Source organism: Tamandua tetradactyla, chromosome 14 (genome assembly GCF_023851605.1).
Source record: "Tamandua tetradactyla isolate mTamTet1 chromosome 14, mTamTet1.pri, whole genome shotgun sequence".
Lineage (NCBI taxonomy): Eukaryota > Metazoa > Chordata > Mammalia > Pilosa > Myrmecophagidae > Tamandua > Tamandua tetradactyla.
In genome coordinates this window covers 1665455-2155245 of record NC_135340.1, presented here as the reverse complement: position 1 = coordinate 2155245, position 489791 = coordinate 1665455, and the positions used below count along the sequence as shown (strand labels likewise).

Genomic DNA, 489791 nt, shown 5'->3' with positions numbered 1-489791 from the left:
TAAAGGTAAATTACGAATTTATTGACAGAGTCAATTAAGCATAGTAATTAGTGGTTATTCAGGCATGCATTTCGTATTGCTTCCTGGGAGTCATGTGCATTTCTCATGATCTTGGTTTCCTGTGTTTTTTATCACATATATCCTTACTCGGAATGAATAATTTCTGGTTAATTTGTCTATTTTGTCATCTTAGACTATTGTTTTATTAAAACTGAACACAGTTACTTGGCTGAATTAAAATAGTTTTGCTGATTGCAATAGGACAGAGCAGACAGTTGTGAAGGTGAAAGCCAGTGAGCTATGCTGACTTTTCTAAGGTAGAAAAAATTGCTTTAAACAGAAAATTTTAACATGTAAATTAAAACTTAATTTTTCTTCTCACATTCTCTTGAATACCTCCTATGACTTCAAGGGACATAAAAGAGAACTATAAATGCAAAATTCAAATTAGATACAGAAAGCAGGAGTAAAACATATTATAAGTTGAGTCCTTCATACATGTTCTGGTTTGCTAGCTGCCGAACGCAATATACCAGAAACAGAATGACTTTTAAAAAGGGGAATTTAATAAGTTGCTAGTTTAAAGTTCTAAGGCCAAGAAAATGTCCCAATTAAAACAAGTCTATAGAAATGTCCAATCAAAGGCATCCAGGGAAAAATACCTTGGTTCACTGAAGGCCGATGAAGCTCAGGGTTTTTCCCTCAAGTGAGAGGGTCAGGGTTCCTCTTTCATCAGGGCACATGGTGAACATGGCGTCATCTGCTAGCTTTCTCTCCTGGCTTCCTGTTTCATGAAGCTCCCCAGGAGGCATTTTCCTTCTTCATCTCCAAAGGTCGCTGGCGGGTGGACTCTGCTTCTCATGGCTGTGGTATTCTCTGCTCTCTCAGAATCTCCCATTCCCCAAAATGTTTCCTCTTTTATAGGACTTCAGAAGCTAATCAAGACCCACCCAAATGGGTGGAGACACATCTCCCCTAGTCCAGTTTAACAACCACTCTGGATGGAGTCACATCTCCAGGGAGATGATCTAATTACAATTTCAAACATCCAAACTGAATAGGGATTAGAAGAAATGGCTGCCTTTACAAAATGGGATTAGGATTAAAACATGGCGTTTTCGAGGGTGCATACAGCATTTCAAACCAGCACAACATGGGAGACCCAGGTTCAATTCCCCAACCATGCACCACACCCCCCCCCAAAATTGTAAATTGATAAAATAGATCTTAATTTTTGGCTGCTTGAAATGGCCCTAAATTAGTCTATTATTGTTAGTTATATGCTATTTTATGTATGAATATATATATTTGATTTGAACATTAAGCTGTGACTATAACCTTGACTAGAAATACTTTTTAAGTAAACACTTTCTATGATTTCTTGTATTTAGAAAACACTTTGTGGAAAAAAACACTTTATGGAATACCATAAATGATATACTATTTACTAAAATAACTGCCTTTCATTAAAAAATCAGAAAATAGCACATTTAAAAAAAAACAGGGATATAGAACAGTCTCATGGGAAAAAGTGGTGATTGCATGCTGAAGAAATTCATTACAAATATGGTTGAATTAAACATAGGCATAAATTTAATAGAACTCATTAGAAAAACAGAGGAGCCCTTTCCCTTAAGTTTCTGTTTCATGTCCGTGTGATCAGGCAACTGGTTTGTCACAATTTAGTTTGGAGCTACTTTTCTATTCGGAAGGTTTTCTGTAAAGCAGTTAGAAATGAAGCAAGCCATTATAGGCATCTGCCTCTGTCAGGCACATTCTCTCGGGTCATGGAAGAAAGAAGAACATGAAATGCTCATTAGTCCCTGAAGCTGGATGTCCCTCCTTGTCATGTGAATCCAGGCTACATCACAAGAGTGGTTCTGAGACTGTGAGATAATCGCCATTAGCCTATGCAAGAAGCTGCTAACATCAGGAAGCCGCAGGATGACACTGACCAGCTGGGGTAGCCAAAATTACCGAGCGGATGCCAGAATTCAGTGGATCACTTAGCAGTAATTGGATGGGGTCAGATACTCCCATGAAGAAAATTACCATAGCAATAAACTGGGAGTGCAGAAGAAATGTTTTGATGATACAGTAAAATACAACGTTGAAAACTGACTGAGAAATGCTAGAAAATAGTGGCAGCACATCAACCAAAAATGGTGGTGTTGGGCTGTAAGAGAGACGTAGACTTCACGCTGCCTTCATGTCCAGAGAGTAAGAACGAAAACGCTTTCTGAATAGGAGAAGTAAGTCAAATAAAAGCTAATTATATATATATATGTCATTATTTTAAGTGTTACTGTACAAAGGTAGGAATCCTTAATAATATCATTTTGGACTATTATTAGTTATATATTAGTTGTTAGGATGATTTACATAGATGTATACACACACACATACACACATACTTTTAATGTAAACAATATTTTAGGAAACACATCAGATTGTAACCTATTGTCTTTCATGAGCCAAGTGAAAGCTCATAAGCGGTTTCTTCCAAAATCTAGTCACTGTATACAGTACAGCATGGAGATTTATCTCCAGGTCTAGTGCTGAGCTGGACAGAATGCAGTGCTAATCATTTTCAGGGTGATAAAGTAGTGATTGCATGAACTGGGATTTAGTTCCAGTGAAGCTCTCAGTCTTGTTCTATTCCTTGCCCACACTGCCAGCTGCCGAGCTGCAGGTAAATTGGTTGTTACAGGGGCGAACAGGTGCAGAGGGTGGACTATAAATCTATCTTACCTAGAAAAATGACTAACATGCATGCTTTGATGAAAGTAACGAGATGTCTAGAAACATTAACTATTTAAGCATATAAATTAAAAAGTTTTTAAATGATAACCTATATGATTTTGAATAGTCAAAAAATGTTTTAAAATATAAAAATCAGGAGATAGAGCAAGCAGGAAATGGAAATGTTTAGACATTTTGATTTTAAAAAAATACAGCTATTCTTACAATTGATCCTTAGACAGTTGTATCCTCAGATGTTGAGTCAATCTTACTGGCAGGAAATAGGACTCAAAGCAACAAAGATCCCAGAAAGCACACACGAGTGTTTTGTAATTTGGTTTTAACTTGTTGCATATGGTGCAATTAAAACAAATCGTTTGACATCATCTAATTTTGCCAGCGATATGGGCAGTAGATACAGTTTATGTTCTGTGCAGAATCATAAGCTCAGCTGCTTAGATAAAACAAAAATACAAGTGAAACTCCCAACTTTCTGTTCAAGACACTATCGACAAGCATGGAACACTGGACCTGAACTTTCCCTTCACTTCTGGCCATGTGCTTTCTCCCGGTGTACAATGTGGTACTTCTCAATCAAAAAGTTCCTTTTCAAATTATTTTTCAATACCCTCTTTATCATCAATCTCAAAACTCCTTAAATGTTTGGAAAACGGTAGTTAAGTTTCTTGTTATTACAGAAGTACTTCTTATTTTCCAAAGCTGGGAGAATGCTGCTGTTGGTTAGTTGAGGTAGGTAATGTAACTGAAAATACAAAAGACAGAATTAGGGTCAAAACGGTGACATGCACTTTTTTCCACATGTACCACCTAGATGCCATTCAGCCTGCTGGGCAGTGGAGGCCACTCCTGGTGTTAGTTCTGCAAAGGAAACGACTAAGGCAAGATGACTTAATAGTTTAAAAGATACCTACACAGACTGAGACGTGACCAGTGTGGCCAGCTTATCTTGGCTGTGGCTCCAACTATGGTCACTCTAAAGTATTACAGCTTTTGGCTTATGACAAGACATAATCTTAGGTCATTTTGACCCTTTACACCAATCGCAATTCTTCAGGGCTCCCAGGGTGCAGTTTTAAATGTTATTCTCTGGTTATATGTTTGCTGATATCACTGAAAGCACGCATCTCTGTACTGTCCCCTAGCCAGTTCTGAAGCTTACCTTCAAAGATCAGGGAAGGAAACAATTTGTTTTTGGATAAACCTGGAATGTCAATAATGAAGCCAAATGTGGTAGGTAATCACAAAAGAGAAGCTACTGGGGATAAATCTGATTTTATTTTCCAAAGCACAAGAAGCATTCTCAGCTAGACTCATTTCTGTGCCTGAGTGAGACCCACGTTCATGCCTCCACAGGGCAGAAGGAACCTGCAGGACAGGGCGCCTTTGGGTTCTGGGAGTGAGGGCCTCGGAGGCAGCGTCTCCGAGGTCCTGGTTGACCGGCCACGTGGCCAGTCTCCTGTCGCCAGGGTGAGGTGCTGTAGCTGCAGACTGACAACTGCCACCCTCAAGTCTGGATTCGGACTGTACCAGGCGGCACACAGGAGCGCACCTGAAACTGTATCCTAGGAACTAACTTAGAGCAATGCACCATTTTACCCCAGGCAAATGCTTTCGGTTCATTTTTGGGTCCTCCTCGTTGGTTTTTCATGTTCTTTTGCCAAATCCCTTATTTCCCTGATACTGTCAAAATAAGGGTGCCGCAACAGCTGCTCCCATGTCAGTCGCTCACTGGGGTCCATGTGGAGACAGCCCTAAAAGACAAGAAAATTCCCTCCACTTAAAATTTTTTAAAAATTGTATTATGTCAATTTTTTTTTGAAAGATTAAACTCCTCAGAGGGAACAAGATGGGAAAAAATGTAGGAAAAACACACCAATTATGATTTTCATTCCCTCCACTGCCATTCCTAAATGGGTATCTAAATAACAAATAAACAGTTTCTAGAAATAGATTCTGGTTGATCGGTTTTCTCTGCCTCATTCTGGTCTTGAGTTAGTTAGCACTCGGCCCTGTGGCGGCGGTAGACAAGTTTTAGCACCTCGGAGGCCACTGGGATACACTCAGCCACTTTGGTCCCTTGCATGTACTTTTAAAATACGGTGAAGCACAGACTGTAATTTGCAAATACTTTAGTTGCTATTTTATATGAGCTGTATTTCTAAAATATGTTTATAAATCAAGTTTGAAAATCAAAATGAACATACATTAAAATAAATGTATTGGGGTGACTAAAAGGATCCTACAGCTAAACATGTTTTGAAGGAAAGGATCCATTTGTAAAACAAACAACACTCCCCTGAAATTTCTGTTTTGTGTAAAATTAAATTTCAGATACCAGTGTTAGATTTATTTAAAGTGAGAAACACCTAAGATGTTTTCACTGGGCTACAGCGTGACTCATTTTAGAAATTGAAAATATTTATTTTTTAAAGGAGAAGTACAATTCTGAAGGCATTGTCTTCATTTCAATCCATGGGATGACGTAAGAACTGCAGTTCCCCACTGATGACAGCCGCTGTGTGCTTCCTATATTTGAAAGCCAGGTTTTTACCTTTAAGAGGCCCAGGGCAGGGTAACAGATATTTTGAAATTTTAATTCAAGTGGTTCCTATTAAAAGAGAGAGAGAGAAGTTAGTTTTTATTTACAGCATTTATTTAAATATATGATTACCCCAAATTAAACTTCTTTTGAGTGAAGAAAGCATATTCCTGGTACCGTCCTAGCCTCCTCCATCCTTCGTCCACCCTCCCCTCTCCGCACGCAACCTCCCCTGGCCTGTTTCACAAGCCCCTCTCTGCTCACCTCCGCGTGCTTTTCCACACCTACTTTCTAACCACTCCCTCCACTTCCTGAGGAGCCAGTGAGGTGACAGATCATGTGGGATCACTACTGAGAGGGGAGGAAACCACTTGCTGAGCAATTGCTGTGCCATTTCTCCTTACTCCCTTGGTGTAACTCGCCTTTCCTCGGCGGACTGTGGGCACCCATCAGCGCTTACATAGAAAGGGGGCTTCAGACGAGGTGTTTCCCCTCCCCAGGGAATGTGCAGAGGCCCCTGCCCTGATGCAGTGAGCACAGCTCTGTCCCCGCGCGCAGCGCTCCGGCCAGCCTGCAGTTCCAGGCCCACGTTCAGCACCTCCCTCTGGTCAGATGAGGCTGCCGGGCCTGGGTCACCACTGGGGACAGTCCGGAAGGACAGACGCTACAGAGAGGAGGAAGGCTGATGTCAGGCAGACACACAGGCTGGCCAGAGAAAAGACCTTTGATATGAGGCTAACGAAGGGAGGAAACTGAGGGCCCAGAGGCCCAGCCGAGAGGACAGGACAGCGCAGCTGGTGCCACGCAGGAAGGTGTGAGCCTGTGCACCAGGCTGCGGGCCTGTGACGGTCAGCGCCGGGACTGTCCTTCCCCGGCCCCTGCGACGGTCAGCGCAGGACTGTCCTCCCCTGGCTCCTGTGAGGGTCAGCTGTGGGGACCATCCTTCCCCGGCCCCTGCGACGGTCAGCACAGGACTGTCCTCCCCTGGCCCCTGCGACGGTCAGCGCGGGACTGTCCTCCCCCGGCCCCTGTGAGGGTCAGCTGTGGGGACTGTCCTTCCCCGGCCCCTGCGACGGTCAGCGCAGGACTGTCCTCCCCTGGCTCCTGTGAGGGTCAGCTGTGGGGACCATCCTTCCCCGGCCCCTGCGACGGTCAGCGCAGGACTGTCCTCCCCTGGCCCCTGCGACGGTCAGCATGGGACTGTCCTCCCCCAGCCCCTGTGAGGGTCAGCTGTGGGGACTGTCCTTCCCCGGCCCCTGCGACGGTCAGCACAGGACTGTCCTCCCCTGGCCCCTGCGACGGTCAGCGCGGGACTGTCCTCCCCCGGCCCCTGTGAGGGTCGGCCACAGGGACTGTCCTGCCCACCCCTGCGAGGGTCAGAGGCCAGCCGCGGGGACCGTCCTGCCCACCCCTGCGAGGGTCAGCCGCGGAACTGTCCTCTGCACAGGGCGCAGCAGGGCTTCAGAGGGAACTGGCCCCTCGCCCGCCCTGGGTTTGGCCCAAGCTTCACCAGGTGAGAGTAAAAGACGAGCGCCTGGATGAGGGGTGCTGGTGTGGGTCCCACCGCCCTTGGGAGGTGTCTTCCCCACAGCTTCCCCCTTCCCCCTGCACTCCGTGGGCTGGACCTGAGCGTGGCAGGGACCCACAGGCCGCGCGGACACTGGGCCTGCTACCTTGGCACCTGTACCCAGGGTGCGGCCAGCGGGGAGGCAGGCCACCTGCCTGCCCGGAGACCAGGCTCCCCCCTGGGGACTGGCTGGCACAGGCACTGGGCACAGCTGTCAACCCCAGAGTCCCCATCGCTCCTTCCTGTGTTTCTGCCGGCAGGAAATCAATCCCCTGCAGGACTGCCTCCCGGAGACCATGGGAAGCTGTTGGCATTTAGGAAATCTGCTGTTGCTGTCGGCATTTAGGAAATCTGCTGTTCGTAGGGGTTTGGGGCAGATGAGTGAGCAGAATATTCCTGAGGGATGTTTAGTGCGGAACTAGGGACATCCAGGTCACGAGGGGGCTGGATGGGTCACCTCCCAGATGCCGATGCCATGCCACTCTCCCCACCACCGCAGCCCCCGACCTGACTCTCCCCTCACCCAGCAGCCTGGCCTGGCCTCTCCCCCAACTCAGTTCCCGACCTGATCTCTCCCACCAGCAGTTCCTGCCTGACCTCTCCCCCCGCCGCAGCCCCCGACCTGGCCTCTCCCCCCAGCAGCCCCCCACCCGACCCACTTCTCCGGCTGCAGGGGGAAGAGGCCCAGGGAAGTGGAGGTTTCGCTGCAGGATGAACCAAAAGGGAGCGAGACCGGACAGGGCACAAGGGTAGGACACACGGACTTCCATCCGCAACGCTGAGCCGTCAGAGGCTCAGCTCCAGCTTGAAAGGCTTTCCTCAGACACTAGAAACTCGGATTTTCACAAACTTTAATTTGCTGTGAAATGTTTTGGGTTATAAAACATGCCTTCAGAAACTACAGAAAACCATAAAGAAAATAATTACCCCAAAATTCTACCACAAAGAGATATCCACTGGAAATATTTTGGTATATATCCTTGCAGCCATTTCTTCCACAAATATGAAAAGCTTTGCATGATTTCCCAAAAGTCTGTCATTATTTATTGTGTATATATATATATCAATATATGTATATATCGATATGTGCATTTTTTTAAAATCTACTTAAGTTTTGTCATAATATATGTACTATTTTGTCATCATGTTTTTCATTTAATAGAATGTTTTGGACACTTTTTCACATCAATACATATATGTCTCATTAATGTTTAATGGGTATGTGGTCTTTCTACTGCAAAGATGTACCATAACTTATACTAGTGAATCTTCTACTGATGAAACACTAAAGGAAGTTATATGCATTAAATAATGCTACATCCTTATGCCCTTCTCTGAAAATTTCATCAAGATATATTCTTAGAAGTGAGTAAAGGGCAGGGACAATCTAAACAGTTCAGTAATTTAAAGACTGTTTCCCCCTTACTGGCCTTGGGGCCGGGCCGGCCAAGCCAGCTCGTTGCGGTTTTCCCTGTGGTCCGGGGATTGAAAGCAGCTGAGAATGAAGGATTTGGGCGTTGCTGAGGACGGGTCGTTAACTTCCCCTTCAGGGGTCACCATGTAAGAGCCGATTTGTTCAGCTGCTGCAGATCACCTGGGGCGGCCACAGGCCCCTCTGCTTCCTCATCACCCCCGCGGCTGAACCTGCCGGCCGCATCCAGATCCACACTGAAGGCAGCGGGCTAGCTTTTGCATCCGCAGACTGACCCTTTAGCCCAGGGTGGGCCATGGGGCTTAGGCAGGTGAGCAACCACGGAACCCCAGGCGCTGGCCAGGCCCTGCGGCTCCTCCTGTGCGCAGAGCACGCCCCTTTAGTGCACATGACGTCCTTCGGTGGCCCTGGCCACTCGCCGGATCTGCCGGCTCTGGAATGGTCACACCTCCGAAGCACTGATTCCTGCTCAATACCCACTGGCGCCTGGGAGCGAGGCCCCCTTTGAACAGGAACAAAGGAGGAAGGAAATGAGGCTGGTCAGCAAGCACTGAGGTGGCCCGTCTGTGCACACCTGTGCAGGCTCGCCTCCCACCCCTGGGCAGGCTCGCCTCCCACCCCTGGGCAGGCACTGGCAGCCATCAACCGCGTGGACGAACACCCCAGAGAACAGAGCACCGCGCTGGGCACACAGGAGGCCACAGCAGAGACTGAAGGCTGCAGTGGAACCCTCGGGGGCTTATAAGGTATTTGAGGGATCCAAGTCAAAAAACTCAGAACCACACAAAATGATACCTTTTTTTTTCAGAGCAAAAGCTGGAACCGAGAAATCAGGATTTAAGGAATGATTTTGATCCCTGACTCATGATATGGACATTCCTTTTGCTCTCTGGGATTTTGGAGTAGACAGAGGGGAGGACCGGGATGCCCTAAACTAGAATGCAGCTGCCCTGGGGTCTGAAATGAGTGTGAAAGCCCTTGTCTTGTGCCAGTGTGACTGTAAGAGCTGTCAGCCCTCTGTCTGGTCATTTTCTCGTAGGGCAAGGCCTGATGCTAACGAAGGCAGTTGTTAACCAGCCTCAGACCCTCCATCTGTGAACCAGATCAGCCAGGCCCTGCTGGTGGAAGGGGGCTTGTCTCCCTTCCTTTCGGCCCACCCCTTTAGTGCTGATGTGATCGCTCTGCCTCCCTCCTTCCACTTAGGTTAACACTGTCTCCTCTGCTGCTTTGAACTTACTATCCCAAATGACCTCATCTCCCCTTGCCAGAATCCTTGAAAACCTCGAATCCCCCAAACTCGCAGAGACACACGTTGGGCCACTAGCTCATCTGCTCTCCTGCTACGCGCCTAGTAATAAACTCTCTCTCTCTGCACCGCCTGTGTCTCAGGAATTGGTTATTGAGCTGTCGAGCAAAAGAATCCCGCTTCTGTCTGGTAACAAAGTACAATAATTACAAATGAGGATCATGTTAACTGAACGCTGACGGGTCAAGGTAAGAAGAGATAGAATAGCGCCTGACACAGAGCAAGTACTAGGAAGGAAGGGAGCAAGGGGGGGTGGGAGGAAGGAAGGAACTAATAATGGAATATTTTCTAGCCTGAAGGAATACATTTCCAAATTGGGATCATCTTCTCTTGTTCATTCCTACTATTCAGAAGGCTTTATGAGGCGAGGGAACACAACAAAAGGGGCATTTCTGTATTCTGGGGGTTATGTGAGCCTCGTCCTGTGCACACTTCAACTGCATCAGCTAAAGCGCCCTCGGGTACAATCCTGGGGCCCGCCCACAAGGACAGGCATGTCGTATGGGGGGCACAGGTTGAGGCTGGGGGTTCCTGTAGGCCCCTGGGCCCGTCCCAGAGCACAGCGGGAAACCGAATCTCCCAGCCGGGCCCGGACCTCCTGCCACTGGGCTGAGCTGGGCTACTCAAGTTCTCTCATTTTAGCAATCGGTTCTGAAACTTTCTCTCTCAAATCCAGAAGCTGCTGCCACACCCCATTTGGTTGCATAACCAAAACACATTGTCTAATGCCTGCCCCGGTTCTCAGTGAGCTTCCTCCCGACAGAGTCCCCTGTACCTGGATGACCTGCAGACTCCACAGGGGTGGCTCTGGGGGCGGGGGCTGAAAGCTCCAGAGGAAACACACCTGAGGAAGGTGGGCGCTCCCAGGAAGGCCACCAGCTCTCTTATACTTCCTTGAACAAAACCAAACCATCAGCAAATCCCTACTGCCCACGGTGGAGGAAATGGACCTGGTGCTGCCCTCGGGCAGCTGGGGGCACTCTCCGGGAAGATGGGTGCGAGGCAAGCAGGGGACAGGGGCCCTGCCAGGCTCCGACGATGGGTCTACTTTAGGTGGGGAGCAGGGTCCAAACTCCCCAACCCTGACGGGGCGTGCACTCCTTGTGGACCTTCCCACCGGCCTCTCCCGAGGGAAGGTAGAGAAAAGGGCAGGGCATTGGCAGGGAAGCAAGACAAGAGGAATGCGACTTCAGGAGAAACCTCAAGTATGAGGTTGAGAAGCTTCCTCTCCAGCCTGCACAATCCAGACCAGCAGGGCAGGCTGGAGTCAACAAGCAGAGAACGAGTGACCACGTCATAGCAGAGGAGCCGGGACATGCGAGCATGCTGCCAGCTGGGAAGGCCTTAGAGAAACAGGAGTTTTTACAGTTGCTGTTATGGTTATTCAGAATATAGCTTGATCCAAACTATGCTGAAGAGAGAATCCTGTGTCTTTGGGGCACTTAATAAGTACTCAGCGATTGTCAGTTATTTTATTAAAGCAAATGTGGAGAGTTTTATTGGAGTTATTTTCAAAAAAAACATTTTTGCTGAGAAATCTTCACACACACACACACACACACACACACACACACACACACACACACAGTCCATCCACACTACACAATCGGTGGTTCGCATATCATCACAGAGTTTGTGTTCATCACCATGACCATATTTTGAACATTTGCGTCATTCTAGAAAAAGAAAAAAGTCATATATTCTAATATTTTAATCTACCCAACTTTCTATTTTACCCCTTATTCCCCCTACTGCTTTTTTATTTATTTATTTTTCCTTATTTTTTTACTCACCTGTCCATACCCTGGCTAAAAAGAACTATCAGACACAAGGTTTTCACAATCACACAGTCACATTGTAAAAGCTGTATCTTTATACAATCGTCTTCAAGGTTCAGGCTACTGGAACACAGTTCAACAGTTTCAGGTACTTCCCTCCAGCCTCTCCAATACACCATAAACTAAGTATCTACATAATGCATAAGAATAACCTCCAGGATAACCTCTCGACTCTGTGAAATCTCTCAGCCACTGAAGCTTTATTTTGCCTCATTTCTCTCTGCCCCCTTTTGGTCAAGAAGACTTTCTCATTCCTAAGATGCCGCTCATCACAGGATACTGGAGTCATTTGAACGAGACTTCAGAGTTTCCGGTTAAGAACATTTCCAATTGAAAAGCATGTTAGATGAGACAGGTAAACACATGCAGCTCTCCAAAGAGCAGGCAAGAGCATCACTTACCCAGGGCCTTCCCTGGGCCAGGACAGAGCTGGTCCATGCCTGGTTTTCCCGGCCACAGGGGCATTCCTGATAGCAGCTCTGCCAAGATGCAGCCCACTGCCCAAACGTCCACTGGGGGCCATACTGCGCCTCCCCACCAGCGGCTCAGGGGTGCAGTACCACCTGGTAGCCACACGGTCGGTGTAGCAGCCGCTCGGCCGGGCTGCCAGCTGGGGGACATGGAAGTCAGCGGAAGTCCAGGCTCAGGACAGGGAGGGAGGACCTGGGAAGTCAAGCGTGGGCACCGCCTTGTGGGTTTCCAGTTCAGCGGCTCTCACCACTGCTTGCATGTTACCACCGCCTGCAGTAGCGTACTTTTAAAGGTGCTGATGCGTGGGTGCAGCTCCCATCCAATTAAACCAGAATTCCCAGGGGAGCAAGCATAGTTTTAAAAGCTCTCCAGAGAAGTGTTAGATTTAAAAGTTTGGAAGGAGAATGGCAATGTTGAGACCAGTTAAGTTACTTTAATCTCTTCTTTTAAAACTTAGGATCAGTGATCAAATATTTCCCATGTCAGGAAAGGCTTGACAAGCACAAACTCCCAGTGAAATTTCGTGTATAATGAGTTCATAAGCCCAGGAGTATTACTAATTCCTAAAGCATAAATACTTACAGGAATTATTATAGTTAAACTATGAAGAAAGCATAGATATTCCACATATTAGTTACCTAGTGCAAAATAACAAATAACTATTACTTGAGAAAATACCTGCTTTTCTTAGTCTGTCACAATGATGTGTAATCAGGCTCTATGGAAAGTGCCATGAAGATGAAAATGTTTTGAAAAATATACACTCTCCCTTTTGGTTAAATAGAAAATATAAGTAATTGTATAGAAAATATGTTGATGTATCAACTCTGATCTGACAGTCTGAAAAGAATGCTTCTTACTTTCATAATTTCTAATGAAAATCAAATCAATAAGAAAGTTAAAGTAAAAAGATGAAACTCAGATGATTAAAAACATACTGATATTAAATATATTGACATTAAAAAAAGAAGCTCTCCAGAGAATCTGAATCTACAGCCGAGGTTGAGAGCCATTCAGAATATTCTAAATACTCTGAAAAGTATTATTTTTAACAACAAAAAAGGTAAAAACAAGAAGGGTAACACTTAACATCAAGTTTATTGTGATATAACTTACATTTAGCATACATTTAAAAATCCCCATTTGTGTCTGCACACATTTCTCAGTAATTATAGAATTATAATTTATAGCAAGATTATGCCCTAAATATGTAAGAATTAGCTTTCAATAGTATTATCATATAAAGAACTTTCCATCTCTTACACTTAACTAAAGACAATTTCAATACTCACTCAAAAGCCGAGCAAATCCAAATCACAAAGTTTAATCACTGAATGTTTTGTGATAAGGATATTTTCTGGCTTCACATCTCTATGTATGCACTAGTCATGAAAAATAAATCAAAACGAAAACTGGATTAGTAAGAAGCATCTACAATGTACGAGATAAATAAAACACAGGAGTATTCAGCAAGTATTTGAGAAACTCTGAATCTTTCCTTGGCCTTTTACATACCAGCAAAATAGCAGCCTGAAGTAAATCTACTGCCACACTCCTCATGGGCTGAATCACCCCAAATTTTGAAGGGTACAAAAGGACCAGGAAGCTTAAAGTAAAAGGTGACAGTAGGTGATCAGATTTTACTAGTAACAATATAGGATGCCCTGTTAAATGTGAATTTCAGCTAAACAACAGATTATTTTTAGTATAAGTATGTCCCATGTAGAATTTGGGGCATACGCACTAGGAACATTCTTTTTTTTTTTTTAATTTGTATTACTAAAACCAATCAACATACAACACGAACATTCTTAATGTATGAACATTCCATACTTGGTGTGCAATCAATGGCTCACCATCTCATCACATAGTTGTGTATTCAGCACCATGACCATTTCTCAGAACATTTACATCACTCCAGAAAAAGAAATGAAAAGAAGAAAGAAAAAACTCATACGTAACATGCCCCTCATCCCTCCCTCTCATTGACCACTAGTATTTCCCTCTACCCAATTTATTTTAACATTTGAAGACCATTCTTATATTTAAAAAATTACTCATCGCTTATCTGAAATTCCACTCTAACTGGGAATCCTGCATTTCATCGGGCAGCGCTGGGTCAGAGGGGAAATGTAAAAAGGTCTGGGTGAAGCCTGCACGACAGGCACGGGGGCTGCGAGCTGTTGCAAAAGCAGAATCCACAGGTTGGCTGTTTGGGGACAGAATCCAGCTGCCTGGTAAACAGGACGGGGCCTGGGCCTGCTAGATAAACGAGGGAGAAGGGTGGGACCCGCCGGCCTGCCAGGAGCGCTCCCTTCCAGCTCGGACATTTGTCCTGACAAGATAAACAAGAGCCCTGCCCCCACGCTGCAGGACTGCTGTCGCTAGAGGTCAGCTCTGCCCCATGACGCTCAGATCCCCCGTGGTTTCCAGACCACAGCCACATTCCTTAACAGGAATGGTTCAGGGAACCCTTAAGATTCCTCTCACGATTTCCTTATTAAACGGCAATTTCTTCAGCAGAGAACAAAGCAACAGTCTTAGCAATCGCATAAAATGAGTTTTCCTGGTAAAGGGTCCCCAGGGTTTTCCTCTCTGGAGGAGATGGGTCTGCCTGCATCTGAGCAGCCCTCTGGCCTGCAGCCTGAACCCCCCCATCCCCACCCCCCGCGTTTATTCTTGATTTTCTGGAGTTTGGGGAGGGGACGTGGCTTCTTCTGGGGAGGGGGGTTTGTAGAAGCCAAGAGTTTAAAGCAAGACCTACAGAATTTGTTGCAAGCTGCTGGCCTCGGGATGGCAGCGGTAAACTGTGGAGATTGTTATGTAGAGCAGTCTGGGAGGAAGAGAATGTTTACCCCAAACAGTTATGTTAAGTATGAAGGACACTGTGAGATAAGAATCTTGCTCCCTCAGGAAATGCCTGCATATCTATTGACATCCTGTGGTATATAACCAGGATCTGGTTGAGAATAAAGTTGTCTGAAGTCTGTCTGAAGTAAACTCAAGCTTCAGACCCCCTGAGCCCGTCTGTGTCTTTCTTTCTTTCTTTCTTCCTTTCTTTCTTTCTCATCATTCCTTAATATCCTTCGAGCTCTGTTTCAATAGGAAGCAACAGGGGTTCTACTGCAAACACCCTGCAGGGTAAGAGGCCAGCTCAGGGTTTCCCCACGCGCATTTATTACTCTGGCAACTCCTTCTGGGAGGCAGTTTCTTCACTTTATTATAATAATCCATCTCAGTAACGATGGTTCGGAGGGCTCTACCCCATTGCCACTGGGCTCACACACTGCTACAAAGACACTGTCACAAGTGCCTGTAAGTGTCCACATCCTGCTCTGGGGATTCTGTAGGAGTCTGCATGGCCCCCCACCCCCCACCCCCGCGCCAGCCCCTGAAGCCAAGCAGAGCTCCTGGGCTCTGGGGAACTGGGCGGTCCCTTCTCTGGGTCTTCAGTGGGTCTGACCTTCTCCACAGACCTGCATGCTGTCTCCTCGGCTCCCCCACCCTAAAACCTGCTCTCAGAAAGCGCTGGCCCTTACACACAGTGCTTAGCCACAAAAGGCGTCCACTTCCTCGGTACACACGCCGTTTTGACAAGTATTTTAAGCTTCAGCTAAGCAGAGGCTAAGCGGGAAGAAATGCTGGCTATCCACCTGTTTCCTCCTGCGGGGACAGGGGAAATCACGTGGCACAGCACAAGGAAGGGGCTTCAGCCGCCAGCTAAACAGACCCTGCATCCGGCGGGATGACATTGCAATCAAATTGCCCTCCCGGCCAAAATGAAGCACCCATGTTGGAACCTGCTTCCTGCGTGCGGGGAGTGGGCGGTGGTGGATTTGGGGCAGCAGCATGCTCCCCAGCATCGGTGACATCATACCCCCCGGGCAGCAGTCCACTGCGCCCCAGCCAGGCTGGCCGAGGCCGGGCCTTTAGGGGAATCGGGGACCCACTGGGTGCTTCCGTCTAGACTCAGCGCTCACGGCCATCGGCACAGGTGCAGCCGTGCACCGCACTCGGTCCCCTCTCCTGCACCTGAGCAGGCACAAGTCACCTGGGCCTTCTGGGGGGTCCCAGGCCAGTGCAGACTTCAAGTGAAGGGGGTCACACTTTAAATACATAGTTTCATAAAATCATAAACATGCATCTCTTACACAGCCTACGAAAGAGAGGCTAGCTGGGTGGGCCTTTTCAGCCTCCAGCTATCCCAACTTGGCTTATGAAGAGTTCAGTAAAAATTATACCACAAAAGTAGGATGTAAAGACACTGAGTAAATGCCACACCTTGGCTTCTGATTTTTCAAGGGACATCACGAGACTTACATTGTGTTTATGGCAAAAATTTACAGCTTGCAGTGTCTGCCAAGTTATGCTCTTCACAAGAAGTTCTGGAACCCTATTAAAAATAAAGCAGGAGCACAAACACATTCTCAGAGTTAGCATGGAATTCAGCCCAAGAAAAGAAAAGGAGTCAGCCAAGACAGGCTCATGTACAGAAAAATCCTGGGCAATGCACAGACCCTCTCACCCACCAGGCAGCCTTACCTGGGTCCGAAGTGCAAAGAGCATGAAAGAGCACACTGCTAAGCGCAGGGACGCGGGGCGCGGGGGCGCGGGGGCCCAGGGGTGCAGGGACGCAGGGGCCCAGGGGCCCAGGGGCGCAGGGGCTCAGGGACGCAGGGGTGCAGGGGCGCGGGGGCCCAGGGGCGCAGGGGCGCAGGGGCACAGGGGCGCAGGGACGCAGGGGCCCAGGGGCCCAGGGACGCAGGGATGTGCACTCACAAATGTTAGCACCTGCTCAATAGGGAGGGATTCCGAAATCCACAGGAATTGAGGTGAGGAAGTAACCACTTGCCTCGGACACCTGTCACGCCATGAAGAAATTGCCTGGTGTAAACTGAACTCCATTTCTGTAAGGAACTTTGGTGATGTAAAGCTAGTTTGTCTACAGTTTAAAAGATGCATGCTTTTCAAGTTACCCCAAACTGACCTCCTTGAGGCAGGACTCAGCCTCTACCAGGGCACAGCACCAGACACTGTTTCTCCAAGACGCTCTAGGAACTTTTTTTTTTAAGGTAACGAGATTTTATGAAGATAGTGAAGAAGTTTCCATTGCTCACGATGTAACAAAAATGTATCCCAATTAAAAACCTAGACAGGCATTTTGATTCTTTCCCGGTATGGCCCCTGGTCCCTGACACCAGCTGCGCCGGTCACTTCTGTCCTTGGGGCCATCGCAGCACCTCGGCTCCCTGCTTCTCTTCCCAGAGCTTCTCGCTGGCCCCGAGCTTAAATAACAAGGCAGCCAGTGGCCTTGCCAGATGCTTTGTGCAAATTAGATAAAGGTATCTCCTCAGGAAGGTTTGGGCAGCATTTTGGAAATATTATGCAATGAGCGGCAACCGACACGTAGCCGCTCCCATCAAGGCCACCTGGGCTTGCTGTCCGTGGCCTCGCTATGTCCCCAGGCAGAACGAGGAAGTAAACCCTGGAAGAGTTGTGTTCAGGTCACCGAGAAAACTTCCCTTCCTGCTTTTGGGAGAAGTCGTGAGGCCACTGCTGTCACCGACCAGACATTCAGGAAATCCTGTGAAGCTGGACCAGGGAGGTCAGACCACGTGGGGGAAATGTAGAGGTCACCCCAGAAGGACAGTGGGGACACTGCTACATCCCTGGGTTTAAAGTAGCTTCCCTCCAAACTCTTGTCGGCATGTAGGCACAAACGGTGAAAAACTCACCTTGCCAGAAGGACAGTCCAGAAAAATGCAACTAAAAGGGGGACATTTCAGGGAGAATACTTTCCCTGTCTCCACTTTTTACCCAGACAACAAAAAGGGAATATATTTTGATTAGTCAGTGAATAAAAATTAATACAGGCTTATGAGTGCTAGGTAACTTCCATCTCCAAAAACATTCTCTAAAAGAAATAATGCATTTTTTTTCACACAAAAAAAGTCGGTGTGATGATAAAAAAAAACAAACAACAAATTCCCTCTAGCCTCCTGTGTTCTGGAGCAGCTAGAAGGGAAAATCTGAGAGGATGGTACGGTAGCCCACGACAGACTCTGGGATCTGTCCTGCAACCACTTGTTGAGGAGTGCTTTGAAAACTATTGCTTTTTTCTTTCTTTGTTTTGTATGTATGTGTGTTATATTATACAATAAAAACATTAAAAAAAATATGCAATAGGAGAATTTGAAAGTAAATGATTACATGAATGAGAACAACTGTATGTCACTGTTACAAGGTGTTGAAAATAGGATGGCATACGGGAAAAACACAATTAATGCAAGCTAGGTCTACAGTTAACAGTAACACCGTAATATTCGTTCATGAACTGCGACAACGGTACTATACCAAAGCTAAATGCCAGTAACACGGTGATATCAGGGAGGGGCATGAGATTTTTTTTTCTTTTCCTTTTGGAAGAAATAGAAATGTTGTCATACAGGTTGTGGTGGTGAATTTATAACTATGTGATTATACCAGAAGCCACTGCTTGTACACTTAGGACGGATTGTATGGTATCTGAATAAAACTGTTTTTTTTAAAAAAGGGTAAATGATATACTCAAAAGCAGTTAAAATGGGAACTGTTATGTTGTATATATGTTAGCACAATAGAAATTCTTCAAGAGAGTAAACTCTCACGGCACATCATTAACGTTCCTCTCACCTCCTAATTCTCAAATGCAGACGTGCACTAACGGGCTAGTGCCCCCGGGCAGGCTGCGTGTGCCACGCCCCTGCCACTCGCTTCTCCCCTGCTCTGCGCGGGCCTCGGACTCCAGCACTCAGGTCCCCTCCGAGGTGACGAGAGAAGGGAGTTAGAACTACGGAAAGGGAGAAAACCGGGACACATCCTGCGGAGGTGGGCTGGAAAAGTCCCTAGTGCTGTCCACCACGAGGGCCTCGAGACAGGAGTGTCGCAGCAACGGGGGCGCCTGGAGCTGCGGCCTCGGGTTCCAAGAACCAGGGTTCTTCGGGAAAATGCCGGATTCCAAGGTTGAGGGAGGGAAAAACAAAATGAGCCTGAACATGTTGTTGTGCCAGAAAGTAAAAAAGTACTCAAAAAGTGTCACAATTCAGAATGCTTTGAGAACAAAGAGAAGATTCTATAGCCTTCCAGAAATAAAAAATTACACAGGACCTGTACCACAGGGCAAGAATTAGAATGGCTTCCGACTTCTTAACAGAACTAGAAGACCGAAGGCACTCGAACAATGCCGTCAATATTTGAAAGAAAATTATCTGCCACCAAACACACACACACACTCTCTACACCCAAACTAATCAAGTGTGAGGGTAGAATAAAGACGTTTTAAACACAAACGCTCGACATTTTTACCTCTCACACATTCTTTCTTAGGAAATCCCCGTAGGATGCTTCAGAAAGGAGCAAACTAAAGAAAAGATGACATGAGAGAAATCTGGAGACCCAGCACAAGAAGGAAGCTGTGGCAATCTCCAGGAAGACAGTGAAGGAGACGATAGGACGACAACTGCGTTAAAGGCGCAGGAAATAACACATCCAGATAGGAACAGTACGACTCGAGAGCTAGGCATGCCGAGGCTGTCTTCGCCACGCCCTCTGCCTCATACCATCTTTAAAATATGAAAATAGTTAATAAACAAACTTAAAACGTTAGGAAGAGTCTGGGTGACTGGCCAAACTCCTTGGTCTGGGGCAAGCAGTCTAAGGTCTACTAAAGCTAGAGCCCACGCTGGCTCAGTGGAGGAGCTCTCCCCACTTGAAAGTGTGTGTTTCCATACTGGTGGTCAACGACAGTCAAAGCTCAGCTCGGAAACAAAAGTGGAAGGACTAGAGCCGTGATGAAAGGAAGGCGCCCGTTCTCCCTCATTCCTCACTGCCTTTGAGAATTCCAGCTTGAAGACCAGCCCCCCTTCCGAGGAATCATAAAGACTCCCGGGATTAGCCCGTGAGGGAAGAAGGGCCCAAGCAGCTCCAGGACCTGGTATTCCTCTCCACCCTGAGATGTGTGGATTGAACTTTTGACAGGTCACGTCCTCCATTCCTCTTCCTAGTAAATGGTGTTCAAAAGGAGCTGGACAGTATCCAGCGCAGACCTCTTGGGCTCCCAGCCAGCTGGGAAAAGTCTATTGGGGTGGCCACTCCTACAGGCGTTGGCTGCCCAGGCCCTACAGACAGGGGTCCAGGCAAGGCATGAGAAGACCAAGTGAGGACATGCTTCTTACTTCGTATCTCAAACCAAGTGGAAGGGGCTCAGGAAGGCTCAGCTTCACTGCACGGCTAGTCAGCTAATCTTCCTTCAAGTCTTATTAAATTCAGTTGCCCCTTGGGGGGGGGGGGAGAGAGAGAGAGAGAGAGAGAGATACTGTCCTTCTGGAAAGTATTTTGAGATGCTATAAAAACAGTGGGAAAAATTAGCAACATGATTAAAGAACATAAAGCAAGTTTTACAAGCAAGACGTATTAATTTGAGGAAAAACAAAGTACAAATGGAAATGACCATAATATAGTACAATGCTTGGCTATAAATAATATCTACATAGGCCTAATAATAGGAACATGAATATTAAATTAATAAAAAATTAAATGTAACTATTTTGAGGGATGGGAAAGGGGAAGAAGAGGAGACAATGGTGTAAGAAAGCTAAATCCTCATCTATCAACACAGGAAGTCCGTCTATAGATAATTTCTTAAAAATCAATAAATTAAGAAATAGCAGTAGACAATCCTTTTATTATTATATTCCATTACCGGATTTGGTTTGCCAATATTTCGCTAAGGATTTTTGCACCTAAATTACTGCAGGATATTCCATTGTCACTTTCTTTTCTTGAAATATCCTTGTCTGGTTTGGGTCTCAGGGTTATGGTACCTCAGAAAATGATTTAGGAAATGTTCCCTCCTCTATTTTATGAAAGGGTTTGTGTAAGATTGATATTATTTATTCCTTGTATGTTTGATAGAATTCACTCATCAAATTATTTCATCAAAGAACCTAATATAGGGGGAAATAACATACATCCATTTCATTGGTGGAAAGGTAATTTGGGGCAAACATTAGGATGATATCATTCCATTTTGAGAATTGTTCCTAAAGAAATAGTCCAAAAGAAGAAAAATCTATTTTCTATTGCAGCATGTATAGAAATGCACACAACAGAATGCTAAGTGAAGATGTGGAATTGAAGGGAAAACAGTCATCTCAACCACAGGAACACAAAGAACGTGGTGTTTCATCTGGAAAAGCAGCCAGCAAGCCAGCTGCGTTACCCGCAGGCTTCAGCCTGCAGACATGGACACTTAGTGCTGTCAGCACACCACGAGAACACCCATTTCAAAGGGACAGATGAGCATTAAGTAAGTTTATTAGCCTGACATATTAAAACCATAAGGCCAATTTATTCGTCCATGATCAAATTCTGAGTTTCTACTCCTGCTCTCTTTATAAGCCATTCCATGAAAAATGCCAAGTTATAATCAGAATGTTGTTTGGTGAGGAGAGAATCAAAAGGAGGGAAAGTAGTCAATTTGACCAGTTATTGTCATTAAGCTGAGATGGCTTAACTATATCCATTCCCTCATTATGAGGTCTTGTTGGTACATAAAACACATGCATTCAGCCAAATCTCATCAGCCTAGCAGCCATCCTATCTCTTTAAGGTTGTTTTGCACATCTCTATCCTGATAAATTATGTATTGGTTTCACAAAATAACACTCAGAAATCTTCTGTCACTCATATCCAGGTGTTTGGGGGAAAGCTGTACTTTGAACCTAATGTCATAGTAACAAAATTGGAACGAGCAGAGAGAAACATAACTGATTTCTAAAAATCGTTTTAGAAATATGAGAGATGGAAGAGATGAAGAAAGTCCACGGCTCTCCTTTTGCTGCTATCAACACAGAAGCCATCCTACCTGCTCTTCTCACGTTTGTGGCATTAAGAGAGGTTAAACAGTATCAATCAAGGCCTCTTTTCCACACAAAGCTACAACAAAGATGGGGCAAGTGCCCATAAAAATAATATGTTCTTGGGAATTTATCCTATAGAAATATTTCTGCAAGTGGTTGTTCACTGTAGCATTGTCAGTAAAAGATAAAAATGGGAAAACATCTAAAAATCAGAGGGGATGAAAAAGTAAATCATATCCATACAATGGAATTCTATATAGCCATTTCAAAAATATAAAGTAAATTTGTACAGGTAGGGAAACAGTCCAGAACACATAAAAAAGTAAAGAACAGTATGTACAGTGTGATCTATTTAATTACATATGCACAGAAAAAATAAACTGGAAAACAATTCCTCAAACTGTTCATTTTCTTTAGTACTTTGTTTCTGTGTCTGAAATTTTGGGGGGATAAGAAGAACATATGACTTTTTTAAAATCTAAAACAAAGAAGAGATTTTTAGAGTTTTATGTTCTTCAGGAATTCCTTTGTCAGGAACTGAAAACTTGTGGGAAAACCATTTACTCACCAGATGTTGTTTGAACAAAACAAAATTAGAGTCAGCGTCGGAATTGGTACGGGAACACGCACAGTTCGGAATCAGAGAAGGGTTGGGTTTTGATGCACTTACAGGTGAGCATAAAAGCTAACCAGTTGTTCATGAAACTTTGACACGCAGAGAACAAAAGTTTGTAGAATAATAGGTATGAAGCATATTAAATCCTACAAAAAATGAGAGGTAGGTAAAAGGTTTGCTTTGTTTGAGGACAAATATAAACAAAGCGAGTGCAGTGTCGGGATGTGCTGGGATGTGCCGGGTGGCAATGCATATTCGCTGGTCACTGCAGGTGAGACTAGCTGGTACCATGTCTTCCTTCTTAGTACCAACATGAAGTTGGATCTTCTTCAAAAGCTTCCCAAAGGAGTCCAAAAGTTACAAACGTGTAAGTGATGCATCAGTGGATGAGCTGGTTTGAAGGGACTATGTACCCCAGAAAAGCCACGTTTTAACCCTGATCCATCTTGGGGAGTCAGCTGTTTCTTTTAATCCCTATTCAGCACTGTAGGTTGGACAGCTGGTTCAGTTATCTCCACGGAGATGCGACTCACCCAATATTATCCTTTGATTAGAGGGAGATGTGACCCCACCCATTCCAGGTGGGTCTTGATTAGTTTACTGGAGTCCTTTAATAGAGGAAGCATTTTGGAGAACGCTTGAGAGCCGCAAGAGCTTTAGAGCCCATGCAGCCAGAGACCTTTGGAGATGAAGAAGGAAAATGCCCCAGGGGAGCTTCATGAAACAAGAAGCCTGGAGAGGAAGCTAGCAGATGCCACCATGTTCACCATGTGCTTTTCCAGTTGAGAGAGAAACCCTGAATGTCATCGGCCTTCTTGAACCAAGGTACCTTTCCGTGGATGCCTTAGATTGGACGTTTCTATAGCCTTAATTTAATTGGGACATTTTCATGGCTTTAGAACTGTAAATTTGCAACTTTATAAATTCCCATTTTTAAAAGCTGTTCTGATTCTGGTTTATTGCATTCTGGCAGCTAGCAAACTAGAAGAGTGTATATTTCAGGTTCAAAGTCTAGAAGAGATGCGACTCTGAATCTGACTTGGAAACAATTATTTTTAATAATCCAAACAGTACCACAGTAATAAATGGGGCATGGAAAAAATAAAAAAACATAAATAAGACAAAAAATACCTATCAACAATAAGAGCTCAGAGATAATTACTGACACAATGTTTATTATGTATTACCTTTCTTTTTCCTATCTATATAGAAATTCTATGAAAATGAAATGATGTATATTTATATCATAGCATGTTTTTCGTTTGGCCATCTCTCATTGGCATTTTCCTAAGTCAATGTATGTTTTGTCTATAAGCATGATTCTTAATGGTCGACCGTATTTCGTTGTAAGGATATACCGTAATTTACTTAACCAATCTTCTATGTTGGACATTTCATTTGTTTCCAGGTTTTTCATTATAAATAATACTGCCACAAACACCATTTTAACTAATTTTTTGTACATATACTCAGTTATCTTCTTACAGTAAATCTTTGGAAGTAGAATTAATGCCTCTAAGCCTTCTAATATACATTAGCAGTTGCTCAGTGGTGTGCTCATAATTTTCTTCAACAATATAAGGCTTTAGAATTTTTAAATAAATGTAACTATTTCAAAATGAAAGTTAATCAAAACATTGCTATAGGCACTTATCTTTGAAATAATTTTATAAGTATCAGTTTATTGGTTTGGTAATTCAGTAAGTCCACAAGTACTGTGTATATGCCACATGCCAGGCACTTTGCTAGGGGGTCGTGATTCTAGAGGAAGGCACAGCCCTTGCCCTTGAGGATTCTCTATAGTTTACTGGAAAAATAGGTGTTCTAGTTTGCTAGCTGCTGGAACACGGTTCATCAGAAACAGAATGGCTTTTAAAAGGGGGGGTTTATCAAGATGCCAGTTCGCAGTTCTAAGGCCATGAAAATGTCCCAATTAAAGCAAGTCTATAAAAATGTCCAAATTAAGGCACCAACGAGGGGTTACCTTTATCAGGAAAGGCCGATGAAGTTCAGGGTTTCTCTCTCCACTGGAAAGGCACATGGCGAACATGGACGTCTGCTAGCTTTCTCTCCAGGCTTCTTGTCTCATGAAGCTCCCCCAGGGGCGTCTTCCTTCTTCCTCTCCAGAGGTCCGTGGCTGCGTGGGCTCTCGTGGTTCTGCTGGCTCTCGGGCTTCTTCCAAAACGTTTCCTCTTTTAAAGGATTCCAGTAAACTAATCAAAACCCACCTGGAATGGGTGGAGTCACATCTCCCTCTAATCAAAAGTTAATTTCCACAATCGGGCAAGCCACATCCCCATGGAGATAGCCTAATCAAATCTCCAACTACAGTGCTTAACAGGGATGAAAAGAAACGGCTGCCTCTACAAGACTGGATTAGGATGAAGACATGGCTTTTCTAGGGTGCATGAATCCTTTCAAACCAGCACAACGGGTATACAACACAAATAACTCCAGAAGTTGTTATGGAGCCCAGAAGAAGGAATATGCCTCGCTCTGTCCAGGAATGCCAACATAGGCCCCCCAAAGGGCATCGTACTTGAACTGTGTCTGACGGACAAGCAGCAGAATGCTAGGCATGGTAGGGAGCACGTGCCGCAGCCTGATGCAGATGACTCCGTGTGGCTGGGTCATGTTTTACGTGGCAATCGGTGGGAAATGGGACTGTCAAGTGAGTGACAGCTTGTCTTCTGGGCTAGGATTTTCACCACACCTGTAAGCTTTGGGAAGTCATTAAAGGATTTTATGTAGGGATGTGGCATGATCAGCTCTGTCTTTTAAAAGTTTGCATTTAGAAATATAGTAAGTGACCACAGGACATTATATTGTCTACTAGATCAAACGTGAAACTAAATGAGAATCAGTCCTCTGACCTAGGGTAGTAAGTAATCAATCCATAGCATTCTAGAGCTGGAATTCCCGTTAAGCCTTACCCAGTCCTAGATTCTCATCTTTACGGAGAGGATACCTCCAAACCCAAGGTTGCTGACTCAGCTTTACTAGGAATATACTTACTGAGTTTCATTTTATGAGATCTTTAAAATTCACAAGGTTTTTTCTATGATTTAAGAATCTCTGCTTGATGAAGTTTAAGGACAATTTCTCCTTAATGATGGCAAGTAAAAATTTGAAACAGCAAATTTTTAGAGTAGGTTGGAGAACTGCCAAATATTCAGTGTAATGGAAAGTAACTTTCATTCTAAAAACAATTAAAAAATTCTTACACATCAAAAGAGATGGATCTGATCAGGCTAAGAATAATCCTATTTTTCAAACTTGTTTATTTATTAGTGTTCCTTAAGTAAATCTTATATTTAAAAAATCATGGAATTTTATCATTTGGAAATGATAAAGTGTTTGTAATTAACCCACACACTTATCTCCTGGTGTCTCCCTGCTCCAACCCACCTTCATATTAAAGCATTTTCTGATTCCTATAGCCCATATTTTAGCAAGTGGAGTTAAAACAAAGCTGCTTTCAAACCTCTCATTACCCCTTCTCCTGTCCTGTTCTTCTGCCCAATACGTGTCCCCAAATAACTCACTCTCGATGGCCTTGGCTCCCCACTGATGGGCGTTCCTCAGACCACTCAACTGAAAATGACTAAACAAACTCCATTCAAATCTCCATAGCACCATGTCACCGGAGTAAATTATACTGATAAAGCTAACTGAAGTGTCACCTGCAAACTGTCAAAGGAACAGACATCAGCGGACTGAGTATTTTCTCCTGGGAATGTTGTACCGATGCCTTTCTGAAGAAGGTATCTGCCCTCTTTGCTCTCTCTGGCTTTGGACGCCTAACACTGCGGACCACGAAAAGTCTGTGTCACAGCCACAAACAAGCCACGAACCACTTTCACCGCATGTGCCCAGAGCTGATGGCAAGTCCTGCAGAACCTCCAGCCCCCGACAGGCCAGGCCGCCAGCAGCCGTGCGACAGCTCACCCCCAGCAGCCAGCACGGGCACCATCCCACAACTCGGATCTGAGCCCCCTCCCCAGGACCCACTCTTCATCTTGTCCCCGAAGCAGGGCGCCCCAGAACAGAGCAAAGGAGAGAATGGGGTACCCTTCTCCCCAGCTTGGTGTGTCTAAATCTTCTTCACTTTTGAACAAAGGCCTCTTCCTCTATGAAGACTTTTTAATCTTCTCACTCTGAATAACTCCCTTCTCTGAACTTCTTAGATTTTTGTGTGTGCAAAGTATGACCTGTTACCTTATTTTATTTACTCTATGAAGACGTAGTATTGTGTTTTCTCATCTCTAAATTACTTGACAAAGCCCTCTGCACATCAAAAAAAAATTACCTTTTGGATAATTCATGCAAGAAGTATCTAAGCATGAATTAAAAATGAAGGGCTAACAAAAAATGGAAGCAACCCAAGTGTCCATCAATGATGAATGGATAAACAATGTGGTATATGCATAAGATGGAACCCAAACAAATTGCGGTATATGCCTATGATGGAACATTACTCAGCACTGAAAAGGAATGAAGTTGTGAACCATGTGACTCTACATGGATGATCTTACAAGACATCATGTTGAGTAAAATAAACCAGACATACACAGAAAAAAAAAAAGAAGGGCTAAGTGTTTTTACACAGGGGATATTTTTAGTATGGAAAAATGACCAGAAACACTAGGAACAAAGGAGATAGGAGAAACATGTCATGTGGAAGAAATTCATCAGTCAGTGACACTGACATTCAAACAACGTTGTGATCACCGCCCACTAACGCAACACGTCCCCGCAGCGCTCCTTTCCTTGATAACTTCACCTATTCAGCTTTCTGAGAACTGCGCCAACCCCTACGAGCAGTATTTCCTGAGCTCCTCCCGGTAGTGTGACCCTAATACTATCTTTCTGGACAGTCACAGTGGCCACTCGGTGGAGGCAGACGCACCACCCAGCTTTCTAAGGAAGAGAAATGAGACCCGGGCAATTCAAACACCAAAGGGACTGTCCATCGTGGAGGCCAAGGGACCAGTGGAAGCTCTGAGGCTTTCAACCTCCCGGTTTGGAAAGCATTTTCTGTGTCCTGCTGGAGCGTGTCTACTGTGTCATCCCATGAAATCGTGCCTCCCAGGTCGCTGTTTTCCTCCAGGGAAGAGGAGCCCTGGCAGGGGATTTGGCCAGAGCAGCAGGAGAGCATCATGTGAGTCTTGATGCAATGACTTTCCTCTTTTTCAGGTCATCCTAAAGAGGCTCATCTCTCATCCTCCTTTCCTTCCATCTCTCTGTAGAGGAAATGACCGAGGGGCACGTGGTAGAGGTCCCCAGGCAGCTGGGGAATTGGGTTTTAATTACATATTTAAAGTTAAATGTGGCCTCTCATGGCTGATGTCTCCAAGTCCAAGCACTCCAAAACAGCAGCAAGCCATACTAGTTTGCTAATTCTGCCGGCATGCAATATACCAGAAATGGTCTGGTTTTTATAAAGGGAATTGATTAAGTTACAGGTTTACAGTTCTTAGGCCATAAAAACATCCAAATTATGGTGTCCAGACAGAGATTCCTTGACTGAAGAAAGGACCATCTGGGAAGGCATATGGCTGGCTGCTGTTGGTCCTTTGGCTTTTAGCTTCAAACAGCTTCCCGGGGGCATTTTCTTCCCGCATCTCCAAATGTCTAGGTCTAGTATTATCTCTGAAACTTTCTCCAAAAATGGGTCCCTCTCACAGGACTCCAGTAAGTGACCCACACGGAATGGGTGGATTCACATCTCCATGGAAACCACCTAATCAAAAGGTAAACCCCACAACTGGGAGGGTCACGTCTCCATGGAAACAACTTAATTAAAAAGATCCTGTCTGCACTGTGAGCTCAGCAATGCCATCCTGACCAGAAAGGGGAAAAGAAGGTAACAAATAAGGTGTCAGTGGCTGAGAGTTCAAATAGGGTCAATAGCTACTCTGGAGGTCACTCTTAGGCGAGCTCTGCTTAGACACTGCTACCTATCATAACCTGCCAAACCCCAACCAAAACCATTCCAGCCAATCCTAAAGAACACCTGGGGAGCGGACTTCCGGGTCAAGATGGCGGCTTAACAATGGGCGCATTATAGTTCGTCCTCCAGAACAACTACTAAATAACCAGAAACAGTACAGAACAGCTCCTGGGGCCACGTCAGTGACCGGACACACAGCGTACCCCAGTCTGGACCAGCTGGACCGGCTGTGAACCCCCCCAGAACCATGAGTTCCCCAAGGCATGGCAGCCAGCACCCCTCCCCCACAGGCCGCTTCCCAGAGGGGAAAGGAAAGGACTTTACCAGCAACAGGGGCTGAGCACAATCAAACACCAATTGTGGAATTAATTAACAAATTCTGACTACTAAAAATAGGCCCCCAGCTCAGGTGAACCTGGTCAAAGTGGAGGTTGCTCATTTTTGCCCTGGCACCAAGGGGGCAGGGCTGACGGAAAAAGGGGAAAAAAAAGAAGGAAACAAGAGGTTTTTGTGGCTGTGTTTCTACAAAGGTTTGACTGCCTTTGGATATAGCAGCAGGACTTCTCAGGCTGCAACTGCCCCAGGCATAGGTAGAAGTGAGCTCTTTGGGGGCCTGTCTGGAGCCTGTGCCTTCCCCAGGGGAGGGGTGAAGCCCAGCTCAGGTGGAATCCCTCCATCAAGGAATTCAGACACCAGGGCTTGGTAATTTGAAGCCATTAAAACCAGACTACAACCTCTCCTCTGTCTCCACCACACCGCCAGCAGGGAGAGTCTGCCAAAGTTAAAGGTACCACATCACCTTATGCTGGTGGGACCTGCAGTCAGACAAGCACCACATCCTGGGCAGGATAAGAAAAACAGAGCCCAGAGACTTCACAGGAAAGTCTTTCAACCTGCTGGGTCTCACCCTCAGGGAAAACCGACGCAGGTGACTCTTTCCTCCTGATAGGAGGCCAGTTTGGTCTGGGAAAATCCTGCTGGGGTCTATAATACCTAGGTAGACCCTCCTCAGGGTGGGGGGTAAAAGGCACCACACAAGCAGGGCAAGAAACAAGAAAACAAGAACTGAAAAATTCTCCTCTGTTAAACAAAACTTAAGCTACAGGTCCAGAAAAAGCTGAACTGAATGTCAAAGAACGGATAGACAACAAATTTATCCAACAAGAAAACCCTAGGTAAAAGAAGGGAAAGCAATCTCCAGAATAAAGTAGTTAAGGTAATTAAATGCCTAGATGCCAGCAAAAAATAACAAATCACACTAGGAAAATTGAAGATATGGCCCAGTCAAAGGAACAAATCAACAATTCAAATGACATACAGGAGCTGAAACAATTAATTCAGAATATATGAACAGACATGGAAAACCTCATCAAAAACCAAATCAATGAATTGAGGGAGGATATAAAGAAGGCAAGGAAAGAACAAAAAGAAGAAACTGAAAGTCCGAAAAAACAAATCACAGAACTTATGGGAATGAAAGACACAGTAGAAGAGATGAAAAAAACAATGGAAACCTACAATGGTAGATTTCGAGAGACAGAACATAGGATTTCTGAACTGGAGGATGGAACATCTGAATTCTGACAAGAAACAGAAACTATAGGAAAAAAAATGGAAAAATATGAGCAGGGACTCAGGGAACTGAAAGACAATATGAAGCGTATGAATATACATGGTGTGGGTGTCCCAGAAGGAGAAGAGAAGGGAAAAGGAGGAGAAAAACTAATGGAGGAAATTAGCACTGAGAATTTCCCAACTCTTATGAAAGACTTAAAATTACAGATCCAAGAAGTGCAGCGTACCCCAAAGAGAACAGATTCAAATAGACATACTCTAAGACATTTACTAATCAGAATGTCAGAGGTCAAAGAGAAAGAGAGGATCTTGAAAGCAACAAGAGAAAAGCAATCCATCACATACAAGGGAAACCCAATAAGACTATGCACAGATCTCTCAGCAGAAACCATGGAGGCGATAAGACAGTGGGATAATATATTTAAATTATTAAAAGAGAAAAACTGCCAACCAAGAATTCTATATCCAGCAAAATTGTCCTTCAAAAATGAGGGAGAAATTAAAACATTTTCAGACAAAAAATCACTGAGAGAATTTGTGACCAAGAGACCAGCTCTGCAAGAAATACTAAAGGGAGCACTAGAGTCAGATACGAAAAGACAGAAGAGAGAGGTGTGGAGAAGAGTGTAGAAAGGAAGACTATGAGTAAAGGTAAAAAGAAGGAAAATTACATATGACCTATAAAATCCAGAAGGCAAAATAGTAGAATAAAGTACCACCCATGCAGTAATAACACTGAATGTTAATGGATTAAACTCTCCAATCAAAAGACATAGTCTGGCAGAATGGATTAAAAAACAGGACCCATCTATATGCTGTCTCTACTCAAAGGACATGAGGGCAAGGACACAAATGGACATTTACACACCAATGTTTACAGCAGCATTATTTACAATTACCAAGAGATGGAAGCAGCCAAAATGTCCATCAACAGATGGTTGGCTAAACAAACTGTGGCATTTACATAAGACGGAATATTATGCAGCTGTAAGACAGAATAAAGTTATGAAGTATGTAACAACATGAATGGACCTTAAGGACATTATGCTGAATGTGATTAGCCAGAAACAAAAGGACAAATATTGTATGGTCTCACTGATATGAACTGACATTAGTGAATAAACTTGGAATATTTTGTGGGTAAGAGAGACCATCAGGAGATAGAAATAGGGTAAGATATTGGGTGACTTGAGCTGAAGGGATACAGACTGTGCAACAGGACTGAATATAAAAACTCAGAAATGGACAGCACAATAGTACCTAAATGTAATACGATTATGCTAAAACAATGAATGAAGCTGCATATGAGAATGATAGAGGGAAGAGGGATGGGGCATAAATGAAATCACAAAGAAAGATAGATGATTAATATAGAGATGGTATAATCTAGGAATGCCTAGAGTATATAATGATAGTGATTAAATGTACAAATTTTAAACATGTTTTTGCATGAGGAAGAACAAAAGAATGTCATTACTGCAGTGTGCTGAAAATAGATGGTAATTAATATTTAAAAATTTCAACTTATGTGTGAGACTAAAGCAAAAAATGTTTATTTGGTACAAATTTACACTTTGACCAGTGCATATCCTAATATAACTTATGTAGATAGTTGGCTGAACACCTTAAGTACATGGAACTTTGTATAGGACATGAGATTTTGTTGGTTTGTCCAGGTGATGCCCTGATAAATCCCAGAGTGATCTGATCAGAGTGGAAAAGTATTTGCAAAGTCCCCTTCAGGGAATGGTGAGAACGGGGGAAAACTCAACTTCCCCAAGTTGAATTATTGATATTCTCACAAGCAGTGTGGGCAACCAGAACTATAGGCTGAGCCCCCACTCTTGGGGTTTGTTCATATGAAACTTAACCCCACAGGGGATAGGTCAAGCCTACTTAAAATTAAACCTAAGAGTCACCCCCAAGAGAACTTCTTTTGTTGCTCAGATGTGGCCTCTCTCTCCAGCCAACACAGCAAGCAGACTCACCACCCTCCCCCTGTCTACGTGGGACATGACTCCCAGGGCTGTGGACCTTCCTGGGAACGTGGGACAGAAATCCTAGAATGAGCTGAGACCCAGCATCAAGGGATTGAGAAAACCTTCTCGACCAAAAGGGGGAAGAGCGAAATGAGACAAAGTGTCAATGGCTGAGAGATTCCAAACAGAGTTGAGAGGTTATCCTGGAGGTTATTCTTACGCATTAAGTAGATATCACCTTGTTAACCAAGATGTAATGGAGAGGCTGGAGGGAACTGCCTGAAAATGTAGAGCTGTGTTCCAGTAGCCATGTTTCTTGAAGATGATTGTATAATGATATAGCTTTTACAATGTGACTCTGTGATTGTGAAAGCCTTGTGTCTGATGCTTCTTTTATCTACCTTATCAACAGATGAGTAGAACATATGAATAAAAATAAATAATAGGGGGAACAAATGTTAAAATAAATTTAGTTTGAAATGCTAGTGATAAATGAGAGTGAGTGGTAAGGGGTATGGTATGCATAATCTTTTTTTTTTCTCTGTTATCGTTCTATTTCTTTTTCTATTGTCTTTTTATTTCTTTTTCTGAATTGATGCAAATGTTCTAAGAAAAGATGAATATGCAACTATGTGATGATATTGAGAATTACTGATTATATATGTAGAACGGAATGATATGTTAATGTTTTTGTTTGTTCTTACTTTTTTTTTTTTTTTTTTTTTTTTTTTTTTAAAGAGAGAGGGAGGAAGGGAAGGAAAGACAGAGAGAAGGAAGGAAGGATGGAAGGAAGGAAGGGAGGAAGAAAGGGAAACATCTTTAAACATTTTCTTGTTTTATTATATTTTGTTTGTTTGTTTGTTTGTTTTTTTACATGGGCTGGGGCCGGGAATCGAACCGAGGTCCTCCGGCATGGCAGGCAAGCACTCTTGCCCGCTGAGCCACCGCGGCCCGCCCCTGTTCTTACTTTTTAATAAATAAATTTAAAAATTAAAAAAAAGAATACCTAGGGAGATATATACGATTCTTCAAATGTTCCATGCACTAAGGTAACTTTCTAGAAACCTACAGCCTCCAGATGGGTCCCTGGACCAGGTAAGTTCTGAAACCTAGAGGGCCCAGCCTCTCCAGAACATCAGCTAGTTCCATCCCCTACCCCATATTATCAACAGCCCCTTCCAACATGAAAAAGTGAGAATGGGCATAGCCCAAATACCCCTAAAGAATGGGAGAAAGATCAAAGGTGACGGTGGAGTTATATAGAGAAGGTAGGGTTTAACAAATGAGTATGATTGCTGAATCATTATATCGATATTTCTTTTAGTCTCCAGTATCTTAGAGCAGCTAGAAATAAAAACCTAAAATTGTTGAATTGTAACCCATATCAAACTCTAAAATCTGTTCTATAACTAACTGTTGCAAGGTGCTTTGAAATTTATTTTGTATGTATGTTATTTTTCCACAAAAAAGAAAAAAATATTTCTTCTAGTCTCCAGTGTTTTGGAGCAGCTACAGGGAAAAATCTGAAATAGTGGAATGGTAAACCATAACAAACTCTGAAATCTGTTCTGTGTCAACTTGTTGAAGTGTACTTTGAAAATCACTGCTTTTTTTTTGGGCATGGGCAGGCACTGGGAATCGAACCCAGGTCTCCAGCAGGGCAGGCGAGAATTCCGCCACCGAGCCACTGTTACACCACCCGAAAATCATTGCTTTTTTTTTTTCTTTTCTTTGTACATATGTTATATTTAACAATAAAAAAAGGTGTAAAAAAATGATCCCACCCAAACAATACTGAATCAGGATTAAAGAACGTGTTTTTCTGGAACACACAACAGTTTCAAACTGGCGCACAAGCCAAAATCTTTCTTCTGAAGAGTCTTTATTTTAAAGAGAGTATTTCCAAACCAATCACAGGCTCATGGTGCTCTCTCCTCGTGACCCAGCAAAGCTCTTTTAGTCTACTTCTTTCTCCTGCTCCCACCAAACTCTAATGACAAGTGCATCCCGCTAGCCCAGTGCTTCCATTTTCCTCTCTCTCCTTTACGTGTCATCCCAAACCATCTCTGTCCCTGACCACCCGCCTCAAAGCCTTGTAATGGTCCCGTGTCCCCCTCTGCAGCAGGCAGATGCCCAGCGGCCCCCTCAGAGCCCTCTCGCCACCTCTCCTCACACTCCCTGCCTCCGTCACCTCCTTCTGGGCCGACCTCCACCCACCACCAGGCTCCTCGTTCCGAGCCCCCGGTCCAGGCCCTGTTTCTGGAGGGCCCTGTTTCACTCCATCAGAGATCTCCGGGCGTCTCAACAAGGCCTTCTCTTCTCTGGGCCAGGAGAGAGGCAGGCAGACATGCCTGCTACCACAGGCGAGGCAGGACATCCACGCTGCGGGCAGACAGAAGTATACAGACGCAGAGTGAGTTACCATTTAATTCCTTTTATTCACGTGCAATCCATGTCCCCAGGGCACATCCAGATCTTACTCTCCTCCAGTCCCCTTTCAAGTCACAGGAGCTGACAAGCCAGCCAGGCTCTCACGACTCAAAGTGGGACATGCACATGGGCGCCCTGGGAGCGTGGGGGAAATGCAGATTCTCGGGCCTCTCCCCAACACGCATCCTGAATCTGAATGTCAATTTTAGCAAGACCCCCCGGTGACGCCAGCCCACGGGAGGGACATGTGTGGGATCACGGGCTCCCTGCTGGGCGCTGCGTGGTGCCCCACTCCCCACAACGCAAGGCCGCTCCTGCCTCTGCCGGGCGCCCTGCTGGCCTGGGGGGAGGCAGGGAAGGCCCCCGCCCAATGCGCAGCTCCAGCTTACGCCCAGCTCCTCAGGCCACGAGCTCAGCCAGAACTTCCTGCAGGCATCATGTGGTGGTCTCAGAACAGGATTTCCTTAGAGGTGGAGAAGCAGGACCACGAACTAGTACAGGGTGAAACAGCAGAAAGATCTACCAAGATGGGTGCCGGGCTGACATCCTCTTCCTTCCTCTGGTTTTGATTTGCCATCTGTTCAATGCATATGTTCACCAGAGGGCAAAAGAAAAAACCCACAACGCACTTGATAAATATTTTCTGACTAAGACAAGCGCCTGGAGCCACCAACTCCATCATTCACTCAGGAGTGCCACAAACTCAGATTCTCTCACGCAAAGTTAGAGCTCAGGTTTAAATGGAATTTAATCCAAAAAAATTTTCCTGGAGACTTTATGAGTGAAACAGACCCTCAGTGCCTTTTAAATAAATACACATAGAACCCCAATCCAGTGAACCACAAAGCTTCTTCACATGCATTTTCCTCCGAGTGGAAAGGTGCAATGTGGTGGTAAGATACGCTCCTGCCTTTCCACAGAATCACACGTACACGCCTAACGCGCGTTACTTTACCTATCTACCACCCATCAATCTTTCATTCATTAATTCTCTGAATCCAAAAGTGTCCCTGACGGATCCTCAGATGACGCGTTACAACAGGGCATGGAGAAGGGACCTGGGAGTGTCCCTCACCCTCCTTGAGGGAGATGCCGCGTGGGCGCGGATCCTCAGACGAAGCGTTACAACACGGCATGGAGAGGGGACCTGGGAGTGTCCCTCACCCTCCTCGAGGGAGATGCCGCATGGGCGCGGAGGACGCGGAGAGGATTTGCAGACACGGACTTGGTGCACAGACGATGGTCCTTCACTCATGCACGCTGGGGGCTGTGCCCCGGCCTGCGGGCCAATGTGAGACCCTGCTGCTCCCTCCCAGGGCCTTCAGAGAAGGACAAAACACCAGACTGAAGAGAAGTGGGAGCCCTGGAACAAGGGCTGGAAGCTGCATTTCACTTGGTGTGAGTGAACTGAGTACAGGGCACCCGCTATGGTGCAGACAAAGTGGGTCCCTTTGTCCTTTCTTCTTGTAACAGCAGCCGCACCCCTTCCTTGGGGACCCCTCAAGAGGGGGGATGCGCATACCTGGCACCCGCTCACCTTTCTCCCCTCTCCTTCCGGTCACAAGGATGGGCCGCAGGACATCCCGTCACCTGAGCTGGGTCAGCGCCTTCCCCTCGACTTTACATGCAGGTGCCGTTTTCTTCTAGAATTTCCTCTCCTCTACAATCACTACACCGGTGGACAGAAGCCTGTGACCCTGCTTTCACTTTCAAATTTTCCCTCCCTAACTCCTTCCATCCCAGGCCACACACACACACACACAAACACACACACGCATGTGCACGCACACACGCGTGTGCACACACACAGGCACATGCACACGGCACGCACACACGCACACTTCACACCCCACCCTCTGGGAGAGGCTCATCTGTAAGACACGCAGCGATGAGGCGGAACCGAGATACCGCGGGCACAGCTCTGATGCCTTAGCCCAAAGCTGCCCTGCTGAGAAGTGGGGGGAGCCAGAAGACAGCCTGCATTCTGCCCACCTCCCAACCACAGGCACCCTTTCCTTTCTCTTCAGACAAAAGCTCTTTTTCTGCTCACTAAGTTATTTTCCAGTGCGCATAAAAACGTTCCATACGCTAGAAAGAGACACATAAGCTTGAGTGAGCCCCCAGGTCACCACCGACATTTCCAGTGACACCTGCGCCAGCTTCCTCTTTCATCTGTGCTTGCTTCGGTTGGGTTATTGTCACATTCAACCGAAGAAATCCTAATTAATACAACAAACTGGGCACCCAGGTTGCTTCAGATGAAATATCATGTTTGCTTTGGCCTTGAACTTCCTGTTAGCTGTTCCCTTCTTTCAACCTTCAAATCGTTATGGTTGCCTGGTCGGGCACAGAGTAACTGACAGCTTTCCTTTTCATTCTCAGAGACTGAGGGAGCTTCTGTGACAAGATAATGCACTCAAGAAATCAAGTTCAACCGAAACATGCTGCTGCAGTTTTCCTCACTACAATGATTATTTATTTCTCTCCCCATGTGTTTAGACACGTGTCTGCTGTGAACCCCAGGTGCGGTGCACGCTGTGCAAACACGGCCTGTTCTTGTCTAATCACACAGAAGGTCACTGCTAATTCTTCCTCACAGACCCTGGTGGGTTTTTGCTTTGTTTTGTTTACAGCTTTAAATTTCCTCCTGCGGACGTAATGGGACTGCTCACTTACCCACTCCGGTGTCTGCCCAGCTCGCGGACAGCCAAGCGGCCACAGCGCTCAGACCCTAAGTGAAGCTTCCACTTTGTCCTGAAGACCCTCAGCGAGGCTGGCCGAGATCGGGATGCTCTAGTAGCTGAAACACAGAAAGCAAAGTGCTCAGTTTGAGTTGTGAAAGACAGCCTTCTCTCTTTTTGGTCTCCAAATGAAAGTGTTCTATCACTCGGCTTTGCTTCTGACATCTCTGGTTCCTCTTCCCCGTTCTCCTAGTAGATGTGTTGGCTCAAACAATCTGCCGTAAACCTCAAATTATTCATTTTGTGTTTTGGGTTTGGGGTGATGATTCCGTTTCAGTCTTTCAGATCGAGGTTTCCAGTTGAGCACGTGCTCGAGCCTTACAGCACAGACGATGGGCTAACTCAGAGTAGGGACTGGGGCTTGGGGAGAGGGGACGCAAGAACTTTGTTACTTTTTTTTAATGAAATTTTTGTCTATTTTGTACTGAACCTTCTTGCCGCTGCACTGCAGAGCCATTGCTGGTCTGAAGCGCTACGAGGGATGAATCCTCCACCGAGCTGAGACACATCCTGGATCAAATCAGAATCCTACCCAAGACTGACGTGGGAAAGGGGAGAGCCGTGGCTTCCACCAGCCTCACCCTATCTTCCCTCCAACAATTTTCACTCTGGCGCTGGACACTGTGGGGGTCTGTCCGTGGGGCAGCGGGGCCGCCGAAGCGTTTCTCATGGTCTGGCTATTTCACTTTTCCATCCTCTGGTTTTTCTAATGGAGTGTCGGGACTTTTGTGCTTTTCTCGTTGCCCTCAAAGCTCCACCACTCTCTAACCTGTAAGAACTTTAATGTAAAGCATCAACTGAAGGTGCTGTTTGCAGACACCTAATGCCCACCACAGCCCAGCCACCCGAGCGCCCTTGGGTGCTCTCCTGGGCAAACGCTGCTGGTTACCATGGCCTCAGCCCCGCAGCCGGGTGCCCGGCCTTCCCCTCCTGCCCGCCCCACTGACCCAGGCAGGTGATCTGGGGAGAGAACCGGGGCTGCTCCCACCTCACCCTCCCGTCTCCTACACCACATGTGCATTTTGAGTTATTATAATACTAAAAGTGCTTTATGCTGACAAAAAAAAGAAAGAGAGGAAGGAAAGAAGGAAGCTATCTGTCCGGATTGAAGGAGGCTGAAAACAATAGCTCTTTACAAGCTGTTTGTTCCTAGCTTGTAAGTGAAAAATGATTATAACCCAGAGGTTGGCAAAGAGAGGTACGGGAAGTCTGGAAAAGGAAAGAAGATGGAAGAGGTGGGGGAGTTTGAGTTACTACAAGGTCATCCTTGGGGGCACAGGTCAGGGGTGGCCCGGCCCGGTCTCCCCTGCGAGCCCTCTAACAGCAAAGCTGTCAGCCATCGCAGGCAGCTGAGGCAGCCCCCTCAAGAGAACTGTCGTCATCCTTACTTAGTAATTACTGCCCAATTCATTGCTTAATGTCTTTCACTTCCGCTAGGATGTAGGGACCACGAGGTCAGGGTCGGATCCTCTCGTTCACTAAAATCACGCGGTTGTATCCGCAGCGTAGAGGCTTGCACACAACAGCTGTCAATAGTTATCTCCAAGTGAACGAGGAAATCATAGGCTGACGAAACACCTTCAGATGGGAAAACGAGGAAGGCTCTCCAATCTCATGTGCCTGAAGATGGGTGTCAAGAAAAAAAGGGTAGGAAGGCTGCGCGCTGGCTTTGGCAGGACGACCCTGGGCACGGCCTGTTGGCCCCTCATACGGCCCCGTCAGAAGCACTCCAAACAGCCACCGATCTCCTTTTCTGAAAAAGGAGCAAGACACTTGTGCTTTGGCAGAAAAACAATTCACAGGAAAATACTTCAGTTATGGGTTCCTCTTCTGTGGTGTCCATCCTTGTTGCATGGATCCGACTGATCACCAATATTTCTGTTTTATTCACTGTTGCGGAATTTTACCAGTGGGATATTGCTCCTTTTTTCCCAGATATTCTTTGATAGTACCACTGGATAATTTTCTGTAAGAATTTTACAATCACGTAGTGCTTTATCATTTTAGTTTGTAAGCTGCTGGAATGCAACATACTAAAAATGGAATGGCTCTTTTTTTTTTTTGCATGGGCAGGCACCGGGAATCAAACCTGGGTCTCTGGCATGGCAGGTGAGAACTCTGCCTGCTGAGCCACCGTGGTCTACCTGTTTTTGTTTTTTTATTTTATATGTATTTTTATTTTTGGAATGGCTTTTAAAAAGGGAATTTAGGCTCTCTGTGATTGGACAGCAGCCATAAAAGGGTCTGTCGTGGGTGCCTCACCTGACTGATTGCTGGAGCCTGCAGCCCCAGAAGGCACCTTCTGCAACTTGCCAAGCCTCCAAACTTGTCAAAACGAGTTTGACCATTCTGGCTCTTATATAAAAGTCTTTGATCCAGACTTCCTGGAAGATGGCGGCTTAGTAAGACGCGCGGATCTTAGTTTCTTCTCCAGGACACCTACTAGGGGAGTAGAAACGATACAGAAAGCGCCCAAAGCCACAACAGAGATAAAAAAGACAGCGTACCCCATCCTGGAACGGCTGGCTGGCTGAGAGAAGCAGCTCGGGTGAGATCGCCAAGGCGCGCGGGCCTTACCGGGCGGGGTGGCAAGCGGCCGGAGTTACTCCCTTCCCCCTTCCCGGGCCGGCTGGGAGAATTGGAGAGGTGGTCCCCTGAAACAAGGACGGCTGGCGCCCGCGCCACGCGCAGCCCCCGGACCAACTGAGAGAATTGGATCGGAAACCCCCAGGCCGCGGAGAACGGTGACCCCATGACTCCCGGGGAACGTGCACTCTCTCGGGTGGGCCGCTGCCGCTGGCGCCCTCCCGCCACGCTTGTTGCCCAGGGCCGACTAGGAAATTCGGACGGGCTCTTTCCCTGGCTGCGGCGACCAGCAACCCTCCCTGCGTTCGGACCCCGGGCCGGCTCAAGCCGCTTCGGCTAGCGAACCCCCAGGACGGCGAGAGTTTTCCAAAGTTTAAGGTCCCACAGCACCTTTTACTGGTGGGACCCGCAGACAAACGTGTGCCACGAGCGCCACCTACTGGGCAGGATAAGAAAAACAGAACCCAGAGATTTCACAGAAAAATATTACAACCTTGCTGGGTCCAACACCAAGAGAAATCTGAATAAATGCCCAGATGCCAGCAGCAGAAGATAACTGTCCACGCTCAAAAGATTGAGAATATGGCTCAGTCAAAGGAACAAACCAATAGCTCAAATGAGACACAAGAGCTGAGACAACTAATGCTGAATATACGAACAGAAATGGAAAACCTCTTCAAAAATGAAATCGATAAATTGAGGGAGGACATGAAGAAGACATGGGCTGAACATAAAGAAGAAATAGAAAAACTGAAAAAACAAATCGCAGAACTTATGGAAGTGAAGGATAAAGTAGCAAACATAGAAAAAATAATGGATAGCTACAATGATAGATTTAAAGAGACAGAAGATAGAATTAGTGATTTGGAGGATGGAACATCTGAATTCCAAAAAGAAACAGAAACGATAGGGAAAAGAATGGAAAAATTTGAACAGGGTATCAGGGAACTCAAGGACAATATGAACCGCACAAATATACGTGTTGTGGGTGTCCCAGAAGGAGAAGAGAAGGGAAAAGGAGGAGAAAAACTAATGGAAGAAATTATCACTGAAAATTTCCCAACTCTTATGAAAGACCTAAAATTACAGATCCAAGAAGTGCAGTGCACCCCAAAGAGATTAGACCCAAATAGGCGTTCTCCAAGACACTTACTAGTTAGAATGTCAGAGGTCAAAGAGAAAGAGAAGATCTTGAAAGCAGCAAGAGAAAAACAATCCATTACATACAAGGGAAACCCAATAAGACTTTGTGTAGATTTCTCAGCAGAAACCATGGAAGCTAGAAGACAGTGGGATGATATATTTAAAATACTAAAAGAGAAAAACTGCCAACCAAGACTCCTATATCCAGCAAAATTATCCTTCAAAAATGAGGGAGAAATTAAAACATTCTCAGACAAAAAGTCACTGAGAGAATTTGTGACCAAGAGACCAGCTCTGCAAGAAATACTAAAGGGAGCACTAGAGTCAGATACAAAAAGACAGAAGAGAGAGATATGGAAAAGAGTGTAGAAAGAAGGAAAATCAGATATGATATATATAATACAAAAGCCAAAATGGTAGAGGAAAATATTATCCAAACAGTAATAACACTAAATGTCAATGGACTGAATTCCCCAATCAAAAGACATAGAATGGCAGAATGGATTAAAAAACAGGATCCTTCTATATGCTGTCTACAGGAAACACATCTTAGACCCAAAGATAAACATAGGTTGAAAGTGAAAGGTTGGGAAAAGATATTTCATGCAAATAACAACCAGAAAAGAGCAGGAGTGGCTATACTAATATCCAACAAATTAGACTTCAAATGTAAAACAGTTAAAAGAGACAAAGAAGGACACTATATACTAATAAAAGGAACAATTAAACAAGAAGACATAACAATCATAAATATTTACGCACCGAATCAGAATGCCCCAAAATACGTGAGGAATATACTGCAAACACTGAAAAGGGAAATAGACTCATATACCATAATAGTTGGAGACTTCAACTCACCACTCTCATCAAGGGACAGAACATCTAGACAGAGGATCAACAAAGAAATAGAGAATCTGAATATTACTATAAATGAACTAGACTTAATAGACATTTATAGGACATTACATCCCACAACAGAAGGATACACCTTTTTCTCAAGTGCTCATGGATCATTCTCAAAGATAGACCATATGCTGGGTCACAAAGCAAGTCTTAACAAATTTAAAAAGATTGAAATCTTACACAACACTTTCTCGGACCATAAAGGAATGATGTTGGAAATCAATAATAGGCAGAGTGCCAGAAAATTCACAAATACGTGGAGGCTCAACAACACACTCCTAAACAATGACTGGGTCAAAGAAGAAATTGCAAGAGAAATTAGCAAATACCTCGAGGCGAATGAAAATGAAAACACAACATATCAAAACTTATGAGGCGCAGCAAAGGCAGTGCTAAGAGGGAAATTTATTGCTCTAAATGCCTATATCAGAAAAGAAGAAAAGGCAAAAATTCAGGAATTAACTATCCATTTGGAAGAACTGGAGAAAGAACAGCAAGCTAACCTCAAAGCAAGCAAAAGGAAAGAAATAACAAAGATTAGAGCACAAATAAATGAAATTGAAAACGTGAAAACAATAGAGAAAATCAATAAGGCCAGAAGTTGGTTCTATGAGAAAATCAATAAGATTGATGGGCCCTTAGCAAGATTGACAAAAAGAAGAAGAGAGAGGATGCAAATAAATAAGATCAGAAATGGAAGAGGAGACATAACTACTGACCTCACAGAAATAAAGGAGGTAATAACAGGATACTATGAACAACTTTACGCTAATAAATACAACAATTTAGAGGAAATGGACGGGTTCCTGGAAAGACATGAACAACCAACTTTGACTCAAGAAGACATAGATGACCTCAACAAACCAATCACAAGTAAAGAAATTGAATTAGTCATTCAAAAGCTTCCTAAAAAGAAAAGTCCAGGACCAGATGGCTTCACATGTGAATTCTACCAAACGTTCCAGAAAGAATTAGTACCAATTCTCTTCAAACTCTTCAAAAAAATCGAAGTGGAGGGAAAACTACCTAATTCATTCTATGAAGCCAACATCACCCTCATACCAAAACCAGGCAAAGATATTACAAAAAAAGAAAACTACAGACCAATCTCTCTAATGAATACAGATGCAAAAATCCTCAATAAAATTCTACCAAATCGTATCCAACAACACATTAAAAGAATTATACATCATGACCAAGTAGGATTCATCCCAGGTATGCAAGGATGGTTCAACATAAGAAAATCAATTAATGTAATACACCATATCAACAAATCAAAGCAGAAAAATCACATGATCATCTCAATTGATGCAGAGAAGGCATTCGACAAGATTCAACATCCTTTCCTGTTGAAAACACTTCAAAAGATAGGAATACAAGGGAACTTCCTTAAAATGATAGAGGGAATATATGAAAAACCCACAGCTAATATCATCCTCAATGGGGAAAAATTGAAAACTTTCCCCCTAAGATCAGGAACAAGACAAGGATGTCCACTATCACCACTATTATTCAACATTGTGTTGGAGGTTCTAGCCAGAGCAATTAGACAAGAAAAAGAAATACAAGGCATCAAAATTGGAAAGGAAGAAGTAAAACTATCACTGTTTGCAGACGATATGATACTATACGTCGAAAACCCGGAAAAATCCACAACAAAACTACTAGAGCTAATAAATGAGTACAGCAAAGTAGCAGGTTACAAGATCAACATTCAAAAATCTGTAGCATTTCTATACACTAGTAATGAACAAGCTGAGGGGGAAATCAAGAAACGAATCCCATTTACAATTGCAACTAAAAGAATAAAATACCTAGGAATAAATTTAACTAAAGAGACAAAAAACCTATATAAAGAAAACTACAAAAAACTGCTAAAAGAAATCACAGAAGACCTAAACAGATGGAAGGGCATACCGTGTTCATGGATTGGAAGACTAAATATAGTTAAGATGTCAATCCTACCTAAATTGATTTACAGATTCAATGCAATACCAATCAAAATCCCAACAACTTATTTTTCAGAAATAGAAAAACCAATAAGCAAATTTATCTGGAAGGGCAGGGTGCCCCGAATTGCTAAAAACATCTTGAGGAAAAAAAACGAAGCTGGAGGTCTCGCGCTGCCTGACTTGAAGGCATATTATGAAGCCACAGTGGTCAAAACAGCATGGTATTGGCATAAAGATAGATATATCGACCAATGGAATCGAATAGAGTGCTCAGATATAGACCCTCTCATCTATGGACATTTGATCTTTGATAAGGCAGTCAAGCCAACTCACCTGGGACAGAGCAGTCTCTTCAATAAATGGTGCCTAGAGAACTGGATATCCATATGCAAAAGAATGAAAGAAGACCCATCTCTCACACCCTATACAAAAGTTAACTCAAAATGGATCAAAGATCTAAACATTAGGTCTAAGACCATAAAACAGTTAGAGGAAAATGTTGGGAGATATCTTATGGATCTTACAACTGGAGGCGGTTTTATGGACCTTAAACCTAAAGCAAGAGCATTGAAGAAGGAAATAAATAAATGGGAGCTCCTCAAAATTAAACACTTTTGTGCATCAAAGAACTTCATCAAGAAAGTAGAAAGACAGCCTTCACAATGGGAGACAATATTTGGAAATGATATATCAGATAAAGGTCTAGTATCCAGAATTTATAAAGAGATTGCTCATCTCAACAACAAAAAGACAGCCAACCCAATTACAAAATGGGAAAAAGACTTGAACAGACACCTCTCAGAAGAGGAAATACGGATGGCCAAGAGGCACATGAAGAGATGCTCAATGTCCCTGGCCATTAGAGAAATGCAAATCAAAACCACAATGAGATATCATCTCACACCCACCAGAATGGCCATTATCAACAAAACAGAAAATGACAAGTGCTGGAGAGGATGCGGAGAAAGAGGCACACTTATCCACTGTTGGTGGGAATGTCAAAGGGTGCAACCACTGTGGAAGGCAGTTTGGCGGTTCCTCAAAAAGCTGAATATAGAATTGCCATACGACCCAGCAATACCATTGCTAGGTGTCTACTCAAAGGACTTAAGGGCAAAGACACAAACGGACATTTGCACACCAATGTTTATAGCAGCATTATTTACAATTGCAAAGAGATGGAAACAGCCAAAATCTCCATCAACAGAAGAGTGGCTAAACAAACTGTGGTATATACATACGATGGAATATTATGCAGCTTTAAGACAAGATAAACTTATGAACCATGTAATAACATGGATGGACCTAGAGAATATTATGCTGAGTGAATCCAGCCAAAAACTAAAGGACAAATACTGTATGGTCCCACTGATGTGAATGGACATTCGAGAATAAACTTGAAATATGTCATTGGTAACAGAGTCCAGCAGGAGGTAGAAACAGGGTAAGATAATGGCCAATTGAAGTTGAAGGGATACAGACTGTGCAACAGGACTAGATACAAAAACTCAAAAATGGACAGCACAATAATACCTAATTGTAAAGTAATCATGTTAAAACACTGAATGAAGCTGCATCTGAGCTATAGGTTTTTGTTTTGTTTTGTTTTGTTTTGTTTTGATTTTACTATTATTACTTTTATTTTTTTCTCTATATTAACATTCTATATCTTTTTCGGTTATGTTGCTAGTTCTTCTAAACCAATGCAAATGTACTAAGAAATGATGATCATGCATCTATGTGATGATGTTAAGAATTAATGATTGCATGTGTAGAATGGTATGATCTCTAAATGTTGGGTTAATTTCTTTTTTTCCGTTAATTAAAAAAAAAAAAAAAAGAGAAGGGATAATTGGAGATGAAGGGATACAGACTGTACAACGGGACTGGATATAAAAACTCAGAAAAGGACAGCACAATACTACCCAATTGTAATGCAATTATGTTAAAACACTGAATGAAGCTGCATGTGAGGTATAGGTTTTTTGCTTTTGTTTTTTTTGTTTTTTTTTCTTTCTATTATTGTTTTAATTCTTATTCTGTTGTCTTTTTATTTCTTTTTCTAAATCGATGCAAATGTACTAAGAAATGATGAATATGCAACTATGTGATGTTATTAAGAATTACTGATTGTACATGTAGATTGGAATGATTTCTAATTGTTTTGTTAATTCTTTTTTTAATTAATAAAAATAAAAAATAAAAAAAATAAAAAAAAAAAGTAAAAAGGGAATTTAGTAAGTTGCAAGTTTACAGTTCTAACACTCTGGAGGGTGGGTCACGGTGGCTCAGCAGGCAGAGTTCTCGCCTGCCATGCTGGAGACCCGGGTTCGATTCCTGGTGCCTGCCCATGCAAAATAAATAAATAAAGAAATAAATAAGAATTACAGCTGTGGAAACCTTCAAATTAAGGCACCAAAAGAGGCTACCTTCACCCAAGAAAGGCTGATACCATCTGGAACAGCTCTGCCAGCTGGAAGGCATGCGGTTGGCGCCTGCTAGGCTCTTTGGCTTCTGGACACATCTTTCAGCTGGGAAGCACACAGCGAGATCTACTAGCGCTCTCTCATTTTTTCACAAGGCTTCCCTGGGGACACCTTCCTGCTGCATCTCCCCAGGTCTCGGGCTGTGTGGGCTCTGTTGGTTCTGAGCTTTTTCCAAAATGGTTCCCTCTTAAAGGGCTCCAGTAAGTGACCTCCCCTTGAATGGGTGGAGACACATCTCCATGGAAACCACCTAATCAGAAGTTACCACCCACAGTTGGGTGGGTCATGTCTCCATGGAACAATCAAAAAGCTCCCACTCAGCAATACTGAATGTGGATAAAAGAGCCTGGCTTTTCTGGCATATACAACAGATTCAAACTGGCACATTTACACTATTGACTTTTCTCCAAGAGGAAAAAAATTAAAATTAGAATTTTAGTGAAAGAGGAGTATTTCTGATTCATGGTAACCAGTTCAGATGAAAACATCCCATGAAAACTGGAAATAATTTTTCCACATGGAAAAATAAAGACAGCCAGGTCTGAGCAGTACAGGGCACCCGGATTCTCCTCTCCCCAGCAGTCACCCCTGGGGCAGGAAGTGCTGTGGTGCCCCAGCAGCTCTCCCCTCTTAGCTGTGGAATCCTGCGGTTGGCTGTCACATGCCCTCCAGACGGAAGACCAGGTTTCGCACCTCCCCTTTCAGCTAGCCACAGCTCTACCACTAAGTGCCGGCCGGCCGGCGGTGGGAGTTTCAATGAAGGTGTTAGACACAGCTTACAGGAAGTGTCCTCGGAGAAAGCAGACAACCCTTTCTCTTCCTCCTCCTTCTGCTGGAGTGCAGATGTGAGCGGCCATTTGGGAACAAGAGGAAAAACCCACAGTCAGTGGACGCGGAAGCTCCAACAGGGAGGAGTTGGGCTCTTGGCGTTGGGAGCACCCAGACCAGCTTGGCCCCCTACCTCCAGTCTGTCTTCCAACCTGCTGTGCTGGTTTGAAAGCATGATAGGCCCCAGAGAAGCCATGTTTTAATCCTGATCCAATCTTGTGGGAGCAATTGTTTCTTTTAATCCTGATTCAACAATGCAGGTTGGAAACTCTTGATTAGATTATCTCCACAGAGAAGAGGCACATCTAACTGTGGGTGTGGCCTTTTGGTTACATGGAGATGTGACGCCTCCCTTTCTGGGTGGGTCTTGACTAGTTTACTGGAGTCCTTTAAAAGAGGAAACATTTTAGAGAGAGACAGAGCCGACATAGAGAGAACCAAGAGAAACTTCAAAGCAGAGCTAACATTGATCCTGACATGTGGAGAACAGAGACACTGATGTTTGGAGATGCTTGGAGCCCAGCAGACATCACCATGAGATGCTAAGCAAGCCAGAACCTGGAGAGAGCCAAGGGAAGCCAAGAGATGAAAGCCAGCCCTGAAGAAGCAAAGTGAGGAGCCCCCACAGGAACAGAAGCTGAAAGCAACAGAGCCCAGGAGCAAGGGACCAGCAGATGCCAGCCAGGTGCCTTCCCAGCTGACACGGGTGCTCCTGACCCATTGACCTTCCTCGAATTACAGTATCATTACCTAGATGCCTTAGTTTAGACATTCTTATAGGCTTAGAACTATAAACTTGTAGTTTATTAAATTCCCCCTTTTAAAAGTCATTTTAGTTCTGGTATACTGCATTCCGGCAGCTTGCAAAGTAAAGCACTTGCTTAAGCCATTATTATTTTCAACTATCTGTCATACAGAGCCAAAACAATAACCAATACACTCTGATACCACTGTGGAAAGGCAGAAAAGGTTAACTTGGGAGTATTCACAGACTTCCTCATCCTCCAGCTTGCCAAAGAGAATCCTGTCATTTGTCAATCCAACGTCCTCCTCTCCTCCCTTTTCTAAAAGAAAAGGTCCCTTCAACGTGGGACAGAGGCTGAGTTGCCCGACTAAGAATCCCGAAGGTGGGGGTGGCGGAGGGGAAGAGAGGCCAGAGGCTGCGATGAGGGAGGAGATGCCCTGGGGTCTGAGAACGACAGTGCTGAGTGCAGCCTGTGAGGGAAGTGCATTAGACACAGATCTGACCAGGCAAGGGTGTGGGATCTACAGCTAGTGTCCTTTAATGTCTCTTAAAAGGAATGTCTAGAGGATAGGATCCCTTCGTAATCAATTTTGGCCATCAAAGTGTGCTTCTCCCACAAGATGGCTCTGCCTAGAACAGCCTGCGAAGATGCAAGCAGCCATAGTGAACTCACACACACACATACCCAGCCTACTGCACACACAGTGTGAATGAGTCTGTGGAAGGCTGAAGGACGCAGGGCAGAGAAGTTAGAGGATTTCCCTGGATAAGGAGAGAGCTGTGTCACATCTGTTTATTGCAGAAGAAAGAGGGCCAAGGATTACTTCCAAGGTTCTAAGCATGTGCAATAAATAGAAGGACGATGGAACTGCTGAAAAGAATGAAGAATTTGAATGTGGGAGAGGAAGGAAACCTCATCTTCCCATCTTCCTTTCTAGGGTGCAGAGGGGTTGTAGCTGATGTCTCCAATGAGAACTGAAAGTAAGCTGACCACAGAGCCATGGCGCTCATGGAAGGCTGCTGACAAGACGGCTGTTACAACTCCTTCCCTCCCTTCTTTGCAATTTGACTTCATGGCTCCTTCCATCCGTGGTGGAGTCTACTTCCCCACACCCTGAAGCCGGGTTGATCTTGTGATTCGCTTTCATCAGTAGAATGAGACAGCAGTGATGCTGCTTAACTTCCAATATGAGGCCTGAAGAAGCCCTGCAACTTCCGTTTGATTTCTCAGATTACTGCTGAAGGCCTTTGTGTTCTGCAGAAGCTCGAAGACCAGGTGGAGAGACCCCAACCAACCCTCCAGCTGAACTCAGCTGCACAGGTGAGCCCAGGCAGCCCACAGAAGCATGGAAATAAGCAGCTGTCTTAAGCTATGTTCTAGTTTGCTAGCTGCCGGAATGCAATGTACCAGGAACGGAATGGCTTTTAAAAAGGAGATTATATCCTTTCAAACCAGCACATTCCATCCTCTGGATGCTAAAAAAAGACATGTTTTCCCATATACAAAATGCATTAATTTCATAACAATATCAGAAATCCTTAAACCATTTCAGTAGCAATACAGATGAAATACAAAGTTAGAAGCAGTACAAACTCCTATCAAAGTTAGTTACAGGCATAGTCTGTTCTAAGGCAAGGTTCTCCTCTGGCTCTGGTCCTATAAAAACTCAAAACAAATTATTTGCTGCCAACATACAAAGGAGGAACATTCACAGGGTACGTACACCCATTTCCATAGGGAGGAAGGAACACAGGGGTCACTGGACCCAAGCAGTTTCGAAAACCCGCAGGGCAAAGTCCATTAGATTTCAAAGTCTGAGAGTCATTCTCTTCGGGGCTCCTGAAAGCGGCAGCCCCACCCTTTCCAAGGGCCTACACAGAGGCCTGCCTCTCTCCGAATACAACCTTGGGGGACACTGGGGAGACCACCTTTGACTCGGCTCCACCCTCTCCAAGCACTGGGGCCGCACCCAGGCTCTCGGCCACCTCCGGGGCACATGTTCAACCCCACTGTGTGGTGGCAGCCAGACTCTCCCCAAACCCCAAGGAACATGCTCCACCTTCTCCAAGGCCTGAGGCGGCATGACTCTTCCACTGCAAAGAAGTGGAAGACCCATTCTCTGCCTTTGGGGCAAACTCGCCCTCTCCACGGGCTTGGGTGGGTCCGCTCTCCTGGTCTGAAGTCAAGAAGCTTCTTGACTTCAGACCTCAGCCTCCATGGTTTTGCCTCTGAAGTTATTTTTCCTCTAATGTGTCCCTTCTCTGAACCCCTCAGTCCAGACTGGCAGCGGCTCTGTTTATACAGATCCCACAGCACTCTCGTTGGCTTTCTATGCAGTAGCCTTGGATCATGCCCATCAGACATAAGGAGTTTCCACAAATCTTTCCTGGATAACTCCATGTCTGATCCTGACTTTCTCTGAAATGGCTGAGTGGTCTCACATTTGGCCAAGACCTCATGTGGGGAACTATTCTTTGGGGTCTCCCTTCCTGGAAGCCCAGAATTTTCCAGAATATCAATTTCTAGTTTCTTTGTATCCAAGAGTTCAGTTCTCAGATTATCTCTTTCCTGTCGCATTTCACTGTAAGCTGTGAGGAGAAATCAGGCTTCACTTTCAACATTTAATTTGGAGATCTCTTCTGCTAAATATCCAAGTTCATGGCTTTTAAAATCAGCCTTCCAGCCAAAGCCACTCGTCAATTTTGCCAGATGATCTGCTATTTTAAAACAAGGATCGCCTTCCTTCCAGTCTCCAATAACACGTGCCTCATTTCTGTCTAAGGCCTCATCAGAGGTATCTTTAGAGTCCACATTTCTACCAACAGTCTCTCCAAAGCATTCTAGACCTTCTCTATCAAGCTTCCCACAACTCTTCAGAATCTTCCCCTTATCCATTTAAAAAGCCGTTCCAACAGGTTTGGTATTTGCAAACCGCAGTGGCACCCCACTCTCTGGTACCAAAATCTGTCCTAGTTTGCTAGCTGCTGGAATGCAATACACCAGAAACGGAATGGCTTTTAACAAAGGGAATTTAATAAGTTGCTAGTTTACAGTTCTAAGGCCTAGAAAATGTCCCAATTAAAACAAGTCTATAGAAATGTCCAATCACAGGCATCCAGGGAAAGATACCTTGGTTCAAGAAGGCTGAAGAAATTCAGGGTTTCTCTCTCATCTGGAAGGGCACATGGCAAACACGGCATCATCTGCTAGCTTTCTCTCCTGGCTTTTGGTTTCATGAAGCTCCCCGGGAGGCGTTTTCCTTCTTCATCTCCAAAGGTTGCTGGCTGGCGGATTCTCTGCTCTCTCCAAATCTCCTTCATTCTCCAAAATGTTTCCTCTTTTATAGGACTTCAAAAACTAAACAAGACCCACCCGAATGGGTGGAGACATGTCGTCACCTAATCCAGTTTAACAACCACTCTTGATTTAATCGCATTCCAGGGAGATGACCTGATTACAGTTTCAAACATACAGTATCAAATAGGGATTATTCTGCCTTTATGTAATGGGATTTTGATTAAAACATGACTTTTCTAGGGTACATACATCCTTTCAAACCAGCACAGCTATTAAGTCTGGGGGAGTTTTATTATAAACAGTTGGTAACTGATATAGTTCTCAACTCTGTACTAGAACCACCAGGGTCGCTTCTGAGAAATGCAGGTGCCCAGGCCCCATTCCAGAGAGGCTGAATTGTTCTCAGGCAGGGGACAGACATTTGTTTTTTCTAAAGCTCCCTAGGTGATTCTAATATGTTGACAGAGTTATTAATCCCAGGCAAGCAGGCACTCCTTAAGTGAAAGAAGGTGGGAGCAGGAAAATCGAAGTTCTTGACCTGCACACTAGAACACAAATGTCATCAGGAGAGAGGCAGCCAGAGCAGGAGATGCTAGAGAGAGCTTTTCTCATTTTCTTCGAGATTTTAAATTCCTGCTTCAGACACACTCACTGAGACAAGACTAGACACTGAGGCCTTCAAAAGTCCACTGGTCATGTTTGGCCCTCCGATGAGAGGGCTCTCTGCGGGATAAAGCCCCACTGCTACCATGCCCGAACACTTTCAGCCCCAACTCGTATTTTCAAGACATACGGACAGGGCTATCTACTGTCTTCCACCAATGAATTTAATTGGTTAGGACGCCTCAGACCCAAGCAAACCACCAAATTAAAATAGCCAAACAGCTGGATGACAGAATCTGTGGGAAACCAGGGTTTTGTTTCAGGCTCTGCAAACTCACGGTCCCTGGGATTTACTTTCATTTTCATGGTATTTGCAAGGACGTGATATCGAGGCCAAGACCGTGAATCTTAGAACTTTTTAAGTTTCCATGTTCCATATCTGCTTCTCACTTACATCTTTAGGCAACTTTTTTTGGGAGGGGCAAAAGTACAAATGCAGCAGTTCTACTGGAACAAATCCCCCCACTTTCACTGGACGCCGAGACTGGTGCCTCTACCTTGCTGACCCAAATCTGCAGTGATCGCGCTGGGGCTCTGCTGCCCAGGACAAAGCGAGACCCTCTTGGTTTGGCCTCTCCCAATCTCTCCAGCCTCATCTCGCATAACTTCCTCCCAGACACGCTGATTTCTTTCACTTCCTTGAAAGCTCACACTCCCTCTCATTTCAGGTCATTTGAGGACTTGTTTACCACATGCCCTGCCTGAAACACTCGCATTCCTTCCAGATGTCACTTTCTCTGTCCAGCCTCCCCTGCCCCAGCCCGACATGGCTGGCATGAGCTAACGGAGCTGCAGCTTTGGATCCCGAGCAGGGGGTCTGCTGTGGCTGGTGAGTGGCATGTCACAGCAGAATTGGCTGGACTGGCTGGGGCCAGTAAATACTGTGTGCTATCCATCTCTCTACGATATAGTAGCTTTCAAAAACCTAGATTCTAATAACTGCATGACAATCTATTCAAATTACATTTGGGTTTTTCCAATTTTTAGCTATTATAAATAAGGTTTTGATGCATGACTTACAGTGGCTTCTCTAGGTCTCAGCTTTCCATTGGTAAGAGCAGGAAGCTAAGGGCTGCTGTGACAATTACACATAAAGCACATATGACAATATCAAGCATGTATGTAACACATTCTCCAATACCTGTTGATATTGACTTTGTATCATCTATTTATATTTAAGATTATTTTCTTTTTTCATTTTATTCAACAATTATTTATTTATCTTAATGTGTACAAGGCACTGGGCTAATTTAAGGATATAAAGACAAATGAAGCAAATACTGCCCCTACTCTCACAGGGCTTAGAATTTAGGAGGAGAGGCAGATGTTGAACAGCTATGATAACGGTTAAAAAAAGCAAGCGAAAAGACACGCAAGGAAGAGCAGAAGGAACTGATACAAAGAAGGTCCCCTGAGGAAGTGACCATTCGGTGAAACCTGAAGATGAACCAAAATTAGCTGGGCCCTTTCTAGAACCCCAGAAACAGGGCTTGATGGCTCTAAATCCATATGGCCAAATTCTTCCCAAAAGGATTCTACAGATTCGCCCTTCTGCAAGGAGGTACGAGTGCACTTGTCATCACACCATGGCCAGCTTTAAGGTAGATATAAGCATTAAAGTCTTCTGATGTGTATTGTCGAATTGCTTCCTGCAAGAAGGACTTACAGTACTTACAGCGACACAGGAAAGTGTCACAGACACAGAGAAACTTAAACCATCTCTCCTACCAGTCTCCATAGGGTAACTCTCATAAATTGCAATATATAACTTATTTGTCAATCTTTTTTTTCAAAATTACTTATATTTGGAAAAATAGATCACTATGACTGAATCCTAATTAGCAGTTAAAAACATTAAATTATAAATATTTTAAGATAAACTTTTAACTCTCTCTCATTTGCTTGGGTCCTGGGGGATATGAAAACACTCCAGAGCATCTGCACATGCATCTGGTCTGGTGTAACACCCTCATAAAGTCAGTTCTTGACTCGGCTTCATTCGTTTATTATTGGAGTCACACCCAACAGTGAAAACCTGAAAGTCCTCCACTTAATATCTGAAAAGGCAAGGATGCTGCTATCAAAATTGTTATTCAACATTGTACCAGTTCTAGCCAGAGCAATAAGACAAGAAAAAGAAATAAAAGGCATCCAAATTGAAAAGTTAAAACTATACCTATTTGCCAATGACATGATCCTAGAGAAAAATCCCAGAGAACCCACAGGAAAGTTACCACAGTCAATAAATGAATTCAGCAAAGTGCTAGGATATAAGAACAACACAAATATCAATGGTGTTTCTATACACCAGCAAGGAACAATCTAAGAAGGAAATCAAGAAAACTATTCCATTCACAATAGCAAGTAAACTATGTAACAATAAATTTAACCAAGGATATAAAGGACCTGTACACAGAAAACTTCGCATGATTATGAAAAAAAAGTAAAGAAAACCTATATAAATGGAAAGCTAGTCCACGCTCATGGACTGGAAAACTAAATATCATTAAGATGTCAATGCTGCCCAAAACAATTTACAGATTAAACACAATCCCAATTAAAATTCCATAGCCTTCTTCACAGAAATGGAAAAGCTAATGATCAAATTATATGGAAGGGCAAGGGACCCTGATAGCTAAAAAGCATCTTGAAAAAGAAGAACAAAGATGAAATACTCACACTACCCGATTTCAAAACTTAATAGAAAGACACAGTAATCAAAACAGTGTGTACTGGCAGAGGGCAGACATATACTAAATAGAATAGAAATGAGATCTCAGAAATAAACCCATACATCTACGGCCATTTGATTTCTGACAAGCATACCGAGACCACTCATGGGAAAAGGCTATTCTCTTCAGTGTTGCTGGGAACCTGGATATCCACAATTATTGGACCTCTACCTCATAACTTATATAAAAATTAACTCAGAATGGATCAACGACCTAAATTTAAGAGTTAAATATAAAACTCCTGCAAGAAAACATAGGGAAATATCTTCAAATCCTTGTATTAATTTTTTTATTTGAGTAAAGAAAAATAGGAAAGAAAAAATAGGTAAATGGACTTCATCAAAATGAAAACTATCTCTGCATCAAAAAACATTTTCAAGAAGATGAAAAGACAAATGAGAATGGGATAAAATATTTGCAAACCACATATCTGATAATGGCTTAATATTCAGGATATATAAATAAATCCTACAACACAACAATAAAAAGACAAACAACCCAATTAAAAAATGGGCAAAGGACTGGAATAATCATTTTTTCAAAGAAGATATACAAATGGCCAACAAGCACGTGAGAAGGTACTCAGCATCATCTTCACCAGGAAAGTGCCAGCCAAAACCACCATGAGATGCCATTTCACATTCACTAGGTAAAACAACCGACAATATAAGTGCTGGTGCGGATGTGAAGAAACAGGGACTCAGCACATTGCTCATGGAATGTACAATTACGCAGCTGCTAGGGAAAATAGTTTGGCAGTTCCTAAAAAAGTTAAACCTAGAACTACCTTACACCCCAGAAATCACACTTCCTGGTCTACATGCCCAAAGGAAATAAAAGCAGAGATTTGGCCACATGTTTGTACACAAATGTTCACTGCAGCATTATTCACATTAGCTAAAAGGTGGAAGCAACCTAAATGTCAATCAACATATAAATAGATTTTAAAATGTGTTAAATGCATACAGTGGAATATTATTCAGCCATAAAAAGGAATGAAGTTCTGGTACCTGCTATAACATGTATGAACCTTGAAGACATCATGTTGAAAGAAATAAGTCAGACACAAAGGGACAGCTATTGTATGATTCCACTCCTGTGAAATAACTAGAATATCAAATCCATAGAGACAGAAGGTAGATGCAGGTGGTCAGGGGTCGGGGTGGGGCAGGGATTTCATGTTTAGTGGGTGTGGGTTCTGTTTGGGGTGATGAGGAAGTTCTTGAAATGGATAGTGTGAGGGGAACCACACTGTGAATGGGGCTAATCCCACCAAATTGAATGTTTGAGTGTGGTGAGACAGGAAATTTTATATTGTATATATGTTTCCACACTTTAAAGAAAAAGAGAAACTTAAGAGATAATGATAATTAGTGATCCTGGACTAGATCTAATAATGGAAAATAAAAGGACAAAAAGGGCATAACTGGGATATTTGAAAAAAATTGGAATATAGACTATAAGCTTTATATCAATGTTAAATTTCTTGAACTTGATAACTATACTTAAAATGGCTATATAAGTGAATATCCTCGTTCTTAGGAAATATACATGGAAGTATTAAGTGTTCAAGGAATATGATGCATACAAACTACTATCAAATGCTATGAAGATGGATGGATGGACAGATGGATGGATGGATGGATGGATGGACGGACGGACGGATGGATGGATGGATGGTTGGGATTGCCGGTTTGAAGCTATTATGTACCCCAGAAAAACCATAGCCTTTAATCCTCATTCAGTATTGCTGGGTGGAATCTTTTTTATTGTTCCTACAGAGATGTGACCTACCCAATTGTGGTAACTTTGATTAGATGGTTTCCATGGAGATGTGTCTCCATCCATTCAAGGTGGGGTTGCTTCCTGGAGCCCTTTCAGAGGGAACCATTTCTGCACTCGTGGGTCTATAAGCAATATTGTCACATTGAAGGTGAACATGATTGAAAGAGGCTGCATAAACCCATGGGTCCCATTGACTTACACTACAAATATAAATAAGTTCTTGCAAGAACTACTTCAAAGGTACGATTCTTGTACAAAGAGTGTTTAAGTTCAGGGTATGGGGGAAAACTGCTATTGCATGCTCCGGGCTCTATTTAACAGGGAACATCAGCAGTGCCACAGCAACAGCAGGGGTAAATAACGGGGGAGGGACAAGAGTTAAGGGGAGGTTTCGTTTTCCTATTTGGTGAGGGTGCGTTTATTGGTTATCTTTCTCTTGGGAACAATGAAATTATCTAAAATTGAGAGTGTTGATGGACTGTGGACTTTGGGCCCTTGACATGATGCCTGTGAATGCAGGTGGCTGAAGGATGCACTGACTGAGAAGTAGATTGGTGAACGATGATATATACATATGAACAAATATTGTGCTGCTACAAAAAGGAACAAAGTTGTGAGGCATGCAATATTGTGAATGAGCATGTGGGACATTTGGTGAGGCAAAATAAGCCAGAAATAAAAGAGCAATTATTGTATGGTCTCCTTTAGAAAATGCTTATAAGAAAACAGGGGCCTAGACTGCAAGTTCTTATAGCAGTCACATTTAGTCTGGAGTGGTAATTGTAATTTCTGGATTTTGAGAGGCTGTTTAATATAAGTATAACCTGGTATTCAGAGATAAGAATGAAGCTTTTCATGTTGGGATTAAGGTAATTCAGAACACAGGGGTAAGGAAGACATCGTCTATATTTTAGAACCTCATCTACTCTTTGAGACCAAAGGAAGAAAGGTTTATTTTGTCCAGAACCTAAATTTTCTATAGCACATAATCTAACTCAACCTGTCTGGATAGATCATTTAAACAATCCAAACACAGAGAGCCCAGAATAAGAATGAGGGTCTTTAATCCTGTATAACTTAGTGTAATACCTGGATACATTCCAGAATATATTAAGCAGATAATCAAAAAGTATTGGCAAAGTCCCCTGAGGGATGGGAGAAAAATATGGAACTATTAAACTTTACCACCAGGGAAACCCCTGATACCATATCAAACTTTAGGGACACCAAAATCTATAGGCCAAGCACTTGATCTTGAGGCTTGCTCTTGTGAAGCTTATGTATGTGCCAGAGAAGTTTAACCTATCTATGGGTATGCCTAAGACTTACTCCTGGGGGACCTCTTTTGTTGCTCAGATGTAGCCTCAGTCTCTCTAAGCCCAACTCTGCAAGTGAAATCATTGCCCTCCACCCTATGTGGGACATGACATCCAGGGGTCAAAGTCTCCCTGGCGGCATGGGAGATGACTCCCAGGGATGAGTCCGGCCCTGACACTGTGGGATCAACAATGCCATCCTGACCAAAATGGGAAAAGAAGTGTAACAAATAAGGCTTCAGTGGCGGAGAGAATTCAAATAGAGTCGAGAGGCTACTCTTGAGGTCACTCTTATGCAAGCTTCAGTTAGACATTGCTACCTCTCATAACTTGCCAAACTAAAACCATTCCAGCCAATCCTAAGAAACATCTAGGGCAAGATGTAAGATTCTACAAAGGTTTCATGCACTAAGGGTAATTTTCCAGAAACCTACAACCTCCAGATGGGTCCCTGGATGAGATAAATTCTGAAATGCAGAGGGGCCCAGCCTCTGCAGAATATCAATTAGTTCTATCCCCCTAACCTCAGGTTATTGACAGCCCCTTCCAACATGAAAAATTTAGAATGGGCATAGCCCAGAATACCTCTAGAGAGTGGGAGAAAGATCAAAGGTGATGGTGGAGCTATATAGAGAAAGTAGGGTTTAACAAATGAGTATGACTGCTGAATCTTATGGTATTTGTTTTAGTCTCCAGTATCTTAGAGCAGCTAGAAGTAAAAAACTACAGTTGTGGAATTGTAACCCAGACCAAACTCTGAAATCTGTTCTACAAATAATTGTTGCACAGTGCTTTGATATTTATTGCTTTTTTTTGTATATATACTATTTTTCACAAAAGAGAAAAAAAAGTCAACTGTGATGATAAAAAAATATATGTTTCTTCTAGCCTCCAATGTTCTGGAGCAGCTAGAAGGAAAAATCTGAGATGATGGCATGGTAGCCCATGACAAACTCTGGGATCTGTCCTGTAACTACTTGTTGAAGAGTGCTTTGAAAACTACTGCTTTTTTCTTTCTTTGCTTTGCATATATGTTATATCATACAATAAAAAAGTTAGAAAAAAAGAAAAGAAAGAAGCATTTTGGAAAGAGCCACAAGAGCCAGCAGAGCTGACAATCCAGCTGGACAGAAGAGCCCTGGAGAAGCTGCTGAAGAGAAAGCTAGCAGATCTCACCCTGTGACTTTCCAGCTGAAAGAGAAACTCTGAACATCATCAGTCTTCTTGAACCAAGGTGTCTCTCCCTGGATGCCTTAGACTGGACATTTTCATAGCCTTGCCTTAATTTGGGTATTTTCACAGTCTTTGAACTGTAAACTTCAACTTAATATATTCCCCTTTTTAAAAGCCATTCTGTTTCTGGTATATCATATTCCTGCGGCTTTGAAACTAAAACAATGGATGGACGGATAGATAGACAGATAGGTAGGTATGTAGGTAGATAGAGAGACAGACAGATAATAGGCATGAATGGATGGGTGGATGGATGGATAGATGGAAAGAACGATATGGCAAAATGTTAATAGTGGTAGACAGAGGCTTTGTTGGCATTCTCTGTATGGGTTTTGTATTATTTTTTGCAACTATCCTCTAAGTTTGAAATTATTTTAAAATAAAAAGTTAAAAAATATATCTACAGAACAATTACTCTGCATAAGGCTCTGTTCTAGGCACTAGAGACACACTGGTGAATGAGATAGAAAACTTCAGGCATTAAACAAAGAAATGCCACAAAATCCTCCCTATACAGGAGAAACCTCCCTCAGAGACTGTTTCCAAAGAAGTAACCTTCAGATGAGTTCACAGCGAGTCAGGAGTCGACCACCCTGAGGGTGGTAGAGGGATGGCAGCTCTCCAGGTAGAGGGTCTGGCTAATGCCAAGGCCATGGGGCAGGAGGGCATTTAGCCCATGTCTGACTTTTCTGTGGCTGTTACAACTAATCACCACAAACCAGGTGGCTTAAGACAACAGAAATTTTTCTCAGTTCTGCAGACCAAGCTCCTTCAGAAGGTTCTAGGGAAGAACCCTTCCTCCTCTCTTCCTAGCTTCTGGTGGGTGCCAGCAAACCTTGACATTCCTTGGCTTATAGAAGCATTGGTCCAATCTCTGCCTCTGTTGTCGCACGGCCTTCCTTCTTGTGAGCCTCTGTCTATACGTCTCCAGACCTCCCTCCTGTAAGTTCACCAGTCACTGAATTTAGGTCCCTCTACCCTCTAGCATGACCTCATCTTCACTTGATTACACCTGCAAAGACCCTGTTTCCAAATGAGGTCACAGTCACAGGTTCTGATGGTTAAGCCTTCCACATATCGTTTGGGGGGTGGGGACACAACTCACCCTATCACAGGCCATTTAGAGACCCAACAGATAGTGTGGCCTGAGGGCCCAGCACTCGGAACTGAGGTGAGACAGTCAGAAGGCAAGGCCACGCTAAGACATTTAAACTGCATCTAGGAGCAACGGGAAGCCACGGGAGGATTTTTAGTAAGATGTGACATCATAAAATTTGGGGGCTCTTAAAGCTTGCTCAGGCTGCAGGGTCTGAATGGTCTGGGATAGGAAACGATGGATGAGATGGGAGCAACCTGTGGCCAGGTGAGAAATGATGGTGGTTTGGACCAGCAGTGGTAGGGAAGATGGAGCGAAAGTAGCCCTTCAGAGATATAGTTTGTCATTAGGACAGCCAGGACGTCAGGGCGGTCTGGAAGTGAGGGATGAGGGAAGGGGAGGTGCCAAGAATGACACAAAGATCTGTACAAGCGGTTGGATGGCGGTGCCATCACTGAGAGGAAGAGCGCGTTTTGTGAAAAAAACTATTGTTTGTGGAGCCATCAAGTCAACTGGAATTGGAGCTGGAGATAAAAGCTGGGAATCTGCATGTGTGGAGCTGAAGCCATGGATAGATGGGACTGCCCGGGAGGAGGGAGAGGGAGAAGGGAAGAGGGCCTAGGAACAGACCCAAGGAACTCTAACAACCACGTGTGCAGTGGATGAGGAGGAAGCAGCAAAAGAGAAAGGGAAGGCAGCTCCCAGAGACAGGAGAGAAGGCAGCAGGGCACGATGTGCTTAATGGACGGAGGAACCGGTCAGTGGCCACAGAAGCTGCTGCTGAAAGGTCAAGCGGGGAGAGGCCCGAGGGGCATGCATCGGCTTCCCCAGCCAGGGGTCCTGTGTCCTGGCCAAATGCGGTGTCTGTGCAGGGGTGAGGTCAAGAGTGAGACTGGGTGGATTCAGTACCTCTAACACCTCCGTCCTCCTTCCATCAGTTCCTTTCATCGGCGCTGCACAATGCACATGATTGTGGAGACACAATCGGCAGACAACCTGGGGTCCTAAACCCGGTTTGCAATCAGCAGCCTGGAGCTCTCAGTCATAGTTCCAACACTGAGAATGTTTGGCTTTTTCTACTTCAATATCACATGAACTTCTTGAGGACATACAAAGGAACTAAATGAGAAAACTTAAGCAATATGACGACATTTTACAGGCTTACTCGACATGCTGGTCACACATGTCAATAATTGTAATATACGCACCACATGAAATTACCACATACTACAGAGGCAAAGATCTCAGCTCAATCCATTCTAATTCCTTCCTATTTACGGGTATGTGAAGCCCAAACCTGAGCCCTGGCCCTTCCCTCAGCCTTGCCTTGTGCTGGCCCAGACTTGAGACCTCAGGGACCCTCACAGGCTCATCAGTGCCATCCTGGCTCAAACTCAAATTCAGTTTCTCATGGTTAAAGTTTCTGCCCTGCTACTGCTTTCGAATTCTGATCTCCCTTTTAGTTTCTCTCTGTGTTTTGAATATTGATTTTTCACATTAGGCTGTTAAGTGAAATATTATCTCTGACATTTCAAAAGAGAGGACTCCATTTTTACTGGTTGAACTTAACCAGTAAACTTAACTCTACTTGGTTTCCTTAGCAGAGCTGAGAATGCCTTGTATCCTTCCCAAGCAGCTTCCGCCATCTCTTTGTGGGCCGCCTGTCTTCACTGGCCATCCATCCATCTCACAAGCTCAGGCCCTCCATTGGTCTAAAGCCAACTGTTTGGCCTGTTCAGCCCACGGCATTTGGAAGCATTTTGAATTGCCAACATTTCAAGATCAGGAAATGTTCCTCAAAAAGCCTAGTTCCCAGGCTTCTGTTCAGAACCCTGATGGTCAAGCAACGCTGGACTTGCCATCTCCGTGGTGGTGAGGAGCTGGGAGTGAGGCAGCTGTCCACTTCACACGAGGGCTGCCCACTTCAGTGCACCGCAGTCCCCCCACTCTCCATCCCGTCCCACACCGAGACCCAGTGAGCGGTGTGTGTTATCACCCTCCTTATGTTACTGCTTGTCTTACAGTTAAACTTTACCCATGTGCTAGCAATTGAAAGATCCACATATTTCAAGACAAATAAGAAAAAGTATGTTTGTGGAAGAGAAGCTCTCAATTTCTTCTGACTACAAATCCAGCAGAGCATCAGCTGCTGTCTGTTTCATCTACAGGAACTCCACATGAGTTCCTTTCTGTGCATCAGCAAAGATTTCGGTGAACTTAGCCATCCTGGACGAGCTTCCATCATGGTAGCCATGTGTCCACCCCGCTGAGAAGTTGGCCCCTGTCTCTCTAGAACCTTGTCCCTCCCCCTGGAACCAGAAAGCCTCATTCCACGGTTGCAGCTCCGGCCAGCTGAGGCCTCTACCCTGCACTCCAGCCTAGAGGGCAGCCACCAGGGTGCTTCTCACAGATGCCCGCCATCTCTTCCTGTGTCTTCCCAACTGCCTTAGTGGAGGGAGGATCCTCTTGGCCACCCGAGAAAACATAATCAGGAGATGGGTTCCACAGCCCGGCGCCGTACGTCCATTCTAATAATTCCACCTCTGAGCTCCAGATCCTTCCTCAAAACTCTGCCGAGGCACTTCCCCCATCTCTACCGTATCTACTGGAAGCCGTCATTTCCTCCGACCTTCAATGAGCCAGGCCAGCAATGCAGCTGAGGCTGTCTCCAGGTGTCCTTTGTCAGGAATTAAGTTCCAAGTGCTCCCATATCAATGGATTTTCCCCAATCCTGCCTTCTATTTCACCACTGCCAGGGTCTAAAACCCTCAGGATTCTGCTGCCGTACGCGACCAAGGTTATTCCTTCCTACAGCAGGAACCACACTGCCCTGGCCAGGCGCCACGACAACCTCCTCCGCAGTAAAAGTCTACTGCCCCTGGGAGAGGGGGCAGGCCTTAAAATCCGTAGATCTGGTGACTTGGTGGGGGGTGAGGGTATGTTAGAGTTCTTTGTATGGGCTTTGATTTTTTTTTTTTGCAACTGTAAGTTTGAAATTTCAAAATAAAAAAGTTAAAAGAAAAAGGACGCTGAGCCCTGATATGCACTGTTCTTTAAGGGGACCAGCCCTTGTTCTGGAATTGATACTTAACCCAGATATGGGTAATGCCTTTCCTGCCTGCACCCCAATCCAAGGGCTTACAGAATACCTGCTGTTCTGGCCTGGGCGGCCACGAGACATCTGACCAAGGGGCCCATTTTACAGCAAAGGGAGCAGGACGACAGCACAGGGGTCTGGGACCCCTGGTTCTCTCTCTCTCATCACCCAGACCGGGACAGCCTCATAAAATGATGGACGCCCCCAGCCCTTCGGGGTTGGGTCTGTCCTTCGGGGGTGCTACATGCATTGGCCCAGCAGCCGGCCCTTGGTGCTGCGTCCCTGGTAACTAGCACCGTGTGCCTGGGAACCAAGACTGAAGGAGGATTGGCCTCTCATCGTCAGCCCCAACGACCCGCTCACAGAACCAGGCCTCGGATTCCCAGAACTCCCTCCATGTGCTAAGAGCCATGTGTACACGGTCAGTCACTGGGAAGACCTCAAGGCCCATTTACAGATAATTAGTTAAATAAATTACAGAACTTTACACTTGTTCTGGTTTGCTAGCTGCTGGAATGCAATATACCAGAAACGGAATGGCTTTAAAAAAGGGGAATTTAATGAGTTGCTAGTTTACAGTTCTAAGGCCGAGAAAATGTCCCAATTAAAACAAGTCTATAGAAATGTCCAATCAAAGGCATCCGGGGAAAGATACCTTGGTTCAAGAAGGCTGATGAAGTTCAGGGTTTCTCTCTCATCTGGAAAGGCACATGGCGAACACAGTCAGGGCTTCTCTCTCGGCTGGAAGGGCACATGGCAGACATGGTGTCATCTGCTAGCTTACTCTCCTGGCTTCTGGTTTCATGAAGCTCCCCGGGAGGCATTTCCCTTCTTCATCTCCAAAGGTCGCTGGCTGGTGGACGCTCTGCTTTGTAGTGTTGCAGCATTCTCTGCCCTCTCCGAGTCTCTCATTCTCCAAAATGTTTCCTCTTTTATAGGACTTCAGAAACTAATCAAGACCCACTCAGATGGGTGGAGACATATCATCCCCTAATCCAGTTTAACAACCGTTCTTAACTAAATCTCATCAACCAGGGAGATGATCCCATCACAGTCCCAAATACACAGCATTGAATAGAGACTATTCTACCTTTAAGAAATGGGATCCATATTAAACATTATCCATATTAAACAAAAGAAAAACATGGCTTTTCTTAGGGGGCATACTTCCCTTCAAACCAGCACAACACTACACTCAAATAATTAAATATTACAAAGTTGTTAAAAAGAATGGGGCATATCTGTATTGCTGACTTGGAAAGATCCCAAGTATAAGTATAAAAAGGAAATCACAAAACAGTTTCTATAACATCTGTATTTTTAAAAAATACACATGATCTTGTACAAGCACAGAAATCCACCGGAAGGACGCATAAGAAGCTGTGGTTGCTGGGGGCCAATGGGATGCCGTTTTCCCTTTACAGCCTTCTGTACCCTCAAGCTTTTTTTTTTTTTAAAACATGAGCATATGTTACTTTATCATACAAATAGCTTACAAACAACTGCATAAGTCCCTTCACTATACTGTAACACCAAGATAAGCATTTTTAAGTTAGCTCAAGAGCCCTAGTTAATAGAATAATCTCTGGGGAAGATGCTGTTCTACAACTAAAGAAGCTAATCAAGGGGGCACAGGTGGCTCAGCGGTAGAACCTCACCTGCACGCGGGAGGCCTGGGTTCTATTCCCACGTGCCCCACCACCACCAAAGAAAAAGCAGCAGATACTTGGATTCATACTATGAGCACCAGCTGTGGGGAAACAGCCCCCACCCCATCTGGGTGCTGCTGAAGGAAATGCCAAAGCCCCCAGGGAGTGACCCTGGTGATGTCTTGTTGCTGGGGTGGTTGAAAAGCAGAATCTATTACACATGGAGTAGAGCAGTATAGCAAGACCTGGGACCACCCAGCAAACAGCTTGGGGCTGGGGGGCCACTGAGTCTAGGCTTGCTGCAGACATCTGGAGGGGAGAGACTGGTCAGGCCCACCCTCCAGCCGGAGACCTGGACGGAGACCCTTCTGGACTTCCCCTGCGGCCCTGCACCGGCCTGTGTGGGCACTCAGGGCACAGCACTCAGGAATGAAGTGTGCGTAAAGCACCAGGAAAGGAGCAATAGTTCAATTACTATTCAGTGAAAATGAACACCGACAACCAATACTAGGATGCCCCTTCCTCCAGCTTTCCGTAAATATCCACCCATTTCACAGTAAAAAAAACAAACACTACAGGTACCTCCAGGAAGACGCCGACCAGGGCAGCGAGACTGGCCCTGCTCTGTGGAGAGGCTGGAGAGGGGGCAGGAGGCGGCGGCTCGGGGTGGGCAGCCCTGGCTGCGGAGGCCGAGGACCGGGAGGCAGAAAGCGGGTGCGGGGCACGGAGGCGCGGAGCCCACGGGGGTGCATGGACTGGAACAGTCCTAGCACCGCGCAGGCACACTCAGCCTCACGGCCGGCTCTGAGAAAGCGCAGAACTGCGCAGCTGCCTCACACCTGCCCCAATCGAGGAGGCTTAAGGCCGACCTGGGGCACAGCTCTGTGCGTGTGCACAAAGGGCCCTGTGCTTTAGACCAGTGCACACCAGGGTTACGCCCCCCCCCCCAGACCGATGCACCCACACAGCTACACCCTCCCTGGGCGCTGGGCACCCACGTTCACAGGCATCAGCGTAACATCCCCAACCTGCGCCCATACCTGCCCTGAAACAAATCACAGCACTGAGTGCCCACCCCATGCCCTGCTCCCTGCTGTACAACCATCCCGCAAACACAAGCCTTAGATTACTGAAAGAAAACAACTCCCAAAGAAAATCAATCAAGTCATTTACATGCCACAAAGACAGGAGAAGATCACTAAGCATATCATGATACAGACAGATACAGCCCTGCCTAATGACCAAATTAAAACACCAGAGGACACAGACGTTGGAACAACTAATCAAAGATGGTCACACAACTCTACTTAATAAGTGGGACAGCAAATGACATAAAGGAGATCAAGAAGACAACGGAAGGGCGCAAAGAGGAATTTGAAAGAATAAATAGAAAAATAGTGGAAATCACAGAGATTAAAGACTCTATTGACCAAACAAAAAACATACTAGAGGCACACAACACCAGATTTGAAGAGACAGAAGAAAGAATAAGTGATATAGAGCACAGGATAATTGACTTCAAAGATCCAAAACAGCAAATGGCAAAAAGATTGAAAAAATTGAAAGGGAACTCAGGAAAATGATAGACAAAATAAAGTCTGCAAATAAGAGAATCATTGGTGCCCCAGAAGAAAAGAGGAGTAAAGGGCTAAGAAGAGTAGTTAAGGATATAATGGGGGAAAACTTCCCAACCCTCATAAAGGACGTAAATATACAAGTCAAAGAAGCCCAAAGAACTCCAAACAGAATAAATCCAAATAGACCTTCTCCAAGGCACATACTAATCAGTCTTTCAAATGTTGAAGAGAAGCAGAAAATCCTGAAAATGACAAGAGAAAAACAATCTATTACATACAAGGAAAATCAAATAAGACTGACTTCAGACTCTCTTAGAACCCTGGAGGCTAGAAGGCAGTGGTATGATATATTTAAGATCCTGAAAAAGAAAGATTTCCAGCTAAGAATTCTGTACCCAGCCAAATTGCCCTTCAAAATTGAGGGAGAGATTAAAGTTTTACAGACAAAGAAGTCCTGAAAGAATTTGTCAACAAGAGATCTGCCCTATAAGAAATACTAAAATGAGTTATGCCAGCTGAAAAAAATTTTAAAAAGGCAGGAGAGGGAGGTCTGGAGGAAGGCACAGAATTGATGAGTAGAACTAAGGGCAATTTAAGCAATGCAAAGAGAAGGAAGGAAAAGAATATATAGCTCTGATAAATAAAACAAAAAAGATTAAATGGTAGAATCAAGAAACGCCTTTTCAGTAATAACTTTGAATGTTAATGAACTAAATTTACCGATTAAAAGATACAGACTGGCAGTGGATTGAGAAACATAATCCAGCTAGATGCTGCCTACAAGAGACTCATCTTAGACTCAAGGATACAAATAGATTGAAAGTGAAAGGATTGAAAAAGACTTTCCATGTAAGTTGTAAACAAAAGAAAGCAGGAGTAGCTATACTAATATCAGACAAAATAGACTTTAAATGTCAAGACATCACAAGAGACAAAGAAGGACACTATATACTAATTAAAGGGTCAATTCACCAAGAAATACAACAATCATAAACGTTTATGCTCCCAATCAAGGAGCTCCAAAGTACATGAGACAGACATTGGCAAAACTGAAGGGAGTGATAGATGTTTTAACAATAATAGTAGGAGACTTCAGTACACCACTCTCCTCTATAGATAGAACAACCAAACAGAAGATCAACAAGGAAATATATAAGTTAACTTGATAAATGAATTAGACCTAACAGACATATATAGGTCATTGTACCCCAAAGCACAAGGTTATACATTCTTCTCTAGTGCTCATGGAACATTCTCCAGGATAGCTCATATGTGGGGGTACAAAACAGGCCTTTATAAATTTAAAAATGTTGAAATTATTCAAAGCACTTTTTCTGATCACAATAGGATGAAGCTGAATCTCAATAACCACCAAAGAATGAGAACATTCACAAATATATGGAGATTAAATAACACACTCTTCAACAGCCAGTGGGTCAAAGAAGAAATTGCTAGAGAAATCAGTAGCTTTCTGGAAATGAATGAAAATGAGAATACAACTTATCAGAACTTATGGGATGTGGCAAAGGCTGTGCTGAGAGGAAAATTTATTGCCTTAGATGCCTATATTAAAAAATAAGAAACATAGTAAAAAACAATTAAACAAGTAAAAAGTGAGGACTTAACAGCAAACCTGGAGGAACTTGTGAAAGAACAGCAAACTAACTCCAAAGCAAATAGGAGAAGAGAAATAACAAAGATTAAAGTTGAGGTAAATGAATGGGAGAACAAAAGAACAACAGAAAGAATCAACAAAACCAAAATTTGGTTCTTTGAGAAAAATCAATAAAATTGATGGGCCACTAGCAGGACTGTCAAAGAAAAAAAGAGAGAGGATGCAAATAAACAAAATCAGAAATGAGAAGGGGTGAATGAACTACAGACCCCGAAGAAATAAAAGAAATAAGAGGATACTAGGAACAATTATATGCCAACAAATTAGACAACTTAGATGAAATGGACAAATTCCGGAGACACAAAAACAAGCTACATTGACTCAGGAAGAAATAGAAGATCTCAACAAACCAATCACAAGTAAAGAGATTCAATCAGTCGTCACAAATCTTCCTACAAAGTAAAGCCCAGGGCCAGATGGCTTCACAAGGCAACTTTATCAAACATTCCATGAAGAACTAACACCAATCCTGCTCAAACTTTTCCAAAAAATTGACGAAAAAGGAACTCTACCTAACTCATTTTATGAAGTTAATATCATTTTAATACCAAAACCGGGTAAAGATGCTGTAAGAAAGGAAACTACAGGCCAATTTCCCTAAGGAACATAGATGCACAAATTGTCAATAAAATATTAGCAAATCGAATTCAACAGCACATTAAAAGAATTATGCACCATGACCAAGTGGAGTTTATACCAGGAATGCAAGGGTGGTTCAACACAAGAAAATTAACTAATGTGATACAGCACATTAACAAATCAAAAGGGAAAAATCACATGATCATCTTGATTGATGCCAAAAAAGCATTCAACAAAATTCAGCATCCTTTTCTGATAAAAACACTCCAAAAGCTAGGAATCAAAGGTAACTACCTCAAGATGATAAAGGGAATACATGAAAAAACAGATAGCCAGCATCGTACTCAATGGAGAGAGACTGAAATCTTCCCCCCTAAGATCACGTACAAGACAAGGATGCCCACTGTCACCACTATTATTCAATCTCATGCTAGAAGTTCTAGCTAGAGCAATCAGGCAGGACAAAAAAATAAAAGGCATCCAGATTGGAAAGGAAGAAGTAAAACTCTCATTATTTGCAGATGATATGATCCTATACATGGAAGATCTTGAGAAATCTACAGCAAAGTTACTTGAGCTAATAAACAAATTGAGCAAGGTGGTGGGATATAAAATTAATGTGCAAAAATCAGTAACGTTTCTATACCCAAGCAATGAGCTAGCTGAGGAGCCAGTGAAGGAAAAAATTCCATTCAAGATAGCAACTAAAAGAATCAAATACTTAGGAATGAGCTTAACTAGGGATGTAAAGGACTTGTACAATATATAACAATGCTAAAAGAAATCCAAGAAGATCTAAACAGGTGGAAAGACATTCTCTGCTCATGGATAGGAAGGCTAAATATAGTTAAGATGTCAATTCTCCCCAAGTTGACAAACAGATTCAACACAGTTCCCATCAAAATTCCAACAGCCTACTTTGAAAATTTGGAAAAGGTAACTACCAAATCCATCTGGAAGGGAAAGAGACCCTGAATAGCTAAAAGCATCTTAAAAGAGAAGAACAAAGTGGGAGGATTAACACTCCTGACTTTAAAACCTATTACAAAGCCACGGTGGTCAAAACAGCATGGTACTGGCACAAAGACAGAAACGCTGACCAATGGAAACAAACTGCGAGTGCAGAAATAGGCCGCTAAATCTATGGTCAACTGATTTTTGACCCAAATCCTCTGAACTGGGACAAAATAGTGTTTTCAATAATTGGGCATGGAAAAACTGGTTATCAATAGCCAAGAGAATGAAAGAGGACCCCTATCTTACACCCTACACAAAATTTAACTCAAAGTGGATCAAACAACTAAATATAAGAACTAGCACCATAAAGCTTCTAGAAGAAAATGTGGGGAAACATCTTCAAGACCTAGTAATTTAGGAAGAGGTAGCTTCCTAAACTTTACACCCAAAGCACAAGCAACAAAAGAAAAAACAGATAAATGGGAACTCCTCAAAATCAAATGCTTCTGCACCTCAAAAAAACTGTCAAAAGGTGAAGAGGTAGCCCACTCAGTGGTAGAAAATATTTGGAAATCACATATCAGACAAAGGTTTGATTTCCTGTATATACAAAAAAATTATACAACTCAACAACAAAAGAAAAACAATCCAATTATAAAATGGGCTAAAGATACGAATAGACATTTTTCTGAAGAGCAAGTACAGATGGCTCAAAAGCACGTGAAGATATGCTCATTCTCATTAGTTATAAGGGAAATGCAGATCAAGACGACAATGAAATACCACCTCATACCTATAAGAATGGCTGCTATTAAACAAACAAAAAACTATAAGTGTTGGAGAGGATGTGAAGAAACTGGGACACTTATGCACTGCTGATGGGAATATACAATGGTGCAGCCACTATGGAAGATTGTTTGGCGGTTCCTTAGGAAACTAACTATTGAGTTGCCCTATGATCCAGCAATAGCACTATTTGGTATATACCCAGAAGAGCTGAAAGCAACGACACAAACAGACATTTGCACAGTGATGTTTATAGCAGTATTATTCACAATTGCCAAAAGATGGGAACAAACCAAATGCCCATCAACAGACAAGTGGATCAACAAAATGTGGTATATACATACAAGGGAATATTATGCAGCAGTAAGACAAAATGACATCCTGAAGCACATGACAAGATGGATGAGCCTTGAGGACGTAATGCTGAGTGAAGTTAGCCAGACACAAAAGGACAGATACCGTATGATTCTACTTTTATAATACAGAAGATAGGGGACTTAGAGATACATTGAAGCTAGAGATAGGTGAAAGGTTAGCTAATGAGGTTGAACTCCAAATGTAGGGGAATAGATAGAAGTGAAAGTGGTTCTCTAGTCTGTAAGTAATATTACCATATGGAAGATGAACAAGATTGAAAGGGGTTGTATAGACCTGCATGTCCCACTGACTCTCAGTAGAAATATGAATGAGTTCTCACAAGAATTACTTCAAAGATATGATTCTTGTATAAAGAGTGTTTAAGTCCAGGGTACGGGGGAAAACTGCTAATGCATGCCATGAGCTGTGTTCAAAAGGAAACCTTCAGCACCACCACAGCTACAGCAGAGGTAAGTAATGGGGAAAGGGACAAGCGTTTAGAGAAGGTTTATATTTCCTATTTGGTGTGTTTATTGGTTTTCTGTCTCTTGGGAACAATGAAATTATCTAAAATTGAGAATGTTGATGGACTGTGGACTTTAGGCCCTCTACATGATGCCTGATGAATGCAGGTGGCTGAAGGATGCACAGATGGAGAAGTAAGTTGGCGAAGGATGGTGTATACTTATGAACCAAGGTTGTGCTGCTACAAAAGGAATAATGTCGTGAGGCATGCAACTATGTATTCAGAAAATAGAGGTAAGGAAGACAGTGTCTATATTTTAGAACCACACATACTCTTAGAGACCAATGGAAGAAAGGTTTATTTGATCTGGAACTGAAATATTCTGTAGTGCATAATCTAATTCAACCTATCTGCACAGCTCATTTGAACAACTGAAACACAGGGAGCACAGAATAAGAAAGAGGTCCTTGAATCCTGTATAGATTATTGTAATGCCTGGAAATATCCTAGAGTATATTAAGCAGATAATCAAAATGTATTGGCAAAGTCCCCTGACCGGGGAGGGAGAAAGAATACGAAACTTTTAAACCTTTATCAGGGAATCTCCTGATACTGTGTCAAACTCTTGTGACGCTCATGTAGGTAGCAGAGAAGCTTAGACTACCTATAGCATACCTAAGAGTTACTTCTGGAGGATCTCTTTTGTTGCCCAGATGTGGCCTCACTCTCTGTAAGCCCAACTGTGCAAATGAAATCACTGTCCTCCCCGCTACGTGGGACATGACATCCAGGGGTGAAAGTCTCCCTGGCGACGTGGGAGATGATTCCCAGGGATGAAGCCAGACCTGGTACCATGATCAACATTTACATCCTGATTAAAAGGGGGGGTAAAGAAGCATAATTAATAAAGTATCAGTAACAGAGAGAGTTCAAATAGAGTTGAGAGTTTACTCTGGAGGTTGCTCTTACACAAGCTTCAGGTAGACCTTACTACCTAACATAAACTGTCAACCCTAAACCAGGACCATTCCAGCCAATTCTAAAGAACATCTAGGGAAATATATAAGATTCCACAAGGGTTCCATGCACTAGAGTAACTTTCCAGAAACCTACAACCTCCAGATGGGTCCCTGGTCCAGATAAGTCCTGAAACCTAGCTCAGCCTCTCCAGAACATCAGATAGTTCCATCTCCCTTCCCCATATCGGTGACATGCCCTTCCAATATCAAAAATTTAGAATTGCCATAGCCCAAACAACCCCAAAGAGAGGTATGGAAAGATCAAAGTTGACGGTGGAATTATACATAGAAATTAGGACTTAACATATGAATATGAATGCTCAATCATTAGATTGATATCTCTTTTAGTCTCCAGTATTTTAGAGCAGCTAGAAGTAAAACTCTAAAATTGTGAAATTGTAACCTATGTCAAAGTCTGAAATATGTTCTACAACTAATTGTGGTGCTGTGCTTTGAAATTTATAGCTTTTTTCTATATATATATTTGTTCACAAAAAAGAAGAAAAAAATTTGTTTGTGATGATAAAAAAGTATTTAAGTCCTCTAGTCTCCTATATTCTGGAGCAGCTAGAAGAAAAAATCCAAGAGGATTGTATGGTCGCCCATGACCAACTCTGGGTCTGTCCTGTAACCACTTGTTGAAGAGTGATTTGAAAACCATTGCTTTTTTATTTCTTTGCTTTGTATATATGTTATACTATACAATAAAAAAAGTTAAAAAAAATTAAAACTGCAATGTTCTGATAGTTATACTGTAAATTATTTGTTTTAATGTGTGGCTGATAGCATCAGCTGGCTTTAAAACGCTTACCTTTCATTATTCCCCCAAAAAGAGAGGTAGTATTCAAAGATTTTCAGCCAGGCAATTTTGCCCAACAGTATTTTACCAAAGGACTTTAAAGTTAATAAGCCATAAAGAAAGTTAATAATTAGCAAGAAAATAAGCACATTGAAAACAAATTTGCAGCCCTAAAACATTAATCTTGCTAAGTAAAAAGGTGAATTAAAACATGAAAAAAATTTTAAGTGAAAGGACAGAAAGCACACAAGTTTGGTCCTTTTAAAAAATACTCTATTCTCTACAAAACATACTACCTTCTAGTGTGGTTTTCTGTTTTGTTTTGTTTTTCACATGGGCAGGTACCGGGAATCGAACCTGGGTCTCTGGCATGGCAGGCGAGAACTCTGCCCCTGAGCCAGCATCGTACCACCCACTAGTGTGGTTTGTATGTTTTTATAATAACTGTATGTAATGCAAAATTGTCTACCTGGAAATTTTATTTTCTGGAAATAAAATAATTTACATGGCAAAAAGTCAATAGCATAATTATATTTTTGTCAATGTGAATTATAAAATCCCTTATCCCGCCTCCTCCTACTCCATCATATTTTATTTCCTAAAGTCCGCGTGGGGCAGGACTCAGGATACTGGCAGACAGGGACATGTGCTTCCTCGAGCCACAGACATGTGTCTTTAAGGAGGTCATGTGTCAGACTGTTGACTTCTGCTGTTCTTGAAGTTTTTGCTTGGCAGCCTTATTGCTAAGAAGTTCACTGCACACCAGGAACACAATCTTTCTAGGTAAACATATTGTGATCTAAGCCAAAAAAATTCTTCTAAAAAACAAACAAAACAGTCTGTTACTATTTTCTGTTAGTATGTTATCTTGTTAAAAAAAAAAGATTTTAAACAGGTCTCCACTTGTTGAACAAACCTGGAGAGATGGTAAGACAGATCTGTTTGTTCTCTATCATTGCAGGAAAGGGAATGCCCTGCTTTGTCTCACATGCTACTGACAACCACATTACAGAAACTCCCACCAGCTATATCCCTATTAGCAATGAGTATCAACAGCCAGGCCTCTGCTAGTCTCTAGTGAGAAATCCGCAGATAACGAAAGCTGTGTAATACAGAGCCTAAAACTGGCACCCGCAGGCCAAGCGACACTTGCAGATGTGTTCAGTTTGGCCTGAATGGTGTTTAAAATTTTTAAAACTTATTTGTCAACATTTAAAAGTTAGGAAGTTTCATTTTTACTGAAAAGTACCAGGACTCCTTGAAGAAATGGTAGATTCCAGGACAGTTGCAGGAATAAAAAAATAAGATGAGACTGAAACATTTTGTTTTGCCACAAAGTAAAGAAATGCTCAAAGAACGAGGGGCATGTGTCAGAATGCAGGCATTGGCTCACAGGAGTTCCAAATGGCCAAATGTGGGATGACCTGATAATCAGAAAGAATAATCACAGTGATGGCTTGTAACATGCTGAATTAAAAAAAAAAATCCAAAATCCATGAATCCTTAATGCAACTAAAAAGTGAGAGGAGGGGATGACAAAAAGCTCTTTTTTTACAGAAAAATGTTGACGAATGAATGTGAATTATGGAAAATCATCCTTTTACTATAACTCTTATTGAAATTGATTCACGCAGGATCATCGATGGATTAAAATCATTGGGTGAAAGTTGTCTGGGAACAAAGCACTCACACAAGTTCAGAGAATCACTCCACAGATTATTACTAATTGTAAAGGGGGAAAACGCGTCTATATAAACGAAAAACCCGGAAGACCCATCTTTATCAAGAGATTAAATCTGTGAGCACCAATTATGGGACAAACGGAGCTCAGGTGCCTCCTGACGGAAACTCCCCCGATGGACACAGCCCTCGGTGCTCTCGGTGACCACACGACAGCTCGTCTAGTCACATGGGGACAGACAGGAGTCTAGGCTGAGGGACGCTCTACAGGAACCGTCCTGGCCTCAGCAATGCCGGTGTCGTGGACGGCATGAAAGAGCACCAAGGACTAAAAAGGCAGGAGACGGCTCGGGGTGAAAGGGTCTAGAGAGGTGTGGCAACAACGTGCCGCGCACGGGCATTGATTAGATCCGGGATTTAAAGTATCACATAAATGTCTTGAGTGTAGAAACTGTGTCACAGCTATGCTGAAGAGTGAAGGCCCTTGTTCTGGGAGAGTCACTGAACACTTAGGAGAAGTGCCGGGACGTCTGCAACCTACTCTCAACTGGTTCCACCAGAAAGGTCTGTGTGTGTGTGTGTGTGTGTGTGTGTGTGTGTGTGTGTGTGTGTGTGTGTGTGTGTGAGAGAGAGAGAGAGAGAGAGAGAGAGAGAGAGGGAGGGAGGGAGAGAGAGAGGGAGGGAGAGAGAGAGAGAGAGAGAGAGAGAGAGAGAGAGAGAGAGGGAGGGAGGGAGGGAGAGAGAGAGGGAGAGAGAGAGAGAGAGAGAGAGAGAGAGAGAGAGAGAGAGAGAGAGAGGGAGGGAGGGAGGGAGGGAGGGAGGGAGAGGGAGGGAGGGAGGGAGGGAGGGAGGGAGGGAGGGAGAGAGAGAGAGAGAGAGAGAGAGAGAGAGAGAGAGAGGGAGGGAGGGAGGGAGAGAGAGAGAGGGAGGGAGGAAGGAAAGGCAGCACAATTCTAGCAATGGTGACTCGGTCTAGTTAAAGGTACGCGGGCATTTGTTGTACTGTTCTTCAAACTTTTATATATTTTGAAATGTTTTCAAATAAAAAGTCTGGGAAAAGACCCAGAAGAACTGACACAAAATTCTGGTTTCTGGCGTTTAAAGATCCTGGAACTCAGGCTGCGGGGCTGCAGGGTGGCCCCTGCCCCTTGGCGAGGCGCGGGGCCGAGTCTGTCCGGTGTCCCCCCTGCAGCTCCCACCGCCCGGGTGTCCGCCCTGACGCCTGCGCTGTGACCCCTCGGGCCGCACGGAGGACGCGGCGCTCGGCCGTGGAGCAGGCGGTCGGGCCCGGCTCCTCCAGGGCGCCACGGCGTCTCCCCGAGGCTTCCCCGAGGGCCCAGAAGTGTCCCCCAGGACGGCGGGGAAAGGTCCGCCCAGAGCGGCAGAGCGCGGTCCCCGGGCCTGGCGGAGGGGCGCCCGCAGGCCGCACGCGGTGGCCCCGCACCGGTCTCAGTGCGTCTCCGCGCATGGGGACCCGCAGCCGCCACGGCCCCGGGGCGCTGGTGTGGCCTGGAAGGGCAGAGAGCCTGTCCGCGGGGGCGGGCAACGCCCAGAGGCCGGGACCCCAGACACAGTGACCCCAGACGCCGTGACCCCAAGGCCGTGACCCCCGAGGCCGTGACCCCCCGAGACCCTCGCAGCGCTTTGCCCTGCCCCGCCCGCAGGCCTGCACAGGGGAATCCGGGGCTGGGGTCCCCTGAGGACGGGGTCCCAGAGAAGGAGCTTTGCTGCGCGCCCCGGGAGTGCCCAGCTGTGCGCAGGGCGGCCCCCCCAGACCACCCGACCCGTCACGGGCCCCGGGGGCGGCCGCAGGGACAGAGGCGCCGGCCGCGGGCCCGGGCTTCAGCGAGACGGCCAGGCCTCCGCGCCCCGACTCTGGGCGCCTCAAAAGTGCGGCCGGTAGATGCCCGCGGAGCAGGGCTGCGCGGTGGCCGCGTCCGCTGGGCCGCTGGCAGAGGGAAGGTGCCGTCGGGCCCGGCCGGCCGGGTCCCAGCCCCACGTGGCGGCCGACGGCGGGGCGGAGGCGGCACCCCACACGGTTACCGGCCACCGGGAACCACCGGCCGCAGCCGCCCAGCGCATTTGCTGGAACCGAGCGGACCGCACGGCCCCTGTGCAAGGCGACTCGCAAGCACGACTGCCGTGGTGGCTGCGGGCTGCGGACCTCTGCACGAGCCCTGATGAACGCAGGCGGCGGAAGGACGCACGGACTGAGCGGTAAATGGAGGACGATGGTGCAAACAGATGATGGAATGTTGTGCTGCTGCAGAAGGAACCACTGTCATGAGACATGCAACATGTGCATGAACACGTGGGACATCTGGGGAGGCAAAACAAGCCGGAAACCAAAAAGCAATTATGCATGGTCTCCTTTAGAAAATGCTTATAAGAAAACAGGGGCAGAGATTGTAAGGTCTTATAGCAGTCACATTTATTTAGTCTGGAGTGGTGATTATTATTTCTGGATTTTGAGAGGCTATTTTATATATCTATATCCTGGTATTTAGAGATAAGAACAACCCCGATCAGGTCAGGATTAAGGTAATTCAGAACACAGGGGTAAGGAAGACATTGTCTATATTTTAGAACCACACCCACCCTTTGAGACCAAAGGAAGAAAGGTTTATTTTGTCCAGAACCTAAATTTTCTGTAGCACATAATCTAACTCAACCTGTTTGGATAGCTCATTTAAACAACTGAAACACAGGGAGCCCAGAATAAAAAAAGGTCCTTTAATCATGTAACTTAATGTAATACTTGGATACATCATGGACTATACTAAGCAGATAATCAAAAACTATCGGCAAAGCCCCTTGAGGGATGGGTGAGAAAACACAGAACTATTATACTTACCACCAGGGAATCCTGATACCCTGTCAAAGTTTAGTGACATCCAAATCAATAGGACATGCCCTCGCATGTCATGAGGCTTACTCTTGTGAAGCTTATGTAGGTAGCAGAGAAGCTTAAACTACCTATAGGCATGCCTAACAGTTACTTCTGGAGGACCTCTGTTGTTGCTCAGATGTGGTCTCAGTCTAAGCCCAACGCTGTAAGTGAAATCATTGTCCTTCCTCACACATGGGACATGACATCCAGGGCTGAAAGTCTCCCTGGCAACGTGGGAGATGACTCCCAGGGATGAAGCCAGACCTGGCACCAAGGGATCAACAACTCCATCCTAACCAAATGGAGGAAAAGAAGTGTAATTAATATAAGTATCAGTGGCTGAGAGAGTTTAAATAGACTTAAGAGGCTATTCTGGAGGTCACTCTCATACAAGCTTCAGTTAGACATTGCTACCATAACTTGCCAACCCCCAACCAAAACCATTCCAGCCAACCCTAAAGAACACCTAGGGACAATATATAAGATTCTAAAAGGGTTCCATGCACTAGGGTAACTTTCCAGAAACCTAAACCTCCAGATGGGTCCGTGGTCCAGGTAAGTCCTGAAACCTAGCCCAGTCTCTCCAGAACATCAGATAGTTCCATCTCCCTACCCCATATTAGTGACATGTCCTTCCAATTTGAAAAATTTAGAACTGCCATAGCCCAAACATCCCTAAAGAGAGGTATGGAAAGATCAAAGGTGACGGTGGAATTATACATAGAAGATAGGACTTAACAAATGAATATGAATGCTGAATCATTCATTAAATATCTCCTTTAGTCTCCAGTATTTTAGAACAGCTAGAAGTAAAAACCTAAAATTGTAAAATTGTAACCCATGTTAAAATCTGAAATATTTTCTACAGCTAATTGTTGTGCTGTGCTTTGAAATTTATTCTTTTTGTATATATGTTATTTTTTGCAAAAAAGAAAAAAAACTCGATTGTGATGATTAGAAAAGCAACAAATTCCTTCCAGCCTCGTATGTTCTGAAGCAGCTAGAAGGAAAAATCTGAGAGGATGGTACGGTAGCCCATGACAAACTCTGGGATCTGTCCCGTAACTACCTGTTGAAGAGTGCTTTGAAAACTACTGCTTTTTTCTTTCTTTGCTTTGTATATATGTTATATTACACAATAAAAGAGATAAAAAAAATAAAATGAATTGTGCGTATGGCACACAGCGCACACGTAACATTCTTACCCTGGCCACACCCCACGCACCTTTTTCTCATCTTTTGCCCACCTAATAGCCCTTTTAGATATTTCCCCCAATCTCTTCCCTGTAAAATTTTAATAGCACAGGTAAACTGCATGTTTGCAGAAGCTGGCATAAGTACTGTATATATCTGTGCTTTATACATAAAATTGCCTCTAGAAGAACTGATTTTCAGCCCCTTGGGACAGATATTCCTATTTATGAAAACTTTCCTGTTTATTTCATCTTTCATCTTTGTTTTTGGCACAACTGACTTTTTATTTTCTAAAATAATCTGTGGGGTTATGGAATGGAATTTGGAAAGCAATGCCACTGAAGCGAGAATCAGCACCCAGGCTTCCACAAAAGGCCCCTCCCGGGAGTCAGGGTGGCACCCAGGTACAGCCTGGCCCTGGAAGGCTGCAGTGCACGGTGCCCGGGCAGCACGGCGGTCCTGGTGGCGTGTGCAGCCGCAGGCCGTGCACTGGGCTGGGTGGTGTGTCTGCATTCCAGCTCACTAACCCGAGGCCTGGGCAAATCGTTAACCCTCCCCAACCCACTTGTAAAACAGGGAGAACAGTCCTTACCTTCGGAGTTGACCTAAATGCAGTCTGTGTGTCCCAGGTACCGATGCGTGGCAGTTCGCCCTAGTCTATTACTGGTCACTAGCTCCCACTTGCCAAATGGCAATATTTGATTCCTTCTCCTTGCCTGTCTCTCTCGTTTGTCTCGTCTTCTGGAGGAAGGTGCTGCAGAGATGCCTCAGCTGCTGCCCTGGGCCCTTGACTGAGCTGTGCGGGGCTACTTCTGACGCCCAGGACCTGCTGCCACGGGCTGGGGTCTGCCCAGCCTCCCGCCTGGCAGTGACCTGCCCTTGACCTCCAACTCCCCTGGGCACATCTACAGTTGCTTCCACTGCTGCTTAGAATTTTTCCTTCCCTTTCTAATATCTCTACCATTTTCATCCCACAAAACGGTGGTTCCGCAGCAGAGAGGCTAGGGGCCTCAGTAACAACGTTATTCTGGGTTGTTTGTGTTTATTTTGTTTGAAGCACACAGCCCTTTCCTTCCTTGGCATGGAGGCAGTCCCCGGGGGGTTGAGTTGAGTTCAGGTGCAGCCACCTGCTTCACGCAGCTCAGTGTCCCGTCCCCACAGGCCTGCGATGACTCCAACTCACTATAACAGACTTCTTGATTTAAGATGATTTTCCCTTCACGAACCTTGTCTCTCTAATCTGGCTTCTGTCATGACTACCCCACCTTCCATCGATACACGTTTAGGAGTTGGTTCACGGTCACATGCAAATCAAAAGGTGTAGAATATCCTGCTGCAAGAAATTCCCGGCCAGTAGCTTGCACCCGGCTGAGGGCCCTGCTACATGCAGACTAAGGATAGCGGTGGACATAAAGAATCTAACAACACTCCAAACAAAGGGACGGCATGAGTTTCTAGGTGGTCCATGCGTTGGCCCTATATGTGCCAAACTGTGTGCTTTTGGGGACACAGAGATAGAGAGGCAAGACCCGCCCTGGAGGGACTCAGCCAATGCAGGGAGACACCTGCAAGCACAGAATCGGTGAAAGCAGAAGTGTGAGAGACGCACTCACAGCTGACCTCAAAACCCGAAAAGAGTGTCTCTCTGAGGGAAACAGACTTCCTTTTGGAAAAAAGGAACCTTTGCTGGCGAAGATTTGGGAAAGTGAAAAAGACTCATCCGCCCAAGAGGAACGGTGACAAATTCTCACAAAGACTGGCGGACGGGAGTGTGGCCCAGGGGGTGGGGTGGGCAAACCCTGCTGGACTCTCCCTCCCAGGTGGGGATTTCCATGGGGGGTTTTGGGGGTGTCTTCCCAGGACAGGCAACTCCCGGACTAGTAAAGAACATTCCAGACGCAAACAGAGAGGATTGTCCTGCTGGTCACTTATTTTAATTGATCCTATCTGCTTCCTATTCAGGGTCCTTATGCAGAGGTGACCCACACACTCACTACGGGAGGAGAAAGAAGCTTCTGGAGAGGACTGGAAAAGGGGGAAGAAAGGACCAGAGCCAGCGCCCTGGATGTTTCCCTCTTCATACAGTTCAATCCCACTTGCCAGGACACAGGGACCAGAACTGAAAAAAAAAAAGCGAGCCCTGGCTATATTCATTGGATATCACATTTTACACTGCAATTTGGAATTCACTTTTACAGAAATTCCGAAAAGCAGCCTTTTTCCATTGGGGGAAAAACATAACGTGTACAAACAGCGTTTTCCCTCTGGTATCATGGTCTCCTAGGGTTAACTGATACACATGTCTAAAGTGCTCGTTTAATTTCACTTCCTTAGGGGACTCCTCCTTTCAGGGACAGGAGGCCGCGGGGCTCGGCGGCGGGTAAGCGAGACGCGCAGGGGAAGGCGAGCGGCCCGCCCGGGACCGACACGCCACCGGCCCGGCCCGGCACGGCACCAGCGCGGCGGCAGTCCAGACCCAAAGCAGCCCCGGGAGAAAAACAAAGAACCCCCCCGCGCCCAGACAGGGGGCCCCACTCCTCCCCTCCTGTGCGCCTCCTCACGGCTCGGCCCCGGGCCCCGGACACTGGGCGACCCCTCCCGGACGTCCCGCGAGCGCCCCTGGGGACGGAGGACCCGGCGTGCCCGCCTCCCGAGGGTCCGCCCGGCGGAAAGCGACCCGCCTCGGTGAGTTTTCGCCCGGACGGTCCCCCGCGGAAGCCCGTCCCCGCGGCTGAAGACCGAACGCAGGGGCCTTCGCCGACCTCCCCGAGCGCCTCGTGCCTCTCCACCGCGAAGGTCCGTCCTCTCCCTGCGGACCCCGCGGGTGACGAGTCGCCCCCACAGGGCGCGTTGTGCCCCGGCGCGGGCGGGTCAGGCCCCGGGAGGGGCCGCCTCGGTGGTCACGAGTGGACCCGGCTCTGGGCGCCCCGCCCCCCGCTGGCCCCGCCCCCGCTGGCCCCGCCCCGCCCCCGCTGGCCCCGCCCCGCCTCGCCCCCCCGACCCCCGCGCTGACCCCGCCCCGCCCCCCGCTGACCCCGCCCGACTCCGCCCCCCCGGGCCCCCGCGCTGGCCCCGCCCCGCCCGCCGCTGGCCCCGCCCCGCCTCGGCCCCCCCGACCCCCGCCCCGGGCGCCCGCGGTAGCGCCTGGGTCTCCCAGGCCGCGCTTGACCGGGTCTGAGACGCGGGAGCCACACGCGGGGCGGGAAGGCCCAGGGCATCCCCGAGTCTCCTTTCCCTCCCGCGACCGGACACCGCCGGCTCCCGGGGCAGCGGCCAGGCCGGGGCGGGGACACGCCCAGCCCGCGCGGGACTCCCGGACCCCGGGACCCGGAGACCCCCAGATCCCCGGACCCCCAGCCCCCGAGACCCCGACACTCCGGGCCCCGCCCCGGCCCCCGCGCCTCCCCGCCCCTGCGGTCCTCTGGCGCCGGAACACCCAGGGCCGCCCAGGCCGGCGCGCAGCCTACAGCACCCGGGACTCACCGGGCCGCAGCTGCCCGCCCGCTCCCGCCTCGCGTCTCCCGGCGTCTGCGGGCTCTCCGGGACCCGCCTCCGCCCAGGCCGGCCTGGACCCGACCCCGCGCCCCGATTCCCGCCCGCGCGCGTGGACGTGTCGGCTGTGGGGAGGCGCCGCCCGGAGAGGAGGCCCCGGGGCCGCAACCCCCTGCTTCCCTCAGCCCTGCCCTGAGCCCCGCTGCCCTGCGCCCCGCTGCCCTGAGCCCCGCTGCCCTGCCCTGCGCCCCGCAGCCCTGAGCCCCGCTGCCCTGCGCCCCGCTGCCCTGCGCCCCGCTGCCCTGAGCCCCGCTGCCCTGCCCTGCGCCCCGCTGCCCTGCGCCCCGCTGCCCTGAGCCCCGCTGCCCTGAGCCCCGCTGCCCTGCCCTGCGCCCCGCTGCCCTGCGCCCCTCAGCCCTGCCCTGCGCCCCGCTGCCCTGCCCTGCGCCGCGCACGCACCGGGGCTGCTCCCTGCTCTCGCGGGACCGTCACCCCGAGGGCAGCCTGTGTGTCTGTCCTGACAGTGCGGCCGCGCCCGGGACTGCATGAATGCATGGGTGAACGAATGAATGAATGGATGCAGGAATGAATGAATGAATGGGGGGAGGGCGACGAAGGGAAGATGCAACAGCAGGATGTGAGAACGGGAGGTGAGGGCAGCGCTTCCTAACTTGGGGCGGGGGGTCGTGACTGGGCATCGGCACCTGCCAGAGCCGGAGTTCCTTCCCACTCCTCCACACTCCTTCCCGCCGCCTTCTCTCTCAGGTCTGGGCGCAGCGGTGGGCAGTAGGGAAGTTGGGGAAACCATGAAATAAGGCAGTTCGCTGCGCAGGCTGCCGCGACACGCCACCACCCACGCGGTCCGCGTGCCCACGCCTTGGTGTTCGCCGTGGAAGCAGCAGCCAAGAGAGAAAACCCACACGCTGTCTGTGAAACAGCAGTCCTGTGCTGGGCAGCATCCTATTGACCGTAAATCTGGGTAGGTTCAGGAAGGGCGGAGCTGGGGCGGGAGGGATCTGCGGCTGTCTTAAAACCTGGGTAGCATTTAGGGGGTGAGGGGGGCTGGGTGGCGGAGTTCCCGCCTGCCCTGCTGAGACCCGGTTCGAGTCCTGGCCCATGCACTTCCCAGACCAACACACAAAAGAAACCAACAAAAACAAAGAAATTCAACAAAATGGGGTGGCAATAACGGGATACTCACATGGAGAAAGAATGAAATGTGACCCCACCATATAGCATACAAAACAAACAAACAAAACAAAACAAAAACAAAAAAAAATTGAGTAGTATTTAGATGGGGTTCATTACTGGAGCTCACAAGAAATTACAATTTTTTGTTTGCAAATGGCAACCACTGATCAGTTTTCTGTCTCCTTAGTTTTGCCTTCTCAGAATGTCATATAAATGTTTACATTGTGTAGCCTTTTGACTCTGTTTTCTTCCACTTAGTATAAAGATTTGAGAGACATTCATGTTGTGTTTGTCAGTAGTTCATTCCTTTTTGTTGCTGAATAGTATTCCATTGTACAGATGTACCATGGCTTGTCTATCTGTTCCTAGCTGAAGAAAACGTTTGAGTTACTTCCAGTTTGGGGAAATTATAAATCAAGCTGTTATATACAATTGTACATGGCCTTTTATGCAAACATATATTTTCATTTTCTTGGAAAAATGCATAGGAAGAGGACTGCTGGATCATTTGATAAGTACATGCTATTGTAAGGAACTGCTGAGATGTTTTTCAAAGTGGCTGTACAATTTTGCATTCCCACCAACAGTGTAGAAGAGCTCCAGTTATTCTGCATTCCTGCCAGTACTTGGTATTTTCGGTTCTTTGGATTTTAGCTGCTCTAATAGATGTGTAAAGGTTCTTGTGATTTACATTTCCCTCGTGGCTAGTGATCAGCAATTTTTCATGGGCTTCTTTGCCACCTGTATGTCTCCTTCCTCACTTTTGAGTTTCACTTGTAAGTTGCAATTCCTTGAAATTTTCTATGTAAACAATTATGCTATCTGCAAACCGGGAAAGTTTTAGTTCTTCCTAACCAGATGCCTTTTATTTCTTTTTCTGCCCTATTACACTGGCTAGGATTTCAGTGTGGATAGGCGTGATGAGACATTCTTGTCTTATACCCAATCTTAAGAGAAAATCATCAGGCTTGCACCATTAAGTGCGACACTAACTGCAAACAGACAGCCTCTAAGATGCGACCTAAGGATTCCTGCCTCCTGGTAGTCATGTCCTTGTTTAATCATCTCTCCTTGAGTGTGGGCTTGACATAGTGACTTGTTTCTAATGAGTAGAATATGGCAAAAGTGGTTGGATGTCATTTCTCAGATTCTGTTACAAAAAGATTGTGACTTCTACGTTGGAGGTCTCTCTTGCCCTCTTGTGCAGATGCTACGTTGTGAGCTGCCATATGGCAAGGAGCTGAGGGAGGCGAACAGTCAGGGAAGAACTGAGGCTCTCAGGCCAAGAGTGCAAGCAACCGAGTCCTGCCAACACCCACGTGAGTGGGCTTGGATCCTCTCTCCCTGACCCTGTGAGTCTTCAGATGAGGCTGTAGCACCAGCAGCAATGGAAGGTCAATGCTGTGAGAAATCTTGAGGCACCAGACTAAGTCAGGCCGTATTCTTGACCTCCAGAAATTGTGAGATAATAACTGTTTGTTGTTAAGTTGTTAAGTTTGATAGTTAAGTTTGGAGTAATTTGTTAGGCAGCAATGTGTAAACAATACAGACACCCTCTTTCAAATTGCTGAGAAGAGTATTTGTTTTTGTTTTATCATGAATAGGTTTTGAATTTTGTCAAATATTTTTCGGTACCTATTGAGGTACCTATTGAGGGATCATATGTTTTCTTTAGTCTTTTGATACAGTGAATTACATTGATTGATTTTCAGATGTTGAACCAACATTGCATTCTGGGATAAACCCAACTTGTTTATGATGTTCTATCATTTTGATATATTGCTGGATTCAATTTACTAATTTTTTGAGGATTTTTGCACTCATGTTTCTGAGAGATATTGCTCTATAGTTTTCTTCTCTTGTAATGTTTTCATCTGGTTTTGGTATCAGGGTAATCCTGACCTCATAAAATGAGTTAGAAAGTGCTTCCTTCTCTTCTATTTTCTGAAAAGCTTACATTAGATTGGTCTTATTTATTCTTTAAATATTTGGTAGAGTTTTCCAGTGAAGCCACCTGGGCCTATCATTTTCTTTGCTGAAAAGTTTTTTATTATGAATTCGATTTCTTCATTAAATTATAGCACTATTCCAGATATCTGTTTCTTCTTAAGTGGGATTTGATAGTATGTGTCTTTCAAGTAATTTGTCTATTTCATCTAAGTTATTCAATTTAGGGACATTAAATTGTTCATACTATAATATTAGCCTTTTAATGTCTGTAGGGTCTGTACTGTTGTCCCTTATTTCACTCTTGATATGGGTAATTCTTCCCACACCCTCTTTTTTTCCAGTTTGTTGGAGGTTTATTAATTATCTTTTTAAAGAACCGACTTTTTATTTCACTGATTTCATCTATTGTTTTTCTATTATTTAATTTCATTGATTTAATCTCTTATCTTTATTATTCTACTTCTTCAGCTTTTTTTGAGTTTAAATTCCTCTTCTTTTTTGAAGATTCTTAAAGGTGGCAGTTCAGATAATAGATTTTAGGTCTTTCTTCATTTGTAATACAAGCCTTTAAAGCCATATATTTTCTTCAAAGCACTACTTTAAATGCATTCCACAAATCTTGTTATGTTGAATTTTTTTTTCATTCAGTTCAAAAGATTTTCTTATTTCTCTTGTGACTTCCTATTTGACCCATGGGTTATTTTCATTTTTTAACATTTTTTATTGTGAAATATAACATATTTACAAAAAAGTGATAAATTTCAAAGTACATTTTAACAAGTAGTTTTAGAACAGATTTCAAAGTATGGTATGGGTTACAGCTCCACCATTTCAGGTTTAGATGCTCTAAGACATTGGAGACTAAAAAGAAATATCAATATAATGATTTATTTGTCATTCTCATTTGTTAAGTCCTATCTTCTCTGATATAACTCCTTCTCCTTTGATCCTTCTCCCACTCCTTAGGAATATTTGGGCAATGGCCATTCTAACTTTATCATGTTGAAAAGAGACGTTGACATTATGGGGTAGGGGAATGTAACTGGTTGATGTTCTTGGAGATACTGGTAACTTTAGGTTTCAGGGCTTATCTGGCCTAGGAACCATCTGGAGGTTTTAGGTTTCTGAAAAATAAACTTATTGAATGAGACTTTCAAAGAGTCTCTGATAGAGCCCTGGACACTCTTTAAGGTTTGCAGGAATACTGTTGGTTGGGGCTTGGCTTACCATGGCAGTTAGCAGTATCTAGTTGAAGCTTGCATAAAGGTGACCTCCAGAATAGCCTCTCGACTCTATTTGAACTTCCTTAGTCACCTATACCTTATTTTGTTACATTTCTTTTCTCCCTTTGGTCAGGTAGGCATTGTCGACCCCACGGTGCCAGGGCTAGTCTCATCCCTGGGAGTCATGTCCCATGTTGCCAGGGAGACTCACACCTCTGGACATTATGTCCCATGTGGGGGGGGGCTAATGATTTTACTTGCAGAGTTGGGCTTAGAGAGAGGCCACATCTGAGCAACAAAAGAGGTTCTCTGGAAATAACTCTTAGGCATAACTATAGGTAGGTTTAGTGTCTCCATTCCAGAAATAAGTTTCTTAAGAGCAAGCCTCAACATCAAGGGCTTGGCCTGTTAACTTGATAGTCCCTAATGTCTGAGAGAGTGTCAGGGATTTCCCAAGTGGGAAAGATAAATAGTTCAGTTTTTTCTCTCCAGTCCATCAAGGGACTTTGCCAGTACTTTTTAATGAACTGCCCAACATACTCTGGAATATATCCAGAATTACATTAAGCTATACTGAATTGTAAGACCTTATTTCCAGTTCTAGACTCTTGTGTTTAGGTTGTTGAACTGAACTGGCTGGACAGGTTAAGTTAGGTTGTGTGCTACAAAAAATTTAGGTTTTGCACAAAATAAACCTCTCTTCCTTTGGTCTCAAACAGTAGGTGAAGTTCTAAAACACAGACAATATCATCTTTTAATCTGTACTCTGATTTACCTTAGTCCCGACCAGATTGGCTTCATTCTTATCACTAATGGAAGCCTGATCTCTTCTTCGTCTTCCTTAACCATTGCTGCATTTAGGAATGCTGACTTTCAAGGCTGCCGGACTCCACCTCTGAGTCTCAAGTGTCACACAGGTACCCAAAGTTCCAGGAAAACACCTGGCTATGCAGATATGGCATGTATCTCAGAATTTAGAAATAACACTTAAAGCTCAGGAATAAACGTGACTGCTGTAAGAGCGTACAACCTAGGCCCCAAATTTCTTATAAGTATTTTCTAAAGGAGACCATACAATATTTGTCCTTTTGTTTCTGGCTTATTTTGCTCAACATAACGTCCTCATGGTTCAGTCACCTCGTTAAATGCCTCATGACTTCGTTCCTTTCTGTAACCGCACAATATTCCGTCATACGGCCACACCACAGTTCACCCTTCTGCTTCTCAGTCGGTGCATCCTTCGGCCACCTCCATCCATTGGGTGCCATGAACGATGTCAACATGAACATCAGGTTGCAAATGTCTTTCCGAGACTGACCCATAGGTTATTTTGGAGTGTGTTGCTTAATTTCCAACTATTTAGAATTTTCCATATATCTTTCTGTTACTAATTTCTATTTCATTCCATTTTTGTCGGGGCATTCACTTTGTATGATTTCAATTCTTTGAAATGTTTTGAGATTTGTTTTCTGGCCCTAAATAAGGTCTATGCTGATGATTATTTCTTTTTGATAATTAGAAAAAAATTTTTTAGATGAGGAAGTGAGGAAATCAGTGAGAATTTCTCCAAAGCTGCCTTGTCTGAAGTTCATACCAGGCTGAAGTTAGTCTGGAAAGTTAACTTTTATTGACTCTGCGGGGTTCAGCACCAAGCCCCAGGGATGTTAACGCGAGGAGCAAGCGCACCAGCCCTTCCTGCCCGACCAGGCAGCGAAGCTGAGCCCGGCTGACTAGCAGCGGCAGTGCTTGTTCTGTTTGGAGAAAGTTGGAACAAACTTTTTGAGAACACCTTTGAAAGGGAGATAAACAGTTGACATCATCATTTAGCACAAAACAGAGACGACACTGTGGCCTCTGGGCTGTCCTTTCAGCTGGCAGGTCGGCCACTCGCTCCATCTCCGAGAACGTAACTCCTGGGAAGGACAGCTCTTGAAAGGCTGGGAGAAGTTCTGACATGTGGGGTCTTTTACTCAAGCAAGGACAAGCAGCAGCGAAACATCATCCTTATTTCCTACTTTTGGTGTGCTTTTATTTGTGACTCTGCATAATTAATAATAGAAAATGCGTCGGTGTCCCTGTGACAGCACACGTGCTGCTGTGGTATTTTAATCATCTCAGGAAACAATAAACTTCATTACGGCCAAACGTGGTAACAAGCACCTGAGATTTGATGTTAAAAGATCAGGGTTTCTACCTCTTACAGGTGTTTGGTCCTGTGCAGTTGGTTACTCTCAGCTGCACCGTAACAGCAGTGGCGGGCACTGATGAGTTCTCGCCTCCTGGCAGGCCCCACGCTAAGGGCACCAGGAACTCACTGCGCACAGCCCTGGCAGTGAGACACTGGTCTTCTCCCAGGTGCAGATGGGGACCCGAGTCCTGGCGAGGGCCAGTGATGTGCCTGGGGACACGAGCCTGAGAGTTGTGGGGCGGGAACAGGACGAGGGTCGCCTGATCCTGAACCTGCTCCCAGCCCTTTTGATGATGCTAAACACACAGGGGCCCCGGTCAGGCTTTTTGGGTTAATAAGCAGGACATTGAGAGTTGGCCCCCAATACTTTTTTGTGTGTGCTGTGTAGCGGGGGTCACATTTCATCCTTGTCCATGTATGTATCCCCTTATTGAGCACCACGTGTTGATTTTTTGTTTGGTTGGTTTTTTGGGTTTTGCTTGTTTGCTTGTTTGTCTGGGGAGTGCACGGCTGGGAATCCGGCCGGGAACCGAACTGGGTCTCCCGCATGGCAGGCGAGAATCCTACCACCGAACCACCCTCGCAGCTCCCCCCAGGTAATTTGATGTGTGATGTAGCACCCTCCTTCTATTTTAATTTCCATCAAGTTCAGTCCTGACATTATGCACCACTTCAAAGCTCCGGGGAGTAAATCTCCTGGGATGCAGCAGGACACTTACCCTGTGAGGGTTACATTTCCCATAAGGAAAAGGGAGTTGAGTCATTGTGATCTTAAAATGACACTGCACAGCACCATGATGAAATATCTGAATTTACTTTCCCTGCTTTAAGGAGATGTGGAAAGGGGGAAATTGCTTCCAGGACACATGCAGAAAATAGTGAATAACTACCATTCGGGGGTATTTTTCATGTCTCAGCCTCAATGTCTACACCATTTCTAAGCCTTACAACAATTGTACATGGTTGGAATTATCAGCTGCTTTACTTTTAAAAAAGAATAGGACTCTGAGAGGTTGGCTGGTGTACACTAAACTATCCTATCATCAAGGACTGAAGACGGGTTTCAAACCCACCTCCTCTGTTTCCAGAGCCTGTTCTCTGGCGGGGTGGATGGAGTCATAACAACCCAAACATCTTGAAAAGGTTCCTCCGTCCTTGAGCACCCAATGCTGGCGAGGCAGGTCGGCGTGCAACTGGGATGGATGACAATCTAAAGAGAAGCCAGCTGTCTGCAGCTTGTTCCTCAGCCATGGCTGCTAAAATGTTACCAAACCAGGAACATAAATAACTTTTCCCTTTATCAGAGATAGTAAAGCCTGGCGAATCAATGTAAATGTTGGACAATCCATTTAGAAAGAGCCTGTCACCCTGACTTCACATGCAGCCTCGCCAACGATAAGGTATCTTCACCCCTCGTTCATAATATCTTGGTTATTTTGGGGGGGCTTTTTGCCCCTTTTCAATACTTATTATGCTTTACATGTGGCAGGTTAGTCCTTTCGAAGCACCTCTCCATTTCTAAAAGCTTTCTTCATTTCTGCATCTCCCTTTAACAACCTGAACAGTTTTGTGTTTCCACGTGTTGTGCACAAACGCCCAGTATTCTCACAGGGAACTCGAACGCCGTCATCGCTCTTCCCAATTGAACTGCGTCCTCCAGTGAGATGCATTCAAGGTACAACTGTGTCCTAACACCCAGGCCGCCGAATGTGTCCTGCTTTGGAAACAAGGACTTTGACAAGGTGATGAGTTGAAACCAGGCCAAACTGGATGGGGTGGGCTGTAATCCAGTGAGGCCGGAGTCCTTGTAAGGGGAGAGCAGCCTGCAGAGACGCACTGCGAGACGGCCGCGCAAGGATGGAGTGGCAGGGGGTGTCGGCCAGCCACGGACACAGAGCAAGGCCGGCCACACGGAAGCCGGGAGAGGTGGTGAAGGACTTACCCTAGCGTTTCACGGGAACTTGATTCCCGGCTTCCAGCCTCTGGCTCTGTGAGATACATTTCTGTTGTTTGCAGCCTTCTAGCTCCTGGTCATTTGTTAATGGCAGCCCCAAGAAACTGAGACAGGAGCTCAGCAGGACCACCGCTGACCCCCGGGGTCAACCCTGTACACAGGCCAGGGTCGATGTGCGTGGTGACCCTCCCTCAGGAAAATGTCTCAGAACCTCAAGGCTGCCTGCACTGCCAGCTACGTAACCATAAGGCGCTCCTATGCCATTATGATTTTAGAATCAATATGTTCCAGGGAAAAGTCTTTTAAAACATAAATTTATGAGGCCGAATAAATAGGAAAGAACACTAAATTATTACTTTTTGAACTTCAGCTTAAAGCCCTGATGCAGAAGTAGCTGTTTGGAACGCAGACCTTGACTGAGACACCTGTCGGCCACTGGAGATGAAGTGGCTCTCCCAAGGTCAAAGGCCGTGTCAGCGGGCAGAGCAAGTTCTCCAGCCCTCACCCCGTGGTCTCCTCCGTGGAGCCAACTGGATCGGGGGCCGTGGAAGGCTGGTGTGTGCTTTGTACTTCAGGCTTTCAAAATACTACACAAGGGTCCGTGAAGGAGAGAGGGCATGTCGGCATTTTAGGAAATAGATACAGAACATTTTAATGACTTTTAGAGTGAAAAACAAAACAAACAAAAAATGAACCTGTAGCAACAAATAGGCCTAAAACATGGGTGTTGGTTCTGAGCCATATTCTCTATCATCTGCTGTACCATACTGTGGTTTCAAGCAAGCTAGCTCTAATTATGTGGTTAAAGAAATATAAATCTGCCTTAAGACAACTCAGTATTAGAACAAATATTCATGTGTGTGTGAGACAAGCTGTGGGGGTAGGGAGTAGGGTAGGAAGTATGAATTATTTGTATTTAAAAAACATTCCTCACTTTACATAATTTTCATAATTGTTTTAGAAATGCATTTATTTATTTATTTTTGCATGGGCAGGCACTGGGAATCGAACCCGGGTCTCCGGCATGGCAGGTGAGAACTCTGCCTACTGAGCCACCATGGCCCGCCCTGCATCCATTTTTTTTTTTTAAATGGAGTTAATACTGTAAGAATAAGTCACATCATCTTTCCCCTTCCTTGTGCAGACTTTGTGATGCTTATCCACTGCTGTCTAATTTGTTGTACAAACAGAAACCTCTGGCACCCTAGATCCATTTTCCATGTCAACCATTGGAGTTTTGAGGCATCTGTTGATCCAATCTGAATAGTTTCATAAGATCCTCACGAAAGATCTAAATAGTTTCATGCACACCAAGGTTTGAATGAAGATTATAATTACAACCACATGAGGAAATCCTATTGTAAATCGCTTTCACAGGAATGGCTCATTGTCAGACATCAACAATGAGATATTGTGAGGCAACTAACATGAGTCCACAAAAGACAGAAAAATAAATAAAATGAGTCCATGTGTAAGTCCTTGTGAAAATACACGTATGCAAACATTTCCCCCAATAATAAGAAATCCTTCATCTTAAACAGCAACAGATTTATTTTTCTACAATATCATCTGCTTCTGACTTTCTCGATAAGAGCAAGGACTCTGGGGGCAGAGTGTCTGGACCCCAATCCAGCGCTGCTAATAGCCATCCATGAGGACTCAGGCAAGTTACTTAGCCTCCTTATGCTTCATTTCTGCCATCTGCAATCCAGGCATTAGCTGCCGCTTAAAGTTGTGCAGTTAGATGAGGGCTATACTCACGTTAGCTATTATAGTTATTGTCGTCGAGATGATAATCTCGTCACACTCTTTTCTGTTCAGGTAGGAATTTCATTTACTATTAATATGTATTCCATAATTTACTGAAAACATGTATATTTGTGGAGTCACTTAAGGCCTACCAGTCAAGGTAAAACATCTTTTCAGTCGCTCAGAGTTATAACCTGCATTCCTGAGGGTTCGATCGGAGGGTGTCCTCATGGAGAGTGTGTGTCCTTTTCCCTTTGAAACTGTCCCCTCTCTGTGTCGGTAATTTCTGCATTATAACAAAATAAAGGCTCGGGGATTCAAAGAAAGGACAATGCTAAAGACGTATGGAAGGGAGTTTAGTGAATCTCCTCATTCTGCTTCTGAGAAAAATAAGTGGAACTGATTTGTCCAAGGTCACTCAGCCGGGAAAGAAAAGACCTGGAATTAGAACCCAATGCTTCCTACTGCCAGAGCAGTGCTCTTTCTCCCTTGCATGCTGCAGCTCATGGACAGTCTCTAAGAAAGGAGATGGCATGCAGTGGAGGAAGAGCAGAAGGCCGAGAGGCCAACAGAACTGGGTTTATAGCTGGGTGCTGTTCTTTTACAGCTGTATGAAATTGGAGGAATTTTGGGATCTTGCCAATCATAGAATCATGTCAGCTCGTTTGAGCAGAATTTATTAAAGAATATTAAATAGCTTATGGGATCTCCAAGAGGGTCAGAGAGCCAGATCTGGAGACGACATAGCCAGCAGCAGTACCGAAACCTCTCTGCAGGACAGCTCAGCCAGACCTCAGTGCTGCTCCACTGTCTTTACTGTACACAAGAATCTCCATCATTCTTGTTCTTGAGCCAGACGCCTCCACTCCATCCCAGCCAGACGTATGGATTAGGGACACGTGCTTCCCCATGATGGCCTTCTGTGAGCCAGCCTGGTGGGGAGAGTCCGCACCACAGCTGCCAAGGTGCTGGCAAAGGGAGTTTGGGTTTCCTTCTGGGAAAGTCCAGATTCTGAATATGGGAAATTTCCTAACATAGGAAGGGTTTCCAAAGATAGCCATGAAGGTTAAGAACCATCTATGGTACCTTTTGACCCTATTTAGAAATGGGGTTAATAATAGCTATTTCAGTGATGTGTTTTGAAAATGAAATGAGATCCCATACGTACAATGTCTAGGAATGCCTGACACATGGTAGAGGTCAGTGATGTTACTATCTTCCTCTCAATAAAATATAATCTGAGTTACCACTGATGTGCTAGAGCCCCACTGCTATGAGCAAAGGCTCTTGAGAGCAGGTTTGCTGTAGAGGGAAAGGAGGACGCAGAAGGGCCTGCGTCCCTGAAGGAGTGTGAGAGAGCTCTGAGATCTGGGTACACTTTCTGGTACCATGATGCCTGCTTTTACGGAAGTCAGTAAAAACATCAGCACAATAAGCAGCAGAAAAATTAAGGTTTTGTGGATTACGTAAGTACCTTGAAATTGTTTCGCAGGATAGACAGAATGGACTTTGACTCACCTACACTGCTCATTGACATGTAATTTCCTTTCTGCGTTCTCTTCTTCAGCTTTACAATCTATTTTGCCTGAGTGTGGGACAGAAGTAGTCTTTTTTTTTTTTTTATGGTTTTTACAAATATTTTGTTTATTTTAGTGAAGCTGGTACAGACAATGTCCATTTAAAACCCAAATCCCAGGCCAAAAAGTACAAATAAAATAAAAAAGAGCTGTGCTCTGTTGTATATTCTGCATGTATATTCTGCATGAATAACTTTATGAACTGTTAGTGAAAATTAGAACTTTTCTGGGATCTTCTGACAAGACTGTTTATAATCTTAAAATGCCTTGTCTCTTCAGTGAAACCATCTTTGGAGTTGGTCATTACTCCCACCATATTTGTCACCTTGACTCCAACTGGATAGTCCTCATCTTCTGGTCCAGACCTTCAGATTTTAAAAGTAGATTCAAATTAAGGAAAGGTCATTTTTCCACAGTTCAGTTCTCTGAAAACTTCCATCTCCCACTGAAAGTCAAAGCCCAGGAGTGAAGCAATCACATGCTAGAACCTCAGGGCCAACTGGAAAGTCATTATGAACACTTTCATTGGTCGATCTTATTTATCACCACAGCCTGAAAACGCGCAGTCCTGGAAAAGGTGACCTCTCTGTACACATATGTAATTTTTTTAAAAGGAGAGGGCAATATGAAGGGGGCTGAGTCTTGATCACCAAAATCAGCACAATGAAAACAAACAATAATGAATATTGAGCACTAGAATTCAAAATACCAGATGTTTTAAAGAGATGGGGTGCCAGTTTTCAATTCCGTTTTGAACACCACATTACAAAAGAACTATTTTTAAAAATAAAAAAGGAGTAAGGGAAAAGAAAAAAAAAAATTAAAGAATCTCTAAACCGTTGAATGACCGCCTGTTTGTTCCTGATATACTTCAATCACATCTTCTTCTTCCATTCCCAGTTCTTTTGGAGTGTGATTATCAGTAATTCTCTGACCTTCAAAGAGAAACCTGAGTGAATTCATTGGAACTCCCTTGGTTCAAGAAGGCCGATGAAGTTCAGGGTTTCTTTCTCAAGTGGAAGGGCACATGGCGAACACAATCAGAGTTTCCCTCTCATCTGGAAAGGCACACGGTGAACACGGTCAGGGTTCCTTTCTCATCTGGAAGGGCACACGGCAAACACGGCGTCATCTGCTAGCTTCTTCTCCTGGCTTCCTGTTTCATGAAGGCATTTTCCTTTATCTCCAAAGGTCACTGGCTCGTGGACTCTGATTCGTGGTGCTCAGAAGTAGTCTTAAAATATACTGTCTGGCACATAATCACCTAATTAAAATGTGTTGAATAAAAATGCAATTCTGGCAATGATGGATCTAAATCCTGCCACTAGGAGAGGGCATTAGTGCACTGTTCACACACTGCCATTCATTTCCCTGATTTATTCCCAAGAGGGATGTTCAGAAATCATAAGACTAGATGCTTTAAATGCTACCTTTTTGCACACTGGTCCCTCAAACTAAGGTCCTACAAGTAAAGTACAAATACATGGGTGTAGTAGTTAGGTTCAGGTGTCAACTTGGCCAGGTGATGGTGCCCAGTTGTTCTGTTGCTGTGGACTTAAATCATGAGCACATAAATTTCATCTACAGCTGATTATATCTGCAGCCGGCTAAGGGGAGTGCCTTCCACAATGAGTGAGGCTCAAAAGGAAGAGTCAGAAGCAAGAGAAAGTGCTCCAGACTGGATGCTTGGAGATGCAGAAAGGAATTTCTCCAGGGAAAGTAATTTGAATCTAGAAGCCTGGGGGGAAGCCAGCAGACATCACCGTGCGCCTTCCCATGCAACAGAGGAAGCCAGAGGAAAGGCAGCTTCCTTTCATTCAAATAACTGCAAATTTGTAACTAAATAAATCCCCTTTATAAAAGCCAGTCCACTTCTGGTATGTTGCATTCCAGCAGCCTTGGCAAACTAAAACAATGGGATAAACATTTTTTTATCCCTGTTTGTTCTCAATGATAATGATAGTAATGGGAAACTATTTCCTGCAACATACTGTAGATACAAAATTGAATTAAAACACAGTCCTTATACTTGGGCATTAATTGTAGAAGGACAGACAGATATATAAACAATTAGAATACAATAAAAGGAGGTACAAAGTGTGGTATTGGGTTATTTTATTTGCATTAAAAAGAAATTGGAGAGTTATTTATGGACAGGACAATAATTTAAAAATATTTTCTTAAGTTTTCTATAGCTCTGCCATTATGAGCTCAAGGGGAAACAGACTGATAAAGGACAGTGACATATGTATAAATCTAACACACTCACACACAGTTACAAGTTAAGAAGAGAAGATTTAGCTTTGAATATAATGTGAACTATAAGTTGCTCAGTAAGTATTAAGACTGTTCAGATGACATTGGTATGGCATCTTCAACTTGTTCCAAACAGAAAAGCAAAGGGAGTGAGTGGCAGCACAGTGAGGTTGGAATTATTTTGTCCTTCAGAGCAGCTGGTAAATAGCCAGGAACAGGAAAGAACAACTGCTGGGGGAACATCAGTGACCAGTTCTTAAAAGGCTTTTTGTTTTCTTTTCTTCTACTCCTTAATAGCTCACTAGATAGAACTGGAAGCATGCTCAGGCTCCAGCACTGCCCCAGGCAAGGGCAGAATTAAGCTGGTCTGAGAGACAAAGTAACTAGTCAGGTGAAAGGAGTAAATCCCCTAAAGGCTGTGTTTTCCTCAAGAGAAAGGGGGGCCCAGATCAAGTGGAACCCCTCCTTCAAGGAATTCAGGCCTCAGGACTGGAAAACTGAAGCAATTAAAGCCAGCCTATAACCTCCCTTCTGTCTCAACCATGCCCCGTCAGGGAGAACCTGCTGAAATTAAAGGCATCGCATCACTTTATGCTGGTGGGAAGCCGAGGGTGGACAAGTGCCACGTGCTGGGCAGGACAGGAAAAGCACAGGCTAGAGGCTTCATAGGAAAGTCTGACAACCTGCTGGGTCTCACCCTCAGGGAAACTGATGCTGGCTACTCTCTCCTCATGAGAGGAGCACTGTCTGGTATGGGAAAATCTGACTGATGCCAGCAAAAAATAACAAGTCATACTAGGAAAATGAAGATATAGCCCAAAGGAACAAATCAACACTTCAAATGAGATACAGGAATGAAACAACTAATTCAGGATGTTTGAACAGACATGCAAAATCTCATCAAAAATCAAACCAATGAGTTGAGGGAGGATATAAAGAAGACATTGGGCAAACAAAAATAACTGAAAAGTTTGAAAAAACAAATCAAACTTATGGTTATGAAAGGCACAATAAAACAGATGAAAAAACTATGGAAACCTACAACAATAGATTTGAAGAGGCCAAAGAAAGGACTAGTGAACTAGAGGAGTGGACATCTGAAATCCGACATACAAAAGAAAATACAGGGGAAAAAATGGGTAAAAAAATGAGCAGGGTCTCAGGGAATTGACTGACAACATGAAGGACATGAACACACGTGCTGTGGGTGTCCCAGAAGGAGAACGGAAGGGAAAAGGAGGAGAAAGATTAATGGAGGAAATAGTCACTGAAAATTTCTCATCTTGTATGAAAGAAAATTCAGATCCAAGAAGTGCAGCATACCACAAACAGCACACATCCTGTTACACATACTCCATGACACTTACTAATTAGATTGTCAAATGGCAAAGACAGAGAGAAGTCTGAAAGCAGCAAGGGAAAAGCAATCCATCACATACAAGAGAAACCCAATAAGACTATGTGTGGATTTCTCAGCAGAAACCACGGAGGCAAGAAGACAGTGGTATGATATATTTAAGGCTCTAAAAAAGAAGAACTGCCAGTGAGGAATTCTATAGCCAGCAGAATTGTTCTTCAAAAATGAGGGGGGAAATTAAGGGATTTTCCAACAAACAATTACTGAGAGAATTTGTGTCTAAGCAAGAGGCAGATAGGAAAAGACAGGAAAGAGAGGTCTGGAGAAGAGCACAGAGATGAAAACCATCAGTAAAGGTAAAAAGAAAAAAAAAGGTAGATATGGCATTTAAAATCCAAAAGACAAAAGGGTAGAAGAAAGTACTGCCTTTACAGTAATAACATTAAATTTTAATGGATTAAACTCCCCAATCAAAAGACATAGACTGGTATAATGGATTAAAAAACAGGACCCATCTAATATCCTGTCTAAAAGAGACTCATTTTAGATCCAAGGACAAACACAGGTTGTAAGTGAAAGGTTGGGAAAAGATATTACATACAAACAACAATCAGAAAAGAGCAGGGGTAGCTATACAAATATCCAACAAATTAGACTTCAAATGTAAAACAATTAAAAGAGACAAAGAAGGACATTATGTAGTAATAAAAGGCACAATTCAACAGGAAGACACATCATGAATATGCACTGAGCCAGATGCTCTAAAGTACACGAGGCAAACGCTGACAACATTGAAGGGAGAAATAGACACCTCTGCAATCATAGCTGGAGATTTTAATAGCCTGATCTCATCAATGGATAGAACATCTTGACAGAGGATCAATAAAGAAACAGAGAATTCGAACAATACAATAAATGAACTAGACTTAACTGACATTTACAGAACGTTACACCCCACAACAGCCAGATACACATTTTTCTCAAGTGCTCATGGATCATTCTCAAGGATAAACCATATGCTGGGCCACAAAGCAAGTCTCAATAAATTTAAAAAGACTGAAATAATACAAGACACTTTCTCAGATCATATTGAAATGAAGTTAGAAATCAATAGTAGGCAGAGGTCCAGAAAATTCAGTTATCTAGAGGCTAAATAACACACACTTAAACAACCTGTGGGTCAAGGGAGAAATTACAAGAGAAATCAGTAAATATCTCGAGGCAAATGAAAACACAACATATCAAAATTTATGAGATGCAGCAAAGACATTGCTGAGAAGGAAATTTATTGCCTTAAATGCCTATATTAAAAAAGAAGAAAGAGCAAATATCAAGGAATTAACTGTTCACTTGAAAGACCTAGAGAAAAAATGGCAACAAAACAAGTAAAAGGAAAGAAATAACAAAGATTAGAGCAGAAATAAATGAAATTGAGAACATGAAAACAATTGAGAAAATCAACAAAACCAGAAGTTGGTTCTCTGAGAAAGTCAATAAAATCAATGGACCCTTGGCCAGGTTAACAAAAAAAAAAAAAAAGAGAGAGAGAGAGGATGCAAATAAATAAAACCAGAAATGAAAGAAGAGATATAACGACTGACCCCTTAGAAATAAAGGAAGTGATGAGAGGATACTATGAGCCACCTTATGCTAACAAATATGACAATGTAGATGAAATGGACAACTTCCTAGAAAGGCATCAAGAACCAACATTGACTCAAAGAGAAATAGATGACCTCAGCAAACCAATCACAAGAGATTGAATCAGTCAACAAGAAGCTCCCCCAAAATAAAAGTCCAGGACCAGTTGCTTCACATGTGAATTCTACCACGCATTCATTGAGAGTGAAGCTGAAGATAACCTTGATGAGTTAGAAAAGAACCTTTGTGAAAAGGCCCTGAGATCAATGCACAGAAGCCTCAAGTGTCCCCACAGTCTTAGATGGAAATGTTTTCTATGATGTAAATTTTATTTGATTTGTATGCAATTCAATTTCAAAATTGTTAAAATGTGTTTGAGCTTTAGACTAAACATTTGTTGTAATAATTGCTAGGCTGAAGTTCTGCATGTAAAAAAGGTGCATGCATTTACATTGCAAATGGTGTCCATACTGTATTAGTGACATTCTTTCATTGACAGCCGATATAAATTCAGAACAGACACTTCCCAGAAGAGGAAATACAACTGGCTAAAAGGCACATTGAAAAGATGCTCAACTCCACTGGCTATTAGGGAAATGGAAATCAAAACCACAATGAGATATCATCTGACACCCACTAGACTGGCCATTATAAAACAAAACAAAACAACTGCTGGAGAGGATGTGGAGAAAGACACACACTTTTCCATTGTTGATTGGAATGTAAAATGGTACAACCGCTCTGAAAAGCACTTTCTGGCAGTTCCTCAGGAAGCTAAGAATAGAATTGCCATATGATTCAGCAATCCCATTGCTAGCTATATACTCAGAGGAACTGAAGGCAAGGGCACAAATGGACATTCTTACACCAAAGTTTTTAGCAGCATTATTTACAAATGCCAATAGATGGAAACAGCCCAAATTGTCCATCAACAGACGAGTGGCTAAACCAGCTGTGGTATATACATACGCTGGAATGTTATGCAGCTGTAAGACAGAATAAAGTCATGAAGCTGTAACAATGTGGATGAATCTTGAGGATATTATGCTGAGTGAATCTACCAGAAACAAAAGGATAAATACTGTATGGTCTCACTAATATGGACTGACACTAATGGGTGAACTTTGAGAGTTGAAGTTACGACACAGATGATCATGGTGATGAACATACTGTTACATGATACTGTGAGCCATATTGATGTTAGCGTCCAAAGACTCAATCTGTGAAAATGACTAACCTTTTTGGTTTTCTCATTTACAGAGTAGGAGCTCCACTACCTATATCACAGAGTTAATGTGAAAATCAGGGAGACAGTATTCCCCCACACCCCCTCCCCCAGTACAACTCTTAGTACAGCTTCTTTTAAATAAATGTTTTTACTGAAATATGAGTACATACAAAAATGTTTAAATCATGGATGGACATTTTGCTGACTTAACACAAAGTGATATGAAATGCAACATTTCCAGCACCTCCAAAGCATCTCTTCATGCCTCTTCTCGACCATTATTCCCTTATTCCTCCCCAAAGATATCCTGATTTCCAGCACCACTGACTGTCTGTGTTTGAACATTACGTAAATGGAATTATACAGCACATTTTTAATATATGGTGTTTTTAGAGATTCAATTCCATGTTAATGTGGGTAGAAATTCATTCGTTTTCATTGTTCCGCAGTATTATGAGTTGTGAATATATCACAATTTATTCCCTCTACAGTAGATGGACATTTGGGATGTTTCCAACTGTTAGCAGGCATGAATAACGCTATGAACATGCGTATATGTCTGGATATTTTTTGGTTCATGTCTTTTAGGCGTAGAACTAGGACTGGAATTGCTGGGACACAGGATATGTGTATATTCAGCTTCACTCTCCAAAGTGACTGTACTAATTTATACTTCTACCAGCAGTCTGTGTGGGTTCCAGTTGCTCCATGTCTTTTTTTTTTTTTTTTTTTTTTTAATTTTTTTATTAATCAAAAAAAAGAAAAGAAATTAACACAACATTTAGAAATCATTCCATTCTACAAATGCACTCAGTAATTCTTAGTATCATCACATAGATGCATGATCATCATTTCTTAGTACATTTGCATCGATTTAGGAAAAGAACTAGCAAAACAGCAGAAAAAAATATAGAATGTTAATATAGAGAAGAGAATTAAAATAATAATACTAATAATATATATATATATAAAAAGGAAAAAGAAAAAAACAAAAACAAAAGATACAAACACACAAACAAACAAAAAACCATATTTCAGGTGCAGCTTCATTCAGTGTTCCAACATAGTTACATTACACTTAGGTATTATTGTGCTGTCCATTTTTGAGTTTTTGTATCTAGTCCTGTTGCACAGTCTGTATCCCTTCAGCTCCAATTACCCATTATCTTACCCTGTTTCTAACTCCTGCTGGTCTCTGTTACCAATGATATATTCCAAGCTGATTCTCAAATGTCGGTTCACATCAGTGGGACCTTACAGTATTTGTTCTTTAGTTTTGGGCTAGACTCACTCAGCATAATGTTCTCTAGGTCCATCCATGTTATTACATGCTTCATAAGTTTAGTCTGTCTTAAAGCTGCATAATATTCCATCGTAGGTATACGCCACAGTTTGTTTAGCCACTCGTCTGTTGATGAACATTTTGGCTGTTTCCATCTCTTTGCAATTGTAGATAATGCTGCTATAAACACTGGTGTGCAAATGTCCGTCTGTGTCTTTGCCCTTAAGTCCCTTGAGTAGATACCTAGCAGTGGTATTGCTGGGTCGTAATCCATTCTGCCATTCTATGTCTTTTGATTGGGAAATTCAGTCCATTAACTTTTAGTATTATTACTGTTTGGATAATATTTTCCTCTACCATTTTGGCTTTTGTATTATATATATCATTTCTGATTTTCCTTCTTTCTACACTTTACTCCATACCTCTCTCTTCTGTCTTTTCGTATCTGACTCTAGTGCTCCCTTTAGTATTTCTTGCAGAGCTGGTCTCTTGGTCACAAATTCTCTCAGTGACTTTTTGTCTATAAATGTTTTAATTTCTCCTTCATTTTTGAAGGACAATTTTGCTGGATATAGGAGTCTTGGTTGACAGTTTTTCTCTTTTAGTAATTTAAATATATCATCCCACTGTCTTCTAGCTTCCATGGTTTCTGCTGAGAAATCTACACATAGTCTTATTGGGTTTCCCTTGTATGTGACAGATTGTTTTTCTCTTGCTGCTTTCAAGATCCTCTCTTTCTCTTTGACCTCTGACATTCTAACTAGTAAGTGTCTTGGAGAACGCCTATTTGGGTCTATTCTCTTTGGGGTGCGCTGCACTTCTTGGATCTGTAAATTTAGGTCTTTCATAAGAGTTGGGAAATTTTCAGTGATAATTTCTTCCATTAGTTTTTCTCCTCTTTTTCCCTTCTCTTCTCCTTCTGGGACACCCACAACACGTATATTTGTGCGCTTCATATTGTCATTCAGTTCCCTGATCCCCTGCTCAAGTTTTTCCATTCTTTTCCCTATAGTTTCTGTTTCTTTTTGGAATTCAGATGTTCCATCCTCCAGTTCACTAATTGTAGCTTCTGTCTCTTTAGATCTACCATTGTAGGTATCCATTGTTTTTTCCATTTTTTCTTCTTTGTCCTTCACTCCCATAAGTTCTGTGATTTGTTTTTTCAGATTTTCTATTTCTTCTTTTTGTTCAGCCCATGTCTTCTTCATGTCCTCCCTCAATTTATTGATTTGGTTTTTGAAGAATTTTTCCATTTCTGTTCGTATATTCAGCATTAGTTGTCTCAGCTCCTGTATCTCATTTGAACTATTGGTTTGTTCCTTTGACTGGGCCATATCTTCAATTTTCCGAGCGTCATCCATTATTTTCTGCTGGTGTCTGGGCATTTGATCAGATTTCTCTGGGTGTGGGACCCAGCTGGTTGAAAGCTTTTTCTGTGAAATCTCTGGGCTCTGTTTTTCTTTTCCTGCCCAGTAGGTGGCGCTCGTGGCGCTCGTCTGTCTGCACGGCAGTCGGCCCGGGAAACCGCACGTGGAGGTGGGGGTCGCTGGCCTCCGCAGCTTGGGAGAGTGCCGGTCCTAATTGCCCAGCTGGCCCGAAACGCCAAGCGTGACGGGAGGGCCCCGCTATCCAACGTTCCCAGTCAGACCGGGGAGTCACGTGCGTGGAGGGGACCCCAGTCGCCAGCCGACCCGGCCGGGAAAACGCGCGCCCCTCGGGTAGCTCACCGCAGCAGATTCTCCCTGCCCGTTCAGCTGTTCCAGAATGGGGTACGCTGTCTTTTTGGTCTCTGTCGTGACTCCGGGAGCTGTTTCGTATTGTTTCTGTTTCTTTAGTTGCTTTTCTGGAGGAGGAATTAAGACCCGCGCGTCTTACTAAGCCGCCATCTTCTCCGGAAGTCCCTCCATGTCTTCACTTATACTTCATATTGTCCTTTCTCATCTTAGCCATCGGGGTGAATATGTAATAGCATTGCATTGTGGGTTTCTTTTGTAGTGTTATTACATTATTGATTTAATTTATGTTTCCCTGGTAACTAATGAAGTTGAATATTTTTTCAAGTGTTTATTATTAAATCCTCTTTCTAGCAGTAGCTTTATTGAGGAATATTTACATACCATAAAATCCACTCATTTTAAGTGTACATTCCAGTGATTTTTAGTAAATTTACAGCTGTGCAAAAATACAATTTTAGAATATTTTCATCATCTCAAAGAAGAAACTTCTTGCCTATTTGTAGTCATTCCTCATTCTCACAGTTTGTCCCATACAATCACGAATCTATTGTCTTTATCGATTTGCCTTATTTCATATACATGGAATATACAGTATGTGGCCTTTTGTCTGTCTTCTTTCACTTAGCATGTTTTTGAGGCTCATCCACATTGCAGCCTGTATCAGTATCTTGTTTTTATTGCCAAATAGTACCCCACTGCATGGATATAGCACATTTTGTTTATTCACTGGCTGATCGATATTTGAGTTGCTTCCAGTTTTGGGCTAATATAAATAATCCTGCTATGGACATTTATGTACAACTTTTTTGTGTGGAAATATTTTCTCTAGGGTAGATACTTAGGAGTGGAATTCCTAGGGTCATATAGGAGATGCTTAACATTTTAAGAAATTGTCAAACTGTTTTCCAAAATGGTGGTACCATTTTATATTTCCCCTAGGAAAGAATGAAGGCCCAGTTTCTTCACAAACTCACCAGTACTTTTTCTTGTCCATTTTTTTCATTTTACCCATTTTGGAGGTGTGCAATAGTATTGAATTGTTAATTTGATAACTAATGAAATTGAACACCTGCTTTTTTTTTTACTTATAAGCTACTTGGATGTAACCTTTTGTGGGATGCCTGTTCAAAATCTTTCCCCCATTTTCCTATTGGGTTGTCTGCCTTTTTCTTGATTTGTAGAAATGCTTTATAAATTGTGGATGGGCCTTTTGTGGATTCAATTCTCTTCTCCCACTATGAGGCTTGTCTTTTCATTTTTGTAAAGGTGTCTTCAGATAAACAGAATATCTTAATTTTAAGGAAGTTCATTTTATCAACCTTTTTATAGTCAGGCCTAAAGTTTTAAGAAGTCTTTGCTTACCTCAAGTTCATGTAGATATCTTTTAGTTTTATATTTTAGATAATTTACAACCCACCTGGTATGGAATTTTGTGTATTTTGTGAGGTAGCAGTCAAAATTCATTTGATTTTCCATCAATGTTTGCAATAAATTTCCAGTGTAAGTGAAAAGCTTTCCTTTCCTTCCATTCCTGCAGCCTGACCTCCCCAGTGACACATGAGTGGACTAAGAGAGGGTCTGTTTCTGGACTCTTGATTTCATTTAATTGATTGATCTTTGTGCCAATGTCACAGGTATTAACTGCTATAGCTTTGTAATAATTCTTGCTATCTAGTAGCCTAATTCTCCTAGGTTTGTTTTTTTTTTTACAACTTTTCTTTTTATTTACCAGTATGTGTTACCACCATCTTAAGCAGAACAGGATTTGGGCACTGTATGTCCACTCAGAAGCCTGGCTGAGTGTTTCCCTTGCTTTGCAACAGCATAGGCAGTCTTAGAATTGTGCTACTCTAAACAATACTTTTCTTTGGAAAACAAGACCTATGGATATTTGCTCCCGTTGAGTTGGTTTAACACACTAATTTCTAGAGGCCTAGTAGTACATGCAGAGTTGTAAACTACAAGAGATGGAAGGTTTAAAAGGTAGATCCTCAAAGATGAAACAAGTCATTAAAGACTTCTTTTAAACATCAAGGTATATGCCTCAGAACACACACTTCGTGGTAGATTTGGTCTACTAGGAATCCGCTCGCTAAACACTTGAGACCACAAAGTTAACATTAGGTTACATACATCTTACAATCAACGCTTACCTCAATCAGTTAAAATAAGCCAACATGAAACAAGAAAAGAACTACTAGCTCTGCTTTAGTGCCTAAGTATCACAGTATCACACTTTGAAGTAGAAAGAAATCTTATCTTCCCCTTAAGTAGTTGTCATGCCATACAGATTTTTATGTTAACAAAAATAAACAAAAAATTCCTTGAAAATATATTATGGGTGGGAATGAACAGCAACTATTGGGCACGTGTACACATCCTGTAGGGAGAGCTCAGTCCACTTCTTCCATGCGTGAGGTGTCATCATCTCCCTCAAGAGGTGGCATTTCTTCCGTTACAGCAGTACTGCTATCATCAGCAGTAGGGTCGTCTTCATCAATACCCAGGCCGAGTTTAATCATCCTGTAGATTCTATTGGCATGTGTCTGGGGGTCTTGCAGACTGAAGCCGGAAGACAGGAGTGCAGTTTCATAAAGCAAGATGACCAAATCCTTCACAGACTTATCATTCTTATCAGCCTCTGCTTTCTGCCTTAAGGTTTCAATAATGGAATGGTCAGGGTTGATCTCCAGGTGTTTCTTTGCTGCCATGTAACCCATTGTTGAGTTGTCCCTTAGGGCTTGAGCCTTCATGATTCTTTCCATATTTGCTGTCCAGCCGTATGTGCTTCTAACAATGCAGCATGGAGATGTGACCAATCGGTTTGACACTACAACCTTTTCGACTTTTTTCTCCAAGATGTCTTTCATGATTTTGCAGAGATTTTCAAACTTTGTTTTTTTCTCTTCCTGTTTCTTTTTCTCTTCTTCATCTTCTGGGAGTTCCAAACCTTCTTTGGTGACAGACACTAAAGTCTTCCCCTCAAATTCCTTCAGCTGTTGGACACAGTACTCATCAATAGGCTCGATCATATAAATCACTTCTAGGCCATGCTTCCGGAGACGTTCCACAAAGGCAGAGTTGGCAACCTGATCCTTGGTTTCACCAGTGATGTAGTAGATATGTTTCTGGTTTTCCTTCATTCTGGTGCAGTAGTCCTTGAGAGAAACCATCTCATCACCAGAAGCAGATGTGTAGTATCTTAACAGCTCTGAAAGCTTCTTGTGATTTTGAGAGTCTTCGTGTATTCCAAGCTTAATATTTTTAGAGAACTGCTCATAAAACTTTTTGTAGTTCTCTTTATCTTCTGCCAGTTCAGTGAAGAGCTCTAAGCACTTTTTGACCAAATTCTTTCTGATAACTTTCAAAATTTTACTTTGTTGCAACATTTCACGAGAAATATTTAGAGGAAGATCCTCAGAGTCCACCACACCTCTAATGAAATTCAGATATTCAGGGATCAGCTCCTCACAGTTATCCATAATGAAAACCCTGTGAACATACAACTTAATGTTGTTCTTTTTCTTTCTGTTTTCAAACAGGTCAAAAGGAGCACGTCTTGGGACAAAGAGAAGGGCTCTGAATTCTAACTGTCCTTCAACTGAAAAATGCTTCACTGCCAAGTGGTCTTCCCAGTCGTTGGTCAAGCTCTTATAGAATTCTCCATATTCTTCATTAGGAATATCGTCAGGATTTCGGGTCCCGATGGGTTTTGTTTTGTTAAGTTCTTCTTGATCAATATATTTCTCCTTGATCTTCTTTTTCTTTTTTTTGTCACCATCCTTCTTTTCTTCTTCTTCATCATCAGAACCAACATCCTCTATTTCTGGCTTATCATCAGACTCCTTTTCTTCTTTTTCTTCCTCTTTTTCTTCCTTTTCTTCAGCCTCATCATCACTTACTTCTTTATCACGTTCTTTCTCCACAAAAAGAGTAATTGGATAGCCAATAAACTGAGAATGTTTTTTCACTATCTCCTTTATTCTTCTCTCCTCCAAATACTCAGTTTGGTCTTCTTTCAGATGCAGAATAACCTTTGTTCCATGACCCATGGGTTCACCTGTGTCGGTCCTAACAGTGAAGGAGCCTCCCGCCGATGACTCCCAGGCATACTGTTCATCGTCATTGTGCTTGGTGATAACCGTCACCTTCTCTGCCACCAGGTAGGCAGAATAGAAACCCACACCGAATTGGCCAATCATGGAGATATCGGCACCAGCCTGCAGGGCCTCCATGAACGCCTTGGTGCCCGACTTGGCGATGATGCCCAAATTGTTGATCAGGTCAGCCTTAGTCATCCCGATGCCGGTGTCCACGATGGTGAGCGTCTGGTCTTGCTTGTTGGGGATAAGATTGATGTGCAGCTCCTTCCCGGAATCCAGCTTGCTGGGGTCGGTCAAGCTCTCATATCGGATTTTGAACAGAGCGTCCGACGAGTTTGAAATAAGCTCCCTCAGAAAGATCTCTTTGTTAGAATAGAAAGTGTTGATGATCAAGGACATCAACTGGGCGATCTCGGCCTGGAAGGCGAACGTCTCCACCTCCTCCTCCTCCTCCATGGGCTGGTCTTGGGTCTGGGTCTCTTCGGGCATCTTGGCGATAGGAACATGCAGTTACCACACCGCAGCAACCCCTGGACGCTGAAGCAACTGGCGCGGCGCCCCCGCCAGGTTTGTTTTTATTCCTCAAGATTGCCTTGGCTATTCCTAGCCTTTACACTTATATGTTTTAGAATCAGCCTATCAATTCCACAAAAATATATGCAGTATTCACATATACTCTTTAAATCAATTGACATCTTTACAATCATGAATCCTCTAATTCATTAATGTGATATAATCCACCATCTATTTAGATCTGTAATTTCTGTCAGTGATGTTTTGCAGTTTTTAGAATGGAAATTTTTGATTTTTTCATTATATTTATTCTTAGGTACTTGAGTCTTCTATATTACGAATGGTATTCTTTTTTTTTTATTAATTAAAAAAAATTAACTAACACAACATTAGAAATCAATCCATTCTACATATGCAATCAGTAATTCTTAATATCATCACATAGGTGTATGGTCATCATTTCTCAGTACATATGCATCGATTTAGAGAAAGAAATAGCACGACAACAGAAAAAGAAATAAAGTGATAACACAGAGAAAACACAAATAAAAATAAAAAGTACAAAAATATATAAGAGAAAGAAAAAAAAACAAAAAAAAACTATAGATCAGATGCAACTTCATTCAGCGTTCCAACATAATTACATTACAGTTAGGCAGTATTGTGCTGACCATTTTTTTTTTTTTTTTAGACATCATACCATTCTACATATGCAATCAGTAATTCTTAACATCATCACATAGATGCATGATCATCGTTTCTTAGTACATTTGCATCGGTTTAGAAGAACTAGCAGTATAACAGAAAAAAATATAGAATGTTAATCTAGAGAAAAAAAATAAAAGTAATAATAATAAGAACAAAACAAACAAAACAAAACAAAACAAGAACCTATCGCTCGGATGCAGCTTCGTTCAGTATTTTAACATGATTACTTTACAATTAGGTATTATTGTGCTGTCCATTTTTGAGTTTTTGTATCTAGTCCTATTGCACAGTCTGTATCCCATCAGCTCCAATTACCCATTATCTTACCCTGTTTCTAACTCCTGCTGAACTCTGTTACCAATGACGTATTCCAAGTTTATTCTCGAATGTCGGTTCACATCATTGGGACCATACAGTATTTGTCTTTTAGTTTTTGGCTAGACTCACTCAGCATAATGTTCTCTAGGTCCATCCATGTTATTACATGCTTCATAAGTTTATCCTGCCTTAAAGCTGCATAATATTCCATCGTATGTATATACCAAAGTTTGTTTAGCCACTCGTCTGTTGATGGACATTTTGGCTGTTTCCATCTCTTTGCAATTGTAAATAACGCTGCTATAAACATTGGTGTGCAAATGTCTGTTTGAGTTTTTGCCCTTAATTCCTTTGAGTAGATTCCCAGCAATGGTATTGCTGGGTCGTATGGCAATTCTATATTCAGCTTTTTGAGGAACTGCCAAACTGCCTTCCACAGTGGTTGCACCATTTGACATTCCCACCAACAGTGGATAAGTGTGCCTCTTTCTCCGCACCCTCACCAGCACTTGTCATTTTCTGTTTTGTTGATAATGGCCATTCTGGTGGGTGTGAGATGATATCTCATTGTGGTTTTGATTTGCATTTCTCTAATGGCCAGGGACATTGAGCATCTCTTCATGTGCCTCTTGGCCATCCGTATTTCCTCTTCTGAGAGGTGTCTGTTCAAGTCTTTTTCCCATTTTGTAATTGGGTTGGCTGTCTTTTTGTCGTTGAGGTGAACAATCTCTTTATAAATTCTGGATACTAGACCTTTATCTGATATATCATTTCCAAATATTGTCTCCCATTGTGAAGGCTGTCTTTCTACTTTCTTGATGAAGTTCTTTGATGCACAAAAGTGTTTAATTTTGAGGAGTTCCCATTTATTTATTTCCTTCTTCAGTGCTCTTGCTTTAGGTGTAAGGTCCATAAAACCGCCTCCAATTGTAAGATTCATAAGATATCTCCCTACATTTTCCTCTAACTGTTCTATGGTCTTAGACCTAATGTTTAGATCTTTGATCCATTTTGAGTTAACTTTTGTGTAGGGTGTGAGATATGGGTCTTCTTTCATTCTTTTGCATATGGATATCCAGTTCTCTAGGCACCATTTATTGAAGAGACTGTTCTGTCCCAGGTGAGTTGGCTTGACTGCCTTATCAAAGATCAAATGTCCATAGATGAGAGGGTCTATACCTGAGCACTCTATTAGATTCCATTGGTCGATATATCTATCTTTATGCCAATACCATGCTGTTTTGACCACTGTGGCTTCATAATATGCCTTAAAGTCAGGCAGTGCAAGACCTCCAGCTTCGTTTTTTTTCCTCAAGATGTTTTTAGGGGCGGGCCGCGGTGGCTCAGCGGGCAAGAGTGCTTGCCTGCCATGCCGGAGGACCCCGGTTCGATTCCCGGCCCCAGCCCATGTAAAAAACAAACAAACAAACAAAATATAATAAAACAAGAAAATGTTTAAAGATGTTTCCCTTTCTTCCTCCCTTCCTTCCTTCCATCCTTCCTTCCTTCTCTCTGTCTTTCCTTCCCTTCCTCCCTCTCTCTTTAAAAAAAAAAAAAAAAAAAGATGTTTTTAGCAATTCGGGGCACCCTGCCCTTCCAGATAAATTTGCTTATAGGTTTTTCTATTTCTGAAAAATACGTTGTTGGGATTTTGATTGGTATTGCATTGAATCTGTAAATCAATTTAGGTAGGATTGACATCTTAACTATATTTAGTCTTCCAATCCATGAACACGGTATGCCCTTCCATCTATTTAGGTCTTCTGTGATTTCTTTTAGCAGTTTTTTGTAGTTTTCTTTATATAGGTTTTTTGTCTCTTTAGTTAAATTTATTCCTAGGTATTTTATTCTTTTAGTTGCAATTGTAAATGGGATTCGTTTCTTGATTTCCCCCTCCGCTTGTTCATTGCTAGTGTATAGAAATGCTACAGATTTTTGAATGTTGATCTTGTAACCTGCTACTTTGCTGTACTCATTTATTAGTTCTAGTAGTTTTGTTGTGGATTTTTCCGGGTTTTCGACGTATATTATCATATCATCTGCAAACAGTGATAGTTTTACTTCTTCCTTTCCAATTTTGATGCCTTGTATTTCTTTTTCTTGTCTAATTGCTCTGGCTAGAACCTCCAACACAATGTTGAATAATAGTGGTGATAGTGGACATCCTTGTCTTGTTCCTGATCTTAGGGGGAATGTTTTCAATTTTTCCCCATTAAGGATGATATTAGCTGTGGGTTTTTCATATATTCCCTCTATCATTTTAAGGAAGTTCCCTTGTATTCCTATCCTTTGAAGTGTTTTCAACAGGAAAGGATGTTGAATCTTGTCAAATGCCTTCTCTGCATCAATTGAGATGATCATGTGATTTTTTTGCTTTGATTTGTTGATATGGTGTATTACATTAATTGATTTTCTTATGTTGAACCATCCTTGCATACCTGGGATGAATCCTACTTGGTCATGATGAATAATTCTTTTAATGTGTTGTTGGATACGATTTGCTAGAATTTTATTGAGGATTTTTGCATCTATATTCATTAGAGAGATCGGCCTGTAGTTTTCTTTTCTTGTAATATCTTTGCCTGGTTTTGGTATGAGGGTAATGTTGGCGTCATAGAATGAATTAGGTAGTTTTCCCTCCACTTCGATTTTTTTGAAGAGTTTGAGGAGAGTTGGTACTAATTCTTTCTGGAATGTTTGATAGAATTCACATGTGAAGCCGTCTGGTCCTGGACTTTTCTTTTTAGGAAGCTTTTGAATGACTGCTTCAATTTCTTTACTTGTGATTGGTTTGTTGAGGTCATCTATGTCTTCTTGAGTCAAAGTTGGTTGTTCATGTCTTTCCAGGAACCCGTCCATTTCCTCTAAATTGTTGTATTTATTAGCGTAAAGTTGTTCATAGTATCCTGTTATTACCTCCTTTATTTCTGTGAGGTCAGTAGTTATGTCTCCTCTTCCATTTCTGATCTTATTTATTTGCATCCTCTCTCTTCTTCTTTTTGTCAATCTTGCTAAGGGCCCATCAATCTTATTGATTTTCTCATAGAACCAACTTCTGGCCTTATTGATTTTCTCTATTGTTTTCATGTTTTCAATTTCATTTATTTGTGCTCTAATCTTTGTTATTTCTTTCCTTTTGCTTGCTTTGGGGTTAGCTTGCTGTTCTTTCTCCAGTTCTTCCAAATGGATAGTTAATTCCTGAATTTTTGCCTTTTCTTCTTTTCTGATATAGGCATTTAGAGCAATAAATTTCCCTCTTAGCACTGCCTTTGCTGCGTCCCATAAGTTTTGATATGTTGTGTTTTCATTTTCATTCGCCTCGAGGTATTTGCTAATTTCTCTTGCAATTTCTTCTTTGACCCAGTCGTTGTTTAGGAGTGTGTTGTTGAGCCTCCACGTATTTGTGAATTTTCTGGCACTCTGCCTATTATTGATTTCCAACATCATTCCTTTATGGTCCGAGAAAGTGTTGTGTAAGATTTCAATCTTTTTAAATTTGTTAAGACTTGCTTTGTGACCCAGCATATGGTCTATTTTTGAGAATGATCCATGAGCACTTGAGAAAAAGGTGTATCCTGCTGTTGTGGGATGTAATGTCCTATAAATGTCTATTAAGTCTAGTTCATTTATAGTAATATTCAGATTCTCTATTTCTTTGTTGATCCTCTGTCTAGATGTTCTGTCCATTGATGAGAGTGGTGAGTTGAAGTCTCCAACTATTATGGTATATGAGTCTATTTCCCTATTCAGTGTTTGCAGTATATTCCTCACGTATTTTGGGGCATTCTGATTCGGTGCGTAAATATTTATGATTGTTATGTCTTCTTGTTTAATTGTTCCTTTTATTAGTATATAGTGTCCTTCTTTGTCTCTTTTAACTGTTTTACATTTGAAGTCTAATTTGTTGGATATTAGTATAGCCACTCCTGCTCTTTTCTGGTTGTTATTTGCATGAAATATCTTTTCCCAACCTTTCACTTTCAACCTATGTTTATCTTTGGGTCTAAGATGTGTTTCCTGTAGACAGAATATAGAAGGATCCTGTTTTTTAATCCATTCTGCCAATCTATGTCTTTTGATTGGGGAATTCAGTCCATTGACATTTAGTGTTATTACTGTTTGGATAATATTTTCCTCTAACATTTTGCCTTTTGTATTATATATATCATATCTGGTTTTCCTTCTTTCTACACTCTTTTCCATATCTCTCTCTTCTGTCTTTTTGTATCTGACTCTAGTGCTCCCTTTAGTATTTCTTGCAGAGCTGGTCTCTTGGTCACAAATTCTTTCAGTGACTTTTTGTCTGAGAATGTTTTAATTTCTCCCTCATTTTTGAAGGATAATTTTGCTGGATATAGGAGTCTTGGTTGGCAGTTTTTCTCTTTTAGTATTTTAAATATATCATCCCACTGTCTTCTAGCTTCCATGGTTTCTGCTGAGAAATCTACACATAGTCTTATTGGGTTTCCCTTGTATGTAATGGATTGTTTTTCTCTTGCTGCTTTCAAGATCTTCTCTTTCTCTTTGACCTCTGACATTCTAACTAGTAAGTGTCTTGGAGAACGCCTATTTGGGTCTAATCTCTTTGGGGTGCGCTGCACTTCTTGGATCTGTAATTTTAGGTCTTTCATAAGAGTTGGGAAATTTTCAGTGATAATTTCTTCCATTAGTTTTTCTCCTCCTTTTCCCTTCTCTTCTCCTTCTGGGACACCCACAACACGTATATTTGTGCGGTTCATATTGTCCTTGAGTTCCCTGATACCCTGTTCAAATTTTTCCATTCTTTTCCCTATAGTTTCTGTTTCTTTTTGGAATTCAGATGTTCCATCCTCCAAATCACTAATTCTATCTTCTGTCTCTTTAAATCTATCATTGTAGCTATCCATTATTTTTTCTATGTTTGCTACTTTATCCTTCACTTCCATAAGTTCTGCGATTTGTTTTTTCAGTTTTTCTATTTCTTCTTTATGTTCAGCCCATGTCCTCTTCATGTCCTCCCTCAATTTGTCGATTTCATTTTTGAAGAGGTTTTCCATTTCTGTTCGTATATTCCGCATTAGTTGTCTCAGCTCTTGTGTCTCATTTGAGCTATTGGTTTGTTCCTTTGACTGAGCCATATTCTCAATCTTTTGAGCGTGGACAGTTATCTTCTGCTGCTGGCGTCTGGGCATTTATTCAGATTTCTCTTGGTGTTGGACCCAGCAAGGTTGTAAGATTTTTCTGTGAAATCTCTGGGATCTGTTTTTCTTATCTTGCCCAGTACGTGGCGCACGTGGCACACGTTTGTCTCAAGTGTTTGGAATGGGTCTCCCCCAGTCACCGATCTCCGTGGCCTGGGGATTTCGGATCCAATTCTCTCCGTTGGTTCAGGGGCCGCGCGTGGTGGGGGCGTCAGCTGCCGCGGCTTGAGGGGACCCTGTGGCTGGATGCGGGCTGCAGCAGGCCTGGGGGATTCCCCACCGGACCAGGAAGCCTCCCGTGGGGGGGGGCTACCGCGGCTTGGATAGCCCTCCTATCCGAGACTCGTATCCGCGGACTCGAAGCAGAGACTCGAAGCCGCCCGCAAAAGAGGGGTGCCGCCTGCCTCGGCTTGGGAAACTTGCTTCTCCAATACTCTCAGCCGGCCCGGAAAGGAGGGAGGAAGTAGCTCGGACCACCGCAGCTGCCACTGATCGGGAAATCACGCGCCGCTCGGGGGTCTCACCGCAGCCGAGTCTCGCAGTCAGTCTAGCCTGCCCAGACTTTGGATAGCCCTCTGATCTGAGATTCGTAGCCGCGGACTCAAAGCCGAGACTCGAAGCCGCCCGCAAAAGAAGGGCGCCGCCTGCCTCGGCTTGGGAAACTTGCTTCTCCGATACTCTCAGCCGGCCCGGGAAGGAGGGAGGGATTAGCTCGGACCGCCGCAGCTGCGGCTGCTCGGCAAATCACGCACTGCTTGGGGGTCTCGCCGCAGCCAAGAGTCGCAGTCAGACTTGCCAGCCCAGACTTTGGATAGCCCTCTGATCCGAGACTCGTAGCTGCGGACTCGAAGCCGAGACTCGTAGCCGCCTGCAAGAGTGTGGCGCCGGCCGCCTTGGCTGGGAAGCTTGTCTCTCCGAGTCTCTCAGCCAGCCCGGGAAGGAGGGAGGGATTAGCTCGGATCGCCGCAGCTGCGGCCGCTCGGGGGTCTCGCCGCAGCCAAGTCTCGCAGTCAGACTTGCCAGCCCAGACTTTGGATAGCCCTCTGATCTGAGACTCGTAGTCGCGGACTCGAAGCTGAGACTCGAAGCCGCCCGCCAAAGTGTGGCGCCGGCCGACTTGGCTGGGAAGCTTGTCTCTCCGCGTCCCTCAGCCAGCCCGGGAAGGAGGGAGGGATTAGCTCGGACCGCCGCAGCTGCGGCTGCTCGGGAAATTGCCCGCCGCTCGGGGATCTCACTCACCGCAGCCGAGTTTTGCAGTCAGACTAACCAGCCCAGACTGGGTTACGCTGTGTGTCCATTCCCTGCTGTAGCCCCGGGAGCTGTTCTGTACTGTTTCTGTTCACCTATTAGTTGGTTTGGAGTCGGAGGAACTAAGACGCATGTACCTTACTAAGACGCCATCTTGGATCCCCGAATGGTATTCTTTTATAATTTCAGTTTTATTACAGATTTATAGATATGTAATTGATTTTTTTCATGTTCACAGGGTACATGATTTTTCTTTAATTTCTACTAGTTTATCTGCAAGTAATAGCAATCCTTAACTCATCCTTTCACGTTTTATTTATTTTTTTTATTAGTTTTCTTGGTTTATTGACTAGGAATCTAGTATGATGACTAACAGGTAGTGAGAGTGAGACTATCTGACTCATTCCCAATGTTATGAACACAGTAGATTATTAGCCAATGTTTCTTGCTTTTTTCCTAATTAAATCCAAGAATGATCCCTTCTGCTATGATCAGTGGGAAAGTTCCTTGAACCTGTGGGACTCACTTAGCCTTGGACAAGTTCCCTTATTCAGGTTGCTGGCTGGAGCAAATCTCTTGGCAAGGATATTTAGAGCCCTCTTCTAGACTGCAAAATGATTTCAAAGCTCAAAATGCAGTCTAAATACTGCCAGTTTGCAAATATCATATCGTGGGAAGCCCAATAAACGTGGCTTTAAGTTATGGAACCTTCCAGTTTCTTTTTAGGCTTCTTTCAATGCAAATGCCAAGGTATGATAAAACTGTATAAAAATAACATGGCAAGAAAAATTACAGGAGGAACAAACAACAAAAATGTTAATACCTGTAACCTTTGGTTGTGAAATCACAGACTAACTCTTCTTTTCAGTTCTTAATTGTTTGAATAAATAAAAGATGTTGGTTATTTTTATCATGAAAAATCATAAAAGGAACTTGAAAAAAATAGAATAAAAACCTATGTTATATCTGCCAATGTGACATACTGAAAAGAACTAAAAAATGAAAATGCACATTCAATGCCTTTAGTGCACTTCCTCATGAAAAATAAAGGAGCCAAATTTTAAAATGTCAGTGATTACCATGAGGGATTTTATGCACACTATCTCACTTAATCCTCTTAGCAACCATATGAAGTGGCCATTATTTCTAACCAAAAGATGGAGGACTAGACAGGTTGAGTAGATTCTCTAAGTTAAATAATAGTAAGTGCTAAGTGGTTCAGCGGGTGAGTGGCAACTATTACATTGAAATATATAATCTGTATGTACTAACGCACATTCTGAAAAACTGCAACTAGTCTAGGTTAAGCAGTCAGAAGTGGCACTGAAAAGTTGTGACTTGAATAGAGTGCCCTGAATGGAGTAAAGGAGTTTTCTCCAAAACTTGTTGGAGAAAAGGCAGCATATCAGAAAGGGAGAAGCATTAGGAGTGAAGCAATAAAGCTGGAGTGCCCATGGGTCCATCTGTTAGTGGCTGAGGGTTTGTTTGGAATACTGAAGAGAAGGCTGGAAGAATTAGCCACAAAAAGTAGTTTGATAAAAATGCTTTGTTTCTCTCACAAGATCTTCTGGATTTACTTGACCCAGCTTTGGTTTTTCCAGATACTTTTACATCCTTGTACATTATGTACACATTAACTATAATCAATGTATGTTCACTGCATGCCTACTATATTTAAGGTATTATATAAGGAGCTAGATGTTTTATGTATAGTTATTCCCGTTTTTGTTATACAGTTTATACATTTACTTAACATTAGAATTTTCTTATACATTAAAAAAATAAAACACATGCTTGCAAACAAAATCCTATAGAGTTTGTTATAAAAAACCTAGCATGCCCCTCCTTATTTCTCCCTCCTTGAAAACAGACTATATTAAAACTTTTCCTTTTTTAGCAGACTATATTATCTCCATGCCACCAAATAAGCTACTTTTTGACTTTCCACTTTCAGATATTATCCACCAACCATTTCCTGCTTTCATAAAAGATGAAGATTTAGATCACTTTTCTACATCACCACCACACCATGTCCTCTCCTGTTCTAGTTTGCTAGCTGCTGGAATGGAATATACCAGAAACAGAATGGCTTTTTAAAAGGGGAATTTAATAAAGTTGCTAGTTCACAGTTCTAAGGCCAAGAAAATGTTCCAATTAAAGCAAGCCTATAAAAATGTCCAAATTAAGGCACCAACAAGTTACCTTTACTCAAGAAAGGCCGATGGGGTTCAGCATTTCTCTCTCAGCTGGGAAGGCACATGGTGAGCATGGCGACATCTGCTAACTTTTTCTCCAGGATCCTTGCTTCACGAAGCTCCCGCGGGGGCGTCCTTCTTCACCTCCAAAGGTTGCTGGCTGGTGGGCTCTGTGCTTCTCTTGGCGTCATGGCTGTGCTCGGCTCTGCTGTGGCTTTCTAGTGGCTGTAAAACGGGACTCTCTCCAAAACGTCTCCTCTTTTAAAGAATTAATAGGTGGAGTCACAACTCCATGGAAGCTATCTGATCAAAAGCTAGGACCCACAAGTGGGTGGGTCACATCTCCATGGGAACAATTAAAATGCTCCCAGCCAGCAATACTGAATGAGGATTAAAGGACATGACTTTTCTGGGGTGCACCATGGATTCAAACTGGCACATCTCCCAACATAATTATGTTGTGATTTTGACTAGGTTTTACCATTTAATATTAACATTATTAAGACTACCAACCACTGGTCACAGTTTACTTTTTCTTTTGTGCAGGACTCTTGCGTAACTGGAGTAAAGCAGTGTTTTACTTGGTTAGATTTCAATCTTTGAAAAGTATATGCTTAGAACCAATATCGTTAGTGATTGAAACTGGTGCCTTGAATAACATCTCCTTTGCCTACCTGCTCCATCTGCAGAGGCAGTGGATGGTTTCATGTGAGCTCATACTATCACCTACTGTCAACCAGCCTTCTGTCTCAGGCCCCTCTATGGCATGGAGGAGCCTTCTTGTCCTGTGAATAAGCTGCAGCCTGGTGGTGCAGGAGATAATGCTTCTCAACTGGTGGGGGTCTGTGAATAAATGCTCTAGCTCCTCACCCATCAGGAGACAATTGTGGGAGGTATTATAGAGCTTCTTAGAGATCAGTGGATCAAGCTTCTATTGTCTACACAACAATAACCTCAATAATGCAGTCATATATTGACTTTTCCCCCTTCCCAGTCTCAATTTCACAAATGCCTGACTTCTATTTTCTGGGGTCTCTCAAATAAATTATACCCATGTTCTTGCCTCAGGCTCTGTTTTAGGAAGAACCTCTCACTGAGTTAGTTGTCTAACTCTTAGGACACTGAGCTGCATTAGTCATCTTTCTGAAAAGTCTCTTCTGGGGCTTCTGATAGGCTTCAGTATGTTCTCTATGTCCTGCATCCAGTGGTCACCCTCGGACACCTCACCACCATCATCTGGGGATTTCCTCCATCTGTCCCCTGGCTGAGTCACATTATTTGCATCCTATGTATTCATTTTGCTAGGTTTATGCCCTTAATTGTATGAATTACATCCTCTATTTGCTTCTTGAGAGGGGGCAAATGGGAAGTAAACTGAGATGTCACATGACTAAAAATCTCTTTATTTACCCTTACTTTTGACAGTTTAGCTGGAGACAGAATTTTAGGTTGGGAATAGTTTTCTTTAGAATTTTGAAGGCATTGATTATTTCTACTGAAAATTCAAGTTATTATTCCTTGCTATTTAATCCATTTCCATGGGAACACAGATTTCATCTTTGACACTAGTGTCCTTGAAATTTCATAATGATTTGCTTTGATATGTCTATCTTATCCATTATACTTATGATGGTTTGGAGATATGTACCCCAGAAAAACATGTTCTTAAATTTAATCCATTCCCGTGGGTATGAACCCACTCTAAGTAGGACCTTTTCATGTCGTTACTTCAGTTAAAGTGTGGCCCACCCTAATGAGGTTGAGTCTTAATCTTATTAATGGAATCTTCTATAAGTGGAATGAAACTCAGACAGAGAGAAAGCCACTGGAAGCAAGAAGCTGAAAGTCATTGGAAAGTTAAAGAAGAGAAGGGAGAGTCTCAGTACACTCCAGTCTTTCAGGAGGAAGCATAGCCTTAATAATACCTTGATCTGGACCTTTTCTAGCATCAAAACCCAGAGTCGATAAATACTCACTGTTTAAGCCAACCCATTGAACAGTATTTGCTTCAGCAGCCAGGAAAATTCAAACAATTATCTTTCAATCTAGAATCTGATGTTCCTAAGTTCTGGAAAATTTTTTGATGTCCTCTATTGATGTCTTTCCATTTTCTCCATTCTTTTAATATGAAATTATGGTACATTGGGTATTAGGACCCCTGGACTATTGATTTTAACTTTTTCCCCCCCAATATTTCCATTTCTATGTCTTTGTGTTCTATTTTCTGAAAAATTTTCTCAACTTTATATTCCAAACCTTCAATTATTCAGATTTTTTCCCAAGAGCTTTTTGTTTTTAGAATGCTCCTTTTTAGTATCCTGTTTCTGATTTATGGATGCAACATGTAGGTTTTTCTGGCATTATCTTCTCCCTACATAGTCTGTTTCTTCTAAGTGCTTTTTCCCTGCTCTCTCCTTCATGCTGGTGGGTTTCCTCAGGTGTCTTACAGTGCTTCGTGTGGCTCACGTGTAATAGCACAGAACGAAAAGACTGATGGCAAGCTTTGGTAGCAAGGGGTGGTGGGTGTGTCAACTTTGAATTTCACCGTAGAATTATCTAGCTAGGCAGTTTAGCTTGACACCTCTGAATTCAGGATATTATGTCTCTCTACTTGCAATGGCCAGATTTCACAGAGAAGACTTTTCCAATATTCTGTCAGAATTCATTCAACGAGAGGAGGTGGCTATAGGTCTTCACAACCAGCATGTAAATGTTCCCTGCCTTGAGTATGGTCTGGTGCCATTTATTATAACTAGTGTCCCGCAGCCCAGAGATTCCATTTAATATGCCCACAGTAAACAGCCACACACTTACTGAAATGATATCATATATTAATTTCTTACAAATACTTTATACTGCATTTGTACAACATTTTATTGTTTGCATATTGCATAGTGAAAAGAACAGAGTCAGAAGACTCAAGGTCTGGCTCAACCATTATAATTTGCTATGTGAACTGGGTCTCTTAACCTTGCAAAACTCTCATTTCCTCTTCTGAAAAGCAGAGATGATGATATCTGTCTTACAGAATTGCTAAAGATTGAATGAGATAGTTAAACTCTTTTCCTCTCAAGTAACTGGTCAGAATGATCCTATATTTGCTATTTATTAACCCTCTACTCATCGCCTCAATGCTAGCTAACTGTGCTCAATAAATGCATTCAGACAACAGGTATTGATGTGACATTGTAATTTTGAACACTAACAACAAAAGGAAAAAAAAACTAAAAAATGGCCCATCCTTTCTTATTTTTAGAATACTGGTTTTATAATACTTACTCATACTATCCCATCAGGAATTCAATTTTATTTAAAGATTTTTTTTCTTAGACTATTCAAAACGAATAACTACATACATAAAATCTTAAGATTACAAGTGTAGTTACTTAACAGTTAACCCCCCTCTGGTATATCATAACTAAAATACATATCATGGGCAGTTAAATACTATTTTCCCCTATACTAGGAAGGATAATATATGGAGATAAATTTCTTATGCATTATCCCTAATGTGAAAAAAAAATCACAGGTATATTATACTGCTTGTCAAGAATACATACACATGGTAGTTACACCTAGACAGACACACCCCTTCTAACAATATTTCCACCATCATCAATGTTTTCTGTATGACACCTTACAACTATTTGTAGTTGAAAACACAAAACTCCCATTTAAGGCAATTCTGCATGAAACTGTATTATAAAATACTTTTGTTAAACAAAAATTGCATGTATGTACTGAACCCCCAGAAACAGTCTTTAATCCCTAAAAAAACTACTACCTAAAAGGTAAACAAACTGTTTATACATTATAAAAAATTTAAGCTGCTCTGGAACCCTCCTTTGCTAAAAGTTAGATACATTACACCACTCCAGCAAGAGATTAATAAATAACGATTAAATATTCTATTTTACAAAAACATACAGAATGGCTGATGTAAAAGTGAGAGGCTTATCTGATAACTTCCTTATCAAATTATGTTCATTAAGAAGGAGTAAGACATGGTATAAAATGAGAAAACTGCCACCAATTTTATCTTTGAAGATAACCACAGGAGTTGCTATCTAAAATATTGCACCCTTGTTACAAACATTACTTTTTTTAAAAAGACTGTTTCCTGGGACTAAATAGAGGACTATTTGTCTCATAGCTTTTATTAAGCAAACTTGATATAACCACCACACAGTGGCAAGAGATAGAATAGCTGTTTTCAGCTACAGAAAATATTGAATTCTACTCTAAATACAAATCACTGAGATATAACTCGTAACAGTTAAAGCAAATTACAGTGTACTTTGTACTAAATTTCCTTGAAATATTTTTGCTTTCATATGGAATATATTCATTTCCCTGTCAATTGAGATCAGTTTATGCTGTTTAGTAACTATTTTCATGTCCAGCCAGGATGTAGAGATTGCTGTGTGCAGTAGGATTTTCTGTTGGTCTACTTTCCAAAACGACAACTCTGCAATTAAACCGAAACAAAAGGCTTGTTTAAATGTAAAAAACAGATTACATACTTCAAATACTAACATAAAACCAAGAGAGAGTATCTTTGTCACATTCTTATTAAGATTAAATAAGAGATCATAAATTAATAAATTCAGCTTTATATCTTATAGCTTAACACAACTGATTAAGAATTAATGAATTTAGGAATATAAATTATTGAAAATAATTCAGGGCAGTCTAATGATCTCATTCCCAAAACTATTTGCTCATGCATGTAATGGCCACAAAAGATATAATGATGCTTTAGGAATTTATTTAAACATGAAGGGAGTGAAAGAAGGGCTGAGAGAATAAAATAGGGCTCAAAGAGAAGAGACCAATCTAAACTGTCTTCCAAGGTATTTGAAAATGACAAGCATTAAAGAAACATTAAATGGGGCGGGACACGATGGCTCAGCAGGCAGAGTTCTCGCCTGCCAGGCCAGAGACCCGGGTTTGATTCCCATTGCCTGCCCATGCAAAAAAAAAAAAAAACCAACAACATTAAATGCTTAAAAAAGAGTCTGAAATGGGGCTTTACTGCCTTGTCCTTGGATCCCGGGCAAGGAAAGAGCCCAGTTAAAGGGCAGATAGGAAGAAGAAAAAAGAAAAAAATCAATCAAGTGGCATACTGTAGCAATTCAACTATGGTGGAAAGGGGTTTGAGAAAAATATATAAATAATATATGCATACAGAGAAAAAAGTCAAGAAGTGGGAAGGCAAAGCACAGACATTATATGTTTTTTCTACTGTATGAATATGCTATAACTAGCATGTCTTACTTTTTTTTTTTTTTTTTCATGGGCAGGCTCCAGGAATTCAACCTGGGTCTCTGGCATGGCAGGTGAGAATTCTGCCACTGAGCCACCATTGCCCACCCTAGCATGACTTATTTTGTAATTAAAAAATAAAGTAACAAAAAATAGGAGAAAATAAAATTATTTACAATCCAACTAACCAGGATTAACCACTGTTAATATTTTGATATTTTTAGCATTTTTCCATAGGCACAAATATCTTTAGACAAAAATTTTAAAACTACTTTAAAAATTATGATAAAATAAAAGTTTTGGTTAAGATAATAAGAACAAGGCAATGGTCTGAGAAAAGTAGTTTTAAGGGCACATATTGTGGAGAAGTGAGAGACAATCACAACAAAGCAGGGGAGAGTGAGGGAGAAAACAGTGGGAGGGCAGGCAGAGGAAACAAGTAACGGAGAGAAATGGGTTCAGATACCTCTTATCAAACAGAACTCTCTCATACTATGTATCTTTAAAGTGCTGTCTGCAACAGGGTCACTGGACTATACATAATTCCACTTCCTTGAGAAGTAAACAGCCTCCCATTCTTGTTCCAGGATCCTTTAGCAGGTACTCAAATTCTTTTTTTTGTTTTCCTTTTTTTCTCTGGACTAGTTACTAAGTTGCCATGCTTTGTGGCTTCCTCTTTTCTACTCACTAAAGTAGATACCATTATCCAAAAAATTCCTTTGTCTTACAAAGTCTCTCTAATTTTTTTTTTATGGAGTCATAAATCCATCTTTTTCTCCTGCCCTTAATTGTATAAATTTAATCTAGGATTCTGTGATAAGACTGAATTTGAAGACCAGCGGTTCTAAATTCCTGACTGTGCATACTACCACAGTAAAACTGGTTCAGTTTTACTTCATTAACAACTTTTGGTGGGAAAATAGGAAGGAATGGGTATTATAGAAATAGACAATATAGACTTGGGGAAACAAAAACTACTAAACTTTTTTCATAAGATGGCACAATTTCAAAACCCGTCTTTCATTTTGATTAAAAAGAGACCACATAATTCCTTCACATTTAGCTGACCTCAGAAACTGAGTTGAAGACATGATAACAAGGGGGCCTAAAATATTTGTCACGGTCCTAGGAACATACACACCTATATTAATACATTTTGTCTTGGGTGGTTATAACTGTCTTTAGAATCATGTCCTCACATTGACAAAAGATGGCTTATTTGATTAATTAAAATATAATTTTCTCTCCAAAGACAGATACTGGAGAATTTCTTCAAGTTGCTGAGCTCTCTAAGAGATTTTTTTTTTAATCCAGTCACAGACTGGAAGTACATTTAGGAGTACAAAAGTTGTGCTCTGGTGATTAAACTAAACTAAAATTATTACCTGTCTGATCCTAACAAGCGGAAAACTCTTGTTTCATCTGAAATCTCCTGGGTAACCTAAGGAAGAAATATGTAACAGTTATAGCTTAGTTCCTATATTGCCTAAATAATAATTTTAAAATTATTTAGATACAGCAGTTATTAAACAGAATGACTATTTTTTATAGACTCAATTCTACAAATGAAATAAATTTCAGATAGGTTTTTCTGACTGCCTATTAGAAACCAATCATCCTTTATAAAACATCTGGCATGGGTCAGGCACCTGCATTAGAAGCACTCTGAGATACCTATTATGATTCCCATAGTGTTGAAAAAGAAACCACAGCTCAGGAAGATTAAGAAACTTGCTCAAGCTCGTAACTGGCAAACCCAAGATTTGTGTATAGGATTGTTTGCCGGGAGAGCCCTCGTGCTCCTTCTGTTCCGGCACAGATGCTTGGGATGCCCCACGCTGCATCCTGTGTCCTGCTGAGCTCCGCAGAGCTGTGGTGGACTCTCTCACATCAAGTGTGCAGTGCAGCGTTCCTCTACTCTGTTCTCTCCAAAGCTGCAGAAAGTGCTTTACCATGCACAAGTGCAGTCCCAAAGTGTGGGGAGTTCATACCCTTGGGTAAGCTCTCCATCAGCGTGGGATAGCAACTGGTGCATAAATGCCCTAGCTTCCCTATCCTCAAGTCAGTTAATCCTGGGGTATGTTTCATACTGTTCTCCAGTAGTCCTTATGGGGTTAAAGCCCTAGTTGCCCTAATGGAAACCAGTTTGTTAATGTGTTCTTTACTGACTTTTTTTTCTTCTCATTTTACATAACTCACTCGATCACTTGTTCTGGAGTCTACTCCAGAACTATCTGCACCTGAACCCCTGCCTTCCTGTATGTTTTCATAGGAACCTGAACTAAGACATTGTGGATATATGTCTAAAAATAATCTGATACTAAGGAGTTTTCATTCTATTTGGGAAGATAGAATTAAACGTGAATCAGAAAATAAATTAAATGATATATGATGTGGAAGGACTATTGGAGTCTTCAAGTGCAGGGACTTGGTGCCATTTAGTTTTATGGGTCAGTAACTAGATAAAATGATATATTTAACAACAGCTGATTTATGTCATTTTCTCCTGCAAACATTCTAATTCTGTTTTCATATACTCACTTATATAAGTGGATAAAAGTAAAGGCAGATTCAAATAGATAAAGTTTAGAGCTCTCAGTTCACCACTACGTGAGGCTATGGTGTACCGGATCACACAGGCACTCACACAAATGGGAAATGTCTCTGTTAGTGCTATCTTCAACTATCAGGGTTCATCCTTCAGAGTCAAGCTCAAATCCCATCTGCTTGAAATGTACCCTGACTATCTCTGCTGGATGTAATTTAGAGACACCCGTGTCCACACTCTGCCACTTAACTAGCTATATATACTCTGTACTTAACCACTCTGTGCCTAAGGAAACAGGAATACGAATAGTCCTACCTCATAGGATTGTTATGAGCCATAAATGAGCTAATATATGTAAAGTGCTTGGAACACAATTGTTGTTATATAAAGTTTAGATATTATTTATAATTATATTTCATTGTGTCTCTCAGTAATCTAATAATGTCTTACATGCAGGTGGCATGCAATAAATATTTACTAATGAATTAATCGTCTGCATTTTCCTTAGCCATGAGATCTAATACATATGAAATCAGAATTTTAAATATAATATTAAAAAAGAAACTATACATCTGTAGATTACAGAACATGTTCATTTACTTTAGAAACGAATCATCTATATTTATGTCTAGCAAGCTTAGCAAAAGTTTACAAATTACAAACTGGGGGAATGAAATTGTGTAAATTTACGTTTTATAATTCCCTATGGCCACTGAGAATATCAAAATGCAGCACAAAAGTGAATATATTTGAAGGGAAAATACTGGCTTTTTTGCTTTACCAGTTTACAGAATAGAAGGCAATAAACAGAGCAATGAAGCTCCCCAGAAAAAACTGCCTGTGTTTCAATATTTAATGTCTTCAGTGGTAATCACTGGAGGATAATTTAAGAACCCTTACCTCATCTGACTTGAAGCTTTTACCCTGCATCCCATGTTTCCAGAAGGCCAACACACTGTCTTGAAGGCATACTAAAGAAGATAAGGGAGAGATGAAACTAAAATAAAGCACTATAAATTGCCCTTACTATTTTCATAAAAAATACATAACGTAAGGCTGTTTATGTGCTTGGTGCCAACTTACACTGTCTAGACTATTAGTTCCCAACATTTTTGTGGTCTAGCCATGCCTGAGTTCTACTAATTTATTGTGGCAGGGTTATGCAAGATATCAAAGATGTATATATAACAGGTGTTCATTTAAACATTGACTAACTTCTGAAACCTGGATATCAGCATTTCATTTTTGTGCCTACAATTTGGCACAAAAGAAAAATTTGAGGTACTATTGTGTCTCAAATAAAATGAACAAGAACTAAAGGTCTATATGTCAATATTTTTTAAAAAAATATTAAATCTTAGAAATTGGCATGCAATATCCAACACCAAAAAAAGAATAAATGCAGAAACTAGTTTCAAAACCCCTTTTGTCCTGGCAACTACAGAAAGCTTAGATTTTCTGTGTCAATAAACTGAATTTCCCAATTGTAAGCAAATTGCTTTTATTTGAGATGTGATAAGAGGTATGAACATATTTTGTGACAAGGATTCAGTTGAAAAACTTAAACTATCAAAAATTATATAAACAAAGACTTTCAAACTAGTGAGAAACATGTTTTTTAGAAGTATATATATTTAATTATAAAATTCATACATTCATCATAGTCCAAATAAAAATTGACAACTTTGTTTTAACTCCTTCTTTGATTTGTGCTCAAATGATAATAAGTTGTTTAAAATGTTTCCAGCCAAGATATTTTCTCACAAGTTCCATCATTTCTGGGGAAAGTACTTACTGACATATAATTAATAAGGATGCAAGTAATAACTGAATGTAATAATCTTTTTTTATTATAAAACCATATTACAGAGTAAAACTCATTGACAATGACACAAATTAAAATGCCATATTAATCCCCAAGTCCTGTGGGAAATTAGTTATTTATATATAAATATATATAGATCTAAGAGCAAGAACCATCAGCACACACCAACCAGAATCCCACATGCCAAAGAATTACAGCATATTTAACACTGCTAATCACATCAAACAAATACCTTCATGATTTGGAAAGAATTAGGAGAAGTATAATTCACTTGAGGCAGCAAAGGGAATAATTAACAGAAATTTAAAAAATGACCCAGGTTCTAAATATTCAGAAAACTACAACAAAAAATTTAATATGGTCTAGACATGCCCTAATACAGTAGCCACTAGATATGTGGCTATTTAAACTAAAATTAAAAAAATTGGAAATTAAAATGCAGCACTAGCTACATTTCAAGTACACAATAGTTACATGTGGTTTTTGGCTATTATATTGAAGAGCACAGGCACTGAATATTTCCATCATCAAAGAACTTCTATTAGAGAGTTCTGGTCTAGACAAACCTAAGTATAGAAAGAATAAAAAACCAAGTATTCCAAACTCAGTAATAAAAAATGGAGACTTACCCACAGACTCAATGCGAAAATCAAAACTTAGCTCAGAGGCCAGTTTCTTACTTGATTTTAGTTTTCCTTGTAGATTTACTATTTTTACAAATTCTTTTAAAAAAGAAAAAGAAAAGCAATATTAGAAATGCAAATCTGAGATAAATGTTAATATAATATACAGATTTTACATAGATATCAAACAATATTCTCAATAAAGTTCAAGCATTTGTCTTGATTCAAGTATGGTGTATGAAAAATTATCAAATATATTTTAAAAGATATAGCAGGGCAGGCCATGGTGGCTCAGCAGGCAGAGTTCTCGCCTGCCATGCCAGAGACTCAGGTTCGATTTCCTGTGCCTGCTCATGAGAACAAGAAGAAAAAGATATACCAAAAGAGAGTTCTCCTTTGAAAAGTGGTAGTTCTGCTGCTATATTATTATTATTATTATTTGCATGGGCAGGCACCAGGAATTGAACCCAGGTCTCCGGCATGGCAGGCGAGAATTCTGCCACTGAGCCACCATTGCACCGCCCTGCTATGTTGTTTACATTGCATATATTGAACATTTATATTCTCATTTTTTAAAAGTTCAGTTCTTAAAGACTGGTGGTCTTGGTGCCCAAATATTTAGCTATAAGAATTGATCCTTCCCTTTATAAATTGCATAATATATGGGAAGTAGCGTAACTTTAATATCTGAGTGCTATTCCATAAAGGTACATGGGGGGAGGGCAAGAAATAGTACCTTAAAGGCCATGATTTCTTTAAAATTACTAATACAGTTTCTCTAAAATTACTCATACTCTGGTATCCTATTTCCCTTTAGTCCATTTGACTTTCTAATTTTATTATCTTAGCTCTCATTTGAAAAATATCTTCGCTCTGCATTACTTTCTCATCTGATTTGTGATTACATGTTTATCTCCATGCTGTTTACTAAAACAAAATTATAAATTTTATACCTGACAACTCATTTTTGAAGATTTCTCTGTCCCTTTGGAGAAACAGAAATCTCAAGAAAGTCAACTTTCCATTTACCTTGGATAATTGGGAATGGAAGGTCTAAACAAAAGTTTTAAGAGATATTGATAAAAATATATAAATTACCCAAATAAAAACTAAGTACAATTTGCTTTTCTTTGAAGATTCAGAAGGTATTTGGGGATTTAATGTCAAAGGTTCAACATTACTCAAATAAATTATGTTTATGTGACTATTTGATTAATCACTACTGAACTTTCTAGTGGTTAGAATAAAAGAATAATTTATCAAATTCTATTAAGGGTAACCTAATAATACTCCAATCTTTTCATTAGTTCAGAGAATCAAAAGTACCTAAAAAGGGGAAGATAAGTGAAAACTGTGAGGTTTAGTACACTGATCTACAATTTTAAATAATTTAAAATGTTTTTTTAAAATACTTTTGAACAGCTATAGTCAGGTCCAGCAATTTTTAAAAAATTGGAATGAACTGATTAAATTAAACATTGCCTAATTTCACATATAATCCCATGTCTAGATGAATTTCACCTTATATGATTCACTGTATGAAAATAAAGTAGATTTTAAGAACCAGAATACTTCATTTGCAAAGTCAAGATAATTATCTGTTAAAGTTTTTCTCCTTCTATACTTTTCAGTCCAGCACACTTATATCAATGACATCTTTCTCTGCACCAAATGCAGTACAGCTTGGAGGTGGAGGCGTTAAATCCTACATACACATTTACATTAGAATCTCACTCAGACCAATTTCAAAAGTTTGTGTGTTACACAACCATCTTATAAGTAATCTTAGTATAACTTTTGTGTTTTTTTTTCATTATTTATGAGGTTTGAGATGGAGCGGTTTTATATAACATTTTACCCTGAAATGATGGTAAACTGTTCTAGTATAATGTTTATAAGTAGGTGAAACATAAAAATGTTACAGAGGATCATATTGACAAATAGATGAATTAACTACTGTATCTGTAACTGATTAAGAATTTTCTTCAAAAAAAACAAGACCATTTTAAGTTGATAAAGTGAAAATCCTGAGTTATAGTTTAATAGGACCAATTCTATTAAAAGAACCAATGTATCAAATAGTCTATTTCAAATAAACTTTAAAATAGTACTTACTGTCTAAACACACTAAGACTGTATCTCTCTCCAACTGTGTTACATGAATGGAATCTAACTGTTGACTGCCTTGGAGGGAAGCAAAAAAAAGGTTACAGTGATGCCAAATGCTTTAAAAGACTAGAGCTTAGAAAATAAACACAAATTCTGAATGTGTGCTATCACTTAAAATTAGTCTTTGAAATCTGACACAGAAATTATGTATTTAAATGTAGTTATCTTTTCAAGAAATACATGTAAGTCAAATTAGGAGAACAAATTTAAGTCCCAAACATGGTTAAGAGAGCTGAGAAAAGTTCATTATTACATTTTACTAATACCTCAGCTAGTTCTATAAAAATGACTTACAAAGATAAAATGAAGTAAAGGGTAAGGTAGAGAAGAAAGCAAGATGCCTGCTAAACAATGAGTAGATTTTGTTCCACCCTTTAAAGGAACCAATAGGAAGATGGAAACAAATCACAACATCCTTGAGATAAAAATAAATCAGTGATTCAGAAACAGGACAAAGATTAATGATACCATGACCAGAGAGAAACATGTGTGTGGGCTCAAGGGTATGTGTGAACGATCTTTTATAAAGAGAGTACCAAGGAACATAATGAGCAATATTGTCAACATTCTTTTTTGCAGGAAGCAACTCTCATCAGTTTGCTGATATCTATAGGCAGCTTCTTTTAACATCTGCTAACCTGTGGTAACATTTTTGCACAACACTTAAAAATTTTATTGTGGTAAAATATACATAAAATTTGCCATTTTAACCATTTTTAAGTGTACAATTCAGTGACATTAGTTACCTTTACTATGTTGTGCTACTATTGCCACTCCATTACCAAGAGTTTTTTCATCACCCCAAACTGAAACTCTGTACCCATTAAACATTAACTCCCCTTTTCTCCTATCACCTTTCAGAAAACATTTTTGGTAAAACAATTCATTCTAGGTACTCAGATCTTCTGAATGGTTTGGCTGAAGACAAGACAGATTTTAGATTATTTAAAGCAGTGCTTATTAACTGTATCTCTCTTGGAAGCCTGAGGATCCGCTCCCTTGAAAAATGCATATTTGAGCATAAATATAAAATTATATATATATGATTATAAATATTTATATATTATTTTGGGAGGATGTTTATGGATCTTCATGGTGAAGAATTTAGATCTACAGAATCAATAAACTGTCCCTTAGGCAACCTGTCCAAAAAAACCTTTTCTCCATTAATCCATGTTCATATATTCATTCTTAGTATATATATATATGAATGCTGATGACATGCTTAACATCATCCTAGGAAATGAAGTCAGTGATAATAAATCAGACTAAGACTTCGAGAATCTTGGAGCAGGAGTCACTTTAACTGTTAAAATTGTACCAGTTCAAGACATAGCTTCAAGAATGCTTCAACAATGAATGCAGCTGGGAAATGGATTAACAGCCACTAGTGAAAAGGAGAAGCCTAATCAAGACAGAACAGTAAATAACAAGGCTGCCTTATTTCTGCTTGCAAGTGATTCGAAAGTTTACTCTCAGGCCATCCTCAGGAAGTACTTTTTGATCTGCCTTAACTTGAGACTAGACAATTTAAAAAATAGGTAGAATAGAACACCTCATGCACTAAAAAACAAACAAGGAAAAACCCTAAAAAAATAAAAAATAAAAAAACCACAAATAAACTCTAAAACTCAAAAGAGGAGTTAATGATTGTCTAACCTTAAGCAATTTAACTTCATAATATATTACCTAGAGGAAAGTGGTTGCCAATACATGAGAAAATTATATGAAATGACTTGCTCTGTAGTATTAATATTATATACAAACAATTTTTTAAAAATTGGGGCTAACAGCCAAAACTGATTTGGGATTTTAAACTCATCTATAACACTTCTTTTTAGCAGTAATTTATTAACAGGGTCATGTTTCTATTTGGATTACTTACATTTTTGTGATATATATATATATACACACATATATTTTGCATGGGCAGGCACTGGGAATTGAACCCGGGTCTCCGGCATGGTAGGTGAGAACTCTGCCTGTTAAGCCACTGTGGCCTGCCCTTGGATTGCTTATATTTCATGATAATAAAATCATGTCATTTGCACCTTTCTGTCTGATATAGGTAGAGGACATGAATCCAACTCAACCTGAAGCATTAGCACAATACATTTTTTAAAAAGGTGGGGTGAGGGTGGCAGAATACATTCCTATTTTACTCTACCAGAAATTAGGACTTTGTCCATAAGAAAAGAGTGTTCATAGTTCAGTGTATGCTGGAACTGGCTTGTACTGGATTGTGAAATACTCAGGAAATTGGAGAGCTGGTTACCGTCATGTCTGTAGATTGAAAATGGCAACGTGGGAGTATTTATACCATAAAAAGAGGCAACTCCTCCAAACTGGCTTCCCTGTTATACTAGCACGCCACTTATGCATAGTGACCCTAATTTTGGAAGTGACATTATGAGGGTTTTAAATTAGCTTCAATAGCTCATTTCTATTATGAGTTCTTATAATTTAGCCTGTAACTGATCAAAACCAATGATATTTAATAAAAACTGCCAACCTTATGATACTTCTAACAAACTTCACAAGGTGACAAAGAATATGACAGAGGTTAGTAATGAAAGACATAACTAAAGTTAGCTTGATTTCACATGTAAAAATAGCTTGATAAACTTGTGATTGCAAGTGATCAACTAGCACATCAAGCAGAAATATGGCAAAATGAAACCTCTCATTTCACACATTTCCTTGCATCTTTTTAAGTAGTATAGCCTGGAGGTCACACCTGAGAAGTTGTATTCAAGAATGAAAAGCATGCTCAATAATTCAAAGAGGCAAGGGGAAAAAAAGAAAACAGTGATAAGAAAAAAAGGAAAAACTTTACTTGAGAACTTGATAAAATTTGAAAAATAAGTTAAAAATGTAATTGTTCAGCATGTCCAAAGATTAACTGGTGACAATTAAGACTTAAATGTCAGATATCATAAAAATTTTCCTTGGTAAAATAATCTGTATCAAATTATCTATGATAAATAGAAATTCATAAAACTTATGAACATGATTCTCTGCCTTACTGAGTAGTAGCATGTACTAGATCTTAATTTTAAAGGGCCTCCCCTGGCTGAAACTGTTCTGCAACTTTTTCTTTCTTTTTTTTGGGGGGGGGAGAGCACAAACACAGTCCCTTGCTACCAAAAATTATGCAGCTGAGTTTGAGTTTCCCACATTAGGGGAAATCACAGGGGTCAGCACACCCGGAGTGCAATGGATAAGCCTCGCCCTGGGAAAACCACCTTCATGGTCATGGTATCTTCCCTGCCAGGTAAGTATGTTCTGCTCCTTTTATATGCAAAAGTATTATTCTAACATAAGATACAAAACACTTACCTGCACCGATTTCTGTAAACCATGAAGATGCAGAGTTCAAGTTGATTGTCTCAAACTGAACCACCTGATTTGATTCGGTGCCCTTGCCGATAGCCACACAGACCATGGGGTACTCTTGTTCTGGTATTACCAGCATTTCAAAAACATTCAAAGGACTTGGCAAAGGAAAATCAAAGTGCTGCAAAAAATAAAAGAACCATGATTCAGGAAAAAAATCTCTCCATTCATACTGTTGTCAAATAAAGTCAATGGAAAGGCTTCTATTTTCTTGCCTTAAGGACTATCTCTAAGATGGTCATGATAAATATAAGTACTCTAGAAAACGTGTGTTAGAAAATTTTCCATATTAAGCTTCTAGAAGTTTATTAAGTAACCATAAACAGAAGTACGGATGAGAACACAATAATCTTTGTTTCAAACACAAACCTCTAACTATAAATGTGCTGATACTAGAAAGTAGTAACAGGATCTTATAATTTTAGCTTTAGTTATAAATTAGTGCTTCCAAAAAGAAAAATGTAAGCATAATATATACCTTTATCAACATGAATTTCTGCATTGGCTCATACCATTGAAGTAAAACAATTCCAGACTGTAAAGCTCCACAGAGGTATTTATGTCCTGTGTAAGGATTTCTGACTGGAAAGAAAAGAAACAAACATACAAACCCAACAGACTTAAAACCTTGATATAAAAACATATTTAGCTAAAAGCAAGAACTGAGCTATACTGATAATTCTTTATGAATACAGAGCTGATAAAAGGGAATAAACAATGAAACGTGTCTTCCCATTAATACCAAAACATACATGGATGAAACTACATGAAGGGATTAGTATCCAATAAAGGAAAACTTGTTTTATTTACCAGGTTGACAAGAATAGGCAGAAAGTAGAAAAAGATGATGTCTTTTTCTTGGAGCTTTTTACAATTTCCATTTAATTAGCTTAACTATATTTTTTTTATTAGAGAAGTTGTAGGCTTACAGAAAAATCATGCATAAATACAGAATTCCCATATACCACCCTATTATAATACCACCATGCTGCATTAGTATGGTATGTGTATCACAATACAGGAAAATAAAAAGTTTATAATTATATTATTAACAATAGTCCGTTGTTTACAATAGGGTTCAGTGTGTGTGCTGTATAGTCCTATGGCTTTAATTTTTTCAGTTTCATTCTAATAACATGTATAACCCAAACTTACCCCTCGTAATCACATTCATATATATAATTCAGTGCTATTAATCATATTCACAGTGCAGTGCTACCATCACTCCATCCACTACCAAAACAAATTTAAATTCTCTGCAACTCAAGCATAAACTTCCCATTCCCTAGCAATCTTGAGGCCCAAGGTAACATACTCAAGATTCTGACTCTCTGAGTTTACTTATTCTAATTATTTCATATCAGTGACATCATACAATATTTGTCCTTTGTGGCTAATTTCACGCAACATGATGTCTTCAAGGTTCTTCCATGCTGTTGCATGATTTAGACTTCATTCCTTTTCTTTTTTTTGCCTTTTGAAACCAAATATTTTCATTAAATGTGTCAAAAAATACGGAATGCTTCACAAATTTGTGTGTCATCCTTGTGCAGTGGCCTTGCTAATCTTCTCTTACATTTTTAGTATATTTTTGCTGCTGAAGTGAGCACAGAACTTCATTCCTTTTTATGGCTGAATAAAATTTGGTTATACGTAAATACCACATTTTATTTATCCGTTCATCAGTTGACAGTCAAGGGGGTTACTTCCATCTCTTGGCAATTGTGAATAATGTCGCTATGAACAATGGTGTGCAAATGTCTGTATGAGTTCCTGCTTTCAATTCTTTTTTGGCATGATGGGGCTGGTCTACACCTCCTTTGTGGGTCCCTGGCCCTGTTTTGTCTGGAAAAGACTAACTTGGGAAAGTCCTTTCCATGATAACACTTCTCCTAGGATTAACCATCCAAACAAAAGCAGGGTGAGATAATGAAAGGAGTGTAAAAAATTACAGAGGCAGACAGTCTTGGACAAAGGCCTGCTTGCTTCAAATACCCAGGAGAGGGAGGACTGTCTCCTGGGATACAGGGGCAACTAAGTTCTTGTAAACATGGAAACTCTAAAACAACTAAGAAGCACAAGTCCAGGACGAGAAAGAGGCTCAGAAAGAGAGAAAACCCCACACACTGCATTCAATTTGGGCAGATTTTACTGATAGAAAGGCTGAAGCTCAAAAAAATCTCTATCTTATCATCAGTTGGTTACAAAACCAAGAAACAGACATCTCAGGGAGTAAATACATAGTTAACATTTTAAAATATTAAAATGTACAGTATGCAACAAAAGAATACAAGACAAGCAAAGAAACAGGAAATGATGGCCCATCCAAAGGAAAAGGATACACATACAGAAAACCTATAAAGAAAACAAGAATGTGGACATACCAAACAAAGTCTTTACAAAAGTGATCTTAAAAATTCTCAAGGAGATAAAGGAAAGTAAAGAGAAAGAATGAAAGGATATCAGAAAAACAATGCATGAAGAATAAGAGATAGACATTTTAAAAAAGGAACCAAACAAAACTACTGAAGTTGAAGAACACAGTAACTGAAGTGAAAAATGCCCAGGTGGGTTTTAAGAGCAGATCAGAGCTGGCAAAAGAAAGCATGAGTGACCCTGAAGACAAGACACCTGAAACGAGTCAGGCTGAGGAGCAGAAAGAAAAAGTTGAAAATAGCCTAGACACCTCTGGGACAGCATCAGGCACACCAATATATGCATATGGAAGTTTCAGAAGGAGACTGTTCTAGTTTGCTAGCTGTTGGAATGCAATATACTAGAAACGGAATGGCTTTTAAAAAGGGGAATTTAATAAGTTGCTAGTTTACAGTTCTAAGGCCAAGAAAATGTCCCAGTTAAAACAAGTCTATAGAAATGTTCAATCTAAGGCATCCAGGGAAAGATGCCTTCATTCAAGAAGGCCGATGTAGTTCAGAGTTTCTCTCTCATCTGGAAAGGCACATGGTGAATATGGTCAGGGTTCCTCTCTCATCTGGAAGGGCACATAGCAAACATGGTGTCATCTATTAGCTTCTTCTCCTGACTTCCTGTTTCATGAAGCTCCCTGAGAGTCATTTTCCTTCTTCATCTCCAAAGGTCGCCGGCTGGTGGACTCTGCTTCATGTGGCTATGTTGTTCTGCTCTGCTGTCTCTCAGATCTCTCATTCTCTAAAATGTTTTCTTTTATATTCAGAAACTAATCAAGACCCACCCAAATGGATGGAGACAGGCCTCCAGCTAATCCAGCTTAACAACCACTCTTGATTAAATCTCATCTCCAGGGAGATGATCTAATTACAGTTTCAAATATACAATACTGAATAGGGATTAGAAGAAATGGCTGCCTTTACAAAATGGGATTAGGATTAAAACATGGCATTTCTAGGGTACATAAATTATTTCAAACCTGCACAGAGAAGAGAGAAAGAGGCAAAAGGAATAGTCAAAGAAATAACTGACAGAGAACTTCCTCTGTCACTCCAAAGAAGCTCAGAAAACACCAAACAGATTAAACATGAAGAAGAAGATACCATGTCATATACTGATTATGCTATATGCAAAGGACAACGAGCGAGTTCTGAAAGCGCAGGAGCAAAGCGGTAATCCCAATTAGAGTGCTGATTCTCATAGAAACCATGGAGGGGAGAAGGCAGTGGGTTGAAATATTTAAAGTGTTGAAGGAAACAACTACCAGCAAAGAATTTTATATCCAGCGTGACTCTCTCTAAAAACAAGGAACAGGTGAAGATAGTCTCAGACCGTGGTTCAAAGCAGCATAAAGAAGTAAAGACCTGCAGTAAAGGCAACCATTTGGGTAATTATAAATGCCAGTATTATTGTACTGTGTTGTTTGTACATAACTCCACTTCTTATTTCCCACGGTGCTAAAAGGTAATGATAAATTTATGGTTCTGGACACACAATGTATAAAGGTGTAAGTGGTAATAAATTTAAAAAAATGGTGAGGGGACAGAGGGATCAGAAAAGTATATGTGCATGCTATTGAAGTTAAGTTGATATCAAATGAAATATGACTTTTATGTATTTAATATGTTAAATTTTAACCCCATGATAAAGAGAAGAAAAATTGATGAAAAATACATAGAGATAGAAATGAGAAGGCACTCAATATGGTACAACACAAAAAAATCAAGTAAATATAAAAGTAGGCATTAATGAAAGAATTGAAGGACAAAAAAAGTACAAGACATAAAAAGGATAAAAAGCAAAATGGATTAAACTCTTCAGTGAAAAGGCAGAAGTTGGTAGAATGGATAAAAAAGCATGACCCAACTATATACTGCAGGAGACTCATCTAAATTCAAAGATACAAGTAGGTTAAAAGTAAAGGGGTGGAAAAAAATATACCATGCTAGTGGTGACCAGAGAGCACTGAGGTAGCTAAACAAATATTAAATAAAATATACTTTAAATAAAAAAACAATTACAAGGGACAAAGTCATTATATACTGATTAAGGGGACAGTTCAATAAGAATATGTAACAATTATAAATATGCATGCAAGTACTCAGAGATCTGAAGGGATCTCTGAAGGGAGAAATTGATTGTTCTATTAATAGTAAGAAACTTTAATATACCACTCTCAATAATGGATAGAACAGCTAGTCAGAAGATCAGAAAAGAAATAGAATACTTCAACAGTACTCTCTACCAACTGGCCTAACAACATACATAGAACACTTCATCCAACAAAAAGAGGAAACATTCTTCTCAGGTGCATATGGATCACTCTCCAGAAGAGACAGTATATTAGGTCACAAAACAACTCTTAATAAATTCAAAAATATTAAAATCATACAATCTCTGACCACAACAGAGTGAAGCCAGAAATCAGTAACAGAGGGATAAATTTAAAATTCACAAATATATGAAAATCAAACAACATACTCTTCAACACCAATGGATTAAACAGGAAAGTAAAAAAAAATTAGGGAATATTGTGAAGTGAATGAAAATGAAAACACAACATACCAAACCTATGGGATGCAGCAAAGGCAGTGCTCAAAGGGAAATTTGGAGCTCTAAAGGCTGGCATTAAAAAGGAAGAAAGACTTCGGATCAGACACATAACTTCAAAACTGGAAGAACTAGAAAAAAGAAGAGCAAACTAAACCCAAAGTGAGGAGAAAGACGGAAATAAATGCCGCTGATAGCTTCAGCCGGGCCGCGCGACCGGTACACTGGGTGGGTTTGGGGCGAGCTCGCAGGAATTAACCTGGGTAAGCTGGAGCCGGCGCTTTCCCCAGCCGGCGGTCGCGAGAAGTCGTCACTCAGGCCAGATGCGGGTTTTCAGCTTTTATTGTTACACTCCGGGATGGGCCACCCGGGAACCCGAGGAGTGAGACGTCTGGGGTCCGAAGACCCCGGGGCTCGGACGACCCAGAGCGGGGTAAGCGTGGGGCTTAAGTACTCTCGGGGAGGGGTGGAGTCTTGGGCGCACACGTCAGGAAGGGACAGCCACTCACACAAGGCAGGAGGCAGTTGCTAGGCTGAGGGCTTAGGTTAGGTATAGAGGAGTGAAGAGAATAACAGGAAGGCTTGCGGTTTAGTGGTGAGCTACGGAAATGGGCGGTCTACAACAAGAGGGGGAAGGGGGGAACAGAGAGGGGGGTTACAGGTACGGAGGGCAGAGAGTGAATGTAGAGAGGGAGAGAAGGATTAAAAAATTTTAAGCATGGCTAGGCTCCAGTCCCTGAGAAATATGCCACAAATAAAGATTACAGTGGAGATAATTGGAAAACAAAACAAAAACAATAGGGAGATGCAACAAAACCAAAAGTTGGTTCTTTGAAAAGATCAATACAATTGACAGACCATTAGCTACACTGACAAAGAAAAAAAAAGGATACAAATAACAAAAATCAGATACGAAAAGGGGGACATTACTACCAATACTGCTGAAATAAAAAGGACGATAAGAAGATACTATGAACTGTACTCCAATAAATTAGGTAACCTAGATGAGATGGGCAAATTCTTAGAAACACAGAAGCCACTTACATTGACTAAAGACAAACAGAAAATCTCAACAAACTAATTACTAGGGGACCTAATCAAAATTAAAACTTTTTGTGCCTCAAAGGACTCTATTATTAAAGTAAAATGGGAGAAAATATTTGGAAACTACATATCCAATAAAGGTTTAATATATAAAGAAACCCTTCAACTTACAACAAAAAGACCAATAACCCAATCTACAAGTGGAGAAAAGACTTGAATAAATATTTCTCCAAAAAGGATATACAAATGGCTAAAGTTCACATGAAAAGATGCTCAACATCACTAGCTATTAGGGAAATGCAAATCAAAACCACAATGAGTACCATTTCACTCTCACTAAAATGGCTACTATTTAAAAAATAAAATCACAAGGTGTTGGAGAGGATGTGGAGAAATAAGAACACTCATTCATTGCCAGTAGGAATGTAAAATGGTGCAGCCACTGTGGAAGATGGTTTGGCGGTTTCTCAGAAAGGTAACTATAGAATTACCATATAACCCAGTAATGCCACTATTATATACATAATATGTAATATCCCTGAAAGCAGGGATTTGAACAGATATTTGCACACACTGTTCACAGAAGCATTATTCACAACTGCCATAAAATAAAAGCAACCCAAGTGTCCATCAATAATACATGGTACACACACACACACAGGAATATTATTCAGCCATAAAAAGGAATGAAGTTCTGAATCATGTGACAACATGGATGAATCTCGAAGACATCATGCTGAGTGAAATAAGCCAAACACGAAAAGACAAACGTTGTCTCATCCCACTGATGTGGAATGACTAGAATAAGCAAACTCGGAGAGCCAGAATCTAGACTATGGGCTACCAGGAGCAGGGTGTGGGGGGTGGGATAGGGAATGGAAAGTTAAGGGTCAAAATGTATTAAGGTTCATACTGGGAACGATGGAAATGTTTTGATAATGGATGGTGGTGATGGCAGCACAATATTGCGAACATAACTAACAGCACTGAAATCTATATCTGAACATGATGAGGGGAAATGTTAGATGATATATATGGTAACAGAATAAAGATTTTTAAAAAAATCCATGGAACTGCACTATAAATACAATGAACTATAGTTAATGGTACAATTATAAAAATGTGCTGTCATCAATTGTAATCAGAGTGGTATATGGGAATCCTGTACTTTATGCATGATCATTCTGTAAACCCACAACTTCTCTAATAAAGTATAAAAGGAAAAAAAAGGATACTGGATTTTGTAAAATGCCTTTTCTGTATCAACTGAGAGATCATGTGATTTTTTACCTTTGTTCTTTTAATGTAATGTCTTACCTTAACTGATTTTCTTATGTTGAATCACCCTTGAATATCTGGGATAATTCACACTTGATCATGGTGCATATATATATTTTTTACTCATAAGTTTTCTACTTATTTATGTATTCCATTAATCATTGCTACACAAATACATGTCAACCATACATATGGTTATATGTTAATCATAACCATATATAATAGATTTAGCACATCATTTTGTATTGTATACCTTTCAGTTACATTCAATGTTACTTTCTGATTCACCCAAGTAATTACAATTTCATATAGTGTTGAATAAAATATAAGAACTGGACCAGCAGCAACTTTTACTTCCCATGTATTTGCATGTACTAATCTATTTGGGAAAATTAAATATTCTTCCCTACTTGTTATAAAATTCTGCATTTAACATTGCCATATCTCTTCACAATCCTACATTATGCCATGTACTGAATTCATGATTGAATTGTGTGGGAATGAATTCTTGTTACAGTTTATTCCCCATCTGGTAATTCTGATGTGAATACTAACTGAATATTTTATCACTTGATTTTTGCAATGACATTTTTTTAGTATGGGCTTCCTCACATAGATGACTGTTATATGATTTATTTCTACTGTTAATCTGTTCACACTGATTCAAGGATGTCTGGCCACTGAGGAGTTCTTGAAATGTTTGCTGACACAGGAGTTCTTTCCAACTTGAGTTGACACATACTGAGTCAATATGGAGTTGTGAATGAGTTCTTCTTCTGAGTTATTACATTTACTGGTACCCTCTTGAGTGTGGGATCTCTGCCTTGACAAAATGGTAGATGTGTCAGTCCTGCAGATATATTGCATGGATATCATTTCTTGTTTCCTAAGGTCACATTCCCTGCCTAAACCCTGGTCTTTGGAAAATCCTAATACTTCTTTCCACAGTTCCCCCCTTGCTCCAACTGGGAAATCACATATGATTCACAGAGCTGATAACCCGTGGACACGGAATGATTATAGTTTCCAACACCACGTCTATGAACAGCTTACTCTGGAATGTGTCCAACAGGGTCCACTCTTCCCAGGTGAAGTCTATAGCTGCATCTTTGAAGGTCACTGATTCCAAGGGATGCACTGTCAATAGTTTAACTGTTGGTTCTTTTCCTATGGTTTCTTCACTGTCAGGCCAATCACAAGCAGGTAATGCCACTGAGAGCAAATGAATGATATCTCCAGCATCACATCTCTGAACAGCTTTCTCTGGGATATATCCAGCATGGTCCACTCTTCCTGGGTGAATTCTACAACTACATCTTTCAAGTTCACTAACTCCAGTGGCTGCATTGTCAACAGCTCAGCTGACAACTGTCTTCCTCTGGGTTTATACTCACAACAAGATAAGCACAATTTGTACCTGAAGTCACATAAACAATGCTGCATTAAATGTACTTGAGAATTACCTCTATTTAATCTTCAATTTAACCATATTGATTAAGGCAGATTTACTGATGATGCTTTCACCAAATTCCAGTGCTCAGAGGTTCTTTATCACTCTAGGAAAAGTCCTTTCATGGCGGACTCTCCTTTAATGTAGGTGGCAGTGTCGTCAATTACAGACATGGCCCAAGTACTCCCTGATCTATGGGCACTTCCTCCAAGGGTCCCGTGGGAAGAAATCGTTTTTCTTTCTTGTGGTTGTAGCGCCTGGTGGAGGCTACATATTCTTTTAAAATGCTGTTGGATTTCACTAATACTTGTTGAATTTGCTAGTACTTTGTTGAGGATTTTTGCATCTACATTTATAAAGGAAATTGGTCTGTAATCTTTTCTCGCAGTCTCTTTACCTGGCTTTTAGTATTAGGGTGACATTGGCCTCATAGAATGTGTTAGGCAGTGTTTCCTCCTCTTTAGTTTTTTTGAAGATCTTGAGCAGGACTCTAATGAAATCTTTGAATGTTTGGTAAAATTTACCTGTGATGCCATTTGGTCCTGGGCTTTCCTTTGTTGTGAGGTGTTTGATGAGTGACTCAATTTCTTCACTTGTAATTCGGTCAGTTGAGAGCTTCAATTTCCTTTAGAGTCAGCGTAGGTTATTTGTGCATTTCTAGGAATTTGTTCATTTCATTTAGGTTGCCTAATTTATTGGCATATAGTTGTTCACTACAACCTCTTATGATTTTTTTTCCTCTGTGGGATCAGTAGTAATGTCCCTCTGCTTATTTCTAATGTTACTTATTTGTGTCCTCTATTTCATGTCCGTGTAGCTATAAAGGTTTGTCAATTTTATCGATCTTTTCAGAGAACCAACTTTTGGTCTTATTAATGCCCTCTACTGTTCTTTTATTCTCTATTTCATTAATCTTTGCTCTAATCTTCGTTATTTCTTCTCTTCTGCTTACTTTGGGTTTAGTTTGCTGTCCATTTTCTACTTGTACAGTTAGGTCTTTGATTTTAGCTTTTCCTTATTTAATATAAACACTTGGGGCTATTTTCCTCACAGCACTGTCTTCACTGCATCCCATAAGTTTTGATATGTTATGTTCTCATTTTCATTTGTCTCAAGATATTTATTGATTTCCCTGGTGATTTCTTCTTTGACCCTCTGATTATCTGACAGTGTGTTACTTCACTTCCTGTGTTTGGATATTCCAGTTCTCTGCCGTTACTGATTTCCAGCTTCATTACATTTTGGTCAGAGAAGATGCTTTGCTTCATTTCGATCTTTTAACATTTATTAAGACTTGTATTGTGACCTAACATGTGGTCTATCCTGGAGAATGATGCATGTGCCCTTGAGAAGAATGTTTATCTGCTGGTTTGCGGTCCAATGCTCCGTTTATATTTGTTAGATCTAGTTCATTTGTCATATTTAAGTTCTCCATTTCCTTATTGACCTTCCGTCTAGAGGTTCTATCTATTGATGAGAGCAGTGTATTGAAGTCTCTAGCTATTACTGTAGAGACATCTCTTCTTCCCTTCAGTTTTGCCAGTGTTTGTTTTGCCCCACGTATTTAGGATTGTTCTAGTTTGCTAGCTGCGAGAATGCAATATAACAGAAATGGAATGGCTTTTAAAAAGGGGAATTTAACAGGTTGCTAGTTTACAGTTCTAAGACCAAGAAAATGTCCCAGTTAAAACAAGTCTACAGAAATGTCCCATCAAAGGCATCCAGGGAAAGATACCTTGGTTCAAGAAGGCCGATGAAGTTCAGGGTCTTTCTCAAGTGGAAAGCGCACATGGTGAACACGGTCAGGGTTCCTCTTTCACCTGGAAGGGCACATGGCAAACATGGCATCATCTGCTAGCTTCTCCTGGCTTCCTGCTTCATGAAGCTCACTGGAAAGCATTTTCCTTCTTCATCTTCAAAGGTTGCTGGCTGGTGGACTCTGCTTCATATAGCTATGTCGTTCTGCTTTGCTCTCTCTGAATCTCTTTCATTCTCTAAAATGTTTCCTCTTTTATAGGACTTCAGAAACTAATCAAGACCCACCCAAATGGATGGACACATGCCTCCAGCTAATCCAGTTTAACAACCACTCTTGATTAAATCTCATCTCCAGGGAGATGATTTAATTATAGTTTCAAACATACAGTGCCGAATAGGGATTAGAAGAAGCGGCTGCCTTTACAAAATGGGATTAGAATTAAAATATGGCTTTTCTATATCATTTCAAACCAGCAAAAGGATACATAAAATATTTATGAATTTTTTTTGGTGCACTGTCCCTTGTGTTAATACACAGTGCCATTCTTTGTCTCTTGTAACAACTTTTGACTTAAAGCACATTATACCCAATATTAATACAGTCACCCCAGCTCTCTTTTGGTTAGTTTGGCGTGGATTATCTTTTTCTATACTTTCACTTTCAACCTGTCTGTACCTTTAGTTCTAAAATGAGTCTCTTATAAAAAGCATAAAGTTTTATCATGATTTTTTTTTTTGCTCTCCCATTCTGCCAATCTGTGTCTTTTGATTGGTGAGTTTAATCTATTAACATTCAATGTTATTACTGTAAAGGCAGTAATTACTTCAAACATTCTGTCATTTGGGTTTTATGTTATTATCTTCTTCCCTTTTTTTTTCTTTACTGCAGTCTCCTTTCCTGAATAGATGATGTTTTATGATGTATCTGAATGATCCCTTTCTCATTTCCATTTCTGTAAAATTTTTAAATACTTACTTTGTGGTTACCCAGAGGTGTGTATTATACAGCCTGTGTCTATAAGCAATTAATTGGAAAAGATAATAACTTCAATAGCCTGCATGTTGTCTGTTTCCACATCCTTCTGCTTCCCCTCTTTATGTTGTTCTGTCTCACATTACCTCTTCATATTTTGCATGTCCATTATCAGGGAAATATGACTATTTCTTTTTCAACTTTATTCTAACTTTTATTGAAATAAAAGAGTAGAGGCTTAAACAGAGGAACGTTTTACAAGAACAAAGCTTTCAGCACTAAAACACCTAATCAGTAGACAACCCATAGAATTGCTTCTTAATTAAACTGACTGCAAAAATGAGTCTGACAAGAAAATCTAGGTGATTAAAATCTATGATCTCATTTTTGGTATAGCAGTTTATAGTTTATCTCTCTCTATTTAAGACAAAATGAAAATAACCATTTTACATCTCACCAAAGATATAACTTGCTTGGCTTAAATCTACAATAACTCATATTGGTCTTTCCTTCTTTCCAACTCAATGCATATGAACAATAACTTACTTACAATAAGCATTTCCTCTTGTATGAGTTTTATTTTAATCTGTAAGCTTCTAAACTTTTTGTGGGTCCTAGATCTTGGGAATCTGGAAATAGATATGGACCTGGTTTTCCCCCGGCTCCCCCACCCCAAATACTCACAATATTTACTAACAATTGTAGAAGGTACACTTTTAAATGTTTTTGTTCTAGAGGGTATAGACTGTTGGTGGAACTATTATGTAGCATGAAGATCAATGCGTAAACTCATTGAATATTAAACAAAAAGGATAAAAAGGGAGGATAAAAACATTAAACAATAACTGGTTAATGAATGTCCTTCACAGTTGAAAGACAGAATTTAGGGGAGATACAGCCTAATGGAAAGTGGTTAAAAAGGTTTAGGAACTGCATGTCTGAGAAAATATTAAGGTTGTCTTCAATCATTTTTATTCCATGTCCCTCCATTCATTCTTATGCGTCCCAAGGCCCCTTAACCCCTAAAAACAAATATAAAAACCTACTCTCCCTTCTTGTTTAATTCTATAACATCTTCAGATAATTAAAAATAGACGAAAATTCCAGAGATTCAGATTGAGAAACAGCATTTACTCACCTATGCAACATTTGTGGCAGCCTTTTGTATCGGGGATCTTTGTTGTTAGAGCAAACTTTCTGAAAACATAAGACAATATTAATGTACTCTATGTGGTGGTTCCCAGACAGGAACCTGAATCAGCTGTGTCAGAATCACCCAAGAAACTTAAATAAACATAGAACTCAGTCTTAAATTTGATTTTATAGGATTGGGGTAGGGCCTGGGAACCTGTATTAAAAAACTTCTACAAGTGATTCTCATGATCAGATTCAGTAACCACTTCTCTTTTGTACTCTAGATAATGACATATTTTATTGTAAACTATTTTTCAAAATTAAGACAAAGGAAGTTTTTTTTATAGGGCAAGGAACAGTGGATATTTAAAAATGGACACTAATTCCCTCACTCCCAGTAGAATCAAAATGATAATCTGTGTACCTTGGTAGTATGCGGTCTGGAAACCTATGTGTTTGAATATGGGCAGCTAATCCTGGTTTTTTTGCTTGTTCAAACAAAGCTATAAGATTATGAGAGTAGAGCTGAAAAGTTTTTCCTATAAAAGAGAAACATATTACTTTTGTAAAATAACTTACAGCAGAGGAATACAATATTCAAATGAAATAAGTTATAATTACCTTCTAAAATAAGGAATCCAGAAATTTTCAAAAATCCAAGCAAAACCAAAAAACACATGCAAAACAAAACAAAAGAGCCCAGTTAATAGGATTCTGAAAGATTATAGGTAAAATGATTTTCAAGACAGTAGAAAATTTTGTTTCATAATACACAAATTAGGTATAGTCTGACTTTAATAGGTGATTTGGGCAGAATATTTGTAAACCTTAATAATGCCAGCACAGAAAGATGAATTGTTAAACATTATTATACAAAATTTTATGTCATGGACTAAGTTACAATGATGCACATGTGATTCTTTTAGTACAACAGAAAATTCTTTCAAATCTATATTACCATAATTTTTCTGGGACAGAGCTATTTAACAATAGCAATACAAATTATCTTGGGTTAAAGCTAATTGTAAATGAAGCTTTAAACATAACAATCTAAGAAATCTAAAGCAAGTTGATATTATAAACCATAATACAAGCACAATAGGGCTATAATTTTCATAATAAAAAACACAGCTGTGTTAAGTAGGGGGGGTGTGATAGTTAGATTCAGGTGTCAACTTGGCCAGGTGATGGTGCCCAGTTTTCTGTTGCTGTGGAGTTAAATCATGAGCATGTGAAATTCATCTATTCACCTGAGGCCGGCAAAGGGGAGTGGCTTCCAACAATGAGTGAGGCTTAAAAGGAGAGGTCCGAAGAAAGAGAAACAGCTCAGCATAGCTTGGAGGAGCTCAGTCCAGCACAGCTCAGGGCTCAGCACAGCACAGAGCTGGCTCAGACCCAGAGTTTGGAGATGCAGAAAGGAACTGCCCCAGGGAAAGCTGTTTGAACCCAGAAACTGGGATCGAAGCCCAGCAGATGTTGCCGTGTGCCTTCCCAAATTAGTAAATTTATTAGTACATAAATCCCCTTGATAAAAGTTAGTCCATCTCTGGCGTAGTGCATTCCCACAGCTTTAGTAAATTAAAACAGGGAGATATGGTAAATATCTTCTTATGGTGCCTTACTACATATAGTATGGTAGTATAAACACAAAAAACTTCAGCCTTTTATTAGACAACATATACACAGTGAGTTATCCTCAACAAGATTCTCTATATCCTCTCAGACTGCAAACATTCTGTCTAATATTGTTCTTCTTTCTACTTTCTCTATATAGCTAAGCAGCCAAATACATGTGTGCAGACAAACACACTGGTGCGCATGTGTGTACTTACACAAATGCAGTCTCTTAAGGAAAACAAAATTCTCTTCAACTGAGCTCTGCTACTTACCTTCTTCCAGTTATAAAGGCTATCTTAACTAGAGTACAGAAAAACTTTTAACAGGAAACTTCCCCACTTTCCCTTAGTTCTTTTAAACTTATTTCTAACAATAGGTAGGGATAAAAGCAGCAAGAGAATTAGAGGAAAGTGATTTTATATGTATACAATTCAAATGCAAACAAAATTAGCAATACATTGTATTTAATAGTTTGCTAAGCAAAAATAAAGAAAAATTGGGAGAAACATAATTAAAATCAAAGAGATTAATCTTTTGGGGGCCCCAGGTTTTTAGAAGCTATTCATGTACAATCAAATAATATGCTCTTTATAAAAACTGTCTCCAGCTCAAATATGGAAATTCCTAAAGAATATCTGCTAGGCAATCGTTAGTGGGAGTCTTCTAGTTTTATACATACACGCACCCTTATATTATGAAATAAAATGTCAGTTCTCAAATTAGACTTTTCATAATAATCTTCATATCAGTAAGCCTGTGTATTAGCAATGATGCTTCAAAGTATAAACAGCTGAAAAGCTATACTTGGTACTGGGAAGCCCATATGGGAAAGCCTGGCAGTATTGTAAATAAGAGCCAGGATACAATTAACCATATATCTAATGAGATGTAGGGAATGAGAGGCACTAAAATAAAATAATTGAAGCTGGCTCTGAGCTCTAAAATTACTTGAAAAATTATTATTCGAAGTGGAGAAAATTCGAGTCAATTTTAACAGCTGATAGCATTAATAATTTATTAAGGGATAGAGAGAAATAATAAGTAACTATTTTGTACTCTACTATCAAAGCAAAAGCAGACAGCAAATCTTGAGGTAAGCACTTATATCTAAAACGTAAGAAAATAATTTTTGGTAGGTAACAATTTTTCTTAAAAAGCGTAAAGCCTAAGAAACTAACGAATCAATCAACCAACCAGACAACCAAAGTGAAAAACAGAAAAAATGAAACTGGAAGAAGTTCCTCTGGAGCCAACTTCCCTAGAAGCCTTTAAAGCATCAGTCTAATGGCTAAAATACGGTCCAGAGCAACATGAGAATTTCACCAGCAAACATCTACATAGAACCTCACAGTTTACTAAACACTCTTGGATATCACGTCATGTAATTCTCAACCTCATGAGGCTGTTATTATAACCATCATCCTCATTTTCCAATGAAAACAACTGAGGTTTAGAAAGGGTAAGTCACTTCCTCAAAATCACAAAGAACAGAAGTAGCTTGATCCTCTGGTTCTTTCCCTTCAATAATTTTCAGTGGAGGGCAGGAGTAGAGGTAGGGATGGCGGAGAAGGCTGCCTTGGACAAACAGAGTCCTTTTTCAAAGCTTCTTCCTGCTTTAAGTTGGTAGAAAACATCTGGATAGGTACACTCAGTACCAGAAAGCCCATACTGGAAAGCGTACATTACGATACTAGAAGATAGCTACCCGGATTTACAAATAACACTTAATAGCATGTATTAAAATGACAATTCTCTGCTTATCTTTGGTTTATTTTTCCTCATAGTATACATACCTGATAATGACATTAAAGTATTGTTGATAACATACAGCCAAGTACACTTCCGTGGAAATAACTAAAGGAAAAAAATAAAGATAATTAAAACCTCCAATTCTATTACTTTCACACCTTCAAATCCCAACATTCTGAAATAATATAAAAATACGATTTTCAATCATTCAGGAAATTGCCAAATCTTAGGAAAAAATTGTTTCCAAAAGGAACATATAAGGATTATAATTTTGTTCTTTTATATATTTAAATCATAAAAATTAAAATTGAGAATCATGTAAATTGATTTAAAATTAAGATATTCCTTCTATTCCTTTTGTCTAATTTCTTGAGTTAAAATTCCTAATTACCTGTTCCATTGTTGCCTCATGTAGCTCATTGAGGTTCAATGTATAAATACCATCTTCAGTTCCAAAAATAATGTACTGATCTAAAATACAGTTAAGATAGATTACCACAATATACGATTATTTTCTGATATTATTCACTGAAATAATGGCTTTATGAAATCAGACACAATTTCAAAAGAAAAATTTATAAAATTCATGCCCTCCCCTTTTTTCTTTATCTTTTTCTCCAATTTTTTCCTTAGGTATTTCCTGTTAGACTAACTTGCTCTGGTTTTATTTTATTTTTTTTTTTACATGGGCAGGCACTGGGAATCGAACCTGGGTTTCTGGCATGGCAGGAGAGAACTCTGCCACTGAGCCACCATCGCACTGCCCTGCTTTGGCTTTATTTTACTATATGATATTCCCTGTCAACATAATTTTCATATATTAATATTTTTAAAAAGTTATGTATTTTTGCAAGATACTTCAAATACTGTTTTGAAAAAGGAAATTATAAATTACTTTCCACCGAAAGAACCAAGACTCCTTGAAAGAAAGACTGATTCCAATTCTGGGGCAAGGAAAGTCGAAGATGAGCCTAGAAATCTTATGAAAGCACCCAAGGAAGTACTCAAAAAAATGATGAGGACACAGTAAAGAAAAGAACACAGGAGTTTCTTCTGGCCAAAATTCTGGGACAATGTAAGCAATGAGATAATAACAGCAATGGATTATAGGTCACTGAATAAAATAAGAATCCATAGGTTCAGTGATATAAATACATAAATGAATAAATGGGAGAGAAGGGAAAGCTTTTCTTTAATAAATATAGAAGGAATGATGGCATTAGAAACTTGTCAATGAGTGCTAAAAGTCTGATAGCAACAGGATATTAACAGTTTCAGTGTATCTATATTAACTACTTATTAATTAGAAAAGGGAAAATAATAACTTTTCAGTTGCAAAAGCTAGCAAACACCACCTTAACCAACTGATCAATGCAAATCCTATCATCAGTATATGGGAAGCTGATATTGTGTGCCTCTTAATATGATTTACTAGGAAGGGCACAATAACACTTCTGTGCTGTTCCTGCTAAAAATGCATAATCTGGTCTAAGCATGAGGCATTCTACAAAATAAATGGCCTCAAAGATATCAAGATCAAGAGAGATCAAGAAAGGCTGAGGAACTGTTCCAGATTAAAGAGATGTGATCCTGAACCAGACTCTGGACTGGGGGGAAAGAGGAGATGGGAGCTACTACAACCATTATTGACATAATTAATAAAATTTGAATATGGACTGTGGATTAGAAAACAGCCTTACAGGAATGATAAATTTCCTAATCTTTATAACTGTACTGTGGTTATGTAAAACCGATCAAATTGCTAGGAAATACACACTAAATATATAAGAGATAGAGAAGCGTGATGTTTCTAATCACTCTAAAGTGATTCAGAAAAAAGATGCATGTACAGATAGATGGATGGAGAATGATAAAACAAAATGGGGTAAAACAGAAACAACTGATGAATCTGAGAAAAGGACATCAGGAGTTTCCTGTACTATTTTTTATAACTTTTCTATAAATTTGAAATTATATCAAAATAAAAAATTACAAACAAAAAAAACCTCATCTCCTTACTGTTAAAAATATTTTATTCTGTTTATACTTGCAAATAGGGGCATTTAAAACAGATGATTGCACGTCTTATCTTTACTATTGTGAAGGGGAGACAAACATTTCCTCAACACCCTCTCCTTGCCTAACCTCTGTTTGCTGATTACAGCAACCTCAGATAGGCTCCTTCCTTCCTTGCAACAGGTGATTACTGAAAGAACTCATAATACAAATGACTGCACTGAGAGTAGGCTTTAAGTATGTTTCCCAAAGATACCTAATAAGACAGAGATAAATTCAAACCTGACTACTTGATCCTAAATTTTTCCTCTATGTATTATGCTTTCTTGCTTAAAATGTACAGTGTAAATTTTTAAAAATAAATTTTGTTATTTCCACATCATTTCAAACTTACAGAAAAGTTGCAATAGTAGAAAGGACTGCTGGATATTCTTCACACAGCTTTTACAATACTAACATCTAATGATTTTCCTCTAACTTTCTCATCTCCCTACACACACACATTATTTTTCTGAAGTTACAGGTATGATGTCCCATTACTCTGAAACATTTCAGTGTGTATTTTCTAAAAATAAAAAAAGTCATATAACCACAGTACAATGATAATCAGGAAATTAACCCCTGAACAATACTATTGTCTAATCTATAAAACCTTACTGATTAAGATTATCAATTATCCAAGCAATATCTTTTACATGTTAAAGAAAATCCAAATTCATAATTATGGTTACAACCCATTGTGATGTCTCTTTTATCTCCTTTAATCAGGTACAGTATAACTTTGCATTCTATATTCTAATGTCTTGAAGCTAAAACTTTCATTTATATGTTTAAGTATTTTTAAATACTTATAAGTTAAGTATTTATATGTTGAAGTATATTTAATCTTCAAGTAACATATTTTTAAAGTAAACAGCCTCAGTTCGCTGAGGTTTCCCATAATAAATGCTTCATTGCAGATGTACATGGAAGCCCAGAAATATTACCTTTTGTATCAGGATGTATCCAGGATGTTGCACAATTAATTTTCAAAGGGCAGCCATCAAAAACTTTGGAAAAACATGCTCCCATCTTATTTACAAAAAGAGAAATTTGAGTTATTTGATTAAATAACTTTAAATGTTCTTTAAATATAGCTAAATGTACTATGAAATGCCAAAATTATTCTTATTTGCATATACTTGTAGTTTCATCTCAAAGCAAAATTTCTACTTTGATATAATTTAACCCATTCTACCAAGGAAGTCTCATATGTTTTCATTTTGTACTCCACTATTTAGGGGCAAAAATATAAAATTTACCAAAACATCTATATACTTCAATAATACATTCTATGAATCGTCAGTTACTACTTTTCATTAGGATTACCATTATTAATGTAACACAAAGGATAATTGTATTCAATTTTATTCATCATAACTGCAGTATAACCCCATAATAGTGATAACAGACAAAAAGAGAAATATTTAAATATTAGACTTATATTGACTAAAACGGTATAGTTTATAAAACACCCTAATTCATGTAATTCATATGATTGACTGAACCCCTCAAAGATGGGATCCACTCGAAGGGCCAGAGTGCAAGCAATAACATAAACTTCCCTCTTCCTTTTAACTGTGTGTGGCCCAGTGTCAAAATGGCTTCAGGAGTAGAAAGACATTTAACCCACATAATGAAGATGACACAGTATTAATAATTTAAAAATTAATTTGGCTTTTGTAGGTCAACCTGAGAACCCAACTGTCACTATCTATAAAAAGTGAAATAGTTTCCAAATTCTAGCCAACTTATTCAATTTAGGGTATACGACCTGACCATGGTTTATTCAAATACATCTCATGCCTGCTACCATAACACAACCTATTGCTCCAGTTTGCTTTCTGTCATTTCTTTCCTTTTCAGTGGCTCAAATACTAACAGTAAATAAACTTATGCTGCTTTGAAAGAGATAAACTGGCGAATGGTTCACATAGAAATATTCCTTACCAGCACTTTTGGGGTAGGAGGAAGGCCATTGATGACTGGTTTCTATGGGAAAAATGAATTTTTAATACTATTAGACCTCATAGGCTTTAAAAAAAAACTTTAAATATTTAGCAATTTAGTTATTCAAATTAAGGCACTAAGTAGATTATTCCCCCTACATGATAAACACAGCATTACTTATAATTAATTACGAAATGTCTGTTATACCTACAGGGAAATCTCGCCTGTCCTTTTTTCGTGGTAATTGTGGTGCTTGTGCAGATCCTTCTGTATTTTCACTAATTAGTTTTGAAACACCATCACCATTTCCTAAAGAGAATCATAAGTAAAAGTTGAAAGACCATACAAATAAGTATTCATTTCTTAGATCTCTGGTCTTCAATTATACACAATTTGTTAATTGTAAGAGACCTTATACAAGCTGTCTTGTCTATTCTTGTATGTGTATCAGTGCACTTCTGCTATAGAGCCTGAACTTCTGGTGTGCAGGAATTCCATTCATCTTTCTAGATCCTACAATAGTTAGGAAGGGATCAAATGAGGGTTGAATTGAATTGAATCTGTTTATAACTCATCCTTGGGGAATTAAAGAACGTTCACAAAGTTTTAAGAAGTAATAGGATTGTCCAAAGAGAAAAGATACTCCTTAAATAGGAACAAAAAGATTTTCTTTTCAGGGTCCACTTTGTTTTATTTACCCAGTTCATAGTATCTAGTCGTGTGCTCTCCAGGGCTGATGGTACTGCTAGCCATACCAATAAAGGAAGTCTCTGCTGCTGGAACACAACTTGGGCTACTCTGTCTTCTGAGAACTTGGGGAGCTCTGTTCTCTGAATCAGGGCAACGTTTTATGGTTGATTTTTCTTCCTCTGGGAAGTTATCTTCAGGATAACTGTTTATCCTTGGCTATTGATAAGACAAAACAAGTACTTTAATAAATTTGGATTAAAAATTATTAATTTTTAAAATACAATAATTCAAGATCTTAGGAGAAGGGACTTATATCTCTTTTCTTCTATATAATTCTATTTACTGGACTAAGTGTGCTGGTTTGAAATGGTTATGTACCCCAGAAAAGTCATTTTCTTTTAATCCTAATCCAATCTTGTGGAGGAAGGGCTATTGTTTGGGTGGGACCTTTAGATTAGGTTGTTTCCATGGAGATGTAACCCACCCAATTGTGGGGTACCTTTTGATTAAATGGAGATGTGATCCCTACATTCAAGGTAGGTCTTAATTAGTTTCCTGGAGTCCTTAAAAGAACTCACAGAGCAAAGCAGAGCTCAGAGCTGACACTGACACAAACATTTGGAGATGCAGGAAGAAAGAACCCCTGGCAAAGGCTGGAAGGACCCACAGGGGCTGAGAGAGCCATTTTGAAACCAACTCAGGAAGGCCAGCACACATTGCAATGTGCCTTCCTATGTGACAGAGAAACCCAGATGCTGCCTTTCCTCAGGGAAGGCTTCCTCTTGCTGTGTCTTAATTTGGACATTTTTTATGGCCTTAAAATTGCAACTTGTACCTTAATAAATCCTCTTTGTAAAAACCAATCCACTTTGGTATATTGCATTCTGGCAGCTGTAGCAAACCGAAATAGTAAGCGAAATAAGCAAGAATTGAATTACTGTCCCAATACAACTATGGACTTGGCATATGATTTTTAAGTCATCCTTAACCTAAAACTGATAGACTTTTTTTTCTTTGTATGCTGTATGGCTGGTGTCACATTTCATTCTTTTTCCATGTGAGTATAAGTCTACTGAAATGCCAACTTATAGAAAGATATTAAATGATGGTGTCTGATTATCTTCCTTCCACACAAAGTAAGTTACCTTCTCAAATGAACAATAACCAATTTCTGTGCCTTCTCCAAAAGCTATTAAAAGTACTGTACGTTCTCATGAAATTTTCTTCTAAAATACATTTTACATCTTTGTACTTGGAAAGAAACTGTATTCATGTAAATATACTTAAGAGACTTGAACAATGCAATATAATCTCTGGAAAATGTCAAATTCTTACACAACTCACCTTAGGAGGTAGGGGAGGTGGTATAGCGCGTTTTGAGGTTGATCTAAGAAAAAAGAATAATGCGTTTTAGATGATGATAAATGATCACAATATAAAATACAGGGACATGAATAAATATGCATTAAAATCTGAACAGAGGATAGAAAAGACTAATAGATCATGATGCTGAATATAAAACTCATAGGAAGACCTAAGACCTCATACTGTTAAACTGCATTAATACTGCTATATGTAGATAAAATAGACCCAAAGTCTTTTTCACTTTATGGAGATGTTTTGTTACATTTAATATATAATAAACACCTGATTAAACTTACTAGTAATACAACTGAGAATTTTAGAGTTGGAATCCAGAGGTAATCATAGACTCAAATGGTTAAAGGCCTTAAATATCAACAAACCCTTTGCTATTCAAAGTTTGGTCCTCACAAAATGAGGTCTCGAAGCATATGAAAACATGAGGACATAATGCTGAGTGAAAGAAGCCAGATACAAAAAGATAGATATTGTATGGTTTCACTATTATGACCTTGATAAAGGTAAACTCAGAGGTTTATAATGTATAATATAGGGGCCTACAGATGCAGAGAGACTGGAGATGGGTAAACAGTTAGCTAACGAGACTGAACTGAAATGTAAGGGAATGGACAGAAGCGAAGGAGGTTCATTAGTGGGTTTGTAAGTATTAGTCCCATATTGAAGGTGAACATAACTGAAAGGGATTGTACAGAGCCATGTATTCCACAGATTAACACTACAAATACACATAAGGTCTTGCATGAACTACTTCAAAGGCATGAATCCTATAAAAAAGAGCCAAGAACAGGTATGGGGGAACTACTATTGCATGCTACGGCCTAGGAAGGCATCACCAGTACCAGAGCAACACCAGGGGTAAATAACTGAGGGGGAGGGGCAAGAGTTAAGGGGAGACTTGGATTTTCTATATGGTGAGGGTGTGTTTATATTATTTTTCTCTTTGGAGCAATGAAAATTGTCTAAAATCGAGGGTGCTGATGATTGTACAACTAAGGGAGGATAACATGAGATATGGATTGTTTACTTTGGACATTGTACCTGAAGCCCAGTGGATGGAGGTGGTTGAATGATACACTGACTGAGAAAAAAGGCAAACTGTGGTATATACATATCATGGAATATTGTGCAGGTATTAAAAAGAGAATGAAGTTATGAGGCATGCAATGAGGTGAATGGACCTTGGGGACATTAGGTGGTACAAAATAAGCCAGAAACAAAAGGACAAATATTGTACGGTCTCTTTTAGAGAATACTCATAAGAAAATTGGGGCCTAGACTGTAAGCTCTTTATAGCAGTCACATTTAGTCTGGAGCTGTAAATGTTATTTCTAGATTTTGACATGCTTTGCTATATACATATAGCCTGGATTTCCCCCTTTGGGTACCTGTGTGACACCTAAGACTCAGAGGTGCAGTTCTACAGCCCTGAAAACCAGCACTGCTACGCACAACAACTGTTAAAGAAACTGAGAAAGAGATCAGGCTTCAATTAGAGATAAGGACCGAGTTGCTGTGGACAGGACTAAGGTAAGTCAGAATACAGGGCAAAGGATGATACTGTCGGAATTTCAGAACTTCACCTACTGTATGAGATCAAAGGAAAAGAGCTTTATTTCATCCCCAATTTTTTATAACACGTAAACGAACACAATCTGTATGGATAGCTCATGTAAACAACTCAAACACACGGAGTCCAGAACGGGAGTGAGGCTTGTAATTCAGTGTAGCTTAATACAATACCCTGATACAGTCCAGCGCAGGTTCAGCAGATAGTTAAAAAGCATTGGCAAAGTTCCTTGAGGGACTGGAGAAAACATATCGAAGTATTAAACATTCCCATGGGGGAAACCCCTGATACTCTCTCAAATATTAAGGACTACCAAGTCAATAGGCCAAGCCCTTGATCTTGAGGCTTGCTTTTATGAAACTTATTCCTGTAGCAGAAAAGCTAAGCCTATCTACAATTATGCCTAAGAGTTACTTGCAGAAAACCTCTTCTGTTGCTCAGATGTGGCCTCTCTCTCTCTTTCTAAGCCCAACTCTGCAAGGAGAATCGTTACCCTCCCCGCTATGTGGGACATGACATCCAGGGGTAAAAGTCTCCCTGGTACTGTGGAATTGACAACAGCGTCCTGATGGTGCAAACTTGAAACTGTCATGTACAACAGAAAAGCCACATTCTTCAATCCTCATTCAATGTTGCTAGGTGGGATCTTTTTGATTGTTTCCATGGAGACATGATCCACCCAACTATGGATCGGACTTTTGATTGGGTGATTTCCATGGAGGTGTATCTCCACTCATTCAAGGTGGGGTGGCTTACTGAATTTCTTTAAGAGGGAATCATTTTGGAAAAAGCTTCAGGGCCCACACAGTCAGAGACTCCGGAGATGGAGAAGGAAAACAACCCCGAGGAAGCCTTACGATCTGAGAAGTCGGAGAGAAAGCTAGAGGAAGTTGCTATGTGCCTTCCCCGCGGACAGAGGTGTTCCGGATGGCATCAGCCTTTCTTGAGTGAAGTTAACCTCCTGTTGGTGCCTTAATTTGGACGTATTCACAGTCTTAGAACTGTAAATTTGAAATTTAGTAAATGCCTTTTTTAAGGCCATTCCATTTCTCATATATTGCATTCCGGCAGCTTTAGCAAACTAATACACTGACCAAAAGGGGGAAAAGAAATGTAACAAATAAGGTATCAGTGGCAAAGAGAGGTCAAAGAGAGTCAAGAGGTTCTTCTAAAGGCTACTCTTACGCAAGCTTCAGCTAGATATTGCAAACTGTCATGACTTGCCAATCCCCAACTAAAAGCAGTCCTGTTAACGCTAAAGAACACCTAGGGCTCTATCTGAGATTACATAAAAGTTTCTCATACTAAGATTACTTTCCAGAGACCGACAACCCCTAGATGTTTCCTACATCAGGTAAGTCCTGAAACCTAGAGGGGCCAACCTCTCCAAAGAACATCAACTAGTTCCATCTTTCTATCCCATATTATTGAAAGCCCTTTCTTACATGAAAAAGTTAGAATGGGTATAGCTCAGGTACCCCTAAAGACTGGGAGAAGGATCAAACAGAGAAGATAGGATTTAACAACTGAGTATAACTGCTGAATCATTACACTGATATTTCTTTTAGTCTCCAGTGGAACAGCTAGAAAGAAAAACCTGAGATTATGGAATTATATCCTATACCAAACTTTGAAATTTGTTCTATAACTACTTGTTACAGTGTACTTTGAAATTTATTGCTTTTTTGTATATATGTTGTATTTCACAATAAAAAAATGTTTAAAACAAAAAAAAGTTTGGTCCTCAGACCAGTAACAATGGCATCATCTGGGGACATTTATAAATGCAGCCACTGAATCAGAATGTGCATTTTAATAAGATCTCCAGGTCATGGACATGCATACGAAAGTCTGAGAAGCACTGCCCGAGTCTACTGTTTCTACAGACCTAGCTACAGCAGTCGCAATACACTGGGAAGCTTTCTGGATTCTTAAGATTCCTGTCCCAAAGACTGCATTTTATAGCAAACTTTTTCTATAAAGTCCCAGATCGTCAATACTGTAGGCTTCATGAGCCATGCAGCACTCCCATCTATTCAGCTGCTATTGCGGTATGAAAACAGCCACGGACAACATGTAAATGAATAAGCATGGCCATATCCCAACACTCCTTTGTTTATGGACACAGCAATTTGAATTTGCTATAATTTTCATATGTTACAAAATATTCTTTTTTCTTTTTTCAGTCATTTAAAACGTAAACCCCACTGTTAGCTTCCAGGCTGTACAAAAACAGACAGCAGGCTCTATGTGCCAACTCCAGATCTAAAGACCTAATATAGGAACTTTCTAGGCAACTAACTGAAGTGCAAAAATATGTTTGAAACAACTCATCTAGGACAGCTCCCACATTTAATTACTGAAGGAAGAGAGGTCTAGAAATATGAAGGACCTACACTGCAAGAGATGGAATTGGGGCATTTTGACTTCTGCTGCAGTAATTTTTTCTACTACACCATGTGACTCACCTTTTAGTATATTAACATTACACAGTATATTCTGATTTAAAAAACAATTTATAAACTTTAAGAATCAATACATGATGCTTTTTGGTAATAAAAGATAGATAAAGCCTTATCCTGGTAAAAGGCATAGTACAATTTTTTAAAGTAAAAATTCAAGCTTATTATACTATGTCACTCCCCCACCTACAACACTGTTCTTATGTGATCAAGCCAACTATCATTTAAGAAAGCAACTTACTTGCCAGTATTGGCGGCATCAACAAAAGGATTCCAATGCAACACAAAATTTGGGTCTGATGATATTCCCTGTAAAGATAAAAAACATAGTTTAAAATGTTGCCTTGTAATAAATATAAACTATTTTATTTGATTCGGGAAAATACTCCAGTGTCATGAGTATTAATCACCTTGGCATTCAACCAATTTTTTAATCTCTAGCTAGCTTTGTTTTGTCATTTGAATATTTAGGTCAATAACCCATTATCAGCTGACTTTAACTTTAGAAATTCCATGAACGTATTAAATACAGCTTCAAATGTGACAAACCTTTTTTACCAACATGCTATGTATTCTAAAACAAAAGAGAAAAAAGTAACTTTAAATTACTTGCATCACTACTTCACTAGCATAGAGAACTAAATATATTATTAAATTATCATTAATTTATTGGTACTACTATTTTTTCCTAATGGAAATAGAGGATGGGATATATAGCAAAATAAACAAGAACAGTACTAATATCAAAAATTAAGGGAAAAAACTGATTAACAAGATATTTACTCTAAAAATTATACTTTTACTAGAGCTTAAAAATAAATTAGATATTAAGATAACTTCAACATTATAGAATGAATACAGCAAAGATGATTTCTAATAAATTTGACAGAGATAAATTATATGCTAAATTTACTTTTTAAAATGAAATACTAGTAGTTGAAATCTATTATTTAAAAATGAAAAAAAAATTATGATTGAGTTTGACTCTAGGCTGACTCTAGCAATATTTTGCTTTATCTATTACTTCTTTCCGTTTAGATAAGAAAAAGTTTAACTAAATATTAGTATCAGAATATGAGCAAAGGTTAAAAAATATATATTAAAAAATAAAATAAATACTTAAGAAAACAGTAAGGCAATGCAAAAACGTATAATTTACTTTAAGAATCGATAAGAAAAACCATGCTGAAAGCTAAAGCTTAGCATAAAATTCTATATTTTTAATAACCTCATGTAATTCCTTCAAAAGACTCAGAAGGGGTCAAAAATAACTTTGTACCCTCATAAAAAATATACCTAATTATAAGTTTTTAAAAACTTTGCCATGTGAAATACATTATCAAAATTAACGTTTAAAAGAGTGTATTACTTTGCACCCCAGTCAAAGTACACCTAACTTTTCTCAAATTTTAATGTGTGAAATACTTTAAAAGTCACAATTTTCTACCATTTCATCCCGTGCTTCTGTTTCTTTTCTCAGAGGAGGTTCAAACTGTAATTTGTCAACTGAAAAATATAAAACAAATATTAAAAAATTTAACATCTTACAGGGTTAATCTCAGAAACATAATGAGAAGTACGTACTGTGGGGATAAGGGAGGGGAGTGAACAGAAGATGCAAAAGAAGGCAAAACTTCTTGAGAGTGCCCTTTCCCTAGAGAGTTCCACCATCTAGGCTACAGACTCTTTATTGAGACTAATTTAAGTTACAACTTCACGGCAGAAATGAACCAAGAAAAATTACTTCTAAATTATCTAAAAGAACAAATGATTTTTTCAAATTAAATATTACAATTATATTCAGAAATATTGTTATAAAATATGTATTTATTTGACCCGATTAACTTCACGATTATTTCAAATATTCAAGGAATAATTTGCTTGAATATGAAATATTCTAAAACTGAGAAAAGGATTATTTATTATATACTCATTGTATAAAGTACATAATTTAAAATCCTAAAATCTAAATTGATTAAAAGCCAAAAGTTATAAAACACTCACATTTGCTACATAGACATGCAATACCCCTAAATACAATCTTAGCAAACAAAATACATTTAAAAAGCACTTTCAAATAGGTCTAGTGTTGTCCTTACCCCTGAAAACAAGATTTATAAAGTAATAAAGTACGGACATAATTCAACAAATTAACCAAAATCAGTAAGTCATAAGGTTTTCAATAAAAGCCTATAAGACATTTCATGAGATATATTATCTACCTTTTGTTTATAATCTAAAATAAAATGCTCTTAGTATCTTATTTCAAGAGCCACTACTATCATTCATAAAGAACTACTCATGCTTCTGAAAAAATTTTGTCACTACTAGAAATACTGGCAAGTAGGTCTAGATACAAATTATATGGAAAAGAAATAAAACATTATTTTTTAATAACAAGAATTATATATTCAGCAAATTTGAAGACCTTAAAAACTTCTTAAAGAAAAAAGTTTCATAAATTTGTAGGATTAAAGACAGAGAAAAAATCTCAGTAGAAAAATAGAATTTTTATTTATATCTATATCATATATATATATGGAAATGTGTAATCTAAAAAATACAACATCTGAAATAAAATTCACCTGATGGACTTAACATCAGACAGAACACTAAAGAAGAAAAGGTCAGTAAACTTGAAGTCAGGGCAATAGAAACCACCTAATCTGAAATGGAGAGAAGAGACTGGGGCAGAAAACAATAGTTGAAAAAATAATGGCTAAAAATTTTACAATGTAATGGAAAAAAAAAATCAATCCACAGATCTAAGAAGCTCTATGATCCCAAAATAAAACAGAAAACAAAAAGCATCCAGTCACATCACAGTCAAATTGCTAAAAGTAAAAAAAAGCACAAAAGTTCCAGAGTGTGGTAATTAAGGACCCATGTGATATGCTCAGATGTTTCCTACTTTGTTTTTAAAGCCCTGGTTATGACCCACTGAACTGATGCCACGAACTGGGGTGCAACTTCCAGCTTAAAAAATACTAATGTAGAGGAAATATGGGCCATGTTATACTGCAGATCATTTTTTTATAAATAGTTTTTCTGTCAACAAAGACTTTAGTGAAATTATTATTATTATTATTATTGTCTATTTCTAGGATGGCTCAAAGCTTGTTAAAATGTCTCAATTTTAATCACAGCAAAAAACAAGAGTTGTGTAATTTTGTGTGTCCTAACCTAATTGCTTCTCTAGTGATGGAGCCACTCATTTTCCTAGAACTGTTACTAAGGACAGCTGTAAGAAATCTTACGCAAAAATCTTCAACGCGTTTTTCACTCACAGTTTTCAGGTGAAGGTAAAAAGGACAAATGGAATTTTCAAACTTAAGTTGGCTAAATTTTCAGAAAGTCTCATAATTCTTCTGCCTTGTGTTATTTTTATGGCCTTAATGACAATGGGGTAATTCCTTAGGGAGCCCATCAACTCTCTCCCAATGAACCAGAAATGAAGCATCTAACACCTGCGAATATTTAATCCAACTTCAATCTACATTATTATATATATATTATTTATATATATATGAATATATGATGATATCATTATGACCTGAGGAGATTTAGACACACACACACACACACACAGAGAAAACAGTTATGTCACAGAGGCAGAAATTGAGTTATGCTACAAACCAAAAAAATGCCATGGGTTGCTGGCAAATTAACCCCAGCACCCTACAGATTTCAGAGGAAGAATGGCCCTGCTGACACACTGATTCAGAATTCTAGCCTCTAGAACTGTGAGACAATACATTATGCTGTTTTAAGCCATGCAGTTTGTGGTACTTTGCTATGTCAGCTCTAAGAAACTGAGACCCTGACACAGAATCAGTTTCAATTTCCAACACATATAAAGAGCTTCAAATAAAGGTTTTCAGAAGACAACATTCAATGTTTGTCTTAGTTTTGTAATTTTAAAGGAAACAGGCCCCCAGATCTACTTTACAGTATAAACCCTTTCATACACATCCCTTCTTTGTTTTAAGATAATTTTTAAATTTCCACTGAACTCTATTATTTCCTAAATCCTTTAAAAACTCTTCTTTCCCTTTGTTTAACGAGATGCCACATGGTTCCTTGGATGTGTGATATCCCTGTCTACAAGGGATGATTTTGTTGCAGTGTATGTTCATCCTTGCTGGTTTTAGACAGTTTGTGCTAGGATAATAATTATTATTTATATCCACTAAAGATACATAAGAAAGAATGTTTATAGTGGTTATAACAGCCAAAACCTAGAAACAAACAAAATGCCCATCAACATGAGAATGGATAAATTGTAGTATATTCACACAATGGAATCTTACAGTGTAATGAAAAAGAATCAACTATCACTACACATAACATAAATTACCCTCACAGACATAAAGCCGAGCAAAAGAAATCAGTCATAGAAAAGTACTTTTTTGTATAATTTCACTTATCTGAAGGTGATCAGAACAGTGATTCCGTGGGTGGGAATACAGGAAGAGGAAAGGACCCTGATTATAAAGGGGTATGAGGGAGCCTTCTGAGACTGTGATAACATTATGTATCTTGATCTGAGTGGTAGCTGCAAGATTGCATACACATTTAAAAACTCATTAAGCAGTACAGTTAAGATACGGGCATTTTGTCAGGTCAATTTAAAAAACAAACAAAAATAGTAGAATATAACTAACTAGATATAATACACACAATCTAGTAAACAAAAACAAAGAAGTAAAACACTCCTGATAGACAAAGAAGACTTGAGAAAATATAAACACAAATCACCAATAAAAATTTTTCAATTTTACAACTCCTTGTCTGGTGCTGGAAGCACATGGAGGGCACTCCATGAGGATACCAGTATTCTGAGTTCTCAAAAAAGGACTAATTCTTAAATTACTGGGTTAGCTCTAAAAAAAAGCCTATTTTGGTTAAGGATGTCAATTCTTCCAAAACTAATACATAAATCTAATGAGATCTCAGTAAAAACATAGATTTTTTTTTTAGATAAACTGATTTTTAGGTTCATGTGGGGAAAATACAAAAGCTGACAAAAGAAAAGAAACAAAGGATGGAGAGGGGGGAAGAGCATGAGGAGGACTGGAGGATTAGACCTTTATAATATTTTCACAGACATTATAAAGATATAATAATCAAACGTGTAAGCTGGCATATGAGTAGACATATTAATACAACCGAATAGAATTTCTAGAATCAGTCCCAAAATATGTACAGAAATTTAGTACATAATAAAGATAGCATATCAAATCCATGAAGGAAAAGATGAAGTCTTAAAATAAATAGCATCAAGAAAAAATGGATAGTCATCCAGACAGAAACTAAAGTTGAATCCATACTGGAACCAAATAAATTAATACTTTTTACCAAAGGTTTAAGTATTCAAAAATAAACATAAAAATACAAGAAGAAACTGTGGGGAAATTTTTTTTATAACTTTGGAATCAGGAAGGTCCTGCTAAATATAACACAAAACTCAAAAGCTATACAAAAAAATAAAAAGACCAATTAGACTACATCAATGGAATACTGTAAAGCTGCATAAAATAAAGACAGGTTTATAACGGAATATCAACTACTATTTTCTCTGGTATTTGAGATCCACAGAGTTCATGTCAAACAGAATAAGAAGATATCAGCGTAAGAAGATATCAGCATAAAAATATATCAGCAATCTGGACACCCACAAAGAACTAAATCATGAATTACTGGCTTAAATATAAAAGGCCTAACTAAAACAACTGACATTGGAAGGACATCTCACTCTCCATTCATCTAGATTTTCAAAGTTGTATATAGAAAGCAATACATATTTGAGTTCAGGAAAACTCAGTCCTAAACAAAATGCTCATTGCAATAACCCTAGCTTAGGATTTACAATTTTTGTTTCTGTCTTAATTTTTAGTCATATATCTTATTTTGCTATACATTGCTTTAAATCTCTTTTCAAACAGGCATGCAATTAAGTAAATAAACCCATAACTAAAACTTTTCAAATCTGTTCTTTCAAATTCATGTGGCTAAAGTGACAACTATTATTGACACAAAAAATTTTTATCAATGTCCCTCAATGATTAGTTTGCTAAATAAAAACTCAATTTCCCCATTTAAATACCTGTTTTAGAAAAGATTTATCTTAGTTTAGTCTGAATAAAAAAAATCAAAACCAATGCAAATGTCCAACAATAGAGAACTGTTTAACTATACTTTATCAACCCAATGAAATGAGATACAACCATTAAACATACTGGTTATAAAGGCAAAGCACATATATGGAAAATATTTCTCATTATGTTCAGTAAAATTTTATATATAGCATAAATTCAGCCATGTAAAATATACATGGATAAACATATGAAGAAAATTCAATAAAATATTAACTATGAGTAGGTACTGGGAGATACGATAAAGGGCAATGCTAATTTTCTATTTCTATAACTTTTTTCGCAACAGGCATGTATCATATCCATAATTAGAAAATAAGTATTTAACAATTACAAGTCAAAGGGATTCCACTGAAACCAGAAAAGCAACATCTATTTTAGCGGTACTTTTTAAAAGTGTATAATATACTTTTTTTTTTTTTTACCATATAATATAACATATATAGAAAGCAAAGAAAGAAAAAAGCAAGTTTTCAAAGCACTCTTTAACAAGTAGTTACAGGATAGATCCCAGAGTTTGTTTAGAGGTATTTTTATATGTTAAAGTATCTGAGATGTTATTACTCCATAAAAATGACAAGAACACCCAGATCAACCCTCCAAAACCACCAACTGAAAATGTATACTAAACACATACAGTTTATCTCGGAAGCTGTCCTTTCAGCTCTGGCATTCCTGTTTGTGGATCTAATGGTATGACGAATAATCGCATGCGGCTGTGAATATAAGCATAATACATACACTTTAAAAAATTTCAAAGATTAAAAAGGTCAAACTTTTTCTTAATTAAGTGTTCATTTACTGACAAATATGACTGTCTACCAATAAAGTAAGTTATATGATAAACATAAAATAAATAAAATGAACACTAGATAATCTAAAGTTTATTCTCTTATTCCATGTTTATACACCTGCAAAATATTGAAGAGATTAAAAAACATGTTAGACACAAATCCTGTCCTCAAAGAGCTTATATCTAGGAAGATAACACATATACACAAATAATTATAAGAAAGGATGGTAAGCGTTATTAAGAAGCAAAGGGATTCCTATCAGTGCCCAAAGGAGGAGGGATGACCTCCACTTGAAGGGGCACAGAAATTCTTGAAAGAGCTGTAATCTGATCTGGGGCCTTGAAAGACAAGTAGGCTGCGGATAGGCAGAAACCTGTGAAAAACATTCTAGACAGCATACAGAATGAACCCAAGAGAGGCAGGAAAGAAAAACTGTGGCGTGTTGACAGAGAATGCAGTTTTTATTTGACCGCAGTGAAGATTAGGTGAAGAAATTGTAAAACTGGATAAGCATCAGTGGTAGAATGCTTGCCTTCCATGCAGGAGTCCCAGGTTTGATTCCTGGACCACGTACCACCCCCGCCTCATAAAACAAAAAACAAAAAACAAAACTGGATAAGCAAATGGATGGAGTAGTGTGAGCCAAATCATGAAGGGCTCTGAATGTCACGTAAGCATTCAGTTTTATTTTCTTGGCAAAAAGGAATTTTTGGAGATTTTTCAGCAAGGGAGTGGAATCACTAGAGTCAGGCTTTAAGAATAATCTGACAGGTATGTAAGAGAGCATGGAAGGGAGAAGTCATGGATGTAGGCAGATCAGATGAGAATATTATAGTAACCCAAGAGAGAGGCTTAGATACTTAGCTCCTGCTTCACTGAAAGTATGCCATAAGCTCATCAGCTCAATCAACCTCTACCAAATCTCTGATGATTCACGCTCATTCACTGATGACTCAATGACTCACATGTTTTTGTTTTTGTTTTTCTCTACTTCAAGACTCACAAACATACAAGGGGACTTCAAAAGCCCAGGTGAACATACCAGTCACTGTTCTCGACTTAAGTTTTCTGACTGCATCTTTAAAGACATTCTCTCATCTCGCCATTAGAGCTGATACTTCAAATTCATGCTATACCTCAAACCTCTGACCCTTTGCTCTCTCAACTACCCCCATTAAACTTGTTTAACGTTCCCAATGGGAGTCTCAAGTCCTCTGATCCATTACTTCCTCATTCTCCATTAGCATTTCTCCTCTCTTTATTTTTTTCTCCCTATCCAGTTTAGATCTTGTGGTCCATCCATAATTTCAAGAAATCTCTTGATGATATCCTAGGCTCCCTTTGCCTCTGCTGTTCTGCAGTATACTGTCATGGATAAAATGCCAACCCTGAATGAATCCAACTTGCTATCTTTGTTTTTACATCTGGGTTATCAATCACTGCCAGGTGAAAATCACACAGCAGAATACAGTGAAAACTCAACCGAGCCCTCAGCTTTGCCCACAAACAATTCTCTAGGCATTTAACCTATCCATTCTCTTCAATTACTATTTCAGACTTGTTCCACACTCTTCAAACCCACCCACTTACCTTGGCACTTTCAGGAGATGACCTTTCCACTCATTTTGGAGAGAAAACAAGTCATCAGATAGGACTTCCTCAGCACCTAGGTACACTGCCCCTCATCCTCCTCTCTAATGTAAGAGAAGAAGTATCCCTATTTTTATCTAAAATCAAATCCCTCATCATATTTTAGAGCCTACGTCTTCTTCTCAAGGACTTCGCCTATTTATCTCGTTTTTCTTGAACCGTCTTTATCTGTTTACTGGATCTTATTCATAAACATTAAAACCTGTTCAAGTTTTTTTGCCCCCACTAAAAAATAAGTAAATCCTTTAACTGACTCTCTTCCAGTTATTGTTCTATCTTCACCTTCCCTCATTAATACTAAATTTAATAAATGAATTACTGCACTTACCTTTCTAATCACACCAATCTAGCTTCTCCAACTATGTGGAAATTACCCTTGTGAAAGTCATCAAATGCCACCTAAATCTAAAGACTACTTTAACTAAACTTCTGGTCAGTGTTCTTGCTGAAACTCTCCTTTATTTCTATGTTCCTTATCAAGCTCCTTTGCAGTTGTCTTCACTCAATCAATCCCTAGGTTTTCCTAGGTCCTCTTCTTTTCTCCTTCTATGTACTTCCTGTGTGATCTCATCTACTTCTGTATGCCAATGACCAATGCCAAATCTTTATTTCTGGTCCAAACTTTTTTTTTACTAAGCTAAGAAACACATATCCTACTCCTTATTAGATTTCTCTATTTGTAAGCCTTATGTATTTCAAAGCCTTATAGAACACAGAAATTACCATATATAAAACTGACTCATCTTTCTTACCAAATAGGATTTTACTGCAGTGTTCCTATGTCAGTAAATGGTACTTTCACTCCCCAGCTGCTCAGGTCAGAAATTTGATAGTAATAATTTTCTCATCCCTCTTTTTCATGCCTTCATCAAATCACCAACTTTGTCATAAAATTCTTGAATTAGTCCACTTTTCTCTGTCCTTACTCTACCACCCTAGTCTAAAAAAACTGCCATCTCTACCCCGGATAACTTGGTAGTCTCTTAACAGGGGTTTCAGTAATGGACTCCCCATTCTGCAAGCATAGAGATCTTTTAAAACGCATATTGGATTATGTCATTCCCTTATTCTTTAATAGATGCCCAATGGCCTTAGATTGAAGTCCAACATTTTTAACCTCGTTTGCAAGCCACTGTCTAGCTCTGGAACCTGGTCTCCTACCACTTCCTTCCTTGTTTTCTATTTCTCAATTACACCACTCTCTCTTATCATCAGGCTTTCAATCATGCTATTATTCTTTCTGCTCAGAACACTTCTGCCTATTCTCTTCTTCAAAGTCCAGTTCATCCTTCAGGTTTCAGCTTAAATAAGTCTTTTCCTGTCCTTACAACATGTCTATGATTCCATTCCCTAACAATTAACACACTGTAAAATTACTTGTTGGTATTTATGAATTTTCTTTTAGATCATACGCTCTATGAAGACAGGGATAGTGTCAGTCTCATCTTCCATTGTGCCTCCCAAAACTACCTGTCAAGAGATTTTACATTTGAAGGACTGAAAAGTTGGTGATATTAAACAGAAATAGAGAACTGAAAAGGCAGAGCAGATATGGAAAGCCCAGCAAAAACGGTGTGGGGAATAAAAGGGAGGACTGGTTGGTTACTAACATAACCAGTAAGAAACTGACTGGGGAATCAAGTAATATACACATTTTAACTTTAACCTCTAATAAATTTTGAATCTTTAAAAATGTTACTTATTAAACTCAAATCTGAAAACAATGGTCCACATGCAGCTGGTTTATTTAATATTTTCAATTAAAGTTTACTTAACATTCAATAAATTATTCATTAGACACCTACTACATGACAGGTCAATGCTATATACTAGGCAATGGGAAAAACAAAGATTAGTTTTTAAGGTCTTCTAATGACTATTCCTTTTAAGTACATATTGGTTGGTTACTAACAAAACTAGTGACAGACTAATTGGAGAATCAAATAATATACAATTTTACCTTTAACCTCTAACAAATTTTTGAACATTTAAGGGATCAAATGTTACTTATCAATATCATATCTACAAATGATGATCAGTTTGCCCAAATCCAAACCTGTTCTCACCACTTACTACCCATATGATTTTGGGCTAAATTACTTTCACTCTTTTTCCCTCATTTCCTTACCTGTAAAATGAGGATATTAATAGTAATTACTACAAAGGACTATTTTTAATATTAGATGAATTAACATGGAAATTACTGAGCACAATGTCTGGCACACAGTCTGTACTCATTGAGTGTTAGAAGTTATTATGATACTTATTAGGTAAATTTAAAACTAGAATATGAAAAATAATATTCACTTCAATAAGTAATAATCAATAAAATGTAAATTTTATTTCTATATTCTTGCCAAAAGTGAAGGCAGACAAATAAAAGGGAAAGAGGGCGGGCCACAGTGGCTGAGCAGGTAAGAATGCTTGCCTGCCATGCCCGAGGACCCGGGTTCGATTCCCGGTGCCTGCCCATGTTAAAAAAAAAAAAAAGGGAAAGAAAGAGAAACAGAAATATAAAGGAATCATAAAACGAGAAGAGAAGAGACAGAAAAAGAGAGACAGTGGTGAAATGCAGTTGAGTTATAAATAGGCATAAAAAGGACCTCTCAATGGGTATGAATTCTCTCACTTCTGATTTACTAGTCATGTTGTAAGGGAAGCATATTTATGAATAACCCCATGTGTAATTATATAAGAAATAATAGCTTCCAACAAATGCTGGAAAGGATAAAATTTCTATAGGAACTTACATTTAATTCTTTAAAATATTTGTTTTCTGTTAATGATTTACATAGCAGAGAAACTACAAAAATGACCAACTGGACTTCTTGGGAGTCTCTTTCATGAAAAATAATTATGTATATGGATTGTGGTTAAACTTTAGTTCTCCTAGTCCAATGCAATGCTTTTAAAATCTTTACTCCCTTGGAAATAGACGTCTTTTATATATGTCTTGTAGGAAGATCAAACTCTTACTTTAGAGTATGGGATATAGGGAGAAGGAAAAGCACAAAAGAGTAGAAGAGATCAATAACAACCACCTCTGGATTTCTGGGGGACTCGAGGGACACATTTGATTTTTTCCTGCCAGTTTAACAAATATTTATTTAGTGCCAACAATATATTTGGCAACATCACAGACACTGAAGATCTTGAGATGGGAGGGGCCAAGACATAGTTATGCAGTTAACTGTTTATTTATTTTAAAATTTTAATTTTGAAACACTTTCAAACTTACAGGGACAGTATCAAAAATGATACAAATCCAATACAGAGAACTCCAATAGACCCCTAATCCCTCTAGATACCCAGGATCCACCAATTTGAACATTTCACCACATTTGCCAGATCATTCTAGCTATCTATCCTTCATTCTATCAATTCATCTACTTAGGTATCTATCTATTTGTCTAGACATATTTAATTTAATCTCGGCTCTCACTTAAAAACTTGAGGCAAACTAAGAAAATTAAATGAGATAGTGATAGGAAGAGCAGTGATTCTACTTCTTTCCAGAAGAATCAACTTGTAACAATATGCAGGATAAGTGCAGTTTACACTGTTAATCTTTATAGCTAAACCCATTTTAACCAACAAACTCTAAGGCCATATTAACCATTTGTTTTTAAACAGTAGACTGAAGCTAGTTCCTTACCTCAAAGTCATCGTCATCTCCTTCAGGGTAGTGTGCGTGGTTATCTGGGTTGCTAACTTTGTCCAGCAGCTCAACTGCTAAGGCCCTAGAGAGACCTGGCTGCCCAACAAAGGTATGCTAAATAAAACAGAGCAAAACAAAACTTCACGAATATGTCTTTATATCCATGGCTTATAAAGATGCTATTTGCTCTTCCATTTAGTAACTAGCACACACAAGCATATGAGAATCTATTAACACAAATCAGAGATGTATTAGTAAAAATATTAATCAGAGAACCCAGAATTAATTCCATAACTAAAGAACTTCTGTGGGATAAGTTGATAATGTGAATAATTTCTCTATGGAAAGTTATCTAATCTATATTACAAGTAAAATTAAAACCTTGGCTACACCAACGACATTTATTACTTATATCACTATACTGATAGACAAATAATACTATGGTATAGTCCATAACAATAAGGAAAAAAGCACATGTATTCTACACTTAATTCTGTAAAGCTATGTTAATGTACAGACATATAAGGAATTAAATATTTGACTTTTCAATAAAACTCTTTCTAGGGTTCTTGTAATCATTGACTTTTTCTAACATAAAAAAGAATTATTACACACACATACACACAGAACATCCTGTTACCTAAGAAGCCAAGAAAGGCAATTAACTTCAGGTGGTAGCATCACTTTTAAGAGTTTCCTTTATGGCAGGGGTTGGCAAACTCTGGCCCATGGGAAAATAGAGCGGACCACCTCTTTTTGTAAATAAAGTTCTGCTGAAACACAACCACACCCATTCATATACTCTGTCTATGGCTGCTTTCACGTTACGACAGAATTGAGTAGTCGCGACAGACTAGATGGCCCACAAAGCCTAAACTATTTAACATTTGGCCCTTTACAGAAAGTTTGCTAACCTATGATCTAACAGAGCATTAACATTAACATAACATATATGAAAAAACCTAAATACTTTTGTCCCGGTGATGTCTAATCACGGCCTGATTTTAGGAAGTCCCCCTTTAATTTTAATGACTTACAGTCAGAAGTCTTTCAGCAGTTGGTCTTTTTTTGGGGTTTTTGGTTAGTGCTATTTTGACAAAATTATGGAATGTTGATGACCTTCAAATAAAAAGAGACGTACAAAAATATTTCACCAATTAGCCCTCTTCTTTTACAAAATAAAATTAATTTACAAGCAGTTAGGAAGTCTGAAACACATGATTTTTTTCTTAAGCCTCTCAGCCCTATACCGAATAAGCCAAAAAACTAAACCAAAGCATAGTATAGTGTTTGGAAAAACTGTGTCAGTTTCATCTCTTAAGCAAAATATGACTGGGTAACAGAATAATAACATAACAATCTTTAAAAATTACATTAAAAACTAGAAATATGCAGGCTTGTGTATTTCTGATTTATAATCTTGTATTTTAGGTATTACTTAGGAATCAAAATGACCTTTTCTCATTGCCTAATTTAAATATGTTAATTATTTATTAAATAATAAAATGTTAGATGGCATAGAGGTGAATAGGTAGTTTAAGAGACTAACTTCTAAAAAGGCAACTGAATTTCTTAGGAAAGAAGGCACAGAAAAGGGAGCAATTTTAGCAAAGAGTGTTTTCCTGCTATCTGCATACATAAGGTGGGGAAAGGGAAAAGATGGAAATGACCACAGGAATCACATTCTGATTGTTAATTAGTGGCAAAGAGGGGTATTTCCACCATTCTCAAAATTCCACTGGAGAAGGGACTGGACAAGAATCAAAGAGATGGAATAATCTGAGCAATCAGCATTGACAGTAACCATACTGCAGTTCTCTGCAGAGAAATCAAATCACTGCATTGCATTTTGTGGCTTACTCAGCAGCTTGTGGCAGAGATAGCATGGAGTCAGATTGTTTTTGAGACTGGCAAAGATTCTTCAATGGTAATGACTGCTCTAGAATCTGTTAATTTATAAATTAAAGTCCTCCAGTTCAAGATGCCTTGGAACTTAGGTCACGGGAACAGGATGACATGAGGACAATATAAAGTACAGCTAACAGTAGGATATTAACCCGTTTATTTCCACAGTGTGATTTGCCTTTCGTCCCTAGCATCATCACCAGAATGGCCTGGCTCCTACACAACACTACGCACAGACAGGCTCATGAATGCAGTGGTTGAGAACCTTTCTTTTGGGAAGGAGCCACTCAGAATGAAATAAGCTATGGACTATCACCCCAGAAAAATGAATAGACATATAGAATTTGTGGGGACTCATGGACTCCTCAGAGATCTATCTAATCTATATCGAAATTCTTATTTATATAGTTCATTGTAGTAAATGTATGGGAAAGACATTACCAGAAAAATAACTTTTTACTTTTTATCATCCAGTTAAAGATATCCTTATGGACCAAAAGGATAGGTAAAGTGCTTTACTTTATATGAGGAAAAAGAGATAAGGATGGAAGTAAGTAATAATCTTTTAAGACTATTATGTAAGGAAAAATCTATAGGGATTGACTTGAAGTGTAATGGTATCTTTTTTTTCTTCATGAAAGTTAGCATATAATTAACGGAAGCAAAGTAATACAGGATAAAACAGGTAAATGCTTAAAATGTATCCATTTTAAATCCTTTCCTTACCATACCTCTTACCCAAGCTGCTCAAAAGCTAAGAAAATGATTTTGAATTTTACAAGAGACAGCAAGGATTAGAAAGGAGCAAGAAACAGAAGATCAACCCAAATCCTTACCATAGCTTTACAAACAAATTAGCTGAGTAACTTGGGGCAATATATTCAAATACGTCTCTGGGTTTCAGTTTCATGGGGTATAAAATAAGGGAACTGAACCTCTCTCTCTTCTACTTGTAAAATTCTATAAATCTATATATTCTTTAACTTACCATTTTGTTTTGTCCTTTAGTTTTGGAGGCTGAAAATTGCTTTTTGACATTAAGAAGAGGGCTCTGAAAAAATTTCAGTTTAGAAAAGAGCAATGTCAAATACTTTTATTACTACATCTAATAATCAGAATGAATATTCTATAATGAATTCATACAACATCACTACCTATTTAGGCACTGATAAAAACTGGGCATGGAATATGTAATTTTAAACTTTTATATTTTAGAAATCCTTTGGAAAATTTCTCCTGGCTAAGATGTTCTTAAAATTTCAAACAAGCTCTTAGTCACAAAGCAAAGTTACTAATGTTAGAGAAGAATTTTATTATGATACTGTTACATTTAAACTAGTATATCCTCAGCAAATGTCTATATATCTGTAACACAGATATGATGTTATTCTAACTGTAAGTTGTATGTTTAACTGAATATTGACCTCTGTAATTAGTTTGTATGTATAGGCAAACCATATCCATTTCCTGATCTCTTTCCCTTTTTGGACAAAAATTTTTCATATACTGCTTCCTCTCCTGTATATTATGTGAACGATACATAAGTTCTGCAAGAGGACGCACTTCTTTTATGAATTCACCTTTGACCATTTTCTGATGAATGAGGTGTCACAAAGATAGAGGATGTAAGAAGAAAATTCTAAAAATGCCCTGTTTCAGTATTTACTACAAAACTCCTTCCAGGATTCTAAGACTCATTAGGCTTCATAAAAAAATTCTTTTAGATATTTTTAAATTTAAAATTAAAATTAAAAAAAAAATTTTCTTTTGAAAAATAGATATCATATATAAACAAAAACTGAAAAAGGAAAAAGACCTATATGCCCACTGTCCTAAAGATATTAACACTTTATATTTTTCTTCTCTCCTTTTTAGTCTTTAAAATGCTTGACAATTATTACAATATTATAATATTATGTAATACTGTGTTCTGCTTTTTTCATTAATAATCAATTTTCTTTTCCATGTTGCTTTGGTTTATACATAAATAGAAGCTGTCCCTAACTACCAAATAAAAATTTGCTTAGCAATTCACCTACTATAGGATATTTAGATTTTCCCCTGTTATGTGGAAATGGACAATTCTTAGCCTTTTCTTGATTTGGATTATTTCCTAAGTATAATGTCCAAGTAATGCAAATACTGAAAGATTTTTATTGCCTGTAACAAGTAACATCAAATTATTTTCCTAAAGGTCATACTTATCAGCACTCCAGTTAAAAGTAATTATCTTTTTTGTAAATCTTTAAGTCATTTGTGAGGTCAAATAGTTTTCCACATTTCTTTAGTATCTGGTACTTGCTTCTTAACAATCTACCTTTTACCTATTGGTTGAGTGGACTCTTTGAATGAGTTCCTTATGTAGTATATATTAACTCCTTGTCTACCACTTATTAGGAGAACATTTTCCCCCACTCTATGCATGTCCTTTTAAATTTTATACCACCAGTTAATATAAAAGTTTAAATTTTAGCCTAATTTATCTTTTGCTTCAAAATATTAAAAAACCTTATCAAAGGTCCTCAAATATTTTTTTTCTGAGCAATAATATACTCTAAAATATAAATGATAATTATACTAAGTATAGGTATCTCTTCATCAAAAAGAAACAAAATCAAATAAGAACATCAAAACAAAAATCTCACCTGCTCGTCACTTGTGTATAATTCCAATTAGGACCAAAAAAAGGGAAACAAGTTCAATTGGTAGAAGAATGAACAGAAAAAAAAAAAGACCTTTTAATGATGATAGCTAATCTAGTATGAATTTTAAGGGAAGTTTATTCCCATGGAAAATTTTCAAAAAGTACAGACAACTTGCTGTATGTTGTTTTAGGAATAGTAGTATCAGAGAGCAGATTTTAGATGAGATTACCTCTGATTCTAAAAACAATACAAATTTATTATCACATAGCTCTGGAGCCTTTATTATCCTGACACATTTGAAAATGAGCTTGGAATATCTGACTTATCAGTATTTAAAACTCTCCCCCAAAGACTTTATTAGTAACTACATAATTGTTAATAATGAGAACACCTCATTGGATGAAGATCAAACATAGGTGGCTGAAGTTCTCCAAGCTCAATTGCGGTTATTCCTACCGCCCAGATATCGCAGAGTTGGTTGTAACCACCATTTTTCTCCACTGCTGCAACTTCTGGGGCCATCCTAGAAAGAATAAACGAATTTCAACATTTTTTATTTTTAAAATGATATGAAATTTGCTACTTCTTGTTATAATTACTTCTCATAGCAGAAAGAAGAAAAATTAGAAAAATAGAAATCTATTTAGTCAGAACAATATTTCAATTAAGAAAAAAGTATGCACTTATACGTAATGCTTCTTATAGAGGGTGAAAGGGACCAAGATAATATTATCATAGGAAATTGTAGAGAAATTCTAAGGGTGTTAAAAATAACTAGGACCAAGCATCTCTAAATAAATAATTTTCCTGGAATGGCAAGGGATAGAGCTGCTGGACAAGCATGTTTCCCAAGGGAGAAGCGTTATATAAGACTCTCTAGTGAGGGAGTACGTAAAGTGATGTACTTTGAAAAGGTATATTCACTATCATAGCGTAATTTCATATTTGGAAGGACAAGGTAATATAGTATGGAATGAGATTCTTTTTGTTTTAATTGTTTAACATGCATTAAAAAAGCTCGAGTAATTAGTGCTCTAAGTAACTGGTCACTATAATAGTACATAAAGGGTTACTGGGCCAGAAAAATTGTCCTTCTTAGTTCCTGACTTCCTTCACTACATTAGCTATTCTCCTTCTTCCCACTTTAAAAATTTCTTATCACAGGAGACAGAAGTGGCAAACTTCAAAAGGGGTGCTAAGTTTGCAACCCAAATTATGGAACATGAGTAGTAGGGTTTGGGTATCTTTTTAACAATGTCTGGAATTCTACTTCTTGGTGGTAGCTTCCATTCACTGTGGACACTTGCCTCCTTCATTACCATCTGAAAGATAGCAGGCTGACATTCAGTCCTAAGATATAAATCAGAATCATATTAACAGATTTTTGGGGAGTGTTAAGCATTATCAACTGTTATAGTTCCCCTGGCTTTCGTGTGTGTGTTTTTGTTTTTAATTGTTGAAAATGTAAAAGTCAAAAGATACCAACTCTTGTTAGTTGAATAATTCCAAAGGATAATAAATGCCTATTTGTTCATCAATCACTGAGAAATTAATAGGAATGATTAGTAATTCCCATTATCAGTATTTTACAGCTGAAATTATTCATGAAAGGAAATTAAATGACACATACATATTTAAAATTTAAGTAATTCTAATAATTTTGGTGGCCTTTTATATGGTTATATAGGCATATAGTTCAACAGCAAATGTTTATTTCTATTCAGACATTTATTAAGGTCTAATAAATGCCTGGTATACCCTGTCAGTTTCTAACATTGGAAAGATGAATAAAATGAAATCCCTGCTCATAGTCCAGGAGGGGAGACAAACAATCACAGTAACGATAACAATGATGATACTATAGTACAACTCATACTGTAACGAAACTACACATAGGCAGTACCTAACTAGCAATGGTGGCAAAGCAACATTGGGGGCTGTGCAATACAGGGAAAAGGACAGCGAAGAAAGAGCAGAAATGCATGCTTTGACCCCATAGCCAAGCACAATTACACACACACACACATTTTAGAGGGAAGGAGGCTGAGAGGTATTTACTAGGGAAAGAGTTTAAATAAATATCACATTCAGGCACACACATTCTTTCAAAACTCATTATTTAAATTTAAAAATCTTGAGTTCTTTCTCTGAATATTGATGCTGTGGGGCAAAATTTTATCTTACCTTAGTTCTATTTAGTCAACTTTGTTAGATAATTTGGGAAAAGAAAAAGAACATCTAAAACCCATGAAGGTGAGAGAAAAGTTTCCATAATTGGGGGAATGAACTGAAAACTTAAAGAATGTTATTAGCTTAGAACTAAGGGGAGTAGGGAGCCTGGTTGTTTCAGGCAGAGAAAACAAGTGCAGGTGGAGGTAGGCAGAGAGCATGGAACACCTGGAGACTGGTGTTGGATGGACAACATAACCCGATGTGTGATCTGCAAACTGATACGGGGCTAAAAACTGCTCTCAGTCTGTGATGAGAACAAAAACTGAGAGTAAGCATTTACTCTTAACCAGATGCATTAATCATTTCTCTAGTAATTAATTTTTATTTTATTTTACCAAGTATCAGTCTGTAACAAAAGAAAAAAGGTCTTTCAGCACAGATGATTTGAGGGGGTCTGGAAAGTGTATGGAAAATGAACCTGAGAAGTGGGGGTCAGATGATGAATGACTTCCTGGTCACACAAAGGAATGTAAACTTTGTCGTGAAGATGAGAAGGACCCACTGAAAAGATTTAACTATGGATGCAAACTTGATCTAAAATTTATGAAAGCATGAGAGATGAAACCAGAGCCAGGCAGATGAGTTAAAGAACTATTTCAAAAGTCCAAGGAAAAAATGATAAAAAGGGTATTTTGAAGGTAGTGGCAGAATAAAGCAGTTGACATAAGAGACTGTTCTAAATAAAAAATGCTTGTAGCTCTCAGAAGAGCTACTATCAAACAACTATTGAATATATAGACTACGGAAGTTCAATTGAGTAACTGAGCTGGGTTGTCTATTTGGACTCAGTGGTGTATAATAACGGTACCTTAAATTATAATGTGTAGATAAAACCACTCAGCGAAATATTCTTTAGTTTTTTTAATGTCCACTATTTTAAAAATTAAGCTGATTTTGTATGCACTTGAGTTATAAAAGTTACAACCCATTGTCTCTCAATTTAAGCGTGGTTAACAATATAAAGTATATATACTAAAAATGTCAACATGCAGATATATATGCAATATGCAAATGCTAGTCACATAATAATGGGTATAGGAGTAAAAAGAAAATGATCACCATGGGGCAAGATTGAAGCCAAGTTACATGGAGGAAAGAGGATGAGCTGGAGACCAGGCAAGCAAATGAATGTCATAGCCTCTGCCCACGGGAGTTGGTCAGCAGTGAGAACGGCAGCCGAGCAGGTCTGCTGCACCTGCTAGCTTAGGGGTAAGGACAGCTGTGATCAGTCAGTGTGCCCTGGGTGAGGAACAGTGCAGTGCGTGCCAAACTCTCAAAAATGGGCAGGAATTAAGATAAATAAAGGAAAATAGGGAAGTAATGAACAAAGTGGAAGTAATAGTATTTCATCTAGAATAGTGAGGGTACAAAAAATAGATAATTTTGTTTAGAGAAGACAGTTCACAGGGAGGATAGTCACAGAGAGAGACTGAGGAAGAACACAGGCATGCAATAAAATTCTATACATAATCTAACACTGTTATGTTTTCTTTTAACTTTTATTCAAATAATATTTACTGGGACTTTTTATCTGATCTCCTCTGAAGAGAATTTGGAATATACAAATAATATACATGGAAGAAAACAAGTCAAGTATAATCCCACCCAGAGAGAGATGATGTTTTATGTTTTTACCCACAATTTTTAAGTACCCATTCACATATTTTTTATAAAGTGATACTATATTATACATGCTACCTTTTATCTTGCTTTTTAAATTAACAGTATATCATGCACTTATGTCCTATTTTTAAAAACATTTTCATTGTTACATATAACACAGACACAAAGAAAATAAAGAAAAGTATGATTTTCAAAATATACTTCAACAAGTAGCTACAGAACAGATTTCAGAGTTTGTTATGGGTTACCATTCCACTATTTCAGATTTTTCTTTCTAGCTGCTTCAAAACACTGGAGGCTAGAATAATTTTTTTCCTTTTTTTGTGAAAAATAAAATATATACAAAAAAGCAATAAATTTCAAATCATAGCGCAACAATTGGTTGTAGAACAGATTTCAGAGTTTGATATGTTTTCACTTTAGATGCTCTAAGATACTGGAGACTAAAAGAAATATCAATATAATAATTCAGTGATCATACTCATTATTAAACCCTACCTTCTCTGTATAACTCCACCATCACCTTTGATCTTTCTCCCACTCTTTAGGATCCTCTGGACTATGCCCATTCTAACTCTTTCATGTTGGAAGGGGCTGTCAACAATATGGGATAGAGAGATGGAACTAGTTGATGTTCTGGAAGGACTCGTCCCTCTGCCCTTCAGGACTTCTCTAGTCCAGGAACCCATCTGGAGGTTGTAGGTTTCCGGAAAGTTACCCTAGTATGCCCTGACCATTTAATCATCTTTTTACAACACGATTTCAACAGCAGCATGTTATTCCACTGAATGAATGTACGTAACTTCTTTAATTCCTGTTGCACATTAATATTTTCTCTCTAATATATATATATATATATATATATATATATATATATTTTAGGTACATGGTACAAGAATCGAACTCGGGTCTCCCACATGGAAAGTGAGCATTCTACCACTGAAGCACCTGCGTACCCTAATATTTTTAATTATTAAAATATTAATATATTAAAATCATTAAAATATTGTGATAAAACTCTTTATATACAAATCTTCATGCTTCTCTGATAAATTACTCAAGTGGAATTACTATAAGTAAAGGACACAAGCTTTCCTTAAGACTTTTGAAATTTTATGGCCAAATTATCCTTCAAAATTGTTCTACTAATTTCTACAAAAAGATAGTGGTATTACCCATGATTCCACATATTTTTCAATTCGATAGAAAGAATGTTGTTGTGAATTTAATTTGTGTTATGTTCATCACTGAGGATAAACATTTTTCATATTTTGTGACAACTTAAATGCATTATTTAAGAACTATCTGCCTCTAATGAGACATTCTTTTCATTAATTTATAACAACTAATTATATATTAAAGATGTTAAATCTAGTTTATCATATTTTTTGCGAACATTTCCTGGTTTGTTACCTGCCTTTTAATTTTGTTTAAGCTAATAGACATATATGTTTTAAATTTTTATGTAGTTAAATCTATTAGTCTTTCCCTTTAAAATTTTATGTCTTTATGCCAAGAAAGGCTTTCTCACCTCTGACAGCAGTCCCTGATAGTTTGTTTGGTTTCTTTTTTTTTAGTTTTAAAATGAGTTTTTTAAAGAATGCACTTAGGAAGGCAACAACTTTTAATTTGTTATTAAATAAGTTACGTCTCTTCATGCTGTACAACAAAGGCAATTAAGAAGCTACAGAGTTATAGCTTCTTTCTATGGAATTTTCTGACAGTAGAAAAGTACAGTCATTTCTGCATAGTTAGAACAAATTTAAAAGTCTCTTCTAGGCTTCACTTTAAAAGGCAATGTATAATAAGAGAAGATGGTATAAAAAAGACTTTTTTTTCTGTTTATTCTATAGTAGTAGAACCAGTATCTTTACCATCAAGGCTACAGTTCTAACTTTATCCACTTTAAAAGCTCTATCATTTCTCTGAATTCAACATTATTCAATACAAAAATCAACACATTATTGCAGAATCTGTAAGCATTTAGAGAGCGACCGAAATTGACTAAGTTCCTGTCCCTCTGAGTCAGTGATGAATTTTCAGCATCATCACACTGAAGTAGAGCGTGCAGGGCAAGTTAGGGGGTAATTTGCTGAGATTGGGTTCATCTAGCCTCAACTGGAGACTACTTGCCACGGTGGTTTTTCTGTGTAACTGATATACCATGGCTTTGGTGGAAGAAATTGTTTTTCTTATTCACGTTTGAATCTGTCCCATTGTAGAGTGGACAGAAGCTGCACAAAAGTTGCCTACTTCCTCGACTCTTCAGTAGCTACAAAGAGTGGTTTACTTATATATTTAAGTTTTTAATATACATACAAATTATTTTCACATTAGATATGAGATATGGAGTGCTTTTAATGTCTTTCCAAATAACAAGTTATCCAAACACTGTTCATTAAAAGTTCTAACCTTTCAAGCAAATTTTAAATGTCATCTTTTATAATATTAACAATTTTTTTTTATATATTAAGACTTACTACTAGGCTTTCTATTGTATTTCAATCATCTGTATGTTAATAACACAAGAATTTTTTTTTTAAGATTATTTTGCCAGTAATTGGTAAGATGCATTAGGAAGGGGGTGGCTGGTGCAAACTAATGGTAGGTTAGGATGTACAAGTGTCTACAACTAGAAAGTAAAGTCCTAGGTTAAACCAGAAGCAATAAGAGAAGAAAGGTTAAGAAAATTACAAGACATAACATGAATCTTTCTTCTGAAAATCTCATACCTTAAGAGTCTTCTCGATGGAAGATTCCAGGAACAATGGGAATTATTAGCACTTTAATCCAGGGAAAGTTAAAACAATGAAATCAAGTACCCAATTTCCCTAATTCAAGCAAGAAGCATACAAGTCTGCTGAATTCCAGTCAATTATCACTTATATTAACTGAGTACCAAAGCTGATCACTAACCATGAAGAAATAACAATGCACCAAATTAAATTAATAATGCCTTACCAATAAGGGGTGCCAATGAAAGATTTTCTTTTTGCAATGGTAGCTGTTATTTTTGCAGCCACACCAAAGTCAGCTGGTGGGGAAAACAACAGAACAGAGAAATTTAGTTCTCAAAAAAATAAGCAACATTTCTAAGTTTCTCTCTTCAGGCATGGCATTAATAATTTAGCTATGAATGCCTGGGAAATGTACATAAAATTGAATAGCTAAATCTCCTCTTGTTTGGTTCATGACATAATCATTTAAAAAAGACTTTATTGGCACTTTACTAGAATGGAAGCATTTAATTAAGAACAAACTCACTAAAAATATTTTTATTACAAGCACATTGAAGTCAATTTGGAAAAAAGGCTAAAACAAAACATATGGTGAAAACATCCACCTGGATTCCTTTTTTCCTAACACAATAGGTAGGCAGTTTAGCACTATTAGAAAAACCCTTTTTTTCTCTGTGTAACTTTGTGTTGTTGTTAAACATATATTAAAGACTAAATACAAATATAGCTCATTTACTGGCTGTTCAACACCCTAGGAGAGTCTCCTCTTCCATGCCCTTCATAACTATGGCCTTAGATGGCTGAAAAATAGTCCATAAGTGAGTTTATTATCTTAACAATTTTTCCTAATGCTAGATTTATGTCTACGTTTCATTTTCTATTATAAATAATTCTATGATTAAAACTTCGGTGACTATGGATTTTCATTCTTTAAAATTAATTTCCTTATACTGTTTCATTCTAGAATTACTAGGTCAAAAGATAAACATTGTGGCTCTCAATATGATATACTTATACAATGATAATTTTCATTTAGAATATTAGTAACTTTTTTTGGAAAAAAATTTTAGGAACATGAAATAACATACCTAATTTTACATCACCATGATCGGTCAATAAAATATTTGCACCCTAAAACACAAATACAAACACTATTAAATTAGTATATAGAATTTCTTCAACTGTAACTTAAATGTAACAAACTGAACTTACTTTGATATCTCTATGCATTTTGCCTTTCGTATGCAAATAGGCAAGACCCTGAAGTTCAAAAAACAAACAAAAAGCATGCATTAGAAAAACTGCAAATTTGACTCTAAATTTTCTAATTAAATTCTTATTGAATAAGAAAATCTAAAAAGTTGGGTTTGGGGAGACCAAAATGGGTTTCACTTATTAGTAAAGTTTATTATATCTTAAAGATTTATTATAAGGTTTATTATATCTTAAAGATTTCTGGTAAAAATCCAAAATATTTTATTAAAACATCACGTATCTACAGCACGAAAAAACTCCGATTATATTTAGAAATTTGCTATCATCTTTGTCTTTTATCTTTTGTATATGTCTTTTGCCCTGACTACTTTTAAGATTTTTCTCTTTATCAAATGAGCAAGTTCATCATGATATGCCTTAGATTTTCTGCATGTTTCTTGGGATTTATTGAGCTCTTTGGATCTATGGGTTCATAGTTTTCACCAAACTAGAAAGTTTTCAGCCATTGTTTTTTCAAACATTGTTCCTATGCCTTTTTTTTCACCTTTCCTTCTAAGACACAGTTTCACACACAGTCACTGGCATTTGTCCCACAGCATATGGATGAACATTTCACTTATTAAAATGTTTTTTCTTTCTCTCTGTGATTTATATTGGATACTTTTTATTGCACGTCTTTAAATGCACTAATTCTTTCTTTTGCAATACCTAATCAGCCATTAACCCTGTCCAGCACTACCTTCATGAAATGTTGTGCTTTTCATCTCTAGAAGTTTGGGCATTTAACACGTCTCTACTTAATCTGCTGAACATCTTGAATATAACTAATGTAACTGTGGTACTGTCCTTCTCAGCTAATTCTAACATCTGTGCCAGTCTCTGGGTTTGGTTTGTCTTTTTTTTAAACAAATATTTAATTAATTTGTTTTTACTTGTGGTAAATTATACATAACACAAAAATCCACCATTTTAAGTGGAGAGGTCTTTGACATAAAATACCTTGAGAAAATTGTGCAATGTAAATTTACGCCACTGTCTATTTCCAGACAATTTCTATCATTGCAAACCAAAATTCATACTCATTTAGCAATACCCACCCCCACATAACCTTGGTAACCACTATTCTGCTTTCTGTCTCTGTGAATTTGCTTACAGGAAGCATTTCAAAGGAGAAATCGTACAATATTTGCTTTTTTAGGTCTGACTTATTTCACTGAATATGAAGTCTTCAAGGCTCATGCAGCTGTAGCACAGACCAGGATTTCGCTTTTATAGCTGAGTAACATTTCATTGTACAGATGTGCCACATTTTATCCATACATTAGGTGATGAACATTTTGGGTTGTTCCACCTTGGGCTATTATGAATAATGCTGCTATTAACATTTGTGTACACATTTCCATGTGAATAAATGCTTTCATTTCCCTTGGATATATAGGTAGGAGTAGAACTGCCTGGTCACAGTAATTCTGTTTAATTTTCTGAAGAACTGCCAAACTGTTTTCCAAAGTGGCTGCACCATTTTACATTTCCATTAACAATATACGAGGGTCCCTATTTCTCTGCATTCAAACCAATACTTATATGTAGTTTTTTAAGCAACTGGGCTGAAGTGTCTCACTGTATTTTTAATTTATATTTTTAGTTGCTACTTATATGAGAATATTTTCATATATACACTGCACATTTGAATATTTTCTTTGGAAAAATGTTTATTCAAATCCTGGGCCCATTTTTTAGTTGGTTGTTTGTATTTTTGTAGTTGCATTCTAAGAGTTTGTTATATATTCTGAGTTTTAAACGCTTATCAGAAATATGGTTTACAAATACTTTCTTCCATTCTGTAAGGCTTTTTACACTTTCTTCATAACGTTCTTCATAAAAGGTTTTAATCTGATGCAGTTTATTTTTTTCTTCTGCTGCTTGTACTTTTGATGTACAATCTAAAAATCCATTGCATTAACTTCACGATTGCCCTTTCTTTGGGTATTCATTGCTTTTTTTTGTAATACACCATTTTGATTCCTTTTTCTCTTTGCTATATTTTAAAATTATTTTCTTAGTGGTTATCTTTGCAATTATAATTAATATCTTAAAGTAATAACAACCTAGTTTAACTAGCAGCAACCTAGTACCTATAGTATAAAAATATATTGGGGGGGGGGGGCCACGGTGGTTCACTGGCAGAGTTCTCACCTGCCATGCCGGAGACCCAGGTTCGATTCCCAGTGCCTGCCCATGCAAAAAAAAAAGTATCTGTTCGTAAATATCTTCTCCCCCTCCTTTATGTTGTTAATGCCTCTGACTACCTCTTTATATAACATGCCCATTAACATAGACTTAAGATGTTATTTTGCACATTTGCCTATTAAGTCTTAGTAGGGGTAAAAAAGTTACAAAAGTACAATAATACAGGATTATTTATTTATCTATATCAAATGTTCTTTATTTCTTCTTATGGCTTAGAGTTACTATATAGAGTCCTTTTATTTCAGCCCAAAGGATTCACTTTAGCATTTCTGGTAGGGCAGGTCTTCTGGTAATTAATTTTTTCACCTTTTATTTGTAAATATCTCCATTTTTCCTTCATTTTCGAAAGATAATTTTGTGGAATATAGAATTCTTGGTTGACAGGTTTTTCTTTAAGGACTTTGAATATGTCACTCCATTGACTTATGACCTCTCTGGTTTCTAGTAAGAAATCACCGTTGGGTTAATCTTATTGGGGATCCTTTGCATGTGACAAGTTGCTTTTTTCTCAGTCCTTTCAAAATTCTCTCAAGTTTGGATTTTTTACAATTTCCCTATAATGTATCTTCGTGTAGATCTCCTAGAATCTACTCTTTTTCTTTATTTTTCCTTTCTGCTCCTAACACTAGATAATTACAATTACCTTATATTCAAGTTTGCTAATCCTTTCTTCAGACTTCAAATCTGCTGTTGAATCAATCCAATGACTTTTTTTTTAATGTTAATTAGTGTACTCTGGATCAATAATGTCAATTATTGTACTCTGGATCTCCATTTTATAATTTTTCTTTATTTTTTTTGAAAGAAAAAAACATTTTTCTAATTGCCTTTAATTCTTAGTATATTGGTTGTTTTAGCTCAGTGAACACATTTCAGCTGCTTAAGATCTGATTAATAGTTCCTCAGGGATGTTTCTGGCAAGTACTTTTTTCCCCCATGAATGGGTCATATTTTCCTGTTTCTTTCTGTCTGTGATGTGTAATTTTTGGTTGAGAACTAGAAATCCTGAGTACTAGGCGATTATAACTATGGAAATGAAGTTCTTACACTGTTCTGGAATTAAGTTTGTTCTGCTTTACTGTCGCTGTTTATTACTCCTCAGGGCTAGAGCTGTCAGTACGGACTTTTCCAAACTATTTTTATTCACAATCAGGGAAGAGAAACAGAAAACTGAGAGAATCAGGTACTGCCACTTTAAAACTCAGCTCGACTTTTGCGTGAGATAGGCTGGAATAATGACTGTCCTTAGAACCAGCAACTTAGCAACTTCTTCCCTGTGCTTTTCCCTGGATGCTGTTCTACTAGACTCCAGTTACAAAATGCTTCATTAATACGGTTCCTGCCAATTCAGTAATTATTGTGGTAGAAGGACAGATTCTCAGAACTTCCTACTCTGCCATCTCCTCACAATCCTCCCTCTCTAGGCTGGTTTTGATAAATTGACTTTTTTTTTTTAATCCACTGAAAATTATCTCTTGTAACAGTTTTCTACTTAAAGCCTATTTTTTCTGATATAAGAATTGCTATATCAGCTCTCTTTTGGTTACTATTTGCATGAACATTTTTTTCCCCATCCCTTCCTTTCACTTTTATTTGTGTCTCTGGGTATAAGGCAAATCTCTTTTAAACAGCATATAGAGGGAGCATGCATTTTCATCCATTCTGCCAATGTGTGTCTTTTGAGTGGCGAGTTTAATCCATTAACATTCTGTGTTATTAATGATATGGCAGGACTTACATGTCAACTCTTTTTTGTCTCTCTTTTCCTTTACTGCACCCTTCTTTTCTGTATAGTTGATCTCCTGTGATGCAACTAACTGATTTCTTTCTCCATTCTGTCTCTGTCTATTCTTTCTTTTTTTTTTTTTAAGATTATTTTCTTTTCACATGGGCAGGCACCGGGAGTTGAACCCGGGTACTCTGGCATGGCAGGTGAGCATTCTTTTTTTTTTTTATTTATTTTTTTTTTTATTTTAAAACATATTTATTAATAATCCATTGATTTAAGAAGAAATTACAGTGAAAATACAAAAATACTTGGAATTAAAAAAATAGGAATACTACATTCCAAAGTTTGTGGGGTTCATCCATTGTAATTGAAGAGAATAATTTCCTTGGCTATAATTACTTACTTTAGAAAAGAAAAAAAGTTAAAAAAGTAAGATGCTAAGTATCTATTTTAAGTCAAGAAAAAAACAAACAACAAATCCATAGTAGCAGGAAGGAAACAATTAAGCAAAGAACAGAAACTTGTGAAATTTCAAAATGATCATAAAATAGAATGACTGATCAGGAAAAGGAGAGAATTTATGATTAAATAATTTAAGAATGAAAGAGATGGCATAACTGTGGGTATAGCAAAGATTAAAATAATCACAAAATTATGTAAAATTTTATGCAAATAAATTTGAAAAGTTAGATGAAATGGGCATTTGCTGGAAAAAATTTAACATAGCAAAACAAATCCAAGAAGAAAGTAGAAACAAGAAGAGTCCTATTACCAGCAAAGAAACTAAATCATCAGTTTAAAAAAAAAAATCTGCTCATGATTATTTTAATACAAGTTATACAAATAGTCAAGGAATATTTAACCCTATATTATACATATAAGTTATTCCAGAAAAATAGAGGAATTCAAAATGATTCTTAGCACTTCTTTTAGTTTAGCAAAATCTTGAAATCATGGAGAGATAAGGAGAAAATTAGATGACAGAGTCAGAGACAGACAAAGAGACAGAGAAAGGCCAAAATGGACATTGCAGTGTTTTATCACCCAATCTTGAAAATAACACACAGTTTCTTCCACTTTTCCTCTATTTGTTAGAAGCAAGTCACTAAGTCCAGCCCACACTCAAGGGGAGAAGGTTTAAGTTCTGCCTCTTAAAGAGAGAAGTATCAAAGAATTTATGAATATTTTACTAACCAGTACAACTACCGTGGGAGAGGATCCAAAAAATATGCATACAATTTATTATAATTAGTAAGAAAGTTTAGGAAGGTTGCCAGAAATAGGATCAATCTACAAAATCAGTCGCACACATTTTTATGTAGCAGTAATAGCATTAGAAAACACGATATTTTAATAATACACAATAGTCATTGATAAGGAGCCTCGGTTTTTAAAATGATGAGCTGGTTTGAAAGGAAGTATGACCCCTAAGAAAAACCATGTTTTGATATAAATCCCATTTCTTAAAGGTAGAATAATCCCTATTCAATACTGTATATTTGAAACTGTAATGAGATCATCTCCCTGGTTGATGTGATTTAGTCAAGAATGGTTGTTAAACTGGATTAGGGGATGACGTCTCTACCCATTTGAGTTGGTCTTGATTGGTTTATTGGAGTCCTATAAAAGAGGAAATATTTTGGAGAATGATTCAGAGAGAGCAACACTATGAAGCAGAGAGTCCACCAGCCAGCAGCCTTTGGAGATGAAGAAGGAAAACGCCTCCCAGGGAGCTTCATGAAACAGGAAGCCAGGAGAGAAAGCTAGCAGATGATGCCGTGTTCGTCACATGCCCTTCCTGACTCTGTTCGCCATGTGCCTTCTCACTTGAGAGAGAAACCCTGAACTTCATCGGCCTTCTTGAACCAAGGTATCTTTCCCTGGATGCCTTTGACTGGATATTTCTATACACTTGTTTTAATTGGGACATTTTCTCAGCCTTAGAACTGTAAACTAGCAACTCATTAAATTCTCCTTGTTAAAAACCATTCCGTTTCTGGTATATTGCATTCCAGCTAACCAGAACAAATGATAAGACCCCAAATTAATCTATAAGTTTTCACCATACCTAATATACAGATTCTGAAATTTTCAAAGAACAGAAAAAGCCCAACAATAATCAAGAAATATCTGAAGTGTACAGTAGAGGAACTTGCCTTACTAAATATCAAAATTCATATTGAAGTTACAGAAATTTAGAAAATGTGGTCAATATAAAATAGATAAATTGACTAATGGTTCAAAATAGTCCAGAAATGGACCCACATGCACAGAGAAAATTAATGTTTGATAGAAATGGCATTGCATTTCATTGCATCTCATTCAATTCAATGAGAAAATGAGAGACTATTCCATAATTTCTGAGATAATTAGTTGTCCATATTTTTTTTTAATCAGATTAAAAAATGAATTCTGGTTTAATTAAAGACAGATAAATACAAGACCTGAAACTTTTTTAAAAGTTATAAAAAAAATGTAGGAGATTGTTTTCATGACTTGATGGTAGGGAAGGATTTTTTTATACAAGACTTTTTTTTACATATTTTTATACAAAATTGCAATCTATAAAATAAAATAAATTTTAATTTATTACATTAAAATTTAAAATTCATCTGCAATTAAAGTGAGAATTAAAAGAGAAATGGCAAGCTGCAGTTGGGGAAAAGTTATATTCCCTACATAACACCAGCAATTGATTAGTCCCCAGAATATGTTAAGTACTTGCACCAAAAAGCAGAGAAGCAATCCATTGAAAAAGCAGGCAAACTATATTAGGAGGAAAAAATAATATCTAATAAACACACAAAATTATCCACAATCTCACTGATATTTAGGGAAATATAAAAGGAAAGCACAATGAGTTACTATTCCACAATCATCAAATTGGCAAAAATATAAACCTCACATGGCAAATGTTGTAGAGTATATTGGAAAACAGAAATTCTTATGTTGCTACAAATGAAAATTGGTGCCAGTGCAAATTGGTGCAACTATTTTGAAAACCAATTTGGCAAAGTTCAGAATAACAGGGACTATTTCTTATTCTCTTGCATAGTCACTTAATAAATATGGTTTCTCAGGGAGGTGGAGGTATGTAAGAGGGTTCTCAAATTTCTGGATATTGGGAAGAGTAGAGGAAGGATTATGAGTTCAGTGTGGGACATGTTCAGTTTTAGATACTTGCATCTAACGTTCAGGTAAAGATGCCAACAGGCAGAGAGATGGACATGTGTCTGGAGATAAGGAAGGATTCTGGATCCGACAAAAGTTTGGAAGTCTTCAGTCTACAGTGGAAGAGAGAGTAAAATGCATGTGTTTGCTTCACATGTGCAGTATTTTTAGCTAGACAAGCGTCCTGCGAAGTAACTATTCAAGCAGTTTGGCCCCGACTGCTTTAAACCCTCTCACTTCACGTGGTTGGCATGTGTGGGGATTTCTGATGAGTGATGTACAAAGCCACAGACCACCAAAGGACCCCAGGTGCCCGGACTTAGACCACAATGTGAGAAAATAGATTACAAGGTATATTATTATTCTCCAGTGCCTTTTGAAACCTCAGGCATTGAATCGAATATATGTCAGGTTCCCTTTAATGTGAATTTTGTAGACTAATAGCCTGTGTTATGATATCTGCAAATTACAGGACCAATATGGGATTAAATCAGCACCTAAGAAAGAATTAAAAAACTCAATCCTCTTCCTACTTTTTTTTTTTTTAATTTTTAAAATAGTCTTTATTCATCCAATTTCATATCCAGAGTTAACCTCCATTAATAGCTGGGTATACGGCTTCAACATTTCTGTATTTAAGTAGGCACACAAATGCATAATGGTGTTTTTTGTTTTTTAACAAAAATGCTTGTGCCTTTTACCTTTTTCAATTTATATGTCATACACCACTTTCTTGTAACCATATGTATCTGTACCTAACTTTATTTCTCTTTTTTTCTAATTAATTAAAAAAAGAATTAACAAAACAATTAGAAATCATTCCAATCTACATGTACAATCAGTAATTCTTAATAACATCACATAGTTGCATATTCATCATTTCTTAGTACATTTGCATCGATTTAGAAAAAGAAATAGAAACACAACAGAATAAGAATTAAAACAATAATAGAAAGAAAAAAAACAAAAACAAAAACAAAAACAAAAAAACCTATACCTCACATTCAGCTTCATTCAGTATTTTAACATAATTGCATTACAATTGGGTAGTATTGTGCTGTCCATTTCTGAGTTTTTATATCCAGTCCCGTTGTACAGTCTGTATCCCGTCAGCTCCAATTATCCCTTATCTTTTTTTTTTTTTAATTAACGGAAAAAAAGAAATTAACCCAACATTTAGAGATCATACCATTCTACATATGCAATCATTAATTCTTAACATCATCACATAGATGCATGATCATCATTTCTTAGTACATATGCATTGGTTTAGAAGAACTAGCAACATAACCGAAAAAGATATAGAATGTTAATATAGAGAAAAAAATAAAAGTAATAATAGTAAAATCAAAACAAAACAAAACAAAACAAAACAAAAACCTATAGCTCAGATGCAGCTTCATTCAGTGTTTTAACATGATTACTTTACAATTAGGTATTATTGTGCTGTCCATTTTTGAGTTTTTGTATCTAGTCCTGTTACACCGTCTGTATCCCTTCAACTCCAATTGGCCATTATCTTACCCTGTTTCTACCTCCTGCTGGACTCTGTTACCAATGACATATTCCAAATTTATTCTCGAATGTCTGTTCACATCAGTGGGACCATACAGTATTTGTCCTTTAGTTTTTGGCTAGACTCACTCAGCATAATGTTCTCTAGGTCCATCCATGTTATTACATGCTTCATAAGTTTATCCTGTCTTAAAGCTGCATAGTATTCCATCGTATGTATATACCACAGTTTGTTTAGCCACTCTTCTGTTGATGGAGATTTCGGCTGTTTCCATCTCTTTGCAATTGTAAATAACGCTGCTATAAACATTGGTGTGCAAATGTCCGTTTGTGTCTTTGCCCTTAAGTCCTTTGAGTATATTCCCAGCAACGGTATTGCTGGGTCGTATGGCAATTCTATATTCAGCTTTTTGAGGAACCGCCAAACTGCCTTCCACAGTGGTTGCACCATTTGACATTCCCACCAACAGTGGATAAGTGTGCCTCTTTCTCCGCATCCTCTCCAGCACTTGTCATTTTCTGTTTTGTTGATAATGGCCATTCTGGTGGGTGTGAGATGATATCTCATTGTGGTTTTGATTTGCATTTCTCTAATGGCCAGGGACATTGAGCATCTCTTCATGTGCCTTTTGCCCATTTGTATTTCCTCTTCTGATAGGTGTCTGTTTAAGTCTTTTTCCCATTTTGTAATTGGGTTGGCTGTCTTTTTGTTGTTGAGATGAACAATCTCTTTATAAATTCTGGATACTAGACCTTTATCTGATATATCATTTCCAAATATTGTCTCCCATTGTGAAGGCTGTCTTTCTACTTTCTTGATGAAGTTCTTTGATGCACAAAAGTGTTTAATTTTGAGGAGTTCCCATTTATTTATTTCCTTCTTCAGTGCTCTTGCTTTAGGTTTAAGGTCCATAAAACCGCCTCCAGTTGTAAGATCCATAAGATATCTCCCAACATTTTCCTCTATCTGTTTTATGGTCTTAGACCTAATGTTTAGATCTTTGATCCATTTTGAGTTAACTTTTGTATAGGGTGTGAGAGATGGATCTTCTTTCATTCTTTTGCATATGGATATCCAGTTCTCTAGGCACCATTTATTGAAGAGACTGCTCTGTCCCAGGTGAGTTGGCTTGACTGCCTTATCAAAGATCAAATGTCCATAGATGAGAGGGTCTATATCTGAGCACTCTATTCGATTCCATTGGTCGATATATCTATCTTTATGCCAATACCATGCTGTTTTGACCACTGTGGCTTCATAATATGCCTTAAAGTCAGGCAGCGCGAGACCTCCAGCTTCGTTTTTTTTCCTCAAGATGCTTTTAGCAATTCGGGGCACCCTGCCCTTCCAGATAAATTTGCTTATTGGTTTTTCTATTTCTGAAAAATAAGTTGTTGGGATTTTGATTGGTATTGCATTGAATCTGTAAATCAATTTAGGTAGGATTGACATCTTAACTATATTTAGTCTTCCAATCCATGAACACGGTATGCCCTTCCATCTATTTAGGTCTTCTGTGATTTCTTTTAGCAGTTTTTTGTAGTTTTCTTTATATAGGTTTTTTGTCTCTTTTGTTAAATTTATTCCTAGGTATTTTATTCTTTTAGTTGCAATTGTAAATGGGATTCATTTCTTGATTTCCCCCTCAGTTTGTTCATTACTAGTGTATAGAAATGCTACAGATTTTTGAATGTTGATCTTGTAACCTGCTACTTTGCTGTATTCATTTATTAGCTCTAGTAGTTTTGTTGTGGATTTTTCCGGGTTTTCGACGTATAGTATCATATCGTCTGCAAACAGTGATAGTTTTACTTCTTCCTTTCCAATTTTGATGCCTTGTATTTCTTTTTCTTGTCTAATTGCTCTGGCTAGAACCTCCAACACAATGTTGAATAATAGTGGTGATAGTGGACATCCTTGTCTTGTTCCTGATCTTAGGGGGAAAGTTTTCAATTTTTCCCCATTGAGGATGACATTAGCTGTGGGTTTTTCATATATTCCCATTATCATTTTAAGGAAGTTCCCTTGTATTCCTATCTTTTGAAGTGTTTTCAACAGGAAAGGATGTTGAATCTTGTCAAATGCCTTCTCTGCATCAATTGAGATGATCATGTGATTTTTCTGCTTTGATTTGTTGATATGGTGTATTACATTAATTGATTTTCTTATGTTGAACCATCCTTGCATACCTGGGATGAATCCTACTTGGTCATGATGTATAATTCTTTTAATGTGTTATTGGATACGATTTGCTAGAATTTTATTGAGGATTTTTGCATCTGTATTCATTAGAGAGATTGGTCTGTAGTTTTCTTTTTTTGTAATATCTTTGCCTGGTTTTGGTATGAGGGTGATGTTGGCTTCATAGAATGAATTAGGCAGTTTTCCCTCCACTTCGATTTTTTTGAAGAGTTTGAGGAGAATTGGTACTAATTCTTTCTGGAACCTTTGGTAGAATTCCCATGTGAAGCCATCTGGTCCTGGACTTTTCTTTTTAGGAAGATTTTGAATGACTAATTCAATTTCTTTACTTGTGATTGGTTTGTTGAGGTCATCTATGTCTTCTTGAGTCAAAGTTGGTTGTTCATGTCTTTCCAGGAACCCGTCCATTTCCTCTAAATTGTTGTATTTATTAGCGTAAAGTTGTTCATAGTATCCTGTTATTACCTCCTTTATTTCTGTGAGGTCAGTAGTTATGTCTCCTCTTCCATTTCTGATCTTATTTATTTGCATCCTCTCTCTTCTTCTTTTTGTCAATCTTGATAGGGGCCCATCAATCTTATTGATTTTCTCATAGAACCAACTTCTGGTCTTATTGATTTTCTCTACTGTTTTCATATTTTCAATTTCATTTATTTCTGCTCTGATATTTGTTATTTCTTTCCTTTTGCTTGCTTTGGGATTAGTTTGCTGTTCTTTCTCCAGTTCTTCCAATTGAACAGTTAATTCCTGCCTTTTTGCCTTTTCTTCTTTTCTGATATAGGCATTTAGGGCAATAAATTTCCCTCTTAGCACTGCCTTTGCTGCGTCCCATAAGTTTTGATATGTTGTGTTTTCATTTTCATTCGCCTCGAGGTATTTACTAATTTCTCTTGCAATTTCTTCTTTGACCCACTCGTTGTTTAAGAGTGTGTTGTTGAGCCTCCACGTATTTGTGAATTTTCTGGCATTCCGCCTATTATTGATTTCCAACTTCATTCCTTTATGATCCGAGAAAGTGTTGTGTATGATTTCAATCTTTTTAAATTTGTTAAGACTTGCTTTGTGACCCAGCATATGGTCTATCTTTGAGAATGATCCATGAGCACTTGAGAAAAAGGTGTATCCTGCTGTTGTGGGATGTAATGTCCTATAAATGTCTGTTAAGTCTAGCTCCTTTATAGTAATATTCAGATTCTCTATTTCTTTATTGATCCTCTGTCTAGATGTTCTGTTCATTGATGAGAGTGGGGAACTGAAGTCTCCAACTATTATGGTATTTGTGTCTATTTCCCTTTTCAGTGTTTGCAGTGTATTCCTCACGTATTTTGGGGCATTCTGGTTCGGTGCATAAATATTTATGATTGTTATGTCTTCTTGTTTAATTGTTCCTTTTATTAGTATATAGTGTCCTTCTTTGTCTCTTTTAACTGTTTTACATTTGAAGTCTAACTTGTTGGATATTAGTATAGCCACTCCTGCTATTTTCTGGTTGTTATTTGCATGAAATATCTTTTCCCAACCTTTCACTTTCAACCTATGTTTATCTTTGGGTCTAAGATGTGTTTCCTGTAGACAGCATATAGAAGGATCCTGTTTTTTAATCCATTCTGCCAATCTATGTCTTTTGATTGGGGAATTCAGTCCATTGACATTTAGTGTTATTACTGTTTGGATAATATTTCCCTCTAACATTTTGCCTTTTGTATTATATATATCATATCTGACTTTCCTTCTTTGTACACTCTTCTCCATACCTCTCTCTTCTGTCTTTTCAGTTCTGACTCTAGTGCTCCCTTTAGTATTTCTTGCAGAGCTGGTCTCTTGGTCACAAATTCTCTCAGTGACTTTTTGTCTGAGAATGTTTTAATTTCTCCCTCATTTTTGAAGGACAATTTTGCTGGATATAGGAGTCTTGGTTGGCAGTTTTTCTCTTTTAGTAATTTAAATATATCATCCCACTGTCTTCTAGCCTCCATGGTTTCTGCTGAGAAATCTACGCATAGTCTTATTGGGTTTCCCTTGTATGTGATGGATTGTTTTTCTCTTGCTGCTTTCAAGATCCTCTCTTTCTCTTTGACCTCTGACATTCTAACTAGTAAGTGTCCTGGAGAACGCCTATTTGGGTCTAATCTCTTTGGGGTGCGCTGCACTTCTTGGATCTGTAATTTTAGGTCTTTCATAAGAGTTGGGAAATTTTCAGTGAAAATTTCTTCCATTAGTTTTTCTCCTCCTTTTCCCTTCTCTTCTCCTTCTGGGACACCCACAACACGTATATTTGTGCGGTTCATATTGTCCTTGAGTTCCCTGATACCCTGTTCAAATTTTTCCATTCTTTTCCCGATAGTTTCTGTTTCTTTTTGGAATTCAGATGTTCCATCCTCCAAATCACTAATTCTATCTTCTGTCTCTTTGAATCTATCATTGTAGGTATCCATTGTTTTTTCTATCTTTTCTACTTTGTCCTTTACTTCCATAAGTTCTGTGATTTGTTTTTTCAGTTTTATTTCTTCTTTATGTTCAGCCCATGTCTTCTTCATGTCCTCCCTCAATTTATCGATTTCGTTTTTGAAGAGGTTTTCCATTTCTGTTCGTATATTTAGCATTAGTTGTCTCAGCTCCTGTATCTCATCTGAACCATTGGTTTGTTCCTTTGACTGGGCCATATTTTCAATTATTTGAGCGTGATCCGTTATCTTCTGTTGGCGTCTGCGCATTTAGACAGATTTCCCTGGGTATTGGATCCAAAAGTTGGGAAGATTTTTCTGTGAAATCTCTGGGTTCTGTTTTTCTTATCCTGCCCAGTAGGTGGTGCTCGTGGCACACGTTTGTCTGCGGGTCCCACCAGTAAAAGGTGCTGTGGGACCTTAAACTTTGGAAAACTCTCGCCGTCCGGGGGGTTCGCTAGCCGAAGCGGCTTGAGCTGGCCCGGGGTCCGAATGCAGGGAGGGTTGCTGGTCGCCGCAGCCCGGGAAAGAGCCCGTCCGAATTTCCTAGTCAGCCCTGGGCGACAAGCGTGGCAGGAGGGCGCCAGCGGCAGCGGCCCGCCCGAGAGAGTGCACGTTCCCCGGGAGTCACGGGTTTGGAAGGGGCCTCCCCCACCCGTCACCGTTCTCCGCGGCCTGGGGATTTCCGATCCAATTCTCTCAGTTGGTCCGGGGGGCTGCGCGTGGTGTGGGCGCCAGCCGCCTTGTTTTCAGGGGACCGCCTCTCCAATTCTCCCAGCCGGCCCGGGAAGGGGGAAGGGAGTAACTCCGGCCACTTCCCGCCCCGCCCGGTGAGGCCCGCGCGCCTCGGCGTTCTCACCCGAGCTGCTTCTCTCAGCCAGCCAGCCGTTCCAGGATGGGGTACGCTGTCTTTTTTATCTCTGTTGTGGCTTTGGGCGCTTTCTGTATCGTTTCTACTCCCCTAGTAGCTGTCCTGGGGAAGAAACTAAGATCCGCGCGTCTTACTAAGCCGCCATCTTCCAGGAAGTCCTCCAGGTGAGTATTCTTGCCTGCTGAGCCACCGTGGCCCGCCCTCTGTCTATTTTTAAAATACTCTATGGTTATTCTAGGCTTGTATTAAACAACTTAAGACTATAACCTACTAGTTTAAAGCTTATTAAATTAATTTCAATAATATACACATTCTCTGATCCTATATCCCTCTGCTTCTTTTTATGTTGTTTTTGTCACACATTACATTATTGTGACCATAACAAAGAAATAACCATTGTATTCTAACTCTGATAGGGAATAAACAGTTATATCCTAAAGAGACAGTGTATGACAGATGAAGAATTTTTAAAGAAATTTAAGGTACATATTTCAGTACTTTAAATGTCACACAATTGCCTTCTTGCTCTGATGAGAAATCAATACTTTAGTTTTACTGAGGACCCCTTGTATGTGATGGATTGCTTTTCTCTTATTGCTTTCAGAATCCTCACTTTATCTTAAGCATCTGACACTGCAATTAGGATGTGTCTTGGAGAAGTATACTAGGATTTATCATGTTTGGAGAACTTGGACATGTAATTTATATCTTTCATAAGAGTTGGGAAATTTTCAGCCACTATTTTCTCAAATATCCTTTCTGCCCTCTTTCTTTTCACTTTTCCTTCTAGGACTCCCATAATGCATACGTTGGTACACTTCATGTTGTCTCAGGTCCCTCAGGCCCTGATCATTTCTTTCTATTCTTTACCCGTTCTTCTGACTATGATTTCAATTGTTTTGGCTTCTAGTTTGCTGTTTCTTTTTTCTGCCTGTGCAGATATGCTGCTGTATGCCACTCATTTTTTAATCTCCACTTTTGTGTTTTAAATTTCTATAAGTTCTGGTAGGTTGTTTTTTTTTTTAAAGAGAGAGGGAGGAAGGGAAGGAAAGACAGAGAAGGAAGGAAGGATGGAAGGAAGGAAGGGAGGAAGAAAGGGAAACATCTTTAAACATTTTCTTATTTTTTATTATATTTTGTTTGTTTGTCTGTTTTTTACATGGGCTGGGGCCGGGAATCGAACCGGGGTCCTCCGGCATAGCAGGCAAGCACTCTTGCCCGCTGAGCCACCGCGGCCCGCCCCTGGTAGGTTGTTTTTAAAGCTTTCTAATACTTCTCTTTGTTCACACATTGTCTTCTTAATATCCTTCAGTTCTGTAGCCATATTTAGTATATGTCTATCCATATTTTCCTTCAATTCCTTAAATTAATTTAGGAAAATAGTTTGAACTTTTTTGATTAATTGTTCCAATGTTTTTCTTTCTCATGAAGTTTTATCACTTGGATGAGTCTTATATTCCTGTTTCTTATTCTTAGCATACTTGCAATTTTTTGCTGAGGTCTGGGCTTTGACTATTTTGATGTGCTAACTCAAATTTATTTGCGTCTTAGTTGAAGTCAGTTTCTCCCCATCCTAGGGTTTTATAGTAGAATGACTATGTGTTAAGGCTCTTTTTCAACACTTAGCCCTTATACTAGACCCTTAGAACAGTCTGTTTTTTACCAGTCAGATTTTCTCAGGTTTTTGGCACCTGTCTCTTGCCTTGGACAGGACATGCCCTATTATGTGCAAATGACTTCACTTTCTAGAGAAGATTTCTTTTCCTACATTCCTTCTCTAGGAGTCCTGCGCTGTTTTTGTGCCGATTTTCCTCCCCAGTGGCTACCATTTGCTCAACTGCTCTCCATTGTTTAGTGTCAGTTTTCCCTAACAGTTCTCAGTCCTGGGGTCCACTATGCCTCACTTTTCAATTTTCCCCTTTTTCCATGCATATTTTCTGCCTCAGGTAACTTCCTTCGTTAGGGTATCACCCCCCAGGGAGCCAGATGGAATCATTATTCAAAAATACCCCTCTTTTTTGTTAGGGTGCACCAGTGATTAGAGATGAGGTTGAGTGTATATACTACCTGCTATCAGCTCTGCAGCAGTTCTCTTGTGTTTCATGAGGGCCATTTTATATGTATGCACTCACTGATGGTAGGTCTATACCCTGGGTCTTTGCAGCTTTGGGTCTCTGCGCTTGAATGTGTGTGCAGTTCCACGCTGCTGCCCTGAGTATCTCTGTGGTCCGCAACCATGGCAGGAGGTGCCCAGGCTGGAGTGCTGACACTGTGTGACTCTCAAGCCTCTTGGGACTGAGGGTGGGGGATGGGTCTGGTCTGACAGGTCCAAACTGCAGATTTCCTACCTTCTTCTTCTCTTTCAGTCAGCCTTTGTAGACTCTTTTTCCAGTGTCTCTCATCAGTTCCAAGCAAGTGGGATTTGCCCTATTATTTAGCTTTGAGGGAAAATTTTCCCAGGATGTCTTAGGTTGCCATCTTGATGACATTTCCCACACTTGTGATTTTTTTGACCCAGTGGATGCTTAAAAATATTCACATACTTCTGAATTTTCCATTTCTCTGTTATATTGATATCTAGCTACATTCCATAGTGGTCAGAGAAGACATATTGTATGATTTCAGTATTTTTTAATTTATGGAGACTTGTTTTATGACCTAATATATGGTCCCATCCTAGAAAATGATCCATGTGCACTAAAGAAAAATATATACCCTATGTGTCTACATATGTCTGTTAGATCTATATGGTTTATGGTGTCATTCAAGTCTTCTATTTCTTTATTGATCTTCTGTCTAGATGCTCCGTCAATTACTGAGAGTGATATGTATTGATATTTCCTATTAATGATACAGAACCTTCTATTTCTCCCTTCAACTCTGTCAATATTTGTCATGTATTTGGGGGCACTGCTGCTAGGTACATATATATTTATAACTGCTATATTTTCTTGTTGACTTGACCCCTTTATTAGTATTTAATGATTTTTTTGTCCCTTTTAACATCTTTTTATTTAAAGTCTATTTTATCTGCTCACTTTTATAGTTACTATTTGCATGATATATTTTTTCCATCCTTTCAGTTTCAACTTACTTGAATCTTTGAATTTAAGGTGAATCTGTTGTAATCAGCTTACAGATGAGTCATGCTTTTTTATTCGTTCTGCCAATTTCTGCCTTTTCACTGGGGAGTTTAATCCATTTACATTTCTAGTAATTACTCTTGAAGTAGAATATTCTGCCATTTGCTATTTGGTCTTTCTAAGTCTTTTTTTGTCCCTCAACTTTCTGCTAATGCATACCTTCACATTTATATGATTTTTTTTTTTTTGTATTGTACCATTTCGAGCCACTTCTTATTTCTTTGTATGTATTTTCATGGTGTTTACAATGGGACTTAAATTTAACATCCTAAATCTATAGCCATCATGTTTGATTTGTTACATTTTAACTTCAATAGTTAACACATACGTTGATCCTATGCCCCCACCTTTTGTTGTACTTGTTGCAAGTTATATCTTTATAGTTTTATGCCCAAAATCATAGAATTATTATTTTTTATGCATTTACATTTTACAACCTATGAGAAGTAAAAAAATTGGAGTTACATACTAGAAAATACTATACACTCATACAGGCATTTAAATTACCTATATAGTCACCTTTACTGGAAGTCTTTATTTCTTTATGCTTGTAGGGCAGGTCTAGTGCCACCATAAGACCTCAGCTCTTGTGCATTTGGGAATGTCTTTAATTTCTCCTTCATTTTTAAGTGAGAGTCTCACTGGGTGTATTGATTGGTCATTTTTTTCCTTCAGCACTTTCAATAGGTCATCCTACTATCTTATTTATTTATTTATTTATTTATTATTTTTTTACACAGGCAGGCACTGGGAATTGAACCTGGGTCCTCTGGCATGGCAAGCAAGCATTCTTGCCTGCTGAGCCACCGTGGCCTGCCCTCATCCTACTATCTTCTTGCCTCCTTGGTTTCTGATGAGAAACCTGCACTTATTCTTACTGGGAATCACTTGTATGTAACATATTGCTTTTCCCTTGCAACTTTCAGAACTCCTTCCTTGTGCTTGGTAATCTACAATTTGACTACTATGTGTCTGGGCATGGTTTTCTTCCAGTTTCTCCTGTTTGCGGTTCATGTGCTTCTTCAATGGTCTTATTCATGTTTGCTTTCATTAAGTTTTGGAAGTTTTCTGTCACTATTTCTTTGAATATTCCTTTGGCCCTTTCTTTCTTTACCTTTCAAGACTCTCCTAATGTGTATATCGTTATGCCTGATGTGCTGCACAGGTGCTGCACAGGTCTCAGGCTCTGTTTACTTTTTCATTCTCTTTTTTTGCTCCTTGACCTAAATCATTTCCATTGTCTTTTATTTGAATTCAATGATTATTTCTTCTACCAGCTCCAATCTGCTACTGAAACTCTCTAAGGAATCTTTTCATTTCAGTTATTGTGGTCTTTGACTCCAGTATTTCTGTGGTTCCTTTCAAAATTTTCTTTCTCTTTGCTGAGACTCTTTTATTGTTGTTTCATTGTATTCCTAATATCCTTCCTTTTTTTAAATTTGTGTTCTCCTTTATTTATCTCTTTGAGCATATTGAGGATCATTTTTTTAAAACTTCTTTGTTTGGTACGTCCAAAGTCTGTTCTTGTTCATGGCTTCTGGATTTTCATTTTGTTCCTTTGGATGGGCCATCACTTCCTGCTTCCTTGTTTCTCTTGTAATTCTTTGTTGCACATTGTACATTTAATATTTTAAGTGTTAACTCTGAAACTTATTCCCTGAGGTGTCAGTTTATTAAGTGTATCTGGCTAGTGATATGACAGATTTCCTTGAGTGCCATGAGCTAACAAAACCATACAAACCAACACATACACACACAAACCTTTCAAAGTCTACAGATTGGCTCTTTAGCTGCCGCTCTGCAAATGTGAAATATAGGTACTGTCTTTTCTGAGTCTGCTTAACCCTGAGCTTGTGCTTGTTCATGACCTTAGAAATTCCTGTTTTCAGAAATCTAAATGCTCCTCTACTCCCTAGGAAATTGATTTTCTCCCCTTTCCCAGTACTCCATTGAGTGATTTAAAGTAGGCAGTTCTTTCTCCCAGGCCACTTTAATTAATTAGTTTCTCACAATGGTTTAACTGTTTGCAAGCTCCTGCCTGCAGGGCCGATTCTGGGATGAGCCCAAGCTTCCCAGTCCAGCCTTCGTGTGTGCCACCTGGAAGACTGGCACTAAAATAGGGGCATCTCACTATGTGGTCATTCTGCTCCCTTTGGAACCAGGCAGGACCCAAACGGGACTGCAGGGTGGCTCTGCACCACGCCATGGAGGGGGTGGACCAGTTAGGGTGCCACGAGCTTCTGAAGCTTCTCCTTCTGGTGTGTGGGTGGGTGGGAGGGGTGTTCAAATTTTTATTTCAAAACATTGGGTAGCTTCAATGTCCAGGTCATGGCAAGATCAGAACACGTGTGCAATACCTCACAATACATTACAGTCCCAAAAGGTACCAAAAAGTGCAATAAAATAATCACTTTCGTTACAGGAAATGTATGACACAAATCATATAAAATTAAAAGGTGGCAATGGTTTCCTAAGCTACAGATGACTCTTGACAACCAGAGTCCACAGCAGGCTGCAGAGCGGCAGCTGGAAACAGACCCTCCCACTAGGCTCTGGGGAACCTGGTACAATCATCCTGTAATTGCACTCTGGCCTTGGATATATCACATGCTGCCTAACACAACTAGAGTTCTTGAAATAGTGAACAGGAGAGTGATTTCCAGGGGAAAATTTTAAATAAGATGCACATGGGACAGGCCATAGAAAATTTGTCAAGCTAAACTTGGTATGTAATTGTTTGTGTTCACTTGATATCCAAACGTGTGCAGTCAGCCTGTTGTCGTGCTGCAGCCTCAGCATGCCGTGTAATTAGTTATTCTGACAGCCGTCGTGTCTCTGGCTCTTCCCATAATCTGTCCGACCTGACTGCAGTCGTAGCCTCCATGGCCCGGGCTGCAGCCCTGGTTCCAACTCTGACTCTGACCTCCACTTCCTCCACCGCTGCCACCGCCTGGGTTCCCACGGCCCCCAGAGCCACACTGCTGTAGCTGTCGACTTCTTGGGGCTGTCCACGTTTATCTCACACTTGCTTCCACTGACGGTGTAGGGTTTTCTCCAGGGCTTTCTTCACAGGCTCCTCTTCCTTAGAGGTGACGAAAACAAAGCCCTGTCCTTCCTTCAACTTTGGACCCACTGGAAGCTCAAAGGCGTCCGTCTCCCCAAACTCCCCGAAGTATTCCCTGATCTTCCCCTCAGTGGCTTCAGGATTCAGAAACCCCACAGAGACTTTCTTCGCTGCACCCTTCTCTGTGGCCACAGCATCTCTGGGTCAAAGACACACATCGGCCTGTGCGCCTCTGGTCTAGGACCTTCTCCACAGTGGCCGCACATCTGAAGAGGCTAAACCCAAACCCTCTGGACTGTCCGGTGTTGGGGTCGTTCTCATCGTACAGTCAACCACCTCTCCGAACACAGCAAAGCAGTCCTTTAGGTCCTTTCTGCTGGCACCCCTGCTCAGGCCGCCCACAGGCATTTTCGCAAGCCCTCCTCACTCTTGCTGCATCCATCTGGCCGCTCCCGGAGCCAGACCGGCCACTTAGTGCCTGGGGACCGGCCCCTGGGGCGGCCTCGAGTGGCTCCCGGCGCGCCACGTGGGCTGCTCCGCCCCGCTTCCAAGGTGCAGGGCTGTGGCACTGCCGGGCTCACGCCAGGGCCTCGGTTAGGTCCGCAGAGCGCCCTCCACCCTCCTTCCCACCCTGCGTCTCTCTCCTCCTCCTCCCCGCCCCTCCTTCCCGCCTCCAGTTATTACAACCCTTTAACTCTTTTCTAGAGCTTTGAGAAGACGGTTCTGCCGATTTTTACCATTTGTTCAAAAGTCCTGTTGGGGAACAGCACTCCGGAGCAACCTGTGCCGCCACCTTGGTTGGCCAGAAGCCCTGATTAATTAATTTTTTGCTTTATTATCTCTCTTTGAATGGTTGTCAATCTTTGATTGGAAGCCGGACATTTTGAATTTTAGTTTTCTTACTTTTGAGTACTTTCCTAATGGCCCATGAAGTTGATATCTTATGCCCGGTTGGTGGTCACAGGCACTATATCCCTGGCTGTGTGGGTGCTTTATCCTCTTCCTGTAAGTCCTTTACACGGACTGACTTTTGTTTGCTTATTTTTTTGCGTGGGATCCTGGGTCTCGGGGCCAGCAGGCGAGACTGGAATCCTTGAGGAGCCCTTCCCAGGCCGTGGCCATTTCCCCGCAGGCACGCGCTCGCCAGGGCTCGGCTGGAGTCTGGGGGCGCAGACGCCCACCCTTTGCAAGGCCAGGGAAACTCCTGAGGCTGTAAGTTGTGGCAATCGTCATGTTTTCCTCATTTGTTCCCTATCTCTTAGGGGTCACTGTTCTTTGTTACTGGTTTTATATATTTTGCCTAACTTTTTTGGGTAGCATGGTAAATCTGTTCCCTGTTACTCCATCTAGCTGGAGACTGGAAGTTTGTGAGCGTAACAGAAATTGTCAATCGGAGCTAATCTTACAGATTATTCTTTAATCTATAAACTATACAAGAGGTTAAGGCAATACACTAGGGCGAGCATAAAAGAATACATTTTTAAACTTCCATTCACTTTTCTGTCCTTTGAAGAGACAATAAGCTTTGAACACTAAAACTTAAAGAAAATTCATCTGTCAAGAATTCTCTGCTGTGATAGTTATGATTATGTTTTTTTTGTTTGTTTGTTTGCTTTTTTTTACATGGGCAGGTACCGGCAATCGAACCTGGGTCCTCTGGCATGGCAGGCGAGCATTCTTGCCTGCTGAGCCACCGTGGCCCACCCTGTGTTTTTATTTTATGTGGATATTAAAAAAAGTAGGTTTCTATGTTATGTGAATATTATAGAAATAGGTAGAGAGATACTAGAAAAATTTATTTTTATTTGTCCCACAATAAGATCTGGTATGTTATATATTTTAAAGTATGTGGGAAGCAACTCTTTTTGACTGACTAGAAATTTCTTCTAGATCATGTCAAATTCCCATTTCTAACAATGTGGAAGAGCCACATACGGAGCATCAACTTAATTTCTAAGCAAACTACACAGTCTAGGAAATGAAGAGATAAAAGCATCAATCAGCAATTATCAGTTGTAAATCACCAAAATAAAAATATAATCACCATTACTTAATCCCTCCTCCTAATTCACATGCCTTAAAATGTATAAACAAAACTATTTCTCATTGTTAATTTCCTCAATGAATAGTCTTTCAGGGCCCTGAAAAAAAAAGGTTATTTCTGATTGGCAGGTTAAGGTAATTCAAGCAATATGAGTCAGACTTTTTTTTAACTGTTAGTACTACTTATGGTATTTCTAAAAATCATAAACAACAAGCATTTTCATTCTTTGCTCATATGAATCAATTTGTTTCTCAAAATGTGTCACAGAATACCAGTCCTAACAGATGCTCTGTGGGGATAAAAAGGGACATTATGGTCAAATAAATTGGAGAAAATGCTACATACTCTATACCACTGCTGAAGATTCACAAAGCACTTTTAAGCACACTAAAAGCTCCACACTAAAAGCTCTACCAGGCTGTGATGTAACGAAGAAACCTCTGTTTAATGCAATGCTTATCAAACTCGTACAACGGAATTCTGCTATCAATGACAATTATTAATATCATATAGAATTGCAGTTTCCAGATAACACTCTGGGTTGTTGCTACGCCAATTTGTCATTTCAAAAGAAATGGTAAGAGACCTCATATATCATGCAGAGTCTTTTGACTGTCATAGAACTTGAAAGGAAGATTGAAATTAATAAAACTTGAAGGAAAAATCTTAGACAATTTGTTAAAATAAAAAACCAATTCACATCCATAACTTTTCCTTAGCTTTGTAGCAACTGAGGGCCAAGCACTACGAAGTAAAACACTACACGTGACCACTGTGTTTATCAGCATCAGCTTAATAAATTCTTGTCTATTTATTCACAAAAGAAGTAACTAGGCTTACAAAATTATAAGAGGTTAACAGAGAAATCATTTGGTTTACCCTTAAACTTTTGGGCAGACTACCATTTTACAGTTTTAAATCTAAAATTATTTTTCTCTCTACATAAGCAAATGTAGTACCTGTAAAGTTTCTCTGCATACATAGGCTATTTGCAATTCTGATAATGGTCCTGTAACTAGAAAGGAAAAAAAAGGGATCATATTGTTATATATTTGAACATAACATTAATAACAATCTACTTTAGAAACTAAAAATTATAAAAGTTCTTCGATGTGTATCTTTTGATAATTTACTTTGACTGTGAACATATATATTTTTTTAATCAAGAAACAAACAGTTACTAATGTTGAGACTTTAAAAATAAGAGATTTACTCAAAAACAACTTTGGACAGTGAAATGGACAGTATCCACTATGTGCAAAGCATAGTACTAGGTATCACAGGAAGTTCTACAGAGAACGGTGGACATGATCTCAATCCTAAACAATTTATCAAAAATATAAAGCCAAGAAACTGGATAAATATATAATTAATTACACTTCTACAGAGAAAGAGAATCATAAAAATATTGATTGCTGAAGTACAATGAAAGGTATCAGATACTTTATTTTAAAGGACAAGATATTTCTTTGGTAAAATCATTTAACACACTGTGTATCAACACAGGGTAGCTTAATCCATTACCTGATCCAAGAATTTTTAAAGTAGCCAGGTCACTTCTCTCTCTATTATGATATGTAAAATGCTTCCTATGAAAGTACCCAGCCAGAAGCCTGAACTACGTCTTCCACTACCATGAGAGAGTACTGAAATCTGGGGTGATGTACACTGACAGTGAAGCCAAATCAGGTACTTCAGTACATGTAATCTTCACTTAGAAAACTATTTTACTGCATATTTTGATCACTAGCTCTCTCAATCTACTCAGAAACATAAAGTTTTTATTCTTATAACCTAATAATAGTTAAAGAAGGGAACCACTTTATTACTATGCAATCTGGCATTCTATTTACAGGGATAATATTTCTCAGATTCAATTCAATTCATCAGGTTTAATAGTAGAAAGCAGAAATATTATGATAAATAAAAAATTTGAGCCAGTTTGTATCCACAGTCTTAGTAGTTCTCATTTTGTAAAAGTATGAAAGATAAAATAATTATTGAACAAAAACTCTTCATATAAAAGATCATAATTCTTCATAAAATCAAAGAGAATTTTAAATCCAGTGGCATAACCTGTTTTCTACCAATAATTCTTTAATACCACAATAGTATATAATTAAGAGAACAGAGCACTCCTTTAAGGTAAAATCCTTAATTTTGAAGACTCATTCTAAGTTAAATAAGAACTCCTATATCAGGTAAGATTTTTTCCCAGTGGGAAATTCTAGTTTGGCATAACATATAAGAAAAGGAAAAACTACTGAATAGGGAATCAAACTTTTCTCTAAAAAAAAAAAGAATTAGTTCTTGTTTAAAATGCTCTTAACAGACATTCTAAATCATAATATTTTGTGTACTTTTGCAATAATTATGTGGCATGAAACATTATTTTAAATAAGAAGAGTCAATGGTTGGAGCTTAGGCATCAATCAGGACTTTTGTTATAGGTTATTTATTGGGACAAAATTAGATCATATTTATTAACTTATAACAAAATAATATCACAACACAATTTTATTATAATACTTCAAAATTTTACTCCTAAATTCACTTTCCTGACCCTAGAAATAATGACATCAATTTGGTATGTGTCCTTTCATTTTTCTATGCATATATATTCATATATATACTTATAAAAATATTTTTTTTAAACTTAGGTATGATTTATTATGTTATGTATATTCTTTCAAACACTTTTTTCATTTAAAAACAAGCCTTGGGGATAAAATATATAAGTAGCTATTTCATCTTTTTAAGCACTGCATAATATTTCACATCATGGGTTGTGACTACTTTATTTAATCACTGAGCCACTGACTGACATTAAAAAAATCAGACCTCCACAACTCCCAGAACATTCAACTAGGATAGCACTTCTACTTTAACACCTGCCAGGGTTGCATCTGTAAATTGCATGGACGAAATTGGATAAGGTTTCCAATATAAATATCTCACCACAGAAATGCTTAAAAATATTTTATCACAATTCTTAAAGTATACAATGCATAGTTTTTACTATCCCATATTTTCCATGTTAAATGAGACAAAACAAAAAACTTTTTAGAAGGACCCATGTTTAGTTTCATAAATCCTAGAAAAAAAGGAAATTGTCAACAATAAAACACACTAGAAAGCTGAACTGTAAAGCCAAAACTGAAACTAATTTGAAATAGGACCATAAGGCAAAGTCAAATTCAACTCATAAAACTGCCTAAATTAACAGATGCTAAATAAAATAATCCATTTAAAAATCTCTATAAATTTTTAGTACAAAAATATAGTAACAATGGAATTGCTTTCCTGGTTAGCTGGTTAAATTAATATTAAGACAGACATAGTTTCCTTTATCTGAGTAATTTTTTACATTTCAATTCTTATTTACAAGGAAGTTTAAGACAATTACATTTCTTAAACTTAATACAACGCTTTTTTGGAAAGTATGTAAGAATATCTAAAAATTACATATACTCCTGGCTTTCACAGTTCAGAATCAGGCAAATTTAACTGAATCACCATTTAAAAAAATATTTAGGTTACCTTTAAGCAGTACTCAGGAGCCGAACATAAGAATATAAAACAGTACATCTACAGAATTCCTGTTAATATCCCCTGGTTAACCGGAAATATCAAACAATAATCATTAAAGTCAAAGTTTTAAAGTGTAAATTCAAATTTACAGTACCATGGTAAATATCCTGAAGCGATCCACCACCACAATATTCCATACAAATCCACAGTTTCTCCCGACTTCAGGAAAGAGAAAGAAAATTATATTAGCTAGTAATTCTCAAGCAATGAAATACTCTGAAGTCCCTCATTCTTCAGTATAGCAAGGTTCAGGATGGATTGTAGAGTGTAAAATTGCCCTAGCTACAGAAAAACTCACACTTCAAGCTATAGAAAAAATTAATTTCAGCTTTGTTCCCAACTCAAATGGTTTAGAATATTAGCAAAATTTCCTATGTTAAAACACTTGCTAGTATTCATTTGTAATATTTCATTAAAGTTGTCAGAAAGGTACAGTTGCATAAATGGAGGTGTCATTATTAATATAAAAGGAGCTAAATAAAATAATCCAAATTTTAAAAGTCACTATACATTTTTAATACAAAAATAGAGTAATAACTGGAAATGCAGGAAATTTTAGAAGTTTGGCCACTATAATTAAAAAATTTATGTACACGACAGGACTTATCTGAAAGGAAAGAAGGGTGGTGTCAAAGAGAATATAAAATACAGAGAGAACAGTTTTGTTTTGTTTTTACCTGAGATAGCTCCCAAAGTAGGCAACAATGTTGCAGTGTTTACATTCTTTAACCATAAATATTTCTTGTTGAATCAAAGAAAAATCATCTCCTGGAAAACAAAATGATAATCACTTGGTCACCATGTTATTCAAAATCTCTATATATGGAAGAAGGAAAAAAAACTTCACAAAAAGTATTAGACGTGAGGAATTAGGCATTCTCAGTACCCCAAAATGAAGGCAAACTTGTACAGTCTTCCAATAAATCCAGAAACTTTAAAAATGTACAAAATCTTTAAACCTATAATTCCATTGAAATTTTTTTAGAGATATGCACAGCCATAGATGCCCACTACAGTATAGTTTAGTAATAAAGGAAAGGTTAAATAAATTATAGTACCATCTAAATAAGACCTGTTTTGACATGAAAAGAAATCCAGGATACAGTAAGTGAAGAAGAGATTTTATATATGCATATGTACATAGAAAAAATGTCTCAAAGAACACACAATGGTTATGCCTGGATGGCAAAACTAAAGTAATTTTGCTATCTTCTTTTTCATCTGCACTTTCTATTATAAACTTGAGTTGTTTAACCAGGAAAATTGTTTTAAAAGAAAATACTGGTTATTTATGAGATGTTATGGTTATTGCAGGAATACTGCCTAGAAGAGAACTGTCACCTGCAAACTCTATTTTGCATGAGAACAGTATAAAACAAATTCAGTAAAAGGGGTTTATGAGGTGATGAAATGATTACATGAGTATTATGTTAAGGTAGTATCACAGAGAAGTAAACAGTGCGAGCTCTTGATTACACACACCTGCATTCAGTCCAAGCTCAGTCATTTATTTACTGGCTGAATGATCAACTTCTCCCAGCCAGGGTTTCATACCTTAAGTAGCTTCTGGCTTAATTATCTGTTTAGCTTCCTTATCTACTACCTTCCTCAACAGTAACTACGTTTTAGTTACATCAAACTGCTGGTCGTTTTTGTAACAGATTCTTCTCACACCCCAATGTTTCTGTTTATTCACTTCGTTCAGTCTGGAATGTGACAAGGAGGTGGTGTGCACAGTGAATTAAGTGCAATACTAGACACAGAATAAACGGAATGGCAATATTACTAATGTTGGTATACGGAGACTGAGAAATCACAAACAAGTGTTCTTTATTACGATATCATTATAAGACATTTCTCATTAGATACTGATATACAGGAGCCTTTTGAAAAGCAAGTTCAGATTAAAATCATCGGCGTCCGGATAGGCTCTGGCTCTAACTCAAAGTCGTCTTAGAAAAATATACAAGGTCAAGACAGAAAAACTCAGAAATTAGGCCTTAGATAAATAAATAAAACTCTCACTCAATTCAGAGTCAAAAACAAAGTTTTAAGTATCTTTGCCTTGCTATAAATATCTTTTAAAGAATCGCCATTGCTGATGTGTGTAAGGCCTGGTAGCCTCTGGCTGGAAGGCTCCCACCCGAACTGAAACCCATGCACGTCCGGGCATACAGCTGTGCACACTCAGCCAATCAGGACCTGTCCTGACGAACAAAGGAACCTCGCCCCGGGACAATAAAAGTTTAAACTCGGAATCAGTTTCTCTGATTTCTCAGTCGGCTACCGTCTAAAACAAGACAATGTGATGTGTGTATCTATCTATCTATCTTTATCTATCTATCTATCTATCTATCTATCTATCTATCTATCTATCTATCTATCTATCTATCTATCTATCTATCTATCATCTATCTATCATCTATCTACCTATCTATCTATTATCTATCTATCTATCTTATCTATCTATCTATCCATCCATCCATCCATCCATCCATCCATCCATCCATCCATCCATCCATCCATCCATCCATCTATCTATCTATGACTTAGACCCTGAGTGGTAGCTGTAAAGATGAACTCAGAAGTGCAGATATTAATTCCAGCACTCTGGGTTCTAGACCACATGATATAATAGATAACTGACGATTTGCTTTTTGTATTTTTGAATAATATTTAGATTACCCATTATATGCTAAATTTATTTATAATCATTAAAACACTCTTTTCAATAGTCATTTTATGCCAATGTGAGATGTGTTAATTTTAGAGGATTAGATAAACCAAATGAGGGAACAAGCTTCCAAGGGATTAAGAGTCTGGGTAAAAATCTTTAAAAACCTAACTTTTTTTTTTCAGGCAAAGGTTTTATTTCAGGAAGAAATAGAACCACCCAGGCAGTACTCAAGAGAGAAGCAACTGCTCCGGAGTGGGGGGGATAGGGTTTTTATGGTGGGGTAGGGAGTTGGGGGCAGGGGTTAGGTAAGTTTTCACTGGTTGGTTAAAAACTTAACTTGTTTATCAACTGGGAAGATGAGTATAGCACAAACGGTAACAACATACCTTAAATATAAGTCTACAGGGCAACTTTTTATAATTAAAATTTTATTTCCTAATGTTCTGTCAATGGAAAGGGACCAATGGAGATATCAAAAAATAGATGATATACCTCCAAAACAATTTAGGTAGAAATATTAGTAATCAGTGAAGGTTACAATATGCAGCCTGCCAACGCAGGTGGCGAGGAAAGGCACTGCTCTCCTTGTACATTCATGAGCAGCAGAATACGGTTTCTCCTTTTATCTCACTCCTCCCACCTGATCGTTTTCCAATATAGCATTAAAACTTATCCTTTATCCATGCTAATTCCCAACAAGCTGGCTAGATTCTAGCCCATATTTCATTTTATCAGGAAGCTGTGTGTGTGTGTGTGCATATATGTACTAGCTTGAATGTTCAAAATAAAAAGAGTGACCCCATTCAGCCATAGTGGGAAACCATGGAGGGCAAAGAGAGATGGCTGCTTTGTATCATTGAGATGGGAGATACTGGGACCTGTCCTGATTTAGTGCTCCCACGACTGGCTTGGACCCTGAGTGGTAGCTGTAAAGATGAACTCAGAAGTGCAGATATTAATTCCAGCACTCTGGGTTCTAGACCACATGATATAATAGATAACTGACGATTTGCTTTTTGTATTTTTGAAAAAACAATTAGCATGTTCAGTGACCATTAGAGCAAGCAGCGATTAGTCTCCAGTTTTACTGGAGTGGGCAGTCCACCCTGAAAAACATGCTACTCATAAAGCTACACCTTAGTATTTCAGATCACTTTGGGGACTGGTCTTTTTTCCCAGTTTTTATTTTTGTTTTTTTTTTTTAAGCTTTGAACAAAATTAGCCAATGCTAGTGTTCACTCAATTACCAGCTGTTTCTGCTATGATCTGCCCAGAAAAACAGGACCAACTTTGACTTTATTAACACAACTCAAATACTTATAAGTACATAATAAAGAGTGGCTTTGGAAAACAATAAACTATTGACGTCAGGACCACTTGCTATTATGGGCAGGACGGCATAAAGAGATTAAGCCTTCACACTCTGAGGATGAGCTGGGATAAGGCAGCTGCACCCTTCAACTTGTTTAGGGTCCTCTGGTTACACTCAGATTCAATATCCTCTTAAGGTCTCCTGAAATGGAACGGACCCTAAAAGCACAGCACTAAGGAAATTACTGAAAGCAACACATGCTCAGACTAAAAACAATAGGGGTACTACGCATTAAAAATCTGGTTGTGGCAGGATGGAAGACAGTAACAGTCACACATCTTTCGCCATAATAATATGGCAGCAGATCATGGATATTAGCACTGAGGTAATTAATTCACCCATATCTATAATTATGTGGACACCTGCTGACCTAGAGCAACTGAAAGGACTTGAAGAGTGAGCCATGGAGTGGCATAGCCACATAGGTTCTTCAAAAAGGAATAAGACAATCTGCAGAGAGAAAACGTTAATGCTAATTTCTAGAACACCTGGCCCAAGACAAAGAAAGAAATAGCACCATTAAGAAGGTGTAAGCCAACGTCAAAGAGTGACCTGCAGAACTGGTGTACTGCCAACCTGACTTCTGACTATACCAGGTAAAGAAAGAGGATCCTGACAACTGGAATGGGAATTCTGTGAAAAGGTTGGAGACCTCCCAGGCTACTGCAAAGTATTTACTATTGTGTCCCTCTTTCCAGCAAAAAAAAATGAACAATCAAATCTGTTATTCCACCCCTTGCTGAGGTGTGTCCTATCATTAGAATGATAACACAGCACAGGCTGAAAAATATTTTTTAAAAAGAGCAAGGAAAAAAATAATTAAATACAGAAAGAACTGCTGATTTCTAGGGAATATAGCCAAAAGCTTGGGTAGACTTTATGGATATCAATTTTATGGATGTTAGATCAAAAAGATATTTGGCTTTTGTCTTTTTTAGTTAATTTTTTTTGAACAAACCTTTTCCTGTGTTAAGAGTGCAAGAATAAATACCCTACATTTCAGATTTTGACGTATGTTCATTTACTTTATGCATATACTTTAATGTTTTATTTAAGAAATTATAGCTGCATATCCCTTTTTTTCAAAAGATGTTGCTTTTTCCCTAAAGGAATTTTAATGTATTCCTTTAAAAGAAAAAGCAATTTACTTGCGGTAGTTAGATTCAGTTGTCAACTTGGCCAGGTGAAGGTACCTAGTTCTGTTACTGTGGACATGAGCCAATGGTACCTGAACCTCATCTGTTGCTCATTACATCTGCAGTCGGCTAGGAGGCGTGCCTGCTGTTATGAATGATGTTTGATTTAATTGGCTGGTGCTTAAATGAGAGAACACAACATAGCACAGCCCAAGCAGCTCAGCACACATCATCTCAGCACTCGCAGCTCAGCCCAGGCCTTTGGAGATGCAGAAAGGAATCACCCCAGGGAAAGTTGCTGGAACCCAGAGGTCTGGAGAGAAGGCCAGCAGAGATCACCCTGTGCCTTCCTGCATAAGAAAGAACCTCAGTTGAAAGTTAGCTGCCTTTCCTCTGAAGAACTAATGACATAAATCCCCTTTTATTAAAAGCCAATCCGTCTCTGGTGTGTTGCATTCCGGCAGTAGCAAACTAGAACAGATTTGGTACCTGAGAAGTGGGGTGCTGCTGCAGTTTGCAAATACCAGATATGTTGGAATGTTTTCTTGGATGGTTAAGGGGTAGATTTTGGAGGAACTGTGAAAAGAATGATAGAAAATCATGGAGTGCTTGAAGAGACTGTTGGTGTAAACAGAACCACTGCCAATCTGGACAAAGGGGGACACAAAGGGACAAACTGGAGTCTGCAGAGTGAGAACCATGGAAGCTCAGGTCTGAATCCAAGAAACCTCGGCCAGAAGAGTGAACCCGCCCATATACATGGAGAGGGTGAGTTTGCCCTGAGGGCAGAGGACGAGTCTTGCACCTTGCTGCCATGAAGAGCTGCACCACCTCAGGCCTTGGAGAAGGTACAGCACGCTCCTTGGGGACTGGGGAGAGCCTGGCTGCCACCACAGGGAGGGGTTGAGTGTGTGCCCTGGAAATGGCAGAGAGCCCAGGTGTGGCCCCGATGCCTGGAGAGAGTGGAGCTGAGGAAAAAGGTGGTATCCTCAATGTTTCCTGAGGTTGATTTGTTAAGAGGTGAGCCACTGCATAGGCCCTTGGAAAGGGCGGGACTGCCACTTTCTAAAGCCGAAGGATAAATAACTTTCAGACTTTGAAATCCAATGGAGTTTGCCCTGCAGGTTTTCAGAACTGTTTGGGTCTTGCAACTCTTGTGTTCTTTCTAATTTCTCCCAGTGGAAATGAAAAGCTGTATCCTGTGAATGTCCTCCTTTGCATACTGGCACCAGATAACTTGTTTTGATATTCATAGGTCCACAGTCAGAAGAGAATTTTTTGTACCTTAATATTGTTTAAGGTGATGCATGTAGTTGCCAAGTTGACAAGGTGTGGACATGTGCTAGTTAGATTCGGTTGTCAACTTAGCCAGGTGAAGGTACCTAGTTCTGTTGCTGTGGGCATGAGCCAATGGTATGTGAACCTCATCTGTTGCTGATTACATCTGCAGTCGGCTAGGAGGCATGCCTGCTGCAATGAATTTTGTTTGATTTAATTGGTTGGTGCTTAAATGAGAGAGCTCAACGTAGCAGAGCCAAAGCAGCTCAGCACACATCATCTCAGCACTCGTCATCTCAGCACTCGTCATCTCAGCACTCGTCATCTCAGCACTCGTCATCTCAGCACTCGTCATCTCAGCACTCGTCATCTCAGCACTCGTCATCTCAGCACTCGTCATCTCAGCACTCGTCATCTCAGCACTCGTCATCTCAGCCCAGGCCTTTGGAGATGCAGAAAGGAATCACCCCAGGGAAAGTTGCTGGAACCCAGAGGCCTGGAGAGAAGACCAGAAGAGATTGCTCTGTGCCTCCCTGCGTAAGAAAGAACCTCAGTTGAAAGTTAGCTGCCTTTCCTCTGAAGAACTAATGAAATAAATCCCCTTTTATTAAAAGCCAATCCATCTCTGGTGTGTTGCATTCCAGCAGCTAGTAAACTAGAACATTACTCAATTGCAAAGCGGTTATATAAAACCACAAATAATGTACTGACTTTACTCTTTAATATACAGTTTAGAGTCTTACTACAATGACCTCGTTTAGAGGTCACTGGACCATCATCTATGAATAATAACAGGATTGTAATAATTTTTACACACAAACAGGACTAATATGCTGGAGTACAATGTCTTTAAGTTCCTTGAAAGTTTAGTTAATTTTTTTTAATGTTTCTAAACACCCCAGGGAAAGTTGTTGGAACCCAGAGGCCTGGATTTTAATTAGTAGTTGCCTATACTTGGGAACTTTAGAAGAGAATTATGTTTTATCAATTCTGTGGAGATGGTGGTTATGGAAGCATTTATTTGCCAGTACCCTTTTTGTTTTTAGGTTTTTCTGAACTTAAAATTATTCTCATACTTATTAATACAGTCTCTGCTTAATATAAAATGTTTTCATGGTAAGTCTCTATTGCACTATTTGGATGCAATAGTGTATTCCTTGTAGCTTGGTTTAAGGTTAGGTCATCAACATTATTTCATAAAATAAAATGAAGAATTTGTCTTGTATTAGCTTAAAAAAAATAACAAAAAAACCAAGCAGGAGGAGGTGAGGCAACGTGGAGGCAGAGGGAGGTGTGGATTTAGTCTTCTAGAGTAGCTAGTAAATAGCCAGGAACAGTCTAGAACTGCAGGGGGATATCCAAGACCAGACACACACTGTACGCCAGTCTGGAATGGGTGGAAGGGCCAACACTGCAGTACAGAACTCAATGCAAACTTCGGAGGCTGGGCCCTTCCCAAGTGGCAGAGGGGAAGAGGACATTCCCCCATTGGAAAAAAAACCAATTCTCTACTAGGAGTGAGGGTAGCTCAAAGAAGCTCCAATTGCAGTTTTAATTAATAAATATGGACTGCTGAATACAAGCTCCGAGCACAGATAAACCCAGAGATACCAGAAAGACTTCTCTGCTTGAGGTCTCTCCCATCAGAGAAGGGACAAAGCTGATGAAGAAAAAACAAAAAGACAGAGGCTTTTGAACTTGGCCAAGCTAGAATATTAGAAAAGGGGTACACAGACCCAGGTATCAACCTTGGCCATGGATTGGATAATCTTGGGATTTTATTCTATTTTTTCCTCTCTCTTTTTTTCTTCTCTCTTCTTTCATTTTTATTTTAAGTATTCTAAATAGCTCATCAGAGAAAACCTCAAGCATTTTCAATTGTCAGCACTGACCCAGGCAAGGGCAAAGTTAAGATAGGTGTGAGAGACAAAGTAACTAGGAAAGTGAAGGAGATAATCCCCTAAATAGCTCAATCTTCCCCAAGAAAATGGTGGGGGGGAGGCACCCACCTCAAGTGGTGGCCCTCCTTCAGAGAATTCAGAGCTCAGGGTCTGGAAATCAGAAACAGTTAACCTTGCCTACTATCTCAGCCTCTGTCTCAACCATGCTCCTGGCAGGCTGAGAATTAGAGGCTCCACAGCACTGTACACTGGTGGGGAGCTGTGAGCTGAAAAGCACCAACTACTAGGCAGGATAGGAAAAGCAGGGTTTAGAGGCTCCACAGGCAAGTCTGGCAACCTGTTGGGTCTCATCTTCAGAAACATGATACTGATTACACCCTCCTCCTAAGACCTGGGCCTACCATGTCTGAGGAAAAATCTGACTGGGGCGATCATATCTAGGGATACCCTTCTCAAATAAAGGCTCTATATAGGCAGAGCAAGAAACAAACAAGAGTTAAAAAATTCTGACCAGTTAAACAGAAGCCATACAAGAGGTCTAGAATAAGGTGAATGGAATGCCAAAGAACAAATAGAGAACAAAACCAACCAACAAAATAACTCTAGGTAAAAGAGTAAAATGACCTTCGGAATAAAATGATCAAGGAAATCAGCTGCCTAGAAACCAGCAAAAAATTATGAGTCAACTAGGAAAACCAAATATATGGTCCAGTCAAAGGAACAAAGAGTTTAAAGGAGATACAGGGATTGAAACAACTAAGATTTCCAAACAAGTATGCTAACTTGATTCAAAAATCAAATCAATGAGTAAAGAGAATATATGGTAAAAGAAATGAAGGACATAAAGAAGACACTGGGCAACCATAAAGAAGAACAAGTAGCAGAACTTGTGGAAATGAAAGGCAAAAAAAGAAAAGATGAAACCACAACAGTGACTTACAACAGCAGCTCCAAAGATGCAGAAGAGAGAATCAGTGAACTAGAGGACAGGATATCTGAAATCCTACGCACAAAAGAAAGGGAAAAGAATGGAAAATTATGAGCAGGGTCTCAGGGATCTGAATGACAACATGAAATGCATGAACATAAATGTTATGGGTATACCGGAAGTAGAAGAGAAGAGATTGGGGGCAGAAAGAATAACAGAGGAAATAATCACTGAAAATACAGACATAAAAATATAGATCCAAGAATCATAGCATACCCCAAACAGAAGAGATCCAAACAGACTTACTCTAAGACACTAATCATATTGTCATATGTCAAAGACAAAGACGGAATTCTGAAAGCAGAAAGAGAAAAATGATTCATCAAGTACAAGGTGTTTCAGTTTGCTAATGCTGCCAGAATGCAACACACCAGAGATGGATTGACTTTTAGTAAGAGGATTTATTTAGTTACAAATTTATAGTTCTTCAGAGGAAAGGCAGCTAGCTTTCATCTGCGGTTCTCCGTTACGTGGGAAGGCACATGGTGACACCTGCTGGCCTTCTCTCCTGGCCTCTGGGTTCCAACAACTTTCCCTGGGGTGATTCCTTTCTGCATCTCCAAACATCTGGGCTGAGCTGCAAGTGCTGAGATGTGGTATGCTGAGCGGCTGAGTTCTCTCCTGACCTCTCTCTTTTAAGCCTCCAGCTATTAAACCTCTCTCAGTGTGGAAGGTACTCCCTTCAGCCCACCCCGAATGTAACCAGCCATAGATGAAGGTCATTTACTGATGATTTAAGTCCACAGCGACAGAGCAACATCACCTGGCCAAGCTGACACCTGAACCTGGTACTTCCACACAAGAGGAGCTCGATAGGACATAGGTATGGGTTTCTTAGCAGAAACCATGGAGATGAGAATGCAGTGGTATGATACATGAGATACTGAAAGAAAAACTGCCAACAAAGAATTCTATATCCAGCAAAATTTTTCTTCAAAAATGAGGGAGAATTTCACATATTTTTAGACAAACATAGAGTTTGTGAATAAAAGGCCTGCTCGACAAGAAATACTATAGAAGATAGAAATACTAAAGACAGATAGGAAAAAAACAGGAGAGAGAGAGAGAGAGATCTGGAGAAGAGTATAAAAAGCCACTTATATAGTGTGGCTCCCAGTTGAAGGCAGGCAGACAATTTTTCTTGTAATCCCTGTTTGGAATATGGACACATTTATTTCTAGTTTACCTCTACAAAAAGCCTTTTGGGATCCTAGCTTTTATCCTGACCCTTCACTTAGGATAAGTCCTGGATTTTGTTTCTTATCCCTTAGGCTATGAAAAACAAAGTACAATTTTATTTGGTTGAAAAAAATGTTCTCAAGATTTAAGCCAGCCTACACTGGAGGTCATCCTTACGCAAGCTTCAGTTAGACATTGCTATCTATCATAACTTGCCAAACCCAAACTAAAACCATTCCTGCCAATCCTAAAGAACACCTAGGGCATTATATACAATTCTATAAAGGTTCCATGCACTAGGGTAACTTTCCAGAAGCCTACATCCTCCAGATTGGTTCCTAGACCAGATAAGTCCTGAAATGCAGAGGGGCCAGCCTCTCCAGAACATCAGCTAGTTCCATCCTCTTCTCCCATATTATCAAAAGCCCCTTCCAACATGAAAAAGTTAAAATGGGCATAACTCGAATACCCCTAAAGAGTGGGAGAAAGATCAAAGGTGATGGTGGAGTTATACAGAGAATTCGGGTTTAACAAATGCTGAATCATTATACTGATATTTCTTTTAGTCTCCAATACCTTAGAGCAGCTAGACATAAAAATCTAAAATTGTGGAATTGTAACTTAAACTTTGAAATCTGTTCTACAACCAATTGTTGCAATGTACTTTGAAATTTATTGCTTTTATGTATATATGTTAATTATTTAAAGAGAAGGAAGAATATAACAGAGAAGATAAGGATTTAACAAATGAGTATGATTGCTGAATCATTACATTGAAATTTCTGTTGGTCACCAGTGTCTTGGGGCAGCTAGAGAAAAAAACCGAAAAATGGTGGAACTGTAACCCATACCAAATTTTAAAATCTGTTCTATAGCTACTTGTTAAAATGTACTTGGAAATTTACCACTTTTTTGTATATATATTTCACAATAAAATTTTTTTTAATTAAAAAAAAGGTTTAAAATTAAGCCAGAATCTTACAATTCAACAACAAAAAGACCAAATCAATTTAAAAATGGATCAAGGGGGTGGGCGATGGTGGCAGAGTTCTCGCCTGCCATGCCAGAGACCTTGGTTCGATTCCTGGTGCCTGCCCATGCAAAAGCAAAAAAAGGATCAAGAAATAGAATAGATATTTCTCCCAAAAAAATATACGAATGGCCAATAGGTACATGGAAATATGCTCATCATAAGTCATTAAGGAAATGAAATCAAAACTATAGTAAGATACCATTTCATATGTACGAGAATGGCTATTATAAAAACAAAAGAATAGGGCAGGCCATGGTGGCTCAGCAGGCAGAGTTCTCGCCTGCCATGCCGGAGACCCAGGTTCGATTTCTGGTGCCTGCCCATGCAAAACAACAACAAAACAAAAAAACAAAAACACACACACAAAAGAACAAGAAATAAGTGTTGGTGAGGACGGGGAGAATTTGGAACCCTCCTACACTGCTAATGGGAATGTATAAATGGTGCATCCACTATGGAAAACAATTTGGAGGTGCCTGAAATAGCTAAACACAGAATCACACTACGACCTTGCAATTCCACTCCTGGGCATATGCTCCAAAGAACTGAAAACTGGGACTTAAACAGATCCTGTGTGCAGACCAGTGTTCACAGCAGCACTGCTCACAACACCCAAAGGTGCAACAACCCAAGTGTCCATCAACGGACGAAAAGAGAAACAAATGTGCCACATACGGACAATGGAGTATTATCTGGCTATAAAAAAGAATGAAATTCTGATACCTGTGACAACAAAGATGAACCTTGAAAACATTATGCTAAGTTGAATAAGCCAGACACAAAGGGATGAATATTTTATGATCTCACTTACAGGCACAGAATAAGGAAAAGTCATAGAGACAGAAAGGAGATTAGAGGTTAATAGGGGCTGAGGGAAGGGGGAACGGTGAATTATTGCTCAGTGAATATAGACTTTCTATCTTGGGTGACAAAAATTTTGGTAATGGACAATGTTTATGGGTGGGCAACACTGTGAATGCAATTACTGCCACTGCATTGTATGCTTAAAAATGTTTAAAATAGCAAATTCTATATAATATATATCCTACAAAAGTGAAATAAAAAATTAAAAAAAATTTACACTGGTTTCTATGTCTTGTTTATCTGCTAGGTTTTGGCATATGATTATTCTTTACTTTCTTACAAGTTACTCAGTCTCTCTGGTTCTTAGTTTCCTCATCTGCAAATGAGGATGACAACACTGCAGAAGTTATCATGAGAATTATGTTAATATTTCACAGATGCTTAGTACTGGGTGCTTGGTACATAGTACTATAATACATATCTGTTCTTATTTCTACTACACTGTTGTATTTTAACAGATCAAAAACTTTTAATCCATTTTTTGTTTGTTTGTTGCAGCAGGGTTAATCAGGGTAACTGGTTTTCCATGTATGTAGATTTCACTCTATAGCTGTTAATGTTTCAATTCTGGAAATGCAGACTTAAGTAAAACAGTATGTTGTTACTTATTTTATAAGCAATAAGAAAGCAAACTCCCCAGAACTAAAATTACTTTTTATTAATATTATCAACTATTACATAAAATTACTGGGCTATGCATTAGACCTGTTAATTTTATTCCAATATGACCTAAACTGGGTGCTGTAAAGCACTGTTCGCCTTTTCTAAAAATCACCTTTTAATTAACAGAAATTCCTAGGTTAACCCTCAACCTACTAAACCAGAATCTTCAAGGAAGTCTTATAATCTGGCAAGTTTTCGAAACACAGTTTTAAGGAATTTTGTTTAGATAAGTACCTGGTTTGTAGACATTCTGTAACAATACCAATTTATATTGATGTAACATCCTCCCTTCCAAGATTATCAATTGTTTGTTTTGGAGAACAAAAAAAGCAGTCACGGACCACTCAGCTACTGGGATACACAATTCTTTAATTTTTTAAAAACCGTATTTTATTTCTTTCCCATAATACTTCCTTTTATCCCCTTTGGCAGTGGTGGTAGGGCACGGTGGTGAATGATGCACATATAAATTTCTCTTTCACTAGCTAGTAGATAATTTCATATCAGGCAATATTTCTCACAAATACAACTATTTTCATTAATCTTCTTCCTCATTTTCCTGTCATCTAATTCCTGGTTATTCACTCCAGGAAAATCTCATGCTCTCTCTCTTTTTTTTTTTTTTTGGTAAATGAAGCAAAAAACCAACCCTAAATGACTGATATATTTAAGAAAAATTATTGCTATGCCTACTCAGAAAAAGAAAAATAAAAGGAAAAGTCTTAAGTCCTAAAGTTAAACTGTACCAACACACATACAAAGAAGAGTGCCAACAACATCCAAAGCCCTGGTAAGTACCAAGCAATCCCCTTCACAATGTCCTCAGGAGCCTTGCTATCTCCCCTTAAGGGGGACTGTGCATATAATTACCGTAGAGCCTTCAGAAAATAGAGACATTTAAGTCCCAGCGCAGGCCTGCTAAATCAGATCTAAGAGTAGTGCACAAGCATGTTTTCATATAACTGATATCTTCTTTTAAAGTTTTGAGATAATTGCATATTCACATGCAATTGTAAGAAATAATGCTGAGATCCTGTCCCCTCTTAATCTGGTTCCTCCTAAGAAAAACATCTTACATAATTATAATACCATATCACAAGTATACTGATGATCATGCAATCCACTAACCTTATTCAGATTTCTTAAGTTTTGGATGCACGCATCTGAATTTATGTACAGTCTGTACAATTTTATCATGTGTAAATTCAAGTGAACACTACCAAAGTCAAGTTACAGAACAGTTTCAGAAGAATACCTCATGCTGCACTTTCACAACCAGAGTCACCTCCTCAACTCCTGTCAACCACTTATCTAGTCTCCATTTCTATAATTTTGCCATTGCAAGAATATTATATAAATTGAATCATACATTAGGTAATCATTTCAGATGGATTTTATTCATTCAAAGTAATGCCTTGAGATCCATTCAAGTTGTTGCATTTATCAATGGTGTTTTAGTTTTTATTACTAAGTACTCCATGGTATGGATGTACCACAATTTGTTTAACCATTCACCTGCTGAAGGACATCTGGGTTGTTTCCAGTTTGGGGCTATTATGAATACAAATACAGCTGCTATGAACATTTGTGCACAGGTTTTCATTTCTTTGGGATAAATGCCCAAAAATATAATTGCTGGGTTATACAGTAAGTGCATATTCAGTTTTGTATGAAACTACCAAAGTATTTTCTGCAGTGGCTATCATTTTATATTTCCATCAGCAATGGATGTGTGATCCAGTGCATTTGCACCCTTACCTGCACTTGGGGTTATTACTATTTATTTTAGCCTTTCTGATAGGTTATATCTCATTGTGGTTTCAGTCTGCATTTCCCTAATGGCTAACGATGTTGAAATCTCTTCATGTGCTTATTTGTCATCTGTATATCCTCTTCGGTGAAATGTCTGGAATGTGTTTTGCCCATTTTAAAAATGTATTGTTTTTACTGTACATTTTTGAGTGTTCTTTAAATATTCTAGACCCAAGTCATTTGCCAATATGTGGTTTGCAAACACTTTCTTCTCAGTCTGTAGCTGAACTTTTCATCTTATTCATAGGATCTTTTGTATGTTTGTTTCTTCATAGGCTCTTCTGAAGAGCAAGTTTTAAATTCTGATGAAGGCCAAAATTGATCAGTTTTTCATTTTATGAATCAGTCTGTTGCAGTCAAGTCCGCGAACTCTTCCTCTAATCATAGGTCCCGAAACTTTTCTCATGTTTTTTCCCTAAATGTTTTATAGTTTTAATATTTTGCATTTAAGTTCATGATTCATTTCTAGTTAATTTTATACTGTATAAGGTTGACTTAAGTCAACGGACTTTTTTTTTTTTCCCCTAAGGATGTTAAATTTTCTAGCACCACTGGCTGAAAAGGCTATCCTTCCTCCACTGAATTGCTTTTGCACCATTCTCAAATATTAGTTAGGCATATTTGTGAGGGTCTGAGTTCTCTATTCTGTTTCACTGATCTCTTTGTCTATCCCTCCACCAATACCATACTATCTTGATTATTGTAGCTATACAGTAAGCCTAAAACTAGCTAGAGTGATTCCTCCTATTTTTTTTATTAACGAAAAAAAAAAAAGAAATTAACACAACATTTAGAAATCATACCATTCTACATATGCAATCAGTAATTCTTAATATCATCACACAGATGCATGATCATAGTTTCTTAGTACATTTGCATCGGTTTAGAGGAACTAGCAACACAACAGAAAAAGATATAGACTGTTAATATAGAGAAAAGAAATAAAAGTAGTAATAATAGTAAAACAAACAAACAAACAAACAAAAAACCCTATAGCTCAGATGCAGCTTCATTCAGTGTTTTAACATGATTACTTTACAATTAGGTATTATTGTGCTGTCCATTTTTGAGTTTTTGTATCTAGTCCTGTTGCACAGTCTGTATCCCTTCAGCTTCAATTACCCATTATCTTACCCTGTTTCTAACTCCTGCTGGACTCTGTTACCAATGACATATTTCAAGTTTATTCTTGAATGTCTGTTCACATCAGTGGGACCATACAGTATTTGTCCTTTAGTTTTTGGCTGGACTCACTCAGCATAATATTCTCTAGGTCCATCCATGTTATTACATGCTTCATAAGTTTATCTTGTCTTAAAGCTGCATAATATTCCATCATACGTATATACCACAGTTTGTTTAGCCATTCTTCTGTTGATGGACATTTTGGCTGTTTCCATCTCTTTGCAATTGTAAATAACGCTGCTATAAACATTGGTGTGCAAATGTCCGTTTATGTCTTTGCCCTTAAGTCCTTACTGGAGGCGGTTTTATGGACCTTAAACCTAAAGCAAGAGCACTGAAGAAAGAAATAAATAAATGGGAGCTCCTCAAAATTAAGTACTTTTGTGCATCAAAGAACTTCATCAAGAAAGTAGAAAGACAGCCTACACAATGGGAGATAATATTTGGAAATGACATATCAGATAAAGGTCTAGTATCCAGAATTTATAGAGAGATTGTTCAACTCAACAATAAAAAGACAGCCAACCCAATTACAAAATGGGAAAAAGACTTGAACAGACACCTACCAGAAGAGGAAATACGGATGGCCAAGAGGCGCATGAAGAGATGCTCAATGTCCCTGGCCATTAGAGAAATGCAAATCAAAACCACAATGAAATATCATCTCACACCCACCAGAATGGCCATTATCAACAAAACAGAAAATGACAAGTGCTGGAGAGGATGCGGAGAAAGAGGCACACTTATCCACTGTTGGTGGGATTCCTCCTATTTTATTGTCCCTTTTCAAAACTGTTTTAGCTACTGGCACAGCTAGCTCCTATGCCTTTCTATACAAATTTTAGAATAGCTTATATGCATCATAAAAATTGTTACTGGGATTTTGAAAGAAACCGTATTAAACCTATAACTCAGTTTAGGGAGAACTGACATTTTTACTATGTTGTGTTTTCCAATCTATAAAAATGGTATGTTCTTTCATGTATTTAGCTCTTCTTTGATTTCTTTCTCAGCATTTTGTAATTTTTTGGATAAAGATCTTGAAAATAATTTGCAGCTTTGAAGCTAAGTATTTCATTTTCTTTGTTGCAACTGTAAATGTTTTTAACACTGGTTTCTATGTATTCACTGTTAGTATACAGAATGTGATTAACTTTTTTGTATCGTTCTTGTCATCTTCAACCTTACTGACTCATTATTAGTTGTAGATCTTTTTGCAGATTCTCTGGTATTTCCTTTGTAAACAATCAGGCCATCTGCAAACAGGGACATTTTTACTTCTTCCTTTTCAATAAGAAGGTCTTTTATTTCTTTTCTTTTTCTTTGCCTCCATTGCTAGAACTTTTAGTACTATTTTGAGTAAGAGTGGTGAAAAGGGACGATCTGCATTTTTCTTGAGAACCTAGAGGAAAAGTACTCAGTCTTTCACCATCAAGTATGAGGTTAGTTGTAGGGTTTTGACAGATGCTCTTTATCAAGTTGAGGAATTTCCCCTCTATATTCCTAGTTCACTGAGATTTATCATGAATGGGTGTTGGATCTTGTCAAATGCTTTTTCTGCATCAATTAACAGCATAAGATTTTTCTTTAGCCTAGGACATCGGAGATTATGCTGATCAGGGGATATTTGTGGAGAGGAATGCAATAAGGGAGTAAGTCCATCAGACCAGAGAAGAGCATTCCAGGCAACAGGAACAGCAAATACAAAAGCTTTGAGGTACAAATGTGTCTGGCATGTTAAGGAACAGAAAGAAGTCCAGTGTTTCTTAAGAAAGGAGGTAGAAGATGAGATCTGGGAGGTAGCAGAAGGCTAGATCGGACAGGTCTTTTTAAATTATCACTGAATAACAGATTCTATTCTGTGAAAAATGGCAAGTCTCTGAAGGATTTTGAGCAACAAAGTGGTAAGTTCTCATGGAAGATTTAGGACAGCTCTAAAAATCACCACCATCCAGAGATATCTGCCATTAACATTCTGATATTTTCTTTCAGTCCTATAAGTATATAATTATGGAATTCTTCCACTATATACACAAATTGGGCTTATATTATACAGTTTCATAGCCTGCTATTTTATCTTTTTAAAAAAATATTTTTATTGAGAAATCTTCACATGCATACAGTCCAATCACATTATCTACGCAGTGCCGCACAACACCATCACATAGTTGTGTATTCCATCACCATGATCATTTGTAGAACATTTGCATCACTCTAGAAAAAGGAATAAAAAGAAAAAAGAAAAAACTCATACATCGCATACCCCTTATCCCTCCTTCTCATTGACCACCAGTATTTCAATCTACCCAATCTGCTATTTTATTTTAATATTTTGGGACCACTGGCCATGTCCTTAAAAATCATATGAACATAGTCTAATTTATTTAATCATTTCCCTACAGATGGATATTCAGGTTAAAAAAAAAACTTATTTAAAACACACGCTTACCTATGATTAGTTTCCAGAAACCTATAACCTCCAGATGAGTTTCTAGACCAGATGAGTCAAAACCAGAGGGGCTAGCCTTTCCAGAACATCAACTCGTTCCATCCCCCTAACCCAAATTATTGAGAGCCTTTTTCAACATGAAAAAGTTAGAATGGGCATAGCCCAAATAACCTAAAGATTGGGAGAAAGATCAAAAGAGCAGGTGGAGTTATAACAGAGAAGATATGATTTAACAAATGAGTATGATGGCTGAATCATTACTTTGATATTTCTTCTCTAGTGTCTTGGAGCAACTAGAAGGAAAACCTAAAATTGTGGAACTATAGCCTATACCAAACTCTGAAATCTGACTTATAACTAATTGTTGTGATATGCTTTGAAGTTTATTGTTTTTTGTATATAGGTTATTTTTCACAATAAAATAAATAAATAGATATCTGCTATCCAAACCAAGGTCAGAATCAAAGAATACAAAAATAAGAAAACCAGAGAAAACACACTACATTTAAGGCCAATAAGTAACAAACTCGAATACATTTTTGCCAGAGTTATGGAAAATACAGAAAGATTAAAATACACACACACAAAACATACTCTTAAAAATAAATGTCCCATAATCTAAAAAGTTTGATATAATTTATAGCAAAATTACAATGCAAAGAATAGATCTTTTAATTAATATTTGCAATCTCCAGAAATTTTATGCAAAAGGTTTCTACACTAGGAAGTATTAAATATTTGTGAAACAAATTTTATGAAATTTCATGAAATGAATCAATGTTAATTTATTGATTAACACTGAAATTTATGAAATGAATCAATGTTAAAAACAGATACAAAGGGAAAGTGATTTTGGTGGTGCCTCATTGTACAGCTAACAAATTAGCAGTACTATTTTTAGAAAACCAATTAATCCAATGCTGAAACTATCAGATAATTTTCAAATATCCATAAAAAAACACCAGTGACAAGTGCAATCTTGTCAATCTGATTGCTTTTGCTGATATAATGTTAACAGATAGAGAAGTAATTTCTAACAACATATTTTTTTTGGGATGCCTCTCTCATATTCTGAAAATTTACCAAAAGAGAAAATGTCTATTAAATTTACTAATTACCACCTGAGACTGAACACTAATTTAGAATATGACAGTGGGAAATTCATCTTTCCTCTACATAGTAAACAAACAAACAAAAAGGATGTTCATTTCAATTTTATCTTGTATTCAAAAGCAAATTGGGATCTAACTGAAAAACACGAAAAGTGTCATTACTTCCTTAATTTCACAAAATTTCTATTTAGCCTCTTATTAATTTTCTGTATTTACTATTTAAATACATAAAAGAATATTTTTGGTGCGCATTGCACTCTCAACATTTTCCACTAATTCAGACGTAAACTTTGCAGATAATTAAGACAGGGAATCAATACTTTATGGAACAGATTATTTTTAAAATCAAGAGTTAGATTTTTCAATAAAAATAAAAATTGAAAAGCAAGAACATGCCACTTAACCAGAATGGCTTTCATCATCCTATCTGGCCAAACTGCCTGCTTTAGAGTTTCTTTCAAAAACATTCACAGGACAAATTAATAGTAAATTAAATCTTTGTACACATCTTGCCTTTTTTTTTTTTAATTCTACTTTCTCTGCTTATATAGCTAGGAAACAGGTTAAAATATTATAAAACTAATCTGAGAAAAATTTTAAACATCCATTCAAAGATCTTTAAAGATTACTACCTATTTTGAAATTATCTAAAGAAATAAATTCAATTTATTTTATTTAAAAACACTGGACTATTTCACCACTATTTTTGCAATTTAGCATTTAAAAAATAAGCAAGCAAACAAACAAAAGTATATTGCATCAATCACTCCAGGCAAAGATTTTATTAAATTCCAATCCTGTAAAAACAAGACTCACAATACTTAAACTGTGAAGTGTGTAACTTTAAAATACTATCTCATGCTTGGGAGTCCCTGCGTTTTCATGAAGATGGTGGAGGGTCCTCTCCACGTGGTTCATGTGGCAGCAGTGAGTTCACCTGCAGCAGCGCGGTGCTGTCTGCGGACCCTAAGTCTACGCTGTGTCCCTCGGGTCTCGGTTGCAGTGCATCGCACAGCCACAGAGGAATGAGTGCAAAGGCCACACTGACAGAAAAACCTGGTGGCTGGCATCCAGCTCAGCCCCAACAACCACCTATAGCTATACTCTTGTTCCTTTGATGGCACAATTAAACGGCAGAGTTATATAGATTTTTTCTTGTTTTGTTTTGTTTTTTGCATGGGCAGGCACCGGGAATCGAACCCGAGTCTCTGGCATGGCAGGCGAGAATTCTGCCACTGTCACACTGCCCTAGATGGCATTCTGATAAAGACTTTCATGGACATAAACGTCACACCCTCTTTATTCTTGTCTGTGCTGAAGATTCTGTCTCTGTTATAATAAAGAAAACCCAGATATATTTCAGCTGATTTCGGTGAAATTGCCAAAATCATCAAGCCTGGAAATAGAAGCTAAAGAAGTATCCTCTGAAACCTACAACCTCCAGATGGGTTCCTGGACCAGAGAAATCCTGAAACCTAGAGGGCCCAGCCGCTCCAGAACAACAGCTAGTTCCATCTCCCTACCCGGTATTACTGGCAGCTCCTTCCAACATGAAAAAGTTAGAATGGCCATAGCCCAAACACCCCCAAAAAGTGGGATAGAAAGATCAAAGTTGATGGTGGAGTTATTCAGAAAAGGTAGGATTTAACAAACAAATACCATCGCTGAATCATTAAATTGATATTCCTTTTAGTCTCCAGTATGTTAGATCAGTTAGAAGTAAAAACCTAAAATTGTGAATTGTAACCCATACCAAACTCTGAAATCTCTTCCACAACGAATTGTTCTGTTGTGCTTTGAAATTTATTGCTTTTTTCTATATATGTTATTTTTTACACACACATAAAAAAAGCTGATTGTGATGATAAAACATATATATATTCCTTCTAGCCTCCTATATTCTGGAGCAGCTAGAAGGAAATATCTGAGATGATGGTACGGTAGCCCATTCCTAACTCTGGGAACTGTCCTGTAACTCCTTGTTGAAGAATGCTTTGAAAACGATTGCTTTTTTCTTTCTTTGCTCTGTATATATGTTGTGCTGGTTTGAAAGGATATATGCCCCCTAGAAAAGCCATGTTTTAATCTAAACCCCATTTCGTAAAGGCAGAATAATCCGTATTCTATACTGTATGTTTGAAACTGTAATCAGGTCATCTCCCTGGAGATGCAAATCAAGAGTGGTTGTTAAACTGGATTAGGTGACGACATGTCTCCACCCATTTGGGTGGGTCTTGATAAGTTTCTGGAGTCCTATAAAAGAGGAAACATTTTAGAGAATGGAGATTTGGAGAGAGCAGAGAATGCTGCAGCACCATGAAGCAGAGAGTCCACTAGACAGCGACCTTTGGAGATGAAGAAGGAAAACCCCTCCCGGGGAGCTTCATGAAACCGGAAGCCAGGAGAGAAAGCAAGCAGATGACACCGTGTTCACCATGTGCCCCTCCAGATGAGAGAGAAGCCCTGACTGTGTTCGCCATGTGCCTTCTCACTTGAGAGACAGAGAAACCCTGAACTTCATCGGCCTTCTTGAACCAAGGTATCTTTCCCTGGATGCCTGTGATTGGACATTTCTATACACTTGTTTAATTGGGACATTTTCTCAGCCTTAGAACTGTAAACTAGCAACTTATTAAATCCCCTTTTAAAAGCCATTCATTTCTGGTATATTGCATTCTGGCAGCTAGCAAACTAGAACAATATGTTATATTCTACAATAAAAAAAGTTAAAAACAAACAAACAAAACAACTAATGGTGAGCAAACTAGAGAAAAAAAAAGAAGTACCTTTTGTTTTAGATTACCGAAACACATCAGTGAAGTGCATTGCCTTTGGGAATAAGGAAGAATATGTTGCAGCAACATGGGACTTTCACTTGTATGTTTATACTTTCAAAAAGAAAATAATATCAAGGTTTACTCTGTCATCAAGAAAAGCAATTTTACATGTGTAGTATGTCACCCAAAGGAAGACTGCACAGTATCTGGTGACAATGATGGCAAAATTCGTCTCTGGAGGAGTTCTGACATTAAGAAGCACACGTACACCTGCTTACGTCGGCACCATAATACGGTCATGAGTGTGGCTTTTTCAGTGACAGACACAGACTGCTGTGCGATGGTCATGGTCTGTGCTTGCAGAGTGGTGTGATGCACTAGTGAACCTATCCCATTCTCACCTGGATTTGTTCTACTTCTCACTCCGATGATAAAATAATAGTCATTCAACAAAATTTTGAGGGATCTGCAGTAAATTCAAGGCCTAGTGAAAGGCAGCAGTATCTTTATTGGTATGATGATTGGTCCAAGAACTAAAGCTGGCCACCTGCAGTATTCTTCTCCCCAGAGTGATAAGCAGTTATACAATTTAGATATACAGCAAGCATACATCAGTGATTGTGGTCTGATCCAAACTGAACTACTAAAGACTGCACTTGGGTGCCAAGGTAACTAACTAGCTTGCAACAGTGGAACAACGCAAAAGAAAGGAAACTGAGTTTGAAATAGAAATGGAAACTGTGGACAAACAAAAAGAAAAGACAGGGTTTATTCTCAACCAAAGGTTAAATGCCACATGAAGACCATATACTGCTCGAAAATCTGAAACCCCCACCTTGGTTACAGGCTAGGGAAGATGGTCACTTCAAAGTGTGGATACTAACAGACGATTTTGATACATACAAAAAAGCTACTAGCTGGACCTGTAACTTTGTATGTAGTTGCCACAAATACCAAGCAACTAACTGGTATTTGTTGTTTCTCTGAAGATGGCTCTTTACTTGCAATTAGTTTTAAGGAAATTGTCACTATATGGGATCCAGAGACACGGGAGCTTAAATGTACATTTTGCCAACAAGTTGGGAAAATAAGGCACATTGCTTTGGGAGACTGACGTGTTCAAAGTATCTTCCTGGTGCCAGAGAAAATGATATTCTTTTCTGCTGGAATCTGTTCAGTTGTACACTGGAGTGGAGTACAAAGTTAAATGTTAGAATTATGGAACCTGATGCTAATTCAGTAAACATTGCTGTTCAATGTTAAATTCAATGTTCACATTTGTATTTAAACCTAATGAGCCAAGGCCATTGTGTATTCAAAATAATATTTCCAGAGGAAGTCCACCGGGGAGTGTTTGCTCCATGAGATGTCCCTGAAATCATTCAGCTCAGAAGCTTAGCAGTAGCTGAAGAGATCTCAGTTTTATTTCCTAACAAAACTGCAAAGTTTGTTGATATTCAGTACAAAAGCCTCCAGAAGAGAAACTCGACCAATAAACAAACAGCTGTTAGCAGAAGAAAGTCTTCCGACAACCCCATTTTTTCATACTGGGAAACCAAAGACAACAGTGGGGTGAAAAATTACATGAAGCTTTGGAGAAGAGACTGGGACAGCTACGCTTAAGAGAAAACACACCTGCAATTAGTGAGTTTTTTCACACTCCAGCCCATGGCTGCTTTTCAGTGCTCCGTATTTGTAACTTCACTTCTGCTATCTGAGGAGACTAAGAGTACTAAAGAAATTTCTGATGCTGTTGACATAGAATAAGAAAACGGAAGTGATGATTCAGATAAAGAAAATTATTTTACTCTAGAAGTCCAAGATAAAGTAACACAGATATAGGAGAAGACGGTACATATCTATCTATCTATATATATATAGTCAAAATCTGAAGTAAAAGAACTGAACTAATTAAGGAAAGTAGACTGCAGCTGGATAATCGCTCTTTAAGCACTGGAGAAAGGACGTGTACACGGGGAGGCGGTTGTACTTTGTTTTTACTGTATAAAACAAATATGTTTTAGTAGATATTTCAGAAACATCTATCTTAATGTTATTTCTGTTCTGAGAATAAAATGTTAAAAATTAAATAAAAAAAAATACTATCTTGTCGTTTCACTATAAAAAAAGGATAATGAGAGGAGAGGAAAGAGGGGAAGGGAAAGTACAATTCTGACAATCAGCTTTCCTAGAAATGTTGGCTCCTGCTGTTACTAGCTACATATTATTTTGCTGAGCAAAACGAGCATGTGTAAAATGAGAGGGTAGGCCGAAATTGACAGGAAAGCATGGAGGGTGGCATGCACCACCTATCTGCTTGCTTTTCTAGGGCAGTCCTAATGTCTGATCAAACAGATAGAAAATGCAACTAAAACTCAAATGGTGGTGCTGGTATTGCTTATTTTTAATGCTATCACTGGTAAGTCAAACTGTGTATGAACGGCACCATTTTTAAGGGTGTCAATATTTAATAACTATCTACAATGAAAATGAAATATTGAAATGGTTAAGTAATTCCTGAAAATTAGCATTTTTCTGTGTATACAAAAGGCAATAGGAATATAGGGACATAGAAAGGAATGTGGACTTCATTTTCTTTTACAATTATTTTTGTGGCTAACTAAAAACCCAATTGCCTGTGTCAATCTAATTTTATTCTTAATTCTAAGACTCACTTTAGTCATTTTATGAGCCTTAGGAGAGCATCACAGGCAAATTGCTGTAGTAAAATTGCAAACATATTATCATTATAAAATTAACTTGGCAGGGTAAGTCAGTAAATCAGAAATAAATTTAGGACTCTACATTATTATATACTGGAGACGCTCCAGGGCTCCATTCCCCCGGACAAAAGCTTTGAACAATCAACAAGAACCGACAGGAACATCTTTCTCAAAGCTCCAGAAAACAGGTAAAGGATTATAGAAATAAGATGGGCCCTCAAAAAAAATAAATAAATAAAAAGGCCTCTAAAGTAAAGGGTCTCCTGGTAATGGCTGGTTGACCCCCTCACCAGCTCGTGCAGAGGCAGCCCACATTCAGAGTGGAGATCCTGGTCCTGCTTCTGCAGGGAGAAGAGCAGTAACCCCTTGTGGCCAGATTGTCTGGTGGTGGCCTGAGCAACCTGCCACCCCAGAACTCATGCTTCGTGCAGAAGGCAGTTCACGAGCTCTGCTCCAGAATGCTCCAGAAGAACATCAAGTCAGGCTGCCTGCGCAAGGGACCGCTGGGGCACGCAGTGCGGTGCCCAGGAATGTGAGGAAGCGGTTTCCTAGGGTAGAGGGGACAGTTTATCTGTAAAAACAGGCCATTTACAGAGCCACACACAAACCAAAGACAAGACGAATGTTCAGAAAGGATCAAAGAGGTCCCATACTTTGATCTGAAACTATTCTTTAAACTCAGTGTATGGATAAGTCTTGAAGAAGAGCATTTACACAGTTCAAGTTGCAGATGGGAAAAAGTGCTTTATTTTTTTTCCTTCTTTGTTAGATTATGGCATTCAAGGAAAGCTCTGTCACAACACTAGCGGATACAAGCTTTAAAAACATATTTCAGAATCAAAATTCCACCAATAATACATTATACTAGAAAAGTGTCCAGGTTTCAACAAAAGGTTGCAACAGGAAGCAATGGCAGGCAAAGGAGATTAAACCATCAGAAACCAGCAATGAAAAGGACCAAACCTGGGACATAACAGACATCTGACCTTTTAAAAATGCTCCTAAATATGCTTTAAGAGCTAAAGGAAGATGTGTACAAAGAACAAAAGGATATAAGGAAAATAGTAGGTGAATATAAAATATGAAGAGAGAGATGGAAAGCAACCAAAAACTTTGGTTTTGAAATAAAAATTTTCAGAGAAATAAAAAATTTCCAGAGAGTTCAATGGCAGATTGGAGCTGGTAGAAAAAACAATCAGGGAACTTAAAGATAAAACAAGTGAAGTCATTGAGACAGATGAGCAGTCTGAAAGAAGAAAAGTGAACAGAGCCTGAGGAATAAGTGGGACACCATCAAGCATCCCAAAAAATGCACTGTGGATGTCTCAGAGGAGAAGAGAGAACAAGGTAGACTGAATATTCAAAGAACTAATGACTGAAAACTTCACAAATTTAATGAAAGACCTGAATATACACATTCAAGATGCTCAACGAACTCCAAAGAGTTTGGACAAACCCAATTAGACCCATGCCACACGATGTTAAAATGACAAAGATAAAGAGAGAATTGTAAAGCTGTGAGACAAGATATGTGTTACATACAAGGGAGCCTCAATAATATTAATAGCCAATTTCTTATCAGAAACCAAGAAGCCAAGGAGGCAGTGGGATGACATATTTAAAGTGCTGAAAGAAAAAATTTCAACTAATTCTAGATAAAGAATCATCTATCCAGCAAAACTGTCTTTCAAAACGCGGGAGAGCCCTGCTTGTGTGTGCCCCACCTGACTGCCAAGTCCCCCGAGTGGCCTGCACTTCCCATCATCCCTTCACAGCATACTGAGACCCTCCAGGGCTTAAAGTATTGGAATTTGGTTCGAGATCCTGGATGCTGCTGCTATTTCTGCTGAAGGCTTATTTGCATTACTATACACACTACAGTTTTTCATCCTTAAAAGTAAATGGAAAATCCGGGAAGATGGCTGAGTTCACACCTGCTCCATGAAACAACTAGAGAAGTGAAAAAATGACACAGACAACAGTTCTAGGGTGAGAGTGATCAGACAGGGTTTTCTAAACTATATAGGGAGGTCTTATTTATGAAAAAGCAGGGGAATTGGGAAGGAGAGAACAGAGTGAGTTTGCTTGGTCAAGACTCCACATGGAGTAAGCAGCAGTGCACAGAAAGGAGTGAGATTTGGAGCGTGGGGTGACCCTGCACTCCTGTCAGTCCCCCACAACGAGCTTTGGAGACCTTCCATCTCAGCTCCAAAGGTGGGAGCTCCCCTGGGGAAGCCAGACGTCAGCAGACTTGGCTTGCCTGAGCAGACTTCCAGCCAGTGCACAGTGCCTGCTCTTGACCCGAGACAGGCCACCGTGTGTGCCTGGAGCACTGGCAGAGACTGGGGTGCCCCTTTTGGAAGGAGGGAGAGAAACAGAGGAGAGCCGGTCTGACAACTGGCCAGTGTTTTAGTCTGCTAAAGCTGCCAGGATGCAACTCACCAGAGATGGACTGGCTTTTAATAAGGTGGTTTATTGAGTTTCAAATCTATAGTTCTCAGAGGAAAGGCAGCTGGCTTTCTTCTGAGGTTCTCTGTCACGTGAGGAGGCACACCGTCCTGACTGCTGGCCTTCTCTCCTGTCTTCTGGGTTCCCATGGCTTTCCCCAGAGCGATCCCTTTCTATATCGTCAAACATCAGGGGTGAGCTGTGATTGCGGAGAAGAGTTATGCTGAGTTGCTGAATGCTCTACTAATGTCTCTCTTTTAAACCTCCAGCTAATTAAATTAAATGTTACTTATTGCTGAAGGCACTCCCCTCAGCCGACTGCAGATGTAATCAGCCACAGATAATTTCAAATGCTGACAATTTAAGTCCACAGCAACAGAACAACAGGCATCATCGCCTGACCAAGTTGACACCTGAACCTAACTATCACCATCGGTGAAAGAGACGCCTTGTGTACTGCTACAGCTTCCCTTTCCCCACAGAGGGCAGGAGGAGCCCTGAGGGGTGCATGGGCAGATAGGCCCAGCCAAGAAAGCAAAGCCAGACATTTCCAGGTTGGCTGAAGACATGAGCAGCTGAAATACCCAGTCCCACAATTCAAGGTCATCCCAAGTGGGAGCCTGGTGACCACCAAACACATTGGGCCCACAAGCAGACTATCGAGAGAGGTACCCATTGTCCACCCCTCAGCCCCGGCTGGTGGTATAGAGTGCACCAAGACCATGGCTTGGCTGGAACTGCACTAGGTCTCCACCCTGCTCAGCCAGCTGCCAGTCAGGGAGAGGTGGGCCTGAGGGGAAGGGTGACCCAAGAGCGCCATCTGCTGCAAAAAAGCAGAAAATGCAGTCGGGCAAACTGCCTATCTGCCTAGCTCTGAAAAGACCTTCAAGCAGAGATGCATCTCCTGCATGAGGTCTGGGCCTTGGTTTGGCTGGGAATTCCAACACACCAAGGGCAAAAGGAGACCTTCAATACAAACCCAGGCAAAAACAAAACCTCAGACAAGCGAGGGAAATGAGCTCTCAAAATAACCTGGTCAGGATAATCAAATGCCTAGAAGTCAAAAGAAAATCACGGAGCACATGAAGATGCAGGCAGATATGGCTCAGTCCAATGACCAATTAAAATACCGTAAGAGACACAGAATTTGGAACAAATTAATCAAAGACATTCATACAAATCTCCTAAATAAATTCAATGGGTTGAATAATGACATAAAGGAAATCAAGACAACACTAGAAGAGCATAAAGAATTTGAAAGAATTAAAAAACAGTGGATCTCGCAGAGATGAAAGATACTGCAGACAAAATTAAAAATATACTAGGGACACACAACAGCAGACTTGAAGAGGCAGAAGAATAAGAGAACTAGAGGACAGGACAACTGAATTAGAATGCACAAAAATATAAATGGCAAAAAAGAGGGAAAAACTGGAATTGGATCTCAGGGAAATGATGGACAACATGAAATGCACAAATATAATAATCATCGTTGCCCCAGAAGGAAAGAGATGAGGAAAGGGCTGGGAAAGTTAGTTGAAGAGAAAGTGTGGGAAAACTTCCCAACCCTTATAAAAGATATACATATACAAATTAAAGAATATCAAAGAATACCAAATAGAATAAATACAAATAGATTCACAATGAGACACATACTGATCAGACTCTTGAATGCTGAAGAGATGCATAAAATCCTGAAAGCAGCAAGAGAAAAGCAATTCACCACATACAAGGAAAGCCACTATGGAGGTGAGAAGGCAGTGGTATGATATAAAAGAAAGACTTCCAGCCATAAATTCTTTATCCAGCAAAAGGGAGGGAAAGATAAAAATTTTCACTGCTGAGAGAATTTGTCAACAAGAGATCTGCCCTACAAGGAAATACTAAAGGGAGTACTGTCAGCTGAAAAAAAGACAGGAGAGGGAGGTCTGAAGGAGGGCACAGACTGAGAAGCATCAGTAAGGGTAACTTAAAGGATAAAAAGAAAGACAGTGAAAAAAATACATAGGTCTGAGGAATAAAAACCAAAGGATACGATGGAAGATTCAAGAACTGCCTTTACAGTAATAACTTTGAATATTAACAGACTAACTGCACCAATTAAAAGATACAGGTTGGCAGAATGGATTAAAACATATGGTCCATCTACATGTTGCTTACAAGGGACTCATCTTAGATCCCAGGATACAAATCGAACAGTGAAAGGATGACAAAAGATGTTCCATGCAAGCTGTAACCAAAAGAAAGCAGGAGTAGTTACATTAGTATCGGACAAAACAGACTTTAAATATAAAGATTTCATAAGAGACAAGGAGGGACATTATATATTAGGAAAAGGGACAATTCACCAAGAAGAAACAACAATCATAAATGTTAATGTTAATGCTTCCAATAAAGTAGCTCCAAAGTACATGAGACAAACATTGGCAAAACTCAAAGGAGCGATAGACGTTCCAATAACAGTGAGAGATTTTAATCTCCTCCATAGAACTACCAGACAAGAGGATCAACAAGGAAAGAGAACTCAAATGACATCAGAAATGAATTAGACCTAACAGACATATATAGATTGTTACACCCCAACAGACCAGAATATACATTCTTCTCTATTGCTCATGGAACATTCTCAGGATAGATCATATGCTGGTGCACAAAACTGGTCTTAATTTTTTTTTTTTAACATGAGCAGGCACTGGGAATCGAACCTGGGTCCTCGGGCATGGCAGGCAAGCATTCTTTACCTGCTGAGCCACCATGGCCCACCCTGGGTCTTAAATTTAAAAAGACTGAAAATATTCATATCACTTTCTCTGACTACAATGGAATGAAGATGGAAATCAAGAAGCCCCAAAGAACCAGAACTTTTATAAATATATGGCAGTTAAATAACACACTCATCAACAACGAGTGTCAAAGAAGAAACTAAGGACAAATTGGTAAATATCTGGAGATGATGAAAATGAGAATACAATATATCAGAACTTATGGGATGGCAAAGGCAGTGTTGAGAGGGAAATTTATTGCCCTAAATGCCTATATTAAAAAAGAAGAAAGAGCAAACATTGAGGACTTAACTGCTCACTTGGAGAAACTAGAGAAGAACAGTAAACTAACCCCCAAGCAAACAAAAGAGAAATAACAATGATTAAAGCAGAAATAAACAAACTGGAAAACAACAACAACAGAAAGAATCAATGAAACAAAAATTGGTTCTTTGAGAAAATCAATAAAATTGATGGGCCACTAGCAAGACTGACAAAGAAAAAGAAAGAGAGGATGCAAATAAACAAAATCAGAAATGACAAGGGGTATGTTACCACAGACCATGAAGAAATAAAAGAAATTTTAAGAGGATGCTATGAACAACTATATGCCAACAAACTAGACAACTCAGATGAGATGGACAAATTTCTAGAGACACACAAATAAGCTAAACTGACTCAGGAAGAAACAGAAGATCTCAATAAACCAATCACAAGTAAGAGAGTCAATCAGTTATCAAAAATCTTCCTACAAAGAAAAGCCCAGGGCTAGACAGCTTCACAGGGGAATTTTATCAAACATCCCAAAAAAGAACTAACACCAATCCTGCTCAAACTTTTCCAAAAAACTGAGGAAAGGACTTCCGGAGAAGATGGCGGCTTAGTAAGACGCGCGGATCTTAGTTCCTCCTCCAGAAAAGCAACTAAAGAAACAAAAACAATACGAAACAGCTCCCGGAGTCACGACAGAGACCAAAAAGACAGCGTACCCCATTCTGGAACGGCTGAACGGGCAGGGAGAATCCGCTGCAGTGAGATACCCGAGGGGCATGCATTTTCCCGGCCGGGGCGGCTGGCGACTGGGGTCCCCTCCACGCACGTGGCTCTCCGGTCTGACTGGGAACGTTGGATAGCGGGGCCCTCCCGTCACGCTTGGCGTCTCGGGCCAGCTGGGCAATTTGGACCGGCACTCCCCCAAGCCGCGGCAGCCAGCGACCCCCGCCTCCACGTGCGGTTTCCCGGGCCGACTGCGAGATTCGGATTGGCGAGTTAAAGGAGCCACAGCATCTTTTACTGGTGGGCCCCGCAAACAGACGAGCGCCACGAGCGCCACCTACTGGGCAGGATAAGAAAAACAGAGCCCAGAGATTTCACAGAAAAACCTTTCAACCAGCTGGGTCCCACACCCAGGGAAATCTGATCAAATGCCCAGACACCAGCAGAAAATAATGGATGACGCTCGGAAAATTGAAGATATGGCCCAGTCAAAGGAACAAACCAATAGTTCAAATGAGATACAGGAGCTGAGACAACTAATGCTGAATATACGAACAGAAATGGAAAAACTCTTCAAAAACCAAATCAATAAATTGAGGGAGGACATGAAGAAGACATGGGCTGAACAAAAAGAAGAAATAGAAAATCTGAAAAAACAAATCACAGAACTTATGGGAGTGAAGGACAAAGAAGAAAAGATGGAAAAAACAATGGATACCTACAATGGTAGATCTAAAGAGACAGAAGCTACAATTAGTGAACTGGAGGATGGAACATCTGAATTCCAAAAAGAAACAGAAACTATAGGGAAAAGAATGGAAAAACTTGAGCAGGGGATCAGGGAACTGAATGACAATATGAAGCGCACAAATATACGTGTTGTGGGTGTCCCAGAAGGAGAAGAGAAGGGAAAAGGAGGAGAAAAACTAATGGAAGAAATTATCACTGAAAATTTCCCAACTCTTATGAAAGACCTAAATTTACAGATCCAAGAAGTGCAGCGCACCCCAAAGAGAATAGACCCAAATAGGCATTCTCCAAGACATTTACTAGTTAGAATGTCAGAGGTCAAAGAGAAAGAGAGGATCTTGAAAGCAGCAAGAGAAAAACAATCTGTCACATACAAGGGAAACCCAATAAGACTATGTGTAGATTTCTCAGCAGAAACCATGGAAGCTAGAAGACAGTGGGATGATATATTTAAATTACTAAAAGAGAAAAACTGCCAACCAAGACTCCTATATCCAGCAAAATTGTCCTTCAAAAATGAAGGAGAAATTAAAACATTTATAGACAAAAAGTCACTGAGAGAATTTGTGACCAAGAGACCAGCTCTGCAAGAAATACTAAAGGGAGCACTAGAGTCAGATACGAAAAGACAGAAGAGAGAGGTATGGAGTAAAGTGTAGAAAGAAGGAAAACCAGATATGATATATATAATACAAAAGCCAAAATGGTAGAGGAAAATATTATCCAAACAGTAGTAACACTAAAAGTTAATGGACTGAATTTCCCAATCAAAAGACATAGAATGGCAGAATGGATTACGACCCAGCAATACCACTGCTAGGTATCTACTCAAAGAACTTAAGGGCAAAGACACAGATGGACATTTGCACACCAGTGTTTATAGCAGCATTATCTACAATTGCAAAGAGATGGAAACAGCCAAAATGTCCATCAACAGACGAGTGGCTAAACAAACTGTGGCGTATACCTACGATGGAATATTATGCAGCTTTAAGACAGACTAAACTTATGAAGCATGTAATAACATGAATGGACCTAGAGAACATTATGCTGAGTGAGTCTAGCCGGGAACTAAAGGACAAATACTGTATGGTCCCACTGATGTGAACCGACATTCGAGAATCAGCTTGGAATATATCATTGGTAACAGAGACCAGCAGGAGTTAGAAACAGGGTAAGATAATGGGTAATTGGAGCTGAAGGGATACAGACTGTGCAACAGGACTAGATACAAAAACTCAAAAATGGACAGCACAATAATACCTAAGTGTAATGTAACTAGGTTGGAACACTGAATGAAGCTGCACCTGAAATATGGTTTTTTGTTTGTTTGTTTGTGTTTTTGTATCTTTTGTTTTTGTTTTTTTTCTTTTTCCTTTATATATATATATTTTTATTAGTATTATTATTTTAATTCTCTTCTCTATATTAACACTGTATATCTTTTTCTGCTGTTTTGCTAGTTCTTTTCCTAAATCGATGCAAATGTACTAAGAAATGATGATCATACATCTATGTGATGAAACTAAGAATTACTGAGTGCATGTGTAGAATGGAATGATTTCTAAATGTTGTGTTAATTTCTTTTCTTTTTTTTGATTAATAAGAAAAAATAATAAAAATAAAAATAAAAAAATAAAAATAAAACTGAGGAAAAAGGAACTCTACCTCACTCATTTTATGAAGCTAATATCATTTAATATCAAGACTGGGGTAAAGATGCTATAAGAAAGGAAAACTACAGGCCAATCTCCTTAATGAACATGCAAAAATTCTAAATAAAATATTAGCAAATCAAATCCTCTGAACTGGGACAAATTAGTCTTTTCAATAAATTGGGCATGGAAGAACTGGATATCAATAGCCAAAAGAATGAAAGAGGACCCCTATCTTACACTCTACATAAAAATTAACTCAGAGTGGATCAAACACTTAAATATAAGAAATAGCACAATAAAGCTTCTAGAAGCAAATGTAGGGAAACATCTTCAAGACCTAACAATAGGAGGTAGCTTCCTAAACTTTACACACCCAAAGCAAAAGCAACAAAAGAAAAAATAGATAAATGGGAACTGCTCAAAATCAAATGCTTCCACACCTCAAAAGACTTTGTCAAAAAGGTGAAGAGGCAGCCAACTCAATGGGAGAAAATATTTGGAAATCACATATCAGACAAAGGTTTGATTTCCTGTATATACAAAAAAATTATACAACTCAACAACAAAAGAAAAACAATCCAATTATAAAATGGACTAAAGCTACGAATAGACATTTTTCTGAAGAGCAAGTACAGATGGCTCAAAAGCACATGAAGATATGCTCATTCTCATTAGTTATAAGGGAAATGCAGATCAAGACGACAATGAAATACCACCTCATACCTATAAGAATGGCTGCTATTAAACAAACAAGAAACTATAAGTGTTGGAGAGGATGTGAAGAAACTGGGACACTTATGCACTGCTGGTGGGAATGTATAATGGTGCAGCCACTATGGAAAACTGTTTGGCGTTTCCTTAGGAAACTAAATATTGAGTTGCCCTATGACCCAGCAATAGCACTACTTGGTATACACCCAGCAGAGCTGAAAGCAACAACACAAACAGACATTTGCACACTGATGTCCATAGCAGCATTATTCACAATTGCCAAAAGGTGGAAAGAAACCAAATGCCCAACAACAGATGAGTGGATCGACAAAATGTGGTATATACGTATGATGGAATATTATGCAGCAGTAAGACAAAATGACGTCCTGAAGCACAAGACAAGATGGATGAGCCTTGAGGACATAATGCTGAATGAAATTAGCCAGACACAAAAGGACAGATACTGTATAATTCCACTTTTATGACCAGCATAAAGGTATAATCAGAGGCTTATAATACAGAAAATAGGAGACTTAGAGACACATAGAAGCTAGAGATGGGTGAACCATTAGCTAATGATGTTGAACTCCAATGTAAGGAAATAGATAGGAGTGAAGGTGGTTCTCTAGTTGGTCTATAAGTAATATTACCATATTGAAGATGAATAAGATTGAAAGGGGTTGTATAGACCTATGTGTCCCACTGATTAACACTAAAATATGAATTAGTTCTTGCAAGAATTACTTCAAAGATATGATTTTATACAAAGAGTTTTTATGTCCAGGATACAGGGGGAAAATGCTATTGCACACTATGAGCTATGTTCAAAAGGAGACCATCAGAACAACCACAGCAATAACAGCAGAGGTAATTAATGGGCGGAGGAACAAGAGTTGAAAGGAGGTTTAGATTTCCTACTTGGCAAAGGTGTGTTTATTGGTTATCTGTCTCTTGGGAACAATGAAATTATCTAAAATTGAGAGTGTTGATGGACTGTGGACTTTGGGCCCTCTACATGATGCCTCATGAATGTAGGTGGCTGAAGGATGCACTGACGGAGAAATAGATTGGCGAATGATGGTATATACTTATGAACGAAGGTTGTGCTGCTATAAAAAGGAACAATTCGTGAGACATCCAACAATGTGCATGAACATGTGGGACATTTGGTGAGACAAAATAAGACAGAAACAAAAGAACAACAATGGTACGGTCACCTTTAGAAAATACTTATAAGAAAGCATTTCTTTCTCATAACATTTTTATAGATTGTAAGCTTTTTGAACAGACACATTAAGTCCAGAGTGGTGATTATTATTTCTGTATTTTGAGAGGCTGTTTTATATATATAACCTGATATTTAGAGATAAGAACGAAGCTGAATGTGTTGGGGTTAAAGTAATTCAGAACATAGGGGTAAGGAAGACAGTGTCTGTATTTTAGAACTACACATACTCTTTGAGACGAATGAAAGAAAGGTTTATTTGATCTAGAACTGAAATTTTCTGTAGTGCATAATCTAAGTCAACCTATCTGTATAGCTCACTTGAGCAAATGAAACACAGGCACCACAGACTAAGAAAGAGGTCCTTTAATCCTGTATAGATTATTGTAATGCCTGGATACATCCTAGAGTATATTAAGCAAATAATCAAAAAGTCTTGGGAAAGTCCCCTGAGGGATGGGAGAAAGAATATGGAATTATTAAACGTTACCATCAGGGAATCCCCTGATACTGTGTCAAACTTTAGGGACACCCAAATCAATAGACGATGCCCTTGATCATGAGGTTTACTCTTGTGAAGTTTATGTAAGTAGTGAGAAGCTTAGACTACCTACAGGCATGCCTAAGAGTTACTTCTGGAGGACCTCTTTTGTTGCTCAGATGTGGCCTTACTCTCTCTAAGCCCAATTCTGCAAGTGAAATCATTGCCTTCCCCCCTACATGGGACATGACATCCAGGGGTGAAAGTCTCCCTGGTGACGTGGGACATGACTCCCAGGGATGAATCCAAACCTGGCACTGTAGGATCATAATTCCATCTGACCAAAAGGGGGAAAAGAAGTGTAGCTAATAAAGTTTCAGTGGCAGAGAGAGTTTAAATCGAGTCAAGAGGCTACTCTGAAGGTAGCTCTTATGCGAGCTTCAGGTAGACCTTGCTACCTATCTTAACCTGCCAACCCCCAACCAGGACCATCCCAGCCAATCCTAAAGAACACCTAGGGCAATATGTAAGATTCCACAAGGATTCCATGCACTAGAGTAACTTTCCAGAAACCTACAACCTCCAGATGGGTCCCTGGTCCAGGTAAGTCCTGAAACCTAGCCCAGCCTCCTCTCCAGAACATCAGATAGTTCCATCTCCTTACCCTATATTAGGTCAGATCCTTCCAATATAAAAAATTCAGAACTGCCATAACCCAAACATCCCTAAAGAGAGGGATGGAAAGACTAAAGGTGATGGTGGAGTTATACAAAGAATATAGGGTTTAACAAATGAGTATGAATGCTGAATCATTAAATTGATATCTCTTTTAGACTTCAGTATTTTGGAGCAGCTAGAAGTAAATAAAATTGTAGAATTATAACCCATGTCAAAGTCTGAAATATGTTCTACAACTAATTGTGGTGCTGTGCTTTGAAATTTATAGCTTTTTTGTATATATGTTATTTTTCATAAAACAGAAGGAAGAAAAATTGATTGTGATGATAAAAGAATATTTAATCCCTCTAGTCTCCTATATTTTGGAGCAGCTAGAAGGAAAAATACGAGGGGATCATATGGTAGCCCATGACAAACTTTGGGATCCGTCCTGTAACTACTTGTTGAAGAGTGCTTTTGAAAACTGTTGCTTTATTTCTTTGTTTTGTATATATGTTATACTATACAATAAAAAAAGTTAAAAAAAATCAAGAAATACAAAATTTCAAATTTTTTATTAAAAATAGTCAATGGTACAAATATTTCTGTGCAAAAACACACAAAATAAAATCTGACCTATGAACATTTCAAGTTAAAAAAAAAAAAACTACGCATAGGTGATGGAATGGAAATGTATGCGAATATGATTTGTACACAGTATTGAGGTTAAGTAGATATCAAATCAAATGCATCACTATAGATTTAGGGTATATTAAGCCCCATGGCTCGTTACAAAGCCACATGGTAGCTATCTACCATAATTTGCCAACCCCTGACCCAAACCATTCCTGCAAAACCTAAAGAGCACCGAGGGTTCCATATAGGATTCTACAAAGGTTCGATGCACTAGGGTAACTTTTGAGCAGCCTACAACCTCCAGATGAATCCCTGGTCCAGATAAGTCCTGAAATGCAGGGGGGGCCAGCCTCTCCAGAACAACAACTAGTTCCATCCCCCATCCATATTATTGACAGCCCCTTCCAACATGAAAAAGCTAGAATGGTCACAGCCCAAATACCCCTAAAGAGTGGAAGAGCAAAGGTGACGGTGGAGTTATACAGTGAAGGCAGGGTTTAACAGATGAGTGTGACTGCTGAATCATTATATGGCTATATCTTTTAGTCTCCAGTATCTTAGAGCAGCTATAAATAAAAACCTAAAATGGTGAACTGTAACCCATACCAAACTCTGAAATCTGTTCTACAACTAACTGTTGCACTGTGGTTTGAAATCAATTGTTTAATATATATGCTATTTTTCACAAAAAAGAAAAAAAAGTCAATTGTGATGATAAATGCACTGCTGTATGATGATATTGTGAACCACTGATTGTATACTCTGGATGATTACATAGTACGTGAATATATAATATATATCAATAAAAATAAATAATTGATAAAAAAGAGTTGGGGGATTAATTTTGATGCTGTTTTCATTTTCTAAATGGCAGTCCTAGAATTTACAATGGCAGTCCTAGAATTTACAAAAAGCGTTACTACATTGTAGAGAAATGCAAAACACTTTATTTCTAACACAGCACTGATTTAAGACACATTTAAGGTATCCCTTACAAAACACTAAGAAAAAAATCTGCCAACCAAGCAATGAACACATCTACTATGAGACAAATTTCAACAGAGAGATTTTTAACTGTGGGGAAAATGTACTCTTAGAATTGATGAAATACAGAAAATGTCTGCTTTCTGAATGCGGTATACACCTGCTCCAATTCCTGGGCTGACTTTCATTATGGTCCTCCTATAACCCAGCCCGATTTCTCATAAGAAGTCTACCAGAACTGAAACGCTTTGAATGGGTTTGCAAAGGATAAAATGATCATCCAGAACCAAAACTGCACAGGGAAAACAGGATTTTAAAAAGTATATTCATCAGTACTTCTAGGAACTGGTACATATAATGAAAATGCCCAAATTTTTTTTAAAACTTTTAAAATTGTATAATATAACATTTACACAATGCAAAGAAAGGAAAAAGCAATAGTTTTCAAGACTTCGACAAGGAGTTAAGGACTGTTTGTCATGGGCTACCATACCATCATCTCAGACTTTTCCTTCTAGCTGCTCTAGAATATAGAAGGAATAAATTGTTTCTGATCATCGTAATTGACGTTTTTTTTCTTTTTTGTGAAAAATAGCATATATAAAGCAATGAATTTCAAAGCACAGCACAACAATTAGTTGTAGAACAGATTTCAGAGTTTGGTGTGGGTTACAATTCCACAGTTTTGGGTTTTTACTTCTAGCTGCTCTAAGATACTGGAGAGTAAAAGAAATATCAATTTGATGATTCAGCAATCATACTCATTTGTTAAACTCTACCTTCTCTGTATAACTCCACCATCACCTTTGATCTATCTATCCCACTCTTTTGGGGAACTTGGGCTGTGGCCACTCAAATTTTTTCATGTTGGAAGGGGCTGTCAATAATGCGGGGTAGGGAGATGGAACTAGCTGACGTTCTGGAGAGGCGGCTCTCTAGGTTTCAGGACTTATCTGGTCCAGGGACCCATCTGCCAAAACTTTTTAAAAAGGAGAATAATAGAGAATATGCCATCAGCACTGAAACTAGGTGAGTTTCAAATTCATACTACTTTGTAGATGTATGTCACTCACGTACTTGAATAATCTGGATTAAACATTAAGACTCACTCATGTTCTCCAATCTAAAGAAAGGATTAAAAGAAAAGTTTACGCTTCAGTGAAAGAATTCAAACAATGCCAAGACAAAGGCAGAAGGAAATAATGAGAGTCTTTTGGGACATGTGATAAGGTACAAGCAGAACTTGTCCAAAAATAAGTAAGCATGACTAACTTGATGTGGCTCTCCTCAAAAGATGCTATAGGAAATAAAAATAGGAGGCAGAAGACATGGAAAATTCATTTTGAAAGAAAATTTTATAAAATAGTGCTTCAAACTCTCAGAGAATTAAAGGAAAAAAGAATAAGGCAATGGAATGAAATTAAAAGAATGCTGATGGAATTAAGAGGGAAAAACACTCTGAGGAAAAATAATACTTGTACTGAACTAATAAAGGTACTAGAAACAATAAGGAGTAGAACCAATATAGGAGGCAGATAACATGTGATGAGCAGACTTTAAAAATCACACATAATGCAGAGAAAAGACATAAAGATAAATCTGACTGGAATTTAAAAAGGGGTAGAGATAATGGAGAGCTAACATGAGTAATTAGTATTCCTAAAATAACAAAATAAAAAAAATTCGAGAATGATAAAAGAAATTTTGTGAAATAGAAAGCCAAAATTGCAAATGAAAAAAAGATCACTGTTTCAGGAAAAAAAGAAAAAGCTATGGAACATTATTAAGACCAAGATATATTCTGTTGAAATCACTAATTTCAAAGACTAAGAAAGAACTGCCAGGTTCTACTACAATTAGCCCAAAGCAGAAAGTGACCTTCACAGGGAAAAATAGTATGAGGTCAGGTTTATAGTTCTCTCCAACAATGTTCAAGGGAGAAAATGTCTATAGATTTTTGGTGAGAGGAGAACAATGTATGATGCACTAATTCTACACTCAGTCAAGTAGTCATTCTTATGCAAAGGCCACAGAAAAACATTCATGACATTCATTTGTACAACAGACATTTATTGTGTCCATTATATACGTACACTTTTCCAGGTACTAACATATAGCAGTGAAGACAAAAGATCCCTATTCACACGAATCTTACGTTTTAGGAGAGTCAAACAACAAATAAACAAGAAAAATATGAGACAGTCACATATCCTAAGCAGAAAACTAAAATAACAAGGGCCTGAGTGGTTACTTCAAATTAGGTGGTAAAATATGGTCTCTTTGAAGATATGACATTTAAGGTGAGACCTGAATGTCAAGAAGCTTCTGAGCAAAGAACATAAAAATAGTAAGTCACAGAGAATGGAGGGCTAGTTGAATCTTGAACTGTTCAGACAGAAAGCTGAGGCATGGCAGGGAAGGGAGAGAGGTCCTTGGTGGGCACAGATGGGCATGCGGGCTTTCACAAGCAGGGCTGAGTGTGGGAGAGGTCCTTGGTGGGCACAGACGGGCATGCGGGCTTTCACAAGCAGGGCTGAGTGTAAGGAAATACATTCCAGGTGGGTCTGGAGCTTTGGGGAAGTCTTAAGTAGAAAGCCCGATGATCTGATTTATGATTTAAAAGACCACTCTGTGCCTTTGTGGAAACTGGATGGTGAAGATGGGGGGGTTGGAGAGGAAACGGGGAGACCTAGAAAGTGGTAATAAAGAGAAGGAGAAGGGATCAAGGTAAGTCTTAGCTGGGGAGTTGAAGTAACTTGCTGTCTATCTCTAAAATGCAAATAAAAGAGAAATCAAGGATAATGCCTAGATTTTTGGCTTTGAGCAAATGCTTAGCAAAATGAGGAAGACTGAGAGAAAAGCAGGTTTGGGAAGAAAAATCAATTCATGGACTCAAACTATTTTATTCTTAATACTAATAGAAAAATCTATTTGAGATCCATTCTATCAACAGCTGAAACAAAATTTAAGAATGGCAGGGACATGACATGAAAAGACCAATGGTGAGTACTAAAATCTATTTAAATATAGAACTAAGTCTAAATCTAAATAATTGGCAAATTATATTTACAAATAGATTGAAAATGTTATAATTCTTAAAAGATACATAGACTAACAAACCCACATTCACGCTCCAGTGTAATTAGAAAGTTCTAGTATTAAAGTTCCAAAATAAATTAACAAACATCTAAAGATTGTGATAAGAAGCAGGAAAATAAATATGCAAAATTTAACCTCTTTCAACCTACAAAATCGGTAGATAGGTTTTACGTTTTAAGTTGGTATATCAGAAAAACACAAATTTAGGTATATTATCCAAAGCCTTAACACGCCATTCTCTGACAAAACTAAACTGTGTATCTTTCAAATTATCAGCAGTAAAAAAAGAAAAAAAAATTCCAACCAAAATTTCTTTAAAAGCTTCAAGGAAACATTGAGAAAAAAAAAAAAGAACCAACAGAAATAAGTCCAAACATCTATCTAAACAATAATATAGTGATAAACACCTATAAAAAGGAGAGAACCAGAACTTCTGGGAAGATGGTGGAACAAGGAAAGGCAGAAGTCACTCCTCCACCAAAAACACCTAGAGAACAGGTAGAAAATGCCCAAAGCAACAGTTCTGGGACTTGGGAGACCAGGGAGGGGCCACTGTAACATATAAGAAAGAGCTGGACAAAGAAACAGAGAAACTATGATGGAGCAGTTGCGGTGAGAGACTGGACTCGACTGTGGTTCCCAGCACCCATCCTCCATCCCCGAGGCCAGCAGCTTCCTTTCATTCTGGTTCTCACCCCACTGGCTGCTGTGGTCTGGGAAAGAGAAGATGGCCCTCCCCTGGAGAAAAGACAGGGACACAATACAGTCTTGATCCAACTTATGGCCACCAAAGTTGACCCTCTGGGTCCCAAAGCTTTGAACACTTCCATGCAGGAGCCCGGGGTGTCTGTGGCCTTGTTATTTTCATAAACTAGAGAAACTGTGGTGAGTGACTCAACTCCACTGCAGCTCCCAGTGCCAATCCTCCATGCCCCAACACCGGCAGCTTCAGGTTGGCTAAGCTCTCACCTGGCTGGTTGCTGGGGACTGGGAGACAGGGAAGTCTACTCCCCATGACCAGAGGGGGGTGCAGCATAGCTCTGATCCACCTACTGCTGGTGAAACTGACCTGCAAGGTGCCCAGCCTTAATCCCTTCCAGGCAGGAGCCTGGGGTGCCAAGGGCTCCTCTGTTTCCACATACAGAGAAACTGCATAAGTGACTCAACTCCACTGCAACTCCAGGCACCCATCTCCCACCTTCAAAGCCAAACCCTGGCCAGCTGATTTCTGCAGATGGGAGAGTCAGGTATGCACTTCACCCAGGAATAGCAGAGACATGGCACAGTTCTAATCCATCTGTTGGTCAGCAAAATTGGATCACAGCATCCCATAATCTTGGTCCTTTCTGGACAGGGGTCTGTAGTAATGTGTGCCATTATATCCATCACTTCAGAAACAAAGGGAAAAGAGGGCTAAAAAATAACTTACCTTTGTAGATCTGTGTGGAATAAGTTGCTGGAATGTGTCATCTGCTGGGAAGGCTGGGAAAGTGCAGTCTTTGGAAGCTGCTTTCCTGACCCTCTCCCTAGGGCCCTTTGGAGCTGGTCTGTACCCTCTGCCTGGGACCCTGGTCCTATTGGGGCTGGGAAATACTAATGAAACAGGTACCAAAGAATATATTTAGCATAACCCAATCAACAATAAAATCTTAGACAAGAGAGGGAAAACAACTCTTAAAATAAACTGATCAAGATAATCAAATGCCCAAATACCAACAAAAAATTATAAGACATACTAAGAAATAAGGAAATATGGCTAAGTCAAACAATCAAATTAATGAGTTGGAAGAGAAACAGAATTTGGAACAACTATTTAGAGACGTTCACACAAATATCCTAAATAATTTCAACAAGATGGCTAAGAGACTAAGAAAGCATAAAGAAGAAGTTGAAAGACTATCTAGAAAAATAACTGATCATATTTACGGAAATGAAGGGTACTGTAGATGTAATTTAAAACATAATGGAGACAACAGCAGCAGATTAGAGGCAGAACACAGGATAAGCAAGCTAGAAAGCACAGAATTCGAACAGATAAAAGAACAAATGGAGAAAAAGATGGAAAAATTTGAGGATGGTCTCAGGGAAATGACTGACAACAGGAAGCACACAAACATATGCATCATGGGTGTTCCAGAAGAGAAGGGAAAAAGGCCAGAAGACTATTGGAGGAAATACAGGCTGAAAATTTTCCAACCCTTAAAAGACATAAATATGCAAATTAAAGAACCTTAACATACTCCAGAATAAATCCAAAGAGACCCACTCTAAGACACACACAATCAGACTGTCCTATGCCAAAGAGCAAGAAAATTTCTGAAAGCAGCAAGAGAAAAGCAATTCACCATATACAAGGGAAGCCAATCAGGCTAAGTGAAGACTTCCGGTCAGACACCATGGAGGCAATAAACCAGTGATAATGATGTGTTTAAGGTACCGAAGACGAAAACTGCCAGCCAAGAATTCTTTATCCAGCCAAGTTGCCCTTCAAATATGAGGGAGAAATTAAAATTCACAGATAAACAGAAGTTAAAATAGTTTGTTAGCAAGAGACCTGCCTGGCAAGAAATACTAAAGGGAGTTCTGCTGGCTGAAAAAAGAAGACAGGAGACAACAGCTTAGAGGAGAGTACAGAAATGAAGAATACAGCAAGGTTAGCTAAAATGATAAAAAGAAAGAAAATAAATAGATCTGCCAAATAAAAGCCAAAGGATAAAATGGTCAAAGGAAGGACTGGTTTTACCGTAATAATATTGAATGTCAATGAATTAAACTCGCCAGTCAAAAACACAGACTGACAGATTGGATAAAAAAATGTGATCCATCCTTATGTAATTTACAAGAGACTCATTTTAGAACCAAAGATACAAATAGGCTGAAAGTGAAAGGATGGGAAAAAGATATTCCATGCAAGCAGTATTAAAAAAAAAAGCAGTGGTAGGTATACTAATATCAGGTGAGTTATAATTTAAATGCAAAAGGATTATAAGAGACAAAGAAAGACATTATATATTAAAGAAAAGGATTATTCACCAAGAAGAAATAATAACCATAAATATTTATGCACTACTAAGGTACTGAAAAATATAGGAGGCAAACTGACAAAAATTAAGGGAGAAATAGACATCTCTAGAATAACAGTGGGAGATTTCAACATACCACTGTTTAATAGATAGAACATCTAAACAGAGAACCTAAATATTATGATAAACGAACTAGATCTTAAAGACATATATAGAACACTGCACTCCAAAACAGTAGGATGTACATTCTTCTCCAGTGCTAATGGAACATTCTACAGCATAGACCACATGTTGGGGCACAAAACAGACCATGTTCTCTTAATCCATCCCCATGGGGGCAGATCTATTGCTGGGTGGGACCTTTTGATCAGGTTGTTTCCATAGAGATGTGGCCCGGTCCATTCAAAGTGGGTCTTGATCCCCTTTTATGAGAGGATAAGAGACAGATAAAACTCAGAGGTCTTAGAGAAGCTAGGTGATGAAATCTATACAAAACTCTCTGAAAGAGAGACAGAACCAATGAAATCAATCCAGGAGAGAAGGACCAGCAGATAACACATGTGCCTTCCTGTGTTACAGAATAACCTGGGAGTCTAGCAATGTTTCCTCCAAGAAGGTATCTTCCTCTTGATGCCTTAATTTGAGTATTTTCTTGGCCTTAGAACTGTAAATTTGCAACCTAATAAATCCCCACTTAAATAGCCAACCCATTTACATTATATTGCATTCCAGCAGCTTTAGCAAACTGAAACGGGCATATCTGAAAAATCCACAGCTAACATCTTACTCGATGGTGAGAGACTGAAAGCTTTCCCTCTAAAATTGGGAACAAGACAAGGATGCCCATTGTTACCAGCATTATTCAACCTTGTGCTAGAAGTTCTGACTAGAGCAATTAGGCAAGAAAAAGACATAAAAGGCTTCCAAATCAGAACGTCCACCATTTGTAGATAACATGGATATGATTTATTTAGAAAGTCCCCAAAAAACTAGGACATAGTTACCAGAGCTAATAAGCTAGTTCAGCAAAGTGGCAGGATACATGATCAACATACAAAAATCAATAGTGTTTCTATATACTAGTAATGAGCTATGTGAGGAGGTAAGCAAGAATTAAATTCCATTCACAATAGCATGTAAAGGACCTGTACACAGAAAACTACAAAACATTACTAAAAGAAATAAAGAAAACCTAAATAAATGAAAAGACATTGTGTTCATGGATCAGAAGGCTAAATGTTAATATATCATTTCTAGCCAAACTGATATATAGATTCAATGCAATATCAATAAAAATTCTAACACTATATACTGCAGAAATGGAAAATATAATAATTATCAAATTTATTCGAAAGGGTAAGGGGCCTCAAATAGCAAAAAACATCTTGAGAAAGAAGAATGAAGTGGGAGGACTCACACTTCCTAACTTTAAAGCATATGAAAAAGCCACAGTGGCAAAACAGCATGGTAACAGCATAAAAACAGACACAATGATCAACGGAATAAAACCGAGAGTTCAGAAATAAACCCTCAGGTGTATATTTGATTGACTTCTGACAAAGCTCCCAAGTCCAGTCAACTCGGACAGAATACTCTCTTCAATAAATGATGCTGGGAGAACTGGATATGCATATCCAAAAGAATTAAAGAGGACTCCTATCTCACTTCCTTAACAAAAATAAACTCAAAATTCATCAAAGACCTAAATATAAGAGTTAGTATCATTAAACTCTGAGATGAAAATGTAGGGAAATATCTTGAAGATCTAGTGATAGGAGGTAGCTTCTTAGACTTTACAACGAGAGCACAAGCAACAAAAGTAAAAAACAGATAAGTGGGACCTCTTCAAAACTAAAACTTTTGTGGTTCAAAGGACTTTGTCAAAAGGGTGTAAGGGCAGCTGACTCAATGGGAGAAAATATTTGGAAACCACATATCTGATAAGGGTTTGATATCGAAAATATACAAAGAAAACTTACAAATCAAAAATAAAAAGACAAACAACCCAATTAAAAAAAATGGTCAAAAGACATGAACAGACATTTTTTTTCAATAAGGAAATATAAATGGCTAAAAAGAACATGAAAACTTGTTCCTCTTCACTAGCTATTGAGGAAATGCAAATTAAAACCATAATGACATATCTTTTCACACATATTAGAATGGCCACTATTAAACAAACAGGAAATATAAGTGTTGGAAAGGATGTGGAGAAAGAGGAATATTTATTCACTGCTGGTAGGGAATATAAAACGATACAGCTGCTATGCAGGCCAGATTAGCAGTTTATCACAAAGCTAAGTATATAGAGTTGCTGTATGATCCAGCAATCCTGCTCCTCAGTATATACCCAGAAGAACTGAAAGCAGGAACTCAGACATTCGTACACCAGGGTTTTTAGCACATTACTCACGACTGCTGAAAGATGGAAATAATCCAAGTGTCCATCAACGGATGAATAAACAAATATACACAATAGAATATTATTCAGCAGGAAGAAGGAATGAAGTTCTGAAGCATGAGACAATATGGATGAATCTTGAGCACATTATGTTGAGTGAAATAACTCAGACACAAAAGGACAAATATTGTTATGATTCTACTAATATGAACTAATTATACCATGTAAATTCAGACATAAAATCTAGAACATCGGTTACCAGGAGACAGAATGAGGCTAGAGAGTGGGAAGCAGTTGCTTAAGATGTGCCGAATTTTTATCTAAGTGGGATTTCAAAAAGTGGAAGTGGTTAGAGGTGATGGTAGCACATTATTGTGAGCATACTTAACGGTGTAATATTGTGCGTGAATGTGGTTGGTAGGGGAAGTTTATGTTGCCAGAAGGAAAGCCAGAGATTTTTACATGGGACTGTAAAATTCAATAAAACCTGTCATGAATGATGACTGTGATTAACAGTACAAATATAAAAAATTTCCTCCATGAACCAGAGCAAATATATGCAACTATTACAAGGAGTTAATAATAGAGCAGTATATGAAGAAAAATGCACCTACTGCAAACTATGGACTCTAGTTGACAGTAATACCTTAATATTCTTTCATCAACAGTAACACCTACCACACAAATGCTACGGGGATCAACAATGAGGGGGACAAAGGGTGTAGGATGTTTTAGGCTTTCTGCTTTTTTTCCTGGAGTAAAGACAATGTTTTAAACTTGATTATCACATGGTGATGAATTCAATAGTATGTGACGACATTATGAGCCACTGATTGTACACTTTGGATGGATAGTATGGTATGTGAATATATCTCAATAAAATTGCATTTAAGAAAAAAGAAGAAAACCTGAGATTGGGTTATAAAGCTCAAATACGATTTTATTTCACGAGAAACAAGCACCTAAAAACAATGGCCCAGAAAATACTCAAGTCAACTGAAAGGCCTGGTATTCTTTTGGTCTACCCATTTGTCACATGAAGCAGAAAAGAAAGTAGGATTTGACGAAGTTATATTCAAGATAATAAGCATACCAAAGCACTAAGAGTGTGAATGTTTGAGGATTAAGGACACAAGACACAATGATAAGGTAAGACTGAAGTCCTGGGCCAGTATGAACAACCAACACATGAGACAGAGGTATTAATTTCTTCATCCTGCCTGCCCCCCCCACTAGACTTCAAGTTCCATGAGAACTACGTCTTTGTTCTCTTCCTCTTTCCTACCCTCTAGAACAAAGCCTGGCATATATTAGTATTAATAAATATTTGTTAATCAACCAATAAATGAATATTTAACAAAATCACGAATTTTCATGAGTCAATTGACATAATGCAAATACATTAAGTAAAAACTGCCACAAATGCAGGAGAAAAGGACTATAGCAGATGATCAAGATCTTATAAGAAGATGTCAGACCTTATGAGAATGAGCAAATGACAATAAATAAGGATAGAGCTAATTTAAATAATACCATAATAATGCTCGAACAGACATATATTGAATTCTATACTTGCAAATAGATCAAATGTTCTATTTTTAAAAGTTGATCACATCAGGCTACAAAAAAGAAGTCCATATATATAAAGGTGTAAATAGACGTGGCTCAATAATATTCACTGGCCAATCATTAAGAGAGGACAAAGCTCTTTTATAAACAACTATTAAGTCAAAGTGGAAATCAAAACCAAAATTGCAAAATATCAAGAAAACCATAACGAGAAGCTAGAGAAATAAAATGTGTGGGTATACTTACACTGCAAACAAATGCCTTCATGGGAGAATACGAAAGATTTAATATTAATTCCAGAAGAAACTGAAAATATACACAACAGCTAAGGAAGAACTGAAAAACTTTGTCAAAGAGATATCTCACAAAAAGGACAAGCTCAAATTTCAGAGGTAAATATCTTTCAAGTTTTGAATTAGTTCTAATGCTGTATAAAGTTTTCTATTTTTAATTTGTTTACAAAGCCAGGATGACACTGACACCAAAAGAGAGAATTACTGGCCATTATCATTTAAGAATGTGAATGTAAAATAAATTCTTAGCCAAGGAGAAATCAATAGCTTTTTTTTTTAATTACATTATGGCCAAGTTCATCCTAGAAATCCAAGGATGGTTCAGTATTTAGAAATCTTTTAATAAAATTCATTATGTTAATAGATAAAAAGAAAAATCATGACATCTTGACAGATGCTGAAATAACTATTTGATAAAAGTTAACATTCATCCCTAATGTATAAGCCCAATAAATAACAAAAACATGTTAGATCACCACGACTAACATGTTTCATGTTTACTGATGAAACACTGGAAGCATTATCCCAAAATCTAAAAGGCCAGAGCCAAAATAATCATTATGTATAGGATTATATATTATAAAAAGTCTTGAAAATTATTGAAAATAATATGAATTCTTAAATAACTTACATAAATATCAATAAGAGTTCAAGCAAAAGAAAGATCCCATTCACAATAGCAAGAAATAACAAATATATTAAGATTTATGTGGCAAAAACTATAAAGCTTTCCTAAAGGCCTAAATAAGAAAAAAATCCTTACTATTGTCAAAATATCAAATCTTTCCATATTAATCTCACAAGTGTCCTTTTTCCTTCTTTGATAAAAATGATTTTAAAGTTCTCTTGAAAAAAAATTACAAGAGAAAATAAATATCTGAAAAATATATGCAATAAAGATTATAAAGTACAATGAAAAGTTACAGTTATCAGAAACAAGGTAGTATTGAACTAGGAAAAGGAAAAAAACAGTGAACGGAAAACAAATGCATGCTCAACATAGAAATTTAGTTTATGAAAACCAAGCCATTTCAAACTGGTGAATAAAAGACAGAATCTGTAGCAAATTGTTTACCAAACAAACTAGTCATTTGAAAAACAGGTCCGGATACAGCAAACATTTAAATGCGAAAGGAAAAAAAGGAAAAAAAAGCCCAACTAAAGGAAATTATAGTTAAATACTTTATAATATCTGGTAGAAAAAGCCTAAGTATGGGAAAAGAAAAATAAAGGAAAACTGACAATTTATCTAAGAGGGAAAAAAAAACTTCCACATAGGAAAGTTTCAAAAACAGAATGCAAAGACAGAACATAAACTGGGGGAAACTTTTAAAACAATCAAGAGTTACTTTCTCAAAATGCGAACTGTCTTTAAAAATTAATCATAATGTGGCTTCTCTAAAGCCAAATCGGCAAGTGAACACACAGCCCACCCACCCCTGCCCCATGAGGGACCTGACTCCCAGGGCTGAAAATCTCCATGGCAATGTGGGACAGGACTCCCTGCATGAGCTGGGACCAGGCATCATGGGATTGAGAAAGCCCTCTTGACCAAAAGGGTAAAGAGATAAATGAGACAAAACATACTTTCAGGGACTGAGAGATTTCAAACAGAGTCAAGAGATTATCCTGGAGGTTATTCTCACAGATTATATAGACATCCCTTTTAGTTTATGGTCTATTGGAGTGGCTAGAAGAAAGTATCTGAAACTGTTGAGCTATGTTCCAGTGGCCTTGATTCTTGAAGAAGACTGTACAACTACATAGCTTTTACAATGTGACTGTGTGGTTGTGAAAACCTTGTGTCTGATGCTCCGTTTATCCATGGTATGGACAGATGAGTTAAAAAAAAAAAGGGATAGAAAATAAATAAATAATAGGGGGAGATAAAGAGTAAAAATTAACTAGATTCAAATACTTTGAGTTAGTGAGAGGGAGGAGTAAGGGATATGGGATGTTTGAGTTTTTATCCTTTTTATTTTATGTCCACAAAAATTTCTTTTTCTGGAGTGATGTAAATGTTCTAAAAATGATCATGATGAAGAATACACAACTATGTGATGATATTGTGAGCCACTGATCATATAATATTACGTATTATACATGAGTGGATATTTCTCAATAAAAATATTTTAAAAAAAAATCAATCATAAAAGACAACCTGATAGAACTGGGGCAAAACTAAAGAATAGGCCCAAACACATGACTAAAAAAATATGGATAAGAAATAAATAATAATAGGGGGAACAAAGGTTAAAATAAATCGAGTAGATGGAGATATTATTAGTCAATGAGAAGTGGGGGTAAGGGGTATGGTATGTATCAGTGTATTCTTTTTTCTTTCTTTTGCTGGAGAGATGCAAATGTTCAAAAAAATGATCATGGTGATGAATACACAACTATGTGATGATATTGTGAGCCATTGATTGTACACCATGTCATGAATGTTTCTATGTCAAGAATGTTTGTATGCTGTTCATAATAAAAATATATTTAAAAAAATCAATCATAAAAAACACTCCCGGAGAAGATGGCGGCTTAGTAAGACGCGTGGGTATTAGTTCCTCCTCCAGAACAGCAACTAAAGAAACAGAAACAATACGAAAAAGCTCCCAGAGCCACAACAGAGACCAAAAAGACAGCGTACCCCATTCTGGAACAGCTGAACGGGCAGGGAGAATCTGCTGCAGTGAGATACCCGAGGGGCGTGCATTTTCCCGGCCGGGGCGGCTGGCGACTGGGGTCCCCTCCACGCACGTGGCTCCCCGGTCTGACTGGGAACGTTGGATAGCGGGGCCCTCCCGCCACGCTTGGCGTCTCGGGCCAGCTGGGCAATTTGGACCGGCATTCCCCCAAGCCGCGGTGGCCGGCGACCCCCCCTCCATGCACGGTTTCCCGGGCTGACTGCGAGATTCGGATTGGCGAGTTAAAGGAGCCACAGCATCTTTTACTGGTGGGCCCCGCAAACAGACGAGCGCCACGAGCGCCACCTACTGGGCAGGATAAGAAAAACAGAGCCCAGAGATTTCACAGAAAAACCTTTCAACCAGCCGGGTCCCACACCCAGGGAAATCTGATCAAATGCCCAGACACCAGCAGAAAATAATGGATGACGCTCGGAAAATTGAAGATATGGCCCAGTCAAAGGAACAAACCAATAGTTCAAATGAGATACAGGAGCTGAGACAACTAATGCTGAATATACGAACAGAAATGGAAAAACTCTTCAAAAACCAAATCAATAAATTGAGGGAGGACATGAAGAAGACATGGGCTGAACAAAAAGAAGAAATAGAAAATCTGAAAAAACAAATCACAGAACTTATGGGAGTGAAGGACAAAATAGAAAAGATGGAAAAAACAGTGGATACCTACAATGGTAGATTTAAAGAGACAGAAGCTACAATTACTGAACTGGAGGATGGAACATCTGAATTCCAAAAAGAAACAGAAACTATAGGGAAAAGAATGGAAAAACTTGAGCAGAGGATCAGGGAACTGAATGACAATATGAAGCGCACAAATATACGTGTTGTGGGTGTCCCAAAAGGAGAAGAGAAGGGAAAAGGAGGAGAAAAACTAATGGAAGAAATTATCACTGAAAACTTCCCAACTCTTATGAAAGATTTAAAATTACAGATCCAATTGCAGCGCACCCCAAAGAGAATAGACCCAAATAGGCGTTCTCCAAGACACTTACTAGTTAGAATGTCAGAGGTCAAAGAGAAAGAGAGGATCTTGAAAGCAGCAAGAGAAAAACAATCCGTTACATACAAGGGAAACCCAGTAAGACTATGTGTAGATTCCTCAGCAGAAACCATGGAGGCTAGAAGAGAGTGGGATGATATATTTAAATTACTAAAAGAGAAAAACTGCCAACCAAGACTTCTATATCCAGCAAAATTGTCCTTCAAAAATGAAGGAGAAATTAAAACATTTATAGACAAAAAGTCACTGAGAGAATTTGCGACCAAGAGACCAGCTCTGCAAGAAATACTAAAGGGAGCACTAGAGTCAGATACAAAAAGACAGAAAAGAGAGGTATGGAGTAAAGTGTAGAAAGAAGGAAAATCAGATATGATATATATAATACAAAAGGCAAAATGGTAGAGGAAAATATTATCCAAACAGTAATAACACTAAAAGTTAATGGACTGAATTCCCCAATCAAAAGACATGGACTGGCAGAATGGATTACGACCCAGCAATACCACTGCTAGGTATCTACTCAAAGGACTTAAGGGCAAAGACACAGACGGACATTTGCACACCAATGTTTATAGCAGCGTTATTTACAATTGCAAAGAGATGGAAACAGCCAAAATGTCCATCAACAGACGAGTGGCTAAACAAACTGTGGCATATACCTTCGATGGAATATTATGCAGCTTTAAGACAGACTAAACTTATGAAGCATGTAATAACATGGATGAACCTAGAGAACATTATGCTGAGTGAGTCTAGCCAAAAACTAAAGGACAAATACTGTATGGTCCCACTGATGTGAACCGACATTCGAGAATGAACTTGGAATATATCATTGGTAACAGAGACCAGCAGGAGTTAGAAACAGGGTAAGATAATGGGTAATTGGAGCTGAAGGGATACAGGCTGTGCAACAGGACTAGATACAAAAACTCAAAAATGGACAGCACAATAATACCTAATTGTAATGTAACTATGTTAAAACACTGAATGAAGCTGCACCTGAACTATAGTTTTTTTTTGTTTGTTTGTATCTTTTGTTTTTGTTTTTTCTTTTTCCTTTTTTATATATATATATATTTTTTATTATTATTATTTTAATTTTCTTCTCTATATTAACATTCTATATCTTTTTCTGCTGTTTTGCTAGTTCTTTTCCTAAATCGATGCAAATGTACTAAGAAATGATGATCATACATCTATGTGATGATACTAAGAATTACTGAGTGCATATGTAGAATGGAATGATTTCTAAATGTTGTGTTAATTTCTTTTCTTTTTTTTAATTAATAAAAAAAAAAGTTAAAAAAAAATCAATCATAAAAGACAACCTGATAGAACTGGGGCAAAACATAATAGGCCCAAACACTGCAATCAGATCATCAATATTTAATGCTATTCTTATTTTAGAGAAAAGTTGAAATATTAATTTATCTACTAGTGATTTCTAACATAAAATTAGTAGTTTTTACAAAGCAAGACAGTGAGAAATTCCAAACTTTCAACAGCTCTTTTTTTTTAACTATTTTAATTGACACATCTTCACATATATACAGTGCACACATGGTGTACAATCTATGGCTCACAATATCATCACATAGTTGTACAGCCATCACCATGATCATTTTTTAGAACATTTGCATCACTCCAGGAAGGGAAATAAAAAGAAAAAAGAAAAAACTCATACATCCCATACCCATTACCCATCCCTCTCACTGACCACTAGTATGTCAATCTACCCAATTTATTTTACCCCTTATCCCCCATTTTTTCTAATACATATTTTTTTACTCATCTGTCCATACCATGGATAAAAGGAGCATCAGAGACAAGGTTTCCACAAGTCACATTGTAAAAGTTATATCTTTATACAATTGTCTTCAAGAATCAAGGCTACTGGAACACAGCTCAACAGTTTCAGGTACTTACCTCCAGCCACTCCAATAAACCATAAACTTAAAAGGAATATCTATGTACTGATTAAGAAAAACCTACTGAATAATCTCTCGACTCTGAAATCTCTCAGCCACTGAGACTTCATTTTGTCTCATTTCTCTCTTCCCCCTTTTGGGCAAGAAGGCTTTCTCAATCCCTTGATGCTGGGTCCCGGCTCATCCCCAGGAGTCAAGTCCCACATTGCCAGGGAGATTTACACACCTGGGAGTCATGTCCAACACAGGGGGGAAAGCAGTGAGTTCACCTGCAGAGTTGGCTTAGAGAGAGAGAGGCCACATCTGAGTAACAAAAGAGTTCTCTGGGAGTGACTCTTAGACATAACTTCAAGTAAGCTTAGGCTATCCTTTGCAGGATTAAGTTTCAAGAGACAAACCCCAAAACTGAGGGCTCGGCCTATTGATTTGGCTGTCCTCACTGCCTGTGAGCAGATGAAAAATTCTCCAGATCAGGTAGATGAATATTTTCTCCTTTTGCTATAGTCACTGCCCAAATTACTGTGGGATATATCAGGCATCACACTAACCTGAACAAACCAACAAGCTCTAACGTCCTATTCAAAATTTCATGTACTTACGGTGTTCAATTAAACTGACCATACAAGTTAAATTAGGTAATGCACTATCCAAAATATAAATTTTGTACCAAATAGGCATCTCTCTCCATGGTCTCACACAGAAGGTTTCAACGGGTCTTAATTAACAATTCCAACAACTAATCCTTATATGTTAACTAGTATCTCCTACATGATATATTTTTCTTTCCTGACTTGCCTCCAATGTTAGTTTCAAAATATAGCTTAAAAAGTCAGAATTATAGGAATTTTAAAAATACTCATTAATTCATTAATGAATATTATATTAATATTCATTAATAATTAATATTAATATATTATATTATAAACTATAATAAAAAATAAGCCATATCCTCAAGTCAAATAAGTGCTATAATAAGCCAAGTGTACTCCATAAGGCAGAGAAGGAATAAACAACATTATTTCCTTTGAGATGCCAGCCTATTATCTTGATCATAGCCATCCCTTGAATATAACCTGAATATTTGCTGAAGTGACTCCTCTAGGAGAGGGTAAAGTTTGCATAATTTTGCTATGTTCCCTTCTATTTGTGTTAGTGACATTTTGAGCATCAAAATGCCAATTCTATACTAATTATGTGGAGCTGAAATTAATAAGCGAACTCTAAAAATGCATTATTATAACAATTTTTCAGGAAAAAAAGGACAATGTGTTGTGACTAAATGTTTATTTTAAAAAAGTGCTCCAGCGTGATACCTCAGTAATATCATCTCTGTAATGCATCCTACACAGTGATCCAGATATTCTATCTGAAATGTAAAACCACTGACTGCTCGAATTAAGAAACTATTTGACACAATCATAGTCACACGTATACTCTCCATGTAACCAGCAAATGAACAAGACCAACAAATACTCTACCTACTTGGTCAAAAATTATTACCACTCTCATTAATAACTTTTAGGATATCAAAATTACAAAATATTTTCAGGTCTTATATAGTTATTATGTTTCAAAGCAAATTACTCAGTGTGTTTTGAAACAGCCTTGATACACAGAGAGGCTAATCAAATAAAACAAAATTAATTCCAAAAATATCAAACTTAAATCAACCAGCCAAGGGATAGGTGACATAAGATACCATTATCCCAACTACATCTCTTTGGAATTCCTAGATTCTTAACCACCCAAACAAATCTATCCTCTCTCCATAAAAATAAACAAACAAATAAATAAATAAATAATTAAAACTACTGAAAACTTTCCTGATCAAATTCTCATAAAAATCAAAACTGAAGTTCTAATATTTCACTATAACCTAAAAACAAAATTATTTTAACACTCCAGTCAACGACTATTCCAATTTCTGAATGTGTACATTTCAATTATTTAGCAACAAACATCACATAAAATCTCTAGATGACATCTTTTAAAAATATATAGAGAGAAAATGCTTTGAAGTCCTATATTTATGAATTACATAAGAAAATTGCTCAAAAATCATCTTGAGAGTTTTAATAATACATACCAGGTTCCAATTTGATAATTTTCACTGCAGCCAATTCTCCTGTATGTACATTTCTGGCCTAAAAATGGAAACAAAAATGGAATTTTTAAAAAATGTATTAATTATATAAAAATTATTTGGTACTATGTTAATTAGTTTTTAATCAATTATGCTTTTTTTTACTAAGCTAAAAAGAAAATTGTCATGGTCAGGTTCATGTGTCAACTTGGCCAGGTGGTGATACCTGTTTGTCTGGTTGGGCACGTGCTGGCCTGTCTTTGCTGTGAGGACTTTTCACAGAATTAAATCCTGAGCATGTCATCTACATCCACAGCTGATTCCATTTGTAATCAGCCAAGGGGCTGTCTTCTGCAATGAGTGATGCTCAATCTAATCATTGGAAGCCTTTTAAGAATTCAGAAGAGACACGTTCTCTTCTTGCTTTGGCCTGCAAGTCTCTCCTGTGGAGTTTGTCCAGACGCTCCATCAGAATCATCAGCTTCACAGCCTCCCCTAGATTTTGGACTCTGTTTCCACAGTTACATGAGACACTTTTATAGATTTTGTATTTATGAATATTTCCTGTTGACTCTGTTTCTCTAAAGAACCCTAACTAATACAACTTGGTACCAGGAGTGGTTCTTAAGAAACAGAATCTTAAAAATGGGTTTTTAGGAATGGTTTTCTACTCTGACTGGACTCAAAGGCACTAAGGACTCTGATTCCCATAATCAGAATGACATTCTCAATCCATGGAGTGAGCTGGCAAAAGAGATAGTCAAGATATTACCATCTGATTCTTCTAATGCTTCGCTTGTACGAAGCCAGGCTCTGGGGGATAATGTTTTTGACACCTTTATGGAGTTTTATGGAAATAGTAAGTATAAAGATGTTGGCTGGTTGTTGCTAGATACAGTGGATACATTAAGGAGTGAAAGGGTGGGGCTTAAGGTTTCAAATGGAAGCTTATGTGCCTGTCTGACAGGTAGACATTTCTGTGAGTGTCCTGAAGAAAAATCTTATTTCCTGTAGCTGCAGATTTGAGATCTCTCAGACTCAGAATCTTAGAGTAGTAACTTTACAACATAAACTGAAATCTCAATCTTGCATGGTGTCTGCCCTTAAAGTGAGGGTACTGACTGGAAAGGAGTAGGACCCTGAAAAATGGGATGGCGACATATGGATTGATAATGATGTCAATGGAGAGGTTGAAACCCTAGGTCATGCTGAGTCTTCTCTAGATAACCCTGTAATAGTCTGCCCTGAGGACACAGCCACCCCACCTCCAGCCTGCCTTGAGGAGTTGGCCACCCAACCTCCTCCTGAAGGTATTAGCCCTAGAGTGATTAATTCTGTTTCACCAGATGAAACTGCAAATGAAGGCCCTGAAGCAAATGGCTTAGAAGATACTTCTAATTCTTTTCATGACCAACCCCCCACCACCCCTCATTTCTTCCAGACCTAAAACTAGACTAAAGTCCCAACAGGCCCCTAAAGGTGAGGTATAAAGTATCACACATGAGGAGGTATGTTATACTCCAAAAGAACTGTGTGAGTTTTCCAATTTATATAGACAGAAATCAGGGGAATATGTGTGGCAATGGATTTGAAGGGTGTGGGATAATAGTGGGAGAAATACAAGGCTGGATCAGGCTGAATTTATTGATATGGGCCCACTAAGCAGAGACTCTGCATTCAATGTTACAGCTCAAAAGGTTAGAAAAGGCATTAATAGTTTCTTTGAATGGTTGGCTGAAACATGGATCAAAAGGTGGCCAACATTACCTGAGGTTGAAATGCCAGAACTGCCCTGGTATAATGTAGATGAGGGGATCCAGAGGCTTAGAGAGATTGGAATGTTAGAGTGGATTTATCATGCAAAGACTGCTCTTACACCCCAGGAATGTCCAGAGGATGCACCTTTTACCAGAATGGTGAGAAATAAAACCACCCATCATCCCTGAAGAGCTCTGTAGTTGCACTTCTCTGTAGGTCAGATATTACTGTAGGCAATGCTGTAACTGAGCCGGAATCCTTAAACACAATGGAAATGACCGGACCCTGAGTTGGCAGAAGCCAGGTGGCAGCACTTAATCACCAAAGACAGGGTAGACGTGGCTATTATAGTAGATAGCAAACTCAACAGAGGCGTCAAAATAATCTGACTCGCAGAGATTTGTGGTGTTGGTTAGTAGATCATGGGGCACCTAGAAATACAATAGATGGGCAGTCTACTAAATTCTTGTTTGAGCTGTATAAACAAGAGTTCTAGGTCAAGTGAACAGAAGATAGAGTCACAGCCCCTTAATCAATTTCCAGACTTGAGACAGTTTACAGACTCAGAGCCTCTTGAATGAAGGGGTGGCCAGGTCCCTTTGGGGGAGAACCCCGTTACACTGCCACAAATCTATACCGTTAATCTTCCTCCAAGCCTTCCCCAACGAGACTGACAGCCTTTTACCAAGGTAACTGTGCGTTGGGGAAAAGGAAATGATGAGATATTTGGGGGATTATTGGACACTGGTTCAGAAGTGATATTAATTCCAGGGGACCCAAAACGTCACTCTGGTCCACCAGTCAGAGTGGGGGCTTATGGTGGTCAGGCGATCAATGGAGTTTTAGCTCAGGTCCATCTCACAGTGGGTCCAGTGGGGCCCAGACCCATTCTGTAGTTATTTCCCCAGTTCCAGAATGCATAATTGGAATAGACATACTGAGCAACTGGCCACATTGGCTCTCTAACTCATGCAGTGAGGGCTATTATGGTGGGAAAAGCCAAGCAGAGGCCACTAGAACTGCCCCTATCTAGCAAAATAATAAATTAGAAGCAATACCGGATTCCTGGAGGTATTGCAGAGATTACTGCCACTCTTAAGGACTTGAAGGATGCAGGGGTGGTGATTCTCACCACATCCCCATTCAACTCTCCTATCTGGCCTGTGCTGAAAACAGAAGGGTCTTGGAGGATGACAGTGGATTATCATTAACTCAACCAGGTGGTAACTCCAATTGCAGCTGCTGTTCCAGATGTGGTATCACTGCTTAGCAAATTAGTACATTCCCTGGTACCTGTATGCAGCTGTTGATCTGGTAAATGCCTTTTTCTCAATAGTTGTTACAAAAGACCACCAGAAAGCTTGCTTTCAGCTGGTAAGGTCAGCAATATGCTTTCACTGTCCTGCCTCAGGGGTATATCAACTCTCCAGCCCTATGTCATAATCTTGTCCGCTGGGACCTTGATCCTTTCTCCCTCCCACAAGACATCACACTGGTCCATTATATTGATGATATCATGTTGATTGGACCTAGTGAGCAAGAAGTAGCAACTACTCTAGACTTACAGGTAAGGCATTTGCATGTCAGAGGATGGGAGATAAATCCAACAAAAATATAGGGGGCCTTACACCTCAGTGAAATTTCTAGGTGTCTAGTGATGTGGGGCATGTGAAGATATCCCTTCTAAGGTGAAGGATAAGTTACTGCATCTGGCCCCTCCTATGACCAAAAAAGAGGCACAATGCCTAGTTGGTCTCTTTGGATTTCGGCAACAACATATTCCTCATTTGGGTATGCTACCCCGGCCCATTTATCGAGTGACCAGAAAAGCTGCTAATTTTGAGTGGGGACCTGAACAAGAGGAGGCTCTGCAACAGGTCCAGGCTGCTTTACAAGCTACTTTGCCACTTAGCCATACGCTCCAGAAGATCCAATGCTGCTAGAAGTGTCAGTGGCAAATAGAGATGCTGTTTAGAGCCTTTGGCAGTCCCCATAGGAGAATTACAACGCAGACCCTCAGGATTTTGCAGCAAAGCCTTACCATCTGCTGCAGATAACTACTCTCCTTTTGAGAAACAGCTTTTGGCCTGCTACTGGGCCTTAGTAGAGACCAAATGCCTAACCTTGGGCCACCAAGTTATCACGAGACCTGCGTTGCCTATCATGAGCTGGGTGTCATCTGACCCACGAAGCCATTTCTATCGTAAAATGGAAATGGTGTATATGAGATAGATCCAGAACTGGTCCTGAAGGCACAAGTAAGTTACATGAAGAAGTGGCCCAAATGCCCATGGTTTCCACTCCTGCTGCCACATTACCTTCTCTTTCCCAGACCAGAGCTATGGCCTCTTGGGGAGTTCCTTACAGTGAATTGACTGAGGAAGAGAAAACTCGGACCTGGTTTACAGATGGTTCAGCACGATATGCAGGTTCCACCCGAAAGTGGAGAGCTGCAGCATTACAACCCCTTTCTGGGGCGTCCTTGAAGGACCGTGGGAGGGAAAAATCCTCCCAATGGGCAGAACTTCGAGCAGTGCACCTGGTTGTTCATTTTGCTTGGAAGGAGAACTGGCCAGAGGTGCATTTGTATAATGACTCATGGGCTGTTGTTAATGGTTTGGCTAGATGGTCAGGGACTTGGAAGGACTATATTTGGAAAACTGGTGACAAAGAGGCTTAGGGAAGAGGTATGTGGATAGACCTTTCTGAGTGGATTAAAAACATGAACATATTTGTGTCCCATGTGAATGCACACCAGAAGGTGACTTCAGCAGAGGAAGGTTTTAATAATCAAGTGGATAAGATGACTCGTTCTGTGGATACCAGTCAGCCTTTTTCCCCAGAAACTCCTGTCATTGCCCAATGGGCTCATGAACAAAGTGGTCATGGTGGTAGGGATGGAGGTTATGCATGGGCTCAGCAACATGGACTTCCACTCACCAAGGCTGACCTGGCTACAGCCACTGCTGAGTGCCCAATCTGCTAGCAGCAGAGACCCACACTCAGCCCCTGATATGGCATCATTCCCCGAGGTGACCAGGCAGCTACATGGTGGCAGGTTTATTACACTGAGCCACTCCCTTCATGGAAGGGGCAGAGATTTGTTCTAACTGGAATAGACACATACTCTGGATATGGGTTTACTTTCCCTGCATTCAATGCTTCTGCCAAAACTACCATCCGTGGGCTTACAGAATGCCTTATCCATCATCATGGTATTCCACACAGCACTGCTTCTCATCTGGGAAAACACTTCACAGCAAACGAAGTGTGGGAACGGGCACATGCTCATGGAATTCTCTGGTCTTATCATCTTCCCCATCATCCAGAAGCAGCTGGAATGATAGAACAGTGGAATGGCCTTTTGAAAACTCAATTACAGTGCCAACTAGGTGGCAATGCCTTGAAGGGCTGGGGTAACATTCTCCAGGAAGCTGTGTATGCTCTGAATCAGCATCCACTGTACGGTGCTGTTTCTCCCATAGCCAGGATCCATGGGTCCAGGAACCAAGGGGTGGAAATGGGAGTGGCACCACTCACTATTACCCCTAGTGATCCACTAGGAAAATTTTTGCTTCCTTTTCTTGCAATCCTGAACTTTACTGGGCTACAGGTTTTAGTTCCAAAAGGGGGAATGCTTCTACCAGGAGAAAAAACGATTCCATTGAACTGGAATTTAAGACTGCCAGCTGGTCACTTTGGGCTACTCATGCCCCTAGATTAACAAGCCAAGAAGGGGATTACATTATTGGATGGGGTGATTGACCTATCAGGGGGAAATAGAACTACAACTACACAATGGAGGTAAAGAAGAGTTTTCCTGGAATATAGGAGATCCTCTAGGGCATCTTTTAGTTCTACCATGTTCTGTGATTAAAATCAATGGAAAACAACCCAATCCAGGCAGGGCTACCAATGGCTCTGAAACTTCAGAAATGAAGGTTTGGGTTACCCCACTAGGCAAAGAACCATGGCTAGCTGAAGTGCTTGCTGAGGGTAAAGGAACATGGATGGGTAGTGGGAACCACGACCACGTGATCAGTTACAGAAATGAGGACTGTAATGCTATTTTGTTCATGTAATACTATTTAAGTTGTAAGATATCAAGTTTAAGAATGAATATTACCCAAGGACTTTAATGTGTTTCTGATTATATGTAGGACAGCTGAGTATTGTCAGGTGAGAAAAAAATGTGTCTTTTATTGTTTTCTATTTAGAAATTAGGTATGGTTTAAGGTGGTAAGTCTAGCTGCCAAGTTGACAACAGATGGATTGTCATGGTCAGGTTCATGTGTCAACTTGGCCAAACGGTGTTACCTGTTTGTCTGGATGGGCACGTGCTGGCCAGTCTTTTGCTATGAGGACATGTCACAGAATTAAATCATGATCACGTCGGCTACATCCATAGCTGATTCCATTTGTAATCAGCCAAGGGGATGTCTTCTTTAATGAGTGATGCTTAATCTAATCACTGAAAGCCTTTTGACGAGGATTCAGAAGAGACAGGCTCTCTTCCTGCTTTGGCCAGCGAGCCTCTCCTGTGGAGTTCATCCAGACCCTCCATCGAAATCGTCAGCTTTACCGCCTGCCCTACATATTTTGGGCTCTACATTCCCACGGTTATGTGAGACACTTTCATAAATTTTATATTTATGAATATTTCCTGTTGAGTCCGTTTCTCGAGAAAACCCTAACGAATACAAAAATCTTTATTTCCAATAATAACAGTATAATAAAAATATATTCATTAAAGAAAAATATAGAGTACAATTATAAAAATGTGCTACCATCAATTTTTTTCTGACCTTTTAGAAAAACTTTTTTTGTTTATTCTAGTAATTATAATCCAAGTGTTCAAATTCAAGAAAGTCTTGGGACAAAAACTTATTTTTACTACATGGTCAAATGTGAAAGAAGCCCAGACAGATATTTTAATTCTGGAGCACTGAACCAGAGGGGAGAAAGTGGAACTCAACTTTGGCCTTTGCTGGAAGGCTCACTGTTGAATCCTACACCATCTATATTGCTATATACCAGTCTATCTTGCCTCTGAAATGAAATCTCACATCATATTTCTTCATGGCCTTCAGGGATACTTTGTAAAGAAATTAAATACAGGAGAGCTCTGAGAAGTACCAATAGCGAAGAGTGAATGTAAAGCCAGGATACTGGTCCTCTAATTAATCTGTACTGCTTCTATGATTCAACTTCATATTAAAATTTCATATGAATTATTGTTGGCATTAAGTATTTCTACTTGTAGCCTAACTATATTTTTCTTCTATAGTTTCTATATGTTTAACTTCCTGTGTACATCATTATTCAATAAGTAATTTGACTGATTGTGTTTAACTCAGAAACTAAGGGAAATTGGTTGGGATAAGTTTTTTCTGTGATTCCTCTAGAACAATAAACTGGCCTTTTTCTTTTTTTTTTTGGCATCTAAAAGGATGATCAGTGTATTAGTTAGGGTTCTCTAGAGAAACAGAATCAACAGGGAACACTTGCAAATATAAAATTTATGAAAGTGTCTCACGTGACCGTAGGAACGCAGAGTCCAAAACCCACAGGGCAGGCTGCGAAGCCGATGACTCCAATGGATGGCCTGGATGAACTCCACAAGAGAGGCTCACCAGCCAAAGCAGGAATGCAACCTGTCTCCTCTGAGTCCTCCTTAAAAGGCTTCCCATGATTGGATTTAGCATCACTAATTGCAGAAGACACTCCCCTTTGGCTGATTACAAATGGAATCAGCTGTGGATGTAGCTGACGTGATCATGACCTAATCCTATGAAATGTCCTCATTGCAACAGACAGGCCAGCGCTTGCCCAATCAGATGAACAAGTACCACAACTTGGCCAAGTTGACACCTGTCCCTAACCATGACAATCAGGTATTACATATTTGAGTTTTATTCTTTTTAACATTAATTTAGGATTTTGTTTCTTTTTAATGTAATATGTTTTACAGCTGTTATATCAACTTTGTAGTCCTAGAATTACTTGAATAATTCTTTGAAGTATTTCTCTATTCAGTTTTTCTAAGATTTTACTAGAGTTTCTGCATCTATGTTTGTAAGAATCTCCTACAATTTTTGTCATTTGTCTTGATTTTTAGTATTTTTAATGAAAATCACATTTACTTCATCATTTCCTATATTTTTGGAATATATAGAAATGATTTGTTCGACAGTTTAGAAGAATATTCAGGAAAGCCTCACAAGCAAATGACATTTAATTGGTTATTCTTTTTTCATTATTTATTTTTTATTGATATATATTATTCACATACCATGTAATCATCCAAAGTGTACAATCAGTGGATCACAATATCATCATAGCTGTATATTTATCATCACAATTAGTTTTCTTTTCTTTTTTGTGAAAAATAACATACATACAAAAAAACAATAAATTTCAAAGCATATCGCAACAATTAGTTGTAGAACAGATTTCAGAGTTTGATATGGGTTACAATTCCAGTATTTTAGGTTTCTACTTCTAGCTGATCTAAGATACTAGAGACTTAAAAATTATATCAATATAATAATTCAGCAATCATACTCATTTGTTAAACCCGACCTTCTCTGTATAACTCCACCATCACCTTTGATCTTTCTCCCACTCTTTAGGGGTGTATGGGCTATGGCCATTCTAAACCACCGTCAATTTTAACAAATGTTCCACACCAATGCACGTTGTTAATAATACAGTGGTATGTGGGAATCCTGTATTTTATGCATGATCATTCTATAAGCCCACAAGTTCTCTAATAAAGAAAAAGATGGAAAAGAAAAATACAGAAAAGATACAAAAGTAGAAAAAAAATTACATTTAGTCCCACCACTCAAAAATAGTTACTATTTAACATACTGGGGTACTTCAAGTCCTTTCTTTATACTTGGGTTATTTTCCTTTAAATAAAAAAAAATTCATGGTTTTAATTTATATTAGAAACATAACCATAGGTCACTAAAAGAAACTTAAAAAAAATATCATCAGTATCTTACTACCCAGAGAAAAACAGTAAACATTTTAGTGAATATGTTTCCATTTTTCCCTGCGGGGTTAAAGGGGGAGGGGAGCATGAGATTATGATGCCCTACAGTCTTTAAAACATAACCTGCAATGCTGCGAAATTTTCCATGGATTGGATAATCAATTTAACCAACCTGCTATTGTTGGACACAAAATTTTTATATACATATTTGGCAATTACAGATAGAGGAATAAATCCATCTTACTTAGATTTATGTTTATCTAAGCCTTGAATATGTTCTTCAGATACATTCCTAGATGAGGAACTACGTAACATTTAACAAAATATCATGGGCAAACTTATAATTAATGCTGCAATGAACATCACCTCAAATATTTTAGCACATAAAGTTTATCAGTAAGACAGATCCTACACAAACAACGATCAGGTTAAAAGGTATAGGGTTTCAAACAGATATACTGCCACATTGCATTCAAAAAATTGTGCAAATCACCAAGCTTGGATGTTGAATTCACGTCTGTCAAGATCTATTGTAGGTACAAATTTTATTCTTCCCTTTTGTTTTTTAACATGGGCAGGCTCCGGGAACTGAACCGGGTCTCCGGCATGGTAGGCGAGAACTCTGCCTGATGGGTCACCACGGCCCGCCCTATATATATCATTTTTATGATTAGTCCATATAATAATTTTCTATTACTGCCAGACATTAAGGATGTTACAATAGTCTTTTAATTGTTTAAGACTATTTCCTAAACTAAAGTCTCAGATATGGGAATTACTGGGTCAAAGGATATAAATATAAACATTTAGCATATATTGCCAAAATAGTTAAAAAGTGTTATACCACTATTCTCAATCTGCACTGCACCCTACAGCACACCACATGTAGAAATCCAACTGAATAATCTACAACATTGTTCACTTACTATAGTAAATTCAAATGTCAACTTTCATATTTGGCCTTGAAAAATAAGGAGCATGTAATAAAATAGGAAGTATTTTTGATTACACTAATTTACCAGGTTAACTAAGTCACATTAACAGAGGAAAGAAGAGAAAATGGGAAAAGAGGAGACAAAAAAAAAATATGTAGGAAAGAGAGCCATAGAAGGGATACTTTAAAAAATGACAGAGTAAGTAAAAAGTACAGAAAGATGGTGATGATGGAGGAAGGGGTAGGGGATGGAATACAGAAGAAAAAAAGTATTTCTTCAGAAAGTAGAAGATAATATTCTACAACAGAAGTTTCAAATATTTTGTGATGAGAAGCGAACATTTTCATCATTTATTATGGTGAACAGGGTTAAGGAGAGTCTCAAGAAAAGCGAACAGGCATTTTTACCAGATAACCACTACCACGACCAAGTCCCACGGCTGGAGTGGATGAAGCCCACTCCTGCCAACCATGAACACGTTCAGAGAAATGGAAGAGAGGTCAGCCCGAAGCCTCGCTCTGCTCCATTCTCCTTTTCTTGTACTAGGACAAAGCAATGTTAGCCTCAGGTCCTGTCGCAGATCCTAAAATCTCTCTGCATTTTAATCTCCCTTGGGTTATAGAAAGATATGTGTCTACAGATTTAAGTTGTCCTTAACATTTCAAATGCCACTGAGACTCTGATTGAGAAAACATGGTCACAGGTTATAGAATAAGTTATGGTAACTGACCTCCAGTGGATTATACAATGCGTGTTAACAAATTTTCATAAAAATGATAGCAACTATATTTGTAGTGCTTTATAGTTTACAGAAAATCTCATGTACCTTTTTAATTCTATTTACTTAAATGCAAAAAGTCTTTGGCTCAGTAAATTAAAATTACCTGACCAAGGCTAATACGATGGTAGGGCAGTTAGAACCCAGGAAGTGAATTCTGATGTCAAGGTTTCTGATGTCAGTGAAACTTTTCAGTTATGAGAACTCTGATTTGTATCTCAGTGTCACTTTTTCCATTCTTTAAATACAACAGGTATTAGAGAAAAGTATTAAGTGCATAATATTTCACAAATCTCAATGGTGAATATTGTTGAATATAGACTGTTTAATATGAAAGCAATATACTAACATTTTTCATACATTAAGTTATTCCCCATGATGATAATTAATGTAATATACTGTGAACAATTTACAAATTTAAAGTCCCAAAGAAATAACTTGAGATAAACTTGGTCTAAGTTTTATATTATTGATTATTTTAAGTATTCTGAAAAAAAAGTTACCAAATAAAAGTCAGCAGCCTTCCAATATGTTCAAAATACATCTTGTAGAATTGGGACAAAGATCACACAACAAGACAGCTAATTTTTTTTCAACCTTCATATCATAATCTAACAAACATAACCACTTTTCCCTAAATGTCAGTACATTTCCTGGTCTCTCTCTTTTCCCAGCCCCTAAATAGATAATTCAAAAAATCTCACTAAAATCTACAGAAAACAGACAAACATCTACGGACATAGAAAGGAAGTATACACACTGGGAAGAAAGATTTAAGTATAACGGACAAGACATGGCATGAGAAAATAACATATAAGTACTCTAATTAATAATTGCAATTAAAAAAATACTTCCTTAATACTTTTAAAAAGTAAACTCTTAGGAGGAAGACTATGAAGATTTACAGAGCTATTCAAGGTTCTACTATAACGTTTAACTCATGTGGCAATGATAGATGCTAATATCTCCAATAAAATACCTTCAAGCTTTTCATTATTCCAGTTTTTCAAGTAGAGCAGGCATGAGGGCAAGGCATTTCGCCATTGACAGGAAATGAAAAGAAAGTAAAGACTCTATATTTCCAATTACATACGATCAAACAAATGCCAACAGTGTGAAGAGATTTAATATGCTCCTCTTCAGGTTTAGGACAATTAATTGTGGTTTTAGTCGGATTCTCTTTCTCCTTCCATTTTCCCCTTCTCCTCCTCATCCTGGCTAAATGGATTTGTCCTTCAAGATTCAGTTTAGATATCATCTCCCCTAGAAAGTCTTCCCTGATATCCCTAGGCTGGATCAGGTGTTTTGTCTTCTTAGTTCTGGCACTATCTCGCATAATCAAATATGATTGAAGAAAACTTACTATCTTTTTTTCAAAAATGAGAATACAACAAAATAAATTAAATCCTCTATAACTAAGAAGTGTTATGAAAATGACAATATGCTGTTTTAAAATGGTATTCTTTTCACTGCAGTTGATTCTTGTTCTTTTTTTTTCACATGGGCAGGCACTGGGAATCAAATCCAGGCCTCTGGCATAGCAGGCGAGAATTCTGTCACTGAGCCACTGTCACATTGCCCCAGTTGATTCAATTTTACTTTTTATTACTATAAATTAAATAAAGCATTTTGGAGAAAAAAGTTTATTTGTAAAAAAATTACTACAAATATTCTATTATTTAAAAATTCAAATAATATAAAATGTATAAGTAAAAACTAACAGTCCTTGTCCTTCCTAATCTCCTTTCCCTGAGGTAACTGCTGCTAATAGCCTAGAATACATTCTTCCAGACTTTTAAGTAGGTTGATTCTTAAAAACACACACTTTTGAACACATTTATAAAACCAATTTTTATGCTGAATCAACACAAATATGGTGTGTTTCCATTTAATAGAAACAAACTGAGGATGCAAGGACCAAGGACACCCTGATCCTTTTAGAGACTCAGAGGTGCTGATCATGGAGGATTTGAACAATCACAGAACCATATAAAATAAAGAATGGTATTCAAAAATTCAGCTGTACCATGCAGAAGACAAAGTATAATGTTGGTAGTATAGAAATAAAAAATAAAGAAAAGAATATAAAATATAACTACAACTGACAGCATAAATACTTAAATGTCAATCTCCATTTTGAAGACATAGTTCTGCTCTCTCCAAATAAAGCATGAATGGGCAACTTCGTACTCTGTAATTTTCCAGCTGGATTTTTAAGACAGAAAGCAGTACCAGGCTCTTTTATAATGAAAGGCAAAGAGGCTTTCAGAAAAAAAGACCTTTTAAACAGAGACTTTACAGATTCAATTTACTAAAGAGATCTTTCAGAAATTTAATTACATAATTTCACATTATAATCCAAAAGAGTCATACATAATACTGGGTTTTTGGAATCCAACATTTCTCCCCGAGTTAAATGTGATATGCTCAAACTTTTTTGTTTTTAACTTTGTCAGACAAAAATTCGAAGATTCTGCGTTACATTTTTTAAAAGAATAGACGCACCACAGCACCTATTTAAAAAGGATGTAAATATATTTGTGATTTCTATTCATTTCAGTAGGCTATTAGTACACTTTAATATTCACACTTAAGAGTATGTACTAAGCACTCATAAGTCTAATAAAATAAAATAGGATAGTACTGCTTTTACTTAATTCTTATTAATCAAGAACTGAAATTACTAGATGGGAAAAAAATAAACTAACAAATGGAATCAATCTCATCGTAAAATCTGTAAAAGAATCTTCCCAGTTATATTAAGTTTCCATTCTCATCACCAGTGCATCTCCTTTCAACTTTAATTCATATTTCTAAGTCAATTTACTACGAGAGAAATATTTTAACTTGAACACTCCTGTCTCAGGTTTTTAATCCATAGTAAAAAGCCATCCTAAGATTTCCAAATGCCTCAAGAAAAAAATTTAAAGATGCTAATCTTCCTAATTAAACCATTTCTATTTCAACAATATTATGTAGGTGCTAATTTTATAAACCAGGAACTTTTCCACATAATGTAAATCTTTTCTTTTCTTTTTTGGGTGCATGGTCCAAGAATTGAACCTGGGTCTCCCGCACGCAAGGTGAGCATTCTACTACTGAACTACCCATGCACCCCTAAAACTTTTAATTTGACTAAAAATTATTAAAGGAAAAGCCCTTTGTTTAAACATTCACCTACAAATTTTCAACAAAGAATATTAAGATGTGACTCAATACATAGTACAGCTCAGTAGCCATGAAGCTAGAAAATACTTTTTTGAAACTAGGGGAAAATGAAACTGGCAAGTAATGACAGTCATCTAAAAGTTATGGCAACCAAGATGGTCACCATGAAGATAAATGAGATATGCTCTTATACTCTACTTTACTGCTGTTCACATCAGGCCCTTCATCTTATCCACAATTAATTTCCTTTCAGCATATTTTTAGGGTCATAAAACATTTCCTTGAAGCCAACTGGATGCATTGATTTTAAATACGTCTCCCTCCTCCAAAAATATTAACAAAATAGAAAAATCTAGCCTTCTCAAGATTTAATAAGATAGTGACTACTCCTCAGAGTCAGAGTTATATGTCCCAGATCTAAGAACTCAAACTACCACAGAACAAAACAGCAACACAGCATCTGTAAGGTCTGATGAATGCAAAGTGGCTGCTTAATCCACAAAAGAAGTAAACAGTCAATTATGTCATAGGTGTAAAACCTCCAACACCTGATTCTTTATAAAACGCTTTTTTGTGGCTGTTTCATTCATTCAACAAATATTACCAGATAACCACTATGTGCCTGGTACTGTTGTTGATACTGAGGACGTAATGAAATCAAAATAGTCCTGTCCTCAAGGAGTCATTATCAGCTGGAGAGATGGAGAAGTCAATACAAATACAGTGTAATGTAAGAAATGCTCCTGAAGGTGACAGTGATACATGGTAACCTAGAAGGGTTCTGAGCCCAGACAGAGCCAGCTGGAGAAAGCTTGGGGTGGGGAGGGCACAGTAAATCTGAGATCTGATGATTTTTATGGAAGGAGTACAGGGTAAGGATTGTGGCAAAATTCTAGGCAGAAGTATAGAGATAGGAGAAAACATGCGCAGATCAAGGAAGTAAAAATATCTTGCATTAAGGAAACATACGCATGTAAAGAGGGGATGGTAAGAGGTAAGATTCCTTTGACGCTCAGGACAGATTCTGTCAGATCCTCCTGGCAGCTCTTGATTACACTCCCCACAAACACCTTGTTCATTTAAGGCTTTTTAAGGTTTTACGGGCTGCTGGCTCAAACTTCCTCTCCACCCCTTCTTTGCCATCATTTTTGGTGACTTCAACAAGCAAATTATTCTTTCACATTTTATTTCTTGACCTCCTATCTGAATCTTGATTTTAAACATTGCACTTTATGATCATTACTGCCTATCCTTTCAACTCATTTATTCTAATCTTCCATTCTAGCAATTCTTCTACCTCATCAAGTTTCCAGTGAATCCCCTATTACTACCAAGTACCTCTCTCATTTCATCATATTGCCCCTTTAACTGTCAGGATTCCATGGTCCACAACAATTTAAATAATAACTTGTTTACAGACAGCCTTAACTTCCTTTTCCTTCTTTTCCTCTATCATACTAGACTGGCAAAAGCCCAATTCTGATTAAATCCAATTATCCACTAACTCCATACTGGCAACAAAAAGCTAAATGGTAATGAAAAAAATTATAAAATGATGTTAACTGTTCTTATTTTCAAATCATAACATAAATCTCAAACTACAACTTCTCTGTTAGGTTTGATTTCCACTCTTCATAAGGACTATTTCACTCCTCTCTCTTCAATCTTTTAGCAATGCCTCATTCTCTTTGTTACCCTCTCCTCCTTTACTTACCCTAACTGATGGGACGGCGTCTTCTTTTTTATCTAACATCCTCCTATGAAGTGCCATTGCTCTAACAACCACCTCCAGTCCAAAGCTCCTTTCACCCTGCTCCAGACTCCTAAAGCCAAGAAAACCTGACAAGCATCTCAACTTAATATGCCTAACACAGAACACTTGATTATCCCTGCCCCACAAACCCATTTGTTCCCACATCAACATCCAATTGAAGCAAAATAGACTGCACCCACCCAGAGTCGTGCTAAGCCCCAAACCCAAGCATTCTCATTTCTTCCCTTCATACTCTCTACATCTGGTATAGCAGCAAAGCTGATGACTTAAAAACATAAGCCAAATCCATTCACTTTCCTCTATGTCTACTATTACAATCAAGTCTAAGCTTGCCCATTAGGAATTGGTAAACTAATGTGAGATAGGAAGAAAAGGAAGTCAAATCAGGATAACTCCTGCTTTCTGGATTGCACCATTGGGTACAAAGTGGCCCCTACACCAAGATATCAAACACAAAGGAAAAGGCACACCTTTGGTGGGGGAAGGGGGTGGAGTAGGCATAGGCAAAGGGTTCAATTATGGACATCTTTAAGTTACAAGTTCCTATGGAAAACTAACTAGTGATATCCAGTAAGCTGCTTAATAGCTTCTGAAGCTCAAGCACTAGCCTGGACTGGAGACAGACTTGATCATCATCATCATCATCATTACTGAGCCCAGGCAGATGGATAAGATTACTTAGGGAGAGTATGTATTATTTGAAGAGAAGGTCAAGACCAGCATCCTAGAAAATTACCCAGCATTTAAGGGGTGGTGAGATTAGACAAAGGGGTTGCTTTGCTCCAGAAATACTCTTTTACTACAATCTCAGTTTGGATGAACCTTTGGAGATCATCCAATCCAATCTTCCTCCTAAAGAGCAAAATTTTCCATTTAGTCATCTGGTCAACTGCTCCAATTATTTTGAAGATAACTTTAATTATATACGTTATTGTGTTATGATATATTTATTAAGATAAGCAAGATCTACTTTCTTATTTCTCCTTAGTGGTCCCACTTTTGGTCTGTGAGATGCTGATTTATTCTAATCTTCCTGCATTAGGATACACTTCAGATATTTAAATTCATTAATTTATTCAATAAGTATTTACTGAGTCCCTATGGAAGTCAGGAAGCCTATGTTCTAATTTTAAGCCTACTAAGGTAAAATGTATGCTTCCTTTTACCTATAGATGAAACACCCTAATTTCTTCAACATTTCATGCCATACAGATTTCAGACCCTTCCAACTATCTTGGTTACTATTTTCTTTGACTATGTGCTCAAAAATTTGATGTCCCACAAAATTGTTAGTGGTTACAACATTAGATTCACGACATTACAGGCAATTTGTTTTCGAACATCAAAGTTATGATTATTTCTAAAATTTAAAAACACATGCTGACAGAGCTACATCCAAAACTGAACACAATATTTTATCCTTGGACTAGAGCAAAGTTAGTGCTTCATTTTACTTTCCTATACATCTTTTCAGGAAAAAGGGAAGGTATAGACACTACATATGTTACGTACCATATAAGTTATATAAATTCCAGGGAAACCAATCCAATAAGATTATCAAATTTATGTGAACAAAATATAGTAAGGGGGACATGTATAGCATATTCTCCAAATGAAAATCTAAAATAAAGTGTAGTTATCCATTAATTTAATATTTATTCATTGAGAACCTCTTATGCATTGGGTACTTTAGGCATGAGGTACTTTAGGCATGAGTACTGGAGTGGTGACAGTAAGGAAACACAAAGATGAATAAAATATTTGTACCTGCCCTGGCTGAATTTCAGTAAGACAAATTTTAGACCAATAAAGGAAAGATTTTTATAGCAATCAAAACTGTCTTAAAAAGAAACCAACTTCTTGTAAGCATAATAGGCTCTTTATTAAATGACCATTTATCAAGGTTGAGATAGGGGATGTATGAACTGCTTCAGAGAGCCCTTTCAGCTCCCAAGGTCCTTAATTTTTTGGAGCAAGTTATTTCCAAGCTGATTTCTATAAGCTGAGTTATTCTGGTCCAGACAAAAGCTCCCTCTCCCAGGAAAAAAGCTGTACTGCAAGGTTTTCCACAATTACCAAGCAAACAAATTCAGAGCCTGAGGCATTCCCTTAGGTGACCCAAAGTGCATCTACATGGCTTATATCTCAGGACCCACTAAAGCCTACTCCCCAGTATGTTAGATACTGACTTGTCTCTACAAAGACTTTTACTAACTCTTTCCTAATACAGACTGATTTTATTAAAATGAAAGTTTTTTCCAGAGGAATACTTAAATTGAACTATTTTATCTGGGGGTCTTAATGGCAAAGGAAAAGGAGGGAAGGGTGTGACTAAGACTAAAAGAGGTAGGGATGATGTGAACACTCAATCACTTTTGGTTAAGTACAACTGCTTTTGGAAAATAATTTCTCACAATTCACTAAAACCTTAAAACAACTCAAAATTTAATTCTAGAAATCTATTTAAGGAAATAATTAAAGACGTATGAAAAGAATTACATTCACAGCACTGTTTACAAATAGAAATACTGACAACAATATGCTTGCTCAATAATAGGTTAAAAATTGTACAACTATACAAAGAAACAATATACAAATATTAAAGTGATATGTATATTTATTGATATGAAAAATTATAATATATTTTTAAATTAAAAACTACATTATCAAATAAGAATATATAATATGATGCATGTGTATGTCCTAAATATGAACGAAAACAAATCTGAAAGATAGACAAAACAATACTTACTCTTGGATGGACACAGGTAAGTTTTTACTTTTTACTGTATCATATATTTAAAAGGTATTTTAAAAATAAAAGGAAAGAGATTTTCTATTTGGTAAGGGTATGTTTATCAGTTATTTTTCTCTTTGGAACCATGCAATGTCTAAAATTGAGAGTGTTGATGATTGTGCAACTAAGGGAGAATAATGTGAGACACGGATTATCGACTTTGACGTTATCCATGACGTCCAATGGATGGAGGTAGTTGAAGGACACACTGACTGAGAAATAGAATGGCACCCGGGGGTGTACACATATGATGGAATATTGTTAGCTACAGAAAGGAATGAAGGCATGAAGCATGCAACGAGGTAAATGAACCTTGGGAACATTACATGGCGCAAAATAAGCCAAAAACACTGTGTGAAACCAAAGGGAAAGATTTTGATTTGATGCAAAATTTGTATTTGGGGTAGCACACTATCTAATTTAACTTACATGGTCAGTTTATTTCAACACCATAATTACATGGAATCTTGACTAGGGCATGAGATCTCACTGGTTTATAGAAGTTAATGTCACGCCTTGATATATTCCAGAGTAATCTGGGCAGAGAATAAAAGCTATTTGCAAAGTCCCCTTGGGGGACTGGGGAAAAAGGAGGAAATATTAAACTTCCCCATCGGGGGAATTCTTGATATCCTTGCAAGCTGTGGGGACAACCAATTCAACAGGCCAAGCCCTCAATCTTGGGGTTTGCCCCTATGAGACTCATTCCTGCAAAGGAGAAGCTAAGCCTACGTACAATCATGCCTAAGAGTCACTCCCAGAGAACCTTCTTTTGTTGCTCAGATGTGGTCTTTCTCTCTAAACCAGCTTTTAGCAGGTGAACTCACTGCCCTCTGCCCTCCATGGGCCATGACTCCCAGGGGTGTAAACCTCCCTGGCAACGTGGGACCTGACTTCCGGGATGAGCCAGGGCCTGGAATCGTGGGATGCAGAACGCCTTCCTGAACAAAAGGAGGGAGAGAGAACTGAGGCAGAATGAAGTGTCAATGGCTGAGAGATTTCAAACAGCGTCAAGAGACTATCTTGAAGGTTATTCTTATGCATTATATAGATCTCTCTTTTCTGTTCATGGTGTATTGGAGTAGCTAGAGGGAAGTATCTGAAACTGTTGAGCTGTGTTCCAGTAGCCTTGATTCTTGAAGACGACTATGTAACTATATAGCTTTTACGATGTGACTGTGTGATTGTGAAAACCTTGTGTCTGATGCTCCTTTTTATCCAGGGTATGGACAAATGAGTAAAAATAAAAAAGGATGAAAGATAAATAAATCAAAGGGGGAGGTAAAAGGTAAAAATTAAGTAGACTGAAACACTGTGGGTCAATGAAAGGGAGGGGAAAGGGTATGGGATGTATAAGTTCTTTTTTTTTTTGGAGTGATGCAAATGTTCTAAAACTGATCATGGTGATAAATACACAACTATATGATGATATTGTTAGCCACTGATTGTATACTCTGGATGGACTGTATGTGTTTGAAGATTTCTCAATAAAATTCTTTTTAATTGCTTGCCACTTAGCAGAGGGATAAGGCTGCCAAACCTCATTTAACTATCTGGTCACAGTTTGTATTATGTGCTAGGCCATGTATTAAGTGCTAACGTATACAGAGGTGAACTAAAAGATTCAGTCCTCAGGCAGCTTAGTACAGTAGAAGGAGCAAAACTTGTGGACTCAGAAGACCTGGATTCAAGTTCTCATAGTGCCTTGTACTAACAGCAAGATCGAGGGCAAACAGTATGTTTTTTTTTTTTGAGTAAAAAGGGGGCGATAATATCTGTCCCACCTACCTCACAGTATTACTATGAGAAAGACATGATATGCTGATTATGAAGGGACTAAACAAACATCAGTCACTCAATCATTTTAATCCAATTTCATTTTCATAAAAATGCTGGAAGGGGGCTGGTGTGACTCACCATGGGCTCAAATACCTCAAAGGATATCCCAGCCATCAAGCTGGCTTCCCATATCATCTTTTCAAAAATTTCTGCAGGAAATTAGGATACTTAACAGAAACAGAGTGATATTAGGCCTAAATTCATCTTGCCCTTTTCAGGGAGATATGTACCTCTTTAATAACTTAAATATTACTTCAAATAACTAGAGAGCAGTGGCTTTCTAGTAACACACTAAAACGCACACTCAAAGGAGTCCAATAAGGCCAAGTGAAAGTGCCTGCTCTAAATTATCTAATCTTGAGCTAAATTCTTGAATTGACAATGAAGCCCTAAAAACGCAAGTATCACTTGTTTACAGGTTTCATATTTTTCTTCCTGTGAATTTGGTCTGTATCCACAATTTAAAATTTAGAAGTTAAAACTTTTTAAATTTTGAAAGCAAAAGTTAAAAAAAAAAAAAGCCTAAGTCAACATGCATTCTATCCCACTTGTATTCACATCAAAATCATTGGAAACAATTGTTAAAGTAAAATGCTGAGCTTATGTAAATAAGAACTAGAATATTAGATGTATTTTAAGCCCAAGGTTGAGGCTGTATCAACAAGTCAACATTGGAACTACAATTTCTACATCTGCATCAGTGATGGAACGATTGATTGTCTATCTTAATTTAGTGGGAAGTACTTTCAAGACTTCTTTATAGATTTCACAACATTCTTATGAAAAGTAGAAAAGAGTTTTTAAATAATTTGCCCCCAGTTATGGTCCAGAGTTTCAAATCCACCCTCAAAACCATGGTTTTTTTTTTTTAAGGCAGTCACAAAACACTAAGAAAAATAAATACTAAGTAAGATTTTAACCAGATGGCTTATAAAATAATAAACATCCATAATAGTAACACTTCATGGTAATAAAATATGCTTTATTTCCACAGTAACCTTACACTACTTAACCTAAATAACTCTTAACTAAATATCAATTAGCCTAAACAAAAATATAATTTCAAATAAGATTTCTGAAGCACATTCCTCTATCTTTCATTTTCTGTTGTTAACCCAGTTTTCCAAACTGTTCACTCTTATAGCCTAATATGAAAACCAACAGCCTCCCATAATGGGAGATTATCAGGACACAGAAAGGATAGTATAGTCACACAAACTGTCTTACTATCAAAAAAATAAAGTATGAGGTTTCAATACCAAATATCAGAGAAATAACAAGCAGCTACACAATCACTGTGTATCACTGTGAGATTTGGGGCCAATTAGGCAAGTCGACAGAAAATTATGTTTACAAAAAATGACACAGAAATCAGTAACCCACACCTGACGCTGTAACTAACCTAAAGTTACAATGTCCCATGGTCTGCATCAGTCAAGGAGATATGATGATGCTGTTTGTGCCTAAATTCTAATTCCTGTCCCCGACTTTAAAATTTAGCTGTAGAGACGAGTTGAGGTGATTCAATAAGATAGAGATATTTAAGACTTTCTCTAATTACCCAGATGTCTATTTGGCTAACTCCCTCACCTCCTCCAGATCTTGCTCAAATCAATCCTTCTCCATGAGGTATACTCTGACCATGTTCATTTTAATTCCCCAACCTGCCTCCTCCATCCCACCCTGACATTCCTGATTCCCTTTCATGTCAATCTTTTTTTCCCATATTTTAAATTGCCTTCTCACATATTACACAACATATTTATTACATTTATTATTTCTTTCTCCTCCACTAGAACGCAAGGACAGGAGTCTTTGTTCCAAGACGGGACACAGATGCATCCCAAGATCCTGAAAGATGTCCGGCACTCAAGAGGCCTCTTCAAGAATTTGTTAGATGTTGAATACTCCTTTGTATCCTGTCATCCCAGCTCCCCATTCATCGTTATACCTCATCCTAACCAAGTTCATGGGGGAACCAAGGAAGTTACTCTACTTCAGATATAAGAAAAGGAGAGTGAGAGAGAAAAGAAGGCTTTACTGACTCTTATTCCTACCCTAGTTCTTGTCACGCCATCCTAAATTTCTGCCTTTTATCGCCTTCCTAAATTCCCAATTCCTCGAATTCATTCTTTAAACTCAGCCAACCTCCTGGCCCCTTGGGTGATAAGACAAACTTAAAGAATGGTAACTTAATGCTGTAATCACTCAGTCTCAAGGGAAGAAAAAGAAACAGAAAAAGGGGAAGAAATATTTATGTGTCTCATTTGTTTTTCCTTTAGGGCTAGCTGCTTCAGGGAGTAGCCTACACACCCTCTTTACTCATTAACCATTCACACTTCAACTCTTCTGCTCTTAATTGACCCTTTCCACTCCTTACTTCCAAGGCCATTATGTTGCTCACTCCTCCGACACACTTAATGAGCACATACTAGGTGCAAGGACCTGTGCAAGCCTAGCTGATTCAGTGGCAGACATAAGGCCCTTGTTTCTCTAGCAACAATGATGAGTGATATCATGACAAGAATGGTACAATGAGCTAAGATAACATATAGCAGATAGGATCTAATCTAAGGGAAGAAAAAGGCCTCCCTAAAAATGCAATGTTTAAACAAAGACCCAGAAAGCAGACAGGCAAATAAAGGAGAAGAGGAAGAGTGTTCTAGGAAAAAGAAATAGGATCTGCAACAACCTGCAGGACACAGTGTGCCATATAAGGAACTGAAAGAAGTTCAATACGACTGAAGTATCAAGACAGGCTGGACCTTAAAAGGCAAGTTATTCTAGAGACTTCATTCTACGGACAAAGGGATAAAGGGAAGTGACACAAAACTTCAGTTTACACTTTGTAGAAGATCAATCATTCTCTTCATTGTAGCCAGAGTAGAAAGGAAAAAGAATGGAGGCAGGGGATAACAAAGATGAGCTTTTGGAACTCTTGGTTTCTGTACTATCTCACGTTTCTGTTTCTTCTCAGACATCTTCAATATATTATTTCCTTTCACCACCCCTCTAAGATCATGGCCTGTCCTCAACTCTCCTACAAACTTTCCGTGAATGAGATATATTGTGAAATATATTTCACAATTCCCACCCAATAGTAGTAATGACTCCCAAACCAGTATCCTTAGTTCAAAACATTCAAGGCCAAAGGTATATTTCCTGTCATCTATTAGACACATTTTCCTATAAAACAGCATATGTTCAAAACCAAACACAGGAGCCAAAACTCATGAATTTGGTGTTTCCTAACTCTTCTGATAACATCCATTATAGTCACCCAAGACAGAAATTCTAAACACCATCAATTACCTTTCCCACCCCACCACTCCCCATCTCCAAGTATTTTTTGATCATCTCCTAAATATGACTCAAATCTATCCCTTCCATTCATTCCCTGTTCTAGTGCCTAAATTCAGGCTTAACATAAACTCTCACCTGAATTATCCAATAACAGGTCTCTATACTTCTGCCACTTTGTCCAATCTCTCCCTTACCCCACCAGAGATTCGCTCCTGAAGTGTTTCTTTCTCTACCCTGCCTGCCTAGGAACCATTTGCATCCATTTCAAATCCAGTTAGTGCCCCCAACTCTGTGAGTCTTCCCCAGTCCATGTTACAGTTCCCTTTCTTTTCTTTTTACTATCCCAAATAAAGATGGAATTGGTCACTTCCTCCTTTCATTCCATATCGCTCGTCTTCTACGATGGCACTTACCAAATTGTGTGTTTACCTTTCTGTTTTCCTGACTATGCGGTATGTTCCTCACTGCATCCTTTCTCATATTTGCATTTCCACACAGTCAGCCCATTTCTGGAATGAATACTTACATTAGTGTTATCTGTATCAGGTTTTGTCTCTGTACAATGGAATCCTGGGATATGGTCCAAAGTGCCTAAAGCCATTTCAGAACTGGCTCAGCTTGGGCGGGGAATAAGGGGAAGGCACATATACGGGACGGAGTCACTACAACAGACCGAGCTCGCCTGGCATCCAGAACACCCCAAGGAAATGATAAGACTACATGACAAAGATTTCTACACGAATCATAGCTATTATTTATAACTGCAAAGAAATGTTTTAATGGGAAATAAATATGAAATTTAAATGGATTAAATGAAGCTTCATTCAATGGACTCTTTAAAATGACATTTTTGAAGAATATTTAATGACCATGGAAAATGCTGGTCAATCCAGTCAAATGGGAAAAGAAATACATCATGATCCCAATTTTATAAAAGCCATTTTTGGAAAGATAATGGGCTTTTGTTAAAAATGTAGGGGAAAAAGAAAGTGATGGAGTTATACAGAGAAGGTAGGGTTTAACAAATGTGCATGATTGCTGAATAATTTTATTGATATTTCTCTTAGTCCCTAGTATCTTAGAGCAGCTAGAAGTAAAAACCTAAAATTGTGGAATTGTAAACCATAACAAACTCTGAAATCAGTTCCATAACTAACTGTTGCACTGTCCTTTGAAATGTATTGTTTTTCTGTATATATGTTATTTTTCACACAAAAAAAGTCAATTGTGATGATAAGAAATATTTATTCCTTCTAGCCTCCAATGTGCTGGAGGAGCTAGAAGGAAAAATCTAAGATGATGGTATGGTAGCCCATAACAAACTCTGGGATATGTCCTGTAACTACTTGTTGAAGAGTGCTTTGAAGACTATTGCTTTTTTCTTTCTTTGCTTTGTATATATGCTATATTATACAATTTAAAAAGTTAAAAAAATTTAGGGGAAAAAGCCTAAATTACATGATATTAAACTATTAACAGTGTTTATCTCTGGGTAATTTCCTACAACTTATGTCATTCAATAAATATTTATTGAGTATCTAAGTGTCTGCTTCTGTACAGTAATAAGCAGAAGACATCTGGTTCAGTCTTTCTGGAGTAAAACATGTCAGACTTCTCTGGCATCTAAGCTGGGAACAATTTTTGATACAAATATTTGGATCAAGACTGCCCAACTGGCTTGTACTAATGTTGACAGTGAACTGTATCGTGATACTTATGGTTTCGGATTACTGTGGGACGGGAGGTAGAGATCTAGACTTACCCTTCCTGTTAGCAGTAATCATACATAAAATGTGCCCAGTTAAAGTTTACTTTTTCATCCATCTTCCACCATATTTCTTTGCTCTTTTATGCGTTTTTTCCCCCTCTACCATTTCCTGTTCTTGTCCTCAATGATTTAGCCATTTATCTAAGAGAATTTTTATATCCTTCTTTCTCTTTCAACCAGGTAACAATTAACTTAATATTGAACTCTCCCCTCTCAGGGATTCTCAGGAGAGAATGAAGTTGCAGAGGGGATGCGTGGTTTTGAAGAACTCACAAAGAATCTCAAAGCTTTGGTCTTTTTTGAAAGTCCTGCTTCATAAGACACCCAGGTATAAAAAAAAAATGAGGATATTACCTATTCTAGTCTACCAAAGCTGCCAGAATGTAACATACCAGAGATGGATTGGCTTTTAATAAAAGGGGATTTATTTCATTAGTTCTTCAGAGAAAAGGCAGCTAACTTTCAACCGAGGTTCTTTCTTATGCGGGAAGGCACAGGGCGATCTCTGCTGGCCTTCTCTCCAGGCCTCTGGGTTCCAACAACTTTCCCTGGGGTGATTCCTTTCTGCATCTCCAAAGGCCTGGGCTGAGCTGCGAGTGCTGAGATGAGGTATGCTAAGCTGCTTGGGCTGTGCTGCATTGAGCTCTCTCATTTAAGCACCAGCCAATTAAATCAAACATCATTCATTGCAGCAGGCACGCCTCCTGGCCGACTGCAGATGTAATCAGTGACAGATGAGCTTCACAAGCCATTGGCTCATGTCCGCAGCACTAGAACTAAGCACCTTCACCTCGCCAAGTTGACACCTGAATCTAACTACCACATTTCTAGACTAGAACAGTGACAAATTTTACCTTCATTATTCTTTACTGTAATTACTTTACTAGTTTATATTACAGATTGCAAATATTTCTAAAACTTCTAGGATTTTCAGCTCATTTGAAACACAGTGATAAATACCAGAATGACTTTAATCGCCTTGAGCATAATTAAAAACTTAAGCACTACAGTGTGTATGACACTTGTTTTTATGCATATTAAATAAATACAAATTGACAAAATTTAATAGGACTGAAATCACTGATAATACACTATGAAATAGTATTACTGTTGTATCAGACAGAGATGGAGTATGTGTTATTAAAGTGACTAATGATAAGGGACCCACAGCATGCTTTAAGACCTGGTTTCTTATCTACTTTTGCCCTTAACAGACCAATGGAACAAACTTAGACTTTCAAAAAACAACAGGATTATATGTTACTATAACATCTACCAGGTGGTTCAATTTAATATTTTACTTTGGTGGTGAGTTTCACAGCCAGCAGCAATGCCAACACAGGACTAATTGTCAACCTAGAAAAGGAACTTGCTCTATTATTTGAAGAACTGAGACAAGTTGCAGAAGTTTCTTAATCTGACAGTGGATTTCATTTGTACCTTATCTTCATTACACCAGACACAGTATCAATCCAGCAATCTTTAGACCTTAACAATACTTGTATCCATGTACTCATGAAAGGGCCCCTTCTCCACCTTATACTAAGAAAGAACATATAGATATAATTTCTAGACAGATTATTGTATTTTCTTGTGTAGGGTCTTTTCTTATTTAGTGAGATCTGGGGACACTACAAAAATAGTTCAATCCATCTCAGCACCTATGGAGTTAGTTTAGAATATGAATGATATTCTCTTCAGTGGATCAGAATCAAAGTAGTATGTTGGTTCACTTGAACCATTAAGTGCTCGCTGTTGTATAATTCTCCCAGACCTTCAGAGTAAAGCAGACTCTTTTTATTACAGATAATAGTGAGGATGTATTTTTCTTCATACTAAGTTTTATTTCTTTGCATTGAATATAAGGAAGATAAAAAGGTTTAGCAAAAGTAATACAATTAGTACAACCAGAAACTTTCTATGTATTTCTTATTTCGCAGTATAGACAAGTATTACTAATTATTTTATTCTTCTCAGAGGGTGCTGCTCTGTACCTAAAATGCAAATTATAACTAATGGGTTCTTCCCCTTCTCTGCTAACTATAACAAATTACAGTTTTAACAGTTGTGTGTTCTTTATAAAATTTAGATATGATTTATTACTGAACTCTGTTTCCAATATTGGTGTGTATGTAAACATGATAATAGAACCATCTTTTCATACATGAATATAAATAAAACAGTATTTTTAAGAGTTAAAAAGGAAAACATGCTCACAGAGCTAGGTGACAGAATCACTGACAGCCAATCATTCATTCATCAAATTTTTAGGAAGCACTTGCTCTGTGTCAGGCATAATTCCAGGCACTATTAGATAAAGCAGTGAACAAATACCAGAGTATTTTAGTAGAAAGAAAATTTTCACTATTATGCTATTAACATGAACTGAAGTCAACCGGTCTAATATACAGTGAATCATAAGATAAAAATGACTAAAAAGTGGGACCGGGAAGGTAAATAGGAATTTCAATTTTAAAAAAGCACATCTCCCAAAAGGGTTAGTCAGTGGATAAACAAGAACTTAACTACCTTTAATTCTACACAAAAGAGAAGAGGATTCTCTGATAATTATCCTCTCCAAATTCAAAGGCAAGAGCTGGGAACTGGTAAACCTCGATACCTAATACTGCGCCTAACAGAGAGGACTAAAAAACGTCTGCTGAAGGAGTAAAGCCTATCCACTACTGCTTATCTCCTAGAATCAAACAGTGCTAGAGCTGTCATAACACCATCTTGAATTGTTACTAGTAATGGGGAGGAAATTAAACAAAAGCAAACAGGAGAAAGAAGGGATTTTTTCCTTCCTATTACCACTTGTGCCAAAACAATAACATACCCCAGAGGAGTCTACTGATGAACCACCCGAATGAGACAAGGCCATTTTAGCTATATGCACGAATACTGTGCGCTTGTTTCCAACAATGGGATATACAGCACATTAAAACCAATAAACCAAACTGTTAAAAATGTCAAAGAGAATTTCCCCTACTACCCAGGAGTTGCATTAAAGCACCCTTTTTGAAGCATAACAAAAAGCCTAAGGCAAATTTCAGTCTCTCCTTCGGATCCTTCAAGAACTCAGTGGATTTAAGGAACTGAGTTTGTTTCTCTCTTTTTCTTTTTTTAATCCTAAACTGAGAGTAACTCACCCTTATCATTTGTGTCAAATAACACAAAAGGCACAATAAAAAGGCAGCAGCTCTCATCAACTCCTGATTATGGGATGTTATAAATCTCACAGAAAGGAACCACTAGAGCAAACAAAAAATCAGCAAGTTGATATCATCTTTTTATCATCTACCAGATACAACTGCTCAAACCAGGAAAAGCATCTCCCTACATGGAATGCTGTTTGCACACGCGTCACGCTGACCGAGTGGTAGGCTGCGTCCAGTTAAAATTTAAACACAAGGGTTCATGTAATCAAGCTCGTAGCTTAAAACAAGTTTTCTTAAACTGCAAATAAAAGCATTCTTTCCTGCCTACGATCTTTCGTCTAGTACGTCCGCAGGCTCCCGCCTCAACCACCCAAGTGCGACTCCGGAGACGCAGAGCCCTTTCTACACCAAGAGGAAGCCCCGCATCCACCCAGCTCCGCAGCCTCGCCAGGCGCGCTGGGCGCCGCGGGCAGGTCGGGCCGAGGGTCCCCGGGGCGGAGAGGCCGGGCCCGCGCCCCTCGCCTCGAGGAAGGAGCGCGCCCTCCCCACCGGGCGGCCGCTCACCTTATAGACGTCCCCGTAGGTGCCGCTGCCCACCCTCTGGACCAGCTCGTAGTCGTGCTGCGGGTTTCGCCTCAGGATGTCGGCGACGGGCCTCGGCGGGGCCTCCATCCTCGCTCAGGCCCGGCCCGCCGCTCCGGCTCCGGCTCCTCGGCGGCTGGGCGAGGCCGCTCCGGCCCGGGCTCCTCGGCGGCTGGGCGAGGCCGCTCCGGCCCGGGCTCCTCGGCGGCTGGGCGAGGCCGCTCCGGCCCGGGCTCCTCGGCGGGTGGGCGAAGCCGCTCCGGCCCCGGCTCCTCGGCGGCTGGGCGAGGCCGCTCCGGCCCCGGCTCCTCGGCGAGGTCGCTCCGGCCCCGGCTCCTCGGCGAGGTCGCTCCGGCCCCGGCTCCTCGGCGAGGCCGCTCCGGCCCCGGCTCCTCAGCGAGGCCGCGCCGCGCCGCTGCCCAGCATGGAGCCTCCGGCCCCAGCTCCGCCTGCACCAGAGACGCGCACAGACGAGTCACCGCCGCGGCCGGGGCCCTTTCTTCCCGCCCCGCCGGGAGCCGGGGGGGACGTGGGCTGCAGCGACCCCAGCGCCGGGCAGGGCCGTCCGGCCGCGGCCTTCCCCCTCCCCCGGCGCCCGCAGGCCGCCCGCCCCGGCTCCCGCCCGCGAGACTCCAAGCTGGCTCCGGACCTGAGGGCGGACCCGCTCTCTCTGGAGCGCAGAGCTCCGGCCCGACCTCCTTCCTCGGCCGCCCGCGCCCGCCTCCCGAGCGCCCGCCGCCGCCGCGCACGCTCCCCGCCCGGGGCTGCGTCACGGGAGCTACGTCCCCGTCCAGCGTGGGCCGGCGCCGAGCCGCCCTCCCGAGCGCGCCGGCCGCGGGGCCAGAGCGCCGCCCCGAGGCCGCGTCCCCACGTCCCTCGTCCCGGCCCGGGGCCAGAGCGCCGCCCCGAGGCCGCGTCCCCACGTCCCCCGTCCCGGCCCGGGGCCAGAGCGCCGCCCCGAGGCCGCGTCCCCACGTCCCCCGTCCCGGCCCGGGGCCAGAGCGCCGCCCCGAGGCCGCGTCCCCACGTCCCCCGTCCCGGCCCGGGGCCAGAGCGCCGCCCCGAGGCCGCGTCCCCACGTCCCCCGTCCCGGCCCGGGGCCAGAGCGCCGCCCCGAGGCCGCGTCCCCACGTCCCCCGGCCCGGCCCGGGGCCAGAGCGCCGCCCCGAGGCCGCGTCCCCACGTCCCCCGGCCCGGCCCGGGGCCAGAGCGCCGCCCCGAGGCCGCGTCCCCACGTCCCCCGGCCCGGCCCGGGGCCAGAGCGCCGCCCCGCGGCCGCGTCCCCACGTCCCCCGGCCCGGCCCGGGGCCAGAGCGCCGCCCCGCGGCCGCGTCCCGATGTCCTCCGTCCCGGCCACCCCGAGGCCGCAGCCGGATGTTCCCTCCTGCGGCCAGGCCCCCACCGGGAGTGCCCCGGCCCTGCGGCCTGCGCTCAGACCAGGGGCCGCCTGGGCCCTCGCCGAGGCCCCACACCTGTCAGGGACGCGAGGGGCCCGGCGGGTAGAGGGAGAATGGGCGGCACTAGGCGGAGGGGCCGGGACGCTCTGGGCCTCGCGGAAACACAGGTTGGGGACGCGCGGCCGGAGCTCCCGAGTGGCGAGCGCGGAAGGCCAGGTGAGCCGGCGTCCTGCCCCGCAGACCCTTCCTGGGGCGGCGTCCAAGGCCACCTGTGCTCTTGCGCGGCCTGTCCTGACGCCCCGCGGCCCCTCTGGACGCCCCTCAGATCCCCGCGGCCCCGCGGCCCCCCGCGGCCCCTCTGGACGCCCCTCAGATCCCCGCGGCCCCTCGGCCCCCAGCGGCCCGACGCGGGTTCGCATCCGACCCCCGAGAAAGCAATCACAAAGCGTTTTAGGGGGTCGGGCAGAGGGTTGTCAGATAGGAGGGACTTGTGAGTCCTCGATGTCCGCGCACAGAGTACCGGGTCGGGGAAGGAATTCGGCGGACGTTTCACCAGCTGCTCTCCGCTCCAGTCCCAGCCTCGTTCCCAAGGTGGACAGGACACCGCTAGCCTCGCGCACACCGGACTGTTCTTTCCCGAGCCCGGGCCGGTCTGGACCAGAAAAGCCGGCAACATTGGCAGCTGCCTTCTGTGACCGAGGAGTCGCAGAAGTTGCATGTGGCTTTCCGCATCCAATTCTGTTTTTTGGGTAAGTATTCTTATTGTCGATAACTGATCAATTGTATAGTTCAGAGGTTGACTTCACACCTTACCAGGAAAGGGGCCGTATGGATGTTTCCGTGCGGGCCAGCACGAAGGGCACTGATTTGGGGAACATCTAGTAAGCCCAGACGTGCACACCCCATGGACAAAGCCCGTGTGTTCACTGCATCGGAAAAAAAGAAACCTTTGAACAGTTCCTTCTTTCAAAGCTTCTTGGCCCTTGTTTTGGTGGGCACATGTTTTTGTCTTCAATCACTAAAAATCTTTTCAAATTCGTATTCTAGTACTTGTTTATTGTTATAGATTATTTTCTCTCTGACCCAATAAGCATTGATCTTTTCTCTAGTTTAATAATTTATTTATTTTTACTTATTTATACCTGCATCATTCTACAAAGACTTTGAGTTGGTGAGCAGAAAATGCATCCCATGACCAGAGATAAAAATTAAAATAGGAGGAAATTGTTATGATGTTAAGGAGAGGGAACCATAACAATGCAACTAATTGGCCAAAGCAGAGGGTTTTATACTATGTTTGAAATCTAAATGAGCCAGTTAATCAAGAGAGGAGTACATCTGTTTTCTGATGCTGGAACTTCAGAAAAATTTACCTCGCAAGCCTTCATAAAGTGGAAACTCTAAATGCTCAGTGTAGAATAAAGATAGATATTCTGAAAATCCTTCAAACATGTTTTTGAAATATTTTAATATGAATTATTTCATATAAAATATGAATTAGGCAATAAGTTTGAGGTCATAGGCTTTAACAAGACCCTCATGGAGTACAGATATGCTATGTTGCCAATAAAGGCAGATCTCTTTGTTCTGACTGTCAACCTGGAGGTGGATAGCATGGGAAAAGTCCGGATTCTATGTGATGATTAAAAAATGTTTCTGTTATCATTTTTTTTTGTACCACAGTTCATGCAATGAGGAAAACATTTGCTTTATACTCACTGCAAAAGAATCTTAAGGGTATTTAATATTGTTTAAGGTAATTATAACAAGATCAGTGAAGTCTTAGCTGGTGGGTTAAATATTTGTTGTTGGTAAAGAAATTCAAATTATATTTCCTTTAAAATAAACGTACAATGAGTAAATTCAGTTTTACATTCTGAATAATTAGGCACATAGTTTCAAGGTTATAAGTTATCAATAATAAGAATCAAGAGAGTTTTTTACAAACTTCCCAGTTATGACAAAATATGAAATAAGAATAAATATGACAAGATAGGCCCAACTTGATTATTATATATTCTAAGGTCTTTCATGATATCTGACATGTAAATATTTTCCAGTTTTTACCCTTATCTCTATGACCCTATCTCTATGGTTTGCTCTGTTTTGTACTTTTTTCTCCCTTCTTTCAAAGTTCTTTCAAAAAAACGTTAATTGTAATTTGTGGCCTCTGATTTCAATTCGAACTATAGCCAAAGCTGAATTTGAGAAAATTGGAACATAAATTTTTTAAAATTCTACATCATTATGGTTCATAATTTACTATTCAAAACAAGATGGCTAATCATATGTTATTGAACATACCATAAGGAAAATAATTTTAGTTTTTGGAATATCTAAGCTTAGCAGTATACTCTCCTGATGAATCTTCTGAGATAAACAGTATCTTTGTGAATGAGCTGACTGCCCTACAAGTTTGTTAAATATAATCAATTAAATGTTGGAAGACATCTGCCACAATTATAATTTGGATTTTCAAATAGTTATTCAAATAACCTATTTTCCTGTTACTAACTATAGCTGTCTGTTAAGGGGGAAAAATGTGTTTCCAAAATATAGGACATTTATTGTATTTTGTTCTGGATAACAGTAGAACATGCAGCTCATTTAGAATCAGTGTCAGTTCATTATGATGGGAGTTAAAAAGAAGAGGTAAAGGGGCAGGGCAAGAAGGCAGCATAGGGAGGTGTGGAATTTAGTTCTCTAGAGCAGCTAGTAAATAGCAAGGAATTGTCTGGAACAGCTGCAGCATCCATGATCATAAGCCCATAGCAGGCAGGAAAGGAGTGCTGAAGGCTCTCCTGGCAGGGAGGAGGCAGGGCTGATGGTGGAAGGGGCTGTGTGGAGGAATGGAGGTCACTGGAGCTGGCCATGCTCAGAATTCTGGAAAAGGGCTGAACCCCTAAAAAAGTGGTATCCAAATCCAGCTCTTGACTGGCAAAGCTTGGGGAGTGGGAACTGACTCTGAAAAGGGATTTCTTCTTTTTTTTTTTTTTTTTCCCAAATGTTCCAAGAAGCTCATTAGAAGAAACCTCAGGCATTTTTGATTGTCAGCACTGACCCAGACAAGGGCAGAGTTAAGATAGGTCTGAGAGACAAAGTAACTAGTCAGGTGAAGGAGATAATTCCCTAAAGGGCATATCTTCCCCAAGAAAGGGGGGGGCGGCTGGTGTCCAAGTGGCAGCCCTCCTTCAGAGAATTCAGACCCTAGGGGCTGGAAAACAGAAACAGCTTAAGCTTGGCTTCTACCTCAGCCTCTATCTCAGCCATGCCCCTGGTGGAGACAGGGTCTGCTAGAGTTAGAGGCACGGCACCACCTTCTACCAATAGAGAGATGTGGGCTAAGTACCACCTGCTGGGCAGGACAGGGAAAGAACTAAATCTAGAGGCTACATAAGAAAGTCCAGCAACCATGTGGGTCCCATCCTCGGAGAAACTTTATACTGATTATACATTCCTCCTGAGAATTGGGCCTGTCACCTTGAAAATCTGATTGGGGCCAATCACATCTGGGGACACCCTCCTCGAAAATAAGGTTCCTTATGGGTAGGGCAGGAGTCAGAAAAATAAGAGCTGGAAAATTCTGATCACTTAAACAGAAAGTGCTAGAGGTCTAGAATAAGTTGACTGAATGCCAAAGAACACACATAAAAGAAAGCCAACCAAGGAGAAAACCTTAGGTAAAAGAATGAAAAAGACCTCCAGAATAAAGTAATCAAGGAAATCAGGTGCCTAGACATCAGCAAAAAATTGTGAGTCATACTAGGTAAAACAGAGATCTGGCCCAGTCAAAGGAACAAACTAACACTTCAAACAAAATACAGGAGTTAAAACAACTAACTAAAGATGTTTAAGCAAGCATGCTAAATCAAATTTAAAAATCACATCAGAGTTGAGGGAAGATATGGCAAAAGAGATGAAGGATGTAAAGAAAACATTGGGTGTCTATAAAGAAGAACTCAAAAGCTTGAAGAAACAAATGGCAGAACTTATGGGAATGAAAGTTACAGTAGAAGAGATGAAAAACACAACAGCAGCTTACAACAGCAGATCTAAAGAGGTAGAAAAAAGGCTTAATGAACTAGAGGACAGGACATCTGAAATCCTACACACAAAAGAACAAAAGGGTAAAGAATTGAAAAATAAGAACAGGTCTCAAGGAACTGAATGGCAACAGGAAACACATGAATATCTGTGATATGGATATCCCAGAAAGAGAAGAGCAGAGTAAAAGGGCAAACAGAATAATGGAGGAAGTAATCACTAAAAATTTCCCATCTCTTATGAAAGACATAATAAATACAGATCTATTTGGTTTCTTAAGGCTGCTGGAATGCAATATACCAGAAATGGGTTGGCTTTTATAAAGGGAACTTATTAAGTTACAAGTTCACCGTTCTAAGGCCGTAAAACTGTACAAACTATGGCATTCAGAGAAAGAAACCTTGACTCAAGAAAGGGCCAATGACTTTTGTGTTGTTTTTTTTTTTGTTAGTTGGGAAGGCACATAGCAATATCTGCTAGCCTTCTCTCTGGCTTCTCCTTTCAAATGGCTTCCCCAGGGCCGTTTTCTTTCTGAGTCTACAAACATCTGGGTCTTATGTTGGTGCTGAAGCTTTTCCCCAGAGTGGTTCCCTTTTAAAGGACTCCAGTAGGCAGATTAAGACACACCTTGTATGGGTGGAGATACACCTCTACAGGAAACCACCCAATCAAAAAGTCCCACCCACAACTCAGTGGGTCACATCTCCATGGAAACAACTCAATAAAAAAGTCCCACCCAACGATATTGAATGAGGATCAAAGAACATGGCTTTTCTGGGGTATGCAACAGTTTCAAACCAGCACAAGATCCATTAAGAGCAGCACACCCCAAACGGAATAGATATGAATAGGCCTATTCCAAGATACTTATTAATCAAATTGTTAAATATCAAAGACAGAGAGAGTTTTGAAAGCAACAAGAGAAAAATGATCCATTCCATACAAGGGAAGCTCAATAAGACTGGATTTCCCAGCAGAAACCATGGAGGTGAGAAGGCAATGGTATGATATATTTAAGATATTAAATGAGAAAAACTGCTAATGAAGAATTCTATATCTGGCAAAAGTGTCCTTCAAAAATGAGGGAGAGTTTAAATATTTTCAGACAGACTCTGAGAGAGTTTGTGAATGAGAGTCCTGCTGTACAAGAAATGCCTAAGGGAACACTAAAGACAGAAAACAGGAGAGAGAGGTTTGGATGAGAGTATAGAAATGAAAACTATCAATGAGGGTACAGAATAAAGACATGACACATGCAAGTAATGTGGATGAACCTTGAGGACATTATGTTGAGTGAAATCCGCCAGAAACAAAAGAACAAATGCTGTATGGCCTCACTAATATGAACTGACATAATGTGCAAACTTTGAGAGTTAAAGTTGAGAACACGGATTATCAGGAAATGGAAAGAGGGTAGAGATTGGGCATTTGATGCTGAAGGAGTACGAAATGTTCAACAGGATTGATTGTAAAGATCCAGAAATGGATAGCACAATGCTATCTGATGACAGCACAATATTATAAGTACACTGAAACAAAGCTGAGTGGGAGTATAGTTGAAAGAGGTAGGCTAGGGGCATGTATGACACCAGAATGAAAAATAGAAGATGAAAACTGGAACTGTATAACTTAAAACCTAGAGTGGACAATGATGGTGATTACATGTACAAACTTAAGAATGTTTTTACAAGGGAGAACAAATGAATGTCAATATTGCGAGGTGTGGCAAATGAGATGGTATATGGAAAAAGTACAATCAATGCAAACTGAAGTCTATATTAACAATAACATTGTACTATGCTCCCATTAAACGTTACAAAGACAATATACCAAAGTTAAGTGTCAATAAGAGGGGGATATAAAGGAGGGGTATGGGGTTCTTGGTGGTGGTGTTTCTTCTTTTATTTTATTATTTCTTCTGTTTTTTTCTTTTTCTTTCTTTGACAAAGAAATAGAAATGTCTTCTTATAGATTGTGGTGGTGAATGCAGAACTATATGATTGTACCAGGAACCAGCGATTGTTTACTAAGGATGCACTGTATGGTGTGTGAATAAAACTGTTTAAAATATAAACAAAGATAAAAGTGCTGGGGAAAATGTGGAGAGAGATATGTACCTATTTTCTGTTGGTAGGGATGTAAAACGGCGCAGCCCCTCTGGAGGTGGCTCCACAGGAGGCTAAGGGTAGGGTTACCATATGATCCTGCAACCCTGTTATTAGGTATATACTGGGAAGAACTAAAAGCAGGGACATGAATGGACAAAAGCACATTGGTGTTTATGGTGGCAGTATTCCCGATTTGCAATGGATGGAGGTGGCCTAAGGGTACATTGACTGATGAAAGGAAGGGGAACTGTTGTGTATACATAAAATGGAATATTGAGCAGCTGCAAGAAGAACTGAAGTTGTGAGGCATGCAGCTAGGTGAAGGAACCTTGAGGAAAGTATTTTGAGTGAAATAAACTGGGAATGAAAAGACAAATACTGTTATGGCTTCACTAATATAGACTAACTATAATATGCAAACTCTGAGAATTAAATTTGAGAGCATAGGTTATCAGGGGAAGACTTATTGTAAGGGTCCTAGATTGTAAGCTTTTACAGCAGTCACATGTATTCCTGAGTTATAATGGTTATTTCTAAATTCTGAGATGCTGAGCTCTTTGTGTATAACCTGGTTGTCCCCTGGAACTTCGGGTACCTGTGTGATACCTGAGACTCAGAGCTAAGGTTCTGCAGCCATGAAAGTCAGCAGTACCCCACACAACAACTGTTAAAAAGGCTGAAAGAGAGATCAGATGTCAATTAGAGATATGAATGAAGCTGATCTAATTAGGATTAAGGCAAATTAGACTAAAGGGTAAAGAATAATATTGACTGTGTTTTAAAACTTCAATTTCCATGTGAGACCAAAGGGAAGATGTTTATTTGGTGCAAAATTTATATTTCCTGTTCCACATTATTTATTTTAACTTGTATGGTTAGTTTATTAGAACATTACAATTACATGGAATCTTGAATAGGGAGTGAGATCTTGTTGGTTTATCCAGGTTACTGTAATGCATCCCAGGGTAATCTAGGCAGAAAATAAAAAAGTATTTGTAAAGCCCTGTTGTAGTTTGCTAGCTGCCAGAATTCTAATATACCACAAATGGAATGGCTTTTAAAAAAGAGAATTTAGTAATTCTAAGACAGTGGAAATGTCCCAATTAAAGCAATGTCTATAAAAATTTCCGAACTAAGGCACCAACAAGAGGTTACCTTCACTCACAAAAGGCCGATGAAGTTCAGGGTTTCTCTCTCAACTGGAAAGGCACATGGTGAACACGGCAACATCTGCCAGCTTTCTCTCCAGGCTTCTTGTTTCATGAAGCTCCCCCAGTGATGTATTCCTTCTTCATTTCCAAAGGCCTCTGGCTCCGTGGGCTCTGTGATTCTCATGGCACTCTCCATTCTCCAGCTTTCTGCAAAATGCTTCCTCTTTTACAGGATTCCACTAAACTAATTAATATCCACAATTGGATGAGTCACATCTCCGTGGAGATAATTTAATCAAGCTTCCAACCTAAAGTACTGAATAGGGATTAAAAGAAATGGCTGTTCCCACAAGATTGGATCAGGATTAAAATGGCTTCTCTAAAGCCCATAATCCTTTCAAGCCAGCACAGTCCCTGTTCTAGTTTGCTAGCTGCCGGAATGCAATATACCAGAAACAGAATGGCTTTTAAAAGGGGGAATTTAATAAATTGCTAGTTTACAGTTCTAAGGCCGAGAAAATGTCCCAATTAAAACAAGTCTATAGAAGTGTCCAATCTAAGGCATCCAGGGAAACATACCTTGATTCAAGGAGGCCGATGAAGTTCAGGGTTTCTCTCTCAAGTGAGAAGGCACATGGCAAACATGGTCAGGGCTTCTCTCTCATCTGGAAAGGCATGTGGCGAACACGGCGTCATCTGCTAATTTTCTCTCCTAGCTTCCTTTCATGAAGCTCCCTGGGAGGCATTTTCCTCTTTTATTTCCAAAGGTCGCTAGCTGGTGGGCTCACTGCTTCTCGTGGCTATGTGGTTCTGCTCTCTCAGAATCTCTTAGCTTCCTCTCTTGTCGTTCTCTTTTATAGGATTCCAGTAAACTAATCAAGACCCATCCAAATGGATGTAGACACTCCTTCACCTAATCCAGTTTAACAACCACCCTTGATTAAATCACATCTCCAGGGAGATGATCTAATTACAGTTTCAAACATACAATGCTGACTAGGGATTAGAAGAAATGGCTGCCTTTACAAAATGGGATTAGGATTAAAACATGGCTTTTCTAGGGTATATACATCATTTCAAACCAGCACAGACCCAGATCTTTATGGCAAAATGGCCAATTCTAGTTCTGAAGCAGGTCAAGTATAAGGGAAATCTAAAACATTTTCTTATACCAGAAAACAAGGAAGTACTCAAAGACAAATAGGTTAAGTTGAAGGACACAAGAGATGACTTCAACAGATTCCTCTTGGCCGAAATTAGGACAGTATAAGAATAAAAAGAAAAAGAAAATGGGTTAAACTCCCCAGTCAAAAGACACAGATTGGCAGAATGGATTAAAAAATATGATCCATCCATACACTGTTTGCCAGGGACTTATTTTATACCCAAAGATATGAATAGGTTGAAAGTGAAAGGATGGTAAAAGATGTTCCACAGAAGCAGTAACAACAACAATGAAAAAGATGGGGTAACAATATTAATATCATATAACATAGAGTTCAAGCACAAAAATGTTATAAGAGACAAGGAAGGACACTATATATTAATGAAAGGGGAAGTTGTAAGAAAAAATAACAATCATAAATATTTTTTCACTTAATCAGATGCCCCAAAGCACATAAGGCAAACACTGGCACAGCTGAAGGGAGTAATAGACATCTCTATGACACTAGTGGGAGACTTCGACACACGACTCTCTTCCTTAGATAGAACGCCTAAACAGAGGGTCAGTAAGGAAACTGGGAACCCAGATAATATGGTAAATGAACTAGCCCTAACAGATAGATAAAGACTGTTGTATCTCCAAAATAACAGGATTTACATTCTTCTCAAGTGCTCAAGAAACTTAGCTCATCCAACATAGACCACATACTGGGACACAAAACTGGTCTTAATAAATTTTAAAAGATTGAAATTATTCAAAGCATTTTTCTGATTATAATGGAATGAAGCTGGGAATCAATAACAGCTGGAGAACAGGAAATTTCACAAATATATGGAGGTTAAACTACATACTCTTAAACAACCAGTGGGTCAAAGAAGAAGCTGCAAGAAAAATCCGTAAATATATCAAGAAAATGAGAACACAACAAATCAAAACTTATGGGATGCAGCAAAAGCAGTCAGCACTGACAGGGAAATTTATAGTCTGAAACATTAATAACGAAGCCTATATTTAAAAAGAAGAGGGAGCTTAAATCAAAGACATAATTGAAAACTGGAGAAACTAGAGAAACAACAGCAAACCAAACCCAAAGCAAGCATAAGGAAAAAAATAAAAAACAAGATTAGAGCAGAAATGAAAGAAATGGAAAAAAATAGAAGAAATCAATAAAATCAAAAGTTGTTTCTTTGAGAAGATCAATAAAATCATCAACCACATAGGTAAACTGACAGACAAAAGAGAGAGAAGATGTAAATAAATAAAATCAGAAATTAAAGGGGGTTCGTTACCACCCTGAAAAAATAAAAATGATCACAAGAGGATACTATCAACAACTGTACACCAACAAACTAGACAACTTAGATGAAAAATACAATTTCCTAGAAACACACAAATAACCCACACTGACTCTAGAAGAAATAGAAGACCTCAACAAAGCAATCACAAGTAAAGAGATTGAATCAGTCATCAAAAACCTTCGTATAAAGAAAAGCCCAGGACCAGATGGCTTTATTGGGTGAATTTTATCAAGCATTCAGAGAAGAATTAATATTAATCCTGCTCAAACTCTTCCAAAAAATTGAAGGAGTGACACTACCTGTCTCATTCTATGAAGCCAACATCATCCTAATAACAAAGCCTAAAGACTCTACAAGAAAAGAAAATTACAGACCAATTTCTCTAGTGAATATAGATGCAAAAATCCTCAACAAAATGCTTGCAATTAGAATCCAACAGCACATTAAAAGAATTATACACCATGACCAAGTGGGTTTTATTCCATGTATGCAAGGGTGGTTCAACACCGGAAAATCAATGAATGTAATAAACCACATTAACAAATTGAAAGGGAAAACCCACATGATCATCTCGATTGATGCAGAAAAAGCATTGGACAAAATTCAGAATCCTTTCTTGATAAAAACACTTTGCAAGGTAGGAATTAAAGGAAACTTCCTCAACATAATACGCGACGTATATGAAAGGCCCACAGCTAACATCTTACTAAACGGTGAGAGACTGAAACCTTTCCCTCTAAGATCGGGAACAAGACTTAGGATGACCACTGTTACTCAACTTTGTGCTGGAAGTTCTAGCTAGAGCAGCTAGGCTAGAAAAAGACATAAAAGGCATCCATATCAGAAAGGAAGAAGTAAAACTTTCACCATTTGCAGATGACATGATCCTATATTTAGGAAGTCCCCCCAAAACTAAGACAAAGTTACCAGAGCTAATAAACAAGGTACAAGATCAACATGCAAAAATCATGTTTTTCTGTACACTAGTGATGAGCTACCTGAAGAGTTAAGCAAGAATTAAATTCCATTCACAATAGCAACTAAAAATCAAATATCTAGGAATAAACTTGACCAAGCATGCAAAGGACCTGTACACAGAAAACTGCAAAACTTTACTAAAAGAAATAAAGAAAACCAAAATAAATGAAAAGACATTCTATGTTCATGGATTGGAAAGCTAAATATTGTTAGGATGTCACTTTTACCCAAATTGATCTATAGATTCAATGCAATACCAATAAAATTCCAACACTCTACATTGCAGAATGGAGAAGCCAATTATCAAATTTATTTGGAAGGGTAAGGGGCCTTAAATAGTGAAAGATATCTTGAGAAAGAGGAATGAAGTGGGAGAACTCACATTCCCTGACTTTAAAGCTACAGTGGCAAAACAGCATGGTACTGTTATGTAAGATGGATATACTGATCAATGGAATCAAATCAAGAGTTCAGAAATAAACCCTCAGTTCTGTTTGATTGACTTTTTTTTTTTTTTTTACATGAGCAGGCACCAGGAATCGAACCCAGGTCCTCTGGCATGGCAGGCGAGCATTCTTGCCTGCTGAGTCACTGTGGCCCGCCTTGTTTGATTGACTTTTGACAAAGCTCCCAAGTCCACTGAACTGGGACAGAATAGTTTCTTCAATAAATGGTGCTGGAAGAACTGGATGTCCATTTCCAAAAGAATGAAACAGGACTCCCTCCCCTCATTTCCTATAGAAAAATTAATTCAAAATGGATCACAGACCTAAATAGAAGAGTCAGTACCACTAAACTCCTACAAGAAAATGTAGGGAAACATCTTCAAAATCTAGTAATAGGAGGTAGCTTCTTAGACCTTACACCCAAAGCACAAGCAACAAAAGGAAAAAATAGATAAATGGGACCTCCTCAAAACTGAAGACTTCTAGAAATAATAATAATAATAATAAATAAATAAAAACTGAAGACTTCTGCCCTTCAAAGGACTTTGTCAAAAGGGTGAAAAGGCAGCTGACTCAAAGGGAGGAAATATTTGGAAACCACATATCTAATAAGGGTTTGATATCAGGATACACAAAGAAATCCTACAAATCAACAATAAAAAGACAAACAACCCAGTTAAAAAGTGGACAAAAGACATGAATAGACATTTCTCCAAAGAGAAAATACAAATGGCTAAAAGCACATGAAAAGTTGCTCATTTCACTAGCTATTTGGGAAATGCAAATCAAAACCACCATGAGATATCTTTTCAAACATGTTAGAATGGTCACATTAAACAAACAGGAAACTACAGATGTTAGGAAGGATGTGGAGAAATAGGACCACTCATTCCTGGCTGGTAGGAATGTAAAATGGTAGGTTCCTACTCCAGCAGCTACGGAGGTCGGTTTAGTGGTTCCTTAGAGAGCTAAGAATAGATTTGCCCTATGATCCAGCACTCCCGCAACTCGGTATATACCCAGAGGAACTGAAAGCAAGGACTAGAGCAGACATTTGCACACTGATGTTCATAGCAGCATTACTCACTATTGCTGAAAGATGGAAACAATCCAAGTGTCCATCAACAGATGGATAAACAAAACACATACAATGGAATATTCATTCACTAGTAAGAAGGAATGAAGTCCTGAAGCATGTGACGATAAGGATGAACCTTGAGGACATTGTGTTGAGTGAGACAAGTCAGACACAGAAGGACAAATATTGTATGATTTCACTAATATGAACTAATTATACTATGTAAACTCATAAGCATAAAATCTAGAACATCGGTTACCAGGAGATAGGACGAGGCTGGAGAGCGGGGAGCGGTTGCTTCAGATGTCAGAGTTTTTAACTTGGTTGAATGTAAACATTTGGAAATGGATAGAGGTGACGGTAGCACATTATTGTGAGTATAGTTAATAGTGCGATAATGTGTGCAAATGTGGTTGCAGAGGGGAAGTTTAGAGTCATGGAGGTCACCAGATGGAAAGCTAGAGGTTAAAACTTGGAAATGTTTAATACAGTGAATCTTGTAGTGGACAATGACTAACCGTACACATATTTAAATGTTCTTTCATGAACTAGAACTAATGTAGGACAGTATTAGAGGTAGTTCATAATAGAGTGGTTTATGGGGGGAAATGCACCTATTGCAAACTATGGACTAGGGTTAAAAGTGATATCTTAATATTCTTTCATGAATAAATATACCACACCAATACTAAGGGCCGATGATGGGGGGCGGGGGGCGAGGATAAGGGGTATGGGATGTTTTTTACTTGCTTTTGTTCTTTTTGGAATAATGAAACTGTTCTAAAATTGATTGTGGTGATGAATGTACAACTATGTGATGATACTGTGAGTCATTGATTGTATACTTTGGATGGATCATATGGCATGTGAATATAAAATTGTATTTTAAAAAAAGAATAAGGATATTAATAGATAATAACACATTAAATTTGTTCTTAGATTCCACGAAGCCATAGTGATAAACAAACAAACAAAAAAGTGGGGGAGGGAATGCCAGCTAACAAATGTAAAATAAGTGATATAATTATTTTTAATAATCATCGTTTAAAAACCACTAATGTAAAGTTGATCCAGGCAAGGATATGAGCGGATACCAAAACCATTGGTTGAAAAGTTGATGGTCAGGCTATTCACAGTCTCAGAGAGCACCCTGCAGATCACTTAATAATTACAGGGAAAGGCATTAAAAATAATTTCTTTTCCAACTAGGAATAGATACTGAATTGTATTTTTAAAAGTTTTTGTGGAACCAACTGTAGTCTTTTTTAAATATAGGATCATCTCAAAAGGGTTTTTAGGCTGAAATGTGAGTTGAGAATTATAGTAAAGAAATACATGAAAAATAGCAGAGCACCCCTTTTTTTATTCTAGAATTTTATAGGGGTGAAGACATTTCTCCCTTCCTATATTGCTTCATTAGTGATTGTAGAATGCAAAAACCATAATGTAAATTTCAGTAACACTTCAATGTTCACAGCTCTGAGGTGACTAGGCCTGTTAAATGAAATGCGTTTGCATATGATTTGCAGGGGTGGGTGAGAGAGTATGATTTGGGTATTGTCTATGCTGATTTTGAAGTGCCAGTAAGAAAGCAAAGTGGAGACCACTTCAGGCGGTTAGAATTTCAGCTCAAGCATGATGATTCTTTCCCCTCAAGAGAGACTGAGACTGAGCATAGATTTGGAAACCATCGGGCGGCCGTGTGTGGAGCTGGGGGGAGTAACGGGGACGCAGTGTGCTGTGGACAGTTGTTCAGGGTGGGGACTCAGCAGAGACCATGTCTGGTGGTTGGGAGGCTGCAGAGGTCGCCTGGGGAGAACTGATGAGCCGAGTCTGTGGGCCGCAGCCAAACGGACCAACTAGAAATGCAAAGGTGAAGGATGGGATGATGGCTTGAGGGTCAGGTGGCACGGAGTGACAGTGTTCTAGATCGAGAACAACACAGTTCGCAGGCACAGCGGAAGAAACCATTGGAAAGGGAAATTCTGAGAACATGTTTTTAAAATATTTAATGCCTTTCACTTTTCACTCAAGATTGTCTGCAACCTGCCAAGGCCCACAGAGGCAACGTATGATTTTACGTCAAATATTTGCGATTGGGCGGCAAATTCTAGCAGAAAATTTTGCCCATTAGCCCTTCAATTAATTATCGATTATGGTGCTCACTGATCCAGCTTCATTTATCTTGATCTTCTTGATTTCAATTTTGTTATCCTTGTCCTAAAGGACAGACCTGTTCACCGTACAAATACACAATTACATGATATCCCCTTACTAGCATGACCTTACGTTTAAAATGGAAAAAAGAATAAAAATTAGTATCTGGCAAATCACTGTAGATTCGAACGTCTTTGGCTTTATCAGTGTGGCAGCCGTGTGATGCTAGGAGACAGGAACGAGCATATGTAGACTCGTGCAGTAGACACTGCTCTACGTTCCTGGGAGCGGGCGACGCTGGGACACCGTCCGAGAGCGCGTGCAGGGGCGGGCGCCCTGCGCTCGTGTGCGCGTCTCGCACTGAACACGCTGCGGCACCTCGTCCGTCACCGTGTCGTCGCCCGGGGGAGCGGAGGCAGGAGGGCGTGACGCGGCTCGGTGAGTCCGCGCTGGTGATGCTGAGCGGGGCTCGCCGGCTCTGCCCGCCCTCCTCCTCCCGCGCCTCCCCGCCAGCGCCGCAGCAGCGTCCTCGAGCCCGAGAGAGCTGAGCCCTGCGCGGGCCGGAGCCGGGGAGCCGCGAGCGCAGGGCAGCCTGGCCGCCCGGCCGCGACCGCCATGGCCCAGGGCCGCAGGGACAGGAACAGCTGGTGTGAGTAGCGCGCCGAGCCCCGGGGCGGCCTGGGGAGCGGGGCGCCCGCCGGGTCAGGGCCCCCGCGTCGCCTCCGCCCGCCTCCGCCCAGCCGCGGGGCAGCACCCCCCGGGCTCGCGGGCCGGTCAGCACCTCCCTCCGGGCGGGCGCGGATGGGCGCGCAGGGCGCTGATTCCCTGGCCGAGGGGGCCGGGGTCTGCGATCGCGAGTCGGGGGCCCGTGCCCACCCCCCACCCCCAACCCCCCATTTCCCCGGCCGCGGGGGCTCCAGGTGGGCGGGCGGCGCCGGGAGGGAGCAGCCCGCGTACCCCGAGCCCTGTGTGCGCGCCCACCGAGGCCGCGGGGGACTGGGGAGGAGCGAGCAGGGTGGCGGCCGCAGACAGCTGCCCCGCCCGGCCCGGCCCCGCGTCCAGGCCAGTCCCCGCGGCGGCTTTGTTCTCGGAGTTCGCCTTCCCGAGACTGTGGGCTCATGATTCAGCACCAGGCCCACGGGACCGGGGGAGCGCCGGGACCGGGTGGGCTCCCGCCGCGAGTGGGTGGGCGGCGCTCCCGCGGGAAGAAGAGCGCGCGGGCGCAGTGGGGCGGGAGACGGCGCGGCCCCACCCGTCCTGCTGCTGTCGCGCGTGGGCCGGGCCCCGAGGTCTTCCAGGCCTGCCGAGCCCCCAGCACCTCGGAGCTGCGGCCCTCCCGGCCGTGCCCGCGTGGGACCCGGAGCTGCCGCCGCCCAAGGGCGCGGTGCACGAAAGCGTCTGCGTTCGCACTCAGTTATTGTCTAGAGTTTACACCTGCCGAAACGGCCGTGGAACGGCTCCATAGACGTGCATTTTCATTGGTTCATTTGGAGACCGCATTGGAGCCGTTGTCCACATCCAAGGTCTGTGGAGATTGGGGCAGGAACGTAGGTCAGTTGTCTGAGTTTAAGAGAAAGTTCCATTTTCTGAAATGACCAACTCCCAATGTTAGTAGGTATGACTGTTTTCAGTGAAACCGTTTTCTGTACATCTTCTGAAATCTGGGAAGCATTTCCAGAGTGTCTTCTTTCTGTCCTGGGTCTCTAGGACAGGCTCTCTTGAACATAAGTGATGGTGGATATGTTCTAATCACGTTAGGTCTTGCGCTCTGGGTTGCTGACTCCACCCCATTAAGAGACCGAGATGTGGAAATTCATCCAGAGTCTTTCTTCTTTGCGAAGATTTGGATCGCTATTCCTCAGGATTTCCTCTGCTCATAGATTTCTTATGTAGTGGAGGTTTTTCCTCTTAGGATAGTGGTTTTCAAATGGGAGGTGCATAAAAATCACACCGGGAGCTTATTACAAATGCAAATCCCTGCCTCTTCTATCCAGGACTTCTGAATAATAGACCTGAAATGGGACCCGGGAATCTGCCTTTTAATTAGTATTTTAGGTGATTAAAAAGCAGGTGTTGAGACATACTTACTTAGGTTATTTATATTTGATAGGAATGTCTCCCGCATGGTTTACCCAAGGGTGTTTCAATTCAAGTGATGGATTTGGGAAAGAAATGTCAGAGTCCTTATGTGTTCACTGGGACTTGCACAGAAGAGAAATTGTGGGATTTTGAAGTCCTAAATCTTGATGGTGTGTGAAATGCTTTAGTACTCAGATTGTTCCTTGCTGTGAAGTATATATAACATAAATGCTTGGAAGTTGTAGTAAGTGGAGTAGGAGATAGGGGTTCTGGCAGAGATATTAACCGTGCCTGTCTTGGTTCCTTTTATCACCAGTGCCAGTGCAATGTTAACACTTGTCAATTAGTTATAATAACAGTAATTAACATTATTGAGCTAACATCCTATGATAGGTACTTTTATTCTCATTTCGCATAGTGAAGTGTAGAACTAATAGATGACAGAGCCAGGACAGAGCTAGCAGTTTGACTTCAGGTTCTTCTATCTTCACTTCTGTGCTATACTGCCTCATTGTTGAATGGATAATACTATAGTTTTCAAGGCACATTCACCTATATTGTTGCATTTGATCCCCACCCTTTTAAATTGGCAGGACATATTCCCTATTTTGAAAAATCTTGGTCTCGAGTAGGTTAAATGATTTCGCAAATATCGCATATTTAGTAAATTAGAGAAATGGGATTAGAACCCAGGGCTTTATAATTTATTTTCTAATACATAATGCTTTAGAATCTTTTTATAAGAGAATGATGTGGGCTTTGAGGATGATAGGGAAAACAGGTCCTCTTAAAAACCAGAGGTCTCTGATGAGAAAAAGCTCAGATAATAACTTGGAAAATGATGGTGAATTGACCTTATCATCTATAAGTAAATATCTTTCAGACAAGCTAGAAATAAAGGCAAAGAGCAAACAGACTGCCTAGAATTGAAAAATATAGTAGTTCCCAAGAAAAAGGAAAGAAAGATATTTTGAAGATCTGTGCAGTAGCCTAAAATTCAGACCCTGGGGTGATGAGACTGTGCCTCAGTGGCAGAGTTCTCGCCTGCCATGCTGGAGACCTGGGTTCGATTCCTGGAGCCTGCCTGTGTGGAAAAAAAAAAAAAGGAACAGATAAGGACCCTGGAGGGCCATATAGCAGATATTGGTTTTATCTGAGTGGCCAGAGAATGGATCCTGCAGGCGGCCATAGAAGCTAGAAAGCAGAAAATGTCTGGTGACCACCTGGTTTGGGAGTGGTGTTTGAAGATGATACCCAGAGATACAACTTGGAAACAGTTCCACTGTGAGTGGAACGTAGAGTCACAGCAGTCCTGAGTGCTGTGCCTAAAGCTACACTTAACTAGAAGTTTGAATAAATTTAAACATTTAATAATCAACTCTTCAGAGGTAGGCATTATTATCCATATTTTAATATATGAGGAATTTGAGGCTTAGAAAACATAAGTAACTTGTCAGAGGTATCATAATTTATGTCATAAATCTAAGATTTAAATTCAGTCCTGTTTCCCTCCGCAATTCATGTGATCAGGACAGAAAACTGGGACAGTATGCCAAAAGGTAGAGCAACAAGCTTATCTAGGGTTAAACTGGCTTGAGAAATCAATGCTCTGTAAACTTGATCACCGTGGACTAGAAAAGCAGGTAAAGAATGTGCTAGTGTGGGAAGTAGAGGGGACAGATGAGTATCAGAGATGCTGGCGGGGAAAGCAAGGACTCCCGCTGCTCTGTCGGGGCCTAAGACTCCCAGAGACCAATCAGAAGTGCCTCCCTCCATACAGACACACACTTTTTTGTTTTTGCTCATTGAAGTTGCTAAAAGTGTTGGGATACCACATGGCAATTTGAATTTCCTATAATGTAACAGAAATGGACAGTTTTGCATTGCTTTAGAGAAATAATTTTTGCACTAAAGTGTCAGCTTTGCCTGCCTTTTAACATTTTTAGACCTAATTTAACTTCACAGTGAGTATAGGAAGTGTTTGTTTGTTGAAAAGCTATTGTTGAGAATTACTTTTCAGGTTTCTGTTTTTGCTTTCTTGAGGAAAGATGAAAAACAGTCTTGAGTATAGTAGAGTTACTTCTTGATATTCTTTCTTTTCTAATTGGCAGTATTCTGTGTTCTTGAGATGAGATTTGTGTTCCTTTTTACTTTCTGCATTTTGTAAATGTCCTCCTTCCTCTAAATAAAACTTCTGCTGTGCCATGTATGTGATTCCTCTGCATGAATCACATGCAGAATCACATGTATGTGATTCACCAGGAAATGTGTTTCCCTTCCGCCACTTTATTCTCATTTCACTTTGCCTTCCCTGCATCTTTTTTCAAATGCATCTTTCCTCTGGATGTACGTGTTTTTTATAGTTAGCATCTGTTTAAACCTGTCTCGATGACTCCTGGTTGCGTCTTTGCTCCATGTCAGATTCGCAAGCTTTGTTGTCTTTGGAGCCGGTGGCTGGACTGTAAGCGGCACCTGTGGTCATCAGGAAGCTGACCACTAAGAGGAACTTTTCGTCACAAGGAGTTTGGGGTGTCTTCAGACTTGGAGATGCTTCCTCCCCTACATGAGCATTTCTTATGAGATACATCTGTACAAAAGAGCACATAAAACGTGTATGTTCGGTTTAAAAAACAATAATGGTGAATACCTGTGGCCCTACCACAGCTGAAGAAAGAACTTGGCCGATGTGTGTCCTTCCTTAGTGGCGGCAACCCTTCCCTGCGCCCTCCAAAGTAAACACTTTCCTAAATTCGTTTATTCTCATTTCCCTGATCATTTTACAATTTTACTATATATATTCCTCAATAATCTATTATTTAGATTTATATTTTTGCGAACCTAAAGAAGAGGAATCAAAAATGTAAATTTTTCCACAAAGTATTTGTTTGCTAACATCCTTGCCGATAGTTGGTATGATAATAGGTGTGAAATGATATCTCAAAGTTTTTAATCTGCATTTCCTGATTACCATTATGATGTGAACATATTTTCATACATCTGTTTGCAATTTCCTATGTCCTTCTCTTTGCCTATTTGTCCTTTGGCCATCTTTTTTTTGCTACATGAATTCTTTGCAGATTTTGGATATAAGTCCTTTGTTGGTTATTTGTATAACATATGTTACCAGTTTATGAGATGTCTTTGCTCTCTTTATGCTATATTTTAATAAACAGAGTTTTATATTTAAATGTGATTGATTTGATCAATATTTTCCTTTTTAGATTGTATTTTTTGTATCTTAAGAAATCTTTCCCTATATAAGATTTCCCTTTATAAGATTATAAAGAAATCTTTATAATTTTATAATTATAAAATGTTTTCATTATTATCTGATTTTAAAGTTTTGCACTTCATTTTAAGTTATGAATCCATTTAGATTTTATTTTTATGGATAGGGTGATGTAGAAATCCCTTTAAACAGTTTTTTTTCCTATGTGGATAGCCAAATGTCCCAGACCCATTATTGAGTAATTCATCCTTTCCCCATGATTCTCTAAAACATACTGTCATATATTATTTCTGAAAATGTGTAGGTCTGTTTCTAGGCTCCCTGTTCTCCAGCAGTGCTATTTTTTCTATCCCTGTGACAATATCATTCCATTTTAATTACCGTAGTTTCGTAACTACATGATAGGGCAAAATTTTTCCATTGTGTTCTTCAGAGATAACTTGAATTATTCTTTATTCTTGAAGCTTTGCTCTTCTATAAAATTTTAGAATCAGATTGTCAAGATCTTTGAAAAAGCCTTTGGGAAACTTTAAATTGAAATTGCATTCAATCTATAAATTAATTTGAGAGAATTGAGAAATGTATGTACTGAATATTCTTATTCATATACATGGTATATTCCTTCATTCATTTAGGCCTCATTTTTAAAAATTATTTTTTAACTTTTTTTAAACTTGTGAAATATATATACAAAAAAGCAATAGATTTCCAAGTATATCTTAACAAGTAGTTATAGAACAGATTTTAACGTTTGGCTTTTTTTTTTCTTCTAGCTGCTCCAAGACTCTGGAGACCAACAGATATATCAGTATAGTGATTCAGCAGTCACACTCATTTGTTAGATCCTGTCTTCTCTGTTATACTCCTCCTTCCCTTTAAATAACATATATACATAAAAACAATAAATTTCAAAGTACATCGCAGCACTTAGTTGTAGAACAGATTTCAGAGTCTGGTATGGGTTACAATCCCACAATTTTAGTTTTTTATTTCTAGCTACTCGAAGGTCCTAGAAGCTAAAAGAAATATCAGTATAATGATTCAGCAATCATACTTATTTGTTAAACCCTTCCTTCTCTGTATAACTCCACCATCACTTTTTATCTTTCTCCCACTCTTTAGGGGTATTTGGACTATACCCATTTTAAGGTTTTCATGTTAGAAGGGGCTGTCAGTAAGATGGGATGGGGGATGGAACTAGATGGTGTTTCTGGAAAGGCTGGTCCCTCTGCATTTCAGGACTTATCTAGTCCAGGGACCCATCTGGAGGGTGTAGGCTTCTGGAAAGTTACCCTAGTGCATGGGAACTTTGTCGAATCTTATATATTACCCCAGGTGTACTTTAGGGTTGGCAGCAATGGTTTTGGTTGGGGTTTGGCAAATTATGACAAGTAGCAGTGTCTGACTGAAGCATGTGTATGCGTGACCTCCAGAGTAGCCTCTCGACTCTGAACTCTCTCAGCCACTGATACCTTATTTGTTACACTTCTTTTCCCTTGGTCAGGATGACATTGTTGTGCCAGGGCCAGGCTCATCCCTGGGAGTCATCTCCCACGCGGCCAGGGAGACTTTCACCCTTGGATGTCATGTCCCACGTAGTGGGGAGGGCAGTGGTTTCAGTTGCAGAGTTGAGCTTAACGAGAGAGAAGATCTTTTTTTTTTTTCAATACCTCTCATTAGAGTCTTTAAAATTCTCATTGAAGGGCTTTCATATTTTTCGTTAGATTTATGGCAGGGTTCCTTATGTTTTTGTTGCCATGGCTTTTCCCTATTATGTTTTTCTATTGGCTATTAATAGAATATAAAAATGCAATAAACTTTTACGTATTTATCTTATATCTAGCATTCTTGCTTAACTCAATTCTAATAAATTGTCTTTTGATTCTTTTTTTTGCTTCATAATCAGTATATTAAGGAGACATTCATACATTTCAAGAATAGCTTAAATTTTGGTATCTAGATTTAAGCATGTGAATATATGATGACTTTTAAACATGATTAAAGCTATTCATAATTTGCTGTACTACCAACATTAAACTACAGTTACTTTGGAGCGTAAGTAAATGGTTTAAAGTTAGCCTAAGGAGCGCCTTCCTATCTCAGACGTGCTAATTTTTCCTCCTCTGTGCAAAGGTCTCTTCATCTTACCTTCTAAGTTACCCTCCTGCAACCACTACTCTGAGGCTATCAGAGTCCGAAGAGAAGGGGGAAATGTAACCAGGACTCAGCAACGTATTTATGTATTAAGAAAAAAAATAAGGCACAGCAGAAGGGGATGCAATTGTAGAAATGCATGCCCTCAGGAGGCAGCATGTTATGAGAAACCTCTTTAGAAAGCTGCCATTTCTGTTACTGACCCCACAGGCTAAATTACTGTCCATCTTCAAACAGCAGTTGAGACATAGAGTAACTGCAGAAGTGTCACAACAAGTCCTACTTCATACAAATAACTCTGCACATTAAGTGGGGGAGTTTCTGTTGGCCAGTTACATACAGTTTTAATTTGATAGCTTAAGAATGAAGGGTCGTACACTGAGTCAGCACACATACGTATACTGAGGTGTTTCACTCTAAGGTAGTCCGTGTGTACAGCGAAAAAGGATTACAAGATGTGGCCTAACAAATGCCAAGGAGACTTTTCTTTTTTTTTTTTTTTTTTTTTTTTTTTAAGAGAGAGGGAGGAAGGGAAGGAAAGACAGAGAGAAGGAAGGAAGGATGGAAGGAAGGAAGGGAAACATCTTTAAACATTTTCTTGTTTTATTATATTTTGTTTGTTTGTTTGTTGTTTACATGGGCTGGGGCCGGGAATCGAACCGGGGTCCTCCGGCATGGCAGGCAAGCACTCTTGCCCGCTGAGCCACCGCGGCCCGCCCAAGACTTTTCTTTTTTAAACCAGTAATTCTTACAAGTGTTAAACTTCACCTGGCACAGTGACGTCATCATACATACAGGGCAAAGTGAAAGCTTTTAAATTTGAGCTTATTCTTCATTTAACTTTTAAAATGCTACTGTAGTTGAATATTAAAACAAAAAGCAATAGCATCTCGTGGGCACATGATTCCAGCCCCTTACTCATTCAGTGCTGCGAAGGGGAGACGCCAGTACTGTCGCTCACTGGCCCCCAGCTAAGACATGTGACACCAAGCACCGCCTCTGGCGCGATGTGTGCCATCCTCAGGTGCGCCTCCGTTGTCGTGGCGCTGTCTTTCCTGATTGGGGCAGAGTCCACCAGTTCTGCCTGATCCATTTCATCAGTGTCTTTTACTTCTTTCAGCTGAGGTAGGAGTTTTTCCAGCAAAAAGAGTTTATCAGGAGAGAAAAGGCCGTTCTCAGGAAAGTTTACCATAAATTCGATGATTAGGCGACCCTTTTCCCGCGGCCTAAGATGAACTGGAGTGCCTTCCTTTAATGCACACTTGGTATCTCCACGATCTCTCTCATCCTGGATGAGAAGTGATGACTGTGGTTCGGTTGTCAAGAGTGGGCACTGGCTTTTGGAAGCCACACAAGGCTTCAACCAGCTGTATGTCCTTACACGTGAAAAGGTCTTCTCCTTGTCCCGTAAACACTCCATGACCCTTCTGATGGTCAGTGGTGACATCTCTTGGCTCCAGTCCTGGCTCTTACTCTCCTTCACCATGGAATGTTATCTTTTGGCCATCTTTCATGCCTTTGTCAATATGAACTTCTAGAATCTTCTTCCCTCGGACTATCTTCCTTCCATTCCAACTTTTACGTCTAACTTTAGAACCGATCCGTTCGCCCTGGCCCTGGCACTCCGTGCACACAGATTGAATTTGCCGAACAACCATTCCAGGTCTTATCTGATGAATTCTTATTTGGGTTCTGGTACCTCAGCAATTGGGACAGCACTCTACTGCCCCCCCCCCCTTTTTTTTTTACCACCTTGGCCTTCACATTTGTTGCAAATCACATTCTTTTGCAGAGCTAGTTTTCTCATTACACCGTTCTATAAGTCTTATAAGGTTACTGAGAACTGATGTACAACATTCTTACCTCTCCTTTCTCTCTGCATCCTTCCACCACCTCCAAAAACATACCACAGATGTCCTTGGGGGAGCCAAATCCCCCACCTGCTCACCTCGTTGATGGCCTGTTCTCCTCCTTTGTCATAGAATTCTCTTTTCTTCACATCGGAGAGCACTTCATAAGCTTGAGAAACCTCTTTAAACGTCTCGCCTTCATTTGGATTCTTATCAGGGTGGTATTTCAAGGCAAGTTTCGTGTAAGCCTTTTCAGCTCTTCCTCAGTGGCGTTGGGTTTGACCCCCAAGCATTATAGGAAGTGGCGTCTTTCACCCTTTTCTACAGCCAGTGAGAGGACAAGGGGGCAGGACAGAGCTTGGGCAGCAGCCGCCCCTCTGCCTCTCACCCAGCCTCCTGCAAAGTTCCTGTCTTTTCATTCTTTATGATTTTCTATGTAAGGAAACGTATCACCTGCAATGATAGCTTTGTTCATTCTTTTGAATCTTTTATTGCTTTTTCTTGTCTTATTTCATCAGCTTGAGAATGTTCACCTTTATTTCTGTGTAATAGAAAAGTTCATCACTGGTTAATTCATTTTGATGACTCATTTTTCTGCATTTATTGAAATAATCATGTTTTTTCCTTATTTAATCTGTTAATATATTTAATTATATTAATAAATCTTCTGTGTTGAAGTGATCTTTCATTCTTGGAATAAACCCAGGCTAGTCATGCTGAATCTCTTTCTTTATATATTGCTGCATTTATTTGCTAATGTTTTGTTTATGATTTCTACAAGCATGCTGACAGCTAAATTTCCTTACAACTAACACTTTCCTTGTCAAATTTTGGTATCAAGATCATGTAACTTTATAAAATGAGTGGGCGCTAGCTCCTTTTGCTTCATTTTCTGTAAAAGTTTAGAGACACTGGAATGGTCTTGTTTGGGAAAACTAATCTATTAAACCATCTCAATCTGCTGATTTCTTTATAGGATGATTTTGAACTCTCCAGTCAATGTCCACATTGGTCATGGAACAGTTAGAGCTTTCTATTTCTTCTTGAGTCAGTTTTGCTAATTTAAAGTTTTCTTGGTATCTGTCCATTTTATCAACTTGGAATAAAGTTGTTCTTAATTTTCTCTGCTTAATTTTGTTTATTTGTGTCTTCTTTGTTTTACCTTTTATTGCTTAAACTTTTTCTCTTTCTTTTCTATTTACATAATTTCTGTACATATCTATTTGCTTTTTGTACTTTCTTTGAGTTTGTTCTTTATTCTCTCTCTAATTTAAAAAGTTGACTTCTGAGCTTATTAATTTTCAGGTTTTCTTTATTTTCTAATGTAAGCATTTAAGTCTATCAGTTTTCTCTAGAAATCGATTTTGCTGTATTCTATATATATTAATATGTAGTAGATTCATTCTTACTCAGTTTTAAGTATGTTAAATGGCCATAATGATTACCTCCTTTGCCCATGAATATATTAAAAGTATGTATTTTGTATGTTATTTTTTATTTTTTATTTTTTTGCGTTGTTAAGCCTCCACATATTTGTGAATTTTCTGGCACTCTGGCTGTTATTGATTTCCAACTTCATTCCTTTACAATTTGAGAAAGCGTTTTGTATGATTTCAATCTTTTAAATTTATTGGGACTTGCTGTGTGACCCTGCTGTGGTCTATGTTATGTATATTATGTATGTTATATTTTTATGATTGATTTACAACTTAATTGTATTCTGGTCAGAGTGTATGTTGTAAAGCATCTTTTTATGGTGATAGAGTTATTATATATCTGTGCTGTCCACTATGGTAGCCACAATATGGTAAATGGCTGTTGAGCACTTGAAATGTGTCTAGTGTGCCTAAGGATCCAAATTCTTAATATTTTTCATTTTAATTAATTTAAATTTAAATTATCACACGTGGCTAATGGCTACCAGATAGGGCAATTCATATTTATGGAGTATCCAGGCTTTGAACTTTGTTGAAATTTGCTTTATGTCCTAGTACATGTTTATTATTTATAAATAGCCCCTATGGGCTTGAAAAGCATTTTATGTTCTCTAATTATTAATACAGTGTGCTGTATTTGTCCATTAGCTCAAACTTATTAAATATATTGGTCATGTCTTCCATATTCTGAATTTTGGACTGCTTGATATACCACTTACTCATAGATGAGAGATATTTTTAAATTCTAAGGGAGATGTGTTGAAAAATGCTATCATCTGATGGTGGAGTTTTCAACTTCTTCTTGATGTTCTGTTAAGCTTTGCTTTTTTTGTACACTTCTGAGCTGTGTTACATACATACAAATGTGGAATTGTTTTATCTTCCTGATGAATGGAACCCTTTATTTTTGTGTAGTGAGTCTCCTTATCTTGAGAATGCTTTTTGCTCCAAAATCTACTTTGTCTCATTAATATAAATGCTTCATATTTCTTTTACTTGTTTATTTTGTGGGCACACTGAGCAGGCATCTGGGTGGCTAGGGAAGGAAGCTGACTCTTATGCACAGAACGAATCATCTTGTCTACCCGATTATTGAGAGCCTCCTCTTCAGCATTCCAAAGGGCCATCCATATAGTTTTTCGAAGCACCTGACCATCTGGCCAAAGTGTTAGCTACTATCCATGAATTGGTATAGTTCTGACCCTTTGTCAGTGTGCTGCAAGCCTCATCTCTGCTTTCTTTCTCTCATGTATCTATCCATTCTGTTAGAAGATAATAAAGGCTTTTCCTTCATTCTATCTTGCAAATGTCACAAGTCCCCTTCATTGGCGAAATCTAAACCAGAACCTAGCTAAGAAGGACACATAAGAATTATAGTTTTGTAGTGTCCACGTTTCCAGTTCTTGCAGTATAGAGAAGAACCTGGAATGGTGGAGATGGGCCAGAGCATGAACGGAGTAACCACCCATTTTCAGAATAACGGACTCACAGTTTAAGGACCAGAAAATTCCTTAGAAACCAAATGTGATCGTTAGATTCAGTTGTCAACTTGGCCAGGTGAAGGCACCTAGTTCCGTTGCTGTGGACATGAGCCAATGGCATGTGAACCTCATCTGTTGCTCATTACATCTGCAGTCGGCTAGGAGGTGTGCCTGCTGCAATGAATGATGTTTGATTTAATTGGCTGGTGCTTAAATGAGAGAGCTCAACATAGCACAGCCCAAGCAGCTCAGCATACCTCATCTCAGCACTCACAGCTCAGCCCAGGCCTTTGGAGATGCAGAAAGGAATCACCCCAGGGAAAGTTGTTGGAACCCAGAGGCCTGGAGAGAAGGCCAGCAGAGATCACCCTGTGCCTTCCCATGTAAGAAAGAACCTCAGTGGAAAGTTAGCTGCCTTTCCTCTGAAGAACTAATAAAATAAATCCCCTTTTATTAAAAGCCAATCTGTCTCTGGTGTAGTGCATTCCAGCAGCTGGCAAACTAGAACACCAAGTCATCCTAAAACTTTCTTCGTAGTCTTAGTTTGTCATGCTACTATGACAAATACCATACTGTGGTTTGGCTTAAACAATAGGAATTTATTTTAGCTCATGTCTTTGAGATTAGAAGAGGTACAAAATTAAGACACCAGCAAGGTTTCTCCCCCAAAGACTGTAGCACCCAATACTGGCTAGTGACAGCCCTTGGATTTCCTTGGCTTTGATCCTTGCCTCCATTCATATGGCAATGTCCTCTCCTTTCTTGCTTCTGTGACTTCCTGGTTATCTTTACAAATGCCCCAGTAATCTGGATTAAGACCCACCTTCATTCAGTTGGGCCACACCAACTCAGCATCTTCAAGAGATTCTGTTCACAGTGGGTTCACACCCACAGGGACTCAGTCAAGATTAGCAGTGAGTTTGTCGGGGTACATAATTTAACCTACCATTATTCAGTGACTATAAATACATGCATATTTATTTGTTTTCCTTGGTGGGAATTATAATTCCCATCTGTTGTTGTTTTTTTTCCACTTAAAATATGTGAACATGTTTCCTTTTGATCAGGTATTTTTCTATAACATGACTTCAAATCCCTGCATATTTTGCATGGTATACCTGTACCATAATTTATGTAAAATATCTTACATTGGGCATTTATATTGTCTTCATTTTGTCACTATATGGATAATGCTTTAATGAACCTATATGTAGGTAAATACAGCTGCACAATCTGATAGTTTCCTTAGGATAAATTCCTGGAAATGAAAGTTTTATAGAAGAGTATGTATGTATTTCATTGTATTTCAATGTTTCCAGTACTGAGTATATGTATAGTTTTAACCTTTGCCAGTTATTATAGTCAAAATATTATCTTCTTTTATTTTGCATTTCTTTAATTGCTGGTAAGACTGAACATTTTCCCATATGGTTATTATCCTTTTGTATTTCCTCCTTTGTGTCAGTTATTTATCTTTTTCTTGACGCCTTATTTTAGGGTTGTCAGTGCCCTAATCATGATGATATTGTTTTTTTCTAGAGGTCCCCATTAAATGGGATATGGAAGCCAATAAAAACAAAAATCCTGTTAAATGATTTGCTTATTTCTTCTAGGTTAAAAATTGCATTATTCTCAAGAATATCATTAGCAGCAGAATTATTAGGGTCTGCATGGTAGGGTTTTGAGATCCATTATGTTTAATCATTTCTACACTTGTTTTGACGTTCTAAAGATTCATTTTTATGAGTTAATATTGGCGTTTTCTTTTTCCCTTAACTCCATTTTGTCCCTTTCTGTAGAAACTTCCTTTTGCTATTATTTTTAAAGTTGTTTTTGGTTGCTTATTCAGACATGTTTTCTCTATCGTTCTCATCAGTTTCTACTGAATAGTTTAGAAAAAGTAATATTTCATTTGGATTTTAGTTGCCAGGAGACAGTTTCCTAGGTGCTCTCTTTTTCTTTAATGGCTGCAGTATGCTCAGAGTTTTTCTACTTGCTTGGTTTAGTTTTTACTGGAAAATTGGAATGTAGATTGTATGCCAAGCTTATAATGAAGAAAATTAGATAAACATTCCCAACGCGTTTCCAGTATATTAAAATAATTATGCTCCCCTTTCTAAATTGTTTGAAGATACCCTTTCTACATATCTAAATTCAGTAGCTGAATGGTCACCTTCCAATTATTTAAAACACCCCACAGAATGAATAATTTTCCCCAAAGCCCTTATATTAATACAAGATATATAAAGATGGGAAATGGTATATATATAGTTGGGTCTCTCCTTGCGAACTATCCATTTACACAGTAAAATGCTAATTCCCATCTGGTGTGTTTCTGACTTAATTCCCTTTTAAGATTTACAGGATGCTCAGCAAATTGAAACTAAGTTTAGCTTAGCAAAAATGTTTACGAAGATAGAAATCTGGTGCTGAGGAAACTTGTTATACATTAAAAAGAATTTTGGGATTATCTTTCATCTTAGATTACTAAGGGGGCTATTTATTGCTTAGATAATATGTTACTGTGAATAACGCATCAAGTACATGGCATTTGTTCTTAGTACCTTGCATTCCAATATCTTTGTAGAATTATTTTTCATTAAATTCATGTAAACAGATGTTTATTTCACACCCATTGTGTGTGAACTCCTATTATAAGGTTTTCAAGACATGAAGATGAATAAGGCAGTCTCTGATTTGAGATATTTTTAGTCTATGTTTTCAATTTTCATTTCTTTGGTTCTCCATCTGGGAGCTGGGGCAGGGCTGGACTACTTCGTCAGTTTTGTTCACAGCTTCGTTGAGATGTAGTTAATATATCATACAACTCACTCATTTAAGAGGTATATCTCAACGGCTTTTGATATGTTCACAGAATCATACATCTATCACCACAGTCAGTTTTAGAATGTTTTCATTATCGCAGAAAGAAGCCCTGTACCATTAAGCCATCCCCCCTCTACTCACCCCCTCCCTCCCCCAGGCCCAGACTCCTGCAAGCTAATGTACTTTTGGTCTCTGTAGATGCGGCTATTCTAGACATTTCATACAGACGCAGCCAGACAGTATGTGCTCCTGTGGGGCTGGTGTCTTCCATGGAATATGTTTTCAAGGTTTCTCCATGTTTAGCATGTATCAATACTGCATTCATTTTTATTATTGAATAATACAGTATTCCATTAAATGGATATACCACATTTTATTTATACATTCATTAATTGATGGACATTTGGGTGTAGCCTTTCTATATAGTTTTATATGTGAATGTTATTACCATAAATATAAATATAGGTTGATTATTATTATAGGTTTCAGACAGAAAGTCTTTCTTAACTTTAGGTGAGATAGAAGCTATTGACTACGTATTGGTAAAGATCCCACCAATTCTTTTAGGCATAAATTCTAGTATTCAATTACATTACAAAAATTATTTGTATATTTAAAAAATTACCTTACCAAAAATGAATAAGTATGGTATTTTGCTGATTTTGTAATGAGACTTCTTTTCATAAACTCTTACTTTATATTACAGATCAGATATCTGTTTTATTTTATAGTTTTTTGTATTCTTTTTTTAATTTTTAAAATTTTATTTTGTAGTATATTTAAATCACACTTAATACAGAATCTTTGGTGATGGCTCCCTCTTCTTCATTAGTTTCATATGTAACTGTTCAAGGACCTTGAACAGAAACTAGTAATTCAGAGTTGTCTACTCATCCTCTCAGCAGCTCTTTTCTTTTTTTTCTGACTTTTTATACATTTATTATTCCCCCAAGGGGGGTGCACTGTTTCTGGAAGCACTGCAATACCAGGTTGATGTGTGGAGTGGACGGAGCAAGCTCCTATTCCATCTCCCAACTCCAAAAATCCATTTACTATATTGTCCTCGGATAGAGGGTGTATCAGATATTAAACTGATAAGAACAGATACTACACTTGATCTTAGCCAAAAGGCTGAGAAGTGATTCCTCTCATCCACTCTTAACATACAAAGGTGGGTGTTCTAGTTTGGTAGCTGCCAGAATGTAACACACCAGAGACGGATTGGCTTTTAATAAAAGGGGATTTATTTTGTTAGTTCTTCAGAGGAAAGGCAGCTAACTTTCATCTGAGGTTCTTTCTTACATGGGAAGGCACAGGATGGTGTCTGCTGGTCTTCTCTCCAGGCCTCTGGGTTCCAACAACTTCTCCCAGGATGATTCCTTTCTGCCTCTCCAAAGGCCTGGGCTGAGCTGCAAGTGCTGAGATGAGGTGTGCTGAGCTGCTTGGGCTGTGCTGCATTGAGTCTCTCATTTAAGCACCAGCCAATTAAGTCAAACATCATTCATTGCAGCAGACACGCCTCCTAGCCGACTGCAGATGTGATCAACAACAGATGAGGTTCGTGTACCATTGGCTCATGTCCACAGCCACAGAACTAGGTGCCTTCACCTGGCCAAGTTGACACCTGACTCTAACTACCACAGTGGGGTAGGAAAGGATAATTATGTTCAATGCTCCAGAAAAAGTGCCTGAGAGTACAGATTCATATCCCAATCAACAAAAAGATTCATTTCCCCCCCCCGTATGAATATCCAGCTGACAGCATCATTTATTGAAAATATCATCTTTTGTCATTTATAACAGTGGCACCTTTGTGGGTCTGTTTCCGAAATCTTCCTAGTCTTTTCTGTCTTTTGTCCATCCGTGAATAATATCACCCTGTCTTAATTGCTGTAGATTTTTAATGTCTATTGATGTCTGTTAGTGTAAGGTTTCCAATTTTGTTCTTCTTCAAGATTGTGTTTCTTATTCTTGGCCCTCCATCTTTCCATATCAGCTTGTTAATTTATGAAAGAAAAAATGATTTTGTTACTTTGTAAAAGAAAAAGTAATAATTTTGTTAACTTGTACAAGAAAGATTGCTGAGAATTTGACTGGGGATTGCAGGAAACCTGTGGATCATTTTGGGTAGTATTGACACATTTACAACATAAAGTCCTCCAGTCTGTGAACATGTGTGTGCTGGTCTTTTAGCTGCCAGAATGCAATATACCAGAAATGGAATGGCTTTAAAAAAGGGAATTTAGTAAGTTACAGGTTTACAGTTCTGAGGCCATGAAAATGTACTAATTAAAGCAGGCCTATAAAAATGTCCAAATTAAAGCACCATCAAGGGATTACCTTCACTCAAGAGAGGCCGATGAAGTTCAGGGTTTCTCTCTCAGCTGGAAAGGCACGTGGCAAACATGGCAACGTCTGCTAGCTTTCTCTCCAGGAATCTTCTTTCATGAAGCTCTCCCAGGGGCGTTTTCTTTCTTCATCTCCAAAAGTCTTTGGCTGCGTGGGCTCTCATGGTTCTCATGACTCTGCTCTGTTGCTCTCTCGTCATTCTCTCTCTCCAGAATGCTTCTTCTTTTAAAGGATTCCAGTAAACTAATCTAGAAACCTGGAACGGGTGGAGTCACGTCTCCCTCTATTCAAAAGTTAATACCCACAGTTGGGCGGTCACATCTCCATGGAGATAATCTAATCAAGTTTCCCACCTACAGTGCTCTTGAAAATCTATTGGATGTATCTCTTCCCAATTCCACGTTCAGTGATCTCACATTGATAGATTGAAATTGGCATGGTGTTAGTATTTATATCACAGAATTTGGTAAATGCTACACATCACGGTTTCCTCACCCACTCACTGGCGAGAACTGGTTGTTAAACATTTACCTGTACAGCTCAGATTTAGAACTAGGTGTATGAGGTTTTTAATGCTATGTAAATGGTATTTTTCATCTATAAAAATTAAGATAATTATACACACTCATAGTAAAATTCATCCTTTTAGTGTACAATTCCGTGACTTTTGACATATTTATACAGCTGTGTCATGACTACCAAATCAAGATATAGAACAGTTCCAAACCCCAAATAATTTCCTCATATTCCTTTGTAGTCAACCGTTACTCCCAATGCCAGCACCCGGCAACCACTAATCTACTTTCATTCTCTGTAGACTTATGTATTCTGGAAATTTTGTATAAATGGCTCCTTTCACTTACAATAATTTATCTGAGATTCATCCATGTTGATGCATCAGTAATTCATGCTTCTTTTTTTTTCTTTTTTGCTGTGCAATATTCCATTGTATGGATATACCACTGTTTATTTATTTGTGTACTAGTGTTTTTTGTTTGTTTGTTTGCATGGGCAGGCACCAGGTCAAACCCGGGTCTCTGGCATGGCAGACAAAAACTTATGTGCTGACCCACCATAGCCTGCCCTGTGTGCTAATTTTTGCAGAGATAATTGTTTCCATTTCTCTTGGAAGGTCAATTGATTTCTGATTAAAGTGTAAAGGCAATTCAATGGAGAAAGAATAATATTTTCAACAAAGGATGCTGGGTCAATTGGGTATCTATATGCAAACAATAAACCTCAAACCAAGTGTAATACCATATATAAATGTTAACTCAAAATGGATCATGGATCTAAAGGCAAACCTAAAACTATAAAATGTTTGGAGGAAAACATAAAAGAAAATCTTTGTAAGTTGGATTAGGCAATGATTTCTTGGATAAGCTGCCAAAGTATGAAAACCGTAAATTGAACATCATCAAAATTAGAATGTGTGATCTTCAAAAGCATTGTTAAGAGAATGAAAAGACAAGCCACAGACTGGGAGAAAATATTTGCAAATCATTTATCTGATAAAAGATTTGAATCAAGAATTTATAAAGAACCCACAAAACTCAATATTAATGAAACAAACAACCAAATTAAAAAATACGTGAACGTTTTGAACAGACATTCCACCAAAGACAACATGGATGGAAAATAACAGGAAAAGATGGTCAACATCATTAGTCATTAGAGAAAAGTAAATTAAACCGCAACGAGAAACCACTACCCATCTATTACAAGGGCTAAAAAACAGAAAAACAAAACAAAAAACCCCTGACAAATTAAGTGCTGATGAGGAAGTAAAGCATCTACAACTCTGAGAAATATCTAAGGATAATACAAAAATGTTACAGGCACTTTGGAAAAACAGTTTGGCAGTTTCTCATAACAGTGACATACACTTACCATAAGATCCAGAAATATCACATCTAGGAATTAACACCCAGTGAAATGAAAAACTATGTTCACACAGAAAACTCTACTGAGAATTTATCGTGGTTTCATTTATATGTGCCCAAAACTGGAAACAACCCAATGTCTCTAAACTGGGGAATGAATAAGCAAAGAGTGGTATATCTGTAGAGTAGAATATTGCCCAACAACAACAAAAAAGAAAGCATAAACTACTGATGCATTGACTTGGATGAATCATAGATAAGTTACTGTAAGTGAAAAGAGCCATTTATAAGAAATGTCCAGAATATAAAGTTCTAAGAGACAGGAAGTAGATTAGTGGTTGCCAGATGCTGGGGTTAGGAGTAAGGGTTGACTACAAAGAAATATAAACTTAAGACAAATACGTGGTTCTGCAATTTTTAGATGTCAGGTTGGCTAATGATTCTATTCAAATCTATATCTTTGATGATTTTTTTTGTCTGAAATTTTAGACAATGGGAAAAATTACTAGAAAAATATAATGCACCAAAAGTTTCTCAAGAAGAAATGCAAAGCTTATTACTACTAACTGTATCTATAGTAAAGTAAATATTAAAGAAATTGAGGTAGCAAATAATCATATCATGAATAAAACACCAAGTTTTACAGGAGAGTTCAATGAAAATTACAAAGAACTTTTCACTCCAATCTTTAATTACAAACTCTTCCTGAAGACAGAAGCAGAAGAACTTGCTAACTCATTGTGTAAAGCTAGTGTAGCTTTGATAATAAAATCAGCCAAGGTAAAAATGAAAAAAGAGAATGATAGACTCAAGTCTATGAATATAGCTGCAAAATCCAGAAAAAAACATTAGCAAACTGAATTTAACAGTTGTGGTAGTTAGGCTCAGGTGTCAACTTGGTCAGGTGAAGGTACCTAATTCTGTTGCTGTGGGCATGAGCCAATGGTACGTGAACCTTATCTGTTGCTGATCACATCTGCAGTCGGCTAGGAGGTGTGCCTGCTGCAATGAATGATGTTTGATTTAATTGGCTGGTGCTTAAATGAAAGAGCTCATCGCAGCACAGCCCAAGCAGCTCAGCACACATCATCTCAGCACTCGCAGCTCAGCCCAGGCCTTTGGAGATGCAGAAAGGAATCACCCCAGGGAAAGTTGTTGGAACCCAGAGGCCTGGAGAGAAGGCCAGCAGAGATCACCCTGTGCCTTCCCATGTAAGAAAGAACCTCAGTGGAAAGTTAGCTGCCTTTCCTCTGAAGAACTAACGAAATAAATCCCCTTTTATTAAAAGCCAATCTGTCTCTGGTGTGTTGCATTCTGGCAGCTAGCAAACTAGAACTACAGTGTATAAATAAGATACTATATTCTGAAAGTATTAGGTTCATATAAAATACAAAGATAGATTATTCACTGCCTTAACAGATTAAAGGAGAAAAACATATAATCATCTCAATAGATGCAGAAAAGACATCTGATAATGTTTATTACCCATTTATGAAGTAAACTAGAAACAAAATAGAACTTCCTTAATCTGGTAAGATAAAATGTATCTGCAAAACCAAATCAAACAGAAACTATAACAAATATAACCCCAAAAAGGAAATGTTGGAAACATTTTTGAAAATTAAGGAATTGCACCTGTCAATATCAGAAGTGATGCAAACTGTCACCACTTCTGTTCAGTGTTGGAAAGGCAGTCCATTAAGACAAGAAAAAGAATATCAATACGTAAGGGTTAGAAAGAGAGAAATCAGTCATTATTTGTAGGTTATATTTTTATTTCTACATTAGAAAACCCAAAAGAATCTACACGAAATTTACAGGAAATATAGAGCTTAGCAAATGTTTCCATATAAAATGAATAAATCAGAGTCAATTACAGTTCTTTACCCAAGTAACAAACAACTAAAACCTAGTTAAACAACAGCAAAGATACCAGTTATAATTAGCAACAAAAACTAGTGTATCTAGCAATAAATCTATCAAGCCTCCTCTCAGAATTGCAAATTATAAAAACTTGACTGAAAAAAAATAAAGATCTAAATAGGTGGAGAGATATCATATGTTTATGCATTAGAAGCCTTAATGAAAATTCAGTTAAAAATCAATTAACATTGATTCTAATATTTACATGGAAAAGGTCAAAATAGTCAAGACCAATAATAACTAGAAGAATGAGGGTTTGCCCTACTATTTATAATTACTTTTTTAAAAAACATTTTTGTTGTGAAAAATACCATATATGCAGAAAAGTGATAGCTTTCAAAGTACATTTTAACAAATAGTTCTAGAACACACTTCAAAGTATGGTAGGGGTTACAATTCCACAATTTCAGAGATCTCCTTCTTTCTGCTCTAATACACTAAAGACTGAAAAGAAATGTCAGTGTAGTGATTCAGTGGTTATATTCATTTGTTAAATCCTGTCTTCTTTATTGCAACTCCTCTCTCTCACTTGATCCTTCTGCCGATCTTTAGGGATATTTGGGCATTGACCATTCTAACTTCTTCATGTTGAGAAGGGGTTTGACATCATGGGGTGAGGGGGTACAATGGCTAATGGTCTTGGAGAGACTGGGACCTTTGGGTTTCAGGGCTTCTTTGGCGCAGGAATAATCTGGAGGTTTCAGGTTTCTGAAAAATAAACTGAGTGAAACTATTATAAGAGTCTCAGAGCCCTGAGTATATAATTGCTTTTTATAAAGTTATTTTGATTAAGATAGTGAACTATTGGTGCTGAGATTGAGAAATTGATGAATGGATCAGAATTGAGAGTTCAGAAATAAAGTTATATATACACATATATGTAATGCTTATTTATTACAGTGGGCACATGGCAGACCACTTGAGGAAAGAAGAGACTTTGATAAAAGAGCTCTGAAAAATTTTGTTACATAGAAAAATAAAGTTGTATTTCTATCTCACATCATATACAAATATTAGCTCCTAATGGATTAAGAACTTAAATATCAAAAGCAAAGTTTTTAAAACTTAGAATTTTATATATAGAGATGTCTTTCTGATCTTGTGTAGGGAATAATTTCTTACGCATGACCCATAGAATGCTATTCATAAATGAAAATATTGATAAAATCTTTTTCATTAAAATTAAGAATCGGGCGGTACAATGGTGGCTCAGTGGCACATTCTCGCCTGCCATGCTGGAGACCCAGCTTCGATTCCTGGAGTCTGCCCATGCCAAAAATACAATTAAGAATTACTCTTCATCAATAGTAGCACAAAGAAAATGAACAGGTAAACTCTAAACTAGAAGATTTTTGCCACAAATATAACTAATAAAAAGCTAGCATGCAAAGTACATAGAAAACTACCACCAGGGGTAAGGGGTCTGGTTTGTATAATTTTTTTTTTTCTGTTTTCATTTTATTTCTTTTTCTGTTGTCTTTTTCTTTCTTTTTCTGAATTGATGCAAATGTTCTAAGAAATGATCATGATGATGAATATGCAACTATGTTATAATATTGTGAATTACTGATTATATATGTAGAACAGAATGATCATATGTTAAGAATGTTTGTGTTTCTTTCTTGTCATACTTTTTAAAAAAATTTAAAAATTAATTAAATTTAAAAATTAATTTAAAAAAAACTACCACCAATCAATAAGAAACAATCAAACAACCTGATAGAAAACTGAATGAAGAGCATGTGCTCACCTCATAAACAATGAGAAAAATGTATGTGACGTTCCCAGTAAGATACCATTTTATACCTATGTAATTGACAGAAATCGAAAAGTCAGACAAAGCCATATTGGAAAGGGTGTGGATCAATAGGGCATCCTAAACTGCTGTGGGGGAGGGGGAAGCATTTGTACAACCACTTTGAAAAAGCTAATTTGTATGATATAGTAAAGCTGAATACTTGAAAAACTTACATCCCGAAAGTTCCATTCCCTCATACATTCCCAAGAGAACCTCATGGTATATATGTGTGGTTTGGTGCAATTTTATAGAATTATTTTAGTCTATAGAAAGTTGTGATTTAATTTCCTGCTCCAAAGATGTTTTCCTAACTAAAATGTTATGTCTAGCCAGGGTCCCTGGTGACTATAGCCCAGGCAAGGAATTTTATCAAACAAGATGTGTGTTTGCTGTTCACAAAAAGGGCCTTTGTGTTGAGCCAAAATTAAAAGGAAGAGCACAGCGCCGGAGTCAGACATAAATGGATAATAAACAGTAATAGTGTTAGTAGTGGTGACCATCTGTTAAACACTTACTGTGTGTCAGGTTGTTTGTTCTGCACTTGGTAAAAAGGACTTACTTTAGCCTTCCACAGCCTCTCTGATGCAGGTGCACCATTACCAATCTCATTTTTGGGGTGGAGGATAAGGAGCCTTGGAGAGATAACTAATTCTCACAATGTTATATTTGTTGTAAGTTGTGAAGTTGGGATTTTGACAAAAGCTCCTGACTCCAGCATCTGTGATACAACAATATAGAAGCTAATATCTTTTGAGTATAAAATCAATTTCTCTTAATTTTGCAGAGAGAAAAACCCTGATTTATGGCTGTGGACAATGGTCTGTTATCCCCAGATGCTCTGTACTGTTCAGAAAGTCTCATTTTGTATGTCTCCACTAATAAAAGACTAAAATTACGTATTAGATGCTCACTATTTCGATAACATTATTTTATATGTAAATAAAGATATAAATAGATGAATGTGATAGGCATATATTGATGTGATCTGAAGAAGCATTTAAAATGATGTTGAAATGTAATTGCCGTATTTTCTCTAGTTATAAGACTTCTTATTGAACAGAAAACATGGAGAATCTATTTAAATAGATTTTCAGATATTTCAATAAAAGGTTAACAGCTCAGTTTGTTTCAAAATTGATGGTATTAGGGGTTGATTTGAGGCTAGGTCATATATCTGATCTGAGAAGTGGTGTCAGTACTCAACAGGTGTATGTTTTGACTTTCTATTTTTCTGGTACAAAGCAAAAGAACCCACTTCATGTTTTGTCCAAGAGTTATTTTGACTATCACTAAAGAGGCAGAATATTATAGTAGAAAGGTCTGCGATGAAAGTTAGGAGACCTGGGACCTGGTCCAAGCTGACAGTTACCGTGTGTGAACTTCCTGGTACTTGTGATCTTGGGCAAGTTAGTTATCTCTCAAATTCTTAATCTCCTCATTTGTGAGAGGTATAGATAACAGTAACTACCTTGCTGAAATAGTAAGAGGATTAAATAATTAACATAAGAAGCATCCATGGTAGGCTGCCTGATACAGAAACCCCATTTCCTTCTCTTGGACAAGGTCAGTTACATGTTTGGCTTTAGTTTTCTCATCTATGGTAATAGTGATGGCATTTACTATGTGCCAGGCACTAGTCTAAGTGCTTTACTGCATATTTTAATTCACAGCCACCTTAGGAGGTAGGCACAGAGATGTCAGATAACCTGCCTAAGGGTTCTCAGCTGGACGTGGTGGAGCCAGGATTCACGTCCCAGCAACCTGGTCCAGACCTGGCCTTTTAACCACCGCGTTATACCGCCTTCCTAAAAGAAGTCGAGTGCTGTGGCGGTTATTTATTGCCTGTTAGGCTACGTAACAATCACAAAATCTCAGGGACATAGAACAATAAGCGTCTATGGATCACACGTTGAGATGGTTGTAGATAGCTCTGCTTATCTTGGTGGGCTCCCTCGCGTGGCTGAGAGCCGGCTTGCTGCCCTGCCCAGGTGTCCCCCACGGCACTGGCCTCCCCTGGGTGTGTGCTCCTAGTATATGGCAGAGGAGAAACAGCAAAATGGAACCACGCACATGCTTTTTCAAGCTTCTGCTTGTGTCATATCTGTTGGCCAAAGCCAGTCACGTGGTTGACCCCAGGGTCCAAGTGGGTGGGTGCTGCCGAGGCCGTGGACGCGAGGGACGGCCCGCAGAGGCTGCTTTCGCAGTTTCCCACGAATGCCAAGGCCCGCTTCTAAGATTATTTTGTACTGGGGATGAGTTCTAAAAGTTGACCTCTGACAAAAATGGCATCTCTACCAATGGAATAGAGAACCCTGAAACACACACACAGACTTACAGAAAAATAGGCAGAAACTCCTTCCAGGAATGCTCATTTCAGCCTGTAATCCCAGGGCAGTGGTGGTGGGCTGACATCCTGAGTTGACTACGTGGCGAGCACCGCTCTCAGCGCTTTACGTATACTGGCTCCGTCCTCACAGCAGTGTAGGATGCACTGTTAGTCATCTCCATGCGACCGGCGAAGAAACCGAGGTTTAGCGAAGTGCCCAAGGACACATGCTTTTATCCAGGACTTGTGCACATAGTAATCTTCAAAAGTTTCTAATTTTTAATTGAATTAGGTCCAGATCTGTTTGCCTTGGATTTGAAAGTCCTTTGAAATCCAACCTGACTCAATTTACTTATCTCTAACTTCCATTGCTATATAGTTTTAGACAGCTAAGAGTCTAGAATCTTACAGATGGGATCCGTGCACTGGAGGGAGACAAACTGTTTGACTTTAGAGATTTATTCCAACCTCCAGAATCGATGATTCCGCCCCCCTCTGTACATTTCCTCCCATATACAGTCAGCTTCATTAAGTGCTGCGAGGGTTCTCATGTGAGTAACTAAGCCTGTTTCAGGGGACTGAAGAGAGTATGAACTAAAACCGTTTTCCTCTTCTGCTCCAAAATGGGGTCTTTTCCCTTGATTTTTTTCTTGCTCCCTCTTCAGCAGAGCTCTCTGAACTGACCAGAGCTTTCTTGAAAAGAAGATTCTGTTTGGTTCAGTCATAGGCTCAGAAAGACCAAATTTAAGTCTTTCTGGGAAATGGTGCGAAGTACATCAATATGTGTCATTAAAAAGAACATTTCTAAGTTCACTGTTTCAGATAATTGAGAGGTAAATATACATTTCTTGGTATTTTAAGATGTTCAGCTGAAGCTAGTTGCTGCTTTGTTCAACAGGTGGGTTTTCAGAAAAGACATACGAATGGAGCTCAGAAGAAGTGGAGCCTGTGCGGAAGGCAGGGCCGGTCCAGGTGCTTGTCGTCCGAGACGACCACTCCTTCGAGCTGGACGAAGTGGCCCTGAATCGGATCCTCCTCGCAGAGGCCGTCAGAGATAAGGAGGTTGTCGCCGTCTCTGTGGCTGGGGCATTTAGAAAAGGAAAATCATTTCTGATGGACTTCATGCTAAGATACATGTACAACCAGGTATGTTACAGGTGTTCTAAAAAGCTTTCTTGTTTCTATGCTTCTGTCGCTTCATGTTTTTATTTAGTTACGTTCAAATTTCCATTTCTGTGTACTCCAAATACGAACGTGTTAGTAAAATGCATCCCATATCCTCCCCAACCTCAGGGCTTTGCTGCATTTCCCTTAGAACTTATTTTTTTTATCCTTTTCAAAACAGACACATCCTAGTGATATGCTACAAAGTTTATATCTTACAGTGTTTAAAATGCCAAATAATTTTGTCATCATTTTTTAATTGAAATCAGTTCCTTCCAGCATTTCATTATGAAAACGTTGAAGTGTAGAGGGAAGTTGAAAGGATTTTTCGGTTACACTCAGGTGCCCGTTGCAGTTAGCGCTCCCGCTCCACCGCAGGGCCCACCTCCTCGGTCCCTCCTTCCGTCCCTCAGTCCGTCCTCCTTTTTGATGCATTTCAAGGTAAACTGCAGACATCAGTACACTTCCTCCCACACACTTCAGCACATATATCATTCTTACATATCATATATATCAGTATTTGTTTATAGGGTTTTCTTTTAAGGGAAAATTTACGAATGATGAAATGACAACCTTGGGCGTACGTCGGCTGATGTCTGACAGACCCATGTGCGGTGTGGCCCCAGCAGTTCCACGATATGGGACTTTACTGTTCCCCCGGAAGTCCTCTCTCGTCCTTTTCCAGACAGTCTTCATCCTTATCCCACCCTCAGAGGCAGCTGACAATGCTATAAAGTTTGAGCCAACAGAGTGATACAGAAATAAGACTCTAAGGGACCCAGTTTGAACCAAAAAAGGACAAATAGATAAGAGTTGGGGAACAGAAGATTGAGAATGGAGGACATGGTGGTATTTTTTCTCCTTCATTCCTAATCCTTCTGGCGCATGTATGGAGATTGAGGCAGACTAGACACGCTGCACAAAGAAGGCATATATTATGTGTTTATGCCACAACTACCCGTCTTGGATTGATCTTTTCTATTTGAGGTATTTTTTAGCAATTTTGCAGTGTTAGCTTTAACATCTTCCATCAGTAACTTCAGTTTCAACAACTCAAGAACAGAACTACTTAAAATAATTGCAGCTTTGAAAGCAAACAAAACTCTTACCACTTCCTGTTTCTAGCATACGAACATTAGGATGCTACTTAACACAAGTGGAAAAATTGGTTGAACAAAAATCAATGTGCTTTCTGCTCTTTGGGATTATACAGTGTTAGCCATATTTATAGTTTTAACTGTCCGTAAACGTTAGAATAAAATACTCAGTAACACTTGTCATGCTGCTTGTGGTAAACAGCATTTGCTCAGATTAAAGTATATCAGATTTGTTTTGTTTTTCTTTTTCTTTTTCTGCACCTAGTAGAACATTCAGAAAACAGGAAAGATGGAAAGACTAGGAACATTTGTTTTGCTGTTCCTTGTGTAAGGGCGTGTATCATTGACTTTGTTTACACCAAATTCTACTTTCCTTTCTGCATATATAATTGTCATTCATACTAGAATGGAAAAACTAGATTTTATGGCACAGTCTCTGTTCTTTATAGCAGAAAAACTGTTATTAAGCTTATTCTACAGCTAGCATAGTACCTGGCACAATGTAATCAGTGAATAATTTTCAAATAAATGAATCATTGCATGCTTGAATAAATGAAACAAGCTAGATTGTGTATCTACCAAAGTAACTATTTGTGAATATTTTGCTGTCTTTCAAAATCCTTTTTCAGGCTTAATGTTTTTAAAAATACCTCAAGTAGATCATTGACCTGAGTTGATGTTATAATAGTGATTTTGTTCTGCTAATTCCTAACCATCACCATTTACACAGCAAAGTGTGTGCTCTGTGACTCTTCTCCAGGCATCACTTTATTAGATTAATTTCAGTGATTACATCCGTTAGTAAGTATTTATGGACAGCATGCTACAGGCCTGACATTGTGCTAAGCACTATGGCAGAAGATATAGTTACTGCTGTCAGGTAGATCATGGTTTGGCTGAGGAGACAAGTGCGATACAGGAAATATCTAGAACATCATTAAATGCTAGTATGTATATTTCTGCAGCAGTTTCAGGGAAGGGCATGTCTAAAGGGCAGGAGTTATTAAGGACAGCTTCATAGAGAAGATGTACAAGACTGGATTGGAAGAGGGAGAGGGACACCCTGGACAAGAGGCACAGGACCACGCTGTTGCGGTTAGAATGAGTATCATATGCGCAGTAAACATAGATTACACCTTCTTCTCTTGAGTAGAGCTTACGTATTAGAAGTGAGGAGGAAATAAGATTGAATAGATGGGAACCAGATAATGGGGCCAATTTATGAAAGGACCAAAACTGACCTCTTTGTAAGAGCCTAAAATACTGTATAGAGCAAGACAGGATATAAGTAAAATTTTAGATAGGATTATTTAATGAGGTCTCCCCATAAACTGATAATTTGTTATGTCTATTAAAATAAGTGTTAAGTAGTATTAACCAAGGTTATCATGACCTACTTACTGAGTCTTAAGTGATACTTTCCAGTCCTTATTTTATGTGATCTTTCTCCAGTCTTCATACAATTGACGATTCCTTCTCCTCTGTCCTCCTTTGGATTCCAAATCCCGCTTGTATGAGTCAGTGCCCCACCACTTCCTCCTCACTGTCCTGGCTCTGGTTCAATCCCTCGGTCATATTTTTGAACATTATAATAGTCTCATGCTCTGGCCTCTCTTTCTTCCCTCCCCGTAGCCTTTTACTGCTTGTAGAATCTTTCTATTCACAACTTTGATGATATTGCACTCTGCAGCTCCATAGCTCCCCACTGTGCCTGAAGGAGAAAATCTGACCCCTGAGGCACATATAAGACCTTTCATAATCTCGTTACTGCCCAGCCTCCCTGCTCCTCATGACCCACACTTCCATCTTGAAGCTTAAGCAACACCAAGTGTTTGTGTATATCCTGACATAAAGGGCTCCCTGATCCCTTTGTTTCTTTCTTTCTGGAATGCCCTTCCTCTTTGCTCACCTGGAAAATCCTAAACATCCTTTAAGTCTTAACTCAAACACCCAGACTCTCCCATGAAGTCCTACCTGACCAACTGTTAGGTATTTTTTTCTTGCTCCTATTTGTGCCTTATAAACACTCCCATTTTGCATGGCATTACAATGATCTGTGAGTTTGTCCATCTCCCTGGTAGGCTGTGAAGGTTTTCTGGTCTAGAATGAGACCTTTTCATCTCTGCATGCCCAGGACCTCACACAAAACCTGGCAGATAGTTGCCCCCCTGTAATTGCTTTTGGATGATTAAATAAGGTATGCAAGAGACGTACATAGTGTTCCTATCTAACTAGAGTGGGGAAGGGATGAGCATGGGGGTGGGTACATGGAAAAACCATGCAAACATATCTGGTTCCACATCATAGTCTTTATTCATTTATAGGAATCAGTTGACTGGATTGGCGATTACAACGAACCATTGACCGGCTTTTCGTGGCGAGGCGGGTCTGAACGGGAAACCACAGGCATCCAGATATGGAGTGACATCTTCCTTATCAGTAAGCCTGACGGTAAAAAGGTATGCTGTTAATTTCTTAAAGAAAACGGAGTTTCACTTGCAACAATTACTGTTTTTTCAAGATCCTTTAAAATACTCTTTTTAAAACTACTTTTGGCCATTTGACATAAAGCTTAAAGAGTATGGGTTAGCATCCTTCTGCATTCTTCCTGTTTCCTGGTGATGGGGATGGATGGAATCACACAGCCAGCAGAGTGCCAGGCTAATGCCTTCACTTTTTGTTTTGTTTTTCTTTTTGCTGTATTGTTTCTATTATGTTGGCTTGCCAGTGAAAAGTAATCATTACAGTAATAAACAGTTAAGTAATAATTTGATTTTCCGTGGTGCTCATGGCACACGGGAGAAATGATGCATTGAGTACTCGCTGTTAATGTTTGATGGCGTTTTTGTGGTGATGCTGCTGCGATGACCCTCACGTCCCACATGTTGTCCCGGCCGCTGGCGCGTGCCCTGCTGCAGGTCGCCGCACTGCTGATGGACACTCAGGGGACATTCGACAGCCAGTCAACTTTGAGAGATTCGGCCACAGTATTTGCCCTTAGCACGATGATCAGCTCGATACAGGTATGGCATAAAGTAAATCCATTTTTGTGGATGTTTCTTTAATTAAAACGATGAATGTGTGTGTTTCTGTGAAAGTGCAGTCATGGGACACACAGCAGCTATGGTAAACCACTTGTGTTATTTGGCTCAATTAGCATACCAGTTCTTGTGATTTCTTATAGCATTTTTTTTGTTGCTGAAGACTAATAATTGATCAGTTCTCAAATTGCCTACTATAGTCAGAAATGGTTAAATCGTCTATAATTTTTTCTGCTTAAAGCCTATCTATAATAACTAATATTAAATCTTATAATATATGCAGATACATTGGTATCACCTATTATAAGTTATATTTAATGAAACAAGATTTAAAAATGTAAAATTGTGTTTTACATAGCCAGCGGAAGCATTTCTAAATATAAAAACATTTCTGTATGTTCACAACTCTTTAAAATACTTTAATAAACATTTAGGAAAGTAAATGGCTTTCTATAAATTTTTTATCTCCCTTTCCTATCCTTTTTTTTAAAGTGTTGTTTTTGAGGTTATTGTAGACTTTCTAAATTGTCCTAAAAGCCCTTGAGATTTTGCTTTGAACATAGAACATGTTTAAGATAGTTTTTATTTATTTTTTAATCTATAAATAGATTATAGATTAAAAGAAGAGAGAATGGTCAGGAAAACAGAGATGACCAATAGGTGAGGTAGCTTAAAAAGGCAGCAGAGGCAAAGGGCCCGGGTTATAAGATGAGGCTGAAGTGAGGCAGGGCAGATGGGACTGGTGAGATAGCAGTGAAGCCTTCATAAACTGCAGGGTCTGTGTGGGACAACCAAGGAGATGGACAGAAGGAAGAAGGAAAGGCTGAATTCTTTTTCTAAAGGGTTTTAAAGTAAATCATGTTGATAATGTATGATATACTAGCCTTTTAAAGATATCCTTCTTAAATACAGAAGCCTGATTTAATATCTAATTTCTTTATATTAGATAGGAGAAACCATTGTACAGGCCTTTAAAGACCAGACTGCCCTGGCCTTTTTAATATTTGTTATTTATACTTGACCTGATGACAGAATATTTTCATTGAAAAATTCACTGTCCTTAGTCGTGACCATTTTTATTGTTATCTGATAAATGATCTGTTCTTTAAATAAGTCAGCAAAGTATACTGTTTATATATGTTTGGTGTGTGTGTAAATAAAGTATATGTTTGGATATAGAGTATGTATAAATAAAATTAATTTAAAAAAGGAAAAAAGAATGTCACCTCTACACTGTGAACTGTTAATGAGGCAATAATGCATACGTGTATGGATGTGAGCGTAATATTCAGAATTCAGCTTCTATGTGTTGGAACTTTCTGTAGATAGAAATAAAATAATTGTGGAAAGTCAGCTTAGTTTTTCAAAACAAAAATTTCCATATGGGTTCTTCAGCTTTAGATTGTGATTATTTTGGTGTACTCAGAAGGGTGATTATTTTCTTGATGAATTGCTAAATTACGTTCATAAAATAATTTTAATATTCTGTTTCCGGTGCAGGTGGCTATTATATTTCCAGGCCAATTTTAAGATGACTCCACTGTCCCCCAGGCTTCCTTTACCCCCCAAAGGCCTTATAAATGCCATTATATTAGAATGCATTAAGAGAGCTTGATGTTGTGACAATTGAGATTTAGAAAAATCGAGGATGATAGCATAAGTGCTTAGAATGATATTAATTGTTTTCTCGTTTTACCTTAATGAAGGTATATAACTTATCCCAAAATGTCCAGGAGGACGACCTCCAGCACCTCCAGGTAAAATGTTTATCCTCTTTCCGGTACTTGGTAGCCGTCTGAGCAGAGCTGGGATGCTGTGGGCCCTTCTGCTCTGGCAGCACAACAGCTCCGTGAGGTTGAGGATGCAGCTGGGTGGGGGTGTCCTGTTTCCATACCTCTTTTTCAGGCTGTGTGTTTATGTTAATCCTAATTCACTTTTCAAATTCTTTAATTTCTGTAGAGCTCATTGTTAGGCCCTTTTTGTGAAAATAAATGACAAATCAGAGTGGAGTATCTTTGGTTAAAAAATGACCCAAAATGAGACACTAAAGTCTTAAAGTCAGAGATTGAATTATTACTAGTGTGACATAACTGTCATATGATATATTCCAGATTTTTTCCCTGTGGCCCACTTTATAGCTGAGAACTGTGAAGGGCCCAGTTCTGTAATCTATAATTCATAGAACTCTGTCTTAGATCAGGAAGAGACCTCATGCCCCCCTGGTTTATCACTCACATCTAGAGACAAGGAAGCTGGAGCTGAGGCAGTGAGTGTCTTGTGGAAGCTCCTGAGCTAGTGGGCGCTGGAGTGGAGACAAGCCTGGGTCATGACTGGGCTTAGTGCTTTCTCCACTCTCCCGGCACTTAGGTCTCAAAGAAGTAAAAGCCTGGATACTTCTTTTGCATCGTTCACAACTGTTAATAATCTCTGCTCTTTTTCAGTCCGTGCTGTTTTTGGCTACAAAGCTGAACCTAATATTTCTGTGGTAGTTTCTATCTGTATATTCCTAGAAATTTTTGCTTTTGACATACTATTTTACCTTGACAAGCAGAGCCACATAGCAAAAATGTGCAAGTTTAACAGATGACAAGGGATGATAGAGCAGGGGAAGGGTTAAGTAATAATATATGATGTTGTAAATATCAGGCTCCCATCAGCACCCCCCCGAAGGTATTGTAATGTACAATTCTGACCGTTTTTGACAAATAGCCAATACGTGAATAATTGTTGGATGCTTCTCATAATAAGAAAAATTACTTATTCAGGCATGCACTATAGCCCAGCCAACTATTCTCTCAGCTAATGACATGGCACTATTTCAATACCAATTTGGGGTTTTCTAAAAAAAGGCTGATTTTGGTCTTAATAGTCATCTTTTTGTGAGGTCATTAAAATTTGCCCTGTAACAGATAACAGTACCTCAGTCTCCCTCAGAAGATATTGTCAATTCAAATCATGTTCGAAAATGATCCTAATGAAAGTCTTATCCTTTGATCAGCTCCTTACAAGCATGGTATTTCAGACTTTAATTTAATCCCTCCAGTCACATGCCTAGCACAGGCTTTACCATTTCCTTGCTGTCTGGACTCCTTGAAGTTCCACACGTGAGGAGGCAGGGTCACGTGGTAGCTATCCTGAGGGGTGCGGGGCGTGACGCCTGTGTGGGCGCCTTTCCCCAGCCCGAGAGGGCCTCGCACCTTGTGCTGCAGGGCTGCAGCGGCACTCCCTGCCCGCTTGCAGAGAAAGGCCAGTGCACAGTAGAGTGGCACAGCCCCTCCGTCAGGTCAGTGCCCGCCAAACCCAGCATTCCTGGTAGTACAGAAGCTCAAATCACGGTGCCTTGTGAACTCGGTGGCAGCTATAAGAAATACGAGAAGGCACGGTAGTGAATTTTCTGCTCTTAAGTCAAATGCCTACATGCCTTTATAATAGCGCAGGCCATTCAGTCTCCTAGCCAACAGATCTTGTAACTGTACACGACATAGTTAATGGATCTCTGATCTAATCTGTGCAAGTTCTGTGCTGAAAGTTCGGTTAACATGTTTCCCTCCCCCCACTTCCCCCCAGATAATTGTCCCACATTTCAAATATAAAAGGTGTTTACTTTAAAATTGAAACTTTATTTTTTAAATGTGCCCTATGTCCTTAAATACTTTTTTATTACTGTAGTTCTGATTTTCTGCATATTTATTTCCTTAAAATAATTACCTTTATTGCTATAGTATCTGTTCCAGCTAGAAAAGAAAAAAACAAATAGAAGAAAGCCAAGAAGTAAAACTTTGATGATACTGAAGTTTTCTTTCTTGTTTTCTGTGTGTGTGTGTGTGTGTGTGTGTGATTTGCCTTCTAGCTTTTCACTGAGTATGGCAGACTGGCAATGGAGGAAACATTTTTGAAGCCATTTCAGGTAAGTGAAAGTAGAATGATAGTAAATTCTCACTAGAGTTTCCTCAAGACTATAACCAGGTGTACTAATTCGTTGAAAGGTTCATATTTCTTTCTTTTTTTCTTTATTTAATTCAAAAAGCATTTTTAAATACCTGCTTGATCCTATTTGATACAAGGAGGAGGTACATATGGGGAAATAAAAGATGAATAAGACATTCTGGTTCCTGCAGAATATTCAACTTTTCTTCCCTGAACTCCATTCTAGAAAAGTCACAGAAGCCAGAAGAAAATTTATGAAATTGTTAAACATAAAAGCTAAAACCAACCAAACAAACAAACAAGACTCCAGTCACAGCAAAAGCAGGCCAAGCACCGGAGACAGGATACTGGGCAGGGAAGAGGTTTTGGAGGTGCCTTTTTCCTTCTCTCACATTGACCTGAGTGGACATTACGTGTTCCTTGCCGCTGGGTATCAGCTAATCCCACTGGGGCAGAAGAACAAAGGACAGTATTTGAACTTGGATCGGGTGGTATCAGCAAAATGGCCCATTACTCTCTTCAGCCTCACCCTCCTCTTTATATCCCAAGAGTGAGGAGATTATAATTAAGTCAAACAAACTGTAAAACAGTACCTGAAAGAGGACTCAATTTAAACATCGAATACTGTCCACCTGACGCCTAACCCTTTCCGGTCACCCTTAGCAGAGTGAGCCCGAGCTAAGCCCTCGAATTTCGCTCCTTCCCTCCCGTTCACACCTCCAGCAAGGATGGCTTATTGGAGTGTGAATACCCCTAGGAATCTGGACAAAGTAGGATTAATGGGTCTGTCTTGGTTTCCCAGGGCTGGTTTCCATGGTTTATGACAAAAACCATGCAATGGGTTGGTTTAAACAACAGGAATTTATTGTCTCCGTTTCGGAGGCCGGTAGGCTTGCTTCCTCCTAGGTCGGTAGCATCCTGACTGGCCAGCAGTCCTCCCGTTTCTCGGTCCCTTCTTGTGGGGATGTCCTCTCCTCTCTCTTGTTTCCACGGACTCCTGCTTCCAGCTCCATCCATGGCTCTCTCCCTCTTTAAGGCCTCCAGTGGTAGGATTCAGACCCACCCCAGTCCGGCTGGCCACACCCTAACTAAAGGTGACATCTTCAGAAGGCGCTGTCTGCAGGGGGTTCCCGGCCACAGGAATGGGATTCAGATTAAGAACATGTTCCCCCCTCACCTAGAGTAAATAAGTCAACCTACCACAGCATCTGATGGCAAATAAATCAAAATGAGATGTACTGGTTATCTGTTACTAGATAACAAATGACATCCGAAGCACAAACATTTAGTGTATCACTCTGTTTTTTGAAGGTCAGGAATTTGCAAGTAGCTTAGCCTGGGTGGTTTTTTTTTTTAACATTTGTTACTGAGAAGTATAACATATATACAAAAGCAATAAATTTCAGAAAACACTGTAACAAGTAGTTATGGAGTAGATTTCAATGTTTGCTATGAATTACAGTTCCATATTTTCAGGTTTTACCATCCAGCTGCTCCGAGACACTGGAGACTAAAAAGAAATATCAACATAATGATTCAATAGTCCTACTTATTTGTTAAATCCTAACTTCTCTGTAATAATTCCTCCTTCTCCTTTGATTCTGCTCCCAACCTTTAGGGATATTTGGGTTATGCCTGGGTGGTTTTGACTCAGGGTCTCTCATGAGGTTATTTCTCGAAAGACTTGAGGAAAGCGGAGCCTCCGCGTCCAGGCTCGCCCACGTGCCCACGGGCAGGAGCCTTCAGCCGTGTACAAGGGCCTTTCCGTGTAGCTCACACGTCAGGCTTCCCCAGAACAAGTGATCCAGTTGTGTGAGAAAGTGACTAAGAGAGAAGATGCAGTCTTTCATACTCTAATCTCAGAAACGACACGCCATTGCTTCTGCTGCATTCTAGTGGCCATGCAGACCAACCATGGCAGAGTGTGCGAGGGAGCTGAGTAAGGGTGCCAATGTCGGGGCATCTGGAGGGGCCATCAGGGAGGCTGGCTACCGCAGCGGCACACTAAGTGTTCTTAAAGAAATAGGGTAGGAATGCTTATGCTTTCAGTGGTAGAAGATTAAGTCATTTGGATTAACACTCTTCCTGATAACAATCATAAAACCCAGAAAATAAAAGTTTGTTTGAATGTATAAGTGGATAATAGTAAAAAAAAAGTGCTGAGATCCAAGGGAAGGTGGAGCCCTGGCTGGTGACCTGAGACTGGATTGCTTTCTGTCTAGGGGTGTTTTCTGACTCTGGAGTGAGCAGCTGAAAAGCTGAAGGGCACTTTTGACAGTTTTCTGGGGTTAAAGGGAAAGGGATTGGAGCCTGGGTCATGCACGTAGAGGGTGGTCCTGATGACGTTCCTGCTTTGCAGCCTGGGATGGAAGATGGACAGGAAGTCAGAGCCCTCATAGGAACTGTCGTTCTGAAATTGAAGCAACCCCAATGCACCAGTGACTGCAGGTGTCCAGAATTGTGATGCCCTCAAGCTCCTAACAGAAGCCAATATAAGTTAGTTCCCTTTGTGAAAGATGAAATAATAATATTAGAAATCATCATAATAATAATATTCTCAAAAAAATAGCCAGGTGTATGAGGAATCAGGACTAAATGAATAAAAACCAGCAGAAAATACAAACAAAAGATATAGGCCCACAAGAGATACAGATAATGAAGCTGTTAGAGTTTAAAATAGTTATCCTTGCAGTTTTCAAGGAGGAAAAAAGGCATAATTAAGAATTTCAACAGAAGACTGGAGGCTATAAAAACCATATAGAAACTACAGAACTGAGAGATATAATAATTGAAATTAAGAACTCAGTGGAAGGGTTTAAAAAAGCAGTTTATACACAGTTGAGGAGAGGAATTATGAACTGTAAGATAGGTCAGATAAAAATACCTAGAACTCAAAATGGAGCATTAAAACCAGAGAATGGAGGATGAGAAGGTCTACTACACGTGCAGTTGGAGTCCCAAGTGGGTAGACAAGAGGAAGAATGGGTCACAAGCAGTATTGGAAGAGTTAAATATTGAAAACATTTAAAAACTAATGAAACCCACAGATTCAAGGAACCCTAGTGAACCCTAAGCAGGAAATACAGAAGGAAATTCACTCCTTGGAACATTATGATGGAATTTTGGAAACGTAGGACAGAGAAATATCTTACCAGCAGCTAAAGTTAAAGAAGATTATTTTGAAAGGAGAGAGAGTTACACTGACAGAAACAGCTGAAGCTAATCAGAACTTAAATTGCAGAAAGCAAATAACTGCCAATGTAGAATTTTTGCCCAGTCCGAATACCCTTTCATTAACTTAATAGTGAAATAAGAACATATAAGGCCAACTAAAGCTAAAACAATTTTTAACAGCAGAACTGCACTAAAGGAAATAGTTAAAAAGGTTTTCTTTAGACAGAAGGAAAATTATTCCAGATGGAGGATTAGAGATGCAGGAAGGAAAAACAGTAATGAAAATGGAAAATATGTTAATAAATCTAAATGAATATTTACTGCATAAAATAATTATGATACTTTTGGGGGGTTTAATATGTATATGTGTGTATAGATTTAAAATACACCAAAATATCATAAAAAGTCAAGAGGGGGGTTAAATGGAATTAAAGTGCATTTTCTGTGAAGAGGGTAAGAATTTTAAAATTAAACTTCAGTGAGTCAAGACTATAATTGTAATCTCTAGAGTAATGAAAGAAGAGTAAAATACTGAATAAATTAAAAACTAAAAGAAAAGAAAAAACAATTTTTAAAAACTTGATTAAGCTTGGAAAGTAAAGGACAAAAAAGGAATATGGGAGCATACATAAAGAAGACATTTAATATATGAAAAACTTAAATCCAAACATAGCAGTAATTATTTTAATTGTAAGTAAATTAAATGCTTCCATAATAAAATGACGTTTTTTACTTGGGGCGATACTAAAACCTAAAATACATGAAGATGGAAGATGAAAGAGAATGGAAAAATGTAGCATCATGTAAATAGCAATGAAAAGACAACTATTGTAGCTCTATTAATATCAAATTAAGTAAACTTTAAGGAAAGAGCATTACTAGAGATAAAAAAGTATTTCTTAATTCAAGAAGGAATTATGAATTCAAAAAATTGGTAAATATGTAAGCAAATCTAAGCAAACATTGTCTATATAGTAAATAATAATTTCTAATTTGAGTTGGTTGAAAAAGAACCAAAGTAATGTGTAAAAACGGCATGTAAATTTACCACACTCAGGAGTAGTGGTAAATTAACTAGATTAAAAAAAATCACGTGGTGGTTAAAATTTCAATAGTTACCACTGAAATCATGGAACTGGAATATATAACATCTATAGGTGTAGAGGAGTGGGGAAATGGAATAAGAAGAGAACAGACAGGCTAACACTGCTATCAACACAAAGAAGAGAAGGAAAAAGAGGGACAAAAAGAAAGTAAAAAGCAAAGTGGTGGGGGCCAAGATGGCGGCTTAGTAAGGTACGTGTGTCTTAGTTCCTCCTCCAAAGCAACTACTAGGTGAACTGAAACAGTGCAGAACAGCTTCCGGGGCCACGGCAGGGAATGGACACACAGCGTACCCCAGTCTGGACTGGCTAGTCTGACTGCGAGACTTGGCTGCGGTGAGATCCCCGAGCGGCGCACGATTTCCCGAGCAGCGGCAGCTGTGGCGGCCGGAGCTCCTCCCTCCCTCCTTCCCGGGCTGGCTGAGAGTCTCCGAGAGGCAAGTTTCCCAAGCCGAAGTGGCCGGCGCCCCTCTTTTGCGGGTGGCTTCCTGGTCCGGCTACGAGTCTCGGATCAGAGGGCTACCCAAGCCCCGGTGGCCCTCCCCCGTGGGCGGCTTCCTGGTCCAGTGGGGAATTCCCCAGGCCGCGGCGGCCGGTGACCAACGCCCCTCCCCCGCGGGCGACTTCCTGGTCTGGTGGCGAATTCCCCAGGCCCACTGTGGCCGGCGACCAGCCACAGGGACACCTCAAGCCGCGGCGGCTAACGCCCCCACCATGCGCGGCCCCCCGAACCAACGGAGAGAATTGGATCGGAAATCCCCAGGCTGCGGAGATCGGTGACTGGGGGGATCCCTTCCAAACACGTGAGACAAACGTGCGCCATGAGCACCACCTACTGGGCAGGATAAGAAAAACAGGACCCAGAGATTTCACAGAAAAATCTTTCAACCTTGTTGGATCCGACACCCAGGGAAATCTGACTAAATGCCCAGATGCCAGCAGCAGAAGATAACGGTCCACGCTCAGAAGATTGAGAATATGGCCCAGTCAAAGGAACAAACCAATAGTTCAAATGAGATACAAGAGCTGAGACAACTAATGCTGAATATATGAACAGAAATGGAAAACCTCTTCAAAAATGAAATCAATAAATTGTGGGAGGACATGAAGAAGACATGGGCTGAACAAAAAGAAGAAATAGAAAAACTGAAAAAACAAACCACAGAACTTATGGAAGTGGAGGATAAAGTAGAAAAGATGGAAAAAACAATGGATACCTACAATGATAGATTTAAAGAGACAGAAGATAGAATTAGTGATTTGGAGGATGAAACATCTGAATTCCAAAAAGAAACAGAAACTATAGGGAAAAGAATGGAAAAATTTGAACAGGGTATCAGGGAACTCAAGGACAATATGAACCGCACAAATATACGTGTTGTGGGTGTCCCGGAAGGAGAAGAGAACGGAAAAGGAGGAGAAAAACTAATGGAAGACATTATCACTGAAAATTTCCCAACTCTTATGAAAGACCTAAATTTACAGATCCAAGAAGTGCAGCGCACCCCAAAGAGATTAGACCCAAATAGGCATTCTCCAAGACACTTACTAGTTAGAATGTCAGAGGTCAAAGAGAAAGAGAGGATCTTGAAGCAGCAAGAGAAAAACAATCCATCACATACAAGGGAAACCCAATAAGACTATGTGTAGATTTCTCAGCAGAAACCATGGAAGCTAGAAGACAGTGGGATGATATATTTAAAATACTAAAAGAGAAAAACTGCCAACCAAGACTCCTATATACAGCAAAATTATCCTTCAAAAATGAGGGAGAAATTAAAACATTTATAGACAAAAAGTCACTTAGAGAATTTGTGACCAAGAGACCAGCTCTGCAAGAAATACTAAAGGGAGCACTAGAGTCAGATACAAAAAGACAGAAGAGAGAGGTATGGAGAAGAGTGTAGAAAGAAGGAAAATCAGATATGATATATATAATACAAAAGGCAAAATGTTAGAGGAAAATATTATCCAAACAGTAATAACACTAAAAGTTAATGGACTGAATTCCCCAATCAAAAGACGTCGACTGGCAGAATGGATTAAAAAACAGGATCCTTCCATATGCTGTCTACAGGAAACACATCTTAGACCCAAAGATAAACATAGGTTGAAAGTGAAAGGTTGGGAAAAGATATTTCATGCAAATAGCAACCAGAAAAGAGCAGGAGTGGCTATACTAATATCCAACAAATTAGACTTCAAATGTAAAACAGTTAAAAGAGACAAAGAAGGACACTATATACTAATAAAAGGAACAATTAAACAAGAAGACATAACAATCATAAATATTTACGCACCGAACCAGAATGCCCCAAAATACGTGAGGAATACACTGCAAACACTGAAAAGGGAAATAGACTCATATACCATAATAGTTGGAGACTTCAATTCCCCACTCTCATCAATGGACAGAACATCTAGACAGAGGATCAATAAAGAAATAGAGAATCTGAATATTACTATAAATGAGCTAGACTTAACAGACATTTATAGGACATTACATCCCACAACAGCAGGATACACCCTTTTCTCAAGTGCTCATGGATCATTCTCAAAGATAGACCATATGCTGGGTCACAAAGCAAGTCTTAACAAATTTAAAAAGATTGAAATCATACACAACACTTTCTCGGATCATAAAGGAATGAAGTTGGAAATCAATAATAGGCGGAGTGCCAGAAAATTCACAAATACGTGGAGGCTCAACAACACACTCCTAAACAACGAGTGGGTCAAAGAAGAAATTGCTAGAGAAATTAGCAAATACCTCGAGGCGAATGAAAATGAAAACACAACATATCAAAACTTATGGGACGCAGCAAAGGCAGTGCTAACAGGGAAATTTATTGCCCTAAATGCCTATATCAGAAAAGAAGAAAAGGCAAAAATGCAGGAATTAACTGTCCACTTGGAAGAACTGGAGAAAGAACAGCAAACTAATCCCAAAGCAAGCAAAAGGAAAGAAATAACAAAGATTAGAGCAGAAATAAATGAAATTGAAAACATGAAAACAAGAGAGAAAATCAATAAGGCCAGAAGTTGGTTCTATGAGAAAATCAATAAGATTGATGGGCCCTTAGCAAGATTGACAAAAAGAAGAAGAGAGAGGATGCAAATAAATAAGATCAGAAATGGAAGAGGAGACATAACTACTGACCTCACAGAAATAAAGGAGGTAATAACAGGATACTATGAACAACTTTACGCTAATAAATACAACAATTTAGAGGAAATGGACGGGTTCCTGGAAAGACATGAACAACCAACTTTGACTCAAGAAGACATAGATGACCTCAACAAACCAATCACAAGTAAAGAAATTGAATTAGTCATTCAAAAGCTTCCTAAAAAGAAAAGTCCAGGACCAGACGGCTTCACATCTGAATTCTATCAAACGTTCCAGAAAGAATTAGTACCAACTCTCCTCAAACTCTTCAAAAAACTTGAAGCGGAGGGAAAACTACCTAATTCATTCTATGAAGCCAACATCACCCTCATACCAAAACCAGACAAAGATATTACAAAAAAAGAAAACTACAGGCCAATCTCTCTAATGAATATAGATGCAAAAATCCTCAATAAAATTCTAGCAAATCGTATCCAACAACACATTAAAAGAATTATACATCATGACCAAGTAGGATTCATCCCAGGTATGCAAGGATGGTTCAACATAAGAAAATCAATTAATGTAATACACCATATCAACAACTCAAAGCAGAAAAATCACATGATCATCTCAGTTGATACAGAGAAGGCATTTGACAAGATTCAACATCCTTTCCTGTTGAAAACACTTCAAAGGATAGGAATACAAGGGAACTTCCTTAAAATGATAGAGGGAATATATGAAAAACCCACAGCTAATATCATCCTCAATGGGGAAAAATTGAAAACTTTCACCCTAAGATCAGGAACAAGACAAGGATGTCCACTATCACCACTATTATTCAACATTGTGTTGGAGGTTCTAGCCAGAGCAATTAGACAAGAAAAAGAAATACAAGGTATCAAAATTGGAAAGGAAGAAGTAAAACTATCACTGTTTGCAGACGATGTGATACTATACGTCGAAAACCCAGAAAAATCCACAACAAAACTACTAGAGCTAATAAATGAGTACAGCAAAGTAGCAGGTTACAAGATCAACATTCAAAAATCTGTAGCATTTCTATACACTAGCAATGAACAAGCGGAGGGGGAAATCAAGAAATGAATCCCATTTACAATTGCAACTAAAAGAATAAAATACCTAGGAATAAATTTAACTAAAGAGACAAAAATATATAAAGAAAACTACAAAAAACTGCTAAAAGAAATCACAGAAGACCTAAATAGATGGAAGGGCATACCATGTTCATGGATTGGAAGACTAAATATAGTTAAGATGTCAATCCTACCTAAATTGATTTACAGATTCAATGCAATACCAATCAAAATCCCAACAACTTATTTTTCAGAAATAGAAAAACCAATAAGCAAATTTATCTGGAAGGGCAGGGTGCCCCGAATTGCTAAAAACATCTTGAGGGAAAAAAACGAAGCTGGAGGTCTCGCGCTGCCTGACTTTAAGGCATATTATGAAGCCACAGTGGTCAAAACAGCATGGTATTGGCATAAAGATAGATATATCGACCAATGGAATCGAATAGAGTGCTCAGATATAGACCCGCTCATCTATGGACATTTGATCTTTGATAAGGCAGTCAAGCCAACTCTCCTGGGACAGAACAGTCTCTTCAATAAATGGTGCCTAGAGAACTGGATATCCATATGCAAAAGAATGAAAGAAGACCCATATGTCACACCCTACACGAAAGTTAACTCAAAATGGATCAAAGATCTAAACATTAGGTCTAAGACCATAAAACAGTTAGAGGAAAATGTAGGGAGATATCTTATGAATCTTACAATTGGAGGCAGTTTTATGGACCTTAAACCTAAAGCAAGAGCACTGAAGAAGGAAATAAATAAATGGGAACTCCTCAAAATTAAACACTTTTGTGCATCAAAGAACTTCATCAAGAAAGTAGAAAGACAGCCTACACAATGGGAAACAATATTTGGAAACGACATATCAGATAAAGGTCTAGTATCCAGAATTTATAGAGAGATTGTTCAACTCAACAACAAAAAGACAGCCAACCCAATTACAAAATGGGAAAAAGACTTGAATAGACACCTCTCAGAGGAGGAAATACAAATGGCCAAAAGGCACATGAAGAGATGCTCAATGTCCCTGGCCATTAGAGAAATGTAAATCAAAACCACAATGAGATATCATCTCACACCCACCAGAATGGCCATTATCAACAAAACAGAAAATGACAAGTGCTGGAGAGGATGCGGTGAAAGAGGCACACTTATCCACTGTTGGTGGGAATGTCAAATGGTGCAACCACTGTGGAAGGCAGTTTGGCGGTTCCTCAAAAAGCTGAATATAGAATTGCCATACGACCCAGCAATACCATTGCTGGGAATCTACTCAAAGGAATTAAGGGCAAAAACTCAAACGGACATTTGCACACCAAGTTTATAGCAGCGTTATTTACAATTGCAAAGAGATGGAAACAGCCAAAATGTCCATCAACAGACGAGTGGCTAAACAAACTGTGGTATATACATACGATGGAATATTATGCAGCTTTAAGACAGGATAAACTTATGAAGCATGTAATAACATGGATGGACCTAGAGAACATTATGCTGAGTGAGTCCAGCCAAAAACTAAAAGACAAATACTGTATGGTCCCAATGATGTGAATCGACATTCGAGAATAAACTTGGAATATATCATTGGTAACAGAGACCAGCAGGAGTTAGAAACAGGGTAAGATAATGGGTAATTGGAGCTGATGGGATACAGACTGTGCAAGAGGACTAAATACAAAAACTCAAAAATGGACAGCACAATAATACCTAATTGTAAAGTAATCATGTTAAAACACTGAATGAAGCTGCATCCGAGCTATAGGTTTTTGTTTTGTTTTGTTTTGTTTTGTTCTTACTATTATTACTTTTATTTTTTTTCTCTGTATTAACATTCTATATCTTTTTCGGTTGTGTTGCTAGTTCTTCTAAACCGATGCAAATGTACATACATCTATGTGATGATGTTAAGAATTACTGATTTCATATGTAGAATGGTATGATTTCTAAATGTTGGGTTAATTTCTTTTTTTCCGTTAATTAATAAAAAAAAAAAGCAAAGTGTTAAAAATAATCCCAAATATATTAACAATTTCAATAAAAACAGATTAAAATCACTAGGTAAAAGAGATTGTCAGTTTGTATAAAAATTAAAAATCAGTTATGTGGTGTTAGAAGAGACAAAACATAAGAACGTGCCCATTTGAAAATGAAAAGATGGAAAAAGATATATAAGGAAAATATTGTGAAATATGAGACTTTAAACTGAAATGAATTATTTAGGATACAAAAATTATAAAACATTGTAAAACGTACAATTTACCAGGAAGACATGACATTCAAAATTTGTTTAATAAATAGCCTCAAAATATATATAAAGCAGAAATTGATAGAACCGCAAGGAAAAAATGGTAGATCCATTAAACACAACTCCTAACCGTTGATAGGTCAATCGGAGAATTGTAAATACAGAAAAGATATGAAGCATAGAATTAGAAAGCTTGCTTCTTTTTTTGTATGCTGGATGGTGAGGGCCACATTTCATTCTCTTCCCATGTCACTCTCCTGATACTGCAGCACCATTTGTTGATTTTTTTGGCAGGGGGAAGAGCCGGGAATTAAACGTGCTTGCTTTATTGGACATGTATAGAATACTGTCTTTAGAAATAGAGAATACACATTACTCTTAAGCATGTAAGGAACATTTACAAAAATTTCCTACATACTAAGCGACAGAGCAGTTTTCCCCACATTTCCAAGGATTGAATTGATACTGACCTCCTTCTGTGACCACAAAACAATTTAGTTAGAAATTAAAAACTAAGGACTAACTTAAAACACTTTTTGGAAATGTAAATATGTTCTTCAAAATAATTCATGGGTCAAGTCTATATCATAATGAAATTTGTAAAGACCATGAACTGAATGATTTTTTAAAGTGCTGTATAATCGTGAAAGCTAAAACAACAAATGCGCTACCATTTGGTTCGCTTTTGACACTCGGGGCCTATGGTGAAAGCACACGCCATGGCAGACATGCTGTCGCACAGGGGAAGCGCAGAGGGACGTTTATCCTGGCATTACTGGAAGTGGTGGCAGGAAGTTGGAGGTCACATGGGTGTCCATTCTCGGCATCCAAAGGCAGTGAACCAGAAGTCTGTACAGCAGCGTGAACACAGTGATAGCGTTTGTACTGCATTCAGTAGGAAACAAGGCTGAGCTCTGTGACATCCCATTCATGATTATTTAAACCATGGTACATGCATAAAATAATATATATTAGTATGGGTGTAGATGGAAGCAGACAATTGAGAATTGGGAGTAAGGATGTGGGGAAAAAAAAAAAGATGAAGTGAAGTAAGAAAGGATCCTTATATGGCCAGCTGATGGTATGCTGTGGATGAAGGAATGTGCATCTGTCCCCTGGTCTGGAGAAGGAAAGGGAGAGTGCAACCGGCCTGACTGTGCCGTTTACACCACCTGCTGGACTCAGTCATCTTCTTTGTTTTGTTTTGTTTTTTTGATCATTGGTTAGGTTGATAGTTGAAATGTTGCATGTTAATTAGGCTATTGCTTAGATTTTTCTCTTTTCTGAACTTCTTAACTCTCAGGACTTATTGGCAGAGTTTGGGGAACGCCACAGTGAATTTTGAAAAGGAAATTTAGGTCTTACCAGCAGGTGTCAGTGTTCCTTACACTTTACAAACAAACTAAGGCCCAAAGAGGCCAACCAGTGCTCTGATAAAAAAAAAAAAAAGAAAGGAAAATAAATAAATTGAGTTACTACCTTTGGTTAAAAAATGCCCATGAGCTAAAACAATAGAAGAAACTTTAGGAGATTATCACTTGTTGGTAAAATTTGACATTATGAAATGTCAATGAAAAGGAAAAATTTTGACAGAGACAACTAAGAAAAATTGTGAAGTTTATAGAAAAATCATACAGAGTGGAGTTCACATAGAACTCTGTGCGCCCGTACACACACATAGTTTTCCCTGTCATTAACATTTTGTAACTGTAACTTTTGTTACAGTTAATGAACTAAAATTATAATTATTTTATTAACTATAGTCCATAGTACGTTAAGATTCATTCTATATTGTTCAGTTGTGTGGGTTTTTTAAACATTTTTTATTGTGAAATATACCATATGTACAATAAAGCAGTACATTTCAAATTATACTGTAACAGGTGTTATAGAACAGATTTCGGACAGTATGGGTTACACTTCCACAATTTTAGGTTTTTCCTTCTAGCTGCTCCAAGAAACTGGAGACTAAAGAAATATCAATATAAGGATTCAGCAGTCATACTCATTTGTTAAATCCTGTCTTCTTTGTTATAACTTCTCCTTCTTCTTTGAGCCTTCTCCCAATCCTTAGGGGTATTTGGACTTTGACCATTTTCATATTGGAAAGGGGTGTTGAAAATACGGGATAGGTGGATGGAGCTAGTTGATGTCCTTGGAGAGGCTGGCCCCTCTGGGTTCCAGGACTTATCTGACCTAGGAACGATCTGAAGGTTCTAAGTTTCTGGAAAGTAATCTTAATGCATGAGACTCAGACAGCCCTAGGGTTCTTCAGGGTTAGCAGGAATGGTTTTGGTTGGGGGTTGGCAAACCATGGTAATTAGCAATATCTAGTTGATTCTTGTGTAAGGATAACCTCTAGAATAGCCTCTCAACTCTATTTGAACTCTCTTAGCCACTGATATCTTATTTTGTTATACTTCTTTTCCCCCTTTTCGTCAGGAAGAAATTGTTGATCCACTGTACCAGGGCCAGGCTCATCCCTGGGAGTTATGTCCCATTTTGCCAGGGAGAATTTCACCCCTAGAGGAGTGGGCAGTGATTTTCCTTGCAGAGTTGGGCTTAGAGAGAGAGAGGTCACATCTGAGCAACAAAAGAGGACCTCCAGAAGTAACTCTTAGACATACCTATAGGTAAGCTTAACTTTTCTGTTACAGAAATATGCTTCATAAGAGCAAGCCTCAAGATCAAGGGCTTAGCCTATTGACCTGGGAGTCCCTAATGTTTGAGATGGTATCAGAGGTTTCTCCGGTGGGAAAGCTAAATAGTTCTATATATCTTCTCCAGTCCCTCAAGGGACTTTGCCAATACCTTTTATTTAACTGTCCAACATACTCTGGGATGTATCCATGTATTACATTGAGCTATCCAGATTTACAAGCCCTTGTTCCCATTTTGGGCTTCATGTGTTTGGGTTGTTTAAATGCACTGTCCAGGCAGGTTGAGTGAGATTATTACAAAAAAATTTAGGTTTTGGACAAAATAAACCTCTCTTTTTAGGTCTCATATAGTAGGTGAAATTCTAAAATGCTGATAATGTCCTCCTTACCACTGTCCCAACCAGACTGGCTTCGTTCTTATCTCTAATGGAAACCTGATTTCTTTTTTGGTTTCTTTGACAGTTGTTGTGTGTAGCATTGCTGCAGAACTCCAGCTCTGAATCTTAGGTGTCACACATGTACCCAAAGTTTCAAGGAAATACCAGATTATACACATACAGGACAGCATCTCAGAATCGAGAAGTAACATTTACAGCTCTGGACCAAATGTTTTCTTAGAAGTATTTTCTAAAAGAAACCGTACAATATTTGTTATTTGTTTCTGGCTTATTTTGCACCGCATAATGTGAGGTTCGTTCGCTTCATTGCATGTCTTACAGCTTCATTCCTTTCTGTAAACCACAAAATATTCCATCATATGTCCACACCACCATTTGCATTCTGTTTCTCAGTCAGTGTGTCCTTCAGCCACCTCCATCCTTTGGACATCATGGATAATGCCAAAAGTAAGCAATCTACGTTTCATAAGTTGTACTTAGTCACTTAGTTGTACAATCATCAATACTCTCTATTTTAGACAATTTTCATTGCTCCAAAGAGAAAAATAACTAATAGGCCCACGCTCACCAAATAGAAAATCTGATTCTCCTCTCAACCTTAACTCTTGTCCTTCCTCACCAATTATTTAACCCGATATTTCTGTGGTACTGTTGACACCTTCCTGCAAAGGTAGGAATATAGACCAAATCATGCAATATAGTTTCCCCCCATACCCTCTATTATGACTCAGTATAAGATTCATACTTTGAAGTAGTTCATGCAAGAACTTGTTTATATTTGTAGTGTTAATTTGTGGGCTGTGGCTCTATATAACCTCTTTCAATTATGTTCACCTTCAATATGGCAATATTACTTATAAACCCACTAATGAAGCACCTTCACCTCTGTCCATCCCCTTACATTTAAGTTCAACTTCATTCACCCATCTCCAGCTTCTAAGTCCCCTTTATTCTGCATTATAAGCCTCTGAGTTTACAAAGTCCATAACAGCAAAATCATACGTGTCTGTGCTTTGTGCCTGGCTTATTTCACTCAGATCCATGCTGTCGTGTGCTTCAGGATGTCATTTTGTCTCACTGCTGCATAATATTCTATCGTCTGTATATACCACATTTTATTTACCCACTTGTCTGTTGATGGGCACTTGGATTGTTTTGATCTTTTGGCGATTGTGAAAAATGCTGCTGTGAACATTGGTGTGCAGACGTCTGTGTCACTGTTCTCGGCTCTTCTGGGTATATACTGAGTAGTGCTATTGCTGGGTCATAGGGTAATGCGATATTTTGCTTTCTAAGGAACCGCCAGCCTGTCTTCCACAGCGGCTGCACCATTTTACATTCCCTCCAGCAGTGAATAACTGTTCCAGTTTCTCCACATCGTCTCCTACCTTTGTAGTTTCCTGTTTGCTTAATAGCAGCCATTCTTATAGGTATGAGGTGGTATCTCATTGTGGTTTTAATCTGTATTTCCCTTATAGCTAATGAAAATAAGCATCTCTCCATGTGCTTTTTGGCCATTTGTATTTGCTCTTTGGAGAATTATCTATTCATATCTTTAGCCCGATTTATAATTGGGTTGTTCTTTGGTTGTTGGGCTGTATGATTTACTTATGTATACAGGATATCAAATCTGTATCTGAAACATAATTTCCAAATATTCTTTCCCATTGAGCTGGCTGCCTTTTCACCTTTTTGACAGAGTCTTTTGTGGCACAGAAGCATTTGATTTTCAAAGTTCCCATTTATCTATTTTTATTTTTGTTTCTTGTGCTCTGGGTATAAAAGAAGCTACCTCCTGTGACTTGTTCTTGAAGAGGTTTCCCTATATTTTCTTCTAGAAGTTTTATGTCCTGGCTTTTATATTTAGGTCTTTGATCCACTTTGAGTTAATTTTTGTATAGGGTGTAAGGTATGGGTCCTCTTTCATTCTTATGGCTATTGATATCCAGTTCTCCCAGGCCTATTTGGTGTAAAGACTATTCTGTCCCAGTTCAGTGGATTTGGGGAAATTGTTGAAGATCAACTTTTGACCATAGATTTGGTGGTCTGTCTCCCCACTTTCAATTCAATTCTTTGGTCAGTTTTTGTGTCACTACCATGCAGTTTTTTTAAAAAAAATTATTAATTTTAAATTAAAAAAATATGACAACAAAGAAACACAAACATTCTTAATATATAATCATTCCGTTCTACATATATAATCAGTAATTCACAATATCATCACATAGTTGCATATTCATCATCATGATCATTTCTTAGAACATTTGCATCAATTCAGAAAAAGAAATAAAAGATAACATAAAAAGAAATAAAATGAAAACAGAAAAAAAATTATACATACCATACCCCTTACCCCTCACTCTCATTGATCACTAGCATTTCAAACTAAATTTATTTTAACATTTGTTTCCCCTACTATTTATTTTTATTCCATATGTTCTACTCATCTGTTGACAAGGTAGGTAAAAGGAGCATCAGACACAAGGTTTTCAAAATCACACAGTCACACTGTGAAAGCTATATCATTATACAATCATCATCAAGAAACATGGCTACTGGAACACAGCTCTACATTTTCAGGCAGTTCCCTCCAGCCTCTCCATTACATCTTGAATAACAAGGTGATATCTACTTAATGTATAAGAATAACCTCCAGGATAGCCTCTCGGCTCTGTTTGGAATCTCTCAGCCATTGACACTTTATTTTGTCTGATTTTGCTCTTCCCCCTTTTGGTTGAGAAGGTTTTCTCAATCCCTTGATGCTGAGTCTCAGCTCCTTTGAGGGTTTTTCTCAATCCTTTCATGCTGAGTCTCTGCTCATTCTAGGATTTCTGTCCCACGTTGCCAGGAAGGTCCACACTTCTGGGAGTCATGTCCCACGTAGACAGAGGGAGGGTGGTGAGATTGCTTCTTGTGTTGGCTGGAGAGAGAGGCCACATCTGAACAACAAAAGAGGTTCTCTTGGGGGTGACTCTTAGGCCTAATTTTAAGTAGACTTGACCTATCCTTTGTGCGGTTAAGTTTCATATGAACAAACCCCAAGACTGGGGGCTCAGCCTATAGCCTTGGTTGTCCACACTGCTTGTGAGAATATCAAGAATTCATCTGGGCGGTGGGGGGGGGGGGGTGTTGAATTTTCCCACATTCTCACCATTCCCTGAAGGGGACTTTGCAAATACTTTTCCACTCACTGATCAAATCACTCTGGGATTCATCGGGTCATCACTCTGGACAAACCAACAAAATCTCATGTCCTACTCAAGGTTCCATGTACTTATGTTGTTCAACCAACTATCTACATAAGTTATATTAGGACATGCACTAGTCAAAATATAAATTTTGTACCAAATAAACATTCTTTGCTTTAGTCTCACACATAAGTTGAAATTTTAAAATATTATCATCAATTTTCAGCACCCTGCAGTAATGATATTCCTTTGTTCTTGCTCATGCAAAAACATGTTTTAAATTTGTACATTTAGTCACTATCATTATACATCTAGATTATACCATCTCAATCTTTATCGTCTATTTTTCTTTGTGATTACATTTATGCCTCCAGCCCTCCTCCCTCTATCATTCTCACATTCAGCTTCATTGTTTTAACATAATTGTATTACAGTTAGGTAGTAATGTGCTGTCCGTTTCTGAGTTTTTACATTCAGTCCTGTTGCACAGTCTGTATCCCTTCAGCTCCAATTACCCAATATCTTACCCTATTTCTATCTCCTGATGGTCTCTGTCACCAATGAAATATTCCAAGTTTCTTTTACTAATGTCAGTTCATATCAGTGAGACCATACAGTATTTGTCCTTTTGTTTTTGGCAAATCTCACTCAGCATAATGTCCTTAAGGTTCATCCATGTTGTTACGTACTTCATAACTTTATTCTGTCTTACAGCTGCATAATATTCCATTGTATGTATATGCCACAGTTTGTTTAGCCACCTGCCTGTTGATGGATATTTTGGCTGTTTCCATCTCTTGGTAATTGTAAATAATGCTGCTATAAACATTGATGTGCAAATGTCCATTTGTGTCCTTGCCCTCATGTCCTTTGAGTAGAGACAACATATAGATGGGTCCTGTTTTTTAATCCATTTTGCCAGTCCATGTCTTTTGATTGGGGAGTTTAATCCATTAACATTTAGTGTTATTACTGCATGGGTAGTACTTTCTTCTAATATTTTGCCTTCTGGATTTTATATGTCACATCTAATTTTCTTTCTTTTTACCTTTACTCATAGTCTTCCTTTGTACACTCTTCTCCACACCTCTCTCTTCTGTCTTTTCCTATCTGTCTCTAGTGCTCCCTTTAGTATTTCTTGCAGAGCTGGTCTCTTGCTCCCAAATTCTCTCAGTGATTTTTTGTCTGAAAATGTCTTAATTTCTCCCTCATTTTTGAAGGACAATTTTGCTGGATATAGAATTCTTGGTTGGCAGTTTTTCTCTTTTAATGATTTAAATATATCATCCCACTGTCTTCTCGCCTCAATGGTTTCTGCTGAGAAATCTACAGAGTCTTATTGGGCTTCCCTTGTACGTGATAGATTGCTTTTCTCTTGCTGCTTTGAAGATTCTCTCTTTCTCTTTGACCTCTGACATATTGATTAGTAAATGTCTTGGAGTACTTCTATTTGGATCTGTTCTCTTTGGGGTACGCTGTACTTCTTGAATCTGTAATTTTAAATCTTTCATAAGAGTTGGGAAATTTTCAGTGATGATTTTCTCCATTAGTTTTTCTCCTCCTTTTCCCTTCTCTTTTCCTACTGGGACATCCACAACACGTATATTTGTGCGCTTCATATTGTCTTTCAATTCCCTGAGTCCCTGCTCATATTTTTCCATTTTTTTTCCCCTATAGTTTATTTTTCTTGCCGGATTTCAGATGTTCTGTCCTCCAGTTCACTAATCCTACATTCTGTCTCTCGAAATCTAACCTTGTAGGTTTCCATTGTTTTTTTCATCTCCTCTACCGTGCCTTTCATTCCCATAAGTTCTGTGATTTGTTTTTTCAGACTTTTGATTTCTTCTTGTTCATTCCTTACCTTCTTTATACCCTCCCTCAATTCATTGATTTGGTTTTTGATGAGGTTTTCCATGTCTGTTCGTATGTTCTGAATTAATTGTTTCAGCTCCTGTATCTCATTTGAATTGTTGATTTGTTCCTTTGACTGGGCCATATCTTCAGTTTTCCTAGTGTGATTTGTTATATTTTGCTGGCGTCTAGGTATTTAGTTACCTTAATTAGTTTATTCTGGAGATTGCTTTCACTTCTTTTACCTAGGGTTTTCTTGCTGGATGAATTTGTTGTCTATCTGTTCTTTGACGTTCAGTTCAGCTTTATCTAGACCTCTAGCTTAGGTTTTGTTTAACAGAGGAGAATTTTTCAGTCCTTGTTTTCTTGTTTCTTGCTCTGCTTGTATGGTGCCTTTCCCCCCCCCATGCTTAGGAGGGTCTACTTAGGTATTATAGACTCCAGCAGGATTTTCCCAGACCAAACTGGCCTCCTATCAGGAGGAAGGAGACACCTGTGCATCAGTTTTCCCTGAGGGTGAGACCCAGCAGGTTGAAAGACTTTTCTGTGAAGTCATTGGGCTCTGTTTTTCTTATCCTGCTCAGGATGTGGTGCTTGTCTGCCTGCAGGTCCCACCAGCATAAGATGATGCGGTACCTTTAACATTGGCAGACCCTCCCTGCTGGGGACATGGTGGAGACAGAGGAGATGTTGTAGGCTGGTTTTAATGGCTTCAAATCACCAATCCCTGGTGTCTGAATTCCTTGAGGGAGGGATTCCACCTGAGTTGGGCTTCACCCCTCCCCTGGGGAAGGCAAAGCATCCAGATAAGCCCCCAAACAACCTTGTTTCTGCCTATGCCTGAGGCAGTTGCAGCCTGAGAAGTCCTGCCACTGAATCCAAAGGCAGTCAAGCCTTTGTAGAAACACAGCCACAAAACCTCTGTTTCCTTTTTCCCCCCATTTTCCATCAGCCCTGCCCCCTAGGCTCTGGGCAAAAATGAGCAACCTCCACTTTGACCAGGTTCACCTGAGCTGGGGGCCTATTTTCAGTAGTCAGAATTTGTGAATTAATTCCACAATTAGCGTTTGGTTGGACTCAGCCCCTGCTGTGGGTAAAGTCCCTTTCCTTTCCCCTCTGGGAAGCAGCCTGTGGGGGAGGGGCACCGGCCACCACAGCTTGGGGAACTCACGGTTCTGGGGGGTTCACAGCTGGTCCAGCTGGTCCAGACTGGGGTACGCTGTGTGTCCGGTCACTGACATGGCCCAGGAGCTGTTCTGTACTGTTTCTGGTTATTTAGTAGTTTTTCTGGAGGATGGACTAAAATGTGCCCATTGTTAAGCTGCCGTCTTGACCCGGAAGTCCAGTACCATGCACTTTTGACCACTGTGGCTTTATGCTACGCTGTAAAATCAGGAAATGTTAGTCCTCCCATTTGGTTTTTTTTTTTTTAGGATGTTTTTAGCTATTTGACATCTCTTTCCCTTCCAAATGAATTTGATAACTAGCTTTTCCAAGTCTTCAAAGTAGGTTGTGGGAATCTTTATTGTTATTGCACTGAATCTGTAGATCAATTTGGGTAGAACTGACATCTTAACTACATTTAACCTTTATATCTGTGAGCAGGAAATGTCTTTCCAGTTATTTAGAGTGTATTTGATTTATTTTAGTAATGTTTCATAGTTTTCTTTGTACAGGTGTTACTGGACTAAAGCTGTGGATTCTTTTGCCTAACGAGCTCAGTAACCAATTCCTGAGACACCGGGGTTTCAAAGAGAGAAAGAGTTTATTTTCAGGAGTATAGTAGGAGAGCAGGATGTCCTAGCAGCCCAAAATCTATCCCTGCAAACTGCAGTAGTTCTGATAGTTTTATTGGAGAAGAGATGGGCAGGTTTGGGGTCATGAGCACAGCGGCCCCAGACAGTGTGATTAGAGAGGGTCTGCTTGTTGAGCATACGCAGACTGAGGACATGCTTAGTTAAGAAAATGGCCAGATGCAGTCTCGGCTATGGAGACAACCCTGGTCTTGGGGGTTGTTCCAAGACCCTTCATGAATAAACATTAGGAGCTGTCTTTAGTGATTACAAGACTCTAAAGTTGAAAAACTGGATAACTGGCTACAAATGAAGGTTACTCACAGGTTTTTACAATTACAGGGGCAGAAGATAAGGGCTGTACAACCATTATCAGAGATCAAGGCAGGTGGATTTAGAGATCCAGGAATTTCCCTCTGGGTACTCCCATATGCCAGAAAGCAAAAAGGAATAGACAGATAAAGATTCAGTAATCAAATTCATCCCTTCAGAGTGGTGCAGTGGTGGCTCAGTGGCAGAATTTTCACCTGCCATGCTTGAGACCCAGGTTTGATTCCTGGAGCCTGCCCATGCCAAAACAAGCAAACAAAAAACCATCCCTTCCATCCTGATTTCTCAGTTACACAGGTCCTTTACACCCCTGGTTAAGGTTATTCATAGATATTTGATTCTTTTAGTTGCTATTTTGAATGGGATTTAGTTTTGTGGGTTTTTAAACATTTTTTCTGTTAACATATATACAACAAAATTTCCCTTTTAATTACTTGCAAGTATATAACTCAGTGGTGTCAATCACATAACTCTTAAACAGGTTTCAATTTGTAAACCTAGGTCTCTGAAATTGAAAATGATGTGCTCATTATGTAGCAAAAGTGGTATCCAAAGACATTTAATAATATTTGAAATGAAAACAACCAAATTCAAAAAAAAACTCTATGCATCATAAAATTAAAGAATGAAATGCAAATATACTCAAATCTCAGAACTTTGAAGATATGACAAAATAACTCATTTAAATTAGAAATTGCATATAGAAAAGAATTCCGACTTTTTTTAAAAATGAAAACTTTTAAATGAAAGTTTGATTAAGTCGGAAGTAGAAGGTCACCTCTGCTGTCCTTTCCCTTTATCTAAAAAGATAACAGCTTTATTCACTGGATAAAATTGTGGGGAGATTTTCGACATTGCCTGAGATAGTAAGGTGAAGGGCAATACAACTTAAAAATAAGAATTTTGTACTGAAACTTAACTTGCCAAAAAATTTAAAATAGAAGAATTCTTAACTGAAACAGAGCAAAATGATAAATAGTAAGCAAGACCTATCCCAGGCAACAAAAGTAAGGGCAATTAGCCAAATGAAGAGCTGAATTAACAGAGTAATTTAATTCTTAAATCAAATGCCAATTTATATTAAGTGCTCATCAAGCCAACAGAAAGATGTGGGTATATTTTAAAACCAGGTTTTTAAAAAGGAAACTAAAAACTAAGTGAATTCCATTTAAAAGCATCACTGAAATGTAAAATCTAGCCAGTGGTTGGCTGCTCATTGTTTACAGCTGACTGAGGAGTGAGGAGGGGGAGGAATCCTCAGTTGTAGCATTTGCTGACTTCTGTGGTGTAAATACTTTGGCCTTGCTCAGTTTTGAGCCACCAACAGGATGTTGGGCAGCTTGCAAAATTCCTCCAATTTGAATAACTCTTTTGTGCAAGCCTGTACATGCCAGCTCTAAACTACAGGTATGGAAATATAGTTCATAAGACAATACAGTGTTTCCAAGTGACATTGCTTCTTTTCTCACTTGTGTTGCTTACTTGGAGCACTTGAATCTTAAGTGTAATAATCCACCTAGAGCGCCCTCATCAGTACATCTATTCTATAAATAAAAACTAGCATCTTTAGTAGCTCTTTAAAAAAATCTTAGAATTTCAAAAGGTTTAGCAGAGAATGATTCAGTTTCCATTGACTTAAACTTGACAGTATGTAATAGCTATGCATATTTTACAAGGACTTCAGGAGTAGTCTCCAGAGTGCTCTAAGGACCTGGTGAAAACACCTTACCAGCTGCAAGCAGACTTGTCTCCTTTTTGTTCTGCTAAGCACTTTTCTTCCTCAGTCATTTGGACGTGACTAAGCCACGCCCGGTTTCTTAAAAAAGAGTGATCTACACTATCACCACTGTTATTCAACATTGTGTTGGAAGTTCTAGCCAGAGCAATTAGACAAGAAAAAGAAATACAAGGCATCAAAATTGGAAAGGAAGAAGTAAAACTATCACTATCACTGTTTGCAGATGATATGATACTATACGTCAAAAACCCTGAAAAATCCACAGCAAAACTACTAGACCTAATAAACGAGTACAACAAAGTAGCAGGTTACAAGATCAACATTCAAAAATCTGTAGTGTTTCTATACACTAGCAATGAACAAGCTGAGGGGGAAATCAAGAAACGAATTCCATTTACAATTGCAACTAAAAGAATAAAATACTTAGGAATAAATTTAACTAAAGAGACAAAAGACCTATACAAAGAAAACTATAAGAAACTGTTAAATCACAGAAGACCTAAATAGATGGAAGGGCATACCATGTTCATGGATTGGAAGACTAAATATAGTTAAGATGTCAATTTTACCTAAACTGATTTACAGATTCAATGCAATATCAATCAAAATCCCAACAACTTATTTTTCAGAAATAGAAAAACCAATAAGCAAATTTATCTGGAAGGGCAGGGTACCCCGAATCGCTGAAAGTATCTTGAGGAAAAAAAACGAAGCTGGAGGTCTCACGCTACCTGACTTTAAGGCATATTATGAAGCCACAGTGGTCAAAACAGCATGGTACTGGCATAAAGATAGATATATCGACCAATGGAATTGAATAGAGTGCTCAGATATAGACCCTCTCATCTATGGACATTTCATCTTTGATAAGGCAGTCAAGCCAACTCACCTGGGACAGAACGGTCTCTTCAATAAATGGTGCCTAGAGAACTGAATATCCATATGCAAAAGAATGAAAGAAGACCCGTATCTCACACCCTATACAAAAGTTAACTCAAAATGGATCAAAGATCTAAACATTAGGTCTAAGACCATAAAACAGAGGAAAATGTAGGGAGATATCTTATGAATCTTATAACTGGAGGCGGTTTTATGGACCTTACACCTAAAGCAAGAGCACTGAAGAAAGAAAGAAGTAAATGGGAGCTCCTCAAAATTAAACACTTTTGTGCATCAAAGAACTTCATCAAGAAAGTAGAAAGATAGCCTACACAATGGGAGACAATATTTGGAAACAACATATCAGATAAAGGTCTAGTATCCAGAATTTATAAAGAGATTGTTCAACTCAACAACAAAAAGACAGCCAACCCAATTACAAAATGGGAAAAAGACTTGAACAGACATTTCTCAGAAGAGGAAATACAAATGGCCAAAAGGCACATGAAGAGATGCTCAATGTCCCTGGCCATTAGAGAAATGTAAATCAAAACCATAATGAGATATCATCTCACACCCACCAGAATGGCCATTATCAACAAAACAGAAAATGACAAGTGCTGGAGAGGATGTGGAGAAAGAGGCACATTTATCCACTGTTGGTGGGAATGTCAAATGGTGCAACCACTGTGGAAGGCAGTTTGGCGGTTCCTCAAAAAGCTGAATATAGAATTGCCATACGACCCAGCAATACCATTGCTAGGTATCTACTCAGAGGACTTAAGGGCAAAGACACAAACGGACATTTGCACACCAATGTTTATAGCAGCATTATTTACAATTGCAAAGAGAGGGAAACAGCCAAAATGTCCATCAACAGAAGAGTGGCTAAACAAACTGGTATATACATACGATGGAATATTATGCAGCTCTAAGACAGAATAAACTTATGAAGCATGTAATAACATGGATGGACCTAGAGAACATTATGCTGAGTGAGACTAGCCAAAAACTAAAGGACAAATACTGTATGGTTTCACTGATATGAACTGACATTAGTGAATAAACTTGGAATATTTTGTTGGTAACAGAGACCATCAGGAGATAGAAATAGGGTAAGATAATGGGTAATTGGAGCTGAAGGGATACAGACTGTGCAACAGGACTAGATACAAAAACTCAGAAATGGACAGCACAATACTACCTAATTGTAATGTAATTATGTTAAAACATTGAATGAAGCTGCATGTGAGGTATAGTTGTTTTTTTTCTCTCTATTATCATTTTATTTCTTTTTCTAAATCTATGCAAATGTACTAAGAAATCATGAATATGCAACTATATTATGGTATTAAGAATTACTGATTGTATATGTAGAATGGAATGATTTCTAAATGTTTAGTTAGTTAATTTTTTTAATTAAAAAAAAACTGAAAAAAAAATGATCATGGTGAGGAATACATAACTATGTGGTGATATTGTAAGCCATAGATTGTACACCATGTATGGAATATTTGAGTGTTAAGATTTATCAATAAAAATGTTTTTAAAAGAGAAAAGAAAAGAAAAAAAAGAGTGATCTACAGAGCACCAAAAATACTCGGAATTAGTATCACCCAGAGAACTTACTTAAAAGTTTAGACTTCTGAGCCATCCCCGAGTTCTCTTGAATCAGAATTCCTAAAGGGTTAGACCCAGGGAGTGTGTACTACCCATGATCATTCGCGAGTGTGTAACACATTTGAGGAATGGTTTAGCAACTGGGCATAGCTGTGCAGGGGGCATCTCAGCCAAGGGAGGTTCTGGTGAGAGCTGGGGGCTGCTTCTCTGAACAGGTGGTTAGTAAGTTCAGGTTTGCCTGTCGTAGGGAAATAAGCACAAATCCTAAGACATTTTTCTGCACACAAGTTATTTCCTTCTCTTAATAGCCTTATTTCATCCTTTGAATATTTTTTAGTACTATTTACATTTATTCTCTTCTCTTTCATCTTCTCAGTATTAAATGCTTCACCTTCTGGGTAATTCATTCATCCCAGTTTTCTCCCATAGCATTTTCATTATTATTTTATTAACCATCTTCTAGATATAAAAATAGATTTAAATCCTTTTTTTATGAGATAAAAATTAAAAGCTCAATTCTTCATATCTCTTTGGATGGAGATAGAAGCGTGAGTGAATCAGTCCTTGCCAGTTTTAAGATTAAACTGAAGGGTGCTGGGAAAACAAAAGTAGAAGAAGCATATAACAATATACTATTTTATTAGTATAAGCCTTTTGTTACTTACAATTTCTCATTCAAATTGGGCCTATTAAAGGAAAATTAAGAATTCTTTTGTTCTAGATAACTTATTTGTATTTAAAGACCCATGATTTAAGAATGTTCCTTTACAGAATTCTTTGACAGTGATTTCAGCTATTCTGAAACAGAACATTCCGGGTCAAATATCTGTGGTGTGGGTAACTGCCAAGTGCTACCAGAGAAATGCATGGCCTCCCCGAGAAGTGAGGCTGTGTCTCCCGGCTTGGCTGACATTTAAAGGGAAAGATCTGATAATAGAGCTGAGGAAAAGGACAGCCATCTGGGAAAGTCCAGAGGGCGACTTGGGAGACGTGAGAGCTGCGTGAATTAGAACAAGCACTCCCTGACTTACAGACCAGGGGGGTGGCCGGCCAGGCTCCTCGCAGTGTTCTCATCCAGGTGCATGAAATACCGAAATGAGCTACTTAATAATAATTTATTGAGCCCTTATTCTGTGCTAGGCATTGTGTTGTGTGTTTGTTACATTATTCAAATTAATGTTCATTACAGTTCTATAAAATAAATACTATTATTACTCTTTCTTTATTCTTTCCTAACTGATGGGGAAACACTGGGGCTTGAGCAGTTGTGTAGCTTGCTGATGGGTGCACAGCTCTTTCGGTTTCAGCCGGACCCTGGGCGCAGACCGGCGTCTTTTAGTGCTTCCTCCCCTCTTAATGCCAGCCACTTACTGAGCTCTCTCTTGTGGGCTTAGGTTTTCATGTGCGCATCTCATCTCACTAACTAAAATATAAATGCCTTTAAAACAGGAGCTTTTCACCTGACCTAAATCTAGAGCACCTGCCACAAACTCTTCGTGTCACACATTCTCAGTGAACGTTTCCTGATGGTGGGTTATGGACGTGATTGGGATTGTGCATAATTTGCAAATAAGTTTACTCATTGGACTCAAATTTTGAAAGCCTGGATTCAAGGTCTGTTGTAGCTATTACATATCTGACCTAGAATTGTCTCTTTACATCTTTAACGTAAGACCCACAAGCAAGCAACACTGGGTCATAAATTGGTGTGGATGCCCAAAGGCGTCTGGCCCTTTCCTGGACTGCAGAAACCGGCTGTGAGCTCGTCTTCCGTGGGTCAGGGTGGCCGAGTTGCCGAACTCAAACTGGCAAACTGGTGGAAGGTAGTACAAAGAGATGAAAACAGCAGTATTTAATTGGTTAAGACTAGCAGAAAAATACTGGTATTTTTGGTTAACAATAGTGATTGTACTGCATGGGTCCCATCTGACTGAAAGATGATTCTAATCTGATCTGCAGATGCTTCGAGTAGCCACGGCTGCTGTGTCCTGAGGAAAGGACGGTGGACCTTGGCCACTGGGTTAAGAGAGAGGCTGAATGATGAATTTACTGCCCTCTCCTTGGAGACTTTTGCCCAAAGACATTCTTCAGTTTCTTTTTGAGCCCTGCGCAGTACAGGTATTCTTAGCCAGTGAGGGGCACTGGCTCTTCCAGGAGGTTCTCTGCTTCCAGCTGTTGTGTCCTTATCTACAGCTCTCTGATTCCTACAGAACAGAGGACATTCTGGTGATATTTTTATCAGGAGGGCCATAAATTTGTTTTGATTTCTACCTTGTTAACTCTCAAGCCTCTCTGAAAATGTTCAGCCATATATTGGACATTTCTAAATTGACAATTTCTTATTCAGGTTTGTTTTTCTTATTCCCATATTTTATGCCTGAGCGCATTTAAAAAAAGAGAGGGCAAGTCTCCCTTTATGTTGGGGATTTCGGTACCCAGAATATTGTTTGAAACAGTTTCCTGAAGTCTTTTTTTCCGAGTCTGCTATTGATTGATATTTGTTTTTTTCAAATTTGAATCTTTTTTTGTCCAATTCATCCTTAAGGAAACGTCTTCTGAAATGTATTTTTTTTCCTATTTTCTTGTCCTTTAAAGGCCATTACATTTTAAAAATATATTATTTATTTTATTATGAGCTGCTGGTTATTTTAATATTCTGCTGGTCTTTCTCATCCTATAGCTTTGAACCAGTTTTTCTCTTCTGAGGAGTAACAATTAAGAAAACTAATTGGGCAGTGGGGCAGATGTTCTAAAAGGTGGTCATGGTGATGGAGACACAACTATGTGATGATATTGTGAGCCATTGATCGTACTCCATGTATGGAAGGTATATGCGAGAAGATGTCTCAATAAAAATATTAAAAAAAAGAAAACTAGTTGGAACAGAACCAATAATTCAGGACAATAAGTATCTAAGAAAATCCCGAATTCTGCAGCAAATTTCTATCATCCTGGGTTTTAAAAAATCCCTTAATATTAGCCCTCACCTGGGTTCTAGACTAAAGATTTAAATCCAGCTTCCATGTCTCGTCTAGCAGTTCTAAGCTGAGTTAGGCAATATGATTGTCCCTTTCTTATGCAGACACAGGAGGAAAGAGCAGCTTGTTTAGGAGGTCAGAGGTAGGACTAGAAGAAATCGAAGGGGTGAAGTGAGTAAAGATAAAGCAGAAAGATGCGAGGATGGTCAGTTTCAGAAGGCACAATTTTGGAGTCAGCATTTTCTTTTGAGGCTTCAGTATAACAATTAAAGCAGTGGACTAGTAAGTGTTTGGTAGTTTGCCTCAGCTGTTTTTTTTTAGCTGCAACTTGTTATTATAAAATATAACATATATACAAAACAAAGAAAAAGCAGTTATTTTCAAGGTACTTTTTAAAAAGGGAGACGAGAGAAATGAGACAAAATAAAGTATAAGTGGCTGAGAGATTTCAAACAGAGTTGAGATGTTATCCTGGAGGTGATTCTTACATATTATATAGATATCCATTTTTAGTTTAGGGTATATTGGAGTGGCTGGAGGGAAGGAACTGTTGAACTGTGTTCCAGTAGTCTGAATTCTTGAAGATGATTGTATAATGATATAACTTCTACAGTGTGACTGTGTGATTGTGAAAAGCTTGTGTCTGATGCTTCTTTTATCCAGGGTATGGACAGATAGGTAAAAAACATGGATTAAAAATAAACAACTAATAGGAGGGACAAAGGTAAAAATAAATTGGGTAGATGGAAATACTAGTGGTCAGTGAGAGGGGGCAAGCAGCATGGCATGTATGAATTTTTTCTTATTTCTTATTCTGGAGTGGTGCACATGTTCTGAAAAATAATCATGATGGTGAATATACAACTGTGTGATGATATTGTGAGCTATTAATGATTGTACACCATGTATGGAATGTATTGTATGAAGATTTGTCAATAAAAATGCATTTTTTAAAGAAGTATTTACAGAACTGATTTCATAGTTTAGTGTGGACTACTAGTCCACAGTTTCAGGTTTTGCCTTCCTAGCTGCTCCAAAACACTGGAGGCTAAAAGAAATGTCAATATAGCGATTCAGCAGTCATACTCATTTGATAAATCCTATCTTCTTTGTTATAACTCCTCCCCCGCCTTTGATCTTTCTCCTACACTGTAGGGATATTTGGACTATGCCTATTCTAACTTTTTCATGTTGAAAAAGGGTGTCAATAATATGGGATGGGGGATGGGATTAGTTGATGTTCTTGGAGAGGCTGGGCCCTCTGGGTTTCAGGGCTTATTAGCCTAGGAACTTTCTGGAGGTTATGGGTTCAGAAAAGTAAATTTAGTGCATGAAACTTTTATAGAGTCTCAGAGCACTAGGTGTTGTTTAGGGTTAACAGGCATGAAATTGGATGGGGTTTGGCAAACCGTGGCAATTAGCAATATCTAGCTGAACCTAGCATAAGACTAGCCTCCAGAGTAGCCACTCGACTCTATTTGAACTCTCTTAGCTACTGATACCTTATTTGTTATACTTCTTTTCTCCCTTTTGGTCAGGATGGTGTTGTTGATCCCACAGTGCCAGGGCCAGGCTCATCCCTGGGAGTCATCTCCCATGCTGCTGGGAGACTTTCACCCTTGAATTTCTTGTCCTGTATAGGGGGAGCCTCTTAATTTTTATAGAGTTCCTCTTAATATAACTGTATTATAATGATTCATTTTGACATGTCCAAGTTTCGCCATAATGGCTACTATTGTTCTAAGTTTTTTTTAAATGTCTTTTACTATTGTAAGTGCAAAAATTAGGATTATCATGCAATGCAAATAGGAAGCAGAAATTCTTGCAGGAAGAGGTTACATTTTGACATAGACAAGCCTTTAACAAACAAACTGGTAGAGAATGTGTACATATGGGAAAGTGTCCTGGCTTTCTTAAGCAAGCAGAGGCTTGGACAGTCCTATACAATCTAATGGCCTTGTACAGAGATTAGGTCTCATTTTGTTAAATGGGTGCATTTCCAAACTCAAAGATCAAATTGCCCTATGCAAGATTTAGGACTAATGACCTTATATAAAGACCTATTTGATTATAAATCTTAGGATAAATTAATTGGCACTGAGAGTTCAATTGAACCAGAACTCAGATTATTGTTGAAAAAGATTCACCTGAAAGCAAATTTGAAAGACAAGTGGAATCTGGGAACAAGGAACAAGGAGAATGTGCCTTTGTCCGAGGGTCACAGAGAATGCTGCCCGAAGTAAGGATGTCTCAGTGGGATTTGAAGAATTGTCAGAAAATGAAACCATCCCTCAAAATTTGAAATAAAAACTAAAGCTAAATTTATTGCTTACGTAAAGAGGAGCTGTGCTGGTGAAGATAAGTCACATCGAACAAAGCAAACTGCTGAGAGTATGTAGGGGTTTAGAGAAGAGTTTTGGGGGGATTATGGGTAACGGGCAAAAATGGATTCTTTGCTTTTTTGTGAATACAGAAACATGTTTTGTGTCGTTTATAGAGGTTAGAAATGGGTTAACATCAGCTTTAGTGAATTTTCTGGAATGTGCCTTCCACTGATTGACTAACTTTTAAAGTGTGAGGCTGTCATTGATTAGTTAGCTTTCGGTAGGATGTTGACTAAAGTAAGTTGTTGGGTAGATAGGTTTAAAACCTGTTCCAGTGTTTAATTGCTGTCGTAGCTGTAGAACTAATGCTACAAACAGGTTAAAAACCAGTGTATGGGGGGTGGCAACGGTGGCTCAGTGGCAGAGTTCTCACCTGCCACACCGGAGACCTGGGTTCGAATTCTGATGCCTGCCCATGCAAAACAAACAAACAAAGAAAAACAATGTACATATTTACTAGCTCTGGAAAAGAATCAGTCTTTTCCTGGGAGTATGGAAGTATTTTCACATATTTTTAATGACTGTGTACAATTTAACATTATTTTTCAAATAATATTTCATATAAGCTTTTTGCATCGACATAATCAATATGTGTTGATATATTCCACATATAATGTTAATAACCATATAATATATTATCATATTAACATGCCATAGTTTATATAGCCATTCCCAGTTATTGAGAATTTGGATTGTTTTTAGTTTTTCCCTGTTACATTGGTACCATACCACTCCTTTAACTTCCCAAGGATATAGTCTCCAAAGGGAAGTTAGCAAAGGTGATAATAGTTCTCATGAACTGTTTAAACTCTTTAATCAGTTATAGAATATGCATAGCACAGATCCATCATCTGTCCCTGTTGTCTGATTGGATTTAATTCATTAAAAAGTATTTATGACTTTAAATATTTGTATTTGAGCCAATTAGGCTAATTTATCCCTTTGATTTTTATCTTCACCTATGCATGGCTGAGAAGTCACACTTCAGCATGTAGAAAACCTTATGGTCTAACAGTCATAGAATTCCACTCTGGACAAATGTAAAACATCCGAATTATCTTGGGACAGGATGGGGCGTGGATATGCCCTGGCTGGTTCATACCAGTTCATGAGAGCTAATTATTAAAAATTCAGGAATTAGACAAGCCAGTTACTAAACTATTAGTGGCTTGAAATCAGCCATGGGGGGAGATTTATAGCACAGAAATTGACAAATGCTACAAATCATGGCTTTGCTTTGTGGGGCGGGGGTGAGTGCCTAGAGAGCCAGTTGACCGGCACATCGCTGGGCGGTGCCAGGCTAGGGACCTGGGGAGTTTGAGCACTGCCATTAGTGTTATGATTGCTGTCAGCTTGCTAATTTGAAAAAAATAAGGTTTCATATTTGCTCCTGCTGTACACGTGGTCCTCATTATATCCACCTGGGAAGGTGCCTAATGGAAAAGACCAAGAAATCCAAGTCAACACGACCAAGAAATATGCGGAATATGGCCAAAGCCACATACTTGGTTTCCTCTATCCTGGTTCATTAACCTGTATTTTGCAAAAGTTGCTTCCCTGTATCTTCAAAGCACATCAATTCAAAGTCTTCTAAATAGAAATTATATTTTATTTTGACAAAAATGTTGATGCTGGGGCGGGCCACGGTGGCTCAGTGACAAAGTTCTTGGCTGCCATGCCAGAGACCCGGGTTCGATTCCCAGTGCCTGCCCATGTAATTAAATATATATTGAAGCTGGGCCTTTTAAAAACAGATAGTGAATATTGGTATTTTTTATTCTCTTATCCACAGGATTTTTTCCTGTCCCCACAGGAATCAACAAAACAAAAATAGTGGGGCTGGGGTGGAAGGGAAGGCTTCCATCTCAGTGAAACAAGATATATTTATAATCACAAATGAAGAAGTATCCTCGTGCAAGAAAAGAGTATGTGAGCCAAGGATTTTATATCCCCCCAAAATTGCTTTTCAAATGTACAGAGCACAAATTATCAACATGCAATAATGCAAGAAATATCGTTCCCATGAGCCCTTAATGAGAAATCTACTAGAGCATGAGACCAGATAATCAAAGTAACTAGAGAGAAACTGACATTAGGATTGGCAGTGAGCATAATACATTTTCTTGTGGAAGTAAGACCAAATGAAGGATAAAAGGGTAGAGAGCAACATATGTAATGTCTATATTCAATAAGTAAATAAAGAATGATGAGATAAGCTAAAGAAATGTTTTTAAACGCTTTCCTTAAATGTTATTGGCAGTTGATGGTGGTATCGCTGTTCTGAGGCTGTTATGTGTGTAATAAGCATAAAACGAGTGAATAGTTATGCGTGCAATACAGCATAAAACGAGTGAATAGTTATGGGATGCTCTTATTCAGTCATCCCCTGTGCCACAAGAATCTAGATTCTTGATAATCAAGAAGAAAGGAGATACAGATGTAATATAGAAGTTAAGTAAAAACTCGGTGGTCCTGAATTTGAATTCGAAGTGTCAATATGAGTTCATGATAGAATACATTCTATCATGTATATATAATTATATCCTAGCTCTGCTCACCGAAAAGGCCTAGCAACAATGACCAACCAGTAACGCTCACCAGATTGTGTCTTCAGGTAGCGTTTTCCACTAAAATAAACCAGTGTTTCTTGGAGAAATACCTGAGCCTAGCTCTGGGGCAGAGATGACCCTGGAACATGTTATCGTATCCACCCTTGTCAAAGGACTCAGGAGCCAATTTGAAGAGACTCCCATTGGTCAATAATACGCAATTTCAGCTTAATTAAGAATAATTGTAGTAGACTAAAACTCTTCAATAATGCCTAAATCTATATATTCACAATGCTGTTTAAAATAATGCCTAATTGATCACCTTCTGAGAATAATAAACAATTTATTATCTTAAAACTGGTAAGCATGGAGGAAAAAATCGAGCATTTATTCTTCCTTTCTGTATGAACTGTATTACTGGGTAACCAAATAATAGATAGCTTCTCATTATAAAAGTATTTCAACTACTAAATGAAAAAGAATTGATAGAATATCACCAATTTGCAACTGACAGTGACTCAATAAATTAAGCATTAAGCAACAACAGCTGCCAACTTCACAAAAGGAGAGATAATCTTGCACTTGTGTCCCTACTGATTGGCGAAATAAACCCTGAGTCAGATGGGAAATACAGAGGACAAAAGAACATGTTGAACTGTCCCGTAAATATGCAATCAGCAGATCGAGGTTATGGGAAATTCCACAGGTCAAATTCCCAGGCCTTTCAACAAATAAAATTGTAAGGAAAAGAGAGAGATAGAGGGAGGGAGGTGTAGATTAAAAGAGACTTGACATATCTTTTAATTAACTTATAAAAGCATGTTTAAACCAGACTTCAGATTTTTTCATCAAATTGTAAATTTGATGTTTTTTATCTTCAAGACAGTGCAGCATGGATTTTTGAAGTAAGACCCAGGTTTGAATGTTAGTTCTCGCATCTCTGACTGTGTGACTTTGGGCAGATGACTTAATATCTGAAGTGGTAGCAGAGGTATGATTTTTATGTGTATCTTCTCTGAAGGAGGAGATAGAATACACTATGGGCTGTGGTGGGGATGTATGAAATATCACATGTAGAATCTCTTTTGGTACTATGATTGGCATATATTAGGCGCTCAGTAAATGAAAGCTACTGTTGTTTTGGTTTCAGTGTGTCTGAAGTGAGGTCCGAAAGTTCTGTGCTTTGAAAAGCCTCCCAGATGATTCTAATGATTAGACAAACTTGGGAACCATGGTCCCTAATAAAATCCTTCTGGGTGCAAACAAAATTTCAGCTGCATCTGTCAATACATTGCTTATAATAATAGAAAAGCTACGAAACATCTAAGTGCACAACATAAGAAATTGGCAAAATAAATTATGCTTAATTCATGAGTTATAATATTATGTAGACATTAAAATAAAAAGTAATAGCTAACGTAGTCCTTACTTCGTGCCAGGCACTGCTGTAAATGCCTATTGAGCAAAGTTATTGAACTTTCAAGGACAGATAATCCATACACAGTTCTTCATAGTAACGTTCAGTGGGGAAAGACAGAGGAATGATAACAAAGTTTTGAAAGTGTCACCAAGAATTTTTATAATATATTAACTAAATAAAATCAACAGATGATAGTTTCAAGAATATGAGAATTCAGGAAACTAAGCAACCCTATCTCTTCATGAAAACCTGACAAAATTCAGCTGAAGACCTGAGTCCAAATTAAAAACTCAGGTATGAAGAGGTTGCAATGAAAGGATTTGCGGTGAGCACTGAATCCAACTAGATGGTCCACTAAAATCAAACACCTGAGCATTTTATGATTATGGAACAGAATGTAAATGTTTTAACCTCAACGTTATAAAACTGATGATTAAAAAATTAGGAAGTGATTTATTCAGCCTGTCGGTACTAAGCACTGATTCTGTGCTAAGCGTTGTGTGAGATCCTGAGAATACTACAATGAGCAAGGTTCAGTTTTTGCCCTGAGAAGTCTTATACTCTATAGTTAACACGCCCTGACACTGCCGCACCAGCGTGGACATCTGCTGTGCTTTCTGCCTGGTCTCCAGCCCACCCCTTCTTCTGGCAGTAGAACTCCTCTTTCTAATGGGGACGCTGTTCTTGCTGGCTTGGGTGAAGCTGATGGCGTCCTCACCTTCCGCAGAGGCGCCGGCACAGACCTTCCTGTTCCTCTGACCGCAGAGTCTTTTTCAGGACTGGGCACGTGGTTAGAAATGGGCCAATCTTTGGAAATTTCATGGCATGGCTATCATGAAAAGCAGATTTCCGCTGATGTTGCTGAGCTACTAGGGCGTGACTCTGCATCTCATCATGACCATCATGTAGAGAGGACTGGACCGAGAGAGAACTTCGATGACACTTAAATGCCATGAGTCCTTTGAGATTAGCCACACCATCAGCCTTTCCAGTTATTGAACCAATAATAAATTTTCTTTTTTGGACTAAGCTATTAGATGTTAGATTTTATTACTTGCAACTGAAAGCAGCTGATCAAATTCTAGTATGATAATTTCTTTAATAGGGAGAGTATGGGATAATATAGAAGCACGTTTATAAATTATCTTAAGATTGCCACATGTATTTCTATTTTTCAGTGTTCACCATTTTAAAGATTTATACTCAAATTGTTATCAGTGCTATGTCAATGTCATGATTTATCAAAAAATAACAGATGAAAGGGAAGAGTGATAAGAGGAACTCTGAGCATGCTCATTTTCTCATGGAGAAAGGAGTTAAAGGTGAACTGTGCATTTAAAAAACATGATTCGTGGGGAAAAAACCCATATGATCATCTCAATTGATGTGGAAAAGGCATTTGTGAAAATCCGTCACCATTTCCTGATTAAAATTCAGAATTCTAGAAATAGAAGGAAACTTCCCCACATGATAAAGGGCATATGTGAAGATCATGCAGCTAACATCAGACTCAGTGGTGAAAATGAAAAGCTTTCCTCAAGATCAGGAACAAGACAAAGATGCTGCTTTCACCACATTCAACATTGTACAAGTTCAAGCCAGAGCAATTAGGCAAGAAAAAGAAGTAAAAGTCATCCAAATAAGAAAGAAAGAAGTAAAACTGCCTCAATTCATAGATGACAATATCCTCCTGCATATAAAACATGCCAAAAAACTACAAGAAAGCTACTAAAGCTAATAAATGAATTCAGCAAAATGGTGGGGTACAAAATTAATACACAAAAATCAATGGTATTTCTAAACACCAGCAAAGAACAATCCTAAGAGGAAATCAAGAAAAATACTATTTACAATAGCATAAAATATGATTTATTCCTAAAAGAATAAAATATTTAGGAATAAATTTAACCAAGGTTGTAAAGAACTTGTACACAGAAAACTACAAATCATTACTGAAAGAAACTAAATAAATGGAAAGATATTCCAGTTTATGGATTAGAATACTTAGTATCACTAAGATATCAGTTCTACCCAAAGGGATTTACAGATTCAACATAATCACAAACAAAATTCCAGCTGCCTTCTTTGCATAAATGGGAAAGCTAATCATCAAATTCACTTGAAAGGTCAAGGGACCCTGAATAACCAAAAACATCTTGAAAAAGTTGGAAGAACCACACTTCCCTATATCAAAACAGTGTGATACTGGCACATCTAGCCCAAAGGAAAACAATATGATACTGGCACACAGAGACGAAAGGCATAGAATTGAGACCACAGAAATAAACCTACACATCTACGGCCAGTTGGCTGTTGAAAGAGGGTCAAGTCCCCTCAATGTGGAAGGACAGTCTCTTCAACAAATGGTGCTGGGAAAACTAGATAACCGCATGCAAAAGAGTGAGAGCAGACAATTCCTCACCACGTATACAAAAATGAACTAAAATGGAACATGGACCTAAATAGAAGAGCTAAAACCATAAAGTTATTTAAAAAAAAAAAAACAAAGGGAAATATCGTCAGGACCTTGTAATGAGTGATGGATTCTCAGACTTTACAATGAAGGCATGAACAACAAAAGAAAAGAAAGAAAAATTAGCCTTCATCAAAATTAGACACTTTCATACAGCTAAGGACATTATCAAGAAAGTGAAAAGACAACAAACAGAACAAGAGGAAATATTTGGAAACCATATGTCTGATAAAGGTTTCCATATTCAAAAAAATATAAAGAACTTTCACAACTCAACAACAAAAAGACAAATAACCCTATTAGAAAAAAATGTACCAAGAACTTGAATAGACATTTCTCCAGTGAAGATATACAAATGGCCAATAAGCACATAAAAAGATACTCAATATATTTAGCCATTGGAGAAATGCAAATTGAAACCACAATGAGATACCACTTCATACCCACAAGACTGGCTCTTAAACAGAACACAAGTTCTGACTGGAGTGCAGAGAAATAGAATCCCTCGTACATTGGTAGTGGAAATATGAAGCAGTGCAGGGCATTATTCACAACAGGGAAAAGGGGGAAGCAGTCCAAATGTCCATCAGCGGGTGAATCAGTAAACAAATTTATGCTATAATCAAACAATGGAATATTAGCCTTAAAAAAGAATCGAAGTCATCATGTTGAGTGAAGTAAGTCAGACCCAAAGGGACAGAAATTGTATGAATTCACTCATATGAAATAGTGGAATATGTAAACACACAGGGAAATAAAGTAGTGCGCAGGCTACCAGGGGCACGGGTGAGGGCCAGTGGGGGGTGAATGCATAATGGATGTAGGATTTCCCTTGGGTGCAGGAGGACGGGAAGGCTCTGGTCATGGGTGGTGATGAGGGTAGCTCAGCATTACGAACGTGATTAATCCAACTGAATGGCGTGCTTGGAAGTGGTTGAGATGGGAACATTTACGTTATTGATATGTTTGCACATACGAAAAAGAACAACTAAAGAGACAATGACAAATGCATACATGTTCCTGGACTCCGTTATGGTAATGGAGGAGAAAATGCACAAAAGGCCATTATTGGGACATTTGAAAAAAATGGAACATAGACTGTATACCTTATTAATGTTAAATTTCTTAAACTTGATAACTGTGATTATGGTGGTTACATAAGCAAATATTCTGTTCCTAGAAAAATATACATGGAAGTATTAAAAGTTAAAGGAGTATGATGTATGCAACCTCGTAAATGTTTGGAACAGATAATTAGATAGATACACAGATACATAGATGATAGAAAGACTGATATAATAAATGTGGTAAAATGCTAAAAGTTGGTAAATCTAGGTATTTGGATAGGGGATATATTGGAGCACTCCACATTGATTTTGAACTGACTTTGCAACTTTCCTGTAAGTTTGAAATTATTTCAAATAAAAAAAAAATCTTGACTCCAAACCAATAAGAAAAAGACAGGCACCAATAGAAACTTTGACAAAATACTTAAAAAGGCATTTCACAGAGAATGAAAAAAATAGCTACTAAATATAAGAAAAGAGTCCCATCTTCATTAGCCATCAGGGATTTGCAAATTGAAACCCCAGTGGGTTACTAATCCACATCCAGCGGTATGATTAAAATGCAAAAGACAGAAAATACCAGTTTTGGTGAGGCTGTGTAGGTCAGGAATCTTCTCACACCAATGGTAGGGTTATAATTTGGCCCAGGACTTAAGGAAATGGTCAGCATCACTGACCTGAATATAGGCCTACCCTGTAACCAAGTCATCCCGTTCTTGGGTACAGACCCAACGGAAGTGGGCACATAGTTAACCAACAGATACATGAATATTCACAACACTGTTCATGCCAGCCAAAAACTAGAACCACTGAAATACTCATCTACAGTGGAATTAACTAGTAAATATTCAGATAATGAAATACTATACAGTGTATATGCAATTATACAGTAATTTGATGAATATCACAAGTATAATGAAAAATCCAGTCACAAAAGAATGCATTGTACGTGCTTCCATTTATGTAGATTATAAAAACAGCATAGCGTGTGCTGTTACAGGTCAGACAGTGATTTCGCCTGAGCAGGGGCCATGATTGGGAAAGAAGCAGGAGTAAGGGCTTCTGAAGTGCTGGGCGTTTTCTGTTTCTTAATCTACATGCTGGTTATGTGGTATACTCGGTTTTTGGAAATTCACTGAACTTTACACTTACTCTATGTACAATTTTCTGTATGCAAAAGAGTACATTTCGGTAAAAAATGAAAAAAAAATAAACACATGACTCTAACCTCAATGTTTTCCAAAATCTTTTTTGTTAATTCCAAAGGAATCTATTAGAACTTCTTATGGTGAAAATCATTTACTTAAAATTCAGTATTTCTTAAATGTCAACTGTTTTCCTTTTACTCTGTTGTATTCAAGTATATTTTAATTGAATTTCAGCTTTAATACTTTTATTTAAAATGCCACATATAAAATGACCCCATTTTTTATAAAACTATTTTTCTACTCTTTTCTTGCTTCCAGCCCTTCTCCATTTGTATATATTACCTAGGAGATTACTAGATGGTGCTATTTTTATTATGAGCATGAATAAGTATTATTTCTATTAAGAATGGCTCATCTTACGTCTTTCCTGCGTTCAGCCATAGCTGTCAAAAAGGAAGACCCATAAGCACATATTCTACACAAAATCTGATGATAGCTGCACAGCAAGTTCAGCCAGCTCAAGGGTCAGCCGCCTCTCCTTTCAGTGGGGACGTTCGCCTCAGCAGTTTGGGGGCAGTTTTCTGTTCACACTTAATGTAGCCATATAGGATGGCTTCATTTTTTTTAACAGTTTTTGTTATGAAATATAACATATATACAAAAAGGCAATAGATTTCCAAGTACATTGTAACAAGTAGTTATAGAACAGATTTCAGAGTTGGTATGGGTTCAACAAGTCGGTAAAATTGTTCTACAATTTTAGGTTTTTCCTTCCAGCTGCTCCAAGAAACTGGAGACTAAAGAAATATCAACGTGATGACTCAGCAGTCATGGTCATTTGTTAAATCCTGTTGTCTCTCTTACAACTCCTTCCCCTTTGATCTTTCTCCCACTTTTTAGGGGTGTTTGGGCTCTGCCCTTTCTACATGTTCATGTTGGAAAAGGGTCTCGATACTACGGGGTGGGGGATGGGACTAGCTGATGTTCTGGAGAGGCTGGGCCCTCTAGGTTTCAGGACTTATCTGGTCCAGAGGCCATCTGAGGTTGTAGGTTTCTGGAATCTAGTCTTAGTATGTGAAGCTTTTGTAGAATCCCAGCGCCCTAGGTGTTCCTCAGGGCTGCCAGGAAAATGCAGATTTTGGACAAAATGACCCTCCCTTCCTCTGGCCCCACACGGTGGGTGCGTTGGAAAACGCAGACACGGTCTCCCTCTACCCTTTGTCTGACTCACCTGGGCCCCAGCCCTACCAGCTTCATTCTGATAGGTTCACTTCTTAATTCCACAACGTGGCGAAGAACTCGACTCAGATGACAATAATTTCATTTTAATTTGTTTCAATAAAAGGCAGAGGAAAGCACCTTAATGTCCCCTTATCAATCCTTTCTTCTTATTTATTTCAGAGTCTAATATTTCTTGTTCGAGACTGGAGTTTCCCATATGAATTTTCATATGGGGCTGACGGTGGTGCCAGATTCTTGGAAAAACGCCTCAAGGTTTGTTGGATACGTGAAATTTCACCCATAGCAATCTAGAAGTTATTATTTTTGTTGAATGATCTGCTGAATATTCAGTAGTCACAGTCTCAGTTTGAGTCTCATTTTATCTATATAAACAAAGATTGAGATTTTAAAATACCTTGAGTTTGATACAGATAAAAATTCTTTGTAGATTTAACTTTGAAGAATTAAATCAGTTCAAGACCGATAGTGCAAATATCTAGATTCACATTTTTACTTAGTAGAGGTTAAGAAGTCAATTTAACAGAAATATCTCATTTTGAAATCCCCATGTCAATCTTGGAACATTTTGTTTAAAAGTAAAATTTGAAAGCCTTCTACCTTTTATTATGTTATAGTAATTCAGTATTGTATGACTTGCTTACATTGAACAGATATCACAAAAATAAAATACCTGCTCAGAAATCAGGAAAAAAATTGAAAAAAAAAAAAGATCCTTAATAATTGTGGATCTCTGCGCTTACCTCTTTTGCTTTATGGTCACTTTTAGGATAATCTGTACAAAAAACTGTCAAATATATGTTTAAAAATAAAGGTGGGGGGACACAATTTAGCTTCTAAGTAGACATCCTATTCAGATGCCTTTTGAGAATTCAGATGGTGACAAGAAGCTGTCTTTAGTACCTCCTGCAAGAAAGTAGGAATATCTTTTGATCTATTTATGTCTCCTGTAAGTAGTACGAATTAACGAAAATTTGAATATGTAGGAATGCCCGTACGCAACCACTTGCTAACTGTAGTAATTATGCCATGTATATGCAATATTTGGATATACCTGTATGGGCAAATTCACCCAAAACTTTATTCTTTCTTCATAGTAGCCCCATCATGTCATTTTTATCATACGGGACAAATAATGATAAAAGACACAGCCAATATAAAATGCTGCAGAGTTCCTTTGGAGTTCAGTTTACTTGGAAAGTCGTTTCAACTTGAGGCTGATTTCCTGCAGGTCTCAGGGAACCAGCACGAAGAGCTACAGAATGTTCGAAAACACATCCATTCCTGTTTCACCAAAATTTCCTGTTTCCTGCTACCTCATCCTGGCTTAAAAGTTGCTACCAACCCAAACTTTGATGGAAAGTTGAAAGGTTTGTTTGTCTTTTAATGACTAGATTTGCATTATTTAGTCTAGTTATGAAAATATCATTTTATCCACTGGGCCGACGGCTGTTTTGTTCACCAGCTGATGTGGGGCTGACGATTAGAAACTGTCGGCAGAAATCTGCAGAGCCTCCTTTGTGAGCCGTGGGGCTCTGCAGGTGCTGCGAAAATGGGCCCAAACTGCACCCACCTAGGAGGTCGGGAGTCTAAATCACAGGGCTCCCTACTTCTCTGCACACACAGACGTGCTCCTTCATGGTCTCATTTCCTTATTTACATTAAAAGGGAAAAACAGATGTGTATCTGCTGGGAATGTTCTATTAAGTTAAGCAGACACTGGGGGAAAAACATTACAGTACTGAATCCAGACTCTTTAAAACTGCTACTAAAGATTTCTCTAAAAGTGAAATCTTTTGGATGACAGATAGTTTCTTTTAAAAAATGGAAAGCATTAGAGTGGTTTTCTTTCACATAGTATGTACTAATAGTATGCACTTATCTCTTCAACAGAGACATGGCTAATGTTTTGTGATTACAAAGCAACTCAGCAACTCCAGTGTTTAAAAGGTGGGAGGGCGGAGTTTGAGAGAACAGGTGAAACCTTCCGAATATATAATCCCAGGTCTTTACCTATGGGTGCTTTGCAGTTAATAAAATGTAGTACAAAGGCATTTGGCTTTTTTCCTTATAAGTCTAGAATTGAGTATACCACCGAATTCTGACATCTGCTTAATTCACTGAGGCCTGTCTGCTCTTTGCCAGGGATGAGACAGTGACATGAGTCTTTGAGCACAGTGTTCTAAAAGGATTTAAAATCACCTAAAAGGGATGGGCCATGATGGCTCAGCAGGCACGAATGCTCACCTGCCATACCAGAGGACCCAGGTTCGATTCCCGGTGCCTGCCCATGTTAAAAAAGAAAAAAAAAATCACTTAAAAGAAAAAAAAAGTATAACATAACTTGTAGCCAGTGTTATAGAAACAGGCAGATTTGTAAAGCAAAAGTGTTTATTTTCCCCCCTATACCTGGTATCATTTACTCTCAGATACTTTATATTTAACCTTGGTAGTTAGTATCACAAATAAATTCTCAAATTTATTTTATACACGTTTTAAATTATCCTACCTTTATACGACAGAACAGATAGCAGTAAGCGCGTGTTAATGCGTGGATGATAGGACCCTGCAGTTTCCGGTCCCTCCTGAATCCCACCCTCCAGCCAGCATGTAGACCCCACGCTACTGCGCAGTTACCTAAGGGCTTCGTGTGTCTCGAATAAATTACATAGCGGGCTCCCCCAAAGCCCCTTTCTCCTCTGGAGTTCAGGAGCCATAAACAGGCAGAGGAGGGACAGACCAGTAACAGTTCTTTACTGGGACAAACAACTTTGCCTTGTTCTATTACTGTACTCTACAGCTGCGTTGTTAAATTGCCTGATGAAAGAGCTCAGGGAGCGAGAGTAAGAGAAATCATGTGGCTATAGAACCCCACTTTGAGACAGATTTGTTCTCCACCAAATTTTACTCACATTTCAACATATGAGTTTACCAAAGTTGTTAGCCTTGAAAAGAAAGAAATGAAAAGCAATTTCATTTTAATGGGGCTTCATATACTGTATGGGAATGCTGCCAAGTCTCCCTTTGGGCAGAAATGTTCTGCATTGCCTCAGTGTTTCCTCGGGCAGTGTTTTTTTTTTGCACGGGCAGCACCGGGAATTGAACTGGGGACCCCAGTATGGCAGGCGAGAACTCTGCCACTGAGCCTCCGTGGCCCTATCCTGGGGCAGTTTTGAAGGTCTGCTGTCTGTATTATTTTTCCATTCCATCTCAAATCATAGTATCTGGGGTGATTCCTATCGAGCTGATGTCAGCTGTCCATACTGCTCCCCAGAGCCCTAGCATCTCAGGGGCTGCCTTTGAGGAAGAAATGTCTGAATAAACAATCTTGTAAAAATCGTTATTTGATGATTGCTTCTCACATATTCTCTCACAAAGTTATAGAAATAAGCATTTTATCTCACTAGCAATAGTAATAATTGTTATAATTACTATTTATCCATGGTTTCTCACATTGCAATTATTATTCTTATCTTGCTATATGCAGTTATTTAAAACTTATAATGCTATGATTATATTTAATTGCTGTTAATTTAATAGCTTCCCATAAGGAAATATAAAAGATCAAAAACACTGACTCACATTCACTCATGCTGCTATCACCTGTTTCTAACTGCAGTTTTTATATATTACTGTAGGTAGAACCATCAGGTAGCCATGTCATAAGCTGTAGAGCTGCTAAGAAAGCTCCAGTTAGACCTTAGAAAGCATAGCTAGATGCTGTAGCAAGGTGATTATTTTTAAAAAGGTGATTATAATGACTTGGCAGAGTAAGGTAATCCTGAGAAAATACCTTCCTGGTAATGCAGCAGTACCACACTGGTGCAGCCGCCCTCTGGAGTTCTTAGAGTATGCATCATGTCCTTAGGTACTGTGATAATCCACTTTTGGCCTAAAGCCCCTGAATTCCTAACAAGGTTTTACTCTTCTGGCAAAAATTATTGAAGAAAAGATGAAAACAGAACATCATCCTGAGTAATCATGCATACATACATATTTATTAAACTACCGTGGCTCAAACTTATACTGTTCCCCTTCTAAATCTGAATGAAAGCAAAAGTAATTCTCAACTGCTATTGTTGAACATGAATTAATATGTCAAGTGACTTTTTAAAAATTTGTTAAGTCTATGTATTTCTTATTCCAAAAATACAGTTCAGAATATCTAGTTCAGGGCTCTTTAATATGCAGTTTCCAGTTTGCTCAATTGCTTGAGTATGATAAGACAGATGATAGCTTACTTTAGGGTACTTTACTGGATTCCTTTAATTCTTGGGGTAAATTCAGATCTACTGCAAAAAAAACATGGTGTCTTTAATATTTGTGTTGCAAATAACCAAACAGATTAGTGTTGTAACTCAGGTGAGCCTGGGCGCTCTGACTAATTTGGAGTAGATTTCTGCGGTTCAGTTCTTCCCTGTAATGACCTACATGAGCGATAGGAACCTTGGTCAAGGCAGCTTCCTCGACCTTTTGCTTTCTCGTTTGACACAGGCTAGTTTACAGTATTTTCAGTAGTTGAAAGTCAGGTTTGCAGATTAGCATCGGATACCAGACGTTTTGCAGCAGCAAAGAAGCTGGATCATTTGCAAAAATGGAAGGAACTTTGAGAATCTAGAGATGGCAAACGGTTTTTTAGACCTAAAAAAAACAGATAGCGGGTGCACGGGTGGTCCAGTGGTAGAAGGCTCACCTTGCATGTGGGAGACCCGGGTTCGAGTCCCGGACCATGCACCCAACCCCACCCCAGCCAAAAAAAAAACAAAAACAAGTTAGCTTGACTCCTATTGATTGGACAAGGGTTTGTTCGTTTTATAGGAGCAGGTTTAGGGCAGGTGGGCTTTATTTTGTATTGGATTAAACTAGTGAACTAGGAGCTTGATGGATTATTGGGGCTGGCTGCTTTGGAGGGGATTTCAAATTTCCAGAGTTTTCAAGAGAAATCTCGAGAAGGAACTCAAATACGAAATAGGGCTTTTTCCTTCTTCTTCTCCTTTATGGGGCCCCCGGGGCTTTCTCTGAAGGATTTTATCACAGTGTGAGGTGTTGACTCGGGGTATCCAGGTACCATTTTGACCTGGTTCCCATCTTCCTTGAATAGGTCCATATTGTTTCAACTAGTATGACCAACATCTCTTGATAGCTGAGATTTCCAAAGAGCAGACTTTCTAAAAATGAAGTTATAGCTAGTGAAAACTTGAGTTCTTCATCGAGTTTCTCAACTGACCATCCTTTTTCCATACAGTTCAAGAAAAACACCACCCAATTAGGTATGCCCCTTCATCAGCCTAAATGATGTCTGATGTTTTCAAATACTTAAACACCCAAAAGGATGGCACAGCCAGAGATTCGGAATTAATAGCTTAGCTGAACTTCTTTTCCAGTTCTTACATGGTCCTAGTCTGAGACTGTAGATGACATTCACTCACAGTTTGGGTGTCACTGTCGACTGTGTGCCGGGCCCTGTTCCAAGTGCCAAGAAAAGAGCAGCGAACAAGACATAAAAGTCTGTCCTTGTAGAGCTTCCAGTCTAGTGGGAGGAGATGGTCAATGAGTAAAACAGAGTGTATTAGGGTCGGTGAAAAAGCCATGGAGAAAAATAAGACAAGGAATAGGGGTAGGGTCCAGTGTGGGAAGGGGGTTATAATTTTTTGAAAGGAAGAACAGAGCAAAGACTTGCCGTAGATGACAAGTCATGGGATGTCTCGGGGAAGAGCACTCCTCTCAGAAGCAAGGGGTGAGTGCAGAGGCCCTGAAGTGGGAGCAGCCTCTACAACTTGATCTCAGCTGGTCTGCAGATATTCTGGTCACATATATACCGTGTTCAACTAATATGTTGGCAAGAACTCACCACTCATATATGTTATGAATATATTATCATTTTTTCCTGAATGCAAAATTGGAATACCTGGCATTGGTCCCAGTGAGAACAAAGTTAAATTATGACTAATGCTGGTTATATGGATGCATATAATTACTTGAGAACAATTTTCATCCTATTGTGTAGTTATATGTCGGTTACTTTAATGATAGGTACCACATTTGTTGTGGACAAGATACACAGGCAATTTAAGATACCTCCAGTTTTATAAGGAAATGTTGGGGTGCTTTAGTTTCCTGTCTGCTACAGCAAATCCCATACAATGGGTTGGTTTAAACAACGGGATCTTAGTGGCTTATGGTTTTGAGGCCAGCAGAAGTCTAAAATTGAGTTGTTGTAACCAAGAAATCAGGATTTAAGGGATGATTTGATTACAGCATCATTATATATTCCTTTTGCTTTCTAGTAGATTGGAGTAGGCAGAGGGACACTCCTGACATCTCTGAATTGTCATCCAACTGCCTTGATCTGATGATTGTACAGCCCTCATCTTCTGCCCCGTGATTGTAAAGACCTCATGACTACCCCGTTACCCAGGTTTTCAACCTGAGAGTCTTGTGATCCTAATGTTTATTAATGAAGGGTCTCGGGTCAGCCCAGAACTAACCCACCCCATGTCCAAAGTTATCTTGATTACCAAGACTGGATCTAACCTAAGTGGGCCCGCCTGATGCACAGTAGCTTAGATTTTAACCTACAAGTTATCTGTACCGTTTTCCCACACATCCTGAGACCGAGCATGTCCTCAGTCTGCACTTGCTCAACAAGCAGATTCCCTCTAATCACATCACCTGGCGCTGCTGGGCTCCTGAGCCCAAACCTGCCCATCTTTCCTCCAATGAAACTATCAGGACTACTGCAGTTTGGGGAGACAGATTTGGGGCCACCAGGCCCTCTGCTCTTCTACCATGTGCCTAGGAAGTAACTCTTCCCCTTTGAGCCCCGGGGTCTCAGGAGTTGGTCCCTGAGCGCGGGGGGCATTAGGACCCATGCCTTGTTGGTACCGACGCCACAAGGCCACTGCTCCCGGGGAATGAGCTGTCCTGGGCTGCCGGTGGTCCCTGGCCTCAGGCTTTTCCATCTCATGGCAACCCGTCTTTCCCCTCAGGGGCCCACTGACTTCTGGCCTCTGGCTGCTCCCTTGGCTCCCTTTTCTGGGTGCAGTTGCCTTTTCTCATAAGGACTGAAGCCGTCTTGATGAAGGCCCCCCCATTCAGTGCAGGCACACCTGAACCACTAACGTCTTCCAAGGTCCTGTTCACACGTGGCACCACCCCCTCAGGGCGAGGGGCTGGGCCTGCAACATGCCTTTTTTGAGGGGGGGCGGCTATGATGCAATCCCCAGCGGTGGGGGGGGGTATTTTATTATGTTTGTATGAAAAATAATGATAATTTTTCATGTAATAGTTTGTATTATATAGAAATTCAGGAAAAATTCATACATTCTAGATACACAGCAATATTCTACTAACATGAAAAAAATATATAAAATTATATAGTGAAAAGAAACTTATTAGTATCAGTGAATGCAGCAGAAACATAGCAGGCAATGAAACACAACAGAGGAATCTGGTAATGCAAAAAGAAACACCAGCATTGTATTTCAGTGAATACTGGTTAACTAAAAAGCAAAATGCAATAATAAATGCCTGAATCCATAATAGTAAACAAAGGAAAATTAGCAGTAAAAATGAGTACAATACAAGTAGCAGAATAAATCTAAATAAACTCCTATACGAGTATTCATAAAACATGGACACTAAAATTTGAAAATGGTACAAACATGCAACAAAAGTCTGAAGGCTTTCCGCCACCATGCCTAACCCGTGTCATAAAAGCAGTAAGAGGGGAAATCGTGAACTCTAATGTAAGCTGGTATTCCAATGTATATCATGGCTATAACAAGCAGGAAAAATGCAAACAAAATTATTAGTTTTTAATCTTTATCCATAATACCTAAAAAATCACCAGCTCCAAAGAAAACTTTTTGACTCTGCTGAAATCCATATTTAAAAAATTAGTTACTGCATTTACTTAGAAACCCAGTCACTGGATGTATCAAGGTTTTTTTACATACATTACGTATATTTTTCTATGTCTAAATTGATTTAAGAAACCACTTCGTTCAAGATTTTCCTGAAGATCTGTTTTCCATGGTACGTTAAGTCTGTAATGTTCGGCTTGAACCTAATGCCGAACAGTGGTGGTGTGCAATCAGTTTACACCAAGTGTGATAGGTGGACAGCTCCGACCCTTGTGTTCTGTTTTGCTGGGGTCCCCTAGAGGCAGCGCCAGCACTGCCACCTTTCTGATCTCCGAAGTCCTGGTAATTACTACAACTCACCTTATTCTAAACACTTCTCATAATGTTGCATACTAGACACAAAACAATTTGATACATTTTCTGGAGGGACTATATCTTAAAATATATCAATATTTTATATACTAAAAGCCAATATAAACATCTGGCCTTTTCCTCCTTTATAAGCCTATATATATGACCACAAACAAGAATATATCAGAATTCATGAAAATGGTTACATGAATGAGCCTCAAAGTATAACTTAATATCAAGAAAGCTATTTTATAGGTAGAGGACAAGATAAATAACTGGTTTGGAGATAAGGGACCAGCAGTGGAAATTTGGGCAAGAGTGGGTTTCAGGGGTTGTTTTAATGACGAGAAAGCGAGTTGATGGCATTATCACTGGGAAGAAATCAGAGGATGCTTTGTTTTATGGCATGGAAGACTGGATGGGATTTTTAAAATAATGATGAATTTGCTTTTACTTGTAGAAATAGATGATGAATTCATCAAAAACTTGAAAATACTGATTCCTTGGCTACTTAGTCCTGAGAGCCTAGATATTAAAGAGATCAATGGGAATAAAATCACCTGCCGAGGTCTGGTGGAATACTTCAAGGTATTACTCTCATTTCTAGAGTATGTGTGAGTACTTAGATTTGACATGTATTGGAATATATATAGCTCCTACATGAAAAAAAAATGTTGTGGACTCTATGTGTGCAAAGGTATAAAGAATCTATATTATTAGACCCTCCCCCCCCCAAAGCGTGCTGATTTTCTTTTTGAAGAAATTCCTTAGAAACAACTTTTTTGTCTCCTTTTGTCTCGGAGGAAACAACTTTTGAAATATGAATCTAAAGGTTAGGAAGGTTGCTTATGCCCAGGGCCCATACCATTTAGTTCTCAGTCGTCATCTATACTGACTTTTACCTTTACTCTGGAGACTTTCTCAAAGGGGCTGTACTTTGGGGTCTCTGCATTAATTTGAAGTGGAATTACTTTGTATTTGCTTTTACCTGTTCCTCTCAGATGGAAAAACCATAGTGGCACACTTTTTACCAACCTTTGTATGTAGTGGAAAATTCAGTCACCAACCTAATTTGTGCATTGATGCTCCAAGGACTCATACATTTAAAAATTTCATGTTTTGTTATTAAAATGCCATTATATGCTTTCTGTATGATCTACTTCCCCATATAACTTTCAGCAATGACATATTACTTCTTCATCCAGAATCTGAATTCTTATTATGCCTAACACTGTGGAGAAACTTAAAAGTCTTTTAGAAGATTCAGGACCCTTACACAAATCTGTTCCATAAGGCTTACGGAATCGGCGAGTTCTTGTGGGAAACGCAAAGGGGGTCACCCCCAGCAGGAGGGCCTGAGAAAGTTCAAAGGAGGCGGCGCTGAGCCTCGCAGGAAGCGTTGCCAAGTGGCAGTGTGCAAAACCACAGCTCAGGAAAAGAGAGTAACATGAGCCAAGGAAGAGAAAGTGAGAGTGAAAGAGATAATAGTTACTGGTTCCCGAAAATACTCATTAAAATTGTCAAGATCTGAAAATGAAATTTAACAGGACTGGAGAAATATTGAATGGAATTGTTTGAACATGAATCTTTTATTTTTTTTTAAAGGCTTATATAAAGATCTATCAAGGTGAAGAATTACCACATCCCAAGTCCATGTTACAGGTATTTATTAATTAGGAGGCATGAAGTTTTTAAAACAAACTTGTCACTAAACTAAGTTTCCATGTTTGTATTCACACATGCTCCAGTCTGGCTGTCAGAAGTTATAAAAACTGCTGGACAGAATGATTTTTCCTAAGTATTTTACTCATTTATGTGTTCATCTGAACATTTTTCACATACAAATAGAGCAGCCACATTTGGGCTGAGATACGAATCCGTTATGCCATAGTTTTCATACTCTTTGCATTGAATTTGTTTATGAAACAGTCCCGCTGTGATTTAGATTCAAACATGTAACAACAAGTATAGAAAAAGCAGGTACAGGTTTTAAGCAAGTGGTTTCCACGACGACGGCAGAGCTGGGGAACGGGGAGCTGACGCGTGATGGGTGCAGTCTGTCTGGCTGCTGGAAGGGTTTTGGTAACAGATGGTGGCGAAGGCGACGTGACGTTGTGAATGTAGCAAACCACTGGACCACAGGTTCAAAGTGGTGGTTAAAGTGGAAAATGTGACGTTGTATGTATTATCACAACATTTAAAAAAGAGAAACTAGTTTTTTTCTTACATTATCTTTTAAGTTCTTAATAGTCCCTTTTTGTCATCAATGATACATTGTTATATTCAGCAACAGTCCACAAATTGACACATATATTTTATATATTAGTAATATATAACATACTATATATTATTTGCCATGTACTGTTATTATATATAATAAACTATGTATTATTGAATAGGTTATTAGATTTTTTTTTTTAGTTTTAGTGAGAGACTTAAAAATATTTAAGGGAGGAAAAATCTTTGAAATGAAAATTTAAGACTGTGGTTTGAATAAAATTCCGTGTTTTATAAGTCTGAAATTTTAACTTTACTTATTTTTAAAAAAATACTGTGGAAATACTTCAACAATTTCAAATTATGTGCTGATTTTGTTTTAGTTTTTTTTGCACATTTCTTGCACGTGAACTCCATTTACATATCTTGTACTCTGTCCAAAGGCCACAGCAGAAGCTAACAATTTAGCAGCCGTGGCAACTGCCAAGGATACATACAACAAAAAAATGGAAGAGGTAAGAATGAAATGTTTTAAATTATATTTTAAATAAAATCAGTACACCTTCAATGAGTTCATACTTATTTTTCTTGTAAGTTGCACTGCATGCATATATGTAAATAAGCGGTAGCACTGACTTATTCACATTTCTTTTTATTGAATTCCTAAAACTTTACAACAAAATAATGCTGATTGCAGAATTTTAAAGACCTTCAAAATGAGTTGTCTCATTAACATTTAATATTCTTTTTTTCTCACTTTTTTGGGGGGGCCAAATTATCCCACCAATTGTAAGGTTTAATGGTTACTATAACATATGCTACTCTCACCACTGCAATGCCCTGCAGTCCACAATTCCAGTATTTCTATGTTCATGATAAAACCTTTTAGGAAAAAAAAGAAATTAAATCTCAAAAGTTAACACCTCATACTCTATTTCCCATTTTTACATTCCAAATTAGGATGCACCTTATAATTACTGAGTATATCTACTAATGTGATAGTTTGTTTTTTCACAAAAATGTTGTAAAATCAAAGGTACATCTAAAATTGGAGTTTAAAAATCAAGGGAAATGCAGCATATAGAACAGTGTTTATAAAGGTTAATCAGAATGAGATTATACAATTAAATCTCGATGAAAGTGAATCATATCTTTAATCAAGATTTCCCTTATAATTTCTCAAAAAAAGTGAAAATGTGTCCAATAACATGTAATATGCTTCCACTTAGTCTCATAGGAAAATACTCAATGGGCTCTATTCAAATAAAAATCAGTGAAATAGCCAAAAAATATATATTTCACTATTTTACTTAAGAGTGCTTTATAGCACTGCTCACTGATTTAAACTTCACTAGTCAACAGTTACTTCAGTCTAGTTCACATAGATTTCCTCGAGGAACTTGCATTCATTCTATGAATGAATTCAGCTTGCACTTCAATTTATTTCATGCTTTTCATCTTTGGAATTTGGATTAAGTCATGGATTAATCTTTTCCTGTGTCAAAAAGAAAGTAAAACTTAAGAATGGCACAGCTATAGAAATACCAGTCCCACTAGTTGTCATCCTCATAAATACAGAGGGTGGGAAGTTGTGGACCGACAAAACAAATATGTAGGTTCCTTCTGATTATTTACATGTTCTAACAAACTCTACTTAAGTGGTAAGTTTTGGCAACTCTTTTCTGTATTGCATAAGCACGTATTTCTCTGCACAGATCTGTGGTGGTGACAAGCCATTTCTGGCCCCTAATGACCTCCAGACCAAACATCAGGAGCTTAAGGAAGAATCTGTGAAGCTGTTTCGAGGGGTGAAGAAGATGGGCGGGGAGGAGTTCAGTCGGCGCTACCTGCAGCAGCTGGAGAGTGAAATAGATGAACTTTACATCCAGTATATCAAGCACAACGATAGCAAAAACATCTTCCACGCAGCGCGCACCCCAGCCACACTGTTCGTCGTCATCTTCATCACGTACGTGACTGCTGGCGTAACCGGGTTCGTCGGCCTGGACATCATCGCCAGCCTGTGCAACATGGTGATGGGGCTGACCCTCATCACCCTGTGCACATGGGCGTACATCCGCTACTCCGGGGAGTACCGAGAGCTGGGCGCTGTCATCGACCAGGTGGCCGCAGCCCTGTGGGACCAGGTAGGAAAACCTCATTCTTTCCACCTCAGTTTGGCATGCATGTGATTGCCGTCTCCGTACCAGGTACTTATTACATGTTGGGGCTGTACAGAAGAGCACGGCTAGGGGCCCCATTCTTCTAAAACTTTACAGGCAGTTCAAGGTGACAAGTTACAGACATCTAACTATAATAAACATGCAAAATCTCATGCAATGGTTTTCCAGTTAACATTTCATTGTTTCTCAAAATACATGGAGTAAGTAGGGTTTTTAACGTTCTCTTGTCCAAAAAATGTTAAAATTTAAAAGAAATACAAGAAAACCAAAGATAAGTTTTATTTAGCTGACTGTGACTCAAAGAGTTATCAGCATTACTTCACTGCCTAGCTCTGGCTGTGGGTAGAAGCACGTATCATAGTCACTGTGTCATCACTTCTGTTAGCGTGAGCTCCCAAAAGCAACATTGGATTACTCAAATTGTCTCTAGTTGAGCTAGACTTTTGCACCAGGCCAAAGAATAAGCCTGTGGTCAACCTCTGGACCTGCTGCTCATGGTTTGGGTGTCCTTTCTGGTCCAAGGAAGTCAGGGCCAAATGGTCCACTGTCTAATAACAGATTATGGATATGAGAGACAATTATAAGCAAACTAGGATAATGATTAACTCATTATATCATCCTGGAAGTGTCTTCAGGTATCTCATGAGATTTAGGGGAATTTAGTAAAGCTACAAGTTGAGATTCTTCATAAACTTTTGAAGACTTGTGAACTTTTATAGTCTGCAGGAATAATAGCTGTAATTCTCCCGGTAGTAAGAGAATACTTACACATATTCTTTACAATAGAATTGTAACCAATGGACTTACCTTGTACCTTTGGAGAATCTAGTGGAGAGAAACTATGGTAGCACTATGGGAAAAGAACGAAGGAGAAACCGGATCCTCTGAGTCACCATCTCAAATAGCCCCCCCTCAACCTTTTGGAATTGAGGGACTATTTAAAGCTAATCCCAAAAAGCCCCTCTAGAATATGGTGCTGAAACGTATGAAGAATGCAGAATTGGGCTTTTCAGAAGATTCGGATAAAACATGTAACATATCTGAAAAACCTGTAGGAATTTGTGTTCTTAAATGCCCACAAATTAATGCTGTAAAGTTGAATAACACTATCAATGAAGCAGGACATACATTCTTTTTTTTTTTTCTTTCTTTTAAAAAATGCCTTTGCCACAGGGGACTACAAATGAGGTAAGTTAAATTTTTTTACATTAGGAGTGACATATTTATAAACATTACATTACTTTATAAACGAACTAGTTATTAAATGCCTAAATGTAGATTAGAAAATCTTTGGTGACTACTGCTCCTAGGTTCCTCCAACATTTAAAGATTGTGAATTTTTAGCATAGCTTTATAATATTTATTATATACATAATATATGATTTGATCTGCATGTGAAACAGATGAATTGCTATCATACTTTTGTGACTGTTAACTGTTTTGCATTCTCTGTCTGTAGCCAAAATTCTAAATTTAGCTCTGGCATGTGCTATCCTGCTGAGTCAAACAAGTTAAGTTCTGCCGCTGGAGGGTTTTTAAATGGAGCTACAATCTTTAGAAGTTGCATCTGAGCGCCAGTTACCTATAGCCCTTTAGGCAGGCCCTAGACCTGTGTGCCATGCAACTTTTTGGGCATACCTCAGATTTGCCCTATAAATCAAGTGTTCATTTCTCCTACAGCTTATGTGTGAAACTATCTGAGGACAGAGTCTAAGCTTCAACAAAGGATTCATTTGTTACACTTAAAAAAAAATCCCTGCGGAATCATTTAGGTCATTATCTTCAGGAAGCAAAGCTGATTGGAACAACTGTAAAGACAGCGTATAATTTTTTCCCCTTAGTTTCTATTGTCAGTGTACCTGGATCATACCCTCTAATCAAATATTAATGATATAGTTTCATGTAAATTGCAGATATTCTTAGTTTATAAAGTAAAAACAAATTTCAACTATGTCCATCAAACTACAGAAAAAAAATTTTTTTAAGAGAAAAGGAAATTAAACTAAGTGTCCAAATCAAAATATAACAATACTAGGACAATGCCATGTTGTACAAATTTGCATTCGTGGTTTCATTCAGACCTAATGCTTTAACCTAAAAAACAAAAAAAACAAAAGAAATTAGCCACAGAGGCTCACAAATAATAAAACTTAACAAGACTTCCTAGGAATGGATTATTATTTAATTATAGCAGGGATATTACGCTTTTATCCAACTTAATAAATTTAAACACATTTACATACCCCAGAACGAAATCAAACAAGTCATTCTTTTTTTTTTTTTTAACATGGGCAGGCACCGGGAATCGAACCCAGGCCCTCTGGCATGGCAGGCGAGCATTCTTGCCTGCTGAGCCACCGTGGCCCACCCAAACAAGTCATTCTTAACTGAGCATTCATTATGTGTGAAAGTCAAAGGAGAGGATGGACCTTAGACACTAGTTGGGGGGAATAAAACACGCATGAAAATATTTATGGACACTTCCATAAGGCAATGTATACAAGAAGTGAAAATTTGATTCCAGTAGTTAAAAGAATGCAAAGAAAGTCACAATGGTAGTTTGAATAAAGAAAGCCTCTCTAAGGTAATATTTATGAATAAGATTTTGTAAGATAGAAACTAACAGAAATAAGGCAGGAGAGCATAAAAAATGAGGGGAGGGGTAATATACTTGCTTAGCTGTGTAAATGATCAGGAAATAATGGAGAATAAAAGTGGTCCCTTCTAGAGAACATACTGGAAACCCTGAAAGCAAGTGGGCTAACTAAGCAAAATAAACTAGCTGTTGGCAGTCAGAAATTATCAGGTCCTATAATTCCTTTAGAAGTAGTAAGATTCACATTGTAAATTCTCAACACACCCCTGGGGCATACTGGTTGGGAAACCCTGCTTTAAGAAGTATGCAAGGTAAAAGGAAACACCATCTGAGAATAAAACAATGAAGATCAATCCACAAAAGCAGCAACATACACACACTGGAGAGTTAAAAATACTTTTGAGTTCTAAGAAACTAGATATTAATTTATTATATTTTAATATTAATTGTATTTTAAATAGATTAATGATTCCAAATTTAATATGCTAAATTTTTTATACAGTACCATTAAACTGCTCTAAGAGGAAAACTGTACATGTGTGTGCTTAATCAAATGTTTTATAATCTAGATTCTTATATTTCTAGGCTTTATACAAGCTTTACAGTGCAGCAGCAACCCATAGACATCTGTATCATCATGCTTTTCCTGCACCAAAGTCAGACTCTACTGAAGAATCAGAAAAGAAGAAAATGTGATTCAAATTTAAAAAAATATATAGGTGCATGACCAGTTATCAGTTAAATATTCAGTTTTATGTCTCCATGCAAACATTCAGAGCGCTTCCGTCAGAACAGAGTAAAATACCAAACACTTCTGAAAACTGCATAATGGTTTAGTTTTTATTTTAGTGTTTAATAAGCAGATGTGTGTATGCACGGTTATATCATTTTGTTAACATGTACAGTTTCCAGATTTTGTCTTTAAATATGTTGTTATAATTTACAGTATTTGTCTATTTATGATGACAGTTTATGTATTCTGCTTGAATTACTAACTACTCCTACCCAGTTATAATTTAACCATGCAGTGATATTACTCCATGTTTGAATATTTAATTTCTACAGAGTAATTTTTTAATTACTTCACATAATCATTTGTTAAAGCATAGTATCGTGACTCAGCAGGCTTGATTCAATCTATATCATCTTATACATACCATGAGCTCTTAGGTATGTTTTTATTTAAGAGAAGCTTTTCATTTGCTGTTAAAAACTATATTGCTTCTTTTATACTATGATTTAATATAGAATATAAACTCGTGATAAAAAATACACAAAAATCATTCTGTATATGTATTTCCATTTCACTGCACTGTGTATTTTTTCATTTGGTATGCAAAAAATGTATGCTTCATAGGTTTATTCTTTTAACATGTGAACTATTATTAAAGTGTACTTTGGTTCCTAAGATTAAAAACAAACGCTTACTCAATTTGGAAGTATTTGGGAGGTACCACTATACAATGATGGTTTTCTCTTTCTTTCTTAAATTCAAAATGCATTTCCCTTAATATTGACACCATTACAAATGTTACATTTCCACTTTAAGGTATCTTCCAGTTATTTTAAACTAGTGACTCAATTTCTGTAATGACTAAAATGTCTAGCTGAGTTTCACCAATCAGACTCCACTGATCACACTAGAGAAAAAAGTGTGGTAATGATAAGGCTTCTTATCTGGGAGATGTCAAACATAATAATTTCTTTCTTAGAAACAGCTTAACCTTAAACTGAATTAAATGGCAATACAATAAAATAAGGAGCAACACAGGAAAGAATAATTAAGAATATGTAAGCTACATAAGCTCACATCTTAGAAAGTTCAGTCTTTTCCCAGTGATAAAATTCCTCTACCTGTATTTTCTTCATTTTTAATACCCCTTTGATTATATTGCTTGCTTTGTCTTTGGGCCTTCTGAACAGAAAAATAAAATATTTATAGCATGTCATGGTTAGGGACAGGTGTCAACTTGGCCAAGTTGTGGTACCTGTTCATCTGATTGGGCAAGCGCTGGCCTGTCTGTTGCAATGAGGACATTTCATAGGATTAGGTCATGATCACGTCAGCTACATCCACAGCTGATTCCATTTGTAATCAGCCAAAGGGGAGTGTCTTCTGCAATTAGTGATGCTAAATCCAATCATGGGAAGCCTTTTAAGGAGGACTCAGAGGAGACAGGTTGCATTCCTGCTTTGGCTGGTGAGCCTCTCCTGTGGAGTTCGTCCAGGCCATCCATTGGAGTCATCGGCTTCGCAGCCTGCCCTGTGGATTTTGGACTCTGCGTTCCTACGGTCACGTGAGACACTTTCATAAATTTTATATTTGCAAGTGTTCCCTGTTGGTTCTGTTTCTCTAGAGAACCCTAACTAATACATAGCATTATATTTAAAACACAGAATCAAACACCAAACATTTAGCTTTCACAAAAATATATTTAATAAATTTGTCATGTAAAAATCAAACACTTAACATTTTCAACATTTTAGCAACAATTCAAACTCAATGACATCTAACTGGGAGTGCTTTGTATTTCTGAAGAGAATATCTAAAATATATATTTACATATTTACAACATACAAATAACTAAAGAGCCACCTTGACTAATGTTGGAATTCATTGAATTCTAGAGATTTACAGGCTAGAAGTGCCAAAATACCTATCTTCAATGAAATGTATTTCACTAATTGTGGACAACATCTGGACAACTATTAAAGCAAAAGGAAAAACAAAATACTGGGAGGGAAATAATACAATTTTAAAGTTTTGTGACACACTCTCAGAAATATAGAAAAGTAATGCAAGATCCACTTAACAAGCAAGCTGTCTTACTGAATCCCTGACTGGGTTTTAGCAGCGTGGCCCAGCTGCAAGAAGGCCCGTGTGCCGGGGGCAGGGCCACACAGGAAATGGGAGCGATGCCAGTTATCAGCTCTGCAGACCACGCACGCCTTCCAGGCTAGGCCTCATGCCCACATTTAGCCCTCAGAGATGACAGGCCCTTCTCCCTTTTATACCCAAAACATCTTCTTGATGCACTTTAAAATGTTTCTTTACATTTGGAGGGCCAGGAGTCCCATACATTATAATACAAAGATTCATTACAATATAGGTCCCCAATTCTACTTCATGTTTTGAACTGTACCACAGTATTATTTCAACGATCCCATTCCAGACAACACTCCACACTAAAGCGGCAAACATCTTTAGATAATGCATAGATTATCTTTTTTTTTATCCTAAAAATAAAGACAGGTACTTCTGTAAGAGATTACCAAGTGGTCATTTCATGTTTCACATATGGCTATAATGACATTTCTTGCTGTACTGTCTGCATCAAAGATACTCAAAGCGGTTTCCTCATACACACTTGGAAGTGTTTGCAATGTTGGCTCTTAGAATTATAAATGCATATTTTTTGTCCAATAAAAAAGAACATTTCTAGTGACAAAATACATGTAAAATTAGAATTTTATAATTTCCAAAAAAGCTGCCTTTATTAACCAGAGTAACTGTCTGCAGTTTCTTTTTCAGATCTGTGAAAATATTTTAAAGCCATTATAAAATTTAAATTTCTATTAAAAAAATTAACTTAAAAATTCTTGCCATGTTGCTGGGCATACCACTGCTGTCTCTGCTTGCGGTTTTCCAGCTCTGTGAGAAGGGCCTGTCTGTAAGCTTCATACATTTTAACAATCTGTTCCAGTTCTTTCATGAAGAGCAGCTTCAGCATCCCCTGGTACGTGTCCAGGTCAGCCAGCTGGAAGAGCTCCCACTTCAGAATGTGGTCATATCTGTTTCAGAACAGTCATCCATGTGTTCACAACACACACACAAGCATAGCAATAATCCAGTACATTTTTATACACATGAACTTTACTATTCAACTTAACAAATCATACACCTTAACTAGAAATAGCAAGTTATTAACTGATATTTAACTAGAGTACACTATGTTTTAGGTAAAGAAAAAAACTTCATTTCAGTTTAAGTTAAAGAATATGTATCTGCTTTTTCTAATCCTAAATATCAGTTACTCTAATATTAACTGCAGACCAACATAAACACAGATTTCAAAACACACTGATTCTATAATTTCTGAAGATCATATTCTATGCCATTCATAGAATTGTGAACTGGCAGGGACTTAAGAAGACGTTAGACCACACTGTGAAGAACTAGGCAAAGTCATTCACTGGTGGTGTTAGTGTTGGCAGAGCTTTTTGAGTTGGAACACTGTTCACTACGCAAGCAAGAAACTAAACAGAATAGGGAGGAGTGAAGAATAATCAAACATGGGCTTAGTATTCCTGAGATTTGGTAAACAATATTAAAACAAAACAAAACAAAAAAAACCCAGAAAAACTCAAACAGGAAGGAAATAATAAATTCATTTCAAAATGAGAGAATGAGACTGTAGAAGATGCCATAATGTGGGGAAGGACTCAGCAAAATCCTATCTGCATGTACTTCAGAAGGCCTGGAGTCCTTCTGCAATGGCAAGTGGGTCACATGCTGAGAAGGAAGTACACAGCCAACTACGAATCGAAAAAGATCCTAAGACATCACTGTAATCCAATTTTCTCATATAACAGATGAAAAATTAGAAAACTAATATAAAATTATATATCTCTTGCATAAGTCTTTAGTAGTTAAACGTTCAGAAAGGCAGGGAACAATAGACCAAGGTGCTTTGAGGTAGTGGCTTTGGATGTTAATATCCACTAAGACTAGGCAAAGAATTAACAGAGCAATCCTGATTCTCAAACCATACTGCACAGCAGACATAACAGGAAGTTTGCACTGCAGATTCTAGTAGATTTGTTTTCAATAATTATTTATAATATTTTCTATCCAACAGGATTTTGCTGTTTGGTAATTCTTTGCCATCTTATTCCAAAAGGATGACTTGTCTAATGTAAAAACAGTCTTAAAAAAGGGAAATAGAAAAGAAACACTGAGCAGCTAGAATGAGCTGCATGCAGTGTGTGCCACTGTTGACGTACATTTCTGCCCAGCTCTGACATGCATACCAGGGACACCAGGTGTAAAATATGCAAAACCATAAGGTAAACATAATTCCTTGGGTTTGCATTTTTATTTAATTATTTAATAAGCACTGTCTATTTACTAATAGATACTTGGAAGAAAGCTTTGTATTCTCTTTAATGGGAAACTGTAACCCCTTAACACCTACATGGAGAGGTCATACCCGCGAGCATACAGGAAAATCACTTGGAAGTGATTCTAGAACCTCTGCCGCTCATGCAGCTATTTATCTACCCACTAACATTTCAGCTTCTTAGTTTCCTGGCTGAGAATACAATCTCCTCATTTTTCTTTTTCAAGTTGACAGTTTGAACAAAATAAAACTGTTAGTAGCCACCAGGTGGGATTTTTTTTAATTTATCTGAAACAAATTCGTAATTCCTAACAAAATCCTTAATCCACCAGAGTCTGAATTCTATAGCTGAAGGGCATGCGACAATGTCTACTAATGCACAATGGAAGAATGTTGAGCTTATTTATCATCTGTGTGCTCTCTAGCCGAGAAGAAGAAAGGAGACTAAGACTATAAATGTTACACTTACACCTGTCCCAGCGCATGCTATCCCCAGCTCCAGGTACGGCTCTGTAGCCGGAGCCTCCCAGCAGCCCCCTCAGCATGCCCTCTCTCTCCCTTCCTCTCCACCTCACCCAGAGCTGGGCCAAGGGAGACCCTGTGGGACTGGCAGCCTGTAGGAATAAAAAGCCCTTCCCAAAATACTGCTGGGAACTGGGGTGGGGGTGGGAAAAGGAAAAGCATGAAGTAAATATGTTCCTGATGGTCTGTCTATGGTCTATTATAGTTCAGCCTGACGACAATTATACCATGTGCTGCAGACTTCTGAAAGCAGACTTAGAAACAACTTTTCAAAAATAAATAATTTTGAAACAGTCTGTTTCTAAGTCAGCTGCTGAATGGAAGTATACAAAAATTGTGTTGGTAAGTTACTGCTAAAGACGAAACTGAAGAATTTCAGGAAGTTAGAAGCATCTCAATTGTTTGGGAAGCAAAAGGTAGAAACAAGCTAATTTTTTGCTAAAACATCGCTTTTTGATGAGGTAAGTAAATATTCCATGATCTAATTTGCAGCTGACAGCTCACCCTTTCTTGACAGAACAATATCATGCATTTCTCTCCTCTTCAGAGGCATAAACTTGGGACCAACAAGAAAGTAACGTATTTCCAGGCCTCCTATTTAACTTTTTAAACAGTCAAGTGCTCGCTCCCTCTTTCCAACCTGGCCCATTCTGGGAGAGTTCTAACCTATCTGAACAAGAACACGTTGCTGGTTTCCATAAACTTTCTAGTTAGCTCACAGAGCTGGAAGGGACTGCAACCTTTGAGAGTCTGCTTCTTTTCACAGGAAATCAGGGGTTCCATTAAGTACTATCTTTTTCCCAAAAAGGAGAGCTTATGTTATTTCTTTTTAACAATGACTACAGAGTAGAAAGAATATAAAGTAGAAAGAATAACCCTGTTCAATCTCACCAACCCATTCTGGAAATAATCAAGATGAACAGTTGAACATATGTTCTTCTAGACTTAAGGGAAAATATAAATATATACCCATTTCACATGAGTTAGATCAGCATACATATACAGGATCGGTATTATTAGGCGATAGATAGTAGTAGGTCAGGTGGTGTTAAAGGCAAAAGAAGAGAGGAAAAGGGGAGGAAAATTGCTACCATACCTATCCTGTTCATGTACTATACGGATACTATGAGATAAAGAGGATTTTGTGGGTTCACCCAGACACTTAACTATGGTAACTTCTATGGATAAATGTGTATCTCATTTTAGATACACTAAAGCCAAACTTTGGACAAGCATTATTTATTAACTTGCAAAATACCTATAATTAAAGTCTTTTCTTTTTTAACTACATTGCCAAGGTTTAAATTTGACTTAAAAAAAAAATGCAACAAAACAGATGCTTTTAGACTGCTACCCTTAGAGATCCTGTCTTGCTCTCCGTCGGGCCCAGATCAATAGTTATGAAACTATTCTCTTTTCAGTCTGTAACTATTCAGGCCCAGATCAATAGTTATGAAAAGAGAAAAGGGAATGATGCATTTCCCCAAACATCTTTGTGTCTTGTTTTGCTTTACCCATGTACCTAGGACTTACCTGTACTGCAGCTTTTATCATAGTTACTGTACCACTTATTTACAAGTTTATGGCAATGTAAGCTTCTAACTGCAACCGTAATATAGTATAGCACAGGGCTCACACAAAGAAATAAAAAAAGTCAATCGGTATTTATAGAACTAATATTCCTAACCAACGATTTTCAAACTTTCTAAGCTGTGATATCCTTTCTTCAAACAAAATAATACTTAGAAACCCAACATTATTAAGGGGGAAAAAAAGGGTAGCACTGCTTGAATTAAGCAGCCCAGAGAATTCATTTAACCCTCCACCCCCCCCTTAACAAAGTTTTCTGCTTTAAATTCACTTACTTCACAGGAGCTCGGGCATAAACCTGAAGCCAGTCTGGAATTTCTGCAGTATGGTAAGGATTTGCAGGGACCAAAAGGGACTGGTTTCTTTCAGTCTGCTGTGGCTGGTATGCGACAGGAGGAGGTTGATCATACCGAGGGACACTAGGAAGAAAAAATTAACATTCACTAGGATAAAGATCCTATGTCTGAACAAGACATTATAAATAACAAATAATATTTAGGCTTCTTTCAATGTGCCTCCTGTCCCACCTGTGTGAATCCCTTCTACCACCTAAAAGATGACTTCTTATGAAAAGGTTCTAGTTTTCTCTGCCATACTGTAGGGAAGTAATAACCACCTTCTCCTGAAAACAGACAGGTCCCTAGTGATGGCTATAAGCCTAAGTAAGCCTTTACATACTGTTAAGAGATTTCTTCTGGATGGTATTTATTCTTTTCAAGGACAGCTTCAAAGGGACCATCAAAAAATTAAAGCTAAATTGTAACCTTTAGCACAAAGGCTTAAAACTAAAATTATAAGGTTCAGTTTCTATTTAGTAGTTAGCTGTAAATTCATAATGGAAAAGCTGACAGTTTCTCTCTTAGAAGGAGAACGGATGCTTCCCTTCTTCTGCAAACTGCAGAGGGGCTGGTGACAGACAGTGCAGTCGGGGTGGGTTTCGTGCCTCAAACAGTCACATTAACTGTGGCATTATGAGAGCTGATTAAAATCTGTTTTAAATCATAATGAAGCTTAAAATAAAAAGACCACGCTTTTAACAGCTATATGATGATAATGTGAACCACTGATTATACACCTTGGATGATTATATGGTATGTGAATACATAATATCACTGAAGAAATAAATACATTTTTAAAAATCAAGGGAAAAGGTGGAATTATAAAAAAGAAGACAGGATGTAACAAATGAGTATAACTCCTACATCATTACACTGATTTTTTTTTTTAAGTCTCCAGTGTCTTGGAGCAGCCAGAAGGAAAAACCTAAAATTGCAGAACTGTAACCCATAAAAACTCTGAATTCTGTTCCGTAACTAGTTATTGTGGTGTGCTCTGAAATTTATTGCTTTTTTTTGTATATATGCTATTTTTCACAATTAAAAAAATATTAATAATAAAAAAGATTATGCTTTTAATGGGTTCTGATACCCTGTATTTGTTGGGCAGGGAAGAAAATAGCAAGAGTGGAAGATGTTATATGGGAAAGCACTAAGGAAAGCTTCAATCACCTGGTGATTAAATGCTGAATTCTGGGAGGCCAAAATGGTCTATTCCAGACTACAAACTAAAAGGGGTCTATTTCCAAAAACACAGATTTATGTATAAATCTGAAAAGGTCACTACAATTCAAAACTGGGATTAAAAGAAATGTTAGATTGTGGCTAACAATTCAATGTCCAAACTGCACTGAATTTTATCTTCCTTTCTTCACTCCTTAGTAGGTTCAAACTCAAATATTTCTTGATAGTACAACTGGAAAGTGGGAGAGAATTGAGGCTTTGAGACAGCTTGGGTTTTAATATCAGTCTGGCCACTTATTAATTGTTTGTAGGCAAAACTGCTTTATTTCTCTGAGCCTCACCCTTCTAATTTGTAAAACTGAAATATTAACACATATGGTTGTTCTCAGGATCAAATGAGCTAATGTGAGTCAGGAGATTTCTACAAGCAGACCTTGGAGATACTGCAGCTTTGGTTCGAGACCACCATAATAAAGCAAATATTACAATGAAATGAGGTACAGGAATTTTTTTGTTTCCCAGAGAGCATATAAAAGTTAGCTTTACATTATGCTGCAGTCTATTAAGTGTACAGCAGCATTGTCTATAAAAATACTACAAGTACTTTAATTAAAATGTGACACAAAGTGAGCACATGCCCGGAAAAATGGCACCAAAAGACTTGCTCAACACAAGGTTGCCACAAACCTTTAATTTTTAAAAAAAAAAAAAAAAAAAAAAAAAAAGCAGTGTGTGTTGAGTGCAATAATAAAGCACTGTGCAATGAAAGGAGGTACTCCAGTCGAAGAACTGGCATAACGCAGACACTCAAGTAGCAATTAATACTACACAGTTTAGGGAAGGCACTTGTTCTCTCCTGTTTAACTTCTACACAGCTACTAAGAAATGCAAATTAACTGTGAAATGCTCTGTAAACTACAAAAATTCTATAACAATGTAAGATTAATGATGATGAGCAGAAAAGTACACTTAATATATTCTCGAGTCTGACTGTCTGGACCATAAAGACCTCCATAGTGGCAAAAGCACACTTTACCACAGGTTTGCTTCTTGGCAAGGGAGGAGAGCCTAAGTCATGTCATAAACCCTAAATGACATCAAGTGGAACCATTGGAAAAAACTGCTTTTCAAAGTCAAAACGGTAAATCTAAATATATAAATAGCAATACCATAGTGATTAAGTTTAGTTTTCTTTGTAACAAATTAAAATGTTTTTTTCCTAATTTTAGTGATTTTCCTCCCCCGTCCCCTGAATTTAAACACTCTTTAAACATGAAACATACCTCTGAAGTAGTTCTTGAAAGAACTAATTTATATTTCTAGTATTTTAGTGGATTTTTAAAAATACAAATGTCTGCTAAAATTAAAGACCAGTATTATGCCAGTTGATATTAAGTAACATCTATCAAATGTTGATGTCATTTCACCCATTTTTAATCTTCTAATTCAGTTCTTGAAGATCAAATATTATTAATTTGAAACATTTACAACTTTGTTACTAAGTTATACCAGCTTTTTTTAGACCTGGAAATCAACTGTGTATTTTATATTTACAGCTCATCTCAAAACAATTTGGACTAATCACATTTCAAGTGCTCAAGTGCACATACCAAGAGCCACATGGGAACATTTGGCTATGGTATTAGGCATAAGATGTTTGGCCAGAAACTAAATCTACCAATTAGCCCAGTATCAATCAAAACAGCCCAAATGATCGCTGGCTACATTTATTACAGATGTGGTACATTCTCTTGACTCCCAATTTCCACTTTCTTCTGCAGCAACAATGAGGAACATAATATCATATTTGAAACTGAATAAAAACTGCAAGATCTTATAATGATATAATTCAAAAAGTATATTTTGGCCTAATAGGAAATAGGCCTATATGATTTATAGAATTTAAATGTGAACAGGCAGATGTTTTACTTTAATTTTTTCAGTTTTCTGGGTATCTACAACAAACAACATTCTAGCCTTCCAAAGAAGAATCTTATCAGGAGAGCACTAATCCTATTTTTGACACTGTTTAAATAGAAGTACCTTTTAAAATTATTAACGTCTTTCCTACCAAGGGTGAGTCTAGAGAAACTGTCGTAAACTTTGAAATATAAGATTTCCAAATCTTAAGCTTCAAGATGCCTTTCTCTTGATGAAAATTTATGAGTCCAAACAGGTCATCACACAACCTCCGCTCTGACAGCTGAGAGTAAGGTGTCCTACCTAGGCGCACAGGGGTGCCTGTACTGGGCCTTCTTATTCACGTGGTCTACATAGTAGGCCCCAAACTCGGGGGCCTCCACTCGCTCCCAGCCGGGCGGAAGGCCCTCTCGCTCAAGGGGGTGGCTCCAGTGAGTCGTGTTTGTGTTGTGATCTATGTAATACTTCCTCCCTCTCATTGTCCAATCCACAGACCAGCCAGGAGGAAGTGCAAAATCTTCAGAACCATGGCTAGCTAAATTTCCTAGAGATGTAGCTGCAACTCTCCCAATACCTGAGGAGAAAAAGAGAATAGAGTAATTATTCAAAGCTTAAACACATGCCAGCTGAGAAACAGTAACAAAGTTAAGTATCCTGAATGTCTCTTCCAGAACCACGCATGGTCATGGCATGCTAGAGCGCGCCACGAGACCAGCCAGTACCCCCACTGCTTAACTACAAGAAAGGGGAGGAACTAGACTTGGGAATTAGTTTCGTTTTGGTTCATGCCTACAAAACCAGGCCATAAAATATTTAACTAGTTGCAAAACTAGTATCCTGCTAAAGGAAAGTGAGAAAAGAAAATTCAGCCCATTCTGCAAGAATTAAAATTTGACATTTCACCTAAGAAAGCAAATATTAACGTGTAATGCAACTCTGGGTTTATAATTTCTTAAAAATATGTGGCTGTGCCATATTGAGTTTATCAAGGTAGCAAAGCAAAAGGTCAATTAAATATCTATATATTAACAGTTAACTGGAAACAGAAATCACTGAAAATTTTTTCTTTATTAATTAAAAAATTAATCTCTCATCTATGGACATTTGATTAATTAATTAAAAATTAATTAAAAAAAATTAACCTCTCATCTATGGACATTTGATCTTTGATAAGGCAGTCAAGCCAACTCACCTGGGACAGAACAGTCTCTTCAATAAATGGTGCCTAGAGAACTGGATATCCATATGCAAAAGAATGAAAGAGGACCCGTATCTCACACCCTATACAAAAGTTAACTCAAAATGGATCAAAGATCTAAACATTAGGTCTAAGACCATAAAACAGAGGAAAATGTAGGGAGATATCTTATGAATCTTATAACTGGAGGTGGTTTTATGGACCTTACACCTAAAGCAAGAGCACTGAAGAAAGAAAGAAATAAATGGGAGCTCCTCAAAATTAAACACTTTTGCGCATCAAAGAACTTCATCAAGAAAGTAGAAAGATAGCCTATACAATGGGAGACAATATTTGGAAACGACATATCAGATAAAGGTCTAGTATCCAGAATTTATAGAGAGATTGTTCAACTCAACAACAAAAAGACAGCCAACCCAATTACAAAATGGGAAAAAGACTTGAACAGACACTTCTCAGAAGAGGAAATACAAATGGTCAAAAGGCACATGAAGAGATCCTCAATGTCCCTGGCCATTAGAGAAATGCAAATCAAAACCACAATGAGATATCATCTCACACTCACCAGAATGGCCATTATCAACAAAACAGAAAATGACAAGTGCTGGAGAGGATGTGGAGAAAGAGGCACATTTATCCACTGTTGGTGGGAATGTCAAATGGTGCAACCACTGTGGAAGGCAGTTTGGCGGTTCCTCAAAAAGCTGAATATAGAATTGCCATATGACCCAGCAATACCATTGCTAGGTATCTACTCAGAGGACTTAAGGGCAAAGACACAAACGGACATTTGCACACCAATGTTTATAGCAGCATTATTTACAATTGCAAAGAGATGGAAACAGCCAAAATGTCCATCAACAGACGAGTGGCTAAACAAACTGTGGTATATACATACAATGGAACATTATGCAGCTTTAAGACAGAATAAACTTATGAAGCACGTAATAACATGGATGGACCTAGAGAACATTATGCTGAGTGAGACTAGCCAAAAACTAAAGGACAAATACTGTATGGTCCCACTGATGTGAACCGACATTCGAGAATAAACTTGGAATATGTCATTGGTAACAGAGACCATCAGGAGATAGAAATAGGGTAAGATAATGGGTAATTGGAGTTGAAGGGATACAGACTGTGCAACAAGACTGGATACAAAAACTCAGAAATGGACAGCACAATACTACCTAATTGTAATGTAATTAGGTTAAAACACTGAATGAAGCTGCATCTGAGGTATAGTTTTTTTTTTTCTTTTCTTTTTTTTTCTCTCTAGTATCGTTTTATTTCTTTTTCTGTTGTCTTTCTATTTCTTTTTCTAAATCGATGCAAATGTACTAAGAAACGATGAATATGCATCTATGTGATGATATTAACAATTACTGATTGTATATGTAGAATGGAATGATTTCTAAATGTTGTGTTAGTTAATTTTTTTAATTAATAAAAAAACAATTACAGGAAAGAAACACAAACATTCTTGGTATATGCTCATTCCATTCTACATATATAATCAGTAATTCACAATATCATCACATAGTTGCATATTCATCATCATGATCATTTCTTAGACATTTGCGTCAATTCAGAAAAAGAAACAAAAAGACAACAAAAAAAGAAATAAAATGAAAACAGAAAAAAAAGATTATACATACCATAGCCCTCACCTCTCCCTTTCATTGATCACTAGCATTTCAAACTAAATTTATTTTAACATTTGTTCTCCCTATTATTTATTTTTATTCCATATGTTCTACTCGTCTGTCGACAAGGTAGATAAAAGGAGCATCAGATACAAGGTTTTCACAATCACACAGTCACACTGTGAAAGCTGTATCATTATACAATCATCATCAAGAAACATGGCTACTGGAACACAGCTCTACATTTTCAGGCAGTTCCCTCCAGCCTCTCCATTACATCTTGGTTAACAAGGTGATATCTATTCAAAGCTTAAGAATAACCTCCAGGATAACCTCTCGACTCTGTTTAGAATCTCTCAGTCAATAACACTTTGTCTCATTTCACTCCCTCCTTTTGGTCGAGAAGGTTTTTCTCAATCCCTTGATGCCAAGTCTCAGCTCATTCTGGGATTTTTGTCCCACGTTGCCAGGAAGGTCCACATCCTTGGTAGTCATGTCCCAAGTAGACAGAGGGAGGGTGGTGAGTTTGCCTGTTGTGTTGGCTGGAGAGAGAGGCCACATCTGAACAACAAAAGAGGCTCTCTTGGGGGTGACTCCTGGGCCTAATTTTAAGTAGGCTTGACCTATCCTTTGTGGGATTAAGTTTCATATGAACAAACCCCAAGACTTGTGAGAATATCAAGAATTCAATTTGAGGAGGCTGAATTTTCCCCCATTCTCACCATTCCCTGAAGGGGACTTTGCAAATACTTTTTTATTCACTGATCAAATCACTCTGGGATTCATCGGGGCATCACTCTGGACAAATCAACAAAATCTCATGTCCTACCCAAGGTTCCATGTACTTATGTTGTTCAACCAACTATCTACATAAGTTATATTAGGAGATGCACTAGTCAAATCATAAATTTTGTACCAAATAAACATCTTTTGATTTAGTCTCACACATAGGATGAAATTTTAAAATATTAATTACCATCTATTTTCAGCACCCTGCATTAATGACATTCCTTTGTTCTTCCTCATGCAAAAACATTTTTAAAATTTGTACATTGTCACTATCATTATACACTCTAGGCATTCCTAGACTATACCATCTCAATTTTTATCATCTATCTTTCTTTGTGATTTCATTTATGCCTCCAACCCTCCTCCATCATTCTCACATTCAGCTTCATTCAGTGTTCTAACATAATTGTATTACAGTTAGGTAGTATTGTGCTGTCCATTTCTGAGTTTTTATATTCATTCCTGTTACACAGTCTGTATCCCTTCAGCTCTTATTACCCAGTATCTTACCCTATTTCTATCTCCTGATGGTCTCTGTTACCAACAAAATATTCCAAGTTTATTCACTAATGTCAGTTCATATCAGTGAGACCATACAGTATTTGTCCTTTTGTTTTTGGCTAATCACACTCAGCATAATGTCCTTAAGGTCCATCCATTGTTGTTACATACTTCATAACTTTATTCTGCCTTACAGCTGCATTATATTCCATCATATGTATATGCCACAGTTTGTTTAGCCACTCGTCTGTTGATGGACATTTTGGCTGTTTCCATCTCTTGGTAATTGTAAATAATGCTGCTATAAACACTGGTGTGCAGATGTCCGTTCCTGTCCTTGCCCTCATGTCCTTTGAGTAGAGACAGCATATAGATGGGTCCTGTTTTTTAATCCATTCTGCCAGACTATGTCTTTTGATTGGGGAGTTTAATCCATTAACATTTAGTGTTATTACTGCACGGGCAGTACTTTCTTCTATTTTGCCTTCTGGATTTTATATGTCATATCTAATTTTCCTTCTTTTTTTACCTTTACTCATACTCTTCCTTTCTACACTCCTCTCTACACTTCTCTCTTCTGTCTTTTCCTATCTGTCTCTAGTGCTCCCTTTAGTATTTCTTGCAGAGCTGGTCTCTTGGTCACAAATTCTCTCAGTGATTTTTTTGTCTGAAAATGTTTTAATTTCTCCCTCATTTTTGAAGGACAATTTTGCTGGATATAGAATTCTTGGTTGGCAGTTTTTCTCTTTTAATAATTTAAATATATCATCTCACTGTCTTCTCCCTCCATGGTTTCTGCCGAGAGATCTATGCACAGTCTTATTGGGCTTCCTTTGTATGTGATGGATTGCTTTTTTCTTGCTGCTTTCAAGATTCTCTCTTTCTCTTTGATCTCTGACATTCTGATCAGTAAATGTCTTGGAGTATGTCTATTTGGATCTATTCTCTTTGGGGTATGCTGAACTTCTTGGATCTTTCATTTTAATTCTTTCATAAGAGTTGGGAAATTTTCAGTGATAATTTCCTCCATTAGTTTTTCTCCTCCTTTTCCCTTCTCTTTTCCTTCTGGGACATCCACAACACGTATATCCATATGCTTCACATTGTCTTTCAGTTCCCTGAGTCCCTGCTCATATTTTTCCATTTTTTTCCCTATATTTTCTTTTTCTTGTTGGATTTCAGATGTTCCGTCCTCCAGTTCACCAATCCTATGTTCTGTCTCTTGAAATCTACCATTGTAGGTTTCAGTTGTTTTTTCCATCTCTCCTACTGTGCCTTTCATTCCCATCAGTTCTGTGATTTGTTTTTTCAGACTTTAGATTTCTTTTTTTTTGTTCATTCCCTGCCTTCTTTATATCCTCCCTCAATTCACTGATTTGGTTTTTGATGAGGTTTTCCATGTCTGTTCGTAGTTCTGAATTAATTGTTTCAGCTCCTGTAGCTCATTTGAATTGTTGGTTTATTCCTTTGACTGGGCCATAGCTTCAATTTTCCTAGTGTGATTTGTTATTTTTTGCTGGTGTCAAGGCATTTAGTTACCTTAATTAGTTTATTCTGGAGAGTGCTTGCAGTTCTTTTACCTAGGGTTTTCTTGCTGGATGAATTTGTTGTCCATCTGTTCTTTGACATTCAGTTCAGTTTTATCTTTACCTCTAGCTTAAGTTTTGTTTAACAGAAGAGAATTTCTCAGTTCTTGTTTCTTGCCCTGCTTGTATGGTGCCTTTCCCTCCCAACCCTTAGGCGGGTCTACTTAGGTATTATAGACCCCAGCCAGATTTTCCCAGACCAAACTGGCCTCCTATCAGGAGGAAGGAGACACCTGTGCATCAGTTTTCCCTGATGGTGAGACCCAGCAGGTTGAAAGACTTTCCTGTGAAGTCTCTGGGCTCTGTTTTTCTTATCCTGCCCAGTATGTGGTGCTTGTCTGCTTGTAGGTCCCGCCAGCATAAGATGATGTGGTACCTTTAACTTTGGCAGACCCTCCCTGCTGGGGGTGTGGTGGAGACAGAGGAGAGGTTGTAGGCTGGTTTTAATGGCTTCAAATTACCAAGCCCTGGGGTCTGAATTCCTTGAGGGAGGGATTCCATCTGAGTTGGGCTTCACCCTTCCCCTAGGGAAGGCAGAGGCTCCAGACAAGCCCTCAAACGAGCTTGTTTTTGCCTATGCCTGGGGTGGTTGCAGCTTGAGGAGCCCCGCTGCTGTATCCAAAGGCAGTCAAGCAGTTTTAAGGAACACAGCCACAAAAACCCTTTTCCTTCTTTTTTTTTTTCTTTTTCCGTCAGCCCTGCCCTCTTAGCGTCAGGGCAAAAATGAGCGACCTACACTTTGACCAGGTTCGCCTGAGCTGGGGGCCTATTTTTAGTAGTCAGAATTTGTTAATTAATTCCACAACTGGTGTTTGGTTGGGCTCAGCCCTGGCTGCTGGTAAAACCTCTTTCCTTTCCCCTCTGTGAAGCAGCCCGTGGGGGAGGGGCACTGGTTGCCGTGGCTTGGGGAACTCAAGGTTCCAGGGGGCTTGCAGCTGGTCCAGCTGGTCCAGACTGGGGTACGTTGTGTGTCCACTCACTGATGTGGCCCAAGGAGCTGTTCTGTACTGTTTCTTGTTATTTAGCAGTTGTTCTGGAGGATGAACTAAAATGTGCACATTGTTAAGCCGCCATCTTGGCCTGGAAGGCATCACTGAAAAATTTTATAATAGCTCCAAAAAAAAAAACACAACACCACAGATAGATTTAACAAAATATTTTCAGGATTTGTGTGCTAAAATTACAAAAACGCAAATGAAAGAAGGCCTCCCATGCTGATTGGAAGACAACAGTTAAGACGTCAGTTTACCCCAAAATGGTCTTTAGGTTTAACGCAATTTCAATCAAAATCCAGCAGGATCTTTTGTAGATGCAGACAGATACACACAAGCAGGCTAAAATATAAAGGCAAGAGAACTAGAACAGCCAAAACAATTTTAAAAACGAAGAACAAAGTTGAAAGACTCACATTACCTGACTGTGAGACTTACTATAAAGCACCGGTAATCAAAACAGTATAATTACTATCGATATTAATATATATGACATATTATTAAAATATATATTACTCTGGTAATATACAGTATAGTAGCAAAACAACAGGCAAACAGATCAACAATAGGCAAACAGATCAACAGAAGAGACAAGGAAGTACAGAAATACACCTACACATAATGGTCAGTTTATTATTTTACAAAGGTGAAAGGGCAATTCAATGGAGAAAGGACAGTTTTTTCAACAAGTGCTATTGGAACAAGTGGGACATCCATATGCAAAAAATCTACCAAACCTATATGTCACACGTCATACAAAAAAATAACTGAAAATGTATCATAGATATAAATGTAAAACATAAAACTATGACACTGAAAGTGCAGACCATAAAGGAAAAACGTTAATAAATTGAACTTTATCAATATTAAAAATGTTTGCTCTACAAAAGACATAGGTAAAGAGAAAGAAAGTCAAGGCACAGGTTGGGAGAAAAATCTGTAAATCACATATTGAACAAGGAATTCCCATCCGAAATATATACAGAAATCTCAAAACTCAACATTTAAGAAAACAAACAACTCTTTTTTTTAATGGGCAAAGGACCAGAACAGGCAGTTAACCAAAGACGATAATCAGATGACAAATGAAAACACGAAAAAAATGCTCAACATTGAGGCATTAGCCATCAGGGTCTGAGAATGGCCAAGAAAAATCCCAAAAAACAAACAAAACCTTGACAACTTCTGATGAAGATGCAAAACATCTAGAACTCTCATATTGCTGAGGGAACTGCAAAATTACTACTGCCACTCTGGAAAAACAGTTCAACCATTCCTTATAAAAGTCCATTACAGGTGGGCCACAGTGGCTCAGGGACAGAGTTCTCACCTGCCATGCCGGAGACCCAGGTTAGATACCTGGTGCCTGCCCATTTAAAAAAAAACAAAACATTAATCATATACTTTCCATAAGACACAGCAATCCTAGTTCTAAGAATTTACCCTAGATACATGAAAATTCATCTTCACACAAAAAACCTGTAAGTCAATGTTTACAGCAGCTTTATTTATAACTGTCCCAGAGTGGAAACAACCCAAATATACTTGAACAGAATAGATAAACTGAGCCACATACGGCAGACTACTCCTGGAATAAAAAGAACCGATCACTGCTACATGGAACAGTATATGATGAATCCCAAAGGCGCTGCGCTAAATGGGAGAGGCCAGGCTCAGAGGGCTCTATGGCATGACCCCATTTACATGAGATGCTGCAAGGGCAAAGCAGAGGGGGGTGCCAGGGCCCAGGAGTGGGGTTAGCAGCCGACCAAAGAGCAGCATGAAAATTCTGCCCAGCGACGAAATGTTCTATTTTATTGCCATTACGTGAATCCACATATATTAAAACTCATATAACTGTATACCTAAAACATTAAATTTAATGTACGCTATTTGAAAAAAAAACCTGTGTACTTTTACTTTCACTCAAAAAGAGTAATTGTACGTAACAAACTACCTACCCCAAAACTCAATGGCTTAAAATAAGAAGTCTTTAATTTGATCACAAGTTTATAGGTTAGTAATATAAGGCTGAGCTCAAAAACAGTACTTCTCATTACTGTATTGAGAGATAACTGACGTATGTAACTCTTATGATGATCAGACCTCCATTCCCTCTCTGGCTGCTAGTTCTCTGTCCAGAACACAGGCCTCCTTGCTGTCCTCTCACGTGGCAGTACCTGGCTCGCTCTACCTACTTCACTCTTCCTTCAGCTTGGCTTACTCCCTCAACCCCTTCAAGTCTCTTCTCAAATGCCTCAGGGAAGCTGAGGAAATTCAGCCTTTCTGACAAATGGTGCTGGAGGAAACAGACATCCACAGGTAAGAAAATGAACCTTGACCTAAACTCCATGCCTCACACAAAAGTTAACTCAAATGGGGATCAAAGAATTAAATGTAAAACTGTACAACTTTTAAGAAAAAAAAACAGAGAAAAATCTTTGGGACCAAGGACTAGGGGAAGAGTTCTCAGACTTTGCAATAAAAGCACTATCAATAAAAGGAAACATTTATAAATTGGATCTTATCAAAATTAAGAACTTTTGCTTTGTGAAGAGAATGAAAAGACAAGCTACAAACTGGGGGAAGATACCTGCAAAACGACATATTCAACAAACTAGAATCTAGAATATATAAAGAATTTTCAAAACTCAATAGCAAAAACACAATCAAATTAGAAAATAGGCAAAAGATATGAATAGACATTTCACCGAAGAGGATATATAAAAGCAAATAAACACATGAAAAAATGTCCAACTTCATTAGTCATCAGGAAAAAGCAAATCAAAACTACAATGAAATGGGCGGGCAACAGTAGTTCAGTGGCAGAGTTCCCACCTGCCATGCCAGAGAGCTGGGTTCACTTCCTGGTGCCTACCGCTGCAAAAAAAATAAATAAACAAACAAACTACAATGAAATATCACTACACATCTATCAAAACAGCTAAAGTGAAAAAGAGTGACACCACCAAAAGTTAATGAGATTGCTGAGGCTCCCTACTGCTCATACACTGCTGGTGGGAAAGCAGGTACAGTCGTCACTTTGGAAAACAGTGACATTTACGACATAGCAATTGTACACCTGGGCATTTATCCTGGAGAAATGAAAACCTATATTCATGGAAAAAAACATACATAAATGTTTCTGAACTTAATTCAAAGTAGCTGAAAAATCTCAAACAATCCAGATGTCCTTTAAGAAGTGAATCATTAAACTGTTATACATACATACCATGGAATACCATTCAGTAATAAAAGGAACTATTGATAAATATAACTTGGATAGAACTGCAGGGAATTATGCTGAGTGAAAAAGAGCAATTCCTAAAGATTAAATTCAACTTGTACAACCTTTTTGAAATAACAGAATTTTAGAAACGGGTAACAGAGGAGTGCTGGCTGCCATGGTTTAGAGACTGGAAGGCAGGAGGGTGGCTATGAAAGGGCAGAACACAAAGGACCTTGTGGGGGTGAAACTTCAGTGCCTTGACTATGGTGCTGCACACACAACCCACATGCGAGAACTGCACAGAACAAACCACATGTGCACACACACAGCTGCAAGTAACACCGGGCATATCTGAACTGGACAGGTGGGTTGTTTCAATGCAAATATTCTGGTTTTGACACACTATATAAAAAATATAATTTTGCAAAATGTTACCACTGGGAGAACTGGATAAAGCATAGACAGGATCTCTCTACATTATTTCTTATAAACTGCACGTGAATCTGCTATTATCTCAACAAAAATTTCAATTAAAAAAAAAAGCAGGAAAGAGGCATAAGCCCTAGATCTAATATATACGTAAGGATTGCCAAAAGGAGCTAAGCTAGAGCAAGAATAGGGAAGGAAGGGGAGGTAAAAGGAGAGCAGTGTAGACTGGCTCCACAGAACACACCCTGGCCATTTGTACTTTTTCTCACCTCTCTGGTAGCCACAGAAATTATTTCAAATAACTAGCACAGGAAAATACAATTTATCCACAATGTATACTAAAAACAGCACAACAACAATATTAGATGAAAAAATAAAGCGATATAACGTTTATTCAAAAGGAATTCTAGAAAAACCTTGCCCCAAAGCAAAGGGGAAAAAATACAACTAAATATTTTACCATAAATTTTTTTAAAAATGTAGTAAGAGCTTTAAACATGTGAGAACTCAGGGAAAACTACCCCTGTAAGTCCTTCTTGAGAAAATGACTACAATACATACCTTGTTCAACCAAAGGATGAGTGGGGAAACACAGCAAATAAAGATAATAAGCAGTAAATATTTAACTGTACAAACAAGAGTAAAATAAAAATGGAGATTAGAATAGAACAAAACATAAGATTTATATGCTCTAATTATGTATAAATTGATGAGAAGGAGAAATGAAGGAAAGAGGCAGAGTAAATTCATTGATTATCTCATGTAATAAATATCTGGAAGTCATGTTAAGAATAAAAAAAATCACACAGAAGTATAAGCATATTTTAAGAACAGGAGGGTAAAACACTAGATGATATTGTTAATGAAAATCAGGGAGTAAAGGAGAAAACACAAGAAGAAAAATGTTAATTCAAAAATTTTATAGTAAGAAGCCAAAAAGTATTGTCTAAAGAAACAATGCTGAGAGTATATTATAATTATAAAGGGAATAATTAAGAACAAAAATTCAAGCCTTTTAAGTACCACAAGAATCAAACAAAATCAAGTAAACAAACATCACAAAGACTTTATAAAAACAGAAAGCAAAATGACAGAAAGCAGACCAAATATCTGAGTCATATTAACAAATGTAAATAAGCTAGCTAAACTCACCTAATGAAGAAAAAGATTTTCACACAGATCACAAAGAAAACCCAATTTCACACAACAGATACACCTAAAACAAAGCGATTTAGAAAGACAGGAAATAAAAGACCAAAAGTGTATCACACAAATGCAAATAAGACATTAAAACCGTTAAGAAGAGGTTCTCCCACTACGTGGGACACGACTCCTGGGAATGAGCCGGGCCTAGCATCAAGGAACTGAGACAACCTTCTTGAAAGAAGGAAGAGAGAAATGAGACAAAATAAAGTGTCAATGGCTGAGAGACTTCAATTAGAGTCGAGAGGTTATTCTTATGTATTATATGGCTATCCCTTTTCGGTTTTTATTGCATTAGAACAGTAGAAGGACATACCTGAAACTGCTGAGCTGGGTCCCAGTGGCCCTGATTCTTGAAGACGACTGCATAACTATACAGCTTTTCCAGTGTGACTGTGTAGTTGTAAAAACCATGTGGCTGACACTCCCTTAATCCAGGGTATGGACAGATGAGTGAAAAATAAGTAATGGTGGGGAAGAATAAGGGATAAAAAAATTGGATAGATTGCAATACTAGTGGTCAATGAGAGGAAGGGATAAGGGGTATAGGATGTAAGCGGTTTTTCTTTTTATTTCTTTTTCTGGAGTGATGCAAATGTTCTAAAAATGATCATAGTGATGAATACACAACTATGTGATGATACTGTGAGCCACTAATTGCATGCTTTGGATGGACTATATGGTACGTGAAGATATCTCAATAAAAATACTTTTTGAAAAAGATAAAATTCTGACTAAAAAGCTTATTAAACAAGATACATTAAAATGATTAAAAATTCACAATGAACATACTCATGAATATTTACATACCCTTATATCCATAAAGTAAAAATTACAGAAGGTAACAGAGAGAAGCACATATTTAGATATACTAAACAGATTCAGTATATCTTTCACTCTATGACAGATAAAGCAGTTTAAAATAAAGCTATAGAGGGTGGTGCAACGGTGGCTCAGTGGCAGAGTTCTCGCCTGCCATGCCTACAGACCTGGATTTGATTCTCAGAGTCTGCCCACGCCAAAAATAAAATATTAAAAATTAAAGCTATAGAGAAATAGTGTAAGTAATTGTGTCAGTTTGAAATTGTTATGTACTTCAGAAAAGCCAGGCTTTCTTTCCTAATTCAATCTTGTGGGGACAGACCTATTGCTTAGGGTGGAAAGTCTGGACTGTTGTTATGAAGATGTGACATACCCAGTTGTGGGTATGACTCAGATGGAGATGTGGCTCTGCCAACTCACGATGGGTCATGATTATCCTTTACTGGAGCCCTTTCAGAGGGAAAACACTTTGGAGGAACCCTAGACACTTGGAGAATAACTGCTTCAGAGCTGACAGAGCAGACATGGAGATGCTTGGAGTGCCAACAGAGAGAGCAGATGCCTCGACACGGACGTTTGGAGATGCTGAGCCCAGCAGACGTTGCCACATGCCTTCCCATGAGATGTTAACAAGCCTGAACCCCAAGTTGTATCCCAAAGGAGCTAAGTGAAAGCCACAGAAACTCAGAGAGGAAACTGCCTGCACAAGAAGCTGAAAGCAACAGAACCGGGAACAAGGACCAGCAGACACCAGCCATGTGCCTTCCCACGTGACAGACACTGGCCTGTCTTGAGTCAAGGTGTCTCTCTGGATGCCTTAGTTTGGACATTTTTATGGCCTTAGAACTGTAAACTTGTTAACTTAATATATTCCCTCTTTAAAAGGCATTCCATCTTTGGTAAATTACATCCTGGCAACATTTAATAAACCAAAACAGTAACAACGAAGATTGGAATGACATAAACAAACCTGTATAAAGAAATCAGAAAATACTTATCTTTCAAGTGTCCATAAAAACCATTCAGAACAATCAGTCAGGTATTAGGCCACAAAGAAAACCTCAATCAATTCCAAAAAAGAGAAATAGTAAATAAAATTTTCTAGTTATAAGGTACTGCAATTAGAAACTGATAACAGAAACCACCTTTAGTTTGTTCTTTTTTTGGGGGGGGGGATTGCATGATCCAAGAATCAAACCCGGGTCTCCCGCATGGAAAGCAAGCTTTCTACCACTGAACCACCATGCACTGTTTTTTAAACTAAACTTAGATTAAAAAAAAAAAAAGTGCAAAGGAAAATTCAGTCATAACTACAATTAAAAATTAAGGAAAATGTATAATCAATGCAAGCTAGGGTCTATAGTCAACAGTAACATTGTAATATACTTCCACTCTGAGAGATTTCAAATAGAGTTGAGAGGTTATTCTTATGCATTATATAGATAACCCTTTCTAGTTTATGGTGTATTCAAGTGGCTGGAGGAAAGTACCTGAAACTGTTGAGCTGTGTTCCAGTAGCCTTGAATGTTGAAGATAACTGTATAAAGATATAACTTTTATAGTGTAACTGTGTGATTGTGAAAACCTTGTGTCTGATGCTCCCTTTTTCTAGGGTATGGAGAGATAAGTAAAAACATATAGATAATAAATGAATAGTGGGTGAGATAAAGGGTAAAAATTGAATAGACTGAAATACTATTTCAATGAGAGGGAACGGTAAAGGGTATGGAATGCATGAGTTTTTCTTATTTCTTTTTGTAGAGTGATACAAATGCTCTAAAAGTAATCACAGTGATGATTACACAACTACGTGATGGTACTGTGAGCTGATTATACATCACATCTGAACTGTATGTGTGTGAAGATTTCTCAATAAAAATATTTTTTTAAAAATGAAGTAAGCATCCACTTCACAAAGTTAAAAGAACAAAATAAACCAAAGAGACACAGAAATGGGGCATAACTATTTACAAAAGAAAAAAAATTAATGAATTGGAAAACATAAGAACTAATAAAAAAGATGGGTTTGGAAAATTAATAAAATAGATTTTAAAAACTATTAGCTAAGCTAAAGAAAAAAAGAACTACCATTACACAGCTGAAACATCATTCAAGACTGGCTAATTTCACCTTTCCAATTCAGCACTTACATTTCCCTTCATTCTTGGAATCTGTAAACATGTTGAATTCTCCTGTTCCTTACCCAATTACTTTCCTATCTTCTCTAAGCACCTAATATTCCATTCTGCCCACAGAATGTCCTTATGAAGGTTAGTTTAAAAGAAAATGGGCATAGCCCAAACACCCACAAAGAGAGGGATGGAAAGATCAAAGGTGATGGGGGAGTTATACAGAAAAGATAGGATTAACAAAGGAATATGAATGCTGAATCATTAAATTGACTTCTTTTAGTCTCCAGTATCTTAGAGTGGCTAGAAGTAAAAACCTGAATTGTAACCCTTACCAAACACTGAAATCTGTTCTACAACTAATTGTTGTGCTGTACTTTGAAATGTATTGCTTTTTTGTATATATGTCCTTCACACAGAAAAAAAGTCAAGGGTGATGATAAAAAACATTTATTCCTTCTAGCCTCCTATGTTCTGGAGCAGCTAGAAGGAAAAATCTGAGAGAATTGTATGGTAGCCCATGACAAACTCTGGGATCTGAAATGTATTACTTGTTGAAGGGTGCTTTGAAAACTATTCCTGTTTTATTTCTTTACTTTGTATATATGTTACATTATTACAAGTAAAAAAATAATAAGAAAACAAGCCAACTTCTGGCAAGATAGCAAAATAAGGACAGGCAGAACTCACAGTTTCACAAAAAACAACTAGAGAATAGGCAAAAACTGTCCAAAGCAGTAGTTCTGGGGCTCAGGGGGCCAGGGAAGGACCACTGCAACATACAAGGAAGAGTTGGAGGAAAAAGGCAGAGAAGTTACAAATGGGAAACAGGGCTGCGTAAAATCAAATGCAGCCACCCTACAGCAGGCAGCTGTGCACCGGTAAGGCCAAGCTGCCAGGATCAGTGCCCTCGTACTAGACACTGGAAGGTGAAGTTCACCCTCAGTCCTGCAGCCTGGAGAGTCCAGGAGCCAACAGATCCGTCTGCAGAGACCCTGCTGTGGTTCCCATGCTCACCCCATCTAAGCCCTGCCACTTCAGGCTCCCACATCAGGGGAAACGAGGAGACCCTCCGCTCGGGAGGAGAGAAGGACTGATCTGAAGGTTGGTCAGTGAGGGAGCGGGGTGCGCAGGATGGGCAGCTTTCATGCAGAGGTGAGGTGAGGGATGTCACTGCTCCACCAGACCCTTCCTCCTCCAAGGTGCACCCAGCCAGCCAAACAGCGCTCTCCTGAGCAGCTGTGGCTGTTACACAGACTCTCTGAGTCCCACAGTCTGGAGGCTTTCCACAGGGGAATCTGAGAACCACCAACAAATCTGTCCTGTACCCACAAGGGGAGGCTTCACCACGGCACACAGCACACAATTTCCTCCCCCAGTGCCGACGGCTGTACCAGGGAGAGGGAGCCCCTCCTCCCCCCGGGGAAAGGAGAGCAGCAGGACATTCCTGAACTAATGCTGGCTGGACAGGATGAACCTCTGAGTGAGCAGCCTTCAACTGGACCCTGAACCAAGCGCACTATCTCCTGGGAAGACTAGAAAAGTGCAGTCCAGCCTGCTCTCTAAGAGCCTACCCAAAGCAGTTGACCCTCTACATGAACCCTGGCCCTGGTTTGGCTGGGAATTATTGACAAAGCAAGTACCCAGGTCACCTTCAACATGAACCCAAGCAATTACAAAATCACAGGCAAGAGAAGGAAACCAATTTTCAAAATAATCTTATCAAGAAATCAGATGCCCAGACACCAGCAAAAAAAATCATAAGACACACAGAGAAACAAGACATGGTCAAGCCAAACGATGAAATTAAGAAGTCAGAGGAGACACAGAATTTGATCTAATCAAATATGTTCAAACAAATCTCCTAAATAACTTCCACAAGACGGTTAAAGAGATAATGGATATCAAGACACTGGAAGAGCATAAGGAAGAACGTGGAAGAGAAAAATAGCAGATCTTTATGGAAATGAAAAATACTAGATGATTTTTTTTTTCTGGCACCAGAGTTCAGGATTTTTAATTTGTCCAAAAGTCACTGAAGCAAAAATCAAAATCAAGATAAAACATTCTGCTTTTCTTTACAACCCCCCCAACACAAAAAAATTATCTGCAGGGAAAAAAGTTTTGTACATGGGATAAAACTTAATATAAATTTAAAACTTAAAGATAAGGGTTAGCTCTATCATTCATCTCTTTAAAGACTTCATATGAATATCCAGTCAAAACCAAAAGGGCATCTCCCTTGAAATGCTATCTAGACATTATTTCCAAGTGGACCACAGGACTGTACACTGTCTTGGAATGTCCTCAGAAGACTCTGTCATTGATCAGGTAACAGAAAAAAAAAAAAAAAAGAACCCTTTCTTTCAAATGGAAGAGGGGCAGACACACAGGAACAGAAGAACTATCAAATTTCATCTTCTTTCCTTGGGGCTTGTGGTCTCCTTCTCTTAGCCCTCCAAAGCCATCCCCACTTCCCCCGCCTTTGCCACCCCCAAATCCTCCTTGGCTCCTCTGCCACCACCTCGACCTCCAAATTCCCCTCTGTCTCCGCCGCAACCCCCAAAGCCACCTTCACCCTTCGGCTTGGCCCAGTCTAAAGTAACTGCTTCCATCAACTTCACCATCTTCCATGGTGTCCTGGGCAGCTTTGGCAGCTTCCTCACTGTTGAATACAAAACCAAACCCTCTGAGGACCTGTTTCCGGTCAGTGACTATCCTGGCACAAACGGAGCCTCAAACGACTCCTTCAGTGTCTCTATGGAGGTGTCCTCCAACAGACCCTTGACAGAGTTTGGATGGCTGTCTTCTTGCATGAGTTCATCTCTGGGCCCTTGCAACTTCAACCTGATTGCTCTGCCCTCAATTTCTCTTTTATTACAGGAATTTAAAGCTTCTCTAGCATCTTCAAATGAAACAAATTCTATAAATGCATACTCTTTAGATGTGCCATTTTGGCTCTGGGGTACCTTGCTAGAAGTTGCCTTTTCAAATACTTCCTGAAGCATTTCTTCTGTTGCATTGCAGGAGAGTTTGTTTAAAACCAGAGATTTTGATTCACCACTCCAAGTGCTATTCTTCCCACCTCTATAATCTTGACTTTGTCCTTTCTCTCCTGTGTAGTATAGAGAAATGGATTGCCCGTCCATCTCTGTTTCTTCCTTACTTCCAACGCTTTCTCTGCCTCAGCTTCTGTCTTAAGTTCAATATAAGCAATCCTTTTACTCTTCCCATCCTTGCTGACTAATCTGATCTCCACAGGATCTTCAAACACTTCTTTTAATTCATCCTGAATGACTTTGTAAGGCAAATTTTTGGCCAAAAGTGTTCTGGCAGCTCGATCTCTGTCTTTTCTTTTTGGTTTCTCTAATTTAATTTCAGTACCACAGACTTTTGAACTTGTGAGAGCCAGGGCTTTTTCCAGGTCTTCAGCAGATTCAAAATCTACATAGCCAAACTTCCTAGACATACCATGACTGGTATGATGTTGTCTGACATCCACAAAAACAGATCATTTTTCTCAAAAAGGTCATGAATCCCTCTTTTCAAGTCAGGAGCAGATTTGTTGAAGTTCAGGTTTCCAATAAAAAGATTGAAGGCTGTAGTTTCTAATACTTCTACTTTCTGTTTCTTGGCTTTAGGAGCAGCTTTTTGCTTGGACATTTCCTCCTTTCATTTTCCAGGTGCTTCTTTGACAGGTTCTTACTCTTCTTCCTTCTCCTCCCCCTCATCTTCAGCTATGCTCTTGGCCTTCACAGGAACAGCTTTTATAGAAGCTTTCTTTGCTTTGGCTGGTGTAGTCTCCATAGCTTCTTCTTCAGAGTCAACCTCATCGTCGTCTTCATCATCTTCATCATCCTCATCACTGTCCTCATCCTCTGAGGCAGAAGCAGTAACTGCTGCTTTCATCACTGCTGGCTCAAATTCACCCTCTTCCTCGCTTGTCTTTATTATCTTCCTCATCACTGTCATCCTTCTTATTCTGAGCCTCTGCCCCTTGGCTAGGGCCATGGCTCAGGGGTGCCATGACCACTGCCTTGCCAGGTGTGGCTCCCTTCTTCCCAGGTGTTGCTACAGCTCTGGCTGGTGTAGCCATCTTCCTGGCCGGTGCGGATGCTGCTATTCTGCCAGGAGTGACAGCTACTTTCTTGGCAGGTGTGGCAACTACAACCTTTTTGTTGGGGAGTCCACCACATTCTTTGCTGGAGTTGCGATGGCCTTCCTGCCTTTCTTCTGTGGAATGACAACCTCTTCTCCACTGCTATCTTATTCTTCATCTTCTCACATCTCCTCATCGTCACTATATTCTTCTAGCTCCTTTGGGGGAGAAGTCATTTTCTTGGGGTCACCTTAATTTTTACTGGCCTTTGCGAGCTTCACCATGACGGCAGTTTATGATGGCAGAAGAGTGGTACTGATGAGCCCTGGGAAACACAAGTGACATTGATGGCGACCACAGTTACTGAAGATGCCAGAGGGTGGCCCTTAGCTGCCACCTAGAACTTAATGACACTATAGATGAAATGTAAAATTAGAGACACACAACAGCAGATCTGAAGAGGCAGAAGAAATCAGCGAACTAGAGGACAGAGCAACCAAATGTGAATGCACAAAAGAACAAATGGAGATAAAAATGGAAAAACTTGAATCACAGGTGTCCCAGAAGGAGGGTAATGGGACAGGAAAAATATATAAGGCGGTAGCTGCAGAAAATTTCCCAACCCTTATTTAAGACATAAATATACAAATCAAAGAAACCCAATGAAATCCAAATAGAATAAATCCGAAAAGATCAACTCCAAGACAGATATTAATCAGACTGTCACATGCCTAAGAGAAGGAGAGAATCCTGAAAACAGCAAAAGAAAAGCAATTCACCACATATAAGGAAAACCACGTAAGACTACATGCTGACTATTCATAAGGAACCATGGAAGTGCGAAGGCAGTGGTACGAAATATTTAAGATTCCAAAAGAGAAAAATTGCCAGCCACAAATCTTTATCCAGCAAAGCTGGCCTTCAAAAATGAGGGAGTTTAAATAGTCACAGAACAAAAACTGAAAGAATTTGCTAAAAAGAGACCTGCCCTGCAAAAAAATAGTAAAGGGAGTTCTGCTGGCTGAAAGAAAAACAAAAAGGAGAGAGAGGCTTGGAGGAGAGTTTAGAAATGATGATAATCAATAAGGGATAAAAAGAGAGAAAAATACTAGGTCTGACACATAAAAGCCAAAGGATAAAGTTGTCAAAACAAGGACAGCTTTTACAGTAAGGACACTGAATGTTAATGGATTAAGCTCCCCAATCAAAAGACAAAGACAGGCAGAATGGATTAAAAAAATATGATTCATCTATATGCTGTTTACAAGAGACTTATTTTAGACCCAAAGATATAAATAGGTTGAAAATAAATGGATGGAAAAAGATATTTCATACAAGCAACAAACAAACAAAAAAAAAACTGGGATAGCTACTCTAGCATCAGACAAAAAAGATTTTAAATGTAAAAATGTTATGAGACAAAGAATGACACTACATATTAATAAAAGGGGCAATTCACCAAGAAGAAATAACAATCATAATACCTTATGTACCTAATCAAGGTGTTTCAAAATACATGAGGCAAACACTGGGAAAACTAAAGGGAGTAAAAGACATCTCTACAATAATGGTGGAAGACTTCAACAGACCACTCTCTTCAAAGACGGAACATCTAGATAGAGGATCAATAAAGAGAGAGTCCCTAAATAATATGATAAATGAATAAGACCTAACAGGCATATATATATATAGATCATTGTACCCCAATAACAGCAGGATATACATTCTTATCAAGTGCTCATGGGACATTCTCAAAGGATAGACCATATGCTAGGGCACAAAACAGGCCTTAATAAATTCAAAAAGACTGAAATTATATAAGGCACTTTCTCTGATCATAATGGAGTGAAGCTGGAAATCAATAACCACCTGAGGAGCAGAAATTTCACAAGCATATGGAGGTTAAACAACATACTCTTAAACAATAAGTGGGACAAAGAAGAAATTGCAAGAGAAATCAGTAAATACCTTGAGACAAATAAAAACAAGAACACAACATATCAAAACTTACGAGATGCAGCTTGGAATTCATGGGCCCTCCACAAATTACAATGGCACATTAAAAGAATTAAAAGAATTCATAATCAAGTGGATTTCAGTCCAGGTATGCAAGGGTGGTTCAATTCAGGAAAATCAGTTAATGTAATGCAGCACATCAAACTGAAAGGGAAAAACCACAGGATCATCTCGATCAATGCAGAAAAGGCATTCAACAAAATTCAGCATCCTTTCTTGATAAAAACACTTCAAAAGATAGGAATCAGAGGAAACTTCCACAACGTGATAAAAGGCATGTATGAAAAACCCACAGTTAACACTGCATTCAATGGTGACAGTCTGAAAGCCTTCCCTCCAAGATCAAGAATAAGACAAGGTAGCCCACTGTCAACCACTGTTATTCACCCTTGTGCTAGAAATTCTAACTAGAGCAATTAGGCAAGAAAAAGAAATAAAAGGCACCCAAATTGGAAAGCAAGAAGTAAAAGTCTCATTATTTGCAGACGACAAGACAATCTATTTAGAAAATCCTGAAAAAACTACAACAAACCTACCTGAGCTAATAAACATGTTAAACAAACTGGCAGGATACAAAATTAACAAGAAAAAAATCAGTAGTGTCTCTATACATTAGTAATAAGCTATTGGAGGAGCTAATTAAGAAAAAATTCCATCACAAAAGCAACTAAAAGAATCAAGTATCTAGGAATAAACTTAACAAGGATGTAGAGGGCTTGTACACAGAAAACTACAAAATATTGCCAAAATAAAGCAAAGAAGACCTGAATAAATGGAAAGATACTTGGTGCTCATGGACTGAAAGGGTAAATGTCATTAAGATGTCAATTCTACCCAAATTGATCTACAAATTCAATGCAATACCAATCAAAATATCAACGACCTACTTTGCAGAATTTGAAAAGTTGGTTATCAAATTTAGATGGAATGGAAAGGGACCTCAAACAGCTAAAAACATCTTGAAAACAAAGAATGAATGGTTACATTTCCTGACTTTAAAAACTTATTACAGGGCAGTGTGATGGTGCTCAACAGCAAAATTCTTACCTGTCATACCAGAGATCTGGGTTTGATTCCCAGTGCCTGCCCATGCAAAATACAAACAAACTTATTATAAAGCCACAGTAGTCAAAACAGCCTGTTTTGGCATAACAATAGATTGATCAATGTAATCAAATTGAGAGTTCAGAAAGATCCTCAGGTCTATGTCAATTGATTTTTTACAAGGCCCCCAAATCAATTAAACTGGGACCAAATAGTCTCTTCAATAATGAATGGTGTTGGGAGAACTGGATATTCATACCCAAAGCTATGAAAGAGAACCCCCCTACCTCATGCCCTATACAAAAATTAACTCAAAGTGAATCAAAGACCTAAATATAAAAACCAGCACCATAAAACTCCCAGAAGAAAATATAGAGAAGCATCTTTAAGAACCAGTGACAGGAGGGGGCTTATTAGACCTTATACCCAAAGCACAAGCAATGGAAGAAAAAAATAGATAAATGGGACCTCCTCAAGACCGAATGCTTTTATGTTTCAAAGGATTTTGTCAAAAGGGTGAAAAGACAGCCAACTCAATAGGAGAAAATATTTGGTAACCACATATTTGATAAGGGTTTGATATTCAGAATATATAAAGAAACTCTACAGCTCTATTAAGACAACCCAATTATAAGATGGGCAAAAGACATGAATAAACATTTCTCCAAAGAGGAAGTAAAAATGGCAAGAAGAACATGAAAAGATGTTCATCATCACTGGCTATTAGGGAAATGCAAATCAAAACCACAATAAACTAAATATCATCTCATCCCTATTAGAATGGTCGTTATTAAGCAAACAGGAAACTACAAGTGTTAGGAGAGGATGTGGAGAAACAGGAATACTTATTTACCGCTGGTGGGAATGTGAAATGGTGCAGCCACGTTGAAAAATGATTTGGCAGCCAGAAAACTAAATATTGAGCTACCCTACAACCCAGCAATTCTGCTACTTGATATATATCAACAAATTCTGAAAGCAAGGACACAAACAGACATTTGCACACCAATGTTCACAGCGGCATTATTCAGTTGCCAAAAGATGGAAACAATCCAAGTGTCATCAACCGATGAATGGATATACAAAATGTGGTATATACATACGATGGAACAATTACTCAGCAGTAATGAATGAAGTTTTAAAGCATGCAGCAACATGGATCAATCTTGAGGACATAACGCTGAGTGAAGTAAGTCAGACACAAAAGGCCAAATATTGTATGATTTCACTAATACGAACTAATTGGAATATGTAAACTCATAGTCAAAACTTAGAATACAGGTTACTAAGAGATAGAATGAAGCTAAGAGAATGGGGAGCGATTGACTAATACGTACAGAATTTTAAAAGTTGAACTTAAATGTTTGGAAATGGATAGAGGTGATGGTAGCTCATTATTGGGATTATAAGTGACAGTGCTGAATTATAGTGAATATGGTTGAAAGGGATTGTTTAGAGTCCTATGTATCACCAGAAGGAAAGCTAGAAGCTAAAATATGGGGTTGTAAAACACAGTGAACCTTGTCAATTGATGTTTATGATTAAAACTACAAATATAAACAAGGTCTCTCATGAATAAAGCACAGCAATTATACAAAGAGTTAATAATAGAGTGGTATCATATGCGGAAAAAGTACATATTTCAAACTATGGACAATAGTTAACAGTAATATCTTAATATTCTTTCATCAACAGTAAAAAATTACCATACCAATATGGTATGGTATGGTAGGAGGTGTAAGATATTTTGGGTTTTCTTTTGTAAGTCTATTTATTTTCTTTGTTCAGAGTAATGAAAATGTTCTAAAACTGACTGAGATGATGACTACACACGTAGGTGATAATACTGTGAGACAATGACTGTATATTTTGGATGGATTATGTAATATATGATAATCTCAATAAAATTTGGAGTTAAAAAAAGCAAATTCAAAAATATTGAAGATTCCCTTGAAGTTACATGGTGATCAAAGTTCTGAATGCTTTAGACAGAACCTGACAGAGAATAAAAGATTCTAAAACTAGAAATGTACTTATCGTTAGGTTTTGTAGCATTAATTAATGGGAAAAAACAATGGAATACATAGTCAAATTTATGACAGGAATGTGACAGTAATCAAGAAATCAAGAACTGAAAAAGAAAAGGAGCCTGCAAAAGCATAAAACTATAACAGACACCAAATTGAGATTTATAGCAATCAATAACATATCTAGGTCTAAATTAAATAAGCCTCCCAAAAGTCCTAAGTGGGGCCAAAAAAAAAAAAAGAGAGAAACCAAAAACTAAAAGCCAAGTCTCAAGATCCTTTTATACTCTTAAAAATTGAGGACTCCAAAGAGCTTTAATTTATTTGGGGTATATCTATGAACATTTACTATATTCAAGCTAAAAACCTCAAAATTTAATAAATATTTATTAAAATAATTTTAAAAACCAATAAACCCTTTACATGTTAACAGATTTATGGAAAAAAAACCCGTATTTTCAAAAGAACAGTGAGAAATGTGGCACTGTTTTATATTTAGGCAAATCTCTGTTAGCTTAATAGAAGTCTGCTTTCTACATTCAATCTTTTGCAATACGTTGTTCTGACTGAAGTATATAAAGAAAATATGGTCTTACACAAATATGTGGATGGAAAGAGAGGACTTCATGACTTTCTGAAGGGTCTCAGGGACCAGCCCCCACCACCCAGGGGGAATCTTCAGAACACACTTTGAGAACTGCTGCATAATATAATGGAAAATAAGCTGCCTGTTTTTAATTAACTTATAAAAATTCTGATTATACAAATTAAATGGTATAAAAAGCTGCTGATTTCAATATTTATCACTTTTATTTGCAATCTCACAGTCAACAGAATTTATGATCTAAAATTCTGTACTGATAGGGAGATCAGATGTCTGCATTACCAACTTTCTTACTATCAGAATTATGTTAATATACAATTATATAAAAGTCTTTAAAAACTTAGAGGCATCAAACATGTCAAAAGCTGTTATATTAATACTACCTGACATAGTTCTGTATAATTTTACAGTACTGTGGTTATCTGGTTTAGGAAACATTAAACTTCCTACCTAGTACATTTTCTGACCATCTTTCTCTGTTTAGCAATAGACAGGCGCCAAAAGACAAATAAATTTCCAATGCTGAAAAATGTTTATTTGTTACAAAATTTATATTTTGACTAGTGCACTTCCTAATATAACTTATGTAGATAGTCTGATTGAACGCCATAAGTACTTGGAATCTCAGGTAGGACATGAGATTTTGCTGGTTTGTCCAGAGTGATGCCCCAATGAATCCCAGAGTGATTCGATCAGTGAGTGGAAAAATATCTGCAAAGCCCCCTTCCGGGAATGGTGAGAACGGGGAGAAATCCAACTTCCCCAAGTTGAATTCTTGATATTCTCACAAGCAGTGTGGACAACCAAAGCTATAGGAAGAGCCCCCAGTCTTGGGGTTTGTTCATATGAAACTTAACTCCGCAAAGGATAGGTCAAGTCTACTTAAAATTTAGGCTTAAGAGTCACCCCCAAAAGAGCCTCTTTTGTTGCTCAGATGTGGCCCCTCTCTCCAGCCAAGACAACGAGCAGTCTCAATACCCTACCCTTCTCTATGTGGGACATGACTCCCAGAGGTGTGGACCTTCCTGGCAAGGTGGGACAGAGATCTTGGAATGAGCGGAGACTCAGCATCAAGGGATTGCGAAAACCTTCTCGACCAAAAGGGGGAAGAGGGAAATGAGACAAAGTGTCAATGGTTGAGAGATTCCAAACAGAGTCGAGAGGTTATCCTGGAGGTTATTCTTAGGCTTTAAGTAGATATCACCTTGTTAACCAAGTAATGGAGAGGCTGGAGGGAACTGCCTGAAAATGTAGAGCTGTGTTCCAGTAGTCACGTTTCTTGAGGATGATTGAATAATGATACAGTTGTCAGAATGTGACTGTGTGATTGTGAAAACCTTGTGTCTGATGCTCCTTTTATCTACCGTGTCAATAAACAAGTAGAACATATGGAATAAAAATAAATAATAGGGGGAACAAATGCTAAAATAAATTTAGTTTGAAATGCTAGTGATCAACGAAAGCGAGGGGTAAGGGGTATGGTTATGTATAATCTTTCATTTTTTTCTTTCCTATGTTTGTTTTATTTCTTTTTCTATTGTCTTATTTCTTTTTCTGAATTAATACAAATGTTCTAAGAAATGATGAATATGCAACTAAGTGATGATACTGTGAATTACTGATTATGTATGTTGATGTTTTATTTTGTTTATTTTTTAATAAATAAATTTTAAAAATTTCCAATGGTGAATTTTGAATTCAATTTCAATAAATTTCTTATTTTAGTACATACTACATTCAAGAGAACATGTTCAAACTAAGATGTGTTTCTGAAAGTCAACTACTCTATTACCTGTTATACAGGCTTGTCAGCACACACAGCTCAAGATAAAATAGTAAACAATTTCTAAATGATAGCTAGTCTTCTGGACACGATGACATGTACGGTATCGATTACAGATTCATTAAATTCAGTTCTTTTTCTTTCAAAACTGAATATAAAATCAACTACTATAAATCAAAATAAATGTTCAATTAAGGCTGAAGTTTTAATACTTACATTTGTCTCTATTCGATTGTTTCAGTCCTGGCAGGCACACTTACCATTGGTATTAGCACCTTCATTTTCCATTTTCCAGTATTATTTCATTAAAACCAAGGCCCAAATACAATAAAAATACTCACATAACTGCACAAACACTTATGGAGACTAAGACAGAAATGCTGCTCTGACTGGACTATTGCTTCTCAGGCAACGTTAGCACGTAATAAATAGCTCAAAGTTTGTCAAGTGTTGTTTGAAAAACCAAATTCAGAACAAAAAGTAGTTCATTAGGGGTAAGAACACAGGACATGATACACTAAACTCAAGCCAAAGCCATCTATTCAAATCCGCAATAATCCATTAAGAAAAATATCATAATTCAAATACAAAACTGTTGGGGTTATCCATTTCTTAATGAATTATTTGCTTCGTTTTTGTTGCTTGCTATGCACTACAAAGTTGACAGTAATCTAATTCAGCCTATGTATTAGCATTTGTCCAACATCATGGGAAAGCATTTAAATAATTAAGGCAGGGGCACGGTTGAAATAGAGATGTTTGTCTACGAGTCCTTAGAGCACAAAAGGAAGGAAAGAAAGGATACCACGAAACTGAACATCATGCCATCTTTCACAAAAATACCATAGAGAAATCACAGTAATAATAACATTTACTTAGCGCTTTGTGCCAGGCACTAACACTACACAGCACTGCCTATGATGTAGTAGTACTGACAACATTCATTTAGGTAGATAGAAATTATCCAATACCAAATTATGCATAATTACTTTTCCAAAAATGACCTTGAGCTTTATATATTAACAGGTCTTGTTTAATAATTCAAAGTTAAAAGGTTGGCATCATTAAAGAAATAGCATTAATTCACCAAAAAATAAATTTTAAAAACCTACATAAAATTTATCTTCCTCTTATCCAACAGATAATTTTTAAAAGAAAATGTCAATACTCAATGCCAACAGAATTTCTCTTAGGCTCTATTTTTTCCTTTATTAAACAGGACACAAAAGCCAAAAAAAACCAAAAACAAACACCCCATGCCTGCCTAATACATTCACATAACTCTGAGTAGGTATGTAAAATATGTTTGACAACATCTAAAAATTGTTAAATGATATATATATATATATATATACATATATATATATATACACATATATATATATACCCTTTGACCCTGTAAACCCACTTCTAGAAACTTACCCTACAGAAAAGATGTAAGCAAACATACAAAAGAGAATTACTTACCAGAGTGAAAAAAACTAGAAACCACCTAAATATCCCTATCAGAGAATTGATTAGAAATCATTTTTGAGAGGTCGATAAAATGGATTCCCATACAGCCATTTAAAAAGAATGATTTTTTAAGTTAGAACTGAGGTACAGCTACAGGTAAAATCTAGTATATATTAAATTAAAAAAGCAATTTGCAAAACATTATATATTTAAAAACTTCACATGCACGCAAAGCACTTATATTTCTGTATAGGCACAAAAAAAATTCTGGAGGAAAGCAAAATAATCTACATTAGTTAGAATATGGAGGTGTGGTAGTTAGACATCAACTTGGACAGGTGAAGGTGCTTAGTTCTACTGCTGTTGACATGAGCCAAAGGCATGTGAAGGTCATCTGTTGCTAATTACACCTGCAGTCAGTTAGGAGGAGTGCCTGCTGCAATGAATGATGTTTGATTTAATTGATTGGCGCTTAAATGAGAGAGCTCAAAGCAGCACAGCCAAAGCAGCTCAGCCCAGGCCTTTGGAGATGCAGAAAGGAATCACCCCAGGGAAAGTTGTTGGAACCGAGAGGCCTGGAGAGCAGACCAGCAGAGATCACCCTGTGCCTTCCCACGTAAGAAAGAACCTCAGTTGAAAGTTAGCTGCCTTTCCTCTGAAGAACTATGTTTTTAACTAAATAAATCCCCTTTTATTAAAAACTAATCCACCTCTGGTGTGTTGCATTCTGGCAGCTTTGGCAGACTAAAACAGGAGGATCCCTACTTATGTTTCCATAAACTGTAAATCTTTTACAAGCATATCTTGTCTGTAATAATTTTTTTAAACCTCACCTAATATGAAATTAATTCTTAAAACATAATATGGAACTGGCAAAAGAGCTAAAAAGCTCTTTAAAAGGGGGCAGGACAAGAGTTGGGGAGGGTAACTTAAGTATCTGGAGACATCCAGAAACACTGTACCAAAAAAGTCCATGAAATATTTTTCTTGATTCTTGGGCTTACTTTGCCTTCTCCCTCCCAGGTTTTATCAGTTCTGAAATTAAGAAGTTTCTTAGTCGAGAGAAAAATGAAATGTCTCAGTCACTTGGCAGCAGGTGTCAGGTATTATCATTGCCTGTGCATGCTTACACACAGCCCTAAGATGAGAGTATCTGGTTTGCTCTATCATTACCCCGAGTCATTTGTAACGGTTGCACCACAGATACAGCATTTTAACATAAAATTGGATCCTTCTCCCTTAAAGACCAAAAGACACATAAAAGAGTGCCCAATAGAAGACTGTCAGTCACCCACTAAGGCTCTAAACATTGCCAAATTTAGAATAAATCAGAATAGTGAAAAGAAGGAAGACTGGGTTACCATTCAGGTGTGAAGGATTAAATTCCAGGGCAACACATCTATTTGTCAAAAGTTTCCAGCTGACTTTGAAGAGATGTTTAAAATTATGGTTGGCTGGAAGCTAAGACAAAAATGAAAACACCAAATTTAACTTTAAGGAAAGGCAGAAAAGGAAAACAAAAAACCAAAGATATTCTTCAAATATTTTGATATTATACTGACAACACTAAATATGCTAAAGTCAGGATATGTTGCCTAGGTTAGAATAGCAGTGTGTTTGTCAATCATATTGTCACGAATATATACACACCAGTAACAAAAAGTAATTCAGAAAAAACTTTTAAATTAAGGTGACTGCTTTGATTCTAAATAAAGGTATATAATCTTATGGATAAATACAGGTTACTGGCAGGTGGTTTAAGAAGTACATTTAAATACACTGGCAAAAGTATTGCGAGACACCCTTGTCTCTGTAAGACCAACAGTGTACAGCAATGACAATATGTCGCCCCTGAGAGCAGATTTTTCAGAGACTGCAGCTCCCTTCCTGTTCACACTCATTTGCTCTCAGGAAAGCCAGTCACTGTGTTGTGAGAACCACGTGGTGAGTAATTCTGGCTTCCAGCCAACAGCCAGCAAAGAATTGCAGCTTCCTTCTAGATGCCTGCAGCACCTGCTTAGAAGGGGATCTTCCAATTCCAATGCAGCCCTCAGATAACTGCAGCCCTGGCTGACATCCGCACTGAAACTTCACGGCTTCTGACCCTTAGACCCACATAGTCAATTCTTGACTCACATAAACTGAGATAATAAATGTTTGTTATTTTAAGACACTAAGTTTGGGGGCAATTTGTTATACAGCAATAGATAACTAAAATGACATATGTGATATGGGAGAAAATAGTAATATATGTGTTTATATATGTTTATTTGAACTGATTTTCATAAAATGTTGCAATAGAAGGATATAACAAAATTAATGAAAATCAAAGAAATGAAAATAGTTATCTATTGGGGAAAGAACGGAACAGGATGGAGAAGACAGGGATGGAAGGAACTATTTATACTTTTGGTTTGGGAACCACTTAAATTTTTAGGCTTATATAATTACAGAATTCAAATTTTTTTTTGCATAGGCAGGCAGCGGGAATTGAACCCAGATCTCTTGAATGGCAGGTGAAAATTCTGCCTGCTGAGCCACTGTGGCCCACCCAAGAATCCAAATTTTAAGAAACTGATGAAATCCAAGTAAAGCCAGGATTTAGTTTAAAAAAAAACAAAAACCATGAGTTCATCAAGATGCTAAAAACAAAATTCACTGACTACCTTGGGGGTGGCTCGGGCACTGATTCATTATTCAGAAAAACAGTAAATAAAGGGAAAGATACAGATAATTACCCCATCTTTCCTATAAGAACCATAACCAAATAATTGATAAGGGAAAGTTCATTACAGAATTCCAACTAATAAAAAAAGAAACAATATAATTTTATTACCACCACAACCACTTACAACGTCTAATGAACTACTGGATCTAGCCCATGATCACTGATGGTTCCCAAAACCTATGGTAAAAGGCAGAAACAAAACATTATGACCGATGAATCAGGCTGACATTCAATTCCATGATTAATTGTAACATTACAAAGAGAGAAATCAGCCATTACACATCTCTGGAACTGACTCAATAGGATGTATACCACTACCTATGATTTATTCTGGCCAAAAAGAAAATCATAAGAAAGCAAGCAAATATTTTTTTAAAAAATCACTCATGTTCAGTATTCTTTGGGGAAAAAAAAGCATATATTTCTTTAAAAAGATGGTGACTATACGACAGAACAAAGCTACCAAGCCTTTTGGTTAAATTAACCTGGCTTCTGTCAAGTTGCAACCTTGCATTTTAGGAACACAGCTTAACCAACATCAGACTTAAAGAAAATATGTAAACAGAAAAGAATCCAATGTAACATGCACACTACAAATATTTTAAAATCACACTGTGTAAACAAGCAATGGCTTTACATTCTTTAAAACCTCCAAATTAAAGATGTACTATTCACCATAACCAAGAAGAGTGAATGTAATGTTATAGTAATAACATTTTTAAAAATTAGTCAATTCTATGTACTCAAAAGGAGTTATGTGTAAGAACCATAACCTTGTGGCTGGGCAGAGGTCCCCTGGATATATCGAATATAAATAATTTCTAAGTACAGCATAATTTAAAACTATTTGAGTAATTTAAAACTATATAGGCTTAAAGAGCATTAAAGTTTGTGACAATTTTATTCATTTGTGTAGAAAATCCAGATGTCCATATAATGAACTTGCTTAAATCTACATTTAAACAATATTAAGTGCCAAAAACCAAATGTGAGTTATGATAAACCTTAAATTCATGTTTAGAATAAGAGTGAGCATGAAGACTTCTCTATAAGGACTCGTTTCCAAGAACCAAACCTTAACAATTTCATACAGGAGCCATGAAGTTCCCCAAGTTCAAAATAGACTCGTCAGCCTTACCAACGCTATGTAAAAACATGATCATTAGCTTTTAGAGATCTCCACGGTTTTGTTTCTTGACATATTTCACCCACACTTTCTGAGTGGATACATGCACTGTTGTCAACTATTGTTTAGAATATTTTTATAAAACCAACTGAGAGATGAATGTCAGTTCAAAAATACTGTAAACCACTGGTCCGAAACATTAAAAAATTACCACTAATTTTTAAAAAAAGCTATGTCAAGCTCTAATACACGATACTTTCACTTTATGCTAAGCCAAAAAGTTGAAACTTCAATAACTAAACATGCCAAATCTGTAAAGAACAGAGAGGTAGAAATACCCTTCTTACAAAGGGGCCGACACTAACAGTCATGAGTGCATACAGTCTCGGGCTTTTCCATAGGTTCCATTTGATACTCCCAGAGGTAGCATTATCCCCGCCAATCAACAGGTGAGAAAACAAAGGGTCAACAAGTTATTTTCCAAAAGCCACACAGATAGTGAGGGTCAAATGGCAAACTTACTACAAACTACATGATCTTAGCAACAAAAGATCAACTAATTCTTCAAGAAAAATACAAATGCACAAATAAAAGGTAAAGCAAGCTACCAATTTTGAACTAAATCAATGTAGAAAAGTGAAAATTTCAGTACCTAAACTAAAAGGAAAAAATCAGTCTTTCATAATCTAATTTAATCCCAGAAAATAATGAATGGTATTCATAAATAATCCTTAAAACAGCTTCCATCTGCAGGAATTAACTACACAAACAACTTTCATTAATATAAAATAAAGAAAACATTCATAGGCTAAATAAACGATTTCACAAAGATAGGGATAAAGGATTATTTTGTCTTTCTACCAAGCTTTTCGTTAAATGCGCTTCCAAAGAACTTCATCTCATACAAGCAGGCAGGTGTCATGAGATGTGCCCCTCTAAACAAAGCTCTAAAATTCTGGTTTCCTCATTTTATAATGGCTACAGAGAACAAAATGGATCTGTAACTCTAATGGCGTTTCACATCGTTATCCATATTCACAGATACTAAACATTATAGCTCATGGTATATAATCAAGATGTTGATAAACGCTGATAAAGAGATCTAAGTATTGAACCAAGCCAACTGCCTTCCCTTCTTCTCTGCAAAATAATCACAGGCAAAGTTGTCTCTAATGACTATCTAAATCTGCCGCAAAGATGCATTAAATAGATATTTATGTATTTACTGGACTAAACACAATCCAATATTTTTCTGTAAGGCCTAACAATTTTCAGTTTAGTTTTTTACAACTTGGTATACTTAATCATCTTTAAAAATAAAATAGTTTTTAAGTTTCTTACTTAAAACTGCCAAGAACTAAAACCTTTAACTGCAAAGCAAAAGCTCAATCTGCCTTTAGTATTACAATTAAAGACTTCCTGTTAACAGTAGGATTCCTTCCTTTTGGCACATACAGCAAAATGCTTGATTGGTATGTTGGCCAAAAATGTTAACGGTCACATTTCATACTAAACCTAAAACTTGCTAGGCCTGAAAACCCTTTAATAAAATGTGCAACTTGGTTTTGTGCTTTGGCTAAATATAATAAGATGAAGTTAACCCTTGAGACAAGGTGTTTCCTGAAAGTCTAAGTAATAACTAATTGGCAGGAATTACTACTGTCATTAAGAAGTCATTCTTCCATACCTTTTTTACATGTATTATATAAATCACAGTAAACAAAATTTAATTCTAGGAAAAATTAACCTTTCTATAGCACATCCCTAACCTCACACAAACTTACTTTCTCCTTTCTACTCAATGCAAATTCTTTCAACCATATCCAGCAGAATTCCTGAAAACACAGTAAGTTTCAAGTCTTTTCAAGAAACTTTCAGCTATTGTCTTATCCAGATTTTTCCTTCTGGAAAACAGCACTGCTACGCTTTTCTGTATCATTACTAAGCAATTATTAATCTTTTCCTGCCACTTAAGAAAGTTCTTCAAAGTACTTTTTCCTAGAAGGTACACTTTCTTTAATTTAAATTTATACTGCCCCAACATAAATTAAGTTTTCTTGAACATGCACTGCTACTGTAATAAACGCAAATCTTATTTTTAATAACATTCTTTAACTTGAAAAAGTATCCTACGTTAAACTTGTATTTTATTTCTAAATTACAATTGCTTTAAAGTTTGTCTTTAGGGCAGGCCATGGTGGCTCAGCAGACAAGAAGGCTTGCCTGCCATGTCAGAGGACCCAGGTTCGATTTCTGATGCCTGCCCATGTTAAAAAAAAAAAAAAAAAAAAAAAGCTTGTCTGCAATGATAGATATTTATCTTTTTGCAATGATATTTTATGAAACAGAATTTTAAAACATGATCTTAACTTGGCATAAGTCTTCACTCATATACTTAAAACTCAGGAAGAAAAGCAGTATGATCAATTAGTGACATTTACAATATAAATATATTTGGGATAGATGAGTGCAAAAAAAAACCCCACAAAAAACAATAAATTGTTATTAACATTAAACAGATTATTTAAAGCTATTATTTCTGCTCCCTCCAAGTACCAAAACTGTCTTAAGTCTCCAGACCTGAAACCTCTGAATTCCTTCACTCATTCAACAATTTCTTTATTGATCAACCATATAGACAGGTGCTATCCTAAGCTTACTCTTCCTCATCACCCAAACTCCATTAGCGGCCAAGTCCAACAATTCAGATCTACCCCACTTCCCTCTTCTTTCCAAATGTTCCCAGCCTAAGTTAGATCCTCATTAAACCCTTGGGAAACCTGAATTTATTTAAAATATTAGCCACTGAACATCTACCAAACAGAAGACTGCCGAGTCATTCAAACTGCTCATTAAAAGAATAAAACATTAAGAAACTCATTCAAGGGGTGCAAGGGTGGTTCAGTGGTAGAATGCTCACCTGTGATGCAAGAGACCCAGATTCGATTCCCAGCCCATGCACCCCCCCAAAAAAACTTCATTCAAGAAAAAAAGCAGAAATACAAAACTGTACGAGTATAACTATAACAACTCAAAAGAAAGTGGTACTGAAAAAGATGAAGGAAATAAAAATACTAACAGGCATCTGGTATGATAGGTAGTTTACTCTTCTGCATTTTGTAGACTCCCTATAAAAAGCACAGACTACTCTAAAATAAAATATAAATGCTTTATTTTAAAAACTATTTTAGTTGGACAATAAATTATTTCTGAACTTTAGAATGCAAAATATTAGAAATAGCCAAAACAGTAAACTATGCAATTGTCTTAATCCTTTAATCTACTTCAAAAAACAAAAAAGGCACTCACATGCAAAGAAAAATTCTCCACTTCAGTGTCCCTAAGAGACCCAACATTGGCTTTCGCAAATAAACTACTCTTACCAACAATTCCACACTATTCCCCAATTTTCAAAACTTTAACGATTTACTCTTTTAATCCAAAATTTTTTATTTTCCCTTAAAAAGAAAAAGATTCGTCCTTTTCTCTCCATTACCACTGATACCTGCAATCCTCTTTTCTCTGCCTTCACTGTGCTATTGCCAATTTTCCATCTAAAATGCCCTTCTTTTACTTCCTGTAATATAAAATCCAAGTACAAAGCCCTGTTCAAACCCTATCTCTTTCTTGAATCATGCTCTAACACCCAGCCCACCCTGATAACCTGCGATTCCCTAGTGCTCTTACAGTCAGTAATACTATACTTATAATTCTGTGAGTAGTTTGTGTATTTTGATGTTGTTTTCCCAAATAGGTACCAGAGGGCAGAGAGAAAGAGAGCCAGGGAAGATGCTAGACACATAAATGATTAATATTCAATGAAAAAAATATTTTCTACAATCAAAGTATTTGTACTTCAAACTATTTTTTAAGTCAGCTTATTTGAAGTTAAGTGGGATGTAAGGTAAATCTGTCTTATGTACAGCTGTTGTTTTTTTTAATCCTACCCAAATTTAGGGCTTACAACTAACTTGGAAAAAATAATGAGATGACCAAGTTTAATTTTTGCCTTGCTTTATCATTTAGTGTAATTTGGTACTTTTAAGCATAAAATATAACTGCATTTATTGTCTCTCTTGTAGTCTTTGTAAAAATATCCCCATGTCAATAGTTAGAGAAAGTAGACTTTTTCTTAATTACATTGCTAATATTTATTGCTTATTCCATAAAGAATAACAAAAAGATATGCTCAGTACCTGATAAACCATATGATCTGACAATAAATTTATCTTTTTACCAATTCAGGAAATAACTACTGAGCTATAAAAATAGTTTTAAGAGAAAGAGTGCAGATTCTATCAACACAAGTATGTCGTTGTGCATGCATGGTTAGTTAGCACTAACCCTCACTTACATCACCATAGTTAGGCTTCACCTAGCATGCCCAATTATTCCTAGCCTCCTCTTCGTTCCCAGGTTCAAGTCCAGTTCCTCTGAATTTTAAACTTTCCAATTCTACCAAACAAAAACCTAAATTCAATCCAACTGAAGACATTAACTTCTCTAGGTTTTCAAGGCTCATAATGTTAGTAGTTAAAATAGCCTTGAGATAGCTACCAAGTTTATATAACATAAGTTAATAAAATAAATGGACACAAGAATTCTTTGACCCAGTATAGAGCAATAACTTTTTGCAAGCTGGTTTAAAAAGTCTGGGGAAATGAAAACGTATTTCACTAGGAATATTTGTTAGCTTCCCAAAAAAATCTCAGAAAAGAGTATCTTTCGAATTAAAGTGTCAGTGCTCTACAAATAAACTAATGTAATATTTCTAATTTTCAGTCACCTGAAGTATGCCTCCCCTGATTCTGTGACATCCTTTGGAAGAGATCATGATTGTATTCGAAGTATCTGTAGTCTTCACGCACACGATCTCCAAAAGGCCGCCTTCTCTGACCATCAAAAAAGTTATCTGAATAATAATATCGGGAACCAGAGTCTCCATTTTCAACAGCAAAATTAACTTCAGTTAAAAATGACTGAGAAGAGCCATATTCCCTAGGGACATCTGCTAGACTCCTGGCAAGAAAAGACGGTGCAGACAATCTGTTGCTTTCTCTTCTTATTACTTCATGAGGTGTTCTCTGAATTGGAGTTCTAAGGAAACTCTGGTTTCTTGAAACTACTCCATCTCCAGAGGCTGCAAAAGCATTAGGGCTTGAATCTGGAAGACAGATGTCAGTTCGTCTTGGAATTGTTGGACCATGCCGGATGAATGAAGGCATGAGATCTATAATAAAACAAAGAATAAAATGACCATTTCAACAAATAATAAATACACTTTTCAAAAGTTGTCAGGTTACACCTACCACCCCTAAAATGCAAAGTTTCAATGAACTTAAGAGAACATCTCTTAAATTTTTTATTTAAAATAGTACCTGGATAGTTTAAGATTAAGGCTAATTAACATTTCCCCACCCAAATGGATTGATACTGTATACGAAGGTACTATATGTAAGCTCAGCCAGAATCAAATACATTCTGTGTACCACCATACATATATAACATGGAAAAATGCCAACAAACTTAAATATAAAATGCATACTTAATGAAATAACTCATGAATAAATGTGTAAAACAGGAAACATCTATGTAGTTACCAGCAAAATTATGTAAGATTATAGTTTGTTTTGGTATTTTTCACTTCATTTTAGAAATTGCTAAAATTCCTTCTTCAAGCAAACATTTCTAAGATAAAACAAAACATAATGCTACTCCAAAAATATGTGAAGTTGGATACCTTTACAAAAAAAAAATTGAACTTATTAATCCAGTCTTCTTACTCTTGGAATTACCTAGAACTAGGAGAGTAATCAAAAGCTAGAAAGCCAAAGTTTTTGATATGAAGATTTTTTTAAAAAGGCTCATTCCAAAGAAGTACACGAATGTTTAATCAGTTTAAATTCACCAAGCCTAAATTTATGGCTCCTCTAAGAACCAAGCAATTGAAGAAGATAATAGAACAATGGCTTTTCCAGATACTTCTTAGTACAGAACTTGAAAACAGTTCAGATATTCCCAGATAGAAAGCAAAAACTGTTAATACACGAAGAAAATGAGATTTGTGGCCATTATGTAAACTTATTAGAGGGCATTCATATTAACGGTTTCAGAGAGAAAGAAGTCAATGCCCAAATAAGTAAGGATAAACACTTCATGAAACTAAAACACAAAATACTATAGTAAAAGCTTTTATTTGCCAAAAAGTGTGGCAAAGATATTTTGGAGCTTCAAGTAATGCTTAGTAAACTATGTGCAGCAAACTGCAAACTATCATTTAAGACCTTGGCCAAAAACCTAAGAGCACGTGCACTGTACAGCAAGCTATAAAAAAGGTTTTACAAATGAGCCTCGGGCAGCTGATGCCCCCAGGGGACTTGCTCTGCTCTATGGGAAAGCCCTTCCAGCACGACAACGAACCCAGAAGGCTGCGGCGTGGCTGCAGGGGAAGCCTGCTGTCTGGCCTGCTGTCTGGCCCACCGTGCGCTGCGGACCGGGCACGAGCCAGCCGCGCCCGAGGGACCCCGCGCTCGCGGGAAGGAAACGCGAGGGCTCGGCGCACTGCGGGAGCAGCACGGCACCAGCTCCTACATCACGCCGTCCTCCACGCCCACTCGGAAGCCAGAGTCACACGGCGACAGACAGATCCTACTCCAGTCTAAACGACTTCTTGGTACTTTCCCTAGAACAGGATGGAAGTCGTTTTAAGCTACTTTGCCTCCCTGGAATCTGAAAAGGGTTGTTAAATGGGTGGTGTAAACCGTCACACACACACAGGATTTGTGGGTGCTCTCACATACATACACACACACACACACACACACACACAGGGTCCGTGTGTGCTCTCTCTCTCTCACACACACACACACGGTCCGTGGATACTCTCTTTCTCACACACACACACACACACACGGTCCGTGGATACTCTCTCACACACACACACACAGGATTCGTGGGTGCTCACACACACACACACACACACACACAGGGTCCGTGTGTGCTCTCTCACACACATACACAGGATTTGTGGGTGCTCTCACACAGACACACGGCCCGTGGGTGCTCTCTCTCACACACTCACACACACACACACACACACACACACACACACACACACACACACACGGCCCGTGGTGCCAGCGGAGGGGCCTGGGAGCGGCTGCTCTGCGCCCCTCTGCACAGGCGGCGGCGCCCGGACAGTAGCCGACCGGGCGCCTCTCCGCGTCTCTCCGCGTCTCCAGACCAGGAAAAGGCGCGTCCCGGACTTCGGCGCCCACAACGCCCGAGCGCTCCGGAAGCGTGGGCAGGACCTTCGCCGCGGCCAGGAGCGCTATTTCAGGGACTCTCCCGAAGGAACAACCAACCAAGTTTCCTGCTCTTTTATCCCTTAGCGATTTTCAAACAACCGGCATTCCATGCACCAAAAAGTTACGAAGGCGGAAGGCACCAAGGCCAGACGCGCGCCCGCGGGGCCGCGACACTCACTCCGCAGCAGGGGCGACGTCTCCTTCTTGACGTACTTGCCCTGCACCTCCGCCGGCTTGGACGCTTCGCTTTTAGTTTTCTTTCGGGACAGCATCCCTCCAGCCGAGGCCCGAGGCCGCGCCACGCGGCCCGCCCAGAGCCCGGCGCCGGGTCCTCTCCGCAGCCCGGGGCGCCCGCGGGGCGGGCCGCATGGCCAGGCGCTACGCGCGCCGCCCGCCGCCCAGCCGCGCCCCAGCCGCCTCCCGGAAGTCCGCCCGCGCCGCCGCGCTGACCGCAAGCACGAGAGGCCGGCAGAGCCGGGCCCGGGCCATGGACCCGCACCAGTGTCCGCCGCCGCCTAGTGACCGCCGCTGGGAACTCTGGGAAACCCGCCGCTGGGGCCTCTGGGAAACCCGCCGCTGGGAACTCTGGGAAACCCGCCGCCCGCCTGGGACCCACCCCAGCTCCCGCCTCCCGGGGCGTCGGCGCTGGCCCTCGGCTGACCGCGCGGCTCCGGGGCGGAGGGGCGGCCGCTGTGGTTTCCGCAGCGAGACTGCAGGGGACTGGGGCCGAAGGGGGCCGGCCAGTGTCCTACCTGACCGCGCGCCGCACGGAGCCCCTCCCCACCGCTGCCCCCAGGACCCCTGCACGCCCGCCGGCCTGGGATCGGGTGACTAGCCCGGGCCCTGGGACACCGTCGGGCGGCGCTGCGCGAGGACCTGGAGCCTCCTGACCGAGACGAGTGGTCCGTTAGACGCTGGCCGGCCGGGACGGGCCGCGGGGCCGCCGAGTGCGCCGGCCGTGCAGGAAGGACGAAGGGCGACGCTTTCGCACCTCGCGTTCACGGCAGTGTTGAGTCTGTACGTGTGTAGTCGCACACTGGTGGGAAACAGTCACGTACTTCCTCGTGGAATTAGCTAGTTCCGTCCTCGGGTTTTGAGGGCTTTGAACGCCAGAGATGAGGGTTTGGGATTTTCCGTTTAAAAGCGTGGACTACACTTCGCTGTTACTGACCGGGAACTGCCAAAGGTACAGGATCGTGAGCAAATAAGATAGGATCTATCCCCAGGTGAACTAAAGAGGCCTGTTTTTTTACACTTTTTTATTGTGAAATACACATACATAAAAGCAATAAAATTCCAAGTACATTTTAACAAGTACTTACGCAACAGATTTTAAGTTTGATGTAGGTTACGGTTCCACAATTTTTCATTTTTACTTCCAGCTGCTCCAAGACACTGGAGACCAACGGAAATATCAGTATGATTCAGCAGTCATCTGTGTTAAATCCTATCTTTGTTATGTTCCTCTCCTTTAAACAACATTTATGCATAAAAGCAAAGTACATCACAACACTTAGTTGTAGAACAGATTTCAGAGTTTGGATTGGGTTACAATTCCACAACTTTAGGTTTTTACTTTTAGGTCCTCTAAGGTACTGGAAGCTCAAATAAATATCAGTGTCATGATTGAGCAGTCACGCTCATTTGTTAAACCCGACCTTCTCTGTGCAACTCCACCATCACCTTTGGTCCTTCTCCACTCTAGGGGTGTCTGGGCTATGCCCATTCTAACTTTTCATGTTGGACGGGGCTGTTGATGACATGGGAGGGGCGATAGAACTAGCTGATATTCTGCAGAGGCTGGGCTTACCTGGACCAGGCACCCATCTGGAGGCTGTAGGTTTTGGAAAGTCACCCTAGTGTATGGAAGCTTTGTAGGATCTTATATAAAGCCCTAGGTGTTCTTTACGGTTGGCAGGAATGGTTTTGTTTGGGGTTTGGCAAGTTATGATAGGTAGCAATGTCTAACTTCAGTTTAAGTAAGAGTGACTTTCCATGTACCGCTTGACTCTATTTGAACTCTCTCAGCCACTGATACCTTATTTGCTACACTTCTTTTCACCCTTTATGTCAGGATGGCATTGTTGATCCCACGGTGCCAGGGCCAGGCTCATCCCTGGGTAAATTAGACTTTTAATAATAGAGAATGCTTTCCTTGAGATCTGAAACTTATTTCACAAGAGATACAAAATTTATGCCACAATTAACAAAAGGTATGGAATTTTCTACTGCACCAGATTAAGACGATGATCAAATTGTGTTTTGCCATGAAAAAACATTTTATCTAGTGTCTACTTCCATCTTTGCATGATGCTTTTATGCCCTCTTAGTACAGATCTCCTGCTATTCATTGAGTAACCCACAAATATTTAGTGAGCACCCACTTCTAGGTGCTATTCTAGATCCTTGGGGTGTATCAATGGATGAAACAGACAAAAATCCCTACTGTGCTGGGGAAGATACGATAAAGATAATATGCAAAACAGAATGTTAGTGATAAGAGCTGAGGTGGAAAGCCAGGAAGAGGGTTTGCAATTTTAGGCACTGACGGAGTGACTGGAAAAGGCATCGTGAGACAGGAACATGGGGAACCAGCCATGCAGCTGTCTGGAGGGAGAATATTCCAGGTAGAAAACACAGCCAAGGCATCGCTGCAGGTGGCCAAATTCCTGGCAGATTGAAGGACAGTAAGGAGGTCGGTGCAGCAGGCACAGAGGGATGTAGGGGAGAGTACAAGGGATTGAAATTAGAGCCTTGACGGCCCTTGACTTTGAGCAGATATGTGGCTTCATCCGACCTGATGTTCTGAATAGGATCACTTTGGGTGCTGTTAAGAATAGACTTAGGAAAAGGGCAAAGAGGAGACACCGGTCCGAAGCTATTGCTGGCTTGGACCAGAGTAATAGCAGTGGAAATAAGTGGTCAGATTTTGAACATCTTTTCAAGGCAGAGCCAACGAGGTTGCTGGCATTGAATTGGAACACGAGGAAAAGAGAGAAATCAAGGATCACTCCCATGGGAATGTAAATTTTAACGCTAGAACAGAACAGACCTCAAAAGAAGCAGTTTAGGGTGGGCCAAGGTGGCTCAGCAGGGAAGAATCCTCGCCTGCCATGCCAGAGGACCTGGGTTTGATTCCCGGTCCCTGCCCATGTTAAAAAAAAAAGAAGCAGTTTGTACTTTTAGAGGAACATTAGAAAAGCAGTCACTTCTTCCTGTTCAGAAGTAAGGACTGGTACTAAAGTGTTGGTAGGGTGGGTGGAGAAGAGTGATGAAACATAAATGAAAAAACAATGGGGTTTTCTTACAGATTGGGTATGGAGGAGAAAGTGGTGCCAAAAGTGCTAGTCTTCGGCACAGGGCCTACTTACCTTGGAAGGATGAGAGAAAAAAAGGATATTAGGGTCTTGTTAATAACGTCAATTTTTCCCACCTGGGTTTTCCCAGAGCCTGAAGTAGAGGATACTTTCCACATTCATGGGGGAAAGAAATCGCTGAATTTTATAACTGGAAAGGAATTTTGAGATTAGCTAGGCTAACCTCATTTTATAGATGTAGAAACAAAACTAGAAAAATGGTTTGCCTCAGATCACATTCCTGGTTTACAGCAGATTAGTATCAGAAATATTTTCTTTTCCCATTCTGAGCCTTTCTCTGCTGCAGCATATTAAAAATCCCAGTAATATAATCCAGACTGTTTCTAATACGGTTGTTTCTGAAGGCCATCCATATTCCCTACAAAGTATTCCCTTTTTCAGTGCAATTTCAATTCTTTGAATTACAAAGAAAAAAAATCTGTTAGGTACTCTCTTTAAGACTTATAATTTGACTTTTTATCAAAGAGGGTGCATGCCAGAATCAACAGTCTGCAGGCAGCATCAGCAGTAGCAATGCATAGCAAATATCTGAACTTTGAATCCAGAGGCTTTGAATTCACATGTTTTCCAGAAATTCCTGGAATTCTGAAATTTTTCATTAAGGAATCCAGATTTTGCAGCTTTAATTCTCCAAACACAATGCTAATACTGTATTACATAATAGAAATATTTTTCCCCTTTCATTTGCATTCTCAGTGGAGAAAATAGACAATTAGTGAGTTAACAACTATTTTTGATTAGTATAACATTAAACAAACCTGGGCTAACCTTATAGCTCTCTGGGTCTTAGTTTTCTCATCTGAAAATGAAGAAATTGGACTACTGCATTTCCAAAGTGTTTTTCATTCCTAAAGTTCTGTGCTAAAATGGGCAGAAGGAAATATGCAAAAATATATATATTTTTTAATAATGGTGCCTCATATCTGCACTTACCATATTCTAGGGCGCTAAGCACGTAACAGAAACCTAATGAAGTCGAAGTATCAGTTAGCTGTTGCCACCATAATGCTGTATAACAAATCATCCCTGTGGCTTAAACTCAGTGGCTTTTAAAATTATCATATGTATTGTCACATCTTGGCTGGGCTGGCTGTGTTGTGCCAGACTAAGTTTATCTGGGCAGTTCTCTTTCTCACTGAAAGTCTGGGCTCAGCTGAGACAGCTCGGTTGTCTGTGTCTTTCTGCTGTGGTCGAAGCTGCAGGAACAGCAGAGGAAGTTATCGAGAGGAATCTCTTCTCCATGGGGACGGCAATGGGCATTCCTTCTTTAAGAAAAATCATTATTTTTACATTTTCATTTAAAAGCTATTAAGTTATTCTGGAGGTTATTCTTATGCATTATATAGATACCTCTTTTTAGGTTATGGTGTATTGGAGTGGCCAGAGAGAAGTACTTGGAATTGTCAAGCTGCATTCCAGTAGCCTTGATTCTTGAAGACGATTGTGTAAAGAGATAACTTTTACAATGTGACTGTGTGATTGTGAAAACCTTGTGTTAGATGCTCCTTTTATCTAGGGTATGGATAGATGAGTATAAAAATATGGATAAAAAAATAAATAATGGGGACAAAGGGTAAAATAAATTGGATAGATGGAAATACTAGTGGACAATGAGAGGGAGGGGTAAGGTGTATAGTATATATGAGTTTTTTCTTTTTCCTTTTTATTTATTTTTCCGAGTGATGCAAATGTTCTAAAAAATGATCATGGTGAAGACTATACAACTATGTGGCAATATTATGAGCCATTGATTGTACACCATGGATGGAATGTATGTGTGTGAAGATTTCTCAATAAAAATATTTTTTAAAAAGTTATTAAGATTTTTTCATATTAACTGTAAAAATATTTGTATATTCATATTTTCCTGAAATCAGGAAAATATTTAATAACCTAGGTCATTACTATAGCAATGCAGATATTTGTGAGAACTTTCTACTTGATATTTTGAGAACATTCACAAGTTCTGACAGCTGATCAAATGGTATCTAAATTCATGTTTAATATTTAGAATTTAAGTACTTTGCTATCTGAATATGTAGATTTTTTCCTTGTTGCATTAATTTTTTTTTTTTTTTTTTTTGCATTGGTAGGTACCATGAATTGAACCTGGGTCTCCGGCATGGCAGGTGAGAACTCTGCCTGCTGAGCCACTGTGACCCACCCTCCTTGTTGCCTTAATTTTAAATTGGTTTATGAAACTTACTGTGCAAACACAGGCTTCACAATGATTACATGGATATTTTATTTAAATATGCCTATGGTTAAGCTAACTATGATATCCATTGTTGGTGGTACTAAGTGTATTGCTTGTTTTCTTAAATAAAAAATACATAAATAAACAAACACATAAATAAATAATATCTTCAGAGAAGAAAAAATCTATTAAAGAAAATATTTAAATGTTTATATTATGTAAAAAAATCATCATTAGCATAAAAATAAAAGGTCATGCCAGATTATTATTTTTCAAAAAGAGCCAAAGTCCTTACAATGTTTTTTACTTTCTCTTGCTAAAAGCATGTAAAATTTTAAAGGGCAAACTATCCGATAAAGGAAGGATTTTCTAAGGAAGACCCAAACAGAATGAGCCCCGCATTTGGAGCCTGGTTAAAAAAAAAAAAAAAGGAGAGGAACTTCCTCTCCAAACCATTCTTCTTGGTCATATAACAATATCATCTTCATCTGTCTCAGAAAGAGGTAGCAATTGTGCTAAAATCTATAGCTTTTCAAAACTCCAAGGTCTTATGCTTAAAATCTGGCAGGGTAAATTCCTGAGTGCCTGTTAGGCAGAAGCTTCCGTTGTACCTGGTGAAAGATAAGGATGTGTGATGTCGACACAGCTTTGAAAATATAAATGCTTAATATTAGCAACTAAATCGGGTTCCCAAATTCCTCTAGTGTCTGATGACTCATACTCTAAATAATATGGAGAAGTAGTATCATAAGTCTGATCAAAAGGAGCCAGGCACTGCAAGGGTGGCCCAGTGGCGGAGACCAGGGTTCCATTCCTGGACCATGCAAAGCCAAAAAAAAAAAGCACATACTTCTTTTCCCCATGCCCCCAGTCAAAAAATATAATTATCTCCTCCTTTAGTTGACACATTTTCAGGATGGATGGAGGCATTCCTCACAGCCTCGGGAGAAGCAGCCAATCCTCTGGCTTCCTCTCTGACATCGTCCCCGCATTGGAGTCCCGCATTTAGTTGGTCTGATAATGGCCCCGCATTCATTCCACCACTCACAGAAGAAGGCTCCTTAGCCCTAGGAATCCCCATTGCGCGCCGTCATCAGGAAGAGGGAAAAGCTGATCACCTGCCACAAGCCCAAGTGATGAACTAGCAGCAGTGCTGCGCACCCCTCGGCCTCCCTCGGCCTCCTACACAGACGTCTCTCCTCTCAGCCACCTGCCTCCCCCGGGGTCCCCCATGGGAGCCTTTGCCCTGGCCTCTCAGCTAAGAGCCCTCTCCTCCAGCACGCGGACACTCTCCTCCCAAGCCTGAAACCACTATCACATCCACACTCAGCCCTGGAGACCTCGTCCTACTTAAACCCATGCAGCCTGCAAAGCCCCTCCAACCCCCGTGGGAAGGGCCTCACACATAGCCTAGCAACACCTTCAGTGTTGAACTAGCCGACGAGCCCGCTTCCTGGCACCACCTGAGCAGAATAAAGCTCCGTCACCCTCCTAAGTCAGTCTGTCGATCTCCCCCTACAGGACCCTCAAAATAACCAAACTGCCCAGCAATGCACCTTCATCCCAGATCCGACTCCAGCTCCTCAGTGAAATAATCTCTGTACTTCCTCACCTTCCAGAACCCTTAAAGCAACCGCTCCTAACCTCCCTCCTGGACGAATTCCTCCAAGGCACCTTCCAGGACCTGCAGCGGCAGCAAATCAGGTCCTTATTTTACCCCTCTGCCTCTACCTAAACCGTAGCACCAACTTCCTTGTTATTTCTGCAACTCTTCTTCTTCCTTTCTTGTTCTTCCTCACATTAAATGCCCAAAAAACTCCTTACCATCCTCTTACAGGAACCATCCAGACAAGAGCAACCGCTGTCAATCCAGCCAATTGCTGGATGTGCCCCCCAGCCCACCCACACTGACACCCCACCCTGCTTGCCTTTCCTTTAAGCCCTGGAACTCTCTCATGTGTCCGTCCACAATACACCAGCTTTGGTGGCCGATGGGTTGCAAAACTCACCTTAAATGTACCAGAAAGCGAAGATAGAGGTATTCTTCGTCAAACCATGAACAAAATGGAAAAACTCTCAACCTATAGAAAATTCAGACTCTATTAGCATGATTACAGTCTTAACGGTCAAGCCCTTCCTATGCTTTGAACACTACCCTTCACAGCCCCGTGCAGCTGAATTAGGGCATATGCCATCTACATCCTGCAATCGTACTATAGTCTTTGATAAACCACCTTACAATGGCATTCACATCAACAGATACCAAGACTCGACCCTTGTTGGGATGATGCAGGTATTAACAAAACCCTCCCTATGTACATAATTAGTAAAAAATGTAGTGAAGACACTCTATGTTTTAACACCTTTTATAAACAAACCGAACTGTTTGGTCTGGGAACCCAGTTGGGACAAGTATATGATTTAATCAAATCAACCCCCAAAAAAGACCCCAAAATGTCTTCACTTTCCTTTTTTGCAGCCTCCTCAGTCAAACAAAGCTAACCTTTGATATCGCCAACCCTCACTACTCTCCTCTATGCCTAATCCAAATGTATGATGGAACCCAAGCATTCAACTTTTCTACCCACCTGAATTTATATTTTATCCCCTCTGGACTTTGAACAGCCCTGACACTCACAGGTACTGGTTTTTATTTCCCGTGTGGGAACACTGCATGCTTAGGACATCCTCGGGTATGGACTGGGACCTGTACCATATAGTATTCATCATCCCTAATGCCATTATCTTAAAACTCCAAGAAATGGCCTCTTACAGACAAGTGCCTAATCTGGGGTCCTTTCTCAAAACCTCACTCCAACCTCAAAAACAGGAAAAAGGCATTTCTTGGAAGATCTGGAATTTGGATTTCATGCTCATGACAATCCTATTCTAGGAAAACCTGGCTAGGACATATCATCTTTCATTGCCTATTTTGGTTTGCAGGAATCCCATTATTGGAATGGTCAACTTTAAATATCTCCCTCACATTACAATCCTGGAATGCAACCATATGGACTTTTGATAACCAACAACAGGAAATAAATAGCCTCACTTCAGTTGTACAAAACAGGAGAACATTAGATATTCTCACCATTGTTGCAGAAGGCACCTGTGCAATCATAAATGAAACCAGTTGTTTCTATGTTAATAAAACTGGGAAGGTAGAAGAAAATCTTAAAATTTTAAAAGAAAACATAGAAATCATTAAAAAAAGCTAGGGATGCTGATATAACCAATCATGGCTATCTTCCTTTCTCTCTTGTTTCACTTCACTGCTAAAATCATTTCTTGTATCTGTTATAACACCATTCTTAATATTGTTTTTAGTTTTTCTCTTTGGCCCTTGTCTCTTATAGCTCTTCTCCAACTTCAGACACTGAGTCATCTGGTCAACAACTCAAGACCACCAGAATGATATCTCCCAATACGAGAAGGAGCAGAAACAACAACTTCTCCTGTCCTGTGGTGCCTCTGGCCACCCCCCAAATTTTTCCCCTTAGGATGACTATGCCCCATTTCAGCCAGAAGCAGTTACAGAAAAGGGACCAGCACCCCCATACCCCCCATTACCAAAAAGACTGGAATGTTAGGCCTGGAGGACAGGACCCCTTCCCCCATGATGTGACCTACCCCTGGCAAATATTTCAGAAAGCCTCTCCCACCCCAATCCACACCAACCCGCATCTCCTTCACCCTCCAGCAGTTGCCCTCTTGCAATAACCTCCCATTACTCAACCTCCATGTTCTGGCATATGCATTCTTGTAGTAACTTCTCTTACTCAATACCCACCCTCCGGCAGATGCATTCTTGCAGTCAACTCCCCTTAATTAATATCCCCCCCTGGGACAGTTACAATGCTGCATAACTAAGGCAGCATTAAATTTTAAACTTCACCAGTGGAAGACTTCCAGCTCCCAAAAACCCAACAATGAAAACCTGCGTAACCTCTACTCACAAGCCATAAAAACCCTATCCCCTGCCATAGCCATTTTTCCCTCTTTTGAAATGCTGCCCAGGTGGCTGTGTTTCTTCCTGAAATAAAACTTCGCCTGAAAGAAAATAAAAATGAGTCATACTGGAATATATGGTGCCCCTAAATTTAACTCTTATTCCTATACACTTTTATTGCCAGATTTAGAGGTCCTGTGAAACCATGACAGCTAGCCAAAATGAGTCTTTTATTCTTGGCAATGCCAGCCTTTGATTTCAGTTCTTCAGTCTTCTAGGCCTCTCTGTACTTAGGCCTACCTGGCTCCAGAAGCATATCTTCATTCCAAAATTTTGAGCCTTATGTTCCCATCAGAAAACACTATCCTAAATAATCTGACTCACCTGATCCCGTATCAAACAGGCTGAGAAGGTGAGTTTATCGAAGATGAATCATCAAGGAACTGGAGGAAAAACTTTCCATTCCAAGACTAGTTTGAAGTGGAAGGGTGGTTTGGGCTTTTATCACCCTAAACAGACAAAGAAATAGCAAAGGCTCAGAAGAAAGAAAAAAAAAAAAGTTTTAACTAAAACTAAAAAACTAGTATTCGTTAAAACTGAGTAACAGTTCCTTGCATTTTTTGTTTGCCAGCATATCCTGTTACCTGGCAAACCCTTCATTCTTTGTTGCCCCTTCAGGCCTTTGATCTTGGTCTTTAAGAGGGAGGAGATGTTGACATTAGTTGATACGATGTTTGAGTCCTGCCAGCAAGCAAGGGAGCCTTTCTGGGGACAAAGAGGAAGCTTTCTTTTTATTCCGATTAGACCGACAGCAAACTACTTCATTGAGGGCTTTATATGCTCAAGATAATTCAAGGCTGCTTGAGTGAAGTGACTATACCAAACAGTGCTTTAGCTACTGAAGACTATACTAAGTGTTTTCCAGCTATAGGATTATACTGAGCATTTTTAGTTATCCAGTTTAGTTTACTTGAAGGTCCACTCTTTCTGTTGTGCAGTTCTGTGGGTTTTTCTGGTAACTCACGTACAACCTAAAATTTACCATTTTATCCACTTTCTAAACTAGGAGCCAGCGGTGTTGTCGCTCACAAAGCTGTGCCTTCAGAGCCACCGTCCACCACAACACTTCAGCGTCACCAAAATAGAAACTAGTTACCAATTAGGCATTCACTTCCCATAGCACGACCCTACCCCAGCCCCTAAACCTTTTCCTCGTCCCCCACTTCATAGATTCGCATATTCTGTTTATTTCATAAAAGTCAGATCATACGATATTTGTCCTTTTGTGTCTGGCTCATTTCATCAACATGGTACCTCCAGGTGCATCCGTGTTGTTGCATGCCTCAGAACATTCCTTTTTACGGCTGAATAACACCCCACTGTATTTATATGCCGCGTTTTGTTTACCCAGTCAGCCATTGATGGACATTTGGTGTGCTGGTTTGAAACTGTTGAGTACCTGAGAAAAGCCATGTTCTTTAATCCTCATTCAATATTGTTGGGTAGGATCTTTTAAAAAAGTTTTTAAATTATTTTATTATGAAATATATATACAAAAAAGTAATAAATTTCCAAATACATTTTAACAAGTAGTTATAGAACAGATTTTAAGGTTTGTTATTAGTTACAGTTCCACGATTTTTCATTTTTTCTTCTAGCTGTTCCAAGACACTGGAGACCAACGGAAATATCAATATAATGATTCAGCAGTCATACTCATTTGTTAAATCCTGTCTTCTCTGTTATACTCCTCTTTCTCTTTAAATAACATATATACACAAAAGCAATAAATTTCAAAGTGCACTGCAGCAATTAGTTGTAGAACAGATTTCTGAGTTCACAATATTAGATTTTTACTTCTAGCTGCTGTAAGAAACTGGAGGCTAAAAGAAACAGCAGTGTAATGTTTCAGCCACATCCTCACTGTTAAACCCAGTTCTCTGTAGAGCTCCCCCACCACCTTTGATCTTCCTCCACTCTTTAGGGCATTTGGGCTATTCCCACTCTTTAGGGGTATTTTCCACTCTTTAGAGGATTTGGGCTATTTGCGGGTGGTGGACGGGCGCTGCTGTGTCCTGGCAGGGAGGGCTGGTTGGGGCTGGGGGCTCACGTGCACGGGTGGGCCCGGGCGGGAGGCGGGCGTGGGGTGACGGGGTCAGGTGCAGGGGGTGCGGGGGGAGTCGCGGGTGGCCGCGTGAGGGCAGCGGATCAAGGACGCGGCGACTTCCTCCTTGTGGCCCTGGCTATGTGCCCCTGTGCGCCCGGGGCCGCCTGAGCCTCTGCACCCGCAGCATCTCTTCTGCTTTTGCAACCAGGGCCTCCCGCGTGGCATGGAAGAGCCCCCACCTCACTGTCACCCTGGAGCCGCTGTCCTGGTCTCTCTTCTGTTCCTCTTCTGTCCCTTCTCCTTGGCTCGGGGTTGAGGTCAACCTGTCCTATTCCTGGTAGGATCTTTTCAGTTACATTGTTGCCATGGAGATGTGCCCCCCCCCCATTCAAGGTGGGTCCCTTAGTGGAGTCCTTTAGGAGGGAACCATTTTGGCAAAAGCTTCAGAGCTGACACAGACAAAGACATTTGGAGATGTGGAAAGAAAACATCCCCAGGGAGTTGTTTGAAACCAGGAGCCAAAGTACCACCAAACATAAGCCACATATCTTCCCAGATAGGCCGTTCTTGAGTCAAGGTGTCTTTCTATGGATGCCTTAGTTTGGACATTTTTATGGTCGTAGAACTGTAAAGTTATAACTTAGTAAATTCTCTTTCTAAAAGCCAATCTATTCTTGGTATATTTCATTTCCGGCAGCATTAACAAACTAGAGCACTTTGGTTGCTTCCACCTTTTGGCAATTGTGAATAATGCTGCTATGAAAAATACCTGTATTGAGTCCCGGCTTTCATTTTTTCTTGGGGTGGGATGGCCAGGTCATATGGAATTCTATACTTAGATATAGGATATTATTGAGAACTCATTAAAAATTCACACAGGGCTCCCCTTATGTGGGTCTACTGATGTATATCTAATGTGGAAACACCTGGATCCCTTCTATGCCACGGCAGAGCCAATGGATATGCAGAAGAACTACCTCTACCTCTATCCATCTAAATTAGCCACAACACTGTTTCTCTTTGCTGTGGCCACCAGAGGCTGACGCAGAGGCCCCAGACAGAGATGACCTCCAAAAGTCCCAAACGGAAGTTGAGACAAAATATGACTCTCTATTCAACAGAGGACTGGCTATTTCACTAGCCTTTTATCGCTACCATCTCTTATCTGAAGTTTTTCCTCTCCCTGCCAAAAACACGTCTACCTCCACTTCCTGTCGCCTAGAAACTTCCTCTGCATCAGCTCTTCCTTATCTGTAGACTGCTTTGTCCAAGGCTCTATGGCCATTTTCTCTGGGGCAACAAAACTTAGCCTTAGTTAGGGTGTTAGGCAAACATGATTTAGGGGAAGAAAGGGAGGGAAAAAATACACTTGTTTGAAATATGTGCAAGAAAGCAGTTTAAGTAGAAATCTTACAGTAGAGCCAGAATACAAAAGACTAAAAAAAACTGTAAATGTCCCATTCCATCTGGAGACTGGTCATATACATATACCTTCTCTCCTTCCTGGGACCCCATTTAATTGAAAATAAAATAATAAAAGAGGAATAGCTTGCAATTACTATAAGAGTATGAAATGTGCCATAAGCAGACAAGACAGTAACGAATTTCGAGAAGATACTGAAGGACGGAGTTCAGGCAAGAGGAGAATGATGGAGAGCAGAGATGATGCAGGACAGAGGATGCTGCACCCTAAAATACTTTTGAAAATCATCCAGCCAAGGACCTAGGAGAGGTTTGGACTTAGAATTACCCTGTTTAATTAATGAAGGGAGGAAGGAAAGGTGGAACTTTGAAAATAGGCATTAAGTGAAAGGCAAACCTCCACCCGTTCAGGCAGCTAGGCATCTATCTCCCAGAAAAGGGATTTTAGGATTCTTTCCTGGAGAAATTAAATGACCTTGGAGCAAGTATTTTGGCTTCGTGGCATTTGGAGGTTCTGTAACAAAACAACCAATTTGTCTTGTAGGGAAGTCTACCAGACAATGAACTCTGGCCCCTTGCATAGCACTCCCTCATGGTTTTTTGTTGTTGTTTTTCCACATTTAAAAAAATGTGTCATTCTTAAATATGAATATACAACCAAGAATCACTAGAAATTTTAGGAAAATTTGCAGCATGAGAAAAATCAGGATAAAGAAACAGGAAGATAGACCCCAAAGAAGACAGGTAATTTGGAGTATAGACACGTATTTTAACCACACTTTGCATCCATAAAGCAAAAAGATGCTATTAAAAATAAATAACCAGAAAACAATAAAGAGCTCTTGGAAATTAAAAATAGAAGTTGCCAAAATAAAATAGTCAGAAGAAAGTTAGGAAGATAAAGTTCAGCAAATCTCCCAGAAAACAGAACAAAAAACTGAAGATTGGAAATACTACAGAAAAGATAAGAGAAGAAGGTTCTATGCAGGAGGCCTAGTGTCCTGCAAATGAGATTTGTAGAAAGAAATAATAGAGAAAATAGGGAAGACATCATCAGGAACTAATACAAGGTAGTTTTTCAGAGATGAAGGTAAGGACTTTCTCAACTGAAAGGGCATCGTAAGTGCCCCCCAAAATGAATGGAAAGACCTGTGTCTGAAATTGCAAAAATCCAGAAGGTTAAGGCTAAAGACAGGATCCTAAAAGCAACCAGTGAAAACAAAGCTCAATTATAAAGGAATGAGAATCAGATATATCAGATTTTCATCATATGATAGAACAATGCCATCAAATATTTGAGAGAAAATGAGTTTCAGTTTATAATTCCAAATCCATCCAAAATGTCAACAAATAGCAAGAGAAGATTTAAGACATTTTCAGGCATGGAAGGATTCAGAAAGTTTATTTCTCATAAATCCTTTCCTAGTAAGTCACTAGAACAGAAATTCTAACAAAATGGGAGAATAAACTCTCTCATATACACAAAGAAAAAACAAAATCAGGAAAATAGAAATCCAAGAAAGAGTGATTCTAATTTAGGAGAGTAATGGGTATCAGTATCACAGCTGCAGAGTAAGCCTGATGCTCAACCAACCCACACTGGAACTGGACTTTAGAGAACTCTAAGGGGAAAGCACCTAGGCAAAGATGGAATTCAAGAAATCCATACAGTTTAGAACCAATTAAGAAAGTGATAAAAGAAGATTCAAGGGAAAAAGAAAGGCAATGGAATATGAAAAATGTGAGGGAATGCAGCATCTGTGGTTCCTTCTGAAAAGACCTACTTAAAAACTAAAATCCAAGAAACCAAAGAAATCATCAAAATGTAAAACTAAGGATTAAAGAAGCAGTTGAAATTCCCAGGCATGAGCTTGGCCCTGGCCCATGAGACTGACATTGCTTTCCTGACCAAAAGGGGGAGAAGAATTGTAACAAATAAGGTGTTGGTGGCTGAGAGAGTTCAGATAGATTCAAAAGGCTACTCTTGGGCAAACTTCAGCTAGATATTGCTGTTCACCATGGTTTACCAAACTGCAATCAAAACCATTCCTGCTCACCCTAAAGAATGCCTAGGGCTCGATCTGCAGAGGTTCCAGGCACTAAGGTAACTTCCCAGAAACCGTCAACCTCCAGATGGTCCCTAGGCCAGATAAGTCCTGAAACCCAGAGGGGCCAGCCCTTCCGGAACATCAACCAATTCCATTCCCTTATTCTAATTACGTACAGCCCTTTCCAACATGAAAAGTTAGAGTGGGGCCCAAATACCCCTGAAGACTGGGAGAAAGATCAAAGGAGAAGATAGAATTACACAGAGAAGATAGGATTTACCATATGAGTATGACTGCTGAATCATTATACTGATATTTCTTTTAGTCTCTAGTGTCTTGGTGCAGCCAGAAGGAAAAACCTAAAATTGTGGAACTGTAACTCATACCAAACTCTGAATTCTGTTCTATGACTAATTGTTGTGGCATGCCTTGAAATTTATTGCAGTTTTGTACATATGTTATTTTTTGCAATTAAAAAAGAGGCAGTTGGAAATGGTCTAGTGGTAAGCACTGAGTACATTTAAATCTAGAAAAGCTTAAACAGCTGTGAAAACTTCAGATTTTAAAAGAAATCAAACTTTGCCTTGTATTTTCCATGTCAGTACATAATTACAAGCTTTACTTTAAAGAGCTTAGTATTTTCAAAACTTAACCAAAATCATGCAAAATCAGACAGGTCTGAACAGTGTTACTGGACAAAGGCCGTGTATTCTTTATTCCAATGCACTCAATAACCAACTCCTAAGACCCCAGGGTTTCAAAGAGAGAAAGAGTTTATTGCTAGGAGAGCAGATGGCTTATTGGCCTAAAATCTGTCTCTCCAAAGTGCAGACATTCTGATAGTTTTAGTCGAGACAAGATGGTCAGGGCTTAGATAATAAGCACAGTGGCCCCAGATGATGTGATTAGAGTTGATGTAATTATCGAACACGTGTAGATTGATTCCATGCTTAGTCACAGGTAAGTCAATGGTGTGGAATTAGAATGAGGGAAAGGTGACTCACAGGTTAGAGTCCAAGCCCCTGCACACGTCAGGTGGGCCCATTTTGGTTAGATCCAGTCTTAGTTATCAAGATAACTTTGGAATTGGGGTGGGTTAGTTCTGGGCCAACCCAAGACCCCTCATTAATAAACATGAGAGGCTGTCTTGCAAATGAAGGTTAGTCACAGGCTTTTACAGGCACAGGGGCAGGAGATTAGGGCTATCCGATCATTATCAGCGATCAAGGCAGCTGGGTTACAGTTTAGAGATGTCAGCTATCTCTGCCTCCTCAAATATGCCAGAAAACAACAGAAAGTGAAAAGGAATGTCTGTATAATGATTGAGTAATTAAAGTCATCCCTTAAATCCTGATTTCTCAGTTACAACAGGACAACTAAATTCCAGGTACCTTTGCCTTTGGCTGGTGATATTGTTTTCCTCGTGGTGATTGGGATTGTGGAATTAGAAATAACAACACAAACAAAGAACAGATTCAGTGGAGTGAGGGGGTGAGAGGGCATGAACAGGAGGTTGTGGTCAGAGGGGAATTTCAGAATTTTAAATGATAAGTGATCTAGTGTGACTAAATTGCCCAGGAAGTATTTGAGTAGAGATGTAAGTAATGGAATGGAGAAAGTTAAGGAATGTGGAGGCAGCAAGTTAGAAGACATGGAAAATGGTAAAAACAAACTGTGAGCCATTAAAAAAGAATGAAAGGAGTGTTCTGGAAATCTGTAGAGAAGGAAAAAGATAGTCTAAATAAATGGCATAAAGGTAACAGATTTCTTCATTATGATTCATGTTGTACTCAGAGGCCTCTAAATTTCTGGAACTTCTATTGAGAATTCCAAATTACTCCATGGTAACATTCAAATATTGTATTTCGCTGATGTGCTTTGCTTAAATTCAGTGTTATTAGGCCTGTATATAATTTAGTGTTCTGAATTTTCACAACAATCTCCTTCAAATTTAGCATAGTTTTGCATGCCAGGGCCTAATGGTCTCAGGCATGATTAGTTAATATAATTGAATTTTTGGATCTGGCAACCAAGATAATTTTCTTAATTATAGTATTATCCATCTTTCCAGTGACAACTTTGATGATAATTCTAATTTTGGATTACAAAGAATGTAGAAAAAAAAGACATTTCTACCTACTTCAAAAATTCTGTCTCCATCTCTTTTACCCTATGTGCCAGTTTTAAAGGATTATGCACCCTAGAAAAGCCATGTTTTGAATCTGATCCATCTTGTGGAGTCAGCCATTTCTTTTAACCCCTTTTCAGCACTGTAGCTTGGAAGATTGATTAGATTATCTCCACAGAGATGTGACTCACCCAATTGTGGGTATTGACCTTTGATTAGAGGGAGATGTGACTCCACCCATTCCAGGTGGGTCTTGATTAGTTTATGGATCTTTTAAAAGAGGAAAAATTTTGGAAAAAGTGAGAGGGCCACAAGAACCACAAGAGCCCATGCAGCAAGAGACCTTTGGAGTTGAAGAAAGAAAATGTCCCTGGGGGAGCTCCATGAAATAAGAAGCCTGGAGAGAAAGCTAGCAGATGTCGCCATGTTTGACACATGTCTTTCCAGCTGAGAGAGAAACCCTGAAACTCATTGGCCTTTCTTAAGTGAAGGCAACTTCTTGTTAGTGCCTTAGTTTGGACATTTTTATAGACTTGCTTTAATCTGAACATTTTCACAGTCTTGGAACTGTAAACTTGCAATTTAGTAAATTCCTCCTTTTAAAAGCCATTCTGGGCAGTGCAATGATAGCTCAGTGGCAGAATTCTCACCTGCCATCCTGGAGACCTAGATTTGATTCCTGGTGCCTGCCTATGCAAAAATAAATAAATAAATAAATAAATAAATAAATAAATAAATAAATAAGCAAGCCATACTGTTTCTGGTATATTGCATTCTGGCAGCTAGCAAACTAGAACAGATTTTGGTACCAGAGAAGTGGGGTGCTGTGGTTTGCAAATACCAAACATGTTGGAACAGCTTTTTAAGTGGATAAGGGGAAGATTTTGAAGGAGTTGTGAGGAGCTCGATAGAGAAGGCCTAGAATGCTTTGAAGAGACTGTTGGTAGAAATGTGGACTCTAAAGATACCTCTGATGAGGCTGTATACAGAAATGAGGTGTTTTTTATTGCAAACTGGAAGGAGGGCAATCCTTGTTTTAATATGGCAGATAATCTGGCAAAATTGACTAGTGGCTTGGGTGCGAAGGCAGATTTTAAAAGCTATAGACTTGGATATTTAGCAGAAGAGATCTCCAAATTAAATGTGGAAAGTGAAGCCTGGTTTCTCCTCACAGCTTATAGTAAACTGTGACAGGAAAGAGATAAGCTGAAAATTGAACTCTTGACTACAAAGAAACCAGAAGTTGATGTTCTGAAAAATTCTGGGCTTCCAGTAAGGGAGACCCCAGAGAATAGTGCCTCACATGAGGATTTAACCAAATGTGGAACCAGTCAGCCATTTCAGAAAAAGTCAGGATTAGACATGGAGTTATCCAGAAAGGGTTTGTGGAAAGTCCTGTTTAATGGGCATATTTTGAGCCCACTGCATAGAAGCCCAATAAAAGTGCTGTGGGATCTGTATAAACACAACTGCTACCAGTCTGGACTAAAAATCTCAGAAAAAGGAGAAAGTGAAGGAAAAATATTTTCAGAGACAGAACTAAGGAAGCTAAAGTCTGAAGTCAAGAAACCTTGGGCCAGGGAAGTGGACCCACCCAGGAATGTGGAGAAGGTAAGTTTGCCCCAAAGGCAGAGGATGGGCCTTCCACCTCATTGCAGTGGAAGAGTCATGCTGCCTCAGGCCTTGGAGAGGGTGAAGCACATTCCTTGGGCTTTGGGGAGAGTCTGGCTGCCACCACATGGAGGGGTTGAGCATGTGCCCTGGAGATGGCCGAGAGCCTGGGTGCAGCCCCGATGCTTGAAGAGGGTGGAGCCGAGAAAAAGGTGGTCTCCCCAATGTCCCCCAAGGTTGCATTGGGGGATAGGTAGACCACTGCATAGGCCCTTGGAAAGGGTGGGGCTGCTGCTTTCTAAAGCCGCGAAGATAAATGACTCTCAGTCTTTGAAATCTAATGGACTTTGCCCTGCAGGCTTTTGAAATGTTTGGGTCTGATGACTCCTGTGTTCCTTCCAATGTCCTCTCGATGGAAATGGGAATACGTATCCTATGACTGTCCCTCCGTTGTATATTGGCAGCAAATAAGTTGTTCTGAGTTTTTGCAGGTCCAGAGCCAGAGGACAGACCATGCCTGTAGCTGACTTTGATGAGACTTTGTACTGTTTTTAAACTTGCATTGTGTTTGTATTGTTACTAAAATGGTTTAAAGGTTTCTGATATTGTGATGGAATAAATGTATTTTGTATAAGGGAAAACACGTCTTTTTTAGGGTCCAGAGGGTGGAATGTGCTGGGTTGAAAGGATTATGTACCCTAAAAAAGCTATGTTTTAATCCTGATCCATTTCGTGGAGGCAGCTGTTCTTTTTTAATCTCTATTCAGCACTGTAGGCTGGAAATTTGATTGAATTATCTCAGCAGAGATGTGATGTGCTCAATTGTGGGTGTTAACCTTTAATTAGAGGGAGATGTGATTCCACCCATTCCAGGTGGGTCTTGATTTGTTTACTGGAATCCTTTAAAAGAGGAAACGTTTTGGAAAAAGGAGTTACCTCGAGAACCACAAAGAGTTTGTGAATAGTTTCAAGGTTTGATTGCCAAATCTGCAGCCCCCTCCAATAATGTATAAGAATGTCTCTCTTGAATCTTTACTTTTTTTTGGGGGGTGGGGTACATGGTCTGGGAATTGAACCCGGGTCTCCTGCATGAAAGGAGAGCATTCTAATCTTTACTTTTTTATGTGCATCTTCCTTCTCATATAAGTGTGTTATAAGCTTTTCTAGGGTATAGTATATGTTCTTACCTCTCTTTTCATTTCACACAAGTAGGCTGTATCTGCTAGATTCACAAAAGTATGTGTTTACCATGTTGATGAATTTCATTGGATCAGAAGGCACTGAAGACAGTTTTGACCTGAATTTTTTTTAATAGAAGTGAAAAAATTCCAGTTAAGTGGAATATCATATCATGTGTTCTGGAGTTAAAAAAAAAAAGAACAAACAAGAAAAAGAAAAGCATCAAATAATGAGTATAAATTACCAGAAATCCCTTAAATCTCAGATCTCTCAATATGCCATTTTGTAACCAAAATGAGAGAAGCAATTTGAGAAGTATAGGGAAGAAATAGAAATATCACCTGTATAGATTAATATGCAGACATCTGAACGTGTCATTAATAACCTCCTACCATAACACATTCTTCCTTAATCTTTTTACTCCCATGTTGTTCGATGCACATGTTTCTTCTTGTCAGGTTTCCCCTTCATATTTTTTCCTTAATGGTTTTATTAAGGCATAATTGACATAATAAAACATCTGTGTTTAAAATATTAACTTGGTAAGTTTTGAAACACGTATAAACCCCAGAAACCATCAACACAATTGAGGTGAGGAACATTGCCATCTCCCCAGTGTTTCCTTGTGCCCTTTTGTAATTCCCCGTCCCATCCCTTTCCACACACCCTGTTCTTATCTGTTTTCTGTATAATCATAGGTTTGTTGGCATGTTCTCGAAGTTTGTATAAATGAAATTATATTATTTTATTCTCTGGCTCCCTTCACTCAGAATAGTTATTTTTAGATTCATCTGTGTTGTTGTATGTACAATAGCTCATTCCTTTCAACTGAAATCATAGTTTGTTGTATGGATGTGGCACAATTTGTTTATCCACCCATTTATTGATGAGCAGATATTTGAATCATTTCCAGTCTTTGGCCATTATATATAAAGCTGCTATGACCCTTCATGTATTATGGACAGATGCTGTCATTTTTCTTGGATAAATACTGTTTCAGTCTGCCAAAGCAGCCAGAATGCAACACACCAGAGATGGCCTGGCTTTTAATAAAAGGGTGTTTATTTAGTTAAAAACATATAGTTCTTCAAAGGAAAGGCAGCTAACTTTCAACTGAGGTTCTTTCTTACATGGGAAGGCACAGGGCGATCTCTGCTGGCCTTCTCTCCAGGCCTCTGGGTTCCAACAGCTTTCCCCAGGGTGATTCCTTTCTGCATCTCCAAAGGTCTGGGCTGAGCTGCGAGTGCTGAGATGATGTGTGCTGAGCTGCTTTAACTGTTTTGTGTTGAGCTCTCTCATTTCCATCCCCCCAGGCAGAAGCTCTGCATCCATTTATTGTTATTGTCAAAAGTCCTTTATCAAATATGCAATTTACAAATATTTTAACTCAATCTCTGGCTTGTATTTTCAAGCCAAATACAAATTAAATCAAACATAATTCACTGCAGCAGGCACATCTCCTAACTGACTGCAGGTGTAATCAGCAACAGATGACCTTCACATGCCATTGGCTCATGTCCACAGCAACAGAACTAGGTGCCTTCACCTGGCCAAATTGACACCTGAACCTAACTAACTACCACAAATACCTAAGGATAAAAAGACTAGTTCATGTGGTAGGTTTATTTTTAACTTTTAAAGAAACTGCCTAATGTTTTTCAAAGTGGTTACATCATTTTATGGTCCCACCAGAAATGTGTGAGAGTTTTGGTTACTGCCTGTCCTCACCCACACTTTTTTTGGTCACTTTGTCATTCTAACAGTTTTTGCACTGTGGTTTTAATTAGTATTCCCATAATAACTAATGACGTTGACATCTTTTCATGGGCTCATTTGCCATCTTTATATACTTTTTTGCCCATTTCTATTGGGTTTACTTATTTTTAGGTTTGAGAGTTTATTGTTATTGTCAAAAGTCCTTTATCAAATATGCAATTTACAAATATTTTAACTCAATCTCTGGCTTGTATTTTCATTCTTTCAACAGTATCTTTTGAAGAAAAGTTTAAAATTTTGATGATGTCCAACTTATCAATTTTTTCTTTTCTGGATACAATTTTTTTTTTCATAGCTAAGAAACTGCCTGGGGCAAGATCACAAAGAGTTTTGTGTATGTTTTCTTCAGATGTTTTATAGTTTTAGGTTTAACATTTTGCTTATGATCCATTTTGGTAATCCATATTGTGATTATCTATATACAACATAAAATTTCCTGTTTAAATCACTTTCAAGAATATAATTCAGTGATGTTAATTGCATTCACAGTGTCATGCTGCCCTCAATCCCACCTACCACCCCAACGTTTCCATCCCCCCAGGCAGACGCTCTGCATCCATTAAGCACCAGCTCCCCAGGCCCCTGCTCCGGCCCCAGCGACCCCCACTTTCTGTTATTCATATAAATCAAGTTATACAGTATCTGTCGTTTTGTTCCTGGCTGATTTCACCCAACATGATATCTCCAAGATTTATCCTTGGTGTAACTTGTACCAATTCCTTTGCAGCTCAGCGATATTCCACTGTTATGTTTCTATCACATTTTGTTTTTCCTTTCCTCTGCTGATGGGCATTTGGTTTGGTTCCTCCTTCTGGCTGTGGTGGATAATGCTGCTAAGAACACTGGTGAATAACTATCTGGTCAAGTTCCTGCTTTCACTTCTGCTGGGAATGTCCACAGCAGTAGGATGGCCAGATCCCACAGTACCATCCCAGATGGTAACTCTGCGTTTGAATTTTTGAAAAACCACCGAAGTGTTTCCCACAGCAGCCGTACCATTTTACATTCCCACCAACAATGAATAGGAATTCCTATTTCTTCACATCCTTTCCAACATTTATCATTTTCCATTTTTTAAAATAACAGTCATTCTAGTGGGTATGAGCTGGTATCTCATTGGGTTTTGATTTGCATCTCCCTAATTGCTGATCATCCTTAGGTTGAGGATGTCTGAGCATCCTTTCATGTGCTTACTGACACTGGTGTATCTTCTTTGAGGAAATGCTTATTCAGATTCTTTGCCTTTTTTTTTTTTTTTTTAGTTAGGCTGTTTGTCTTTTAGCTGTTGAGTTGTAGGAGTTCTTTATATAATCTGTATATTAAACCATTGTCATATATATGATTTCCAAATATTTTCTCATATTTTGTATTTTTTCTTTTCATTGATAATGTTCTCTGATGAGCGAATTTGATGAAATTCCATTCATCTTTTTTTTTCTTTTGATGCTGGTATTTTTGGTCTAAAGTTTAAGATGGTCCTGAAGATATTTCCTAATACAAGGTCCTGAAGATATTTCCCTATGTTTTCTTCTAAGAGTTTTAGGGTTTTAGCTCTTATATTTAGGGCATTTATCCAGTCCGAGTTAACTTTTTATGTGATGTCAGGTAGGGATCTGTTTGCATTCTTTTACATGTGGATATCCAGTTTTCCTAGCACCATTTATTAAAGAGACTTTTTTCCCCATTGAGTGGACTTGCTACCCTTGATGAAAATCAATTGGCCATAGGTGTGGGGGTTATTTCTGAGCCGACAATGTGTATGTCTTTGTGCCAGTACCATACTATAGCTTTGAAATAGAGGTTATTTTTTTAACATGGTGTGTGGTATAAATCAAAGCTGTTGTTTTTTTATATTTTTATCTTTGCATTTGGTCCTTCAATTATTTATATACCATTTATTGAAAATCCTAACTTCCTTCATTGGACTGCCTTTGCACCTTTGTCAAATATCAGCTGACCATATATATGAGTCTATTTCTGAACTTTCTTTTCTATTCCATTGACCTCGTTGTCTATGTTGACCCCAATATCAGAACATCTTGATTACTGCAGCCTAATAATAAGTTTTGAGTCAGGTAATATACATTCTACCACTTTGTTCTCCTTTTGCAAAGAGGACTTGGCTATTCTAGGCCCTTTGCTTTTCCATATGGAATTTAGAATCCACTTGTCAGTTTCTCCAATAAAATCCTACTGGGATTTTGATTGAAATTTCACTGAATCTATAGATCACTCCGGGGAGAACTGACATCTTAACAATATTAGTCTTCTGAGCCATGAAAACAGGCTCTCTTTCCATTTATATGGGTCTGCTTTAATTTCTATCAGCAATATTTTGTAGTTTACAGTACACATGTGTGCTACACACGTTTTGTCAGATTTTTCCCTAGGAATACAATATTTTTATTGTAAATGACATTTTAATTTCAGTGTCTGATTGTTCTCATCATATAGGAATGCAATTTTTAAATCAGTTTCATTTTTAGGGGGTGCGTGGGCCAGGAATCAAACCCAGGGCTCCTGCATGGCAGGAGAGCATTCTACCACTGGGCCAACCACGTACCCTGACTTTCGTATATTGACCTCTGTGTTAGTTTGGAAGCTGCCGCAATGTGATACACATTGTGAGTGAGCACACACGCGTGTGTGTGAGTGGGTGGGTGTGTATGCACGTGCGCACTTGTGTGTGTGCTTATGTAGGTGAAAAATGATGTCTGAAAGAGAGTTCATTGAAATGCTAATACAGTTACCACTAGATGGTAAGATTTTAGTTAGTTTTTCCTTTAAGTACTGTAAAAAATTGCTAAGATATTTTGTATGAATATGTACACCTTTGAATTCAGAAAAATGTAGTTATTTTTCATTTTGGGGGGAAATTTTAATGGATTATTCTGAAGGGGTCCTGGTCCTTACTTTAAATTCATGTAAAATTGCACGTCTAATGAGCAGAAGGATAGAAAAAAAGATGAGCAAATGGGAAGGAACTTAGTCTTGAATCATTAGGTGGGTGGAATTTTATTGTAGCCTGACAATCAAATCATGCCCAGGCACAAGCCAAGGGGCAGAGGCCCACACATGTGCAAGAAGAGCGAGGTTAAGCTTTTGCTTCCACTGGAAATATAAGAATATTGCAATTTATTGACTAGCAAAAATGAAATAATTGCTATAAAATTTCAGAGAAATCAGGCAAATCTTCTCTATCAAAAAAAAAATGCACTGGAACTTTGTCCTGCCCCCTCTTTTTTTTTAGAAAAAGTGATTTTTTTTTAACTTGATACACTGTCTTTATAAACCATCTGAAATGTCATGAGCTTATACTGATTACTGTCAGAGTTATTAGATAATGATTTATAAGCATGAAAGGAAAATGTACTAAATCAGCTGCTGGATTATAGAACTTGATTTTTATCATGCTGAAAGATTTATTTTTCCTTAAATTGCTTAGAAATTTTTCCCCCAGTTCTTTTAATAAATACTAAAGAGAAGACTGTGAAGAAAACTATTAAGTCTTACATGTAAAACACTCATCGTAACGCACTGCTAAGATGACCATTAGAGCGTGACAAACCCCAAACCCCATTTTGCATTGAGTTGGGAACTGGAAAAACCGTGGTAAGTAGGACACCTCGCCATCCATTCCTCTTCTGAAGGCCCTCAGAGGAGACCAGACAACTCAGAGTTACAGCACAGAACGTACCCCCCGGGGGGAGCATTCCGCGTTGTGAGCTCACAGGAGGGGCGCCAGTCTTGGAGGGTAAGGGACGGTATCCTGAAAAATTAAATAGAATTTATTTAATTTATGCCTGGTCTTAATACAAAAACTAAATCTTCATATTGTTTTAAAAGATTTTTCATGTTTGCGTTCCCTAATGGTATTTTAACTGAGTAGCTACAGGGTTGTGCCCGTGGAGTAGGGTATGGCAGGCGCTGTTTATTATACCCACATGGCTCGAAGGCACACCCTGAGATGTCTGCATGTCCATCTGCGAAACACGTAGGAATCGGGACAAAGGGATGGAGGCAGCAAGGACAAAAGAAGGAATAACATGAGCAGTGGCATTACAATGAGCAGCTACATCCTTTCCTTGTTGGCATTTTGAAATGGTACTTATGTTTGAGCAGGCATTACACTTCCATAAAAATGTGTATAAACCAGAAACTATATCTTTGGAAGCCTATCTTTAAAGCCCTTTCATCTGCTGTCAACGCATCTTTGGGGCTTTGTGTCCGACCCCCTCCCTGTCCCCTGTCACTCACTGTGACGGTGCGCCCTTAAGCGGTGGCGGCTGCAGCCTGTGCGCCAAGCCCCTACCCTTGCTGGCCATGGTTGGGTGAGACGCCTGCCAGATCAGTCACATCCCAAGAATTGGAAATTGGTACTTAGCAGTAGTTGTTGGAGCCTATTAGGCACTTGAATGGGAAAGTGACACCAATCAAAAAAAAAAAAAATCAAGGAAAAACCCCCTAACAAGCAGATGTAGTGAAGTTGAAACAGTAGACCATGTGACGAGAGAGAAAGAAGGACAGGACAGAGACAGAGAGGGGTCGAGGGGGAGGAAGAAGGCTGGAAGGGGTGGGGGACAGGGAGCAAACAAGAGGGCCAAAGCTCCTTGTTTTCATTCCTTACCTCTATCTCTATTTCTTGCCCTTTGGCTTTATGAAACAGCTATGATTCCACATAGAAAATTCTCTTTAATTAAACCAGCCAGAATGGGTTTCTGTTTCTTTTTTTTGAGAAATCTTCACACACCCAACATCCCGTACATGGTGCACGATCGAAGGCGCACAACCTCATCACACAGCTGTGCGTTTCTGTTCTAGTGTGCTAGCTGCTGGAACGCAATATACCAGAAACGGAACGGCTTTTAACAAGGGGAATTTAATGAGTTGCTAGTTTACAGTTTTAAGGCCGAGAAAATGTCCCAATTAAAACAAGTCTATAGAAATGTCCAATCACAGGCATCCGGGGAAAGATACCTTGGTTCAAAAAGGCCGATGAAGTTCAGGGTTTCTCTCTCAAGTGAGAAGGCACATGGCAAACACAGTCAGGGCTTCTCTCTCAGCTGGAAGGGCACATGGCGAACACAGCATCGTCTGCTAGCTTCCTCTCCTGGCTTCCAGTTTCATGAAGTTCCCCATGAGGTGTTTTCCTTCTTCATCTCCAAAGGTCACTGGCTGGTGGACTCTCTGCTTTGTAGTGTTGCAGCATTCTCTGCTCTCTCTGAGTCTCTCATTCTCCAAAATGTTTCCTCTTTTATAGGACTTCAGAAACTAATCAAGACCCACTCAAATGGGTGGAGACATGTCATCCCTTAATCCAGTTTAACAACCACTCTTGACTAAATCACATCAACCAGGGAGATGATCTCATTACAGTTTCAAATATACAGTATTGAATAGGGATTATTCTACCTTTATGAAATGGGATTTATATTAAAACATGGCTTTTCTTAGGGGGCATACTTCCTTTCAAACCAGCACAGTTCCTCACCATGGTCGTGTTTTAAATCATTTGCATCACTCCAGAAAAAGAAATGTAAAGAAAAAACTCATACATACCATACCCCTTACCCCTCCCTCTCACTGACCACCAGTATTCCCACCTACCCAATTTATTTTACCCTTTGTCCCCCCTATTATTTATTTATCTTTAATCCATATTTTTTTCTCATTTGTCCATACCCTGGATAAAAGGAGTATCTGGCACAAGGTTTTCACAATCACACAGTCACATTGTAGAAGTTATGTCTTTATACAACCGTCTTCAAGAATCAAGACTAATGGAACACAGCTCAGCGGTTTCAGGCACTTCCCTCCAGCCACTCCAATACACCATAAACTAAAAAGGGATATCTACATAATGCTTAAGAATAACCTCCAGGATAACCTCTCAACTCTGTTTGAAATCTCTCAGCCACTTGCACTTTATTTTGTCTCATTTCTCTCTTCCCTGTTTTGGTCAAGAAGGCTTTCTCAATCCCTTGATGCCTCATCCCAGCTTATCCTGGGAGCTTCTGTCCCACATTGCAGGGAGGGTTACACCCCTGGGCATCATGCCTCACGTGGTGGGGAGGGCAGTGAGTTCACCTGCAGAGTTGGCTTAGAGAGAGAGGCCACATCTAAGCAACAAAAGAGGTTCTTGGGGGTGACTCTTAGGCCTAATTTTAAGTAGGCTTAGCCTGTCTTAGCAGGAATAAGTTTCATAGTGTCAAACCTCAAGATTGAGGGGATTGGTGTCCCCACTGCTTGTAAGACTTTCAGAAATTCTCCAAGGTTTCTATTTCTTTGAGCCATAAAAGCATTTGTGAATGTGGGTGAAGTATGTTTTTTACCTCAGCAAAAATAATAAGCTATCAAACATAGAGATGGAGGAGGGTACACTGCTTACTAGAAATATCCTGAACCCCCACTGGACCTTTATTTGTTATTCATGGCTGTTAGTTATGAAGGTGTTTGATTCGTTTCCTTAGTGGCCTCCCTTGTACCATACTTCCCCCTTTGATGCTACTTCCTTTTGGCTTTTACTTCTGCCAACTGCCTCAATCTTCCCATGTTTCCCCATTTCCCAAACTCCCAGGGAAGGATGAAAAAAATGTTTATTCTACTTTTCTTAATAGACCATAGACAAATGGATGTGTTGCCTTAAATGGTTTTTAGCCAATTTCCTTCTCTTTAGCATGAGAAGACCATCTACTCTTCAGAGCTGCTATGAGGAATAGGAAGGTAAATGTTAAATGCCTAGCACCAAACTTAAATTTTTAGAGACAACATTTTTGAACATTTCATTTTCAAATAAGAAATTCACAGAAAAATTGCAAGTATACAAATAATACTTCCATATACTTTATTTGGATTAATCTGTTTTAAACATATCATTCCATTGCTTTATTATTTGTTCTCTCTCTCTATATATATATATAATGTTGATTCTGAATTATATGAGAATAAGTTGTATACATCATGGCCCTTTCTTCCTAAATGCTTCAGCATGTATTTCCTAAGAATGTACTCTTACATAATAACCACAGGAATTATTTTCAGTGAATCTAATATTGACACAATACTGTTTTATAATTTACTCCCCATATTCCAGCTTTGTCATTGACTCAAAAATCTTTCATGGACTCCCTCTCTAATATAGAACACAGTCTAGAATTAAGTAATGCATTTAGTTGTCAAGTATATTTAATTTCTAATTTAGAATATTTCTACAGCTTTTCTCTATTTTTCTATGACATTGACACTTTGGAAGAATAGTCTCTTTTACTGTCCATAGCATTAAAATGCTCTTTAATACTGGATGGCATCTAACCTGGCACAGGGTTGTTGTTCATTTATTGCTTGAGATTTTGAAAATAGCCATGCATCCAAACAGCAAAGAAAAATGACTGGTAAATGCTCATCTGGATTGTAATGGCTATTAAAAGATTTGTCTACTTTCCCTTAACTAGTGTATTAGTCTCTAGGGAAACTGAACCGGCAGCAGAGATCTGTAACTAATATGAGATTTTATAAAAGTGTCTCACGCAACTGTGGGGATGCACAAGTCCAAGCTCTGTAGTGCAGGCAGCAAGTGGGCACGCCAGTGAAGGTCTTAGATACAGTCCCCAGGACAGGCTGGCTGGCTGAAGCAGAAGCAAAAGTTATCACTGCTGGCTGCTGAAGTTGTCACCTCTCCCTTAAAAGTCTCCACCTGATTGGGTTAAATCCAGCTAATTGGATTCTTTCATTGTGGAAGACACTCCCCTTGATGATCATAAATGTAATCGGTCATAGATGCAACCAACTGACTGATGATTTAAGTCCATGAAATGTCCTTGCTAATGGTCAGGCCAGTGCTTGCTTGGCCTGACAACGGGGCACCATCACCTGGCCAAGTTAACACATGGAACTAAGCATCACAGTCCACCCCTTATCAACTTAGCAGCTGCACATATCACCTTAAACCATACTTGATCTCTAAATAGAACACAATAACAGACATAGTTTTCCTCTAACAATACTCAACTGTCCTGTGCACAACCGGAAATGTTGTACAAGTGCCTCCAGAATAGGGTGCAAGTGCCTGGTTAACATTCACTCTTAAACTTTATACCCTATAACTAAAATACTGTGATATGAAGATTACAACTTATGTCATATGATAAGGGAATAGGATAGAGAAGAAAACAAAGATATTTGCTTTATATACAAATATGAACATACTTACAACAAAGCAATGAAAAGCTTTTCAGACCATCACACTCCTCATTTCCGTAACTGGCCATGTGGCCATAGTTCATGTTTATCACGACCTTCTATTCATTCGTGTTCCCTTTACCCTCAACTAGTACCTCAGCTGGCCATGATTCTTTGCCTTATGGGGTGACCCAAACCTTCATTCCAGAAGTTTCTGGGCCATTGGTAGTCTTGCCTGGATTGGGTTGTCACACTTTTCCATTGACTTTAATCACAGGGCATGGTAGTATAAGAGACGCCCTAGGGGATCTCCCGTGTTTCCGGAAAACTCTTCTTTGCCTCCATTGTGTAGTTGCCATCATACTTCCCCCTGATAGTCAGGATCCATCACCCCAGCCAGCACAGTAATCCCTTTCTCTACCTGTTGATTCAGAGGCATAAGAAGCCCAAAGTGGCCAAGTGGCAGTCTTAACTTGTGTCTATGGTGGGAACACACCTCCTTTTAGAACTGAGACCTGTAGACCAGCAAAGCTTAAGGTTTCAGGGACAGGTTGCAAAATGTTTTCTAGTGGATCACTGGGAATGATAATGAGTGGTGCCATACCCATTTCTACCCCTTGATTCCTGGACCTGTGAATCCTGGCTATGGGAGAAACAGCGTCATATGGACGCTGATTTACAGCATACTCAGTCTCCTGGAGAACATTACCCCAGCCCTGCAAGGTATCGCCACCTGATTGGCACCATAATTGAGTTTTCAAAAGGCCATTCCACCATTCTATCACTCCAGCTGCTTCTGGATGATGGGGAAGATGGTGAGACCAGAGAATCCCATGAGCCTGTGTCCATTCCCACACTTAATTTGCTGTGAAGTGGGGTCTTTGATCAGAAGCAATGCTGCGTGGAACACCGTGGTGGTGGATAAAGCATCCTGTAAGTCCATGGGTGGGGGTTTTGGCAAAAGCATTGCATGCAGGGAAAGCAAACTGATACCTGGAGTATGTATCTATTCCAGTTAGAACAAACCATGGTCCCTTCCATGATGAAAGTGGTCCAGTGTAATCAATCCACCACCAGGTAGCAGGTTGATCAGCTTGGGGAATGGTACCATTTTGGGGGCTGAGTGTGGGTCACTGCTGCTGGAAGACTAGGCACTCAGCAGTGGTGTAATCAGGTTGCCTTGGTGAATGGAAGTCCATGTTGCTGAGCCCAAGCATAACCTCCATCCCTACCACCATGACCATTCTGTTCATGAGCCCATTGGGCAATGACAGGAGTTGCTGGGGAAAGAGGCTGACTGGTATCCACAGAACGGGTCATCTTATCTACTTGATTATTAAACCTTCCTCTGCTGAAGTCACCCTCTGGTGTGCATTCACATGGGACACAAATATCTTCATATTTTTAGCTCATTCAGAAAGGTCTATCCACATACCTCTTCCCCAGACCTCTTTGTCACCCATTTTCCGATCATGTTCCTTCCAAGTCCCTGGCCATCCAGCCAAACCATTAGCAACAGCCCATGAGTCAGTATACAAATGCACCTCTGGCCAGTTCTCCTTCCAAGCAAAATGAACACTTGAAGCATTGCTCGAAGATCTGCCCACTGGGAAGATTTCCGCTCACCACTGTCCTTCGGGGTCACCCCAGAAAGGGGTTGGAGTGTTGCAGCTGTCCACTTTCAGGTGCTGAACCATCTGTAAACCAGGCCCAAGCTTTCTCTTTCTCAGTCAATTTATTATAAGGATTTCCCCAAGAGGTCAAAGTTCTGGACTGAGAAAGGAGTTAATGTGGCAGGCATGCAGGCCATGGGTATATGGGCCACTTCCTCATGTAATTTGTGCTTTCAGGACGCACTTAATCCCTATCTCTTATATACCGTTTCCATTTTATGGTGGAGTGCTGCTGTGCATGCCCAACTCTATGGCTTGGTGGGTCACACAATATCCAGCTCATGACGGGCAGCTCAGGTCTCATGGTGACTTGGTGACCCATGGTTAAGCTACTAAGTCCCAAGTAGCAGAACAAAAGTTGTTTCTCAAAAGGGAAAGTAGTTATCTGTAGAGGACGGCAGGGCTTTACTGCACAATCCTAAGGATCTGCATTGTGATTCTCCTATAGGGGCCTGCTCAAGAGACAGCCTCTCTATTTGCCACTGACACTTCCAGCACCATTGGATCTGCTGGATCATATGGTCCAACTGGCAGAGCAGCTTGTACAGCAGCCTGGACCTGTCACAGAGCCTCCTCTTGTTCTGGTCCCTGTTCAAAACTAGCACTTTTTCTGGTCACTCGGCAAATGGACTGGAGTAGCACACCTAAATGAGGAATTTGTTGTCTCCAAAATCCAAAGAGGCTAACTAGGCATTGTGCCTTTTGTTTGTTTGCAGGAGGGGCTAGATACAACAGCTTATGCTTCACCTTAGAAGGGATATCTTGACATGCCCCATGACACTGGACATCTAGAAATTTCACTGAAGTGGAAGGCACCCCCCCTTTTTTGTTGTTGCTGAATTTATCTCCCATCCTCTGACAGGCGAATGCCATACCAGTAAGTCTAGAGTAGTTTCTACTTCTTGCTCACTAGGTCCAATCAACATCATATTATCCATATAATATCAATCAACATGATATTATCCATAAAATAGATCAGTGTGATGTCTTGTGGGAGGGAGAAATGATCAAGTTCCCTGCAGCCAAGATTATGACATAGGGTTGGAGAGCTGATATACCCCTGAGGTAGGACAATGAAATCTACTGCTGGCCTTGCCAGCTGAAAGCAAACTGTTTCAGGTAGTCCTTACTAACAGCTATTGAGAAAACGTTTGCCAGATCAATAGCTGCATACCAGGTACCAGGGGTACGTTGATTTGCTCAAGCAGTGATACCACATCTGGAGCAGCAGCTGCAATTGGAGTCACCACTTGGTTTATTACGGTAATCCACTATCATCCTCTAAGACCTATCTATTTTCTGCACAAGCCAAATAGGAGAGTTGAATGGGGATGTGGTAGGAATCACCAGCCCTGCATCCTTCAAGTCCTTAAGAGTGGCAGTAATCTCTGCAATCCCTCCTGGAATTGGTATTGCATCTGATTCACTATTTTGCTGGGTAGGGGCAGCTCTAGTGGCTTCCACCTGGTCTTTCCTACCATAATAGCCCTCAATCCAGAAGTCAGAGGACAAATGTGGGGATTCTGCCGGTTGCTGAGTATGTCTATTCCAATTATGCATTTTGGAATTGGGGAAATAACTACAGAATGGGTCTGGGGGTCCACTGGATCCACTGTGAGATGGACCTCAGCTAAAACTCCATCGATCACCGGTCCTCCATAAGCCCCCACTCTGACTGGTGGACCAGAGTGACGTTTTGGGTCCCCTGGAATAGTGTCACTTCTGAACCAGTGTCTAATAATCCTTGGCATGTCAATCATTTCCTTTCCCCCAGTGCACAGTCACCCTGGTGAAAGGCTGCAGGTCTCCTTGGGGAAGGCTGGGAGGAAGGTTAACAGTGTAAACCTTGGGCAGTGTGACACGGTCCTCCCCCAAGGGTGCCCAGCCCTCCCCTCATTTGAGGGGTTCTGGGTCTGTAAACTGTCTCAAGTCTGGGAATTGATTAAGGTGCCATGACTCTCTGTTTTTGTAATTCAAGTTAGACTTCTCTTCACTTGACCTAGAGTTCTGCTTATATACCTCAAACATGAATTTAGTAGAGTGCCCGTCTATTTTACTTCTAGGAATCCCCTGGTCTACCAGCCAATGCCACAAGTCTCTGCGAGCCAGATTATTTTGACTCCTGCTTTGAGCCTGCTGTCCATTATGGTGGATACGCCTACCCTGTCAATGGTGATTAAGTGCTGCCACCTGGCTCCTGCAAACTCAGAATCCAGTCATCTCCATTGTGTTTAAGGATTCCAGCTCAGTGACAGCAGTTCCCACAGTAATATCTGACCTTCAGATATGGATGACTGTAGAGTTCTTTAGGGAAAATGAAGCTAGTCTCAAATTTATTCCTCAAAGTCCTGGTAAAAGGTGCATCCTTTGGACATTCCTGGGGTGTAAGAGCAGGCTTTGCATGATAAACCCACACTCATCTCTCTAAGCCTCTGGATCCCCTCATCTCCATTACACCAGGACAGTTTTGGCATTCAACCTCAGGTAATGTTGGCCTCCTTTTGATCCATGTTTCAGCCAACCATCCAAACAAACTGTTAATGCCTTTTCTAAACCCTCGAGCTACACCACTGAACGCAGAATCTCTGCTTAGTGGACCCATTTTAAAAAATTCAGCCTGTTCCAACTTTATATTCCTTTTACCATTAACTCACACCGTTAATATCCATTCCCACACGTATTTTCCTGATTTCTGTCTATATAAATTGGAAAACTCATGCAATTCTTTTAGAGTACAGCATGCCTCCTCATGGGTCACATCTGTACCTCACCTTTTGGGGCCTTTGGGGACATTATTCTAGCTATAGGTCTTGGAGAAGAGAGGACGGTGGGCACGGGTAATGAAAAGAATTAGAAGTGTCTTTCCGGCCGATTGCCTCAGGCCCTCCATTGCAGTCCATCGTGGTGAAACAGGATTAATCTCTCCAGACAATGAGCGAGAGATGTTTCCCCAGGGGAGGCAGTTACGGGTCCAGCAGGCACTGAAGGGTTAATCTCTTCGGGTGGAGGTTGGATGGAAGACTCCTCAGAGCATACTGGAGGGTGGGAAGCTGTTTCCTCAAGGGGCAGGCTGGAGGCCCAGTAGCTGACTCCTCAGGGCAGGCTGGACATTGGAGAGCTGTCTCCTCAGGGCAGGCCACTACAGGTTTATCTAGGAAAGACTCGGCAGAATCCAGGGTTTCATTATCAACCTATATGTTCCTATCCCAGTTTTCAGGATCCCATTCTTTTCCAATCTGTGCCTCACTTTAACAGCATACACCCTGCAAGTTTGAGAAGTTAGTTTATGTTGTGAACCTGCTACTCCACAATGAGACTCTGGATCTTATTTTCCGAGTTCTCAAGTCTGTGATCACAGGAAAGATTTCCTGTCAAAGCACACATAGAAACTTTCATATGGCACTTAAGTTGCAAATTTGAAGACTTCAGCTCATCCCTTTCTTTTATGACTGTATCTAGAATATCTGAGAACAACCAGCCAACATCATTACACCTCAAGTCCACAACACTGTTAATGTGTCAAAAACACTGTCACCTAGAACCTTGTCTCATATCAGAGTATGATTAGCAGAATCAAATGGTGATATTTCAAGTATCTATATTTCCAACTCATGCCGTGGACTGTCAGTGCCATCTTGATTATTGGAAATAGTCATTAGTGCTTTTGAATCTGATGAGAGTAGAAAACCAATTGTAAAAGCCCATTTAAAAATTCTGTTCCTCAAGAACCACTCATGGTACCAAAGTTATAGCGGTCAGGGTTCTCTAGGGAAATAGAAGCAACAGCAGAGATCTATAAATAGTATGACATTTTATAAAAATGTCTGATACAAATTCCATTGGGCTGCAAGCTGGCACTCCAATGAAGGTCTCTGAATTCCCCAGGAGAGGCTGGCTGGCTGAAATAGAAATGAAAGTTCTCACTTCTGACTGCTGAAGTCGTTACCTCTCTCTCAAAAGTCTTCAACTGATTGAATTATTTCATTGCAGAAGATGCTCTCCTTAGGTGATCACAAATGTAATCAACCATAGATGCAATCAACTGACTGTTGACTTAAGTCCATGAAATATCCTCAGATTAATGGTGAGTCCACTGCTTGCTTTACCAGATAACCGGGCACCACTGCCTGGCCAGGTTGGCACATGAACCCAACCATCACAACTAGTAAAGCATATATATCCCCTTGTAATCATTTCTGAGAATTAAATATTATTTTAACTTAAGGATGTCCAGCTCTATTTTATATGGTTGCTTACTTTACAGTATTTCACAGAATCCTTTTTTTTTTTTGGTGGGAGTGTGGGGGTACACGGTCCAGGAACTGAACCCGGTCTCCCTCATGGAAGGCGAGCATTCTTCCACTGAACCACCCGTGCACCTCGGAATCAGTTTTATACTTAGCTCTCACTTGTGGAGTTTTAATGAAAAAAATTTTTTTAAGACCATCTGTTAAAACTAACAACTTCTCCTGATTTGCAAATGAGACAAAACCAAAACAATGTATAAAAAGCAATTTCATGACTTTCTTTATGAAATGTTTTCTTGGGATTAAATTTATTTGGCTTTTCAATGAACAGATTATGTATATTTTACCTAATTGAAGCCGGAATTCTAGTCTTTTAAACAAAATTTAACTGTTATGGGAAAATGGACATTAGGTATGTGTTAGAGAGAAAATTTGACTTCTGAAAGCAGAATGAATAAAAGTGACCAAAAAACAAACAAGATCCTTGTGCTAATTTGAAAGGATTTATGCACCCCACAAAAGCCGTGTTTTAATCTAATGCAATCTACTCAGCACTGCACATGGGATGCTCGATTAGATTACCTCAAACAGAGATGTGGCGTGCCCAATTGTGGGTATTAAGTGCGGCAGGGTCACATTTCATTCTTTTTTCATGCCAGTATCCCATTATTGTGGCACCATTTGTTGAATTTTGTTTGGGTTTTTTGGGAATTGATCCCGGGTCTCTCACATGGCAGCCGAGAATTCTATCACTGACCCACCCTCGCACCCACTGTTGGTGTTAACTTTTGAGTAGAGGGACATGAGATTCCACCCATTCCACGTGGGTCTTGATTAGTTTACTGGAATCCTTTAAAAGAACACTTTGGAGAAAGCTTCAGAATGACAAGCGCCACAGAGCCCACCGGCCAGCGACCTTTGGAGATGAAGGAGCACACCTCTGGGGAGCTTCATGAAGCCTGGAGAGGAGCCAGCAGATGTCACCGTGTCCACCACGTGCCTTCCCAGTGGAGAGAGAAACCCTGAACTTCAGTGGTCTATTTTGAGTGAAGGTAACTTCTTATTGGTTCCTCAATTTGGACATTTTTATAGATTCGCTTTAACTGGGACATTTTCTTGGCCTTAGAACTGTAAACTAGCAACTTATTAAATTCCCCTTTTTAAAAAAGCCATTCTGTTTCTGGCATATTGCATTCCGGCTGCTAGCAAACTAGAATAATCCTCTAATCTCAATGAGGTACAGAATTACATTTAATGCTAGGTTAAAAACCTCATTGACTTTCTACATTAAAATACCTGAGGACACTAATCTCTCCTCCTATCTCAGGGCCCATAGCACTGAGTATACAACAAAACTTGATTGTCTTTTTTTTCCTTTTTTTTTTTTTCGCATGGACAGTCACCAGGAGAACCCGGGTCTCTGGCATGGGTGGCAAGAATTCTCCCTGCTGAGCCACCATCACACCGCCCTTGATTGTCTTTTATATGGTTATTTTTTTCTAATAATTTTTGTGCATAAATCTTACCCCTTATTTTAGTTTGCTAACACTGATAAATGCAATATATCAGAAATGGGTTGGCTTTTATAAAGGGCATTTATTAAGTTACAAGTTTACAGTTCTAAGGCCATAAAAATGTTCAACTAAGGCATCCAGAGAAAGATACCTTGACTCCAGAGAAAGGCTGATGGCATCTAGAACACCTTGTCATCTGGGAAGGCCCCTGGTTGGCATCTGCTCATCTGATTTCAACATTTTACTTGGGGGCATTTTCTTTCTGTATCTCCAAAGTCTCTGTCTGTGTCATCTCTGAGCTTTCTCCAAAATGTTTCCCCTTTTAAAGGATTCTAGCAAATTAATCATGACCTACCTTGAATGCATGGAGTCACAACTTCACCTAATTAAAAGGTTCCACTCACAATTGTGTCACATATCCATGGAAACAACCTAATCAAGAGAGCCCACCTGATAACACTGAATCAGGATTAACAGAACATGCCCCTACAAGACTGTGTCAGGATAAAAAACCGCAGCTTTTCTGGGGTACATAGAAGTTTTAAACCAGCACATTCCATCTTCTGAACCCCCAAAAGACATGTTCTCTCCACATCAAAATATATTCTATCACAATATCACAAAAGTCTTAAACAATTTCAAAAACAATACAAATACAACATAAAGTCAAAACTAGTGCAAAATCTCATCAAATCAGTTACAGGTATAGTCTATCCTATGGCAAAATTCTCCTCTGGCTCTGGACCTGTAAAACTCCAAACAAGTTATCTGCTTCGAAGATATCAACGAGGGACAGTCATAAGATACATGCTCCCATTTCTATAGGAGAAAGCAGAAAGAAAACAGGAGCCATCGGACGCAAACAGTTCTAAAAACCTGCAGGGCTACTCCATTGGATTTCAAAGTCTGAGAGTCATTTATCATTGGGGCTTTAGAAAATGGCAGTCCCACCCTCTCTAAGGGCTTATGCAGTGGCCTTGTTCTCTCCAAACACCATGATGTGGGTTGCAACGTTGGGGGGTATTAGGAATACCATTCATTTCTTGGCTCCACCCTCTCCAACCACTGGGGCTGCACCTGGACTCTCTACCTTCTCCAGGGTACATGTTCAACCCGTCTAGACCATAGTGCAGCAGCCTGGCTCCCTCCAATTCCTGGACTCTGGAGGTGGCAGAACTCTTCCTGAGCAACAAACCAGAAATAAGGAGCTCAGAAGCCAGCCACGTGCCTTCGCAGCTGACAGAGAAATCCCAGAGGCCATAGAACCCTTCTTCAGAGTCAAGGTGTA

At 39.2% G+C, this 489791-nt stretch overlaps 5 protein-coding genes, 2 long non-coding RNA genes, 3 other non-coding genes and 5 pseudogenes across 15 annotated transcripts; 3 read left to right on the top strand and 12 right to left on the bottom strand.

The window, feature by feature from the left end:
• Positions 1 to 3397: 3397 nt before the first annotated feature.
• Positions 3398 to 17148, bottom strand: CDKL1 (cyclin dependent kinase like 1). Its single transcript, XM_077128605.1, is given in 12 exon segments — positions 3398 to 3505; positions 4360 to 4388; positions 4391 to 4514; positions 5315 to 5371; positions 8721 to 8803; positions 11847 to 11965; positions 11967 to 12048; positions 13209 to 13232; positions 13235 to 13298; positions 16237 to 16309; positions 16446 to 16707; positions 17115 to 17148. Coding segments are annotated over 12 exon segments (1059 nt in total).
• A 74711-nt stretch (positions 17149 to 91859) lies between these two features.
• On the bottom strand, positions 91860 to 105172 carry LOC143656570 (small ubiquitin-related modifier 1-like). Its single transcript, XM_077128604.1, has 2 exons — positions 105167 to 105172; positions 91860 to 94896 (listed from the first exon to the last, which is right to left on the bottom strand). The coding sequence occupies exons 1-2, from the start codon at positions 105170 to 105172 to the stop codon at positions 94756 to 94758; spliced, it is 147 nt and encodes a 48-aa protein (XP_076984719.1). The 3' UTR covers positions 91860 to 94755.
• Positions 105173 to 105802: 630 nt separating this feature from the next.
• On the bottom strand, positions 105803 to 108039 carry LOC143655558 (heat shock protein HSP 90-alpha pseudogene; annotated as a pseudogene).
• A 7624-nt stretch (positions 108040 to 115663) lies between these two features.
• MAP4K5 (mitogen-activated protein kinase kinase kinase kinase 5) lies at positions 115664 to 295806 on the bottom strand. 2 transcript variants are annotated; one of them, XM_077126796.1, is made up of 31 exons: positions 295646 to 295806; positions 266807 to 266864; positions 210920 to 211010; positions 210337 to 210401; positions 207611 to 207666; positions 184215 to 184262; positions 184091 to 184133; positions 183226 to 183298; positions 176801 to 176932; positions 174753 to 174815; positions 172897 to 172978; positions 171857 to 171973; positions 166395 to 166473; positions 161050 to 161108; positions 159844 to 159911; positions 155535 to 155577; positions 154256 to 154406; positions 153712 to 153809; positions 153501 to 153542; positions 152498 to 152582; positions 149887 to 149966; positions 149540 to 149600; positions 146554 to 146668; positions 146134 to 146192; positions 133994 to 134097; positions 133459 to 133636; positions 130066 to 130134; positions 127957 to 128049; positions 126403 to 126473; positions 124340 to 124395; positions 115664 to 122157 (listed from the first exon to the last, which is right to left on the bottom strand). In XM_077126796.1, exons 1-31 carry the CDS (start codon positions 295751 to 295753, stop codon positions 122070 to 122072), a joined length of 2535 nt encoding a protein of 844 aa, XP_076982911.1. In that variant the 5' UTR covers positions 295754 to 295806; the 3' UTR covers positions 115664 to 122069. The 2 variants fall into 2 exon arrangements, with proteins under 2 accessions (XP_076982911.1, XP_076982910.1); XM_077126795.1 differs by having other exon boundaries at positions 154199 to 154406; positions 295646 to 295805.
• On the bottom strand, positions 133232 to 133401 carry LOC143656612 (U1 spliceosomal RNA). Its single transcript, XR_013162528.1, has one exon. It is a non-coding gene; the product is annotated as a U1 spliceosomal RNA (small nuclear RNA).
• LOC143656632 (U6 spliceosomal RNA) lies at positions 135024 to 135129 on the bottom strand. Its single transcript, XR_013162546.1, has one exon. It is a non-coding gene; the product is annotated as a U6 spliceosomal RNA (small nuclear RNA).
• Positions 181121 to 183215, bottom strand: LOC143655559 (transcription initiation factor IIA subunit 2 pseudogene; annotated as a pseudogene).
• On the top strand, positions 232644 to 234618 carry LOC143656446 (WD repeat-containing protein 75 pseudogene; annotated as a pseudogene).
• A 16252-nt stretch (positions 295807 to 312058) lies between the features above and the next one.
• ATL1 (atlastin GTPase 1) lies at positions 312059 to 403768 on the top strand. 3 transcript variants are annotated; one of them, XM_077126789.1, is made up of 14 exons: positions 312059 to 312134; positions 337718 to 337965; positions 341405 to 341539; positions 341999 to 342103; positions 343828 to 343878; positions 345972 to 346028; positions 386663 to 386755; positions 387732 to 387870; positions 395177 to 395304; positions 396322 to 396378; positions 397377 to 397448; positions 398649 to 399080; positions 400290 to 400304; positions 402298 to 403767. In XM_077126789.1, exons 1-14 carry the CDS (start codon positions 312101 to 312103, stop codon positions 402406 to 402408), a joined length of 1677 nt encoding a protein of 558 aa, XP_076982904.1. In that variant the 5' UTR covers positions 312059 to 312100; the 3' UTR covers positions 402409 to 403767. The 3 variants fall into 3 exon arrangements, with proteins under 3 accessions (XP_076982904.1, XP_076982905.1, XP_076982906.1); XM_077126791.1 differs by lacking the exon at positions 312059 to 312134 and adding an exon at positions 313012 to 313100 and having other exon boundaries at positions 402298 to 403768; XM_077126790.1 differs by lacking the exon at positions 400290 to 400304 and having other exon boundaries at positions 402298 to 403764.
• Positions 319919 to 321083, bottom strand: LOC143656445 (dnaJ homolog subfamily A member 1 pseudogene; annotated as a pseudogene).
• LOC143656678 (U2 spliceosomal RNA) lies at positions 327493 to 327683 on the bottom strand. The gene has a single exon (XR_013162582.1). It is a non-coding gene; the product is annotated as a U2 spliceosomal RNA (small nuclear RNA).
• Positions 399482 to 451619, bottom strand: SAV1 (salvador family WW domain containing protein 1). Of its 3 annotated transcripts, none has more exons than XM_077126794.1 (5): positions 451276 to 451438; positions 448577 to 449020; positions 412688 to 412958; positions 409220 to 409363; positions 399482 to 401210 (listed from the first exon to the last, which is right to left on the bottom strand). In XM_077126794.1, the coding sequence occupies exons 1-5, from the start codon at positions 451367 to 451369 to the stop codon at positions 401198 to 401200; spliced, it is 966 nt and encodes a 321-aa protein (XP_076982909.1). In that variant the 5' UTR covers positions 451370 to 451438; the 3' UTR covers positions 399482 to 401197. The 3 variants fall into 3 exon arrangements, with proteins under 3 accessions (XP_076982909.1, XP_076982907.1, XP_076982908.1); XM_077126792.1 differs by lacking the exon at positions 399482 to 401210 and adding an exon at positions 403978 to 405504 and having other exon boundaries at positions 451276 to 451437; XM_077126793.1 differs by lacking the exons at positions 399482 to 401210; positions 451276 to 451438 and adding exons at positions 403979 to 405504; positions 451548 to 451619.
• On the bottom strand, positions 427332 to 441289 carry LOC143655553 (nucleolin pseudogene; annotated as a pseudogene).
• A 107-nt stretch (positions 451620 to 451726) lies between the features above and the next one.
• Positions 451727 to 460637, top strand: LOC143655552 (uncharacterized). Its single transcript, XR_013162156.1, has 4 exons — positions 451727 to 452283; positions 456568 to 456603; positions 458291 to 458375; positions 460028 to 460637. It is a non-coding gene; the product is annotated as an uncharacterized LOC143655552 (long non-coding RNA).
• LOC143655551 (uncharacterized) lies at positions 456661 to 463078 on the bottom strand. The gene is made up of 4 exons (XR_013162155.1): positions 462967 to 463078; positions 461005 to 461129; positions 458681 to 458752; positions 456661 to 457282 (listed from the first exon to the last, which is right to left on the bottom strand). It is a non-coding gene; the product is annotated as an uncharacterized LOC143655551 (long non-coding RNA).
• Between the last annotated feature and the right edge of the window lie 26713 nt (positions 463079 to 489791).

Bases quoted from the DNA above. Each gene is read 5' to 3' on its own strand.
- ATL1 (XM_077126789.1), top strand. From the start codon at position 312,101: ATGGCCCAGGGCCGCAGGGACAGGAACAGCTGGT. The intron at 342,104-343,827 runs GTATGGCATAAA...ACCTTAATGAAG, and splicing joins CGATGATCAGCTCGATACAG to GTATATAACTTATCCCAAAA. The intron at 386,756-387,731 runs GTTTGTTGGATA...GATTTCCTGCAG, and splicing joins TCTTGGAAAAACGCCTCAAG to GTCTCAGGGAACCAGCACGA.
- MAP4K5 (XM_077126795.1), bottom strand. From the start codon at position 295,753: ATGGAGGCCCCGCCGAGGCCCGTCGCCGACATCCTGAGGCGAAACCCG. The intron at 176,933-183,225 runs GTAAGGCATTAT...TATTCTTTCTAG, and splicing joins TTCATTGGCACCCCTTATTG to GATGGCCCCAGAAGTTGCAG. The intron at 153,543-153,711 runs GTAGGTATAACA...TTTTTCCCATAG, and splicing joins AGGACAGGCGAGATTTCCCT to AAACCAGTCATCAATGGCCT.
- SAV1 (XM_077126792.1), bottom strand. From the start codon at position 451,369: ATGCTGTCCCGAAAGAAAACTAAAAGCGAAGCGTCCAAGCCGGCGGAG. The intron at 409,364-412,687 runs GTAGGACACCTT...TTTTCTTCCTAG, and splicing joins AGGCACCCCTGTGCGCCTAG to TGTCCCTCGGTATGATCAAC. The intron at 405,505-409,219 runs GTAAGTGAATTT...GTTCTGAAACAG, and splicing joins TATGCCCGAGCTCCTGTGAA to ATATGACCACATTCTGAAGT.